Source organism: Equus caballus, chromosome 7, assembly GCF_041296265.1.
Source record: "Equus caballus isolate H_3958 breed thoroughbred chromosome 7, TB-T2T, whole genome shotgun sequence".
Taxonomy (NCBI): Eukaryota; Metazoa; Chordata; class Mammalia; order Perissodactyla; family Equidae; genus Equus; species Equus caballus.
Genome location: NC_091690.1, coordinates 17574581 through 18062235, shown reverse-complemented (window position 1 = coordinate 18062235; position 487655 = coordinate 17574581). Strand labels below are relative to the sequence as shown.

Genomic DNA, 487655 nt, shown 5'->3' with positions numbered 1-487655 from the left:
TGTGCAGTTTTGTAGTTTTGAATGTAAATTTTTAAAACCAGTTTCTACACGATTAAAAATTAAATACAAGTATATGTTTCCATGACTGTATTTTTACAGTTTATTATTCATAGCTACTGTGCATTAATGCCTCAAGGAAACTACATGAAAGAGAACTAAAGTTCCCCTTTCCTGCTTACTATGATTGTGATAATAAATTGAAAGAATTCTGGAAGCCCAGTGAGTCAATGAATTAGCCTACAGGAAATTCCTTTTGTATAAATGTTTTTATTATATAGGGAGACTTTTCTTTGGGTTTTTTCCCCCCCAGACGTTCATTTTCCTTACAAACTAATTGGATTACATGCATGAGCACAGGAGGGAAACAGAACTGGGCAGTTTCTGAACACGGTTATTTTACATTGCAATAATACGTAACTAAAGCATTGCCAAAGTGTGAGATATTTAGAATTCAAGCAAAGCAAACTTGCTTTAGATCTGAAGTATCTGTATAACTTAAGTTTATTTGAAAATTCATTTAAGAGGGCATCTGTTTTCACTTAAAAAGTGATTTAGGCTTTACTAGCTCAAGAGCATAAATTTAGAAAATAGCATAAAACTGCAGTCACGTGTCATTTATTCTTTGACCTTGAGCAAGACCTGTCAATTCGCTAGAAGGATCAAGTTTCTTATTTACAAATGAATAAATTAATTAAATAGAAAAGACTTCATCATATTTCTCTGACATCTTTCAGGTCTTTGGTTGACGTGACCAGGGTTTATGACACATTGAGCCCAACTTCGCAGAAAACCACTTCGTGGTTTCCCTTCCAAAACCCCAAGCCACTGACAACGACAGCGAGAGCTCCTAACAGGTCCAACCATCTTCACATTCTACGGTTTTGGATCCTCGGGACTCGGAGAGGTTGTAAGTGAAGGAAAGCACGGCGCCGAGGGGCGGGGCTAAGAAGGCAGGACGGAACTAGATTTACGTCATTTCCGCCTACGGCGTTACCGAGGAGACAAGCAGAGGCTGGGCCAGCGGCGACTGGCAGGTGAGGGGCATGGTGTGCCCTCCAGCGCGCTCGTACACTTCTGTTCCGCTGGCTGCTGTGGCGACTGGTCTGATCCTCCTCTGTTCCAGGGCGCTAAGGGGCCCATGCCCTTGAGTTCCCCGCGCCCCACCCAACCCCTCACGGACGTTTCCTTCTGTGAAGCCCGCATTCGGCCTCCAGCGTCTCCTTACAGTCTTGCCCAGGGTTCAGCCCGCCCCGCGCTGCCCGTCCGCGCCGTGGGAGCTCGCGTCGCTCGGGTGGGGAGGCGCTCGCCGCTCCTCCTGCGCGCTCACAGGGCTCCGCTCCCCCCGCGTCTGCGGAGATACTGTTTCGTCCACCTTCGGGCGGAAAGAGAAATACGTGTCAACCTACCTTAATGTTTTTCTGGACTTTTTTGTGTTCTACTCGTGAAACGGTTTTCCCTCTTTTCATTTCTTTCTTTAGAGATGGGAAAAGGAAAAGGAGAATGTTCGTAGTTAGTAGCTTTTAGTAGTAGATGGTAGTAGTTTTTAAGGAATACATTAGTAGTTTTCTCTCTTCTGTCTTGAGTGTAAAGGACCACAGGAAAAAAGGAAAAGTGAAATTACAAACTGATAAAGATCAGAAACACGTTAGTTTATTCACTAAAACTTAGTAGGGGAAACAAAATAGGAAGTATTGATTCCGATCCTAGCAAATTAATTTTAATATTCTTTTATAACTTTTTAAAGTGGAACTGAGACGCCAAAGACTTATCTTGTGGGTTTTTCTCATAAAGTCTAAAAATAGATCAATTGAGCCATGATCTATTATAGTAAAAGTTAACATTGATTTAGGATAGATAAAAATCTTTTATTTCTGAATATGCAAGTGGAACCTGAGTTCAGGAAACTTCCTTCATTACTTGAGCAGTGATTTTGTTACTGCCAAAAGGGGGTCTTTTACTCACAGGGAAGACAAGCCAACAGTGGAGAGGCAAGGTGGTAGGAGAAAAAGGGTTTCATTATAGCTTGCTAGCAAGGGGGAAGTTGGGGGTGATACCGAATCTGAAGTGAGTTCACTCACCAGTTGCACAGCAAGCCAGTCTCTGACACGGGGTGTAGTGGAAGAAAGTTAGGAATTTTATTTTTGCACAGTGCTGAGCATGGAGAGAGGGCAGCTAACGCTGAAATCCCAAACTTCCCGAAAAGCTAAAAGGAAGGGTTTTTATTTGGGGTTTTAGCTAGGGGAGGCGGAGCATATGGCCTTGCTGGTTGGAGCTTTCCTACCAGCCTGTCTTTGGCCTTGAGACTACGGGCAGAGAGGAGAGAGCCCATAACCTTGCTGGTCAGCAGCTTTCCCACCGGCCTGTATCTCTTTGCCAGGAGGAGATAGTGAATCCAGGTGCTTGTCCTTGGAAGTGTTTGTCTCCATGGAAGATAGTGGATTCTGGAGCCAGGAAGCCAGGGAGTAAGCAGGGAAAGAGTGTTTTGGTTTTAACCTTGTATATGCTGGATTTAATATAGGGAAACTGATATCAGGGTCAGTATCAGGGGGACTAACTTCTAGAATAACTGTCTTAAAGGGGGCACAGAATCTTGAAGCAGTTATATAGGCCAGTGGGTTATAGTGGAGGAGGTTAGGAAAGTTGACCCTCTGGTGTTACAGACGAGAAGTTGCCACACCAGATCTTTCAGTTGTCGTGGATCTTAGCGCAGAATCTCTGTCCCAGGGTCATCACATTCCTAGGGAACTCAAAAGAATAAAGTTATTGTCTTTTCACAGCTGGGAGAGGACATAAAATCTACAGAGCATGTATAGCCTGGAGATATCCAGCTGGGTTGTTCAGAGTTACAATATGGTCTCTTTTCTACAATATGGCTTCCCTAATGCCAACCTTGTGTCGAACCAGTATCAGCTTGGTAGTACTTTTTAGTATTGTTTAAAAAATGAGAATTCAACTGAGTAAATTTTAAAGATTAAATGGCTTTATTAAATGATTTATGAAGGTGGCAGCATCTCATCTAGCAAGTAGAGATGAGCTCCAAAGGGCTGCAGAGAGGGAAATGTTTTAAAGGCAGGACAAGGAAGTGAAAAACAGAAAAAAGGATTATTTGGGGTGAGGTCACCTTCCTTTGGGGCACAAAAGAGTCTATTAGGAGATTACCTCATCTTCCTTTGTGGAAATGGAGAGGGCCCGTATGACAGATTACTTCAATGGTGCTGACTAGAAAATTCTGGACTGACTGGTTAAAACCACATTTTTGGGGAAGGTTGAAACTGTAATTAGGTTAGATATTAAGCCTCAGTTTGGTGACATGGCCTAGCATGAGTGACTCCATATTGGGTCTGTACTTTTATTTTTAACAATATCTTACAATTTATGAAGTATTTTCACATTGGTTAGTTTATTTGGAGCCTCATCATAACCCGATGAGATCAGTGTGTTGTTTTTTATCCAAGGCTAGCAACTGTCCCTACCCCCTTTTTTTCCCTGGACTGTGTCCTCTTAAACCTACTCAAAGACTTTTACCCTTCAATTTACCCCTCTCTTGCACCTTTAATTTCTCCCTCACTACTGGATCATACCTAACAACATCTTAATATGCCTTAATGTCTCCCACATTAAAAAAAAAAAAAGTTCTTTGAATCCATTCCTGTCCTCCAGCTATCACCCATCTCTGCTCCCTTACAGCATTCCAAGGAATTGTTACTGTACTCACTGTCTCAACTTTCCCGCTTCCTCAACCCGTCCCAGTCTTTCTTCCTTTCTATGCCACTGAAAACAGGACTTATCAAGGTTACAAGTGACTTTATCTGGCCAAATGTAATTCTTTATTTTCCATTTAGTTGACCCTCCAGCAGCATGTGACACAATTGGACACATTCTCTTTCTTGAAATATATAGAACTTCGTCATTCCTCAGTGATATGACTGACTCATTTCTGAATCAGTTTTAATTCTGAAAGATATTTTGTCAGTATTTTGTGTTATTCATAATGTAATGATACGATGCACAACACATTTATAAGTTTAGTCTGCATTAACATTTTCACCACCACTTTCTTAAACCTGGACAACCAACAAAACAATAAGTCAAGCCCTGATTTGTAGTGTTTGTTAGTATCTATGATGTAATTACTCCCACCATGGCCAATTTCAAGCTACCAACATGGCCTCAGGTATTGGGGAGAAATGTGCAGTAGTGCACCGTAACATATAGTATTTTCACTGTGCAGATACCAGTGGATACCATACAGAGACCAGTAGTTCTTAGCTGTGGGTGATTTTGCTCTCCAGTGGACGTTTGGCAATGTCTGGAGACATTTTTCCTTGTCGCAACTGTGCTATGGCATGTGGTGGGTATAGTCCAGGGATTCTGCTAAACATCCTGTCTTGCACAGGACAGCCCCACAACAAAGAATCCAGCCAAAAATATCAATAACGCCACTGTTGAGAAACCCTGCAATAAACATAAGTAAACTCAAGAAATAAATAGAAGTAAAATATAGTGTAGGAGAGGGAAAAACTTTTCCTCCACTCTTGTAGGTTTTATAATTGGGACCCCTGCAAATTGAACTGACAAAAGACAGATTAACCAGAGAAAAGGCAAACTAATTTTATTTGATGTTACTATTTCAATTTTGCATGTACATGGGAGTCTCACAGAAAAGGAATTGAAAACGCAAAGAGGAGGTTAGACCCAGGGGCTTATATGCCATTTTAACAAGTGGTGATAAATTTGTGGAGAAGTGACAAGATAAAGTAAAAGGAGTTTGGACTTCCAGAGGTGGTAAATTGTGGGAAGGTAAATATATGGGGGAAACTAATGGAAGATAAGGGTTATTATAGTAAGGTTTGTTTGTGGAGACCCATTTCTCTGGTGATAATGGTTATTTTCCTCCTATTGATATGGGAAAGGAGATTGGGAACACCTTCACAAAGGGAAGTTTATACCCTGCTTTTAGGCAGATGGGGAAGGGTAGAGAGCTCAAAATAATTCTTATGCCAAAGTGGAATATTTTGGGGTAGTATATTCTGATCCCCTGCAATAATAAAATAATTAGTAAGTGATAAGTTTTGAGTATTTATTATCTTTGTTTAATTGTAAGTTTAAATAATTTAATGTTTAGTAATGGCTGTGTTTAAAAACCAGCTCACGAAATTCTTGAAAATTTAAATTTTGGCTCTGCTGAGCCGGTACAAGCCAGCTGCAGTACCCCATCCAAACCACTGAGTCGATTTCCCATATGATTATAGTATGGCTCCTGCCTACCTCTTCGACCTTATCTCACACTGTTCTGCCTTTTCTCTAAGCTCCAATGACACTGCTTCTTTCAGCCACTTGTACACGCCAAGCTCCTTATCTTGAGGCATTTTTATCTTCTGTTCCCTGTGCCTGGAACCCTTTTCTACGATTTTCCTGTATTGCCTCTTTGCATTGTGAAAAATAAAGTCTCCTCATTAGAGAGGCCTTCCCTGACTACTTAGGCTAAAATACCCCTGATCATTCTATCCCAAGTCTCTGTTTTAGCGTCTTCATTGCACATGCACTTCTTTTGGTTTTTACTTCCATATTTTAAATAACATGTGATTCTACTTGTTCTTGATTTCTTTTGGATTTAGCTATTAAATGGTAACTTCCTACAATACAAACCTCTCACACTAAACCACTACAAGATACATATATATGTATACATACTCATCCTCTCCCCTCATCTTCCTAATTAAAAAAAAAATCCTGCCGTAACACTAAGTAAGCTTCAAAATTTTAACTGCACACAATATAAGGTTGAATTATTCCAAAGTAATTAAATATCCAGGGTAAGCCTGCTTTGGAGACAGGAGCCAGTCACCAATCATGTTATATCCAAATTCATATTATCATAGGTGGTATTATCTATTGTAGGGTATGTAATTATGGGGCATTACTGTTGTAACATACATTTTGGTAGGATTAATATTAATATTTACATAGTTACGGTTGTATAATTATTCATGGCTGAGCCATAGCAATAACTTAGTTTTTTTGTTTTCTGTTGCCCCTTTCAGAGTGATAATTAAAAAACACAAGTCAGATCATGTTACTGCTCTGGTGTAACCCTCCAATAGCTTCCCATCACACTTAAAATAAAATTCTAACTTTTTACGATGGAAAGCCCTATGTCATGTGGGATTTCATTACCTCTCCGCTTTTATCTTCCACCAATTTTCTACTCTCTGGTTGGCTGCAGTCACACTGGCCTTCTCCCTGTTCCAGTTTCCTATCTTAGTGCCTTCACACTTGTTGTTCTCTCTGCCTAGAAAGTTTTTTGGGTATGTGAGTGACTCACTTCACTTCATTCAGGTTTCTGTTTAAACAATAACGAATTAATATAATATGTAGAATTTTTAGCCTCTTTTGTTACTTATTGTGTCATTCCCTCCAATAAATATTTATTTAAAATGCTATTTTTAACTGCTACACGATATTAATGAAATGTTAAAATTTGCCTTTAATCCCCAGCACCTACCGTACTAAGCTCAGTCCAAACAAGGAGACTAAAGCAACAGTAAGAACTCAAGCAAGATTAAGATCCTTACAAGTTGTGTCTGACATATGCACAGGGGTATCAGGTATTGCTGTATAAATTCCAGTTTCTAGAATGTTAAGCAGATGCTATTGACAATACAAGAAATCAGCTGAGTGTAATTCCTGGGCGGGATCCCAAGACTAAACTTTAGAGAAATTTTCAGTGATGAGGTAGCTTTTTAAAATTTATTTCCAGTGTGTTGCAGACCATTACTTTTGTAAAATAAAATGAAAATGAATTACTAGAGAAAGGGAAAAAAAAAAACCCACTAATGGTGTGTTTGTGTGCCACAGCAATGTCACATTGCTACAAATTTTCTAACTACTCTCAGTTTCTTTCTCTCATTTGGTAACAAGCAATTCAGAAACTAGCATAGGTCTATGGACCACATTCAAAGTAGCACAACTTTAGAGATCCACCTGCAGGAGATCCACCCCAATCCCTTATGCCCTACCCCTGCTCCACCCGATTTCTGCCGACTTTTCAGGTCAAGCCGGCAATGAGTTGTTTTCCTGCTGGTGACAAATTAATTTTAAGAACTCTTCTTATTATTCAAGTAATATATGTTCATGATAGAAGTAAGCAAAAATAAACCTATTTTTAATTCCTTCTTAGTTATATCACACTGTTAATGTTCATATTCATACATACATAGTTACACTCACACCCACATTTGAATAGGGGAGGGAGAAGCTAACACAAACAGCTTATTACAGGTAGCTGTTTAATACACTTTAAAAATTGAACATGTGATGTGAAACATGTCATTGTGTACATTTACAGCATCACTTTTAATATTCTCACAGGATTCTATTGTATGAATGCATCATAATTTATTTAATTTACTCAGCTAGCAAATATTATTTATTGATCACCTACTGCTTGCTATAAGTGGAGGCTGTCGCAACAAACAAGAAAAAAGAGTGTCCTGAGGGAACTTAAATTGTAGAGGGACAAGATAGGTGGTAAACATGTTCAACAAATACACGAATAAGAATACTGATTTGGAAGCATTTGACAACCCTTAGCCTTCATCACATGAGAAGTGGGTAGCAGGTGTGTGCAGGAAGCCTGGATGAAATTATTTAAATCAAAGTGCCCAATAAAACTGGTTCAGATATGTTCACACAGTCAGTTCAAAGGGACTTTTAACACCCAGTTTTAAATTTTTACCTGCAAAATTGAGAATGTGTTTGGGAAAATTATGCAATTTTCATGAATTAGCACTAATGCTATCTTATTCTATTACATGCACACACACACACACACACACACACGCACGTACGTCACTTTATACCTTAAAACAAATCACTAAGCATTGATAACAGAGATAAAAATCACACAATTTAATTATTGGAAAGAATATTAAAAGACCCACAAAAGTCCTAATGTCCCATTTATGTTTAGTTTTTTATTGTGAAATCTAGAAGTTAAGCACTCCCATAGAATATTTATAGGTGTAAATTGATCAATTTTTTTTATTAAGGTTATGAAAGTTAACATCCTTGTGAAATTACAGTTGTACATCATTATTAGTCATGTTGTAGGTACACCACTTCACCCCTGGTGCCGTCCCCCCCACCCCCCTTTCCCCTGGCAACCACCGATCAGTTCTCTTTGTCCACATGTTAACTACCACCTATGAGTGGAGTCATACAGAGTTCGTCTTTCTCTGTCGGGCTTATTTCACTCAACATAATACCCTCAAGGTCTATCCATGTTGTTGTGAATGGTACGACTTTGTCCTTTTTTATGGCTGAGTAGTATTCCATTGTATATATATATACCACATCTTCTTTATCCAATCATCAGTTGCTGGGCACTTAGGTTGGTTCCATGACTTGGCTATTGTGAATAATGCTGCGATGAACATAGGGGTGCACGGAACTTTTGGAATTGCTGATTTCAGGTTCTTAGGAGAGATACCCAGTAGTGGGATGGCTGCGTCATAAGGTATTTCTATTCTTAACTTTTTGAGAAATCTCCATTCTGTTTTCCATAGTGGCTGCACCAGTTTGCATTCCCACCAACAGTGTATGAGGGTTCCCTTTTCTCCACAGCCTCTCCAACATTTGTCACTCTTGGTTTTGGATATTTTTGCCATTCTAACAGGTGTAAGGTGATATCTTAGTGTAGTTTTGATTTGCATTTCCCTGATGATTAGTGATGATGAGCATCTTTTCATGTGTCTATTGGCCATCCATATATCTTCTTTGGAGAAATGTCTGTACGTGTCCCCTGCCCATTTTGTAATTGGGTTGTTTGATTTTTTATTGTTGAGTTGTGTGAGTTCTTTGTATATTATGGAGATTAAGCCTTTGTCGGATAAATAACTTGTGAATATTTTTTCCCAATTAGTGAGCTGTTTTTTTGTTTCAATCCTGTTTTCCCTTGCCTTGAAGAAGCTCTTTAGTCTGATGAAGTCCCATTTGTTTATTCTTTCTCTTGTTTCCCTCATGTGAGGGGTTATGGTGTCCGAAAAGATTCTTTTGAAGCTGATGTCAAAGAGTGTACTGCCGATATTCTCTTCCAGAAGACTTATTGTTTTTGGCCTAATCTTTAGGTCTTTCATCCATTTTGAGTTTATTTTAGTAAATGGTGAAAAAGAATGGTTGATTTTCATTCTTTTACATGTGGCTGTCCAGTTTTCCCAGCACCATTTGTTGAAGAGACCTTCTTTTGTCCAATGTATGCCCTCAGCTCCTTTGTCAATGGTTAGCTGTCCATAGATGTGTGGTTTTATTTCTGGGCTTTCAATTCTGTTCCATTGATCTGTGCATCTGTTTTTGTACCAGTACCATGCTGTTTTGATTACTGTAGCTTTGCAGTATGTTTTGAAGTCAGGGATTGTGATGCCTCCAGCTTTGTTCTTCTTTCTCAGGATTGCTTTAGCAATTCGGGGTCTTTTGTTGCCGCATATGAATTTTAGGATTCTTTGTTCAATTTCTGTAAAGAATGACATTGGGATTCTGATTGGGATAGTGTTGAATCTGTAGATTGCTTTAGGTAGTATGGACATTTTAACTATGTTTATTCTTCCAATCCGTGGGTATGGAATGTCTTTCCATCTCTTTATGTAGTCTTCAACTTCTTTCAAGAAGGTCTTATAGTTTTCGTTGTATAGATCTTTCACTTCCTTGGTTAAATTTATCCCAAGGTATTTTATTCTTTTTGTTGCGATCGTGAATGGAATTGAGTTCTTGAGATCTTTTTCTGTTAGTTCATTGTTAGCATATAGAAATGCTACTGATTTATGTATGTTGATTTTATTCCCTGCAACTTTGCTGTAGTTGTTGATTGTTTCTAATAGTTTTCCAATGGATTCTTTGGGGTTTTCTATATATAAGATCATGTCATCTGCAAACAGCGAGAGTTTTACTTCTTTGTTGCCTATTTGGATTCCTTTTATTTCTTTTTCCTGCCGAATTGCTCTGGCCAAAACCTCCAGTACTATGTTGAATAAGAGTGGTGAAAGTGGGCACCCTTGTCTTGTTCCTGTTCTGAGAGGGATGGGTTTCAGTTTTTGTCCGTTGAGTATGATGTTGGCTGTGGGTCTGTCGTATATGGCCTTTATTATGTTGAGGTACTTTCCTTCTATACCTATTTTATTGAGGGTTTTTATCATAAATGGATGTTGGATTTTGTCGAATGCTTTCTCTGCATCTATTGAGATGATAAATTGACCAGTGTTTTTGAGGACAATATGGCAGTGTGAAAATTTCAATGTGCATACTCTGTTCTTTTTTGTGTGAAGTTATATATATCTGAACTACATGCACATCGTAAAACTAAAATCACGGTGTGAAAGAGTATACTGGCATAAAATCTCCTTTTCGTTCCTAACTCAGGTCCCTTAGTCCCCCTGGTCCCTCCCCAGAGACTATCACTGTTAGCAGTTTCTTGTATCACCTTCCGGAGAGAGACAATGCAAATATGTATGTGCATACCTTTTGTCACAGCAATTCCATTTCTAAAAATCTATCCAACAAAAATAGTTGCACACGTACTCAAATATATGCATAAGGATATTAACTTTGTAATTGTAACAGCAAAAATGTAGAAACAGTCTGAATGTCCAATAATAAAGAGAAAATAAATTATGACATATCCATACTTAGGAATACTGATGTACACTGACATACTTAGGAATATGACATATCCATACTTAGGAATCTATATGTATAAAGATGGAAGAGTCTCCAATACATATTGTTAAGTAAATAAAGAAGAAACTATTTATAGTTTCATCACCTTAATGGAAACAAACAAACCTGCATGGTATATGTATGTATGTGTGTATATGTATACTATAATATATGGTTGTGTGTATAGATATACATTTAAAATTTTTTAATATATAAGAAAAGATCTGGAAGAATCACATCTACTAACAGAGATAAAGATAACTTTTGAAGGGAGAACTGGGCTAGAAGAAATGGATATGGAAGATTTTCACTTTTTACCGTTATACTATATTTGAATTTTTTGCTCCAAGAATGTATTTGTGTCTTATTTACATAATAAATTTAAAGGTATATAAATCTAGACAATACTATGAATAATTTTGGATTTTAAACAGTAGTGAGATGTTAAGTAGGGAATGATATTTACGTATTTTTCTAATGCTGTTTAAATATTGCCCTAATTCTGTGGTTATTTGTGAATAACCAAATAGCTGTATTCTGTATGTTGACCATTGAAAAAGAACATGGACAGGAAAACATAAGAGTAATGAACTGAGGTGACTACCATATTTCAAAATTCAGTATAATTACTTTTCTACTTTTTCCTTACATTTCAAAGTTGAAATTTTGATATGATTTTTGAAGTTATGATAAATCTCAGATGGCAAAATTATCTTCTCTATCTCTTTTAATAATAGAAATAGGAATAGTCCCTTAAAAATTATTAAGACTGGTTATCACACTATTCACAAGGAAAACTTTTTTTTCCTGAAGTGTCCTGAAATATACAGATAAATTATACTTCTTTCCTTCTCCACCTGCTGGCTAAAAAGAGTATATTTCAAAATACTATCCTTTGATCAAAATTAACAAATCTTTTAAGCCCCAAATATCATTCCATGCTATTGTTTGTGCTAATAGTTATTTGTAAATTATGAGAACAGTTGTGGTTAAAATGCTCAGTTACAGCAGTTTTTAAACCAGAATAATGTACAAAAGTAAAGTGTTTTTACTTTTGAAATAGTTTGTAGTATCCTAATAGATACAACTTATTGAGTGGTTATGGTGGGCCAGAAACTGTACTGAATGCTTTACCTGTATTATCTGATTCAACCCTGATAATCCTGTAAGATAGGTACTATGAGTCTGCATATTTTACAGATGAGGAAACTGAAGTTTGAATAAGTTAAATAACTTATACAAGATCATGCAGCTAAGTATGAGGTAGAATTTGTTAAGATTTAAACCCCGACCTGTCTTAATTCAGACCTACAGACTTAACCTATATCCCTATGTCTCCTGTATTATTAAAGCTATTTGAAGACAAAGAAAAATGTTATACATTTTTTCGTAGAGCACTTTGTCCCTACTCTTAAAAATGTCAACAATATATACAGGAAGAGAACAACTTTAGTTTTATGCTTGCAAATAATTTTAAACATCAAAAGAGAGAAAATAACTTAAAGAAAATATATAAATAGGTTTTTCTTTCATTTTTCCTATATATTGCATATCCTTTAGAGAGTTTTTCTGTTTGGTCCCTGTCTCTCTGTCTCTCTAAAGATAATGCACATATTAGTAGATGTGTGTTATATATAAATACTTCAGAGTTTTGGAATTTCTAAACCCTTATACATTTAGCATTTTACAAGCAACAGTTCAGAAATTTTAAATTTTAAGCAAATATATTCACTTAGTTTAGACTGTGATAAAGCATGCAGAACCATAGTGCTGTTGTAAATGTAATGAGTGACATTATTTTAGACTGTGAAGTATTAATAACTCTGAGATTAAGTAAAATCCATGTTTCTCCCTGTGTTCAGTACAGGACCTTTTTTCCCTTTATATTTGACTGCTGGAGCAGTGAATCCTTTATAATGTAAACTCATAAAATTGTGAAACTGAAAGTGCCTTTGGAGTTAGTTTATTGCAGTGCTTTTATTTTATAAGTAATGAAACTGAAACCTAAAGATGTTAAGCTATTTGTCCAAGGTTACATTAAGTAGCACTGTGAATTAAAACTAAAACACTTCTACAGTCTTTCAGTTCAATAGTCTTCCTTTTATGGTTATGTGTAAGAAGACTACAAAATCAATAGGTTATGTGCAAATCTTATGTATGGCTTGTATTTCCTTTCATTATGTATACTGAAAATGAATATAACTGTACATAATTTATACAACCTAGACAAAGAAAATTCTTGGATTAAACTTTTCTGATAACACTGGAGCAATATTGGAACAGTTTCATTATTGACCTAATCAATCATTCGATTTTAATGAGATCCTTTTTGGGATAATAAACATTTAAGCAGCATAAATAAGAATTTAGCTTCCTGTAACTTTTTTTATGTGTGGTAAAATACACATAAAATTTACCAGCTTAACCGTTTTAAATGTACAGCTCAGCGATATTAAATACATTCATAGTGTTGTATAACCATCACCACCATCAATCTCCATTAATTCTTTTCATTTTGTAAAACTGAAACTCTATACCTATTAAACAATATCCCCACTCCCCATACTCCATTCATGCCACTGGCAATCACCCTTCTACTTTAGTCTCCATGATTTTGATTACTATAAGTATCTCATATAAGTGGAATCATACAGTATTTATCTTTTTGTGATTGGATTATATTACTTAGTGTAATATCCTCAAGGTTCATCCATGGTGTAGTATATGTGAGATTTCCTTCCTTTTAATGGCTGAATAATATTCCATTGTATATGTACACCACATTTTGTTTATCTGTTCATCCATTAATGGACTCTTGGGTTGTTTCTGTGTTTAGTCATTATGAATAATGATGCTATGAACTTGGGTGTACAAATATCCCTTTGAGACCCTACTTTCAATTCCTTTGGTGTATACCCAGAAGGGGAATTACTGGATCATATGGTAATTCTATTTTTAGTTTTTTGAGGAATCATCATATTCTTTTCCATGGCAGCTAAACCATTTTTACATTCCCACCAACAGTGCACGTGAGTTCCAATTTCTCCACATTCTTACAACATTTCTTATTTTCTGGGTTTTATTTTTTTGTTTCTTTTTGATAGTAACCATCCTAATGGGTGTGAGATGGTATCTCATTGTAGTTTAGATTTGCATCTCTCTCATGATTAGTGATCTTGAATGACTTTTTATATAATTATTGGCTATTTGTGTATCTTCTTTGGAGAAATACCTATTTTGTCCACTTTAAATCAGGTTTTTTTTTGTTGTTGTCGAATTTTAGGAGTTCTCCTTACGTTCTAGATATTAAACCCTTATCAGATATGTGATTTGCAGGTGGGGGGAGGGCAAAAGAGGTAAAGGGACACATATGTATGGTGACAGAAAAAACTAGACTATTGGTAGTCAACGTGATGCAGTCTACACAGAAACTGAAATATAATAATGTATGCCTGAAATTTACGTAATTTTATAAGTCAATATGACCTCAATGAAATAATTTTTAATAAAAGATATATGATTTGCAAATGTTTTCTCTCATTCTGTGGGTTGTCTTTTTACTCTGGTGATAGTGTCTTTTGATGCACAGAATTTTTAATTTTCATGAAGCCCAATTTTTTTTTCTTCTGTTGCCTATTCATTTGGTATGTCCAAGAAATCATTGCCAAATCCAGTGTTGTGAAGCCCTATGTTTTCTTCTAAGAGTTTTATGTCTTACATTTATGTCTTTGATCTATTTTGAATTAGTTTTTATATATAGTGTTAGATAAGGTTCAAACTTCATTCTCTTGCTTGTAGATATCCAATTTTCTCAGCATCATTTGTTGAAAAGACTGTCCTTCCTCTGTTGAATGTCTTGGCACCCATGTGGAAAATCATTTGACCATATATATGAGGTTTTATTCCTGGACTCTCTATTCTATTCCATTGGTCTGTGTGTCAGTCTTTATGCTAGTGCCACATTGTTTTGAGTACTGTAGCTTTGTAATAAGTTTTAAAATCAGGAAGTGTGGTCCCCCAGCTTTGTTGTTGTTCCCTTTTTTTTCGAAGATTAACCCTGACCTAACATCTGCTGCCAATCTTCCTCTTTTTGCTGAGGAAGACTGGCCCTGAGCTAACATCTGTGCCCATCTCCCTCCACTTTATATGTGGGATGCCTACCACAGGGTGGCTTGCTGAGCAGTACCATGTCCGCACCCAGGATCTGAACCAGTGAGCCCCAGGCCACCGAAGTGGAATGTGTGAACTTAGCCGCTGCACCACCAGGCTGGCCCCTGTTCTTTTTTAAGATTGCATTGGCTATTCTAGGTCCCTTGAGATTCCATAGGAATTTTAGAGTGGGCTTTTCTATTTCTACAAAATAATGTCTTTGGGATTTTGATAGAGATTACATTGGATATGTGGGTCGCTTTGGGTAGTATTGACATCTTAAAAATATTGTCTCCCAATCTATGAACATGAGATATATTTCCATTTATTTATCTCTTCTTTAATTTCATTCAGCAGTGTATTGTAGTTTTCATTGTACAAGTCTTTCACCTCCTTGGTAAAAGTAATTCCTAAGTATTTTATTCTATTTGATGCTATTGTATATAGAATTGTTTTTGTAATTTTTCAGATGAGATCGGGTGCTTTTAGGATGGTATGGTTGTAGATAATAATTTCTTTTTCAGATTGTTATTTTTTTTTTTTTGAGGAAGATTGGCCCTGAGATAGCATCTCTGCCAATCTTTGTCTATTTTGTATGTGAGATGCTGCCACAGCATGGCTTGATGAGTGATGTGTAGGTCCATACCTAGGATCTAAACCTGTGAACCCCAGGGTGCTGAAGCAGAGCATGCGAACTTAACCACCATGCCACTGGTCCAGCCCCTGATCATTGTTGTTGTGTAGAAATGCAACTGACTTCTGTGTGATGACTTTGTATCCTACTACTTTGCTGAATTCATTTATTAGTTCTAAAAGTTTTTTTGTGGAATAATTAGGATTTTCTACATATAAGATCATATTATCTGAGAACAGAGATAATTTTATTCTTTCCTTTCTAATTTGACTGTCTTTTATTTCCCTTTCTTGCCTAATTGCTCTGGCTAGAACTTCCAGTACTATGTTGAATAGAAGCAGTGAAAGTGAACATCCTTGCCTTGTTCCTGATCCTAGAGGAAAAACTTTCAGCCTTTTACCACTGAGTATGATGTTTGTTGTGGGGTTTTCACATATGGCTTTTATCATGTTGAGGCAGTTTCATTCTATTCCTGGTTTGTTGAGTGTTTTTATGCTGAAAGAGTCATGATGATGATGTCAAATACTATTCTGCACCAATTTAGATGATTGTGCATGTCTTTTTTTTCTGTTAGTGTGGCATATTACATTGATTGAGATTTGTATATTGAACCATCTTTGCGTTCCAGGAATAAATCTCATTTGTTCATGGTGTATAATCCTTTTAATATTCTGCTGAACTTGGTTTGGTAGTATTTTGTTGGGGATTTTTGTGTCGATGTTCATAGGAATATTGGTCTGTAGTTTTCTTTTCTTGTAGTGTCTTTGTCTGGTTTTGGTATAGGGTAATTCTGGCCTCATAGAATGAGTCAGGATGTGTTCCCTGCTATTCAGTTTTTTGAAATTGTTTGAGAAGGATTGGTATTAGTTCTTCTTTAAATCTTTCATAGAATTAACCAGTAAAGGTAGCAGATCCAGGGCTTTTATTTGTTGGGATATTTTTGATTACTGATTCAATCTCCTTACTAGTTATAGGTTTATTCATATGTTCTATTTCCTTGTGACTTAGTCTCAGTAGATTTTGTGTTTCTAGGAATTTGTCAATTTTATCTAGGTTATTAAATTTGTTGGTACATAATTGTTCATAGTACTCTCTTATAATACTTTTTATTTCTTTGGAATCAGTGGTGTTGACCTACTTTCATTTCTTATTGTAGTAATTTTTTTCTTGGTCTATCTAGCTAAAGATTTGCCAATTTTGTTGATCTTTTAAAAGAACCAGCTTTGATTTCATTGATTTACTCTATTGTTTTTCTGTTCTCTCTTTCATCTCTGCTCTAATCGCCTTCCTTATGCTAGTTTGGGTTTAGTTTGTTCTTCTTTTACTATTTCCTTAAGTTATAAATTTAGGTTGTTGATTTGAGATCTTTCTTGTTTTTTAAGGTAAGTATGTATATAGCTATAAGTTTTCCTCTTAAGACTGCTTTTGCTGCACCCCATAAGTTTTGGTATGTTGTATTTTAGTTTCTATTTATCTCTAAGTATTTTCTAATTTCCTAAGTGATTTCTTCTTTGATCCATTAGTTATTTAAGAGTACATTGTTTAATTTTTACAAGCATGGAAACTTTTCAGTTTTACCTCTGTTGTTGATTTCTAACTTCATGTCATTGTGCTTGAAGAAGATACTTTGTATGATATCTGTCTTTTAAAATATTTTGAGACTTAATTTGTGGCCTATAATATACTCTGTCTTAGAAAATGTTCCATGTGCGCTTGAGAAGAATGTGAGTACTGCTGTTCTTTGTTAGACTGTTCTATATATGTCTGTTAGATTGAGTTGATTTATTATGTTTTCAAGTCCTCTGTTTCCTTATTTATCTTCTGTGTGGTTGTCTTACCCATTATTAAGAGTAGGTTATTGAAGTCTCCAACTGTTATAGTAGCCATATATGTCTATGACATATAAATATGTCTGTTCCTCCCTTCAATTCTGTCACCTTTTGCTTCATATATTTTGCTGGTCTGTTATTAGATGCATAAATGTTTGTAATTGTTATATCTTCATGGTCTGTTGAGATTTTTGTTAATATATAATGTCCTTCTTTGTATCTTATAAACTTTTTTCATTTGAAGTCTGATATAAAATATCCACCCCTCCTCTCTTTTGGTTACTATTTGCATGGTATATCTTTTTCCATTCTTTCACTTTCAGTATATTTGTGTCTTTGGATCTAAAGTGAGTCTGTTGTAGACAGCATATAGTTGGATCTTGTATTTGTATCCATTCAGCCAATCCTTGTATTCTGATTGGAGAGTTTAAACCGTTTACATTTCAAGTAATTAGTGATAAAGAGGACCTTACTTCTGTCATTTTGCTCTTTGTTTTTTGTATGCCCCATAGCTTGTTTGTCCATTATTTCCTGCATTACTATCTTCTCTTGTGTTTGTTAGTTTTTTATAGTAAAACATTTAAATCCTTTTCTTATTTCCTTTGTGGTTGCCATGGGGATTACATTTAAGATCCCAAAGTTGTAATACTCCAATGTGAAATTATACCAGCTTAACTTCAATAACCTACAAAAACTCTCCTTTACAGCTCCATCCAAATGCCTTTTGATTGTTGATGTCACAAAATTACATCTTTATACATTGTGTATCCCAAAACATAGTCTACTAATTCTTTTAAATGTATTTGTCTCTTAAATTATATAGAAAATAGCATGTGGAATTACAAACCAAAGTTACAATAATACTAGTTTTAGACTAATAATTTTTTAAAGCATATTATTCTCTTAAATCATGTATAAAACAAAAAAAAGTAGAGTTACAGACCATTGTTATGATAATACTGGCTTTTATAATTGCTCATGTATTTACCTTTATTAAAATCTTTATTTCTTCATACAGCTTAGTGTTACTGTCAAGTGTCTTTTTATTTTACCCTGCACAATTCCCTTGAGCATTTCTTGCAGAGCAGGTCTAGTGGTAGCAAACTCCCTCAGCTTTTATCTGGGGATGTCTTACTTTCTCCCTCAATTTTTTTTTTTTAATTTTCATTGATTTTATGATAGTTTACAACCTTGTGAAATTTCAGTTGTACATTATCGTTTGTCAGTCGTGTTTTAGGTGCACCACTTCACCCTTTGTGCCCACCCCCTACCCCCGTCTTTTCCCTGGTAGCCACTAATCTGTTCTCTTTGTCTACATGATTAACTTCCACATATGAGTGCAGTCATATAGAGATTGTCTTTCTCTATCTGGCTTATATCACTTAACATAATTCCCTCAAGTTCCATCCATTCTGTTGTGAATGGGATGATTTTACTCTTTTTTATGGCTGAGTAGTATTCCATGGTATATATATATACCACATCTTCTTTATCCAATCATCAGTTGATGGGCACTTAGGTTTCTTCCATGTCTTGGCTATTGTAAATAATGCTGCAATGAACATAGGGGTGCATGGGACTTTTGGAATTGCTGATTTCAGGTTCTTTGAATACATACCCAGTAGTGGGATGGCTGGGTCATATGGTATTTCTATTTTTAATTTTTTGATAAATCTCCATACTGTTTTCCATAGTGGCTACACCAGTTTGCATTCCCACCAGCAGTGTATGAGGGTTTGTTTTTCTCCACAACCTCTCCAACATTTGTCACTTTTTGTTTTGGTTATTTTTGCCATTCTAATGGGTATAAGGTGATGTCTTAGTGTAGTTTTGATTTGCATTTCCCTGATGATCAGTGATGATGAACATCTTTTCATATGCCTATTGGCCATCCGTATATCTTCTTTGGAGAAATGTCTGTTCATGTCTCCTGCCTATTTTTTGATCGGGTTGTTTGATTATTTGTTGTTGATTTGTGTGAGTTCTTTATATAGTATGGAGATTAACCCTTTGTCGGATATATGACTTGCAAATATTTTTTCCCAATTAGTGGGTTGTTTTTTTGTTTCAATCCTGTTTTCCTTTGCCTTGAAGAAGTGCTTTAGTCTGATAAAGTCCCATTTGTTTATTCTTTCTATTGTTTCCCTTGTCTGAGAAGACATGGTCTCTGAAAAGATCCTTTTAATACCAATGTCAAAGAATGTACTGCCTGTATTTTCTTCTAGAAGCCTTATGGTTTCAGGTCTTACCTTTAGCTTATTGATCCATTTTGAGTTTATTTTTGTGAATGGTGAAAAAGAATGGTCAATTTTCATTCTTTCGCATGTGACTGTCCAGTTTTCCCAGCACCATTTGTTGAAAAGACTTTCTTTTGTCCAATGTATGCCCTCAGCTCCTTTGTCAAAGATTAGCTGTCCGTAGATGTGTGGTTTTATTTCTGGGCTTTCAATTCTGTTCCATTGATCTGTGCATCTGTTTTTGTACCAGTACCATGCTGTTTTAATTATTGTAGCTTTGTAGTATGTTTTGAAGTCAGGGATTGTGATGCCTCCAGCTTTGTTCTTTTTTCTCAGGATTGCTTTAGCAGTTTGGGGTCTTTTGTTGCCGCATATGAATTTTAGGATTCTTTGTTCTATTTCTGTAAAGAATGTCATTGGGATTGCATTGAATTTGTAGATTGCTTTAGGTAGTATGGACATTTTAACGTTGTTTATTCTTCCAATCCATGTGCATGGAATGTCTTTCCATCTCTTTATGTCATCATCAATTTCCTTCAGGAAAGTCTTGTAGTTTTCGTTGCATAGGTTTTTCACTTCCTTAGTTAAGTTCACCCTAAGGTGTTTTATTCTTTTTGTTGCAATTGTGAATGGTATTGTGTTCTTGAGTTCTTTTTCTGTTAGTTCGTTATTAGAGTGTAGAAATGCTACTGATTTATGTAACTTGATTTTGTACCCTGCAACTTTGTTGTAGTTGTTGATTATTTCTAAAAGTTTTCCAATGGATTCTTTAGGGTTTTCTATATATAAGATCCTGTTGTCTGCAAACAGCTAGAGTTTCACTTCTTCCCTTCCTATTTGGATTCCTTTTATTCCTTTCTCTTGCCTAATTGCTCTGGCCAAAACCTCCAATACTATCTTGAATAAGAGTGGTGATAGAAGGCATCCTTGTCTCATCCCTGTTTTCAGGGGGATGGCACTCAGTTTTTGCCCATTGAGTATGATGTTGGCTGTGGGTTTGTCATATATGGCCTTTATTATGTTGAGGTACTTTCCTTCTATCCCCATTTTGTTGTGAGTTTTTATCATAAATGGCTGTTGGATCTTTTCAAGTGCTTTCTCTGCATCTGTTGAGATGATCATGTGGTTTTTATTCCTCAATATGTTGATGTGGTGTATCATGTTGATTGATTTGTGGATGTTGAACCATCCCTGTTTCCCTGGTATGAATCCCACTTGATCATGATGTATGATCCTTTTGATGTATTGCTGAATTCGGGTCGCCAACATTTTACATCTATGTTCATCAGTGATATTGGCCTGTAGTTCTCCTTTTTCTTGCTGTCCTTGTCAGGGTTTGGTATCAGAGTGATGTTGGCCTTGTAGAATGTGTTAGGGAGTATTCCATCCTCCCTAATTTTTGGAATAGCTTGAAAAGTATACGTATTAAATCCTCCTTGAAAGTTTGTTAGAATTCCTCAGGAAAGCCATCTGGTCCTTGGGTTTTATTCTTTGGGATGCTTTTCGTTGCAGTTTCAATCTCTTTCCTTGTGATTGGTCTGTTCAGATTGTCTGCTTCTTTTTGACTTAGCTTTTCAAGATTGTAAGAGTCTAAGAATTTATCCATTTCCTCTAGGTTATCCATTTTGTTGGTATATAGTTTTTCATAGTATTCTCTTATAATCCATTGTATTTCTGTGGAGTCTGTTGTTATTTCTCCATTTTCATTTCTGATTTTATTTGAGCTTTCTCTCTTTTTTTCTTTGTAAGTATAGCTAGGGGTTTGGCAATTTTATTTATCTTCTCAAAGAACCAGCTCTCTGTGTCATTGATCCTTTCTACTGCCTTTTTTGATTAAATAGCATTTATTTCTGCTCCAATTTTTTATTATTTCTCTCCTTCTGCTGACTTTGGGCTTTGTTTGTTCTTCTTTCTCTAATTCAGTTAGGTGTAGTTTGAGATTGCTTATTTGGGATTTTTCTTATTTGTTAAGGTGTGCCTGTATTGTGATGAATTTCCTTCTTAATACAGCTTTTGCTGTATCCCATATGAGTTGGTATGGCATGTTACCATGTTCATTTGTATCCAGATATTTTTTGATTTCTTCTTTAATTTCTTCAGTGATCCATTGCTTGTTCAATAGCATATTGTTTAGTCTCCACATCTTTGTCCCTCTCTCAGCTTTTTTGTTGTAATTAATTTCTAGCTTTATAGCATTATGATCAGAGAAGATGCTTGTTATTATTTCAATTTTTTTAAATTTGTAGAGGCTTGCCTTGTTTCCCAACATATGGTCTACCTTGAGAATGGTCTGTGTACGCTTGAGAAGAATGTGTATTCTGCTGTTTTTGGATGGAGTGTTCTATATATGTCTATTGAGTCCAGCTGTTTTAGCTTTTCATTTAATTACACTGTTTCCTTGTTGATTATCTGTCTGGATGATCTGTCCAATGATGTGAGTGGGGTGTTGAGGTCCCCTACTATTATTGTATTATTTTTGATATCTTCTTTTAGGTTTGTGAATAGTTGCTTTATGAACTTTGGTGCTCCCTTGTTGGTTGCATAGATATTTATGTGTTATTTCTTCTTCATGTAGTGTTCCTTTGATCATTATATACTGCCCCTCTTTGTCTCTCATTACTTGCTTTATCTTGAAATCTATTTTGTCTGATATAAGTATTGCAACACCTGCTTTCTTTTGTTTGCCATTAGCTTGGAGTATTGTCTTCCACCACTTTACTCTGACCCTTTATTTGTCATTGGAGCTGAGGTGTGTCCTGGAGGCAACAAATTGTTGGATCTTGTTCTTTAATCCATCTTGCCACTCTGTGTCTTTTTATTGGCGAGTTCAATCCATTTACATTTAGGGTGATTATTGATGTATGAGGGCTTAATGCTGTCATTCTGTCACTTGTTTTCTGGTTTTCCTGCACTTCCTTTGTTTCTTGTCCTGTGTGTTTTAGTCTACCCATTGACTTCTGCAGTTTCTTATGCTATGTTTCTTAGTTTTTCCCTTATTTTTTGTGTCTCTGTTCTGCTTTTTAGTTTAGTGGCTACCCTAAAGTTTGTATTCAGAGTCTTGTGCATAACATAGTCCATTTTCTGATAGCCTATTTCCTTAGTCTAAACTGATTCAGTCCCTTTCCTCCTCCCCTCCTAAGTCATTATTTTCACATCTTATTCCAAGTTGTATTGTGAGTTTGTGGTTAAAGTGACAAGATTGTCTTTGTTTTTTGGTGTTTTCCTTCCATTTATCCTAATGCTATAGTTGATTATTTGCTATCCTATTCTGATTCTATTTGTCTCCTTACTCTGTGTTTTGTGACCCCTTTCTCCCTTTTTTTCTTTTTTCAGGTATGAAGGCTGTCTTGAGGATTTCTTTTCGGCGGTTGGGAGGGGGGCCTCGTGGCTGTGAAGTCCCTTAGCTTTTGTTGGTCTGGGAAAGATTTAATCATTCCATTCTCTCCTATCTTGTAAGGTTTCTGCAGAGAAATCCACTGAAAGCCTGTTGGGGTTCCTTTGTAGGTTATTTTCTTCTGCCTTGCTGCCCTGGGTATTCTTTCTTTCTCATTCAGTTTTGCCAGTTTTACTACTATATGCCTTCCAGTAGGTATTTTTACATTGACAAATCTAGGAGATCTGAAATCTTTCTCCACACACATTTCTCTCTCATTCCCTAGATTTTGGAAGTTCTCTGCTATTATTTCTTTGAACATACTTTCTGCTCCATTCTCCTTCTCTTCACCTTCTTGGATACCTATAATTCTTATATTGCATTTCCTCATTGCATCAGCTATTTCTTGGAGGTTTTCTTCATTTCTTTTTAGTCTTAGTTCCCTCTCCTCCTCTGTCTGGAGACATTCAACATGTCTATCTTCGATTATGCTGATTTGCTCCTCTATGGTGTCCACACGAGCATTCAGGGAATCCGTATTTTGTTTTATCTCTTCCATTGTATTTTTCATCTCTAGTATTTTTGATTGATTCTTCTTTATAGTTTCAATCTCTTTTGTAAAGTAGCTCCAGAACTCGTTGAATTGTTTCTCTGTATTTTCTTTAACCTCATTGAGTTTTTTGACGGTAGCTATTCTGAATTTATTGTCGTTTAGTTTACTTCTTTCTGAGTCTTCAGGACATAATTCTGGGTATTTATTGTTTTCCCTCTGGTCTGGAGATTTGATGAATTGCCAGATGCTGGAACTACGGGTCTTGCCCATTGTGATGTTATTCGGTTGCAGTTACAGCCTATCACCACTAGATGGGGATCAAGAGCCACATAGTCTGAGCCCTCGGCCTTCAGCCGACATGGCATGGCACAGCATGGGTTGGGCGTGGCACTTTCTCTTTTGTGCAGACCAGGGTTTCCCGATCAGCTCTTGCCATCTGGTCTCCTGGGGTCTTGGCTTGATGAGGTCATGCCAGGCGAAAGCTTTTGCCCCATTAGAGGGCTTCCCTCTAGGTTGCAAAGGTGCTGACCCTGCAGACCTGCAACCCCTCCCCCACTCCTTCCCTCATGGGGCCTCTGGTGGCAGCCGTCCCAGTCTTTAGGGGAGGGAGTGAAGTTCTCTCTTACCTCATTCCAGCTCCTACAAGGGGCACTCCAGCCTCTCCGCCCTCTGTTGTTTGGCTGCTGTGGGTCTCCGAGGATTCCTGTGCTATTTGGATATTTTTTGTTGGAATATGGCTGCTCCTTTTTGTTGTATGTTGGAGGGAACAGAGTCCTGGGCAAGCTCACTCTGCCATAATGCTGATGTCACTCCTTCTCCCTCATTCTTGAAAGATAGTTTTGCTATATATAGGATACTCAGTTCACAGTTTTTTCTTTGAGATTTCCTTGTATGTGTGAATCACTTCTCTCTTACTGCTTTCAAGAGTCTCTCTTTATCTTTCGCTTTTGAAAGTTTAATTATGTGTCTTGGTGAGGATATCTTTGAGTCATCTTACTTGGAGTTTGTTGAACTTCTTGGATGTTTGCATTAATGTCTTTCATCAAATTTGAGAAGTTTTCAGCCATTATTTCTTGAGATATTCTTTCTGCCTCTTTCTCTCTCTCTTCTCCTTCTGGGGCTTCCACCATCTGTATGTTGGTCTACTTGCTGGTGTACTACAGGTCTCTTAGGCTTGTTCATTTTTTTCAGTCTTTTTTTCTTTCTATTCCTCAGACTCAACAATTTCCATTGTTCTATCTTCAAGTTTGCTGATTCTTCTGCCTGCTCAGCTCTGCTTTTGAATCCCTGTAATAAATTTTTCATTTCAGTTACTCTACTTTTCAGCTTCAGAATTTATATTAGGTTTCTCTTTAGATTTTCTGTCTCTTTATTGATATTTCCATTTTGTGTATATGTCATTTTCTTGAATTTCTCCACATCTTCCTTTAGTTCTTTGAACATCTTTAAGGTAATTGTTTTAAAGACTTTGTTTAAGATCTATCATCAGGTCTTTTTTCAGGTTCAGTTTATGTTGATTTATTTTTTCCTTTGAATAGGCCATATTTTTGTGTTTCTTTGTGTGCCTTGTGATTTTTTTTTGTTGAAAACTGGGCATTTGAACTTAATAATGTGGTAACTCTGGAAATCAGATTCTCCCCCTTCCCCAGCATTTACTGTTTTTTTAAAAATTGTTTTTGTTTTTGATTGTTGTAGGATGTTTCTACAGCCTACAAGGATCAGCCAAGGATCAGCCTGAAAATTTAAGGTCTTCTCAGGTATTTTCTGAGCCTGTGCCTTTCCCTGGGCATGCCTGGTCAATTTCTCATTTTCTTTGTATGTGTAGTTGTTTTTGAACGTCCTAGTCTTGAGGGTCTAGCTCCCAAAAGGGGAAAGGAGAACAATGTAGAGGGGAGGAAAAGGGCACTAGCTCTTTAAATGCCCTGGAAGTTACCTCAGCTAGAGGTGGAGGCTTGCAACAATGTGAGGAGATGCAACAACAATGGCTGCCCTCTTGTTTGTCCACATCCCTGTGATCAGAAGTAGCAATCAACTATCAGAGCACAGATCTCCTATATTTGGAGGACAAAACCCTTTTTTCCCTACCCTGGCTCCTACAAGCTATGTGCAGTCTGTTTCTAGAACATGTGCAGAGATGCTTGCTACTGGGATTGGGGCGGGGGAATGGGTAGGTGCTACTGGGCTAAGAGCTAAATTGACCAAAAGGAACCATAATTTACCCTCCAAGGCTTTCCCTGGAAGTTGTAAGCCTTCAGTAGACTCCAGAGTTCCAAAATTATTAATGTGATTCTTCCAGTGCAATTGTTGTCTAGATGGGGAGACAGACTTCTAGTGTTTACTGCTCCACTTCTTCTTGGGATCCTCTCTGCCTACTGCAACTTTTTTAAGAACTCATAAGCTATAATGACTTCCTGACTTCTCTATTACTAATTTCTTCATATTATTAATAAAAATTATGATTATAATTGCTGATTTTGCTTTGCTCCTTAATAGTCAAGCTTCATCTCGTTTTTTGGGGGGACAATTTAATGCATGATTTATTGAGTAGTCAGCACTTTTAAGAGTTACAAACAAAGAAAAGATCTCTAATCATCTCTAAATCTATGTTAGGGACCTACGTAAATTTATGGATGAAACTCTGTCTCTCTGCATATTGATTAAGGAAAGCTTATTTGAAGTCATTGAATGAGGCAGGGATAGGTCATGGATTTTCAAGACTAACAGACATGGATTCAAGACTGGCTTAGTTAATCACTATTTGACCTTAAACCTTGAAGCTCAGTCTTCTAATCTCTAATATAAGCATATTAGTAACATCTGTCATGCAGGGTTGTTGTTTTAATTAGAAAAAAGAAACAAAGGAACATGTTAGGCAATCAATGATAGGTAACAATTTTTATTTTTATTATAATTATTTTGATACCAAATCTCATGTTCATTATTTGCTTTATGCAACTTTCTACTTAATTTTCATTGAGTTCTAGTGGGTTTCATAATGGAGTATATAAAGTAATTTTAAATATGCCCTTTTTCTTATTTTAGGACTTTCAAATGCCTTGGAAACAGGAGGCAGAATTTATAAAGAGGGATAAAGCTGCCAGAGTCATTCAGAAGGCCTGGAAAAGTTTCCTTGTGAGCTTCTTTTTTTGCAGCTTTATTGAGATATAATTTATATATCATAATGTTCACCTGTTGAAAGTGTACAATTCAATAGTTTTTAGTGTTTACAAATTTGTGTACCATCTTTTGTTTTAGAAGCAGACATTTTTTAAAGGCTCAAAAAATTAACATTAATTAATGATCTCATTGGTCCACAAGTATTTACTGAGTTCCTGATCAGGGCCAGGCACATTGATGATGGTTACGATCAATGAAAGTATTACTAATAGGCTCATTTGACTTTCACCTCTAAAACTTTTTTTTTTTTTGACTCAGGGAGCAGATTTGTGAGGTGTTAGGGATACATTCACCCATTAAATAATTATTGAGTACCTGCTCTTGAAGACGATACACTAAATCTGGATTAATGTAGTACTGCTAGATAAGTGCTTACTTACTGTGCTCTAGTATGGGTAGAGCTGGTCTCATTGGAATAAGGAATATTCCAAGTTGATTAACCTAGCTGGGCGAAAGCTAAGAGCTAAAATGACTTCACTGCTTTCTCTCTGATAGCAGCAACACTCTGTCTGTGCCTGCTGATTTTGTGTGAAGTGGTATGGCTCTGTTTCTGGCACACAAGAACACCTTTGGGGCGGGCCCAAAGGCCGATTGGTTGAGTTCACCCACTCTGCTTGGGTGACCCAAGATTTCACTGGTTTGGATCCTGGGCATGGACATGACACTGCTTGTCAAGCCATGCTTAGACAGTGTCCCACATAGCACAACCAGAGGCACTCACAACTAGAATATACAACTATGTACTTGGGGGGCTTTGGGGAGAATAAGAAAAAAAAAAAACAAGAATACCTCTGTATCAGTTAATCAAGTCTTGCAAAATAGCTTCCATTATTTGCCCCCTTTGCCTCTATGAAAGCCATAAAACCTAAGCTAGGGCATAACTCTTGATTTCCAACACAAAAATAATAGTTTTCTTTTAAAATCTACTATTTATTTGATGGTTTCTATTTGCATACTTGTCATCTAGGCTAAGCTTTTCTGTCATTTGTAACTTCTTTTATTCCACATCCGAATCTGATCAGCCACATACTTTTGAATACCTGTTATATTCCTAGCACTGTGCTAGGCTTTTTCCAATACATCCTTGCCCTTACAGAGCTTCAGTAGGGAAGCCATATATATACATAAACAAATGTTTGTGTGTGTGTATTTTAACAAGATGGTAGACTGAGCACATTTTTGCTTTATATCCCCCCAGACCCCGTTGAGATGACAATATACAGAAAGTAACTCATAACAGAGAGAATGGAGTTTATGAGCAGATTATCTCATTTCTAGAAAACCAAAAATAGATGGTAGCATCCTGTCGGACAAAACAGGATGTAGGAGACTTACCTAGATACGCTTCAAAGGGGCTCCAGTGGGAGAGCTGGTGTGTCTTTTGAACCTTAGAAATGATATCAATTAGGAGTTAGCAATTTAAAAGGGCTGGAAGGAGAATGACTGTAGACAAGGGCATTAATTGAAGGTCTGTACGTGGAATAGCCGTGCCAATTGTTGCTGCTGTCACTTCAAGCCCCAAAGCTGCAGGTAGATGGATATTTATCGTTAGTCAAATATCTGCTGGTAGATGGATATTTACTATTACCCATAAAAACCCTGAAGTCTTATCCCCTCTTTTAAAACAATCAAATGAACTATCTGGTAATGTTAGTTCTAGTGTGGATTTGGCACTCCACGGTAAATAAGAGAAAACTCTTAATTTTAGTATTTGAGAGACACTTTGCTTAATTGCTGGCTATCTGACCATGCTCCCTCTAATAAAGCCTATTGATTAACTTATTCTAGCCACATCACAAAGCTCCCAGGCAATGTTCCTACTCATGAAGACAATGGGAAAAGAGGAGACTTACACAAAGCACAGGATACTCATACTAGCTCCCTAGAAAAATTGACACAGACCTTCATTCTTAAGAATTAATGTACAACCAAGGATCAGCTGACATTTAAGGAAAACCAAAGATGAAAAAAAGCAAAAAACAAAACCAGAAAGAAAAGAAAAATGAAGGTAATAAAAATAATAATTTAGATAAGATCAATATGTTGAATGGCTTCTAAGTGTTGTATCTGGAGGTAAAATGGTACCCCATGCAATAGAAGGTATGACTAAGAAGTTGAATTTAAAAAATGGTTAGAAACTCTTACTTCTAAGTAAAGATGCATAGTTTTAGCACGCTACTTGGCCTTATAAATGAATAATTTGCATAGTCAAACTAATGTAAATGCAGGTTTTTTCTATCATTTTAAATATTTTAATCAAAGAAATATGTGCCTTTTTTTTTTAAGATTGGCACCTGAGCTAACAACTGTTGCCAATCGTTTTTTTCTTTTTTTAGCTTTTTCTCCCCAAATCGCCCCAGTACATAATTGTATATTTTACTTGTGTGTCCTTCTAGTTGTAGCATATGGGATGCTGCCTCAGCATGGCCTAATGAGCAGTGCCATGTTCTCGCCCAGGATTCGAACCGGCGAAACCCTGGGCCGCTGAAGCAGAGCACATGAGCTTAACCACTCGGCCACAGGGCCGGCCCTATTTTTATTGCAGTAACATTGGATTATAATGTTATATAGCTTTCAGATGTACATCGTAATATATTTTGAATTCTGTGTAGGTTACATCATGTTCACCACCCAAAACTATTTATAGTCCATCACCACACATGTGAGCCTAATCCCCCTTTTGCCCTCCACTCTCCCCGCTTCCCCTATGGTAACCACCAGTCCAGTCTCTGTTGCTATGTGTTTGTTTGTCATTGTTATTATCTTCTACTTATGAATGAGATCATACGGTATTTGAGTTTCTCCCTCTGACTGATTTCACTTAGCATACTACCCTCAAGGTCTATCCATGTTGTCGCAAATGGCCAGATTTCATCATTTCTTATGGCTGAGTAGTATACCATTGTGTATATATACCACATCTTCTTTATCCATTTGTTCCTTGACGGGCACCTAAGTTACTTCCAAGGTTTGGCTATTGTGAATAATGCTGCAATGAACATAGGGGAGCATGTATCTTTATGCCTCTGTGTTTTCAAGTTCTTTGGATAAATACCCAGCAGTGGGATAGCTGGATCATATGGTGGATCTATTCTTAATTTTCTGAGGATATTCCATCCTGCTTTCCATAGTGGCTGCACCAGTTTGCACTCCCACCAGCAGTGTACGAGGGTTCGCTTCTCTCCACATCCTCTCCAACACTTGTTGTTTCCTGTCTTGTTAATTGTAGACATTCTGACCGGAGTGAGATGATATCTCATTGTAGTTTTGATTTGCATTTCCCTGGTAGCTAATGATGTTGAACATCTTTTCATATGCCTGTTGGTGATCCGTATATCTTCTTTGGAGAAATCTCTGTTCAGATCGTTTGCCCATTATTTAATTGGGTTGTTGGTTTTTTTGTTGTTGAGCTGTATGAGTTCTTTGTATATTTGGATATTAACCCCTTATCTGATATATGGTTTGCAAATATCTTCTCCCAATTGTTAGGTTGTCTTTTCATTTTGTTGATGGTTTCCTTTGCTGTGCAGAACCTTTTTAGTTTGATGTAGTCCAATTTGTTCATTTTTTTCTTTTGTTTCCCTTGCCCAGTCAGACATGGTACTTGAAAATATGTTGCTGAGACCGATGTCAAAGAGCATACTGCCTATGTTTTCTTCTAGAAGTTTCATGGTTTTGGGTCTTACATTCAAGTCTTTAATCCATCTTGATTTATTTTTGTGCATGGTATAAGATAATGGTCTACCTTCATCTTTTGCATGTGGCTGTCCAGTTTTCCCAACACCATTTGTTGAAGAGACTCTCCTTTCTCCATTGTATGCTCTTGGCTCCCTTGTCGAATATTAGCTGTCCATAAATGTGTGGGTTTATTTCTGGGCTCTCGATTCTGTTCCATTGATCTGTGCGTCTGTTTTTGTGCTGGTACCATGCTGTTTTGGTTACTATGGCTTTGTAGTATATTTTGAAATCAGGGAGTATGATACCTCCAGCTTTGTTCTTTTTTCTCAGGAATCCTTCGGCTATTCAGGGTCTTTTGTTATTCCATATAAATTTTAGGATTCTTTGTTCTGTCTCTGTGAAAAATGTTGTTGGAACTTTGATAGGGATTGCATTGAATCTATAGATTGCTTTAGGAAGTCTGGACATTTTAACTATGTTAACTCTTCTAACTCAGGAGCACGAAATATCTTTCCTTTCTTTGTATCTTGTCAATTTCTTTCAACAATGTTTTATAGTTTTCAGTGTAAGATCTTTCACCTCTTTGGTTAAATTTATTCCTGGGTACTTTATCCTTTTCTTGCAATTGCAAATGGTATTATATTCTTAATTTCTCTTCTTGCTACTTCGTTGTTAGTGTATAGAAACGCAACCAATTTTTGTATGTTGATTTTATATCCTGTAACTTGACTGTATTCACTTACTATTTCTAAAAGTTTTTTAGTGGATTCTTTAGGGTTTTTTATATATTAAATCATGTTGTCTGCAAATAGTGACAGTTTCACTTCTTCTTTTCCAATATGGATCCCTTTTATTTATTTTTCTTCCTGATTGCTGTGGCTAGGACTTCCAATACTAGGTTAAATAAGAGTGGCGACAGTGGGCGTCCTTGTCTGGTTCCTGTTCTTAGAGGAATATCTTTCAGTTTTTGTGTTGAGAATGATATTTGCTGTCGGTTTGTCATATATGACCTTTATTATGTTGAGGTAATTTCCTTCTATACCCGTTTTATTTAGAGTTTTTATCATAAATGGATGCTGTATCTTCTCAAATGCTTTCTCGCATCTATTGAGATGGTCATGTGATTTTTATTCTTCATTTTGTTAATGTGGTGTATCATGTTCCTAGATTTGCCGATGTTGAACCATGCCTGCATACCTGGAATGAAACCCACTTGATCATGATGTATGATCTTTTTAATGTATTGTTATATTTGATTTGCTAGTATTTTTTTGAGGATTTTTGCATCAATTTTCATCAGTGATATTGGCCTGTAATTTTCTTTTTTGTGTGTTGTCCTTGTCTTATTTTGGTATCAGGATAATGCTGGCTTTGTAGAATGAGTTAGGAAGCCTCCCCTCCTCTTCAATTTTTTGGAAGAGTTTGAGAAGGATAGGTATTAAGTCTTCTTTGAATTTTTGGTAGAATTCACCAGGGAAGCCATCTGGTCCTGGACTGTTATTTTCGGGGAGTTTTTTGATTGCTGGTTTGATCTCCTTATTGGTGATTGGTCTATTCAAATTCTCTACTTCTTCTTGGTCCAGTTTTGGAAGGTTGTATGTTTCTAAGAATTTATCCATTTCTTCTAGATTACCCAATTTGTTGGCATATAACTTTTCATAGTATTCTCTCATAATCTTTTGTATTTCTGAGGTGTCTGTTGTAATCTCTCCTCTTTCATTTCTGATTTTATTTATTTGAGCCTTCTCTCTTTTTTTCTTGGTGAGTCTAGCTAAGGGTTTGTCAATTTTGTTTATCTTTTCAAAGAACCAGCTCTTGGTTTCATTAATTGAAGTTAAGTTGTTATCAACTTAAGATATTAGAACTATAAGATATTTTATGTAAGCTTCCTGGCAACCACAATGGAAAAACCTGTAGTAGATACACAAAAGATTATGGTAAAGGAGCCAAAGCATACAGCCACAAAAAATCGTCAGATCACAAAGGAAGACAGCAAGAGAGGAAGCAAGGAACAAAGAATCTATAAAACAGACAACAATCAACAAAGTCACAGTAGTCAGCCCTTACCTATCAATATTTACTTTAAACATAAAGAGATTAAATTCTTCAATTGAAAGTCATAGAATGGCTAATCAATTTAAAAAAAACCACCAAGATCCAACAGTATACTGCCTGAAAGAAACTCACTTTAGTTTTAAGGACACACATAGACTGAGAGTGAAGGAATGAGAAAAGACAGGTAAAGTAAATGGTAACCAAAAGAAAGCAGGAGTAGCTATAATATATCAGACAAAATAGACTTTAAGGTAAAAATAGTCACGAGAGACAAGGAAGGTCATTAGGTAATGATAAAGAGGTCAATTCATCAAGAGAATATAACGATTGTAAATATATATGCAAACTTGAGGGCACTAACTTAGGAATAAATTAACCAAGGATGTGAAAGATCTGTACACTGAAAACTATAAAACACTAATTAAAGAAATTGAAGAAGACACAAATAAATTAATAAATAAATTCATTAATACTGCTAAAATCTCCAGACTACACAAAACCATCTATAGATTCAATGCAGTCCCTATCAAGATTCCAAAGGCATTTTTCTCAGAAAAGAGAAAATCCTGGGGCCAGCCCCGTGGCCTAGTGGTTAAGTTCGCGCGCTCTGCTTCGGCAGCCCAGGGTCTCGCAGGTTTGGATCCTGGACACAAACCTAGCACCGTTCATCAAGCCATGCTGAGGCAGCATCCCACATACCACAACTAGAAGGACCCACAACTGAAAATATGTACAACTATGTACTGGAGGGCTTTAGGGAGTAGAAGGAAAAATATAATCTTTAAAAAAGAAAAAGAAAGAAAAAATAATCATAAAATTTGTGTTGAACCACAGAGACCTTGGATAGCCAAAACAATCTTGAGAAAGAACAAAGCTAGAGGCGTCATGCTTCCTGATTTCAAACTATATTACAAAGCTATAGTAATCAAAACAGTATGGTACTGACATAAAAAAAATGACACATACGCCAATGAAACAGAATTGAGAGCCCATAATAAATCCATTCTTATATGGTTAACTAATATTTGACAAGAGAGCCAAGAATACTCAATGGAGAAAAGAGTCTCCTGAATAAGTGTTGGGAAAACTGGATATTCACATGCAAAAAAAATTAAACTGAATCCCTATCTCACACCACCCCAAAATTAACTCAAAATGAATTGAAGACTGAAATTTAAGACCTGAAACTGTAAAATTCCTAGAAAAAAACATAGGGAAAATGTCTTTGACATTAGTCTTGGCAATGATTTTGGATATGACACCAAAAGCACAAGCTACGAAAGCAAGCATAAACAAGTGGGACTACATCAAATAAAACTCTTCTGCATAACAAAAGAAAAGATCAACAAAATGAAAAGGCACCCTATAGAATGTCAGAAAATATTTGCAAACCATCTATCTGATAAGGGGTTAATATACAAAATATGTAAGGAACTCATGCAACTCAGCGCAAACCCAAATAATCTAATTAAAAAATGAGTATAAGGACATTTTCCAAAGAATAGATATTTTTCCAAAGAAGATATACAAATGGCCAACATGTACGTGGAAAGGTGCTCAATATCACTATAATCATGAGGGAAATGTAAATCAAAACCACAATAAGCTATCACCTCACACCTGTAAGAACGGCTATTGTCAAAAAGGCAAGAGCTAACAAGTGTTGGTAAGGATATGAAGAGAAGGGAACATTTGTACACTGTTGGTGGGAATGTAACCTAGTGCAACCACTATGGAAAGCAGTATGGACATTCCTCAAAAAATTTAAAGAACTACCATATGATCCAGCAACTCCACTTCTGGGTATTTAGACTAAGGAAATGAAATCACTATCTTGAAGAAGTATCTTCACCCCCATGTTCATGGCAGCATTATTCACAATAGCCAAGACATGGAAGTAACCTAAGTGTCCATTTATAGATGAATGGATAAAGGAAAAAGGTATATATATGATGTGTGTGTATACGTATACACAGACACACACAATGGAATATTATTCAGCCATGGAATAAGGAAATCCTACCATTTGTGATAACTTGAATGGATCTGGAGGGCATCATGCTAAGTAAAATGTCAGGCAGAGAAAGACAAATACTGTATACTGTATGATCTCATTTTTATGTGGAATATTAAAAAAAGCTGAACTCATAGAAATAGAGAGTAGATTGGTGATTGCCAGGGCAGAGTCGGGGGGATGGGTGAAGGTAGTCGAAAGGTACAAACTTCCAGTTATGAGATGAATAAATCCTGGGAATGTAATATACAGCATGGTGACTACATTATACTATAGTTTACTTGAAAATTGCTAAAGTTGTAGATCTTAGAAGTACTCACCACACACACACACACACACACACAAACACACACAAAATGCTACCAAGTAAGGTGATGGATGTGTTGACTCACCTTATTGTGATAATCATTTCACACTATATATGTGTATCAAATCATCACATTGTACACCTTAAACTTACACAATATTATATGTCAATTATATCTCAATAAATCTGGGGAGGAAAAAGGAATGTTTATCTAACCTGAAGTCAGAAGATATTTTCCTGAAGCTGTTTTTAGAGGCTTAATTGCTTTAGTTTCAGACTGAGCTCTAGTATCCATCTCAAATTAGTGTTTGTATATGATGAGCAGTATGGACAAAGTTCATTTTTTTCTTTGTCAATAACCAAATGATCAAGTATCTTTATTGAAAATACCATCCTTTCCACAATAAATTGCAGTGATGCCTCTGTTTAAATCATGTAATCATAAACGTGAGGTGTTTCTATAGTCTCTCTTAGGTTGTATTGGTCTTTTTGTCTCTATTTGGGCCACCATCATACTGTGTTAATAACTGTAGCTTTATGCTAAGTGTGGATATATGGTAGTACAGTCCTCCAACTTTGTTCTTCTTAATGATTATCATAGCTATTCTGTGGCTTTTGCATTTCCATATAAATATTAGAATCAATCAATTTTTGCAAAGTTTTTGTTGAGATTATAATTGGAATTGCATTGAATCAATAGATCAATTTAGGGGAGAACTGACATCTTATTATACTGAGTTTTCATGAACATGATGTATGTCTTCATTTATTTAGATCTTCTTTAATTTCTCTCCACAATGTTTTATAGTTTGTCCTATAGAAGTTTTATACATCTTTCATTTGATTTCTAGGTATTTAACTTTTTTTGATGCTAATGTAAGTGGCATTATTTTTTAATTTTATTTTCTAGTTCATTTCTAGCTTATAGAAATATAATTTGTTTTTTATGTTGACCTAATATCCATTTATTATTTATAATTGCTTTTTTATAGTTTCCTTTGGATATTCTACTTAATGCTGTTATCTTTGGATAATAACTTTTATTATTCCTTTGCAAACTTTATACCTTTTATTTGTTTTTCTTGGTTTATTGCACTGACTAGACTCTCCAGCACAATGTTGAAAATAAGTTGGTAATTAAGGACATTCTTGACTTTTTCCTGAACACAGAGAGAAGGCATGTAATATTCCACCATAAGTTTTTACCTATAGTTTTTTGTAGAAATTTATCACCAGTTTGAGGAATTTAACTTTATTGCTGATTTGCTAAGATTTTTGTTCTTGTTATTGTTGTTGTGAAAACTCTGGTATTGAATTTTATCAAGTGCTTTTGCTGCATCTACTATATGATCACATGGTCTTTCTTCTTCATTCTTTTTATGTGGTAAATTACATTGTTTGATATTCAAATATTAAACCAACCTTGCATTCCTAGGATAAACTCCACTTCACCCTGATGTGTTACCCTTTTGATATATCCTGGATTTGATTTGCTAAACTTTTGTTTAGGATTTTTTCCTATTTGTTTATGAATATAACTTTTCTTTTTTGTAATGTCCTCACCAGCCTTTGATATCAGGATTATGCTGGCCTCATAAAAGGAATTGGGAAATATTCCTTCTTTTTCATTATCCAGAAGAGTTTGTGTGACTGGTATTATTTCTCCTATAAATGTTTGGAAAAATACATTAGCAAATCATTGTGGGCTAGGAGTTTTCTTTGTGGAAAGATTTTTAATTAGGGGTTCCGTTTCTCTAATGATACAGGACTATTCAGATCTGTGTTTCTTCTTGTGCCCATTTTGATGTTACTTTTCAAGGAACCTGTCCTTTTTGTTTAAATTGTCAAATTTATTGGCCTAAAGTTGTTTACAATCTCCTATATCTTTTCCTATTATTTTACTTTCAAACTTTTTCTGTCCTTGTATTTAAAGTGTATCTCTTGTAAACAATAAATAGATGGGTCTAATTTTGCTTAATCCTGAATCATCTTTGCTTTTAATTAGCTTGTTTAGACTCTTTCTATTTATTATAATTACTGTATTAGTTGGGTTTAAATCTACCATATTTGCTGTTTGTTTTCTACTTACTGATCTATTCTTCCTGTATTTTTCTTTTTTTTTGTTTTTGCCTTTCTTTTTATTAATGAAAAAAAATTTAATATACCGTCATTTTCTTCTGTATTAGCCTTTTAGTTATTTTGGTTGATTGAAGATGGCCATAAAGTATTTGCTACTCCACCTATTGAGAGGTGAGTGGCAATCTTTATCCTTTAATTTAGGCTATTTTAGTGGCTTGCTTTACAGCTAAAACCAGTGAAATAGAACATGACATTCTGAGACCTCTAGGTCTAGACATGCTCATTCTTGGTGAAGCTAGCCACAGGTTACAACTACCCTGAAACTGCCATACTAAGCTAGCATAAGGGAGAGGCCACCTAAAGAGATTGATGATTGGCCATCCCCAGTTCTATCAGCTATTCTATCCCACTTATCAGATGTATAAATGAAAAAGCCATCTTTGATATTCCATCTCCGGCAGATGTAACATGGAAAAAACCAAGAAACATGGCTGACAGCTAGAACTGAAGTCCCTGCCATAAAAGCCCCAGTTGAGCCATCCCAGCCATTCTCAGCTGTTCAAGTCATCTCAACTGAAGCCTTAGTCATTAAGTGAGACTTCCCTGCTATGCCATACCAGAATTCTTAACCCATAATTGTGGCACTAATAAATTGGTTTTTGTTTTACACTACTAAGTTTTGGGGTGGTTTGCTACACCGTAATAGAGTTCTAGAGCAGATACATATCCTTTTGATGGAGTAACCTAGAGTTTACAATATGTATCCTTGACTAATTAGTGTCAACCTTAAGTTAGTACATTTACCTTTTCCAGAACAATGCAAGAATATCATTACAGGTTAACTCCCTTTATCATCTTTTCATTTTGTGCTATTATTGTCAGATATTTCACTTACAATTTTGTTTTACATACCAGAAGACATTATTTTTCTTGTTTTAAACAGTCAGCATTCATTTTTTTGTTGTAGTAAAATACATATATCATAAAATTTACCATTTAACCACTTTTAGCTGTACAATTCAGTGAACATTAAGTACATTCATAATGTTATGCAGCCATCACCACTATCCATTTCTAGAACTTTTTCATCATCCCAAACAGAACCTCCTATACCCAAAAATAATAACTCCCCATCCTCCCCTGCTGCCCAGACCATGGTAACCTCTATTCTACTTTCTGTCTTTATGAATTTGTCTATTCTGGGTACTTCATATATGTAGATTTGTCTTTTTGTGTCTGGCTTATTTCGTTTAGCATAATGTTTTCAAAGTTCATCCAATTTACAACAAATGTCAGAATTCCATTCCTTTTAAGGCTGAATAATATTCCATTATATTGTAAATACCACATTTTGTTTATCCATTTCTCTGTTAGTGGACATTTGGGTTGTTTCCATCTTTTGGCTGTTGTAATACTGATGTGAAAACTGTTGTACAAGTATCTATTTGAGTCCCTTTCAGTTCTTTTGGGTACATATCTAGAAGTGAAATTGCTGGATCATTGTAATTCTATCTTTAACTTTTTGGAGGAAGCACCAAACTGCTTTTCACTGTGGCAGCACCATTTTACATTCCTATCAGCAATGCACAAGGTTTCCAATTTCTCCAGACTTTTGCCAACATTTATTTTCTGTTGTTTTGTTGATATCCATCTTAATGGATGTGGAGTTGTATCTCATGTTTTTATTTCCTTAATGACTATTGATATTGAGCATCTTTTTGTGTGCTATTGACCATTTGTAAATCACTTTGGAGAAACGTATATTTAAGACCTTTGCCATTTTTTAACTGAATTGTCTTTTGTTGTTGAGATGTAGGAGTTATTTATGTAATTTGGATATTAGTCCCTTACAGATATCTGTTTGGCAAATATTTTCTTCCATTCTGTGGATTGCTTTTTCACTCTTTTGACATTGTCCTTTGATGCACAAAAGTTTTTAACTTTGACATAGTCCAACTTATCCTTTTTTCTTCTTTTGTTGCTTGTGCTTTTTGTATCATGTCCAAGAAATCATTACCAAATCCAGTATCATGAAGCTTTTCCCCTATATTTTCTTCTAAAAATTTTATGGTTTTAGTTCTTGTCTTTAGGTCTTTGATCCATTTTGAGTTAATTTCTCTATACAGTATAAGGTAGGGGCCCAATTTCATTCTTTTTCATGTGGATATCCAGTTTTTCCAGCTCCATTTGTTGAAAAGACTATCCTTTCTCCGTTAATGATCTTGGCACCCTTGTTAAAATCAATCGATCATATATGTGAGAGTATATTTTTGGGCTCTCTATTCTGTTGCATTGGTTTATGTGTCTGTCCTTATGCCAGTACCAAACTTTTGATTACTGCAGCTTCATACTAAGTTCTGAAATCAGGAAGTGTTAGTCTTCCAATTTTGTTCTTCTTTTTCAAGATTGCTTTAGCTATTTGGGGGTCCCTTGAGATTCCACATGAATTTTAGAAGTGGCTGTTCTAGTTCTTCAGAAAATGCCATTGAAATTTTAGCAGGGATTGCACTGATTCTGTAAATAGCTTTGGGTAATATTGTCATCTTAACAATTTTAAGTCTTCCAATCCAGGCACATGGCATGTCTTTCCGTTTATTTATGTCTTCTTTAATTTCAGTATTTATTTTTACTTCTCCAGATGTTTACCCTTTCCAGGTCCCTTCATCTCTTCCTGCAGTTCTGTGCTTCTAAAGAATACCATAAATGGTATTACTTTCCTACAACTTGAGGAATTCCCTGTAGTAGTTCTTACAGAGAAGAACTTCTGTAAAAAATTCTTTGTTTTATTTGTCTGAAAATATCTTTATTTCACTTTTATTTTCAAAGAATATTATCACCATGCATAGAAATCAAGGTTACCATGTTTTTGAGGGGTTTTTTCCTCCTTAGCACCTTCAAGCTGAATTCCATTCTATTCTGGCTTCCATAGTTTCTCTTCAAAAGTCAAGAATCAAGTTTTACTCTTTCTATCCTGAAAGTAATGTGTTTTTTATTCTATGGCTTCTTTTAAATTGCCTTTTTGTCTTTGGTTTTTAGCAGTTTAACCGTGATATGCCTATGTGTCATTTTCCTGCTTGATCAAGTTGACAATAGAATAATCTAGCTGAGTCTACCCTTTGTCACCCTGGCATCCATACACTCCTCTTATAACCATATTTAACTTCCAAATAAAGTTAATGTTAAAATTATGCTTCCACCTAACATGATACAACTATCCCTCACATAGGCCAAAACCTGTTAACCCTCTTCCCAAAAGTAGCGTTATCCATCTTTGGATCATTTTTTATTCCGTTTCCTGCTTAGTCATACTCTACCTATGATATCTTGTAATTTAAATATTAGATGTAAAGTTAAGCGTTTAGATTTATTTCCTATTGCTGCTATAAAAATTACCACAAACTTAATAGCTTTAAATAACAAAAATTTATCATCTTACACTTCTGGAGACCAAAAGTCTGAAATGATCTCATAGAGCTAAAATCAAGGTGTCAGTAGGGCTGTGTTCTCCCTAGAGGCTTTAGGGAACAATTTATTTTCTTGCCTTTTCCAGCCTCTAGAGGCTGCCCACATTCCTTGGCTCATGGCCTTCTTCCAACTTCAAAGCCATTTCCAAGAGATAGCTATTGAGTCTGTCTCACATCGCATCACTCTGACACTGACTCTTCTGCCTCCCTCTTTCACTTATACGGATGCTTTTTCCACTTATACAGACCTCCTCCCCTTTTTTTTTGGTGTGTTAGTTCAGTGACATGAGGAACCCCAGATGGCCATGTGTTGGTATCTGCTTCCATTTTAATGGAACTATTGGTGTGTACCTTGGTGGAAGCATTTCCATGGGTGCTAAGACTTTTATATCCACAGAGCCCAAAGGTATAAGAACAGAAAGCAAAATTTTCACTAGTTTATCACTAGAGGTAATACTGGGAGGGAACCACTTCTATTTCCACCCCTTGATTCTCAGACTCATAAATGCTGGCTGTAGGAGAAATGACATCATATGTTGGTTGTTCAGAGTATATACTGTTACATGGAGGACATCATCCTAGTCTGAAAAGTCTTATCCCTGGAATTCTAACTGTAACTAAGTTCCCAAAATGCCATTCCACCGTTCTGTCAGGCCAGTTACTTTAGGTTGAAGGGGAACAAGGTAATATCAGTGAATTTCATGAGTATGGGCCCATCTATGTTCTACATTTGCTGTGAAGCAAGTTCTCTGATCATAAGCAATGCTATGCGGAATACTGTGACAGTGAATAAAGCATTTTGAAAGTGCAGAGATGGTGGTTTTGTGGAACCATCGTGCACAGAGGGGAAAGTCTCAATTCCAGTGAGAATAAAGTGTGGCCCGTGGAAGTGTTCCAACTAATAAGTGTGCCACAAGGAAGCTGGCTAATGCCCCCAAGGAATGATGCCATATCAGGGACTCAGTGTTGGTCCTACTTTGGCAAAGTAGGCATTCAGTAATGACAGTAGCCAGGTCTGGTGAGTAGAAACCCATGTTGCTGAACCCATGAAAAGCCTCCATTCCTGCTGCCCTGGTCACTTTGTTCATGAGCCCTTTGGGCAAGGAGAGCAGTGACTGGGGAAAAAGGCTGACTGACTACGAAGAACAAGTCATTTTGCCCACCTGATTATTAAGATTCCTCTCTGCTGAGATTGCTCTTTGGTGAGCATTCACATGAAACACAAATGTCTTCATACTTGGTCCCCATTTGGAGGGGTCTGACCTCTTCCCTAGACCTTCTTGTCACCAATTTTCTAACCATGGTCTTTCCATATCCTTGATCATCTAGCCAAGACATCAGTCACTTCCCCTCTGTAGATTTGTACCTTTGGCCACCTTTCCTTCCAGGCACAATGCACAACCAGGTATGCTGCTCGAGATTCTGTCTCCAGGAAGGATTTCTCTTCATCCCTGTCCTTCAGGCCCACCCCTGAGTGAGGCCGTGGTATATATGGAACTTCCAATGGGTCCCACTTTTCACTTGACCTCCTGCAGCCTGCTAGGTCTTGAGTTTGACCAACAGAATGCGGATAAGTAATGCTGTGTGACTTCCAAGACAAAGCCTTAAGAAGCCTTGCAATTTCTACTTTCTCTCTCTCTTTGGTACTCTGAAATCTCCATGCTGTGAAGAAACTCAAACTGAAAGTCTGTGTGGAGAGAAGCCCACCCATCCCCGATGTTCCAACAAACCAAGCTGAAGCCTGGATATGTGTGTGAGGCCGTAATAAATCACCCAGCTCCAGCGGATCTGGCAGCTGGCTACAGCCACTTATGTGAGTTGAAGCAAGACCAGCAGAAGTTCCCTGTCAACCGACAGGAAGTTGCTGTTGCTTTAAGCCACTAAGTTTTGGGGTGGTTTGTTATGCATCATTAGATAACTGATACAGTAATCTACATATTTAGAAGATATCATTCAGATTTTAAACCATCATAAATTTTTCTGCATATTCAGTTTGGGGTTTTACTTAGGGGAAATTTTATCTTCCTTTCAGAAAGAATATTATTTGTTTTGATGTGAACCGCACCATTTTCCACAGGCAATTGCAGTGGGGCTTCAAATTATCACACTGGTGCTATGGATTACTTTGGTTTGGATTTATTTGATTTAATTTAACATAAGCAAACTGGAGGCAGGGGAGAAGTTCACCAAGGGTTCTTAAGGGTTTTTTAAGGGAATAGGATATGAGGAGAGGGTTATGAATGAAATCGTTTTCCAAGATAGAAGAATTGTTTGGAGTTGTTTGACTAAATTTGTGCTAACATGACAAGTAGATAGAGTTTGTAAATCAGTGGAATTACTACAGGAACGAGGATGATTCTGTATTGATAATAATACATAATATTTATGGAGTGATTTCTGGTGCCAGAAGTTGTTCTGGGTACTTTACAAATATTAACTTATTTATTCCTCACCACAGCTGTATGAGATAGCTACTATCATTCCCATTTTTCAGATGAGAAACTGAGCAGAGAGGTTAAGCAACTTGTCAAAGGTCACCCAGCTAGTAAGTACTAACAGTGGAACCCAGATATTATGCCATACTCAGTGTTCTTAACTACTGTATTTTGTCTTTCTCCTAGATTACTCTGGAGTATACAGAAGTGACCCAACCAAAGTTCTGGATAGTTTATTTATAGCTGCTAGTGATACAATTACAAATTTAAGGGTAAAACTCTTGTGAGAATAATACCAGTATTGCCTGGCTAGTCAGAGCAAACCCTGAGTGGGTAATATTTCTTTCTTTCTTTCTTTCTTTTTCTTCTTCTTCTCCTCAAAGCCCGCCAGTACGTAGTTGTATATTCTAGATGTAGGTCCTTCTGGCTGTGCCATATGGGACGCCACGTCAGCATGGCTTGATGAGCTGTGCCATGTCTGTGCCCAGGATCCGAACTGGTAAAACCCTGGGCTGCCGAAGTGGAGAGCGTGAATTAACCACTCGGCACGGGGCTGGCCCAGATAATATTTCTAAAATCTAGTTTACATATATAAAATCTATTTTATGGTTTTTACTCATTTTGCCCTAATTAGAAAAAAAGCTAATTAGAGGTAGAAAATCCAGTTTTGACCACAAAATCTTATGTTTGAACTTTTAGAATGTTGCTGTATTCCAACACTTTAAAAGTCTGATTAATATAAGAAGACAAGGGGAGCCACGTCACATAATGAGATACATTAATCCTAAAGAGGTAAGGACATTATTTATTGATACAGCATCTTTTCTCCCCCCTTAAAAATGTATGGCTACTTTATAAATTCAATGTGCTTGTATTTGTTTCTTTTTTAAAACTTTTTAATTGAAGATTACATCCATGTAGAAAAGTTCATAAAACATAGATGGATAGCTCAGTGAATCATCATAAGCAAACGCCTGTGTAACCATCAACCAGATCAATGTTTTCATACTTCAGTCCGCTGCCTTCAGGTGTTCTTCAAATCACTGCCAACTCCCTTCTTTGAAAAAGTAACCATTATTTTGAATACTAGCATTGTACTTCAGTTTTCTGTTTTTAAACTATATATAAACAGAATCCTATAGGACTCTTTTGTATCTGGCTTTGTTCATTCAACATTATGTTTGTGTAGCTAAATTTCATTCATTTTATTAAAAATTATGACTATTCCATTTTATGAATATACTGCTGTTTATTCATTCTACAGTTAATTGACATTTGGATTTTTTCCAGTTTGAGACTATTATAAAGACTATTTCTGAGAATATTCTTATTCGTGTCTCCTGGTACACATGTGCATGAATTTCTTTTGCTTTCAGCTCCATCTAGAAATGGAAATGCTGGGTGACAGGATATTTTCCATTACTGTACTAATTTACTTCACCATCAGCAATCTTTCAGAATTCCTTGTGCTCTGCATCCTTATCAACACAATATTGTCAGTTTTTTAATTTGCATTTCCCTGATTACTAATAAAGTTGAGCATCTTTTTGAGAAGTTTGGGTCCTGGTTAAACTTCTCTGTGCTCTTTCAGGCCTGACCGCAGGCTTTACCTCACAGGCCTCACAGGGGAAATCTGCCCCTCCTTGCACCAGACTTGGCGCGCAGCCAATGTGCTACAGCCTCTGAAGGGTGTTACAGTGAAGGATTCAGGCCCCTGGCCAGTGCTGCCCTTTGGCAAATTTACATTTCCAGCCCCAGTGCTTTCATTCCTAGCTCTCTTTGTCTGAGGCCTTGGGCAGAGGTCTTCAGGCGCCTCTGCTGAGAGCTCTTTAGCAGGAAACCTTGAAGATGCTTTCCCTCCTCTGACTCAGTCTGCTTTGACCTTCCTCCCTCAGTTCCTCCCCATCCACCACCCAACACAAATACTCACCTCACAGTCCATAAAGCTGCCTGAGCCTTTTGTTCCAGACTCCCTCAGCAGTGAGAGGACACCCACGTCTGTGCTGATCCACCTCAATCTCCACCCGTGTGCAGTTTTGTGGCAGAAAATGGAACAGGTGGAGTTGTTGCTTCCTCCAGTCTTAACTTTAACTCTTGCTTATACCATCACAGTAGGTATTTAAAAGCTTTCTTTCCCTTTTTGCATGTTTCCCTGTTTGGTTACTCTGACTACTGACAGCTCAGCTCTCTCTGTCTCTCAGATCAGCTGAGCTCCTGACATTCTTTATTTAATGTCTTTTATGTGTATATTGTCTCTCTTATTCTTATTGGTTTTAAGCAGTTCCTTACATATTCTTTACAAAAGCCCTTTGTCAGTTATCTGTGTTAGACATACTGTTTTTTACTCTATGATTTGACTTGTCCCTCTTTTAATAGAGTCTTTTCATTGAACTTTTTATTATGAGAAACATCAAACATTTACAAAAGTAGGAAGAATAAAGTAATAAACCACCATGTACCCATCACCCAGCTTCAACAATTAGCAGTTCATGGTCAGTCATCTGCACCTCCACCTACTTTCCCCAACCCCTAGGTTAATATTTTGAAACAAGGCTGTCTTTTGATGAACAGAGTTCTTACTTTTAATATAGTCCAATTTATCAATCTTGTTCTGTATGGTTAGTGCTTTTTGATAAATTTTCCCAACCCCGAGATCATGAAAATATATTCTTACGTTATGTAAACTTTATTGATTTGCTTTTCATACTTAGATCTGCGATCCATCTGCGATTGATTTTTTGTGTATGTGTAGCTAGCGGTCACTTTCATCTTCTTCCATATAGATATCCAAATGATTAAACACTATTAAAAAGGTGGTCCTTTCTCCATTGCTCTGCAGTGCCACTTTTATCATAAATCAAGTGACCATATATGTATGAATCTGTTTCTGAGTTCCCTATTCTGTTCCATTGGTCTATTTTTGTATTACTATAGCTTTATAACAAGTCTGTTACATAGCAGAGAACTCCCATCTTATAATTCTTTTTCAAGAAGACACTTCCAGGCTATTCTTGGATGCTTTGTATTTCCATGTAAATTTTAGAATTAACTTGTCAAGTTACACGCACACAAAATATCCACCATCATGGAAAATAGTGGAGTAGGGAGCTCTAAGAATAACTGTCAGAATCAACTTTATTGGAATTCTGGAATCTACTTTAAAAAAACTTAGGGCAACCAGGAGAGTGCTTAATGAGGAAAGAGGCTGCTAAATTTTGGTGAGGAAGCATTGCTGTCTTTTTGCTTACCCACCTAACATGCCCCCCTCCCCAGCTTGATGGCAGTTGTGAGGACAAAGGTGCACAGTCCTAGTGTGGCTTTCTGGGGCTGGAGATCAAATACAGGCCTTGTTCTCAAAGATTTGTGGCGATGTATTCTTGCATATCTGGCCCTTCCTTGAGGGCCCTGCGCAGAAGCTTGCCTTTGTCTCACTCCTCTGTGCAGTCCCGGAGCCGGCCGGCTCCCAGCCGCCTGAGGCAAGGGATGGCAGACAGGGCAAGGACGGGCAGACCCAGAAGCCTGGGAAGACGAAGATACATGGAGGTGTGTGAACAAATAAAGAATATATGTTAAGAAAGAAAACCAGATAGAAAGCAGATTAACAATTGCCAGGGAGTGGGGAAGGGGGAGAGGGAATGGGGAGTGACTGCTTAATGGATATGGGGTTTCCTTTTGGAGTGATGAAAATGTCCTGAAAAGATAGGCTATACAATGCTGTGAATTTACTAAATGCCACTAATGGCAAATTTATATGGTGTGTATTTTACCACAAGTTAAAAAAATCTATTGGGATTTTGATTGCGATTGTATTGAATATTTACATCAATTTGAGGAAAACTGACATCTTAACAATATTGAGACTTCCAATCCATGAACATTTGTGGGAAGCATGGAGATATGTTGCCCAGATTCCTCTTCACAAGTGGACTTACTTCCCAGTCGCAAGGAGTGCAGTCAGCAGACAGACTCCGGCTGTGAGCATCTTTGGTTTCTGCCCTGCTTGGGGAGAACTGCCTCACCCTAGGGCAGTCCACACCCAGTGACCAAGCAGTGAGTGTGGGGGTGGGAGAGGGGAGGGGGATACAAAGACCAGTCTGGGGTGGAACAACTCTGTTGGGCAGTATTCACTCTAGAGCTCCCTGCAAGATTGGCTCAGGCTTTGTGGGGCCTGCATTGTAGTTCAAACTCTTCTTTCCCCTTCCTTTCAGAGGTGTTGATCCCTAATAAACATGTGGCACCTGAACTTCACATCACCCCTTCTTTAGAAACCCCACCCTGCAACATTATTTAGCTCTTCTGTAATTTCTCCCAACAGTGCTTCATAGTTTCCTGTGCTTGCACATCTTTTGTTAGATTTATACCTACTTTTCGTGCTTCTATACATGGTAATTAGAAAAATTTTATTTTCCAATTTTTGTTGCTAGCGTAGAGGAAGATAATCAATTTTTGTTTATTAGCTTTGTTCCCAGAAACTTTGCTATCCTTATTTATTAATTCTAATAATTTGTACATAGATTCTTCTGGATTTTCTACATAAACAAGCATGCCATCCTCAAATAATGAGTTTTATTTTTTCCTTTCCAAGCACTATACATTTTCTTTCTTTTTCTTGCCCTTCTGCACTAACTAGAGCCTTCAGTAAATTGGTGAATAGAAGTGTAACCACTGTCTCATTCCTGCTTTCAAAGGGAAAGGGCTCAATAGTTCATCAAGTAGGAGGTGTGCTGTGGGTGTCATACTAGAAAACTTTTATCTAAGAAAGTTCCCTTCTCTTCTTATGGAGCTAAGAGTTTTGTTTTTTCCTTTCAGTCCAAGAATGGAGATTAAATTTTATGAAACATTTTCCTACTTTGAGATAATTATTTTTCTTTTATCTGACTGTTAAACCTACTTAGCATTCCTGGAATACACACATTTTACTCATAATGTCTTATCCTTTTTAAATATCACTAAATTTAGTTTGCTAATATTTTGCTTAAATTTTTGCACTTTGTTCATGCAGAACATGTACATTCTCATACTATCTCTATTAGATTTAGCTGGCATCCTAAAACAGGTTGGGAAATGTTCCTTCTCTGTTTCTTTTCTTTTTTTTTTTTAAACATTGAATGTTATTCCTTCCTTAGATGTTTGGAAGGATTTGCCAGTGAAGCCATCTGTACCAGAGGTTTTCTTTGTGGGAAGACTTTAAATTATAAATTCAGTTTATAGTTATAGGTCTATTCATATTTTGTACTTTTTCTTGTGCTAGTTTTGATTAGTTGTATTTTCCTAGGAAGTTGTGCATTTCATCTAAATTTTCAAGTTTATTTGCATAAAATGATTCATAATATCCTCTTATGATTCTTCTAATGTCTTAGAATCTGTAATAGTTTCTCTTTATTTCATTCTTGATATTGGTTATTTCTGTCTTCTGTTTCTTATTTCTTATTTTTTATTGAAATATATTTGACATACAACATTGTGTAAATTTAAGGTGTACAACATGTTAATTTGATACATTTACATATTGTAATATGATTGCCATTGTAGCAATAATTAGCACCTCTATTACGTTATATAATTCTTTCTTTTTAGTGGTTGAAATAATTAAGTTCTAGTCTCTGTTGATGCAAATAATCCATAACCAATGTATAAATCAAAATTTGGGCGAGTTTATTATGAGCCTGTCCTGAGGACCATATAGCCCCGGAGAGTCCTTTCACAAAGGAAGGGAGCACTCCAAAGAAGTGGGGGTGTACAGAGTGGTTATATATTGTCAAAGAGCATGTATCACACATGATTGGAATGTCTCTTTTACAATAGTCACAAGATTGCTTTGCCAGCACAGCAGTTTGGTGAACACAGCAGGTCAGTGGTCTCAAGTTGGGTAGTCACAAGGTGAGCCCAACAGGTCAGCAATCAATCCTTAGTTTAGGGAGAGATGCTTATCCTTGAGGAAATGCTGATGTAGGGGAAGTTACATCTTTATCTTTAAGGGCATTGTTCTGTTCTTTGGGACATAGTAAATACTTAAAGCAGATATACGGTGCATGCTCAATGACCACATTGGGCCCTTTTGGAAAAACAAGTTTATGCCGAATTAGTTTTACACCAAACGCCTTCCTCATATACTCCAGTATATCCTGTTGCTTGTTATTTATTTATCATCTCTCATCAGGTTTGTTGATTATAATACAGTATTGTTGTCTATATTCTCTATACTGTGCATTAGATCTCTAGGGCTTATTTACTTATCGCACGTTTGTACCCTTAAAGAACATCTGTCTTATCCTCCTACCTCCCATCCCCTGATAACCACCATTTTACTCTCTTTTTTAAAGATTTTATTTTAGTTTTTTTCCTTTTTCTCCCCAAAGCCCCCCAGTACATGGTTGTATATTCTTTGTTGTGGATCCTTCTAGTTGTGGCATGTGGGACGCTGCCTCAGCATGGTTTGATGAGCAGTGCCATGTCCGCGCCCAGGATTCAAACTAACGAAACACTGGGCCGCCTGCAGCGGAGCGCGTGAACTTAACCACTCGGCCACGGGGCCAGCCCCTTTACTCTCTTTTTTTATGAGTTTAGCTTTTTGTAGATTCCACATATAAGTGATATCATACAGTACTTGTCTTTCTCTGTCTGACTTATCTCACTTAGCATGTGCTCCAGGTCCATCCATGTTGTCGCTAATGGCAGGGTGTCTTTTCTCATGGCTGAATAATATTCCATTGTGTGTGTGTGTGTGTGTATACACACCACATCTTCTTTATCCATTCATCCATTGATGGGCACTTAGGTTGTTTCCATATTTTGGCTATTGTGACTAACACTGCAATAAATATGGGTGTGATGACCAGTCTCATTGGAGTTTCTTTTTTATTTATTTATTTTTTTTTAAAGATTGGCACATGGGCTAACAACTGTTGCCAGTCTTTTTTTTTTTTTTTTTCTGCTTTATTTCCCCCAAACACCCCCTGTACACAGTTGTATATCTTAGTTGCAGGTCCTTCTAGTTGTGGGATATGGGATGCCACCTCAACGTGGCCTGATGAGCGGTGCCATGTCCGCGCCCAGGATGCGAACCCTGGGCCGCTGCAGCAGAGTGCACGAACTTAACCACTCGGCCACGGAGCTGGCCCTGGGGATTTCTCACTTTTATTAATCTTTTCAAAGAATCAACTTTCAGCTTTGTTGTACCTTTCTATTGTTCATTCATTTCCTACTTCTTCATTTTCTGCTGTTTATTATTTCCTTCTTTATATTTTCTTTGAATTGTATTTACTGTTATTTTTCTAACTTTTTGAAATGGGTGCTGAATTTGTTGGTTTTCAGCCTCTTCTGATATATGCATGTAAGGCTACAAATTTTTATCTATGCATGGTTTTAGCTGCAGTGTACAAGTTTTGATATGTCATTTTCATCATCAAATTCAATTCAAAATACTTTAAAATTCTATTTTGATTTCTTCTGGTTATTTAGAATTGTACTTTTACATTTCCAAACACTTGGGGATTATCGTTATCTTTTTGTTATCAACCTTTATCTTAACTGCACTGTGATTTCAATCCTGTTAGTTGTCAGTTTTTGTCCATTTTTATCTGTACTTGAAAAGAACACATATTTTGCAGTTGTTGAGGAGCACAGTGTTGTATTCATGCAGTTAGGTCAAATTTGTCAATTATGTTGATCACATCTTCTATATCCTTACTGATTATTTTTGCCCTAGTTATACTATCCGTTACTGAGAGAGGTGTATTAAAATCTTTCACTATGATTGAAGATTTGTCTATTTTCCTGGTAATTTATATGTTTTGAGACCATGCTATTAACTGAATACCAATTTAGGAGTGTTATATCTTTCTTGCGAATTGATCCTTTTATCATTATGAAGTATCTCCCTTTATCTCTAGCAATACTCTTTGCTTTAAGGTCTAAAGTCTCTGATATTAATGTAGCCACACCAACTATTTTTCATTATCATTTGCATGCTACACCTTTTCTGTTATTTTACTTTCAACATTCTGAATCTCTGTATTTTAGCTCTGTCTTTCGTAGGCAGTGTATTGTTAGTTAACATTTTTTATCCAGTAGTATACTCTTTGTCTTTTTTGGGAACATTTACTCCATTCACATTTAATATAATTACTAATATTTTGATATTTAAATATACTCTTTTATTCTTTACTGTCTATATGTCTCAAATGTTCTATTTTTTTAAAATCCTTTCTTGCCTTCTTTTGGACTGATTATTTTTTATTGTTACATTTCTCCCTCTTATTTTCATTCTTTTATGCTTATACAAGAGATTGCAACTTATATATTTGACTTATGAAAATCATATAAAGACTGGCATTTTAATCTCTTCCCAGACAATGCACTTATATCCTTTTACCCCCTTCTGAGTTATATTCTTTTGCTGTTGTACTTTTAAATTCTCTATTGCTGGATCATATGGTAAGAGTATGTTAGTTTTGTAAGAAACTGCCAAGCTGTCTTCCAAAGTAGCTGTACTATTTTGCATTCCCACCAGCAATGAACAAGAGTTCCTGTTGTTCCCCATCCTTGCTGTGTGTAGAGGCGTCTCATTGTTTTAATCTATAATTCCCTAATGACATATAATTTTGAGCATTTTTTTGTATGCTAATTGGCCATCTGTATTTCTTCTTTGGTGAGGTGTCTTTTCAGATCCTTTGCCCATTTTTTAATTGAGGTTTTCATCTTCTTATTGTTGAGTTTTAGGAGTTCCTCGTACTTTTTGGATACTAGTCTAGTCTTCTATCAGATATGTGTTTTGCAAAGATATTTTCCATCTGAGGCTTCTCTTTTCATTCTCTTAGCTGTGTCCTTTGCAGAGCATTAATTTTAATGAAATCTATATTATCATATTTTTCTTTCATGGTTCATGCTTTTGGCATTGTATCTAAAAAGTCATCATCAAACCCAAAGTCACCTAGATTTCCTCCTATGTCATCTTCTAGGAGTTCTATAGTTTTGCATTTTGCATTTAGGTCCATTATCAATTTTCAGTTAATTTTTGTAAAAAATGTAAGGTCTGTGTCTAGATTCATCTTTTTAAGAATTTTGCCTGTGGATGTCCAGTTGTTCCAACGCTATTTGTTGAAGACTATGCCTTCTCCATTGAATTGCCTTTGATCCTTTGTCACAGATAAGTTGCCTATATTTATGTGGGGTTATTTCCAGGCTCTCTCTTCTGTTCCATTGATCTATTTATCTATTCTTTCACCAATATCACACTGTCTTAATTATTGTAGCTTAATAATAAGTCTTGAAGTTGGGTAGTGTCAATCCACCAAGTTTGTTCTTCTCCTTCAATACTGTATTGGTTATATTATGTCTTTTGCCTTTCCATATAAAATTTAGAATTGATTTGTCCATATCCACAAAATAAGTTGCAGGAATTTTCATTGGGATTGCATTGAATCTAAAGATCAAGTTGGGAAGAATGGACATCGTGACAGCATTGAGTCTTCCTGCCCAGGTACATAAAATATCTCTCCTTTTATTTAGATCTGCTTTTATTTCTTTCATCACAGTGTTGTACTTTTCCTCATGTAGATTTTTACATATTTTGTTAGATTTATACCTAATTATTTCAATTTTGGGGGGGAGGGCTAAGTAAAAGGCATTGTATTTTTAATTTCAAACTCTAATTTTTCATTGCTGGTATATACGAAAGCAATTGACTTTTGTATGTTAACATTGTATCCTCCAATGTTTTTATAATTGCTTATTAGTTCCAGGAGTCTTTTTGTTGATTGGTTGGGATATTTCATATAGACTATCATGTTGTCTGAACAAAGACAGGTTTTTTTCCTTCTCAATTTTTATACCCTTTCTTTTCTTTTCTCGTTGTATTAGCTAGGATTTCCAATATGATGTTGAATAGGAATGGTGAAGTGCCATCTTTGCCTTGTTCCTGATCTTAGCAAGAAAGCATCTCGCTTCTCACCAATAAGAATGATGTTAGCTGTAGGTTTATTGTAGATGTTCTTTATCAAGCTGAGAAAGTTCCCCTCTATTCCTAATATGCCAAAGTTTTTTATCGTGAATGGATGTTGGATTTTGTTAAATGCTTTTTCTGTATCTGTTGATGTGATCATATGATTTTTCTTCTTTAGCCTATTGATGTAATGTGATAGTGGCCTTGCCTACCTGGAATGAATCCCACTTGGTCATGGTGCATAATCCTTTTAATTTTTTTGTTGGATTTGATTTGCTAATATTTTGTTGAGAATTTTTGCGTCATGTGCCTAAGAGATATTGGTCTGTAGTTTTCCTTTCTTGTAATGTCTCTGTCTGGTTTTGTTATTAGGGTACTGCTGACATCACAGAATGTGTTAGGAAGTATTCCCTTTGCTTTTCTTTCCTGGAAGAGATTGAATTAGTGTAATTTCTTCCTTTAATGTTTGGTAGAATTCCCCAGTGAACTCATATGGGCCTGGCTCTTTCTGGTTTGAAAGGTTAATTATGGATTCAATTTCCTTAATAGATATTGGCCTATTCAGATTGTCTGTTTTAACTTGTGTGAGTTTTGGCAAGTTGTAGCTTTCAAGGAGTTGATCCATTTCATATAGGTTATCAAATTTGTGGGCATAGAGTTCTTCGTAATATTTGTTTATTTTCCTTTTAGTGTCCATGGAATCAGTAGTAATGGCACCTCTTTCATTTCTGATATTAGTCATTTGTGTCTTCTCTCTTTTTTTCTCAGTTAGCCTAGCCAGAAAGCTTCTTGATTTTATTGATCTTTTCAGACAACCAGCTTTTGCTTTCTTTGATTTTTCCCTTTTAATTTCCTGTTTTCAATTTCTGTGAGTTCTGTTCTAATGTTTTATTATTTCTTTTCTTCTGCTTACTTTGGATTTAATTTGTTTTTCTTTTCCTAGTTTCTTAAGGTGAAAGCTTAGATTATTGATTTCATATCTTTCTAATATATGCATTCAATGCTATAAATTTTCCTCTAAGCACTATTTTTGCTGCATCTCACAAATTTTGATAAGTTGTATTTTCATTTTTGTTTAGTTAAAAATATTTTTAAATTTCTCTTGAGACTTCTTATTTGACCCATTTGTTATTTAGAAATGTGTTGTTTAATTTCCAGGTTTTGGTGCTTTCCAACTATCCTTCTGTAACTGATTTCTATTTTAATTCCATTGGGGTCTGAGACTATACTTTGTATGATTTCTATCCCTTTGCATTTGTTAAGGTGTATTTTATTGCCCAGCACATGTTCTATCTTGGTAAATGTTCAGTGTAAGTAGGACAAGACTGTACATTCTGCTATTGTTGGATGAAGTGTTCTATAAATGTTAATTAGATCGAGTTGATTGATGAAGCTGTTCAGTTTAATTATGGCTTTATTGGTTTTCTGTCTGTTGAATCTGTCAATTCCTGATAGAGGGGTGTTGATGTTTCTAACTATAATAATGGATTCATCTAGTTCTCCTTGCAGGTCTATAAGTTTTTACCTTACATATTTTGATGCTCTGTTGTTAGATATATACATATTAGGGATTATTATGTCTTCTTAGGGAATTGACCACTTTATCATCACGTAAGTCTTCTTTTTTTCCTTGATAATTTTCCTTGCTCTGAATTCAGCTTTGTCTGAAGTTAATATAGCTGCTCAATTTTCATTTGATTAGCATTAGGTAATATGCTATATCTTTTTTCATTTTCATTTGATTAGTGTTAGTTAATATGTTATATCTTTTTTCATTCCTTTGCTTTTAACCTATGTGTCTTTATATTCAAAGTAGGTTTTTTGTAGATGACATAATAGCCAGGTCTTATTTTTTAATCCACTCTGACAATCTCTGCCTTTTAATTAGTATATTTAGACCATTGACATTTAAAGTGATTATTGATATAGTTTGATTGATATCTACCATATTTGTTACCATTTCCTATTTGTTACCCTTATTCTTTGTTTCTTTTTTTGTCTTGTACTCTTTTTCTGCCTTCTCTGGTTTTAATTGAGCATTTTATATGATTACATTTTCTTTCCGTTCTTTCCTCTTTCTTATAATATCAATTATACTTCTTTTTTCTTTTTTGGTTGCCCTAGAGTTTTCAGTGAACATTTACAACTAAGTCCACTTTAAATAATATTGTTCTAGTAAATGAAATCTCCCATAATCTCTCCTGAGCTTAGGAGACAAAGTCATTGTAGAGGAAAGGGACCTGCCTCAAACACACAGCCTACCCCCTACCCCCATTTGAGTCTGCAGGTGGTAGGAGGATAAAGAATTAAGCTCAAATCTTCCAAAGAGTGTAACTGAATCTCCCACAGTCTTTCATGGTTAAGGAGATAGAGACCTGTCAGGACCACATTTGAGAAACAGGGAAAAACTAGAAGCGGACAAACCAGGTATGGATTACTAAAACTGCAATCCACATTTGACCCAGCTCAATCTTCTGACTGGATTGATGTGATCAGCCCCTCACCCGAACTGACTAAAAGAGGAAGGGTAAAAATTCATGGAGCTATACACTTAATATTTGTCTATTTTAGTGGGAAAAAAGTATATAGAGTTTATGAATTTTATATATATAAAGTATATATTATATATAAAGTATATATTTATAATGAATTTTATAAATATATTGTTTGAGATCCTGTTATAAAAAATTTTTATATTTGAACTATGACCCTATATATGTATGTATGTGTGTATATATATGTATATATACTATATATATTTTGTATGTATAATTTATATATAGTATATATATTATTTTTATTCAGAAGAAAATTGTGCAAAACTAATGTTGTCCTTCAGGTTTTATCAACTGAACAATTTAGGATAAAATATATTTTCTTATCATCAGGAGACAAAGTTGAACTGTCTTCTGATAGAGGACCAACAATTTTTTCTCTACTTTCTATTTGATGCAGGGCACTAAAATTTAGAAGACCAATTATATACAATTCCTACAACATTTAAACATGGATTTTTGATTAATAAAAGCTAGTTAGGAAAGGTCATCAGGTGTCAAATTCAGATTGACCAGTCACAATTTTTTTCTCTGAATTTACCTGTAAGATAGAGTTTAATATGTATGTCATTCTTTGAGGATTTATTTAAACTTTTGCTTTATGACTAACAAATCACTTGGCTTTTATAATATATTGCATAGAAAGGAAACATAGTTTGGTATCGTTTTTCCAGTTATCATGTAAGATATTTTACTTATTGAATGTCCATAAGAAATTAAATCTTAAAATATTTTCTAATTTAAAATTATTTGAGATTTATTCTCTTGACCTATTTCATAAAAAACCAATATTCAGCAACTGTTTTAACGTGATACAGTGAGAATTAGTGAGCTGATATATACAGAATGTTGAAGAGTAATATATATTTAGTAATATATATTTTTTATAGGCAGAGCTTCTAGATGCTGCTGCTGGCATTCATGTACGATTCAGGCTAGGTGGTGTAAGTATGGATGAATTCTTATTTATTAGTTTTAAGCCATATTTATATGTAATTTAAAAGATATATTTTTTTAAATGTAAACCATTTTTATAATTAGATTACAAATGTCTTTTGAACTTTTCCATCTACAGGTTAAATTTCCACCTGAAATATATTATAAAATTTTCACTCACAGACATATTGAAGATCTATGTGCTAATAGCCCCAGAGATTACACAAAACTTCCAGTAAAACATACATCTCATATTAAAAGCAATAATCCTCAGGAAGAGGATCAAAGTGGCTGGTATCGTCGTACAGAGAACAATGGCTGGAGACCTGTTTCTGATAGAGTAAGAAAAGACAAATATTGCTAATTTTGAATTTTATATATTTAGAAACCCACTTGTCTTTTTGAAAATTAATTTTAAAAAACGTTTATAAATAATAAATCTTAGCAATTTGGCTGATAATTGCTTAAGTTAACTACTCTGGGGTTACTAATTATACTTCAGGATACAGCAATATGTCTTTTTTTCCTTATATTTGCTTCTACTTTTAGTAATCAGCTTTGATCTAGGCCGTCTTTAGATGCTCTCTAGTATCAGCAATTTACCATCTTTATAACAAAGCAAATTTGAAGCTGTTGTTGACTCTACATTAATCCTTGGACTAGAGGTGGGAGGTCTTGAGAATAATAAGATATTTTCTTTTATATAGAGCTGGTAACAGCAAAGACTAATGGGAAATCATTTGGATTTTCATGGTGTTGGGGAATTTAACATGTACTCATATGAATTGACAGAATTATTTTTAAACATACATAGTTCTAATGCATATATGTGATTTGGGGACTTTTCTATGGACACCCATTGGTGTCCATTAATCTCCTTTTTGTGGAGATAATTTCTGCCTAAGCATATTTGTAAGTTATACTTTATAGGTTAACATGATCTCATTCTATAGCCCTAGATGTCTGTTTATAGACCTCAAGTGTCTTCCTTCAAATCCTCCATCTCTGGTATACAGATTGTAGATTGTGGGCTGTTGAATATACTAAATATGAAAGGTGAAAATGATCAAGGTGTGAATTCATTCATTCATTCATTCAGCAAACTTTATTGCATATCAACCATGTGTCAGGCACTGTACTATATGCTAGGGATACAGTGGTAAATAGCAAGAGTCCTTCCTCTCAAGTAGTTTGCCTTTTAATTAGGGAGACAGTCAAGTAAACAGGATATTTCAGTACAGTGCAATAAATATGTGCTTTAATTGGGGCAAATACAGAGTGTTGTGGGGGATAGCAAACTCTCCTCCTTGTTATTTAATGTGTATGTGGTGGGGGAGGAGGAATGAATTGGAAGCAGGAAAATAGGCAACCAGGTAGGATAAAATGTCATACAGGGGAAAGCATGAACTCTTGGGGCATAATGGTGAGAATTCCATGTTCTTGGAGGGTACCTATACTCCTTGAGGATTAGAGTCTTCAAAAGTCAAGAGTAGGTCAAGTCTGTTCTTAAAACACTCTTAGAATATGTCCGTTAATTTCTTCATTTATTATTCATTCATTATTAATAATTCATTCATAATTCATTCGTTATACATTATTAAGAATACTTATTAAGTATCTCAGTACACTAGTACTTTATCAGTCTTCCTGTGGTGTGTGCCTCTGAAGGTCACCCATCACTACTCACCCATAACTTAATTAGAAATGCCTTAAAAGGGTCTGTCCTCTCCTCTATTTCTATCGTGTCATATTCCTACTGAACACACAAAAGTTCCTGTCTATAGCCAGACAACTTCACAATCAGTATTTCAACATTTTGTGTATTCATTTTTCATTTCTCAATAGTTTTGGATGTCTACTGAACATGTAATGATGGGAGATGAAAAAGAAAGTGAATTCCATTTCTCTAAATTGAAGAGAAGGCAAGATATGGAAAAGAAAAGAAAAATTAGAAAAATAGAGTGGATGAGGCAAATGTAAGTTGATGAAATTCTTAGACTTACTAATGAAGTATCCAGTATTTTAAGTTTTTTAAAAAAATTGCTATCATTAATAAAATAACTACATGTTATTTTAAAAAGAAAATGTAAGATTACAGTTATATTTTTTAAAATACTGAGAAAGCAAACAAGAAAACATAAGTGCCTACTATGTGCCAAAACTGTTAGTCTCCAGGATATTACTGGGAAAAGACATGTTGTCTTTGACCCTGAGGAAATTACAATCTATTGGAACATCAGATATGAAAATAAGCATATACTCTTATATATCAGATAACTTTCATTTGGCCCTTTGGACCCATTCTATACCCTTCTCAACCCTTCTTTCTGCCCTAAGAGACTGACCTATGTGGATTACACTAAAAGTTATTCTGGACCTATCTAACGAATGTTAAAAGCAAGTCTGAAAAAATCGAATTGTTTCCAGGTTTACTTGACTGCATACCAGAAAAAAGCCCCAAAATATTTAAAGGAATATAAAAAACTCCAGTACCTAAAATCATATAAAATTCACAATGTATACTATATAGTAATCAATTACCAGGGATATAAAGAAACAGGAAAATAGATCTCATATGAAAAGGAAAATTAATAGCAACAGATCCACCAAAAATATCTTTTAAAAATGAAGATGAATGAAAAACTTTTCAGACAAACGAAAGCTAAGTTCTCTCATCATGAATGGACTACAAGAAATGTTAAAGAAATTCCTCAGGCAGAAGAAAAATGATTCTATGTAAAAATCTGGATCCATACAAGGAATGAAGAACACCGAAAATGGACTATTATAAGTAAATATAAAGGATGTTTCTTCTTACTATTTAAATATCTTCAAGAGGTAATTAAGTAACTACTAAACTGTACATTTAAAAATAGTTAAGATGGTAAAATTTTTTTTCCCTGCTTTTTCTCCCCAAATCCCCCCAGTACATAGTTGTATATTTTAGTTGTGGGTCCCTCTAGTTGTGGCACATGGAATGCCACCTCATTGTGGCCTGATGAGTGGTGCCATGTCCGCATGATCCGAACCTGCGAAACCCTGGGCCACCGAAGCAGAGCACATGAACTTAACCATTTGGCCACAGGGCTGGCCCTGGTAAATTTTATGTTACATGTTTTTTACCACGATTTTTAAAAAGCTAGGTATTCAAATGTTTTATTCTAAAGGAATGAGTTAATATTGATATTGCCAATAAAGTTCTACTTAAATTCTTGATTCCACAATTGTACTCTTTTTCTCTTATGTTGAAAATCTTCATTTCAAACAAAATATAATTGCCTATTTTTTTCTGACATTACAAGTAAATAATTCCAAAAATAATTAATAATATAATATCAACACATATGATTCAATTACTGAATAAAGCTCAAAAAAATTTTTTTTAAGGTGATCTACTATTTAAAGCAGAAACAATGACAGTGTGTCGTGGCATTTATAAAGTTATAATGGTGCAGAAGTAAGATGTATGATAATAATATCACAAAGGTTGAGAGAGATGAAATGGAAGTATACTGCTGGAAGGTCCTTATACAACACGTGAAATATTGCTTAAAGGTAGGCCATGATAGTTAAAGATGTGTACTAAAAATCCCCAAACAACCATAATATCAACAATAAACATAACAAAACTGTAAACCTAATAAACTGATAATGGAGATAAAATAGAATCATAAAAACAATCAATCTAAGAGAAGGCTGAAAAAGAGGAAAGTAAACAAGGAAAGACAGGACAAATAGAAAACAAATAGCATTATGTAGATTAAAATCAACCATACCAATAATCATATCCAATGTAAATGGTCTAATCACCCCAAATAAAGGCAGAGATTGATAGACTGGATAAGAAGGCAAGACCCAACTGTATGGTGTCTACAAGAACTAACTTTAAAGGGAAAGCACAAATAGATTAAAAGTAAAAGCATGGGAGCCAGCCCCATGGCATAGTGGTTAAGCTTGGAGCACTCCACTTTGGCAGCCTGGGTTCATGGGCTTGGATCTCAGGTGCAGACCTACACCACTTGTCATCCATGCTGTGGCAGTGACCCACATACAAAACAGAGGAAGACTGGCACAGATGTTATCTCAGGGTGAATCCTCCTCAACAACAACAACAACAACAACAAATGTTTAAAAAAAACGTAAAAGCATGGAAAGAATCATGCTAACAGTAATCAAAACAAAGAGTGACTACATTAATATCAAAGTAGATTTCAGAGCAAAGTATATTTCCAGAGATAAAAGGGATCACTTAAAATAATAAGGGGTAAATTCATCAAGAGGACATAACAATCTTAAATGATTGTTTATGTAATAACAGAGTATCAAAATACGTGAAACAAAAAGTTATAATACTGAGAGGAGAAATAGACAAATCCAAAATTATAATCAGAGATTTCCAAAACCTTTTGTTAGTAATTGATATAACAAGTGGACAATAATTAATAAATATATGGAAGACTTGAGCAACAGTATCAACCAACTTGACATAATTAGCATTTACAGAGCACTGCACCCAACAACAGATAACACATTCTCTTCAAGTGCACATGAAACATTCACCAAGATACACTGTATTCTGGGCCATAAAACAAACATCCACAAATTTAAAAAAATTAAAATCATACAAAGGAAGTTCTGTGATCACAACAGAATTAAAAATAAATTTAAAACAGAATAGAATTAATAATAGAAAAATTTCTGGAAAACGTCCAAATATTTGGATACTAAATAGCATACCTCTAAATAACCCATGAGTCAAAGAAGTCGCAAGGGATATTTGAAAATATTTTTGATTTAATGAAAATGAAAATACAGCATATCAAATGTTGAGGATGCAGATAAAGCAGTACTTACAGGGAAATTTATAGCATTAAATGCTTTTATTAAAAAAGATCTCAAATCAATGATCTAAGCTTCCAACATAAGAACCAGTAAAAGAAGAGCAAAGCAATAGAAGGAAGGAAATAATAAAGATAGCAGAAATCAAGGCCATTACAAACAGAAACCCATCAGAGAAAATCAATGATCTCAAAACTTGTTTCCTTTGAAAAGAACAATACAATTTATAAGTCTCTAAATAAATTTACAAAGAACACATGCAAATCAGAAGCATCAGAAATGAAAACAAAGATATCACTACAGATCCTACAGATAAGATAGATATATATCATAATGCCTATACATTTGAAAAATTAGGTGAAATAGAAAATTTGTTGAAAGACATAAACCAAAGCTCACTCAAAAACCAAACAAAAAAGAAACATGAATAGTCTTATAGCTATTAAAGAAATTGAATTTGTAGTTTAAAAGAAATCCCGCAAAGAAAGCTCTAGGCCATATGAATTCCCTGGTGAATTCTAGCAGGCATTTAAGAAAGACATCATAAAAATTCTATACAAATATTTCCAGAAATAGGATAAGAAAAAAAGATATTATAAGAAAATAGCAATCAATATCTCGCATAAACATAGATATAGAATAATAAATACCATCAGAAACAAATGGAGTTTATCCCAGAAATAAAAGGTTGGCTTAACATTTAGAAATCAATCAATGCAATTCACCATATTAACTTAAAAAGAAAATTGTATATAATCATCTCAATAGATGCAGAAAATTACTTACAAATAATCCAACAACCATTCATAATAAAAACTCTTGGCAAACTAGGAATAGAAGAGAACCTCCTCAGCCTTATGAAGAGCTTCTGTGAAAAACCTACAGCTAACGTTATGCTTAATAGTGAAAGACAATGTTTTCTCTTTAAGATCAGGAACAAGGCAAGGATGTCTGCTCTCACCACTTCTTTACAGCATTGCACTGGAGGTCTTAGTGCAATAAGGCAAGAAAGCAGGGTGGGGAAAGACACTGAGATTGGAAAGGAAGAACTAAAACAGTCTTTCTTCACAATTGACATGATTGTCCAGGTACGAAATCCTAAGGAATCCATAAAAAAGTTACTGAAACTAATAAGTGAGTTTATCAAGGTTGTGAGATACAGAAACCAATTATATTGCCAGATTCTAACAACAAATAATTGGAAATTGAAGTTTTAAAAAATACCATTTACAGTAGCATCAGAAAATATGAAGTATCTAGGCATCAATTGAAGAAAAAATTTGCATGACCTGTACACTGAAAACTATTAAACATTACTGAGAAAACTTAAAACTTAAATGAAGAGATTAAGGTATTCATGGATCAGAAGACTCAATATTGTTAAGATGGAAATTGTATCCAAATTAATCTATACATTCTATGCAATCACAATCAAAAGTTCCAGCAGGTTTTTTTTGTAGAAACCGACAAGTTGATTTGAATATTTATATGGAAATGCAAAAGAACTGGAATAGACAAAATAATTTTGGAAAAATAAAATTTAGAGAACTAACACTGCTTGATTTCGACTTATTATAAAGCTACTGTAATCAAGACATTGTGGTGTTGCATAAAGACAGACATATAGATCAATGGAACAGAATAGAAAGCTGAGAAATAGACCCACACATATATTGTTCATTGAGTTTTAATACAGGTACCAATGTAATTGGAAAAGTACATTCTTTTCAACAAATTGAATTCTCAAATGTGGAAAAATAAACCTAACGAAGGTGCTATATATATATAATTAACTCTAAAGAGATCATAGATCTAAATCTAAGAACTAAAACCCTTAAATACATAAAAGTAAGCAAAAGAGGGAATCTTAGTAACCTTGGTTCTGGCAAAGATTTCTTAAATACAACACATAAGGCATGAAATACAAGAGAAAAAATTGTTAAATTGCACTTCATCACTGTTACAAAAACAAAAAAGCAAGCCACAGACAGGAGAAAACATTTGCAATATATGTATATATGATAAAAAAAAAGTCTTGTATCTAGAATATGTAAAAAAAAAAAAAAAAAACCTCTCAAAACTCAACATGAAGACAACCTAACTTAAAAATGGGCAAAAAATTTGAACACTCTACCAATGAAGACAGATGGATAGTAAATAAGCACAAATGAACTAGGGACTATCATCATTAGTCATTAGGGAAGTGTAAACCAAAACCATAATGATATACCACTACATACCCACTAGAATGGCTAAATAGTCTGTCATACTACTTGTTGGCACAGACATGGAGCAAATGCAAACTGGTACATCCACTTTGGAAAACAGTTTGGCAGTTTTCTTACAAGTTAACATACACCTGCCATTCAACCCAGCTTCCACTCCTAGATATTTACCCAAGAGAAATAAAAACATATATCCACAGTAAGATTGTATATGAATGTTCATAGCAGCCTATTTATAATAGCCAAAAATCAGAAACAACCCAAATATCTATCAATCCAAATGTCAATAGATAAACAAATTGTGATGTAGCTGCACAGAAGAATACTATTCAGCGACACAAAGGAATGAACTATTGATATGCATAACAACATGAATGAATCTCAAAATAATGATGCTGAATGAAAGAGATCAGTCAGAAGGAGTACATACTGTATGATTCCATTTATATAAAATTCTAGAAAATACAAACAAATCTAGAGTGATGCAAAGCAGATCAGTAGTTGTCTGGAGATGAGGGTGGGGGAAGGAGGAAGAGGATTACTGAGGCACACAAGGATCTTTGGGGGGTGATGGATGTGCTCATTGTTTTGTTGTAGCGATGGATTCACAGGTGTATATTTATGTCACAGCTCTTCAAGTTGTACAGGTTAAATGTCTTTACATTAATTATACCTCAATAAAGTTGTAAAAAACATTTTTAAAACGTGCAAACGATCAGAGGATCTCCGTAAAGTAGTCCTTTAACTCCTGTAGTTGCAGGGTGAGTTGGGGGCAACTTGCAGGGGCCAGTTGCAAAGGTCACAGGGTTACAGTGCCTGCAGTGCCACCAAATGTTTAACCTTGTCAGGTCTTGTGCACTAAGTTAAGGGCACTAGTGAGGAAGAAGTTGAACCCTGAGACCTGGAATGGGGCCGTTTGGGCAGACATGGACAAGGTGGAGGACATTAAACCTTCAAACTCCCCTGTTGATAGAGGAAACCCTGCCTCCTCGCTTTGAGGGAGCTGGTCTTTCGCTGCATAAAAGCTCTGCAATGACTGCACCTGCTGCAGTTGCCTCATGCACTTATTCGGATTCTCCTTAGGATTCCCCCACAACCATTTCTCATTGCCTTCAGCCCACAATGAGAGTTATATTTCAGAACAGCCAGCCAGAGAAGTACAAGGTCTGTAGGAGGAGATGGCTTATAAACCAAAAGAATTACAAGAATTTACCAATCTATATTGACAGGAACCTCAGGAACATGTGTGAGAGTGGATTCTAAGGTTGTCAGATCAAGAGTTGATTGGGCTGAACTTATTGATATGGCCACACTCATCTGGGATTATGAATTTAATGTGTTAACTTAAGTAGCCAAAAATGGTGTTAATAGTCTGCTGGGTTAGCTAATTAAAGCCTGAACTCAACCCAAACTCTACAGTTACAAAATGCCTGAATTTCTCTAATATAGTGTAGAAAAAGTATTTCTGAAGGTTCAGGGGAATACCTATGTTTGTTCAAATTACGTGCATCTACTCAACCACCCACTGGCTGTCACCCTAGGAGTCCTCAGATGATCGAGTCTAAGAAATAAGGGGGGAAGGGATGGAGCAAAATGGTGGGGTGAGCTGACCCGGGATTCTCTCCCCTCCAAAATACAACAAAAGATTGGAAGAACTGAATTTCAGAGAATAAACATAATGCCAGCTCGTTAGAGACCTACAATACCAAGAAGGCGGAGATCATAAACCTAGCTTTACACCTTTGGAGGCACTGGAACGGTAGGAGAGAACATCGCTCCCTCCCCTAGAGTCTGGGATCGCTGGGGCGCGAGTCGGGAGGGAGCGGGGGAGGGGCCGCGCGACCAGGGCATCATCCAGGACTCCTGCCGCTGATTCAGTGGAGACCCGCTGACGGGGGGAGAGCTTCCATCCGCGGGGACCCTATAAATCAAGGGCCTTGGGAGACCAGAGAACAGAACTGATCTGAACCCAGACCGGTGCGTGTGAGTAACAGCCCCTCCCCCCTAACAAAGCCAGTGGGCGCAGCCATCTTTCCCCGAAGGCGGAGAGCTAACACGCTGCTCTCGACCCCCATCTAGTGGCGACAGGCTGTAACTGCAACTGAATTCTACCACCGTGAGAAAAAACCGCTCCTCTACCATCCGGCAATTTATAAAAGCCCCAGACCAGAAGGTAAACAATAAAAACACAGAATTAAGTCCTGAGGACTTGGAATTAGGTAAACTAAGTGATAGTGAATTCAGAGCAGCTATAATCAAAAAACTCAATGAGGTAGAGAGAAAGATAGAGAAACAAGCCGAGTTCTGGAGTTACTTCACAAAAGAGATTGAAATCATAAAGAAGAATCAAACAGAATTACTTGAGATGAAAAACACAATGGACCAGATAAAACAGACTACGGATTCCCTGAATGCCCGTGTAGACAACCTAGAGGAGCAAATCAGCATAATCAAGGACAGACAGGCTGAATGGCGCCAGACAGAGGAAGAAAGAGAACTAAGAATTAAAAAAAATGAGGAAAATCTCTGAGAGATAATGGATTCAATGAGGAGTAAGAACATAAGGATCATAGGAATTCCCGAGAATATGGAAAAGGAAAATGGAGCAGAAAATGTGCTTAATGAAATTATTGAAGAGAATTTCCCAAATCTAGGGATCAACGGAGAAATGTGTGTAGAGGAGGGTTTTAGATCTCCTAGATTTGTCAATGTAAAAAGACCCACCACACGGCACATAATAGTAAAGTTGGAAATAGGAATGATAAGGAAAGAATACTCAGGGAAGTAAGAAAAAAAAAGAGAATAACCTATAAAGGAGCCCCTATCAAACTGTCAGCGGACTTCTCTACAGAAACCCTACAAGCTAGGAGAGAATGGAGTGATATATTCAAAGCTTTAAAGGATAAAAACCTTCAGCCAAGAATACTCTATCCAGCAAGAATTTCCTTCAGATATGAGGGAGAAATTAAATCTTTTCCAGACAAACAAAAGTTAAGGGAATTTGTAACTAAAAGCCCTCCATTACAAGAAATCCTCAAGAAGGCTCTCATACTTGAAAAAAGAAAAAAGGGAGAAAGGGGACACAAGTCACAGACTAGGGAGACCGATGGATAGAACCAGAACAGGATAGCAAATATTCAATTATAGCATTAGGGTAAAAGTAAGGAAACTACCAAAACAAGGACGATCTTAGCACTCTAACTACAAATTAATAAGGCGAGTTGGAATAAAAAATGAAAATAATTATTTAGGAGGGGAAGAGCAAAGGGTCTAAATCAGTATTGGTCGAGTAAGTAAGAGACCACCAGAGAATAGACTATATTATACACGAGATTCTAAATACAAACTTCAAGGTAGACACTAAAATAAAGTACAGAACAGAGTCACAAATCATAGATAAGGAAAAATCTAAGAAACCCAGCATAAGAAATTGCAGTATTAAATGGGTAGTCTAAAGCACAGAGGAAAAGAAACACAGGAAAACAAGATAATGAGCGACAGATTGACAGCATTAAGTCCACATGCATCAATAATCACTCTCAATGTGAACAGATTGAACTCTCCAATAAAAAGACACAGAGTGGCAAAATGGATTAAAGAACAAGATCCAACAATTTGTTGCCTCCAGGAAACACACCTCAGCCCCAAGGACAAACACAGACTCAGGGTGAAGGGGTGGAGGACAATACTTCAAGCAAATAGCAAGGAAAAAAAGGCAGGTGTTGCAATTCTCATATCAGACCAAGTGGATTTCAAAATAAGACAGGTAAAGAGAGACACAGAGGGACAATATATAATGATCAAAGGGACACTTCATCAAGAAGAAATAACACTTATAAATATCTATGCACCCAACACAGGAGCACCAAGATTCATAAAGCAACTATTAACAGACCTAAAGGAAGATGTTAAAAACAACACAATAATAGTAGGGGACCTCAACACCCCACACACATCAATGGACAGATCACCCAGACGGAAAATCAACAAGGAAATAGTGGAGCTGAATGAAAAACTAAAACAATTGGACTTAATAGACATATATAGATCACTCCACCCTGAAGGAGCTGAATACACATTCTTCTCAAGTGCACATGGAACATTCTCTAGGATAGACCATATGTTGGGAAACAAGGCAAGCCTCTACAAATTTAAAAAAATTGAAATAATAACAAGCATCTTCTCAGATCATGGTGCTATAAGGCTAGAAATTAATTACAAGAAAAAAGCTGAGAAAGGCACAAAGATGTGGAGACTAAACACCACACTACTGAACAAGCAATGGATCATTGAAGAAATTAAAGAAGAAATAAAAAAATACCTGGAAACAAATGAAAATGATAGCATGCCATACCAACTCATATGGGATACAGCAAAAGCTGTATTAAGAGGAAAATTCATCGCAATACAGGCACATCTTAACAAACAAGAAAAATCCCAAATAAGCAACCTTAAAGCACACCTAACTGAACTAGAGAAAAAAGAACAAATGAAGCCCAAAGTCAGCAGAAGGAGAGAAATAATAAAAATCAGAGCAGAAATAAATACTATTGAAATGAAAAAGGCAGTAGAAAGGATCAATGAGACAAAGAGCTGGTTTTTTGAGAAGATAAATAAAATTGACAAACCACTAGCCAGACTTACAAAGAAAAAAAGGGAGAAAGCTCAAATAAACAAAATCAGAAATGAGCGAGGAGAAATAAAAACAGACTCTGCAGAAATACAACAGATTATAAGAGAATACTACAAAAAACTATATGCCAACAGAATGGATAACCTAGAGGAAATGGATAAATTCCTGGACTCCTACAATCTCCCAAAGCTCACTCAAGAAGAGGCAGACAATTTGAACAGACCAATCACAAGGAAAGAGATTGAAACAGCAATCAAAAGCATCCCAAAGAATAAAACCCCAGGACCAGATGGCTTTCCTGGGGAATTCTACCAAACTTTCAGAGAGGATTTAATACCTATCCTTTTCAAGCTATTCCAAAAAATTAGGGAAGATGGAACACTTCCTAACACATTCTATGAGGCCAACATCATGCTGATACCAAAACCTGACAAGGACACCACGAAAAAAGAGAACTACAGGCCAATATCACTGATGAACATAGATGCAAAAATTCTAAACAAAATTTTGGCAACCAGAATTCAGCAATTCATCAAAAGAATCATACATCAGGATCAGGTGGGATTCATACCAGGGACACAGGGATGGTTCAACATCCGCAAATCAATCAATGTGATACACCACCTCAACAAATTGAGGAATAAAAACCACATGATCATCTCAATAGATGCAGAGAAGGCATTTGACAAGATCCAACAGCCATTTATGATAAAAACTCTGAACAAAATGGGCATAGAAGGAAACTACCTCAACATAATAAAGGCCATATACGACAAACCCATAGCCAACATCATACTCAATGGGCAAAAACTGAACCCCATCCCCCTGAAAACAGGAACAAGACAAGGATGCCCTCTATCACCACTCTTATTTAACATAGTACTGGAGGTCCTGGCCAGAGCAATCAGGCAAGAAAAAGGAATAAAAGGAATCCAAATAGGGAAGGAAGAAGTGAAACTCTCGCTGTTTGCAGACGACATGATCTTATATATAGAAAACCCCAAAGAATCCATTGGAAAACTGTTAGAAGTAATCAACAACTGCAGCAAAGTTGCAGGGTATAAAATCAATTTGCATAAATCAGTAGCATTTCTATACTCCAGTAATGAACCAACAGAAAAATAACTCAAGAATACAATACCATTCACAATCGCAACAAAAAGAATAAAATACCTTGGGGTAAATTTAACTAAGGAAGTGAAGGACTTATATAATGAAAATTACAAGGCCTTTCTGAGAGAATTGGATGACGACATGAGGAGATGGAAAGACATTCCATGTACATGGATTGGAAGAATAAACATAGTTAAAATGTCTATTCTACCTAAAGCAATCTACAGATTCAATGCCATCCCAATCAGAATCCCAATGACATTCTTTACAGAATTAGAACAAAGACTCCTAAAATTCATATGGGGCAACAAAAGACCCCGAATTGCTAAAGCAATCCTGAGAAAAAAGAACAAAACGGGAGGCATCACAATCCCTGACTTCAAAACATACTACAAAGCTACAGTAATCAAAACAGCATGGTACTGGTACAAAAACAGGTGCACAGATCAATGGAACAAAATTGAAAGCCCAGAAATAAAACCACACATCTATGGACAGCTTATCTTTGACAAAGGAGCTGAGGGCATACAATGGAGAAAAGAAAGTCTTTTCAACAAATGGTGCTGGGAAAACTGGAAAGCCACATGTAAAAGAATGAAAATTGACCATTCTTTTTCACCATTCACCAAAATAAACTCAAAATGGATTAAAGACCTAAAGGTGAGACCTGAAACCATAAGGCTTCTGGAAGAAAACGTAGGCAGTACACTCTTTGACATCAGTATTAAAAGGATCTTTTCGGACACCATGCCTTCTCAGAGAAGGGAAACAATAGAAAGAATAAACAAATGGGACTTCATCAGATTAAAGAGCTTCTTCAAGGCAAACGAAAACAGGATTGAAACAAAAAAACAACCCACTAACTGGGAAAAAATATTTGCAAGTCATATATCTGACAAAGGCTTAATATCCTTAATATATAAAGAACTCTCACAACTCAATCACAAAACATCAAACAACCCAATCAAAAAATGGGCTGGAGACATGAACAGACATTTCTCCAAAGAAGATCTACGGATGGCCAATAGGCACATGAAAAGATGCTCATCATCGCTGATCATCAGGGAAATGCAAATCAAAACTACACTAAGATATCACCTTACACCCGTTAGAATGACAAAAATATCTAAAACTAATAGCAACAAATGTTGGAGAGGTTGCGGAGAAAAAGGAACCCTCATACACTGCTGGTGGGAATGCAAACTGGTGCAGCCACTATGGAAAACAGTATGGAGATTCCTCAAAAAACTAAAAATAGAACTACCATACGATCCAGCCATCCCACTACTGGGTATTTATCCAAAGAGCCTGAAGTCAGCAATCCCAAAAGTCCTGTGCACCTCAATGTTTATTGCAGCACTGTTTACAATAGCCAAGACGTGGAAGCAACCTAAGTGCCCATCAACAGACGAATGGATAAAGAAGATGTGGTACATATATACAATGGAATACTACTCAGCTGCAAAACAGAATAAAATCATTCCATTTGCAATAACATGGATGGACCTTGAGAGAATTATGTTAAGTGAAATAAGCCAGCAAGAGAAAGATAATCTGTGTATGACTCCACTCATATGAGGAATTTAAAACTATGGACCAAGAACAGTTTAGTGGATACCAGGGGAAAGGTGGGGTGGGGGGTGGGCACAAAGGGTGAAGTGGTGCACCTATGACATGACTGACAAACATTAATGTACAATTGAAATTTCACAAGATTGTAACCTATCAATAACTCAATAAAAAAAAATGTTCGAGCAGAGAAAAAAAAAAAAGAAAGAAATAAGGGGAGGGGCCGAGTGGTTAAGTTTACCTGCTCTGCTTCGGCAGCCCAGGGTTTTGCTGGTTCAGATCCTGGGCGTGGACCTAGCACCACTCATCAAGCCATGCTGAGGCGGCATCCCACATGCCACAACTAGAAGGACCCACAACTAAAATATATAACCATGTACTTGGGGGCTTTGAGGAGAAGAAGGAAAAATAAAAAATAAAAATAATGAAATCTTAAAAAAAAAAAATGAAAGGAGAGCAGCAAAGTTCTCAACAAACTGTAGTGGCGGTCCTTTATAATCTGGAAATGACAGTAGGGAAAGCTGTGATGGAACTGGCTCCTGTAGTTCACTGGGAATAATGGAACTTTGAAATGGTAGAGGTCAGGTGGTGACACAAATTGTAGCTAAGCTTCCAGATGTGGTTTCTTTAATGGAGAAAATCACCACAGCCCCTGGCACCTGCTATGCTGCTATCAACCTGGCAAATGTGTTCTTTCTCATCTCAGTCAATAGGCAAAAAGAGAAGCAGTTTGCATTTACCTGGAAAGAATAGAGTGTATCTTTACATCTTACTCTCAGAGCTATGTCAGCTGTCCTGCTCTTGTCCTAGAGGTTTGCACATCTCAATTCCCACAAAACATCATGCCTTTCCATTATATTGGTTACCTTATTTATACTATCACATGCGGTGAGCAGAAAATAACTACTCCCTGGATAACTTAATAGGCCAAATGCACACCAGAAGGAGGGAGATAAACTTTGCAAAATGTTGTGTCTGCCACATAGTAAAGCTTACAGACATTTTGGGATCTCTTTTCTAAAGTGAGAGATAAGTTGCCGTACCTTGCATCATCTAAGTTGAAGACACACAATACTTAGAGGGCTTTCTGGATTTGGGAGGTAAAATATGCCAAATTTGGGCATGCTGCTCAAACCCATTTATTAGGTAATCTAATAAGGCTACCAGGCTCAAGTTATACATGGTATGAGAAAGAACATGGTAGTAGGTCCACATGTGGTCAAGTTGCTCTGCCACTTGGACTTTATGGCCCAGCAGTCCCAACAGTATTGGATGCATCATTTCAATATAAAATAGATGTGGAATATATGAGAGTGGGTCTGAGAAGGTCCAGAAGGCCAGGGTAAGCTGCACCAGCAGGTGGCTCAGACTCCTTCAACTCCTACTTGTGCTGCATTGGCTACTCTTCATCTCCATACTTTTGGCTTCATAGGGAGTCCCCTTTGACAAGTTAACAGAGGGAGAATATATTGGGTGTAACGCCCCATGGATTTGCACAGAATGCTGGCACCATCCAAAAATGGAGTCACTAGATTACAATCTCTCAATTGGCCCAGAGAATGGACAAAGTATATCCTCCCAGTGAGCACAACTGGATGTGGTACATCTGGTTTTCCACTTCATATAGGAAGGGAAATAGCTTGAGATATGGATCTTTACGAGTGTGGGCAGTAGCTAATAGGTTCAGCTAATCAGGGACTTGGAAAGAATTAAATAGGAAAATTGGTGATTAGGTCTGGGGAGAGGTATACTCCGAATGGGCACAGAGTTATATTTATGTCCTCCTGAATGCCCTCCAAAGGGCTTTATATGAGGCAGAAAGTTCTCAGTAATCAGATGGACAGGATGATCCATTCTGTGAATGTCAACTTTTTTCCCCCGGTCACCTCAGTGGTCGCTCAGTGGAGCTATGCACAAAGTGGTCATGGTTACTGGATAGCAGAGTACACAGCTAACTGTATAGCAAAGGTCATTGCTTTGCCCCTAGTAATGGGATATGCTGGCTACCTGGTGGCAAGCTGATTATTTTGGACCCTTCCCATAATAGAGGAGGCATCTCTTAGTCTTCACAGTGATAAACAAGTATTCTGCATATGTATTTTATTTCTCTGCCTGTATTACTTCTTTCAGCAATACCATTCATTGCAGAATGCCTTAGCCATCATCATTTTATTCCATACAACATTGCCCCTAACGAGGGGACCCCTTTACAGCAGAGGAAGTATGGTAATAGGCTCAGAACAACAAAATTCGCTCACCATATGTGTCAACAGTGGAAACAGCTGGCTTTGACAGAATGGTGGTATGACTTGCTGAAGCTCAGGCACAGCACCAACTGGGAGACAAGTGGTGATAAGCCAGTGCACGTGAATAATAATCTTCTATTTTCTTCCCTATGTTTATTTACTCTCAAAATAATCCTCTTCCGTAACTGAGCTCTGTATTTCTAATTATATGGACATCTCCATCTCAAACTCAACAGGTCCAAAACTGAATTTCTTATCTTCCCTATCACAAAAGTTGTTTCTTTTCAGTATTCCTCCTGGCCTCAGTTTATGAAACCATCATTTGCCCAGTCATCCAAACCAGAAGTGTAGAGGTTATCCTAGACTTCTTACCTTTCATGAGCTCCTGTGTGTAATCTCTTATCTGGTTCTATGAATTCTGCTTCCAAAGTATCTCCCAAATGTGACATTTCTCTCACTTCTCATTGCAGCATCTCATCGTGCTTATCTCTACTACATTTGTGGAATCCTTCTAATTGGTCTCTTTGTCTCTGATCTCTTCGCCATCTCTATATAAATACCCAAGTGATGTTTCTAAAATACAAATTAAATCGCTTACTTACCTGAAACACGTTAGGGGCTCCCTGTTATCTATATCCCACATGATAGTCCCTTTTCCTAGGTTGCTCTTTTCTGGCTCAGCTACTTGGTAACAAGATTTTTGTCTTTTGATACTTGGCTCAAATATCTCCTTCTGAAGCCTCCCCTAACCTTCCTAGACACAGTTAGGCGCTTCCTTTTGATGTGCCCCCGTAGATCTTTTATATACTCAGTTGTCATGTTTTTGCAATTTATCTGAATGTCTGTCACGTCCACTAGATCTTGAGCCCTTAAAGAACAGGGACTTTGTTCTATTTATTAACACAGAGCCTCAGACATAGTATATGCTTAATGAGTATGTATTGCTTGTTGAATGAATGAATGATGAATCCTTATGACTGGGTATTGTAATGTTTCATTTTTATAAGGTTGCAGGGGATGAATGAGAAATTCTTCTTTGTGTGCTTTGTTCATCAATGGTGTTTAAACACTCTTCCATCTGACTGCTGCCGAGAATCCACAGTTAACAAAATCAACAAAATCTTGATATTTTTCACCTCTGTCTTACTCAAAGAATTCTGATTCTTACATCCCTTTCTTTCCTGTGTCCTACGGATCTTCACTCTCCTTGACCTCCTTTACAATCTCAACTTTGATTCTTACTAGGTCTTTGTATTTTAATTTCTCTCCCTGTTGTGATATTCAGAAAAACATTTCTGTAATGTTCTTTCTCTTTAAATTTTCTGGTTTAAAAAGAATATGAGATCATTTTAAGTGAATATATTACATTACCTATAAAGCCAAATTTTATATTGTTTTTGTTTTCTTTTTAAAATACCACTCATTTATTTATAAAATAAGTTATGATTATTATAAAGTGATCCTCAGTTCTGATCACTATTGTATTTGAAATTCTGTTCCTACTTGCTAACCTGTTGTTGTTTTATGACTAATATGGCCTACTTAACTATAAATAGTAACTAATTTGTAAAGAGTTCAAAACAATTAAGTTATTGAAATAAGTATTATAATTCTCTTTAAAAACAAAGTATGAGAGCAAAAATAGATATCTGAATTGTTATATATCACTGTTGTAAAAGGAAAAAGGAATATCATCCAGGTCTCCCAATCTAATCTTAAGTGTTTGTATATTTTGGAAAGTAAAACATGGAGGAACTCATAAAAAAAAAAAAAATGCATTCATCCCCTGCCTCCCAGAAGTTACTGATTTCTAAATACATTTTTGCTATGGTGTGAGCATTAGTTAATAAATCTGGGCCAGTGGGTACCATCATTCATTCATTCATTCATCTAATACATGTTTATTGAGTGCCTGTTATGTTCAGGGAATAGAGTATAGAGTCAAAGATTGAGAGTTCCATGAAGGAATTTTACCTTACACAATGCTTTGCAGACAATGGACACACAATAAACATGTATTAAATGAATGAGTATGTGAATTAAGAACTATAGAAAAATTGTAAAATCATACTTTCTTAGAATTTGTCCTCTTACTAAACAACAATTGTGAAGAGGCATCTCCAGCTTCTATAAAATGCATTAGCTCTCATGCATCGTTATCGATTTAAAGTCTGACAAAGCAGACACTTCATGAGAACAGGGACATATCTTGTTCACTGTCATATCCCTTGCCCCCCTGGATTGTGTAAGCCTTCTTTTGTTGAATGCTTACTGTGTGCGAGTCATTGTTCTGAATGCTCTACAGGGATTTATACTTCTAAACCTCTCAAGAGTGCTAGGAGGAGGTAGTATCATGATTACCATTTTAAGGAAGAGGACACAGAGGCCCAGAAAGGCTAGGTTATTTGGCAAAGGTTATATAGCTAGTAAATGACAGAAGCAAGATTCAAAGCCAGATGGTTTGATACCAGAGTCCCATTTCTACACCACCACTGTGCCGCTTCCTAATAAATGAGTGTCAAATTAATAAAGGAATTCAATGTCAGAATAGGTTAACCTTTAAAATGGAATACCAATGTAGACCTTAATAAGAAAACCAAAAAAAAAAGATTGCTATGTTCTAATATTCTTGGTAAAGACTACTAATTCTCTCTACTCAGCTCATGTTCAGTGGATGCATTAATTTATGTGTTCAGACTAATATAAGATAGAATACTGCTGCCAAAGGAGTCTGGACTTGGAGTCAGATTTGAATACTGGCTCTGATATATATTTACTACATACGTGATCTTGAAAAATTTCTTTACTTCTCTAAGTCTCAATTTTCTCATCCATAAAATGGGAATAAAAATAGCTGTCACAAATGGCTGTGTCTTTTTAAAGAATTAAACAAGATAATATATGAAAAGTACCTGACACAAAAAAAGATGTTATTGTTTCTCTTCCCCTTTACCTCTTCTTCTCTTTCCTTTTCCCCCTTTCCTTCCCTCTTTGTACCTGCCATTAGCCACATGACCTTGTAAAAGTTACTCAACTCTTCCAGGATTTCTTTCCCTACCTATAAAATGAGTGGGCTAGTTATATTCAACATCCTTTGGCTCTATAATTCTATGATTCAGTGATTTCATAACTTAGTTTTTCTTGGTATCATAAAAATATAACTTATTGAGAGGTGATTTTGAAGTGAGGCTTCTCTGGTTAATGTGGCTGATTAAGTTGCTTTATTTTTTCCAAAAGATCCTATTACATAGAACTTGGTGTAGATGTATTTGGGTTAGATAGGATAAAAACTTGGTTTAGTATATAACTAGTTTCACAGCAACTATATATATTAACTGCATCTACCAGTAATCACCTGTTCCAAAAGATTTATGTCTCCTTTCCTTTCTTGTATTTAGGTACCACGCAGGAAGCCTGGAGGCTAAGTCAACAAATCGTGAAACTCTAGGTTTAATTCACACAGCAAAGAAAGGGCTGATAAGAGCTATCGAAGATGGTGGAATAGATTCCGTGATGGAATGGGAAGTGGATGAAGTGCTGAACTGGACAAATACGCTGAACTTTGATGAGTAAATACATGTTGCTACTCTTGGGGAGCAAGGGCAGGCACCAATATTTTTCTTTCTAACATTTCCCACTCCCATGTGGAATCTTGGGGACACAAACATAATCTTCAAAAATATGGTATTTATTATTTGTCTAGAAAGAAAAGAAGAAATGAGGGAGAATTATTTAAGAAGGGATGATCTAAAAGTAGAAAAAAGAAAATTAGACTTTATGTGTTCTTTATTCTCAGACTTTATTCTTATGCCTTAGCCTAAATCTGCTTTACTTCTTATTGGGATTTAGAAACAAGGCTAAGAACATGAAATTAATAATGCAAAAAATTCCCTCAATCCGTATTCCCTAATCTTTCTGTGTGAGACATCAAAAAGTTCTAATTTTTCAATAACATACTATGATCCTTGAAGAACATTTTTAGGATTTTTTGTGATGGAAATTTTACAATATTTAATATAGCCATCAGGGAAATGCAAATCAAAACCACGATGAGATCCTACCTCAAACTCACAAAGATGGCTATAATTAAAAAGATAGTAACAAGTGTTGAAAAGGATGTGAGGAAATTGGAACCCTTATGTACTACTAGTGGGAATGTACCATGATATAGCCATTTGGGAAGACAGTCTGGCAGTTCCTCAAATGGTTTAACATAGAGTTGCCATATGATCCAGAAATTCCACTCCTCAGTGTATAAAGAGAAATGAAAACACATGTCCACGCAAAAAAATTGTACATGAATGTTCATAGCAGCATTATTTATAACAACAAAAAGTAGAAATAATCCAAATATTCATCAACTGATGAATGGATAGGTAAAATTGGTATGTCCATACAACGGAATATTGTTCAGCAATAGAAAGAGATGCTGATACATGATACAGTGTTGATGAACCTGCTAAGTGAAAAGCCAGTCACAAAGGACCACATATTATATGATTCTATTTAAATGAAATGTCCAGAATAGGCAAATCTATAAGACAGAAAGTAGATTAGTGCTTGCCTCGGGCTGGGAGATTTGTGGGGATTGAGAGGTGTTGTCCGAGGGACATGGAGGTTTATTTTTGGAGTAATGAAATGTTCTAAAATTGATTGTGGTTAAAGATGCACAACTCTATGAATACACTAAAAGCCACTGGATTGTACCCTTTCACTGGGTAAACTGTATGGTATGTGAATTATATCTCAATAAATCATTAAAAAATATTCAATATTTACTCAGCGACAATAATGAATGTGAATAGTGCATGGATGAAGAGGCAGAAAAATTAAAACGAAGACAGTGTAAGTAAAGAAACATAAGGAAGAAATTAGGAAGAGGGAGATAAGAAAATGGGAAAGGAAAAATTAAGTTGGTTGTCATTGAACAGTAGAACAGGAAAAAGAGAGGCCAGAGGAAGCAGAGAGGAGAATAATGAGAAAAGGAAAGATAAGAGAAAAGAATAAAAAAAGGGAAGGAATGACTAAGAAAATAGGAAAACAAGAATAAAAGAAAAAAAGATATTGATGGAAGGGATATATTAGAAAATAAAAACAGAAAGATAAAATATAAAGAACTAATTATCTATGGTAGATGCTTTAAAATATTTTGTAATAAATAAATAGTAAAAAGAAATTATTATGATTCAATAACCCCAGTATCTTGTCCATAGTATTGGGATTCCTTATAGAGAGCACATTTCTGTTTTCTGGGGGCACTGATTAAAATACAGGTGATAATAATGAGGAAAGAAATGGGATCCAAAGAAAGGAACTATAATGCTGTACACTTATGTCATTTCCTAAGAGTAAAAAGTGCTAGGGAGGGGGGCTGGCCCCATGGCCTAGTGGTTAAGTTTGGCACACTCTGCTTCAGCGGTGTGGGTTTGTGGGTTCGGATCCTGAGTGCAGACATACACCACTTGTCAGCCATGCTGTGGTGACAGCCCACATACAAAATAGAGGAAGATTGGCATGGATGTTAGCTCAGGGTAAATCTTCCTCAGGAAAAAAAAAAATTGCTAGAGAGAGAGCTGTAGGAGAAGTCCATTTGAATGAGCTTCTGAGGGCAGGATAAAAAAATCTCTTAGGTGAGCTTTTGAAATCCTGCTCTGCTTTTCCCTTTTACAGTTGGCTAATTCAAGCAAAGAGCCACCAAGCTTTAGTGGAAGATTACAAAAAAGTCTACACCCAATGTCCTATCACTACTGGAATACAAAAAGAATAAAACAATTGAGGTCAAAGGGAAGAAATAAACAGGCATCTCAGTCTACATAATACTTTCTCCAATATCATCCCCTAACACGCTTCTCTGATGGGTGATGAAGATTCCTAATGGCTTCCCTCTGTGGGAAAAAAGATAAAAACAGAATAAACTCATAAGACTTGAAGTGGTCTTTTTGTATCAGACACTCTACATGGAGTGGGATGAGTATACCTAGCTTTGATATGGTGAGACTAACTCTCCATTCCAAAATGAAAATTTCCATTTTTGAAAATGCAGATGCCTTATGTTTCCAAATTATGTACAACTTCTATCAGTTCATTCTCTGAGTTGGGTATAAGTGTAATTTGGCACCAACTTGGAATTCTTAGAGAGTGAGTCTTCCTTTTGAGCCCTGGACAATAAAAATTTCAAATGGAATCCAGCATGATTGTTTGAGAATATTTCAGTTCCATTACTGACCACAAGCTACTGATTATCTCAGCAAAACCACTCTTTGCAAAGACCCTCCCCTAGCTGACTACGGATATTAGGTGTAAGCACCTTCTTCCTAGTACATTTACAGTCTCCGCAGTCTACTTTCCTGTTAGGTCTTCGTAGTTGTCAGGTTATTTGTAAATGGTTTGATGACACCTTGTTTGATGAGAATTTCAGAATCTAATATTTTTCCCTTCGGGAGAATTGGTAGCCACTAATTCCTTGGGAGTATCCTTCAAAATCTATAGACAGTTTTTGATAGTCAGACAATCACAGTGAACACACACACAATCACAATATTCACAATAAATGTGTTGAATACTGATATTGAGTGATACAAACCAGTTTCTTCCCAAAAGGCTTTTGTGCTAGCCCCTGGTTGTGACAGATGGACACTCTCCTGGGAAGAAGCCACGCACATCTTCAGATGCACACTGCAACAATAGCAACTGAGTACAATGTTATTATAATTTAGAAGAATGGATAGAGCCAACTTTACTCTTGGATCAAGGACACAGATGAGTACTATTACAAATTCTGTGCCATCCAGAGATGTGTTGCTGCAGGCAACATAGAATGTAAAACAATCCCTGCGTCACCATCATGAGTCACCACAACGCCACATGATGGCCACTGTGACTGTTGCTGGCATTCATCCTGCTGGATTTTCAGGGGCATATTCTCTATCAAGATGGATGTTCCTCTTCCAGGATCTTCATACTTTTCAAACTGGAAGTGAATTTGGACATAACCTGTTAAGTGATCAGCAGCTGGGATATCCTAAATAATTTCCTGATATTCTATTAACTCTGTTGGTGAGAGCTCTTTGCCTTTGTGTCTTATGGGTTGTTTCTGTTATCTGAAGCTGCTCCTTTGATTTCTAAGACATATAGTTACATGGCCTCTCTTGCTAGCGACTTTTCCTAGACCAATAAATGTTAAATTTGTATTCCTCTGGGATTCATTGTAGATTCTACAAACACTTTATTCTGCAATTATCTAAAGAAATTCCAAAACTTTCTTAGTGAGAAAGACAGATGAGCTCTATGATATAAGCAGCATGGTAACACTATCATCAGACTGTTGCTTCTATTTGTAAAACTTAGATACCAGTTACTGCTGGTATGTTCTTTATAAGTTCTTTTTAAATAATTGAATACATTCATGTCCTAATCCCAGGTAAAGCAGGGGTCAATGAGCAGCTGTAATATATAGCATATGCTTTTGCCAACACTGTCAGGACTTAGTGTTACCAAACCAGGTTCCTGTTTGCCCACCACCCAGAAAGCCAAACACCAAGACGATGAGATTGCAGCAGAGAGAGAGTTTAATCACAGGGCAGCCATGTGAGGAAGCGAGAGCATGAGTCTCAAATCCGCTTCGCCAAATATGGGGGGCTCAGGGATATTTATGTGATAGGGGGGCAAAGTGGTCTGAAATGTGGAGATGTGATTGGAGGTGACGAGAGGTGAGGTAATTGACGATCTGCACAAGTTCCAGTTCTTCATAGTGTTCCAGAGCAACCACTGAAAGCACAAAGTCTGCCTAAATTTAAGGTCAAGCCAGACTGAATTGTCTACTAAGAGATCCTGGAAGGGATTTACACTGCCTGCTGTTAACCTGCATCTTTTCATTTAACAGAGACCCAGCAGTATCCCATTTAAGGCCTGTAGGGAAGGAAGAAAATTTCCTCTTCTCATTCTACGTCCTTCTGGCTGGTCTGTGAATTAAATTGACATGAGACAGAATAACAGGAGAAAATCAAACAAAGCTTTATAATATGTGTACATGGGAGAAACCCAGGAAAACTGGGTAATTCACCAGAATGGCTGAGCTGCCAGCTTAAATACCATCTTCAGCTAAAGACAAAGGAGGATGTTGGGGGTAGCGGTTTGGGGCTTCAAATGGGAGGAAGGCAATTCACATAGAAATGGAAAAGCAAATGTTTGGTTTATAAGAATGGGCTTAACAAAGACCCTCACAGTGTATGGTGATGGCCTGTCCTGGGGACAGGCACTTTGTCTTAAATTTCTTTTAGGCAATTAGAGGGGAGGTCAAAGTTTCTTTCAGAGTCTTTTGTTCTTGAAAATAACCAAGGCAAAGAGATATATTTTGAGGTGGCCAATTCTGATCCCCCACAGGGCATAGAATAAAGTTCTTAAAGCAACAAGAGGTAGCAGTAACAAGAAGGAATCAACTTTAGACACAGTACAGTCATGCGTTCCTTAATGATAGGGATACATTTGGGAAATGCATTTGTTAAGTGATTTTGTCATTGCGTGAACATCATAGAGTGTACTGAAAGGGAACAAAATTTGCCACCCCAAAATGTGTCCCTTTAACATGAGGATTATTTTAGGCTGATTATTTTTAAGAAACAAGACTCAGAAAGTTTTTCTTGCTACTTCCCCCTTAACTGCCTAAAAGAATTCAGATTAAAAAACCTGTCTCAGGAAGTGAGCTGTCACCTCAACATAGTGTAAACTAGGTGGTGGACAGGGAGGAACCTAGAAAAGCCTGTTTTGGGGGCTCCCTTCTGTGTTCTTTTGTTTCTGTGGGGCCAAACTCTTGTTTTGCAAACATTTGCTCCTTTCACCTACTGGTGAATTGCCTTCCTCGCCTTTGAAATCCCTGACTCTCCCCACCCCAACATCTTCTTTTGTCTTTACCTGAGGATAGTATTTAAGGTGAGGGCTTTGGCCATTTTGGCGAGTTATTTGGTTTTCCTGGGTTTCTCCTATGTATACCTGTAAACTTTTGTTTGTTTTTCTCCTGTTAATCTGTCTCATGTCAACTTAATTCTTAGACCAGCCAGAAGAACCCGAAAGGGTAGAGGAAAATTTCTTCCTCCCCCACAGTACTTACACAAACCTAAATAGTGTAGCCTATTACACACCTGGGCTAGATGGTACTACTCTCATGGGACCACCATGGTATATGCAGTCTGTCACTGACCAAAACGTCTTTATGCAGCACATGACTTACTTTATTACCATTAAATACTGTTGGATAATATATACCTTCCTATAACAAAGAACTTCACAGAGTTCACAAAAGTAATTCAAATGAAATAAATAAATACTTGGGAAATCAGTGTTTTCTGAATTATATGGCAATTCTAATCCTCCTCGACTTCTCTCTGCCAGCTCTCTTTCAGCACTTGCTGTGACCAAGCCTTTCTGTGATTTCTTGAGAGCAGCTGAAAAGAAAAGAGGCTTGGGAAAGGGGGATACAAAGCTGAAAATGAAATGGAATAAGTTACAGGACCTGCGTCTTGGAGCTTTCCTTCATCTTTGTAGCTCATCATACCTTGTTCTTCCCTGTTTTACCTCTTTGCAGGCTACCCTTGTCTCCCTATTTCAGTCTTTGTTTAGGGAACTGAGGTGGCAGCTGCATGTGCCTTCCTTGAATGTAATCTCAGGTTTTACTGGCCACAGCAAAGACAGCACTGTTGCTCTAATAAGATCATAAACCACACACTTTAAATCTCCGTTGGCATGTCAGAGACAGTAGATCTGGCAGTCCAGAACCAAGGGGAGAGTTTGGTGTTGCTGCTGTTGTTCTCCTCTCTCAGAAGATACTCAGCTGAGGACATGATCTTGCAGGAATGGAACAGGATAAAATAATGGGAGGTATGCTGGAGGGAGCCCAAAGGGCACTAATATGGTTGATGGTGGGCACACTTTTACGCCTCCTCCAACACCCTGTCCTAGGGATGGCCTTAGGCACATGACAGCTACTTGCAGCTGGGAGAGTCATGAGAACTTTAAACATTTCGACTAGTGAATTTGTCCCCATTAATCTAAGATTTCATAAAGAAAGTGAATTTTAGAAGTTGTCTAAGCATATACTGATGAATCAATTTATTACTTATTAATAAATCAATTTAATGAGTGCCCATATAATGTGCTTAGGTATATTGCCAACTGGAAGGAAATTGCTACAAGCAACTCTTCAGATAACTTCAAAAGTAGGTGATTTTTAGCGATATTTTATGGAAAGCTCTTTTGAACAAAAACGATACACTAATGATACACTCCACACATGTACACCTTTCTAAGTACTTGCACTGTATGTAGACACAGATGAATTTGCCAAGTCACTTTTACCTTTATATGTAAGATGGTTATTTGGGAATAGAAGGAAATTTTCTATTTTACTTAGGGTTAGATAAAATGGTTTTTTAAAAAATGAATCCTCTTTTTTAAAAAGTTGTACATCTCATGGTTTCAGTAATAATTTTCAATGAGCAAACTTCACTCAGCAAAACAAATGCCTCAAAATATTACAAATATTTTTTGGGCTTTATGCCACTATTGTCCTGCCAGTGGTCCACAATCCCGAGAAGCTGAAAGTGACAGCATGTTGAAGAAGCACATCATTGAAACCCAGAAATATCAAGAATTCTAACATGGCCAAAGCCTAACTGTGGTTATTGTACACTCTGAGCGTGTCTGAGTTCTGTCCCGCGAACATCGTGAGAGGCAGTAAAGCAGAGAGGTTACACTTGTGGAGACAGGGTTCAGACTGCCTGGTTTTGATTTTTGGCTCTTTTTACCGGCGGTGCAATCTTGCGCAAGTTACCAGCTTAGTTTCTCATCTGTAAAATGAGACTAACAATAGTACCTAGCTCATAGGTTGTTGTGGGGTAGTAAGAGCTAATACATGTAAAGAGCTTCGACTGGTACCTGGCATCTAATATGTATTCTATAAATGTTAGCTAGCATTAGCCTTAACCTATCCACTTATTTCCCATTCATTGCCACCACCACAATCCAAGCTGCCCTCATCCCTCTGCAGGCTTCTGCAACAGCCTCCAAACTGATTCCCATGGTGCATTCCCCACACAACAGATGGCCATCTTTCACAAATTTACATCAGCACAATTAAAACGCTTATTTAACAAACTCTTCTTTAGGAATTCCTGTGTGGAAGTGCTGTTTTAAAGTGCTTTATAAAATTAACTCATTTGATCTTCAGAACAACCCAACGAGACAGGTTCTATTATCGGCATTTTACAGATGAGCAAACAAAGGAATGCCCAGTGACCTGCTCAAGGTCACACAGTCATTTCCTGTGAGGGCCAGCATTTGAATTGAGGCAGGCTAGCTCCAGAACCCTTGCTATTAGCCATGACTACCTCTGCTGCCTTTCGTAGTTTTCTACTGCACTTGGAATAAAATCCTAATTTTATCACGGCTCTGGCTCTGGCCTACCTTTCCACCCTTATCATGTCCCACTCTCCGCCCCTCACTCACAACCCTGCAGCACTGGCCTCTTGCCTGTTCTAGAACACACTCTGTGGTTTCCACTTCCGGGATTTAGTGGAATTGATGGCCTTCTAGACAAGTTTTAGGTAACAAGTTTTAGATCTTCACTTGGGGGCAGGGAGTTGTCTGTTTTGTTCACTACTGAATCCCCAAGGTGTAGCATATAATAGGTTCTCAATGGCAGATATAAAAGAATATAAAGGAATGGCAAGTACAAAAACGGAAGTGGAGAATATAAATATAAATATAAAAAATGGTAATTGGAAGGAACCTAAGAGCAAGTGAAAATTATTTTAAGCAGTGGAGATCTGCATTATAACTGAAGTCAGTGGAAAGGGATTCATTGAGGATGTTGGCACGAGAAGAGGAGAGCATGTGTGCTGCTGCTTCTAGAAGCATGAGGAAATCAAATCCAGAGATTGGAAACTTTAGCTCTAGTGAGAGAAAAGGTTTCTCTTTATTTGTGAATAAAGAACTGTTAGCTAATAATTATGGAGCACTAACTAAATGCTAAGTTCTTTATGTGCACCAGCACAATTAATTCTCACAAAAATATGATGAGGTGTGTGCTATTATTATTCCCAGTTAATGGATGAGGACACTGAGACTTAGGTTAAGCAACTTGCCACAAATTACACAGCTAGTTAGTAGTAGATCAAACTTCAAACCCAAGTCCTACTCAGCCTTTTGTAGAGATGGACAAGGAAAGATGATAGTGAAAAGCAGGATGAACTCAGACATTTGGGACATTTATGGTTTCAGTTAAATAAGATATAAAGATAATTGCTGTAAGAGTGGTGAAAAGGAATGTGGAATAGACCTTATCTGGCATCTAGTAGTATATGGAATGAGTCTGCATCTTATCACATCTGGCATCTTTCTAAACATTTCTAAACATTTGTCACTCCTCCCTAGGTTTCAGGTTTGATCAAGCACAGAAAAACATAGATGACTATGAAGATCTATCAGAGGATGAAATGGAAACATCAGCAGATACTTCACATAGAAATAGTTTTGATGAGCCAAATTTTACCAGACTAACACCTGATTCCACTTATGGAACATAGAATATTTTCTTTTCTCTTCTGAGCTATAGCCCTTCAAGCCCTGATTCCATCAGTTACAGTCAAGGGATAGATTATTCTGACTGAATGACTTGTATATTCTTGGCACAGAATCTACCCCAATTAAGTAAGGAAGATTATACAGAAATAGAACATTGGACTGAATACAATGGTCATGGAAAATGTAGAAATTACTCCTGGTATTCTGAGAAACTGATGTTCTAACAATCACACTTAAATAAAGGTATTATACTTAGGTGCAAAAAAATCTTCAGATGGATTTTTTTTCCCTTTATTTGAAGCATTCTATATTTGTGCATTTGTATCAGGCAGAGCTCTTTCTTCATTAAAAAAGCATGTAGCAAGTTCTTTTATTAGGAAAGCAAAAGGCTTACTAGAAGCCTCAGCCCGTCACCTTAGGCGTCCTTGAACAAAACTGGGTCACAGGGGTCCCTTTAGCTAAAGCAGCTAGAACAGCAAATACTGTCTTTCAGCTTCCATAGTGGGATGAACAGAGGACTGGCAATAACTGTTGGGTGAAGGAACAGAGTCGACCACACCCTTTAAGTCTGAATTACTATATATGCCCATAAGCATCCTCTACTACTATTCATCATTACTCTTATCACACTGTATCTGTAAAAATTTGTCTATAATCCTAATAGATCAGAGGCTTATATCCCAAGTATAAAAAAATCAGCAATGTGGGCCAGCCCCAGTGGCCTAGTGGTTAATTTTGGTGTGCTCCGCTTCAGCAGCCCAGGTTCAGTTCCTGGGCATGGACCTACACCACCCGTCTGTCAGTAGCCATGCTGTGGCGGTGGCTCATGTACAAAAAGAGGAATATTGGCAACATATGTTAGCTCAGGGTGAATCTTCCTTGGCAAAAAAAAAAAAAAAAAGAAATCAGCAGTCAGAAGACCTAGTGTATATTTAAGAAAATATTAGATTTATTGATGTATAATTTATATACAAATTCACCCATTTTGAGTGTTCAATCAGTTTTGACAAATGTATATAGTTGTGTACTTTTCACCACAATCAACATATAAAGCATTTCCATCACTCCCAAGTTGTGCATCTTTGGCTGCAGTCAATCCATTCACTCACCCCAAGCCCCTGAAAACCACTGATCTCCTTTTAGCTTCTACAGTTCTGTCTTTTCTAGAATGTCGTATAAAAGGACTTATACTATATGTAGTCTTTTTTGATCTAGCTTCTTTCATTTAGCATAATGCTTTTTTGAGATTCATCCTTCTTGCTTGTATTAGTAGTTCATTCCTTTTTTAATGATTAGTGTTCCATTGTATGGTTATGCCACAGTTTGCTTACCCATTCACCAGTTGATGGACATTTGGTTGTTTCCAGTTTGGGATCATTACGAATAAAGCTGTTAGGAACATTCATGTACAAGTCTTTATGGGGACATATGTCTTCATTTCTCTTGCGAAATACCTGAGAGTGGAATTGCTGGAGCAAACAATAACTATGTGTTTAACTATTTTATAAGAAACTGTTTTTCTAAAGTGGCTGTACTGTTTTGCATTTCCACCAGCAATGAATCAGTTGCAGCTGCACCACTTGGTTTTTGTCACTTGTCAGATGTTTCAATTTTAGCTATTCCATTCTATGTATAGGGAATGGTATCTCAGTGTGATTAGTTTGCATTTCCCAAATGACTTACCATGTTGAGGATCTTTAATGTGCTTATTTGACATTTGGATATCTTCATTGATGAATTATCTGTTCAAATCTTTTTGCCCATTTTTAATTAGGTTATTTTCTTATTCTGTTAAAAGATTTTTATATATATTCTAAAAATAAATGCTTTATCGGACACTATTTTGCCAGATTGTGGCTGGTGTTTTTATTTTCTTAACAATGTATTTTGAGGAGAAAAAGGTTTTAATTTTAATAAAGTCCAAGTTACCATTTTTTCTTTTATGATTCATGCTTTTAGTGTCTTATCTAAGAAATCTTTGCTTAAACCATGGTCACAAAGGAGACATGCAAATTTCATAATTTTAGCTCTCACATTTAGGTATATCATCCATTTCAAGTTAATTATTGTTTATAGTGAGAAAGAAGGTTTAAGATTCATTTTCTTGCATATGGATATTCACCAGTTTTTGAAAGACTACTACCCTTTCCCCGTTAAATTACGTTAGTGCCTTTGTTGAAAATCAATTAGTTATATACGTGGATCTATTTCTGCATTCTTTACCCTGCTCTATTGATCTGTGTGTCTTATCTTTATGGCAAGACTACCTTGAATTTGTTACTATGGCTTTAGTGAAGTCTTCCAACCTTGTTTTTCCTTTTCAAAATTGTTTTGGCTGATTCTAGTTCCTTTGCATTTCCATACAGATTTTACAATCAGATTGTCAAGTTTTAAAAGAAAAAAAATGTCTGGGATGTTGACAGAATTACACTGATTCTATATATTAATTTTGCGGAGAATTACTATCTTAACAATATTGAGGTTCCCAATCCATGACCGTGGTACATCTCTCTGTATATTTAGGTCTTTTGTTACTGAGTAATGTTTTGTAAATTTCAGTGTACAGGTATTTAACATATTTTATTAAAATTATGCCTGTCTTATGTTTTCTGATGCTTGTTTTTAAATTTCAAATTGTTCACTGCTAGTGATAGAAGAGAATTTCACAGACAATTTCCTGATCTAAGTGGTTTTTATTTAGCAATTCATAAATTGGGAAGCATCCAGTCTAGAAAATAGAAAGGAGCTTCCAGGAGTCGTACAAAGCAAGAGGGTTTCATAGACCAAAGTGAGCAGGAACAGGGAAGTTATACTGGGCATTTGTTAATTGCTTAAAAAAGCAGGGATGCTGTCCTTAGATGGAAGCAAGGGCAGTCTTGGAGCTGGGTTAGGTAATTTGTACTGAGCAGGCGAGTGCTGAATGATTGGCTTAGACCTACCTTTTCTGGGAGAGGTGAGCAGACAAAAAGTTTCAGTTTGCTGACACAGGGCTTAGCATAAGCAACTCCATCTTGGGCCCAGTGCAGACACTTTAAACACCTGTATATAGAAACACTGTGATGCTTTGTATGTTGACCTTTATCATGTGACCTTGTTAAACTCAGTTATTAGTGTTAGACTTTTTAATATATAGAATCTTTAGGATTTTCTAGATAGATGATCATGTCATCTGTAAATGAAGATAATGCCTTCATTTTCAAACTGTTGACGTCTTTTCTTTCTTTCTCTCTGCCTTATTGCATGGCTGGAAACTCCAGTACTATGTTGAATAGAACTGGTAAGAGTGGCATCTTTGCCTTGTCCCTGATCTTAAGGGGAAAACATTGTCTTTCACCATTAAGTATGATGTGAGCTATAAGTTTTTCAGAGATGTCCTTTATCAAGTTGAGAATGTTTCCTTTATTCCTAGTTTGATGAGTGTTTATCATGAATGCTGAATTTTGTCACATGCTTTCTCTGCATCTATTGACACGATCCTATGGTTTTTGTTAGTTTATTACTATTGATTGATTTTCAAATATTAAGCCAACCTGGTATTCCTGAAATAATGCCATTTGCTCATGATGTATTATCTGTTTTTTATATTGATGGAGTTGATATAGTTAATATTTCTAAGGACTTCTGCATCTATGTTCATGAAGGATATTGATCTTCAGTTTTCTTGTAATTCTTGAAATTTTTGATAGAAGGGTAATGCCGGCTTCATAAAATGGGCTCTTCTAATATTGGGAAGTTTGTGTAGCATTGGTATTATTTCTTCCTTAGAAGTAGAAGGCATTGACTCATCAGGATTATTTTCAGTTTTTGTCCTTTTCATGACATGAGTATGTTTGAGATGCCTATGAAAAACCACTTCTCCATCTTGTTTTACACTGCAATGATTTAAAACAAATCTGCAACCAGCTGATTACCCTTTTCTCTCTTAAAATAGTTCCAACTCTTACAATCACGGATATCTAAAAAAGTTGTTTAAGAAAAAAGAAATATTAAGTTAGGTACTATTTACAAAGAATTCTAAGTCTATAGTGAATATTCAAACACTAGGGAACATTTTGAGATAATTTTCAAGCTAATATTAAGATCTGCCAGGAAGGTTACCAACACTACACAGAATCAGGTTTCAAAATTGTCAATTGACGGACATATTTTGCTTCTAAAACTCAGTATTTCTTGCAGTACCCTTATAAAATTTGTATAAAGTATATAATGCTTTTACTTTCAAGAATGATTCACCCACACCCATTAGGATAGTTACTATTAAAAACAAAAAACAAAACACCAGGTGTTGGTGAGAATGTTAAGAAATTGGAACCCTTGTGCACTGTTGGTGGGAATGTAAAATGGTGTAGCCGCTATGGAAAACAGTATGGTGGTTCCTCAAAAAATTAAAAATAGAATTGCCTTATCATCCTGCAATTCTACCTTTTTTTAATTTATCAACAATTAAAACCAGGGTCCTGAAGAGATCTTTGTACACTTATGTTCATAGCAGATTATTCATAATAGCCAAAAGGGGGAAGCAAGCCAAGTGTCCATTGACAGATGAATGGGAAAACAAAATGTATATACATACAATGGAATATTATTCAGTCTTAAAAAAGGAAGGAAATTCTGACATAAAACAATATGGATGAATTTTAAGGATATTATGCTAGTTGAATAAGCCAGTCACAAAAAGACAAATACTGTATGATTCCACTCATAGGAGGTAGCTAGAATAGTCAAATTCATAGAGACAGAAAATAGAATGGTGGTTGCCAAGGGCTGGGTGGAGAGGAGACTGGGGAGTTGGAGAGGAGTACAGAATTTCAGTTGTGCAAGCTAAAAAGAGGGCTGGAGACTGATTGCACAACATGAATGTACTTGACACTCCCAAACTGTACACTTAAACATGGTTAAGATGGTAAATTTTATGTGTATTTTACCATAATTTTAAAAAAGTCATTCACAAATTAGCAATAGACCAGCTATGAACACACAATTATAGCAAGGCAAGAGCTGCAAGCAAAATCATGACCGTTTCTCTCCTACATGTTTCTGTCTCAGTTTGGAAATACTGACCTTAACCTTCAACATTGTGTGTCAGTGTTTCATGCTTCTCACCCCATGTCAGTGACAACAAAAACGTCTTTAGACATTACCAAATGTCCTCTGTGGGAGCGGGAATTGGGGAAGCAAAATCTCCCCTGATTGAGAACCACTGCTCTAGAATCATACACTGTACATTAGTGTAGAAAGTATACATTTTTACATATTGCTGTACATTAAAAACAAATTATGCATGCTGTACTTTATGGGCAAAGTAAGGGATTTCCTAGGGAATGATTTTCATTATATGAGATTTTCACCTTACTCACCAAATTCTGAATCTAATCTTTGTGAAAACTTTAATGCTACTGTATTTATGCAAAATTCATTTTTTCAGAAAATAGACAAAAGAGCCTGAGACTCTGAAAAGGAATTTATCTATTTAAAAAAATGATAAATATGTGGAGTGGAAACTTCACATTTAGGATATCAGGATCTTTGTATTTGTCATATCCTAGTATGCATCTTTTAGACTTTACGAATGTCAACTAGATCACTCTCTAGGCCCAAGCAAAGAACATTCATTTGCCTTTTTGTCATGGGATAATTAAGAAAAACTACCAGACTATTTAGACTGAGACGCAGCATCCCAGGCTGGTTCTGTGTAGCAGGCTTCCCAGTTCACACCGCATTATAAGCTGCCCGTGCCCCAGACTATGAGCTCTACAGGGGCCGACTACGCCTGCCTTACTCACTGTTGTCTCCCTAGGAACCAGCACCAGGCCTGCACAAAGAACACTCAATATTTGAATAAAATGAATGAGTCTTAGTATACATTTTCTTTTAGAATTATTTATTCCTAAGCAGGTAACAGTGTAAAGGATTCCAGTAATATTGTAATAAAGAAATACATTCAATAGTACTCAAATAAATCTACATAAAATATGTAATTTCACTAAGGTGCAATTAAAATACTTGAAATGACACATAACTCTATATTTCAAGCCAGCATACTAGTTTTCTACTTTTTTTTAAAAAAAGACTAGCCTACTTTAATCTTTAAAAAGCCAAAGTTTTATTTGCTTTAGGCTATATCTAAATTTTTAGCATTTCTAAGTGCATAAAAATATTTTAAGCATATACTATAATGATAATGGATTTTTGTACCTACTGATTAAAGAGCTACTTTGGGGTGGTATGATCTGCATGGAGAATGGTGGGAGGGCTATTATCTCCCTCAATCTGGACACAACTGTTCAAACAGTCTATAATTTATTAGCTTTTCTAGCAGCTTTTCTACTTGGTTTCCACTGACTTTGTGAGCAACTGACTGGTGAAGTCTAGATTCTTTTCACTCGAAAGCTTTTCAAGTTAGAAACTCTCCATATTAAACTTGTACCTTCGATTTACTATATTCTGGCTTTGGACAAGTTACCTTATTTCTCCAAACTTTAATTTCTCCAGCTGTAAACTGGGCTATCACTAATCCTGCAAGAGATGCTGCCTATAATGTATGTCAGGTACTCAGCACACAACAGATATTCTTTGATTAATATTTTAAAAACCTAACCACTCAATTGTTCTTGGCAAATTTCTATCCTAGTCATTTCCAGATAGTATTCCAGTTTGTCAAAAAATCTTTTAAACTCTTAATTCTATCACCTGTGAATTAGCTATTCCTCCTAGGCTTGCTATCTGCAAATTTGGTAAATTTTTCAAAGCCATTAATAAGAATATTTGAATAGGACAGGAGCCTTTACGCACACCATTCAAGACTGAAGACTGGATCAATGATGTGATCCAGAGCTCTTTGGAAAATCAGGTAGCAAGAATTAGCTTGTACTAATTCAAATTCATTTTTAATATATAAGTATAATAATATAAGTAAAATTCATTTACTTATACTATCATCTAGCTTATAATTTCTTATTCATCCATGAAGATTTCAAGGCTTTCATAAATCAAGACATTCTAAGTTTATTACATTCTCTTGATTCACTCCAATAATAAAACTACTAATATATAGCAAATATTTAGGCAGTTTATAAGAAAGATACACCAAGAGAAGTTTGTAATTAGAAATGCAAAGTCATTTTAAGAATAGTTCTCCAGAAACCAAAGCAAGAAATTTCTGTACAAAAAGTTCTGAAGATTGTGTCTGGAGTAGGGGGAGGTGCAGAGGTCAGATAGGAGTGCATGCTTGCCACGGGCAACAGATAGAAATGCCAACCCCTTCATAAGAAAAAACTGTTAACATAACCACCTAGGTAAAAAAAGAAGAAGGTTCAACCACCCATTTCTTAATTTCTGCAGCTAAAATGAACATTTTCCTAAGGATGGAGGAGGGGTTATATTCACCAATATCAAGTCAGTAATTTTACTTGTTTGCCTGATGACAGTATGGGGACAGAAAAGTGTTCCATTTCTAGCTACATATCAAACTCAATACCTAACTCCTTCCCTTCCAACAAAACACAAAGAAATACTGGATAAGATATAAGAAACATTCTTTTAAATGCATAGCAGAACTTGTAAGAAAGTAAGGGGAAATCCTTAGGGCCAAAAAGGCAGGGAACTGAAAACCAGAGTAAATGTGTGAGCTGATATTCTGGCTGTCCTGGCACAATCTCACTAATGTATAGGTTTCAGCTTTATTATCTTGGGGACTGATGAAACCTTGGACTTGCAAAGGGAGTGGGCAGGAATTAAACACACTTCCCCTCATGCCCACCATAAGCTGGGACACATGGAGGATCACACCCTCAGTGAAAGGGGAGTCAACAAAACCCTCTGCCCCCTCGCACAGGGGGATGATGAGGACGAGTGTTTGTCTGGGCCTGGGAGTCTTCTCTCAGTAATTTATACTACTCTTGAGGTCTGGAAACCCTGAAGCCAAGAAATTAAAGTAAGAGTGGTCTTCTGTCAGTGATCGTCCTGGGAATATGACATAAGCAGACACAAAACTTTTCTGGAAGGAATTATTCTTAACCCAGGTCATTCAGGATTGCCAGAGTACATACATAAGTAGTCTACTAAGTAAAAGAAGCAACAAATACAAACAACAGGAACTTGATTTAACAAAGCTATTAGAGATGTTACCCTACCATAAAATAGGGACGTTTGAAATGATTCATGACATAATAAAAAACAATTTTTGAAAGAAGAAACCCAATGAATAGTTTAAAAAGGAGATTATATACAGCTGACAAGAGAAAACTAGAAGACACATATGAAGGCACCACACAAAGATAAAGTAATGGAAAACACAGAAGGGCTTAAAAGATGAAGAAAACAACAGAATGAGAGGGTGCAATATACATTTTTAAATAACAGTAACCATAGTAACTGTGTCTTTCAAATTTGTTCTCCATAATTATTCAGTAACACTAGGAGATTTTGAAAATCCAAACAAATTTCTTAAATACTAATTTGTTTTCAACATTGCTTCTTATTTTTAATGTAGCTTTACCATGATACATAGATAGCTACAATTTTAAAGTTTTTTTCTTCCTTTTATACGTTAATATCAAGTAATTTATCATTTATATACTATAATATCTTGGAAACAAATTTCAATTAAAAGCCACCTCAAAACTAGCAGTATATTTATTTGTTCTAGTTCATACTAAAGGAAAAATTCTCAGTGATGTTCCTGCATTCCTGCTGCTTCCATTTCCAGCTAAAGCATAAATCAGTGATTCTACTGAAAAAAATACAAGTATGTACTTGAGAAGAAAAAATAAATGTTTAGTCTAGAAATACAGCATGAATGACAATTATTATGTTTTAATTTTTTTGCTGAGGAAGATTAGCCCTGAGCTAACATCTGTGCCAGTCTTCCTCCATTTTATATGTGGGTTGCCGCCACAGCATGGGTGGTAAGTGGTGTAGGTCCGCACCTGGGATCCAAACCTGTAAACTTGGGCCACTGAAGTGGAGTGTGCCGACCTTAACCACTACACCACGGGGCCGGCCCCAACAATTATTTTCCTTGAGACTATCAAAGCATCTTTAGGTGACTGAAGCAAGTATTAAACATTTTTTTAAAACACAGAAAGTAGTTCACTTAGCTAAATATTAATACCTATTAAAAGTATGTGGGTGGGTTAAAAATGAAGGCCAAAATATAATTTTGAAAGGTTGAATTCAAGGGTAATTCTTATGCTGAATATCACACCCAAGCTTTCCATCCTGGGAAAAGACGGCTGAGATTTTTGGGGTCCATGGCCTGTTGTATGAGCAGATTCACCTGTCCACCCACACTGAGCACGGTTCCTTCCTCCACTCCTTTCAGCTTCTCTTGCAGTCTCATCAAGACCCGTTCAGCTACTTTGTTGAAACTCTGGTCAACATCACTAGTGGCAAAAAAACCAAAGGTTTTAATGAGGCCGAACAGTTTAAAGGGTCTCAGGAATAAGAAAATCTGAACTATTGACAATAAATCTTTCCTAAAATACTGCTTACCTGAGATTTCGTTTGCATTCTTGGTCATCTGCATGTGGGGTGGAGTGGAGCTCAGTTTCATCTTCTGGCCTCTGCTGTAAATACAAAGCTTTCAAAGGATTCATGGTCCAGTCAAAGAGAGGATCATACAGGAGGACCTAGAGAGAACATACGTATGAGAAGAACAATGCAGACTCTGATGAGGTATTTAGAAAAAGTAGAACTAGTATTGTAAAAATGAGAGGCCAGTCACATCGTGGTTGACTGGGGGGAGGGGCACGCTTCATGTTTCTTGTGGAGGAAACGCTACTAGCATAATGCTCTGGGCTTCTTATCACGTTCTGAGTTCACCCTTCCTCCCCGGTTGGGGGTGGGACATCCCTTGACCTATGTTTCCTGACTGGGTGAAACTAATCTATTAAAAGGAGATAAACACTCGTCACTTTCTTTCTTTCTCTCTCTCCTCTTGACCTTTCTGGTCCTAGGTATAGAAATTTGCTTTGCAGGCCCCAATCCTCCCTCAGGTGGGCTGCCCCAAGGGACAGATTAGGTTGTAGGATTTGGACAGCACTAGCAAGCCTATTTGGACCTCACACTAAGCCATGTTCTCCATCAGTTTTACCAGTAATTACCCTGACAATTAGATCTCCATCTTTATTCCTAAGGCTCTTTCTCTCAATTAGATCCAAATTTGGGCGAAGAAGAAAAAAAGGGTGTAATTTATTGAAAGCTCTTTAAAACCAAGGCTAGTGCTATGGTTGGCATCCTGAGAAGTATATATGGAGTAGAATATGAATACCAAAATAACTCGAATGGCTAGAGCAAGTGGCTTTAGGTCTTAAATTTAGTTAAGTGAGGTCATAATGGATTTTTGACCTTGGAAATTCAGAACAAACTAACTGCCCCTGGTGTTTAGAAGCTTTATTATTATTATTATTATTTTTTTTTTTGGTGAGGAAGATTGGCCCTGAGTTAACATCTTTTGCTAATCTTCTTCTTTTTGCTTGAGGAAGATTGTCCCTGAGCTAACATCCAGGCCAATCCTCCTCTATTTTGTATGTGGGACACTGCCACAGCATGGCTTGATGAGGAGTGTGCAGGCCTGCCCCTGGGATCTGAACCAGCAAACTCTGGGCCGCTGAAGTGGAGCATGTGAACTTAACCACTATGCCACCAGGCCAGCCCAGATTTTTTTTTTTAATAGGCCTTACCAAATGCTTAACATAAAGGTCTTCATAGTAAGTGAATAGTAAGTGAAGACTCAACTGCAGGGATGAGTGATTCTGAAGGCTATTCCAGCATTAAAAAGTAGGAACATTTGCTGTTGCCTTTGTTGTATTTCTCAGTAGGTCTGCAGGCTGGGACTATAAAATGCCGTTAGCATTACATGTTTAATTCCAGGACATGTACCAGATCAAGAGTAAAAAATCTGGTCATCTGTTCATACTGTTTTGAGCATTTCCCAGGGCTGTTAACTGTGGGGGGACTGACTTTGAATATATGTAGTTTGCTCTAAGTTCAAGGGTTCCTATGTGACTTCAAGTTGGGCACTGACATGGCTTTACATTTCAGAGTTCCAAACCAGGTTCACCCACAAAGGGAGGTATGTTTTATTAATCAACTAAGGAAAAGGAATGGAGGCCTCTATTATACAGAGACATACATGGTCTTCTCGGGTTGAAGTAGAGAAACAACACAATTAAATTATTTCAAATCCAAGGGTCTGTGTAAGGAATCGTATTTGCAAATTTTGGAATCAAGGAGGAACTGGAGTAATTAAAAAAATATACTTTAGTTTTACTCTCAGAACAGAATTGGTTGAATGAAAACAATAAAGGAATACAGACTGATTAAGCTAGAGCAGTTTCTCAATCTCGGCACTATTGACATTTTGGGGCTGGATACTTCTTTGTCGTGGGGGCTGTCCTGTGCAGAGGATGTTTTGCGGCACCCCTGGCTTCTACCCACTAGATGTCAACAGTACCCTCACTAATACGTCCCCCTGCCCCAATTACGGCATCCAGAAACGCCTCCAGACATTGCCAACTATCCTCTAGGGGACAAAACTGCCCTTTCCTAAGAACACTTGAATTAAAGGGAGAGACTTCCTTAGTAGATTGGATAAAATCTTAGAGGATAGGATGGTCTGTTATGAAGAAGAAAACGAGATCTTGAAGGCCAGGAGAGACAAACATACTGAGAGGGAAAGGGAAACGCACCCAAGTCAAAGTGCTCACAGAGAGAGACTTTGGAAGCGAGATGTTTTTCATTATTAGATCAGAAACAGTAACTGTGGCTCAGTGAAATCTAACAGAGGAAAGTGATGAACAGAAGAGAGGAGACTGGAATGATATTCCAGGGGATTGGGATCCAGGATGCTACTGAGAAGCACCCTCCTAAAGCTGAAGACACAAAGTCCACAGTAAGAAAAGCGGGAAACGACTCTGGAAGTTTGGGACAACCACACCAAGTGATTTCAGGAAATGTGGACAGACTGAAAAGGGAGGATTAGGGAGATCAGCGTGAAATGCACACAGCATTAAAAGGTGAGCTTCTAAGTGACACAATTATTGTAGGTGATGATGCAAATCACTTCTCAGGCTCAAAACCCAATAGCTTCCATCTCCCTCAGTAAAGTTTCAAGTCCTTACAATGGTGTAGGAATCCCTAGGTGATCTGGCCACTGTTACTTCTCTCACTTTATCTCCTACCACTTTTTAAAGGAACTGCCCTCTTCCAGCAAGTGTTATCTCAGGATACAACTACTGAAGGAACCCCCGCATCTACCCAGGCACAAAAAATCCTTCTAAGACTGAGCAGAGTAAAATACTGGGGAATATGTTAAACTTCTTTGGATGTTAAATTAATTTGAAAAGTTTGGACTTTTTTGTCTTAAATGGAAAAAGGCAAGATAATTTGATTTTACACTTTAATTTCTACATTAGTGAGGTGTCCATGTTATCATTTACTCTTACTGCAGAAGCAATGGCAAACTCTAATAAATGACAACATGGATGAACATAATTTGAAATGGGAAAAAGAAAAGGGAATACATTTTCAACCTGGGGAACAGTATGGCCTTGGATTGAATTTTATATACTACTGTCACCCATTCAGCAGTCTCTTTGTAGCAAAAATCTGTATTGCCACCTGCAGCCCAAAGGAGATCTATAAAGAGGCCTTAGGTTCATAGAAAGGTGGACACAGGGCCACCATGACTGACTGTTAATTTCACCCTCTACCCTGACGGGATATAGCCTCACTCCTCTTGATCATAGTTAATGCCAGTGAATTAAGAATGTTCTCAATCCTGGCTGCACAGAAGAGATTTTAAAAGGTAACAAATGTTCTTGCCACATCCATAGAAGTTTGGGTTGAATCTGGTCAGCACTTTTAAAAGCAGTACAGGTGGTACTAAAGTGCAGCCAGATCCAGCACCCCCCGGTTAAAGAACAAAAAGCTGGGCTGGGCCAGTGGCGCAGCAGTTAAGTGCACACGTTCTGCTTCGGCGGCCTGGGGTTCGCCAGTTCGGATCCCAGGTGCAGACAGGGCACCGCTTGGCAAGCCATGCTGTGGTAGACATCCCACTAGGCATCCCACATATAAAGTAGGGGAAGAGGGGCACAGATGTGAGCTCAGGGCCAGTCTTGCTCAGAAAAAAGAGAAGGATTGGCAGCAGTTAGTTCAGGGCTAATCTTCCTCAAAAGAAAAAAAGAACAAAAAGCTGGAGAACATAAGGGAGGCATGCCTGTACTCTACCTCCCCTGTTTCCCTGTGGGGGACACACCCTGATCTCCTGCCCCACACATGCTTTACCACGGTGGTGAATGATTGCCTTAGGTATACAACTCTTGTCTGATGTCAGATAACGTCAGAAGCACCAGAAATTTGCTTGACTTCCTTCCCTTTCTGCCCTGCTCAACATGAGGCAGTGATCCTGATTAAGTGTGTATGTTCTGCAGGCCCAAACCCCCTCTTGGTGGGTTGTCCCAAGGTTCAGACAGCAGAGAGGCACCGAGGGAGCACCAGCAGCAAGCCAGTTTGGCTCTCACTCCTCAGCCATGTTCCTCCACTAACAGCGCTGACATGTGATTTCCATCTGTCTGACTAAATGGTTCTGAACCTGGGCAGGGGAAAAAGATATAATTTATTGATTTCTCTTAAAACTCCAATGGAAATTATTCTGAAAACAATTAATACCATCTGAGATAGCTAACATGTCAAAGTGCTGATTTCTGTGTTAAATAGTACAGATTACTTCTGACGCTGTAACATTCCAAGAAATGTGAAGGAACTGGAGGCACATCTAACCACTGTTTGCTGATGTGCGCAACCTCCTCCTGCTGCTGCCCAGCATCATCCCCCCACATTCTAACAAGGCACTGATCCTCCAGTCAGTGACTTCCTAGCAAGGTACATCGTCTATCAGGTAAAGAAATAAAGATTTCCTTATAATATACTTTACCTCTACAATGGTTAACAGGGTTTCCTGAGAGTTTCTCATAACCTCCATGGTTTTCTCACAGCATCTACAAACACATTATAAACGTGGATTTTGTTACACACCAACGTTTTAATATACCTTTATCCACAGTTGTCCCCCTTTATCTGTGGTTTTGCTTTCCATAGTTTCAGTTACCCACAGTCAACTGTGGTCCAAAAATATTAAATGGAAAATTCAAGAAATAAACAATTTTTAAGTTTTAAATTGCACTTTGTTCTGAGTAGCCTGATGAAATCTCATACTGTCCTGCTCCATCCTGCCTGAGACATGCATCACCCCTTTGTCCAGCATATCCATTCTATGTAGCCTACCCACCCATTAGTCACTTAGTAGCCATCTTGGTTATCCAATCGACTGTCCCGGTATCACAGTGCTTGTGTTCAAGTAACCCCTGTTTTACTTAATAATAGCCCCAAAGTGCCATTAATTTCTTGCTGTGCCTAATTTATAAATTAAACTTTATCATAGGTATGTATGTATAGGAAAAAACATAGTATATACAGGTTTTCAGCACTATCTGCCATTTCAGGCATCCACTAGGGGTCTTGGAACATACCCCTCGCGGTTAAGGGGGAACTACTATATATATATTCATGTGTAGTATGCTGAGACTATTCTTGTTAATTCCCAAATTAATCTCTCAAAGAGCACAGTATTTGGCAGAGTAGGTTTTCAATAGATATTTCTGAAATGAATACAAATATATATATGAATAAAAGTTTAGCATTTGTAAGAAGAACACACTACTACCATGAAATATTTCTTTTGGTTGATTATTGCGATAATTATTAATTTACTTTGACTAGAATCTGCCTCATTACAAGTTGAGTACATAGACCTATGCTGAGAAAACTACAGGGAACTGCAAGGTTCTTTTAACAGGCACTGGTCCTAGACCATAAGCTCCTTTAGGATAGTTTATGGGTCCATGTCCAACAATGAGCGCCCATAGGAGTTCTGATCAGTAAACAAAGAGTTTACTGCTGGGCAGAGGCATTAAAGGTACATGCAGGCTGCTTCCAGAGGAGGTGAGGAGGGACAGTATGCATGTTATATGGGGTGAGGTCCCAGGTGGTCTGCAGGGAGAGGAAACTATTAATTACTGTTTTCACCCAGGGTCTTTTCCTTAGTACTGGTAAAGCACTGGGATATATTCTAGAAATGAATTTTATGAGCTATGGAAATCAATAATCCAAATAATTTTGACACCAAAAATCATCTGCTCTACCTTACATCACTTACCTTCTGAAGACACCTTCAACACCAGTAATGCCCATCCCATCCACAATATCTCTGGTGAGTCGAAAAGGAACTGTTTCAGGAGTAGGAAGGATTTTACCCTGTTCAAAAGCAACTCCTAAAGTAAAAAATACAGCAAGGTTAGGAGGTTCCACAGCTCACTCACTCTCTTCCCAACTGGCACTTGAACTTCGCAGAGGCACCAAGTAATGTCACCTATATTCTGTCAGTACTAGGACACAGAGCAGTTTATTCTGTTTCTGCTCTGCCTGCTTTCCTCACCTCCACCACTGTCTGGGAGACAAATTAAAAGAACATAACTACTTCTTGATGTAATTAGAGAAATCTAGATTAAAGGCTGATTTTTTTAAATGAAATAGTTACAGGTAGAATTTAAAATGCAGAATGTATATATACCAATTTATATTTATTTAAATATACATATATTACAGTTATATATATTTAAAAATTTTTTATTAGATGACACTTTTTGAGATAATTATAGATTCACATGCAGTTCTAAGATATAACACACAAAGATGTTTCCAAATACCTTTTATTTATCTTCCCCTGATGGTACCATCTTGCAAAACTATAGTACAATATCACAACCAGAATACTGACATTGATACAGTCAAGATACAGAATATTCCCATCACACGGATCTCTCATGCTGCCCCTTTACAGCCACACCTACTTCTCGCCCATGGCCTACCCCTGCCCTCCATCCTTGCAGCAATCACTCATCTGTTCTCCACTTTTATAATTTTGTCAACCATGTTATATAAATAGACTCAAACAATATGTAACCTTTGGCATTAACTTTTTTCACTCAACATATTCTCTGGAGAACTGTTCAAATTGTGTACATCAATATTTTGTTCCCTTTTATTGCTGAGTAGTATTCCATGGTATGGATGTACCAGTTTGTTTAAGCATTTGTCCATTTAAAGGACATCTGGACTGTTTCCAGTTTGGAGCTATTACGAATAAAGCTGTTATAAACATTGTAGTACAGGTGAACATCTTTTTGTGTGTTTATTTGCTACCCATTTATCTTCTTCAGTGAAATGTTTGTTCATGCCTTTTGTCCATTTAATAACTGGAGTGTTTCTGTATTTTTTTCGCCCCACTGTTGAGTTTTGAGAGTTCTTATGGACCGCACTTTTGGTGTCAAGTCTAAGCACTCTCTGGCCCTAGTTGCTCAAGATTTTCTCATGATTTTTTCCTCTGTTGTTCAGATTTGGTAATTTCTCCTATTCTGTCTTCATGTATCACTGATTCTTTCTTCTGTCCCCTCATTCTGCCATTGAGTCTACTGACTGAGTTTTTTTTTTTTTTTTTTTTTTTTTTTTTTTTATTAATGTTATGATAGATTACAACCTTGTGAGATTTCAGTTGTACATTTTTGTTAGTCATGTTGTGGGTACACCACTTCCCCCTCCGTACCCTCCCCCCACCCCCCCTTTTCCCTGGTAACCACCAATCAGATCTCCTTCTCAATATACTAATTTCCACCTATGAGTGGAGTCATATAGAGTTCGTCTTTCTCTGCCTGACTTATTTCGCTTAACATAATACCCTCGAGGTCCATCCACATTGTTGTGAATGGGCCAATTTCGTCTTTTTTTATGGCTGAGTAGTATTCCATTGTGTATATATACCACATCTTCTTTATCCAATCATTAGTTTCTGGGCATGTAGGCTGGTTCCACGTCTTGGCTATTGTAAATAATGCTGCAATGAACATAGGGGTGCAACGGACTCTTGAGATATCTGATATCAGGTTCTTAGGATAGATACCCAGTAATGGGATGGCTGGGTCATAGGGTATTTCTATTTTTAACTTTTTGAGAAATCTCCATACTGTTTTCCATAGTGGCTGTACCAGTTTGCATTCCCACCAACAGTGTATGAGGGTTCCTCTTTCTCCACAACCCCTCCAACATTTGTCGTTCTTGGTTTTGGATGTTTTTGCCAATCTAACGGGGGTAAGGTGATATCTTAGTGTAGTTTTGATTTGCATTTCCCTGATGATTAGCGATGATGAACATCTTTTCATGTGTCTATTGGCCATATTCATATCTTCTTTTGAGAAATGTCTGTTCATGTCCTCTGCCCATTTTTTGATCGGGTTGTTTGTTTTTTTGTTGTTAAGCAGTGTGAGTTCTTTGTATATTATGGAGATTAACCCTTTGTCGGATAAGTGGCTTGTAAATATTTTTTCCCAGTTAGTGAGCTGTTTTTTTGTTTCAATCCTGTTTTCCCTTGCCTTGAAGAAGCTCTTTAGTCTGATGAAGTCCCATTTGTTTATTCTTTCTATTGTTTCCCTCAACTGAGGAGTTACAGTGTCCGAAAAGATTCTTTTGAAACTGATGTCAAAGAGTGTACTGCCTATATTCTCTTCCAAAAGACTTATTGTCTCAGGCCTAATCTTTAGGTCTTTGATCCATTTTGAGTTTATTTTGGTGTGTGGAGAAAAAGAATGGTCAATTTTCAATCTTTTGCATGTGGCTGTCCAGTTTTCCCAGCACCATTTGTTGAAGAGACTTTCTTTTCTCCATTGTAGGCCCTCTGCTCCTTTGTCGAAGATTAGCTGTCCATAGATGTGTGGTTTTATCTCTGGGCTTTCAATTCTGTTCCATTGATCTGTGGACCTGTTTTTGTACCAGTACCATGCTGTTTTGATCACTGTAGCTTTGTAGTATGTTTTGAAATCGGGGATTGTGATTCCGCCGGCTTTGTTTTTCTTGCTCAGGATTGCTTTAGCAATTCGCGGTCTTTTGTTGCCCCATATGAATTTTAGGGTTGTTTGTTCAATTTCTGTGAAGAATGTTCTTGGGATTCTGATTGGGATAGCATTGAATCTGTATATTGCTTTAGGTAGTATGGACATTTTAACTATGTTTATTCTTCCGATCCATGTGCAAGGGATGTCTTTCCATCTCTTTATGTCATCGCCTATTTCTTTCAAGAGAGTCTTGTAGTTTTCATTGTATAGATCCTTCACTTCCTTGGTTAAGTTTATCCCAAGGTATTTTATTCTTTTCGTTGCTATTGTGAATGGGATAGAGTTCTTGAGTTCTTTTTCTGTTAGTTTATTGTTAGTGTATAGAAATGCTACTGATTTATGCACGTTAATTTTATACCCTGCTACTTTGCTGTAGTTGTTGATTATTTCTAATAGTTTTTCTGTGGATTCTTTGGGGTTTTCTATGTATAAGATCATGTCGTCTGCAAACAACGAGAGTTTTACTTCTTCGTTACCTATTTGGATTCCTTTTATTTCTTTTTCCTGCCGAATTGCTCTGGCCAGCACCTCCAGAACTATGTTGAATAGGAGTGGTGAAAGTGGGCACCCTTGTCTTGTTCCTGTCCTCAGAGGGATGGCTTTCAGCTTTTGTCCATTGAGTATGATGTTGGCTGTGGGTCTATCATATATGGCCTTTATTATGTTGAGGTACTTTCCTTCTATACCCATTTTACTGAGGGTTTTTATCATAAATGGGTGTTGGATCTTGTCGAATGCTTTCTCTGCATCTATTGAGATGATCATGTGGTTTTTGGTTTTCATTTTGTTAATGTAGTGTATCACGTTGATTGACTTGCGGATGTTGAACCATCCCTGTGTCCCTGGTATAAATCCCACTTGATCATGGTGTATAATCTTTTTGATGTATTGCTGTAATCGGTTTGCCAAAATTTTGTTGAGGATTTTTGCATCTATGTTCATCAGTGATATCGGCCTGTAGTTCTCCTTCTTTGTGTTGTCCTTGTCGGGTTTGGGGATCAAGAGTGATGTTGGCTTCATAGAATGTGTTAGGGAGTTCTCCATCTTTCTCAATTTTCTGGAACAGTTTGAGGAGAATAGGTATTAAGTCTTCTTTGAATGTTTGGTAGAATTCTCCAGAGAAGCCGTCTGGTCCTGGACTCTTGTTTTTGGGGAGGTTTTTGATTACCGTTTCTATTTCCTTACTTGTGATTGGTCTATTCAGATTCTCCATTTCTTCCTGATTCAGTTTGGGGAGATTGTAGGAGTCTAGGAATTTGTCCATTTCTTCCAGGTTGTTCAATTTGTTGGCATATAGTTTTTCATAGTATTCTCTTATGATCTCTTGTATTTCATTGGTATCTGTTGTGATTTCTCCTCTGTCATTCCTGATTTTATTAATTTGCGATTTCTCTCTTCTTTTCTTGGTGAGTCTGGCTAGGGGTTTGTCAATTTTGTTAATTCTTTCGAAGAACCAACTCTTTGTTTCATTGATCCTTTCTATTGTCTTTTTTGTTTCAATATCGTTTATTTCTGCTCTTATTTTTATTATTTCCCTCCTTCTACTGACTCTGGGCCTTGTTTGTTCTTCTTTTTCTAGTTCTGTTAGGTGTCGTTTGAGGTTGCTTACGTGAGCTTTTTCTTGTTTAGTGAGGTGAGCCTGTATTGCGATGAATTTCCCTCTTAGGACTGCTTTTGCTGCATCCCAAATGATTTGGTATGTCGTGTTCTCATTTTCATTTGTCTCCAGATAATATTTGATTTCTTCTTTAATTTCTTCAATGATCCATTGTTTGTTGAGAAGCGTGTTGTTTAGTCTCCACATTTTTGCACCTTTCTCTGCTTTTTTCTTGTAGTTGATTTCTAGTTTAATAGCGTTATGATCAGAAAAGATGCTTGATATTATTTCAACTCTCTTGTATTTATTGATGTTTGCTTTGGTTCCCAAAATATGGTCAATCCTTGAGAATGTTCCATGTGCACTTGAGAAGAATGTGTAACCTGCTGTTTTTGGATGAAGTGTTCTATATATATCTATTAAGTCCATCTGGTCTAATTTTTCATTTAATTCTATTATTTCCTTGTTGATTTTCTGTCTGGATGTTCTGTCCATTGGTGTTAATGGTGTGTTGAGGTCCCCTACTATTATTGTATTGTTGTTGATGTCTTCTTTTAGTTCTATTAAGAGTTGCTTTACAAATTTTGGTGCTCCTGTGTTGGGTGCGTATATATTTATAAGTGTTATGTCTTCTTGGTGGAGAGTCCCTTTTATCGTTATATACTGTCCCTCTTTGTCTTTCTTTATCTGTTTTGCTTTGAAATCTACCTTGTCTGATATTAGTATAGCGACACCTGCTTTCTTTTGTTCATTATTAGCTTGGAGTATTGTTCTCCATCCCTTCACTTTGAGTCTGTGTTTGTCTTTGGGGCTGAGGTGTGTTTCCTGGAGGCAGCATATTGTTGGATCTTGTTCTTTGATCCATCCTGCCACTCTGTGTCTTTTGATTGGGGAGTTCAATCCGTTTACATTTAGAGTGATTATTGAGACGTGGTGGCCTACCACTACCATTTTGTGTCTTGTTTTCCGGTTTTCTTCAGTTTCCTTTGTTTCTCGTCCCATGGTTTAATCTGTTCTGATGTAGAGCTGCTATTCTCTGTTGTTGTCCTTCTACTTATCTCCTCTGCTCTTGGTTTTGTAGTCCCTTTCCTTTTTTGGATTTTTCAGGAATGAGGGTTTTCCTGAGGATTTCCTGAAGAGGAGGTTTTGTGGCAATGAACTCCCTTAATTTTTGTTTATCTGGGAAAGTTTTTATTTCTCCATCGTATTTGAAGGATATTTTCGCTGGGTAGAGAATTCTCGGCTGTAGGTTTTTGTCCTTCAGATTTTTGAATATATCATTCCACTCTCTTCTAGCCTGTAAAGTTTCTGCTGAGAAATCTGCTGATAGCCTGATGGGGGTTCCTTTGTAGGTTAGTTTCTTTTGCCTGGCTGTCCTTAATATTTTCTCCTTGTCGTTGACTTTTGCTAGCTTCACTACTATATGCCGTGGAGTTGGTCTTCTTGCATTGATAAAGTTTGGAGATCTATTGGCTTCTGTCACCTGAAGATCCATCTCCCTCACCAGATTTGGGAAGTTCTCAGCCATTATTTCTTTGAATAGGTTTTCTGCCCCTTTCTCCTTCTCTTCTCCCTCTGGTATACCTATAATCCTTACGTTGCATCTCCTAATTGTGTCTGATAATTCTCGGAGAGTTTCTTCATTTCTTTTAAGTCTTGCTTCTCTCTCCTCCTCTGCCTGCAACAATTCTATATTGCCATCTTCCAAATTGCTAATTCTTTCCTCCATATTATCGGCCCTACTGTTCAGAGCATCTAGATTTTTCTTAATCTCCTCTATTGTGTTCTTCATTTCCAGTATTTCTGTTTGGTTCTTCTTTATCGTATCAAACTCTTTTGTGACATAGCTCCTGAACTCGTTGAGTTGTCGGTCAGAATTCTCTCTTAACTCAGTGAGTATTTTAATGATGGCTGTTTTGAAGTCATCATCATTTAGGTTATATATCTCATTTTCTTTGGGATTGTTTTCTGTGTATTTGTTACTTTCTTTCTGTTCTGGAGATTTGATGTATTTTTTCATATTGCTTGATGATGTTGATTTGTGCCTCCGCATGGAGATAGAGTTTAGTTGCTCCTTTCACTTGTTTCAGCTGCTGCGGTGGGGGGAGCAGCTGTTTATACTTCGCCAACCAGGAACCCTGTCCGTAGTTGCTAACTGGGCCTGGGCCCCTCTTCGTAGCCACAGTGGCCCTTTGGATTCCCTCCTCTGCCGTGGGGGCCGTCACGGGGGGCTTCAGACTGCAGGTGCCTACTGTTGTTGCCCACCTAGATGCGCTCTCTCCTTGGGGTCTGCAACGGTGTTATGGGCTTTTCCAGCGGCCAGGGGTGGGATCACTTTTATTTGTCGCTCGGTTGCTGTCGGCACCCACCAAATCTCACTTGTCCTCTATGGGTCGCAGGAGAGCTATTGGCATCTTCTACAGTCTGTGGTTAGTACACCTAGCTATGCTGCTTTTGCCCTGGGGTCTTCCAGCCTTGTGGCTGGCGGCTGGGTGCCTTCTACTGATGCTGTGCAGAGGCTTTCCCTAAGGCTTCTGTGAGCCTGTAGGGTTTCCCCCTAGGCTACTAAGCTGGGTCTCTGGAACTCTCTCCAGCCCCAGTCCTCTCCGAGATCTCCGGCAATCCCTAGCCTCACCTGGTGGGCAACGGCAGCTGGGGGTCGCCCCGCCCTCTGGGCTTCTCTCCGGGCCTCTGCCGGGAGCTCTGAATGCTCAGCGTGGCCCCTCTGCTACCGGCAGACAGAGAGTTTTGTCTGCTGCCCGGGCGGAGCTCCGGCGCTTCTCCACCGGATCGCCGGACCCGCCTTTGAAAGTTCCCCCGCCCTGGTCCTCTCCGAGATCTCCGGCAATCCCTAGTCCCACGGGGCGGGCAACGGCAGCTGGGGGTCGCCCCGCCCTCTGGGCTTCTCTCCGGGCCTCTGCCGGGAGCTCTGAATGCTCAGCGTGGCCCCTCTGCTACCGGCAGACAGAGAGTTTTGTCTGCTGCCCGGGCGGAGCTCCGGCGCTTCTCCACCGGATCGCCGGACCCGCCTTTGAAAGTTCCCCCGCCCCGGTCCTCTCCGAGATCTCCGGCAATCCCTAGTCCCACGGGGCGGGCAACGGCAGCTGGGGGTCGCCCCGCCCTCTGGGCTTCTCTCCGGGCCTCTGCCGGGAGCTCTGAATGCTCAGCGTGGCCCCTCTGCTACCGGCAGACAGAGAGTTTTGTCTGCTGCCCGGGCGGAGCTCCGGCGCTTCTCCACCGGATCGCCGGACCCGCCTTTGAAAGTTCCCCCGCCCCGGTCCTCTCCGAGATCTCCGGCAATCCCTAGTCCCACGGGGCGGGCAACGGCAGCTGGGGGTCGCCCCGCCCTCTGGGCTTCTGTCCGGGCTTGTGCCGGGAGCCCTGAGTGCTCAGCGTGGCCCCTCTGCTACCGGCAGACAGAGAGTTTTGTCTGCTGCCTGGGGGAGCTCCGGCACTTCCCCTCCAGGTCGCCGATCCGGCCTTTGAAAATTCCCCCGCCCCGGTCCTCTCCGAGATCTCCGGCAATCCCTAGTCCCACGGGGCGGGCAACGGCAGCTGGGGGTCGCCCCGCCCTCTGGGCTTCTGTCCGGGCCTCTGCCGGGAGCTCTGAATGCTCAGCGTGGCCCCTCTGCTACCGGCAGACAGAGAGTTTTGTCTGCTGCCCGGGCGGAGCTCCGGCGCTTCTCCACCGGATCGCCGGACCCGCCTTTGAAAGTTCCCCCGCCCCGGTCCTCTCCGAGATCTCCGGCAATCCCTAGTCCCACGGGGCGGGCAACGGCAGCTGGGGGTCGCCCCGCCCTCTGGGCTTCTGTCCGGGCTTGTGCCGGGAGCCCTGAGTGCTCAGCGTGGCCCCTCTGCTACCGGCAGACAGAGAGTTTTGTCTGCTGCCTGGGGGAGCTCCGGCACTTCCCCTCCGGGTCGCCGATCCGGCCTTTGAAAATTCCCCCGCCCCGGTCCTCTCCGAGATCTCCGGCAATCCCTAGTCCCACGGGGCGGGCAACGGCAGCTGGGGGTCGCCCCGCCCTCTGGGCTTCTGTCCGGGCCTCTGCCGGGAGCTCTGAATGCTCAGCGTGGCCCCTCTGCTACCGGCAGACAGAGAGTTTTGTCTGCTGCCTGGCGGAGCTCCGGCGCTTCCCCACCGGGTCGCCGGACCCGCCTTTGAAAGATCCCCCGCCCCGGTCCTCTCCGAGATCTCCGGCAATCCCTAGTCCCACGGGGCGGGCAACGGCAGCTGGGAGACCTCCGTGCCCACCGTGTCTCTCTCTGGGACCCTCCGGGCGCCCCGAGCACCAGGCCGGGTCTCCCCGCCAATGGCGGGGAGAGACTCTCCCCGCGGGCTCAGGTGTGCAACTCCAAAGTTTCCCTCTGCGTTTAGGAGTAATTGCGGGGGGTTTAAGTAGGGTTCTGGTCACCTGTTTCCACCGTCGCTCCTCTGTTGTGTTCTCGCTCCTGCCCTAGATGTGTGTGGATCCTCTGGGGGCGTCCGTTGGAAGAAAGCCGCTTGCGGGTACTAGGCTGCCCGTCGGGGTCGGAGAGTTTTCACCTATTTCCACATCCTCCCGGAGGAAAGTCCGTCCGCCTTCCGATGTATAGTCGCGTGGGTGTCTCAGACGTCCTGAGATGCTGTCTGGATATCCTTTGTCAAGCGATAAGTGTCCAAATAATTGTAGACTCGAAGGGCGAGAGACAAAGAGGACTACTCACGGCGCCATCTTGGAGACTTCCCCCTACTGACTGAGTTTTTAAATTTTAATTACTGTATTTTTCTAAGATTTTCATGTGGTTCTCTTTTATATCTTCTATTTCTATGCTGAGATTATTTCTGTGCTAAGACTTACTATATTTTCATTTGTTTCAAGTATATTTGTAATTTCTCCTTGAAGCATTTTTATGATGGCTCCTTTAAAATCTTTATCAGATAATTCTAACATGTTGGTCATCTCAGTGTTGACATCTTTTGATTGTCGTTTTTCATTCAAATAGAGATTTTCCTGGTTGACAAATGATTTTTAATCGAAATCTGGACCTTTTGGACATTATGTTATGAGATCTGGATCTTATGTAAACTTCTCTTTCTGCTGGCTTTGGGAGTCGCTGCCTTGTTACTGCTAACTGGCAGTTAGAAGACTAGGTTCCACACTTGGCCACCTTCCTTCATGAAAACTTTGCCTCCCTTATATTCTAAGGTATCCCTACCTCCTAGTTCCGTGACTTGTTGGTTATTTCTCAATTGTTTTTCTGATCAGCCTTTTCAGTGCTGGCACTTCTTAGATGCCATCCTTAGTCCTCTTTATCAAGGATGATGTATAAGATGAGAACCTTCTCCAGTCCGATGACTTCAACTGAAATTTATTTGCTGAAAGTTTTACATCTCTGTCATTTTACTCAACTTCTTTGCTCTCCTATATATTAAACTGTCTATTCCACCTGGAAATACCATTACTACCTCAAAACAATGCGTAAAACTAAACTTATTGCTTTTTTATTCTTTATACAACCAGCTGTGTTCCTTAGCTAGGAATTTCAGTCATCCTGGAGTCGCCTCTCCCACTGTTTGCACATCGAATATCACTGGTACAGGTTACACAAAAATGTCCCCCAAATCCTATCTCCTGGTCTCTACAACTGTAGTCCAAATCTTCATCCTCTCTTGTCTAAACTATTATAATAACCCCTAACTTGTCTTCCTGCTGTCAACACTCCTCCCCAAATCATATTTCCAATAATCAAATATGATCACGTCCTACTTAAATATATCTTCATTTGTTTCCCATTATTTAACAGATTAAAGTTGAAACTTCCTAGCCTGGCTTTTTATAGTCTAGTACCAATCTACCTCTCAAGCTACTTAACTACATACAAACTTCACTCCAGCCACATTTAATGTCTCACCATTCCTATAACATGCTACATCTTCATTATTCCTCCTTTCATATCTGCTCTATCTTCTGTCTAGATTATCCTTCCTTTCTTTCTTTAAGACTTGGCTTAAATGTCACCTAGTAAGTCTCATTCATTATCTTAGGCAGAGTTAGCTACTCCCTCCAACATCACGGTGTTCATGCTTTTTTTAAAACAATACTTACTGCTTTATCTGTCTCCCTCATACTTATAATATCCTGGTAGGCAAACAACATTTCTTGGTGACCAAATATTTATTATTATTTTTTAAAGATTTTATTTTTCCTTTTTCTCCCCAAAGCCCCCTGGTACATAGTTGTATATTTTTAGTTGTGGGTGCTTCTAGTTGTGGCATGTGGGACACTACCTCAGCATGGCTTGATGAGCAGTGCCATGTCCATGACCAGGATCCAAACCGGCGAAACCCTGGGCTGCCAAAGCGGAGCACACACACCCAACCACTCAGCAACAGGGCCAGCCCTACCAAATATTTATTAAACAGAATAAAGATACATACATATCTTTTATTACTTACCTAAATCTATATGTACAAGTTCTGCTGACTGCTCGTTTATCAAGATATTCTGTACATGTCTATCACCAAGTCCAAGTATGTAACCAACTGAGGAAAAAAACGACCTGAAATCACTGATATCATCTATTTCTATAACACATTTAGCCACAATTTCAACTAATACCACTTATTCTACATAATTTTTAAGTAGCTTAGGCTTTTTAGCCTACTTAAAGGAAATTATGTACATAACTGGCCATTTTGAGTTTCAGTCAAATCTTGCCAGCTATTTTCATTTATACTGCATTTTACAAATCCTAGATGATTTGCTAAAAATGCTTCCCCTTTACTAATAAGCATACATTTAAAAATATTAGTACTTCAAAAATTAGTGTGGTTAAAGTTGAGACTCATTATTTACCAGGGCCAAGGCAGAGCATTATATGCACTCAAATATTTATTAAATATACTTTTAAATCAAGAAGACTTTGGGAAAATTCTTCATTCTTCAATGAAACTTTCTTTTGCTTGATGAATTATATTTAACAGAAATTAATCATTAATTCATTTCATCAGGTATATATCCAGGAAAAACTACATTTCTATTTTTAAGACAGATGATGACATGTCTTAAAATGCTTTTAGCCTAATGAAAGGCACTATGTCGTGTTATAGAAAAAATACTGAATAGGGAGTCAGGATGCCTGGGTGCCTGGCTAGCTCTGTCATTAATTGGGCCTATTTTCTTGTTTTTAACTAAATCAGATTGAGATTGAATCTAGATTACTGAATCAGACAGAGTCAGATTATTGATTTCAATATGGAGAAGAAAAGGGTTTCATAATTACCTACAATTTTTTCAAAACATACATACCCTGCCTTCCTAGGGTATGGTACCTAAGTGATGGAGGGAATGGTCCTTAGTTAAAAACCAATACATTAAAAGATCTCTGATATTCCTGTTAGTTCTCATACTCTAGGATTTTGTTAATTGCCCTATCTAGCTTTTCTAATCTCTTAGAAATTAAAAAAACAAAGTCAAAATATACGTTGTACGCTGAATATTTAAATACATACCATGATTTCTATTCCAAAAACAAAATATTAAACAGAATCAATTATTGGGTGATAATATTATGGTATAGAGGTTCTGTGTAAAAGAACAACAATAATTAAAGGAAATAACTTAAATGGAATTATCACAGGTTTTATTACTTTCCAAAGAAACCTCAGAAAATAATAAATTGAAGGGAGAGAAAATAAGCCAGATTCACCATTAAACAAAGAATAACCAGTCTATCCTTGGGACAGGAGAATTCTCTCCTGCAAGAGGTAAGAAGAGCTACAATTAGAAGCTAAGAAACAGGATAAACAAGAAACACAATGATCTAATGATGAAGATGGTCTGGTTGACAAGCACCATCACCAGCATCATCCCCCGTAACTCAGAATGTAGGAGGTGCTGAATCTACTAAAATGTATACGGAAATTACCAATAGAAGAAGTAGCCACACTGCGAGTATAAGCCAATCGTTTCTCAAACCAAACAGCTGGGTCCAAGAATTTTTCCATGCAGAAGTAACGGAAAACTGGTTGAAAATTTTGGCAAATATCCATGAAGGTTGCATACTTCTCTTCAAAAGACTTCTTTTGCACATCCTTTAACAGATCAAACATAAAATTATTTTAATATCGTGTTCAACTTATTTACATAACATCTACTAAGAGCTTCTATATGGAAAATAGTATGATAGATATAGAGACAATAAAAAGATAAACAAGATATTATCTCTGCCCACAAGAACCTAACAGTCCGGTCAAGGAAGCAATTAATAAGTTATAATTTCTTTAGGGTTTTCATTTTAATCTGAGGGGAAGGAGGCACACCAACAGTGACTGTTCATTTGTTTTAATTCATCTAATTTGAATGATTCTGTAATCTATGTGGAAGTAAATGCAAAAATGATAAAGGTGGCTCCAGATAGTCTTAAGTGGTATCACAACGTGATATGAAACAGAGAGAAGGAGAAAAAATGGAAGAAACACTGATCGATGACAAAGCAGCTGACACATCTCTGCTCTGTCCTCTAACATCTTCTCACTATATAATACTTTCCTGAAGCAAAGCTTATCTACTTCAATGGGCTCAACTCTCATGTGTGTGTTAATGACTCCTAAATCTGTGTCTTTGGCCCAGGTATCTTTATCAAGTTCCAGCATGATGTGCTTCTCCAACTGCCCGCTCAACATCTTCACCTGAATTACTTCCAAATCTGAACTGATCCACCTTCTCGTCTTTGGCAAACCTCACCACTTCCTCTGTTTTTTGACAAAGTAAATAGCCTCACCATCCACCCTATCATCCCGACCAGAAAACTGGGCACCACTGATTACTCTTTCTCCCCAACTCCACTGCTAATCAGCAACCAAATCCTATCACTTCTGCCTCCTTAATATGTCTCAAATGTACCCACTATGCTCCATTCCTACTGTTATTAGTCTTGATTCAGACCTGTCTCATGCCTCTAGTCGGCTTTCTCAAAAATATAACCCACAGTGCTGTCAGACTTATCTTTCTAAAATGCAAATCTGATAGTACCATCCTCAAGGGCTCCCTCTTGCCAAATTTCTTATTATTTCATAAAGCAACCCTCAATTTTTTACTAATGACTACTGCTCCGATCTCCTCTATCTATTCCCCCTCAAAGACTAAGCCTATGCTTAGTCTTAGTCTTTTTTTAAGATTTTATTTTTTCCTTTTTCCCCCCAAAGCCCCCTGGTATGTAGTTGTATATTTTTAAAGATTTTATTTTTTCCTTTTTTCTCCCCAAAGCCCCCCAGTACATAGTTGTATATTCTTCGTTGTGGGTCCTTCTAGTTGTGGCATGTGGGATGCTGCCTCAGCGTGGTTTGATGAGCAGTGCCATGTCCGCGCCCAGGCTTGGAACCAACGAAACACTGGGCCGCCTGCAGTGGAGCACACGAACTTAACCACTCGGCCACGGGGCCAGCCCCTAGTTGTCTATTTTTAGTTGTGGGTCCTTCTAGTTGTGGCATGTGGGACGCTGCCTCAGTGTGGCTTGGTGAGCGGTGCCATGTCCGTGCCCAGGATCTGAACCAATGAAACCCTGGGCTGCCGAAGCAGGGCGCATCAACTTAACCACTCAGCCACGGGGGCCCGCCCCTATGCTGTCTTTAACTACCTGTTCATGCCTCCTCTTTTTGCTTGTAGGCTCCCTCTGCTTGGAAAAACTCAGCTCAAACATCATCTCCTCTATGAAGCTTTTCCTGAATCTGATTCTCTCCACTCCTCCCTGTCCCGGGTAGAACTAACCACTTCCTCCTCTGTGCCTACACTGGACCCTCCGTACCCTGAACAGCTTTCCATCACAATGCTTTATAGCACTTTACCACACATTTTAAAAAACATATAATAAGAAAGCACAATAAAAGGACGAATAAATGGATTTTAGAGTTGGACAAAGTTCAAATCCCTGCTCCAGCATTTATTAGCTTATTGACCTTGGGCAAGTTAAATTCTCTGAACTTCTCCTCATCTTAAAATGGGATAAGTACAATGATGACAGTCATAATATTTGTGAAGTCTCAGCATAGTACCTGGTGTGGAGAAGGCATTCAATAAACGCTGCTGACTGGCAGACCAGATGGTCAGTGTGATGTGGCAAGTGTCTTAGAAGGTCTCTATATTAGTTTCATATAAAAAGTATTTCATAATCTGTTTTTTTGTTTTATTTAGTGTTTTGTTTTGTTAAGAATTAGCTTACCCTAAACTGGAAGCACATTAGCATACAATGAATGATGATAAATTTCTCATCGGACAAGGGTTGACACTTTACGTAGTTTAAAAACCTTCCCTTTTCACTCACATATACACTTTCATTCTGATCAGCTTACTTTCTTTTATTTAGTATCATTAACAGTCACCTGATGAAATCAAAACTTTGTGTCTGTAATATTTGATAACTGCCAGCTTTAATAAGATATTAAATAATCTTGCAATAACTTATACCTTAGAGGGTCACTCACCATCATTTTCTTTTGGCATTGAAGGGCACTGAAATCCTCTGGCCTGTATCTTTTATGGGCACCATTCTCGTTGTTAACAAGAAATTCACCAATAGGGACCGTTCCTGTGCACCACTCAAGAACACCACTTCGCTGAGAGAGGGGAACCACCTGAAGTTACAGATTAAATACATTTTAACTCTGGAGGGTATTAAAGAGCATGTGATGATCATTCAACTATCAGAGTCAGGGTGAAGCATTTTGTCAAGTTGTATTACTAGTTCTCTGTCCAGGGGAGACAAAGCTCCTTGGAGGAAAGCAACTAAAAATAAACTTAAGCTCAAAGAATATGATTTTCTAGCCTGCTGCTTAAACTTCTGAGAACCTGCCCAACTCTCAATCTCCATGATTCCCTGAGAGATCAGTCCTGTTAATGACACTCTTCAATGTCTGTGACTGGGCCATAGTTAGCTTGGTCCATGCAGTAGAGGCATGAAATGTTTTCCTCATACTTTTACTATCAAACAAATCTGAAATATTTCACCTTGGAAATTATTGAATGTAGTCTCAATTTTAGTATACCTTAATAACTGAAAGTATATGCATTCTTGCTTTATAGTCTTGTTAGCTTCACCAAGAGGAAATGTTTTCCTAAACATATTATGAGCAATTGTACTGGGAAGATAAAAAATTATGACATTATAAACATACATAAAATGTAGAAAATGATATAAACAAACAGCCTTTTACTGAGTAAACAGCTTTAACAAATCTAAGATTTTCTCATATCTGCTGGGAAAGACAAAGCTCCCCTTGTACCCCTCACTGATTCCACGCCCCTCCTTCCATGGAGATGACTGCGAACTTATCATTGTTTATGTATTTTTTGGTACAAAAAGAATTTACATATTTTTATTTCAAAGCTATACATACACAAATAGTTGTAAGCTTTAAATTAAGAGTATTATACTATATGTATGCTTCTGCAATTTGCTTTTTTCTCACTCAACACTGTTTTACCTTTAGCTGTGTTAGTACATTTAACTCTAAGTTACTTGTTTTAACAACTTCTTACTGTATAAATATACCACAATTAACCAATCTGCATACTGATTAACATTTACATTGTTTCCAGATTTTCCTGAAACACTGCTGCAATAAACGAGTCAACTGGTGAACATATTTCAGTTTCTCTAGGGTATATACCTAGGAATTGAATAGCTTAGGAGATGTCCATCTTCAATTTAGTTAACCAGATATTGTCAAATAACTATCCAAAGTGGTTGTACCAATTTATAGACCTAGGGCTATGTTTTATTCCTTTTATATCCCCAGCACTTAGCAGAGTATCTAACACAATGCTAGAAGTGTAAATAAACATTTATTGAACAAATGAATGAATGGATCTCACAGCCCTTCCTACTGATTTCCCTTCCTGCCTAAGTACCTCTAAACGCCTTCCTCCTATAATGTTTGATCACATTAACATTCTTGCCTCCTAGTACATTCCACCTGAGGTCCCTTTTCCACTGATTACATTCTATCAATATCTAGTTATGGGGAAAAAATCAAACTCTTGTCATTTTTTAAGAAACTGATCTAGAAAGAACAGGTTGACTTTTTTTTCTATTTCATTCCAGAGTTTAACTGTGATGTTGGCTAATGGAAAAACAGTTGAATTTAAGTTTCAAAAGGTAAATGGCAGTATTTTCTCTGGTTCTACGATTCTCTGGAATAGCCTATTTCAGCTGGTATCTGGGTATTTTGTGTGGGTATCACAACAATGAGTGATGACTATTTTCTAAATTCTCCCAAGGTACATAGCTACTACCATCCCAGATACAGAGAAATGCAATCAATTCATTATGCAAAGTGAATGCCTTAGGACATCATGGCTTCTCTCCCAGAACCCTGAGGAGGATGCTCTGAAACATAGATCACAAAGAAGAAAAATTATTTATTGGCATAAGGCATGATGAAGAGTTAAGCAGAAAGCTTCTTTCAGCACTTAAATATTGTTTATAAGAGACTTGCATTTTAAAAAATGAGTCCTCTCACATCTAAGACTTTAGGCTTGCTGTTCAATTTACTTTGGAAAGATGTAGTTTTAGTAGAGAAAAATTAGGCCAGGCACACTGATTCTGGTTGTCAGAGTGCTATGTCTGAGTGCCAGCATATACAGTAAGAACTTTGTCTTCCTTCATCTCCCTCTGATTCTGACAAGAGATTTCTGGCATGCCTCAATATGCAGGTCTCTCCTTTTGAGGTTGCATATTGACACTTGAGATTTGGGTACCAAGAGCTAGTTCCAGGTACTCAATGAAACCTCTTGTTGACACAATGATCACAGGAAGCCTGAATGCCAGCATTGGGAATGACTCCACAGAAAACCTGGACTAGGTAGACTGCTTCCCTACATACAGTTAATACCTCTAGGAACCTTAACTAAAGTCAAGAACAACTAGCTCAACATATTGATGACACAACTTTCACATTCTTGGAATAATCTCAAAATAACATAAATCTATTGGCCCAGTATTGTAATTCTAAGCAATAAAGTTAAACCTAAACTCTCATGTTTAGAGGTCATACTTTAATATTTAGATGTATAGCATTAAATAACTCAATTATTTAATTGATAAAATTGTTCTGCACAAAAATTAGAAATTAAAATTCAAGTCCTAAGGTAGAGATGGAAGTTTAGTAATTTCTGCCTTCAAAATATTCTAGATCGAGGATTTCTCTCTTTCATGCTTCATAGCAATGAACTTTGGAGGCTCAACTGTGTATCTGCTAGGAAACCTTAGCTGCTTTCTGAGAAAATCAGGAGTTGCTCCTATAGCCCATACTTTTTATAACCCATTATAACTCAATTCTTCAGTCATCAGCTTTGCTATCTAAAAGCCTGGCACTTAGAGCATAAAAATTTCCTTTCGTTCACATTATAGAATAGCTGCCCTCTAAGAATTTCTTAACAATTATTAAAGTATTTGCCAGATAGGAGACAGCTAACAGCTCGTCAACTTTGTCCTACAATTGAGCTACATCAATACAGCAAAGTAACTAGACTGGTAGGTCCCAAAGTGTGGTCCCTGAACCACGGAAGCATCAGCATCACTTGGTATCTTGCTAGAAATGTATATTCTCAGGCCCTATCCTAGAATTAGAAATTATGAGAATGGGGCTCAGCAATCTGTGTTTTAACAAACCCTCCAAGTGATTATGATGACTGTGCAGTTTGAGTAGCACTGATCTAAACCATATCAAAGAAGTCCCTCTAAAGAACAGATTTCACAGATCTTTATCTTTTGTCATTGAAGACTGACTAGTTTTTTAAAACTTTTTTTGAGGAAGATTAGCCCTGAGCTAACATCTGCTGCCAATCCTCCTCTTTTTTCTGAGGAAGACTGCTCCTGAGCTCACATCCGTTCCCATCTTCCTCTACTTTATATGTGGGACACCTACCATAGCATGGCTTGCCAAGCGGTGCCATGTCCACACCTGGGATCCGAACCCGTGAACCTTGGGCCGCTGAAGCGGAACGTGTGAACTTAACTGCTGTGCCATTGGGCCGGCCCCTAACTAGGTTTTTTTAAACTGCAACTGGGAAGCATCAATTATATTAGTTAATAGCCTATGAAGTTCCATGTGACAAATTTCTCACACACTTGAAGGCTAAGAAGTGTGCTTTTCTTAATAAATAATATGCTTTCCCGATCCCCATTCTGCCCAACTAATGAGTTTTATATTTCTGTTTCTGAAGGCAGTTAAAAAGCTCAAAATTAATTCTGTTTTCAATTATAATAGCCTGACTCAATCAGAATTTTGGAGGGAGATCTAATTTCTTTTTTCCCATTCCCCTATTTGGGATTTTTAGTTTAACAATTATTTTTATAATAAAAAATGCTCATTGTGAAGAACTTGAGATATATAATAAAGCAGCTATTACCCAGAGATAATAGCATTTTTAGGCTTATTCGGGAATTTTTAAAAAGTCATAGCTATATACTAATTTCTTACAATAAATGTATTCATAAACATCTGTTTTAAGGCTACTTATTCTGTCTCATGAATCTATTCTTATGCCACAAACCACACCATCTTCATTACTAAAGCTTTACCATTTGATTTGGTATGACTAGATAAAGTCCACTCTCATCTATTTCTTTTATTCAAAGACATTTTAGTCATTCTCACCAATATATTTTTCAAGATAAACTTTTAAATCATTTTCCGAGTTACAAAAAATTTGATTGGAATTTCATTATCTATGCATTAATTTGAAATGAGCTGACATTTTCCATTGTCTTCCTGTTTAAGACATGGTACCTCCATCTTATCCTAGTTTTTCTTTACTCTTTCTTATTATTTTTGTAATTTTTTTCCTGTTTCTTGTTAACATTACTCTTGGGCAGTTTATTCAACTTATATGCTTTTTATTTCTGTGAAAAGGACTTTTTTCAATTATATTTTTAAACTAGTTTTAGTTGATAGTTAGGATACTGCCAAGTTAAAGAGAGTTAGCTTGCTAGAGAAAAGAAACACTTGTGGGTAGGTACCATTTTGTGGGTATAAGAAACAGATTTGGACTACCCTAAGAGACTGAAGGATTGCTTCTCTACTACACAATAAATTATCCATACACTTTCTTATTTACATCTTCATAGAAAAAGGAACAATGAATAAACAAATAAGCCTTGTTACAACAGTGATAGAAGAATAAAGGGCAAACGTGAGATACAGGAATGAAACCAAAAAGAACACTCCTACAGGAAGCAGGCCCTTCAAAATGAAGGTTTATTGTATTTTATTTATTTATTTATTTTTTAAAGATTGGCACCTGGGCTAACAACTGTTGCCAATCTTCCTTTTTTTATTTTTCCTGCTTTATTTCCCAACCCCCCCACACCCCGGTACATATCTTAGTTGCAGGTCCTTCTAGTTGTGGGATATGGGATGCCACCTCAACGTGGGCCTGACGAGCGGTGCCACGTCCGCGCCCAGGATCTGAACCCTGGGCCGCCGCAGCGGAGCGCGCAACCTCAACCACTCGGCCATGGAGCCGGCTCCTATTGTTATTTTTAAAAACGTAAACATGCCAAATGAGCATTCAATTTAACAGCCAAAGATGATTAACAGAATAATGTAACTTCAGAATTGTCTTCTCAGGCAAACTGCTGGAGGAAATGCAAACTGGTACATCCCTCCATTAAGACTAATCTGACAATATCGACCTAATTATAGGTACATATATCCTCTGACACATCAATCCAACTTCTGGAAATCTATCCCACAAATTCACCTGCACATGTATGTCCAAGGTCGTCCATTGCAACACATTGTTGGCAATAGCAAAAGACTATAAACCCAAATGCCCATTTTACACAGTAAGAATTTGTATAACTATGTACAAACATACAAAGCCCCTATTAAAAAATGAAAGATCTCTATAAAATATTGTTGAGTTAAAAAAAGATACATATGTTTTCTTTTCTCTAAGAAAGGGGAGAAATAGGAAAATATATTCCATTTGCGTAACACTCGAAACAAATGAAAACGGCACTCATAGGGGTGGGGGGATGAGGCTGAGAGGGACAAGGTGAGAGAAGGCTTCTCTTTTTATACCTTTTCCTATTGTTGGATTTTTGAAACATGCAAATGCATTCTGTAGTCAAAAACCAACAAATTAACATTTTTAAAAGCCTATTTTATGTGCTAAATTCTTCACTGAATCAAAACTTCCTTCTTAACACTACTTTTCTTCTTAAAAGTACTTTTATACCAGAAATAGGGCACATGCTCAAAGATAAGAAAAAATACTTTTTTGATTACAAGAAACACCTAACTGCAGTTAACATTAATGAGCACTTTTTAACTTTTTTTTTCAAGATTTTATTTTTTTCCTTTTTCTCCCCAAAGCCCCCTAGTACATAGTTGTATATTCTTCGTTGTGTGTCCTTCTAGTTGTGGCATGTGGGACGCTGCCTCAGCGTGGTTTGATGAGCAGTGCCATGTCCGTGCCCAGGATTCGAACCAATGAAACACTGGGCCGCCTGCAGCAGAGCGTGCTAACTTAACCACTCGGCCACGGGGCCAGCCCCTAATGGGTACTTTTAAAAAAAGAAAATAAAAAACAATTTGGCTAAAGGAGAGACTGGCAATCTATGGTGTTTGGACCAAACCCAGCCCCAAACAGTTTATATACAGCCTGTGAGCTAAGAATGGTTTTTCAGTTTAAAGAGCTGTAAAGAAAAAATAAAGAATATGTGACAGAAACCTTATGTGGCCCACAAAGTCTCAGATGTTTACTACCTGGTCCTTGACAGAAAACATTTGCAGACCCCTGGTCTGAAGAACAGCATCTTTTCTATGTTCCTGGTGAAGCAGCAGAAGTAAAAACTAGTCACCTTATATGTGCAGATGGTCAATTTCCTCTTCCTGGTTTCAGTGTTTCTCTGCAGTAATGTATTGCACATCTGGAAAACCTGCTGCATGACAGCATCTTGTCTCAGGTCATCACGGCCCTTCAGAATAATCAAAACACAAATAACTAAGCACAGGTCATTTTCTTTATTATACAATCACACGAAGAGTCATCTGAAAACAGGGAAAGGGCACTCAGAAATCAATCCGAGCATCTGTGCTCCTCCTAACAGTCGCTTAAAGTAATCAAGACCCAATGCTATTCTTTCATTTAGAATAAGCTATAACACCATGTAGGCAGAACAATTTAGAAACAAGAAGTCTCTCCTAGCTGATTTTGTAATTAGGTTAACTGGAACTCCTCTACCTGAGGGCCACTGCAAAATCCCTGGGTGGTGCAGCACTACTCTCTCTCCACCAAACCCAGCAAGGCCCAAAGAGCTTTTGAGCAGACTACAACGGGAATGCTGATCCCTTTCTGGTCCATTTAACAGCACTTAGCAGAGTGCCAAACTCAGGATACTGGAGCAAGGGCCTCCAACTTGAACTATTTGAGAAAATATGCAACAACTAACAAAATAGTTTTTTCTATGACAAGCAAGCTGATTATTAGCCTCATCATGTCTGTACGTTAAAATTATTCTTTTACTTCTTTCAATTTTTGTAATGATGGTTTTTCAAAGATACAGAAAAATGAGGAAAAGCATTCTGCTTCTAGAAAATAATTATTTCTACTCTATAAGTTTTCCTCACTTGTAATTATTCAGAATAAAAACAAAGACCCAAATAAAGCAGGAAGAAAATATCAACTATAGTTTTTCTTTGACTTGCTTTCATTGACCCACTAAGAACCACACCAGAGAAGGGAAGTCTCACCTTGACAAGCTGTCTCCTTTCTTTGCCATCAGAGCCCAAACAATCTATTATTTTTGGTAAATTGAGACCTCCTGCTAAACGAAATTCTGCTTTAAATGATTGTATAGTCACCAGATTTTCATATTCTCCTGTGGGGTCCACCTAAGAAAAAGTATCAATATGATAATAGGTCAGATACACTATTTGCATTTAAATAAAGTGTAAATAACAATTTTAATATTAAACAGAGGAATGAATGACAATGTACTGTTGGTTAAGAAGTGGAGCTATAACTTTACTTTCTGTTTAAACGAAAGAAGATTTGACATTGGGAAGGTTTAAAAAAGTGACATAAACACAATTCACCTTCCTAAATATCTCTTAATTAAAGCAGGGCATGCAAAGTACCAATACCACTGAAATAATACCACTGAAAAACTATTGAAAAACCAGGATTCAGGTCTTACCATGGAATTGTATATGTTAAGTCATCTGAGAAATAAACTCCTCACAAGAACATGATTAGGTAAATTTTAGAAAAGTGTGGAGAGTTTTCTGTTTTGTAACTGCTAAATCTGGCATTTCTAGGAAATAGCTAAAGAACTTTGCTGGTATGGCTGGAAAGATATGAGTTAATCCACATGATGCAACTACATTTCAGATCAAATAACTAGGGATTCTAAGCACTAAACTGTAAACTCAAAGGAGAGATTTACAATGTAGTTAAAATGATCATTTCTAAACTATAAACTTTATTATTATTACATATATCCTTGCCCAAATGGTACTTCTAGCAATAAAAGATCTTTATGACATAGCTAAAAGTATCATGCTTATATTACAGTCAATTTAATACTGTAAAATCAGTCAATACATTCTAATGCATACAGAATTTTTAAAACTAATATAAAGCAATTAGGAACTTTCCTGCCAAGTTAAAAATTAATCTTGGCATAAGCACATGGGCTCTCTCCTTCTTCTGGCCAATGAAGATAACAGACTATAGACCTTTTTTTTTCAGTTGAAGTATAACTGACATACAATATCCTATTAGTTTCAGGTGTACATCATAGTCATTCGACATTTATATACATTATGAAATGATCACCACAATCAGTCTAGTTACCATCTGTCACCATGTAAAGTTATATTATTATTGTCCATATTCCCTATGCTGTACATTACACCCCCAGGACACTAATTTTATAACTGGAAGTTTGTATCCCTTAATTCCCTTCACTCATTTTGCCTGCTCCCCCACAACCTCTCCCCTCTCTGGTAACCACCAGTCTGTTCTCCAGACTTGCTTCATAAGACAGATGGGGGGTGTAAAACTGAAGGCAAAAGAAAAGAAAACAGGAGAGGGCTTTAAGGATTTTAAGGCTTGGGCAGAGAATCAAAGAAGAAAACTACAGGATGAAACAAATGAAACTGCCAATATTTAACCAAATTTTGACCTATTAAAAAAAGGTTATTTCAAATGGTTTAACCTAATAAAGAGGAATTTAGTTTAATAAAGAATCAAAACAGTTAATGGCAAATTACCTTAATTTCCATAGTAGGGACAACAACATCTTCTAAGTTCTGAAGTTTAGTAATTGGCTGGTCTGCTGGAATATTTATGCCTTCTGTATATAAAATAAAGAGGCTTTAGTGACCACTGCAAACTGGGGAACAACACTCAAGGTAAAGCAGGAGAATTCAGCAGATGCCATAGACTCCAACCTGTGGTGAATCTGTGGTTTAGGCCCTGATTTAGAAATGAAGATCCAAGAGCTTGGGACACAATGTAACTCGGGCTCAGAGCATAGCAATGGATAACATGGCTTACAAACAAATTTGCAGGTTACTTGGCATTGGTAATTAGACCGGATTCCACGTGAGGGGCCAGGCTGAGCATCTTAAGATAACTATGTAACAGTTTGCACAGCACATAGATATTACTATTAAATGTAACTAAAGGACCTCACAATATATTTTTTTTTGCTTAAAGGAACACTAGAAGAAGTCTCATTCTTATATAAAAGTAACAATTTAAATGTGAAGACAATTCTGATTACTAAAGAATGAGGAGAGAGATACTCATAAGTGTACGCACATAACCAAGTATTACAGCAGCTTATAATTATTTGAAGAGACATAAGAAGAACGATGGATTACATGCGAGGCATTCTAACACTTACGGAGGAAATGATAAGGCCTTTTCATTTCTAAGTCCTAGGGTACAGTGAATAACCAATATCATTTTAAAAAACGTCAACTTTGAAAATTCTCAGTTATTCAGTTATTTTAATGAACTTGGCCTCTATGCAATTCTCTGCAACAAATTTGTACCAGATTACTCAGAGCAATCAAATAATTAATTCAGTGCAGTCACCTATTAATCAATTCCGCTAAAAGATATTAAGTGAAAAAAATGACAGGAGTGTGGTAAAGCTATGAGATAAAAATTAAGTTTTGAATCATGTATTAACTGTAACCATCAGGACCTTCATATTTGCAATTACCGTATTTGTGATTTTAAACACATTTACATATTAGGCTCTATAATTAATAGACCCCTACAGAGAAGAACATAGCAAGAAAGCAACACTCATTCTTTCAAACACATACGTCTCTGAGTCCTCCACTGAGTGGCATCTAAGTTTGCTAATATAATATAAGCATCACAAAGCGCCTCAACACTTCTGATCATCTGAGGTCTTCTAGTCCTGATAGTATGTATTATTTTGTTTGCAGCCTCAGTTCGATCCTGTTATTAAAAAACAAACAATATCACATAAGGAAATACCCAACAGAAACTTTTCAGTTATAAAAACAAAGGAAAAAGAATTTATACACATATCTAGACAATGGAAGGACTATAATCTCTCAGATACAAACACAACAGTCACCTTATGAATGAAATACATCAAAGGTATAATAATCTCAAGAGAAATGACTCGGGTGCCTTTCAAAATCTATTTTTTCTTTGCTCACTGCTGTGAGGAAAAAAAGTGAAATATTATTGGTATCGCCAATGCTTTAAGAAATTCAGGAATTCTGAGCCAATTTTAGGTGGCACCATAACAAAGGATTTACAAATTTACAAACTTACTTAGAATCCCTGAGACTTAAGAAAAGAATATTCTGGGAAAAATAAATACCACAATTTAAAAAGGTATGTATGTTTAATCCAAATACCTCATCAAGCTGAGAGCTTTGTTTAGGTGCACTTTTAGTTATTCTACTCCTTCTTGCTGCCTCTGGTTTGGTCAAAAATTCATCTTTGTTTGCATTTGCTAATGCAAGTATAATAAACAAAGTATGATGGGGGTGATCCATTGAAATTCTAGAGATGAGCTGTCAGAAAATGAAGACCTATTAGCTTTATGCAAACAAACAAAACATAGAAAATCCACAATCTTTCATTTTGCTTAACATTAAGATATGCGTTACCGTACTAGATACTGCAGTGGGTAGAGTGTGTGGATGTGTGTGAGAGACAGAGGGACATGGAGAATGAGAGAGTGAGAGGAGAACAAAGGAAATCTTTATTCCTGCCCTTATATGGCCCAATAAATATAACTAAAATCTTTTTGTATTTCCATTTTTGGAGTGGAACAGTAGTTTATACTTTATGTAGTACATAATATAAACAAAAAGCAGTAGCAGTGTTTGTTTTTCAGGTTTACTTACGTTATTGAGGACTTCATGAAATCCTAGGCCTCCCATCATCTTGGTCCCCATTCTAGCAGCCAATTGGTACATAAGAGGCAAAAATTTATACGATGGAATCTTTATTCCATCTCTCTATTATTAAAAAGAAACAAAATTAAGAAACAATGCATTTCAAATAGTCTCATATCTAAGCAAATAAATTATTCTAAGATAATGTTCTTCTACTAGCACAACCATCTAGTGGTTGTTAAAACTTCCTTAACTACATTTTTTTCCTTATAATCTATCTTACCTGAAAGTCTTTCTGATGAGTATTCTAGATTGCTTCATCAGTAAGTCATACTATTTGATTCTAAATTAAATTGTATTCAAAACTGGAATACTTGGAACACCTGCTTATATTCCAGTGAACCCAAGGACGACAAACATGGATCTGAGGACTATCGTGATCTTGACTCCTGAGAAGTCAGTGTGTAATAAAATGGAATAACTATTTTTCCCTATATGCTAAAAGTAACAGGATTTAATGTGCACTAGTAGCAGAGACTGGTTATATCTATTATGAGCCTTATAATCCTTTTCATTCAGAAGAACCATTTTACTTTTAAGCTTCAAACTGACAGCTAATACATATCTTGTAAACATAACATTAAGATTAGGAGTCATCAGTAAAATCTAAGATTTTTAAATTAAAACTTATGAAATACAGTAGTCCCCCCTTATGTCCGTTGCATTTTCTGTGGTTTCATTTACCTGCAGTCAAATGAGATCTGAAAATACTAAATGGAAAATTCCAGAAATAAACAAGTCCTAAGTTTTAAATTGCATGCTGTTCTGAGCAGAGTGATGAAAGCTTGCACCATCACACTCCACCCTGCCCGGGACGTGAATCATTTCTTTGTCCAGGGTATCCACGCTGTACACACTACCTGCCCCTTAGTCACTCTGTAGCCATCTTGGTTATCAGATTCACTATTGTGGTGGTATCTCTGTGCTTGTGTTCAAATAACCCTTATTTTACTTAATAATGGCCCCAAAGTGCAAGAGTAGTGATGCTGGCAATTTGGATATGCCAAAGAGAAGTTATTGTTGTTAATCTCTTACTATGCCTAATTTACAAATTAAACTTTATTATAGGTATGTATGTATAGGAAAAAACATAGTATCTATAGGGTTCGGCACTATTGTGGTTTCAGGCATCCAATGGGGGGCTTGGAACGTATTCACTGTGGATAAGGGGGAGTATTGTCTTGCTGCCATATGTTTTCTTAAAATTTTTTTTTCCATTTACAAAAGCAATTCACTATAAAAATCCCAGAAAAGCATAAAGCAGGGGGGAAAAACTCACCTGTGATCACATTTCTTTAATTGCTTTCCAAATCCCCCAATCTAGCATTCTGAGTACTTTCCTGTGATAACTGCACGGATATAGGAAAAGACTGATCTAAATTCTCTCACCTCTACATAAACCTGCATCATTAGAGCTAATCAGGTACCTATGTGTAACTGAACCAAGCGCTAGGGACACAAAGAAGTATACAACATCCACGACACTGAGGGGCTCATGTCTAAGCTTTTAAAGCACAGGCTAGAATAGTGGGTTGAAAAAGAAGACTTGCCTTCATCATGCCATTGACTTCAGATACTCCAGAATTTTCAAGCCAGAGGGAACAAAGACGGAATATCCACATATCATGCCCTTCTCCACTTAATAAGCAACTGATGTAGTTTTCAACTGCTTTACATAAGAAACGTTTACGATCCTCCTTCAGTGCACGGAGCGCACATTCATCCAGCTCCAGCTCTCGCTGAACCTTTATTGTGTATCTTGCATGGGATAATTAAAGTAAAACACAAAAATCATCAAATTTTATAGAACTGCAAAATCATACATGATATACAACGTCAATGAAAAATCAGGTATCTATCCCAGGAGAAAAAGCAAAATTCCAAGGATTATAAAGGGAAAAAACTTGGAATAAAGGGTTTAATTACATCAAATAGGTAACTATTCTGTATTTAATATTAATACCTCTCTCTTTTCAACTATGATACCAACAAATAAACAAAAAAAACAAAACAAAAAGCTAACATTCACATACGCTACAATGAGTTCACGCTCTGGTTTTGTATATACAGATACACAGTGACTGTGTATATCTTGCCACTTGTCACTTGTAGACACCTAGTTACCTGTTGGTCTGAATTTTATGTTCCCTAAGAAGGCCCACTTCCTCTTTGGCCCTTTTCAGGAGAGCTTGCTTGTTTTCAAATTCTGATGATTTCATGTAGTTTTCAATTCTTTGGTACTGAGTATCTGAGAACCGTGCTAAAGAGAGAAAGGCCTTCATTTTTCCATTTCTGAGCTCATCATTGCTTTCTCCATCACAATTTCCAGCAACTTCTACTGCCTTCAAAAAAACACAGTCCATTTATATTGTATTTACAGATACTAAATGCATCTAAATAATCACTCAGATCAAAGAAACACCCACAGTAAAGTTCAACTTTATACACATGTGTAAGCTAAATTATATGCAGTATTTTCTTGACTTTTCAAAACAACTTTGACAGTACAGAAATAACCCAAAGAGCTAATATTTGTAAAGAACTGTGCAAAAACAAAGGACTCTACAAAATTTAAAGGCAATCATATTATGCTTTTCATGTCACACTTATTTAGTGAGGTAACTATTTCCAAAATTAGTTAAACTTCAGGAATAAGAGGGAGAAACAGGAAGGTGAAAAGGGGCTGAAGACTGAATCTTAGCCCTACTTAGATAGGGTGGTTGGGCTACAAATGAATTGCAAAGGCTGACTTGCACTTCCTTAATCAGCTATTTTTGTAGATAAATAAATGGAGAAACGACTTGTTGACAGAGGAGCTGGCGGTGAGGTGTAGAAAAGAGACATATTTGGGCTGTCTTTCAAAACATGCTCCTTCTTTTCTAACATTCTGTTTCATTCTGTGCTAAAGACTACACAGAGCTTCAACAGTAGCATATACGGAAAATTGAAATCATACTTTTATTTCCTTTTGAAATATATTTGTCCTTGATAAAAAGATCAAATGTATTCACGCTAAACAACTCTCTCAAGGGTTGCTAGAAAATCTTACCTTTTCCAGATAGGTCTGCATGATGACTGCAGGATTTTCTAAGCAAGTTTCTGCTAACCAGTTGCCACAAATCCTCAGACATTCTGTGTACATAAGTTTTAGGTTGGGATCATTCTGTATACAAAAAGCAAAACCTTAAAATGTAATTTATTACCATGACTGCACAAAAATATCTTCCATATGGGGGACAAAAGTAGGTTAAAAATGTTTTCCCTCATCTGCTTTCACCATACAACTATTTTAATAATTCCAAGTATGTAAGTTTATGAAACAATTATCCTCTACTGTTTATTATTATTACTATTATTGGAGCCAACTCCCAATTATTGAGTACTTGTATATGCCAGACACTTTCTAATGGCTTTATGTATATGAACTCATTTAATCCTCACAAGAACTCTATGAAATGAGTACCATTATTATCCTTAATTTGCAAAGTAGAAAATTAAAACTGAGATACAAAGAAGATATGTAACTCTGGCCAGCCCTACTCCAAGGCCCATATTGTTAAGCAATATTTAAACATCATAGCATACCAACTTCCGGTGCTCTGGTATAACGATGAAATCTCTAACAATGGAGGATGTCATACCAGTGCCCAATACCAAAATGACAGTAAGGTGATATTCACTAAGCAGGTGTATGTGAGAAGGACATCATTGTGACCAAAACTTTAAACATTCAGACAAATTAAATAAATCAACCAAAAGACAGACTGATTGAATTGTTGTAAATAGGAAAAATAAATACTTTGCAAACATCTTTTACAAATATTAATTTTCCAGGCTGCTTTTTATAATTTCTTGTTCATCCATCAGTAATTTCAAGGGTTTAATAAAATTGTAGATTTATTATTTATAACAGTAAAATACTAATTCAGCCAATTAAAAAAAAAAAGTCAACCTCTGTACAACTGGCATCCAACTTCTTGATCATTTGCTTGAGAATACTCAGGGCAAGGCTCTGCTCCTCTTTTGCCCAGAATACTTGCGCTTCCTCCAGCTGCCACTCAGAGACTCCACAACTAGCTGAATTATACTGTTTAATTTGAAATATTGCCCTTTCAGGGAGCTGAAATGAAAATGGTATATGGGAATAAATACTTGTACTATTACTACTACTACCACTGAAAGCAGTAACTACCATCCATTGAGGACTTCATTATTTGTCAGGACTGCCTTCCCCAGCCCCCACGTCTGACTGTTTTTCATACATACAGAGTGTATAAAATCATTGAATTGTTATCAAGATAGTAAGTTATCTTCTCATTTCATGACCAGGAAGTTGAGGCTTAGAGAAGCTAAGTACCTTGTCTGAGGCTAAACTCAGGTCAAATTCCAAAATGGAAATCTTAAACAATTAGGATATATAATATTTTAATAGCGATCTTTGTCTCTCAATGACATTTCTTTTTTACTCACGCTTTCTATTTTCTGGGAAATAAAAGGAAAGGTCAGGAGGTGAGATAGTTTTAAATCCTACTACCTGAGTGTTCTTGAAAGTTCGGGCTAGTGTGGAGAGTTCTACAAGATGCTTGGTGAGAATGTCCTTGAAACACTGTCTTTGGGAGCTCTCCATTTCCTTTTCCATCAAGATCTCCAAAATGACTGTGCGTAGAGCCATGATAGGCTCCTGAAAACTAAAATCACTGTCTTTGAGAAGCTGGGAGTGCTTTCGCCACTTAATGTAGACTTCAGAGGGTTGCCTATCTGTGACTGATCTAAAAGCAAAAATCACAGAATTCATGTAAGGAAGAGAAATTTTAAAAAACTGGTATTCTGCAGGTTCTAAACTTAAGATATAATACAGTTATCTGTCACTGAACAATGGGGATATGTTCTGAGAAATGCATTATTATGCGATTTTGTCACTGTGCGAACATCAGAGAGTGCACTTACACACACCTAGATGGTATAGCCTACTACGCACCTAGGCTCTATGGTACCAATCTTATGGGACCACCATTGCACACACGGTCCGTTGTTGACTGAAACATTGTTACGGCACATGACTGTACAAGGGAGTTTTTGGAGTAACAAGATTACAACTTATAAATAATCTGAAATAATGACCAAAGTTTAGAAAACTACAAAATGGTCAGACCTCTGAGGGTCAGCAGAGGGGCCACAGAAAATAAACATTTTGAAAGATTTTCTTAAAAATATTCTTCGATCTCACAAAAAGCAGCACTTCTAAATATATATTCTTCTGACATGAGAACACATTCATCAGGCCTGTCATACAGAATGCCTACACTTCTAGTCCTGCTTCAGTGCTCCTTTTGGTAAAAGTGGACATGTCAGCAAGGAGATGAAGTAAACTCATTAATTACTTACTGTGCCTGCCAGGCACAGGAGATGACTCTGCATGATTACAGCTGTTAAAGAAATCACAATCCAGTGAAGGAAATGCTGGCATTTGGCAAAGGTTTCATTTACCAATGCTATTTATTAAAGGAAGAGAAAATGCATACTGTACAATTAGTTTATAACAACAGTATGCTTCTTAGATGTTCAAACTAAGCAATACTGTCCAATCCTTCAGGACTACTGTACTGAGAGAAATCAGGATGAAGCAGGGAGACTAGGAAGATGACAAGGCGATGACAGGAAATGAAAGCTTGCTTAGTTGCTTGATAAACAAGGAAGCATTAACACAAATTCATAGGAACCAAAACTTTAATTCCTCTCAAAATGATCCTAGGGTAGCTTTTTAATCTCAAGAACCTCTTTACAATATTACAAATTATTGAGACCCCAAAGAGCTTTCAGTTATTGGGTTATAACTATTGATATTTACCATATTAGAAACCAAAACTGAGAAAAACCTACTATGCATTAATTTATTTAAAAATAACAATAATAATGGGGCCAGCCCTGTGGCCTAGTGGTTAAGTTCACCATGCTCCATCTCCGCAGCCCAGGTTCAGATCCCATGCGCCAACCTACACCACTTGTTGGCAGCCATGCTGTGGTGGCAACTTACATACAAAATAGAGGAAGACTGCCACAGACGTTAACTCTGAGTGAATCTTCCTCAGCAAAAAAAAATTTTAAAAAGTAACAATGAATCAACTATATTGTAAATAACATTTTTATGAAAAATAACTGTACTTTCCAAACAAAACATTGAGAAGACTGGCACTGTGTTGCATTTCTGCAAATCTCTTTAGTTTCTGGCTTAATAGAGAAAGTTGAATGCTCATCTTTGCCTCTGCACTTGGTTTGTTGTGATATGATGTTCTGGTTGAAGCACAGAAAGAAAATCTGCCCTCATACAGATATGTAGGTGGCAAGGGAAGATGATGTTAATGGTCTTTTCAGATAATTGTGGATATTTTTCTCTGATACCTCATGAAAACTGTACTGTACCTTATGAGAGAATGAGACCAAAAAAAGCAAATAACATCTTGCTATAAGTTAGATAGTTTTGATTTCATGGACCCCCTCAATGGATCTTGGGGACCCCTAGGAATCTGTACACCACACTTAAAACTGTTGTCCTAAGTATTAGTTCACCAGCTCATCAAACTTTCCCTCTGTCTCTCTTCCTTATAATTCCCTACCAGAGGAAGAGCCAGTATTACTCTTAAGGAGTTTCTTAAGGAATTCTATCCTTTCTTTAGTTGGAGACATCTTTCATTCAGAGGAAAAGTTCCTAGATTTCTGGCAGTAAGAACCACCAATATACTTATCAATGAAAGCAGAAAACAGTTTTGTTCCTTTATTCTCTAGTTAAGAAGAGCCACATCAATGACTTGGCCTTCTGCTATGCAATTTTGAAAAAACCCTATTATTTTCTGACTCTAAAATTTCCTTCTCTTTTCTACTTACAAAACATATTCCAAGTTTATTTTAGCATAAAGGTACATGATCTTGGTAACTTATACCCTCTTTCCATCCTCTTATAATGATGATAATGACTCAAAATGACGAGGCTAAAAAGGGCCCAGAGACCATCAAATATAAATCCCCCATTTTAGAAATGAGGAAAGTGAGGCCCAAAGAGTCAAGTGACTTTCTCAGGGTCACAAAGTCTGAACTTAGATCCATGGTATCCTGAATAACTGTTTTATGTCATTTTCCAATATTTCTGGATCACCTTCTTCTCACCATTATAAGAGGTAATCTTCCCTCAACAGCTACTCCAAATTCACTGTCGGTCACTGAATAAAGACCACTGAATGTTGACTAAGAATCAGTCACCAGGAAAAAGCACTTGGGGACACAATCATAAACAAAACGATGGGCCCCACATTTAGGGAGCTTCCAGTATAGCATGACAGACTATACATAAAATGACACCAATGCCAAGGCAGTGCGAAAACAGAGTGGAGTATAGTGTGCTACAGCAAAAACATGAAGAAACAATTTTATCTGGGGTAGAACAAGGAAAAAGCTATAAAGAGGACAGTACAATAAACCTAATTCTATAAACCTGAATTTTTACAATGAAATTTTTTTTTTAAGGAAGATTAGCCCTGAGCTAAGATCTGCCACCAATCCTCCTCTTTTTGCTGAGGAAGATTGGCCCTGAGCTAACATCCCTGCCCATCTTCCTCTATTTTATATGTGGGATGCCTGATAGAGCATGGCTTGATAAGTGGTGCGTAGGTCTGCACCTGGGATCAGAACCAGCAAATGCCAGGCTGCCGAAGTGGAACGTGCAAACTTAACCACTTTGCCACCAGCCTGGCCCCTACAATGAATATTTTTGCAAATGTTTATTTTAATAAGAGCACAGTTCACTAGGCTAATCAACTTATACCTTGATAACAGGAAAGAAACAAACCTACTGCTGGTCTCTATTTTTATTTTTTAAAGTCACTATTGGTAAGAGAAAAGCTGCATTTGAGGATTACAAAGTCACATGAACAACATACCTTGAGAAAAGCTCCCCAATGTTTTCGAGCTCTCCAATGGTCTGCAATCTGCTAAGTGTGGGGTAGAGTGAATACACAGACTCAAGGCTACCTTTACACAATTCTTCCACTTCTTTCACTCTAGTGGCAGAAAAGACAAGACACTTTGAAAACTAAGAAGAGGTTTTCAGGAGGATAAAAGTTCAAATTTGTTGTTAAAGAGTTCTCATCATAGGCTTTGATGTTGATCTAATAATACTAATATTCACAAGCGCCAGCATAATGCAGTGAAAACAAAGTAAATCGTGGAATCATACAGACCTAGAGCTAAATCCCAGTACTGCCACCTATGGCTGTATAACTTTGGGCACATTATTGGATTTCTCTGCACCTAAGTCTTTTCACTTCCAAAATTATTTTGAAGACTAGAGAATACATGTGGAAAGAGCCTAACAAAGTAGCTAGTACATAATAAGCACTTAAACGGCAGCAAACATTATTTCAGTAATAAAATACAGAATTTAATTAGGTCACTAACTGCTGTTAAACAAAAAACAATATGTTACATTTGTTTAGCCTGTTATAGCTAAGTACTTTCTTGTGCATTATCTCATTTGTGCCTCATAACAAGCCTGTAAGTAGTCACCACTTTATAAAAAGAGCACTAATGCTATGAGACGTGAGTGTCATACACCTATTAGAGGAGACAAGATTAAAACTCTCAGTACGCTGGTCCAGGAAGAGAAGAGAGGAGTGGGAATTGACAAGACTTTCTTGAGGGTTTGGTGGAAAGAATTCCCAAAGGGAATTTTTTAAAAGGAAAGAATATATTTGAACTACAGAAATAAATAAAAAAGTATTACATAAGAAAAAACAATGTAACAATTTACATAAGTAACTAACATGAGCATGCTCCTGCATCTAAAACAAAAAATAAAAAGGTAACATTAGTACTATATATATATGTGACATATGTACATTAAAGAATTCTCTAATATTAAACATTTAAATCATGAAGAATACATTTTCAAGGTACACAATAAAATTTTAAAGATAGGCACACTCACAATTCTTACAAAAACATGCTTGCAGAAGATAAAACTCACCTGAGTACTCATTTCTCAGATGTGCAAAAGCTATGAAATTGCTAATCACTGGATATTGCCTCCCCTTTGCACTGTTTGTGTTTCAACATTGATTGTATGAACTCTTGCTTACACAGGGAATTTTTTTTGAGAGGAGTGACGTGGAATGTCATGGAAACAACCGATCACAGCCACCAAGACCTTACCCCTGCACCAGCGCAAATCCTCACGTTGAAATTATTCATCAAGTTTTCAGAAAAGAAGCCATGACATTAAATGTTAAAATATGATAATTCTTTCTTTTTATAATACCTGGCATATTTGAGACTTTCATAAAACGTGGAGAATTCTCTGTCTCTTAGAGACTGCAGAGCATTGTACAACGACTTGTGGTAACTGGCTCCTTCTGCTCCTTTGCTGTGAGATAATTGAAAAAAAAGAAAGAAAAAATATATTTAAAACAAATAATCCTAAAATATGCATGTATAAATAATTTCATCAAAAGACAAAATTTTAAAACTAAACTTAAGATTTCTACACTTAAAAAAATGCATTTCTAGATATTCCCGTAAAAAAATACAAAGAATTTTGTGGGTCAAATTCTTCAGGTAGAAAAAAGTAAATTTCTCAGATATTTTGCCCAGTTCTAAAATTGCTATAGTCTCATTTATTCAATGAACGCCTACTACATGCCAGGCACCAGGTTCTAGATGCAGGGAATCCATTAGTGGACAAGTCAGATCAGGCCCCTGTTCTCATGCAGTTTATGTTCTGGTTTGGAGAAGAGGGACAATAAATAAGAAAAATGTCAGATGGTGACAAGGGATATGTAGAGAATTAAAATAGGGTAAGAAAATAGAATGACTGGGTGGCTACTTTAGAATGGCTGGTCAGGAATGGAGTCTCTGAGATGTGACATTATTAAACTAGACTCTGAATGACAAGAAGCCACACACATGGTAACAGGGGCAAAAAGAAGATGCATTTAAGGCCTTTGGGTAGGAACAGGCCTGATGGAAAAACATGGACAAAGCCTATGTGGCTAAAACATGGTAGGCAAAGAGAAGAATCGTATATGAGGATTTGTAGAGGCAAGCAGGAACAAAGCTCTTAGAGTAAAAGATTTTAAAAATATGAAAGCATATCTCTAATTTTATAGCAATCTAATAGTTTGAAATTTGAAAGACACTCCAATTAATGAAAATTCTTTTTCTATGAAGGTGATTAAACACACAATTAATATGATTTAATTTTTAGGTGTTTACATCATCAAAAGATTTTTTATGTAAACACGAAATCTTTCATTAGATTAAGTGTTTGGCTTTTCATTCAGAAAATATGGTAACCTTACATATAGGTTATAAACATTATCTTCCTGTGTTACCAATTTAGCAGTATTTTTTTAATCAAAAAAAGTATCTCATAAATAAAGATAGGTAGTCTTTTATGTACCATCCAGTCAATAAGAGTGCTATCTGACTAAGTTTGCAGCAGGGAAATGCCTACATTTTTCTTTGGACCTAGAAACAATAAGTGAGAAGATTCTCATGAGAAAATACTTTTTATACTTATATTTTCAAATACATCTTGGGGGTGGCAGTGGAACTGCCCTAATCGAAGAAAAGAGTGAAATTCGAGCCTAGGTACACTAACTGCTCTTGCTATCTTATTCAAGCATTTAGGCATATCTACAGCCTGCAGAGTTTACAAAACATAAAAAACACAACTCCTGTTACATTCGTAGAGCAAGATAAAAACAGTTTGTTTATAACTAGAGAAATGGCAATAAAAAATGTCAGAGTTCTTTTTACTTGACACAAATGCAGTGGTCCCATTGCATATTCCTCCATGCTGCTTGGTAATGAAGTTCTTGTAGTTCAGCACACCACTCTTTATTTTCATGATCTAATCCTTTTAAATAGACAGAAAGAATGTGGCAGAGTCCCAAATTCTGCAAGGCCTGAACAGGAGTTTAAAAAAAAAACTAAGTAAGTAATCAAAGATAGAAAACTAGAGAAACAAAAAATAGCAACCAAACATGAACAGTAACTTTAAAAAACTTTAGTAGTTCACAATAAATTGCTTAAAATCCCAAATATTGTTTAGCATGTTCCCCCCACAACACAAAGATAGAGCTCAAAGGACTTTAATATTTGATGGAAGAATGGCTAAGGAATATTAGCCAGTAACAGATATGACAGCTTTTGTGACCAGCTCTAATGCAAACTATGAGAAATAGTTTACATGAGATTTTTCCATGTGAAGAACTTAATTCACTATGTGGCACACTGTACACAGTCAAGAAATGTCTTCTACTGTTAGCTAACAAGATCACGATCAACAAATCTACACTATCTTTTAGGTCACTGTCCTGTCTCATTTACCTGTGGATCCCTCTGAGTTTTTAGCCCAATGCCTGAAAAACAGACAACTTTCAGTCTTATCTCAGGAGTTTATGTGGCTGTAGAAATATTCCATAAACATACTGAAATATTCTCAGCACTACACTAATAGCACTTTACTGAAGTAGGAAAACAACATACCTGAATTATCCCTGCCTGGCGGGTTGATGAGGAGATTGCTGTCTCAAGGTCGTATGTTACTAGGGCTTTTCCCCACATTGCTTCATGTTCGTATGTTCGTAGTCTATAATTAAAAGTTTTCAAAATACCTTTGAGTTTTACATGCATGTAACTCCTTCACAAACAGAATTATTATATCATTATCTAGAAAAATGCAGTTTACCTAGTAAGGGGTTGTAACATTTTTCCTCCCCCACAGCCATACAGACTGTCTGGCTCTCCTATACTTCTGTAGATCTCTAACAGCAGATCCTAAAAACATGGAAACAACAAAAATTGTAGAGGAAAAGTATCACTTTATGAATTTAGCATATCAGAAGTTACATCATTACCAAGATGTAACTCCCAATTCTAAATGTTACATTATAAAAATAAAATATAATGATACTGAAGTATACACTACAGATTTCGATCAGCAACACAACAAACCAATCCCAGTCAACAGAATGATTGTGGATGACCTGAGAATTGCTCACAATTTCATGAATTACATGAGAAATAAATCCCTACCTACGGGCTTTTAACACATGCAAAAATAATCATAAAAACAAAAACAAATAATCCTGTCAACAGCTAAAACTGTACAGGGGAAAATGACTTTCTGCAAAGTCTGACACTTGAAAACTGAATTTGGTAAAAATAAAGGTCATGAGTTTTTCTTTGAAAGAAAATTCAAAATTGCATTATGTTATAATCGGTAAAACATGATATGGATAAAGAAGTGGTTTGATGACTCAAATCTGTTGTAAAATTTACACAGTTAAAAATAGATTACGTGTAAAATCATCTCAGTAAAATAAAAACAAAAATAGAAAACTGAAAAAGTTAGAAACCGTATTGCACAGAAAAGTGATCAAGCAGTTTAACTGCCTTAATGGTGCTTGCTCTGGACAATATTTTCGAAATACAAATTCACTGATACTGGCATAATTCTAATTAAACTGTTTCTATTCATAAACATAAAATCAAGCCCTCAGTATTGGAACATTCAGTAACTAAGCCCAGCACAGTGCCTGGTACACAGAAAATACTTCAAAAACTCAGTAAAAGAGTTTGAGACTATAAAGCAGTAAAAAAAGGAAGGAGAAAAATCAGGATAATGTAGACAGAACACATTTTAAGCAAGGCATGCCTGACGGTGTTAAGTGTTAATGAAACGTTAAGGAAGATGTTGAATGAAAGGTGACCACCAGACTTAGTAACAGGAAGTTTATGGATGACATTAGCAAGTGCTACTTCAGTGGAGAGAGTGGAAGAAGCAGAAATGAAGATGGCAAACATAGACAACTCTCTCATAAAGTATCGCTGTGAAAAGAAGAGAGAAAAAAAGGGTGACAACACTTAAAAGAGAACACAGGGAAGAAGGAAATGATTGTGTGTTAGTGTGAAAGGGAATGTTTTTAATAGAAGTTTGAAAATGTCTGGATATGTTAAGAGGGACCACAGCACAATAAAAAATAAATTTTCTGAGAAAAAGCTGATGAAAAACAAAACATAGGAAGAAGGATTGGTCTTGGATAGGAGGAGAAACTGTTTGTTTCCTTTAACAAAAGGAAAGGTTACAACGGGAGGAGATGCAGGGAGATTTCTGTTTGATAGTGGGTTGTGGTAGGACTTCCTATTTGTCCCCTGTTTTCTCCAGGAAGTAGGAGGCAAGCTGAAAGCAAAAGCAGATAAGATCAGAGGTTTAAGTGTGGAGGAGAAGTTGAAATGGTCATTTTAGAGGAATGAGTTGACCAAACAAATTCAGTAAGAATACCAGACAGTACTGTGGGCCAATTTAAGAGTAGATATCAAGAAATTTATAGAAGAAGCAATCTGCTCTGAGATGTGACATAACAATAAACAAGTAAACAAATAAATACATAATTATAAATTATAGGTGTGATAAAGAAAGGGAACAGGGAATTGTGGCAGAAAATATATGGTATAAATTCACCCTATGAAATAGGTGGTTTTACTTCTGTCTTTCAGGTAAAGGAACTCACAGTTGGAAAGGTTAAGTAACCTGCAGAAGACTATACAATTTAGAAGAGTCAGGATCAGAACTCATGTTTCTTTACCCTAAGGCCTAAGCTTCAAACCATGAATGTATATATATGATGCTCAGTTCAAAAAGTCACTTCAGTTTGAAAACCAAATGACACATATATAGTTTCTATAACAAAATAATAATCCAAAGTATAAAATAAATATTATCACAAATAATCGAGTCTATAATATTTACCTGTAAACTTATTCCAGTTTCTTCTTTACTTTTTTCACTCAAACTAGAAATAGTTGTACTTTGGCTCCCTTCTTCAAATGTAAGACTTCTGTTTGTCACAAGAGTACTTCTTTTAATGAGAATACACTATTTTGAAGCTTGTTAATGTATATACTATAGACTTTGCCAGAAAAAAACCAACAAAGGTCACAAATAAAACATAATAAACTATTTATACTTTAAAACATAATACCATTTAGGCCTAGAATGGAAAAGAAATTTGTGAATTTTAATGATTTGAATGAGAATTACATTTTAATGACAATATTTTATATATGGGAAGGCTATATGCCAAAGTATGCTGATTTAGAGACAAGCCTGTTTAAAAATAGAGCAGATGTCCCCTTATTCAGTTAGTAAAAGTTCTGTCAGTGGTTTTACCTGAAGTTCAATCTCATTAATAATTATAGGCACACAAATTAAGACAACACTGAGACATTACTTAATGTCTGATAAATTGGCAAAAATTAAGAAGTCTGATAATATTAAGTGTTGAGAAGGAAAAGGATCAGGAGCAGCCACCTATACCCAAGATTATAAAACTAATAAGTGACAGTCAAGATTAGAACTGAGATTTGTCTACGCCAAGGCCTTATGATATTCAGTCCTATATGATATTACGAAATTCAGTATAATTTTAATACTAAAATCAGGCCAGCTATTACAGTATCTATGGCAATAATAATCCAATGTATAAAATAAAACTATCCTAAGTGATAGTGCCTCTACTGTTTACCTATAAACTTTTCCAGTTTCTTCTTTCCTTTTTTCACTCCAACTAGAAATAGTTGTGCTTTGGCTCCCTTCTTCAAACATAAGGCTTCCTACTGATCCACTTCCTCATGAACTACATTTCTGAGAAGTATGCAAATTGTATAACCACTTTAAAAAACAATTTGGCACTATGGTATAAGGTTGAAAATTGCATACCCTGCGACTCAGTAATTCGACACTAAGATATATATCATTAACAGGGGAAAGGGTAATAAATGAATCATGGTATAGTCTGCCACTGCTACATTATGTGGCAATAACAAATTAATATACCGCAGCAACAAACAACATAGGTAAATCTTACAAAAATATTGAGTGAAGAAACAAGTTGTAGAAAAGTACACATATAATTTCTTATAAAGCTCAAAAATAACAGAAACTAAACTTTATTTATGGGTTCATACCCATATGATAAAAATGTCATGCAAAGGAATGATAAACTCAAAACACAACATAACATTCACCTCTTGGAGGGAGCACAGAAAGACGGGATAGATGAGACCATTGATTGACATAATGATACTGACAACATTCTATTCTGCTTTATAATCTTCATATGTAGATATTATATATATTTTCCTTATTGGCAAGTCATACAGAAAAAAGGTTAGTTTTTAGAGGAGAAATTTGGAAAGTAGTAAAGATAGTATTAGAGGTTATTTCTTTGTAAGTCTAAGGCTGTAATTCATTCAGGCAAAAAACCTAGTTGCCAGGACTTCTGTCAGGCAATGCCTTAGGTATCAGGAATACTAAAATGACAGACTGTGAACTACCACCCGTTGTCTAATCCTGTTTGAAGGAGTTTTGACTTCCTTCTAAAAAAATATGGACACTAACTTTGAAATCTCATACTTTCTCACAAGCAAGTTAACACATAAAACAAAACTTTAAATATATTCCTGAATACCTAGTTTGAGGAATTTTGCTATTAAATAAATCGGATAGAGAACTGAAGAGAGCAATTAATTTTTCTGACTTAACAGTGTTTGTAAACTGTTAATCTGTATTTTGCTTTCAATTATACTTTTCCTGATCACTTTAGATTTACAAAGTCAAAGAAAACTAGCATTCTCTACCCTCTATACACCTTATCTCTCTGTTTACCCTCTCTTTCCCATAAGGTACTTGGGAAAAAAAATCAAAATCAGACTGTAGAGCAAACAGCAAGCCCTATTTGTCAAGGACTTTTCCCTACAGTTAACCAAAATAAAATCTAGACACTCCTTTTTGTTAAATAAGCAATTCTGCAAAACTTTTCCACATTCCATATCATCACCTATCCTCAAATTAAAGGTGCTTTAATTTACAGTCATAGAAGAACTCAGTTATTCACTCCTAATTATTAAAAAATACCACTTCGTTCCAATCCATGGAACGAAGATAACGAAGCACTTTCAGATTATAATTACTACTACCAAGTACGCAAGCCCTGACTCAAATTTTTGACTCTAAGAATAGGCAGCAATCAATTTCTTACTCATTTACATACTTAAAGGGCAACATACTTGTCTTCATACAAGTCTACAGTGATCATGAACGTATCACTGGCATATTATACACATGATTTACATGTTGTAGATTTTTAACTGTTTTCAACTGAAAAGTAGAAATTAAATACCAACCCAGAGAGTTAAGAAATCAGTCCAAGTCTACCAAGTTAATTATTTTTGGACTATGATCTGAATTCTGGATCCTGGTTTTCCACAGTCTAAACACCACACTGTTTCCAACTTAATAACAATCCAAAGTAGAAATTATAAGCTGCAAGAATGAGAAATCTCTCAACATAATACATCTTCACCATTTCAATTTTGTAATATGAGTAATTTTGTGGTGAGAAAGTGAGGCTAACTATAAAAATAAACACCAGGCTATTTCAAATGAATAAAGATTTGAGGAGGGCAGTTGGGGTGATAAAGTGTGTATTTTTCACCCTTCAACTTTCTTGGCTGGTTTTTGTTCTTTGCTATGATCTACAACTATCCTTATCAGATTCTTATGAGAGTTCTAACTCAAAGGAAAAGTAAATTAAAGTAGTAGAAACACAAGTAGACAGCAAAGTAATGAAAGTGATTTAGTCACAGAGAGAAATCAGTTATATTACTCTATAGTCAACAAGTAGAATGGATGTTGAATAAGCTGAGGGGTTCGTGGTAAATCTAATTTAACTGAAATCAGGGAATCACTCAACCATTTGAAAAATATTTATTGAACCCTTTATTAAGTTCCCAATGCGAGCTGCTATGGAGAATACAGAGGAAAAGAAGTATGGTCTCTGTCTTCCAAGAGCTTGCTATCTGTATAATTTTTACCATTCTTAAGTAATAAACATCTCTATTTACTTCAGAGCAGAATTATTTCTTTTAAAAAAATTCACTATTAGTTCACTGTATTTAAAAGCTAGAAAATTTCTATCTAAAATGTCTTTTAAATGGGGGAATGGGAGAAAACAAATCTTTAATAAACACCTTAATTGAAACAACGTCAACATCAATTTTAAAACCCACAACTTCTCCATTCATTACCTTTTCTCTTGATCCTCCATGCTTTTCTTGTCTGCGTAGATTTCGGCATAGAGCAATGCTGTAAAGTGAGCAGCACAAGACTGAGCTACCTTGGCAACTTCAAGATAATTCAACTCCAGCCAGAAGGCATCATCAAAAACTGTTCCTGAGGAAGGTCTAAAGAAAAATTTTAAATGAAGTCATGTCCATTCCTTTAACTTCAATATCAAAAGGAAAGTATGTTGAGATAGAATACAATGGTAGCAAGTGATACTTAAAAAGAAAGTTAAAGTCAAATAACCAAAAACGATATTTCCTCAATATATAGCTATTAAATTTCTTAGATAACATGACTGAACAGCCTTATTTGTCACTCTTTTTGGATCACACATCCCTTATAGAATCTGACGAAAGCTATGGACCATCATCCCATACAAATTTGGGGTTCATACCTGTTTTCCACCAAGGGATCCATGGACCAAAGGCTAAGAATAGGCTGGCCAGAATTGCTAATAACATACAAAAATCGTTTTAAATAGTCAATTTAATGAGAACTTTGTTTTCTCTAAACACTATTTACATGTCTTTCCTATTGCAGTTCATTTTCTCCTTAGTTTATTGCCTAGGTTATTTGGTAAAAGTCTTCCACTGTGGTAATAGAAGGTCAGAACTGGAAGGGACCATAGATATTATCTTTCTCAAAACTAATGTCAAAGAGATGTGACAAGGTTAAGAGCACCAGTTTTAGAGTAGGACACAGCTAGGCTCAAATACAGCTGGATCACCTACTACAAGCTGTATGATTTTCAGCAACTTAACTTCTTAAGCCTCAGTTTCTTCCTCTATAAAACCTGGATACAACATATTCCTTAGACGGTAGTTGCAATGATTAAATAATGCTTATTAAGCTGATGAATAAAGTGCCCAGCACATAGCCAATATTTAATTGTAGCTATTCTGAGGAACCTGAAGTTCAGAGAACCTTGATTCAGAGATCACAAAGCTTCTGAGTACCAGACTTAGACTTGAACTCAGGTCCTACCCTTTGTTCCATGTTCTATTCATATTTTCTCAAGGAATCTTCTTTAAGGTCTTGTTCTGAATGAAAACTGAATATTAAGAATTTTTACCTTCCTTAAGGCCTGCCAATCTCAACAACATTCTACCCCTATGACAAGCCTGAAATGAATGATTCAAAGGTGAAACTGCTTCCAAATACCAAGAAAAAAGGTGCTTCCAGCTATTGGTAAAGCTTCTTACAGGCTTTCTCAGAAGAGGATCTGGTACAAAATGATGAGGTGACTCAGTAACTTTCTAACCAGAAACAAAGACACTGAAAGGCCTAACACTTTTTTTTCTAAGAGTGGGCAGAATAGTATGAGGGGTTACAGAAGAATTAATATTTAAGATGTAAATGTATTTGGGTTAAACAGTTTTGCACTTTTTTCCCACCTTTCCCTCTCATTCTTTACCAAGCACTGCCACCATCACCATACACACTCATGAGATACCAGTTCCTATATACTCAAGTTATAGGCCTACTACATTATCTCTTCAAAGTTCTGGTCAACTCTGGAGCAGTACAGATCAGTCAGATCACCCACTCTAGCAATACCTGCACTCACTATCAAAAATCTCATGAGAAATAATAGGAGCAAAGACACCACACTGTAAAACAATTGACCAGAATCAAGAAAACTAGCACAGCCACAGCGCAGTATTACTAAATAGAATCACAGATTTTGAGAACCATGGTACATAGTAAAGAAACATATCTTATAACGTAAAGGAGACTTTTCCATAACTCTAATTTCTTCTATGAGCTAAAAGTAAACAGAAAAGTTAAAAGAGGGGTAATGCAACTAAAAGCAGCCTGGAAAATCACTTACTCCTTTCCAATCACTTTGTAGATGAAATAAACTAAAGCCCCAAAAGGTTGCATGATTTAGCAAAGATAACTCTGTAACTAGTACAGTTGGGACTAGAATTCAGAGTTCCTGATACGGATTTAACCAAAGCGCCACCTTGAATATGGATTATTACAAGGAGATACAAGCATCACACAAATTAAATATAGTACCTTGCAGCAGCCTCACCTAAAATAATCATGTTAAAATTCAGCCAGCAGTAAAAAGTTACACTTCTAAATCCCCAAACTCAAGAAGCAATATTCATTGTATTACCTCTTTTGTCTCCTCATGTAGTCCACAATAGCAAGCATTGTTCTTTGTGATTTTTTATCCAAACAGCCTCGGAAAATGTGCTCTGACTCTGACAAACAAACAAAGATATCTCCTCTCAGTCTCAGGTAGACTTGCTTAAGCACTTTCTTCCTTCTGTTTGTATGTCTGTCTCCCTCTACAATATAAGGTTCTGGTTGGCAGTATCTAGCACAAAATTGACTCTTAATAAATATGAACTGATAAATGGAAATCAATGACTTTTCCTTCTCCTTTAAAAGAAATTATGCTTAATAAAGCTGAGAATTTAATTGTAACTTATGTTTTATTTCTGAATGGGACTAATTCATTGCCTCAATAAATATTTATCTGGGATCTTTTATGTGCTAGGTGCTCAGTATACAACCATGAATAAGACAGACTCTTTCTGACCACACAGAACTCACTGACCGGCCCGACAGACTCTTAACACAGCGTGCTAAGTGCTATGACAGTGAAAGTTTAGAAAACTGTAGAGGCATACGGAAAGGAACCTAATCTGAATGAGAAAAGTTTCACAGAAAAAGTGCCATCTGAAAGCAGAGTAACTGTCAGGAGAAAAGGAAAGGATAGTGCTCTAGGCAATAGGAGCACTATCTGAGATGGCTGGAACAAGAAAGAACTTGGAGAATTTACTGAAAGAATTTCAATTGTATCGAACCACAGAGCTGGAAAGCAGTAAGGATGCATGCTAGGGACAGAAAGAAATAGACGGATTGTTATTTATAACAGAGAATTGGCAAGATTTGATAATTGGATGAGACATGAGAAAGAAGTTTCTGGCTTGGGCTATTGAATGCCATTCAGTGAAGAGGCACGCATAAGAGAAGCAGGCCAAGGGAAGGGGATGAAGATAAGTTTACCTTTGGACAGCTGAGTTTGAGATGCACATGGGACATTCAAGTGAAGGCAGTGAGAGTTACAGACATCAGAAAAGAGAAACCATCGAATTTGATAGAAATCTATACTTACTTTCCTTTCAATAACAGAATTTTACATGTGAAGTTTACATTTTCACTTAAGGCAATAAAAATATTGGCATTACACAGACATAATTTAGAACTGGCTGCTTTTACCTTTGAATGGTTGTAGCATAAATAAGTATATACAAATGATAAACGTGAAAAAAGTCTTCGTATGTTCGTGAACACAAATTGTCAGCTTATCATACGCAGTGACTATATTAAACTTGGTAGGTAATAAAATTGTTTTTAAACTACTTTAAATTACATAATATTTAAAGCTTAAATGCTTACTGGTAACTGTGAATCATTTATACTTATATTTCCCAAATTAAGAACAGGAAATACAGTCTAAATAGTCTGCAAAGTCTCTATGAGAATTTTTATTTTAGGAATTTCATTTCAATGTTCTAAAGAAAATTCATTTAAGTATATTCTGGAGTATTTGCATGACCAACTTATAATCTAGTAGGACCACAGGATGGCCATCCATATCCATGTCTACAATTATATTATTTCAAATAGTAGATGTGTGATTGTTGTTAGCCAATAGAAAAGAACCACATAAAACAGAGCAAAGTGAAATCTAAATGACATCACAGTCATGTCAAATAAAGGTTGTAGTAGTAAAAGTAAAAGAAACAATTGGGAGAATCGAGTATCACGACCTATGCCAAGATGCTTGGAACCACAGTTAAAGTTAAAAAGAGCAATTTATAGTTGTGGCAAAATATCACATTAAACCAATACTTTTCTTAGAAATTTAACAGTCAAAGTACAGTAAGTCAATTTGTACTTAATTTCATGATTTCACATAAAATACATGAATAATATATATTAAAGACAATAAGTTAAAATTACAGATCTGTACATGTTTTTCTTTTTTAAATCTAGATTTGAAAAATTAATCCAAATGAGCCCTCAACTATGCATATATATATTATGTGCCCCCAATTCCTGGTGGAATTTCTCCTGCTATAAGCTCTTGACAGGGGAAATACTTCTTAAAGCACAGAAGAAAAGAGGGTTATAAGAGTAAATAAAGTATAACCCAGTTTTTGTTTTAAAAAACTGGAAAGATATACACCAAATGTTAACTGCAGTTATTCTAGATCATAGGGTTATGGGTAATTTAATTTTTAAATTTATGCTAATTCTTCTATATTTTCCACAATAAATATATTTTGTAATTAAAAAGGCTGCTGTTAACCAGGGGGCCAGCCTGGTAGCCTAGAGGTTAAGTTTTCGCACTCTGCTTCGGTGGCCTGGGGTTTGCAGGTTCGGATCCTGGATGCAAACCCAGCACTGCTCATCAAGCCACACTGTGGTGGCATCCCACATAAGATAGAGGAAGACTGGCAAAGATGTTAGCTCAGGGCCAATCTTCCTCACCAAAAAAAAAAAAAAAAAAAAAGAGTGGGTCAGAGCTCTACTATGAAACTTCCATCCTATCTCCAACACAGTACCTTATAATAATATTTGGCTGTATTTATTTGTCTGCTTTTTCCATTGCTAGAATGTAAGGTGTATCTTGTTCACATCCATTTTGCCAGTGCCAAGAATAGTGGTTGACATATACCGAATGCTCAATTAGTCAATTAGTTGCTTCACTATTAATAGTCAAAATTTACTGAGGGAGAACTTGTGCATAACACATTAGGTGCTTTACATACATTATCTCATTGAAAACTTGCTACAACACTTACCTCCATTCTATAGATGAGTAAATAGGTGTTTAGAGGTTACGGAATTAAGCCTATAAAGCTCCTTGAAGTGATTCAAACAAATTTATCTTTCTCGAGAACTCAGAAGTTAACAATATACATGCTAGAAAGTTAATGGAATACCTGAATCCAAATTTGCAGGGGTCGTGGATCGACTTGTTTGTGAAGAATGTCTGAAACAGTTAGTAAAAAATCCCTGAATGTGTGTAGAAAGCAGATTTCTCCATGATTCATTTGTATCTTGGAGTAAAATATCATGAATCAAGTATGGAAGCACAGTCTGACAAAAGTCAGTTTTCACCTAGAATATACAAACAGATCTAGTCAACAGTTTGAATTAATATATTGTACTTAAGTTTTTCATTCTGTTACTGATATAGTAAACTTTAAAATAAATGATGGATGAATCTGTCATGAACCCAATGTACTGCTAAAAAAACAAACAAAAAACATGGCTGCCACGTAGTGTTAAAAAAAAATCAAACTAACCTAGAATATCTGTATCAAACATATGTGTTAATTACACTATTGTTTATTTCCAGTCTAGGCTATTTGCATATAATGAAATAGGATACTGTTTATAAATGAAATGATGATGTCACTACTCTAAATAAAATTTCATAGTTGAAAAGTGTTAATAATAACTAACAGTTTTTTAGTTTGATATAAGGGAAAACTGGGATCAAAGTTTAAAGGAAAAGCTGAAAATTTGATTTTTGCACTTTCTACACTCAGTGAAGAGCAATACTCTTCACTGTCACATTAAACACTATAACAGTTATGTGAAAATATTTTTTTAATAAACTCCAATTTCTGGGTATAAAATTTGGGTACTTATTTGTGGTATACTCCAAAGTGTAGAAAAGTGCTTTAACAGTGGTACATTAAAACAGTAGTCAACCTTATTTTTGCCAAGATACCGTCTTCATATATTCATCACATAACACACACATAAGATAGATTGTAGATTACCAATTGCACCCTTTTCTCTTTTTAAACTAAAGACAAACCAAAAGCTCTTGGAAATAGAGAATTTAAGGAACTAGGTACTGGGAGGTATACATACGCATATTTGGAATATTTTACCTTCTGGCCCAAAGTGAGAACTTTACAAAAATCTTAGGTTTGTTCACTAATGAGAAATGAGCCATGTGTGTGCCCAGGGTACCACTCTGCTAACCTGGTACAAGCACAATGTAGTATTGCAGACAGTGTGATGATTTATTCGCTATCAATACTTTTTCCATAGAAACAGGGCTGCTTTCTAATTTTTCAGTGAGGACACTTTACAAAATACTCACTTGTTGACCAGTTATTTGATATTGGTAGATGTTTGACCTAGTGAGATATTTTGTTTTCACGTTTCCACTGAATCATGCTTGACAGCACTATAAACTGCGTTAGCTTTTAAAGTCTTAGAGCATCATGCGTTGTGCTGTTTTGGATGACGTATTTGATAAAAGCATATGAACTTTTTGTTTGATTTGGTAGGTACCTTCACTCTCTATTGAAATAAATAGTACTGTAACTTCAAAAATGAAAAAGCAATGCTAACTGCTACCCTCCCTCTCTTTCTCACTCAAGAAAGCATATCAGGGAAAGTAAATGACAATGACCTCATTAGAAGAAGTAAACAAAAACAGTTTTAAAGCATTCAGTTAACATAAATAATTTACAATCATCAGTATTCTAACTATTATTAGTAACAAATTATTCAAGGCATCCCTTAGAACTCATCCAGTATGTAGCTACCCCACATCTGAAACCTACTGTATCCCGTTATGGCTAAATAAAGATGACCTGTATGATGGATTCCCAACAGCCGAGTATAACTGATGTTGCATGAAAAAGATGTGCAGTATCAGCACCCTTTTTAGATATATAGGCCATAAACATGTACACAGAAGCCAAACGGAATGGGACAAGCAAATAAAACTATTAAGAGAAAGATCAAATGAAAAAAGCAAAGGCAGAAAGGAATTAAGTCAGACTAATTAATCTTCTTACTTCACACATTGGCTTCAATAACTGAAGAATTTCACTTTTTGTGCCTCCACTATCCAAAACAGCACAAGTCAGTGTCTTTATCCAAATGTCATGATTTTTACTTTGAGGAATCCACAGGCTTGTATCATCCAGGCCTTCTAAAGGGTTTTCTTTGTCAATTCTGGGTACTTCTAAAAACTAGAAAGTGATCAAAGAATGTAAATAAAGTAATTAGAAATACATTTTTCTTTTCCTATGCAAAACATATACCGAGCTGTAAACATATCTGTTTCCAAATAAGACTAGATAAAACTAAATCGGGAGGCAAAGGTTACCTTTTAAAATTAAAATACATTTATGTCTATACCAGAGTGGTATGGTAACAAATTACTGGCCTAGACAGGAGGAAGCCTGAGCGCTCCTCTCAGCCCACTAGTGGTATATTACATGAATCACAAACTCTCTGCCTCATCTACAAACCCAGTCCAATTCTACCACCCAGAATTGATTTCAAGATGAAACAAAATTTTAAAACTTGAAAACTATAGCGTTTTACAGGTTATAATACTAGTTTTATTAAGTTTATATTACCAGTAACTTCACTAATACCAAAATTATATTTATGATACATTAAAAGCACAACTTCAATGATGGGTATATGCCCTGAAATTACATTGGTGAAAACTCAACTGCGTATTTCTCAGTTGCTTTATGAAAAGAAAACATTAAACAGCAATGCTTATGCTAAAGGAGAAGCAAGAGTTCCTAAATATCCTTCATAGAGTACTTTCAGTGGAACCTTGCTATGATATCAACATGGAAAAACGGATAAATCTATAGGTCATATTGAAGTCTTATATTTCACTAGGGGGTTGTTGATACTTTAACTTGCTATGGAAATAAACACTTGCTTTTTGATCACAATACCTATAAACCACACCCAGGGTCAATGGCTTTCATGAGATTGAGGTAAGGGTTTTTCTACACCTAATAAAAAAGGCCTGTCATTAAGAACTCCTATCGGCCAAATCAACCATCATTTCTTCAGGCTATCTACCTCAGCTTTTCCACACTGCCATAATTAAAAATATAAACTCTTTGGATTCAAGAAGTACAGTTAGAATTATTTCTAAGAAAGGTTAAATGTTGGCATAATACTATTTAAACAATTTGATATATATAATCCACAGCAAAGAGAACTGTTCTAGATATTGTGGGTATTCAATAAACATTTATTATTTGAGAGACCTTTTTTCTTGATGTTCTAAAAGGGTGTAGATAGATCAGCATGGGGTCAGTTGTCTTCTTATAAATCTCCCAGAAACTATGTCCAGTCTTTGTGGCTAAAATGTTTTTCAAACAGGTAACAGCAGCTGATCGCACTTTGACACTGAAAAACACATATAATTCAAATGCCTATAAAATCTATCAACTGTTAATCCTGATGAAAGTTAAGCAACATCCAATGAAAAAATTAAAATCTAAAATTTATATTAGGAAAGAAATCTATTTAATAGAAAATGTTTATATTTACTAGGAAATTTTATACCTATAAAATTCTATAACATCAAACCCAAAATTTTCAAAGGATTTTTAATATTCCTTCAGTAAACTGGAATTACTAATCACTGCAAGAGCAGTTCCCTTCATTCGGAAAAATAAAGCTTTTATTATGACTACTATAAATTAAAAGTATTCATAAAAGAAATACTTGGAAGTAACAATGACGAACAAAAATCAGTAATGAGATAACAGAATACAAATTCATCTGAGAAAATAATATTTTGATAGTATCGTCTCTGAGAGAGACAAATAATTTGGGGTAAGGCAGAACAGCATTTCCTGCCAAATGATAAAATTATTGTCTAGAACAATAATTTTAAATAAACAGTAAGTATGCACTCATTCTGACAAGAACCTAGTTGAGAATCGTTAAGAAGGCATCTAAAATCTTTAATAAAAAATTGAAGGTCTTTTTCTTTGGCAAAAAATCAGGAAAAGGAAAGCTGCAAAACAAGAGTACTGAAAATATGACAGCTTACCAAAAATACCACAATGCCTGACACTGTAAATGGTGATGAGCTATCAAGCAAATGCTTAATTCCTTTTAGGTTTCTCGATTTAAGACACAGGGGCATAAACTTCAACCCTGGATTCATCCTTTATTCCTCTCTCTTTCCCTTACTTCTCCATATCCAATTCATCAGCAAGTCTTGGTTCTACGGTAAAACAATACCCTGGTTCCACCTATGTTTCATCTCACTTCCATTACTGCCACACCAATCCAAGTCACCATGATTTCTCCTCTGGATTACTGTAACAGTTTCACAATTGTGCTTCCTGTTTCCACTTTTGCCCATCACAATCCACTTGGCATATAAAAGCCAGAGTAAAAATGTAAGCTGCATCATGACACTACTTTGCTTAAAGCTCCATGGCTTCCGTATATATTTCAAATAAAACCCAAATTTCTTAATCAGAATTAGTCCTACCTTCCTAATTTCATTTCATACCATCTTCCTTCAAACCAGGCTTCTTTCTTTTCCTCGAAAACACCAGCTTATTTCCATTCTAGCTAATCTCTGTCTCGAATGCATTATCCTTAACCATCTTACAGCTGATCCTGATCACTCAGATCAGCCATGTGATACTTCCTCAGCCTTCCATGACCACCTATTTCAGGAATTCCTTGGTCAACAGCCCCTTTGTAGACCTGAGGCCTCGTAAACATGCAAGGATTTTTTTCCTCTTGCAATAACAATAGGGGAAAAAATTGTACCTGTTTCCTATCGTTCTTAAGTTTAGGCCACACTAATATCTCTGTGTACCTTTTTCAGAAAAACCAATTGCAAAATTACTGTGTAACAAATGAAACATTTAATGTTTGCAAGTTTTCTGTGGAAAATCTCTTCAAAAACTGTGCCAGATATACTTTGAAATACATTAAAAAAATGAGATGGAAAGGACGGCTAGATGTGATAAAGCAAGGATAGTAGTAAAATATTAATGGTAGAATCTAGGTGGTGAGTATATGGGTGTTTACTGTAAAATTCTTCCAACTTTACTCTATGTTTGAAAATTTTTATAATAAATTGTTGGGAAATAAACCATGACAGCCTTTTCATTGTAACAATAACAACAAAAGAAAGATACATGTCCATTAAATCAACAATGAAAACATAGCAGGTAGACATTATTACCAATCATTTATTCCCCAAGAGAAGAGAGGAGGGGTTTGCAGGAAAACAGACACAAAACACCTGTTTACCTTAAAAGATACCTAGCTGTGGGCAAAAATCCTTTGAACCCACTCTCCCAAAATGGTGGTGATGAGTGCTCAAATATACCAAAAATAAATGGACAGATAGATAAATTGGGGGCGGGGGGGGGGAAGCAAAAGTAATCTCATAACCAGAAACCCGAAATCATGATATCTGTTATGACTTTGTTTTGCATAGAGAATAGGTGGGCAAAAGAAATCCCTGTCTGATTAGCTTAAGACTTTTGGAGTTATGAAATTTCTCCTCTATGACTGACTTTCTTTTTTTCTTTTTCAAGGAAGATTAGCCCTGAGCTAACTACTGCCAGTCTTCCTCTTTTTACTGAGGAAGCCTGGCCCTGAGCTAATATCTGTGCCCATCTTCCCCTACTTTATACATGGGACGCCTACCACAGCATGGTGTGCCAAGCAGTGCCATGTCCACACCCGGAATCTGAACCGGCAAACTCCAGTTAATGGGTGAACTTAACCACTGCGCCACCAGGCCGGCCCCTCTATGACTTATTTTAAAAGGACCAAAATGGTCTAGCTGAGAGGAGAGTGGCACCTCTGATTCTGACAAGTGCCCAAAACACCCCCTTCACATTCCCCTATCTTACTGTTCTGTGTAGAACCACCTGGTCATTTTCTTAGCCTAGTCTACTCTCACTAGAATTTAACACAGCCCTTGTCTAGCATTTTCATCATTGAATCAAGTGCCAGGAACACAGCCAGGTTTCAGTGATTATGTGAATTAATAAAAATACAACAGTTTTCATTAAAGTACTTGAGATTTAAGAAAAGTATGGCAACTTAAAGGTGAAAGCTGTAGTTACTGTAAATGTTAATTTATGTGAAGTATCATTCTCCTTGAAAGTCAGACTAAGTGCGTGCTATCTGATAGAAAGTATCATTAAATACTCACCAATCTTCTACCAGTGTATTATTCAGGTAGGTCAACATTATGAAGGTCCACTGAAGTTCTTTATCTTCAAATAACTCGAGGGCCTTGGTATAAGATGTATCTTTACTATGCTGTACAGCTATGGTAGAGAAATCTATAGGACCCAGTTCTCCCAAGCAGCTTCCAACAGCCTCTACATAGAGAAATTCCATTTCAGTAGAGTTACAGCTAAAAGAGCATACCTAAAACAGAAAACTTCTAATTTCAAAAATATAATGCTGTTTTGTCATTCTTCAGGTTCTCAAAGATTCTGAATAGACTGAAGAAGCTGCAAATTACTGTATCATTTCCTTTACATATCATCCATGTAGGCAACAGACATTTTCCCCTATAAAATCATATTCAGGAGATAGATTAACTAGTAACAGAATGTAGATATTAAGAATGTAGATATTAAGGATGAAAGTCTAAACATAGCCACTGTATAGGAGTATCAACAGACTTCTAAACTGTTAATAATTTTTGAGATATAATTACATAAAGTCCACACATCTTACACACACCAGTGAAAAATCACACACACATGGACATTTTCTTTCCACCTGTGTTATCACCACCCAGATGAAGACTAAATGTTTTCAGCATGCCAGAGGACTCCCTCATCCTCTTTCCCATTCATGGTGTAATTTATTAAAATACGTTCACAAATTCTTTGGTAGTCCTTCTTCCAAAAGGTGAAGCCTAATTCTAATTTCCCTTCTCCTTGAGTGTGGGCTGTACTTAGTGACTTTTTTTTTTTTTTAAGTGACTCACTTTTAACAAACAGAATGTGTACACTCATCCCTTGGTATCCGCAGGGGATTGGTTCCAGGACTCCTCCCACCAACCCTGGGGACACCAAAATCCATGGATGCTCATGTATATACAATGGCACAGTATTTGCATATAACCTGCACACACCCTCTCGTATACTTTAAATCATCTCTAGATTACTTATAATACCTAATATAATCTAAATGCTATGTAAATAGTTGTTATACTATATTGTTTAGGAAATAATGACAAGAAAAAAAAGTCTGTACATGTTTAGTATAGACGCAACCATCGCAGGCCTTTTGATCTGTGGTTGGTTGAATCTGCACATGCAGAACCCATGGATATGGAGGGCTGACTGTACAAGTCCTTCACCTCCTTGATTAAATTTCTCCCCAGGTATTTAATTCTCTTAAATGTTATTGTGATTAGAATGGAATTTCCTTTTCAGATTGTTCATTGCTGGTGTATAGAAACAACTGAATTTTATGTGTTGATCTTGTATCCTGCAACTCTGCTGAATGCATTTATTAGCTCTATAATAGCTTTCTTGTAGATTCTCTAGAATTTTCTATATAGAGTAGCGTCATCTGTGACTAGAGATAGTTTTGCTTCCTCCTTTCCATTCTGGATGCTTTATATTTATTTTTCTTGTTCTATTACTCTGGCTAGAACTTCCAGTATAATGTTAAAGAGCAGTGGTGATAGTGGGCAACCTTGTCTCATTCCTGATCTGAGGAAGAAAGCTTTCTTTCACCATTAAGTATGGTATTAGCAGTGGGTACACACCACTAAAATTTTATGCTACACAGGAAAGCCACTTAAGGGCTCCTGCAACATATCAGTTTTGCCCCCAGAAGCAGTGGACAAAGGGGTATACTTCTTGGTCAAGGGAAACTTCTGGGGTGCTGGTAAGGTTTTGCTTCTTGGTCTGGGTGCTAGATGCACAGGTGTACTCTGTTTGTGAAAATTCTTCAGGTTATATTCTTATGCTCTGTATACTTTTCTGTATGCAAGATATATTTCAATAAAGAATTTACAAGAAAAGAAGTACCCTGGATACTAGGCTCCCAGTGAGAAGTTAACAAACAGTCCACTGAAAGATAGTAGAATCTGTGAAGCTATTCTTATTCCTCCCGTTTTTCTTATTTGAAGCAATGCTGTCATGACAACTTCAAGCTGACTTTAACAATATGATTCTTCCACCCTGTGGTTAACAAATCTATTTACGTTAGGTTATCCCCCAAATGGTGATAGGAAAGGACTTCAATGTGGGTTTTTTTTGTTTTTTTGAGGAAGATTAGCCCTGAGCTAACATCTGCCAATCCTCCTCTTTTTTCTGAGGAAGACTGGCCCTGAGCTAACATCCATGCCCATCTTCCTCTAGTTTATATGTGGGACGCCTACCACAGCATGGTGTGCCAAGCGGTGCCATGTCCGCACCCGGGATCCAAACCAGCGAACCCTGGGCCGCCGAAGCGGAACGTGCGCACTTAATCGCTGCACCACCGGGCTGGCCCCTCAATGTGGTTTTAACATTTGAGTTTAATGTAGCCCACCAAGTCCTCAATTCTTATTTTTGTTACATGATAAAGATCTTAAGTAGGAATCGCTTAAAATATATTTATAAAAGGTACCAGAAGTCAATTTATCTGCAACTTAATGCTACAAATAAGTATTTCTGACTTTCCTAAATATTTACAAGGCATTTTCAAATTAAGTTATGCATATGTGTAAATCACTAACTTTTCACTTAAATGAATGTCTATGAAAGGAGGGCTACTTTGGGATACTAGAACTAAATAGAAATACAACTTAGCTAGCATCTCACATTTACTCACTATCTCAAATGACAAACCTTTACTGATTTTGAAAATACTACAAAGATGACCACTCAAACATAAAAACTCACATTCATTCAGCCAAATATTTACCTAAAACTTCCCTTTCGCCAGTGTGGTTTATTGCCATCTTGGATAACTGCAACAAGCCGACAACCAACTTCACCATTATGCCACCTTGTGGGTTATCTAGGAGCAATTTTGAAAAAGTTAGCTAAACCATCATGGAGACAACACTTTTCTTTATGATATGCTTATATGTTAAATTATCTGATTAGAAAACTTTTCTAAAGTTTTTTAAAAAGGTTTTAAATCATGAGTAGCTCAAAAAATACGAAGTGAATGTATCTGAACTTCCTTAAGAAAGAGAACCACCAAGAAGTGATCAGCAACTTTTGGCAGACAGAGAGAAAAATGTTTTAACAAGTTGTTCACAGAAGTCAATACCTCAGCAAAACCACAAACAGAAACACAAGACTCATTCAACAGTAAGCTGGAAGGGACCTTGGGAGCATGGTTAGATTTTCAACCTCTAGCACTTAGTTTAGACCAGCACTGTCCAATAGAACTTTCTGCAATGACGCAAATGTTCTATAATCTGTGCTGTCTAATGAAAGTCACTAGCCACATGTTACTACTGAGAACTTGACATGTGCTAGTATAACAAAGAAACTGAATTTTAAAGTTTAACACATTTAAATTTACATAGCAACATACAGCTAGTGGCTGTACCAGACAAGGCAGATCTAGACCAATAAAATACACAGACATAAGAACAAGAGATAGAGGAGTTCCTACTTTATACATACAAACACACATCTCAGAACAAATGCAGTAGAATCTCTGAGCTCAGCCAGTCAAAACCAAAATTAGTTTTAAAAAGTACTGAAAATAAAAATAAAACAACAGAAATATGAAACTAATGGGCACAAGATGATAATCAAAACATAAGGAGAAAAAGTTTCCCCCAAATGCAATACTATAGTAACCTAAACTCAAATCACATTAACATAAAAATAGATGTTTTGGGGCTGGCCCTGTGGCCCAGGGGTTAAAGTTCCGTGCGCTCTGCTTGAGTGGCCCGGGATCACAGGTTCGGATCCCAGGTGCGGACCTACTCCACTCATCAGTCATGCTGTGGAGGCATCCCACACACAAAATAGAGGAATATCGGCACAGATGTTAGCTTAGGGCTAATCTTCCTCAAGCCAAAAAAGTGCACATTTTCTTAAGTAAAAAAAAAGCTAGAAACACATATGCATATACATGTATCTGTATATAAAAAACACACACACTGGGGCCAGTCCTGTGGCCAAGTGGTTAAGTTTTCGCACTCTGCTTCAGCAGCCTGGGGTTTCACCGGTTCAGATCCTGGGCACAGACATGGTACTGTTCATCAGGACATGTTGAGGCAGCGTCCCACATGCCACAACTACAAGGACCCATAACTAAAAAAAAATATGCAACTATATACTGGGGGGATTTGTGGAGAAAAAGCAGAAAAAAAAGGAAGATTGGCAATAGTTGTTAGCTCAGTTGCCAATCTTTAAAAGCAAACACATACACACACACATATACATACACAATACACATATACATATGCATATACATGGCTAAGAGGCTTAACACGAGACACATTTCTTTTATTTAAATAAGTTAGAGCAGTAGGCAGAAACAGATTATCTGGTATGCCTGGCTTTAAGGAATTAAAATCTTTCTTTTAGGCAGTAGGAAGTTTTAACATTTTTTAAGCAGTAGAATAACACAATCATGTTTGGGTTTAGAGAAATCATTCTGGCAGAGGTGTAGAGCATGGATGAAAAAGAAGTTCAAGGTGAGGGAGAGACCATTTAGGAAGTCTTTTATGGTTAGATGAGAAATAAGAGTCTAAACTAAGTCTGTGGCAATTAAACCAAGAGCAAGAATTTATAAAACATTCTTTCAAAAAGAAATAGGTACAAATAACCCACGTCATTAAAATTAGTACCCTGGGACGCTCTCATAAGATCCATCATCTGATCTTTATGTTGTTCCAGCTGTCTCCGAAGATCCTTCAATCCTTCAAGCCTTGTCAGCGGAAGTGCATCATACTTACTTACTGAGAGAAAATGGTTAATTTCCTAAAAGAGAAAATTAGTTAAAAATGTAACTTGTTTTTGATATATTTTGGTTAAGTCTGTGAGATAAAACTTAAAAGAAACATTAAAAAGTGCCTTTTACAGATACTGACTCATATCACTATTACTACCAAACAAGGCAGAAATAAATTCTTCCATTTCAAATCCTATGTTTTAATTGTTTAAATTCTAATAGATTCTCTCATAACACAGATTTTAAGACTGCTATAGTTTGTTCAATTAAAGGGAAAAGCTTAAATTACTATTTATTTAGTACTGTAACTCTAGTTTTACATCTTAATATATTTATTTTCATGTTGATATACAGTTAAATGTAGACTATGATTTTAAAATTACAGGATTTATAAAGGAAAATATTACCTGAACATAATTTCAAAGTTTATAAAGGTTAGAAAGGATTAAAACTTGAAAAACTCTTTGAAAAGTTAAACATCATCTCTAATTCAAACATTAAATTGTCCCTCAACGGATCACAGTGTAATTCTGAGATATTACTGGATCTTTTACATATGAAAACTAAGCAATTTTATATCACATTTCTTCAATATTTAAATTTAGCTTCCTACCAAGAAATTTTGATACTCATACTTTTGCTGCAATGCAAGAGGATACATTAACATTCACTTTTTTATTTGTTGAGAGAGTAAATCTCATGTTTTTTTAAATCACAATTTTAAAAAAAGATCCAAATTTTTATTTTTAGAGCATTAGACCTTTTCAAAAAGCACTACTGTCTATCCTAATACAAAATAGTAAGATAGTGGAATAATGATTACCTCCAAGAGTGAAAAAGGTCCTCCACTGTATTTGATTTTCTGCTGAGTAATACGCAAATCCTTAAAGACAACATGGTCAGGAAAAGGATCTAAAAGTTTAATTGTCATATAGAGGTTTTCATTATCCTTGTTATCTATCACTAAGTATTTCAACAAGTCCAATACCTAAACACAATTTAAAAAGAAAAAATCAAAAGGGGAGAAATGGTTTAATTATATTTTAAAGTAAAACAACCAAATGCACTGTAATAAATGATAAAAACTCTACTAACCTAGTTCAGATAAAATGTTCTAATTACTTCTAAGGTACCTAGCTATTACTGTTTCTGTGCTTTCAAATAATTCAAAAAATATGTAAGGTGCTGCTACAGGATGGGCACTGAGGTATAAAAAGTGCCAGTATTACTGAAACATTTTATATAAGCAATATCTCACACCCCATCATGGTGGTGTCAACTGCCATCCCTCGTTCTGACTACCTCTACACTTCAGCGTAAGTAAGAGAGAGAAACTATTATGTTATTTATTAGATCAAAATTACTAGGTGCTCTGTTATTAAATGATTACAAAGATTAATTTGTTGAGAATGTTTTTCCAACCAGTTTTCAATGAATATTTTCACTAAAATTACTAATTACACCAAGTAAACATAAAACACTCAGCTCCTTCCAAGAATACTTTATCAATATATTTCAAATACCATTTTGAAGATAATTTGGGAAATTACCTGCTTCTGAACCTCCATCTGATCGTCCACAAGGGGTATGAGTGTACCAACAATAACATGGAGGTGACTTTCTAAAGCATCCTTACAGTAAGTTACTGCTGTGTGGCAAACCTGGCTTAACAGGTCACAGCAAAGAGAGAAGCTGCGTAATGACACATCCCTGAAACGAGAAGGCCTACCAGAGGAAAAAAACAGTAAGTTTTAGGAAACTCCTTTGATATAAGCTCATTCAAAAGTCATTTTTATTCAGCAGCTCTAATTCTGACATGGCTTGACATAAAAGTCGCTTTCATATCTAATTTCTTAGTGGTTTAAAAGACAAAAAGAAAAGTGACATCAGCAAATGACAGACTAGGCAGCTCCAAGCTTCCCTCCTGACAGAAACGTTGAAAAACAAGCGGAACTGTCAGAACTTTGTTATAACTCTGTAAAACAGTCAAAGATTTACAGCAATCAAACAAATGCTGAATCAAGAAAAAGGCAACTTAAAAATTGTAGAAAAGCTTTGTGGTAATTTTACTTGCACTAGCCCCACCCAATCCCCAGCTTGGCAGTAGTCATGAAAACTGCAGTCCCCATTCCCAGCTTGGCAGTAGTCATGAAAACTGCAGTCCCCATTCCCAATGTGGGATCCTGCTCCCTGGATCCAGAGGGAGCACAGCACACCTTATTCACAAATTACTGTGTATGTTTGTTCTACACCTGTCTGGGAGCTACCTGAAGGACTGATATAAGGTGCTCAGCTTGTTTTGCCTAATTGGATCTCCCCCAGGCTGAAAAAGCTGTGAGCATTGCCAGGAAACACTGTATGACTGATCAACAACCCACAGCTGCCTGGGGCACAAGATTATTGTTGAGACACACAACAGACTGCTTAAAGCCTAAAATGAAACGTTGGGGAGAAAGAGAGTTTCCTGGGGAAATCAGAACATTCAATATCACCCACGTATTTGGGGACTTTAGAAAGCTGTGCTCATGCCCAGGGTAGGATGCCTGCTCAAAAAATACCTGAGAAAACTGTAAGTTTTCACTTTGGGCTGATCCCTAAGCTCAGTGAAAGCCTGGCTAAGCACTGGAGAGTCCTTCACAGAGCCGATCTGCAAAGACTAGGAAAGATTCCCTCTCTCTCTCTCTCTCTCTCTCTCTCTCTCTCTCTGGCTCCTGCATTCAAGGAAATCTGTGTCAAATTGCTACCTGAACACAAGTTAAGGAACAGTCTTCAATGACCACACATGGTAAGGAATATACTGTCTGCAAAAACAGTTGAGTAAACTTATGAAAAAAATGGACTATTAGGGGCTGGCCTGGTGGCATAGTGGTTAAGTTCACGTGCTCTGCTTTGGCAGCCCAGGGTTTGGCAGCCTAGAGTTCGCCAGTTCAGATCCTGGGCGCAGACCTACACATTGCTCATCAAGCCATGCTGTGGCAGCATCTCACATAGAAGAACTAGAAGGACTTACAACTATGATATACAATTACATATTGGGGCTTTGGGAAGAGAAAAAAAAAAAGGAAGATTGGCAACGGATAGCTTAGGGCCAATCTTAAAAAAAAAAAAAGACTACTACAAAACACTTAAGAATAATTAACACCAATTTTTCTCAAACTCTTCCAAAAAACAGAATAGGAGGGAACACTTCCTAAGTCATTCGATGAGGCCAGCATTTCTGATACCGAATCCAGATAAAGACACCAAAGAAAAATTATAATATCCAATACCCCTTATGACTACAGACACAAAACTCCTCAACAAAATACTAGTAAACCAAATCTAACAGCATATTAAAAGGTTATACACCATGAGCAAGTAAGATTTATCCCAGGAATGCAAGAGTAGGTCAATATAAGAAAATCAATCCATGTAACACACCACATTAATAGAATGAGGGAAAATACTACAGGATCACCTCAAAAGGCACAGAAAAGGTATTTGACAAAATCCACACTTTTCATGATAAAAATGCTCAGAAAACTATGAATAGACAGGAACTTCCTAAACATAATAAAGGTAATTTATGAAAAATCCACAGCTAACAACATAATCAATATTGAAAGACTGAAAGCTTTCCTACTAAGATCAGGAGTAAGACAAGGATATCCACTTTTACTTCTGCTATTCAACACTGTACTCAACTTTTAGTTAGAGCAATTAGACAAGAAAAAGAAATAAAAGGCATCCAAATCAGAAAGGAAGAAGTAAAACTACATTCATGGATGACATAATTATATATATATAGAAACTCCCAAAGAATCCACAAGAAATCTGCTAGTGGTAACAAACAAATTTAGCAAAGCTGCAGGTCATAAGATCAACACACAAAAATCAACTGTGTTTCTATACTCCAGCAATGACAATCTGAAAGAGAAATTAAGAAAGTAATCTCATCTACAATAGCATCTAAACGAATTAAATACCTAGGAATAAATTTAACCAAGGACATAAAAGACTTGTACACTGAAAACTATAAAGCATGGATGAAAGAAATTAAAGAAGTCCAAATGAATGGAAAGACAGCCTGTATTCATGGACTGGAAAACAAATTGCTGAGATGTCACTACTATCTAAATTATCACATATTCAATGCAATCTCAATCAAAAATTCCAATAGCCTTTTTGCATAAATGGAAAAGTTGGTCATCAAATTCATACGGAATGGCAAGGGGCCCCAAATAGTCAAAATGATCTTGAAAAAGAACAACAAAATTGGAGGACTCACACTTCCTAATTTCAAAACTTACTATAAAACTACAGTAATCTACACAGCATGGTAACTGGCATTAGGATAGACCAATGGAATAGAATTGAGAATTCAGAAATAAACCCATACATCAATGGCTAACTGATTTTCGACAAGGGTGCCAAGTACATTCAAAGAGGAAAGAATAATATCTTTAACAAATGGTGCTAGAACAACTAGACTTCTACATGCAAAAGAATGAAGTTGAACCCTACCTCATAACACATATAAAAATTAAAATGGATAATGATCTAAATATAAGAGTAAAGCCATAAAACTCTTAGAATAAAACATAGGGGTAAATCTTCATGACCTTGGATTTGGTCAATGGATTCTTAAATATTACACCAAAAGTATGAGGAACAAAAGAAACAAACAGATAAATCAGACTTCATCAAAATTAAAATTTTTGTGTATCAAAAGACATTACTAGCAAAGTGAAAAGAAAATTTACAGGATAGGAGAAATTATTTGCAAATTATAATTGAAAGTTCGATATCCAGAATATATTTGCAACTCTTACATTAAGAATTCAATATCCAGAATATAAAAAAAAACTCCTACAGGTCAACAACAAAAAGAACCCAATAAAAAAAAAATTGGCAAAGGACCTGAACAGACATTTCTCCAAAGAAGATACACAAATGGTCAATAAGCACATGAAAAGATGTCCAACATCATTAGTCATTAGGGAAATGCAAAATCAAAACCACAGTGTGATACCACTTTACACCCACTACGATGGCTATAAAAAAAAAAAAAGGAAAGTAAGAAGTGTAGGTAAGAATGTGGAGAAATTGGGACTCTTGTGAATTGCAGGTGGAAGGTAAAATAGTGCAGCTGCTGTGGAAAACGGTCTGGAGGTTCCTCAAAGAGCTAAATATAGAATTATTATATGACCCACCAATGTCACTCTTCAGTGTATATACCCAAAAGAACTGAAAATGGACACTCAGATACCCGTACAGCAACGTGCATTGCAGTATTATCCACAAGAGCCAAAAGGTGGAAACAACTCAAGTGTTCATCAACAGAGGAATGGATACACGAAATGTGGTATATGTATATACAATGGAATGAACATTAGCCATAAAAAGGAAGGAAGCTCTGACACGTGCTGGATGAAACTTGCAGACATTACTCTAAGTGAAATAGCCAGATAGAAAAGGACAAATATTTTATGATTCTACTTACATAAAATATGTGGAATAGGCAAAGTTATAGAGACAAGAAGTAGATTAGAGGTTATCAGGGGCTGGTGGGAAGGGGGAATGTGAAGTTATTACTTAATACATACAAAGGTACTGTTTGAGGTAATGAAAAAGTTTTAAAAGTAGACAGGGGTTATGGCTGCACAACACTGTGAATGTAATTAATGTCACTGAATTGGGCATTGAAAATGGTTAAAATGATAAATTTCACGTTATATATTTTACCATAATAAAAAAAAGATTAATGAATGAAAGACTGAATGACTATACATAATTTAAATAAAAATAAAAATTATATTAAAGCCAAAAAGAAAAATATCAGAAGACAAAACGAAAATATTCATGTTCTTTGAAGAACTTATATTTATTTGATAATAATGTTATCAAGTAATAAGAAAAGAAATAATAGAAATATCACTAGAATCAATGGAGAAGAACAGAGATGCTAGATTGAATATACAACCCAAAATCTATAGTAACTGTGATACTGTGATTTATAACAAGAAACATATTTAGTCTTCATCTCCCATTTCTGGCACAGAGCTCCTAAAACTCTTGGAATTCCCTTAGATGAGAGAAATCAAGGTGTCTTTTGTTATGTTAATGTAGTGACTCTGGGAAAGCACCTACAAATGGGGTCTGGTTGCCAGGAGAACCAACCCTGTGATTAGAGAGTTGCAACCTCTTGGACCTCTGGGAAAGGGAGAGGGTTGGGAGGTTGAATCAATCACCAATGGCCAGTGATTTCACCAATCATGCCTATGTAATGAGGCCTCTATGAAAACCAAAAGGACAGGATTCCTGGAGCTTCCGGGTTGGTGAACATGTGCAAATGTGGGGAGAGTGGAGCACCTGGAGAGGGCATGGAAGTTCTGTGCCCCTTCCCCATACCTTGCCATATGCTATGTTCAAATCTTCCATCTAGCTGTTCTTTTTTTCTTTTTTTTTAAAGATTGGCACCTGAGCTAACAACTGTTGCCAATATTCTTTTCTTTTTTCTGCCTTTTCTCCCCAAGTCCCCCCAGTACATAGTTGTATATTTCACTTGTGGGTCGTTCTAGTTGTGGCATGTGGGACACTGCCTCAGCATGGCCTGATGATCGGTGCCATGTCCACACCCAGAATCCAAATCGGCAAAACCCTGGGCCGCCGAAGCGGAGTGCAAGAACTTAACCACTCGGCCACAGGGCCAACCCCCATCTAGCTGTTCTTGAGTTATACCCTTTTATAATAAAGCAGTAATCTAGTGAACAAATGGGTTTCTCGAGTTCTGTGAGCCGTTCTAGCAAATTACTCAAACCCAAGAAAGGGGATCAATCTCCAGTTGTCGGAAGTACAGGTGATAACCCGGGCTTGTGACTGGTATTCGAAGTTGGGGGGCAGTCTTCTAAGAGTGAGTCTTTCACCTGTGGGATCTACATCACCTCTGGGTAGACTGTGTCAGAATTGAGTTGAATTGTAGGACACCAGCTAGTGTCTAGAGAATTTCCTGGATGTATGTGGGGAACAGTTCCCTTCCCCCACACTGGAATTGGTGAACAAAACTAATATAGTAATTTATATATTTCAGGCCACCTAAAATTAGAATATTTATTTTAAAATGTTGAAGACATTAAATGCTGAAGTACTTAAAATTTCTAGAGCTGGAGAAGTAGTAACGCAATTTTCAAAAAATAATAGGTAGATATCACATATATCAAAAAGCAAAATTCAGAAAACAATACTCTGGCTTCCAGCTCTTAGAAGCATATACATTTCCAATTAAGATAGGGTAGAAAAACTACTTATATATTGGTCTAAATACAATATTTACCTTTTGTTGATATAGTGAATCAAAGTATAAATAACATCTCGAAGAACAAAGGCCCAAGCTCCTCCTAAGCCACTTTTTATATCTTTCAGTAATAAGCTAACAAACAGGTGATATATTTTAAGAATTCTGTGCTTTTTATAAATATTATTTGTCTCAGCTGCTTGCACACATATGGCTAGAAGAATTTTCTGATAGGAATCCTAGAAAATAGATATACATTTAGTAAAAACTTGTCTAATCACATATACTCAGTTATAATACATACACATTTTACAGTCAAAATAACTAAATTACAGAATTTAGTTTTGGGTTTGATATCGAATGCAAATATTACATTAAGAAAATTACTATCTTAAACTTAAAAAACTATTATCAATTTATTTAGTTTTCAGAGAGTAAACTATAACTAAATAGCATATTCTTCAAATATATATATATTCCCTGAGCCAATATTTGACTAAGGTATCACAAAATTCAGACCTCATAGTAACATATTTCAATTAACACTGACAAGTAAAATACCAAGATATCAACTGATAAATGAGTGCTTCTTCTTAATTTATTCAGATGAATTTTCCATTTGTTTACTTTTTTCTCTTTAAGATGTACTTACACAGATTTTCTAGCTGAAAAAGAAGGAATTCTCCAGTTATTATACCAATAATGTGTACTTACAGGGCTTTTGGAAAGAATTTCTACAATGCTTTTAAGCTTGGTTTTATGGCAACTGCTGATATAGGCAAATGTTGCTTTAATCACATGTGACGGAAAATGAGGTGGATTAGGAGCAGGATCCAAATCCCTAAGAGTTATAGGAAAAATGCAGTCATCATTTTCAGAACAAATTTATCAAGAAAAAAGATTTTGTTGATAGACTAGTGAACTTCCAAAAGGAAAATTTAGATTACAATAATCCCAAATTTTAAAATTATTTTTCTACTAAAAAACTAGACTTCTAATAAAATCACAAATGACATATCAGTCCATATGGATCAATCAGAATATTTAAATATCTTTACCCTCTATGACTTAATCAATTTTAAATGATGTGCTTAAGAAATCTTTTATGAAGTTAATGGCAATTCCACAAATGAGCCTCAGTATCACTTCACTTCAGGTCAGAATTACAGCTCTATGCTAGTACTGTGAATGCAATAATATTTTAAGACATAGCAATCAAACCTATTCACATCAAATGAAATGGTAATGTAAAAGTACTTTGGTAGCTATTATTATTATTTTATATGCCTAGCATTGTAGGGCAGATAAAAATAGTAAAAAGTGCTTTCAGGTAGTTTACAATTAAACTGGGAAAACAACTAACATTCATATACAACTAAGTGGGTTTCATATCCAAATTAAATTCTAGTACAGTAAGATTCTGATAGCTAACGAGCATGATAAAGAAAACGTGATTTAGAAACGCAAGTCACAGGTAAAGAGAAGAGAACAAGGAATAATGTGTCAAGAAGAAGAAAATTGCAAGAGACAACAAATAGCACAATACTCAAATACTACAGAAAGATTGAGAAGAGAAAGGTCATTGGATTTGCAAACAAGGTGGTCAGCTAGAAAGAGTAATTACTATGGAGAGGCTACAGTAGAAGCAGATAGATAATTTCTTCAATTCCAAGGTAGCTATTTTTAAAGAAACAATTTAAAAGCAGAGTACATGCCTAAAACTGAAATAGACATTTGAAGGTCAACCAATAAATCTGCCAAAGAACTTCTGAAATGTAGCTAATGCTGTAAGTATAAAATACCCATACCCTGAAAAGTCACAGAGGTCAGTGCTTTGGCTGGCACCAGAAGTTGCTGGTTCATGTAAGGTCATCAATAACTCCACCACAATCTCTGGTAAATTACTCCTGAATAAATGATCAATCTGCAAAGGTACAAAATTGCAATATATATTTAACTTTTTATGTTTGTGATCTTTAAGACAGCTCCAGGGGCTAATGTTACTGCCTCATTTCCAAAATTATTCAGTGACTATAGAAGGAAATAGATGACCAAAGATCTAAGACCTGCAAGACATACAGCTCACTTCACTTTTTTCCTGCTATGCAGACAACCTGCAGACTGAGAGGGAGGTCGGGAAATCAGACTAAATAAGACTCCCTTAATCCGACTCTTTAGTTTAATTTTAAAGAATAATTTTAATTGACTAAGGCTTCAGGTCTAGCATGAAATTCCTCAAACTAATAAATTCCCTGCCAACCCAGTCCCCCACTGATATATATTGCTCCTCAATCTGCATTTTACTCTTGACTTATTTGGCAACTCTATTTGACTTATAAAACTTTACTAGTAAGAATTTCCACTGACTAGCAATAATCATCTTTGCTCCCTGAATGATTTCCCCCCAGATTTCTACTTGGCTGATATCCCAAATAGCTAAGCTAGCTGAAGCCCACATCTCCTGTCATTTACAGTAAACTAACATCCTCCCCAACAGGAGCAGACTCCTCATCAATCCACTTCCTGCTACAGGTAGCCTCACAAAGGACATAAATTCTCTAAATATAAGGAATGCATCTGCTACATTATATCGCAACCACATGAATGAGAACCATGAAGTTTTAAAGGTGGATTTATTAGCTCTCCAAATAAGAAATTACAGGGCTCTAAACTAAAAGGCAAATGGCTGATTTACTTAATGCAGAGGGAGGTTTGGAAACACTTTCTAACAATGAAAGTATTTTGGAATGTGACAAGAAAGAAACGTAATGGAAAGATCCTAGCCTTTCCCTCAGGCTTACACATCAGTTATCCAAGTCATTATCTCCAAGGTTTCAGCCTTTTAAAAAATCCAGCCTCATTTCAAAGTATATCTGAGATAAAGGACAAATTAGTCAAACTTGATTAATATCAGAGGAAAAATTAATGAATTTCCTTGCACATAAGATGATGACTATCTTCGCTAGTTTCACATGATTCTCTAATAACCAGATCTGTAAAGTTTAGCTAAGGTACATATAAACTGTTCAGATGTCTAGGTATAGCTAAACAATCTTATAATTGTAAATATTTTAGGCATTCAGCAACTGACAGTTTTAGAAGACTCAAAGACTGATAAAAGTTGTACTAACACTTATCAATAGAAAAAAAACTTTAGAAGATTGATTCAGAGAAAGCACATATTAGAGGAAAAAAATTAACTTATAATGACAACTTAATGCTGAATGAAATAGAAACTAATAAGAAATTAATTTATGTCTTTAACCAACAAACTAAGAAATCATTATTTAATTTTAGCCTCTTTCGATTCTGGAGACTGGTGTTTTAATGAGGATTTAATGTAATCACTTTTCCCATCTAGACTTACTTTGACTCTGAAAATTGTTATCTTTTGGTTTGAATACAGAAAAAAAGAACAGTAAGACAAGGCTTGCTCAGAAGTCTAAGCTGGGAGTTTGGGTGGGAGGGTAGAGGCAGTGTCTCTCTCATAAATTCCACAGCCTTTAGAGTGCCAACATTCCATTCCAACTGCCTTCTGGGAAAGGAGCTCCTCTGTTCACCATTTGCCTCCAGACGGAAGACCTACAACAAGCACTGACTGGCAATGGTCTATCTAAGCAACTAGAGACTTGCTGTTCCATTTCTTGGTTCAATATAGATGACTGGGCAACAAAAAAAGAGTCTCTTGAAGTTTATCCAATTGTAATTCTACTGTTAACCAAGCTTGGTTAGTCATCCCCTACTTACATTTAAAAAAATTTTTAAAAATTGGAGTGACCAACCCTCTCTGACCTTAAAAAGTTTATATATATGTGTTTTAATATAAGTCGCTTCAAATAATTTTGAATATATATAAATTACTATAAAACAAACAGGCGTTAGATCCATTTTTACTTGGCTCCATCTTTTATCAAATAATGAGTAATCAATATATACTAGGTGGCTGGGATACATCAGCAAAAAGAAAAGAGAAAAAAATCCTACTCTCACAGTACTTATAGTGGAGAAGACTGATAAAAGACAATGAACATAATTCATAAGTCAATTATATCATATGTTAGAAGGTAATCAGTGTCATGGAAAAAAGAAAGCAGGGTATGGGAACTTGGGATTGTACTTTTCCTTGAAAAGTGAAGGGCTTGATGAGATTGAAGAGGAAAGTAAGGAAGATTTTCTATACATTGTTGAGTATCGTTTGAATTTAACAACCAGCTTGCATTCATGTTTTACTGCCAATTAAAATAAATTTTAAAAAGGAAAAAGCAATAAAATTATTCCAAAGTTGAGGGGTTTTTTTAAAATTTCTGATTTTAAACATTTCATTTAAAAGTGAATCAAAAGGTTGGGGCTGGCCCCGTGGCCGAGTGGTTAAGTTCGCGCGCTCCGCTGCGGGCGGCCCAGTGTTTCGTTGGTTCGAATCCTGGGCGCGGACATGGCACTGCTCGTCAGACCACGCTGAGGCAGCGTCCCACATAGCACAACTAGAAGAACCCACAACGAGAAATATACAACTATGTACTGGGGGGCTTTGGGGAGAAAAAGGAAAAAATAAAATCTTTAAAAAAAAAAAAAAGTCAATCAAAAGGCGAGAACACTGTATAACAACAAAAAAAAATTCATGGATTGTCTATGCTAAATAGTGATTACCATATACTAAATTTAACTGCATAAATAACGAATAGCTTTAAAATTTTAAAGTTACATCTCAGATCAATTAAGGAATAAAAAGTAGGTAACAGCTGAAGCAATACCTGTTTTCCTAATACATTTTCATCTTTAAGCATATCATAGACTTTGGTAGCAGTCTCTCTTTGCTGTGCCATCCCACTGTCTCCAGTATCCTCATAGGCAAAGTAAGGCAGAATATTTACAAGAATCTTTGGAAAGCAGTCTGTTAGAAGACTTTTCCAATCCTCTTGAATCTGATTAGCAATGGACTTCACCTCATCAAAATCACTTCTAATCACCAGATGTGGAATCAAAACTTTGTAACAAGATCTAAAAGTATAAAAATTTAAACAATACATTAAACATAATTTTTCAAAGTAAAATTTTATAATATAGTTCTTAAAATAATAAAATGCTTTAATAAGCATTAGAGTATAACTTCATCTAGATCACTGAGCACTTTACACAATTTTATAAATGGAGAAATGAAGTTAAGTAAATTCTAAATAGTCACACTAAAAAATTAGAGATAACAGAATATACCAGTCTAATTCTGTGATCAGAAAACCATGGGAATTGAATTTATATTTATTTCTTCTGCATAATCACTTTATGCAAAATTAGTATAAAATGAAAATGTCAAGCAATTTATGAATTCAAAGAAATGTAAATATTGTTACTGCTGAAATGAATGAATAAGGACCACTAAACAATTATGAACTACCTTCCCATCATCCTGATTCCTAAACATTATTCTTTAGTTGTTCTAAACCTATTTTCAAAATTTTCTTCTCCAGAGTTAGAGTTAGCAAAAGTAATACTTTTACATTAAACTTTAAATCTAATAGAAATAGTAACTAAATGGCTATAGTCAAGCAACAGAAAAGAAAAACAAAGCAAAAATAATCACCCACTAGTTTTATCTTTGTCAAACATTAAAGCTGAAAGGGATCTTAACATCTCCTTGTGTAACTTCCTTACTTTACAGATTAAAAAACCAAGACCCAGGGGCCAGCCCAGTGGTGTAATGGTTAAGTTCGCATGCTCTGCTTCAGTGGCCCAGGGTCTGCAGGTTCGGATCCCATGCGCAGACCTACATACCACTCATCAAGCCATGCTGTGGTGGTGTCTCACAAAACAGAGGGAGGCTGGCATAGCTGTTAGCTCAGTGACAATCTTCCTCAAGCAAAAACAGGAAAATGGTCAACAGATATTACCTCAGAGCCAATCTTCCTCACCAAAAAACAAAAACAAAAAAAAAACAAGCCCTGAGGGTATTTACATGGCTTACCTAAATTCACATGGCTAGTTATTGGCACAGGTAGGACCAGATTCAATATACTTTCATCAAAACAAGCCTTCCTGCCTCTCATACTATACAGCCTCCCACCTGTGTGTGTGTGGGGGGGGGGGGGGGGGTGGGGGGGGGGTGGGACTGCCAAACATTATTACCTAATTTTAAATTAAATATATTTCACCTGTGCCATATGTAAACCTACCTATAGAAATCCTCAACATTTGCGTAGTTTAATAAGATAAAAGGAAAAGAAGATAAACTGTATTCATTATCTCGAAGATTTAGCCATTCCAAAATTAGATAATCCAAATGAGAAGCCATGAAGTCTTCTAAATTTCTATATCCAAAAGTTTCAGAAACTTTCTCTAAAACCTGTAAAAGTCAAAAAGAAATCAATGCTTTAAGAAAACAACAAAATAATAAATCATTTAAATCCTTAATACATATTTACAGTATGACTTGGACTCATTCATTTAACTTTTCTATACCTTGATTTACTAATCTATGAGATGGGGATAATGAAAGTACCTACTTCAGCAAGACTAATTGAAAAAAATGTATTTACTACAATTATCACAGTGCCTGGAACAGAGGAAACCCTTAAATGAATAAAACCAGAAAAATATGTTATAATTTTCAACATCTGATTTTATTTCAAAGGAAGGTCTAACGTAAAATAAAATTCTCAGCCCTAAATTCAAATGAGAAAAACCTAAATGCTATATTCAACTTACACTAATAATTAGGTAGTGTAATAATCTACTTAAAAAAAAAGGAACTTTTTATTTTAATACTGAGAGGTAAAAGGTTAACTTGTCTAAGACTGATTACCCATAGGTTAGCTTTCTACTGTAAAGCTCCATGGAAACCATGCTGGTAGAATGATAAACGGTTTATCAGACCACTGATCTATCACTGGTTCATCATGTAAAAATCTACAATGGAAAGGCTTGGAAATTTCCAAATGATGAATGCTGAGGTGGTGGAATAGAGCAGAAGCGAACATTCTACAGCACTGTGCTGATGTAATTGCAAGGCTAGACCCTAGTCCTCCTTTCCTAACCATGCAACTTAAAAATATCACAGCTCTGAAATTTGACTTCTGGACCTGCTAGATCCCAATGTCCCGTCCCAGAAGCCACCAGGCAAAATGCTTGCTACTGCTCTTTTCTCCATGTGTTTCCCTCAATAAATGCTATTCCAGAGAGTCTGGTCTGTAAGCTAACAGGTCATTCACCCTTGTTAGTTCAATAAATGCCTTGTGAAATGCTCTTAAACTGAATGTAAAAAATGACACCGCGTACAAGTTATTTAAAGAGTTACTGCTTTCCAATATTCTAAACTTAAAAAATAAAACTGTCTCCAAATCCCTAATAAGTGCCACTTTAAAAATCTAGCTTAAACTTTTTAAAATGTTTAAGTTACCCAAGGAAGATTATAATAAAAAATATTCATCTACACGTACCTTTTTAACAAGGTGAGGTTCTAATCCATCGTCTTTCACAGACTTGCATAGGGCAAACAAAGCCTGTTTTTCACAGACAGGGCTACAGCATAAAACCACAGCTATCATCATCAGTAAAACAGCTTTTCTATTATAAATATCATCCAAAAGTTCAGGGTTCTCAGCTCTCTGGGACTTCAAAATAATTTTAAAAACAATAATGTAATGTAAATATTTAAACATTACAAATAAACCAAGCAGGCTAAAATCAAAGTACACAGTGACAACACCTAAGCAGCCAGTGAACAGTTTTAAATCCTACAGTGATGGAGCTGACAGTAGAGACTTTCAGAAAATATCAAAGTTTCTAGAGTAGGAAAGACCGCTTTTGACAAGATCTTATGGAAAGAATTGCCAAACATTTCAGTGAAGTAGAAAGCACTTTAATAAAAAAAGAAACTAAGAAGGTGAGAGAGATTAAAAGCTTCTCTTCAACTACCATGTATACCTCCTGAGATGCTTATTTTATCATTATGATACCCTGATAGTTCTTTATACTTTTAAAAATATTGTCATATATATTATACAAAAAGCCCAATAAAATCATGCAACTAATTAGAATAAGTGCTTTTAGTTTAACAATCATTATAATATCCCAAGAGATGCATACATTTTTTGACTAGCTATACTTGACAGAAATTTCTCTTCACATTTAGAAAACTCTGCTACTCACTGATCCTAGTTCTATTTTTTTGTACAAGAAAATGTCAGGACCTAATTCTGTTACTAAATGGTAATCATTGACATATTGAAAATAGCTATGAGGTTCCCACTAAGTCAACTCCTTCACTTAATCCTTTTAAGAAATAGATCTACAGACTCTAACATCCTAGTTAAAAATCTACTTTTACTTGGAACCAAACCCAACATGCTAGCTTCCTCTAAAATGTATAGAAGACCCAAGTTCTTTTTATCAACTTGTTCTGACAGTATTCTTCTATTAATGACATCTAAGACAGAATTTGGTTTCTTGATAACTACTACAATGCTGATTCATACTGTGTTCTCAAAATGTAAAACTTCTTAGGTCTTTTTCCAAGTGAACTGCTGTCAGGTCAGTATTTTCCCTTTGCACACGACGAACTGATTTTAAAATGTATATTATCTCTACTAAATTTTTTATTATTTGCACTCACCTTTCCAATCTATTAAAATCCTTTTCTAAATTCACATTCTTTCATGCAACTGTCCTTTTCAATTTTGTGCTATCACGGATTACAAAGTGATTTGATTAACCACCTCATGTACTTGTTATAAACAATCAAGGCACAAATAATTGAAAAAATAAATTCAAATACTAAGACAATTTTTGCCATTTTAAGAAAAAAATTCTCTAGAGAAATATGCAAATCACAAGGTTCAGTAACGAACACCAAGATGATTTGATCTTCCCTGTTAGAACATTTTCCTTAATCCATTTCTTCCTATTACCACTATTCCCTGAATTAGCTTTTAGTCAAATCTTTAAAAAAAAAGTTTTTTAATTAAAAAAAGCCATTTATAGTCCCATAAAAACTCAGTAAATTTTTTTCCCACAAAAATTCTACATGTGAGTTGAACCAAAAGAAATTGCCATTATTTGACCAATTCTGACCATAAATAAGGCAATTTCAATCAATTCATACAGATGTTTTAGTCTAGCTTTATATTGTAAATGATAGGATACAACTGTCTCAGGCCAACCTTAGTAAAGTATATAAATAAAGAAAGCATGCAATAATAGCAAATAGGCATTAGTAAAATTACCACTTGTCTCATTCCTTCTTGAGCTTTCAAGTATGCATTTTCAAAAGCTGTTTGCTGAAGCTTCAAAGGAAGTGCTTTCAATAACCTGGAAGAACTTCCTTGTTCCATATCCTGGAATAATCTTTAAGAAAAAAAAATTAAATAAAAGCAAACAGCGAAATAATTTTTTACCTTAAACTTTACTTTCCAAAGCATAGCACAGGACAAAAATAAATCACTCTATGAGACCTACTAACATACTAGGTCTTCCATTTAAAGAGGTTCAGATCAACTGCTTAATATTAGGGTCTTTACACATACTCCTTTTTTCTCCTAAAACTGAAAAGGTCTCAACAGATCTTTTAGCTTATTGCCCAAACCTGAATAGCCCTGAACTCAAACTAGCCAGAAAAGAAAAACTGTCCTCTGGTCAAACACCAATTAGAAGAAGCCACAGACTCCTATGTCAACCTGTTCTATTATCAATCACCCTGAAAGTGGATAGCTTAATGTGTTGATGTCCCATTTAATTTTTTTTATGTGATGGCGAAGAGCTGATCAGTGCCTTTTGCATTATATCCTATCATATTTAAAGACAACAATTTAATCACTTTTTCCTTTGTGCTTTTTTAGTAATCAAAACTTGAACATTTTTCCGTGTTATTCTGATTCCTCCAGTTTCTCTAACCTCTCTTAAAATAGCCCAGTATTAGATATCTAACAAATAAACAACCAAAAACAATAACAAATACAATGTTCATGCCATTCTTGAATTTATACATTTTTGAATCTTAAGAGATTTTTCAATGCCACCACTACACTGCTTTATTACATTCAACTTAGGGTCCTCAAAAACCCCAGATCTTTAACTTCAGTATATATCTGCTATCTTGTAAGGACCTGAAGTAAAGCACACGTTCATTAGCAATCCTTACAATGCACTATGGTCTTAGTGAAAAAAGGCTCAAACCTAAGGAGTTAAGACACAAATTCTGATTTACAGAATTTATATCCTAGCTTATATCCTAGGTAAATGTATTAAAATACAATATTTCAATAGTGATAAATGCTATAGAGAAATAAAGCAGAGAGGTCCTTTATTTACAGGGAGTGAGAGGTGGCGAAGGCATAAGTAGGTTGCAATTTAGAGTTTTAAAATCAATTTAATAACCTCATAAACATGCAGTCCTTAAGAAATGAATATTTGCTTCTTCAGGTACTCAAACACAAGACAGATTCCTATGACAGAATCAGTCCAATGCCTAATTGTGTGTTCACTTAAGTAAAAATCATTGTAATCAGCACAATGTAAAATGTGCTAATTTTCGTTTAACATATTCATATAAAATCACAGTAATACCCAAACATTCTATATCTCCCATAAGTTGAAACAGACACACGTCCTTCAACTCAACCACTTACTAGCTATATGGCACGGAACAAGTAATTTTACCTCTCCAAGCCACAAAGTTTTCATTTAAAAATTGGAGAAAATAATAGTATCTAAGTGATAGAGTTGTCAGAATTAAGAGAAAACATAAATGCCGGGCATAGAGCATATGCTCAGTAAGCATTCGCTATTTTCAATACCATTACTGACTTATGATTGCACGAGACACGGCACCGCTATCTGCAGTGTTCCAGACACTTCACAAATACTTGACCCATTACCTGTTGATTGACTCTGCAGCCAACATGCGAACTTGGTGATGATCATCAGCAAGAAATTGCGGAAATATTTCATTTACAGGAAAGTTGTTTCCCTTTACCTTAAGAATAGCCCATTTTGAATAAGGATCGGCCTATGGGAAAAAAGTAACTGAGGCTAAATATGAAATATTAAGAGAAAAATCACCCATTAACAAACAGAAACAAGGCCTGCTTAAAAAATTTCAGTGGAGACCTTACTAATGCTTAATGTGGAATAACTCACCTCAAGCAAGGTTTTAAGGCATTTTACCAGTGCCATTCTTACAGAGAATGCGTATTTCCCCTCCTTTGTTAAGCGCCTGAAATAAAGTGTTCCGATGTCAAATAATTATTCCAATAAAAGCACAGTCAAAATAATCACAAGACATTAGGGTTATTCTAGGTTGCTTCTAAAATTTATTTCCTTGCTAAATTTAATTCTCATTATGTGGCATACATCAATATCTCACCTTTCTAAAAAGTGCAGCTAAAAGAAATTAGTTTGAAAAGGAGCTCATTTTAATGTACATTATTTATTTTATAGGATTATGCCTCATGTGGAGGCTATCATACTTCAGCTAATCACATTAGAGTAAACTTGCTTTAAAAGGACAAAAAATCTTAAGTTTTTCTTGTTCTATCAAAGATTTTAAAACCACATTCTATACTGATTCAGAAGTCCTTACAATCAAATGATATGAAGGTTCTAAGTTACATATATATGCTCCTCTGTAAGTACCATGGTGTTACTCAGACTGTGAATATAGGGCATGAAATAACCAGATGATGCTAAGACCAATTTGTTCACTTTAGGAACATGAACAATTCAATTTTAGGCTCGTTGCACTTTGCCTTATTCACCTATAAGTCAAACTTCTTATGTGATTCAAAATTTAGACAGAAATACACTCAACACACTTTAGAAAGCCAAGCCTTAAGCAATAAACAATGTAGTTCTTCAAGTAATTAAGGAGGGAAACACTAATTACATTCTACTATTGTTAAAAGATGTATAAATAATTACATTCGAGAATTAGAAGAAATCACTAACAAAGAAATGCAACATTTGCATTTGTATCCAGAGGTAGCAAAAGAAAAATCAGAAGTTCAAAAAATAGTCTGTTCCTACCAAAATACTTCAATCACTCTTAGAAACTGTTCTTGAGCATCCTTTGTGTTCTCAGCATCCATATTGCCTTGACGTAGGTTCATCACTACATGAAGAACATGGTTTAAAACTGTCTTACAAACATCTTGGTCACGGCGATAAAAAGAACACACATTGCTGGAGTGGAAAAAGTTTAACTTCATTATAACAGAATGTATCAATTATACTAATTTAAAGTGAACATAACATATGGTTTTAATTTCTTACGATAGTGGTTTCAGAAGTTCAACAACATCTTCCATTGGCAAGGAATATTCTTCTCCGGGCAGCTCCTTTAAAAGCACTAGATACTAAGATAGTAGGGAAAACAAAATCAGGGGTTTTTTCCTAGATCATTTACTTAAATAAGCATATATGTAACCATAAATTCATATATAGATGCCCAGGCACACACACAACAGTGAATGTCTAAAAGATGCAGTACAGCAAAAAAGAGGTTTGAAGTCAAACAGAGCTGGATTCAAATCCCAGCACTACAACCTATTAGTTGTATGATTAAAAAACCTTCATTGTCATCTGAGCCTTTGTACCCTCACCTATAAAATGGTTATAAACCACATATCTGGTTGGATTCATGTGAGGATTAGAGGGAACAAATGTAAAGGTCCAGCACTTATTGTAGGAATTCAATAAATGATAATTGTTAATTAACACTGTTGGGGTTAAAAGCCTGAGCAAGAATCTAAAACTAATACAGTTTTATTAATATAAAACTAATACAGGACATATGGAGTATGTTCCTACTCTCTCAAAATTATGCTTGGGGATAAAAGTTTAATGGTCAAAAACTATTCTATTAATGAATTTTGGAAAGCAGAGATAATCATGGGCAGGAAAGAAGTCAAATACCCTGACCTCTCTTCCTACGAGGCAACCTCGTAAGGCTCTCTATGGTACTATGGATACAAAGGGCTGTGCAGTAACTATCAGTTATAATGGAGGTTATAACTAGGAAGCCAGTTTCTGAGAGCTACCCAATAATTTTCCACCTGTAGTAGGAAATCAGAAGACTTTTTTCCCTATCTTCTGTATATAGAAAAATATTTCTCACTCCTTCTCAAATATTTTAAAAGAACATTAAATTGGACCATTTTAAATATTTGCCATGAGAGTCATGTGTGATGTTACCGAGTGTCTTGAAGTAACTTTAAACATCAAAGTCTCAAGAAAGTATACAGTCCTCCTCATGGGTGGGTGCTGGAGCCTCGACTAGAGTTTTTGTCAGGGTTGAAACCAAGGGCTCAAACAGAGCTCAATCAAGTATGTTTGCCAGGGCTAGGGCCTCGACCAGCATGTTCACCACGGCTAGAATATGACCAGGGATCTTACCAGGGACTCAATCTGCATGTTTATAACAGGTTCTAATTAGGGTATCACCTGGCTTGTTTGCCAGTTTGTTGGCACTAGGGACATGACCACGGACTCACCTAGCATACTGGCTGGGCCAGGGGCTCTCCCTGTGTGTTCGGCAGTGCTGGGACTAAGGAGATGGCCCACATAGTTGGGAGGTTAGTTACATATAAAAATATTGAGTAAACAAGTAAATGCATTGAGGCTAAATGAGAAGCCAGGTTTCTTACTGCTGGAAAATGGAGCCACAAATACAAACAGAGAAAAAACAAATAAACCCTGTGATGTTGGAGTGGAATTGGAGATACCTATAAGAAGATGGATAGATAGATTGGGGTAGGGCAAGAGGGGGATTACTTCTATAATATTCTCACCAAAGTCTAAGTCTAAATCTAATCATGAGGAAACACGATAAACCCAAAGTGAGGGATTCTATAGAGCAAGTGGCTGTACTAATGAAAAACAGGAAGGTCATAAAAGATAAGACGAAGGAACTGTTCCAGATTGAAAGAGACTGAAGAGACCTGATAACTAAATGCAATGATGATAACATTGATGATAATACTGTGGGTATATAGGAGAATATCATTGTTTTTAGGAAATACACACTGAAGAATAAGGGGTCTCATGTCTGCAATTTAATCTCAAAATGGTTCAGAAAAAAAGATGTCTATGTGTGTGCGTGTGGAGAGAGAGAATAAGGCAAACATGGCAAAATGTGAACTGCAGAAGCTTGTGAAGGGAATATGGAAGTTCTTTGTAGTACTGTAACTTTGCTGGCACTTTGAAATTACATCCACAAAATTTAAAAGCATGCAAACTAAGGTCAAGTCAAGATTCAGACTTCAACTATAATATTATGTAAGTATTATTTTTACATTCAGAATTTGTGGCCTAGTTTAAAATAATTTATAATAATTAATTAAATCTAAAGAGAACAAATCTATCCAAAGTCTATCCAAGTTTTAATGTTTCAGTATCCACCTAAATTTTTTTATAGCACAGTAAAAGAAAAAGTGTATTTTACAACTAGTCTCAGATTCATTTCTCAAGAAGCAATTTCACGTTTTCAAAGGTACAAAGGTACTATGTGATTCTTCTATGTCAGTCCATTACATTTAGCCAGCAACATGAGACAGAATTGAAGAGCTTTTTCATTTCACTTAACTCACCATGTGTAGGTGGAGAGATTTAGCAGGGTCTAGCATGCTAGAATCAAGTAACATCAACAATTTCCTCCGAATATCAGCTGCTCTAAATGACACAGTATTGGTCTGAGCACTAGTTACACACATACACAAGAACTTGAGCATGTCTAAAAAAAGTAGATCTTGCTTTGACAGATGTTCTTCAGCTAAAGGATTTATGGCACCTACAAATAAAAAGGACTTATTAAGACTAAGAGAGGGGCAAAACAACCAGATACATTGAACATTAACTCAAATATCCTCCCCTCTACCAAAAAAAAAGAGATAAAAGTATATAGAAAGTAAAATTATGGTGAAATTGATTACACACTAAAAGATTCAAAATTCTTCATAAAAGGTTACACTAGGATTCTGTCATCAGAAAATAATCTATGGAAAAATCTATATAGACATTCACTGTAGTACTACTAATTATAGGGAAATAGAAAGAAATCTAAGTTTATGACAATAAAAAATAGTCAAGTAGATTATAGTATACATGTTAACTGGAACACTACAAAGCCATTAAAAGGTAGGATTTCTAATGCAAGTAGCTACATGAAAAAAACTTACAAATAATGTTAAAACAGACAAGGTATAAAAAGTCATCTGAATGTTGATGCTGATTACAATTCTGAAAGGGTCTATAGGGAAATAACAGAAAAAGGTTAAAAGTGATGGGATTATGGGTGCTTTTTCACTCTCCTGCTTTCTATTTTCAAAATAATCTAACATATGGTTCTACTTCTTTAGTAATTATTTTAATTCCTCCCATGAAGAATAAAACAGGAAACTAATAAATTCAATTAAAAATCAGAGAAATCTATAGTGTACACAGGGGAACAATCCTAACAGACTACACTGAGGGAAAATGAAATGGGCATAAAATTGGTATCTATGAGGCCATTTGTAATACCAAGTCAACATGAAGAGATAAAAGAAATCCTAATCAGTAAATACGTATTTACCGACAGTACTTTGGTTCTCTCCAGATTCATTTGCATCACCAACACTAACAGTAGGGCAATCATCAAATAGATTCATGGAGGACTGATCCTCCGTCTCCATCAGATTTTTATCAGTATCATCTCGCATTGATTCTACTTCTCCATAGTCAAATGGCTTTTTGGTAAAAGATGCCTTCAAAGAAGAGAGAGAAAGATGTTCAAGTTGGCTTCTTTCAGAAGCATGTTGTAATTAAAATTCACCTAATCAAACAATTCAAGATGTGTATGCCTGAACACTGCAGTATTATTTCTATTAAATGTCTAACAATAGGAAAATGGATAAACTTTAATATGCCTATGCAACAGAATAATATGCAAATTTTCAAAATAATTTCTTACATTAAGAAGCTTTACAACACCCCAAATTGATGAGGGTGTAGGGAAAAGTATAAATTGGCACAACTGTTTTGGAGGAAAGTGACAATATTCACCAAAAAATAAAATTCATATTCCTTCTGAAGAAGCAATTCCATTGCTAGAATTTATTCTACATCCTTCATAGGCACAAATAAAAGTAGACACAAGTATGAGAATCATTACCACAGAACTCTTTCTAATGAAAAAAACTAGAAACCACTTAAAATGTTAATTAAGATCAGATGGGCTAAAAATACATATATATACTATTCCTATATAATGAGATACTATGCTACTGCCAAAAAAAGTAAAGAAGAGCAGTAAGAAGCAACATGGAAAAATGACCAAGATTTATTATTAAGTGAAAATAATCAAGTTACAGATTATTTTCTCATTCAATACACATTTGAGTGTCTACCACATGTGCTAGGCTCTGTTCCAGACAAGAGTATTTGTAGCATAAGCCCACTTGCATGGAAAAAAAATACCACGATAAGAATATGTTGTCTGGCAAGGTTTTTGTTTTTATTTTTAAGGATAGAAAATTATTTTGAATTCTGGTACAGTGTTACACAGAAAGAGGTATGCACGTGGATGATTAGTTCCCTATCACTGTCTATTATTATTTATTGAAAAACTAAAAGCCAAGCACTATGCAAGGGACTGATATTAAGAAGCAATCAAATATATTCTCCCCTAAAACCAAATAACTTTAATTTCCACATTTAAAATATATAAGATGCCATGTATTGTGAGATGTATTTAAAAGATTTCAGTGAAAAAAAAATCATCTTAGAATCAATGAAATACAGTAGTAAAATAAGCAGCATACTTACTAAACTTCTACAAATATCAGCAATATCATTCATTAGCTTTGATGTTAACAATCGTAGGAAAAAGCCAGATGCAATCTTATTTGGACTGTGCTATTATTAAGACAAACAAAAAACCAAGCAAACAAAGAAATAAAAACAATTATTCTTGGTAGATACTTTCTCTATCATGAATGAAGTGTACATTTTCTTTTACACTGTCATAAGAAGCATAGATAAAAAGTTTACTATTTATTATTATTATTATTCATTAAAAAGTTTACTAAGAAGCATAGATAGAAAGTTTACTATTAGGGCCAAGATATAAATTGCTTCAAAAACACTAACCTATTCTCTTAGATTAATAATAACTATAGCACATATCTTTCACTATGCATAAACATTAAAGTAAAATACCAGCCACTGACCCTAAACATAAGCAAGCAATAATTGTAAGTTAGAGTTTATTTTTCCACTTCTCTCCTTTCCCACTTACAGCAGAACACACACTTCAAAACCAAAAACATACGCTGATAATCTTGATATATGGCCATGTACTTAATATTAGGTTTCAAAAATGTTTTTTCCAATTACTATCAACAATCTGGCCTGGCTCAACTACCCCTCAGGCCTGCCTCCAAATCAAAACAAAGATTACACACAGTAGCACTCTTTCTACCAAATAATATACAAGACTACCTGGGCAAAAGAGAGCATAATGTAGGTGCTGGAGTTGTTTATCTTTGTAGTGCTCACTAGTCCTGGTATAGTGATATGCATATCACATGGCTAGGAGTCAAAAAATTTTATTAAATGAAGGAAAATAAGCTGGCAATAAAAGTCACCTATGTAGTTGTACATAAAAGTGGTAAAATAATCTCAGAAACCCTCCTGAAATGGTGAAATTAGTTTCATGAGCAACTCAAGATTACCTATTGCTTTATTCCTCTAGATACTACCTTTACTTGCAATTTTAAATCAGTGTATAAACTTATAAATGGACCAAAAAAACAACACCAACCAGTTATCAACCTCCTGGATAAGCTACACTGCCAAGTAAGAAGAACATCTTACCTTGGTACAGTTACACAAGCAACTTGTACATAGATGCATCATATTTCTCAGTGAAACAATTCTAGATTCTTCATTTGTCTTATTTTTAAACAGAGTGATACTTTCTCCTGCACACTGCATTAGAGACTATTAAGAATAAAAGAAGGGAAAATCCAAATTCTAGTTAAAATTATAGTTCAATGATTGCTTTTTAAAGTTTTACTTAAGAGGTAAAATTAGGGGGCAAGTCCTGGGGCCGAGTGGTTAAGTTCGTGTGCTCCACTTCAGGCGGCCCAGGGTTTTGCCAGTTTGAACCCTGGGCGCGGACATGGCACTCCTCATCAAGCCATGTGGAGGCGGCATCCCACATGCCACAACTAGAGGGACCCACAACTAAAAATACATAACTATGTATCGGGGCGGGGGGGCTTTGGGGAGAAAAAGGAAAAAATTTTTTTAAAAATCTTAAAAGAAAAAATTAAATTAAATTAAAAAAAGAAGTAAAATTAAGTGTTTTTAGAAATTTTACTTGGTTATATAGTATAATTAAAAATTATGAACAATTTTAAATGACACATCTTATATCCTGTTCTCCTTAAAAATCACACCACTCACAGAATAGCACCCAGAAATGAAAATAAGTTTCACTCTTAGAGCCTACTTGATTGACACTCAGTCAAGGATTCTTTAGGATAACTGATCACAGAAAAAACTTAAAAGTACAAATAAAAATCAGTATTTTTGTTAATGAGACTAAATTTTAATGTAATATACTTCAATTACTATATTTATAGTTGGCTTAAAATAATTTTGAATCTTAAGGAAGGACAGATAGTATCATTTCCTCTCAAACTGCATAAAAAAGCAAGAGAAAGAGTTAACCTACATAAAAGTTATGTTTTTCCAAACAAATATACCAATTTTTCCAGGAATAAATTTCATTCAAATTTACCCAAACCTTTATTAGTATACATTCTCCTACCTTGGCTTTCTGGAATAATTCTGATTTATATGCTTCCTCTTCAGCTATTACACCCACATAACGATAGCAGCCAAGAACACCCACCAAAAGACTTGAACACCGGACAAGCGTTTCTGAATTTGTAGTCTTAAAGTAAAACACAAATAAAAATACATATCTTTTCATAAATAATTTTGACTACGATTATCTTTTGTAAGTACAAATTTGATGTTCAGATTAAGAAACAAAAGTTTAGTTAATTAATAGTGGCGTAATTCTGATTATCTCTAAAAACATCTAAGAGAGCCCTGCAGAGTTGTGATAACTAGGATTCTCAGGAAAAATAGCAAAAGTATCTCTTAACGGCCAAGCAAGGTATCTCCTCCTAAAATGGCACAGTGTACTGCTCACACAGGCCCTCAAATATTTGAGGTAGAGAGGAAAGAAAAGATAGGCAAATAAATGTCTCTAACTCTTAGAACATGAGTAGAAATTAGATTCATATAAAGAGACATTAAAATGACATTTTGAGCTTCTGAAGAACAAGAATCTTGAATTATTCAGCTTTTTAGACTGCACAGACTAGCACAAAGTATTTTTGCAGCAAATAAATACCACTTAGCCAGTTTTATAGAATTACGTAAGAATTTTTAACGGTTACAAAGAAAAATAAGATTTTCAGGTTTTTCGCTCCTATGTTGCAGGAAATAGTACTTTAGGAGAAAACATGGAAGACCGTGTTAATTTGTAATGAAAGTGGTCACAATTGTGATCTAGAAGAATATCAGTAATTGAGGAAAAGACAGATGAACAGATACACTGTCCCTTCTGTGACTCTTCAAGTCATCATCCCTGGCTACTGAATTCACTCCTTTGAGTAGCTTATAGGTTTTATTTTATTCAACAAATATTTTATCATTTACCATATAGCAAGGCATCGTGGAAGATACAAAGATTAATAAAAATATACGTGCCCTTTAAGGAACTTACAGCATAAAGGAGCATTTGTATATAAAAAATATATACAAATATCTATGGTACAAAGAAGATGCTAAGTGTCATTTTAAAATAGAAATACTAAATACTATGAAAATTAAAAGTTGAATTCTTATGGCTGAGATTACCTTTTATCAAGGTTTTTAACATAGGGATGATTTAAACACAGAGAAATAGATAGAAAAACATTTTACATAGAAAGAAATGGGAGTTTCCGCAAGAGAATAGCACACACAAAGAGAATTTGTGATTTTTAAGAGGACAAAAGAAATGACTTATGAGAAATTACTAAATGATCTCTAAAATATGGGTGACTGCTAGTTCATGTATTACACTTATTAATCACTCCTCCCTCTTCAAGTGTCCCCAAAATCTATTAGATCAGTTTAAATTATGTTCTTTTCTATTATTGTAACATCTCCCTCCTCTGTATTGAGAGGTTCTTTTTCATCATATAATCCCTATGCTCAAAACCATTACTATTTCCCACTAACCTACCCAAAGAATTATACTTCTTTAATGTCTACCAGAATTCCTGGTACAAAGGAAACACACGAAATATTCTTTAGTTTCCCTTTTTCATGTTACATTCTCCCTATTTGTAGCCATGTTCGGTCACTTTGCTTTTAAAATCAAACCTCTCACCATCCTAAGTGTCTTTCCTGCCTCTGTTTCTCCTTCCTAACAGTCCACCAAAGTTGAATCAAATATAGGCTTCAGTTCTTTTTTAAAATCTCACCTCAGATGAGTAGTTATTTAGAAGTTGTTCTGATAATCCCAAAAGACAGCGATTCAGTGATTCCTTGAGGTTTTGGTGGACAGAAAAGCCTATACTGGGTTGGTGCTTTTCTGTAGCATGTTCTTTCCCAATGGTTAAAAAATCCATCTTGTCAAAAGTTGTCTGAAGAAATAGGTCTTCAACTTCTGAGAATGAAGGCTCATCTTGATCTTTTTGGTGTTTTTCACTTCAAGAAAGTAAGATCTTAAATTATAACCAAATGACCAAATACTTTAGCTCCATATAGCAGCAATACATTACAAACGAAAACATTAATTTAGTGTCTATATTATTCAAAGACTGCTTTATAGCATTAATGGATTACTCTTTTAAATGTTGCTTTTTTCTGGACTTTGATACCTACTTGTATCAAATTTCATTATTCAGCAGCAAATTTTAGTAACAGATGGACAAAAGAAATACAACTTATAATCTCAAAGGCAAATTCAGAAACTATCAAAGAGAAAATATGAATAACACTGGATATAAACACTAAGAATAACATTATCTGAAAACATTTCTCTTTTTTCATCTTTGATTTCTCCAAAATGTAGAATTTTTTTCATCTTATGCCTTCTTGAGGGATATTAGGAATCTTCACGCTAATCAGTCATTTTCAGTCAGTGATAAACATAAGCTTCTTGAGTCAATCAACAAAAATGAAGTCTTTACATTTATTTTTGTTTTCCCTATCCTTGTTTGTTTTAAAGCAAACAAATAGATTTTACTTGACATGCAAAAATAAGTCACATCTTTAAAGAACTCACTTTACACAATTTTTATGTTCTTTTTTTTTTTTGAGGAAGATTAGCCCTGAGCTAATTGCTGCCAATCCTCTTCTTTTCCCTGAGGAAGACTGGCCCTGAGCTAACATCCATGCCCATCTTCCTCTACTTTGTATGTGGAACGCCTACCACAGCATGGCATGCCAAGCAGTGCCATGTCTGCTCCCAGGATCCGAACCGGCGAACCCTGGGCCACTGAAGCAGAACGTGGGCACTTAACCGCTGCACCACCGAGCCAGCCCAATTTTTATGTTCTTAATTTCCTATCATAACCATTCTATTTCTTCCATTGGCAAATGTCACATTATACTAAACAGCATTAAAAAACAGCAAAATAGATCTAAAATTATAGAACACAGATTACAATCATTGAATTAAAAGAAACTTTTCCCTGGCTAATAGTTGTGATTTTTTTAAGTTGATCAACTTAGTTCAAAAGTTTTAAGATGTAGCTACTACTCTGCTAAAATTATCTTTGTAATTAAAGCTATATCTTAAAATAACACATAACTCTATTAGATAACATACCATTCTGGCACACTTTGGAAAAAACTCATTGCAGCTTGACAGTTTTTCATAGTGAGACTCACAAGAATCTTCTCCAGTGCAAGATGAGGAAAATTACTATAAAGGAAAATAAAAATCTTCACTTGGAAGATCAAAAGTCATTTAAAGCATTCTTTAAATTTAAACATCCATGTTTGGCTATAAATCTTGACCTCTAAAATTTGGATCCAAAATTAAAATTGCTTTCATCTGTACTGAATTTCTTAACATCTAAAAGGAGTATTTAAGGAGCATACATTTTATGTTACTATCGTTTTCAACACTTCCTAGAAGCAGAATCATGTTCAGTTTTTAAAGATCATTTCTGAAACCAAAAAAAGATTACAAAATTAAAGCAAATGCACTAGCATCCAGAAGTCTCTCCTCCAGGCACTCATTTCCAACTACCGACTATGGAAAGGCAATGGTTAAGTGGGCAAGCTGCTCCCCACCCTAGTGCTTAAGTCCCATTTTGTCTTTCTCTCATTTTCTTCCCTCCACTAATTTAACATATTCCATCTAGAAGATACTCTTATTATGATTCCAGAATACTCTTGAGTCAGATATATGTTCAGATGGACCTATTTATAAAATACCACAAAGGAACACATAAATGCTCAAAGAATTATACTCATACTCCTTGTGCATATCCCTCTTATTCTCACTGTCTAGACAGACAGGTGAAAATGAAGTAAAAAGACCCAGACTGAGGTGCAGGCACAAAGACACAGAACACTGTAAAAACAAAGGGACCGTTTAATATTTAGGGCTAGTTCTGGAAAATCCTGCATTATCAGTGTAAAATAAAGCCATTTAGTATCAAATAATGGAGGGTACCTTACAAAACAAAACCAAACCAAAAACAGTAGAATGCTAATGAACTCAAATTACCTGTGAAGAATTGGAGGCAGCTCTGTACTGTCTTCAAAGTCATCCTCTAACTGATAGAATAAGAGCCATTTCATTATCAATTCTTTTAAAGAAGAACTTCTATTTACTTCACATATATTCTGTTCCATTCCTGTTTTTACTGTTTCTGGAACTACACAAATGGTCAGGGCCAAAGTCAAACAGCATACTGCAGGACTATAACAAAACAAAGGACAATGTTGTTAAAAGCAAGCTCTTTGATGGACAGAGATCTTGTCTATCTTATTTACTGCTGTGCCACCAATGCTTACCACAGTGTGTGGCACATGGCAGACGTACAGAAAACTTCTGGTGATGAAATGAACACAAAAACCGTAAAAAGTCTGATTACATTTGAGAAGATTCTTAAGAGCTCTTAATCACAAGAGTACATGGTACTACTAAAAAAAATAAGGTTTATGAATATTGAGCAAACTAATTAATTGTCAATTACAGATAAAAGAAATTTACACTTAATTCTTTAATATTGGGCTTAGTAATCTCTCAACGTTTGAAACTAAATTTACATTTATTTATTTAAGACTTCCTAGACAAACAACAAAAGCATCTGAAATAGAATTTAATATATCTTCAACTGAAGTTACAAACTATAAAAATCAGGAAAAATAATATATATACACATATTGCAAAATCCAATACAGTGCATAATCAACTTACAATGAAGGTTTGCAGGCTGACCCAGTAAATAACTTCCAGAATTCTCTATCAACCTCAATTAAACTGCCTTGAATTATGGCTCCAAGTAAACCAAAGTTTTCAGCTTGTATTTGTTCAGAACTTATACCACGAAAGGTAATACACCAAATTTTATTCCAGAGTTTCAATAAATCTGACTTTTGTGAGCTTTCTAGGTTTGATTTCTTGCCTTGACATAACGCAACTTCCATAAGGCATCGTAACACATATGGTGTGCGCTCCCCACGTCGCTGTTGAGGCAGAAGCTGGCATAGTATCATCAGTAATGGTGACAGCTCACAATTAGGTAAACTTGCAGGATATTTTGATATTAACTGGGTTGCAATCTGTAACCTAAAAGAAAAAAAGTGTAATTAATTTGAAAATTATTCAATTCTATCAACAAACTAAAAGGAAATAAATACATAGACATGGTACTCAGAATATTCTAACTGAAGTATCATCATCATCATTTTCCATACTACTCTCAAAATAAACTTGCTATTAATATTTATTAGACCTTACCTCCTAAAGTGGCAGACTGATTGACAACTTTTTGGCTAGCTGGGTAAGCTATCATATTTACCTGCTATCAAAACTTTGAAGAATAACTAAGTTACAAATACTCTACTTCTGAGTTACTGCATCCATTCCCGCTCTTCAGCCACCAGTAACATTCCTTTAAAACAGGAAAACAAACCAAAAAAAGGCCCCAAAAACTGTTTTTCCCTGTCATTAATTCAATTAATTCAATAAATATTTGTGTGAGTTCCTAGAACGTGTGCTACTCAAGAAAAGGAACTTAATCTTATTCATCTCTTTATTCCTAATGCTTGGCACACAACAGGTGTTCAATAGCAAATAACTCTTGACTATAAGGACAAATCAGAGCATCTGAAATAGGCACCCTCAACTATATAAAATAAACATGAGCTTAAGCAATAGGTATCTAAATCAATACATTTTCTCCCCAACTCACTTATATTTAAACATTACAACGACATGCTAAAACTCAAAAGAGCACTGATCAGAAAAGTTTGACTGTAATCTAGAAATTTCTAACTGTCCTTAGGCAAGCTGCTTAACCTTTCTCAGTTTCAATTTTCTTTTTATTAAAGCAAACAGGCTGAACTGGGTGAATTCTAAAGATTCCTACCAGATCTAATATTTTGTGATTCCACAGAATTCCACAATTTATTTATTTAAATAATCATGAATGCTGTATGATACTAAAGAACATAGCAAATAAGAAAAAATCCCTTTTATTATGGCGTAAGGTCTAAATTATTGTGATTTCCGCATTTTATCTTTAATTTCTTCCTAATCTATTTCTTTTAGAAAGTGCTATGCATGTTCAAATCTCTTTCTGTCGAGATGTACAACTCAGTGAATTCCATTAGGCACACAATACTGATTGCCTACCAGGCAGCCATTCTCCCCTCTTTCTTGCTATGGAATATGCTTAGCAAAGGTGGCCCTGTCCCCAGCCCCAGCAGATGAGCCATGGCGGTTGATCTCAACATGTCCTGGCAATCACCGATTTGGGAGTGGACAAATGACCTAGTTCTGGCCAGGCCAATGAGATCACGGATCCTACTGAAGGTCTTGTGAGAAAAACTAAATGAGACTAAAATGCCACTAAAAGAGAAAAAAGTAACATTTTACCAAGGCACAAGATCAAAATCATTCTGTGACTTCTGAAGACGATCGTTTATTACTTCCCAGCCTAATTCTATTTTCCTCTTTTTGCAAGATACACTGGAATCATTACATTCTCTTTGTGTGGTGGCATAAGACTGAGAAATCTCCAAAGATTTGGTATCTTCACTGAAAACCTGTAAAATTAAAAAAGGAAAATCTTTTTTTTTTTACATTGCTATTGTTTTCTAATAGTTTGTTAGGTAAAAAATGTTCTTCCTCAAATGAAGATACAGGGAAGTCATAAAGCAAGAGTAATAAATTATAGAAATATATGTAAATATGATAATATAGTAATAAACATACATTTTGTATGACTATAATGGCTCTCTAGAAAGTAGATATTACCAAGTAGGGCATCAGTTGTATTTCCTTAGAACATTACCAAAAGCACCAATAAATATAAAAATAAAGCAAAACCTTCTATTTTCAAAGGGATTAAATCATAAATTTAGCATTAAGAAAGTATTTGGCAAATAAAATTACCCAAGACGTTAACCAAATCTCTTGGAAAAAAGTTTTACCTAAGAAACATTAAGCCATCAACTGATGAATGGATAAACAAAATCTAATATATCCATACAATTGAATATCATTCAGCAAAAAAAAAGGAATGAAATACTGATTCATGGTACAACATGGACAAACCTTGAAAACATTATGCTAAGTGAAAGAAGCCAGACACAAAAGACCACATATTGTATGATTCCATTTACATGAAATGTCCAAAATAGGCAAATCTAGGGAGACAGAAAGTAGATTAGTGGTTGACTACTGTGTACTAGAAGAAGCAGGGAATTGAGACTGACTGCTAATACGTACGAAGTTTGTTTTTGGGGTGATGAAAATGTTCTGGAATTAGATAGTGGTGATAGTAACACAACATAGTGAAAATACTGAAACCACTGAATTGTACACTTTAAAACAGAGACTTTTTATCCTATGTTATTTCTGACTCAGGAGACAAAACAGCATTAAGGTTAGGGCAATCTTAATTCCTACAGACAATCTTTTAAGAATGGAAAAAGTTCAGGGGACAGCCCGGTGGCACAGCGGTTAAGTTCACACGTTGCGCTTCTCGGCAGCCTGGGGTTCGCCAGTTCAGATCCTGGGTGCAAGCATTGCACCGCTTGGCACACCATGCTGTGGAAGGCATCTCACACATAAAACAGAGTAAGATGAGCACTGATGTTAGCTCAGGGCCAGGCTTCCTCAGCAAAAAAGAGGAGGACTGGCAGTAGTTAGCTCAGGCCTAATTTTCCTCAAAAAAAAAAAAAAGAATGGAAAAGTTCATTGTTAGTTTTCACTAAGTTTATATGCGCAAAAGAGTTATCTTTTAAGTCAGAAAGGCAATTCCAAATATTTATGGTGTTTTGAAAGGAAAAGTTACTGATACAGAGTAAGTTTACAGGCTTTTAATCAGAAAACACATTTAAAAAGCCCAGTAAAAGGAAAATTAACTGGAAATTTCAAAATGTGACAAGACCTACCATACCTGGTGACAAATATCTGCCATCAATTCAATCAGGTTTTCCTTGACAGCAATATTACGAGATCCTGAAGAATATTTCCCTCTGCTTCCTATACGACTTATCTCATTAACTAGCAGATCATATAAGTTGTATAAGATACTTTTCCATTTCCTTGATTCATAAGCACCTGTAATTCAAAAAATTAAAATATAATTTATATATACACTTCATTTTCACTGCCAACTCCCACAAAACTATTCAGCTTTAAGGCAGAAACAACATTAGAAGACATTTGATCCAACCTTCTATTCAGTACTAATGCCTCCCCTGACAATATCATTAACAAGCTCTGCTTCGTAACGGTGTCCATTTCACACAAAGATAACTGTATTTGTTCTAAAATTCTTCCATATTCTGATCTTTCTCTAATCAACTCAAAATCTCAATCAAACTTCCCCCAATTACTTTTCTCCTCTGAAACAAATACAATTAATATGTTCCCTCTTTTATATAAGGACCAAGTTCTCTGTATGTCTTTGTTTAAGAGAAAAACATTACCAGGTCCTTCAACAAGTGTACAAATGACATATTATCCAGACTTCTCATCATCTTGGTCTTCTTTCCCTAGACACATTCCAGTCAATTTATGTCCCTCTTTAAATGCTGACTCTACAAAATCTGGTGAACATAATACACCAACTGTAATCTGACCAGTATGGAAAACAATGGGCTATTACTCCCCACAAAGAACCACAAAATCTATTAATGTAGCCTAAAACTACACCATGTTTCTGGCAGCCTCACCATCCCGCCAATTTTCAATTCATCCTGAATACGCAGTAACTTAACCCTAAACATGTCATTCCATCCCCTAATATGCCTGATTTTCATCCTGGAGAGAGCTATGTGAAAGATGAAAACCTAAGAAAAGCTACCACTCTTTGACTTACAGTGGTTTCATGGGTTACAAATACATCTAATTATACACACTAGAAGAGCCCACGAAACACACACAACAACTTTTGTTCAAAGTGGCTACAACAGTTTTCCTCCATTTTACCTGCTATTACTCAATGCAGCATGATTTCCTAATGAGATCATTAAACCGGCCATAATGAATTGGTCCAAGGGCTAGCACAAGCCCAAAGGCAAATGCAGCCTGACCATCAGGGAACTCATTCAGTTCCAGTCCCACCCAATAAAGTTCCTATCTACTGAATGGAGCTACACCATCCAAGCAATACTCTCTCACGGAAAGGCAAATGTAAAGGCATCAAGGGAGGATAAGTCATTCATTTCTGGCTTTCCCAGCAAACAGGGGCCTGGAGTACTATGAGGTTTACGGTAATATGTATGTAACTTCATTGGAAAGTGACTAATCTGACTGGCTGTTTTCAGTCCACATTTATCTATTTTATTTTCTAATAAAAGCAATGTGTGGATAAACAAGGTCCTGCCTTCTCTGAATTCTTTTATTCTTACGGTCTGTGTCACACCTCTTAGCACCTAATTATTGTAGCATAATCAGATCCTGGAGGGAACAGTGTCTCATATTTGTTAATACTCCTCAGAATACCTAGCATTGTACTAAACAATGATAAGGTATGCTATGATTTGCAACCACAGCTTCAAATTCTAAAAAGATGTGTAAAAAATATCCTCATGACTAATACCATTACCAAGCACAGCAATCCAGAGAAAGGTCATAACTTCCTACAAAATACAGATTCCATACTTAAGCCTCTATGTTTCAATGAAGAAGCAAATTCAAAACAGCAAAAACTTTCTTTATACCTTTTTCTTGGGTTTTTGCTCCCTTTGGATGATGGATATAAATTTGCAGTTGAAATAATTCAATCATTACTTCTTTTAAGGAATCATTAAGTCTATGTTGAGTCCAAACATAAAGCAAGGTAGGAAGAATTTCATCTCCTAATTCACACACTTGAATTCGAAAGTTAACAGCCAAAGTCTTGAGGAAGAGAATAAATGCTGCTAAGATATGACTTAGACCTGCAGAACTCTTTTCTTGTCTGTGACAGAAAACAAACACAATTAACTTGGTATAACAGGGGAACATGCACAACCTGAAGACAGTTATGAAGTTGCATGCTGAAAGGAAAAAAAAATCTAATTTTCAAATAATAACAGCCTTAGTTTCAGGAAAAAAAAAAATCACAGCAGTAATACATAGCAACAAAAAAACCAGTTCTTATTTGGTGCTAAGAGATCACTACCGTTAGCTCTCCCTGCTGCTGAAACATGGTCTAAAATTATTACAAAACTGATTTGTAATACCTACCACTTATGAAATGTTTCACATTATAAATTGGGTAAGGCCACACAAATGTAAGGTATTGACATTTCTAAAATATATTCCTATTTTAGTTTATTCTTAGTACATTATATCTAGCCTCAAAATGGGGAAAATGAAATGACTTAGAGGCCATTTAGCTTTTCCTTTCATTAGAAAAGTTAAGACAGATTTCCGCTTAAGAACATCATTTCATGTCCTGCATATTGGATATTTAGGAAGAGCTGGACCTGACTAACACTTCAGGAATCCACTACTTTTACTATAATGGGCCCACACTTTTTAAAAAATTGATAGTATTTTTAGTTTACTGAATCTAAAACATAGTGTTACAAGAAGACCAAATGGCTTTTTGATACAAAACAAAACAAAAAGAGATTAGATTACCTTGCATGCTGAATAGCCTTGGAAAAATATTCCAAAAATTTAGAATTTAATCCATCAGTTTGCGAACAGCATCCTTTAGTCACAGCTTGAATTATTCTAGCCACTAAAACCCTATTAATGTCTTGTGAAGGTTTAAGATACAGCCTGAAGTACACAGAGAGCAATTCTTAAAAAAACAAACAAAAAACATATTAGTTATGTTTTTAAAAAGAAAACTATCAAAGTATTTAATTTAAATGTCACAATTCAATTTAAATTTCAATAATCCCACATAGACAAAAAGATTAAAAATTATAGTAATTTATATTTAATATAGTAAAAGTATTCCATCAATATTATTTTTACTTTACATAAACTGCCTTCAAGACAGGAACAATTACAGGCAGCAGAGTATGTAAACACCGGTTTAAGAGCCAGATCTCAGATAAACTACTTAACTTCTCTAATCCTACCAATTCCCTCATCTAAGCCTAACAAAGCACTTGATACAGTGCACACTCCACAGTTTTTGTTTTGCTTTAACACTGTTTGATTAATAATGTGTGTAGAATGTGTCAAGAACTGGGAAGAGTCTGAGATTTTACTCTACTCATAACCTAACAAATTAGAATACCAGTTTCATGAATGCTGGCAGAAAATGTGAGATTCCTGATCAGAGAAAAACGACAGTTTTTTTTCTCACAGCAATGACACTAGCCAGAGTATCTTCACTTTTGCATACATTCTTCAGTCTCAAAGGCAACATAAAGAGGGACAGGTGGCACATGGGCAAACACTGAGCTATATGACATGAGAGAAATCCTAAGCTTTTTATAATAAGTGGGCTGTAAGCCAACCTGTCCTCTGCCCTGGAGGAAATCATCATCTCTATCCTCCAAGGCTCACTATACAAACATACTTAAAAAAATAGTCTGGAAAAAAGCAGTCAGTGTCTCTCTCATAAGACGTACAGAAACGTGAGATGCATTGAGAATCATCTCCCAACACAATGAAAAGTAAAGTTGTATATGCAAGATTTTCTTTCCACAGGGAGATAATTAGAAAGTCCTTAGTAAAGTGAGTAGGAATAACACCTATGGGCATCTTCCTTTCCAACTGCATAGGTCACATGATTCTGCAGAAACAGTTTAAAATCAGAGATATTAAATACAAAAGAACAGGGACAATATAAATACAATATAAATATAAACAATAAGTAAAATCACTTTTCAAATGATTCCTATCATATCTGACACTTTATAGAACTCTACACTAGTGCTTCCCAAAGTTTATTCACTACATATAACACCTAAATAATGGTGAAATGTGAGTTAATACACATAAATTTGGAGATAAGAAAACAGGAAGCCAGGGCCTGCCTGGTGGCCAAGAGGTTGGGTTCGTGCGCTCTGCTTCGGGGGCCTGGGGCTGGGTGGGATCCCGGGCACCGCTCATCAGGCCACACTGAGGCAGAGTCTCACACAGCACAACCAGAGGGACGTACAACTAGAATATACAACTATGTACTGGGGGGTTTTGGGGAGAAGAAGGGGGAAAAAAAAAGAAAATAGGAAGGCTTATGTTTGTCATTTCCCTCTTACTACTTGGTAGGAGGAGAGGTGAAAAAGAAAAGCCGGCAATGCAACGATCAAAGCTCAAGCTTCAGGGCTTTTACGTCAGTTGGAGGAAACGATCGCAATTCTCACAGAATCACACATATGCTTCCCTAGTGAGAAGTAAAAAAGCTCATATGAGACATTCAACAAAAGTCTCAAAAGAGTAGAGACCAACTTCTTCAAAAAAGGCTGCAGTGCATGCCTGCAGATGAATTCACTTCCTCCATGAATTCAACAACAAAAGCTGAATAGAGCAGATGGTAAAACAACATGCTATTAAAAAGGAGTTTCTTTTTAATATCACGGAGCTAATGAAATAAAACCTCAAATAACATCATTGAATGTAGATTCCTTGAGACTTTATACATAGACAATCACACCATCTGCAAATAGCAACAGTTTTATTTCTTCCTTTATAACCTGTCTGCCTTTTATTTTCTTTTCTTGTCCAACAGTCCTGGCTAGAAGCCCCAGTACAAAATTGAATAGGAGTGGTAAGAGGAGACACCTTGTTCCCAAATTCTTTCTGAAGTGTTTTAAATTATGGATTCAATTTAACAGTCATTGAACTATTCAGATTATCTATTTCATATTGGGTGAGTTTTTATCGTTTTTTTCCTTCTTCTTCTTCTCCCCAAAGCCCCCCAGTACATAGTTGTATATTCTAGTTGTAGGTCGTTCTGGTTCTGCTATTTGGGACGCTGCCTCAGCATGGCCTGATGAGTGGTGCCATGTCCACATCCAGGATCCAAACTGGCAAAACCCTGGGCTGCCGAAGCGGAGCGCACGAACTTAACCACTTGGCCACAGGGCCAGTCCCTTGGGTGAGTTTTGATAGTGTGGTTTTTAAGGAATTGGTCCACTTAAATTCAGTAGTCAAATTTATGTGCATAGAGTTGTTCACAGTATTCCCTTATTATTCTTTTAATAGCTGCAAGATTTGCAATTATATCCCATTTCATTCCTAATATAAATAATTTGTGTTTTCTCTTTTTATCTTAGTCACTCTTGCTAGAGGTTCTAGATTTTATTGATGTTTTCAAAGAATCCGTCTTTTGTTTCATTAATTTTTCTCTATTATTTTTCTGTTTTCAATTTCACGGATTCCTGCTCTCCTTTTTTTTTTTCATTTTTCCTTTTTCTCCCCAAAGCCCCCCAGTACATAGTTGTATATATTTAGTTGTGGGTCCTTCCAGTTGTGGTATGTGGGACGCCATCCCAGCATGGCCTGATGAGCAGTGCCATGTCCACGCCCAGGACTTGAACTGGTGAAACCCTGGGCCGCCAAAGCAGACCACATGAACTTAACCACTTGGCCACGGGGCCGGCCCCTGATTCCTGCTCTTCTGCTCACTTTGAAGTTTTTGGATTTGTTTTTCTTTCTCTAGTTTCTTGAGATGGAAGCTAAGATAACTGATTTGAGATCTTTCCTCTCTTCTAATGTAGGCATTTATTGCTATAAATTACCCTCTCAACATAACTTTAGCTGAATTCTACAAATTTTGATATGTTATAATTTTCATTTTCATCTAGTTCTAAGTATGCTTTGATTTCCTTTGAGACTTTTCCTTCGACCCGTGATTTATTTAGAAGTGTGTTGTTTATTTTCATAAAAGTACTATGAAGGAAACAGAGTACTATGGTAGAAAACAAAAAGAGAAGAACAAAGTTAGAATGGGCAATCAGAAAATGGCAGTGACATTTAAGCTGAGACCTGCAGGATGAGAAGAAACCAGCCACACAAAGGGTAGTCTCTGACAAGAGGACAAATGCCATGGGGCATGAAAGAGCTTGCACTCTCTAAATAGGAGTGCATGAGATGATTCACAGCAGTGTCAGAGGAAATATTAGAACTCTTATTTTTTAAATTAAAATTAAATACATATAAAAATATAGAAATTACTAAGGACCACTTTGAAAGACAGTTTGGCAGTTTCTCACAAAACTAAACATACTTTTACCATATGATCTAGCAATCATGCTCCTTGGTATTTACTCAAATGAGTTAAAAACTTATCATGGATGTTTATAGCAGCTTTATTTCTAATTGCCAAAACTTGGAAGCAATCAAGATGTCCTTCAGTAAGTGAATGAATAATTAAACTGGGGTACAAACAGACAATGAAACATTACTCAGTGCTAAAAAGAAATGAGCTATCAAGGCATGAAAAGACATAGAGAAACTTTAAATGCATATTACTAAGTGAAAGGCGCCAATCCGAAAAGACCACATACTATATGATTCCAACTATATATTCTGGAAAAGGCAAAATTAACAAGACAGTAAAAAGATCAGTGGTTGCTAGGGATCAGAGGGGAGGTAAGGATAAACAGGCAGAGCACAGAGGATTGTCAGAGCAGCGAAACTATTCTGGATGATACCATAATGGTGGATACATGTCCTGATACATTTGTCAAAACCTACAGAATGTAAACCACCAAGAGAGACCCTAAAGTAAACTACAAACTTTGACTAATATGAGGTGTCAATGTAGGCTCACTGAAACAAATGTACCACTCTGGTGCAGGATGTTCCTAACGGGGGGGGGGGGTGTATACGTGCGAGAGTATATGGGAACTCTGTACTTTCTGCTGAATTTTGCTGTGAATCTAGAACTGGTCTAAAAAAATAAAGTCTATTTAAAAAAAAAGTTTGGAAACCACTAGGTAGAGAATCTGAACATTGGCCACTGTGGCTAAAGCACAGAAATTAGAAGGATGAGAGAGGGCATTTAGTTAAGGTAAGAAGTAAAACTATGCAGTTCTTCCAAGGCCTGGAAGAGGAGTTCATACTTCATATTAGTTCTACAGGAAAGCCACTAAAGTATTTTAACTTTTCTTCCTTCCTATCTTATTAGAAAAACTATCTTCCTTTGGACAATCCTAGGGCTCTTGCTTTGGATTCATTTCTTCTCAGGAAACACACATATCAATTTTCCTGCATACTCAACCACTCTCTCTCCTCTGAATTCCTTTGATTACATTTATATATACTCCAGTCACTCTCATCTTTAACAGGACCCCTCTTTTCCTTCTCCTTGCAATCAAATCTTTTGAAAGTGTTGTCTGCACAGTCGGCCCTCCACATCTGTGGGTTCCACAAACGAATTCAACCAACTGTGGATCCGAAAGGCCTACGATGGTTGCATCTATACTGAACATGTACAGACTTTTTCCTCTTGTCATTGTTCCCTAAACAACACAGTGTAACAACTATTTACATAGCGTTTACATTGTATTAGGTATTAAAAGTAATCTAGAGATGACTTAAAGTATACAGGAGGATGTGCATAAGTTATGTGCAAATACTATGCCATTTTATATAAGGGATTTGAGCATCAAGTCCTGGAACCAATCACCTCTGGGTACTGAGGGAGCACTGTATTTGCTAATAGATTTCCTCACTTGTCACTCATGCTTCCACACCAGTCTGTTATAGAACTGAACACCATCAACCAACTGACTCTAACTGCCATTTATAGAATAATTCACCCAACAGCAGCAGATACACATTCTTTTCAAAAACATATGGAACTCTCACCAAGTTAGATCTTAACTTGTGTCATAAAAGAAATCATAACAATTATACAATTACAAATAATTTAGATTATAAAAAGTGTCTTCTCTGGCCATAATGTACTTAAGACTAGAAACCATAAAAGGAAGAAAACAAAACAAAACAGGAAAATCCCCAAAACAACTGGAAATTAAACAACTTCCAAATAACCTAGGGGTCAAAGAGGCACTCTCAAGAAAACCTAGAATATATTTTGAACCAAAGAAAAATGAAAATACAACACTGTCAAAATTTCTGAGATGTAACTAAAGCAGTAGAGAAAAACTTACAGTAAATGCACATATTAGGAAAGAAGCTCTCAAATCAATCATCTAAGCTTCTACCTTAAGAAACTAGAAAACAAATTAACCCAAAACAACAGAAAGAACTAATAACGATAAGACCAAAAATCAGTAATGAAAGAGGCAATATCATTACAGAGCCTACACATATTAAAAGGATAATAAGGCAATAATGTTTAAGAACAACTTTATGCTCATACATTCAATAACTTAGATGAAATGTACAAATTCTTGAAAGAAACAAACCACAAAAGGTCACTGAAAAAGAAATTCTATTAAAGAAACTGAATTCATAGTTAATCTTCCAATAACATCCACCACGACCAAATTCAATCCAATAATATATAAAAAGGATAATACATTATGCCCTAGTGGGGTACATCCCAGGAATATAAGGTTATCTAGACCTGTGAAAATTCCATCAATGTAACTCACCATATCAATAAAGAGAAAAAAACAAATGATTATCTCAATAGATGCAGAAAAAAATTTAACAAAATTCAACATCCATTCATAATAAAAACTATGAGCAACTAGGAATAGGAGGGAACATCCTCAACCTGTATTAATAGCTAATATCATGCTTAATGGCCAAATACTGAATGCTTCCCCCAAAACCAAGAACAGGAGAAGGATGTCTGCTCTCACTACTCCTATTCAAAAATCATACTGGAGGAAAAACTACAAATCTCTTAGAAGAAAATATAAGGGGAAAGTTTCATGACATTGGATTTAGCAACAATTTCTTGGAAATGACTCCAAAAGCACAGATAACAAAAGAAAAAGATAAACTGTACTCATGAAATTAAAAACTTTAGTGCATCAAAGAATACCATCATCAGAGTTAAGGGCAACCCATGGAAGGGGAGAAAATATCTGCAAACCACACATCTGATAAGGGATTAATATCCAGAATATATAAAGAACTCCAACAATTCAACAACAAAAAAAGAATCTGATTAAAAACTAGGTAAAAGACGAACAGATATTTCTCCACAGATGACAAACAAATGGCCAATAAGCACACAAAAGGTTCAACATCACTAGTCATTAGAGAGATGCTAATCAAAACTACAATGAGATATCACTTCACACACATTCACATTAGGATGACTATTATCAAAAAAAGGAAGAAAAAGAAGAACAAGTGTTAGTGAGGGTGTGGAGAAACTGAAACACTTGAGCACTACTGGTGGATATGTAAAATGGTACAGCCCTTGTGGAAAACAGTATGGCAGTTCCTCAATAAATTAAACATAGAATTGCCATATGATGCAGCAATTCCACTTCTGGATATACATCCAAAAGAATTGAAAGCAAAGACTCAGCTATTTGCACACCCATGTTCATAGCAGCATTACTCATAATAGCCAAAAGGTGGAAGCAACCCAAGTGTCCAAAGACAGGTTAGTGGGTAAACAAAATGTGGTATATACCATACAACAGAGCATTATTCAGTCTTAAAAAGGAAGGAAATTCTGGCATATCATACAACACAGATGAACCTTGAAGACATTATGCTAAGTGAAATAAGCCAGGCACTGAAAGACAAATATTGTATGATTTCACTTATAGGAGGTAGCTAGAGTAGTTAAATTCATAGAGACAGTAAGTAGAATGATTGTTGAGGGCTGGGGAAGGGAGGAAAGGAAAGTTCTTGTTTAATGGATACAGAGTTTCAGTTTGGGCACCATGAAAAAAGTTCTGGAAATGGATGGTGATGGGTCTACAACAATACGAATATACTTGACGCCACTAAACTACAATTAAAAATGGTTAAAATGGTAAATTTTATATCACGAACATTTTACTATTAAAAAAAATCATACTGGAGGTCCCAGCCAATATAATAAGGCAGAAAAAAGAAATAAAAGCCACATGGCTCGGAAATGAAGGAAAAAAATCTCTCTACTACTTGCAGATGACATGATTATCTAAACAGAAACTCCCACAGAATCTACAAAAAAGCTCCTAGCAAGGTCCCAGGATACAAGACCAATATACAAAAATCAAGTGTACTTCTGTAATAATAGCATTTAACAGTATGGAAATCAAAATTTAAAAAACAGTGCAATTTACAAACTACTGCAGTATAAATCTAACAAAAAATATTCAAATCCTGTATGCTGATAATTATAAAACAGTGATTTCTTTAAATCAAAAAAGATCTAAATAAACGAAGAAAAGTTCACAGATTCTATGACTCTACATTGCTAAACTGTCTGTTCTTCCTAAATTGTTCAATAAATTCAATGCAATTGCTATCAAAATCCCAGCAGGGGGGCCTGCCCAGTGGCAGAGCAATTAAGTTTGCACATTCCGCTTCTCGGCAGCATGGGGTTTGCTGGTTTGGATCTTGGGTGCAGACATGGCATCGCTTGGCAAAAGTGATGCTGTGGTAGGCGTCCCACGTATAACGTAGAGGAAGATGGGCATGGATGTTAGCTCAAGGCCAGTCTTCCTCAGCAAAAAGAGGAGGACTGGCAGTAGTTAGCTCAGGGCTAATCTTCCTCAAAAAAAAAATCCCAGCAGGATTTTTTGTAGAAATCAACAAGCTGACTCCAAAATTTATATGGAAATGTAGGCTCAGTCTTAGGCCATCTTCTCATCTCACTCTAAATTCTCTCTGTGGACAATCTCATCCATAACCATGGCTTCAATCACCACCTCTACCAAATATATATATATTTTTCTTTTTTTGTGTGTGAGGAAGATTTGTCCTGAGCTAACGTCTGTGCCAATCTTCCTCTACTTTGTATGTGGGATGCCTCCACAGCATGGCTGATGGTGAAGTAGGTCCACACCTGGGATCCAAATCCATGAACCCCAGGCTGCTGAAGTCAAGCACACAGAACTTTAACCACTCGGCTACAGGACCAGTCCCCCAAATGTCTATTTTGAACATAAACTCCACTTCTTGAACAAAGTCCCCATTAGAGAAGCAAGTTTCAGAGAATGGAGCTAACTAGAAAATTCAACAAAAAGGCTGATTATTAGAAGTGATAGCAATTTGCTTAAAAATAGAAAGAGGATTTCAGAGATCATGCCAGATGATGGAATCACGGTAGAGACTAGAGGAAGAACTGCCTTTTTTTCAGTGAGACCCATGGTTACAAGTAATAATGTAAAATGTGCAAATATTCTAAATATTTAGGATGGACCATTTTGGTGAGAGATGTGTTGAAGCATCCCAAACATCACTGGTCTATCCTCCAAAAGCTGCCACTCAGCTTGTTGAGTGCCATGTTTGGAACACAGCCTCCCTGATGTTCAGAGCAGCAGCAAGGGCCCCAGATGACGCCTAAGAAATTAATGCAACAACTGAGAAGGCCTTTATTTATGTAGGAACAGTAGAGTGTAATGCAGGGCTCTCATTAGGTCACAGTTTTATGGTCCACATATATCTCATTTTGAAATGATAAACTGACAGTAAAGAATATAGATAAATGTCTTTCAATATAGTTAGCACAATTTATCTTGAAATACTTTTCAACGAACAATACTGAGTTTGTAAATTTTCAGAGGTGGTTCTATTAGAAGACCTTTACATCTGGCTTAAAATCACCTCGTTAAAGCCAAATCCCATTTTCTCCCATTAAACTCACTCAGACCCAGAAATGCTCCACCTTGAAATCAATAAATTCAAATGTTTCAGTCTCTGACGATAACTTCCTTCCTTTGTGGTCTCTCAGTACCTTTCACATACAAACTGTCAACAACACTAGATTTCTCCCTGGCACCCACTACTTACCTTGTTAAGTCACTGGGTCCTATATATCCTATGCTAACACTTTTGGTTTCCATTACCTTACCAGTGACCTGCTAGTTGCCTAAGCCAATGAATACTTTTGTATCTTATTTCTACAACACTTAAAATGTCATACCCTTCCAACTTGAAACTCTCGCTTTCGCATTTATGAGACCTCTCTCTGCTTTCTTCTTTCTGCTTTAATCATGGTTGAGTTTAGGCATCACTGACCTGTGAACTCAATGCACTCAAACATATCTATATCATATTGCATTATAATTTTTGCTTTACTTGGTTTTGTCTGCCACTGGACTGTCAAGTCTTTGAAGACAGGTATGGCATCTTTCAATTCTGTAAATCCAGTTCTGATAGCAGGCACCTAATATATCACTATTGACAATAATTTAAGAAGTACATAATAAATGAAAACTAAGGGTCAGATTCTGTAAGTATTTAATTTTACTAACGTAGTGTTAAACTGTGAGGTCATCTGGGGATATAGATAGACTCTGACTGCTCTTTTGGTGAAATTTCATTTCACAAGGAAAATTCACAAAAAAACAAATTTCAAAACACACCTAGCCACTGTTGCTGAGATATTTCACACCAATATTTTCTCACTGAAAGAATGTCCTTGAGCAGTATGTTGCTACAGTCAGCTCCAGAAATGGCACCATTAGATGAATCTTTCATAGTATCCATGATATAATTCAAGAGTTCTTGACATTTTAGCTTGGGTGCTCCTATTTAAAAATGAAATAAACAAATAAATTTAAAAAAAACATATAAGTCTTAAGAAAAATAAATTAAAGATTATTGGAAGGTCAACTACATAAATAATTCCATTTGAGAAATCACTATTAACTAACCTCCTTCTCATAGAGCAGGAATTAGCAAGTAAGGCCCATGGGCAAAATTCAGCCAGCCGTCTGTTTTTGGAAATAAAGTTTTATCGGACCACAGCCATGTCCATTCATTTACATATTCACTATGGCTACTTTCATGCTAAAAGAGCAGAGCTATTGAGAAGGGAGACTACAAGAATACAGCCTGAAAAGTCGAAAATATTTACTGTCTGGTCCCCTTATAAGAAAAGTTTGCCAATCCCTGTAGGAATATACAGCAGAAACATTCATTCATTCTATCCTTAATAATTTAGTTTCCAGCATTAGACCTAAAATGGTCCAAAGTTTCTTGGTACTTTTTATAAAGAATAAATTTATTAAAATAACATAAGATTATAAAAAGGATATTTACTCTGAAAAGCAAAATTACTTCCAAGACCTATAATAGCATATATAAATATGTAAGGCTGTAATTTTTATGGTTTTATTTATTTACTAGAGGTCCTGAAAATTTAGTATTAATGGATATATTCTTGAAGGTAACAAAAGTATACTTAAAAATTATTTTTTATTTTCATCAAATCATTCAACGTCATAGCTGAAATTTTATCATATGTCAGTATAAACAGTCAAAATTGCACATAAGATTTTTCATTACAAGCTATAAGCAAGGCGTAAGTCATTATGCTTATCTGAACGTGTTCTGGGTTAGGATTTTCTTATGAGACCAGTTATCATATATTCAGAAATATCAGACTATGGAAAATAAATATACACTAATATAACTAGAAAATCATTTTTACTTATGGCTTATATCATAGTTCAAGGTATCTGGCCAGTGATGAAATCCACAATCCTAATACTCTGTGGTAACCCCTGTGCATCTCTTCCAGTCCTTATAACATTTTCTTATCTATAAAATCTATTATACTATTGTACCCTTAAAAAAAGGAATTATTTAGTTTCTATATCCCAACATATAGCCCAGTAACTGTCCTAATAGTTGAGGCTTAATAAACATTTGTTGAATAATCACAAAAATTAATATCAGCATGAAATCATATTTCCCTCTGTCCTTAATTTCAATATATTTCCTTCCTCTGCCAAACTTGAGAAGTGTTTTAAGAATTATGCTGATATTCTTTTCTAAAACATTTGCCTCAAAGGGACAACTAAGTTGGCTGCAGAGACTTTAAGGAACCTCATGGAACTTAACATTTTTCACAGCTGGGTTTTTTATTCCCTAAGCTCTGCCTATGCTTTGCACAGCAGCAGACAAATGCCTACACAAGGGAATGAGCAATATTTACTAACTGGTTCCTTCCCAGCTGCCTCGTTTTTTCTAATCTGTTTCTTTCATCATACCTTGGATAGCAATGCTAAGCAAGTCTGGCAAAGTCTGGACACATGTTTAAATTCCCACCAACCCTCCAACCTTTGGAAAACAACTGAAGAAGTGAGATGACAGGATAGTAGCACCCTAGTTTTGCTCTAAGATTAAAGATGTTTAAGGTACTAAATCAAACTTGAAAGAAAATAAAGTCAAATAAAAAACATCACTTTTCAACCATTTAAATGATGTTACGTTGATAATTTCACCCACTCATTCATGTAAATCTACATATTGACACTTTCATACATTTTCAAATCTCCATTGTTAATCTCCATTGTTAATTTTGGAATTGAAGGTTTCTTCATTGTAAAGTAAGAATACAAGCTGAAAACTTTTCTGGTGCGCTACAAACGGGCTTGGTATCTTTCCCTCACTCACTCACAAACTCTGTAAGTACATATTAACAGCTATTCAGAATCCAATGTTAGTAGCCAAGAATACAAATTTTAATGGATGCAGGGCTATCACACAGGGGAAAAGCAGGGGCAGAATATTTCCGTGTAGCTTTCCTTTGTCTATGCTGGACTCCCTGACAAGAGCTTGTAGTTACCCACATACACTAGCATCCAGAGGAGCTGGAAAACTAAGTTTTCGCTAAACTACTGTTTTTTAGACTCAAATCTCATACCACCATTCTGATATATCATTCACTAACAACCTATGGCCTTCAACTTAACAATGTTTACCAACATTGGGTTTTTCTGATTCTTAAATTTGATATTACAAAGCCACATCCTTAATTGTGAAGAGTAAACAAAGTCTGAGCTCAAAAGTCCCTAAACAAATATATCTGTTTCTAGTTTTTCAGCACTGTATGATGCCCACATCCTTCCGCAAGCCTACTAGCATCCTGTGTTTTGGTTCAAAAACATCAATTCGTCAAAATATCAACTGTACAAGTTCAGAATGGGAGACATGTGGCTCATCAGGAGCAAAAAAGAAGTTGGTATTTTTTTTAAACCAATAGTAAGCACAGTGTTAGTTAAGAGTGTGAATTTTGACTGCCAAGAAAGCTCATGGGATCTTAGAATGAATTAGTAAAAGTAAAGAATAAAAGATATTCAACTCCTACTCCACTTTCTACCGATCAGAATTTTAAGTATGAGTCCCACATTTTAAGAGAGATATAATCAAAACCAAGAATATTCAGAAGATAGTGACCCAAAAACTAGGTCATATGAGCTGAAGGAAGTAGGTCTGTTTAGCTCAGAGGAGAGGACTCAGAGGAAATATCATGGTTAACTTCAAATATCTCAAAGGATATCATACTAAAAAAATGGATTAGGATTTTTCTGTATTACCTCAGAAGGCAGAGACAGTAACAAAAGGAGACAGGTTTTCACTGCTATTAAATTATCCAAAGATAGAAAAGAAAGCCTCAAACGGTATGTTTAATCTTTTTTTTTTTTTGAGGAAGATTAGCCCTGAGCTACCATTTGCTGCCAATCCTCCTCTTTTTGCTGAAGAACTGGCCCTGAGGTAACATCCATGTGCCCATCTTCCTCTACTTTATATGTAGGATGCCTGTCAAAGCATGGCTTGACAAGCAGTGTGTAGTCTGCACCTGGGATCCAAACTGGCAACCCCAGGCCGTCGAAGTGGAACATGCGAACTTAACTACTGAGCCACCAGGCTGGCCCCAAAAGGTATGTTCAATCATTAAGGATACCTAAGTACTAGGGACATATAGAGGGAATCCAAGAAGAATGGGCAGTTGAAATAATTTTTAATCCTTTCAACTCTGAGATTCTATCATTCCATGCTCACATACATTCCTCCAAATATTTAAACCTATAGTATGAAAACTTATATGTACTAGAAATTAGTTAGCACTCAACTCTTATCTCACCATATTCAGACCAAACTCATGCAACAATAACCTATCAAGCCAATTATTTACAATAAATAACAGCACTTACTTTTATTTGCACATTTGATGAAGTATTTGACCAAACTACTGATTTCTTGCATCTTTTTCTGCCTGCCGGCTTGTGTTGAGGCTGATACATTTGGTTTTGCTGTTCTCAGATGTTCTATTTCTTTCTGAATATATTTCTGTAAAAATCTTCAAAACAACAAAATGGAATTTCAGAAACTCATTAAATGCTTAAATTATTATAATAGTTTCAAAAAACTCTTCATGCCATCATAAAAAAGCATCTTTTAAGCCCACATTGCTTTAATGCACCAGTTAAATGAAACAATTAAATCTCTCTTTCATGGCCTTAGCCCCACAACACCAATTAGAATTCTGGTCTGCAAAGCTCTTAATCTGTAACCTCCATGATTTTCTATTACTTTACTATCTACTCTTTCATTTTATTATTAAAAGCTTGCAATGCTATTAAGGGCTCTCAAATCTCTCTCACCTCTTTCTGTTATTCTATACATGACCCACCTCTTTCCTAGGTAGTTGGTAATGTTTCTAACCTTTAAATGAAGCCTGCCTCAAAGATACCCATGATTAGTTGTAAATGCCAGTTACATAGTTGGTTTACCTGATCAGCTTATGCAAAGTAGTATTCATCTTTAGTTAATAACTATATTTGTGGTATCTGAAATAAACTAACCATAGGAAAAGAAGCGTGCATTTTTCATGTTATCCACATTGCAATCTGTAACAGTCAATAGTACCAAATAAGAGCTAAAAAATAAAATACATTTTCTGTTCTAAACACTTAAGAACAAGTAAATACACATTCTTCCTCTTGACTGCAAAATGTTGCTCCAAGTTTCTCAGTATTCCACATTAATATTAATTTAAAATATTCTCTTTCTTGTTTTACATCTAAAATGCATCAACTCTGTTTGCCACTCCAGTCCAGGAATCAATTGTGTCTTTCTAATGCCTAAGTTTTGTTTTTTTTAACTGCATTAATATGGAATTATTCTAAAATTCCTTTTACTTTTTTGTTATAATTTAACATATGGGAGTTACTTAGAGCAATATTTAAAGATGTCAAAGTAATAATAAAGCACTTACTATAACAATTTTGTTCTCCAATTTGAAATAAAGTCTTATGAACTAATTGATATGAAAAGAATTCTTTTTTTTTTTTTTTAAAGATTGGCACCTGCACTAACATTTGTTGCCAATCTTTTTTTTTTCCTTCTTCTCCCCAAAGCCTCCCAGTATATAGTTGTATGTTCTAGCTGTGAGTACCTCTGGTTGTGCTATATGGGACACCGCCTCAACATGACCTGATGAGTGGTGCCACGGGGCCAGCCCTAGGAATTCTCTCTAACCTTGAGTGAGATACCTAAGACATTTTACTGAAGAAATGATTTAAAAATGTTAAGTTTTTCTATATGAACATCCTTTAAAAATTATCCTTCAGGTAAATATTAAGGACCAACTTCAAATGCAAGGCACAATGGTATACAGGGAGCAAAGATAAACAAGACTTACATACACAAAAAAATACTATCACAACAGAAACACAAATGAAAGAGGAAAATAAAGACAGTAAAAAAAATTAGAATGGAATACCTAAAAACAGCATCCCAATTCAAATATTTTCCTTGTTTGTTATCTAAATGCTGATCTAACTGTTTAACAGTTTCAGGATCGCGAATCAGGCGCTTAAATTTCTCAACTTCTTTCTGAAAATTAAAGAACATAATAATCAGTTACCAATCATATACTTGTTTCAAAGAACGATTAAATTTAAGTAATTTATTACCCTTCGTTCTGTAGCTCTATCATGTCCTAGTTGATGGCAGCAAATAAGCAGATCATTAAGTGCTAGACTCATGGTTCAGAATTTTAGAAAACATATCACTGTCTGTAAAAAAAATATATATATACACAAAATTATTTCAGACTGGTATTAATACATTGTTAGATCTAACTGTATAACTATAGGCATATTGTGATCAAAGGTACAATGATTTTTCTTAACATTTCCTTATTTAAATGAGATTTTCCTAGAATACATCAAAACAAAGCTTTAAAACAAAAATGTGTGTTTTATGGGCAGTACCAAGATAAAAATATGAAACGCATAATTTACTTCATTGCTCTGATACCTCTTCTATGAAACATGACGTTTAAATTGAAACATAAAAGATGAACAGGGGACAGCCAGGCAAAGAATAAGGAAAACAGCACTTAAGGATTTAACACTGACCCACTGAACTACACGTAAAAGCACCCTTTCTTAAATGTAGTGACTCATCAGTTTACTGAGCCAAAAGCTTAAATTGCTTATGCTTTGGAATTGATATGTAGGAGGTTATCAGAGATAGTAAGCCTTGCCTAGCACTTACATCTCAATTGGCTTTATGGTTCTCATTTAATACATAAAAACAGGAGGAAAATAATATTCCTGTTTTAAAGGGAAATTACATGCTATAGCGATATCCCTTGCAAATGTCAAATGTCAACTATATCTTACTATATCTTAATGCCATTGCAGTATGCCTCCTCCATTTAGGTTTTCTTATATAATCAAACCTTCCTTTAAACAAAAAATCTTACAAAAAAAACATTTCGGTTTAGTATTTCTGAGCATTTTTACAAAGCAGCTTTATTTTTATTAGTTTATAAACAAAGAAAAAATGTACATATGTATGTTGATTATATCTACATGTATACAGATCTCAAGAGCAAAAAAGGTGGGGAAAAGTCCTTTTCACATCCATTCATATAAATTCTACTCAATCTTTCAAGATCAAGTATGTTTCTCTGCCCCTGTTTAATCTTACAGAATCTTAAAATTGGGAGGAATTGAGAGACCATGTCAAATCTCAGTACAAAGGAAGAAATCCCTCCTACAAAATTATTGCCCTCTCTTTAAACTCTCAGTGAGAGCAAACTACCTAATAAGACTACCTATTTCATTGGCAGATAGCTCTAATTCTTTTCTCCATTTGTCTTCATTGGTTATTCTGATCCCTCTATCCCTTGTACAACCTCCTTTACTTACTCTGCTGTAGATTACAGGTTATTATTTATTTGATAGTCTTTTTCACTTGATAGTCCTTCTTGAGGACAAGGACTATCATTGTTATTTTTCCACTCCTTATGGGTTTATCTAGGACTCTTCCCCTTTCTTGCTTAATTTTAATTTAAAGCCATCTTGATTGACTCAATAAGGAAAATAAAATTGGGATTCTAACCAATGAAAATATCTTAACAACATCCAAAGAACCATCAAAGTAGGCACCTTTATTCCTAAATATACTATAAGACGTTATTTGTAAAGTGAAAAAAATGCATGTTTACTGAACATCTGATACTTGCATGAAGAGGCAAACTTTTTTTTTCTTTAAGCTGTGGCTTTCCTGCACTTCCTTTTGTCTCCTTCAAAGATTGATTATTTTCAAGAAAACAAAACAGTTCAGAATTATCTACATAAACAAGAGATGTTCATTCACTGATACATGCAACAATATTTACTGGGCAACTACTGTGTTTGAGGTACTATGTTAAGGATAGCTAAACACATAAAGTAAATAGATAATAATAAACTAAATAGGCATAAATCCTAACCTTGTGGAGTGATAACTAGTGAGGGAGAGTGACAATAAACAAATACTCTGATAAATCAATGCGTAATTCCAAATTGTGATATGACTCAAAGGAAACAAATAGACAATAACAACGGAGAGGATCATTTTTGATAAACTTTCAGAGAACACGTCACAGAGGAGGCTGCAATAAAGCCAAGATCTGAATGAACTGGTGCCAATCACAGACAGAGCTAGAGAACTAACAATTTAAGGAAGAAGAATAGCATAGCCAAAGGGTCCTAAGATGGAAAAGTGCATGGTTTATTGGAGGAACTGAAAGATGACCAAAGAACTAGAGAGTAGTCAGCTAGAGTAAGCGTGTCACCAGATAAAGCTGAATTTAATTAATATATTAATCCAGAACTAACAAGGTTCCACACCCAAGATGCAACTGATTTGATACCTATTTCCTAAGTAACAGCCTCTCAATTGACAAATTCAATGTTCCTTTTTGGACTTCAACCAAGTCAATCCCTTTGTAGGATTTGACCAGGATGCCTACATCCCACCTTCCTGGATACAATTTTGCCCTTGGCATGCCATTCTTTTCTAGTGTGGACTCTGTAGTCAGACTGTGCTCCTTCAAATCCTGGTCCTGCGACTTACAAGCTGTATAACTTTGGGCAAGTTAGCTAATCTTTCTAAATCCCAGTTTTCTCAATGATAAAATGAAAAACAACAACAGAAACCACGTCAAACAGTTATCTAAGGATGCATGTACATGTCTGACAGTGCCTGGAACACAGCAAATGCTCAATAAACGTTAGCAATTATCATTATTCTCTTCCTTCCTGTTTCATAAGTCTCTTTTGATGGTTTTTCTTCCACCCACACCTGAAAGAGAATCCTTGTCGCTTTACTTCTCACCCTATGTTCTCCCAGTGTGATCTCCTCCATTCCTATGACTTTTACACGCTGAAAATATCCAAATCTATTTTATTCAATGCCAAACCTCACTCTTGGGCTTCAGGAACCATCTACACTTTGTGCCTTTACATGCATTTTCCCTCCTACCATCCTCCGGGGAAATTTAACACTGCGAGGTCTCACCACAAGGTGAATTGATTCTCCCAGGCTGAGTTTCCACAGAACTTCATTCACTTCTCTACCATCACAGCACTCTTCTATCGTACTATCACCCTGAATTGTAATAGTCTTTTTACTTATCTGTACCTGGTGAAAACAGCAGCGAACGTTCTTGAGCGTTGACCACAGGCAAGGCTATCACAAGGAAGACAGTACAGCGAGGTCACACAGCCGACAGTCAGGATTCGAACTCCCGCAGTGTGTTTCCAGAGCCCATGCTCTTAACCACGCGTCTGGAGTTTAAGCCTCAACAAATGCTCGCTGATTAAAACTACTAATTATGAGAGAGAGAAAAAAGGATGATTAGTCAATTTATCTAGTTAAATCTGGACCCTAAAGTGACAGGGAAGTAGGCGCGTAGGAGGATCCAATTCAGGACATGAAGAAGGAAGTTCACGGCTAAGTCCGCTAGGGGCTCGCAGAGACGGCGGGAGAGGGCGATGAGGACAGGGCGCCTGGAAAGATGAGGTTTGGAAAGGAGTCAAGGGCCGCTCTGGAGGAGCGCGTGAGGAGGGGGGGCCGGGGGCTAGGACAGAAGAGCTGGGACACGACTGAATTCCCCCACGCCGACGCCACTGCGTTGCTTCCGCGCCCCTACCGCTGGCCTCGGACTGCCAGAGCGCAATCTCTGCAGGCAGCGGTGGCAGAAGCCTAAATCCCCGCTCCACTCGCCTTGCTCCGCGGCCACAGCAGCCTCAGCCGGGCGTCCATGCGCTATTGCGGCTTCCGGTTCAAACCTGGCGTGACCGCGCAGCGTCCATCTCGGGAGGAAGAAGAAAGGCACTGTCTGCTCATGCGCGCCAAGCAGCGCACGCCCTCCACTCTAAACACGCCCCCAAAACATTCCGCTCCTCTGGGGAAACGCGCCTGCGCCTTACCCACCAATGGCGTGCGACCTTGCGTTTGCGGCTCGTCCTTTGGCTCCTGCTCCTGCGCATGCGCCCCACCTCCCCGCCCCCTCCAGCCCCACCCCTCCAAATGTGAGGACGGAAATGACGACAGTTCCAAGGAGAATGGAGGCGGGTTTCATTTCGGCGCCTTTCTTTCTCGCGCGGAAGTGATTGGTTGGCGTGGAGCGAAAGAGGCGGGACATTTTGCCGCGGGTTCAGTGCAGCCACTGGAACCGGGAGATGCGGCGCAGGGGTTGTCGCTGTGTTGGCTTTTACCTGAGTCTTGTCTCTTCCTGCGGTTCTTTCTGCGGCTTCGATCATGTTACTACCTTCGGACGTAGCTCGGCTGGTATTGGGTAAGCGCGGACGCGGGAGGGAGAGATACTGGGCCAGGCTAAGCAGGACGAAGGGACCTTTGGGGCCAAAGGTTTTCCCTGGGTGGGGAAGCTTTGGGATTTTGCCTCCCCGCCCACAAGTTCAGGTTGGCGGTGATTATTCTTCAGCTGGGGGCTCGGGCAGTTTAAGCTTCTTTGTGTGTTTGTGGGGGGGGACACTGTCTCCTCCGAGGCTGCGTGGCGAGGGGAGGGAACACCTGAGGCCCGGATTCGGAGGGAAAGTCGGGCCTGCACACTTAATTGGGACCCCTGGAGGAGGGTAGTCTACGTGACGAACCGACTGCGTGTTCTTCCACCTTGGGCGCACTTTCCCTTGTCACAGCTGGGACCAAATTAGGAAAAATAAGGACTTCCGCAGCCACCCAGCTTTGTAGAAAGACCTTCCCAACGCCCTTCTCATAACTCACCCTTAGAACCACGAATTTGGGACGAGTGGAGGTGCTCTTTCCTCTCCATCTCCCTCCCCTTCTGCCCCCCCGGAATAAGTCGTCCCGTGTAGAGGTTTGAAATGCCATTTGCATATTTTAAAACAGGAGCCATTCTTACTGTTTTGACTAGCAAGAAATTTCACAGGGGAAGTGCCTTCCAGTTGAACATTTTTCTAGTCCTAGTTTTTCCTCCATTTGAGGCGGGTTGGTCTCACGGGCCGGTTGTCAGGATGTATTGTCTGTGTGGGAAACGGGTTTTGTTGTTTGTCCCCTGAAAGAATAGAGAGGATTGTACTGCTGGGAACGAAAGCCACGTAAAACTCAAAACCTGAGCCGGTGATTTAGGGACATTTACAGACATCATATGTGATGTCCCAGAAAGTAAATGGGTAAACATCTGTGATGAAGCTTCCTGTAGTATGTACAGCCGTTACTAACATTTTTTTATTGTTAGAAAAAACCATTTGTCTCTTTTCTTTTTTAAGTACTCAGCCCCATCCCCAAAAAATCATGTTGTGCGTGGGCTGTTGATAAGCACATTTTGCAGGATACATTAGAGTAACGGTTCCACTATCCGTTTTTGGAGAAACTAATGACTTAAGTTTAAACTAATATGATGTTGTTTGGTTAATCTTTTACCCACTTTATCAGAACTGAATATCAACAGTTAACCTACATCTGCATCTGTGAGAAATAACTGGCTATCTTGTAATTTCTATATTTGTTAGGCTTGTATTGAAACCAATCCAAAGAAGACTTTCACAGTGTTCACCATAGCATTGACATACTTTATTTTTTGCTCCATGCATATTGTTTGCTTAAGAATTTTTGGGTTTTGGCAGTTTGGTAATCTAGTTGAGTTTCAATAACCATAGTCTTCAACAAGGTTTCTCACCCTCAGCACTACTGACATTTTAATCCAAATAATTATTTAATATGGGGAGCTGTCTTGTGCATTGTGGGATGTTTAGCAGCATCTCTGGCCTCTATGAATAGATAGCAGCAGGACCCCACTCCTTACTGCACCCCTGCTCAGTTGTAACAGTGAAAATGTCTCCAGATATTGCCACTATGTTCCCTGGAGGGCAGAATCACCCCCAGTTAAGAACCACTGGTCTTAAGAAAGCAGTATGATTTCCTAACTGGAATAATTCACACCAACTTGTGAATTTATTCTCCACAAACCAGCTGCTCTGCTTGACTTCCTACTTTTTGTAACTGGTAAAAACTCCATTGTTTCTTAGCCTAAAATTCTTCTTTTTCATTTTTACATTCCATTTGTCATGGCCACCAATCCTAGCAATATGCCTTCCATTACTTCTCTTTTGTACTTTTATCATGGCCTCTCATATAGTCTTGCAGTTTATCTTATTTACTGTTAAACAAAAATCTGCCTAAAGCATTCACACTGCACCTTCTATTCTAAAAGTTGAAACAATTCTGCACTTACCAAAAATTTCAAGTTGTGCAAAAGAATATATAATTCAAAAAACACATTTCCCATACTCAACCCTCTTACGTTTTTCGTTGAGCGTTATGTATCTTGAAGTTCACTCAGCACATAGAGAAACTTAGTGGCTTAAAATATTAACAGTTTTGTTATTTGCTCATGATTCTTCTCTTATCAGTACCTCCTCCTCATCTTCAGCCCCTCTCTTGTTGTTGCCCCCATTTCCTCATAACATTCTTTCAGCAAATCTTTAGGTGCTTAATATGTTCCAGACACTGTGCTGGTTGCTGAGAATAGAGAAGTTAGAGTTCACGTAATTATATTTTTTAACTTACACACGCACACGCCAAAATACTCTCCTAGATCCCACCTCACATTCTGTCTAAGGCTCTGTGTCACCCTTTCACAAGTCAAATTTATTCAAAAACAATGAATTCTACTTAGTTGCTCCACTTCCTCGCCTACCTTTCATTCTTCGACATACTGCACTGACTTGCACCTCGCTACTCCATTTAAACAACCTTTGCTGCTCAGCTACATCCAGCCATTGCCTTGCTGGAATTTCTTTAGATATTGTACAGGCCAGAATATATCAAAGTGTTGTTTATTGCCTCTGAGCCACCAGTTTGGGTTTTATCAGTATGTCATACAGGACGCTCTGTGGAACTCATGCTCCCTGCCTCTCCTGCCCCATCTCAACTTCTCAACATCTGCTTTGTGCTCCAGGTATACCAGACTACTTGCAGTTTCTCCAAATATGCTTATGTATTCTGTTCTCTCTGCCTGCAATGTTTTTCTCCCTGTCTTCTTAGTACAATTGTATTCAAGGTTCAGACGTAATCTCTGAAACCTGTCCGAGCAGGTATAGTTAGTACTTTCTCCTTAAATGCTTCCATAGCATTGTATGTTACTTCTCTTATACTGTTACTATGTTTTATTGTAGCTGCGTGTTTACTTACTTTTTTTTGGTGAAATAGACATAAAAATGACTAAAATGGTTAAATTTTAAGTATTGACTTCTTTAGCATTAAGTACATTCACATTATTCTGTAACCATCACCATCATTCATCTCTAGAACTTGTTCTTCTCAAACTGAAACTTGTTCACCTTTGTATCCTATTCAGTATTCTTTTTTTTAATTTTAATTTTTTTTAAAAGATTTTATTTTTTTCCTTTTTCTTCCCAAAACCCCCCAGTACATACTTGTATATTTTTAGTTGTGGGTCCTTCCAGTTGTGGCATGTGGGACACTGCCCCAGCATGGCCCGATGAGTGGTGCCACGTCCGCACCGGCGGAACTGCGGGCCCCCGAAGTGGAGCACGTGAACTCGGCCACGGGGCCGGCCCCTATTCGATATTCTTAATCTGGGATTAATGGACAGGCTTCAAGAGTTCTGGGGCCTCCCAAAACTATCTATAAAGGTTTGTGTGCAGGTGAGGCAATTATGTGCTGGCGAAGGGTCCGAAGTTTCTTTAGATTCCTAAATAAGTTTGTTCCTTTCTGTGTGAGTCAGTGTCCATTCAGGAAAGTTGAAACCAATCTGCGTATTTAACATGGAGGGGTTTAATGAGCGAATTAGTTACACTGGTGAGAGAAAAGCTAAGAAGACAAGCAGCTTACATGAGCCAACTCATAGGATAGCAATAGCGGGAAGCCACTATGATAATCAGGAGGACAGTGAGAGATGAAGCAACCCAGAGGCTGGGCTCACTGTGTGGAAGATAGAAGGTAGACTTCTCTGGTGAAGGAGCAGTAGTCATAGAAGAGATTCTACCAAGGCAGAGAGGGAACAGGAGGAAAAAACCTGGGTTCTTCCACCTGCCCTCCAAACTCCCACCAGTTCTTCCCACTGTTTGAACCCAGCCAGAAGCCAGCTGACGTGAAACGTTGCTTGCTTGGGGTCAGGTTTCCTGTCATATAGTGCAGAGCAGGGGAAAGAGGAAGAATAGATTTGAAGACAAACAGAACCAGGACTGGCACACCCCTGAAATATCAAGAGCCCCTAGTCCTATTCACCTTTATATCACTAAGATATTATGGATATTTATTAAATAGTTACGAAAGTACAACTGTGATCATGACATTCCCCTTTCTCTACTGAATAATATATCATTTGTTCAGATTCTCTTGTTCCCTGCTGTTCATTTATTCAGATTCTGTTTATTCTTATTCTCTTTTTATTCATAATAATATAATGTTATTGCTGACATTTACTGTTGTTTATGGTCCTTACCCATTCTGTCTTTTCAGTTGTATCTCCAACTCTTCTCATCCAAACTGGGCGTGTTCCCCAAACATGCTCACCATATATGCTTTCCATCAGTTTTGTTGGGATTCCCCAATCATCCCTTAAGAGTCAGGTCTTCCTTGAAACATACGTAGTTTTCCCCAAGTCTGGTAATACTTTCTCCAGCCCTATCCTCTTGTGAAGTAAGTTGTATTGTCTTACCACCTTTGCTTTGTATTATAGTTATTTGCATATGTATCTTCTCTGTCCTAGTAAATCATAACTTCTTTATAGACAGAGACTTGGTTATTTTTGGAGCTAGTAGTATAAGGCACCTTAAGTTAAGTCTTCCCAAGAATTATTTACATTTTTTTAAGGTCATTAAACCACTGATATTTCTGGGGAATTATTAGAATATGTGAGGGAGATATTTTTAGGTAGGGGGATTTGCTGTCTCTTGCTTTCTTCATCAGGCTCCATTCTCTTTATCTTTCCGTCTCTATAAATAGGAAGAAGAGAGGGCAAACTCTTGGCATCCCAATTTCCAAAATTTGAGTACTCTAGATAAAGGATTTTATCTTTCTTGTCTTTTTCATTTTATGTTTTTCCTTCAGTCTATTTGTTACTCATTACTACCTCCACTGAAAAGCAGGCAAAAGACAGTATTATATTAAGAAAAAAAGAAACTCAGGCATACTTTCTTACCTATTTGACCTTTGTTAGTAAGTTTACAAAAAATATATAGTTATTATTAGCAAAAGTTGTTTGTAGGAATAAAAAAGAAAATAACTAATGTTGATTGAAGAGTATTATTTATTATTATTGTGATAAGAGATAATTGGTCCCTAGTTTGTATTTTCATTGTAACATTTTAGGTTTAGAATAGTTTGTATCTAAAATTTCCCTATTCTGAATGAGAATTCGTTATAATCAGGTACTTGTTGACATAAATGAGCTTTTTGTAGGCAAATAACTGGTTAGTTATATATATAATAATAAATGAATATGAAAGTCATCAACTATTACTTTACCACATTATTTTGGAACTTCTAGGATGAAAGTAAAGCAGAATGCATCGTCTAATTTAAAGTTGGAGCTCTAGATTGCCCAAAGTTGGGCATGTTTTTTAACAGCAGAAGATATATGTCTCAGATATTGCTATTTTAAGATCTAGTACAACTTTTAAACACTTGTTATAGAAGTAATCTAGGTTTTTAACAAAGCCTTTTCTGAAGTATATGCTGTGCAAAAATATAAGATCTTATGAGAAGCCCTAAATGATCTGATCTGTAATGATTCCTTTCCCAGGATACGCTAGCACAGATGACCATATTTTTCTGGGAAAGGTTAACTATATATCACTATATTCTCTCTAGGGCAGTGTTTCTCAACTTTTATTTCATTATCACACCCTTAAGGAGTATTTCTAGACTATTTTTCCTAATTGCCCCTCCTACATGAAATTTTAATGTCACAAATATACTGTTTATATGTTGTATCTAAATCATATAGACCTATTGTATCTATATGATTTACGCATAAAAAGAGTATTTTCTTCATTTGCCTCACTCCTCAGTACTGATTTTCACCCCATTGGGGCTGTGTCGTTCTTTTTGAGAATGCTTGATCTACAGAAAAGCAAAGCTACTTTAAGGAATTAGATTTCCTACCACCACCTGTTAGAAGTTCCAAGTGGTTATGAGTACATGTGGTGTAATTAGTACTTTTGAAACTCTCCACCATGAAAAGAAACTGTTTATTTGGTGTCTTCTGTTTAAATCTTGAAGCATATAAAGAAAAAGCTCAAACTGCCCTGATTCTAGGGTGACTCTAGTGGTTCATACATGTTTTAAATTTCTATATTCGTGAAATCCCAGTAGCATCCAACTTATTCCAAATAATGTAATTGTCAGAAAGCCAATCGTCAAAAAATGATTTCTTTTCAGCTGGCTATAGTTATATAGGGGTTTATATTCAGTTGTTTATTTGTGAAAAATTTAAAAAGAAGGAAAAAGCAATCTGTGTTTGATGCATCTAATTTCACATCTGAGGTTTTTCCATATCTTTAATTGTGAGGATGTTGAAGTAGTATCTTAGATAAAAGGTTTCTTCTAGTTTCTGAATGCTTTACCATACCCCAAAGGACAATGGTTTTTTATTTGTATTTTTATTTGTTTGCTCGTTTTTCCCTCTAGCATTAGTTAGCAAGAGGTTGGAAAACTGAATCATCAGCTATAAGTAGAAAGAAGTGAGTTGGTTCTCATATACCAGCTAGAGCATTCGCTAAAATGGGATGACAATTTCCTTGCTCTTTCCTTCTTATAACCTTCGTATATAATGACTTTTTAGGCCCTCTAATTAGTTTTTTTGACTTGTAGGGCCTGATTGCTTAAAGATACAGTTTCAGGTGAAAAGTGTAGAACCTTACAATTTTAGAATTCAAAGAGACCTTAGAAATAATTACCTTAGTTAAAATGCTTATTGACTATTATACCAGCATTGAGATAAGTATACTGCAAAGGCACGTATAAGGGGATCTACTGTCTAGTAATAGGAGTAGGTATATAGTGAGAGGATTCAAAGAAAGATTCTCTGAGGAAGTGATGGTTACACTAGATCTGAAGAATGAGTTGGAATTGGCTTGGCTAAGAAAAGATAAGCTGCCCAAGCAAAGGGACTAGAGTATACAATGGCCTTGAAATAAGAGCATTCATATGTTTATGGAATTGAAAGTCCAGTTTGGCTCAGAGAGACAGAATGACAAGACATAAGGCTAAAGAGAAAATTAGGATGCAAAACAAATGGAGCTTCAAATGCTGTGTTAAGAATTTAGGATTCTGTTTTTTCATTGAGATACAATTCACATACCACAAAGTGTAGTTTTTAGTATATCCACAATGTTGTGCAACCATCACCACTACCTTAGTTCCAGAACATTTCCATCACCCTAAAAAAGAACCCCATAGCTATTAACAGTCACTTCAGATTTCTCCCTTTTTCCGTCCTCTGGCAATCACTAATCTACTTTCTGTCTATATGGATTTGCCTATTCTGGTCATTTCCTGTAAATGGGATTAGACCGTATGTGGTCTTTTGTGTCTGACTTCTTGAATTTAACATAATGTTTTCAAGATTTATCCATGTCGTAAGAAATATAGGTAGTTAATTCCTTTTTATAGCAGAATAATGTTCCACTGTGTGGATATACCACATTTTGTTTGTCTATTCATTGATGAACTTTGGCGTGTTTCCTCTTTTTGGCTATTATAAAAAATGCTGCTGTGAACATTTATATACAAGTTTTGTTTGGACATAGGATTTCAGTTCTCTTAGATATATACCTAGAAGTGGAATTGCTTGGTCCTATGGTAATTCTGTTTAATATTTTTGAGAACTGGACAGGTGGTTTTCCAAAGTGGTTGCACCATTTTGTGTTCCAACCACCTGTATATGACTTTTTCCAGTTTCTCCATATCTATGCCAATACTTACTACTGTATTTTAATTCTAACTATCCTGGTGGGTATGAATTAGTATATGTCATTGTGGGTTTTTTTTTTTTATTGAGGTCATAGTTTATAACATTGTGAAATTTCAGTTGTACATTACTATTTGTCAGTCACCATATAAATGCACCCCTTCACTCCTTGTGTGCCCCCCAACCCACTTCCCCCTAGTAACTACTAAACTGCTCTCTTTGTCCATGTGTTTATTTTCCACATATGAGTGAAATCATACAGTGTTTGTCTTTCTCTGCCTGGCTTATTTTGCTTAACAAAGTACCCTCAAGGTCCCTCCATGTTGTTTCAAATGGGACAATTTTGTCCTTTTTTTATGGCTGAGTAGTATTCCATACACACACACACACACACACCACCCCCCCATACAAACACATCTTCTTTATCTAATCATCAGTTAATGGACACTCGGGTTGCTTCCACTTCTTGGCTCTTGTGAATAGTGCTCAATGAACATGGGGTGCATAAATCTCTTTGAATTGTTGATTTCAAGTTCTTTGGATAAATACCCAGTAGTAGGATAGCTGGGTCATGTGGTATTTCTATTTTTAATTTTTTGAGAAATCTCTATACTGTTTTCCATGATGGCTGCACCAGTTTGCATTCCCACCAGCAGTGTATGAGGGTTCCCTTTTCTCCACATCCTCTCATCCATGTGTTATTTTTTGACTAGGTGATTACAGCCATTCTAACAGGTGTAAGGTGCTATCGTAGTGTAGTTTTGATTTGCATTTCTCTGATGATTAGTGATGTTGAACATCTTTTCATGTACCTGTTGGACATCTGTGTATCTTCTTTGGGAAAATGTCTGTTCATATCCTCTGCCCATTTTTTGATCAGGTTTGCTTTTTTGTTGTTCATTTGTGTGAGTTTTTTTATATATTATGGAGGTTAACCCCTTGTTGGATATATAATTTGCAAATATTTTCTCCCAGTTGGTGGCTTGTCTTTTCATTTTGATCCTGGTTCCCTTTGCCTTGCAGCAGCTCTTTAGTCTGATGAAGTCCCACTTGTTTATTTTTTATGTTTCCCTTGTCTGAGTAGACATGGTATTCAAAAAGATCCTTCTAAGACAGATGTCAAAGAGCATATTGCCTACATTTTTTTCTAGGAGTTTTATGGTTTCAGGTCTTACATTTGAGTCTTTCATCCATTTTGAGTTAAAACTTTTGTGTATTGCCAAAGATAATGGTCTACTTTCATTCTTTTACATGTGGCTGTCCGGTTTTTCCAGCACCGTTTATTAAAGAGACTTTCCTTTCTCTTTTGTATGTTCTTAGCTCCTTTGTTGAAGACTAGCTGTCCATAGATTTGTGGTTTTGTTTCTGGGCTTTCAATTCTGTTCCATTGACCTGTGGGCCTGTTTTTGTGCCAGTACCATGCTGTTTTGATTACCATAGCTTTGTAGTATATTTTGAAGTTAGGGATTCGAAGCCTCCAGCTTTGTTCTTTTTTCGGAGAATTGCTTTAGCTATTCTGGGTCTTTGGTTGCCCTATATGAATTTTAGGATTCTTTGTTCTATTTCTGTGAAGAATGTTGTTGAGATTCTGATTGGATCACTGAATCTGTAGATTGCTTGAGGTAGTATGGACATTTTAACTGTTTTTTCTTCCAATTCATGTGCATGGAATATCTTTCCATTTCTTTATGTCATCATTGATTTCTTTCAATAATGTCTTATAGTTTTCATCTTATAGGTCTTTCACCTCCTTGGTTAAATTTATTCCTGGATATTTTATTCTTTTTGTTGCGATTGTAAATAGGATTGTACTATTGAATTGTCTTTCTGTTAGTTCATTATTAGAGTATAGTAATGCAACTGATTGTTCTAAGTTGATTTTGCACCCTACAACTTTGCTGTAGTCATTGATTATTTCTAATAGTTTTCCAACGGATTCTTTAGTGTTTCTGTATACAGAATCATGTCATCTGCAAACAGTGAGAGTTTCAATTCTTCATTGCCTATTTAGATACCTTTTCTTTCTTTTTCTTGCCTAATTGCTCTGATCAAAATCTCTAGTACTATGTTGAATAAGAGAGATGAGAGGGGGCACCCTTGTCTTGTTCCTGTTCTCAGAGAGATGGCTTTCAGTTTTTCCCCATTGATTATGATGTTGGCTATGGGTTTATCTTATACTGCCTTTATTATGTTGAGGTACTTTCCTTCTATACCCATTTTATTGAGAGTTCTTTTCATAAATGGCTGTTGGATCTTGTCATATGCTTTCTCTGCATCTGTTGAGATGATCCTGTGGTTTTTGTTCCTCATTTTGTTAATGTGGTGTATCACATTGATTGATTTGTGCATGTTGAACCATCCGTGTATCCCTGGTATAAATCCCACTTGATCATGGTGTATGATCTTTTTAATGTATTACTGGATTCAGTTTGCAGATATTTTGTTGAGGATTTTTGCTTCTATGTTCATCAGCTATGTTGGCCTGTAATTTCCTTTCTTTGTGTTGTCCTTGTCTGGCTTTGGTATCAGGATGATGTTGGCCTTGTAGAATGTGTTAAGAAGTGTTCCATCTTCCTCAATTTTTTGGAATAGTTTGAGATGGATGGGTATTAAATCTTCTTTGAATGTTTGATAGAATTCTCCAGAGAAGCCATCTGGTCCTGGACTTTTATTTTTGGGGAGGCTTTTGATTACTGTTTCAGTCTCTTTACTTGTGATTGGTCTATTCGGATTCTTTATTTGTTCTTGATTCAGTTTTGGGAGGTTGTATGAGTCTAAGAATTTTCCATTTTTTCTAGATTGTCCAATTTGTTGGCATATAGTTTTTCATGGTATTCTCTTATAATCCTTTGTATTTCTGTGGTATCCATTGTAATTTCTCTTCTTTCATTTCTAATTTTACTTATTTAAGCCTTCTCTCTTTTTTTTCTTAGTCTGGCTAAGGGTTTGTCAATTTTGTTCATCTTCTCAAAGAACCAGCTCTTAGTTTAATTGATATTTTCTACTGTTTTTTGTTTGTTTGTTTCAATTTCATTTATTTCTGCTCTAATTTTTATTATTTCCCTCCATCTGCTGACTTTGGGCTTTGTTGTTCTTTTTCTAATTCTGTTAGATGTAGTTTAAGACTGATTTTAAGTTTAAGTTCAGATTTTTCTTGTTTATGAAGGTGGGCCTGTATTGCTATCAATTTCCCTCTTAGGACTGCTTTTGCTGCATCCCATATTATTTGGTAAAGTGTATTTTCATTTTCATTTGTCTCCAGATTTTTTTTTTTGAGGAAGATCAGCCCGGAGCTAACATCTGCTGCCAGTCCTCCTCTTTTTTTGCTGAGGAAGATTGGCCCTGAGCTAACATCCATGCCCATCTTCCTCTACTTTATATGTGGGTGCCTGCCACAGCATGGCTTGATCAGCAGTGCATGGGTCCACACCCAGGATCCAAACCAGTGAACCCCAGGCCCCTGAAGCAGAGTTTGCAAACTTAACTGGTGCACCACCAGACCGGCCCCTGTCTCCAGATATTTTTTTATTTTTCCTTTAATTTCTTCAATGATTCCTTGGTTGTTCAATGGTGTATTATTTAGTCTCCACATCTTTGTCCCTTTCCCAGCTTTTTTCTTGTTGTTGATTTCCAGTTTCATAGCATTATGGTCAGGAAAGGTGCTTGATAGGATTTCAGTGTTGTTAATTTATTGAAGCTTGCCTTGTTTCCCAACATATGGTCTATCCTTGAGAATGTTCCATGTGCACTTGAGAAGAATGTGTATTCTGCTGTTTGGGGATGGAGTATTCTATATATATCTATTAAGTTCATCTGGTCTAGTTTTTCATTTCAGTCCACTATTTCCTTGTTGATTTTTGGTCTGGATAGTCTATCCATTGATGTAAGTGGGGTGTTAAGGTCCCCTACTATTATTGTGGTGTTGTCACTGTCTCCTTTTAGGTTTAATAGTTGCTTTTTGTATTTTGGTGCTTCTGTGTTGGGTGCATGTATTTTTGTAAATGTTATGTTTTCTTGGTGGAGTGTCCCTTTTATCATTATATACTGCCCCTCTTTGTCTCTCATTACCTGTTTTATCTTGAAGTCTACCTCGTCTGCTCTAAGTATGGCAAAACCTCATTTCTTTTGTTTGTCATTAGCTTAAAGTATCGTCTTCCATCCCTTCCCTCTGAGCCTGTGTTTATCTTTGGAGCTGAGATATGTTTCCTGGAGGCAGCATATCATTGGGTATTGTTTTTTAATCTGTCCTGCCACTCCGTGTCTTTTGATTGGAGAATTAAATCCATTTACATTTAGAGTGACTTTTGATATATGAGGGCTTACTACTGCCATTTTATCTCTTGTTTTCTGATTATTCTGTATTTCCCTTGTTTCTCGTACTGTCTATTTCCAACTGCCAGTTCAGTTGGGTGATTCTCTGTAATGGTTTTCTCTTTATCATTTGCGTCTCTGTTCTAATTTTTCTTTAGTGGTATCCATGAGGTTTGTATAAAAGATCTCGTATATGAGATAGTCCATTTTCTGATGGCCTTTTATCTCCTTGGTCTAAGCAGGTTCCATCCTCTTCCCCATCCAAGTTAATGTTATCACAGCTCATTCCATTTTGTGTTGTGAGTTTGTGGTTAAAATGAAGTGATTATAGTTATATTTGATACTTTCCTTTATCTTTAATGTTTTAATTGTTTGCGAATGTGTTCAGATAGAGAACTGCAATATTCTGATTTTGTCTACCTGTTTATCTCCTTGCTCAAGGCTTTGTTTCCCCCTTTTCTTTTTGTAGATGTGAAGCCCTTCTTGAGGATTTCTTGTGGGTGGTTCTTGTGGCCATAAAAAGCCCTTAGCTTTTGTTTATCTGGGAAAGTTTTTATTTCTCCATCATATCTGAAAGATATTTTCACTGGATGGGATAGTCTTGGCTGAAAGTTTTTCTCTTTCGGAATTTTGAACATATCATTCCACTCTCTCCTAGCCTGTGAGGTTTCTGCTGAGAAATCTGCTGAAAGCCGGATAGGGGTTCCTTTGTAAGTTATTTTTTTCTGCCTTGCTGCCTTTAATACTTTTTCTTTGTCTTTTATTTTTGCCAGCTTTGCTACTATATGCCTTGGAGAAGGTCTTTTTACATTGATATAGTTAGGAGACATATTGGCTTTTTTCACTTGTATTTCCAGCTCTTTCCCAGGTTTGGGAAGTTCTCAGCTATTATTTCTTTGCCTGACCTTTCTGCTCCATTCTCCTTCTCTTCTCCCTCTGGAATACCTATAATCCTTATGTTGCATTTCCTAATTGAGTCAGCTATTTCTTGGAGAATTTCTTCATTTCTTTTTATCTTAGTTCTCTATCTCCATCCATCTGAAGCATTTCTATATTTCTGTTCTCCAGACTGCTGATTCTCTCCTCCATAATATCAGCTCTGTTATTCGGGGAGTCCAGATTTTTCATTATCTCACCCATTGTGCTTTTTCTTCTCCAGCATTTCTGATTGGTTCTTCTTTATAGTTTCACTTTCTTTTGTGAAGACATTCCTGATTTATTGAACTGTCTATCTATATTTTCTTGTAACTCGTTCAGTTTTTTTATTATAGCTATTTTGAATTCTCTGTCATTTAGATTATAAATTTCTGTGCCTTCAGGATTGATTTCTGGTGCTTGTCATTTTCCTTCTGGTCTGGAGATTTAATACATTTTTTCATAGTGTTTTGCAGCTTAGATTTCTGCCTCTACATAGTGATAGTATCTGGTCACAGCTTCCACCTGCCACCACTGGGTGAGAGTCAGGAGCTGTGTATTCTGAGCCCACTGTGATCTGCAGCTTGCTAGCTCACAGCTGCTGCTTTCCTACCTGTACTAGGGCTCTGGCTGACTGGCTGAGTGGGAGCACCAGGCAGGAGGAGGGGTGCTTTCTTTTGTTTGCGTGATCCTGGGGGTGTTCTCGCTCTGCCTTTGCTATCTGCTCTCCTGGGGTGCTAGCTTGATGAAGACACCTGTGGAATAGCTTACTCACTTCTGTGTGGGGCTTTCCCATGGGCTGTTAGGGAGGTTGGAGAGCAAAGGTGTTCCCCTTGGAGGGCTGTCCTTACCCCCTCTCCTCTCAGAGCCATGCAGTCTGGAGCCCAGGGTTGCTGCTGTTGGGGGAGGGAGAGGAGGTCCCCTTAACTCTTTCCACTTCCTCCAGGGGGTCCAGCACCTCTACCTTCAGATGTATGGCTGCGTGGGTCTCTCAGACATCTTGTGGGTTGTGTGAATGACTTTTGTTGGTAAATGAATGTCCTTTTTGTTGTCTCTTAGCAGGGAGATTCTAAGGGTAGAGCTCAGTCTGCCATGATGCTGACATCACTCCTGTTTCATTGTGGTTTTGGTTTTACATTTTCCTAATGACTATTGAAGTTGAGCCTCTGTTTATGTGCTTATTAACAATTTGTATATCTTTTGCACAGAAGTCTATTCAAACCTTTTGTCCATTTTTTAATTGTATATTTGTCTTGTTATTGTCTTAAAGAGTTCTGTATATATTCTGGGTTCTAGTCTCTTATCAGATAATATGATTTGCAAATATTTTCTTCCATTTTGTCAATTGTCTTTTCACTTTACTGCTGGTATCCTTGGAAGTCCAGAAATTGCAATTTTGATGTAGTTCAATGTATCTGTTTTTTCTTTGGGTTGATTGTTCTTTAAATGTTATATGTAAGGAACCATTGCTTAATCCAAGGTTAAAAACAAAGATTTACACCTATTTTGTCTTCTACGAGTTCTGTAGTTTTAGATCTTACATTTAGGTCTTTGATTCATTTTCAGTTAATGTTTGTATTTTGGTGTGAGGGAATGGGCCAACTTCATTCTTCTATGTGTGGTTATCCAGTTGTCTGTCACAGCACTAGCTGTTGAAAAGTATGTTCTCCTCCATTGACATGACTTGGCAGTCTTCAAAAATCAGTTAATGTAAATGTCTGGACTGTTAATTATGTTTCGTTGATCTGTATGTCTATTCTTATGCCAGTACCACATAACCTTGACTACTATAGCTTTGTAGTATGTTTTGAAATTGATAAGTCTGAGTCCTCCAGCTTTCTTTTCAAAATTGTTTTGGTTGTTTTGGGTTCCTTGTATTTCTTTATGAATTTTAGAATCAGTTTGTTAATTTATGCAAACGAGGCAGCTGGAATTTTCGTAGGGATTGTGTTGAATGTGTAGATCAACTTTGAGAGTATTGACATCTTAACACTATTAACTCTTCTGATCACTAAACCAGGGATATGTTTCCTTTTTAATTTTTTCTTTAATATTTTTCAGTGATCTTTTATAGTTTTTAGTAGTCTTAGACTTTGTTAAACTTACTCCTGAGTATTTCGTACTTGTTGATGCTATTGTAAATGGAATTTTCTTAATATCATTTTTGGATTGTTCACTGCAAGTATATAGAAATACAATTGATTTTTGTATATTCATCTTGTATCCTGAAACTATTTATTGTCTTTAATAGTTTTTCTCTGTGTGTGCATGGATTCCTTAAAATTTTCTATATGGGACATGATGTCATCTGCAATTAAAGATATTTGACTCCTGGGGCAGGCCCAGTGACACAGCACTTAAGTGCGCATGTTCTGCTTCGACAGCCCAGGGTTCGCCGGTTCGAATCCCGGGTGCAGACATGGCACTGCTTGTGAAGCCATGCTGTGGTAGGCATCCCACATTTAAAGTGGAGGAAGATGGGCATAGATGTTACCTCAGGGCCAGTCTTCGTCGGCAAAAAAGGGGAGGATTGGAAGATGTTACCTCAGGACTAATCTTCCTCAAAAGAAAAAAAATGATATTTGACTCCTTCTTTCCCAAACTGGATGCTTTTTATTTAGTTTCTTTTCTATTTTCCCAGGCTAGAACTTTCAGTACAATGTTGCATGGAAGTAGCAAGTGCAGGCATCTTTTTCTTATCTCTGATCTTATGGGGAAAGCTTTGAGTCTTTCACCATTGAGTATGTTGTTAGCTGTGGGATTTTCATGGATAACTTTATCAGGATTAAGAGATTCCTTTCTATTCCTTTTTTTTTAATCTTGCAAAGACGAACTTTGTCAAGTGCTTTTCTGCGTCTATTGAGATGATAATGTAGTTTTTGTCCTTTATCCTCTTAATGTAGTGTATTACATTTATTTTTGTTTAGTTGAACCAACCTTGGATTTATGGCACAGTCTCACTTGGTCATGGTGTATAATCATCTTTAAATGTTACTAGATTTAATTTGCTAGTATTTTGTTGAGAATTGTTGTGTCTACTTTTTCATAAGGCATATTAGTGTGTAGTTTTCTTGTGATGTCTTTGGTTTTAATAACCGGTTTTACTGACCTCAGAGAATGAAATGGTAAGTCTGCATTATTTGTAAAATAGAGTTTGTGGAAGATTAGTGTTAATTCTTCTTTTAGTGTTTTGTACACTCACCAATGAGACCATTTGATCCTAGACTTCTCTTTATGAAAAGTTTCTTGATTACAATTCAGTCTCTTTACTTGTTTCAGGTCTATTCAGATTTTCTATTTCTCCTTGAGTTAGTTTACTTAGTTTGTGTCTTTCTAGGAATTATCCATTTCACCTAGGCTTTCTAAGTTGTTGGCATACAACTATTCATAGTATTCCTTTACAATCTGATTTATTTCTATAAGGTTGATAGCAATGTCCCCTCTTTCATTGTCTGATTTTAGTAATTGGAATCTTCTCTCTTTTGTTTTCTTGATCAGTCTAGCTAAAGATTTGTCAATTTTGTTGATCTTTTCAGAGAAACAACGTTTGGTTCCCTTGATTTTTCTCTATTTTTTTTTACTCTCTGTTTCATTTTTTGTCTATTCTATATGATTTCCTTCCTTCTGCTTCTTTTGGGTTTATTTTGCTCTTTTTCTGCTTTCTTAAAGTGGAAAGATAGGTTATTGATTTGAGATCTTTCATCTTTTCAATACAGGTATGTATAGCTATAACTGTACCACTAAGCACTGCTTTCACTGCATCGTATAAGTTTTGGTATGTTGTGTTTTTGTTTTCTTTTGTTTCCAAGTATTTTCTACTTTCCTTTTGATTTATTCTTTGGCTCTTGGATTATTTAGGAGAATGTTGTCTAGTTTCCACATATTTGTGAATTTCCTTCAGTTGCTGTTGTTGTTGATTTCTAATTTCATTCCATTGTGGTCAGAGAGCATACTTTGTAGGATTTGTGTTTCTTAATTTAATGAGACTTGTTTTATGTCCTAATATTTGGTTTATCCTGGAGAAAGTTCATGTGCACTTGTGAAGAAAGCCTATTCTGCTATTGGGTAGAGTGTACTATAGATGTCTGTTAGGTCTAAGTGATTTATAGTTTTCAAATCTTCTATTTCTTTGTTCATCTTCTCTCTAGTTGTCTATTATTATTGGAAGTGGGATCCTGAAGTCTGTAACTTTTATTGTTGAACTGTCTATTTTTCTCTCCACTTCTGTTAGTTTCTGCTCCATGTTTTAGGGGACTCTGTTTTTACGTGCATATATGCTTGTGATAGTTATCTGAGTGATTAAACCTTTTATCATTATCTTTGTCTCTAGTAACAGTATTTATCTTAATGTCTGCTTTGATATTGATGTAGCCTTTCCAGCTTTCATTATGTTAGTGTCTAGATAGTATATCTTTTGCATTCTTTTATTTTCAACCTATTAGTCTTGGAGTCTTAAGTATGTCTGTTGTTGAGAGCATATAGTTAGATCATATTTTTTATCCATTCTGTGAGTCTCTATCTTTTAGTTGAGTGTTTAATTAATTACCATTTAACATAATTACTGGTAAGGTATGGATTCTTTCTACCATTTAGTTATTTGCAGTCTATATATCTTATGTTTTCTTTGTTCTGCTATTCCTCTAGTATTGCCCTTTTTTGTGTTAAATATTTGCAGTTTGGCATTTTAGTTGCTGTTTCCTTTATATTTGTTATATTTGAGTTATTTTCTCCATCATTCCTTAGAGATTCCAGTTAACTTAAAAAAATCTTGTTTAAATTAATGCCAGCTTAATTTTAATAGTATATAAAAACTTCAGTCTTACATAACATCATTCTCTTTTCCCTCTTTGCTGTTAAGGTCATAAATTACATCTTTATACATTGTATGCCCCTCAACACAGATTTATAATTATTGCTGTATGCAGTCGTCTTTTAAAGAAGAGAGGAGAAAAAAAGAGTAACAAGCAAAAAATCATTTATGTTGTTTCACATTTACCTATGTAGTTACCTTTACTAGTGTTCATTTTCTTTTAATGTGGATTTGATTTACTGTCTAGTATTCTTAAATTACAGCCTGAAGGACTCTCTTTAATGATTCTTATAGCGCAAGTCTGCTAGCAACAAATGGTCTATTTTTTTAAATCTGAAAATATCTGAATTTCTTCATTTTGAAGGAGTTTTTCTAGGTAAAGAATTCGTTATTGACCTTTTCTTCTATCAGCACTTGAAATATATCATCTCACTGTCTCTGGCCTCCATGGTTTCTAATGAGAAATCAGCTGTTATCTTATTGAGGATCTCTTGTATATGATGAGCCATTGCTCTCTTTCTGCTTTCAAAATTCTCTCTTTGTCTTTTCACAGTTTGATTATGATGTGTCTAGGTATGGATCTCTTTGAGTTTATCCTACTTGGAGCTTGTTGACTTCCAAGATAAGCATATTAATGTGTTTCCTACAATTTTGGATGTTCTTGGACGTTACTTCTTCAAATATGTTTCTGCCCTTTTCTGTCTCTCCTTTCCTTCTGGGAATCCCCTTATGCTTATATTGGCACAATCAATGGTGTCCCACAGGTCACTGAAACTCTGTTCACATTTCATTCATTCTATTTTTTCTCTTCCTCATACTGGATAATCTCATTTGATGTATGTTCAAGTTCACTGATTCTTTCATCTGCCTCCTCAAATCTGCTATTTATTTTTGCATTTTTTGTTTCAGTTGTTATACTTTTTAACTGAAGAATTTCTGCTTGGTTTTTTCTTAGAATTTCTCTCTATTTCTTTTTGATAAGACATTCTTCTCATAATTTCCTTTAGATGTTTAGCCATAGTTTTCTTTAGTTCTCTGGACTTATTTAAAATACGTGATTTAAAGTCTTAAGTCTAGTATCGTGGCTTCCTTCAGGACAGTTGCTGTTGACTGCTCCCCCCTATCACCACCCCTATATATGAGCCATATTTCTTGTTTCTCTGCATGTCTCAATTTTTTGTTGAAAATTGGACACTCTAAATAATGTGACAACTCTTGTAGTCAGATTCTCCTGCTTTGTGTTTTTCATTGCTCTTTGTTGTTTTAGCATTGCTGTTTATTTACTTAGTTCCTCAAACTAATTATATAAAGTCTGTATTCTTTGACTTTATACCCTATAATTGGAGATTGATTTCGTTAAATGCTTGGAGTCAGTAAATCTCCCATTGTTTGTCAAGGGGCTGTGCATAGGTTGGGCATGCTGAAGCATTCAGCTAAGCAGTTGACAACTCTGCCTTAACCTTCTCTTCCTGCTCGCTCAGAACCTGCTGTCTGCCGGAAGTGACAGCTTAGGATTTGTTAGGTCTTTCCTGAGTATGCACACTGCCTTACACTTACATGCAGCCTTCTGGTATCCAAGGAATATGTTGGAACTTTTCAAAGCCCCCTATGAGCTTCTCATTCCTCAGCTTTTTTCCTTTTTATGGTTTTTGTTTAGCCTATTGTTTATCCAGACTGTTCTCTCTGTCACAGTCAGCTGTAGCACTAAGCAATTCTTGCTGATTGTTTAGTGAAACACCAAGGAGAAGGTTGTTTGCCCTGGGTGAGCTCTGATTCAGTTCAGAGACAAGCCATGCAACTGGGGTTTTACAGGGAATTGTCACACAGGTCAAATAATGACAACTTCTGGGAATGAGACTTTGCAGAAATTCCAGCTGCCAGGCTGCTGGTTTTCACTGTGATCACAGGCTGTTCATTTTCAAGTGTACCACTCCACTAGGGAGATGAGCATGAGAATAGAACAAGTTAAAATACTACAATGTTCACTGTTCTTACTGACATTCGGCCACCTTTCATAAATAAATGCTCCTAGATTTTCATAAGATTTTGATTATTTTCAGAGTTCTGTAAAAGCTGATTTTAATAATTTGTGCCAGTGTTCACACTGCTTTTATGGAAGAAAGGATTTTGGAGGTCCTCACTCTGCCATTCCTGCTGAAGCTGCTCAGAATTTAGAAGTTTAAACTGAGCTATGGGAAGCAATTGAAGGGCCTTACACAAGGAAATAATTTAACCAGATTTGATCCACAAGTCAAGGCAAGTGTGATGCCTTATAGATGAAGCATCTTACTCTTGAAGAATTTAAGTGCTTTTTTCCCCCAAAGTCACAATGCTTATTTTAACAGAATAGAATAAGAACGTGGTCTCTCCTCATATCTTTCCAGTGTTCTTTTTGTACTATACTATGGTTTTTAGTGGTTGGTTTAGTTAAACCTCAGTAATCCTAAGAAATAAAAGGACAGGGATTGGCTGCCAGTCAGGACAAATAAAGCATTCATGTGTGTAAGTGCCAAACACTGGTACGTAATATTGTTCCATAAATGTCAGTTAGGTATGAATGTCAAAGTTCTTGTTGAGGGGCCGGCCCTGTGGCTGAGTGGTTACGTTCGTGTGCTGTGCTTCGGCAGCCCAGGGTTTCGCCGATTCAGATCCTAGGCAGGGACATGGCACCACTCGTCAGGCCATGCTGAGGCGGCGTCCCACGTGCCACAACTAGAAGGACCCACAACTATGTACCAGGGGGCTTTGGGGAGAAAAAGGAAAAATAAAATCTTTAAAAGAAAAAGAAAGAAAGAAAGTTCTTGTTGAAATAGTTAATATTTTGATTCCCAAAGGGCGTAAATTAAAACTGAGAGTGCCTTTCTTATCTTTCTTGCAAAGTAGATCTTTTGTTCATTTTTTTCTTAAGCCATTAAACAAATGAGTGAAGTATACAAATAAATAGCAACGCTGGGAGAATGTAGTTTTTTGATAAACCAGTAATTAATTTATACCATGTACTGACCTGGTTAATGTAGAGGTTATGGAGTAGAAGAACATCTATCATTTTTTTTTTATTGGTTCCCCCGTTATTTATTATGACTTCATTGATTCTCTTGTAAGCCTTATTGTGTAGTAATTGCACTTTATCAAACACCTTATTTTTCTAGTTTAGCTAGAGTTTTTTGGGTTTTTTTTTTTTTAAGATTTTATTTTTGCTTTTTCTCTGCGAAGTCCCCCAGTACATTGTTGTGTATTTTTAGTTGTGGATCCTTCTAGTTGTGGCATGTGGGATGCCTCCTCAGCATGGCCTCATGAGCGGTGCCATGTCTGTGCCCAGGATTCGAACCGGTGAAACCCTGGGCTGCCAAAATGGAGCATGTGAACTTAACCAGTCGGCCATGGGGCTGGCCCCTTAGCTAGAGTTTTGTGGGGGTTTTCCCCTCAGTTTTATTGAGATATAATTGACATACATCACTGTATAAGATTAAGGTGTACAGCATAGTAGTTTGACTTAGATATGTTGTAAAATGATTAGCGAAGTAAGTTTAGCACTTGTCGTCTCACATGGATAGAATAAAAAGAGAAAGCAAAAAAAGAGAAAAATTTTTTTCCTTGTGATGAGAACGCTTAGGATTTACTCTCAGTTTTCATGTATATCATACAGCAAGTTAACTCTAGTCATCATGCTGTACATTACATCCCTAGTACTTAATTTACCTTGTAACTTGAAGTTTGTACCTTTTGACCGCCTTTCTCCAATTCCCCATCCCTCCACCCCTACCCCAGGTAACTACAAATCTGTTCTCTGTTTTTCTAAGTGTTTGGTTGGGTTTTTTGGTTTTGTTTTGTTTTTAATATTTCACATTGAAGTGTGATCATACAGTAGTTGTCTTTGTCTAACTTACTTTACTTTAGCATACTGCCCTTGAAGTCCATCCGTGTTGTCGCAGATGGCAGAATTTCCTCTTTTCTTTTATGGCTGAATAATACTCCATTGCATCTGTGTGTGTGGAATACAACTTCTTTATCTACTCATTCATTGATGGGTATTTAGGTTGTTTCCAAGTCTTGGCTATTGTAAATAATGCTGCATTGAACATGGGAGTGCAGATATCTTTTCAAGTTAGTGTTTCTGTATCCTTCAGATATATTCCCGGAAGCAGATTTGCTGGATCATGTGGTAGTTCTGTTTTTAATTTTTTGAGGATCCTCCATACTGTTTCCATATTTGTGGCTGTACCAGTTTACAGTCCCACCAACAGTGCACAAGGGCTCTCTTTTCTCCACATCCTCACCAGTATTTATTATCTCTTGTGTTTTTGATTATGGCCATTCTAACAGTGTGAGGTGATATCTCATTGTTGTTTTGATTTGCATTTCCCTAACGACTAGTGATGTTGAACATCTTTTCATATGCCTTTCAGCCTTTCATAGATCTTTGGAGAAATGTCTACGCAGGTCTTTTGCCCATTTTTTAAATTGGAGTATTTGGTTTTTTGCTCTTGAGTCGTTTGAGGTTTTTTTAATATATTTTGGATACTAACTCCTTATCAGATATATGGTTTGCAAATATTTTTTCCTACTCCGTGGGTTGTGTTTTCACTTTGTTAATTGTTTCTTTTGCTGTGCAGAAACTTTTTAGTTGGATGTAGTCCCCTTTATTTATTCTTGCCTTTGCTGCTTGTGCTTTAGGTGTCACATCCAAAAGATTATTGCCAAGACCCATGACAAGGAGCTTTTTTCTTATGTTTTCTTCTAGGAGTTTCAAGGTTTCAGCTCTTACGTTTAATTAAATCTTTAGTCAATTTCAAGTTAATTTTTGTGAGTAGTATAAGATAGGGGTCTAGTTTCATTCTTATACATGTGAATATCCACTTTTCCTAACACCGTTTATTGAAGAGACTATCTTTTCTCAATTGAGCCTTCTTGGCTCCCTTGTCGAATATTAGTTGATCATATATGCTTGGGATTATTTCTGGGCCCTTGATTCTGTTCCATTGATCTGTTTGTTTTTCTGCTGGTGTCATACTGTTTTGATTACTGTGACTTTATAGTATATTAGCTAGAGTTTTTCCCATCAAACAGCCATCTGTTATATTAATTCTACTTTGTACTGCAGCACAAACTAGTCTTTCTGAGCAAGACTACAAATCCCAGCGTGTTCAACCTGAGGTTCCATTTGTTATATGAAATTACCTAAACTTTAATTTTTCACTTAGGTTACTTACAACAGGAAAACCTCACTTCTACCTGCCAGACTTTTATTTTGGAAAGTTCAAATTTAAAAGAATATGCAGAACACTGTACAGATGAAGGTTTTATCCCAGCCTGCTTATTGGTGAGTGATTTTGTTCCATAAGGGAAATAATTCATCATTGACCAACATAAGAGACTATAAATACAATCTTAAAATCAGCTCATTAGCAAAGTCAAAATTGGCAGAAATTTGGTAGTTTGTATTCATGCATGACTGGGAAAACCCAAAGGAGGCCAGCTCTTCTTTTCACACACTAATGCAGAGCTGGTAAGTGAATTACAGTTTTGCCTCTGAGAATCTGTTTCAAAATGACACCCTCATTTCTAATTAGTTTTACTATTGCTCGTGTTGGGGCTTAGTTGTTTACTGGCTGTTATGGACTGGACATTTGTGTCCCCTCAAAATTCATATGTTGAAACCTTAATCCCCAGTGTGATAATATTTAGAGATGGGGCCTTTGGAAAATAATTAGGTTTAGATTAGGTCGAGGTTGGGACCTTCCTGATGGAATTAGTGCCTTTATAAAAAGTGGAAGAGAGAGAGAAATCTTTCTCCATGGGCACACACAAGGAAAGATTATGTCAGCACACAGCAAGAAGGGGGATGTCTTCCAACCAGAAAGTTGGCCCTCTTGAGGAACCAAATTGGCTAGCACTTTCATCTTGGACTTCCCAGCCTCCAGAACAATGAGATATAAATGTCTGCTATTTAAGCCACCTGGTCTGTGGTATTGTATAGCAGCCCTACCTTTCCTATATCTATTTTCCTATATTTCCTGTATTTGCTTACTTCAAACAAATATAAAACAGATGTTTTAATATCTTGTTCTCACCTCTTTTTTAAATATCACTAGACCAACAGAGCATTATTTGGTGTATATTCTGGAACTACATTATTTGAAATGGTATTTTGTCATTTTACTTTTAACATTGCTCCTTAGAGTCATTTCAGCTATCACAGACAACAAGATCATCTGTGGAGGAAACTTTAAAAAATTTATAAAACTTTGAGAGTTTAGAAAGATCAAAAGATACAAAATATACAAATGTCTATTGTATTTCTTTATACTGACAATGAACCATTGGAAATTGAAATTTTTTTTAAATACTATTTTCAATAGCACCAAACAAACATAAAATACTTAGGTAATAAATCTAACAAAGTACGTATAGAATCTGTATGCTAAAATCTGTGTGAAAGAATTGAATAAAAGAGATATACTGTGTTCATGCATTGAGAAACTCAGTATTAAGATGTCAAGTCTTCCCGTTTTGATCTATAGATTCATTACAATCTAAATCCCCACAAGCATTTTTGTAGACAGCAACAAGCTAAATTCTAAATTTTATATGGAAAAGCAAAGGAACTAGAATAGCCCAAACAATTCTTAAAAAGGATTAGTTGGAGGACTCACATTACTTGCTTTTAAGACTTACTGACAAGCTATAGTAATCAAGATTGAGTGGCATTAGGGGACAGTTAGGCACTCAGATCAGTAAAACAGAAAAGAGAGCCCAAATATAGACCAACAAACTGATTTTTGACAAAAGTACTAAAGGTAATTCAGTGGAGGAAGGATAATCTTACCAACAAATGGTGATAGAACAGATATTCAGATACAGTAGAAGAACCTCTGTGCATACCTTATACAAAAATTAACCAAAATGGATAATAGACTAAAATATAAAATGTAGAACTATAAGACTTTTAGAAGAAAACAAAGGAGAAAACTTGTGTAACCTTGGTTTTGGCAATGAGTTTTTAGATATGATACCAAAAACACTGACTATAAAAGGAAAAACTGGGCAGCCCTAATGGTCTAGTGGTTACAGATTGTTGCTCTCACTGCTTTGGTGACCCGGGTTTGATTCCTGGTCATGGAGCCATGCCACTCATCTGTCAGTCACCCTGCTGTGGTGGCAGCTCACATAGAAGAACTAGAAGGACTTACAAGTAGAATATATAACTATGCACTCGGGTTTGGGGAGGAAAAAGAAAAAGAGAAAGATTTGCGACAGATGTTAGCTCAGGGTGCATCTTTCCCGGGGGGTGGGGGGGGCAAGGAAAAATTGATAAATTCAACTTTATAAAAATTAAAAATTTTTGCTTTACAAGGACAACAATTAGAAGAATGTCAAGCTGGGAGAAAATGTTTGTAATTCACATATCTAATAAAGGATTTGTATCAAGAATATATTTTTGAAAACTTTTAAAATTCAAAAAAAAACTGAATTTTTTTTTAATGGACAAGAGATCAGAAGACCCTTCCCCAAAGAAAATATACGGATAGCAATAAGCATGTGAAAAAAAGTGCTGCACACAGTTAGTCATTAGGAAAATGCAAATTAATACCCTGACAATATACCAATATATACCTATTAGAATGGCTAAAGTAAAAAGCAATTTAAAAACTCAGATCCTTGATGGCAAGGATGCAGAGCAGCAGGAACTTTATAGCTGCTTTGAAAAACAAATTGGCAGTTGTTGGTAAAGTTAAACATACACTCCCCATCTAACCCAGCACTCGTACACTCAGATGTATGTTACCCAAGTGAACTGAAAAACCTATGTTCACACAAAAATCTGCACACTAATGTTTATCAGTGATGGTCAAAAACTGTAAACAATCAAGATGTCTTTCAGTAAGTGAATGAATAAGCAAGTTGTGGTATGTTCATTCAATGGAGTACTGCTAAGCAATAAAAGGCAACACACTATTGATTCAGATAACATGAATAAGTTTTAAATAAAGTCTTCTGAATTCTAAATGAGCAGTTCTAAACGAGTAAATAAATACATTATAGATATTGGGAGCCAGGTTTCTCTATGAGAAAAAATGATACAAATAAGCATAAGAATGAAAACTGTGGTGTTGAATTAGAGATACCAGTGTAAGTCTTGTTTATTTTAATATATGTCCAAATATATACAGAATATAGATATGTTTGTATATGTAGATTAGCGTGTCTGTGTTTGTATGGCTCTGTCTGCTCTGAGGGCCTAGCTACAGTAATACCCCAGTAGCTACAGCACACCTAGCACCCAGATCTTTGCTTCTTACAGTTCTGGAGGCTGAGAAGACCAAGGTCAAAGGTCCCTCCTGTAGCAGTCATTCAGCAATTAATTATTTGCTTAGCTACTAGAAATATGACCACATTAGTATTAAGCAAATTCCCTAATTTTTCAGGCTTCAATTAAGACAGAAGAACAAATTAGGAATCTACTGTGAAACTTCAGGAGGAGAAAGGGAGCTAATCACCTACTATCTGTTAGACATTGTCCCAGACACGTTACACGTAATCTCACTCTTCACAACAAAAGATTCTATGAATTAAGAATTAATATGTTCCTTTTTTTATGTATGAAAGTAAGCCTTAGGGAATTTAGGTGTTCTGTTACACATGTATTAACGTTGAACTTGACACTAGAACTATCTGCTATAAAAATCCTTGATCTTCCCTTTTATGTTGTATGACTCAAATTTGATGTAATAAAAGCCTGCCTTTGAGTAGTAGTAGAAATAGGGTAGGGGGCATGAGGTTATGAGATGATAGAAGTGAAAATACAAAGGTACTGACCCTTAGGAAGGGTATGTCTTAACACTAAGTTTTTTTGCTTTATTCTTAACAGGTTCACACGGCTTTCAGGATAGAAAGGACAGATTAGGAGTGGGTCCTTATTGTTTTTAAATAGTTGTATGACTGGATCCTACCTCCCAGCTGAAAACTGCTTTTCTGCCTTTGAACTGTCTTAACTAAAGAAACATAGTCACAATGTCTTATTCAAACAGACAGGGTTCTTTACCTTAGAAGATTTGATGCCACCCCTAACTTGGGTAACTGTTAGGTTTTTGATGACCTGCTCTTTACCCTTTCTTCATCAGCTACTCTGCAATCCAGATCTTCTGTTAACTTTTTTATGTGGTGAAATGTTTCATGCTGGGAAATTATTGTAGTATAATACAGTGTTGGTAATCCTTGATCTTTTTCTTTTCAGTCTTTATTTGGAAATAACTTGACAACAATTTTGAATGAATATGTAGCTATGAAAGCAAAAGGTAAGAATTTAGGTTTGGGAATTTTTTCTGTTAGTTTTATACAGGATTTATCTAATTATTTTAATTAAAAATAATTTTTAAAGGATATTAATGCCTCTTAAAAACCATAAGAAAACTTGTTTCAGTTTTGATGAGATAAGTTTTATTGGGAAATGTCTAATTAAATAGTTTGTGTTTATATTCTGAGATAAATAATTGAAAATCTGAATATTAGCATATATAACAAAATAATTTTTTTTAAAGATATACAAATCCTAACTCTGGGTATCTACCCTGGTTAACAGGCCTTGCTATGTGTTAATAAAATTTCAAACTAATATTTTAATTTTAAGTTCTTTGTAGTCTAAATCTGGACACAGGAGCCAGTCATAAAATTCTGGCTTATATTTATCAGAATACTAAATAATACTTTTTAAAATTAACGTTCTAGGGGAAAGTTAGAATTGTTTATTTTATTCCCTAATATTGATTATTTCACCATTAACAGAAGATTAGCAGTAAAGAATCAATTAGCATAAAATGATAACATTAAAAAATAGAAATAAACTTATCATTTATTGAGTACTCTTTGTATGCAGCATTATGCTAGGTGCTTTCATGTTTTATCTCAGTCTTTAAAATAATCCAGTGAGAGGTGTTGATTGTTTAGATCCATTTTTAAGTATCAGAAAACTGAGGATTAGAGAAGCCAGATAACTTTTCCAAGAGCACAAAACTAGAAACTGTAGAAAGTAATTCCTGGAAGTTCAGGGCCTGAATTTCATTTCTAACTCTTCAAGAAGGTTACTTGATCTTTCTGCCAGTTTTCCTTTCCCAAAGTATCTTAGAGTGTAAATGACATTAAACAATATACAACAATTTCAGCACAGAGGTTTGTATCCCACTTTTATGTTGAGTAGCTTTCTCTGGTTTGAGTTTTTAATAAGTATTTGGTAAAGATTTTAAATATCTTATGAATTTCCCATCATTATGGCTTTAGAGTACATCCTTAAAGAGACTAATTAGTCCTTGGGAATTTTACCTGTAGTTGTAAGTGTAGTAACTGGTGAACCCTTTTTAAGAGGTTCCTGAGCAGTCACAGTGATTTGGGTGTGACTACATGGGATGTAGAAAACTAATTTCCAACCTCAATGGAGTTTGCATAATCTTTACGATAATTATTTGTTATAAATCAAATTATTTTAATTTACTTCCAAATGTCACATGATGTCACATAGAACAAATATTTAAAATAGTCTGTCTGTTTTTAATTCAAAGAAGTGATCTAAAAAAGCTTCAGAGATTTCACAAATGTCCATTTCCATTCATATTACATCTGATAACTCAGTGACTTGAGAAAAGGAAGCAACCTCATAGCTTTGTAGGTCATTTTACAAAACAGACATTTCTGTGTTCCCAACATAATGTCAACAGCTGAGAGAAATGTTTCTTTTCCTTACTGATTTTCTATCCAAATTAAATGAATTTTCTCCAACTGGGTTTATTAAGAAACTTTTCCTCTTATGATTTAGAAACATCAAATGATGTCCCAGCAATTATGTCATCGCTGTGGAAGAAGTTAGACCATACGCTTTCTCAGATCAGGTAATAAAAAACATAAGTTTATCAGAATATGCATAATTTTGTAATGCAGACACATGTAAGAATCACTTCAGGTTTAAATCTTCTTATGATCCACACAGTGCATTATATAACACTCGAGAAAAATTTTAAGTCTTTTGTTTCTTAAAAGCAATCAGCCTGGGGCCAGCCTGGTGGCGCAGCGGTTAAGTTTGCACATTCCGCTTCGGTGGCCTGGGGTTCGCGGGTCCGGATCCCGGGTGCGGACCTATGCACCGCTTGGCAGCCATGCTGTGGTAGGCATCCCACGTATAAAGTAGAGGAAGATGGGCATGGATGTTAGCTGAGGACCAGTCTCCCTCAGCAAAAAGAGGGAGGATTGGCAGCAGTTAGCTCAGGGCTAATCTTCCTCAAAAAAAAAAGAGGAGGATTGACAGTGAATGCTAATCTTCCTCAAAAAAACAAAGCAAAACAAAACAAAATCAGCCTAAAATAATCCTCATGTTAAAGAGACACATTCTGGGGTGGCAAATTTTGTTCCTCTTCAGTACACTCTATGGTGTTTGTACAAGGAGCAAATCGCCTGATGTATTTCTCAACGTGTGTCCCCATGGTTAAGCAACACATGACTGTATATACCATTCTGAAATATATTAAGTTCCTAGAGTCAAGTCAAATTGTATTCTCAGTGGGATATCAAGGCTCTGTAATGCATATTGCATTGGATAGAAACTTGATTAAAATTATGTGTGTGTGTGCTTACATGCCAGTATTTTTTTTCCTAAAGCAAATAAGATTTGGTTACTCCCCAAAAAATGTGCTTGTCTTTTTTGTCTGAGAGAGATGTGATGCCTTTTAACTCATAATTTACTTCAGGACTGACTATAACTAAAGCAGAGTATATCTTAGCAACAGAAGTTTTTTAATGTCTGACTTCTTTGTTTTATTTGTTAGGAGCATGCAAAGTTCCCCAGGGTTTGCTGCCAATCAGAGAGGTTGGTGTTCAACTTTAAACTATAAATAATGTTCAGAGTTAACTCAAACTCAAACCAACTGTCAGATGAACATTTTAATTAATAATACATGTGTCTAAGTATATATTTTGTTTATACTACTGCTTTTCTAAGTACAGTTATTTTAGGAAACAACATTTTTATTTGTTGTAAAAATATGCATTTTAAGTACTCCCTGTTTATCTCTTTGGCTCTCATGTGTTCCCGTCTTTTAGTTCTCATTCCATAAGTTTGTTTCCTAACTTGTGGAGGTGTTACAATATGAATTAGAAGATTTGAGCATAATCGTTATAGCTTGTTTCCTATGAAATTATTGCATAAACTTAGTTGATATTTTCAAGGGCTGTTTTTCAGTATGTAGGTCTAGCATGTTAAATAGCAGGCCATGTATCATGCAGACTTCTTAAAATTCCTGAACTACTCTGACATTGAGTTAAGTTTTTAAATGCTCATGTTTTTCAGCCCGAACAAGAAGTGGAATTGCAGAAATCAAACGGCAGAGAAGACTTGCATCTCAAGCAGCTCCCGTCAGTTCAGAGTTGCTGACGTTACCGTATCTTTCGGGACAATTTACTACTTCTCCTTTGACAGCTACACAAGTTACGCGGCCAACTGGCCAAATTTCAACTCCTTTGAGGTCAAATTTTGTAGTGGTCAACCATTCACAGTCACAAGACTCTGTGACCAGTAAGTTTAAATTTTGCTCTTAAATTTTGTTTTTAATCAAATTGTATACACAAGGTGATATACTAATATCTTTATACTCATAAAATTATAGTAAGAAAAAAATGAGAGGCTAGAAATGGAAAAGACTTTAGGTAAATTTACCATGAAATAAACATATTATTAAATCTGTGAGATATTTTAATCTAGGATTCTTCTCATTTCTATTCTAACTGAAGTCCAGCCTTGAACACTTCTAATTCTCAATTTTCTACATTAGTAGAAAGACCTTGTTGTATTTGATTTTTTTTTTTTCTTTTTGGTGGGGAAGGTTGGCCCTGAGCTACCATCTGTGCCAATATTCCTCTATTTTTGGTATGTTGGATGCTACCACAGCATGGCTTGATGAGTCCTGTGGAGATCTGGCCCAGGATCCAAACCCACGAACTCCGGGCTGCCAAAGCAGAGCATGCAAACTTAACCATTACGCCACCAGGCTGGCCTCAGTATTTGGTTTTAAAAGAAATACACATTATATTTCACCACCTCTTTGTCTTTGTTCGTGCTAGTCAGTCTTCTTGGAATAAGGAATATTTTCCAGTTCACTTTTTTTTTTTTTTGAGTTAATGATAGGTTACAATCTTGTGAAATTTCATTTGTACATTAATGTTTGTCATTCATGTTGTAGGTGCACCACTTCACCCTTTGTGCCCATCCCCCACCCCACCTTTCCCCTGGTATCCACTAAACTGTTCTTAGTCCACATTTTTAAATTCCTCATATGACAGTTCACTTCTTTTTCTGCATGTTGAAAATCCTTCATGTTCCTGGCTGAATCTTAGAGCTAGGATAAACTTAGAGATCATCTGGTACATCTTGCTTGTTACTTGAAACTATGGAAACACGTGATATTAAGGGGCAGAAAGCTAGTTAATAACAGAGTTGGGATTAGAATTGAGACGCCAGCTCTCTCAGTTCCTAGCCTGTCTTCTTTCTCTTCTGTGCAGCTGAAATTTATTGCCTTCTGTTACATTCTCACTTGTTTCTATCTTTTCTCCAACTTCTTTTACACCTCTGGGTAAAAACACTTAGTTTATATACACTATAGTGTACACTTAGTTTATACTTCTTACCATTCTTCCATTCTGCCATGTTACTTTTTGTTGAGATTATACTGTACTTTATATTTTATTGTAAAACTTTAAGTCACAGGGACTGTATTTTATTCATCTTAGTGTCTTCCATACTGCCTTTCACATAGTAGGCACCCAGTGTATGCTAACTGAATTTAATACAAAATAATAATCATTTCATAATGCGACTTATTCCATTAAGTTTAGAGAACTATTCAATTTCCTTGACTTACTGGTTTGTTTTCTTGAAATACAGCTGCAGAGGCTTTAAGTATCATTCCTGGTCCTCAGGAAAAGAAAACTCAAGCCAGTTTAATGTCTCCTGGTAGACGCAAAAGGTAAATGCTTTTTAAAGGAACGAGTTTATAGTAACTTTTAGGAAAAAAGAGAGAATTACACCAGGATATTTACATTGTGAATAAAATAGCAAGATTGGATTAAGGTCTGGGGACTATTTACTGTTACATTATATCCATTCCAAAACACATTTTTTCTCCCACATTCTAACTTCTCTAAAATCAGGTTGCATCTTGTAATCAATGGCAAATCACCATTTCATTGGAAATGTGTTTTTTCTGTTTGGGTGCAGAATGGTATATCTTAAAGTTGATGTTATCTCAGATTTTTTGCAATAACTGTTTTTTAAATGAATATAAATAATACTGGCATATGTTAAGGTCTACAAACACATATTTAAAGTCCTAAATCAATTGATAGAAATCTTTTCAGGGATAGTCTCTGAGAAAAGTTCTTTTTGTCCTTACTTATCCCATGTGTCTTTGTTCAAAGGATATTTCAGAAAAGCGAGAGATCAGTTTAAAATGTTTTTCCTGATTTTACAACTGCCACACCATGAGTATTTTTGTTGGAATTTTTACTGTTGGTTGTTTCTCATTCAAGGCTGACCTCAGCCTCCTTTATGGCAAGCTTTCTCACTTAGCCACATAAAATAGAAAAACAACTATAACAATTTATAGCATTTATAGGAAACTTGACATTTTTGTAATGTCTTTACATATACTTTATTTCATTCAGTTCTTTTAGAAACTGAATAATGCAGTTGGTCTTATCCCATTATGAAATGAGTCAGGACCAAAGCTTACTTCGCTACAGACCACATAGGCCAAAAGTGGTAACCTCAAATTTGTTTCTTCTTAATTCAAATCTAATAATGCTTTCCTACTCTGCTGCCCTTTGTTCCTACCACAAATAGGGAAAATATCTTTTCTACCATGATCTTAAGATTTATGTCTGTATATGTAATTATCATTGAATCTGTTATTCATACTAGTTAAAAGACAAGCTTTTAAAATGTGTTTCAGTGAATCTCAAAGGAAAAGTATCACTTTGTCTGGGCCTCATTCAACAATACGGAATTTCCAGGATCCAAATGCATTTGCAGTAGAAAAAGTAAGTGACCTTCCCAAACTTTGCAAGTTGAGATATTCATGAGTTCTAAAACATTGATATATTCACAAATGTGTGTCTATATTATATATGTGTGAGTATTTCTGTAAGACTGTGCAATGGAATTGCCTTAGGATATAGAGAATAGCAAAAATGTTTAACAGTAGGAGACAGTCCATTCAGAATAGATAACATGTGCAGATGTCCATGTTTAGGTATATTTAGGAAACTAAATAATACACTGTTTTTGTTGGATTATACAATATAATAGGACACTTTACTGGAGTCCATATTAAAAACCTTGTATGAAAAGCCAAAGAGTTTGGAACTGTATTCTGTAATCAGTGAAGAAAAAGTTGGTGAAGGGTCTTTGAAAACACTTATAAATTGTAAAGTGTAGTTTTCAGGTGTTCATGTAGAAGGAGCTACCGTAACTTCTGAGTTTCCACCTAGATTTATTAAAACTGTCCAGCTTCCATTAATTGGTTCTTTTTTAATAATACTCTATCTTATCCTTTTACTAATATTGACTTTCTTTTCCAGCAAATGGTTATTGAAAATGCACGGGAAAAAATTTTAAGCAACAAATCTCTTCAAGAAAAGCTTGCAGAAAACATTAATAAATTTTTGACTAGGTAAGCTATGTGTGTTTAAAATGCCTAATTGTTTCTGCCTAATGAGAACTGTGCTAGAAAAATTTTTTTCTGTGTTACAGTGACAACAATATTGCTCAAGTACCTAAGCAAACAGATAGCAACCCTACTGAACCAGAGACTTCAATTGATGAACTCCTGGGACTTCAGGTATGGGTAAGGGTGGGTATATGAGTAGTGCATGTACTCATAGTTAAAACTGATGGCATTTTGGTTTTATTTCAAAACTACTGCCGACAGATTAGATGTATAAAAGATTTAAAATAATAATTTAAGATGTAGAATTCTTTCAATATCCAAATGTAATCTGTTCCTGAAAATGTGTTAGATACTGAATTTTCAAATAATCAGTCAAAATTACTTTAGTTTTTTCCAGTTTTACTGAGAAGAGATTGACATATATCACTGTATACTTTAAAGCGTACAGCATGATGGTTTGATTTACATATATTAAAATTGCATTGGTTAAATGGTAAAAGTAATGACATTCCTAACCCATCTAATAACTCTAACCAACTCTTCCAGATGTCAGTAAAACACTTTCCTATGTCCTTGCAACAATCAGTTACGGATTTCTAAGTATTTAATACTTGAAGATTCATTCATGCGTATATTTGTGTGCAGTAAGCAACAATACTGTACAGTGTGTATATAATAAATTACATTTCTTCTACACTGCTACAAACTGTATAAAAACGTAAAGAAACAATGAAATAATATGTTAAAGATATATAATGAATCCAAGTGATATTCAACAAAAGAAAATGAACAGGACACTTTTAAGAAGTTACTAACCGAATGAATAAGTGTGTGAGATTTACTGCTAAGAGAAGAAAGATAGGATTTATAGTCACTGTTGCTATTCAGGGATAGTGAAGATGAAAGAGGGTGAGCTGGTAAAGGAAAAATTTAACAATGTGTGTTTTAAGATTAGTCCATGTGCAAATATGCTTTTTGAAAAGCAGCTGAGATTGTGACTGTCACACATTCTTTCACCTGGGTTCTCAAACAATGTAATCGTTTTTGTTGCCATGCCCACATTATAATGAATTCATTACAACAGGTTTTCTTTCAGATGATGAATTCTGGGTAAAACTACTGATTTTTCCCCCTTTAAAAAGTATGCCTTCAGAATACTTTTTAAAAAAAATATTTGATATGTTTTCCCATAGTGAAATTCAGTAAGTTTAACAAAATATGACAAGGTTTTTCAGGCAACCTTTAAATTATCTACTAGTCCTTCTTTAAAATGCCTCTCCTATATTAATGTTTAACAAATACCTATCCCCTGTTCTAAATTTTTATAGTCTCCAACTGCTTGCTTGTATTTTCTTCACAAACATATCAGGTACTTATCCTAACCAAGACAATCTGTTAGATACTGTGAAGATTATAAGAAAGTGAAGACACAACCTTCTGCCCTTGGTTGTTCATAATATTGGGGAACATTAAAAATTCTGATTTAAATAACTTTTTAAAAGAACAGCAAGACATAATGCCTGACTGAGTAGTATTTGCATCAGCTTCACTGAGTGACTAGCCAGTAATACACATAGGTAAGGTAGGAGTTTTTAATATATTTGCAGATCTTTGTAACCTTGGGGTAGGCAAGATTTCTTAGGATATACAAATCACTAACTGTAATTTTAAAAAGAAATAGGATTCCTTATATTTTAAAATGTCTGCTTATTAAAATCATCATTAAAGAAAACTAAAAGGCAAAACACCAACTTGGAGAAAATATTCATAATACATATATCTGGCAAAGAATTTGTATCCAGAGTATATAAAGAGCTCCTGCAAATCAGTAATAAAAAGATAAATCACCCATTTAAAAAAATGGGTGAAATCAATGGAACAGTCAAAAGAAGATATAGGAATGGCCAATAAGCCCATGAAACAATACTCAACATTATTTGTCATTTGGGAAATGAAAGTTAAGAATACGAGATGCCATTTCACATTCAATAGAATGGCTAAAATTAAAAAAATCTGACAACAGTTAATGTTGGTGAGGATGTGAAATAGCTAGAACTCTGAAAAATTGCTACTGGAGGATGTGAAATAGTAAGGCCAATTTCAAAAACTGACAGTTTATTACAAAGTTATGTATACACCTACCTTATAACCTAGCAGTTACTAGGTTTTTACCTAAAAGAAATAAATATGTTCACATATGTGTACAAAAACACTTACATAAGAATGTTCATAGCAGCTTTATTCATAGTAGACGAGCACTGAAAACAAACCAAATGTCCATCAACAAAAAGGAATAAACAAATTTTGACATAGTCGTAAAATAGAATACTACTGAACAATAAAAAAGGATGACCTACTAATATACATAGCAACATAGATACAAGTATGTTGCTCAGAGAAGTGAGGCACACAGACTGAGAAAGACAAACACCAGATGATTTCACTCGTGAAATATAAACAAACCCAGGGACAAAGAAAACAGTTCAGTGGTTACCAGAGGAAGGGGGTAGGGAGTGGGCACAGGGGTTGAAGGGGAGCACTTATGTGGTGACAGTTAAGAAATAATGTACAACTGAAGTCTCACATTGATGTAAACTATTATGAACTCAATTTAAAAAAAAGTGAGGCACAAAAGAATGCATATTGTATAATTCTATTAACATAAAGATCTAAAACAGGCAACACTAATTTATGCTGCTAGAAATCAGAAGTTGTTGCCTGAATGAGGGTAAGGGAAGTGATTTCCCAGGAGGAGGAATTCTCTAGAAAGGAGAATGGTGTGTGTGTGTGTGTTTGTGTATGAATTTCTTGGGTGATGGAAATGTCCTACAGTTTGATTTTGATTGGGGTGGTGGTTACACAATCCTGGATGCCTGGATAAAGATTTTCATTGTATTATTATTTACTATAACTGAAAACTAGAAAAAATTCAGACATCCAATGGTGGGAATTGGTTAAATTGTGGCATATTTATGCAAAGAAAAATATCTGTTACAAAGAGGCTCCTTTCTTTTAGAAAGATAGTGGATTAAACATTTAGTTTTGTACCCTACTACTAAAAAGACAGTATAGGGAATTTTCAAAAAGCATAACCCCACAAGGTCAAAAAAGAGAAGAGGACAGGACAGAAAAAAATTGGGAAGTTGAAATGGACAAGTAGTACCTGCCTTAGCAGTAGTACTGCCAGTAAAGGTAAAGCTCAGGTAAAAGCTACTTTACAACACAGAAATCCCAAGAGGCTGGGCACCAGTACTTCTGAAAGTAAGTGTAAAGATAGGGCTACAAACAGGATGATTAGGTGCAAAATTTAGGAAGTAGTTAAACTCCAGTATCTTCTCCCCATTCCACACTGCCCTCCAGAAACACTGTTGTCAGTCATAAACTCTCCCAGCAGGAAATCTAACTCACTGAAAAGAAAAAAAACTAAAACTACAGATGGTTCTGTAGGATTATTCTACAGCTTAGGTTTTAGTTGACAAGCTCTCTCCATTTGCGCAGAGTTCGCAGGTAGCTTTTGGCATGCTACTTTTAAATATGAGCAGATAAGCAAGGGTTGTCCAACATTTGAAGAAAGCATTTAATGTGAAGAGACCAAAGTAGACAGATAAAAGGGGTGAGATAGATTTCTATTGGAGGATCTAGAAAGCAGTGTACCATAAACTAATGTGAAGAAAGCCAATTAAGGAACATTATGAAACCAAACTCAAAGAAAAAGAGATCAGATCTGTGGTTACCAGAGGTGGGTGGTAGTGAGAGAATTGGATGAAGGGGGTCAAAAGGTACAAACTTCCAGTTATAGGATAAATATATACTGGGGATGTAATGTGCAAAACAACAAACATAGTTAACACTGCTGTATGGTATATTTGAAAGTGAAGAGTAGATTCTAAGTTCTCACGAGGAAGAAAACATTTTTTTCTTTTCCTTTTTTTGTGTCTATATGAGATAATGTTAACTACACTTACTCTGGTAATCATTTCACAATGTATATAGGTCACGTCATTATACTGGAAAACTTATACAGTGCTGTATGTCAAGTACAAAAAACAGCATGGTTTTATTTTGTATTTATATACATACATACAGTTCCTATGTTCATTTTATTTTAATGTTTGGGAATGTATTCACCAAAGTAATTAACTCTAGGAAGTAGAATTAGGGAGCACTTTGTATTTTCTTAGTCTGTTTTAATTTGCTTTAAAGGAGCATAGTGTTAGAAGAGGTTTTCTTGGAGGGGAATACTTCTGCATAAAAAGTCAAAAATATAAGATGTTCTCTAATTATATTGGTGGTCTTGAACCATATTAATTCAATTAGGATCACTCTTTCTTTTTGCAGAGTGAAATCCACATGTCTGAAGAAGCTATACAGGATATATTGGAACAGACAGAATCAGATCCAGCATTTCAGGCACTCTTTGATCTCTTTGACTATGGTAAGTAGACCATTTCTTCTAGGTAATTAGAAGAGAAAAGTTTCTACAATTTCTCTGGCAACTTAACCAGGGTGAAGCAACATTCTACAGAGCTCTTGATAAAAGTTCCTGTTTTCATTAAAGCAAACATTATATGGGGGGCTGGCCCCATGGCCAAGTGGTTAAGTTCGCGCGCTCCGCTGCAGGAGGCCCAGTGTTTCGTTGGTTTGAGTCCTTGGCGCGGACATGGCACTGCTCATCAAGCCACACTGAGGTGGCATCCCACATGCCACAACTAGAGGGACCCACAGTGAAGAGTATACAGCTATGTGCTGGGGTGCTTTGGGGAGAAAAAGGAAAAAATAAAATCTTTAAAGTAAAAAAAAGCAAACATTATATGGATATGAAAGGGTTTTTTATTGTTTTTGTCTGTCTGTTTTTTTTTTTCCTTAAAGAAATTTTAGCTGTAAAAATGGAGAACAATTTTGTGTTTTGTTTCTGTGGGCATTTTGGCCAGTCACTACAGTTGTACACACATACTAAACACAACTGGATAATACAAAAGGAATACAAAAAATTGGCTATTGCCCTCAATCTTATGGCCTAGTGCAGTAGTTCTCACAGTATAGTCTCCAAACCAGCAGTACCAACATTATCTGAGAACATGTTAAAAATGCAAATTCTTGGACCCTCCAAGTGATTCTGATATAGGCTAAAGTTTAAGAACTACCAGTCTGATGAAAAAACCATGTTTGTCAATGATATGTAAGGGAACATGTTAAAAACATCCGAAAGACCATAATTAAAACCAAAGTTTAGGAGACTGGCCCCGTGGCAGAGTGGTTAAGTTCGCACACTCTGCTGTGGCGGCCCAGGGTTTCGCCCGTTCGGACCCTGGTAATGGACATGGCGCCGCTCATTAGGCCATGCTGAGGCGGCATCCCACATGCCACAACTAGAAGGACCCACAACTAAATATATAACTATGTACTAGGGGGATTTGGGGAGGAAAAAAAAGAACACCAAAGTTTAACATTTGCTTGACAACTGTCAAGCTGTATTAATTGATGCTTATTTTTATTTTGGTCATTTAACTAATTGTTTCCCTATTCCCTTTTTAACAGGTAAAACAAAGAATAATAAAAATATGTCACAAGGCATTTCCAGTCAGCATATGGATACCAATCCCAATGTAGTCTTAGCAGATGAAACTAATCTAGCAGTTAAAGGTTCTTTTGAAACAGAAGAATCTGGTAAGAATTTGATTTTGTTGATATCATTAATCCAAATCCTAGTATCAGTCTCAAAGTTTCTAAGGCAGAAAATATTGTTTAATTTGGAAGCGGTTCAAATTATCACGTAGGTCATTTTTGTATTTCCAGTTTTCTCTCTTCATTAAAAAAAAAAATTACTCCCAAGCCTTTACTGCTTTAAAAGGTGAGTTTTTAATACTCGTTCTTCCTTGATGCAGTAGATTCTTAAAATGCACAATTTGGTATTAATAGTGTTGACCCATTTGACAAAAGTCTGTAATATTTAACATGATTTTTCTGAGGCACAAATTTGAATCCCTAATATGTAAGGTTGGTATGTGGTATTGATCATTCAGCTTAGCAGTCGAGTTTGGCTGACTACTCAGCATCCACAGCTCACTTATTTAGAGGAAATTATATACTGTAGTGATAGTCTGGAATTATGGATTTCATGAGGTTTGAGGTCATGTTCCTATGTGTCTACTAAGCCAGTTCTTTACATTTCTGCCTCTCATAGAGTACCAGTATGGCACGTAATTGGTCCACAGTAATTACGTATTGAATGAGGGAAGGCAGTGAATAGGTCCATCTTAGATCTTATAAGTATTTGCCACATTTTTTTAAATTATGTTTTTGTGAAATATGACACACGTACAAAGTGCACAGTAAAAATGTGTATAGCTCATTGAATTACAGTCAAGCAAAAACCCACATAACCAACTATCTCTCAAGTCAAAAGATAGAACACCGCCAGCAACACAGAAACCTCTGTTCATATCCCTTCCAAGTCACTGTTCCCTCCATCCCTCTTCCTCAGAGATAACCAGTATTCTGGCTTCTCTCCCATTATCCTGGTGTCTCACACTTCTTGCTGAACTTTATGCCTCTTTAATACAACCTCTGTCCATTTCTGTCTACAGCAAACTATGCCCAAATAATCTTTTGTGCTTATCTGTTTTTAAATGCCATTACCCCCACAAGGCCCCCCCAAAAACCTGATGGCTTCCAAGTTTCACATCATGTCTTCCTAAGAATAGTTTTGGAATATCTCAGACTATGTTCCTACTTTGAGTTCTCTGCCTACACCAAAGCTCAACCCTCCATTTCTTAGGCTGAATTATAGTGGGATGTGTCTTACTATATATTATGTGTGGAAGATTGCACTTCAGTTAAGCTTCATCCTGCACAAAATGAAACTTGAAATCCTATTTTCTCAAAGTCTTTCAGTTTCATTGAAACTGACTACACCCTGAATTTGTGTGGCCTGGATGAAATTTCCACTATCTCCCCACAGTAAGATTTGAATGTGCTCTATACCCAATAATATTTTACCAGTGTCACGTTAACAGAATTATGTGTTGGTCGATACACATTTTTCTAAGTTTTTCCTATATTTTTCATGTTGTTAATTGTTAATGTTTTCTGTCCTAAACTGTGAATGCTACATGACATATAGTCTACCAGTGCTGTGTCATTTTCTGAAACGCCCTTTTCTTCTTATACCAGCTCCTAGACATTTTTTAAGATCTCCTCATATAATACCTCTTTTATGACACTTTCTCACATCCCCTAGGCAGAAAGAAATGCCTTTTGTTCCTATACTATTACAATTTTTATCATGTTTTATTATGACTTTCTGTTCTATGTCTGCTTCCCTTACTAGACTGATCTCTCCAATGGCAGAGACTGGGTCATTCATCTTTATTTTGTTGTTGTTGTTGTTCTTGCTGAGGAAGGTTATCCCTAACCTTCCTCATCCCACGGAACTAACATCTGTGCCAGTCGTCCTCCACTTTATGTGGGTTGCTGCCACAGCATGGCTGAGTAGTGTAGGTCAGTGCCCAGGATCCAAACCCACAAACCCAGGCGACTGCAGCGGAGCATACCAAACTTAACCACTTATGCCATGGCGCTGGCCCAAATCTTTGTATGCCGGTACCAATCATATGGTTGACCTTCTGTAAATGTGTGTTGAATGTTAAACAGGGCACAGTAACATCAAATGTTAATCATGCAAAATGTACTTGGCCCTCTTTCGCCTTTAAGAATATATCAGTTGAAGTAAAGTGAATAGAAACAGTAAAAGTTAAGAAAAGTCAACTGTTCTGAAAAAAAGAAACAGAATGTTTGGTGCCAGTTTTTTATATACTGGTAAATATTAGGTGTTCTTAAACCTATATATTTTTTCCTTCCTTCCGTCATCTGTTTTCCAAGAAGCCTGAAAAACAATTTGGCACTTGTTTAAAAAGGCATCAGTAATAAAAGTGCCCATAAAGTTTTTGATGCTTAGAAAATGGGAAATATAGTTTATCAGACTTCCACTTACTGATATGTCAAAGATTAGTTACTTGCTTGGGAAAATAGGTTTTACAGAAAGATGACTATTTCAGAAGCTGTACATACTCACCATATCTTCCTACCATCCTTATATTTTGCAGGTGATCAATCTGGCCAACCCTCATTTTGCACATCCTATCAAAGTGAAGACACATCAAATCCTTTGAAGAATGGTAGCAACCCTGATGAGCTCAGACAGGAAGCCCAGGAACCTTTTTCCCATATAGGCTCTAGCATGCAGAAAAAGGCCTTTAAAACAGTTGGTGTACCTCCTGAACAGAAGTGTAACCTCGATATTACCTTTGAGTCTGTGCCTAACTTGAATGACTTTAACCAAAGAGTAAATTCTGATGCTGAATGTAATCAGCATTGTGCTGAATTATACACCAATCAGATGTCCACTGAAACTCAAATGGCTATGGAAGTTGAAAAGAATTCTTTGCCTCCCGGTGTGCCGAGTGAATCTCAGTTACAGCCTGATCAGTCTGATATACCAATAACGTCATTTGTTTCCCTTGGTGGTGAAACTAACAATGAAAACTTAATTCTCTCTGGTAAAAATTCTCAACTTTTATCCCCAAATATTCCATTAACTGGAAATCCATCTAAAAAAAGTCAATTTTGTGAAAGTTCTAATAATATAGGAAGACTTAAAACTAGTTTCCATGATTCCAAGTCACCAGATTCTAGAGAAATTCACCAGAGTAAAATTGAAATTAATAATGTATTAGCAGTTGCATCACAACAACTTTCAGATTGCCAAGATAATTCTTCCCTTCAAAGTAAAATATTACCTGTATCTGTTGAAAGTTCAGGTTTAAATGTATCTGAACAAGTAGAAATTCGTCTTGGAGGTTCAGTATCTTCAATGAAACAACCATCTAATGATTCATCATCTGTTGAGTTAAATCATGTGGAACATGAAACTCAGCCCTCCAAGTCTGAGAAAATTGCTTTGGATTCACAAGAGCCTTCATCTTCTATAAAAGAACATGGAGATAGTATTTTTCTCTCTTTAGGTGAAAATGATAACTGTGGGGAAGTAGCATTGATGCCTCCAGAAGGTAATCCTATAGAAGGGAGGCATTCTCTTCCCTCGGAATCCCTGTGTTCAATGGGAGATTCTCACGCTGAGTCCCAAAATACTAGTGATAAACCTGCTAGTGACAACTCAGCAGAGATAGATGCATCAAATATCGTCTCTCTGAAAATTATCATCAGTGATGATCCATTTGTTTCCTCAGATACTGAACTTAACAGTGCTGTTTCTAGTATCAGTGGAGAAAACTTGCCAACTATAATTTTGTCTTCTCCTGCTAAATCACCTGCCAAAAATGCAGAGTTAGTTAAATGCCTGTCTTCAGAAGAAACTGCAGGTACTATCACATCTGCTGAAGGAATAGGAGATTCAGCATCAATGGAACAGAGCCTTTTAGCACTCAAACCTGAAGACTCGGCAGTAAACAATACTCAGAATGAAGACAGCATTGCTTTTTCAGCCAGTGTTACACCATGTGTTTCCAAGGATGGAGGATACATACAGCTGATGCCAACTACAAGCACAACTTTTGGCAATTCAAATAACATTCTGATAGCTACCTGCATGACTGATCCAGCAGCCTTAGGAACAACTGTAAGTCAGTCTAATGTTGTGGTGTTGCCTGGAAATTCTGCACCTATGACTGCTCAACCTCCACCACCTCAGTTACAGACACCACCAAGGTCAAACAGTGTATTTGCTGTCAACCAGGCTGTGTCACCCAACTTTTCACAAGGTAACTTCACGAACAGTTGAAGTTAATTTCTCTGGAATGGGATCTAATTTCTCTTAAGTGTGCAGCTGTTGGCTAGGAGGTAATAAACCATGGATAGATAGTATGAGAAAAGATTCTGAAATTTGTGATGATGCCTCCTCTTTACTCTAGCTAATTAATTCAGTCAAACCTTTTTTTAAACCTTTTTGTATGCTCTGGAATTCAGTGGTTTAATTTTTTACTTTTTTCTTTCCACAGTTACTTCCCAGTCCATGTGCTAAGATACAAAAAAGAGAGAAAAGAAAGACTAATTCATCAAAAAGTTGTATACCTACTAAAACCCAATGTTGTGGGAAATTTTTTTAAAAATAGCTATTATAGTCTTAGTTTTCAAGGAATTTTTTTATCTATTTGGAGAGACTTTTAAGACACAACTTGAAACCCTTTGTAATTTCTGTCTTCCACCTTCCAGAATTGATCTGTGTCTTTAGAATTCTTTGGTTATAGGGCCACTTGTGGCATTTATTGCATGCCATTTTGTATGTAGTTAGTGATTGACATGCCTGTCATATTAGTCATTCTTGATTGTATCTTCCTTGAAGATAGAACTTATGGCACATTTATCCACATTTTCTTATATATTGGTTCCCAAGCTCCTTTACTCTCTTGTTTTACATTATAGGCATGCAATAAAATCTGATTAAATATCATCAATTAAATATTAATTATTAAGCCTGATGGATCTGTTCCAAGTGCTATTTAAGATAAAGAAAGAGTCAGAATTGGTAGAGAATGTGGGACTTGAGCTGAAACTTAGAGAAATAAGGTAGTATTTGGAATAGAAGGAAGGAAGTCTAAGCAGCACAAGTTTAGGGAGGTATTTGAGTGACCAAAGTAGGTGTTCATGGAAGTGAGGTGATCAACTTGACAGGCGCAGTTAGTGAGTGTATTAGGAAAAGATTCATTTCCAGGGCAAGGCTAAATTATGATACCCAGAGACTATATTGTTGACTTCCAAGGACCATAAGAGCATTATAATTTTCCCTCGTAGTTTTGACTAACTGCTCACTTTTCTGGACCCTTTTTGACCAATACCATTAAGCTAACAGGTTGGGGTTGTGAGCAAACCTTGGGCTGTTAACATTCATTTGGGACCCGTAAGATTCAGACTCGAAACTTTCACCGCCAGTTTTCTGATCAGTTTCACTATTCTTTCTAGAAGAATCAAGATATAACTACAGTATGGTCTCCTGGCTATAGAGTCTTACGCTCATTCATGACATTTACCTTGAGTAAATGTGATAAGACTACTAACCTTGCTGTTATTTCTAAATTAATTTTTTTAAAGGAGAGTTACTTAAAAGGAAAAGGGATTATACTTTTATAGAATTTATTTCAAATTAATAATTACTTTGGTGTCTTGTGTTTATGAGTGAAAATCTTATTTTATTGTGAATTGGTTTTTTTAGGATCTGCCATCATAATAGCTTCTCCAGTCCAACCTGTACTGCAAGGAATGGTGGGAATGATCCCTGTATCTGTGGTTGGACAGAACGGAAATACCTTTTCTGCTCCTCCTCGGCAGGTAAGATTTGTGAACTCAAAATGGCGCGGTGACACTTTTCAAACATAGTGTAATTAATAGCTTCTTCTCTTCTAGGTCCTTCATATGCCTTTGGCAGCACCTGTATGCAATAGAAGTATCCCTCAATTCCCCATCCCTCCAAAATCTCAGAAGACTCAGGGCCTAAGAAACAAGCCTGGTACAGGTACATTTTAAAGTTTGCAAATGTCACCTTTATGTCTGTGTATTCATTTGTTTGCAGCAACACCAGTATTTTCTTTTTGAATACCTATACCATTCCTAACAGGTGATTGTCTAACCTTTGCTGAAAGTTTTTTGCAGTATTTAAAACAAAAAGACAAATGGAACAAAATAGAGTTTAGGAAGTGACCATGTATTTATAGGAACTTGTATGTGGTAGCGGTAGCATCAGAAGTCAGAGGGGATAGGATGGATTATTTAATAAGTGGAATTTATTGGCTATTATATATATTATATAGGAGAAAGTTAGATCCCTTCCTCATACCGTATACAAAGGTGAACTACAGGAGGATTAGAGACCTAAAGGTGAAAAGCAAAACAATTAAACAATAAAAGAAAATGTAAGATAATATCTTAGTGACAGTGGGATAAAAGAATTACTTTTAAAAAATGAAAAATGCATAATTTATAAATGGAAAAATTTAATAGTGCTGACTACTCAAAATTAAAGATTTCTGTTCAACAAAAAACATGTACAAAGTAACACCAGATTTTCATTCAGGGCCTTAATGAATGTTACACCTAGTTCTCAGACTTCTCTACCTCTAACTTTTCCATCTTCCTGAGTAACAGAATGCCCATGTTGTTAACCTACCTAACACCCTAACCCTTAGAATTCTTTGACCCCTTCCACTTCTAAGTCTTTAATCTTCACTTTCAGCCAACTTCTCTATAGCTTCAACTTTAATTGTTCACCTCTTCTTATTAGACCTATAAAATTTTTAAAGGCCAATAACCTCTATCAAAATACTCTCATTTCCATATATCCATTGAATCTCTCTTCAACCAATAAGAACTCCTATTAATTGAGTCCTCATCTTTTCATCTGAACTTTAAGTTTCTTTCTGGATTCACTTCCTTCCCTATCCAAGCTAGACCCCACAATCTACCACATCAGCCACTTGTCCAGGTACTCTTAAGCAACTTCATATCTGCATTCTTCTACCATACCCACTTGCTACCTTCCAGCCCTGGATCTGTCCAACCAACCATCTCTGCCTTTATACCTGGGCTTCTTAGCATCGCTTTAGAAGTGGTGCCATTTGATACTACTTAAAAATTTCTCACACTCACTACCATTTAGCAATCATTTTAAATGTCTACCTATCTTCTTTCTCTCCCATCCCCCCTTCAAACTATTCCAGACTTTCACAGCTCTTCTCAAATCTGTCTAGTCCCTATCCTTCTCACTCTAGGCCAATGATTTTTCTCTCCCAGCTTATTAATAGGACACTCCATTTTTTCATATCATTCCCATTTAGTATGTACCTGTTCTACTTCTAAAATCATTCTAACCTTTTTCTTTCTTTCTTAGAGGAATAATCATCTCATGCTTTCTAAGGCTAATGCAGTCTACCTGTGCTCTAGATTCTATCTTCTATAGGTCTTCAACTTTTCTTTATGGCTCCTTCCCTCTCTGTCTGTAAAGTTCCTTAGGTTTGTGTCACCTGCCAACCCTTTATCTCCAACCCCTCTTATCTCCCATTCCTTCTTCATGCACATTATTATTGTCTTTTCTCATGTTTCCACTAAATCTGTTTAAACTGACATCACCAGTGGCCTCCTAATATTGCCATATACATTGGATGTTTCCCATCCTTACCTTACTTTACTTCCTTCTAACTGTTGATACTATTGGTGGCTTCTAGAACCACCACTAAACTAATACGCACCTCTCTTTCTAACTTTATGTAACTCAGGACCTTCCAACTCTATATATGTAAGTCTCACCTCTTCTTCCTCAAAGACCTGCTCTGCCTTCTTTTTCCCCCTTGGTTAATGTCACCACTGATTCGTCCTTTACCCTTCATATCCATGTAAATGCCCATTACTGTCTCTAAGATCTTCGTCATCTCTTACCTGGAATATTTATAGCCAACTAACTAGAATGCCTGTTTCCAGTTTTCTTTCTTCTCTAGTCTATCATCTACGCTACTGCCAGAGTCACTTCCTAAAACATAAATCTACCATGCTTCTTTCCTATTTAAAACTCTTAAGGATTCTCTATGAAACCTTTTGCATAATACACAAGGTCCTTCATGATCTCATCTTTGCTGTGATTTCTATCTTCATATCTTGCTGATCTCCCACATAAACTCAGAAGTTCATGGAAATTAAAGTATGGCTATTAAAACTCCAGAGCATGCATTATGAGTGACATAGGCTTGCAATTATGACAGTTAAATGGGCAAAATTTTAAAACAGGCATATTATATTGCTTTCTTTAAGTAACTTTCTGGATCGAAGTAGTACTTTTAAGTGCCATACTGATCATTGTAATTTGTAGATCCAAAGACTGGATTCATAATATTTGACTAAAGTTGAAGCAAGTCATTTGTTTCATATCTGTATTTCCTCTGTAAAATGAATGAGTGACTGTCTTGTGTATATTACAAAGCTGCTTTTTAAACTCAGTATGTGAAAGTATTTTGTTTGTATATTAGCTATAATTTAAAAATTTTTCTCATGATGTGTGACACTGTGGTCTGTTCCATTTTCTTTCAGAGGAATATACTCTTTCTAGGATGTTTTCCTTTTCTAATTAATTCATTTATAATTCTAGGAAAGCAGGTAAATAATTTGGTGGATTCATCAAGTCATTTAGTTGGATGTCATGCACAAAGGTGAGCATAAAAGTAGTTTCTATCATAGATTATTTGAATGCTCGGATTAAAACCAAAGTTTCTTTATATTGCTAAAAAAAATTTTTTTTTTTTTGTAGAACTGAAGTTTCTGACAAGAATATGGCCACAGATCTTGGAAAAAAATTGGAGGAAATCACAGTTCCCTTCTCAGTAGAGAGTCTAGTTCCAATTAGCAAACCGTTTGAAAGCCACAGGCGTGTGCTCTGTTTTGATAGCACTGCTTCTCCTGTGGCAAATACACAGGGGACAAACCATAAGATGGTGTCTCAAAACAAGGAAAAGAATGATATTTCATTTCTTAATCTTGACTCCCCCATTGTGTCCTCCACCTTAAAACCCCCTTCTAATAATGCTCTCAAAAGAGAAAGAGAGAAACCTGTGCCTAAGATTTTAGCTAAATCAGAAACTGCCATTGGCCGACATACCACCATAAAAGAAACTCAGTCAGAAAAGAAAATTTCACCAACAGAAATTGTACTTGAATCTTTCCATAAAGCAACAGCTAATAAGGAAAATGAATTATGCAGCGATGTGGAAAGGCAGAAAAGTCTAGAAACTTCAAAACTAACTAATGGGCAGCAAAATGGCAGTTTACGGAATGAGAAAACTGTAACTTCGCTCCAAGAACTAACCAAAAAACAAGGCACATCCTCAAACAGTAAAAATGTCATTTCAGTAGGTACAGCTGTGAAGGATCTAAAACAAGAACAAACCAGATCTACCAGTTCTTTGGTTAACCCACTAACCAAACATTCCACAGAAATGTTACAGGATGGTCAGTTGCACAGCCCAGTAAATAGGCTCACTGAAAGTACTGATTTACCTGTACCCCGGATATCTGGCTCAGGGGCAGCAGAAAAACACAAAGAGGAGCCTACAGATGGTATCAAAGTCCCCTCTAGTAGACGTTTTGGTGAAGACGGTAGCACACCCAAAGTAATGGTCCCTCCTGTCACTCCAGACTTGCCTGCCTGCAGCCCTGCCAGTGAAACAGGAAGTGAAAACAGTGTAAACATGGCTGCCCATACATTAATGATTCTCTCCAGAGCTGCCATCTCTAGGACTACTACAGCAACTCCTCTAAAAGACAATACACAGCAATTTAGAGCATCTTCAAGGAGCACCACAAAAAAACGGAAAATTGAGGAATTAGATGAGCGTGAGCGAAACTCCCGTACTTCTAATAAAAGTCTTGCAAATTCATCAATACCAATGAAAAAGAAGAAAATTAAGGCAAGTTTGAAAGTCTTAGTCTCAAAACCACACCTTTTCCCTTCCTTCAGTGCTCAGATTAGAGATCTCAGGATTTTTTTGCCAGAGCTACCTAACAACATTCTGGTCAAACAGGTTTGAGTTTTGATTGACAAAATACGTTCTGTAGCAGTATCTCTCTGCCAGTGAGGTACTCAGAAATTGTCTGGGTGAAACACAGCATTTTCAAAAGAATTACTAAGGCATTTATTTATAAACATCTTTCCTGAGAAAAGGTTTTTGTTTCTGTCATGGTAGGACCCAAGTTTGTTTGAGGGGGACGATGACATAAGGCACAGAAGACTGGGAAGCCACTATTGTGTGTGGAATTATCAAGTAAAAAACTACTTTAAAACCCCTGTATCTTTGGGTTTTTTCACATGTCCTGCCATTTCTTCCATAGGCTCTTACAGATGTTCCTCTGTTGGAGCAGTGTAAACATAAATTTACCTGTTCTTTCTTTAACCATGATTATCTGTAGAAAGGCAGTGCAGGGATAGCATTGATAAATGAAACCCATTTTTCCTGAATCTGTTTAGCCATTTAGTACGTGGATTGAGTAGAAAGAAAGGGTTTAAAAGGTCATAAAGGGAGTATGGCATCAGGGAAAGAATCTTGGCTTCGCTGCCATGCAAGCCTGGGTTTGAATCCTGCATCTCCTACTCAGTGGTTCAGCTGCATCGTTTGATGTGAGGTTACCACACATCTTACCTAATGGCCGTGAGGACTAAACGTAGTGTTTTTATAGTGCCTGGTCTAGATTAAGTGTTTGGAACTTGAAAAGTACCTGTTACTCTTAAAATCTTAGTAAAGCTATGTAAGGTTCATGGTTTTGGCAATAAAGACCACCGTATAGAAAGCGTATTCTATCTTTTCTCATTCAGCATTCATACACTCTGGATTTGTATCATGTCTTTTGCCCTAAACTAATGTTGAAATACCATTGAAGTATATTTTATTAACCTTGGATTTATAAAACTTGTCTCTGCTTCTCTCTATAACTAAAATTGTAATGAACTAAAAACTTGTGGCAAAAATTTTAGTAGTATATGGAAGAACCCGATATAAGGTTCTAAGTGACTTAAAGTTTTTTGGCCTTGTTTGAGTTCAATATGTTAACTTAGGTTTGTTTTTTCTTTCTTCTTTTTCTTTCTTTTTTTGTTTTTGACAGAAAAAGAAGCTCCCCAGTTCATTTCCAGCTGGAATGGATGTGGATAAATTTTTGTTATCATTGCATTATGATGAGTAAACATTCTGAACATATAAGAACAGCAGCTGTTTAAAACTCGTATCCCTTAAACTGTGAGTGTAGGGAATGAGATGTTGACAAAATCTGAAAGCATGACCTGCACTTTTACTGTACTGAAATTTCACTTTATATCTAAATCATGCTGTTTCTGAAGCAGCTTCCTAGTTTGTAAATAGATTTACCTGGTATATTTTTATTTTGGAAAAAAAAATTTGCAGAAATGTAAGTAAAGCCAATCTGCAAAACTGTATAGCTTTGACAATTGCATATTGTAAATATTGTGTAAATCTTGTTGAAATAGAGGTTAAATCAACCTAATGTTCTTACACTGTGTTTTTTGACTTCTTATGATCCTTGATGCTGAGGCTTATTCATCTGGAATAGTTTTTTGCTTTTGGGAAGAAAGTGATACTTTTCCTTGTAAACTGCCTCCAGTAACTATCCAACAAGATATTCAAAGACATAGCCACTAAGTGATAACCACCTGAAATGATAGTAAAGTGACAATTTGGATTTTTTCTAGAGTGAATACTTTACCATCCCTTCTTATAATTGCAGTAAAGATTATATTCCTGAAGTTTTACACTTTAACTGCCTCTGGTCATTCTGATCTCTTTGTTTTAGAGAGAATTTTATAAATCATCTGAGTGTTCTGATCTTTTGTTTATAACTTTCAACATCTTTTACAGAACTTTAAGTGTTTAGACTATTGAGCCATAAAAAGTTTGGTTATGTAGTAGAGATTTCTTGGTATGTATATACTTTTTCCCTAAATACTGGGGATTTAAAGAATTGCACTAATTCCTAGAACCTCTTCCACAGTAGTGACCAGTGCACATTTAATTTAAATCTTGTATTCTATGTTCAGGCTTGTGTGGAGGATTATCTTCTGGTGTCCTTTTAGAAAGCCATGTCCATCATAAGATGTAAAAAGAGAAATCATAGTTTTATATTTTAATTTAGTTTCTCCTAAAATGGGCTGTGTTAAATAACTATATCTATACTTAGATACAGTGCATTGTCTCTGTGCCCCTTAAAGTGTTATGAAGAGTTACTCTCAAAAAGTCCTTAAGGAGAATGAAAGAGGTGCCTTCTTTGTATTAGACTCACTTACATCAGTCAAGTTGAAGAATTGGTTTAAACCTTTAAATGAGAACAGAAATTATAATCAGTACCTGACCAATTGTGCCTAGATATTAAAGTATTTACTTGTACTCTTAAGTGCTTTCTGTTTGGTTAAATATCAGTATGTTAAGGTTTTTTCCTACAGGTGTATATATTGTTAAAGAGTCATCTTCCTCGACCTTTCTTTGTTTTTTTTTTACTGGGCCTTTAAAAAACTAAATCCATCCTACTCTTACACAGCATTTCTCAGTGTAGAAATCACGTCTTAATTGTTGAACGTTACTGCAGAAATTTGTGTTGTAAGAAATTTTTATGATGTGGCAGTGCTCTATTCCTAAGGAACTAATTATCGTACAGTTAATGTTTATTTAACTCAAAAGTTGATACTGTATTACAGTTAGGTTTGAATAAATATTTTCATTAACTTCACAAGTTTGAATTCCTTCATATTGGCAATCATTCTCGTTTAGATGCTTTGATCAAATTCCTTTGCAAATCAATTCTTGCTTTTTCGGAAATTCACATAATGCTGAAAATTACAGATTGTCTTCTCATTCAATTAATATGTATTTATAAGTGCTAAGTACTAAGAATTTATGTACAAACAAAATAAGTTCACCCTCTCCAGGATTCTTAGTTCACTAGCCAGGAGCCCCTAGATATAGTCCCAGGACAACTCGTTATTAGAGCTTTCATTTGTATTTAGAAGCAAAACCATAATCCACATTTTACTTTAAAAGTCTAAATGTGCTGGACCTAATTGTAGTACTGTACCTGGTAACGTATTTTAACAGTCAGATGCCCAGTGACTGCATCTCAGAGTTAAAATATACCACAGACAACTCGGGGCTGCTTTCATAACCACATGTAAGGATCTGCTCTTTATCTTGTACATTACTTAGTGGTTAATGTAGTCAGTGTATGCCAAATCCGAGAAGTCTTAATAATGAAAATATTTGATTATTTTAGCCATGGATATTGTTAGAACCCTTTACTGTGTTGAAAATGTACGTAACAAGAGCACCCATCAGCACTTAGCCAAAAGCTAGCTAGGTGTCGTGACCATTAGGGAGACCGAGATTTAAGCTTTGATAAGGAGTAATTTCAAAAGCGTGTTAATTTATACTCTGCATTCCTCATTTCCAAGCTACCGTCTTTCAGCCTCAGGCCCAATTTCTTGAAATTATATGTCAAGTTTTGACTTTATTATTATACTTCCTCTTCTAGTAGACTTTTTTTTAATGTAAATACTGGTTAACATTTTAGCATACTTTTCTAGTCTTTTTTCCTAAATTATTTTTTCTACATAGTTGAACTTTAAATATAACTTCCTAATGCTTTTTTCACTTTAAATAATATCAAGCGTTTTTCTGTTTTTAGCTATTATATAAAGCAGTGAAAATATTTGTGAATATATATTGGTCTGTGTTAACAATCATTTCCTTAGGAGACATTCTAGAGAGCGGAATTGCCAAATCAAAAGGTTAGTGTACATTTTTTCTTCTTCTTCTCCCCAAAGCCCCCCAGTACATAGTTGTATATTCTAGTTGTAGGTCCTTCTGGTTGTGCTGTGTGGGATGCCACCTCAGCATGGCTTGATGAACGGTGCCATGTCTGCGCCCAGGATCCAAACTGGCAATACCCTAGGCCGCCAAAGCAGAGTGTGAATTTAACCACTCAGCCACAGGGCCAGCCCCTAGTGTACATTTTTTTAAGGATCGCAATACATTTTGCCAATTCTTCCAGAAAATTACTTCAGTTTACATTCCTTCCAACAAATTGTCATTTCTTCCATAGTATATGCTTATCTTTTACTAGAGATATATTCAACTATGTCATCAGCGGCTTCCAGGCTTTTATTTCTTGATTTGTTAAAATTTGGAGTTAGCTCTTAATCCATATATAATTTGTTTTGGTACCTGGTGTAAAGTAAAGATCAAGGTACATTTTTTTCCCTAAATATTTAACCACATGCCTCAGTATAATTGGTTAAAGTTAAGGTTTCTCTCCCCCCATGCATTTACTTGTAATGTCTTATTCTATACTTATTCACAACCTTTTATTCACAATTCTAAAATCCAAAAAAGTTCTAACAGCTAATTTTTTCCCCTAAGTTTAGCATCAGAACTCATTTCATGGCAAAACTTGACCTGATTTGACATGAGGCTACAACATGAGTTTTTTATCTCATATTTTGCTGGAAAAGTAGTAATGTGCTTAATCAAGTGTGCTGTTTCAGATTCAACTGGAGTAGATATATATATTGTGTTACTTTTTAAAAATTCTGAATATTCTGAATTTTGAAACCCAGCTATAACCATAAAGCTGTTAAGATCAAAGGTTTTAGACCTGTGTTAAATTTGTACACATATATGTATGTTATATACTATAGTGTGTAGATTATTTTGTGCTGCTGATTAAATCATTATAGTTTTGTGTCCATTATAACTGTTCATAGTTTTTCAAGTATTCACCCCTTTTATGCTTCTTGATTAAGTTGAGAATCACTTGTATTATTTCAAGTTAAAATTCTATTGGAATATTCATTTGAAGTACATTAACGCTATAAGTTAACTGATACTGAAAGAAGCAAAAGGTAATGGTAATATGGTATGTATCAGTAGTTTTGTAGTTATCCCTATCCTCATAAATTTCTTGCTAAACTGGGTATTTTGTTGTTTATTGCTATTTTTAGGGAACTCTTCATTTCATTGTTTTAACTGGTTATTGCTTTTTTAGTTAATGTAAAATTTTTATGGAAGCATAACAGAAAAGCTGTAAAACTATTAAGTTTTTGCAGTTAAATGACTTTTCTAACAGTACACACATCTACTTCATCACCAAGATCAAGACTGGCACATTACCAGTAATCTAGAATCCCCTCATACTTCTAGTAACTGCTAGCCCCAAGGGTAATTATTATCCTGACTTCTAGCACCATAGTTGCAGCAGCTTTTTTTTTTTTTTAACTTTGTATAAATGGATTTAGGCAGTATATAGTCTTTTGTAACTTCTTCTACTCAACGTTACAAGATCCACTCATGTTGTATATAATTCATTTGCCATCCTCAATGCTATGTGTGTTTTCATTGTGTTTATCCATATTGTATTATGCCATAATTAATCCATTTTATAGTTGATGAACAGTTAGATTATTTCCAATTTAGGGCTGTTATGAATAGAACTACTGTGAATATTCTTCTACATGTTTTTTGGCGAATGTATTACACTTTTCAGTTGGAGATATACTTAGGAGTGGGGTTGTTGGGTCATGGGGTTGCATATATCCAACCTTATTCAGATTTTTGATTTTTCCAGAGTGGTTGTACCAAATCATACTACTGTCAACAGTGTAAGGAGAGTCCCAGTTGTTCTACATCATTGTCAATGCTTAGTATTTTCATTTTAGCCATTTTGCTGGTGTATATTGGTATCACGTGGTTTTAATTTGGCTTTTCCTGATAAAATTTAACACCACTTCAAATGCTTAGTGCCATTTGGATTATCTCCTTTTGTGGTGTATCTGTTCGTGTCTTTTGCCCATTTTTGTATTGGATTGTCTGCCTTTTTCATACTGATATGTAGGTGTTCTTTCTGTATTCTAGATACAGGTCCTTTTTCAGAGGGACATCAGATGTCTAAATATTTTACCATGTTTTTCTTCTAAAAGTTTTATTGTTCAACCTTTTGTATTTTGATGGATCATCCATCTGGGATTGATTTTCCATATGGATATTCAGTTAACCCAGCACCATTTATTGAGAAAGAATGTCCTTTCCGAAATACATTGCACTGTTACCATTGTAACATGTACAGTGAGGATTTGCTTCTAGACTCCATCTATTCCCATTAGTCTGTTTTTTAAAGATGTGCCAGTAACACACCATCTTAATTACTATAGGAAATATATTTATTTTGTGTTTTATTTTATATTTGAGCCCCTTACTGAGTGAACTCTATTAAAGCTGATGGCTTTCCTGTTGCTTATTTTTTAAGCACTAAGGATATATCATCTCTAAATAATTATTTTCCCAATTTTATTTCTTCTTAATACACTGGTTAGCACTTCCAGTACAACTAATAATGATCAAAGTAGGCTTCCTTGTCTTATTTCTCATTTTAATGGGAATGTTAAGTATAATGTTGGCTTTTGTTTGTAGTGTTTTAAGAATTTACATCTGTATCTGCTGAGCTTAATTAAATGTTGGTCTGACATCAACTAAAATATTTTTATTAAATCCATGAATTTGTTTTTATATTAATAATCCTAATATTGTATACTTTGCAATCTTAGTGATTCTTTAAATATAACTAAATTTGATTTGTGAACATTTTATTTAGATGTTTACTTCTAATGAGATTGGTTTCAAGTTTATGCCAATTTTTTAAATGAATTTGAAACTTTCCGTCTCCTAGTTTATCTGAATATTGGAATAATAAGTGGTACCTGTTTTAAGATTTATATGACGTTTAGCTAAGACAATATATGTAAAGCATTAAGTCAATGTCTGGAACATAATAAGCACTTTTAACAGCAAGCTGCTATTCTAGCTCCTGTTTTTTATTTTTATTTTCTGCACAGTTTATTTAGAATGAGAAATAACTGTTCCTTGAAACTAAATCACCAAGGAATCATTTAGGCCTGGAGGCTTTTGCAGAAGCAATTCAGTTTTTTTCACCCAAATTTCTTCTAGGCTGGTTTGTCTTGTCAGGCTTTTGAGCTTTTTTCTGAATTAAATATCATATTTTGCCTCTGTAATTTTTGCTTGTGTTCTCTTTAAATTAGCTGTGACTAATTTTTTTCTAACAAAATCACCTCTTATATTTAACAATTCTTTTCTGATTCACTAATTTCTGATTCTTTATGTTTCCTATTTTTCTCACAGTTCTTTTTTCATGCTTAACTACTTAAATTGAACAGTTATCTGATTGTTCCTTTTAAAATCATGAAAACATTTAATTAAGGCTATGAATTTAGTGCTGCTTTCATCTTTAGACATTAAAATTTGGAAGATCGGGTAAGTATTTTCATTTTCTTGTTTAGTTATTTTTATATCTTAATTACTTAGAATAAGATAGCATGCTTTTTTCACTTAAGAATTTGTTTTTATTGTGATCAAAGGATAAGCTAAAATTTCTATAATTGTTGCATAGGTGCTTAACAAGTATTCTGTTAATAAAAGTACAAAGTTTGATATTTATTCCATCTTACACTATCAAATCCTAACTTCGCTTTTTAGCACTTTTGTCATAAACATTTAATTTCCCATTAATTATCTTGGCCATAGTTTTGCTTCAGTTGTTTTTGGTATTATTACTCAGTATATAGTCTGTAACTGTCATAACTTTATTTTTTTTCAGCTTTATTGAGGTATGATTGACAAATAAAAGTGTAAGATATTTAAAGTGTACATTGTGATGATTTGATCTGTGTATCCATTGTGAAAGGATTCTTTCTGCCTAGTTAATTAACACAATCCATCATCTTTATAGATATTTATCTTTTTTGTGTGTGTGTGACAAGATTTGAATTCTGCTCTTAGCAAATTTCAATTATGTAATACATATTATCAACTATAGTCACCATGTTATACATTAGACCCTCAGACTTTATTCATCTTATAGCTGAAATTTTGTACCCTTTTACCAACCTGTCCCTATTTCCTCCATGCCCCCGTCCTTAGCAACCACATTACCACTCTGTTTCTGAGTTTGACTTTTTTTTAGATTCCATATATAAGTGATACCATCTAGTATTTGTCTTTGTCTGGTTGTTTCACTTAACATAATTCCCTCAAAATCTATCCATGTTGTCACAAATGACGGGATTTCCTTCTTTGTCATGGCTTAGTAATGTTCCATTGTACGTATTTACCACATCTCCTTTATCCATTTGTTCATTGACCACCACTTAGATGTTTCCGTATCTTGGCTGTTGTGAATAGTGCTGCAATGAACGTAGCAGTGTAGATACCTTTTTAGTATCTTGTTTTCATTTCCTTTGGATATGTATGTAAAAGTGGTATTCCTGGATTATTTTTGTTTCTATTTTTAATTTTTTGAGGAATCTCCATACTGTTTTCCACAGTTGCTGCACCAGTTTACATTTCCACCAACAGTGCACAAGGATTCTCTTTTTTCCACATCCTTGACAACACTTATCTTTTGTTTTTTTGATGACAGCCATTCTAACCAGTGGTGAGATGATATCTCATTGTGGTTTTGATTTGCAGTTTGCATTTCCCTGATGACTACTCCTGTTGAGCACCTTTTCATGTACCTGCTGGTCATTTGTATGTCTTCCATGGAAAAAATGTCTATTGAGGTCCTCTGCCCATTTTTAAATTGGATTGTTTGTGGCTTTTTGCTGTTGAGTTGGGTGAGTTCTCTATATATTTTGGATATTAACCCCTTATCCAGATACATGGTTTGCAAATATTTTCTCCCATTCCGTAGGTTGCCTTTTCATTTTCTTGATGTTTTCCCTTGGCTACACAGAAGCTGTTTAGTTTGATGTATTGCCACTTGTTTATTTTTGCTTTTGTTGCTTTTGCTTTTGGTGTCAAATCCAAACATTCATTGCCAAGGTCCATGTCAAAGAAGTTACACCCTGTGTATTCTTCTAGGAGTTTTATGGCTTCAGGTCTTAAATTTCAGTCTTTAATTCATTTTGCATTGACTTTCTGTATGGTATAAGATAGGGGTCCAGCTTCTTTCTTTTGCGTATGGCTGTCCGGTTTTCCCAGCACCATTTATTGAAGAGACTGTCCTTTCCCCATTGTATATTCTTGAAATACTTTATCATAAATTAATTGACCATACATGCATGGGTTTATTTCTAGGCCCTCTGTTGCATTGATCTATATGTCTGTTTTTATGCAAATACCATAGTGTTTTGATTACTATAGCATTGTAATATAGTTTGAAATCAGGAATTGTGATTCCTGCAGCTTTGTTCTTCTTTCTCAAGATTGCTTTGGCTATTTAGAGTCTTTTGTGGTTCTATACAAATAGTAGGATTGCTTGTTTTATTTCTGTGAAAAATGCCATTGGAATTTTGATAGAGATTTCATTGAATCCGTAGATGGCTTTGGGTAGTATAGATCATTTAACAATATTAATTCTTCCATTTCATGAACATGGAAAGTCTTTCCATTTATCAATGTTGTCTTCAATTTCTTTCATTGATGTCTTACGATTTTCAGTGTAAGGATCTTTCTACTCCCTGGTTAAATTTATTCCTGGGCATTTTCTTCTTTTTGATGCAATTGAAATGGGATTATTTTCTTAATTTCTCTTTCTGATAGTTTGTTCTTGGTGTATAGAAATGCAACTGATTTTTGTATGTTGATTTTGTATCCCACAACTTTGCTAAATTCATTTATTAGTTCTACCAGTTTTATGGTAAAGTCTTTAGGGTGTTCTGTATATAATAGCATATCATCTACCTCTTCTTTTTCAATTTGGATTCCTTCTATTTCTTTTCCTTGCCTAATTGCTCTGGCTAGAACTTCCATACTATGTTGAATAAAATTGGCGAGAGTCAGCCTTCTTGTCTTGTTCCTAATTGTAAAGGAAAGCCTTTCAGCTTTTTACTGTTGAAGATGACATAAGCTGTGGATTTGTCATATATAGCCTTTATTATGTTGAGGTACATTCTTTCTACACCCGGTATGTTGCTAGTTTTTATCATAAATGGATGTTGAATTTTGTCAAATACTTTTTCTGCATCTATTGAGATGATCATATGGTTTTTATCCTTCATTTTCTTAATTGGTGTATCACATTGATTTGTGGATATTGAACCATCCTTGCAACCCTGGAATAAATCCCACTTGATCATGGTATATGATCCTTTTGATGTGCTTCAGAATTTTGTTTCCTAATATGTTGTTCAGGATTTTTGCATCTATGTTTATCAGAGATATTGCCATGTAATTTTCTTTTCTTTTACTGTCCCTCTCTGGTTTTGGTATCAGGATAATGCTGTCCACATAAAATGAGTTTGGAAGTGTTCCCTCCTCTTCTCTTTTTTTGGGAAGAGTTTGAGCAGGATTGGGATGAATTCTTTAAATGTTTGGTATAATTCACCAGTGAACCTGTCTGATCCTGGACTTTCCTTTTTTGGAAAATTTTTGATTACTGATTCAATCTACTTACTAGTAATTGGCCTATTCAGATTTTCTATTTTTTCATGATTCAGTCTTGGTAGGTTGTATGATTCTAGGAATTTACCTATTTCTTCTAGCTTGTCAAGTTTGTTGGTGTGTACTTGGTTAGCATAGTCTCATGATCCTTTGTATTTTGTGGTATTAGTTGTAATGTCTCCTTTCATTTATAATTTTATTTGAGTCTTGTCTTTTTTTCTTGGTAAGTCTGCCTAAAAGTTTGACTATTTTGTTTTTTTGTGTTTAATCACTTCTTAGTTTTATTTATCTTTTCTTTTGTGTTTTTAGTTTCTGTTTCATTTATTTCTGCTCTGATCTTTGTTATTTCCTTCCTTCTGCTAACTTTGGTCTTATTTTCTTTTTCTTGTTACTTGAGGTGTAGAGTTATGTTATTTGAGATCTTTCTTGATTCTTAATGTAGGCATTTATCGCCATGAATTTCCCTGTAAGAACTGCTCTTGCTGCATCCAATAAGTTTTATTAGTATGTTATATTTCCATTTTTATTTGTCTTTTTTTTAGAATCAATATCCCATAGAATCTTTTTTCTCCAACTTTATTAAAATGAATTTAACATGCAAAATTGTGTCAGTTTAAAGGGTACAACTTGATGATTTCATATATGTATATATTACAAAATGATTGCCACAATAAGCTTAGTTAACACATCCATTACTCCACATAGTTATCTGTGGTATGTGTATTGAGAACATTTAAGATCTACTCTATTAGCAACTTAAAAGTATACACTGTGATACTATTATTAACTATAGTCACCATGCTGTATGTACATTAGATCCTCAGAACTTATTCATCTTATAACTAGAAGTTTGTATCCTTTGACTGCTATTGCCCATTCCTCTACTCCCTAGCCCCCAGCAACTACCAGTTGGCTCTCTGTTTCTGTGAGTTCAGTCTTTTTAGATTCCACATACAAGTGAGATCATAGAGAATTTCTCTTTCTCTGACTTATTTCACTTTCCATTTCCTTATGTCTTCTTCAGTTTCTTTCAACAATGTCTTATAGTTTTCATTATATAGCTCTTTCACCTCTTTGGTTAAATTTATTCCTAGATTTTTTATGCTTTTTGTTGCAATTGTAAATGGGAGTATATTCTTGACTTCTGTTTCTCCTAGTTGTTATTATTGTGTAGAAATGCAACTGATTTTTTTTTCTTTTTTGGTGAGGAAGATTGTCACCAAGCCAACATCTGTGCCAGTCTTTCTCCATGTTTTTGTATGTGGGACGCTGCCACAGCACAGCCCAACAATCAGTGTACAGGTCCATGCCAGGATCCTAACCCGCAAACCCAGGGCCACTATGCCACCAGGTCAGCCCCTTGATTTTTTATTTTTTTGCTGAGGAATATCAGCCCTGAGCTAACATTTGTGCCAATCTACCTCCACTGTATATGTGGGTTGCCACCACAGCATGGCTGACAAGTTGTGTAGGTCCACATCCAGGATACAAACGCATGAACCCGGGCCACCAAAGCAGAGGGCACTATACTTAACCACTATGCCATGGGACTGGCCCCTAGGAATGCAACTGATTTTTGTAAGTTGATTTTGTAGCCTGCAACTTTGCTATAGTTGTTATTTCTAATAGTTTTATGGTAGATTCTTTAGTGTTTTAATATATATAGAATCATGTCATCTGTAAACAGCAAGAGTTTTACTTCTTCCTTTCCCATTTGGATACCTATTATTTCTCCTGCCTAATTGCTTTGGCCAAAACCTGCAATACTGTGTTGAATAGGAGTGGCAAGAGTGAGCACCCCTGTCTTGTTCCTGTTCTCAAAGGGATGGTTTTCGGTTTTTTACCATTAAGTGTGATGTTGGCTGTGGGTTTGTCATATATGGCCTTTATTATATTTATGTACTTTCTATACTCATTTTATTGAGAGTTTGGAAGGTTTTGGGGGGTTTTTTGTTTCTTTTGTTGAGGTAACATTAGTTTATAACATTACATGAATTTCAGGTGTACATTCAATTTCTGTGTAGATTACATCGTGTTCACCACCAAAAGTCTAATTACTATTCATCATCATGTGCATGTGCCCACTCACCCCTTTCGCCCTCCTCACTCCCCACTTCTCCTCTGGTAACCACCAATCTAATCTCTGTGTCTCTGTTTGTTGTTGTTGTTGTTATTTCTATCCTCTATTTATGAGTGAGATTGTACAGTGTTTGACTTTCTCCCTGACTTATTTTGCTTAGCATAATACCCTCAAGGTCCATCCATGGTGTCACTAATGACAAGATTTCATCCTTTTTTATGGCTGAGTAGTATTCCATTGTGTATATTTACCACATCTTTTTTTATCCATTCGTCCAATGGGCACTTAGGTTGTTTCCATGTCTTGGCTATTGTCAGTAATGCTGCAGTGAACATAGGGGTGCATGTATCTTTACACATTCGTGTTTTCATGTTCTTTCGATGAATACCCAGCAGTGGAATAGCTGGATCAGGTGGTAGTTCTTTTCTTAATTTTTTGAGGAATCTCCATACTGTTTTCCATGGTGGCTGCACCAGTTTCCATTCCAACCAGCAATGTATGAGCGGTCTCTTTTTTCCACATCCTCTCTAACATTTATTTCTTGTCTTGTTAATAATAGCCATCTGACAGGCGTGAGGTAATATTTCATTGTAGTTTTGATTTGCATTTCCCTAATAATTAGTGCTTTTGAACATCTTTTCATGTGCCTTTGGCTCTCTGTATATCTTTGGAAAAATGTCTGTTCGGATCTTTTGCCCATTTTTTTAATTGGGTTGTTTGTGGGGTTTTTGTTGAGTTGTATGAGTTTTTCATCTTCTCCCAATTGTTTTCCTCTTGCTGCTTTTAAGATTCTCTCCTTGTCTTTAACTTCTGACAATTTAATTATAATATGTTTTGATTTGGGGTTCTTTAGATTCATGTTTTTTGAAACTTTCTAGGCTTCCTGGATCTGGATGTCTTTTTCTTTCCCCAAGTTGGCTAAGTTTTTAGTCATTATTTCTTTGAATAAGCTTTCTTCTCCTTTGTCTGTCTCTTCTCCATCTGGGACCTCTATAATGCAAATATTGGTCTGCTTGATGGTGTCACATAAGTCCCTTAAGCCATCTTTACTCTTTTTTATTCTTTTTTTCTTTTTGCTCCTCTGATTGATGAACTTCACTGCCCTGTCTTTGAGCTTGTTGATTCTTTCTTCCGCATGATCTAGTCTGCTGTTGAACCCCTTGATTGATTTTTTTCAGTTCAGTTGTATTCTTCAGCTCCATGATTTCCAATTGGTACTTTTATATTTTTTCTCATTTTTGAAATTCTCACTTTGTTTATACATTGTCCTAGTTTCGGTGAACATCTTTATTAGCATTATTTTCAAGTCTTTATCAGGTAAATCACTTATCTCTGTTTCATTAAGGTCTATTTCTGGAGATTTATCTTCTTTTGTTAGAAACATATCGCTGTTTCTTCATTTTCCTTGACTCTCTCTGTTGCTTTCTGCACATTAGGTAAAACAACCACCTCTCCCAGTCTTGACAGAGTAATCTTGCATAGGAAATGGAACTTATCACTCAGCCTAGCCAGAGCTCTTTGTTGTCTCTTAGACTTCTGTGATGTCCATGCTGCCGCCGTTGTTATTTGTGGCTCCCAGTAGAAGGTATGCCAAGACCTGTCATTGTCCTGAAGGGGAGGATCACAGTCAGCACCTAGATGCAGGCTGATTCAAAGTTGTGGCATCAGACAGCAGCTGGGAAAGTATATAGTTAGGGCTCTTCCAGGGAAACACCGGGAGATGGGCGTTTTTGCCTGCTCCCTCTGCACTGGGCGCAGCTGTATAGCCACAGGCAGGAGCAGGAAGGACTCCTGCACCCATTAATAACTGCTTTGCTAAAGGGACCCATGAGTGCAAACCTTGTTGGCTGTCACAGCCAGGTGATCTAGGGGCCTCTTGCTTGGGAGGCAGCTGCAAAAGCTGGGGCACCAGGCATGTGTACAAGCTCCTTCTAGGGAGATAGCTGTGATTTGTAGTGGGTTCACGTGAGGGGGCAGAGGTAGTTCTGCTGGCTTCCCCAGTCTCCAGGGAGGATCACAGTCAGCTCCTAGATGTCTGCTAAACTCTCATCATCCTCCATAAAAACCACTTCTTCTGTGCCCCTTTACTTATTTTTGGGTTTTCCATAACTTCATTTTAAATAATCTTTTCTTTATGTGGGGATGCCTCATTATTATTGTGCTGTGCAGATACTGTGTTTTTTACAAGACCCTCCACCAACAAAAAGATTAATGACTGACTGAGGGCTCAGAAAACGGTTAGCATTTTTTGGCAATAAAGTATTTTTTAATCAAGATAGATACATTGCGTTTTTAGACATATGCTATTGCACACTTACTAGACTACAGTATAAAGATAACTTTTAAATGCACTGGGAAACCCAAAAATTTGTGTGACTTACTTTACTGCAGTGGTCTGGAATCAAACCTGCAGTATCTCCAAGGTATGCCTGTACAGGATAGTTCTTGTCCTATTTTTTTAACACTTTCTGCCTTGACTTCTAATCATTTTATGATATATGCCAACCCTGTCTTCTTACTTCTATAATTGGGTTTTCAGCTTTTATGTTCTATAATAATTTAAGATGTAGAACTCACTTTTACATTCTACTGGCATTTGCCTTTATTTAGCATATATATATTTTTACCCCTATTTTACCAGTACCTTCCCTTGCTCCCCAGCTAGTTCTTAATCATTTAAAAAATTTTAAACTTTCATGTTCCTGAATTCCTGATTTTGATTCTTCTTTCCATGTGCTGGTATAAACCTTTGTCATTTTGGGGGGAAAACATCAGAGTGCTGTACTTTCTAAGCTCTTGCATGCCTAGACACTCCTTCTAGTTATCTATCACTTTATTCCATTACAAATATGTAGATGGTGGTCACTTGTCTTCTGATTAGAAGTAAGGACTTAAACTACCCATTTTTCTCTCTAAATGTTTGAAGAATTTTCTTCTTTACTGTTTTCTCCAGAATATCTTAGTATGATTCTGTTAATTTTGCTAATGAAATAAGGTTCAAAATCTGCCCACTTAGTATTTAAAAACCTGAGTTTTTCTATTATATTGTAATTATTGCTTCAGAGAACTATTTGAATTTATTTCTTTTTAAGAAATACCATTTACTTGTTGGTTCTGTATCCTTTTTTGTTTTCCTCTCTTCATTATTTCCCAGAATTGTCAGAGCTTTTCAGATGTTTTTCAGATCACTGACTTTTGGGTGCAGTGTTAATTCTGCTTCTCTTCAACAAAGTATTCTAATATATTTTGGGTTTCTTTTTTTTCGTGTATTTTGCTGAGTTCCTGTTATAGTTAGGACAGATGCTTACTGAGAGTCCCGAGAAGCCGAGCATAGCGAGTTAAGAACTTGGGCTCTAAGGTGAGACTGCTGGGATTAGAACCCATTGCAGCTACTCACCAGGCATTTGACCTTGGAATTTATTTAGCCACTCCATGCCTCAATTTCCCTATCTGTAGAGCAGGGATAATAATAGTACCTACCTACCCTCTTGGGTTTTTGTGAGGATTAAAGGAGTTAATATAAATAAAGCCTCTAGGACAGAAAGCACACAGTGAGCCACAAAAGTTAGCTGTGATTACCACACAGGTATTTCTGAAAGTATTCTTTTAAACAATATTTCTTTTTTGCCACAAATTGCCTTTTTGTTCCTTCAAAGATAAGGATTCACAATGAATTATTTGCCAAGAGGTCCGTGTATACAATGATCTTTTCTGCCCCCTCTCCCCCACTACTGTCAAGCTCAACTCGAGTAGCAGCTTTCCCTTCTCGGAGCTGCAGCTGAGGTTGGTGCGCATAAGTCCCCCTGCCTGCAGTGGTTTTTTCCCCCAGATGAAATGCAGTTCGAGGTACTTGTGCTGCATTTTATCCTGCTAAGAACAAGCATTGTGGCATATTGAAAGTGACCATCTCTTCCCTTTATAAATCCATTCAGTTGAGCAGTTTCCACCTTCTTTCTCACTCTATGCTGCTGTAGGAACCTAGAGCCTAAACACCAGGATTTTGTTTGACCTCACCCCAACCAAATCCTGAATGCTGAGGTTATGAGAAAGTGCACCCACTCTGGACCTGAGCACATGAGTTTCTCCTGTTTCTAGCAACACTTCACACATTGTGGCTACTTGACTAACGGTATGAGGCACTGCTAGTTTGCCCAAAATAGCTTGCTCTCGCTTTGAAGAGTCTACTAAATCTGAGTTAGCTATAGGTGACATTCACTTGATCTTTAACAAACAGTCCTCACAAATATAGATTATGATTTGTTCTCTAAAATGGAAACTTCTAGCTACTTATGTCACTAATATTGCACACTGGTATTTCAAATAGTATAGCTTTATAACATGAAAACGTGTTGAACTTCTAGAGATTATAAAAAATTTAAAGCAGAAGAAAAATTTACATTTAATTTCAAAAGGTGTTGGGATTTGATCTTTTTATCATATTAAAAAAAAGTTAAAATAGAAAATAATAAAATAAATGAAACAGATTTTGAGTCCAAGCTGAGCCAGGGTAGTCAGTCACACCCATTACAACGGGTCTTTCTGGCCACGTAGGGTTGTTGCCTTAAGACAACAGAGGTTGTCTACAGCTTCTGGATCAGGATGGCAGAAGCACCTCCTCCTCCATTGCAAATACTGGCAAGACCGTATTCTCCTTGCTTCAAGGCATGAGTCAGATGAACGACAAGCCTGGCTCCAGACATCCTAGGATTAAGAAAGCATTTTGGTTCTTTAATGAATTATAGAATTATGACTAACTAAAAATGTTTCTATTCCAAATTAACTTCTTGAAAAGCTTATTAGCAATTAGTTATAGCTGAATTTGACTACTTTTCTTTAACTTGGGAGACTTGTTTAAGAATGGTGACAGCTTTATAAAAAGCCCAAGCATAGATTTTAATCTTAATTTATCTTCTTCAACATAAAACTAGTTTTCAAGCAACAAATGTGACAGATCTTTGTATTCAGTGTTAGATTCTATCAGAAATGGGGTTTGCCTTACCAAGGACAGGTGGGAAGGAAAACGGTTAAACCAAGACTAATAGGAATTATCATGAAGCAGTTTAAGTTTAGACAGAAATACAAAGGCAGCCATTAACCTAGATAGATGTTTTTCTTTATGATTTTACCTACCCAATTGGATGTCCCAGAGAAACGGCTCCTCCATTAATATTCACTTTTTGGGGATCAAGCTCTAGCATTTTAATGTTTGCTAGTACGACCACACTAAAGGCTTCATTTACTTCCCACATTGTAATATCTTCTTTTTTCAATCCTGCATCTTTGAGAACCTAAAAAAATTTTAAATATAGGTTATGTTTAGATAATTAACACTCAAAACTTATTATCATTGTTTTATTGAAATTCTGCAATTTTGGTTTGTATTTGCCTCTGATGCAACAAATATTTTCATATGGAGTTTCTTAGCTTCCAGGAGGAAGGGCTCTTTTATTTTCTGCTTTTAATTTCTCATCTTATTGCACTATAATCAAAGAATCTTGTTTGCATTATTTTATTTCTATTTTGGAGAGAGAGAGAGAACTTGATTTTCTTGAACATTCCACAGATACCTGAAAAGAACATGTACTCTTGATTTGCAGGTACATAATTGATGTATATTCTAAAGATCTACTTTACAGATTCTATGATGCTTAGATTCTTGATCTGGCAAATGAAAGAGGAATATTACTACTGTTAGTATGTTTCTGTTTTTCATTGCATCCTCTATAGTTTCTGCTTTATGAAACTTGCTGTGGAGTTATTTCGGGCACAGATATTCAGAGCTTATTGTATCTTCATTGTAAATTATTTACTTGAAGTCTTTTATTGTATGATCTCTTGTTTTAGTAGTTCCTCAGCTATGCAGGAAGGTGTTAAGGGACTAGTTACCCTTTGCTATTATCTTTATACAATATTGCTAGTGCCCTTTTTCTTTAGAAATATTTTTGTCATGCGCAATGATAAAATTAACATGAAACTATTCCTCGCCTTCTCCAGCAGGCTCAGGTAGCTTTCTAAGCTGTACAGCTCACACAGCTTCCTCTGTTCCAACAGCACAAGACAAAACATGGTACCTGAGTGTAGCCACTTCTCTAACTCTCAGCTTCTAGCTGGGGTCAGGATCTAGCTTCTGGCTTCAGAATCCAGAACTGTTTGTCTCTCCTGCTTTCCAATGAGATGCATTCACTTTCAGAAGTTGTATAATTCTGTCGCTTGCTGAGATCTGCCACCTCTGGACAGATCCTCACTCCCCATTGTTTCTGATCCTTCTCTATCCTTATTCCCCACTGATTTCTGCTCTTTTTTAACCTGGATGCTGCTCTCAGAAGTTCACTCTCAGGGTGAGGCCCTCTCCTGAAAAGGAACATTTGCTGGCGCCTTCTGAGATTCCTCAACCCCTACACCTCCTCACACTGTCTCTTTTCCTGTGACCCCTTAGCAACTTCCCACAGAGACTTAGACTGACAATTTGGAGTATGTAGGTTCTCTTTGTAGTTTTACTCTAAGACCTGCTCCTAGCAGTTCTCTTTCAGGATTGAAACCTCCCCTTCTAGTAGTGAATATTTGCTTTGAATTCTAGAACCAGGACCCTCAGCATTCCCTTTTTTTCTCTGCAGCACCAGCCTCCCACTTTGTGGTTACCATACTAGGCGTCTGAGTTTAGCATCATACTTGAAAGAAATTCAATTATGTAGTTTTTAATCTGTTCCATTGAAGATGTGGGTTTATCAGCTGCTCGTTTATTTTTTTGGTTTGTCAACCTTGTTGCTCTAATTGTTTTCAAAAGAAGTGAGAAGATTTGAAACCAAGCTATCTCTGTGCTTTATGAATAACATTTAACAACTAAACCTGCAACCTTGGTTTAAGCAAACCAGAAGTTGGCATAATGGCAAATCCTCACATTGTTCTCACCTTAGGTACAGCATATGCAGGTGCAATTGGAAAATCAATAGGTTCTACAGCAGCATCAGCAAATGCTTTATAAAAAATAATAATAAATAGGTTGTTAAAATTTTTACAAGCACCCAAAGCTATATCTAACAACTGTTATATATAACATCCAAAAATACAAGTTTCCTAACCCCTATATGTAATGGTATTTGTTTCTTTTTTAAGATTCTACATGTTACAAAATGATACCAATCATCGAATTGATTTTTCACATGTAGGAAGTTAGAGGGAATTTGCCTCCAGGGACATTAGCATTATCCAGTGATATTTTTGGTTGTCACAATAGGTAGAATGCAACTTATTGTGGTATCTAGTGGGTAGAGGCCAAGGATGCTGATAAACATCCTACAATGCACAGAACAGCCCCCACAACCAGATTATTTGTTGCAAAATATCAATAGTGCTAAGGTTAAACCATGATCTAAACTAAAAATGAAGTTACAAGATTTTTATAAAGTAACAATAATATCTGTTCAACTCCTTTTGAAGAAGGGAAGGCAGATTTTACAGCTAAAAATATAAATTTAAGGAGACTGAGGGTATGTCAAGGCCACATATTTAATAATAAATGCAAAAACATCTATATTTTACATTTCTAGACTCCTAATCCAATGTCCTTTTTATTCTACCTTCCCCACAGTGCCAGGGTTTTTAAAACACAGACCTTGAATTCTCCGCTGTGCCACCAGGCCGGCCCGAGGACAAGATTTTTAAAGCTTACTCTTACATACAATTATGACCAAAATATTAAAGGAGCTTCTATCTCAATTAAAACATGGAATAAATTCTGTCACAAAGTACAACCTATAGCTAGAAATAGCCAACTTCAATATTATGTATTACCAACAAGGAAACTTAATTTCAGGAAGAGCTGATTGGGGTTTAGGAATAAACAAGTTCAGAACATTGCCACCTGCTATTCTTGCCAGTGGTTTAACGTTGAGCCTCCTGGCCGCATCTGCGGTCATCAGAACCACAGCAGCCGCTCCGTCATTCAGTGTGCTGGCGTTGGCAGCTGTTACTGTGCCTAAAAGCATCAATGAGCATGAAGTCAAAACATTTTTTCACATTGAATTCACGTGGGTCAATTTGACAGATTCCTACAGAGTACTGCCTGGGTGGCTAGATGCATGAAAAATTACAAATATGGGTGGAGATAATTCCTACTCAGGAAACATACATAGCTAACTATAACAATTAATGTAAGAATGCCTTCTTGTGTTAGTTTTTGGTAACAGTTTATTCAAAGCTAGCTCAGAAACACCTGCATGATGGCACTGGGAAAATGCTGGTTTACAATTCTTCAAACATAAGGACCAATTCATTATTTTTCTCCCCAGAGTCTCTTTGCTTATCCACATTAGAGCAGACACTCATTATATATTTTTCAAATCAGTGTCAAAATCAGATACTTCTTCTCTACAATCACTTGAAGTTAAATGTCAATGAATACTAAAAATCACTGAACTGTACATTTTAAACAGGAGAATTTTATGGTATGTAAATTATATATCAAGCTGTGTTTTAAAAATATCAATGAAGACCCTATAATAGACTGCTGCTAAAATTATAAAGATATACTTTTGCAATATAAATTTTTATATGATGCTTTAAAAAAAAGAAAGACCCATTTCTGTAGTTGGTAGTGAGAAATTCAATCAGGGAAGGGGGAAGGCAAGAGCAGAAAAAGGGGTGATTAGGCACATGTGAGTGGTGATGGATTGTAATTAGTCTTTGTGTGGTGAACATGATGTAATCTACACAGGAATCAAAATATAATGATGTACACCTAAAATGTATATGTTATAAACCAATGTTACCGCAAAAATAAAAAATCAGGAACGGGGGAAAAAAATAGTTTCAGATTATCATCACAACTGAATACAGCTAATTTTAAAAGCAAAACTGAGCATTTCTCAAAGGATTTCAAAACCATTACTTTAGAACACTGGGATCCTGTTTATACTAACATTCAATGATTATTTATTAAGGACCTACCACATGCCAGGTACTAGATACAATAGTGAACAACACAGCTGTCATCTGAGTCCTCAAGAGGCTTACAGATATTTAACAGAATATGTAAACTTGGCTTTCACACCACAATAAACTTTCAAGATGAACTGCATATGAAAAACTGAATTCTGTAGTCATTCTACAATCTCTTCCCTAGGATTCATATATTGAAGGTATTAACTGTTAAGCAATTTTAAATATACTTTGGATAAATATCATTTGTTTTGTTAATTTCACTTGAGACTGATGTACTGAAAATGTCAAATAACATGTAGATGCTTTCTAGAATTACTTTTTAAAAATAGACAATTCCAAGACTAGATACATATTTTGACTGCGTTTTTTCTTATGCTTCATTTTTTAATACTAACCATTTTCTTTCTGGAATACTGCCTTCAACTTTGGAACTTTGCTAAAATCAACACGTTTATATTCTTCATCTTCTTTCACCACTACATCTGGTTTACCTAAAACAAAAAGCTTTTAAGTAATGTTACCAGTCAAGACAACAATTAGTCATTCAGTAATAAACTGTTGCACAAGGTGCCTGGTAGTCTGTGCCTCTCTTTATATGCCTGCATACCTTAAACCACCCTCAGTAAATTCTGCTCTAGAATCTACCATCTATAATCTCCTTTAGTGTCTTGAAGAGTTTAAGTAGCTTAACACAATTTAAATCTTCTATCCAGCCATATCCCATTCTCGTCTCTCTCTGCCGCCTATGATTACAGACTTCTTCTCACCCCAAGGGGAGATGTCTGACCTAGGCTGGATAAGCTCTAGTATTCCATCATTCTAAGCACAGTAATCTTTTCTATAACAGAAATATAACCTAAACCAAGTTAATGAGTCTTTCCTGTGCATTATTCTGCTGGAGTTGGTGAGAAGTCTCCTCTTTGAGAACCCTGTAGATGTGACTCTAGAGATGGAGGCAGCAACTCAGGAACCTGAAAGAATACAGCACAGAAGCATGCAGCACAGAGAAGCCAAGAGAGCATGTCCTAACTGAACAGCCAGTTCCAATCCCGGAAGGTCCCAGAGCTGACTAGTTGCTGCCATACATCCTTCAGTTCTGGGAAGTACCCCCAGTAGCCTTCTGATAAATCCCCTTTTTCACTTAAGCTAATGTGACATCTGTCACTTACATTAGAGTTTTAATAAATACATTTCTCAAAAATAATATGCTTAGTGGAATTTGCAACTGAGTTGAAATCTGATATTAAATCGAATTGAATTATATTATCTCTCAACTGGCAAGATTTCCCTTCATCAACCGTAAGCGGAAGTGTCGGTGTCCTCAGTTGAAATGAACAAAGATAAACATGTACTAATTTAAAACTTAAAAAATTCGGCAACAGGTAAAGTCTACATTATCCCTCTACCTTTTACTGCAACTGTGACAGGAATAACTTCATTTGCAAATTTTCCGGCTTCCCACGCTGCTTTACTTCTGGTGTAGGAGTTAATAGCAAAAGTATCCTGTTCATCTCGTGCAATATTCAGTTTCTTGGCAGTATTCTCGGCACAGTTGCCCTGATAAAAGTTGGGATTTTTTAAAAACTAACTTTGTATAACTTATAAAATATCTATTAACTTTGCATAACATAAAATAGTAGTTAGCAGTTAAATTTAGTTTCTTAAAATACACTTCTTTCTGTACTAAGTAACTTTACACCCACGTCTCATCTTCAAATGCTTGAATTAGCACAGAAGTTGCTATTTCAAAGGCAAATATTTAAATGATTATGGAATCCAACATTAGAAGTTAGAAAATGCCCTATTCCAGTGTGGGGCAATTTATTCAAGAATTGAGCCAAGCTGATACAATGAACATAGAAAAAATATTTTCCTAAAATGAATGATTAAAATCAACATTTATAAAGCCCATCCTTCAGTTACTAAAATATATTTTAAAAAATCAAGCAATATTGTATAGTATACAGCATTTCTCCATTAAAAAGCAATAATTACCATGTGAATTTTATTGTAGACATCAGTTAGCCCATCTTTTACAATTAAATCTTCGAGCTTTACCCCACCATATGGTGTTGCTCCTCTGTTCATTATGTAGGGAACGTTGGACATGCTCTCCATTCCACCTGCCACCATTACATCCTGCTCAGCAACACAAAAAACCCAGTGTCAGTTCAAATAGTAGTTGCAAACCCATTATACCCTTTACGCAGCTACAACAAACAAGTATTCTACATGGACTTTACTGAACATTTATTACACAGTGAATATATATAAAGCAGTGTCTTGACGCTGGTGAGAGGAAATGGTTTAAAATCTATAATGATAATTAAGATTAGAATTGGACATTAATAAAAATGGTAGGAATCTTTCACGTAAGACCATCTTCTGAAATTTTTTTTTAACTTTTGCCACTTTTGTATTTTATTGTGGAACTGAGTTTTTTTTCTTTTACATCAAATATCCTCAGTGGAAGAGGGGATATTGCACACAAATATCATAAAAGCACTACATATTACTTTCACTGGAAACTACATTAGATATGACTGGATAGGATAGAAGTAATGCAGGATCTAACCTTGCTTTTCACTCGCACTGCTAACAATGTCTTTTAAAAGATTAAAAGTAATCTCAGTTCACAGAAATAATCCTTCTGCTTCTTTGATTGAGATCCTCCTCATCAACTCTTCCCAGACAGCTGTAATGTTCTTCTACTTGATCATCTCACATGCAGCCTTTCTTCCACCCAGGCATCATCTACACTCACCTGAGTCATTTTGGCTAGAATATAAATCTGATCATTCCACTCCTTAAAGGACTGCTCAGCATAGTACATAAGGCCATTTACGATCTGCCTTCTCTACCTTTCTAGTCTCATGCCTGGACCTACACCTTAGCTCATACAGAACTGTTTAACGGTTTTCAAAAACACCATCTCATTCGTACCTCTGCACTTTTGACCCAGCCACCAACATGTAAAACGCCTCCATTTCCTTTCAAACTAATCAAGACTCAGCCAGTCCTTCCTGACCACCTAGTTCTATCCCTCCTTAGAACAATGTCTCTTCTGTGTTCCCCAATTACCGTGTAACGCTTTTATAGTACTATTATACTGTATTGTAGCTATATTTACATGTTGAATCTCCTCACTAAACTAAGCTCCTCTGAGGCCAGAAACCCTGTCCTATGTATTTTTATGTCAGTACCTGACATATTTAGAAGTTTAATAAATATTAATCAACTAACCTGTTATTATAAATCAACAAAAATTCATTTGCATTATAAGGCGTAATTTAAAACAAACGGTTTAATATAAAACATTAGTGTAAACAAAATTAAAGCCAACGTTATTTTCTCACACCCTTTAATCAGGAATAAAGACAAACACGTCCTACCCCAAAGAAACAAACATTTTACCCATTTTGTAATATGATTTTCAATTAGTTCTAATGTAAGTTTCTTTCAGTTATCCTGAAATACTGAATATTTTCTAGGGATGATGGCAATAAGTGACAGAAAATAACGTTCCAATCATCCTATTAATATAAAATTGACCCTTTTCCAAAATCATAATTAATCATTCAAAATAAGGCAATCTTAGTATTCCTGTAGGTCAAATAATTGTATACATGCACAAATGAATCAAATAATACCAACTGAAAGCATTTCACTGTAGTGCAAATAGCATTTGCTAGAGAACCACAAAAAATCAACTAAGACAAAACTTTCCTTGTCACTAAAACAGTTTTGAAACATCTAAACAATCTCATGACCATTTTTCACCCACTGGTTTGACAAGTGTTTGGTAACACCCAATGTTGGTGTTACCTTGTATGAAGGCAAACGAGCTCCTAAAACCTTTGGAAAGTATGTAACTGGTGCAACTTTTATGGAAAACATTTGAAAATATCAAAATTTTAAAATCTTCTGACTCACAAATTCTCCTCTTATGAATTTTTCCAGTAGACAGACTTACACATGATGAGATTTTTTAATGTTTTGTTCACCAATCTCCAGTAAATGTCACATAGTAGGCGCTCAGCTAATGAGGGGAAGAGCTGGGATTTGAAATTAGTCTCGCTCCAAACTTTGTGTTCATAACCACTACACTGTACTGCTTCAGTGCAGTAGATTCAACTTTTTTTTTTATTGCAGTAACACTGGTTTCTAGTATTATATAAATTTCAGGTGTCCATCATTATATCTCGATTCCTGTGTAGATTACATCATGTTCACCACCCAAAGACTAATTAAAATCCATCACCACACACATGTGCCTAATCACCCCTTTGCCCTCCTTCCTCCCCCTTCCCCTCTGGTAACCACCAATCCAACCTCTGTTAGATTCCACTGTTTATATAAGTACCCAAAGGTATATGTACAGGGGTACTCAGTGCAGCACTATTTAAAATAGTAAAGAACTCCACAGAGACAATCTATAAAAGTCCATTCAATGAGGACCATAAAATATATTATAGTTGTTCAGTTCAGTAAAATACTGTCTTATGTGCTGATATAGAAATATCTCAAGACATTGAGTGGGGCACAGAATTTAAGTAACTTTCCCAGAGTTTCTCTGCTCTTAAGTGGCAGAACACACAAGAAAGTGGTGAAAAAGTCAGAGACTCAGAGGGATGCAAGAAGACAGACTTATTTTTCATTTTATACTTTTCCATACCAGTTTTTAGCATGTATATATATAACTTTTATAATAAAGTGTCTGATATATTAGCTCAGATATCACTCTGTCCTTTTTTTCTCTTTGGCTTGCCTTATAATTGGAAACAGCAAGAGAGTAACAGCAAGGTACAAATAATTGTGGTTTTTGTATATGTAAGAAATAACTGGCGAGCTAGTCCTGATGGCTTAGTGGTTACGTTTGGCATGCTCCACTTTGGTGGGCTGGGTTTGGTTTCTGGGTGCAAACTACACCACTCATCTGTCAGTAGCCATGCTGTGGCAGCAGCTCACATAAAAGAACTAGAAGGCCTTACAACTACAAAATAGAACTATGTGCTGGGGCTTTGGGGAGGAAAAAAAAAGAGAGGAAGACTGGCAACAGATGTTAGCTCAGGGCGAATCTTTCCCAGCAAAAAAAGAAGAAATAAAACAATAAAATAAAAAGAAAGAAAAAAGAAATAATTTGCAAACACCTCACAACTGATTTTTACCCTGGTGTGTGATGCCCTTTTAGGCTGGAAAGCACAAGATAAGAATAAAGACCCTGTAACTTTGTGTTCGTGGTCATCTCAACCTCACTTTCCTCAACTGAAAAAAAGGGCTTGGCTCTAATAAACTCTTAAGTTCTATGAGTCTAGCCTAGGTCTAGTCTCCTAACACCACAGCACATATTTGCTGGGCAGCCTATCTCTTGCTTCATCTCAAGTAAAGACAAGATCTAAATCAGCAAGGCCAATGGAAAGCTGCACAACTTCCCAGCTGAACTGGAGCATGTAGGAACCACAAACTAGTCAATTCTAGGCTCAGGCAATGAGTTGATTCCCAGGGTCAGCACCTTATTCTTATTTATGATGAAAACCTTTCTTATTCAAGCAAATACAGAATTTCTGCTGTTTTATATCACCCAGAATCTCAGAGAAAGACGTAGAGGGTCATTGAAGACTAAAACATCTTGGCTGAAAACTACTTTGTAATACGACACTTGGCCTATCATCTTGACCTCTACTTCAAATGGAATTAGCAAATCCAGACCCTCCTGCGTGTCTGAAACAACACAGCACCCAGACTTGTAAGAGTCTCTCTTACAGCACGAATGTGCTCCAGTTTTTATTGTCACTGCATATTATTTTAGTCACAAAGTGGAAAAGGAGGTGCTTCTTACCTGATGTCCACACATAAGATTCTGAGAGGCCATCATGATGGCTTTCATTCCTGAGGCACAAACTTTGTTTATAGTGGTGCATGGAGTAGAAACAGGCAAGCCTAAAACCAATAATAAATAAGTCATACTTCTGAAAAACAAAGATGCTCTTCAAACACAACCATAGAATTAAAAGTAAAAGGGCATGCTGATCTGCCGTCTGTAACACTCCTGCCAGTCTAAGTCTATGAATGGTAAATTATGTTATGCGTTTAACATTTTATTTAAGCTGAAATGACCCCCATTTTGCCACGTCAAACATTTTAAGTATAAAAGCAAAAATGTGATCCTAGTACCTGCACCCAATACCGCTTGCTTTGTAGGGGCCTGTCCTTCGCCTCCTTGGAGAACGTTACCCATGTAGGCTTCTTTCACTTCTTCTTTTGGAATCCCTTTTTTAAAACATCAAAAATACGTTTCCATATTTTATTCCATTTAATAATTAGTGATTACCTAATAGGGTCCATGACTTTATACAGCAGGAATAGTTTCTTTTTCTTGTCAGTTTTGACTTTCATTCCTAACTCTATAGTACAAGGACTTCTTTCTGAGGGAACTCAGAAACGTAGGCATTAAGTCCTTTCTAGGTGTTATGTACACAGTAAGTGCAAAATAAATATTTGTTCCATTGAATGGCTGTTCCCTCTACACAGAAAGCAAAGCAACTACTGACCTGCCTTTTCGATGGCTCCCTGAATGGCAATGGAACCCAGTTTAGTAGCTGGCAGGGAGGAAAGGCTGCCTAGAAAGGATCCAATAGGTGTTCTTATAGCACCTACTATGACCACTTCCTGGCAGGACAGAAGATGGTAAAGATTATTATATTTAAATATTTTACCCAAATCATCTTTCATTAAATAAACATAATTCATAGATATCTAAGAAACACACATTTTTATGAATGATTACTCATCAAAGATTAAATTAATTTCAAGATTTGAACAGGAGTGAAACTAATCAGTTCAATGTTGGTGCTTTATGATTTAGGACCTAACAGAAAACCTAAGACAAACCAACTCTAAAACAGGCGTAGATCCTTCCCACTTTTACAGAGAAGGTGGTTTCACAGTAGACAATGGGGAAGAAGCAGAAATTACGCAGAGCACTAGATTAACATTTTTTATGGTAACTTGGGAGTTTAACTTAATATTTCAATAATTAGCTATTCCTAACTATTCCATCATCCCAAGTTGACCCTTACATATATGCAAATTATAAGAATATGCATTTTTTTACTGACTACATTTCCTTTAAATTCTTGAAATTTCAAAGGATGATGTAAATTTATACTTACATTCAAAGTGGGTTTTGATACATAACCTCGCTCCACATATCTTATGTCCTGTAATATAAATATTTATGTTATGATGTAAAAAATATCAATCTACATCATCTTATACTTCTCAGTGATGGATTTATGGTGATTTCACTCTACTTCTTTATACTTTGATTTCCAAATTGTCCACAGTTAGCATATATCACTGTTATAATCAGAAAAAAATTACTACTTTCTAATATACTTTTCTGATTAACTGTTCATCGGAAATATATGTTTTAACTTCTGAGTTTATCATCTTAAAATTTCTAAGCCTTTTTAAAGTATAAGCTTTCTAAAGTGTAGTTTCAAGTTAAATCGAAGTTCTAAATTAAGTATTTTTAAGGTACCAGAAGAAAATATCCTCATTGCTTAAAAAAATTTAAGTAAAACTTGCTACTTCTCCACCCACTCACTTCTAACAAATGTTTCTGATGTGAGGCAAACACACCTCATACAAATATGGTCTACATTACCAGATAAATTCTTTTTTCTTTTTTTTTTTTTTTATTAATGTTATGATAGATTACAACCTTGTGAGATTTCAGTTGTACATTTTTGTTAGTCATGTTGTGGGTACACCACTTCCCCCTTTGTGCCCTCTCCCCACCCCCCCTTTTCCCTGGTAACCACCGATCAGATCTCCTTGTCAATATACTAACTTCCACCTATGAGTGGAGTCATATAGAGTTCGTCTTTCTCTGACTGGCTTATTTCGCTTAACATAATACCCTCGAGGTCCATCCACGTTGCTGTGAATGGGCCAATTTTGTCTTTTTTTATGGCTGAGTAGTATTCCATTGTGTATATATACCATATCTTCTTCATCCAATCATCAGTTTCTGGGCATGTAGGTTGGTTCCACGTCTTGGCTATTGTAAATAATGCTGCGATGAACATAGGGGTGCAAGGGACTCTTGGGATTTCTGATTTCAGGTTCTTAGGATACATACCCAGTAATGGGATGGCTGAGTCATAAGGTATTTCTATTCTTAACTCTTTGAGAAATCTCCATACTGTTTTCCATAGTGGCTATACCAGTTTGCATTCCCACCAACAGTGTATGAGGGTTCCTTTTTCTCCACAACCTCTCCAACATTTGTCGCTCTTGGTTTTGGATGTTTTTGCCATTCTAACGGGTGTAAGGTGATATCTTAGTGTAGTTTTGATTTGCATTTCCCTGATGATTAGCGATGATGAACATCTTTTCATGTGTCTATTGGCCATATTCATATCTTCTTTTGAGAAATGTCTGTTCATGTCCTCTGCCCATTTTTTGATCGGGTTGTTTTTTTGTTGTTATGCTGTGTGAGTTCTTTGTATATTATGGAGATTAACCCTTTGTCGGATAAGTGGCTTGTAAATATTTTTTCCCAATTAGTGAGCTGTTTTTTTGTTTCAATCCTGTTTTCCCTTGCCTTGAAGAAGCTCTTTAGTCTGATGAAGTCCCATTTGTTTATTCTTTCTATTGTTTCCCTCAGCTGAGGAGTTATAGTGTCCGAAAAGATTCTTTTGAAACTGATGTCAAAGAGTGTACTGCCTATATTCTCTTCCAGAAGACTTATTGTTTCAGGCCTAATCTTTAGGTCTTTGATCCATTTTGAGTTTATTTTAGTGTGTGGTGAAAAAGAATGGTCAATTTTCAATCTTTTGCATGTGGCTGTCCAGTTTTACCAGATAAATTCTTTTAAAATAAAAAAAGAAAGAGTAAATATCATGCCCCTACATCTCAATTCTTTCCACACTGTTCTTAGGAACAAATGCCATTAAACAAGCTTTGTCCTGACTCCATGCAGATAACCAACTAAAGCTTTCTACTTACGATACAGCACAGACAACAAGAAATTTGACAAAGACTGGTTATGAGCAGAGATAACCACAATAACCACCAGATATGCCCCCTAAATTAATTTTTATAAAGTGTTTGGATGAGAATAGATACATGCCAATGGCAGCTTAAAGAGAGAATGTTTTCCTAGGCAGTGGAAGAACAGAATTTAACTCTAAGGTAATCTAATTTAGTCCTGATTTAACTCAAAAATGTCATCATGACAATATTCAATGCAGCCCCGATTCTGAGAAGAGATGCCTTTGTGGTCTTTGTGAGGGAGAGATGACTAATATACATAAGACTATTTGATCCTTCACTTGCTCAGTAAACAGGCTAAGATCACTTACATTATAGAAGGCAATATGGGGAATTTGAGATCTGTAAAATATCGTCCCTATACTCAAACAGCAATAATAATCTTAGAAGGGAGAGATGTTAAAATTACCTATACTGGTTCCTAAAACAGAATTTGGTAAGAACTACAAGAGAGGCGTAATAGGCAAGCCATCCCCAGGGTTCAGAGGAGAAAGACTACTTGGTGATGCACAATGGTCTTCAAATATCGGGTTCCACTGAGATGCTTCAAGCAAGAGCCCCACGAACTCTTTGAATTCATCTATCGAATATACCAACTGTAAACCCAACTGAGATCACCAACATGTTACCCGTTGCTATCACATTAGCCTGTTTGTGCAGACCTTGAAATGAAATGTATCTGCCATCTCTAGCTATACATGTACCTCTGAAAGCTGTGTCACTAAATCAGTAAGGTTTGTATTTTCACTCTCCTGAGCTTCACACATCCACTCAAGTGACAACATAAGCTCCTGGCCCAGGCCAGCACACGCGTCTATGCTCAGGAGGCAAGGTCCAAGTGCATCTGCTTAATGGATGTGCTCCTCAGTATCAGCTGTGCAAGAACAAGTGTACCCTTAACGCATCATATAATTTGGGCTGCTGCTTATTGTAACCTACTTATCATGAAGGATCCTAGCATATTACCTGTGATCCACCTTTGAATTAAAAGTTCCTACTTGTAGTAAACATGCTAGTCATTGCCTCTCCAACTACACTCCTTTCTCAAAAGGGTCTGGAATGGACAGCCCTAAGTACCGACACGGAGACTCCCATCCTCCTCCCACTGGCAGGGCTGATGGGACCAAGACTGGAATGGACCTGACCCAAGATGGCACCCTGGGAGACTGGGTCAACTGGATGATGATGGGCACTTGAACTGAAAGGTCACAAGGGGCTGGAGCTAGTGAGCACAATGGCCAGCCAATACCATGTAAAAACAGAGGTGACAGCAAAGAGAAAAGCCATGAGTAAGCAGAGAAGCAAAGGAACGGAACATATACACTCAGAGAAAGGAGGAAAAAGACCATGGCACACTGTAAGAGACAGTGATTCCTTGTGTAATGTAAACCCTGACATGTTTTATTCTTTCTTTTTTGTAATGCAATCACCTGACTTAAGCTTTAATTGCTGAGGCATCCACTTCAAGAGGGCACCTCAAATAAACACTGCCAGCCACATGACTAGATAAAGAGCCAGGCCCCCTCCCTCCACGGAGGATCCTTTATTTTAGAGATCTTGGTTGATTTTGATAACTGACCCTTGGGGTCGCTTGTTTTTTTCCTCCTTTGCTTTAAATTCCCATTCTTATGTTTTAAAATCACAAAGAGTTAGTCCATAAAATCCTAGGCCCCCATCCTCGACCCCAATAAAAGCTGAACCCCAGGCCCATGTGTGCACTCTCTTTCTACCGGTGACCTTGCTGTGTGGCCCTAGGTGTGCTGGGTAATTTCCAGGTCCTGTAATAAACCTTTATTTTCTCAAAGTTTCCTGATGGTTACTGTTGAAGAGCGTCTTGCAATCATAATAAGAACCACAAGGGCCAGTCTAACCACCACACTGGTTATTGAGAGACTGAGACTGGCACATACCACCTTGGTTAGTGATTTTCTAGTTAGGGTCCCCGCAAGGCCAGCTGTACTTTATTTCCTATCCTTGGATGTCCAAGAGCTCGTCTACTGTATATCTTCAAAAATGCCCCTCTCTACTTAGCTAGTTTGAAATGGGAATATTGTTCCTTGTAATCAAAGGGCCTCTGTTAAGCCACTTCTACTCTTCTTTAGAGTTTCTGGTTCTGTTTCATTGAAGGCCCCCTGGTCTCTCCACTTTGCCCTGGATCCCATCTTTAGTTGCCTGTTCAAAGATGCCACAACTTAGTTATCCCTTCCCTCTCCTGTACATCATTCATCCCCTTTACTCCTGGATCACTATGTAAGCATACAAACAGGTTCTGGTTCCTCCCACCTGAAAAACAGAAACAAATTTCCCTATAAACAAACTTACAGAGAGAACAACTTATTGGTTATTGGGGGGGAGGGCACAAGGGGCGCAGGGGCTCATTTATATGGTGTTTCACAAATATTAATGTACAAGTGAAATTTCACAATGTTATAAACTATTTAGACCACAATAAAAAAATTTTTAAAAAACAAATTTCGCAGGGCTGGCCCAGTGGCGTAGCAGTTAAGTGTGTGCACTCAGCTTTGGCGGCTGGGGGTTTGCCAGTTCGGATCCCGGGTGTGGACATACCACTTATGAAGCCATGCTGTGGCAGGCATCCCACATAAAAAATAGAGGAAGATGGGTACAGATGTTCGCCCAGGGCCAGCAAAAAAAAACAACAACAAATTTCTCTTAATCCACATTCCCACTGAGCTTTCACCTCATTTCTTAGCTCCCTTTTATAACAGAAATTCTCCAACAAGTTACCTACAATTTTTGTTTCTTTGTCCTCTCCTCCGGTTTACTGTTCAACTCCCTCCAATCTGGCTTTTATCTATACTGTTGCTGGCTCTGAGCAAGGTCAACAATGTTTGTGTAGCAAAACCCAATAAACACTTCACTATAATCATCTCAACCTCTCAACAACGTGGACTCACTTTTCTTCTGTGAGAAATAGGCATAGTGGGCTCACTAACTGAACATTTTTTTTTTTTGAGGTCACATTGGTTTATAACTATGTAAATTTCTGGTGTACATATTTCGACTTCTGTATAGACTGCATCGTGTTCACCACAAAAGTTTCATTTCCATCCGTCACTATATATATGCGCCCCTTTACCCATTTCACCCTCCCCCCTACCCCTTCCCCTCTGGTAACCACCAATCTGTTCTCCGCATCTACGTGTTTATCTTCCACATGTGAGTGAAGTCATATGATAACTGTCTTTCTCCATCTTATTTCACTTAACCAGCTGAATATTCTTGAACAAGCTATTTAGACTCTCTTTGCCTGTTTTTCTCAAATACCCTCCACAAGCTGTTGTAAGAATGAAAGGAGGTAGCACGTGTAAACTACAATGCAAACCCTCCCTTTTCTTGGCTCCCACTTTAACACAATCGTGCAGTTCCACTCCTGCCTTGCTGGTCACTTTTCTTGGTCACCGTTGCTGTCTCATCCTCCTCTTCCCAACCTCTAAGTGCTGGAATGTCCCAGGGCTTTATCCCAGGTCCCTTTTAATTCTCCAACTTCACTGTCTCCTTAATCCTATCTAGTCCCATGGCTTTCAGCAGCATTTATGTCTTGATGATTTCCAAATTTCTATCTCCTGCTTTGACCTCTCGATTGAGCTCCAGACTCATGTCCAAGTGCCAACTTCATAGCTTCAATTTAATGTCCAGATCATGGCTCTCAATTCCCAACCCTGGGAAACTACCTTCTTCCCAGTATTGCCCACCTCAGGACATCACATCGCAATGTACCTGGGTGCTCAGGCCAAAAGCTTAGGACTCACCCTTCACCCTTCCCCAAAACCCAGATACTCCTTCACAGATACTGTCAATATTGTGTGCAAAATGGACCTAAATTCTCCCACTTTGCTTCATCTCCACAGTCCACCTAGTCCTGGCCCCATCTCCTGCTACTCTAACAGCTTCTACCTCATTTCCTGCTTCCCGTGAATTCCCTTCTACAGTCTGCCCAGTTTTAGAAACATAAGTCAGGTCACGTCACTCCCCTGACTAAAATCCTCTGATGGCTTCCCGCTGCTCTTAGAATGATCTCCAAACTCCTCCCCTTACCCCACAAGGCCCTGCGTGGTCTGGCCCCCGATTTTCTTTCCAAACTCATGTCATGCTTGCTCTGTGCCATCCACACCAGCTTCCTCTTTGTTCCGAACCCGTTCCGGCCTCCAGATCTTTGCAGTGTGCCTCTGCAGTAACAGTCTTTCCCCAGCTCTCCACGGCTGGTTCATTTTTATTCTTCAGGTCTCAGCTCAAATGGCACATCCCCACAGTGGTTCTCCCTAACTACTCTATTTAAAGGTGGCCTCTCTTTTATTTCAACATGTTTATTTCCTTCAAAGCACCTCTCACACTGTGTAAATATGGGGTTCACACCTCTATTACCCCTCTCAACCTAATGCAAGCTGCTCCCTGAGAGCAGGACTGTCTCCCATTCACTGCCACAGCCCTGTCACGTGGCACAGCGCCTACGGCTCATAAATTATCTTGGGAAGAAAGGAGAAAATTAGAGTAGGGTCAGGATACTAAATAGAGTGTGTAGTAAATATGTGCTGAATGAACACAGCCCAGTTAAGTTTCATCTGCATAGCACAATCATCTTTCAGGGACAGCTCAGCTGCACTGCCACCTCTGGAAACTTCACCTGACCATGCCAGGCAGAGGGAGGCACTCCCATCTCAGCCGCCACGGCACCCTGTTCACACTCTAACTGTTCTCAGAATACATCATTTTGTAACCCTAACCCTCAGTGGCCTGATTGTCTTCCCACTAGACTGTGAATTCCAAGAAGAGAGTGATTTTATTTATTTTCTACCCCAGTGATGGCAGGAGATACTAAATAAATATTTGAACAAAGTCTGATGCTTACTAGCAATTCTGAAAAACATTTCAGGTGCAGTAAACTCATTATGAAGCCAGAAAAATGAGATAATGAGCTAAAGAGTGAAGCCCTATTTTACATGGAATGGTCAAAAAAAAAAAGGGCTCTCTGGAGATGTCAGTGGAGCTGAGAAATGAATATCAGAGTCAGCCTTGCGAAGACCTAGGGAAAGAGCACTGGAGGCACAGGGAGGAACCAGCACACGGGCCTTGAATGAGGAACAGACTCGGCACACGCTAAGTGGAGCAGCGTGACGGGAGCCACAACTCAGGAGACCACCATGTGAGTGGGGGCTAGAGACGCAGGGACCAAAGAGGCCATGAGAAGGAGTCTGGATTCTGGGCCGTGCAATGAGAAGCCACTGAAGACTTTTCCATTATAAAAAGACCACTCGCCACAGGGTAGAGAACTGACTGTAATAGGGCAAGGGAAGACAGGAAGGAGCCCAGGCAAGACTCATGTGGCTGGTGGCAGGTGGTGACAAGAAGCGTGGGTACAGATGGATCTGGAACATATGTTAGAGAGAGAACCAGTCAGTGCGGACTATTTTTCTTATTTTACAGGTAAGGAAACTAAAGCATAGGCACGTCAAGCAACCTGCCCAGAGTCACACAGCCAGTAAGGGACAAAGCTTGGATTTCAAATCCAAGCAGTCTGATTCTATCATACATACATATATTTTACATGTTATACATATATACATGTTACACATACTGTATCTTTTACATATTACATATTTTATTATACACATTATTTTATTAAAAATAGTAATAAAATTTAGGAAGCTGAGGTAACTGCTCTTTCCAAAGGACTGTATATTTTTCAGGAATTAATGATTTACTTATGAAATCCTTCACTGGTGAAACGTCTCAACAGCTTTTCAACTTTACATTACTGCATTGTAGATACAGGTGAAACCTTAGGAGACAAAAAAACACGTGGGAAACATCTATATGCCAAAATAACCGTAAAAATCAATCAGATGAATTAGAAATTGAGCCATTATTGAGGAAATTTTTTTTGGAAAATCGACTGAGTCATTTTTAAACTTTTCAACTTCTTAGTACAGAGAGGGCTTAGCAATTAGCACTCAAAATACCTTGTGTTTACGCATATTATTGTAAAAGGAAAGCCAAATTCCCTTATAGAAAACTGAGATATCCCAAATCCGTACTTCTTCAGGCCTTCAGAAAGCTCTCCAAGAATTAGTTGTGTTAATTTCAATCAACACTTTCATTTTTATGTATTTCATTTATATAATTCCTTTGTTAAAATCTTACATAACCACCTTGTTATATTAAATTTTTACATTGTTGAGCACTCCTTCTGTTATGGGTTGAATCATGTCACCCCAAAAAAGAAGTCCAAACCCCCAGTGCCTCAGAATGTAACTTTAGCTGTAAATGTGGTCTTTACAGACGTTATCAAGTTAAAATAAGGTCATTGGGGGACCCTGATCCCATATGACTGCTGTCCTTATAAAAAGGGAAAATTTGAACACAGACAAGACACGCACAGAGGAAGGATGAAGTGAAGACACAGGGAGACTGCCACGTGCGGATGGGGGACTGGAGTGACGTGTCACAAACCAAGGAACTCCAAAGACTGCCGGCAAAGGTCAAGGGTCAGCCTCACAGCAACACGGACAGAGCAGGGGAGAGGAGAGAAAGGAATCTGGGAGCAAAGAGTCTCAGGACTGGCACAACGCAGCAAATTTTTTTAAAGTTTCAGTATTACAAGAAACAATTTTGGTTCAAGACAGCAAAACAGGAGTTTCAAGGAAGGAATGGTCAGTAGTGTCAAACACAGTACAAAGGTCAAGAGGAAGAAAATAGAGAAAAAAATCACTAGGGCTGGCCCGGTGGCGCAGCAATTAAGTTCACACGTTCCGCTTCTCGGCGGCCCGGGATTCACCGGTTCGGATCCCGGGTGCGGATGCGGCACCGCTTGGCAAAAGCCATGCTGTGGTAGGTGTCCCACGTGTAAAGTAGAGGAAGATGGGCATGGATGTTAGCTCAGGGCCAGTCTTCCTCAGCAAAAAGAGAATGATTGGCAGTAGTTAGCTCAGGGCTAATCTTCCTCAAAAAAAAAAAAAAAGAAAGAAAGAAAAAGTGATTAGAGTTGCAAAGGCAACAAGTTCTGGTAAAGTCCGTAAAGGTTTGCCGACCGTAAGGGTGACCTGTGTGTATCTGAAGGCAAAGAGGAAAGAGCCAGTGGAAAGGGTGAGAGGTCAAGTTCTACTCCACAAAATGGCACTGAATACTGAAAAGCCTGTTAAACAGATTTCCACAGTTCAGTAAATGACCACTTAATTCAAGTAACAACCAATACAACTGACTCCTAGAGTTCAATAAAATGACCACCACAAATCATGTGCTATATGACCCACAGCTTCATTTTTCTCAGCAGCAACACTGGTGTTTGATTAGAAGCTCTTAAACTATAAATTAAGAAGGTGGTGCATTTTTTTTAATTTACTAGAATACCTAGTTCACCTAATTCACCTAGTTAACGTTGGTTGAAACCCAGGTTAACTTAATTACATTTTTGTGATTTCCAAAGTCACTCCATGAAACTAACAAACATGCTGATTAAGAACTCAACTTTCCTGGAAACCTACTCCTCCTGACTTCCTATTATCTCAGTCACCCAGGATTTTAGACTCTTCTCCCTTGACTCCCCACTCCCACTCCAAATTTGTCAAATTCTACACTGATTCTTTCACAAGCTCCTGCGTAATGCTGCTCCCTGTCACGTGCCAGCACACCAGCTCAAATTACTGCACAACCAGACAGACAATAGTTTTCTCCCCACTTCAACCCTCCCTAACCTCTGATTATGACAACAAGAAAAATATCAACGGTCTCCACTGGCTTGAGTCAAATCCAAACTCTTAAAAATGACTGGATTTCAAAGTTTATGACCCCCACCAAACTGGGAAACTCACACTTCACTAACCAAGTTCCCTACCTACTCCCTAGGGTTTGCCAGACCCTAACCGTGCGGTGCAAGCTCCCTTCCTTCGATGGATGGAAAATAAATTCTTTCTTTCAAGGCTGTCGCTCCTGTGTTCCCTAAACACAACAGCCGGAGGAAAAACACGCCTCTGGATGCCTCAGTATGTAAATTTTCTCATCTATCAAGTATAATTTATTTCTTGTATTATGAGGAACCATTTACTTTCCCTGGTAAGTCTGAGGTTGCTCCGGAGAAGGAGCATCTTTTTATTATCACATAGCGTAAGCCCAGTGGTTACCCATCGCATGAAAACAAACCGTCATAGTGACACACACATAGCTCTAAAGGAAAGCTCAGAAGCAGTTTTATGGGCCTTCCACACCCGTCGGGGACGGCAAGGACCAATCCCGGGCCTTGCAGCCTGCCAGAAGCTGCGTCCCGTGTAACACACCAGTTAAGTCATCACTGCGATGACAGCAGAGCTCCCGGGGTCGGGCTGGTGCGGGGCAGCCGCGGGGGTCTGCGCGCCAGCTCCGCGCGCGTGGCCTTCCTGCGCCGGGAGCCGCGGGGGCTTCCCGAGGCCTCCGGCCACCGGGCCGGGGCGGGAAGCTCCGGGGGAGGAACGCGCCGCCGAGTCCCGGGTCCCAGCCCCTCTCACCTGAGCCAGCCTCCGAAGCAGGGGGCTGCGGCCGCGGGCGCCGCCGCGCAGAAGGGCCGCCAGCAGGGCCATGGTCGCCAGGCGCCGACCGGGGACTTCAAGGGCGGAGGCGGCCGGGGCGGGCGCGCGCAGCGAGTCCCGGCTCGGAGCGGCCAGCTAGCCCCGCGGCCTGGAGCGGCACCGCCCCGGCCCCGCCTCCGCCTCCTCCAATAGCCGCCACGGACGGCGACGGCCGCGCCTATTGGCCGCCAGCCCGGGGAGGGGCGGGGCCTGGCGCTGGAACCCGGGAGCCGCCGGCCCGGCGAATTTGTCAGAAGAGGCGCGGGGCCCGGGACGCTGGCGCTCGAGTCATCGAGCGCGTGATGCGCCGCTGGTTCCCGTTTCCGCCGCTTCTGAGCGCGGAGGCCAGTGGTGTCTGTGTAACCTGGGCCTGTTCGGTTCACTGAGCCTGCCTTTCTCACTGATACCCGCAAAGTACAAAGGAAATTCATGCAGATATTTTTAAGCAATTCGATTAGCTTTTAATTTATGATAATTGTGCAATCGTTTTTCAGTAGCAGGACGAGAAGAGGAAAAAAATACAGATTAAAGCAGACTTTAACTGAACAAAATGAGGATTATCTTAACCTTCACAAAGACTCCATGAATTAGGTGCTCTTGTTATCCACGCGTTAAGTAATGAGACAGCAAGGACAAAGTTAACTTTTTGTCTATGTTTGCACAGAAAGTGGGAGGGCTGGGGTCTGAACTTATATCATGATAGTGCGTTGCTCTCCTGTACCTTTTCCCAGAGAACGATGTAAATGTTAGCTATGATTATTCTCACATTTGGGGAACCCATAACTTAACTTTGGGTCTTCAGCCGGAGACAGTAAATCTTTGTGACTTTGTAACACGATTTTCTTTTACATTGATTGTCATATAGAAGATAGGAGTGACAACGTACAAAGTGAACAGTCAAGTCAACTTCTTCCAAGCCAAACCCATGTGTTTTCTAAAGTAAAATCCCCACCCTTAATTATGTTTTGTTGGCAGCTGTGGGAGATTGTATTGGTCAAAGATGGTAACGCCTTATAGTTAACCCCCCCCCCCCCCACAAACTCTTCTTTCAATGTGACTGATGCTCCCTCCTCTCACCGGAGGTGGAGTCTGAGTTCCTTCTCCTTGAATCTGGGTGGGGAATACTGACTCCCCCACCATTGGAGGGTGGCAGAAGTGAGGCTATGTGACTGCCTGAGCTAGGTCCAGGGAGAAATATAAATGAGGCACTCACACGCTTCGAGTCCCGAGCCTTCAACCTTTCCAGCTGAGATCCACAGAAACAATGAGAGAAAATAAATGGCTCTTGTTGTTTTAAGTCACTATGTTTTGGAGTAATTTTTTTTTATGTAGCAATAGATAAATACAGCACCCCTATCTTCAATTTCCCAGTCACCCCAGGTTGGTCCCTTAAAAGTAGCGTTGATTCCTTCACCGACCAGATCCTCTGTATTCACTGGGTCACCAAGTCCTGCCTCCTTCCTTTGAACATCCCACTCATGCCTTCTCTCTTGCTGACCCTAACCTAGGCCAAGCACAAACCTTTTCATAACTATTATTCAATAGCCGTGGGAAGGAAATCATTACCATGGGTATCAGTGCTTAAGCTGTGTGTGTGTGTGAAATGTACAAGATATATTCCATCTTTAACTGAAAAAGTTGAATTTTTAAAGAAATAAAAAAATGAAACAGCTGGTCTGGCCTAATAACTAGAGATTACCAGCTGTGAGAAGTCAAAGCTGATGACTAGACGAGGGGCTCAAACAGTAAAAGATGACTGGTTATAATAATAGACACTTACGTAGTTATTAGTATAAAGCAGTTCTTTCACAGTTTAACTCATTTAATCCTCACAAAAACCTAATGAATTAGGGAGTATTCTGATCCATGTTTTATAGGTGAGGAAACTCAGAAGGTACGTAATTTGTCCAAGGTCACGGAGCTGGTAGTTAGCGACAGCCACACTTTGAACCCAGGCGGTCTGCTTGCCAGGTCCAGGCTCAACCTCCACACTGGTTTTGCTCAGGAGAGTCTTGCATCAGAAGCACAAGGGTCATCTCTGACTGGAAAGTTCTGCCAGCAACAGCACTGCCAGGAAATATTGCCACTGGGTTGGACAGGACAGCTTCTAGAGCAGTGCAAAGAGGCCTTGGGGCAGCTGAGGAGAAGGGTATCAAATCCAGTCATGAGTGACAGCAGACAGCTACTCTTCAAAACTAAACTTCAAATAAATAAGAGCAGCTTCCTTGCAAATATGAACAGCAGGCAAAAATGGTAATAATTTCAGTTAAGAATCTAGGAATTTGAAAATTCAAGATTTTTTAATAGAAAACAGGGAAATCCACTGTATCCAGAATAATTGGAGCACTGAGGGGTCTAAAACTGGGGCAGTTTAGACGCCTAAGTAAATAAAAACTAATTCTGATCCTGATGCACATTTGTCCAAAAATATTTAATTGGGAACCAGTTCAGGATTCAAGCACAGAATTGAGAATTAGAACAGAGAGGGAAATGTGGAAGGTATTGAGTGAGGGGAGATTACGAAAAAAGAGACTTTATAGAGAAATACTTGTGGAAGACCTGCAATTAAGTGGAGGAAGAGGACACTTCAAAGTAGATGGAGCGAGAATTGTAAAAAGAAAGGTGGGAGAGGGGCTGGCCTGGTGGTGTAGTGGTTAATTTTGCCCACTCCACTTCTGCAGCCCCGGGTTTGCAGGCCCAGATCCCAGGCATGGACCTAGCACTGCTCATCAAGCCACCCTGTGGCGGGGTCCCACATAAAATAGAGGAAGATTGGCACAGATGTTAGCTCAGCGACAATCTTCCTCACAAAAAGAAAAGAAAGGTGAGTGAGAACTAGATTACGCTGTGACATGCTACACCCTCCACCCCCACTTCTTTCTAAATCTGTGCCAATCCTCCATTCACACCCAGCATGTGAAGCCATAATCACTCTGAGGGGAAGCAGAACCACAACAAACAAAAGGATGCTAAATTTTTTATTCTAAAGTCACAGTTCAAGAGAAAGACAGGAAAGATTTGGAAACCCATTTTCCTCCCGTCACCCAACACTGGAGTGGAACTCGGGGGAGAAAGGCTAGAGCTGGAGAGGACGCCGCGGGATTAGCACTGATGAGTGTCCCGGAGACAATGCCCTGATCCCTGTCTCCTCCTTCGGCCTGGCCACAGGGGAGTGTGACAGTAGAACTATCCGCCTACACACACACAGGATAAATTCAGTGTTAGGAGAGTAGACCTGAGTTCCCTGACAGGCCAGCTTGTCCAAAAAGTCGCTCACATTAGCACTAGTGGTCAAATGGAAGCTTGAGGTGGCTGCTTACGGAGCTTGCACATCAGGGGCCTAAAGTAGCCTCACAGACAGTCCCCATGACCCAAAAAGCCATCCGAACAGCTAAATGGGTGCTCTTCCTCTTGCAGCGGGGAAGAGAACAGAAGTCAGCTGAGCAGGAGCTGGGGATCCTCAAGAGGCCCCTCTCGCAGGAAATGGGGCCTCAGCTACAAGTCAATGTGCAGGCACAGCCATGCCTGCCTGGGCATAAGGCACACCAGGACCACATGAATGCCCAGGACAGAAAGGGCGAAGGGAACAAGCCTGAAAGTGATGGCCCTAAACCTAAAATTTACGAAAAGATGACTGAATTTGACTGAATTCAGGTGAAAATGACTAGATTAAAATTTCTTCCATGAGATAGAAATGGAGTGTTGGGGTAAAAAAATTAAGTCCAGGGACCCACCCCATAGCTGAGTGGTTAAGTTCTCATGCTCCACTTCAGTGGCCCATGGTTTCACCGGTTCGGATCCTGGGCACAGACATGGCACCGCTCATCACGCCATGTTGAGGTGGTGTCCCCACATGCCACAACTAGAAGGACCTACATCTAAAATATACAACTATGTACTGCGGGCATTTGGGGAGAGAAAGCAAAAAATAAAAATAAAAAATTAAGTCCAGGGGCCAGCCCCACAGCTGAGTGGCTAAGTTTGCCTGCTCTGCTTCCATGGCCCCAGCTTTCCCAGTTCAGATCTTGGGTGTGGACCTACGCACTGCTCATCTGGCCATGCTGTGGCACCATCCCACATGGAAGAGCTAGGATGACTTACAACTAAGATATACAACCATGCACCGGGGCTTTGGGGAGAGAAATAAAAAAGAGGAAGATTGGCAACAGATGTAAGCTCAGGGCCAATCTTCCACACCAAAAAAATAAAAAAAAAAAGTCCAGTAAGACAGAATTAAAAACTTTTTTTCTTTTTTTTGCAGATCTGAATTTGCAGCTTTGGGTCATCATTCCTGCCACAGTAGGTAACATAGCATCTGGACATAGAGTTATTAGCAAAGAGCTACATCTTTTGAAATGTAGCTCCTCTTAGATTTTAAGTTACCGACATTTGTTAGAGACCAAGCCAATAACCCCATCTAGTGGCACAAGTGTAAGTGGAGGCTTATGTCTTGCAAAGGACACTTCCAGTCTTATAAAAGAAACTTTTTGGCCGCTTCCTCTCTGTAGATGTCCCTAACTACGGTCATAAGCCGCAGAGTGGTTTTCTAGAAGTAGAAGTTAGTCTTAGGAATATTAGAACAATATTTTCACAGCAGGGAACAAATTGGAAGATAAAAAAATTTAAGAGAAATTTAGAAAAAAATGTGGATATTAGATTCCTAATGCAACAGGATGTTTGTTATTCATTTCTAATTAAGTTCTTGTATAGCGAGTAATTTCTCTCATAGTTAGTCTATTGGAATGACTCATTGTACTAGGTTGAATAGTGTCCCCAAAAGGTGCTGACCCCTGGTACCTGTGAATGTGACTTTATTTGGAAATAGGGATTTTGCAGTTGGAATCAAGTTAGGATGAGGTCACACTGGATTGGGATGGGCCCTAAATTCAGTGACTGGTGTCCTTATAAAAACAAGGACAAACAGAGACAGAAGGCACAAGGGAAAAGGCCACGGGGAGACGGAGGCAGAGACTGGAGTGATGCATCTTCAAGAGAAGCAACATCAAGGAGTCCCGGCGACCACCAGACGCTAGGAGAGAAGCGTGAAACAGATTCTCCCTTCGACCTACAGAAGAAACCAACCCTGCCAACACCTGCGTTTCACACGTCTGGCCTCTAGAACTGTGAAATAAGAAATTTCTGTTGTTTTGAGCCACTCACTTTGTGGTGCTTTGTTATGGCAGATGTAGGAAACTAATATACTCATCCTGGGTCAAATTACATACGCCATTTCCTTATGTTTTCTATTTATATGCCCCATAAAATATCTCTTTCCTTGAAATCCTGGCAAGTACAAAGTATGAGGCATCAAGAGCTTCTCTAGCACACATATGGAAATGTTTGTACCCCGTTGTTGAAATAAACTTGTAGGTCCAAGATGAAGCCGCTCCTGGCCACAGTGCCATGTCGACAAACCGAAACGTAAAGAACCTTGGTGTCCCCGTAAGAGCTCCACTGGACCAGAAACGCACTGCATCAAGCCAGCCAATCCCCTCCTCCCAAGGATTTGTAATAATTTCCCTGTCCTGAATAACCCCAGCCAATCAGCTTAAGCCAAATACTCTTTCCTTATTCCCTGATTGACCTGCAAGCCTCATAAGGAACTCCCCCACCTCCCAGGCAGTCATGCCCTGTTTCCGCGTCGCTACTAACACTCTACAAAACTCACTCTCACCCGGATTCGCTCAGGAAGGGTGCTCTGCAGCTTGTGAGGCGCTGTACTCACCAATCCATGGATTGTTTTCCTTTGAATGAAGGGCATTAAGCTCATTACTAAATTGTTTTAGTTTCGTCATTTGACCCCAAGTATCTCAGTAAGAAAATGATGACAATGGGAAGATGCATAAGACTAGCAGAGAGTTCCTAAAAATAACTTTTATATGATTTATCTTGGGATCTAGAACAAAAAGATACAAAAGAAGATATTTTAGGAAGTTCTTAATGAGTGTAAGACAGAAGCCCGACTCGTCCCCAGAATGACTTTTGGGCTTGTCACAGGTTCCTCCACCTTTAGAGGATGATGTGGTCTGGTCAACGGTGCTTCCCAAGACTATCGATTCAATTTTACCAAGAGTGGGCCCCTAATAGAGCAAGGGACTGCACTAGAAACGTGAGAAATTTTTTTTTTAAGATTTTATTTTTCCTTTTTCTCCCCAGAGCCCCTGATACATAGTTGTGTATCTTTAGTTGTGGGTCCTTCTAGTTGTGGCACGTAGGATGCCACCTCAACACGGCCTGATGAGCAATGCCATGTCCGCACCCAGGATGAGAACTGGTGAAACCCTGGGCCGCCGAAGAAGAGCACGAACTTAACCAATTGGCCACGGGGCCAGCCCCGGAAATTTTTAAGTGATGAAAATCCTGCCTCTGCTTTTATGCTTTAGATTTGCAGTGATCCCTCAGCCATAGGCTAAAGGGAATGATCCAATTCACATCTTTTGGTATCTTAGGCCTCTGGCATTGAGGTATAACTTCTAAGAGGAAATATTGGGGATAGGCCAGTGGTCCACAAATGCCACAGATTTAGAGCAAACATCATCTAACTGAGCACTCTGGGCCAAGAGGCAACTCGGCAGCTAGTCCTTACCTACCTCAGAGGGTGTAAGCAGGCTATGAAGTGTTCTTATTCATCCAATGAACACAGTAGAAGTAAAGGTAAACAGAGGTCAGATGCTAGAGATAATACAGAAGAAGAATCAATGATGTGCTGTGGCGAGGCCAGCAATAGAGAAGTACATCAAGGTTGCTAACCTGGGAGACTGAGGTAGCTATTAAGTGGAGCAAGTTTGTGACAGATGATGAGATGCTCAAGAAATAGCTGGAAATACACGTTAGTCTTGGAATGGAAAGCCTAGGCTGGAGACGGTCTGGAGCATCAACACGCAGATAGTGGTGGCAGCCAGGGAAGTGGGCGAAATCACCCAGGGAGAGCATGTAGCTCACAGCAAGAGCGGAGATTGGAGATGAAGTCTGGGGCATGCAGGCAGAGGAAGAGCCAGAGAATGAGACTGAGAGAGCTGGGAGAGGTCAGTGGGAGGACAGGAGACAATGGGATCTTTGAAGCCAAGCGATGAAACAAGTTCAGTAACTAGGAGTGCTCAGGGTGCACATCCTGTAAGATCAAGAGGAAGATTGAAAATGAACTTCTGATTAAGCAACAGGGAGCTCACTGATGGCCTTGGCAAGACAACCGGTGGGGACATAAGCGAACAAGTACCAGTGGAAGGAATAGAGACGGTCAGACTGCGGACTATTCTTTCAAGAGAATGGAAGAATAAGGTCACAGCATGACTAAGGTAGGGGGACGCATTGTTTTTTAAGGATGGTGGGTACTTGAATGTGTTTCCAAGCCAGTGGTTCTCAAACTTTAGTGGAGTCTGCACCATCTGGAAAGCTTATTAAAATTCAGATTGCTGGGCCCTACCTGAAAGGTTTCTGAATCAGTCGGTCTGAGGTGGAGCTCAAGAACTTGCATTTCCAACAAGTTCTCAAGTGATGACAACGCTGCTGGTCTGTGGACTAAACTTTGAGAACCCCTGTTGTAGGGTAAAGAGGAAATTACCAAAAGAAGGATGTTTGGAAGCTATAGGAAGTGTAGGTATTTTTGGAGCAAAACCAAAGAGGCAGAAGGGATTCAGTGTACAGGTGAAACAGTCGGCCTTGAGTAAGAGGGGCAGGATCTCTTCCGTCGAGACAGGCAGGCAGATGAAGATGTGCAGTTAAAGTTTAGAGGTGGAGGGAAGGCAAGTTGAAACTTCACACCTGAAGGCCTTATTTTCTCAAAGCAAGATCATCTGCTGAGAATGGAGGGGGTAAGGGAGAGGAGGGGAAAAGAAATGACACATTTAGCAGACACAGGACAAGGACCTTGTAAAGGTGTTTCCAAGCCCCACTCTTTCTTAGAGGCACGAAATTATGGTCTCTTAACAAGGAGTATTAATCTTCAAAGCTGGCTCATTGCAAAGTTGGCTCTTTCCTCTGGCCTCTTTGCCTTCCTGGTTCCCACTACTAACCTTCAACTATCAACCACTGTTGAAGAAACATCTAAGTAGTAGCAGTCTGCCTTAGTAACCACAATATAATAAAGGTAATACTGAATTTATCATTGAATGAAAATAGGAAAACTCAGTAACATCCAGGGAAGTCTCCAATCCTTCTTTTTCTTTTTCCTTTTTTTTTTTTTTGGCTGAGGAAGATTTGCCCTGAGCTGAGATCTGTGCCAATCTTTCTCTATTTTCTATGTGGGGCCACCACCACAGCATAGTCACTGACGAGTAGGGTAGGTCCGCACCCGGAAACTGAACCTGGGGCACTGAAGCAGAGTAGGCCGAACTTAACCACTAGGCCACAAGGCTGGCCCCTCCAGTCATTCTTTAAACAGCCAAAACCTAGAGTAGATCTAAGTTTGGATCATTACCAATTCAGAGAGCAAGCTGCTATCTACTCTCTACACTCACTCTAGGATCTCACTATCAAAGATTTTTAATCTTGGGTGTTGAACACTTAAAATTTATACACAGAATTGTTCATATCTTTATATATTTGTCTTTATCAGATGCTCATAAAAGTCTCCTCAACAGTCTAAGCTCCCTACTCCAGATTGTCCATTGGTCAAAACAGAAGTTTGATTTTATAGCCTAGAATAAGCAATTAGAAAATAAAGCCTCCCCACTTAAAACTTCAAATACTGGGGCTGGCCCAGTGGTGCAGCGGTTGAGTTTGCACATTCTGCTTTGGCGGCCCAGGGTTTGGCAGTTCGGATCCCGGGTGTGGACATACACACTGCTTGTCAAGCCATGCTGTGGCAGGCATCCCTCATATAAAGTAGAGGAAGATCGGCACGGATGTTAGCCCAGGGCCAGCCTTCCTCAGCAAAAAACAAAAAACAAACTTCAAATACTGAACTCTACTCGGTTCTCAACCACACATGCTCTCATTCTATCCACATCTGAGTGCCTACTACTTGCCAGACAGGTTTCTTTTTGCATTGTTTTAGCAGGACTGGATCCAACTTTCAACATTTGGGTATTCCCTTTGAGAAAAACAATATAAATTACAAATACGAAATTCCTAGGGCCCCTCCCAGGGCCTTGGAAGGGGCCTGTGCAAGTAAGGGGCACAGAAACAAGCTTACTGGTAAACGTCCCTAGGTTCCGGTGAATCCTATATTGGGACCATACTCTTCTCTGCCTTCATTTCCAACTCCCCTCCAGCCCCCGACCCTGCCCCAATCCCAGTTCAAGTCCATGGCTGAGAATAGCATCATTATGAAGTGCTGTAGACTGAATGTCTGTGTCTCTCCAAAAGTCCTATGTTGAAACCTAATCTCCTTGTGATATCAGGAGGCGGGGCCTTTGTTTTGGGAGGTGATCAGGTCCTGAGGGTGGAGCCTTCATGAATGGGATTAGTGCCCTTATAAAAGAGACCCACTGAGCTCTCCCATCTTCCGGCTATGTGAGGATACAATGAGAAGTCAGCATCTGTGACGTGGGAGGGGTTCCTCACCAGAACCAACCATGCTGACACCCTGATCTTGAACTGCCAGCCTCCAGAACTGTGAGAAATACATTTCTGTTGTTTATGAGTCACTCAGTCTATAGTATTTTGTTATAGCATCCAGAACTAAGACACACTCCACCTTCATAACCTTATTACTAAACTATCTTTAGCTTTGAAATTGAAATATTTCACAAATTTTCAAATATACATAGAACATGAAATAATTTTTTATATTTTTTACTTTGATATAAAATTTAAATTTTGGTTATGACATAGCGTATGTAAACTCGTGAATGAATGCATTAATCACTTTCAGATCTGAAACTTTTGACCTCTTCCAGGCATAAAAGTTACATGCTATCAGTCAGTGGAAAAGTTAACGTTCCTGATGGCTTTCATTTTGAACTAGAATTTGAAATCTAAAAGAAATAAGTAGGTTACTTTTCATATTTCTGATCCCTAAGGCTGGCTCAGATTTACTATTTCACCATAAAATATATAAATATACTTACTGTAAAAATTTTAATTAAACTCTCAGAAACTACGGTAGAACATCAATATTTTCTGGATAGGTGAAAGCTTTTATATTACATTTTTATTTTGCAAGAAAATAAATTATACAACTTAAAAAATAAAATCCAAAAATTAAGCAGTTCATCAAAATATTTCAGCCTACTGCATACAGAAACTGCTACCATTTAAAACTGTACAGCATTATCATCTCAGTATGTAGTGGCACACATTCAAAATCGTATATATCATACGAGGATAGATTACAACTGAGGAACTCAAATTTGTTCAACACTCCAGACGACAGATATAGTGTAGATGACAGGAAAGCTCTCATGTAATGTTTATTTCACAAACATGACCTTGGAAGAGTTTATAAGATAGCATCCCAGTCATTTACATGAAAATAGAAAAACCAGCTTGAGTTTAAGATAGCAAATCTTTCTGGAAAACTAGCAAATCTTTCACCCAAATTGAATTTTTAAAATTTGCCCTTTGAGCAGGGCTAACGACATCCTACCGCAAATAATGCAAAATACTTTTTAACTACTCCGGTCATACTTTGTATTAAATTTAATAAAAAGTAAAAATAAGAAACCTAACATTTCATTTTTGGAAATTTTAACACTTATGCACAAAATAAGAGAGACTTAAACAGGCTGACAGAATGCAGGGACCCCTCCAATAAATGTAAAAATTGGAAGACTTCAGAATTTATTTCAAGATTTTCATTAAATAATTGGAACAGTAAATGTTCTAATATATATCTCATTATAAGCATTAAAATTGTTTATATTTTTATTTAGTAAATTCTGTTTCATGTTTACTTACTCTGGCAATGACATAGCAACAAAGGTTAACATTTTCCAGATGGCTCCATCGTTAAATTAGGAGATATTCAAAGCTTAAATTAACCTCTGAAGCATCCTATTGCCCTATTACTCATGAAAAAAAAAAAGGTTTTTTTCCCCTTAACTACGTCAGGTTTCATCTCCGCTCAGATAGCACTAATTTTAAGTGCACATTAGAGGAAAGGGACCTGATAAAGGATACTGTGATTCTCTACCTTTAGCAAACTGCTGGTAAGTTTTTTTTCAAATTCTTTTTTTAAAATTAGCACATCTATTGTCAAAACATATTCAAAGAAAATTCAACAATGGTATAGGCACCTTGTCAACTAAATGGTTTTCATGAACACCAAAAAGCAGTTAAACTTTTGTATACATAACGGAAAAAATGACGAAAACTGTAAGTCTACAGTATTTGCTGTTCTATTCCCCAAAATATAATTAGGACAGAATTAGCTATCAAAAAATTTATAAAATTTAATAGAAAACTTTGCTATGGATTTAGAGTTACCCACTTTTGCATTAAATTTGCCTTTATAAATGAAAACATCATGGCTCTCATTCTTAAATGACCAAAAAGATTAGAAATTCCAAAAAATTTCTGAGAACAATTATGGTTTAAAACAACAAAAAACTCTTAAACTTTAAAAAATGGCCTGTAATTTTCCCTTCCACTGTCTCCTCCTTTGGCATTCCTGTATGGATAAGCAAATATGCCAATACCAAACTATTTGTTAAACGTAAGGGCCCCAATTACTACAAAATTATCTTTTTAATTTTGAATTTATCCATTGTTCGTAGTCATCTAATTGGACAGTGAGCACCAATTTAGTTTAATTCTTCACAATATGCTTCGTCTAGTAATTGACATATGCTACCTTAGAGCTCAAGTGTAAGAATTTAAATCAGAAACAAAATTCCAATTTCCTATGAGTTTCAGAACAGGCATTTGACCATAAACAGCACAACGCCCAGTGTTCTAAACTGGCTTTCCACAGGCAGCTCACAAAGCCTCTGGAGACAGGGGCTGATTCCGTGAAGTGCTCCTGAAAGCACTCGGCAGGAACACTGTGCGCCTTTCAACGCTCCAGCACGCCACTCCCTACTACCTTCAATATCATATGTTTGAAATATTACTTAATATCAAGATAGATATAAAATAATTTGCAAGAAAATTTGAAACGTGCACCATAATGAATAAAAGTCCATGTGAGCCATTCTTTCCCAATGGGGAATAAGTTTTTCTCTTTTAAGTTGTTCACATCCTCAAGTCCTACAATCTCCACTACTCTGGGTATTCAGTTGCCAGCAACTAATAAGTTGCTACTTTGGATTGACTGAAAGGAACAAGTGTTGCCTTCTGAACATTTAAAAAATGTTTATTTTTAAAATATATAAATATATATGTACATATATTTGGCAAGTTTACTGTTCATATTAAGATTGCAACAACTTTGCTTATGCTTTTCAGGTCTTATGTTGTGGTTTTCTCTTCCTCCTAGGTGACTGATAATTATTACTTTTTAAAACAGAATGTCTTCCTTTCCAGAAACCTGAGGCTATAAATCCCTAATCATGAGACTTCAAAATACCAAAATATTTCTGTGCTACAGATTGAGAGATCAGTTACGTAACTGTATTATATCAGAGAGGAGATTTCTGCCTTGTTTTTAATAAATTTGCATATGGCATAATAAACATTAGGTATATAAATATTAAGTGTGTTAGTAGACACTCAATGTTTGTTTTTGTTTTGACTCTGCGATCGAAACGATCTCCACACATTTTTTTAAACAACTGAAGCAAGAATGAATATAAGCTTCATTTTTTCCAAACAAGTTCTCCAGCCATATAAGATAAAACTCCTGTCCGTTTAAAAACAAACTAAAACAGCAGTCTTCTGCTTAAACAAAGCCAGCATTTGTAAGCTGGAAAAATTTAATACCATTTTTAGGTCACCACTAAAATCTGGTTACTGTACTGAAGGAGTGTTTGAACAAATAACTTGATACTATTAAACACATCTTCTCACCTACATCTGCCTCTCTCAATGTTGTGTAGACCACCTCACTCCTTTGATAAAAAGAAACCACGAGTACTATTTCTAGTTTTAATTGCATTTTTAAAACAAAACATAACAGCATTTTTCAGTGCACAAATATCTGAAGATCCTTCCTTGTGCAATTACATTTTTGTGAAAGAGGAAAAAAGAGAAAAAAAGAGAAGAAAAAGCAAAAAGAACCCCGCATTCACCCTTCGCAACTGTATTCCTTCTGGTGGATATAAATCAAATTTACTTTTAAAAGTTCATAATGGGCTCTTCATGAATGCAAGTTTCTCCACAAAACAGCATGCTGTTAAAGAGTGTGCAACATGAAGGGAATGCCATCATGCTAACTAATGTGATTGGCAAAATATAGTTGTTTTGTTAGGTAAGGCAGAGATTTCAATATTTATGTAATCAAAGTCCAAATAAACCTTCCTCCAGCACAAACTGTTACAACTTTCTGCCTAAGCACTCCAATATTTGGGTTCTTAATATTGTCCATGATATTCAAAATTATGCCATATATATGAAAGTGTTGATATCGGATTCATCTCTTCTGATGTATTTGTGCTCTATTAGCCATTCTATTTGCTCTTTTATCATTTTCTTTTGCGGCAAGAACATGTTTTTCAAAATTTCTACTAATTCAGTCTGCAGCTGAGCATTACTGATTTTCTTTCTCATCTTCATTATTTGTATGATAGCTTCCTAAAAGAAAAAATAAAAATGAAAGAGCATTAATGTATTAAATTATTTTAAGTAAAACAAAACACAAAATGACTTTTTATGTATTTCATTCTCTATCCAACATCTATTCAAATGATTAACAATCACTAGGAGGTTAAACTTGAGACCAGCATCTTTCACTTAACAAATAAAAATATCTTTTTTCACTCACTGTAAAAGAAAATCTGCTAAATTACAGAGATTTCGAAGAAAGAGAAAAAGCAAAATTACTGATAACCTCTCTGCTGAAAGAAAATTACACCTAACGTTTTGGTATATTTCCTTTCATTTATTTTTCCCACACTAAGCACATTTAAAAAATTTATCTTACCTGTGAAAAGGTATATAATTTGGTATTGTGTTAAAAATCAATTAAGATCCAAGGAACCCCTTACACATACTCTTTCCCTTGTATTCACAGTTATTTCTTCTGCAGCAGTAGAGGCCAGTTGGTGACTGTTTTAAAAATCAATAATTACTATGCTCTCCGTAGTAATTAATAAATTGTATTTGTTATAAATACTATCTTCAGTTTATATTAACTCAATTAAATGTTTTAACTTTCTACAGAAGTATGCACTTTTCATCTAAGTCAATTTTATCAATATTTCCTTGATGATTTCCTTAATTACTATTAAGCTTGTATCAGAAATAATTAGAAAATTATTAAATATTGCTTTCTCTTTTGCCTTTTCCAGTACAAGTTCTCTCTTTAGCCAACAAAAGGCATCTATCTGCCGTGGTAGAGATCAGAATTCATTGTAAAAGAAATGTGAAAACAGAAAATGAGGTAACATTTGCTTTTAACATTCAAAATGGAGTTTTGCTGCAAAGCAATAGGCTTGGGAGTCAGGCACTATTCAGCAAGAGACAAGGACCTTCAACCTCCCCTGTACAGACATGAGGATTCCTTCACTATCACTAAGAGGTCAGGTGAATTCCTCCCAATCTCAGTATGTCCAGATGCCCGGCTCGTGATCATAGGGGATTTTGTCAAAGGTCCGGATAAAAAGAAGGAAGAGGGAAAGTCTGTTCCTTCAAGTACTTGAAGATTACAGGAACCAAGAAGAGAAGAGGAATAATTGTAAACGTTCCAATTTCTCCTCTTCTAGCTTTGATAGAGGTGAAGATGGTGGTTGTCTTAGAGAAGTTAAGAGGAAAGCAAACAGCACAGGGGCTCTGGCCCTGGTCCTCATTTAATACGCTTGGAGGTCACTTGCAGAGTGGCATGATATGATGGAAATAATTTGCACTCCTGAATCTCTCAGTTCCCACATGATGCAGATAGAGTTTAGAGCTCATAGACCTGCCACAGAGTCTTTAGCGGCAGGAGAGGATGATCCTGCAGCAGCAGCAGCAGCAGATAATGACAGTGTGCCATGTAGGCCAAGAGTCTACACAGAAGATGTGGCAGACTCAAGAGCTCACTCAGTAAGAGCAGAGGACACACAGTCAGAGCAAGGAAGAGGCCATGTGGTCCTACCAACTGGAAAAAGAATAAACCATAGTTCATCTGCTATGGACATCAGCAGTAGATAGCAACAGAAAGTCAAATTCCCACAGGTGACAGATAAAGCACTCCACAGCTGCCAAGAGCAAGAACCCAGGACACTGTCACAACTGTATAGATACGACGATCCCTTCACTGTTACTACGAGATCAGGTGAATTCCTCACCCTCAATACATCCAGATGCCATCTGTGAAAATAGTAAAGAATGGGACAGGTGGAGCAGGATCAGGGAGAAATAAGAAAGTCTGAGCATTACCTAAAGGGATGGTTCAGATTACTAGATTGGGCATAATTATGGATCAGTTTAAGACAAAACAAAAAAACTTCATTTTCTCTGCACATCTTATAGTACAACTACACCCGCCATCCCATTATACATCTCAACTCTAATCCATCTGTAATTTATCCTGGTGTAGCCATAAATGAGGAATATATCCTGATTCCTACCCTCAAATGTAAAATTTCCCCAAAACCTCTTATTGAATAATCCGTTCCCTTTTCACAGACTATGGAAATTATTTCCTTTATTGCAAAGTTCATTTATACTCATATAATTTAATTCTGAGTTATTTTTTCAATTAACTGCTTGTCACACTTTTTTTTTTCTTTTTAGAAGGAAGCTTCTAGATCATCAGAGTTTCTCTCCCTTATTTTAGTATTATTATTTTTCCTTCTTCTCCCAAAAGCCCCCAAGTAAAATACATAGTTGTGTATTCTAGTTGTGGGTCCTTCTAGTTGTGGCATGTGGGATGCCACCTCAATGTGGCCTGATGAGCGGTGCCATGTCCGTGCCCAGGATCCGAACTGGTGAAACCCTGGGCCACCGAAGTGGAGCGTGCGAACCCAACCACTCAGCCACAGGGCTGGCCCCTGTTATACTGTTTGATTTTTGTAGATATTTTAATGAGTTTTAATATTTGGCAAGGAAAGTTCCATCAGCACCAATGCCTTACTCTTGATTTTTTTTTTTTTTTTTAAAGATTTTATTTTTTTCCTTTTTCTCCCCAAAGCCCTCTGGTACATAGTTGTATATTCTTCGTTGTGGGTCCTTCTAGTTGTGGCATGTGGGACGCTGCCTCAGCGTGGTTCGATGAGCAGTGCCATGTCCGCGCCCAGGATTCGAACCAACGAAACACTGGGCCGCCTGCAGCGGAGCGCGCGAACTTAACCACTCGGCCACGGGGCCAGCCCCAACCTTACTCTTGATTTTAAAAAAAATATTTTTCAATCACTGTCATGTATTCTTTCTGATAAAACTGAGAATCAATCTGTAAAATTCCACAAATATTCCTAGTTGAATTTTTATATGAAATATTCAGTAAACATGGTAGTAATATGGGAAAAAATCAACTTAAGTTATTCAGCCTTTTCATTAAAGAATATGGTATTTCATGTGGCGCAAAAGAAGCCAGACACAAAGAGTACAGACACAGTCTGATTCCATTTATGTGAAGATCTAAAACTGGTAAAGACAAGCAATGGTGACAGGACCCAAGTGGGTTGGAGGGGGCCTGGCCGGATGGGAGACAAGGGGAAATTACTGGAGTGATAGAAGTGTTCTGTATCTTAATTGAAGTGATGGTCACACAGGTACATACATTTATCAAAACTCAATGAAAACTATACTTTGAAATGTGCATTCTATCATGTGTAAATTACACCTTAATAAAAAATTTTAGAAAGAAAAAACAGAGCATGAACTTCCTCTTTATCTACTGAAATCTCCTTGTGAATTTCTCAGTAAAGGGCCGCTCTCTTCTCATAGGTCCTATACACTACTTTTTACAAAAATGCATATGATTTCTATGGTTTCTTCTTTTATTTTCCTCAAAAGTTTTTAAATTTATTCATTTATTGCTAAAAAGAAAAGCAATTGATTTTTATTTATTCATCTTTTCTCTACTCCTTCAGCATATTATATGATCTATAAGTAATGAAAAATTTTAATCTTTTACTCTTGTTTCATATTTTATTGCATTGGCCAGTAGTTTCAAACAATATTAAATAAATATAGTAAAAGTGGGACAATTTTGTTTTAATAAAACTATTTCTAAAGTTAAAAGGGTCACACAAGTCATACATTAGTTTGCAATAGGTATTCTTTATCATGCTCAGAAGGTAGTATAATCCTAGCTTTAAAAAATTTTCCCTAATTTCACATTACAATGGAATTAGAAGTCTTAAAATAAATAAAATTTTTAATATTTCAATCCTAGAATTATAACTTGTTGCTGAGATACATTTATTCAAGTGTGGTCAAAGAGAGACATAACCCAAAATAAGGCTTTGCCCAACCAAGAGAATCTACCAGAGGCCACCCAAGCCATACAGACATATTTCTTTCAGCAGCTAAGAGAATGCCACCAACACAATTTTTAAATTCCTGTAAATGGAAATCAGCTCTTCCTTACAAAAAGTCTGAATACCTACATGCTTTAAAAAAAAAAAAAAATTTGAAGATTAAAAAAAAATCCCAAGAAACCAAGTTTCTCATAATTTAGACATTCTGTCTTAATGGTACAAACCTGGGTTCTGAGTATTCTTAGTTGAACTATTCCTTCATTCTCCTCTTCTCTCATCCTTTCTGTAGTGAGCTGCAAGCGTCCAATCAAGTTGATTTTACCCCTTTTCTGAACTTTTGCATTTTTTCTATAAAAACATTGAATCAAATATTTTACAGTGAAAGGCCTTTTAAACATCATATATAGCAACAGTATCTGAGAGAAAAGATTTAGAAATATTCTAAAGGAATATCCAGAACTGTTGAAAGGAAAAGTAACAAATAACCAACATATAGCTTTATTTAAAATGAACCCTATGAATTCCCTCAAACACAATAGAGGCTGTTTTAATAAAACATGGGTGACTACACTCCCTGTAATAACAAAGTTAATATAATTTATATTGCTATGAAAGTGATAGATAACTGAAAATATACGGGTGATAATTTAGCATTATCTTTTTTTTTTTAAGATTGGCCCCTGAGCTAACATCTGTTGCCAATCTTTTTTCTTTTTCTTCTTCCCAAAGCCTCCCCATACATAGTTGTATATTCTAGTTGTAGGTCTTTGTAGTTCTGCTATGTGGGATGTGGCCTCAGCGTGGCCTGCTAAGCAGTGCCATGTCCACGCCCAGGATGTGAACCCATGAAACCCTGGGCCTCTGAAGCAGAGAGCTCGAACTTAACCACTCGGCCACGGGGCAGCCCCTCAGCATTATCTTCTAATTGAATCTTAAGAAAAAAATGCTTTGTGTGGATAAAGCTAATTTAGAGTGCAAGAAGATGTTTAAAGATGAAAAGTAACACACTATGTCAGACACCAAAATGTATCCATGAAAAATATGTAAAGAAGTAAACATCTCCAGTTCAGTAATATGTTTAATAAACAACTAAATGGCATAAATCTAGACTGTTGACAGTATACAGACATGTTTTAAATATCATGAAAGGAAAAGAATTATTTTGCTAAAAATGAAGCACTAAAATTCAAAACGTATTTTTATTTTCGATCAATCAACATAAACCTTACATTAAACTGAACTCCTGGTTCACTGAGAAGAGGGTACCTTCTGTAAAGTCTTTGGGTGAGTTGACTTGAGGTTCATACAATAAAACTTGCCGTTTGAGCTTTGGGAAAGCTACTAAAGACTATGAAGTAAAAAGAGAAAACAATTAGCATCTATAAACAGTATGGAATACTAAGATCAATTCTCCAACATGACCAATATAGGCAAAAAAGAATTATACGCACAAATTCAGAATTCAAACTATTATTTGGTACCTCCATGAATATAACAACGTAAATGCATAATGAGGAAAGAACGAGGAGAAGAGTTGGTTATGTGGAAGCAATAAATGCTCTCTTTTCAATAATACAAGAAACTAGAGGGACTGGTCATATGCGACCACAGCAAACACCACTTACCACTTATCAGCTGTTTCTCTCCAGGAAATAATTTATTTTGGAACTTTTAAGAGGTCTATGGAGTAGGGATAAAACTGCGGTTATGAGATGAAGGCTAGTGAGTACATTTTATAAGCCTGAAAAGGATCAAAGTTTTCTAATCCTTAAGGTTTTGGGTCATCATAAAATCTCTGAACACATTCTCAGTATGAAATATTTGGTCACACTCTTCACAGGTAACACTTAAACACCAACTCGATCTTTCTCTCCTTTTTATATTGCCTTTCTCTGTCTTAGTAACTTGCTTATTTTCAATTTCTTTTTTTCCATAAATACCTCATTAGAGTATTTTTCTTGGTTAAAAGTCATTTGAGAATGTTATGAACTCATAAATTTATTATAAGCACATCAACACATATTTCTTGCTATGTGAGAGGATATAATTTTAAAAACAAAAAACACAAAACAAACCCATAAAGTCCTTCTAAGCTCAGCATCAGGGAGTTCAGTTGCAAGTTTTAAATTTTCAAAGCTTATTTTCTCTCTGGGTCTTTGGTTCCATGCAAACAACACAGCCAGCTGAAACGTTGTTACCTCCAGATCATATTGACCTACTTCGTTCTTAAACGTTATCTATAAAAGATAAAATAATTTTTAAGAAATAAGAATCTCTTCATAATGATCACCAACTATCTACTATAATATCTCTTACATGAGGTTACATAAGAAAAAGACTGCTAGTTGTCTTCCAATATCCCTTCTTCCTTTCTTACATGGTAATAAAAATTTTAGCAGACCTTAATTAAGACTGCCCAAAATAAAGCCTCATCTCCCAATTTTCCCTGGAGCAAAACGTGACCAGGTGATTGAGTTCTGGCCAATGAGATGTGAGTGGAAATGATGCGGGAAACTTCTGGAAATCGCCCTTACAGGAAAGTATACCCTCATCTTTCCCTTTCTGTTTGGCTGGAAGGCAGACATAGTGAGGATCATACTGGATTCTGCAGACAAGAGCAATACCTTAAGACTGGTATAACCAGAAGTCCGTGTCCCTAACAACTTCACAGAACAGATCAACTCTATCTGATCAAACTCTTACATGTGAGAGAAGCAAAGATCTATGTCATTTAAGCAACTCTTATTTGGAGTCCTGCTACTTTTAGCCAAACCAATATCTGAACTAACACACCATCTACTTACAATTCCATTTGACATGAGATGATGCCAATGTAATTTTCTACCACTATGATTTTTTTTGTAGAATTCTTCTACTTCAGGTATCAAATCCTCCAGTTCAGTAGGAAGTGAGACAAAGACTTTCTCAGAGCTCCTTGACCAGGCACCAGCATTCAAAATTTTTATATTAACGGAATCAGCTATAGGCAAGAACATCAGAAAACACAAAGTAAATAATCTTGACAATGGATAAAATTTAAATACACACCTACAGAGTAAGCTTTGGTGAAAAATAAACAAGACTAAAGATTTCGTTAAAAGTATCCTTTTGTTTCAAAATAAGGAAGAGCAAATCTAAATTCTGCTTTGCAGGATTGTCTTCAAGGAATGTGAACTTTGTAATGTCTTTGTATCTATTACTGCTAAGAAATATTTTTAACTTACTGGAAAACAAAGATATCTTTTCAAAAAAGTTTAAAAAAATATATGTAATTATAAAACAATACCTGGTAAAGCCAATTTATTATTTTTGTGCATTTCCTTAAAAGCTTGGTTCAAATCTTCAGATACTTTTATGTCCTGAAACATTCGAGCAAGCTTGTTTACATAATCTGCTGGCATACCAACTTCCTATGAAAACCAAAGACAGAAGAGGTAATAAATAATACATGATCTGATACACTATTAGGAAAATTTTAATGGAAAACTACATCTTAGATGCCTTAATACAAAATTCTTCCTCTTTATTTATTAGAATGTTATAATCTAATACCTATTAAATTTGATTTTTAGAAACTAAATAGAATAGTACAGGCAATCCTGGCTTTCTTTGCACGATTCCCATGTGCATGAATTTCAGTTACCATAGTATAGTTAAATAATAGCAGGCCCAACAACACAGTTCAGCTTTCAGTTACCATTAGATATTAAATGTGAGCAATGCATAAAGTACAAACTTCACTTCTAGCGCCTCAACCTACAAATCACTATAACAAATAACAGAGCACATCATATCAGTGACAAATCACACTATTTCTTTCAAAATCTATTAGTCATCTGTTTATTCAGTTCACCCACAGACAGTAAAGCATGTAATTTTGTTGCATCCTTGTCTTCCAGTGATAATCTACATTTCACAAAAATGGATAATCAAAAGAGGTAACTGGCCAACAAAGATGATAAAAGTATACCAAAGAAATGAAAATAAAATAATGCTGGAAATGAAAATAAAATAGAACATAAATGGAGTTATAGAAGAAAGAGCTGGCTGTGGTTGTAATGTTGATACTGCCAACGTTGAAGACTCTAAATATGCAGGCAAAGGAACTTAGAGAAGATAAATCATTAATATCAATGAGAAAAGTGGTAGTGACCAAAAAGGATAAGATGCCCCAGAGGAAGCGATGTCAGCAAAGACTTTCACAACATTGAAAGCCCAAAAGACAAAAGGATGGAAAATGACACAAACTTACAGGGAGTATGACAACTCTCCAAGGCATACAAAAAATGCTCACTCTGTATTGTAAGTTATACAACAAGAAGGGAAACGCTAGTCATACTATTCTTCATTTTAATAACAGTATTATTGAGATATAATTCATCTACCACAAAATTCACCCAAATGTACAACTAAGTGGATTTTAGTATATTTACAATCATCACCACTATCTAATTTTAGAACATTTTCATCACCCCAAAAAGCAACTCCATACTTATTAGCAGTCACTCCCCAATCGCCACCCACCACCCACCTACCCCACTCCTGGAAACTACTAATTTACTTTCTGTCTCTATGGATTTGCCTATTCTGGACATTTCATGTAAATGGAATCATACAATATGTGGTCTTTTGTCTCTGGCTTCTTTCTCTTTAGCATAGTGTTTTCAAAGTTCATCCATGTTGTAGCATGTATCAATACTTCACTTCTTTTTATTACCAAATAATATGCCATTGTATGAATAAACCACATTTTGTTTATCTAGTCATCAGCTGATTGACATTTTGGGTTGTTTCCACTTTTTGGTTATTATGAATAATGCTGCCATGAACAATGATGTACAAGTTTGTGTGTGACCATATGCTTTCATTTCTCTGAAGCAGAATTACTTAGGAGTAGAACTGCTGGGTTGACTCTATGTTTAACTTTTTGGGGAAGTGCCAAACAGTTTTCCAGAGCAGCTGCAGCATTTTATATTCTCACCAGCAAGGCATAAGGGTTCCAATTTCTCCTCTTCCTTGTCAACAATTGTTACTGGTTTTTTTTTTAAGTTAACCTTTTTATTTATTTATTTTATTTATTCATTTCCTTCTTCTCCCCAAAGCCCCGCAGTACATAGTCATATATTTTTTAGTTGTGGGTCCTTCTAGTTGTGGCATGTGGGACGCCGCCTCAGCATGGCTTGATGAGTGGTACTAGGTCCATGCCCAGGATCCAAACCGGCAAAACCCTGGGCCACCAAAGCAGAGCGTGCAAACTTAACCACTCAGCCATGGGGCCGGCCCCTGTCTGTTTTTTTTATTTTAGTTATCCTAGTAGGAGTAAAGTGGTATCTCATTGTGGTTTTGATTTGCATTTCCCTAATGACTAATGATGCTGAGCACCTTCACACACACATATTGGTCATTTGTATATCTTCTGTGAAGAAATGTCTATTCTAATCCTTTGCTTATTTTTAATTGAGTTGTCTTCCTACTGTTGAGTTGTAAGAGTTCTTTATATATTCTAGATACAATATTAGACAAATAAACTGCAAATATTTTCCTAACTATTCCTGAGTTTGTTGCCAAAAAACCCTCTGAAAGTTTCTTATGTTTTAAATTACAGTATATTAAATACATATTAATTTTGCTAATTTTTTCCTGTATATTTATAACAGACACTAAGAGTTTTTAACGTTTTCACCAAAATTTCTAAGTCACAAAACAACAGTTTTTCCCATTGATTGTTAATACGAAGATCCTTTTGCACAGTAATTTCTACTATCCCACACTACCATGCAAAGCAGGGCTATCAGTAAATCTGTAATTTGAAATATATATATAAATGAAATACATAAAGTACATATAAGTATATACATTATATAATTATATTATAATATACTATATATAATTTTATTATATATTAGTATATATTATAAATGATAACACCATATATATATAAATGAAAGACATTCATTTTAATATAACTCAAATTCCATTAAAGGGAACTGAAAGAAATAGACAAAATATTGTGATGTGGCAATTTAGTCATAATTAGCAATGATTATTCTAAAAGCTATCATCTTTTACCTATTGGTTCTTTTTGCTATATAGAAGTGCTTATTTACAAACATCTTTATGGTTAAACATAATAGTACTGAAAACACCTTAAAAATGAAATGATTTGTTCTGCAGCCTATTTAATAAGGTCAGTTCAAATGAGAGTGGAGATACAAAGAGTGAAATAGTAGAAGCAAGGCAAGAGCCAAGCAGTTCACTAAAAGTCTTTACTAAGAAAACATACTTTATTAGGTATTGCTATTTTATATAACTGATGCTATATTCTTATAAAATTTTCCTATTTCTTTGACATTAACAATATCACCAAAATGTATTACTTAAGCACACATATGAACCATGTGCTATATTAAGAAAACCAAACATTAAAAAAAATTTACTTACTCTTAGCCACTCTACCATATTCTCTTCAATTTCACTATCGGCAGAGATGTCTAATATAAGACGTCGTGTCAAATGAGCTTTGTGATATCTCATAAAAACGTCTTTGTTTTGTACATATTTAAGTACCAAGAGCTGTACAGAAAACAAAGTTACTTCAATTCATACATACTCTTAGCCATCTCTCTCATTTAGACATTTCTACATCCCCCAATTGTGAGAATTCAAAAATTTATATAAGCATATACAGACAGAAGCCTAGTAAACTGCCCATCTCTGAAAAATAACAGTCCTGATATATTACTTTAAAAGTTAGCAAATTTGAGACTGTAACCAAATAACCTTTTAGAGTTCCTAGAAACAATTATTTTTCAGGTTTCATATAAAATATGATAAAACTTCACATGAAAATCAATGGTTCTTCCCCAATTTTCTCTTCTACATATGTTCTTCCCTTTTTCTGACAGTAATCTCTCTAGGCCTTTTTGTCTATACTTTCTCTATATTTTACTTATTTTTTTTCTCTTTGTATTCATGGGCTTATATTATACTAACAACCAGGAGACAAATAAAAATGAACACAACTAACTCTTTCTTTATACTCATTTATCACTAGTTATCTATTTTAGGTTCTCACAAAAATAAATAAGTGAAAAACTCCCAGTCTCTCAACTATTGTTCCAAACACCATCAGCTCCATTTTCCCTTTTTCTGTTCTTTAATAGGAGCTAGAATTTAATTGCCTAAAAAGAAGAAAGGGGAAGAATTAAGTGCTGTTTCCCTTTCTGGTAGCTATAGAATAAAAATTATCAGGAAGAAAAATAACTGCCCTATAGAGATCTTACACTGTAAAATTTCATAATATTAGTTGCTTATAGATAAACATTAAAAAAACTGATGCTATCACAGAAAACTTTATAAGCAAAAACACAAAGTAAGGTGATTAAAAATTTTGAAATAAAAAAAAAAATTCTGTACCACTTCTTTAAGCTTTGCTTCAATCTCTTCAGAGGTTAGTTTTTTGCTTAATGGTGTTTTTCTTAGCAACATATCACAGTAATTGGCAAGCAGCTCAGGGCATTTTGATTCAGGCTGAGTTTTTAATCCCACCCTAAAAAACAAATTAAAAGCAGTTGATAAAAAAGGATTGGTATCTGCAAATATTTTTTATAAAGCCAATTTTTCACAAAAAACTTCTTACGTTGTAAAGATCCAGTGATCAGGGCTGGGACTAGAGTGAGCAAGAAGACACTTAGGGTGCATAATTTAAGGAGGCACTCACTCTTAGGTTCCCATAAATGCACTTGCAGGACCCTGAGAGTGAGACCTCCTTAAATTTTGTACCCTAGGTACCTCCCTGCTTCACTCTAGTGGTAGCCATGCCAATGATCTTTAAGAGATTTTATTCAGATATTTGCTAAAATACTTTTGAAAAACTATGTAAATCCTTGCATACTTGTAAGTTAACATTTAAAACTTTTCATTATTAAGTTAGGATAAAACTGTTACTTCACTCTTTGAAATGTATCCAATTTAACCTAAATTCCATAGTAACATATTTATCATTATCCATTTCAAAAAACTTTAAATAAACTTTTCTTAAACAAGGAAGAACTTGTATCTCTACTTCACTTTCCCGACATAATTTTAAAACCAGTGTATTGTATTTTTATGCTTGAAAAAATCTTGCATTTATACTTTCTCCTACTTATCTAAACTATATATGTAAATAAATTTAAATTCAACAACCTAAAATTTCTTGTGTATATGAAATTCAAGTGTTATTTTACTAGAATTGAGTTATCCAAATTATTGTAAGTACACAACTTACCAAAACCACAATTATACTGTGTGTAGATAAAACATATGCATATGCAAAATTTTACTGTATGTGTTAACTCTTAATGAGGTGGATGAAAATTTTTTCCCTTCCCAATTATGAATCCAGAAATCACAATCATTTTTATTTCTACTTTTTATTTTTATAAATGCATGTCTTTGCTGTGAAAAATCTCATTCACATAAGTACGAAGATAGGACTGGAAGAAGTTTTCCCTATGACGTTACTCAATTCATTGAGCACCTCCTCAATTATTTGCTAAAAAAATACTGATCTGACAAAAAAAAGTTATTCTAAATAAAACATCAAATTAGCCATCAATTGTGTTGAAACCAAAGAATTAGAAACCATCTGACTTGCAAAGGATCTAATACCTAGTTATTAGAAATTCATTTTCTGTACATCAATACCAATATTTCAAAACATTTCTTTCTTATGCAGCTTGGAGGCCTTTTATATTCCAAGACAACACATCATAGTAAGATCTAAGAGAGGTATGCTTTTACAAAATAGGGAAGAATAATTGTGGAAAGAAGTGGAAAGGAGAAAGTACGATGATGCTTCCACCAAAGGGCTCAGTTTTAGAAAACAGTAGATGCAGATGAGGATTTAGAAACTGCTTTTTTTAAAAGTATCCCCTCTGACATACACTAGGAAAGTCTTTCTGAATCTTCCAAGGTAGACATCTGCCAGTCTGAAGACCACTATTCCTTCCTTCTCCCTTCCTTCAATTCAACCTGTTGAGAAGACAGCAGTCGGTCTTTTTATTGCTGTTTGTTTGAAGGTAGTGTGTCATTTTCCCCGCCTCTGGCTGTTTTAGTGGTTTTTTTTCTTTCAGTTTTTGGCTGTTTAACTAGGAGTTACCTAGGAATGGTTTAACTTATATTTATCCTCCTTGGGATTCAAAGAGATGCCTGAATCTAAGAGTTGGTATCATTTATCAACGTTGGAAAATTTTGGTCAATAGCTCTTCAAATATTGCTAATGACTTCTCTTCTGTTTTCTATGATTCCAATTATATACCACTATAGATATTTTACCTTTTCTCAGGTAACAATTTCCACCTATTTGTCCATTAACATGGATTATTTATTCATTATTACTCATTGTCTATTTAAGATTATTACTGAGATACAATTCACACACCATATACCATTTAAAGTGTGCAATTCAGTATCTTTTAAGTATATTTACAAGGTTGTGCAACCATCATCATAATAAAAATTTAAAACATTTTCACTGCCCCAAAAAGAAACCCCCATACTCATCAGCAGTCCAATTCCATTCTCCAGCTATCCCTCCCTCCCAGCCCCAGGATACAACTAATCTACTTTCTATCTCTATGAATTTCCTTATTCTGGACAGCTCATACAAATGGAATCATACAATATGTGGTCTTTTGTGACTTATTTCTTTTACTTAGCATAAGGTTTTAAAGATTCATCTGTATCACAGCATGTATCAGTAGTTCATTCCTCTTCAAAAATATTTGCATCTTTTTATTCCTTTTTAAAAATATTTCTATCTTTGTGGTAAAGAAGATTTAGCATTTTAACCATTTTTAAGTATAGAATTCAGTGGCATTAAGCACATTCACAATATTCTACAAATATCACCACTCTCTATGTCCAGAACTCTTCCATTATCCCAAACAGAAAACCTACACCCACTAAACAATAACTTCCCGTTCTCCTTACCCCCAGGATCTGGTAAGGTCTATTCTACTTTTTCTATCAATGAATTTGCCTATTCTAGATATCTAAGTGGAATCATACAAAATTTGTCCTTTTGTGTCTGGCTTATTTCACTTAGCATAATATTCTTAAGGTTTCACTCATGTTGTAGCATGTATCAGAATTTTATTCCTTTTCATGGCTGAATAATACTCCATTGCATGGATATAGCATATTTTGCTTATTCATTCATCAGATAATGGACATTTGGGTTGTTTCCGTTTTTAGTCTATTAAGAATAATGCTGCTATGAACATTCATGTACAAATTTTTGAGTAGATTTATGTTTTTATTTCTTCTGGGTACATATACTCAGAAGTAGAACTGCTGGGTTATATGTTAACTTTATGTTTAACTTCTTGAGGAGTTATCAAACTGTTTCCAAAGTAGTTGCACACCAACTATATATGATTCTAATTTCTCCACATCCTCTCCAGTACTTGTTAACGTCTTTTTAGTTTTAGCCAACCTAGTGGGTGTGAGTGGTATATCACTGTGGTTAAGATATTAATCTTTTTTTTTTTAAAGATTGACACCTGAGCTAACAACTGTTGCCAATCTTTTTTTTTCCTGCTTTTTCTCCCCAAATCCCCCCAGTACATAGTTGTATATTCCAGTTGTGGGTCCTTCTAGTTATGGGATGTGGGACGCCACCTCAGCGTGGCCTGATGAGTGATACCATGTCCACACCCAGGATCCGAACCAGCGAAACCCTGGGCCGCCAAAGTGGAGTGCACAAACTTAACCACTTGGTCATGGGGCCAACCCCTAAGCTATTAATCTTAATTATTCTAAAATCCTTATCTGCTAACTCCAATATTGGGATCATCTGAGAGTCCGCTTCTAAAATGATTTGTCTCTTAATTGATCATAAGTTTCTCTGCCTTCACAGGACTAGTAAGGCCAGACTGAATACTGGGCATTGCATATAAAAGAACAACAGAGGCACCAGATGATGTTATCTTCAATTGAGAGTGGGTTTACCCTGTGTTCTGCTATGGAAGAGACCAATCACTTTAAACCAATAGGGACTGAGTTGGTGCAAGGCTGGGTTGCAGTTTTGCTAAGGATCAGTCTACCTCTGATTAGCCATTGAATCTAAGGAACGTCCCTCCTGTGTTTTCAGTTGAGAGCCTAGTGGGTTTTGTCATTCCAGTCCTGTGTGACCACCAAAAGCTCTATTGTCCCCCAGCAGTATTGCTCAGCCTGAGCCAAACCTAGATTCTTAGCTGCTGCTTTTCAGGGAAACACAGCTATAAATCCTCAGCTAACCTCTGAAAGGTTCTCTCTCATTTCTATAAGTTCCAAATCTTTTGTCCTAGTTGCTTCTATAGCTCTTTGATAATATTAAAGTTACTATTTTCTAAATTTACCTGGTATTTCTGGTTGTTCTCAGTGGAAGCACTGGCCCACCACAAGCTACTCCATTCCACCTCAGAAGTGAGTCTCCCAAATAACCTGGATGCAACTAGTAGCTTTATTCTTCTAGAACATCACCTCCAATAGCCACAACACCCATGAATCAGCTAATAATACTCATTTTAGTCCATGGAAATTTTCTACTTTAATCTGGAGCTAAAGGTAGGCCATGGTGACCTTAGAATGAGAAAATAAAGAGAAATCTAGCCATCCTCACTTCTGGGAATCTAGACTAGAGAAATACTTTCACAAATATAAAATGACAAATGTACGATATTATTCTCTGGAGCATTATTACTTATAGCAAAATATCAGAAACTACTTAGTGCAGCAATAAAGGATCAATTAAATAAACTATGTTCCATCTACCAGACAGAATGCCATGCTGCTACTAAGAATAAGGAGTTATAAAAACCCACAGCTAACATGCTCAATGGTTAAAGACTGAGAGTGTTCTCCTAAAATCAGGAACAAAACAAAGATGTCCATATCCGCCATGCTGCTCATGGTTGTACTTGTTCTAGTTAGAAAAATTAGACAAGACAAAAAAGGCATCCAAATTGGAGAGGAAAAACTAAAAGAATGTCTATTGGCAGACACCATGATCTCGTATTCACAAGGTATGAAAAAATCCACAGAAAAGCTTCTAGAGCTAATGAATGAATTTAGCAAAGCTGCAAGTACAAGATCAATACACAAGAATCAGTTGTGTTTTTATACACTAGCAATGAACCATTCAAAAGGAAATTAAGAAAACAATTCCATTTACAAGAGCATTTAAAATAAAAAAATATCTAGGAATAAATTAAACCAAGGACATGAAAGCTCAAGACATGAGAGAGTGAAAGAGCCATCCATGCAGGGTTGCAGCCTGGCATGGGCTGTCATAGTCTAGGCTGGGTAAGTTAAACATCCACTAGAGGGGGCCAGCCCCGTGGCCAAGTGGCTAAGTTTGGCAGCCCAGGGTTTCGCCGGTTCAGGTCCTGGGTGTGGACCTAGCTCCACTCGTCAAGCCATGCTGAGGTAGTGTCTCACATGCCACAACTGGAAGGACCCACAACTAAAATAAACAACTATGTACTGGGGGGCTTTGGGGAGAAGAAGGAAAAATAAAATCTTTAAAAAAAAAAACCCCATGAAAACCAAAAACATCCACTAGAAGGGCCTAGCATCATGTGTCAAAACCCAAACAGGTAAGGGGTGTGTTGACGTGGAGGAGTGGTCAGGTATGGAATATGAGAAACTAAATACGTAAGGAGGCTGTCCATGCAAGGGAAAGGCACAAAGGGAGGCATGAAGGTTCCAGCAAGAAGGAGGCATCCACGTAGAGGGTGGCCCAGCCTGGGGAGTCACAGCCTCAGGAGGGTAAGAAAAGCATCCATAAGGAAACAAGGCCAGACACTGTAGTTATAAATGTGCATGTGTATCTTTAAGATTGTCTACTGAGAGGGTCTAGGAGCAGTGACACTCCAACAGCAACGAACACACCAGCACTAGAGCTTGTCCACTAAATATCATCGTCCATTAAAAAGAACTAGGGCTTCATGAAAAAATGGCTGATTCTGAGGCTAGGGAAGGAAAAGTACAAAATGAACGTGGAAATCCTCATGTGGCAAAAAGAAAGGAAGAGTTTACTGTCAAAAGGACTCAGAAACCAGCTTTCACTAGTGAAATCTAGGATAACTTGAAAAACAAAATAAAGAATGACAGTAAATTATAACCCACTGATTAAAATAGGAAACCATGAGTCCATACTGATATGATAAATCAATGTATAAATTGAAAATCTGATCAGCAATGGGATCTTACATAGTTTTAAAGTACCTATCACAAAATACTTAATTACAAAGAGAAAAAGAATAACTTTGCAGTGGAGAAGTCTGGCAGGCACCAACTTAATCAAGTGATCAAACTAAACAAGATTAGTAATGAGATAAATCAAAACCATGCACTCTCCGATAAGATGCAATGAGAGGAACAAAGTTTCTCTTCTGCCAAACATGCAAACCTGAATCTAATCATAAGGAAACATCAGATTAACTCAAACTTTGGGACATTCTACAAAATAACTGGCCTGTGATCTTCTAAAGTGTCAAGGTCATGAGAGTCAGAGACTGAGATGCTTCTAGACCAAAGAAAACCAAAGAAATATAACAACTAAATGCAACACATGATTCTGTACTTAATCTTTTGCTATAAAAAACATTATGAGGCCAGCCCAGTGGCACAGTGGTTAATTTTGCACTCTCTGCTTCGGAGGGCAGGGGTTTGCAGATCCAGATCCTGGGTGCGGACCTAACACTGCCCATCAAGCCACACTGTGGCAGCATCCCACATAAAATAGAAGAAGATTGGCACAGATGTTAGCTCAGAGACAATCTTGCTCAAGCAAAAGGACTGGCAACGGATGTTAGCTCAGGGCCAATCTTCTTCACAAAAACAAAAAATCATTATATGGTCAATCAATGAGATTTAAAGGAGTGTGAGGAGTAAATCGTAGAATGCATCAAAGTCAACTTCTTGATTTTGATAGTTATATTGTGATTATATTTGTAGAAAATAGTGTACTTAGAATGACGAACAACTTACTCTCAAATGGTTCTAGAAAAAAAAGTTTTAATGTACTTCCAAAGAGAAAAGCATAATGAGGAATAGTACTTACAACTTTATGTACACAAATCTGACAACTTAGAAGAAATGAACAAATTCCTTGAAAAACACAACTTACTAAAACTAAAACTAGATTAAATAAAAAATCTGAAGAGTCCTGTATCTATTAAAGAAATTGAACTTGTCATCAAAATTTGCCCATAAAGAAAACTCCAGGCCCAAATGGTTTTACTTACGAATTCTATCAAACATTTAAAGAAGAAGTAATATCAACTACCCTAATTCTTTGTGAACATACAAAGGGAGGGAATAACCCCCAATCCTTTTTATGAGGCCAGCATAATCCTGATCCCAGAAAAATGACAAGGACATCACAAAAATGAAAATTATACAAGACACAAAGACCAAAAAGAGGTAAATCATTCAAGAATAAAGACCAAAAAAAAGGTAACAAAACATTAGCAAATTGAATCCAGGAACATATAAAAAGAATAATAAATCATGAGCAAGTAGAGTTTACATCAGGAATTCAACCTTGGTTAAATGTTTAAAAAAAAAAACTCTCACAATGTATTTTTACCACATCAAAAGAATAAGGAAGAAAAACTTATAATCATTTCAACACAGAAAAAGCATTTAATAAAAGCCAACACTCCATTTACTATCAAAAGTTTTAGCAAATTAGGAATAAAAAGCAATCTAATTAAGGGCATCTATGAAAAATCCTCAGCTGTCTTTGTATTTAATGATGAACTATTAAAGGCTTTCCCCTTGAACTTGCCAAAAAAGGTAAGGACGCCCACTCTCACTATTTCTATTCAACACTGTACTTATGATCCTAGTCAGTGCTTCAAGGCAAGAAAAAAACGTAAGATCAGAAAGGAAGAAGTAAAACTGTCTCTGTTCACAGATTCCATGATTGTTTACATAGAAAATCTTAAGAAACCTACAAAACAACTACTAGACCTAATAACTGCAACAAGGTAACAGACCATAAGATCAATATACAAAAATCAACTATATTTCTATACATTAGCAAAACACCAGAATATTAAAAGCATTCGTGGAAAAAAGAACAAAATTATACTACCTGACTTCAAGACTTAACTACAGAACTATATTAATCATGACTAAGCAGTAATGACCTAAGGACACCCAAATAAATCAGTGGAACAGAATAGAGAACCCAGGAAAACATACACATTCTTAAGTCACTTTTTTTTTTGCTGAAGAAGATTTGCCCTGAGCTAACATCTGTGCCAATCCTCTCTTTTGTATGTGGGATGTCGCCACAGCATGGCTTGATGAGCCATGTAGGTCTGCACCTGGGATCCAAATCCCCAAACCCAGGCTGCTGGAGTGGAGCATGCTGAATTTAACCACTATGCCATGGGGCTGGCCCCATAAGTCATTTGATTTTTGACAAAAGGCACCAAAGCAACACAGTGGGGTATAGAAAGTATTTCCAACAGATGATGATGAAATCACTTGCTACACATATGAAAAAAAAAAAAAATTTAACCCCTAGCTTACACTATACACAAATATTAATTTAAGATGGAACTTAGACCTAAATGTGAAAGCTAAAACTATAAAGCTTTTAGAAGAAAAAAAGATTATTTTCATATCCTAGAGGTAGACAGATTTTCCAGATAAAACAGAGAGAGCAAAAACCACAAAAGAAAAGCATATATCTTATAAAGGATCTGAATACAGAATATATAAGAACTTGTATAGCTCACTAATAAGAAGGAATAACCCGATGGAAAAAAATTTAAGAACAGACAAAAAATTTGAACACTTTATAAAGGAAAATATAAGGATTCCAAAAAATGCATTAAAAAGTGCTCAACATCAAGTCATGAGGGAAATGGGAATTAAAACTATAATGAGATATCACTACATATATCCAGAATTACTAAAATTAAAATGACAACACTCAACATTGGTGAGAATGAGGATCAAGTACTCTCATACTTCACTGGTGGGAGCATAAAACACTACAACCACTTAGAAGAACAAACTACTATGATATGCAGAAACATAGATGAATCTCAAAAACTATGTTGAACCGAACGAAGCTTTACGCAAAAAAGCACATAGTGTATGATTCCATTTATATGAAGTCCTAGATCAGGCAAAACTAATCTATGTTGAAATAATCAGAACAATAGTTGCCTCTGGAAGGAAGTGGGGGTGGGACTGACTGAATGGGCATGAGGTAACTCTCAAGGATGATAAAGATATTGTACATCTTAATGGGTGTAAGCATTTGTCAAATCTCAAAAAAGTATATGCTTAAGATTTATTATATGCAGGTAAATTTTATCTCAGAATATGAACAAACATCAAATTCAATTATTGACTGCACGTTGAAGTATTTAGGGAGTAATGGTGACTGATGCCTGCAACTTCTTTCAAATGGATTTAAAAAGTTGACTGATGGATGTACAGGGAGATACATTGATAAAGTATTACAGTAACTTTAAGTTTGAAAATTTTCATTAAAAAATCCTAGGGGCAGAGGAAAATGAGGAAGATCTCTATCTATTATATGAAGAGCTCTCCAAGATGTAGTGGTACATGTTTCATAAATCTCACAATTTATAAAGAGAACACAATAAATACTCTTTTAAACTATGCCAGTTACTATAATACTGTATGACCCAGGTATCTTCCACTGTAATATCACCCAACTAACTTATATAGCTCAAAAAACTAAAATGAAATGATTAAAATAAGATAAAAAAACTTGAACAATTACTTTTCCTTATTAACAAATGCTATTTTCAAATATTTTAGCATTATGTATAAAATATTTTTAAAATAGCAATTCTCTGCTAGAAATTACATCCAAAGATTTTTCCAATTAACCCTTACTGCTACTTAGTATTACTCTGAAGAAACTATAACTAGCTCAGATTTATTAATATTTCATTAAATTTTGATTTTCATATTTTCTATAAAAATACTTAGCAGAAGTAAATTCATCTTACCAATGAGATCAATTTTTAAAAATAGTAATGTAAAAATTTACATTAAAACTGATTTTCCTTTTTGTATCATTATGGTGAAGTGAGTCATATTCTATGATTTTATAGGTAATAAAATAACTTTAGTGACTATTGGAGAGGGAAAAACAATAAAGTAGAGATTCTAAAAGATTAAGAACAAAACATTTTTCCGACTTAAAAAACTAAGGTTAATATTTTTTGGCCAAAAAAGGAAATAATTAAAAATTGAGACAGAGTTTTTAATAATCAAAAGCAACAAAAATCATAAAAGTAAAAAACAACAACGAAAAACAAACCTAATTAGGATTAGGGAAATACAGCACCTTGCATACCCAATAACATATAATAAACACACTCTGAAAAAATTTAAGAATTTTAAACATACAATATTTAAAAAACTTACCCTTTCTGCTTCAAAGGTAATTCAAGTTTAAATATGGTAGCATCATTAACAACTGCTTTATACGCCTACAAATAATTTAAAATTAAATATAAACATCATTTTTAACATTTAAAATACAGTTAAATTGCTACAATTCCAAAAATACATAAAAATATAAATTAATTTTTATTTTTAATGTTGTATCTGTCCTGATACGATTTTCAAGTCAATGACTTCAGCATGCTCTTAGTCATGTTATGATTATCATTATTCTCATATAGGATCTTAATGCTTCCTGAGAACCATACCATTCTCTTGTCCACGAGTTCTCCTAGAAAACATTTTCATACCATCTTCTTTCTCTTGAAACCTCAAATATTTCCTCCCCCATGTACACTCTCAGCTGATAATGTGGCTTCCTACTCCATTGAGAAAACGGAAGTAATCAGAATTCCCTTCTATTCCTCCTGCATGATCACTATTTTCCCTCTCTTTGTTTCTGTAGCCTCAGCATACAAACATACTGTTATTGTTTAAATCCTTAAAATTCTGTGTTGGCTTTGTCCATCTTCAGCTACTGCCCCATTTCTCTCTCTCTCTCTTTAAGCTAAACTCCTGGAAGAACTGTCTAATTCACTGTCTCCAATTTCTCTACTGCCCTTCTTACCAAAAACCATTCTCCCCAGGCTTTCACATCACTACTCCACCCATTCGTTCTTGTCAAAGCCACTCACCAGCTGATCCTGCCCTCCTCCTGCAAGTGCCTTTTCCACTCGTTTTCCAGCACACGCTCCTGGTCATTCCACTCACTCTCCTCCCTCCTTGTGAAAGATAGTTCCTCATCTTTCTGATAAATAAATTTAGCATGCCCCAGGCCAGCGCTTGGATCTCTTCTCTTTTCTATCCTCACTCATTAATTTGGTGGTCATACGCAGTGTCAGTGCTTTCAATATCATCTATATGCTGAAGCTCCCAAATTTATCTTTTCAGGCTTGTCCCCCACCTTAAACTCCAGACTTAACGTTGCCACATGGATGTTTAATAATCATTTCAAAGTTAACTTGTTCAGAACTGAGTTCCTAATCTCTCTGCAACCACTTCCCCAAAACCTGCTTCTCCCAGTCTTCCACATCTCAGCAAGCATATGCTTCTAACTGATCAGAATAAGAATCTGAGTGTTAGCCTGGACTGGTCTCTTTCTATCACATTCCACATCTGACTCATTAGCAAATCCTGTATAGTATATTTTCATTATATAATCAGAATCCAACCACTTTTGACTACCTCCACCACTATCATTCTGGACCAAGCTTCCATCATTACCTAATTGAAGTACTTAAACAGGTCTTAACTGATATTCTTATTTCTTCTCTTGCCCCCTTCAGTCTACTCTTTTTGCAGAGCCAGGTAATCTTATTAAAATGTAAGTCAGGTCTTGTCATTCTGTTCAATCTTTCAATGACTTTTCATTCTACTCAGAGTAAAAACCAAACTCCTAACCATGGTTCACAGAATCTTACGTGATCTGGCCTCCTGTTAGCTTTTTGACTTCAATTCCTACGATTCTCCCTCTCACTCAATCCCCTCTGGCAATGACCTCTTACTTCTCTGTTCCTGGAACATGATAGGTATATTCCTGCCTTCGAGTCTTTGCATCTGCTGTCCCCTCTGGCTGGAACACTCTTCCCTCAGATAGCCACATCAAGAATAAATCACCTTTAATCTTGATTCAAATGTCACCTCAGCGAAGCCTCTGCAGGCCACTCAATTTAATATTCCAAACCACCTAATTACCTCCATACTCCTTTAACCGTTTCCTACTCTAGCTACCTATCTACTTACTTATTTTAAAGCAGACAAATAGAGTGAGAAAAAAAGCCTACTGGAGAAAGTTGCTTGCCTTTTTAGAGCCACAGAAAAAAATCTAACTTGGGAAGTAATGAAAGGTAGTTGAAGAGGGGAAAAAACTGACGGTAATTTCTAGTTATAGGTTTATGACATTTAAAAAGACACAACTCTAAGGATAAGACTATGTTTCATTATCATTATCCCACACTAGTGAAGATGGGAAAAGAGGGTATGGGAAACAAGGATAAATGTGACATAACTCTCACAGGAGCCCTGTGAAAGGACAGAGGAATCACCTCTGCTTGTGGTAGGATGTGGGAAGAGGTAGGGTATCAAGGAAGTCCCAGGAGAAGTATACTATGAACTGGGTCTTAGAGGATAAACAGGAATGCAATAATCAGTAACATCCAAAAACAGGAAAACATTCTTGGAAAAATGAGGAAGAGAGCAACGTTCTAGCTAAATTCTAGGCCCATATCCAATGCTTACAAAAACATCTAACAAACCAAACACAATAAATACAGTTGTTCTCCACTAATGAAACATCAGAGTTGCTGGGTTTTCAGTTTGTAATTTAATAGCATAATGATGCAAGTTTCTAATTAAAAGCAAATTATGACAGTAGTGTTAATATACAGGAATATATACCTTATCTCTTGCAGTGAGAAATCGTGGATCATCTTGAAAAGCTTCTTTGACGAGTTTACTAAATCTATTAAATAGTGTAAGTAACTGCTCAACATATTTCTCAGAGTCCTAAAAATAAAATTTTTTATATTCAATTGAGTTTTTAAAAAGCAAAGAATGATACAAAAGAGAGAAAATAAAAACAATTTTAATAAAACACTACAGCTTTAAAATTTGGGAAATTTTCTGAAGAATTTTTTCTTAAAATTAAAAGGTGTTCCAATACTGCTGTTTTGTCATTAATTACTATTTTAAACACACAATCCTGAATTGAAAAATAACCTTGGGGCAAGCCCTGTGGTGTAGTGGTTAAGTATGAAGGGCTCTGCTTCAGCAGCCTGGGTTTGTGGGTTCAGATCCCGGGCGCAGACATACACCACTTGTCAAGCCATGCTTTGGTGGTGATCCACATACAAAACAGACAAAGACTGGTACAGATGTTAGCTCAGGGCTAATCTTCCTCAAGCAAAACAAAAAGAGGAAGACTGGCAACAGACATTAGCTCAGAGCGAATCTTCCTCACTAAAAAAAAGAAAATGAAGTAAAAACTAACCTTGATATACATCTATCATTGCCATTAAGGAAAACTTACAGTAGTAATAGTTTCAGCAGCTGCTACCATATCTGCCAGGCCAGCACTAATGATATGCTCCTCCAAGTCTTTCAACATTGGCTCTATCCCATTAGGAACTTTATCCATCAATGAAAACATTAAATGTAATTCTGAAAGGATAGAACACACTCATATAATCATTTCATCCATCAGAATAAATTTTCTCTTTGAATTGCATCATGGGTCTAGAATGCCTATGATTGTAAGAGTTTGGAGAAATATCAGTTGGAAATTGATAACCTTAATAGTATTCTACGGGTACAATCAGTTTAGGAGTTGTTATAGAAAGTAATATAACTTCCTGGTCCACCTTCTCAGTCTGACAAAAATTATTTTTTAAAATAAACTGTAATAAAAAGTGATCACACACTGCAAAACCTAACTCCTCCTAAAAGGTTAGTCATTTGATCTTCAATCCAATGGAATATCTTTTATTCTAAGAAACAAAAGTTCACATAGAAGATCAGTACATTTCATAAAGTAGATGCAATATTAAATACATAGTCACATCATTAAGAGGTAAAAAAACCATGTCATCAGATTGTTCAGAGTAATGATTATAAAATCTTCAGACTTCATAAATCTTAAATTGTATTAGAGATAAAATTAAACTGTATTCACAAAGATTTTTCAGTTTACAAAAGCACTTTCTCATGTTATACTATTTAATTGCCCTCCACAAAAATCTTCCCTCCAGACCTGGTTACTACTAAATAAATCATTTTGAAGGAAGTCCAACATGACTTAGCTTGGCATACAGAAATTCAAATATTTCATTTGTGCCAATGAGCAGCTTGCTTTTTACTATAAAACTACTTCTAAAGAGTGTATAAAGTGAAGTGAAGTGAAACACATACTTTAAACGCAACTAAAGATTAAATAGGATCTTGCAATTATACACAACGAGATCTGGAGCATAAGACATTAAAATGTTAAAAGTGGTTATCTCTGGGTAGTAAGAATATGGGTAAATTTACTGCATTCTTTTTGGTTGTAATGTAGTTGCTACTTTCCAAAAATATACCATTATTACGCAAACATTTAAGTAACAAAAAAAAACAGACTTCAGAAATCTTAAATCGTAAAATATTTTTGGAGAGAAGGATGAAGATTACTAACATGGAGTGTTTTATTACTTTCTAAAAATATTCATCACAAAATTCCACACAAAAGTCAAATACCTACTTCTAGCCTATACCATGCTTACCATTTAAAATAGTCTTTAGAAGCAGAGTCCTACTTTTGAGAACAAATTGAAATTCACACACACACAATCATTGATACCTAGGGGGGAAAATACTTAAAATATAAATTAATAACCTTCTTTACAGTGCTTCTAACTGTGCTACATATTTTATTATTTTCTTTAAGCACAGTTTACTGTAACAAATATACCTATGCATAAAAAAATGATCTAACAGCAATTTATTAAAAGTGTCCCGCTTCAAAGATACCCTCTTAAAAGATTATGAGAACTTTCTGTGATGTTTTACCTACTTTCAGTTTCATTTCGCTTGATCATGCCTTGGCACTCTGCTAAGATAGTCTCTTTAAAGGATGTCACCAGGGCATTTACACAGCATTCCATGAGCTGAAATACATCAAAATTGGTAAGGATGTTATAAGCATAAAAAAGCACAAATTTATTCCACTCTACTTTGCTCTATAGCTCCATGAAACCATATTGTTCAACAACAGCAAAAAATTAAGTATACTGAGAGGAGATTTTACTTACCTTCACTACAGGATTCTTGAAGATACTATATACTAGTTGACCAAAGTATATTTCCCCCTAAGGAAAAGGCTCTATTATAGAACTTAGGTTCTCCTTAGAAATTTTTAAAACTTTCCCAAGGAGGGGAGGGAAAAAAAATGAAAAATACACAAAACAAAATGAAAAAATAAACTTTAATGAATTCTTCTTATCTGGAGAGAACTTGTGTTGGGATTAGATTCGACAGTTCTAAAACTATGAAGACATTCATTCAACAAACCATCATTGGATGCCTACTGTGTGCGGGCACCAAAGAAAGTGGTTAGGAGACAAAGAAGAATACGATATAACCCCTGCTTTGGAGGAGATCACTGTCTAACTGGGGAGGGACGCAAACATAAACTAATAAATATGACTCAATTAAGTGTCAAAAAACACACATACCCCTCCACATACACCCAATAAACAAAAACAAGCAAGGGAATTTCTTTCTGGGGTAGTTAAAAAGATCTTATGCACAAGATGAAACCTAAACTGGATCCTGAAAAATAGGTATAAGTCCTAAAATAGACTGAGTATTCTAGGAAGAAGAATAAGCTGAATGTGGTAGGGAAGAGACAGATAGTGGGAAAGAAAGCTAGAAACATAGGCTGGAGCCAGATTATGAGTGAAAATCTGTGGTTTGGGATTTTATTCTATAGGTAGGGAAGGAAGAATTGAAGGTTTTAAACAGAATAAATGTAATGAGCTTCCACTGCCCCCAAGACAATTTTAAAAGATCAGTTTAATGGCAGCAAGGTAGGTGGTATTGAGTGGCAGTAGGGAGACTGGCAAATGAGGCTGTGGAAATAGTCCAAGTAAGATGGCCAGGGACTAGTGTTCTAGGTGGCCCTTAGGAAAATCCGCCCTATCCCACTACTGCTCCCTCATGTCATATAATTTTTTACTCTTCTTGCAGGTATCAATTAAAATGAATAGGTTGTGAGTACTAAAGCAAGGTACACTGATACATCTGATACATCTCTTCTGAAAAAACAGATCATCTATCTGTATTAAGGAAGGGAATTTTATGTGCCTTAAAAGTTCCTTGTTAAAAATTCCTCTTGGAATTAACATAATGTTGATAATTACTAAAGCTGAATTTAGGTAATGGAGATTCATATACTATTCTTTCTACTTTTTAAAATGTTTAAAAATTTCTGTAGTTAAAAGTTTTTTTCAGGTCCCTCTTTCAGAACTATGCTAATGACTTTAAAATCCACGTATGTCAACTTTTGTCCTAAGAAAAACAATACACATACAAAGTCATTGATAAATTTCTGCCCTGTCAAGGTGAGAAGCTCTGCCCCAACTATTGAGTAATCTCATCTACACCAGCTCTGGAATATGCACAACTGAACGCTCCCACCTTCAGCAGTGAAACCAGATTGAGAATAGGAAAATCTAACCATATTATCTATTAGAGAAGAAAGAGAAAGTACAATTGAAATAAGCTCCAAGCCCCAGCGGCTTCATCTCCATTTTCTATTTCATTGAAAATTTATACTTGAACATAATCCAGTTCAGTAGTAGTACAAATTTTGCAGATTCCAAAAATCTAGACCAGTGTGTTTCCAATTGTGTGTTGTGAAATCAGTTTTAATGGCTGTGACCAGCATTTTTTTTTAGTAACACAGAACAAAAAACATCAGTGTATCATAACTAATTATTTCATAAAACTTTTGTTTCACATATGTGCATATAAACAGTGCATACTAAGCTATGATATAAAATGTATTTCTTACTGTGGGTTACAATCAGGATTAAAAGGAGAGGCTAAATTGACAAGATAATTGAAGTAAACTGAGCAGAATTTGGTAACTGCTTAGATAAAAGGAGCTAGGGAAATTAAAGGTTGTTGAAGTAGTTTCTGGCTGGAGAGGTTAAACAAATTACTATAATAACAAGTATCTTTTAATGAGCACTTACTCTGTACCAAGCATTGTACTAAATGCTTTACATGGATTCTCTCATTTAACCCACATGTCAACGTTATGAAGCAAGTATTTAACATGAGGAAACAAGCTTAGTGAAGCTAAGTAATTTGCAAAGGTTGCAGATAGTTCATAAGATCTTGAGCTGTAATATGAAACCAGGTATGTGACTCTACAGCCTACAACTTTCATTACTACATTAACAGAGCAAGTACATACTTAATAATGGCTACATGCTCAGAACTGAGTAAAGTGTTGTAAGGAACAGAGAAGTATAAAACATGGTTTATACTCTCAATGATTTTATAATCTAGTTGGGGACATACAAATACGTATCTAAAAACGTGTGTATACTTCATATATAACAGAGGTATATGAAAAGAAGTTCAACCTCACTAATAAAGCAAAGAAGTGGAAATAAATGCATCATTAGTATACTACAAACTTTACAAGCACAGAAACTGTTCTGTCCATAGCTATCTATTCATGGTCTTGCACACAGTTGGTACTTGCTAAATAACACAACAAAGCAGTCTATAATTTGCTACTAAGTCAAGTGGTAAAAACAGCAGGTACAGTGGGGATTCAAATAAGAGGAAATCGATGAAGGCTAGAGAATTTGGGGCAACTTCATTGCAAGACGGGCTACAAGGATTCCGAAGGACTTGAATAGGCAGAAAAAAGAAAAGTGGAATATAAAAGCATTGAGAAAAGAAGAAAAATAAAACATTACTTAAAAATGAGTCCAAGAAAAAAACGAATAGAATGAGGTATATGAATGAGGAAATATTACTTATTGGAATAGAACAACTCCTGCTGGACAGTATTAAGCTGGAAAAATAGGTTAGGGCCAAATTATGAAGGGTCTTGAAAATCAGAGGTGGGAAATAATGACACCATGATTTTTGAATAAAGTGAAATAATGAAAGGGATGTTTATGAAAGAGCAGCCTGAATTCATATGGCCTGTAGTAAGAGTAAAGATGCTCAACCTCATTAATAATTTTTAAATGCACATAAAAAATCTTTAAAAATCTATGGTACTGGGAGATTGGAAAAATTAATAGACTGACAAAACCCAGACCAGCAAACATAGACAGGCACATTATTGTTGAGAGTAAGAATTACTACAACATTTCTGAACATGAGTTTGGTATGATGTAGCGATTTATAAAAGTGCATAGCCTTTGCTTCAGCAATCTCATTTCCAGGAAATTCCATTTCAAAAGAAGGCCATACGTGAGAAGGATGTATGCATGAAGATGTTAAAAAGATAGAGGCATATAAGGATGTTGTTCCAGGAAGTACTCTTTATAGGAAATAAACTATAATAATAATGAATAATAAGGAAACACTCTTCATTAGAGGATTGGTTAGGTATATTATAGTACATATATACGATGAGATACATACAGGCATTAAAATAATGCTATAATTTGAGCTGGGCTGGTGGCCTACTGGTTAAATTTGTGTACTCTGCTTTGGCGGCCGGGGTTCATGGGTTCAGATCCTAGGTGCAGACCTACACCACTCATCAGCCATGCTGTGGCGGCAAACCCCACACAAAATAGAGGAAGACTGGCACAGATGTTAGCTCAGAACAAATCTTCCTCAGTGCAAAGAAAAAAAAAGCTATAATAGAGTGTTTACAGTAGAAATGCATGATGTCATAAATTTCCTTTAAAACTCTAGAGGAAGGAAAGAAAGAAAGGAGGGAAGAAATGGAGGGAGGGAAGGAGGAAGGAAGTGGAGAGGAAGAGAGGTAAGGGAAAAAAGAAAAGAAAAAAGGGATCAACCTAGCAAGTAGGACAAAATGATGACCATTGATGAATCTAGGGGCTACTTATGGCGGTGGGGTTCATTACACCATTTTCTTACTTTTATAATATTTGAAAACTTTTACAAGGAAGCTTTTTTTAAAAAAAAATAAAGAGAATAATTATGTTATACATCCCTGTGAAATAAAAAACCCCTTAGAAAACTATTTTATGTAGGCAAAAAGAAGACAGGGAGATTGCCTGACAGAATTCTCTCCTTATTTCAAATGAGTCTTAACAAGAGGGTCAGTTCCTTGGGGCCAGAGACCATTTTATTCCTCTTCTGTATTTCTTCCCCATCATTTGCTAAAGTACTACAGACAGAGTCAACCCTAAATATATACTTGTTATTTGAAAAATACATCTTGAATGGAAAGGATAGTGATAAACCATCTCTCTCACCTTGTATTCCCTTTCTGTCTCCTTTTGCTAGCTTCCGTGAAGAAAAAAACTTTTGCCATATGCCATCAACTCCTGTATTTTGCCTGAGATGAGCACAACTTCTAAATCCATAGCAATCTCTCCCCAGAGGTCTGCAAGGTGAAACACTTTAACTATCAATGTGCTTGATGTTTTACCTTCCTCTATAGCAAAACTCTTCAAAGATGATGCCTGCCATAAAACACAGCAGGCACTCAGCATTTGTTGAATGAATGAATGCATAGGTCTGTGAAGATGAAAGGTAGGATAGGCAGGCTAAGTGATGCAGTAGAGTCCTTTGTTAGTGGTATTCAATTTGCACAATTAATTATACTTCACAGAAATTTAGTAAAAAAGCAACAAGTTCTAATTTTTGCTACTTATATAATCTTGTATAAGTAATAATTTGCTTTGCGCCTCAGCTATAAAATAGGAATCGAACTAAAAATTACCCTATGTTTCTCCACTTTAAGATTCTACTTTATCATTATCAGGTCTTTAACCATATAAGAATATCTGTAATTCTAGATTACAGACATTAATAAATTATTCTAGAATTAATTTATTACATGTGTGGTAGGTTATTCTCAAAATTAATTTCATTGGCCTTTCTAGCTTGGTTAAGATTTCTTTTTTTTACCATTATAACTAGTGGTACTTGCTTCATTTCTAAACTAGTTACACAAGTAACTCTCTATACAGAGCAATGAAGAGTCAGTTAGACCGACTCACCTTGACTCTGGATACCACTCAATATACTAAAATATTGAAGGTTAACAAGTTCTTTAATGTTACTAATTTACGACTTGTGACCTAGTTGCTAACTCAGTTTTTTATCAATGTTTTGCATAGACAGTAAAACAGTTTGTCTTAGAATCTGTAAGCAACTTTTTCCAAACCAGAGCCCTAACAGTAAAAACTACCATGCCAGGCACAGTGCTTAAATATTTTCTATATAGTATCTCATTAAACTCTGACAACACAAGTAGGTAGTATTTCACTTTACTGTTAAGAAAACAAGGATTACAAAGGTTGAATAACTTGCCAAAGGGCACACAGTCGGTAAAATGACAACAATGGAATTCAGCTCCTCATTTGGTTCCAACATGTATGATATTAGTGCCCGGGTCATTGTAGAGATGAAGATTTGCCACCACCAATTCACTCTCTATTCCATTACTCTGTCGTATGAACAATCCATTTTATTCTACTGTCACTGAAGATAGGGACCAGATCTGTCATTATCCCCAACTAGCACAAGGCTTGACATATTTTAGGTGCATAATAAATACTAACTGAATGCCCTTAGGAAATATCAACGTATGTAGGACAATCACCTAAAATACTAATAACCATAGAAAAATTTTAAGCTATCTTTGTTTAAATTTTTTTCTCACTCTTTTCTTACTGTTGTGTGTCACTTTTTACTGTCAATGCGTCTGCAGCAGCACAGCTGTGAAGCCCTCCTACCTGGTCTCACTAACATACTGCTGCTCATCTGCTGCAGGCCCATCCAGTGATAATCAAGCTTATTAGAATCATGTGTATAATTGGATCTGAGTGGGGCTAAGTTGCCCTCCTATAAGTAAAAGTAGAAGAGCAGACCTATCATGCATCTGAGGCAACAGTTAACTGCTCAGAACTCTTGGGCTAATTTGGTTTCCAGGTTGTCCACTGAACTGCAAGTAGCTAAAGTTGCTAAAAGGGTTGTCCTCTGGATAAGTATTACTATATTATGCATACCACAAATGCATATACATTGGCACTCAAGCAAGCTTGCACATGTGTGCAAAGACACACATACAAAGCATTTGATCCAAGTTTGGGCCCTCAACCCAAGATGGGCCAGTTGAAGCTAGGCTAATTAAAACCAGTGCGGCAAGACTCTTATCTTCTCTCAGATCATAAACTGGAAGGTGAGCCTGACAGCTCTCACGGTCTTCACTTCAACAAAAAAAAGTATAACAGCTATAGAAGATGATAAAGCAGACCAACAGAAAAATACACACCTAGAAAGTTCTGGCAAAGCTCCACGTTTCTGAATTGAGATTTCCTTCATTTTAGTCTCACCCTAGTGCTTGTCAGAGTGGGATTTTTTTTGCTGAGGAAGATTCGCCCTTAGCTAACATCTGTTGCCAAACAATTTCTTTTTGTATGTGAGCTGCTGCCACAGCATGGCCACTGACAAACGAGTGGTGTAGGTCCATGCCCAGGAACAGAACCCGGGTCGCCAAAGTAAAGCGTGCCAAACTTAACCACTAGGCCACCAGGGCTGGCCCTCCAGAGTGGATTTTACAAGAACCAACACATCTGACTTCTTTGTTTGAGATGGGTTCTTGCTTCTTGCAACCAAGAGTGCTAATTACATATATGTATGTGCAATACATATGTTGAAAATTATTTATCAAACTTGTCTCTTCTTTATATAGCCCCAAATTGCTTAGCAGTATCCACAGGAACTCAGGACCTACAATTAGACTTAATTAGAAGCCCAGCTTCCCCATTTCCTAGCTGTGTGAGGGCAACACTTGGTACATCCTAAATTTCAGTTTCATTTGTAAAACAGAAACAATAACAGCATCTACCTACTAGTTCCACCTCCAGAATATATCCTGAGTCCCTCCACTTACACATTCCTCTTCACTGCTATCAACATCTCTCACAGGGATTACCAGTCTATAATCCAAATACCACACTGCAAGCCGAATGCTTTCTTTTAACATGAAAACTAGATTACATCAGTTCTTTGCTTAAAACCCTTGAATGGCTTCCACTACACTAAGCTCCTGCTCTTCCCTCTCCCCTCACCTTGCATCACACTCCTCCCCTCACTCACTATGTTCTAGCCACACTATAACCTTTCTCTGTTCCTAAAACATGCTAAGCTCATTCCTGCTTCAAAACCTTTACACTCGCTCTTCCCTCTGCCTGGAATGCTTTTGGCCCAGATCTTCACAAGGCTAGCTCCCTATCATTTAGGTCTTGGCTCCAATATCACTCCCTCAAAGAGACCTTCCATGACTACAGTCCATAAAGTAAAAGCAAGAGCAGGAGCATTACCAGCACTAATCCACTCTTTATAGTATCACTCTATTTTATTTTAGAAAGAATCACTTTTCATTTATTTGTTTACTTGCCCTTATCTGTCTACCTCCAGAAGAATGCTAGCTCTGTAAGAGCAAGGACTTTGCTTTGGTCATGCTATATCCCCACTAACTGTCTCACCATAGGGACTAAATAAATATTTATTGAGTGAATGAGTGCTCAATAAATACAGGTCAAATGGTTAGTGAAAAAACTGGAGGATTATAATCTCTAGCTATAGGATCCCATCCCCTAACAAGCCAAGGGCATATTCACCAAAAAACAAATAAATCTTTAGATTATATAATTTTTACCCACATCCCGTGGACCATCATACAAGAAGGAAAGCAGTCCAGTGGGAAAAACAGTAGCTTGGAGCCAGGCAACTAAAGCATAACTAATCATTACATATATAATACTGAAGACAGTTATTTTTCATTAATTTTTTATTGAGGCAACATTGATTTATAACATTATATAAATTTTGGTGTACATCATATTTTGACTCTGTGTAGACTACATCATGTTTACCATTAAAAGTCTAGTTTCCATCCACCACTGTACATATGTGCTCTTTTACTCCTTTCACCCTCCCCACTCCTCCCTTGCCCTCTGGTAACCATCAATCTATTCTCTGTCTATGTGTTTGTTAGTTGTTGTGTTTTTTATCTTCCACATATGAGTGAAATCCTAACAGAATTGGTCTTTCTCCATCTAACCTATTTCACTTAGTTATAATACCCTCAAGGTCCATCCATCCATCTATATTGTTGCAAATGGTAAGAGTTCATCTTTTTTATGGCAGAGTAGTATTCCATTGTATATACACATATACACCACATCTTTTTCAGGGAGGGGGAGGGAGAAGATTGGCCCTGAGCTAACATCTATTGCCAATCCTCCTCTTTTTGCTTAAGGAAGATTGTCACTGAGCTGACATAAGTACCAACCTTCCTCCATTTTACGTGGGACACGGCCACAGCATGGCTTGACAAGTGGTGCTAGGTCTGCGTCTGGGATCTGAACCTGTGAACTCCAGGTTGCCAAAGTGGAGCACACGAACTTAACCACTATGCAACCAGGTCGGCCCCTACACCACACCTTCTTTATCCATTCACCCTTAATGGGTACTTAAGTTGTTTCAAAGTCTTGGCTATTGTGAATCAAGCTGTAATGAACAGAGAGGTGCATATATCTTTTCAAATTAGTGTTTTTGTGTTCTCTGGATAAATATCCAGAAGCAGAATAGCTGAATCATATGGTATTTCTATTTCTAATTTTTTGAGGAATATCCACAGTGGCCATACCAGTTTACATTCCCACCAGCAATGTATGAGGGTTCTCTTTTCTCCAGATTCTCTCCAAGTCAGTCTTTTTAATAAGAGCCATTCTGACAGGCATCAGGTGATATCTCATTGTGGTTCTGATTTGTATTTCTCCAATAATCAGTGATGTTGAACATCTCTCCATGTGCCTGCTGGCCATCTAAATATCTTCTTTGGAAAAATGTCTGTTCAGATCCTTTGCCCATTTTTTAACAGGGCTGTTTTTCTGTTGCTGAGTTGTACGAGTTCTTTATATATTTTGCATAGTAATCCCTTATCAGATATGTGATTTTCAAATATCTTCTCCCAATTGTTAGGTTGTCTTTTCATGTTGTTGATGGTTTCCTTTGCTGTGCAGAAGCTTTTTAGTTTGACTAGTCTCATTTGTTTATTTTTTCTTTTGCTTCCCTTGCCTGAGGAGACATGATAGTCAAAAAGATACTGCTAAGACTGATGTCAAAGAATACACCGTCTACATTTTCTTCTAGGAGTTTCATGGTTTCAGGTCTTACATTCAAGTCTTTAATCCACTTTGAGTTAATTTTTGTATATGGTGTAAGATAATGGTCTACTTTTATTTTTTTGCATGTGGCTGTCTAGTTTTCCCAACACCATTTATTGAAGAGACTTTCCTTTCTCCATTGTACGCTCTTGGCTCCTTTGTTGAAAATTAGCTGTCCACAGATATGCTGGTTTATTTCTGGGCTCTCAATTCTGTTCCATGGATTTGTATGTCTGTTTTTCTGCCAGTACCATGCTGTTTTGATTACTATTGCTTTGTACTATATTTTGAAGTCAGGGATTGTGATGCCTCCAGTTTTGTCCTTTTTTCTCAGGAGTGCTTTGGCTATTTGGAATCTTTTGTTGTTTCATATAAATTTTAGGATTCTTTGTTCTATTTCCATGAAAAATGTCATTGGGACTTTGATAGGGATTGTGTTGAATCTGTAGATTGCTTTAGGAAGTATGAGCATTATAACTATGTGAATTCTTCCAATCCACGAGCATGGAATATATATGATATAAATTTCTGATGGTGAACAATTTCTTGAAATTTCTAACAATTAAAAAAAAATTATCTATCCTCAATTTACACAACAATATCATCCGTGGAAAATGAAGTGTATGATTAATATCATGCAAAAATATTTTGGTTTATAAGTAAAATAAAGTTCCAGATTCAGTTAAGTATAAACAAGATTTTCACTTAAATGAGTGGCCAGTGGGACCACTGAACATTACTTGTGGGATGTGGTTTAATTCTGGTTATTGTGGCACAGTCTGACCACTGTGAGACATGTAGCATTCCTGGACCCCATGCACTAAAAATCAATCACTGTGACAACCAAAAAAACACCCCCACAAATTTCTATAACACTCACTGAGGTAGATACCACCTTCATTGAAAACCTTTAGCTTAGAGATCTCAGTTCAAAATATATTAGCTTAATGCAAAAATATTTTCTGTAATTCAAATATCCTCCACATTGAGACTGAAACCTTTCTCCTACTTTCCCAGACCTACTTCCACAACTTTCTGACACACTGTCTAAACTTTAGAGAATACAGTCTATCGGCACCCCACCCTTTCTCTACCTTTTGCTTGTTGGCATTTTTATGTTGTGATATCTAAACCACTCACAGCATAACTAACTTTCCATTGATTTATCTCTGTGAGAATTTGCTGTACTAATGACAAACAAATTCAAATTCAAATTGAATTAGGATAAATCTATAAAAGGATCCTAAAGATATTATCTTGGTTACATAATAAACAACATGTAAACATCTAAATTTCTAATAAATATATTTTCTTTACATATAAGAAATTATGAGAGGAAAATCTTGGGAGTAACTTCCATTGTCTATATAGGATATGTCAAAATCCCTTTGGGGTATTATAAATTTTTATCCATTAAAAATGGTAGTTTGTGTTCATTCCTAAAATGGAAGAATGGTTTAATGTTAGGGACTCAGTTAACGTGATTTACTGAAGTAGTTCAATGGAGGAAAACACCATGTGATCATCTCCAGTGATGCTTCCAAAGTAAAAAAAGCCATTCTTCATAATATTCTTTATTCTTTTTTACATTTTATTTTGACTTTAGCCTTACAGAAAAGTTGCAAAATAGCAGAGAGTGGATCCAGCCTGGTGGTGTAGTGGCTAAGTTCTCACGCTCTGTTTCAGCAGCCTGGAGTTCGCTGTTTGGATCCCAGGTGCAGACCCTTGCACCACTTATTAAGCCATGCTGTGGCAGCGTCTCACATATAAAATAGAGGAAGATGGACTCAGATGTTAGATCAGGGCCAATTTTCCTCAGCAAAAAGAGGAGGACTGGTGGCGGATGTTAGCTCAGGACTAATCTTAGAGGGGGAAAAAAAAAACCAGCAGAAAGGGTCCATACATCCATCACCTAATTTTCCCTCATGATAACACTTTACCTAACTATAGGGGAGGTATCAAAAGCAGGAAAGTAGTATTGGTATGATATTATTAACTAACTACAGACTTTATTAGAAATTCACCAGTTTTCCACTAAAGTCTCTTTCCTATTCCAGGATCCTATCTACAAGCCCACATTGCATTTAGTTGTTAGTTCTCCCAGTGTCCTCCAATCTGTAACAGTTCCTTGGTCTGTGTGTGTGTGTGTGTGTGTGTGTGTCTGTTATGATCTTGACACTTTTAAAGAATAGTTATTTTTTAGACTGTCTCTCAATTTGAGATTGTCTAATCTTTTCTCAGTAGAAAAAATTGTGCATTCTTGACAAGAATACCACAGAAATGATGATGTATTCTTCTCAGTTAGTGCATCTTATCAAGGGGTACATAATATCAATATGTACTATTACTGGTGATGTTAACCTTGATCACTTGAATAAGATAGTGTCTTTTGGATTTCTCCATCATAAAGTTACTATTTTTCCCTTCCTAAATATCTTAGGGAAGATACTTTGAAACCACAAAAATATTTTATTTCATTTCAAACTTTTGGCCATTAATTTTAGTATCCACTAGTAGAGCTTGTCTACAAGAATTATTACTGTGATATTTGCCTAATAGTGATTATGTATTTCTCTTCATGTTTATAAAGTGGAATTCTTCTGTAAAAATGAATTTCATATGTTTGATAGCCATTATTAAGTATATATTTGTGTGAATTATCTGTATCTTTTTCCAACTTTTTCCTAACAGATTTTTTGTTACTCAATTGTTTTTGGTGAGGAAAATTGGCCCTGAACTAACATTTGTGCCAATCTTCCTCTATTATGTATGTGGGACACTGCCACAGCATGGCTTGATGAGCAGTGTGTAGTCCATGCTCGGGATCCGAACCTCCGAACTCCAGGTCGCTTAAGCAGAGAGTGCAAACTTAACGCCACTGGACTGGCCCTGTTCCTCAATTTTTAAAAGTTCTTTATATAGCAGGGGTAATTAGGCCTTTGTCTGTTACATATGTGGCAAATGTTTTTTCCCAGGTTGTCAGTTGTCTTTTGTCTTTGTTTATGGTGTTTTGAAATTTTAAAAAAATTTTTAATTTTTAGGGGCTGGCCCAGTGGCACAGCAGTTAAGTTAGCACGTTCCGCTTCTCAGCAGCCTGGGGTTTGCTGGTTTGGATCCCAGGTGCGGACATGGCACCACTTGGGAAAAGCCATGCTGTGGTAGGCATCCCACGTATAAAGTAGAGGAAGATGGGCATGGATGTTAGCTCAGGGCCAGTCTTCCTCAGAAAAAGAGGAGGATTGGCAGTAGTTAGCTCAGGGATAATCTTCTTCAAAAAAAATATTTTTTTAAGTTTTAAAGTTTAGGTTTATTTCTTTTATTAAGGTATAATTGGCATATAAGAATATATTAGTTTCAGGTGTACAACATAATGATTCAGTATTTGTATATATTATGAAATGATCACCATAATAAGTCTAGTTAACATCTGTCACCATACATAGTTATTAGTTTTCTTGTGATGAGAACTTTTAAGATTGCAAATTTTTAAATGTAGTCAAATTTATCAATCTTTTCTTTTATTGACTCTGAATTTTGAGTCATATTAAAAAAAGCCTTTCCCTACACCAAGGTTAAAAAGGAATTCTAGTACTTGCATAATTTCATTTTTAACATCTAGATCCCTGATCCATTTGGTGTTTATCCTTCAGAATGGTGTAAAATACAGATCTAACGATCTTCTTCCAAATGGCTACTGAGTTATTCAATCACCACTTTCAAAAAAATGTCCATCTTTACCTCCCAGTGATTGAAGGTCCAACCTTTGTCATATATACTTCTGGACTCTCTATTCCATTTCACTGGTCCACTATCTATTCATGGGTCAATACCATACTATTTTAATTATGGAGGCTTCATATAGTATGTTTTAATGGCTGGTAGGGCTAGTTCTTAGCTTTTCTTTTCCAGTGTTTTCCTAGATGTTTATTTTTAGATTCTTAGATGTTTATTTTTCCACATGAACTTTCATATCCACTTGTCTAACTTTATAAAATAGTTGTTGGTATTTTTATTGGAATTACGGTGGATATACAAATTAATTTAGAAAAGAACCAAGATCTATATACTTTTGAGTCATAGGGATGGACATCTTTCCATTTTTACAAGTCAACTTTTGTGTCTTTTGAGTGCTTAAAATTTTTCCTCCTATAGGTTTCACGTATTTCTTGTTAAATTTATTCCAAAGAATTTAATTTTCTTTGCTGTTACCATAAGTAAAGTTTTCCCTAACACTATATTCTCTGTTTATTATGTGTGTGTATGAAGGTTATTGATTTTTGTATGTTCATTTTATATCCTGCTACATTACTGAATTACTTTATTGTTTGAGTTAGTTTTATTATTGATTACCCTGAGTTATCAAGATATACTATCATATCTTCTCCAAACTGAGACATCTCCAAACTTACTTCTTCTTACCCATTCCTATGCTTCTAATTGGTTTCACTAGCCTGATTATATAAGCTAATATCTCTAATACAATGTTAAATAGCAGGATAGTGGGCATCCTTGCATCGTTCATGATCTTAATGGAAATGCCTCTAACCTTTCTCATAAAATAAGATACTGGTTTTAGGACCAAGGTATATACATTCCTGGTAATATTCTTAATAAAAGAAGAAGTGATTACTTTCTTAACATAATAAAATGCATACATCATGCCAAAAACCAGCATGATACTTAACGGTGAAAATTTAGAAGCATTCCCATCAAAGACTGGAAGAAGACAAAGATTCCCAACATTATTTAACGTTTTCCTAAAATTAACCAATGATAGATTTAGTTCACTGAAGGAAATAGGAGGTATTAATATTAGAAAGGAAGAAGTAAGCATCATGATTTGCAAATATGTAAGCAAACGCTTGGAATACCCAAGAGAACAAAATAAAATTCTTATAAACAATGAAGTTCTGTAAGCGGCTAAATGTACCTCTGGCCTTTATTAGGCCTGGCCTGGCGAGTGGGTACTACGTAGGTGAGATATGCTCTATTATAAGAATACGGGTCCAAAAACTTGTTTTCCTGTGTATATTAAAAACTAATCAGGTTTAGAAGATTAAGTGTGACTCATACTAACTAAACTCAAGGAAGGTAACTGATTAAACCATAACAATACGTTAATTTTCAGAGAAAAACATAAATGCCAAAAATGTACATTCTTTCATCTTAAATTCTGACGTGTATTATTGTGAAGCCTCATATGAACTGATATGTACTTGTCCTCTGTTACTAAGAATAGTCTAACAGGTAAATACAGACTAAAACTAGTATCAATAAACCATTAAGATATAGCATAGAATGTTCTGATAGCTGATAATTCCTCTAAGAGAATTTAGGGCAGTAAGTCAGTTCTGAATAGCTTTCAGTATGGAAAGTGACTTGTTTCTTACTAACTATTCAAATAATACTGTTCATATTTTATTCATATTAAATTAGAACAGAGGACTTGGCCATTTTTTGGTTTACTGTTCCTTGCATTACAACATATTTCATTTTAACATACTTATCTTTGGAAATAAAAATTGTAAATTAACAAATATATAATAAATATTATGTATATAGGATAATGGCCTTAGCTCAGTGAGGTATATAATACAGTAATGCATCTGCATTAAGCTTAAATTCTCAATGTTATAATTAATTCTACAGCTTTGGTGTTTGATGTCTCCTCTACACCAAATTTTGCTGTACAAACTATACAGTAGTCACTGACTAGTATTAATCTATGTTAAAAGTTAGGAGAGTGATAACCTTTGAAGAAAAAGATGGTAATAGTGCTTTGGAGGAGGCATGATGAAAAGTTTCTGAATTGCTGGTAATTCTTGTTCTGGTAATTTCGCAGGTATGTTCACTTTGTGATAATTCACTTACTATCTAGTTGAGATTTTTGTGCACTTCTCTGTACATATGTTATACTTCAATTAAAACAGTTGATTTAAAAAAACAGAAAATCAAAACAAAACAAAAACAAATCATACGAACAGTCATCTTACAACTCTAATAAAGTACTATTTCTTTGGAAGCATACTATATATTGCACTTAGGGTCTTTGCTGGGAGAAAAAACAACTTTAAACTCTAGAATCATTCAGCTTGGGGAAATGCTCATGCCAATGGATAACCATGGGAAGAGCAAATTCACATCTTCTATTTCAATTTTTTCCCCAATGTGTGTGTATGTGTTTTAAAGTAGGGAAAGAGACTTTATTGTTCTACACAAGTCGTTATGTATATTTGTTTATTTCTACCTTTCTCATTCTCTTTTCCTTGCTCTTTCTTATTTTCTTAGTTGGACATCTATAGTTGAATTTCCATAAGTTTAATTTGGATATGATACAACTAAGCTGTATAAACTACAGTAGAAAAATAGAACAACAATTCTATCTTACAAAACTGCAACATCCCCACCCAGATGACATGGACACATCAGCCAACTCAAAATATTCAAATCCCTCTGACTAAACTCATCTTTCTCCCTCACTACAAGATTTACTCTTACACCCGATCTCTTGGTAGCAGCACAATTCTACCAAGCCAAAACCTCAGAAACATAACTGACTCAATTCTCTCCAATATCTAGCCCCATCCATACGATACAATGTATCATCTCTAGGAAGTCTTTCTCTCCCTTTGTCTTTCCATTCCCATTGCTATAACCCTATTTGGTACTCCTAATACCTTCCTTCAATTATCGTGACAATCTTCTACTTTCCGTTCCCAGCTCTTCCCCAATCCAATTAATCTTTCATACTGTCACTAGATTAATCTTCCTGAGGAATGACTTTGAGCGTGGCATATTTACTTAAAAAAATTTCAATGCCTTTCCCTGCTTTCTGATTGAAGCGCAAGCCTGGGCTCCTGTAAATTTCTGTAGAGAACTTTATAAACAATCACTAAATCAGCCCTCTTTTCTGGCCATTATCAAAGTTATTTTAACTTAAAAAAAAATTATTTTATTGAGGTCATATTGGCTTATATCATTGTGTAAATTTCTGTGTAGACTGCATCCTCTTCACCACCAATAATATTTTAACTTTTGAAAGAGGAACAATTTTGCACATTATGAAAAGTAAAACAAAAAGACAAGGGGAAGAGATCAAACTCAGCCTGATTTCTGAAAAAGAATAAACATGACTATCATTCAAGACGGAAGAAGCCAAAGAAAAGTCAGAAGAAAAAAAAAAATCCCATCCATAGTTGAAAATTTTTTGGTTGTAGGCAAACTAGAACACTACTTCTTTGAATATAACTCTAACTCTAGTTCCTAGGCTCCAAAGACTGAAAGGAACTGGAGGAAACATTGCTATGATTGAGTAATTTCTAAGACTCTATCCAAGCTTGATTCTTACCTTCCTTACAAAAGCACACTAAGGTCATTCTCCAGGTAAAAGAAAACACCCAGGAAAGATACTGTAGCATGGCTATTACCTCTGGTCAGTTTTTTTTTTTTTAATGAGGAACTCAATAATACAGAATAAAGCAACAATATAAAAGACTGATGTTTTCTTATCAAATAATCAATATTTTATCTCATGACGAGATGAAGTTTGAAAACATCCTCCCATAACAAGAAGAAATATCCCCTAGTAGCAATGATTCAGTACCCACTAATTCAGTGTTTGCAGCCATTTTATAGAACATAATTACTGTGAATAATGAGAATCAACTGTATCTCTACAGATTATATTTTACTTGCTACATGAAAGTCACTAAAAAGGTTACCTTTAGATATGCATTAAATATAATAAAAGGAGACTGCTTAAAAATTAAGTACATTAAATATAGTAAAATCTAGAAGAGGGATGGCAAATAGGTTTTCATCTTGCACATCAGCTCTGAAAAATAATGAGTTCTGAATAAGGTGCCTTCTGAAGCTGTGCTATGGCTCACTGGGAAGAAGTACTATAATCAACTAGTAATGCTGGTCAGAGACATGAGAAAGTATAAATAATGTTACTTGCATCATGTATTTGCCATCCCTGGGCTACTCTACTTCAAATAATCTCACAGAAAATACAATTACAAAATTACTTACTGCTTCAACAGAGTTACATTCTCGTCTTGTTTCTAAATAACGTAGTGCCCGTTTTTCTTCTTCTTTTAATTTAGCATCTGCCTGTCCAGAAGCAAAATAGCAATCATTTTAAGAATATCAAGAGAATAGCTCAAAGTATCACATATACTAAGTTCTGACTTACATATTTCATATAATTCTGTACACCATTTTGTTGTAAATACGAGGGTGCCTGTGTTCTATAAAATCTCTCTGTTGAATCCAAGTATGCCTTCTCAAAATTGTCCCTATAAATTTGAAGCTTATCCTCAGGATTAGAACAAAGGTTAACTGAAAAACAGAAAATAAAATTTTACTCTAATTATGATTCAAACCAGTATTTTGAGTACAATAAACGAAATAACAACTATTGAGGAGTCATCATGTGCAAGGGACTATGACAATGTTCAAAAGACCATAAAAAACCATTGAAAACAAAATTCTTCTCCATAAGAAACTTATGGAGAAGATAAACATAAAGATAACAGCACAAAGCAGTAAAGTGACAAACAGTGCAGATAACATGGACTATTTTACTTTTGAATAGGAAAGAGACTGACTTCTAACTGGACGATCAAGAAACCATTCACAGAAGAGATAGGATCTGAATTGAGTCTTACCGAATAAACTAGTATTTATATAGATTAGTAAAGTAAGTAAACACTCAGAAGTAGAAAAGCACAAGGTCAAGTCAAGTTATAATGACTACGTTGTCTAAGTGGACTGTAAGGTTAATAGAAGATAAGATAGAATGGTTAGTTAGGAATGGTTGTGGAGAGCCTCAAATTTTGGGTTAAGTAACTTGAATTTCTAACCTCTAAATGGGTAAGAAAAACACCAATAAAATAGTACTTAAAAATTAACCTTGTGAACAGCACGCAGGTTAAATGATAGCAATAAGACCCTTAGAAGACGACTGTCTGAAAAGTCCAGAAGTAGAGTTTAAAGAAGTCTGTAAAACTGGTGGCAGTTGAAAGAAAAAGTGATGAATTTCAGGGACATGACTAACGAAAATCTAGACTTAATAACCTAAAGAAATATGAGGGCAATGAAGAAAGCAAGTGAAAGATAACTAAAGGTTTAGTAATATAAAAAATTCTTATTGACAACTGTTTTATGCCAGGCATTCTATGTTCAGTAAAGATACAGGGTCAATAACACAGTTAATTACACTGAAGTACTATGGCAGGGAGGCACAGGTACCATGAAGCACCGTGAGAGGACTTAATCTAGTCCGGAAATTAGGAAAAGCCTCTATAAGAAAATAGAGGATGACGATGAGTTAGAAGATAAAGAGGGGGGCCAGCCCTGTAACCGAGTGGTTAAGTTTGCGTGCTCCGCTTCAGCAGCCCAGGGTTTCGCTAGTTCGGATCCTGGATGAGGACATGGCACCACCCATCGAGCCATGCTGAGGCAGCATCCCACATGCCACAAGTGGAAGGACCCACAACTAAAAATATACAACTATGTACTGGGGGGCTTTGGGGAGAAAAAGGAAAAATAAATCTTAAAAAAAAATTAATTAAAAAACAAAAGAAGATAAAGAGGAAGGAGGAAGAGTATTCTAGTCAGAGGAATCAACATATCCGACTGAAAGAACAGATGAGAATATTGTTGTCAGAAACTGAAAAGTTCAGAAAGGAATGTACACATGGAATTCATTTACATCCTAAAAATATAAGTACAAAACCAGTAACCTTTTATAAGCTATAGATTCAAATCTACATTTCTCTAAGTTAGGTCACTAAAAACATTCATCAGCCAAGAAATGAGTGAGATGGAGAAAATAAATATTAACTACATGAATATAAATGTATGTTTCTTTAAAGCAGAATTAATACCTGTTGTGTACTCTTAAAAGCATCTGACACTAACAGTAGATGTGACTGTAAGCTAATAAACATAACTTTGATAGTATTACTCTATAATTGTCTTAGAATTTCCATGAAAAGGAAATTATGATCATAAAAGTTCAGAACATACCATATGATTCTCTTACTCCAATGACCAGCTGAGAATCAAAAGCTTCTCCTAATCTTTCAGCATGTACCAGCTTCATTGCACTATCTTGGAGTCTGTTTTTTATATTTGAAAAGATTGACTCATTCCATGTATCAAGCATGAGCTAGGAAAAAAAGAACAAAATATGCAATCATTTCAATTATTAACATACTAAGAACCACATACACACACACAAAATTTTACGTACAAACTCACAGATACACACACACAAATCAAATTCTTTGACCTACATTCAGTTGAACACTTCAGGGAAGCAGTATATTTAAATTTGGTAAATAACACATGGTAAATAATGGTAAAGAACACATTGCAGAATTAAACATAATTGTAATTGAATTTCAGCTCTGATACTTATTTATCTGCTTTCCCATCTGTAAAATAGTGAAAATAATAGTACAAATTTCAAGTGGTTGTTGTAAAAATTAAATATGGTAATACATGGAAAATGTTACTTCCTCTACAGTTCCAAGGTTGAACTTTAGAAATACTGATATTTGTTTGGAATGCTCATATGCATGTTTGTACAAACACACAATAAATGCAAAAAGGGCCAACTGAAAATCTGTTTGATACTGGACCTTAAAAAAAGGAATACACAAATCCACCTTACAGATGTTCCATTTAAATGATGGAAATAGTATACACATATTCATGAGTACATATTATCACTCCAAGTAACTTTGTCAGGTATAGAAAATATGTTAATAACAACAGACGCAGCATCAATAATAATAACAAGAATAACAGTTATATAACATTCACTATGTACTAGCACTGCTCTAAGTACTTTCCACATAGAACTCATTTAATCTTCACAACCTAGATATAGGTACTATTATCTCCCTTTTAGATATGTGGAACCTAGGGTACAAAGAGGAAAGCTAACTTTCCCATATTTACACAACTCATAAGTGGCAATACTCAACTCGTATCCAACACCTGTGGTCCCAGAATTGATGCCCTTCATCACTAGTGATGCTAATTCCCATAATTAATAGGGAATGGTAAGACTTAAAAGAGTAACAGAAAAAAATGAGAGGACAAGATATGGAACTGCAAATTAAAAGGCATCTAGAAGTGTTTTTCTTTTTTGGGGGAGGCGCAATTTCTCATATTGCAGTTATTTCTACCACTGAAGAACCACTGGATATCTAAATTTACAGTACCCCTGTCAGCATTAGTACAAATTTTAAGGCTGAGAAAGAGCAATAAAGCCCAGGCCACTACCTGAATGCCTGAATTTGTTCCTATAACCATTGCAGCAAGAGTTGTTTAAAGGTCAAATGGCATATTTTACTTTTCAAATCTGGGGTTCCATTTGATTCTCACAAGTAGGAATATACATAATAAATGAGGACAAAGGAGTTAGGTCATTATTGACTGAAGAGCTAAAAGGGAAACACAGGACTCTTCAATTTCAGAGCTGAGTTCTTTCCAGTAAATCCTGAGTTGTTACTGGGTACAGAGCTTTTAACTAGAAACTATGTAAAATATGAAGATAAACACAGTACAGATTGAGTTTATAAAGAGAATCAAGTAAAAAGGTTATAAAGATGACAGCAGTGTAGCCACAATTAAACACAAAGATACCAGAAGGTAACCTAATAAAAGGAGAGATTTTTCAAACAGAAAAAAATAATTTAATTATAGGAAGGTAAAAGTACAAAGAAAGAATAAGGAAATAAAATACTGAAGACAAAACTAGGGAAAGGAGAAAGGGAAAAGGGAAAGCAAAGGAGGTAACATTTGAAGACACAGATCTACCACTTACGACCACATAAAAAGGTGAAAGAGAATTGAAGCTAAAAATGAAAGAAAAAAATTATTATGCAATGAAACCCAGCAAGAACCGAAAAGAAATTAATATGTGAAGTAGAAAAACCCACTTAAAGTCTAAATTACTTTCAAAAGTCTTCAAGTCACCCTCTTTCTGAAGAATATTAGGAAAAAAATGAGAAAACTTACTTACCTTTCGAACAATACTGTCTTCTACGTTTGATTTTTTATTGCTGCCCTGTTTACCCATTAAAGTAATCTCTAGTTGACAAAAAGGCTTCGGTAAAATGTCACATTGTGTAAAGAATTTTCGCCACTCAACAATATATGCTTTTAGCAAAGCTGTATCATCTTGATGGCTCAATACTCGCTGAAAGAAAAGAATTGTACCAATGTGAAATAAATACAAATACTTTAAAAAAAACAAAATATATTCATGCTATAAATTTGAAATATTTTATTTACTGTACAAACTATATTATACCCAAAATAAATTAAACCATATATATATGCAAGAGAAATTAAAACATGTTCATATAGACTTATTTTGGTGACCATTTCGCAATATAGACATATATCAAATTGTTATGTTGTACACCTGAAGCTAAAAAAATATTATATTGTTAATTATATCTCAAAAAAAAAATCCTATACCCTTTAGCTATCACCTTCCTATCTTCCCCTCTTCCTCAAGCCCAAGTAATCACTAATTTACTTTCTGTGTCTATACACTTGCCTGTCCTGGACTTTCATATGAATGGAATTATATAACATGTGGACTTCTATGACTGGCTTCTTGCATGTGGCACTGTTTGCAGGGCTTATCCAAGTTGTAGCATGTATCAGTACTTTATTCATTTTATGGCTGACTACTATTCCATTTTACAGATACACCATATTTTGTTTACCTGTTTGTCCACTGATGGACATTTGGGTTGTTTCCACTTTTAGGCCATTGCAAATAATGCTGCTATAAATGTCTGCGTACCAAAAAAAAAAGTTCACAAAGAACTTTGTATACTCACCAAGAAAAAAGAAAGAGGACTCAAATAAAATCAGAAATTAAAGATGAGGTGCTACAACTGATACCATAGATAGACAGAGGATCATAAGAGAGAGACTACTATGACCAATTATCCACTGACAAATCTTATAACCTAGGAGAAATGGATAAATTCCTAGAAATATACAATCTACCAAGACTGAATCATGAAGAAACAGAAAATCTCAACAGATTGATTACTGGTAAGGAGATTCAATCAGTAACCAAAACCTTCCCAACAAACAAAAGTCCAGGACCAGACAGCTTCACTGGTGAATTTTATCAAACATTTAAAGAAGAATTAATACCAATCTTCTTAAACTCTTCCAAAAAACATAAGAAGGAACACTTCCAAACTCATTTTACAAGGCCAACACTACCTTGATACCAAAACCAGACCAGGGTGCCACAAGAAAAGGAAATTACAGCTTAATATCCCTGATGAATGTAGATGCAAAATTTCCCAACAAAATATTAGCAAACCAAATTCTACAGCATATTATAAAGATCATAGACCATAATCAAGTGGGATTTATTCCAGGGATGCAACAATGGTTCAATACCTGCAAATCAACCAATGTGATATACCACATTAATAAAATGAAGGATAAAAATTATATGATCATATCAATAGATACAGAAGGATTTGACAAAATTCAACATCCACTTATGACAAAAACTATCAACAAACAGGGTATATAGGGAATTTACCGCAACATAATAAAGGCCATACAGTAGGCCCCCAGTATCTACAGGTTCTGCATCCACAAATTCAAGCAACCGAGGATCGAAAGGCCTAGGATGGTTGTGTCTGTACTAAATGCAGACTTTTTTCTTGTCATTATTCCCTAAATAATACAACAACTATTTACATAGCATTTACATTGTATTAGATATTATAAGTAATCTAGAGATAATTTAAAGTTTACGTGAGGAGGTACACAGGTTATATGTAAATACTATGACATTTTATATAAGGGACTTGAGCATCTGCGAATTTTGGTGTTCATGGGGAGTCCTAGAACCAATTGTCCATGGATACTGAAGGATGACTGTATATGACAAGCCCACAGCTAACATCATATTCAATGGTGAAAAGCTGAAAGCTTGTTCTCTAAGATCACAAAGAAGACAAGGATGCCAACTCTCACCACTCTAATCCAGCACAAAACTGGAAGTTCTAGCTAGAGCAATTAGGCAAGAAAAAAGAAATAAAAGGCATCCAAATTGGAAAGGAAGAAGTAAAACTGTCATTATGTGTAGATGACACGATTTTATACACAGAAAACCCTGAAGACTCTGCTAAAAATCTGTCAGAATAAATGAATTTAAATAAAGTTGCAGTGTACAAAACCAATATACAAAAATCTGTTGCATTTATATACACTAATAATGAACTATTAAGAAGTAAAATTAAGAAAACAATCCCTTTGGCCAGAGCAATTAGGCAAGAAAAAGAAATAAGGGAATCCAAACAGGCAATGAAGAAGTGAAACTCTTGCTGTTTGCAGATGACATGATTTTATATATGGAAAACACTGAAGAATCCATCAGAAAACTATTAGAAATAATCAACAACTACAGCAAAGTTGCAGGGTACAAAACTAACTTACAAAAATTAGTTGCATTTATATACTCTAATAATGAACTAAGAGAAGGAGAACTCAAGAACACAAACTCATTTATAATTGCAACAAAAAGAATAAAGTATCTTGGAATAAATTTAACCAAGGTGAAAGACCTATACAATGAAAACTATAAGACATTACTGAAAAAAACTGATGATGATGTAAAGAAATGGAAAGATATTCCATGCTCATGGATTGGAAGAATAAACATAGTTAAAATGTCCATACCACCTAAAGTAATCTACAGATTCAATGCAATCTCAATCAAAATCCCAATGACATGCTTCACAGAAATAGAACAAAGAATCCTAAAATTCATATGGAGCAACTAAAGACCCTGAATAGCTAACGCAATCCTGAGAAAAAAGAACAACGCTGGAGGCACCACAATCCTTGACTTCAAAATATACTACAAAGCTACAGTACTCAAAACAGCATGGTACTGGTACAAAAACAGGCACACAGACCAATGGAACAGAATTGAAAGCCCAGAAATAAAACCACACATCTACAGACAGCTCATCTTCAACAAAGTAGCTAAGAACATACAATGGAGAAAGGAAAGTCTCTTCAATAAATGGTGTTGGGAAAACTAGACAGCCACATGCAAAAGAACGAAAGTAGACCATTATCTTATGCCATACACAAAAATTAACTCAAAATGGATCAAAGACTTGAAGGTAAGACCTGAAACCATACAACTCCTAGAAGAAAATATAAGCAGTATCCTCTCTGACATCTGTCTTAAAACAATCTTTTTGAATGCCATGTCTACTCGGACAAGGGAAACAAAAGAAAAAATAAGCAAGTGGGACTTCATCAGACTAAAGAGCTTCTATAAGGCAAGGGAAACCAAGATCAAAATGAAAAGATAACCCACCAATTGGGAGAAAATATTTGCAAATCAAATATCCGACAAGGGGTTAATCTCCATAATATATAAAGAACTCACACAAATGAACAATAAAAAAACAAACAACCTGATCAACACATGGACAGAGGATATGAACAGAAATTTCTCCAAGAAGATATGCAGATGGCCAATAGACACATGAAATATCACTAATCATCAGGGAAATGCAAATCAAAACTACACTAAGATATCACCTTACATCCGTTAGAATGGCTATAATAACCAAGACAAAAATAACAAATATTGGAGAGGTTGTGGAGAAAAGGGAACCTTCATACACTGCTGGTGGGAATGCCCACTGGTGCAGCCACTATGAAAAACAGTCTGGACTGTTCTCAAAAAACTAAAAAGAGAAATACCATATGACCTGGCTATCCCATTATGGGGATTTATCCAAAGAACATGAAATCAACAATTCAAAGAGACTTATGCACCCCTATGCTCACTGCAGCATTAGTCACAATAGCCGAGACATGGAAGCAACCCAAGTGCCCACCAACTAATGGTTGGATACAGAACATGTGGTATTGATTTACAATGGAATACTACTCAGCCATAAAAAAGGATAAAATTGTCCCATTTGCAATAACATGGAGGGACCTTAAGTGTACTGTGTTAAGTGAAATAAGCCAAAAAGAGAACAACAAACACCATATGATTTCACTCATATGTGAAAGATAAACAAACACATGGACAAAGAGAACTGTTTAGTGGTTACCAGGGGGAAGGAGGTGTGGGGGGTGAGCACAAAGAGTGAAGGGATACACCTATATGGTGACTAACAAATAATAATGTACAACTGAAATTTCACAATGTTGTAAACTATCATAACCTCAGTAAAAATAAAAAAAGAAAACAATCTCATTTACAATTGAATCAAAAAGTATAAAATACCTAGCAATAAATTTAACCAAGGAGGTGAATGACCTACACTGAAAATTATAAGGCACTGATGAAAGAAATAGAAGATGATGCAAACAAATGAAAAGATACTCTGTGCTCATGAATTGAAGAATTAATATTCTTAAAATATCCATATGGGGCCAGCCCAGTGGTGCAGCGGTTACGTGCGCAAGTTCTGCTTTGGCGGCCCAGGGTTCGCCAGTTCGGATCCCGGGTGCAGACATGGCACTGCGTGGCAAAGCCATGCTGTGGTAGGCATCCCACATATAAAGTGGAGGAAGATGGGCATGGATGTTAGCTCAGGGCCAGTCTTCCTCAGCAAAAAGAGGAGGATTGGCAGCAGATGTTAGCTCAGGGCTAATCTTCCTCAAAAAAAAAAAAAAAAATCCATACAACCCAAAGCAATCTATATATTCAACACAATCTCTAACAAAATTCCAATGGCATTTTTCACAGAAACAGAACAAACAAACCTAAAAGTTGTATGGAACCACAAAAGACCTCAAATGGGCAAAGCAATCTTGAGAAAGAAAAACAAAGTTGGAGGCATCATGCTCCCCGATCTCAAACTATATTACAAAGCTATAGTAATCAAAACAGTACGGTACTGCCATAAAAACAAACACATAGATCAATGGAACAGAAGAGAGAGCCTAGAAATAAACCCACACATATATGGTCAATTAATTTATGACAAAGAGCCAAGAATACAAAATGGGGAAAGAACAGTCTCTTCAATGAGTGGTGCTGAGAAAACTGGACAACCACACACAAAAGAATGAAACTGACCCACTATCTTACACCATATACAAAAATTAACTCAAAATGGATTAAAGACTTGAATGCAAGACCTGAAACCATAAAACTACTAAAAGAAAATATAAGCAGTAAGCTCCTTGACATTGGTCTTGGCGATGACTTTTTGGATTTGACACCAAAAGCAAAGGCAACAAAAGCAAAAATAAACAATGGGTATTACATCAAACTGAAAACCTTCTGCACATCAAAGGAAACCATCAACAAAATAAAAAGGCAACCTACTGCATGGGAGAAAATATTTGCAAATCATGTATCTGATAAGGGATTAATATCCCAAATACAGAAAGAACTCATACAACACAACAGCAAAAAAAACCCCCACAAAAACCCCAATCCAATTAAAAACTAGGCAGAGGATCTGAATAGATATTTTTTCAAAGAAGACACACGGACGGTCAACAGGTACATGACAACATGTTCAACATCATTAATCAGCAGGTAAATGCAAATGAAAACCAGGGTGAGGGGCTGGCGCCATGGCCAAGTGGTTAAGTTCGCACACTCTGCTTTGGAGGCCCAGTGTTTTGCTGGTTTGGATCCTGGGCATAGACATGGCACCACTCATCAGGCCATGTTGAGATGGCATCCCACATGCCACAACTAGAAGGACCCACAACTAAAAAATATACAACTATGTACTGGGGGAATTTAGGAGAGAAAAAGCAGAAAAAAAGAAGATTGGCAACAGTTGTTACCCCAGGTGCCAATCAAAAAAAAAAAAACCATGGTGAGCTATCACCTCACACCTGTTAGAATTAAGGCTATTATTTATTTATTTATTTAGAGGAAGAGTAGCCCTGAGCTAACATCTGCTACCAATCCTCCTCTTTTTGCTGAGGAAGACTGGCCCTGAGCTAACATCCGTGCCCATCTTCCTCCACTTTATATGTGGGATGCCTACCACAGCATGGCTTGCCAAGTGGTGGCATGCCCACACCCGGGATCCAAACTGACAAACCCCGGGCCACCAAAGTGGAATGTGCGCACTTAACCGCTGTGCCACCAGGCCAGCCCCAAGGCTATTATCAAAAAGACTAGAAATAACAAGTGTTGGTGAGGATGTGGAGAAAAGGGAACCCTGGTCCACTGTTGGTGGGAATGGAAACTGGTGCAGCCACTATGGAAAACAGTATAGAGGTTGCTCAAAAAATTAAGAATAAAACTACCACATGATTCAGCAATTCCACTTCTGGGTAACCATCCAAAGAAAATGAAAACACTAATACTGCATGATTTCACTTATATATGAAATCTACAAACAAAACGAGCTCATAGAGACAGAGAACAGACTGATAGTTGCCAGGTGAGGGGCAAAATGGGTGAAGAGGGTCAAAAGGTACAAACTTCCAGTTATAAAATAAACAAGTCAGGAGGATGTAATGCACAGCATGTGACTATAGTTAATAATACTGCATTGCATATTTGCAAGTTGCTAAGAGAGTAAATCTTAAAAGTTATCAAAGAAAAAAATTTCATAGCTATGTATGGTGACAGGTGTTAAGAAAACTTACTGTGATGATCATCTGCAATATATACAAATTTCAAATCATTATGCTGTACACCTTTAATATAAAGTAAAATCTCAATTACACCTCAAGTTAAAAAACAACAAGTGCACAAATGTTCATAGCAGCATTATTCAAAATAGACAAAAAACGGGAACAACTCAAATGTTCATCAATGGTGAACAGATAAACAAAATATGGTATAGCCATACAATGGAATACTATTCAGCCATAAAAAGGAATGAAATACAGATAAATGCTCTAACAAAGATGAACCTTGAAAACATTATCGTAAGTGAAGAAGCTAGTGATGAAAAGCCACATATTGAATGATTCCATTTATAGGAAATCTCCAGAATGAACAAATTCATAAGGATAGAAAGTACATTAGTGGTTGCCAGGGTTTGGGGGATGGGAGCATGGGGGAATAACTGCTAATGGGTACAGGCTTTCTATCTGGGGTGATGAAAATGTTCTAGAATTAGGGGGTGATGGATGCACAACTTTATGAATATGCTAAAACCCACTGAACTATACACTTTAAAAAGGTGAATTCTGGAATGTGAATTATATCTCAATTTTTTTAAAAGATGGAGTATATTTCTCCACCACTGGAGTTTGGGCTGGTCCTGCGACTCACTTCAACCCAAAGAATGCAGCAGATGTGACAACGTGAGACTTTTGAGCCAAGACCAAGAAGAGGTATTATAGCTTCCACTATCACTTCAAAGGCTAGTTTCCTTGAGAATGAGAAACCACATGAGGGAAGAGATGCTCAGATGGAAGCCAGCACCAAATACCAGGTATGTGAGAAAAGCTCTCTCCAACCATCCAGTCTTTGCAGAGTCGCCAGCTGACTGCTGCCAGATTAATAAACTTAGGTGAAATCAGGTGAGCCTAACCCAAATTGGTAAACCCCAGAATTATGAGCAAATAAAAGTTATGTTAATCTAAAAAAAAAAAAATTCAATATCCTGATAACTTTCAAAGCATTGTACATTTATTTTTACTTCTCTTTTTTGCCATTTTTAAATAATGCTACGATAAACATTTTAATGTATATTGCCTTTCCTGTTTGGGAGATTTGGTCCTTCTTAACAAGATAAGCTCATTAGTCTAGTAATTGACTAGTAAAATACCTCACAAAGCTAGATTTTCTTTCATTCTTTCTTTTTTTTTGGTGCGGAACAGTGGCCCTGAACTAACATCTGTGTCCATCTTCCTCTATTTTGTATGTCAGTCACCCCCACAGCATGGCCTGATGAGCGGTGTGTAGGTCCATGCCTAGCATCCGAAGCTGAGACCTGGGCTGCTAAAAAGGAGCATGCCAAACTTAACCACTATGCCACCAGGCCAGCCCCAAAGCTAGATTACAAGCTTAAAAATCTTTTAAAGTCACACACCCATGTCTGGCATTGCTACTCCTACAATTGCTCTGAATTAGTGGCACTAAATCCTATCCTCAGGACATTCCAAACTTTACTGGGTCATGTTATAGTGAAACCCTTAACATACATTGTTTTCTAGTGTAAAGTATATTTTTAAACATTTGTTAACAATATGTAAAGTGACTCTTTATGAGCCCATTTCCAGAAACTGAAGAATAAAGCTCTGTCAATTTGAAACAAACATGATTTATCTCCACCAAAAATCATACAGATAAGCTGATATGCTTTCTAAAACAAGTGGAAACTATTTCTAAATCAGTTCTAGAAAAATACAGTTTTGATTAAATTGTGATACTGAAACATTTAATTTTTCCAAGAAAAGCCTGAAAATATGATTTATTTTCATTAAAAAGATAATTTTCTAGAAAAATTTTTTTGAAATCATTTATGAAGACAGCAGAATTAACATTGTTAATAAACATTTCATTTTGTAACTAACACTGAATTCTTATTTCATCATGGTAGTGGCTGGCTACAAGCAGGATTAAATATATCAATCATATACTCAACTTCAATATCTTCAAGTCATATATAGAAAAAATTCATTTTTAATTCTAGCTGTTAAGCAGCTATTAATATTTAACAAGATTTCTAACAGACAACTTTTACTAATGTTGTACAAGACACTGACGTAAAAATTCAACCAAAGAATAAGAAATTCTGGCTCTCTAGTCGTCAAATGTCATTTCACAGAAAGGAAAATAATCTCATGTCCTTAGGCCCTTCTTCAAAGTGGTAAGGGATGTGTGAGTGATGCCACAGTAGATTCGAAATAATACTTTACCTCTGAATTTTTTCCAAAAGATAAAGGTGTTAGACAAATAAAGACAAAACAAACAAAACTAGCTCTTGCAAAACTGACCTAATGCCTAAATGAGCTCTGTCTTCATTTTAATAATATTAAATACCTATACAGTCAGAGAAGTATCTGGAATTGAAGAAAATTACTGTCAACTTGAGAAAGAGGTATTAGGAGAAAAAAATAGACTTATGTGGACTGATGTATGGCCAAAAAATAATGGTGGTGGGGACTTCTAAAGAACATATAAAAAACAGAATTCTTTATAGCATCTTTTAATTGAGGATAATAATGTACTCTCTTGAAAGAAATGTCACTGAGGGGGGAACAAAATCAACAAACGACAATCATTAAGTCATTAAAAAGTTTCTTTAACAAATGTGTCAAAAGTCAATGTGATATTTTAAAATTACTTCAGGAAGTCTTACACTCAAAATCAAAAAATTTGATATTTTCTGAGTAAAGTCTTAATACAAAGATGCAGAACTTACTGCCTGGGCTTGCTTAATAAACTCAAGAATATCTTCTTTTAAAGCCTGATGAATTTTTGCTGGGCCTTTATCATCCCACAGACAGACTGCATGCACATCCCTGTAAAAATAAGGCAGGTAAGCAAACATTAACACTGGAACAAGAACAAAGACAATTTCCATGTTTTAATACAATTTCCATGGATCGTGCTAGACCAAACTAAGCGTGCTTGAATCCATTCACATGAACCAAGCATTCTTTGTAAGTTGTCACACACGTGTTTCTATTTTTACTTTCTTTGTCATTGTTTTCCTTAAATCTCTGCTACCTGCTGTATAAAATATTTTTAATTATAAAAGCATGTTCCCATCTCCCAATCCCACTCTATAAAGTTAACTACTATTAATATTTTCATGTGCAAAGACAAGTATAAATCCTTTTACTTCTTTAACACAATATATGTAAACTATTCCATCTTTTTTAAAAAAATTAGTAATTTAAATTCTATTACAGCGAATCTCCTAGCTCCCCCCATATATTCCTTACACTTATACATCAATTATCACTGTCTCCTTTATTTAAAAAACAAAAAACAAAAGTTCTCATAAATTGGTGTACAAAAATTTGAACTTTCAAAGCTGATATCTTACCCAGGTCATTCATTATGGAAATATATTTAATATTAATTCATGTTCACAAAGTTAATTTCTTAATTACCAAGCTGCAGAGCAGGGAAACATAAGAAAAGGACAGAGTCTTATATTGAGGATTCTTCTATTCAAAAAATGTTCCCTAGTGACTCATTCAGCACCTTATAAGCCCCAGCTAAAAAAAAATGTCAAAGAAATCAAAATAAAACATCTCCAGAATTGTAACTTTATAACAATGGCCACATAGTTTGTTTTATATTCAGATTCTCAGGAACATCATTATAACCCAAAGTTTTGTCTACATATTAATTTGAACTTGCTTTTGTAATTTGTTAAATTCAGCTTAATAGTGGTATCTGGCCCAGTGGTATCTGCCTAGGATGCAGTAAGAATGGAAGTATTTGTTACATAACAACATAGTAGGTAACATCTGACTGCCTACTACATGCAGATAACACTCCAAGCTGTTTTAACTCATTTAACTTTCATAGCAACTCTGAAGTAGTACTATTTTTATCACCATTTTACAGATGGGGAAACTGAGGCAAAGAAAGGTTAAGTAACATTCCCAAGATTATAAAGCTAATATAGAACCAGGCAATTGAGCTCCAGAGCCCACACTAAACCATTTCTCCAAATTTGTTCTTGCACCTCTCCAATCCATTCAACAAACAGCAGCCAAAGTGATCTTTATAATCAAATCACATCATATTATTATTATTATTTTTTTTTTAAGATTTTATTTTTTCCTTTTTCTCCCCAAAGCCCCCTGGTACATAGCTGTATATTCTTAGTTGTGGGTCCTTCTAGTTGTGGCATGTGGGATGCTGCCTCAGCATGGCTTGATGAGCAGTGCCATGTCTGCGCCCAGGAGTCCAACCAACGAAAGACTGGGGCGCCTGCAGCGGAGCGTGCGGACTTACCCACTTGGTCACGAGGTCAGCCCCTAAACAAACACATTTTTTAACACACCAAATACAAGTTGTAATATAACTTTTTAAAACATCATATTATTTTTATATTTAAAATCCTCCAATGGTTTCCCATTGTTCTTGGAATAAAGTACAAACTGGTTAACTGACCCCTATAATACCTCTGCAATCTCACCTCACGACTAAAGGAATCTATAGTCTAAAAAGAAGAAACTGATACAAAAATAGATTGATTATAATTCAGTATGTTTACAACTATTATGCATATAAACACAAGATGGTTTAGAAACCCAAGGAGAGGGCGAGGGTGAAAGTGAGAGGTAAAGAAGAAAAGAGAAGCCTCCCTGGAAGAGTTGATTCCTCAGCTTAATCTCAAAGAACAAGCAGGAGTTTGCCAGGCAAAGGTGTAGGAGGGTGGGGAAAGGATATTTTATGAAGTAACAACAATATGAGTAAAGAATTGTGGAAAAGACCTATAAAACAGATCAACTCCTTAAGAGCCAGATTAAAGAAAAATACGTAAGTATAGGGATGAAAAATGAGATACACATAAGTAAAGTATACTACTTATAATTCTATGGCAGCAAATTTCTAAACCTAAAGGAAACTGAAATGAAGTGTGCAAATACATACTTTGTCTAATTCCCAATTTTAAATAGAATGCTTCCAACATTACATTATTGGGATGATGTCTGCTGGTAGTATACTTATAGATGACCTTTACCAGGTTAAGAATAATCCTTTTAGGGGGCCAGCCCCGTAGCTGAGTGGTTAGGTTCTCACGCTCTACTTCGGTGGCCTAGGGTTTCACCAGTTCAAATCGTGGGCGCAGACATGGCACCGCTCATCAGGCCATGCTGAGGCAGCGTCCCACATGCCACAACTAGAAGGACTCACAACTGAAAATACACAACTATGTACCGGGGGGCTTTGGGGAGAAAAAGGAAAAATAAAACCTTAAAAAAAAATAAGAATAATCTTTTTACTTTTCTATTTTATTTTGGAAAGATTATTTATCTCTATGTTTTTCTTCATCTTCTGAGATGAGATTTCTGATATAATTTTGTCTTTCTATTTGTTTTCTGAGTTCAATTTTCATTTCATTTCCTTCTACTTTTGTTGATTTCTTTCCCCAGCTTTTGAATTTTTGATTCATGATTTTTTTAATAAGCCCAAATGGTTGTGTGAGGATACTGAACTCAGTTTGCAGTGCTGTGTTTGTGTTCCATAGTTTCATAGGTGGTTTCTGTGGGACAATTTTTATCAACTAAAACGTTTTGATTTGTACTTTTTTGTAGTTCTGGATGGATGATGTCTGCTTTTTTCTATTTATATTCATTTTATGGTCAGGATTCCTAGTTCAAGAGCCCCTCCTTCTGTTTAGTTTAATAAAGCTCAATTTCTTTAATGGCTGATGTTAGTAATGGTGGAGGAAAGAGTACTTGTTTCACTTCTGCAGGATCGGTCAATCCTCTAAATCCCTGCCTATTTGAAAATATGTTCATCTTGCCTTAAACTTGATTAAAAACTCGACTAGGTATAGAACTACCAGATTCAAAATAATTTTCCTTCAAACATTAAGGGGAACCTCCTACATCCAATTTGGCCAATGAAAAAAAGAGTAGGGACTGTTTTGTTTGAAAGGTAACTGTTTTTTTTCTCTGCAAGAATTAGGATTATTTTCTTTATTCTTGGAATTCTCAAATTCCTTAAGGAAGTGCCCAGCCATGTTTTTTAGCACTTCAGTATGAAGACTTGTAGGGATGGGTGGGAAAGGACAACAGTTTTTAGCCCTGGGAAATTTTCTTCTGATACTTTTGGACTATATTGCCTCCTCTACGATTTCTGTTCTCTCCTTCTAGAACTCGTTTTAAGTAAAAGTTAACCCAATTCTAGATCTATCCTCCATACTTCTTAACTTTTATTTAATCTTCCATACTCTGTCTTTGCTCTACATTCAGGGAAAACTCTTTGGTTTTAATTTTCAAATTACTAATTTAGTGTTTTTTTAATTATTTAGCTCTTTTATTTTTTATTTCAAAGATCTCTTCTTTATTTTGACTATTTCATTTTCAAAGTAATCTCTTTCATTTTATTCCCCTTTAATGATATAAACTGGAATTTTTTTTTAGCTGTTTTCTAGACCCAGCATCATCTCTTTCCTCTAACTCTCAGATACAGCCTCTAAGATGGCCCCCAATGACCCCTGCTCCTGGTATTCATATCCTTGTATAGTTCTCTCCTACAATGTATAAGCATTTGTCCGTGTGATCAATTGCATATGACAGGTGTGATGGTTTGTCACTTTGAAAATTATGTCATAAAACACCATGACTTCTGCCTTGGAAGCACTCTCTCACTCTGGGGAAAGCAAGCTGCCACACTGTAAATAGCCTTATGGAGGGTTCCACCTGGTGAGGAACTGATCAGCTAAGAGCCAAGACCTGCATGTGTAAGCCTGGAAGAAGATCCTTCAGCTCTAGTGGAATATAGGTCTAGATCTTTTGCCAAGAGCTTAACTGCAACCTCCTGAGAGACCCTGAGCTAGAACTAACCAATTAAGTTGCTGCCAGATTCCTGACCCTCAGAAACTGTGAGGTAATAAATGTTTGTTACTTTAAGCTGCAAGGTTTTAGAGTAATGTGTTATGCAGCAATAGATAACTAATACACAAAGACACAACAGAAGACTATTATAATCATTCAGATGAAACAGAGGAAAAAGACAGTTGGGATGGAAAGAAGTTCAAAGATATTTAATAAAGAGCTGTGAAACCTAGCAATCAACTGGGTATGAAGGGATGAAAAAAACTGGAGGTTAATGGTAGCTTCCAAATTTTTGGTTTGAGAGCAGGAATAATAGATTTTCATTATTCTAAATTTGGAGTACTTATGGAACTTAAGAGAGAGACATAAGCAGGAAACAATAGGCCACATGCGTCTGGGAGCTCAACTCAGGAGAATAATCTGGATTGCTTATATAGATATGAGAACTCAGGTAAAAAAAAAAAAAAAGGAAAAAATCAACATTAAAGGTACACACAAGGGTAAGTCAGCTAAGGTGACTGATATGAGGCAGACAGGAGATAGGAGAAAAACCAGGAAAAAGTGCTGTCAAAAACAGCTTACAAAAAAGAAAAACATATTTTAAAATCACTTATAGTAAAGATGAACTTTCTGAAAAATAAGGTCTCGCAAGTTGAAAATAATTTACTATTTAATTCTGGCTTCAATTTCACAAACCAGAGTCAAACCAAACAACACGTATCTAAAGCAATGGTTCTCCACAGAGGGAGGTATTGCCCCCTCAGGACATGTGGAAATGCATGAGAGCTTTTTTTTGTTTCAATAAGAGGGGTACGGAGAGAAGTACACAGGGAGTGTCCACCACTAGAGTTTACGAGGGTGAAGACCAGGGGTGATAAACATCCCAGAACATGCTGGACAATCTTTTATAAACAGCCAAAATGCCAACAGCACTCCTACTAAGAAACAATGCTAGAGATTATCAGAAAAGGGGAGCAAATAGTCAATGTAGTTTAATACCATACATTATTTTAGTACCTTAGAATTAGAAAGATATAAGTAACCTAAATGTTATTAATTAATATGGTTAAACAGGCTAAAATTTGGAAAGGTTTTAATTAATGTGGGTCTTGCAATTTTGGTGATGTCGTAAGATGTACAGGAATCCTTTAACCTCTTTAACATATTGAAAAGCCTTGGGTAACTCCAAGAAGATCAAGGATTTTTTAAAACCATGTGTTGAGGCCACTAACTGTAGCAAGTGCAAGGTTATTGACTATTTCTACTTAGAAGAATACTTTAAGCAGAGAAAACCATCACACACACTATGCTCCTTTTCCCAGTCAGGAGTCCACAGAGCACAAGCATTATTCTAGATGATAAATCATATAATCAACACAAATTGGCAAAAACAAACAAAAAATCACACCACATTCAACATATTATTCATAAAAGTTTAATCAAATAATATAAGAAAAATATATGTATACGTGAATGCTATAAAGTTTTACAAGGTCTCACCTGTTTCTTATTGAATTCTAATTTCTCAAAAGGCAGAATCCTGGATATAAGTTAATTAATATCATGCAACAAGTTCCATGTTATTTAGGGAAATTAGACTATTTTCTTATGTAATAAAGAGAAAAAATAAGCACAACAGCTTTATGTGTATAGATTATTCAGTCACACATCTACAACTCATTGATACAGTATTTCACTAGTGCACAAAGAAATAAGTATAGCAGGTCTGAGACAGCCTCCTATAACTTAGGAAGCCATGGTTGCAAGGTTGGCCGTTGGCTGGCATCTGTAACTTGGATTTTGGGAGAGTTCTCATCATTTCCTGATAAGAATGGCTCACTGTGCCTAAACTGTTTAAAAAATGTCAAAAATCTGATTTATGTTGAACACTTGGCTTTTCATCTAGAGTCTGAAATCTAGGATCATAACAGGCAGAGGCTGCCTATGTGACTAGCCTCCAATAAAAACCCTAGGCACTGAGTCTTTAATGAGCTTCCATGGTAGACAGCATTTCGCATGTGTTGTCACAAATAGTTTCTGGAGGAATTGAGTGTATCCTGTGTGACTCCACTGGGAGAAGATGCTTGGAAACTTATACCTTGTTTCCCCTGGACTTTGCCACATGCCCCTTTGTTGCATTCTGCTTTGTATCCCTCACTGTAATAAGTCATAGCCATCAATACAACTATATGCTGACTCCCATGAGTCTTCCTAGTAATCACTGAACCTAGGGGTGGTCTTGAGACTGCTGAGACGGCTGGTGTCAGAAGTGGAATTCACTAGAACAACTCTGACTCACTGAAACATAGTGGAAGCATTGTATGGGAAAAGAAAGGATGAAGTGGTAGGATGATGAGCCTTTGCTGCTTGGGTGGCTATGAAATCATCCATGGTATGAAACTGCAGCTGAGGTGCTATCTGTTGTGAGAGGTAAGAGTTACCTATGAAATGTGAAAATGATAGATCTAACCCTAGGAGAACTGGCTCGTTCAATCCCCTGGTTGCTTTTGGCCATGCTGACTGAAGCGAGAAGAGAAACAGCACAGCCTGGGTGACACTTTTGGCTTTTGTTCTCACCTCCAAATAGGAGAAGAATATGCCCAAAAGTTCCTTAAGGGAAGCTTTGGGTGAATCAAAAATGTTAAATGTTTGTGTTGCTCCCTCCTCCAAGCATGAGGAAGTAATTGTTAAACTAGATCCCAGGGCTGGAGAAAGCTTTAGATAAACCAAGGGAGAGGAAACCACTTCAGCTGTTTCTTCAGCTTAACTGCTGTTGCAGCAATCCCTTTGTACCCACTGCATTACAGTCTGGATCTCCCAGCAACTGTAACGTTAATGTTGCAAATGCTGAATTTACTTTTAGGGAATTGAATAAATTTGTAATAAGAAAAAAGGGGCAGGGGAGGTTTAAAAGATGGCTTTGTACTTTATGGATACTGTATCTGGATGTATGATAAATAATTATATAAAATATTATATGCTTGTACTTTCAGAAATACTAGAGGGATCATATCAACCAGGGAAAGTTGCAAAATAAAAAGTTTTTCAGCAACTTCCTTCCTTCTTACTGCTGATGAGGGGATTGGAATTTAAGTTTGACTACTGGAATTTAAGTTCCAGTACTGTTTGAGTACTGGAAACAGAATAAATCTCCAAAATGGATAATTTTTACTATTATTTTTACCTATTGGTGTCTCTGAGAAAAGGGAGACTTCATGAAAACAATGGAAATCTCCAGATAGAAATACACTCTTGGAGTTTTATAAAGCAGTTTTTAGCTGCAACTCAGCTCTTGTGAAATCAGATGTCTGAGCCTTAGAGGCTGATGACTTTCCAGCCTGATGTGGATACTTTTGAGTGGATCAATTTGGATTCTGACAAAAGAAAAAGGGCTTGGAAAAGTCTTGCTTGTCACTTGGACTTGGGACATGACTGTCTGGTCTGCAGTGTCTTGGCTTTGCTGCCACTGAAGAAAAGACGTCGGCTTTTTTTGTAATCCTGAATTCATAGACCCTAATTGGCTGGATTTGACTCTAAACTGAAATCTGACACTGTCTGATATGGAGCTGTTTAAATCTCAGCACAAGCTGTGCTGAACTAAAGCAGGCATATGCTCAATGAACAGGACTTTGATTTGAGGACTGTTGAAGATTTAAGACACCCTCTCTGGAGCCATAAACTGAAAACATCATGGATTCTGGTTGGTCCCTCTGAATCACTTGCAGATGTCCACAGAAAAGGGCTTATTCTCTGATGGAGTCATCTGAAACCAAGCTGCTGATTGGCTCTATCTATCTGATACAGAGACTAAGTACATTCCTAACCTGTGGTTACTGCCCAAAGCTGCCAGCTGGGAGAGGGCACTCTACTTGCTCCTTACTGACCGGACTCTTGACCACTTCTCAGGGATGTCTCACCCCTACTGACTTGTGTTCAGCTTTCTGGATTAGTTGCAGTTTTCAACAATGGATTAATAACCTGATTCTATTTCCCCCACCTTCACCTCACCCCTCCTCGTACACACACCTTAGTAAGGCAACTTGCTTATTAAACACAGATGTCTCCAGAAAGGAACTGATCTTTTCTAGGCTGCTCACTAGATGAATGATGAGGATAAAAGGGGTGGGAGGTGATATAAACCTATTTTGAAAAATTCTGAAAATTTGGATTTCAGCCAGACCAACTCCTAAAAATGTGATATGTCTTTCTAGTTAAGTTGGATAAAAATGTCTTTCTGTACAATGCTTCTGTTCCTCTTTTCAGGTCTAGATGAATGGGAAAAAAATGAAAAATTTTCATTACTCAATGTGAAACACATTTTCTAAGGGAGAAAAAAACAAAATCCAGCACCTGAGGAGGCACAGGGGAAGAGGACATTAGTAATTTTTGTTTTTCAGAACTATTCTTGAAAGCTTCTCCCTGTTCCTGAAGGAAAACTCCTGGTGTTGGCTTTCCATGCTACTGTGAGTGCTTTGAATTCAAACTGCCTGCCGAGCTTCTAATTACACCTAACTCTGAGGCCGCAAGGAGCAGCTCCAACTCCTACACTTTCCACACAGAACACCTCTAAATGTCATCCACCTTAGTAAGGCAAGTAAACTGGTTTCACGGCTAAACAAAACTGTTTGGAACTAAACAGTTTTGTTTAGCAGTTCATCTGAAAACAAGGCCTGAACTCAACTGGATGGGCTTGGGAACTCAAGAGTGAGGGGCCCCATGGGAGGAGGGCACGCTGGGGGCCTTGTTAACCTATATTACCTGTCTAATGTAAGTCTTGCTTGGGGTACTCTAACAACTGTAAACTCTTAATTTCCAGGGGTAATCACGTGTGCCCCCTGAGATTATACTATTTTGTGTGTGTATGTACCCTGACTATCATGACACTGCTTTAACCCTGGTAAGCTTTCAGGTCTGCTTCAACTTACAGGCCAGAGTTGTGCTTTGCCTAAATTGATGCCTCAAGCCTTGTACAAAAAGGTCCATACAGGAACTAAAAGAGAAAACCACTTGGGGTTTTCTAAGGTAAAATTCATGGTTGATGCAATTTATTTTAACTAGCTAAATCCAGGACTTCTACAAGGCATAAATCAGATCAAGACTACAAATTGGTATTGCCTTCTGCCTGGGGTCCTACTGAAAATAGTTTTGCTATACAGACATTTTGGCCAAAGACCAAGAGTTAACACAGCAGACCTGAGACTGTATTCCTTAGAAAAGCCTGCTTGGCTTTGGCCGGCATGTGAGAACCTGAATGGTCAACAGTTCCCTACACTGATATAAAACTTTCCTGAAATGATAAGAATGGCTCACTGTGCCTATACTGTTTGTACAAACAATGTGATTTACAATGAACACCTGCTCTCTTTCTGAAAGTCTGGAATTTTGGTACATGCCAGGCAGAGGCTGCCTATGTGACCAGCCCCAAATAAAAACCCTGGGTACTCAGTCTCCAATGAGCTTCCCTGGTAGACAACATATCACATTACGTTGTCAATTGTGTTGCTGGGGAACCTAAGTATGTCCTGTGTGACTCAACTGGGAGAGTACTCTTGGAAGCTTGTACCTGTTTTTCCCCAGAGTTCACTCTATATGCCTTTCCCTTTGCTAACTTTGCTTTGTATCCTTTTGCTGTAATAAATCATAGTGGTATGACTATATGTTCAGTCCTCTGTGTGCTCCTAGATCACTGAACCTAGGGGTGGTCTTGGGAACTCCCAACACAAGTAGTAATAATTTTAAACAGCTAAACTGACCAACCTAGAGTCAACATTCCATTTAGACAGAGAAATGCATCACCAAAATTTCCTTTATGTTAGCAAACAGTTAGAATTAATGGATTACTTACGAAAACAGATCAAACCACTGCTGTTTTGTAACACATTCCTGGCGTAAAAGCTTCAAAACGATTGGACGCATGAAATCCCATTTGTCTTCAAACTGAAGAGAACCTTTATTCTTTAATTAAAAAAAAAAGATAAACAGTAGTTCAATTTAAATGCATTTAAATCAAATGTGTGCATTATTTTTATCTTTTAAGAGGCAGCTAGAGAAATTTAAAAGAATTATTTTTCCATCATGGAATCCCTATAAACTTAATCTGGTATCAAGGAATCACAGGAAGACAACCATAACAGAAAATCAATTGTACAAAAATATATAGTGAAGAATTTGGCCTTGCCCAAAGAGAAGGTCTGGCCTTTGCCCTTGGCTTTTTAGCAGGTAACCTTTGGGCCCTCAGAATTTTATGTCTGATAAGAGACTCTTTGTTTGCCTGGGGACCTTGGTTCAAACTGAATAACCAACAACACGATTTAGGGAGGGGACTGGCCACACCCATATAGGCTTAGAGTGGGGAATCAGGAAACACCAACAATCTGACAGAGTGGGGGCTTTTGGTCAACCAACCCGGAGACTGAGATTACCTATGTGAGCAATCAATCACACCTACATGACAAGGTCCCAATAAACATTCTGGACACCAAAGGTTGGGTGAGCTTCCCTGGCTGGCAATACTCCTTATACACTGTCACACATTGAGGCAAGGAAAGAAATGTGACCTGACTACACAGGAGAGGACAAGGGAAGCTGTGTTTGGAACCCTCCTGGACTCTGTCCTATATGTCTCTTCCTCAGGCTGATCTTAATCTGTTATCATTTCCCTGTAATAAACCATAACCATGAGTTGAGTAGCTTTCAGTAAGATCTGTGAGTCTTTCTAATGAATTATTAAACCTCAGAGTGGTTTTGGGAACCAGCCCAACTTGCAGCTGGTGTCAAAAGTGAGGGTGGTCTTGTGTGTGGAGACTGTGTCCTCTAATTTATGGTTGTCCTACAGTCCTCACAACAAGTATATTGAACATCTATGTAAACTCTAAAAAGTGAGACAGAAAACAAAGAAAGACACCCATTCTCACTTTATAGTGCTAACAAAACCCTGATACCAAACTGGTGAGAAGACAACATGAGATGGAAACTCTAGACCAATCTTACTAGAGAACACAGATGCAAAAATCTTAAATAAATATTAGTAAATTTAAAAAGTGGCATATCAAAAGAATGATGCCTCATAATCATGCATGATTTATCCCAGGAATGTGCAAGTGGTTCAATATTAGAAAAAATATCATCAATTCATTACATTACTAAAAAAAGAGAGAGAGAGACCCCATGTGTGTTAGTCATTAGTACTGTTCCTTTTCAAGTTAAGTACGGCCATGTGACTTGCTTTGGCCAATAAATTTCAACAAAAATCATTAATTTTCTAATATACCAGCACCAAACACCCCTATGAAACTCAATACTGTTTTTACTATATGACTGTTGTTGAGAATGTTGCTCACTTGTAGTAGATGAGATTGATGTATTAACTGCATGGAATCTACAAACTCCCTGGAATTATAACCCAGAAGCAGTTTCTGAACATATGGTCTGACAACAACCTACAACAGAATCACCTAGGGTGGCTGTTATACATATAGATTTCTAAAACCTACCTCAGAACTGTTGGCTCAGAATCTTCTGAGGTGAGTTCAGAATCTGCAAGTTTAGCAAATTCATGGTAAAACTACATAAAAATGTTAGAGGGTCTATGACCCAAAAAGGGTTAAGAACCACTGAGAAACACTAAACTCTTGTGAATCCAAGTGATGCTTCTTACATCTACAAACATGGTTGATCCTAAAAGTTATTGTACTGTCTTGACCCAGGTACCTAACTTTTATCACACAGTATTCTTATAATAAGGACCCATAGGAAATATTCATTCAACATTTAGTACTGGGATTAGCTGTGCTTCCCCCTTGAACAACTAATGTGTTTTTACCTTATGAACTTAAGCAAATCTTGTGAGTAACTTTGCTCTCTTTAGTGCTGGCTAATGAGAAATTCAGTCAGATTTGTGATCCCATAGCATATGCTTTGTGTACTAACCTTATAATTAGCATAACTTTTTCTACTGTTATTATTTTCCTATAACCCTCATTTCTTCATTTACTCTTCCCTCTGAGGAAAGGGTGTGCAAATAAACAAATATGAAAAACTATAGAAAGAACACACAAATCTTTTCTTTTTTGAGTATGGCATAATCCTAACACTCTCTTAAAAGGATACTTCATAATGTCAACTAAGTCTACTTCTATAAGCAATTTTGGCAATTTCTGGAATTAAACATAGTATAAATCCTGCAATTAAAAATCAAAAAGGCATAGAGGACTAGAGTAAACAGGTATTTGAGATAAATTAAATACTGGTTAGGCTCAAATCTATCAGCTATGGCAAAATAATAGGAAACACATTTTGGTTCTCCTGTCTGATGAAACATACAAGATTAACTACAGAAACATTTCCCCCCAATACTGAATTAAAGGAGGAATTTAATAATTGAATGTTTTCTATTAAGCTTTTATAATAGATTCCAAAAATGATGCTCAAGCAGTTACATTTTCTGTTAAACTGAAGAGCACTATCATTAAATCATAACTAAACCTACTATCTACAAAAGAGAATGTTTTATTAATAAGTGAAGGACTTTCAAATTATGAACCCTGATTTATGAATGTTTCCAAAGTTTAACCCAAGGCTGCCTCATCTCTATTAATGTGCTAGAAAGTCTCTTTTGCTTTAATTCTTCTATTAAATACTCAGAATAGCAAGTAGGTTGAACTCACCAATTGCTAATAAGTCTAGGATTATCTCACCCACTGGTTCTTTCTCATCAAGAGGATTTCAATGTTTGCCATATCCTTGCTCCTCCATCATTCACTTCCTACAGCACAACTAATTCCCTCACAGGCACTCTTCTTTTCAAACACACAAATGGGCCATGAGGAAGCCAATGGGGAGTTGGCCATGGGAGATATCTAGGGGAAGAGTATTCTAGGCAGAAGAAGCAGCCATTGCAAAGACTCTGTCTGATGTACTCAAGGCAGAGCAAAGTAAGGGCAGAGGAAAGAGCAGATGAGGTCAGGGAAGCAACAGAGGGGTGTGCATCTTGTAGGGCCTTGAAGGTCACTATAAACACTTTGGCTTCTATTATAAGTGAGACTGAGAACTATTAAAAGATTCTGAGCAAGAAGTGGCATGATTTGATTTACATTTTAAAGTCTCCCTGATTGCTATGTTGAGAATACATTATAAGGGGGAAAGAGTTAAAGGCAGGTGCAAGGTTAGGAGGTGAGGTGAGATGACAGTGACTTGGACCAAGGTGGTAGCAATGGAGGTGGTGAGTAGTAGTTAGATTTTGAAGGTGGCGCTAACAGTGTGTCCTGACAGTATCCATGTAAGATGAGAGAATGGAGTAAAGCACGACTCTGAGGCTTTCGTCTGATGAAGTTAATTCATCTAACAGGACCCACAATAAAGGAGGTTACCCCAGTGGCCCAGCCCACATCACAAATCTAAACCTAAGTCAGTCTGCACATTTGGGAAACACCGCACTGTCAAGGCAACCTGACGCCAACCACAATCTTCCAACTCAGCTTCAGTTAGCTAATCTTACCTAAAAAAAGGACCTGTTTACTTTATAAGGAAATCCCTGACCTCCTAGCCAATCACACCCTGTTTCCGCGCTGCCTCTTCTAACACTCTGTAAAACTAGGTCTTGCTCAAAATTCCTCAGGAAGAGTGCTCCACTGCTCGTTAGGCCTGTACTCTCCCAATCCATGGATTATTTTCCCTTGAACAAAAAGTCATCAAAGTCGTTACTAAATTGTTTCAGTTTTGTGATTTGACATTTCCCAGAAGTATGTCATTGCCATCAACCGAAATGGAAAAGACTGCAGATGAAAGAGGCTTAAGAAGGAAAGCTCATGAGTTCAGTTTCAGATATGTTACATTTAAAACTATTAAAAAGTCATTTCAAGATGCTGAATAGGCAGTTTGACAAGCAAATCTAGAATTTAACAGAAAGGTCCGATCAAGAAATAAAAATCTGTAAGTCCTCAGAATATAGATGGGTTTTAGAACTTGTTATTGGACGAGATCACCATGGGAGTGAATATAAACAGAGAAGACCCAGGCCTGAGCCCTTAGGTATCCAACATTAAGAGGTGGGGAGAAGAATGGACCTAGATGATATGCTAAGTGAAATAAGTCAGGCAGAGAAAGATAAATACGTTATGATTTCACTTATATGTGGAATCTAAGAAACAAAATAAATGAACAAACAAAACTAAACAGAAACAGACTCACAGATACAGAAAACAAACTAGTGGATACCAGAGGAGGGAAGGGCTGGGGGGGAGGGGCAGGTAAAACAGGTGAAGGAGATTTAGGGTACAAACTTCCAGTTATGAAATTAATAAGTCATGAGGATATAATATACAGCATAGGGAATATAGTGAATAACATTGTAATAACTTTGTATGGTGACAGATGGTAATTAGACTTATCGTGGTGATCATTTCATAATGTATATAAATACCACATCACTATGATGTACACCTGAAACTAATAGGACATTGTATGTCAATTATACTTCAGTAAAAAAAAAAAAAAAAAAAAAGAGGTGGGGAAAAGAGTAGAACTAGGAAAGGAAACAGAAAGAGCAACCAGAGAGGTGGCAAGAAAATCAAGAGCATGGTATTCTGGAAACCAAGTGAATAAAGCGTTATCAAGAAAGAGGGAGTGACCCACTTTAGCAAATGCTCCTGAGAGATAATGTAAGACGACCACTGAAATAGTATTACAGAAGTCACTGAGACTTTGTCAATAGCAGGTTTTGTAGGGTGGTAAGGATAAAAGCCAGATTGGAGTGAAATTAATAGAGAAAGAGACGGAAAAAACTGGAAAGAGTACAGACAACTCTTGACAATTTTTGCTGTAAAAGGGAGCACAGAAAAGGCACGGTAACTGATAGGGTAAGAGGGAGTCAAAAATTTTTTTTAAGATGGAATACAGTATATTTGTATACTGATAGGCATGTTCCAGGATATAATATTGATGATGTAGGAGAAAAAGGGGAAACTGCTGGAAAATTTAAATTGCCCTGGATAGGCAACAGGGAATGGAATCTAGTGCACAGGTGGAAGAACCAACTATAAGCTAAGAGGAGAAGGCAAAGTATGTACATGCAGATGCTGGTAAGAGGGCAGATGTAGTACTACTCTGAGAAGTTTTTTTTTTTTTTCTGGTGAGGAAGATTGGCCCTGAGCCAACATCTATGCCAATCTTTATTTTATATGTGGGTAGCTGCCACAGCATGGTTTGATGAATGGTATATGTCCACACCCAGGATCCAAACCCATGAACCCGTGCTGCCAAAGCAGTGTGCACCCAACTTAACCACTACGCCACCAGGCCGTATGAACTGAGAAGTTCATTTTTGATTCCTTCAATTTCTCAGTGATGTGGAAATAAGGAAAATGCTTGGAAGATGGTGGAGAAGGTGCTGGAATTTTGAGAGAAAAGATGTGAAAAAGACATCTAGGAAAGTGGAAGAATAAATGACTATGGAAGTGTAGTATGACTAGGCTCAACTATAGATTGTAGTCATGAATTTAAAGTGAAAATAGCATGGTGTGTCTTTTCCCCCTGCAACATTCAGCTGCACAGGTGCTGGCAGTGAGAGGTGAAGAGATGGACTTAACCAGGGTTGTGGTTTTCCTCAGTGAAACAAGAGAGGAGCAAGGCAGTCAAAAGTATATTCAAGGGAGTGATTACAATGATTGAACACATAATTTATGCTGGGTATGGGGGAGAGAAAGGACAGCAGGATGATGAGAAACAGAGACTTCTGCTTCCAACCATGATGGAAAAACAGAGCCAGATTTTCCCTCCTGCCTGAACAACCAGAAAGCCAAAGGGCAGTACAGGACAGGGTTTCCTGAGAAAAGGAAAACAAATGAGCTGAGGCCTACAAATGCCCAAGCATACTGCCTAGAGAGAGTTTCTAGGCCGCGGCACAAGCAGGGGGAAGCTAAACAGCCTGGTGATTTCATTAAGTTTAGGACACAGAGTTCAGAGTTTTGGGAGGCCAAGGCAATTAAAATTTGTGGCAGAGTACCAGAAAAAAGGGAGCTGCACAGAAAGGGAGCTCTGGAGATATGCAGAGGGGTCCCCTAGAGCCTTTGACTGGATATTGACCTATACATATGCGTGAGAAAACTATCAGAGACTGGGGAAAGAACCATTAGAAGGCAGCAGACAGAACAATCACCAGAGCCCACAGAGAGCCAGGAACAGTTCATGTTCCCAGCAGTCAGAGTGGAAACGCTCCTATATGCTAGGCATTGGGGAGAGTCCTCAGAAAGGTATTACATCCATAGTGGAGCCAAAGTAGCCCTACCCTGAATGTTGTTTCAGACCCACCCTCTAACAAAACTTAAAAGCAAGCTTCAAAAGAATTAAATTTATTCCAAGTAACTTAACCACGTCACAGCCAAATCCAAAAATATTTAAAGGAAATTTTAAAAATCAAGCCCCCAAAACATAAAACTCACAATGTCTGACATCCAATCAAAAATTACCAAGCAGAGCCAGTCCTAGTGGCCTAGTGGTTAAGTTCAGGGCACTCCTCCTTGGTGGCCCAGGTTCAGTTCCCAGGCGTAGACCTACACCACTCCGTTAGCAGCCATACTGTGCTGGTGGCCCACATACTAAAAAATAGAGGAAGACTGTCACAGATGTTATTTCAGGGTGAATCTCCCTCAGCAAAACATAAAATAAAATAAAATTACCAAGCTGGCAAAGAAGCAGAAAAATATAACTTGTCATCAAAAGAAAAATCTATCAACACAAACTGACCCAGAAATGACACAGATGATAGTTTTATTAGACAATGACATTAAATCAGCTATTATAAATATACTCCACACGTTCAAGAAGAGAGAGGAAAATATAAACATTGTAGAAATCAATGGTTTTTAAAAATGAGTATTTGGACATCACCAAGATGGCGGAGTGAGTAGTCTTCTTTGTCTCTCCCTCTTCGAATCTACAACTAATTGGACATTCATCGGTTAACAAAGAATATCCATGTAGCATCTCAGGATGCCTGAGAGACCCATGCTGCTGTACATCAGAGGGCGGATGGACTTCCCCCCAGGAGGAGGTGGAGATAGGTGAAAACTCTCTGACCCCCGACCCCCGGACAGCCTAATACCTGCAAGCGGCTTTCTTCCAGTGGAATCCCCCATAGCATCTCCATGCACCAAGGGCAGGAGTGTGTGCGCACCGGCAGAGCAACAGTGGAAATAGGCGACTACAGCCCTACCTAAGCCCCCTGCGATTACACCTAAGTCCAGGGGGAAACTCCAGGGTCCTGCACCAGCGGCAGGGAAAGGCTCTACTCGCCATTAGCGGAGAGGCTCCGCCCAGCATTCAGAACACCGGGAGACTCCCGAAGAGGAGGATCCTGGGCAGGGCAGCAGCCCCTCAGCTGCCACAGGACTCACAGACTCCAGCTGTCTCCCAGAAGAGACAAGGGCCTCCCGGAGATCCCATAGGAGTGCTCTGGGGCTGGGTGGAGTTCCAGTGGCCCAGCTCTGCGGCCCAGGGGGAGACTCCAGGGTCCCGCATCAGTGCACCAGTGGCAGGGAAAGCCTCTACTCACCATTAGCAGAGAGGCCCCACCAAGCATTCAGAATGCCGGAAGGCAGCTAAAGAGGAGGATCCTGGGCAGGGCAGCAGCCCTCCAGCGGCCGCCGGACTCATGGACTCCAGCTGTGTCTCAGAGGGGCCAAGAGGCACCCAGAGATCCCGTGGGCATGGTCAGGGGCTGGGTGGAGCTCCAGCAGCCTGGCTCCGGGACCCAGGGGGAAACTCTACAGTCCCACAGCAGCCTCAGCGAAAGCCTCTGCACAGCACTAGTGGAGAGGCCCCGACTGGCAATCAAAAGGCTGGAAGGACCTGGGGCAAAAGTAGCACAGGTAGGTGAGCTAACCACAGACTGCAGAAGATACCCATAGCTCTGCTGGGACCTATAGTGGACAAGTAAGATTTTGTGGGCTTTGACAGTGACAGAGCTGCGAATATAGGTGATCCTGCTCCCTGCCGCTGGGAAAGCCCACAACACCACTGCAGACACCAAGGAGGGATTACGCCTAGGTGGTCTGCAACAGTAGGCACCAGCAGCCTGAAGCCCCCTTGCAATTGCCCCCACAGCTGACGAGGGACCCCACAGGACCACTGTGACTATGAGGAGGGGCCCAGGTCCAGTCAGCAACAGCTGACAGGGTCCCTGGTCTGGGCAGTCTAAACAGGTGCTCCCCCAACACCAGTAGAAACAAGTGAAAGCAGTAACTAAACTCTAGCTCTATGCAGAGGCACAAATCCACGCCATCAAGCAGTATGAAAAAATATACTAAATCTCAAGAACAGAAGGAAAATGACAAGTACCCAGAAAAAAATCCCAAAGACAATGAAATCTACAACCTAAATGACGATGAATTTAAAACAGCCATTATTAAAAAACTCAACGAGTTAAAAGAGAATACAGATAAACAACTCAACGAGTTCAGGAGCTATGTCACAAAAGAGCTTGATACTATAAAGAAGAACCAATCAGAAATACTGGAGATGAAGAACACAATGGAAGAGATTAAGAAAAATCTGGACTCTCTGAACAGCAGGGTCGATAATATGGAGGACAGAATTAGCAATGTGGAGAAGAGGAATATAGAAATGCTGCAGACAGAGGAGGAGAGAGAACTACGACTAAGAAGAAATGAAGAAACTCTCCGAGAATTATCCGACTCAATGAGGAGATGCAACATAAGGATTATAGGTATACCAGAGGGAGAAGAGAAAGAGAAGGGGGCAGAAAGCCTGTTCAAAGAAATAATGGCTGACAATTTTCCAAACCTGGGGAGAGAGATGGAACGTCATGTGACAGAAGCCAACAGATCTCCAAACTTTATCAATATAAGAAGACCAACCCCAAGGCATATAACAGTGAAGCTAGCAAAAGTCAACAACAAAGAGAAAATACTAAGGGCAGCCAGGCAGAAGAAAATAACCTACAAAGGAACCCCAATAAGGCTATCAGCAGATACCTTACAGGCTAGAAGAGAGTGGAATGATATATTCAAAACTCTGAAAGACAAAAACCTGCAGCCAAGAATACTCTACCCAGCAAAAATATTCTTCAAATACGATGGAGAAATCAAAACTTTCCCAGATACACAAAAGTTAAGGGAGTTCATTGTCACAAGACCTCCCTTCAAGAAATGCTCAGGAAGACCCTCATACCTGAAAAATCAAAAACAGGAAAGGGGTTACAAAACCCAGAGCAAAGGAGATAAGTAGAAGGACAATAACAGAAAGCAGCAGCTCTCCATCACAACAGATTAGCAAAAGTTCAATAAAACATTAAAGATAAAAGGAAGGGAAACGCCAAGAATAAATATAATCCTGTCATTTTAACCACAAACACACAACACAAGAAGGAAGAGGGAAAAAAAAAATCTGACAATAACAATCTAGGAGGGGAAGAGAAAAGGGATGGAACGTTTTAATTTAAGGAAATAAGAGGCTATCAGAAAATGGACTATCTCATCTATGAGATGTTTTATACAAATCACCTGGTAACCACTAAACAAATAATAAGAATAAAGACACAAATTACAAATAAGAAGAAAGCCAATACAGAAATTTACCTACCTGAATTAGTAATCCAAAAATCATGGGGCGAGAAACAAAGGAAATGCAAGAACACCAGAAAACAAGTGATAAAATGGCAGCAGTAGGCCCCCACATTTCAATAATCACTCTAAATGTAAATGGATTGAACTCTCCAAACAAAAGACACAGAGTGGCAGGATGGATCAAAGAACAAGACCCAACAATATGCTGCCTCCAGGAAATACACCTCAGCTCCAAAGACAAACACAGATTCAAAGTGAAGGGATGGATGACAATACTCCAAGCTAATAATGAACAAAAGAATGCAGGTGTTGCCATACTTATATCAGACAAAGTAGACTTCAAAGCAAAACAGATAAAGAAAAACAAAGAGGGGCAGTATATAACAATAAAAGGGACACTCCACCAAGATGACATAACACTTATAAATATATACGCACCCAACACAGGAGCACCAAAATGTGTAAAGCAACTCTTAATAAAACTAAAAGCAAACATCAACAACAATACAATAATAGTAGGGGACCTCAACACCCCATTAACACCAACGGATAGATCATCCAGACAGAAAATCAACAAGGAAATTATAGAATTAAATGAAAAATTAGACCAGATGGACTTAATAGATATATATAGAACACTTCATCCAAAAACAGCAGGTTACACATTCATTCTCAAGGATAGACCATATCTTGGGAAACAAAGCACACATCAATAAATTCAAGAGGACTGAAATAGTATCGAGCATCTTTTCTGATCATAATGCTATGAAACTAGAAATCAACTACAAGAATAAAGCTGGGAAAGGGCAAAAATGTGGAGACTAAACAACATGCTACTGAACAAACAATGGATTACTGAAGAAATTAAAGAAGAAATCAGGTATTATCTGGAGAGAAATGAAAATGAAAACACACCATACCAAATGATTTGGGATGCAGCAAAGGCAGTCCTAAGAGGGAAATTCTTTGCAACACAGGCTCACCTCAATAAGCAAGAAAAATCTTACATAAACAACCTCAAACGACACCTAACGGAATTAGAAAAAGGAGAACAAAGCCCAAAGTCAGTAGAAGGAGGGAAATAACAAAAACTAGAGCAGAAATGAATGATATTGAAACAAAAAAGACAGTAGAAAGGATCAATGAAACAAAGAGTTGGTTCTTCGCAAAAATTAACAAAATCGACAAACCCTTAGCCAGACTCACTGAAAAAAAAAATGACAGAAGTCTCAAATAAATAAAATTAGAAACGAGAGACGAGAAATCACAACAGATACCAAAGAAATACAAAGGATCATAAGAGAATACTATGAAAAACTAAATGCCAACAAATTGAACAACCTAGAAGAAATGGATAAATTTCTAGACTCATACAACCCACCCAAACTAAATCAGGAAGAAATAGAGAATCTGAATAGACCAATCACAAGTAAAGAAATAGAAACAGTAATCAAAAACCCCCCCAAAAATAAGAGTCCAGGACCAGACGTCTTCTCTGGAGAATTCTACCAAACATTCAAAGAATATTTAATACCTATCCTTCTCAAACTGTTCCAGAAAATAGAGGAAGACGGAGCACTCCCTAATACATTCTGTGAAGCCAACATCACCCTGATCCCCAAACCTGACAAGGACAACACAAAGAAAGAAAACTACAGGCCAATATCACTGATGAACATAGATGCAAAAATCCTCAACAAAATTTTGGCCAACCGAATACTGCAATACATCAAAAAGATTATACGCCATGATCAAGTGGGATTTATACCAGGGACACAGGGATGGTACAACATCCGCAAGTCAATCAACGTGATTCACTACATTAACACAAAAGGAGAAACAAAAACCACATGATCATCTCAATAGACGCAGAGAAAGCATTCGACAAGATCCAACATCCATTTATGATAAAAACCCTCAATAAAATAGGTATAGAAGGAAAGTACCTCAACATAATAAAGGCCATATATGACAAACCCACAGCCAACATCATACGCAACGGACAAAAACTGAAACCCATCCCTCTCAGAACAGGAACAAGACAAGGGTGCCCACTTTCACCACTCTTATTCAACATAGTACTGGAGGTTTTGGCCAGAGCAATTCGGCAGGAAAAAGAAATAAAAGGAATCCAAATAGGCAATGAAGAAGTAAAACTCTCACTGTTTGCAGACGACATGATCTTATATATAGAAAACCCCAAAGAATCCACAGAAAAACTATTAGAAACAATCAACAGCTACAGCAAAGTTGCAGGGTATAAAATCAACATACATAAATCAGTAGCATTTCTATATGCTAACAATGAACTAACAGAAAAAGATCTCAAGAACTCAATTCCATTCACGATCGCAACAAAAAGAATACAATACCTTGGGATAAATTTAACCAAGGAAGTGAAAGATCTATACAACGAAAACTACAAGACTTTCTTGAAAGAAATCGAAGACGACATAAAGAGATGGAAAGACATTCCATGTACATGGATTGGAAGAATAAACATAGTTAAAATGTCCATACTACCTAAAGCAATCTACAGATTCAACACTATCCCAATCAGAATTCCAATGCCATTCTTTACAGAAATTGAACAAAGAATCCTAAAATTCATATGGGGCAACAAAAGACCCCGAATTGCTAAAGCAATCCTGAGAAAGAAGAACACAGTTGGAGGCATCACAATCCCTGACTTCAAAACATACTACAAAGCTACAGTAATCAAAACAGCATGGTACTGGTACAAAAACAGGTGCTCAAATCAATGGAACAGAATTCAAAGCCTAGAAATAAAACCACACATCTATGGACAGCTAATCTTTGATGAAGGAGCTGAGGGCCTACAATGGAGGAAAGAAAGTCTCTTCAACAAATGGTGCTGGGAAAACTGGACAGCCACATGTAAAAGAATGAAAATTGACCATTCTTTTTCACCATTTACTAAAATAAACTCAAAATGGATCAAAGACCTAAAGATTAGGCCAAAAACAATAAGTCTTCTGGAAGAGAATATCGGCAGTACACTCTTTGACATCAGCTTCAAAAGAATCTTTTCGGACACCATAACCCCTCACATGAGGGAAACAATAGAAAGAATAAACAAATGGGACTTCATCAGACTAAAGAGCTTCTTCAAGGCAAGGGAAAACAGGATTGAAACAAAAAAACAGCCCACTAATTGGGAAAAAATATTCACAAGTTATTTATCCAACAAAGGCTTAATCTCCATAATATACAAAGAACTCACACAACTCAACAATAAAAAATCAGACAACCCAATTACAAAATGGGCAGGGGACATGAACAGACATTTCTCCAAAGAAGATATACGGATGGCCAATAGACACATGAAAAGATGCTCATCATCACTAATCATCAGGGAAATGCAAATCAAAACTACACTAAGATATCACCTTACGCCTGTTAGAATGGCAAAAATATCCAAAACCAAGAGTGACAAATGTTGGAGAGGCTGTGGAGAAAAGGGAACCCTCATACACCGTTGGTGGGAATGCAAACTGGTGCAGCCACTATGGAAAACAGTATGGAGATTCCTCAAAAAGTTAAGAATAGAAATACCTTATGACTCAGCCATCCCACTACGGGGTGTCTATCCTAAGAACCTGAAATCAGCAATTCCAAAAGTCCTATGCACCCCTATGTTCATCACAGCATTATTCACAATAGCCAAGTGATGGAACCAACCTAAGAGCCCAGCAACTGATGATTGGATAAAGAAGATGTGGTATATATATACAATGGAATACTACTCAGCCATAAAAAAGGACAAAATCGTCCCATTCACAACAACATGGAGAGACCTTGAGGGTATTATGTTGAGTGAAATAAGCCAGACAGAGAAAGACGAACTCTGTATGATTCCACTCATAGGTGGTAGTTAACATATGGACAAAGAGAACTGATCGGTGGTTGCCAGGGGAAAGGGGGGTGGGGGGAGGGCACTAGGGGTGAAGTGGTATACCTACAACATCACTAATAATGATGTACAACTGTAATTTCACAAGGATGTTAACTTTCATAACCTTAATAAAAAAATAATAATGCTCAAATAAACACATGAAAGTAAACAAAAATAGAAGTCAAGTGGCTTGCAAAATGTTTTAAAAGTAATACAAAATCATTTTTAAATTACTCACTTACTTTGCAACAAAATAATACAAATATTGATCTATTAGTCTGCCCTGAAAATGTCCAGAAACTCCTATATAACATGGGACAAAACATACCTCATTAAATTGTAAGAATAATGTTACTACAATATTTTAAATGTCAAATTTTGCATTTAAAAGAAAACATAATGTAGTTACTATTGCTGGACATCTTCTTGCTATATCTTCATGACGACAAAAATTCAAGAAAAGTTACAGTGAAAGGGCAAGTTGAAGGCAAGACAAGAAACAATAACATCCACAGAATTAAAAGCAATTATTTTTTATCACCTGTATTCTTCCACGCCCATAACATTTTGACACACAATACAAGGAGTTCAGTCATTTTAAGATTTGTATTTATTCCCTCTTTGAAGTTCCTAATCTATTAATTATAGATGGCATTTTAATAACTTTACAAAAGGAATCCAATTCGTATATTTTAGGTCTTCTGTGTAAATTATGAGGTCAGCTATTTGAATGTGTGGGTTCCCAGACTGTCTATGAGTCACTAGTACTCCCAGTTATGTGGTTTTAAAACCACATTTACAATCCCCATCAACCAAAAGAACCACAAAACCACAGTATATATTTGAATACCGGCAATTCTCACTATATTCCAGCCACACTACCCTTTTCAAGGAGTTCCTCAAACATGCCAAGCTCACCACTGCACAAGACGTTTGCCCAGAATGCTGATCATGCAGAGGCCTTCCCAAACCAAAATGCCCTTTCCCCTGTCTTCTCTACAGACCCAGAGCCAATGTCTTGAGCTGGTAGGACAACTGCTTTGATTGGCTATGAGATTGAAATTTTAATTCAGACTAAATGGCAGTTTTCAAAAAGACCTGAAAGCTACGAATCTGACTGAAATGTCATCAAGTGGCAGGGAAGGAAAATTCAACAGAATATAGTTGAAAGCAATATTTAGGGGGGAAAAATTATTTTCTATTGTAAATAAGTAAAATAGTGCCCCCACCTTCTGAACATTTTTGATTACATTGTTTTCATCACAGCCCTTACCCAACATGTTACTTATTTCTTTGGTGTCAGTATTTACACATTAGAATATAAGCTCCAAAGACCAGGGACCTTGCCTGTCATATTCACTACTGTATTACTGACACTTAGAATAGTATCCAACAGAGTAGATGCTCACATATTTGTGGAATGAACAAGCCCCAGTTATACACATCAAATATTCCTGCTATTACCTGTATGTACTCCACATATTATGACTAATTTTTTTTTTTTTTTGGAGGAAGATTAGCCCTCAGCTAACTACTGCCAGTCCTCCTCTTTTTGCTGAGGAAGCCTGGCTCTGAGCTAACATCCGTGCCCATCTTCCTCTAGTTTATATGTGGGACGCCTACCACAGCATGGCTGCCAAGCAGTGCCATGTCTGCACCCGAGATCCGAACCAGCAAACCCCGGGCCGGCCCCCTAATATTTTAACCTGAGCTGTAACTTGTTTACAGAGCCGATCAGGCACCAATTTATGCTACATACTATACAGAGGCAAGAGCCAGGTGACTTTCTGTGACACAACTAGGTTCACCAGGACCCTAGCAAAATACCTAATGAGAAATACCTGTCTTTGTCCATCCCCCTTCTCCAGCTTTCATTGTCCACCAGATAGATGTCCTATAAGTAGCTTTAATTAACATATATCACCTCCAGATTATGGTAAGTGCTCACTTATCTATTTTCACAGAACATGAAAACTCTCACATTTACTTTTATCACATAGTTTTATAGTAGGTGATTTAGTCCACCATTTCCACTTCACCCCTACCCATGGCCAACATACATACCTCTGAAATTGTTTTCTCCCTAGGCTGTAAGTGTCAAATATAACCATGTCTCTAGGATAGGACACAGGAATGAGGGAAGGAGGCCCTAAGGATAATGTGCCTCTTAGATGTCCATTCAGAAGGGCAATTTCCATCAACTCGATTAAACTGACAAGTTACATTCTAAGGCTCTCATTTATGTTTAAGTAAGACATTAAAAAGAATTACATACCCAGTTGTGTATCTTAACTACATTCACATCTTAGTATCACATCCATACTCCCTGCCACACATCTTCCTGACTCAATGCCTCTGCACTGGCTGTTCCTGTTCCCTCTACCTGGAACTCTTTTCCTAAATATGTAGATGGCTTGTTCCCTCACTTCATTCAGGTCTCACCTCAAATGTCATCTCTTTAGGGGTCTTCCCTGATCATCCTATTAAAAATAACACCTATCACCCTCTATCCTTTACCCTGTTTGTTTTTCCTCATAACATTTTTCACAACCTGACCTTAGTATATATGTATTTGCTTATATGTTTATTGCCTCTACCCTCCACAAAAATCTAAGTTACATAAGGGCAGGAATTTGTCTGCCTAGATCACCATGATCTAGTTGGAATTAGAAAATGCTAAATACTTGTTGAATGAATGAATTTATTTTCCACAGACTTAATGACTGCTGTTATGATTTCAGTGAACATGGTGTCATTAGCACAAATGCCCCCCATTCACGGTCACCCCACAAATTAGATTTTGAATACACACAAAATAGAAGTAATGATGAGTGACAGATTTTATGTGTAAGAGCCAAGAATAGATTAAGGGCTTGACAACATCTCTGCTCACATATATTTCAAATATTCTCCATTATCTATGGAAGTTTATTTCAAACTCCCTTGTCTAGCATTGAAGACCTTTGACAATCTGACCCTGACTTTCCTTTGTACTCTTATCTCCTACTGTTTCCTGTACTCCGGGCTACTTCCAGTACTCTGGGCTGCAAGGCTGCAACAATTCCAAGGAGCACCATTCATAGAGAAAGCAAGAAAGCACGCAGTCCTGCTTACAACGCAGCCAAACTAATCTAGTCTCCATTCCTACCAAATTTTCTCCTAACCACCACCTACAAAAAGTCTACTCATTCTTCAAAATCCAGCTCCAATGCTTTCTCCATAACACTTTGATGGTCCCGTGAAATGATCTCCTCAGTCTGTGAGGGACCATACAGCATGTGGTAACATTCCTGAAATTCTTGCCTTAGGGCAAATCATTAGTACTTTTATTCTTCTTTAGTGTATGGTAAGTTCCCAAAGAGCATGGACATTGTTTTACACATCTTTGTATCCTTCATGGTGCCTGCACGTGTGTCTAACTTTAATTTACTTTACTTTTACATTACTTTAATAATGAGTAAATTCTACATACATTTCGAATCACTCTATAGTATTTCCATTTTCTTTCCTCTCAAAGGATAAAAAAGTTTCCACTGAGAAAAGTAGCTTCATATTTCAGTTTAAAGTTTAGATTCTCTTGTGGTTTGGTTTTATACCTCTATCACCTCCTCTCTTTCTCTCTCTCGCTCTAGATCTAATTGGAAGAGAATAAAACCAGAAATTCCTCCTTTTAACCAATCAACACTCATTTACTGAGCACCTATAATGTACAGATACTGCAGTAGACTTCTCTTTTCAATCAATTATCGTCCATTTATGGAGCACCTACCATGAGGGATCATCGCACTACATGGTTAAGGCATCAGTAGATTAATAAAATCCCTGAACTAACAGGGCGTACAATCCAGAAAGGGAGTTAGATATGTAAACAGATCCTGTAACTAATACATAAGGCATAATGTAAGTGCTAGAAGAGACTGATGCAGTGCTATGGTTGAGCAGAGTAGGCAAAAATTAATTCCAAATGAGAGCACTAAGAAGAAAGGAGGTATCTGGGCTGGGTCTTGATGAATAACAGGATTTTAACAGGCAAATATTGAGGGGAAGGGTGCATTTCTGACAGAAGAAACAGCAAACATAAAGAGTCTTGAAGACTCTGGCATGCCAGTGATCCAACGAGTAACCAGCCAAGTAGAGGGATGTGTGTGTTTGTGTAAGAGAGAGTGAGAGTGTGTGTGTGTATGTTATTAGGGAAAAGACCCAGCTGGAAAGATCTCAGAGAATTTGAATCATCAAAGGTATCTGAGTAGGAAAGTGATATGGTCAGCACTGTGTTTTGGTCTAGAGCTCAGATTAGAGTTAAGAGATAAAAATAGTGAAATCATGGGAGTTAAGATTGTCCCAGAAAAAAAGTACAAAGATAGAAAAAAGGGCTGAAGATTAAATCCTGAGAAATAATTATACTGGGGAGGAGAGGAGGGAGGTCAATGAAAAACACAAATGATCTGAGAGACAGGAGACCAAGGAGACAGTGTCATAAAAACCAAAAGGCAAGCAGAGTTAGTGATCAACAATATCAGAAGAGAGGATGAATGTATCAGAGAAGAATCTCATTTGGCAATCAGGAGGTTGCTAGTGCTCTTGAGACTCACAGCTTCAATAAAATTGAGCGGGGGTAGGGGGAGAGTCAGATGACAGCAAGCCAAGCAAAAAGGTAAAGAATTACAAAGGCAGCAAGTGAGGGCTGTTTTTCTAAGAACTGTGACAGTGAACGGGAAGGGAAAAGAGCAAAAGTTTGAGGCCAAAGCAGAGTACAGGTTAAGTTTACACGAGGAGATACATGAACTCTCTTATCCTAGAAGTGAAAATAAAGGAGATTGAAACAAAATAAGAGGGGACACGCTGCCAAGTCCTGGGGGGAAAATGAAGGCTGAACAAGAACAAGTGGAAGGAGGCAATGTTGCAGTACCTTGGAAAAGAGCAGAATACAGAGGAAACAGAAAAATGTATGGTATTGACCAAGGAAGCTAAGGGCACTCCAGATAGATGGATAAAGTAACATGCTAGGAATTAAATGGGGTGAGGCTTAGCAAAATAAGATTTAAACAATTGCTATTTGGAAAAGGATACTCAATTGGAAATGAAGAAAATGAGCACTGAGGGCCTAGATGAAAACTGCAAAAGTAAAGGAACAAGCAGAATTATATGTTAAAACAACAAAGTTAAAACAGTAATATTGGAAAGTTTTTGGAGATATAAAACCCCCAAGCAACTAATAACTGTCTATGTCAAAACATAAAACACAAATCTTTGTACATATATCCAAAAGATTTCCAAAATCCAGCCAAGTCTACCTGCTTTAAATAGAGAATACAATCATTATGATCAAATTCCAATATAAAAAAAGTAGGTGGTTTTTGCTCCAGTGGGTTCTGACTTGTAAGTTTCATATCAAAGTTTTGCGTGTTCACAACTTATTAGCCATCCCTCTGAACACTGTCACCCACAAAATCAATAAATTTAACTTCATCCAAGTTATTGATAAAGAGGAAGAGGGCATATTCTTTCAGAAGGATACTAAAGCCCTCCCTTCAGAGTTGATGATGATTTATTACTCATCATTCTTCAGATACAGTTGTTTGACTGACAATGAATCAAATTCTAACTGTATTATCATCTAGCCCACATTTGTCCATTTTGACCAGAGGACATGATAATTCTGTCAAATATGCTCTTGTGAAATCTAATTGTACAATGTCTAAGGCATTTTTCTACAGAACCAGTCTATTAATCCTGCCAAAAAAGGACGTGAGGCTAACTGGCCATTCCCCATCGCCCTGTCTCTATTCAAGGTACCACTAGCCTTGAATTTAAATGATCCTACGAAGAATGTCATGGATCTACTCTGGCGGGGTCTCACTACATTTCTCCAAGAAGACAACCTTCCACTTTTTAATTAGCTATTTCTAAATATATGAATATAAGGCAATCCCCTCCACCTCCCAGTAAGGAGAGAAAAAAGAAAAGAAGGTTTTCTGGCCTACCTGAATATGTAAACTTTTGGTGATATAGATAAAAGAATCAAATGTCTACTCATAATGTCCATTATGTTACATTAGTTATACATATTTAAAATCACATAGTGCATAAAACAATATTTAGAAATTATTTCCCCCCCCCCTGCATTTTATAAAACAATTTTATTGAAATTTTTCCAGTGTATCTCTGGCACCTGTCTTCATGTTCACCAGAGTGACTGAGTCATTTACCAGTTTTTTCAAAGAGTTACCACCTTCATTTTTTTTTTATAAAAGTTGTTTGATCAAGTTACAGAACTTTTTGAATCCTTGTGATCTTTTTAACCTAAGTACCATTGTCTACACATTCAGGCAGTTTTTTCATTCTATAGGTGCGTGCTGTAGATGCAGACTCATAACCTCCACAAGGTAACCACTCACTAGTACTGAAGGAGCTTCAGACTTCTATCTCCTCCAACAAGCCTCTGTAAGGCTTTGAATGGAGTAAAGTGACTTGCTCTTTTCTGAGAGAGAATTACTGGTGGTGTGTGTCGGGGGGAACATGACAACTTGCTTTATATCTAGGTAACCAACAAGTCAAAAATTCACAGACAATCAGGAACTCAATTATTTCTAATTACATTTCAATTAATGTATTAGTTGAATTAATCGATTAAAGTATTTCAATTAATAACAAGCTATTGCTTATGTTAACACACAGATGCATTAACAGGAGTCTTTAATTTTAATTAAAGTCTTTAACAGAAGTTAAGTTTTCTTTCTAAACTAACACATTAGAACTCTGCTATACTGTTATAAAAGTCAAGTCAAGCAGGATGGGTTACTCAATTTCTGTGAATTTGTCTTCTTAGGGAAACAGCAAGAATAGTAATTCCAGTAATTTATCTATATCCTGTACTAATTAAGCGCCAGTCACTATTTTAAACGTTTTACATCGTTAACTCAATCTTCACAATGCTCCTATGAAATAGGTGCTACTGATAATTCCATTTTATTGATGAGGAAACCCAGGAACGGAGAGGTTAAGAAATTTGCCCAAAGTCACACAGCTTCTAAGTGGTAGAAATTCAGTCTGATTCTAGGCCTCTCCCCCTTTTAAAAGAAGATATATTGCCTCTTAAATCAGTAAAATTGGGTCTACATTTTATAAGACAGTCCCATCTATCAAGCAGTTAATGTCAGTAGTCTGAAGAAGACATGAATGAGATTCCAGTATATTTTAATATATTTGCGATTCTATTATTTTCTGTTCTCATCCCCACTGCCTGAAGGCACAATAAGGGGTTTGGGGGAGTAGTTCATCCCTTGTATTTACGTTCCCTGAGCTAATCGCTACCCCCATTTCAGTCAGTACTTTTAAGGCAAAATCTTCCCACTATAAACACAAACACAGAACAGACTAAGCGCCCTGTCTCCCTCATTCGCCTCCAAACTTTTTAACAGACGGTAGAGAATCTGCCCCTCTGGGGCCAGCACTCCCTCGCTATCCCAAATCTCTGAAACTAACTTTAAGCGTTTTCTTTGTTCAGGTAACTTTCCTAAGCCCTAAAACGATGGCAGCACTTCCTCAGTAGTCATCTGGTTGTGTCCTATAACGGGGTTCAGGAGCAGTTTCCCAAGGAAAAAAAGGTAAAACGTGAACTCAAGAACGGGAGGCCGGGAGGGAAGGTGTGGCGCGCAGGCCAGCGAGGGCACCGCTGCCCGCCTCGGAATTTCTGCAGACAGGACGAGAACGGGAACTGAAGGTGGGGGTCGAGCCACTGGAACCTGTTAGGCTGCGTTTTCTCCGATTTTCCTCTCACGCGTCTTAGACTCTCGCTTCAGAAGAAACTGAGACCCTAAGAGTACGAACTGCCCCACTGGTCAGGACACAGCGCCACCATTCATCCCCAGCCCGAGGCCAGAGCTGGGCCCGGGAAGCAGTGCTCCCCGCCAGCCCTCCCTGGGCCTTTCTCACACGGGTCAACCGGCGGGAGGGGCAACAGGAGCCTCTCGACCCCAAGGCCAGAGACCCGCGTTCCTGTCCTCGGCGGCAGCCTCCCCGGCTTCCCTTCCGGGAGACAACCCCTGAACTCTCCCACATTTCACCCCCGAACCCGAACCAACCCTCTCCCGAAGAGCTGAACCGAGCGGTCACGGAGTAAAACCCAAGAGGGACTGAGGGTCTTACCTTTAACAGATTAGACGTCGCCATGTTCCTTCAACTTAGATTCTCGCGAGACGACGCGAGATTTCGTGGCGCTCCGGGCCCGACCACAAGCGGAGGCCGGAGTTGCCACCAGGGCCGACGGACCCAGCGGCCCGCACCGGGGGTGTCCTGGTCGCCGGGGCGGCGTGCTGACAGCGCTGACCTTGTCCCAGGCACCTGGAGCTTCCTTTCTCTTTTCCCCTACATGGTCACCGGAGCTTCCCCACACGAAAGAGCTCATACAAACGCTCAGGGAGACGGCAACGGCGAATGGTGAGAAGATAACAGGAGCCGACCTGAATGGGAAGAGGAAGCATCGACTCCACCAGCCTCCCCACTCCGTCGGATTAGCCTTTGTGGTTGCACCCGCGGCGGCCACCGGCAACGAATTTAGCTCGACTTAGGCCGGGCAGCTCGGGTTCCCCGGGCGCATCACGTGACGCGGCGGGCGGGGGCGCGCTCGGGAGCGAGCGTGGGAGCCTGGAAGCCTCGGTGGGCCGGGAGGCTGCGGAGAGGGCGAGAGCACGCCCTCTGCTGGCGGGACCGCACGTTTTCTCTCTTCCCTCGCCCCAAATCTGGCGAGCCGGGGCTGAGGAAGACACCTTATCCCGAGTGAAATGCTTATGACAGCTCGTCTTAGGCCCGGCAGCTCATGCAGTAAGAACTGGCACATAGACGGCGCCCAATGAATATGTGTTGAATGAATGCACAGAAGTATTTATTAATACTTCTATTCAAGAGTGCCTGGCACTGAAATCATCTAGAAAAGGTTGTTCAGGCAATGAATATTCATCTTGGATTTCCTGAAGGCACATTATCTTAGAAGATCCTAAACCATAAGTCCCCAGGCTTTATCGCTTCAGACCAGAAACACGCCAAGGGAAGAGAATATATATGTAGAATCTACAATATACTTGGTATTGTCACGCATGTTTGCAAACAATCTCATTCATACGTTCATAATATGTTGGAAACAAGTAAGAGCTATGGAGTAAAAGCAGGAAAGGGGAATGAAGTTTGCAGTTTTCAGTAGAGTGATCCAAGTAGTCCTCACTGAGAAGATGGCATTTGAGCAAAGTCTTGAAGGAAGTGTGGGAGAAGAGCATTCCAGACGGGGGAAGCACAGCACCATACCTGAGGTGGCAGGTTGCCCAGAGTGTCCGAGGAACAGCGAGAAGGTTGGTGTGTTCAGAGCAGAAAGAGTCAGGAGGGCGTTAGATGGTATAGGGCCTTGTAGACCACTGGAAAGACTAGCTTTCATTCTGAGTGAGACTGGGATCATGCAGGCTTTTGAACAGAGAACTGATGATCAAACTCCCATTTTAACGTGATCTCTCTGCTGTGTAGTGAATAGAAGCAGAAGGGTAATTTAGAAAGTTTTTGTAATATCTCATTAAATTGACACAACAATCAAGCCACCTAGGTGTCCCCATTTTACAGATGATTTAGTAGAGAGTAATCTAGGCACGATTAAACAATGAGAAAATGGTAGAACAAGGATTCGGAGCCGCTCTGCCTGTAATGTCCTGGCAGAATGTTAACATAAGGATGACTCTTAGAGGTCTTTGTTCTACAGATGAGAAGACTGAGGCTTGATCTGGCCAAGGTCACTCAACTGGGTTAGAGAAAAGTCCTAGTCCAGAATAAACTTTATATAATTATGGTTCACTTTTCCAGCGAGACTAGGTTATCTGCAACCCTAGGCCAACTCTACTGCTTAAAGTGTAAAACTATAGATTAAATTATAATCAACTTTACCCTAAAAAAGAAAGGTGACAAGCTGTGATACAACAATTGAATTGAATTAATTAATTAATGGCCCTACTTAAAAAATCCAATTAAGTATTTAGTTCTTGTTTGAGTACCTATTAAGAGTTAGGCACTAGAAATACAGGGTTAAATGAGACAGAGGAGACCATTGCCCTCTAGGAGCTTATGGTCTAATAAGGGAGCCAGATATTAAGCATAGTTCACAAATGAAACATTACTTAACTGGAATTATGATAAATACTGCAAAGGAAAAATTCAGTGTGCACTCGAGAACATATGATAGGCAGGGGGCTTAATATCCCAATTGCCATCATTCCTCTGGTCACACTCTGAACCTTATGGCTAATTTTGAAAACTCAATTTCAGGGGCCGGCCCAGTGGTGCAGCAGTTAAGTGTGCAGGTTCCGCTTTGGTGGCCCGGGGTTCGCTGGTTCGGATCCTGGGTGCGGACATGGCAACATTTGGCACGCCATGCTGTGGTAGGCGTCCCACATATGAGGTAGAGGAGGATAGGCATGGATGTTGGCTCAGGGCCGGTCTTCCTCATCAAAAAGAGGAGGATTGGCAGCAGTTAGCTCAGGGCTAATCTTCCTTAAAAATAAAATAAATAAAAAATAAATAAGTTTAAAAATTAAACAAAAAATCAGCGTATGGTTAAATAGGCATTATCATGCATTACTAATGCAAGTATAATTTGATAACTTTGGGATAAAAATTTGGTAAAATAAATCCAGAGCTTTAAAAATGAAAAAAAAATATGATTAATTTAAAAATAGAGAACACAAGCACGTTGTACAAAATTCACAAGGTGCTGAAAGGAATACGGTTAAAAGAAGGCCTCCTCGCCCTTTCTGGGGTAATGTCATGTTCTATATTGTGGTAGGGATCTGGGTTATTCGGGTGTATGCATTTCTCAAAACTCAGCCCTTCTACCCTTAAGATTTTTGCATCTCATTCAAAAGAAAAAGTAGTAAACAAAATTTGAAATGTAGTTAGTGATATTTATGCTAAAGAATTTAGGGGTAAGTGAAGTTATGTTTACGATTTACTTTGAAATGTATCAAAAAATAAGATGGATTGATGGTTGCATTGAAAGGTTGACAAAGCAAGTATAGTAAAATGTTAATGACAGAATCTAGACGGAGGATATACTAGTGTTCTCTGTGTAAAATCTTTTAGCCTGTCTATATGATTGAAATTTTTCATAATCAAATGTTGGGGGAATTTTTTTTTTAAAACAGGCCTCCTATCCTCCACAGTCCCCCAGGTACCCATTCTTCCTTCTGAGGCTCAACTGTGGTTAGAAGTTTTTTGTGACTCCCTAGGACATTTCTATGTGTATATAAGTATTCATGTATGTATTCTTGTCTTCTCCTCCTCCCCAAATGATGGTATACTACTTATACTCCTTAACGTCTTTTTTTTTCACTCAGCTGTATGATAGAAATTACTGAAAAATATGTTTTTGCTTATTTTTTTTCACACGTTCTCAAAGAAATTCAAACAATTACTGGCAGGCCCTAATGCATCCGTTGCCTCCAGGATGTTTGGGATTATTACTTCCAAAATAGGCTCTTGATGTCCATGAGAAAGATGCAGGAGCAGTGACTTCAGGGGAGAAATAAGATTCACTTAGAATAAGAAAGAAACCATTAAGAGGAGAGTTTGAGGATACAGAGGATTTTACTGCCTGTCCAGAGGCTCAGAGTTTGGGGAAAGAGGAGATGGAATTAGAAGTGCTAAGTGCTGAGGTGTACCTGAATGAGGGGTAACCTAGGTGTTGGGGCTTCTTGTGGAGACTGATAGAACAAGGCTAAAGGCGTAATAAGATTGGTCTTAATGGTGGAAGGGTAGATAATGGGGGTGTGTCAGATGGTATGGAGCAGTGGGGATCTCGCCAGAAAGAGAGCTCTAGAATCCCATCTTCTCTGCTGCAGTTGAAAGTGTGGAGGCTGGGGAGGGGCACTCCTACTCCATTCAAATCCACAGGGTTCTTGAGAATTCTCTTGACCCTTACCAGAGGAGGCAGGGAACCCAGGGAGACACATGAGCTTATCTAGAGTACTGAGAATTCTGTGGAACAATATATATATATTTTTTTTAGTGATGAAGATTCACCCTGAGCTAACATCTGCTGCCAATCTTCCTCTTTTTTTTGCTTGAGGAAGATTACCCCTGAGGTAACACATGTGCCAATCTTCCTCTATTTTGTATGTGGGATGCTGCCACAGCATGGCTGATGAATGGAGTAGTTCCATGCCCGGGATCCGAACCCACAGACCCAAGCCACTGAAGCAGAGCATGCAGAACTTCAACCACTCAGCCACAGGGCCGGCCACTGGGGAACAAATTTTAATAACCAGTTTGGGGCTGGTCTTCTCAAAGCAAATGGCAGTCACCTATCCTTTCAAGGTTCTTCATTAAGAATTGTTAACCAATGCCTTAAGCTTATGCCTCAATGATATTTTCTAGACAAGGATGAATTGAATAATGTAGGGCTTATGATTTATTTACTGGAAAATAAACCTCTGAATGCTGAAAAATGCAAAAGCATCTAAAGATTTAAAATATTGCAAAACAATACTGTGAGGCACCAGAATGATCAATTCTTGAAAAACCAGTGATTAGATATATGATTTCTGGAACAAATAGATATTTTAACCAACTTGTTGGGTTGGCCAACTTGCATCCTATGAACTTGCTTGGGGTCAAATTATCTTCTGCTGTATCAGCTAGTGTTGTTATTGACAGAACTGGGACTAGATCCAAGTCCTCTGATTTGTGATTTAATACTCTTCTTGTCTGAAGGATTGTTTCAGAGAAAAACATCAAAGAAAACAAAGACAGAAAGCTCAAGATATGTTTCGCTTGTCCTGCGAGGCAGAACTCTCATTTCTGGACCTGATTCTTCTTATCTCCTCTGAGGCCACCTCACTGAAGACTCAGACTCTAGTTCCTCGTTGCCCCCTGTCCACAGCTGTGGCTCTCCCTTGCCTGACTCTCAGACGTACCCTCTCTTCAGTTAGGAGAAAAGCAGCTCAACCTGAGATGGTTCCAAGTTTTCCAATGTTTTTGCTGGATCTGTTTGCACATCTTCTGTACCTGTTTGCTCCAGTGCCCAAGGCAGGCTCATCCTTTCTCCTTTACTCACCTACTAAATAGATTCGCCAGCAGCTAGGAACTCTCCTCCCTGGAAAGAGAAGACAAGTCAGAGGTTTTAACTCCGGGCTCCTTAACCTCGCATTCTGGTACTCCCCAGCGGCTACTGGTTGGACATGCAGGCGCTGGAATGGGAGTGTTCAAAAACTCTGTCTCACTAGCTCCTCCCAGTGGCACATCCGTTCACTACAGTGGCAGGAGCTGCTATCAGAGATCATGTTGACTTTTTAAGGGGGATTTCAAAGACCCAGAAATTCTCCCTCCCTCTCTCTCTCTCTCATACACACACACCCCCCAACACTTCTAGTACTTGTTTCATTATCTATAATTACACAAATAATTATTCCCTTTCCAGAAAAGCAAACAACTTTTTCTTGCTTAATTAGTGCTAAGCAGAGGAAACAAAACTTTGCAGCTGTTGGCCAATTATAACCTTTTGATTCATGCTATCACTTGGAGACTTCATCTAATTATAATTTTATTTTAAAATTCTATAATAATACTTTTTACTCAAGTTACTATCATTCAAAAGCCTTATCTACTTTTAATTTCTTTCAGTTTAGACAATTTGAAATATGACTATGAAAATAATATTTTAGTAATAGAATTTGGAGACTTACTTTCTGTGTGAAACTCAGTTTCTTAATTGAATTAAATCTGAAGTAAAGTGTCAGAGCATTTTTGCTGTGCCAAAGCAATCCAGTAGTTGTAGTACAAAGGGTGTATCCTGCTGTATGTTTCTTATTAAATTACGTACTACTTATAAAATTAAAATACCCTCAGGCTTCACAAGTCCAGGCAGTGAGGTCACATGAGTATTAAGGTCTAAATGTTGCCACTTCTTCCACCAGCCTCCACTCCTTCCCCTTCACTTATTTTGTTTCGTTTTGTTTTGTTAGTCTCCAGGGCAGGCTTCGGAATGCCTGGGATCAATTCTGCTTGTGTTCTTCAGCTCCATTCAGCTCCATCCAGCTCCATCATTTAGTCAGCTATCTACAATGTATTGGTGATTTCAGAGAATACAATTAGACATGCTAATTATGAGCCAGCTGAGAACAAACACAAGGGGATAAACAGGCCTTAAAGTATTTACATTATGGTAGTAAGGCTATAGCAGAGAATGTGTCTTGAAAGGGAGGCCAAGGGCCAGCCCGGTGGCGCAATGATTAAGTTCGCATGTTCTGCTTCGGCGGCCCGGGTTCGTGGGATCCTGGATGTGGACATGGCACTGCTTGGCAAGCCATGCTGCGGCAGGCATCCCACATATAAAGTAGAGGAAGATGGGCACAGATGTTAGCTTAGGGCCGGTTTTCCTCAGCAAAAAGAGGAGGATTGGCAGCAGATGTTAGCTCAGGGCTAATCTTCCTAAAAAAAAAAAAAAAAAGAAAAGGAGGCCAAGTGTTTTTTTCCTCTCTTCTCTCTGAATAGGACTTGCCCACTCAGTCATAGATAGTGTGGCTGGAGAACCACCGACTGCCTTCAACTCCTGCAACTTAGAAGTGACTAAGGCCTGGAATCTACCCACTAGACATACATAAGAATCAGCTCAGACTATCAGGGACATTCTCTTACATTTGTCTTTGATATGATTTCCCCAAAATTAATTTGTATACTGTATTCAATAAAATTCTGATAAAATACTTACATGATCTTTTTTTTTACAGAAATTTGGCAAGCCAATTAAAAATGTATTCAGGAGGTAAAATGTGGAAGAACAGCAAAAAATAATTTAAAAAACAATAAAGGAGGACTTGCTCCACTGTATATCAACCCATATTACATTTACTTTTTCAATGCTGGTTTTCTTTTATTTTTCAAAAAACTTTTTATTAAAGAAAATTTCACAAAAGTAGAAAAAAAGCCAAATAAATTCCATACGCCCACTGTATTAGATTCCCATTGCTGCTGTAACAAATTACAATAAACTTAGTGGCTTAAAACAGCACAAATTCACTCTCTTACAGTGCTGGAGGTCAGAAGTCTAAAATCAAGGTGTCAGTAGTGCTGCATTTCTTCTGAAGGTTTCAGGAAAGAATCTATTCCTTGCCTTTTCCATCTTCTAGTGGCTGCCCTCAGTCTTTGGCTGGTGGCTCCTTCCACCATCTTCCAAGCCACAGCATAGCATCTTCTCTCTCTGACTCTGCTTCCCTCTGCTTCCATTGTCATATGGTCTCCTTTTTTTGACTTTGACCCTCTTGTCTCTCTCTTATCAGGACGCTTGTGATTATATGGGGCCCACCTGGATAACCCAGGCTCTTTCCATCTCAAGATCCTTAACTTAATCACACCTGCAAAACCCTTTCTGCGATGTAAGGTAATATATCCCCAGCTTCTGGAGATTAGGACACGGACGGACATCTTTGGGGGGGCTATTATTTTGTCTTCCGTCCATACCAACAACTCATCCATATATACTCCAATTCACTTCTAGTCTATTGTTTTGAAGCAAATTCCAGATAGTCTATCATTTCATTGATAAAATGTTAGTACGTATGTGTAGAAGGTTAGAGCCCATTTTAAAAACATGACTATATACCATTATCACACCTAAAAAATCAACATAATGTCTTAGTATTCAATTTCCCCTGACTGTTATATAATTCTTTTTTACAGTTGAATCAGGATCATATGATCAACACAACGCATGTGGCTGATGTTTCCCGTAAGTCTCTTTTAACTCATGAGCTTGTCTGGTGGACACTGAGATATTCTACCTTGATCTCCTTCACTGAAGGACTTGTTTCCCCAGCTCTGCTGTCTGTAGGCAAACTTCATCTGCCTCAGGTGCAGAGAGCCACCTCACCCAAGGCCACACCTCTTCTGGAGGCCCATCTCCTACAATTTATCAACAAAAGGGAATCAAGCCCTGGCCATCTCAACCTAAATCTGTCTCAGAGGCAGCTTGCTGGGAAACCTATTCTGTGAGAGTTGTTACCAGAAGGATTTCAATAAAGGAGTAGCTAAAATGAAGTTATGGAACTGAATCACTTCTTACAAGTACGATAAAGACACCATCACAGGTTGTTAAAACTTTCTCCACTGGTGAACTGTTTGATATATGGTGGAAAGGAATGCATTAGCTGGTGCCGTATATAAGGTATTTGAGGAATAAAGGTTAACTATATGGGGGTAACTATAGTAACTATTAGGACAACGGTATTAGGTGGCTATCACTAAGCACAAGAAAAGGTAATGAAAATCGAAGAACATTAATTGCCAATTGGAAACTAAGTGTGAAATCCAGGTCTCCTCAATAGCTTGCAAACAGGCTTTCATGTCCTCCAGTGGGAGGATGGAGAAAGCCAAGGACCAGGCCCAGGACTTAATCGTCAGAGTAGCTGAGCTCCAAGGAGAGTTAAACTCCCTACAAGGCAGGTTTTCTACTCCAAGGTCAAGGCCTGACTGAGAAAGCATGAGAACCTGACAAATGGAGTGAAGACATCTAGTTTGATGACCTAGAAAATCTTGATTCACCAGATTCCCCTGAACCCTCTGATCCTGAGGAGCCCATCCTTTTCTATTAAGAACTAGCACTTCTCCCTTGGCTTGTTGATGATTCAGAGATTTTTTTTTTTCCCCTACAAGGCAACATGTGCTTCCTCTCCTGGCCTTAGCTAGGGTTAAGTCACGATATAACGCAGTCAAGAATGTGCTGGGCCTGATAAGTGAGGAAAGAGACTATATCCCAAAAAGAATGGCAAGACTGCCAGTCTGCACTGCAGGGGCTGGGGGATTACTCCTGCTATTGGTGTCTGAAGGTGCTTGATCTGCAGGCCAGAATATAAGGTTGATAAGGGAAATTTTATTGATTTGGGAGCATTTTCACAGAGCATTGGATTTGATACTCTGGCAAGAACCCCAGGGTTGTCACCTCAATAAAAATCATCGTCCTTTGCCCAATTTTCAGACCCAGAACCTATTGACTTTAGAAGAGGTTGGGTACCCAGGAGGAAGGACCCTACAACATCTCAGCAAGTGTACATAGTAATGGTTTCTCTTGTCCTTTCCCAAAGAGACCCACAGCCATTTACAATGGTAACTATGCACTGGGGAAAAGGGATATCCAAATATATCAAAGACCATTGGACACAGGGTCAAAGTTGACACTGATATTCAGAGTCCTGAAGTGTCATCATGGTTCCATTCTAACATGTCATCTGTGTTGGAATAGAGGCATATAGGGATCAGGTAATAAGTGATACACTTGATTAGGTCCGCCTCACAGTGAGGCTACTGCATCTGCAGACTCATTCAGTGGTCATTTCCTCAATCCTCAAATGTACAGTTGAAACAGACATAACTGGTAGTTGGCCCATCATATTGAATCAATAGCCTCTGGGGGTACAGCTAGCAATGTGGGGAAATCCAAGCAGCAGACTCGGAAAGTGCACATCTGCCCTGGCCAAGAGCATAAATACCATATCCTGAGGGAGGTGGTGGAAATTAGGGCCTCTAAAATCTTGAAGATTTTAGAATTCAGGAGTGATAATCCTTATTACATCTCCATTTAATTCACCCATCTTGACCCTGAAAACACTAGACAGATTTTGGAGAAGGACAGTAGACTATCAGATTCAACCAACTGCAGCACTAATGGTACCAATTGTAACATTGTCCCAGGTGTGCTGTCTTTGCTAGAGTAGATTAACATGGTCCTAGGTACTTCTGATTTTGTGAATACATTCGTTCCTATCTCTATCAGAAGAGAGGATCAGAAATAGTTTGCATTCACTTGAAATAGACAACAGTAAAAATGTACAGTTTTTCCCTAGGGCCATGTTAATTCTTCTGTCCTTTGTCATACTATAGTCCAAAGAGATCTGGACTATCTTAACATCCTGCATAACATCATATTGATACATGACACCATTTATGATAGATGACTGGCCATAATGCTAGAAGCCTTTATAAGACACATATACTTCTGAGGTGGGAAATAAACCCTATGAAGATTCAGGAACCTGCCACAAGAGTAAAACGTTTAAGGGTCAAGTGATCAGATGCATGTTGAGACATTCCATCTAGACTCAAGAACAAATAGTTATATCTTATACCTCTTACCATGAAGAAGGAAGAACAAATCCTAGCAGGCTTCTTTGGGTTCTGAAGACAACTTAGTCTACACCAGATAATACTGCTCTGCCCCATATACCAGGTTTCCAGGAAATGAAAGGGCTCTACGGCAGATGCAGATTGTGGTGCAAGTGGCCTTGCTGCTTTGACCAAAAATCAGCAGACTCTATGCCATTAGATGTATCAGTGGTGGGAAAGACACCTTGTGGAGTTTATGGCAAGACCCAATGGGAGAATCACAAGCATCCCCTAGGTTCCAGATCAAAGTCATTCCATCTATAGAGGAGAATTATATGCCTTTTGATTTTTTTTTTAAATTGGCACCTGAGCTAACAACTGTTGCCAATCTTCTTCTTCCTTTTTTCTTTTCCTTTTTCTCCCCAAATCCCCCCAGTACATAGTTGTATATTTTAGTTGTGGGTCCTTCTAGTTCTGGCATATGGGACACCGCCTCAACATGGCCTGATGAGTGGTGCCATGTCTGTGCCCAGGATCCGAACTGGTGAAACCCTGGGTCACCGAAGCGGAGCGCATGAACTTAACCACTGGGGCCGGCCCCTATATGCCTTTTTAAAAACAGTTTCTGGGGGCTGGCCCCGTGGCCGAGTGGTTAAGTTTGCGTGCTCCGCTGCAGGCGGCCCGGTGTTTCGTCAGTTCGAATCCTGGGCGCGGACATGGCACTGCTCATCAAACCACGCTGAGGCAGCGTCCCACATGCCACAACTAGAAGGACCCATAACTAAGAATATGCAACTATGTACCTGGGGGCTTTGGGGAGAAAAAGGAAAAAAATAAAATCTTTAAAAAAAAAAGAAAAAAACAGCTTCTGGTATGATGCTGGGCACTGGTAGAGGTGACGAGCATGACCATGAAGCACCAAGTGACCCTGTGGCCACAACTGCCTTTCATCAGTTGGTTTCCATCAGAGCCGCCAAGCACAGCAACACTTATAAGACAGAAGTGGTACATCCAGGATTGAGCACAAGCCAGATCAGAAGCAGAAGCAAACTGTATAGACAGGAAGCTTGGAACCCTATGTCATCCAACGCTATTGCACCAGTGTCTCTTCCTTAGCTCACACCTATGGCCTTATGACCAGCTGACGAAGGAGAAAAAAGGCCAGACTTGATTCATGATGGATTGGCTCAGTGTGTCTGTGTGCAGGCTGAAAATGGACAGCAGCTGTACCAAAGCCTTGAAAGGCAGTAGTTTGGGGAAACCCTCCCTGTGGGCAGAGCCTTGGGTGGTGCCCTTTGACAAAGATTCTCTCCTTGACCAAACTTTAGCCAGGTTCCTCTGAGCCTGAGTAGGCCCTGGCTTTGGGGATGTCCTAGAGCCCAGTTTTAGCAAGAACCCTGTGAAGTCATTTCAGCTAAAACCTTCCACCCTTGATATGTGATCAAACTCCTCATCCCTCAAATTCCTCATCGTGCATCATCCCCCAGGTGGTATGTGGTCACCCTGGCCTGCCTTCAGCAAGAATCCTGTTAGTTCTGTTCAGCCAGAATCTACCCTGATGTTTCCTCTTAGTCATTTTCTCCTACCCTGCTCCTTGGCTATAAATTCCCACTTTTGCTTGTTGAATTTAGAATTCAACCCAGTTCTATACTGAAGTTTCTTTTCCCTCATTGCAATTGTTCTTGAATAAAATACATTTTTACTACTTTAACTACTGTCCAGTTCTGGTTTTTCTATGCCAACTTAGTCATTCACTTTACGTGGAAAGAGAAATGGCATGAAGTTAGAATATACAGACTCTTGGGAAGTGGTGAATGGCTTGGCTATTTGACTAGGGGTGTGAAAGTAGCATGATTTGGGATGAAGTCTGGGATTGAGGCAGAGGATGGACATATGGGAGAGGGTACAAGGTACGAAGGCCTTTTTATCATGTTAATGCTGCCGAAAGCATCTATCTCAGAAGAGGCTCTAAACAACCAAATAGACAAAATTACTCTGCCAGTTGGCATCAACCAGCCTCTGTCATTGGCCCCCCAGTTCTGCTATGAAGGGCACATGAGCAAAGTGGTCATGGTGGCAGGGATGGAGGCTGTGCTTAGACACAACAGCATGGGCTCCCAGTTACCAAACCTGAATGTCCACCATTGAATGTCCAATCTGTCAGCAGAAGAGACCAACACCGAGTCACTGATAGAGTATCATTTCTTGGAGAGACTAATTGGTCACTTGGTGGCAAGTTGCCTATAGTGGAAAGGTCAACTGTTAATTCTGGCAGGAAAGACACATATCCTGGATATGGGTTTGCCTTTCTTGCTTACAGTGATTCAGCACAGTATGCCATATATTATCACATCAGATCAGGGACCCACTTTATAGCAATAGATGTGCAGGAGTAAGCCCATGACCATGAGCTCCCTGATTGTATCACATATCGCATCACCGAGAAGCTGCTGACCTGACAGGGTATTAGAGGCAGAGCTGAAATGCCTGCTAAATGAAGATACTTTTTGACGACAGGCCATCATCCTTCAGGATGCAAAGTTTACTTTGAATCGAAGCCTTATATATAGTGCTGCGTCCTCAATAGAACACACGGGTCCAGGAACCAAGGAGTGGAAGCAGGAGTGGCTTCACTTACCATCACTCCCAGTGACCTACTCCATCTCCACAATTCTGAACTCTTCAGGATGAGAGGTCTTGATCTCCAAAGGGGAATACTTCTGCCAGAGGACACAGCAAGAATACTGTTAATTATAAACTATGGCTGCACTGGGAACGTTGGCATCTTATGGCAAGGGACCAGCAGACAACAAGAGGGATCTTCATCCTGCTAAGAGTAGTTGAGTTTTGTTAGGAAAGGATTTGGATGCTGTTAATGTAATGGAGCAGGGAAAAATATTTGGATCACTTGGGTGTCTTGTGGGACTCCCTTTTCCAATTTGATGGTAAATGAAGAAGTGCAGTGACCTCGGCCTGAAAAAGGCATATTGGATTAATTTCCTATTGCTGCTGTAACAATTTATCACAAACTTAGTGGCTAAAACAATATAAATTTATCATCTTACAGTTCTGGAACTCAAAGGTCCAAAAATGAGTCTTATGGGCTAAAATTAAGAAGTCAACCGAGTTGTGTTCGTTCTGGAAGCTCTAGGGGAGAATCTGTTCCTTGACTTTTCCAGCTTCTAGAGGCCACCTGCATTCCTTGGCTCATGGCCCTCTTCCAACAATGGCATCACTCCTCTGCTTCCATCATCACAGCTCCTTCTCTGACTCTCAATCTCCTGTTTCCCTCTTTCCCTTGTGATTATATTGGGCCCAGCTGGATAATTCAGGATACTCTTCCCACCTCACAATCTTTGTTTCAATTACATATTTGCAGGGGGACTCTGCGAAGTTTCTTTTGCCATGTAAGGTAACAAAGTCACAGGTTATCTGGGGATTAGGATGTAAGCACCACCAGAGATGAGAGTCTGCATCGTATCACCAGACAAGCCAATGAAACCAGTAGAGATGCTAGGCGAGGGTGAGGGGAATCCAGAATGGATGGTAGAGAAAGAAAACAACAAGTATTCGTTGTGATCTTGAGACCAGTTGCAGAAGCAGCTTCTTGTATTTTGTTCCGCTTCCTCTTCTAAGTTTTCCCCAGAAGGAGAGGATCATTGGAATCCTAGAGGAGCTGCTCTCAAACACATATGAAGAAGTGGATCGGAGCAGCTTTGCTAGGGGTCAATTTATGGCTTCTGGCACCAAATCCAGCTTCCTTTGCCTTGCTGTGTGCTTGGACGCAACAACACAGGCTTCTACTTAGTAAGGCTGATCTAGCTACTGTTACCACTGAATGTCCAACAAAAGAGACCAACACAGAGCCCCTGACATGTCACTACTTCCCAGGGGGACTGTGCAGAAAAGAGTTAACACAGCCAGCCTGACTGCTATTCTTTGGAAGTTCTGCTTACAAGGTTGGCCCTTGGCTGGCATCTGGGAACCTGTATTTCAGGAGGGTTCCCACTATCCCCAGAACTGAGAAGAATGACTTGTTATGCCTAAACTGTTTACACAAACAATATAGTTTATGCCGAACACCTGCTCTCCTTCAGGGAGTCTGGAATATGTGCCATGGAGAGATTGCCTACATGATCAGCCCCATGAAAACCCTGGATGCTGAGTCTCTAATGAGCTTCCCTTGTAGACATTTCACACATGTTGTCACAATCTTTTGCTGGGGGGATTAAGCACATCCTGTGTGACCCCACCTGGAGAGGACTCATGAAAGCTCATGCCTGTTTTTTCCCAGACTTTGTCTCATGCACCTTTTCCCTCGGCTGATTTTCCTTTGTATCCTTTGCTATAATAAATCACAGCCATGAGCAGACTATCTGCTGAGTCCTGTGAATCTTCTTAGTGAATCACTGAACGTGGGTGTGGTCTTGGGGATCCCTGAGACAGGGACCAACCAGCTGCCCATGGAAGGTTAATTACAGTGGACCTTTTCCACCATGGAAGGGGCAGTAGATACTTACCAGAATACATACATATTCTGGATATGGTTTTTATCTTCTCTGTCAGCAACGCTTTCAGCTGCACTTCCTTGAACTCACAGGATGCCTTATCTATGTGATGGTGTCCCCCTATAGCACTGTGTCTGATCAAGAAACTCATTTCACAGCAAAAGAGGTGCAGTAGTGAGCTCATGCGTAGGGAATTATTTGGTCTTACCACACACCTTAGCACTCAGAAGCCGCTGGCCTAACTGAAAGGTAAAATGGCTTACTGAAGACTCAGTTACAGAGCCACTTAGAAGACAAAACCTAAAAGGATGGGGCTCTGTCTTACAGGATTCAGTATATGCTTTCAATCAGAGACCATTACATGCTATAGTTTCCTCTATGAGCCTGAAAACATGAGTCTGGGAATCATGGAATGGAAGTATGAGTGGTTCCTTTCAGTATACAGTGAATTTTTCTTACTATCATTTTGAACTCAGATTTAAAAATATTTAATTCTATTTTACTCCACTCTTATTCATTTTGATGCTTATATTGCCCTACCTTTGGCCTCTTCAGGTTTGCTTCTAAGTCCTTTTGCTATGTCTGTAGTATTTTTTGATAGCTTCCTCACTTCCGGTATGACAAGATGTCCAGGCTCATTTTGTTCATTTCTTGCCAGACCAAGAATCAGCCATTGCACCAAAGATCCCCTGGTTCCTTTTAGTAGGAAATAGTATTTAGAGATCACAGTCTGGGTGCTGGTGGGCGTGGGAGGGAATTATAGGTTAGTCATTATGACACCACACTTTAAAACTTCAGTAGATGGAAGTGTGGTATTAGCTCAACAGACTAATAGTCAGTGGAACTGAGGTCTGGAAACAGACTCTGTTCAGATACAGATAGAGCTAAAATATGGATATGTAAATCTTATGTGATAAAGATGGCAATTCAAATGTGTGGAGAAGGGGATAAATGACATTTGAACAATGGACTATTTATTCAGAAAAAAACCCCTAGGTCATATCGTGTATAAGTAAGTTCTGTTATATAAAAGTGTAACTATAAAAAGCAAAATGGAGGAGAGTTTTATAAGTTTTGGCTAGGGAAGAAGTTCCTAATCAAGACAAATTCTAGAAGACACAAAGGAAAATGAAAACTTTACAACAGAAGATAACATAAACAAATTATAACAGGCTGGAAGAAAATAATTTCAAGCTACAAAACAAAGCGTTTCTGTTCATATTATAGAAAGCGTTCCTAAAAAAAAATCAATAAGAAAAATTCTAACAAGTCAATTGAAAATTGGAAAAGGATATAAATAGGTAATTCACCAAAATACAAATGATCGATAAATTTATGAAAGCTGCTCAGCCTCAGAAGAACAGAAAAATGTGAATTAAAACGAGAATATTTTGCCCATCATTTGTCAATACGTCACAATTTTGCCATATTTAGTATCAATGAGGGTTAGAAGGAAACAAAGGTTCTTATAATCTCCTTTTGAGAATATCCTTGGTCTACTAATTTTAAAGGAAGTTTGGCAATAGCTACTAAAAAATGAGCAATGTCCTTTGACCCAGTAAGCACACTTCTGGGAATCCACCATACAAAATTACTCACACATTTGCCCAAAAATATGTTCACTAATATGTTCATTTAACACTGTTTATAGTAGTAAAAAACTGGAAAAAATCTAAATGTCTATTATTGAAAGTGGTTAAATAAATGATATTTCCCTGATATTATGGAACTCTATGAAACTATCAAAAAGAAAATCAAAATATGTCAAAATGGAATAGATTTCCAAGACCCTATTATGTGCAAAAAGCAAGTTACAGAGTAATATTATAAACTGATCTCATTTACGTAGTCTCTCCTCCATTATATACATGTATTGTATGTGTATTTACATAGGAAAAAGACATGAACGATGTATGTAAAATTGTGAACGGTGATTTTCTCCTGGAGGGGAATGGAACTGGGGTAGAGTATCTGTATCATTAGATTTTTTCTTTTTACAACATGGCTGTGTTATTACTAGGAGGAAATACATTAAATATTGAAATAGTTGTTTTCAGGTAATGGGTCTAATGGTGATTTTCCCCTCCTCTTTCTATTTTTCTATATTTTCCAAATGTTGTACAATGTGCTAGAATTTATTACATAATGGGAACACTTTTATTAAAATGATAGTACCACCTTAAAAATAATTTGCTAATTCAAAGAAGCCAGTCACAAAAGACCACATATTACCTGATTCCATTTATATGAAATGTCCAGTAGAGGTAAATGTAGAGACACAGAAAGTAGATTAGTGGCTGTTTAGGACTCAGGTGGCGTGAGGTGGGAAGGGGTGTTGGGAGTGATAGCTAAAGGGTGTGGGGATTTCTTTTTGAGGTGACAAAAATGTTCTAAAACTGATTGTGGTGGTTATATAACTGATTATACTAAAAGCCATTTAACTGTACATCTTAAATGGGTGAATTATATGGTATGCGAATTACATGTCAATAAAGCTGTTACCAAAAAAATCTTTTAAAAAACAATGCTACTGATAATCATTTTATATATAACCGACTAAGCAGCCCCATCCTTTGACCCACACACTGTGCACGTGCACTAACTCTTCCTGGTGACGACTGTTCCAGCGCTGCTGCCGAGATGTGACGGCCTACCTCATTTGAGGACCTGTCCCTCTGGTCAGATGCTGTTGGTGATTGTCAGCAGTTCCCAAGAGCTGAATCATCTTCTGTTTGTCCTTCTAAAGCATTCTTCTCTGACTCTAAGAATCAGACCATTTCAGAGTCATGACCACTTACAATGAACTAGTAAGACAGCAACTATCAACAATTAGTTTCTAGCACAAATGGGGATTAAAGCTGCCTTCTTGGCAATTCAGCGTTATAAGAATACTACAAATAAAACAAAAATAAAAAATGACGTTTATCAAGTGATTACTATGTGCCAAGCACTGTTGTAAATATTTTACACGTGTAACTGGTTATATGTGCAGAAGTCATGAAATTTTTTGCATGTGATTTAACAGCTCATTTCAAAATTTAATAAGCTCCTACTATGTGCAAGCCTGAAGCACAACAAAGATAAACCAATTAGAAAAAAGTCACAAATTCTGAAATATCTGTTAAGGCTTGGTAAATGGCCATGATCCCTTTTCTACAATTCTAAAATCCAAAAAACTGTCAAAATCTGAAATTCTTTTGATAACTCCTTTGGCTGTAAAAATCTGACCCGAACTGATGACAAGTTATTTATAGACTGTGCCTTTTTTAGTGTGAATATTCATACATTTTACTGCATATATATTAATGTTTGACTATGGGGTTCTGCCCCACACTCCATTATGTATTATGTAATTCATAAGGGATTTCAGATCTCTGATTCTTATTTGCACTTCATGTGTGAATACACACACACATGCATTTAATTGCAGTTAAATAGTTGCTTCTGTTTTAAAAGCACCACTAGAGATAGTTTGCTAAAGATGGATAACGTAACAATCCTGTGACAATCATAGTTCTCGTTCTCATTCTTTTTATTCATTATTTAAAATCAAATAACACTAATACTTCAAAAAGGTTTATACCATATCTTTCTTTCATTGGTTGTCATTCTAAAAAAAAAATGACAAGTGATGATTGTAGCAAAACATGTTTGTCCTCCACGGAATGTGTAAATTAAAACCAAGAGTATGGAACCCACTTTTAATAGGATTAATTCAACATAAGAACCATCAATTAGTAGCCACTGAATGTCATGTAGATAATAAAATGTTTTAGGCACTATTTTAAAAAAGACAAAAAAATTACCCAGAGAGACAACAAAGAACACTAATGTTTTTATATCTTAAAAAAATTTCTTTTCTTCTCATTTATTTTATACCACGATTATGTGTAGTAAGCGAACTAGACTGTGTAATGATTGCTATAGATTGTCAGAGCTCATCACTCATGTGTCTACTTGCATCAGTTATTAAGATTTCAGAAATACCAAGTCATGCAGTTCATTCAGGTCAGAACTGTTTGTCAGTTATTGTAAGTGAAGATCGGTTACTCAGGAAACTTCAGTGAAAACTTTGGGATTGAGAAAGATTCTGAAGCAGAAATGGCTATTTACTGGCTGTGGAATTTCCAAGAGTTAGCTTCTGGTCAGGAATGTATTCTACCATTTTAAAATACAAAGGATCTAACTTTACAGCCTTTATAGTCTTTCATTTTTTTTTTCTTAAAGATTACATGTTTCCTTTGCATTTCCAACTACAGCACTCCAGGCAATTACTGGGGAACTGATGAGTCAGTTTAAGATATGTGTCTTTAGTCTTTCGAGTCCTTCTCACTATGTCAGACCTAAGGAAATTAATATGTAAATATGGTGCACTCTTTGAAGTCAATGGAAGCTTTGTAGTTAGTTAATTGAACCAAAAGCAATATAAAATCTGACAAAACCACTCTTAAAATGATTTTATTAATCCACAGATTCAGTTTTTTAATGATGTAAAGTTGGATAAAATGACTGGTAAAGTTATCTTAACAACAGAAAAGACTGCTTTGGTTGCCACACAAAAAAATCATGAAGTGCTTTGAAGCTTTGGAAACCTAGGGTAAACTTTCAAGTTTCCAGACTCAAGAAATCTTATTTGCTACCATTATGCACATAAAGGCCACATTTAAATGCACTGTGATTACATAATCATTTCAGCTTAAGCTTACCATTTAATGAACCATTACACCACTACATGCACGGAGAGTGTTAATGCAACTCAAGATGAGCAATTTTGGTCAGGGACAAGTTTATTACACAATTGGATAGTTTTCCATTTCTTTTTTATCGCATTTAAAATATTTAGTAATTAGCTACATCATCCATTAGTTTTAAATTTTTAAATTTAAATAAGGTTTAAATTTAGATTAAATACATTTTAAATTAAATAATTTTAATGTAAAATCAAGACCGATTTCTAAGAAACTTGGTCAAAATATTTTGCCTGGAGCAAATATTTTTACTATTTTGGCATTATCATCCATATTCTCTATAACGACATGTAAGAAAATAGGTCAGCTATTTTATATAGATAGATCAAGATATCTAGCTATGGTTACACAGATGTTTGGCAATCTTGTATAAGAACTCAGATCTTTGTAGGCATTGTTCATTTTCATATTGTTTTACCACAAATAGCTCCTCTATAACATCAAAATGATTTAGTCCAATATTAGTATTTTGGATTCATTTAGTTCCCATTTCCCATTTTCTTCTACACACACACACACACACACACACTCCCGACACAGCATGGTAATGGAAAGAATCCTTCCCCAGGTACAAGGAAAACCAGAGTGCTAGGCTTGCTTCTGCTCATGTGTGCCCTTGGTAAGTGTCAACTTGTTGGGGCCTTGCCTTCCCATTTGTTTCTTCTGATTACTTAATTCTATTCTAAATCTTGGAACACATCATACTCTTTACTCAAATATTAGTCCTACTTGAACAATAGTACTGCAAAGGGTGTCCACTGAAAGCTAAGTCGCATTTTAGATTTTAGCTAACTCTACAAGTAGGCACAGGTGACGGTACTTTAAACTCTTGTTAGATATTCAGTATTTGAGTTTGTCATTTTGGGCTGACGAAAATTGTAATATAAGATTTAAAATTGTAACAGTAAAAATAGACCACTTCGCATTTTGGGGAACAGGTATTTTCTTATCTGGCCAATTAGAGTTTGAACTCACCCACGTGAAATTAATGTAAGGATATTAAGAAAATGATGACAATATAAATACTCAAAAATTTCATAGTGATGGTATAATTTATATTCTTCTCTCCACAAGCACTATTAAAAATACTTACATGAACCTGGAAAATGTGCAAGTACTTAAGAATACAATTAAATATCTACTTCAAAGATGCACAAAGCCCACATTTAAACATGACTTTTGATTGAATTAAGTCTCCTGACATTTCCTTCCCTATCATTCCCACTTTGGAGGAGCAGTGTTCCAGGGCAAGAGGGCAGAGAGAATACATCAAACCAAGAATTCCCCCAGGTCCATGAAAACATGAGCCTTCCTTGCTCCCTCTGTGCAGAAATAAAGAGAAAGAACATGAGAAAAAAAAGTCTCATCCACTGTAAATATAATAGGATGCTTATGAGCAGCTGATAGCAATCTCACATTTGTATAATACTTTCTTGATTTACAAAACTTTTTTACATGATTCACTTGATTCTCAAAATAATTCCATGACACATAATAAATGGAATTATTACCCTCATTTTACAGATGAGAAAACTGATACTTAGAGAGGTTAAGTGACTTACTCATGTGCAAATATTGTAGAGCAAATGCAAGCTTAGAACCCAGGTTTTCTGACTTCTCGTTAAATATTCTTTCTATTATACCACTTTGGTTTTCATACAAGTGAAGCAACTATAGTTTTTAACAGGAAAAACCTTATGATTCCGCAGAAGGCAGATTCATTTAGTGCTCCTTTGTGATCAGGAATGGTTTACAGAACAGAATAGAAAATGTATATTATAAAATATTTGACACTGTGATCAAAATGCCACTTCCAGGAGGGGAATTTAAATATAAGTTAAAAATTAGGAAACTCAAAAATCATCTTATAGTCTTAACTTATTATTCTATCTTTACTTTTACTGATGAGATTGTAAAATACAATTTGAATGCTGAATATAGCAAACATCTAGCCAATTTTCCTTGCCCAGAAGAATCTTTTCTGTACTTTTCTGTATTGGAAATGGGGAAATCTGGAAATTTACTTGGACCAAAAAAGCCGTTACTAAAAACATTCTATATTTACCTATATTGATAATTTTGACAATAGTTCAAGGTGAATTGCATTTACTTTCTTTGAAAATGCCAGTATATAAATAAATTTGTTCTTCTTGTCTAAATAAGGACAGTATACTACCACATCAAAACATTTGTTGAGAGTGGTCCTTCATTTCTATTTTTACAAATATTTGCAATAAAATATTTTGCCTGGATCCTTAGATATCTTTATAAAACATAACATTTTCAGGACCAATAAATCAGAGAACAAAAATGAGTATAAAACATTTTCTAATGTTCAGGCAAAATTAAGGGAGGATAAATATTTCAGAGAATGGCTAGAAATCTGATACGTTAAACAAGGACCTGCTACTTGAGTCCTAGTTGAAACCTCTGAGATGGTTTACCTTGTAAATGAACAATGCACTTTTAAATCCACTTTACTATTCAATATTAATTAATTAACTCAAGAGAATGTAATTCCTGATAAATTCTTTTCTTTCTTTTTTTTTTAAAGATTTTATTTTTCCTTTTTCTCCCAAAGTCCCCCAGTACATAGTTTGTATTTTTTTTTAGTTGTGGGTCCTTCTAGTTGTGGCATGTGGGATGCCGCCTCAGCATGGCTTGATGAGCGGTGCCATGTCCGTGCCCAGGATTTGAAGCAGCGAAACCCTGGGCCACCGAAGCAGAGCGCACAAGCTTAACCACTCAGCCACGGGGCTGGCCCCCTGATAAACTCTTTTCAATCAGGTTATATGTGCACAAAAAAACCATTTGGAACTGCCAAGAAAAATGAGTAACATTGACAAATTTGTATATTAAGGTCAGCTATATGATAACAAAGAATGGAGGTAATTATGTAGACACTCCAGTTTCAAGAAAAAGTTGTCTGCTTTGTCTGATAATTTAGCAAAATATCCAATCTGGTAGTGTAACAAGTAAGCATAGTGCTCTGAATCAAATACCTTACAAAATAGTGTTAGCATGGGTTGATAACTTTTTTTAATGCATTCATTGCATCATTCTGCTGTTAATGTTGGTATTTATCCTGAAATGACACCCAATCTGTTCTTGTTAGTTCTTTGGCATATTTGAAGTCAGCAGAAGCACTCTTTCCTGGGCTTGACTGCTTCCTCAGAAGAATGCACAGTATTTGGAACAAAACCACTTTTAACCCCTTCCCAGCCATCCTGAATACAAATTTCTCCCCTTTTAATCAGCTCATATATGTCTCTTGTCAAGATCGTGAAGGATTCCTCAACATTCGTAGCATCTCTTGCAGAGGTTTCTATATACTTCATACCACAGTCTGCTGACAGTTTCTCAGCTTCTTCCCTTGTAACTTGACGTTGTGAAGCTAAATCACATTTATGTCCCACTAGCAGAAATACAATCCGAAATGGCTGTACATACATTTTTGCTTCTTCTAGCCAATCTTTCACATGTTCAAAAGACCGTCGGTTAGTAATGTCAAACACTAAGAATCCACCAACTGAGTTGCGGTAATAAGATCGAGTTATTGATCTGAAAAATAAATAGAAAAAATGGTTGTAAAAGGACAAGTTGTTCTTTTTCCCCTCCTTCAAACAAACAATGTAACGCCATAATAAAATTTTAAGATACCTTAATGTGATTTAACTAGAATTTATAAATTAAATATGAAGTGTCTAAGGGAACAAAAATATTCTCAGACTAATATGCAGGCCAGTTTCATCCAACGACAACATTAAAGTTGTAGTTATTTTTAGATAGACAAATAAGCACTTACATGGTATATCATCTCACACTCTTAGGATTATTTGTTTTTATTTTTAAACATCCAATAGAATAATTATTACATCATTGTTGTTAAAAATAGGCACACAGTGAGATTTGGTGAAGGGCAGAGGTTGCAGAGCAAGCCAGATCTTAAGAACCTCTCTCTGTCATTTAATTCAACAAGCCCCTCTCTCCACCAGTTAAAGAAGGAGAAACAAGGGCAAACTTGTTAAAACATTAGTTACAGGTTTAGCCCTGTGCTATATCCACTCGAGAAACAGGAAAGTGTTTGGACGTGGGATATGAACCCGAGGTGTGCTAATGATTGCTTCTCCAGATCTAGTCTCTGCTCTCTGGGCCTCAGGAAGCTGACCTTTACAGAAAGCTTTCCCAAACTCCCTTGCCCTCTGGCTTGCAGTGGGGTTCAGTCAAGGGGAGGTGCATGCTGGAGACTGCAGGAAAGACAGGACAGGGTTTTTACCCCCTCCCTTTGTCTCTGCCAGGCTGTGGCTTGGCAGTGGTTGTGTTCCTCTGCTTCTGGTCAAGGTTCCTGTTGAGGAGTCCTTCTCTCATGCCTTTGGCTCTCACCAGGTTCTGGCAATCTCATTTCCTTTCTTTGCCCCTTCTCGCCAGGTGGTTAATGGCTTCCCAGTGTTTCTATCCCTGAATGCTTCATTTTTTGTTGGTGTTCTTGACCTTGCCCACGTTTCTGGAAATAGTCACTTCACTATATTCTTTTCAGTTAACCTTTCCAATGTGCCGTTTGTTTCCTGACTGAATCATGAGGCAAGGTGGCAAAGCCATACTGCTTTATATTTCTTGGCTTTATGTATATTGTTTCTCTAACTAGAATATCTTCTACCCTTTTCTGCCTAGCAAACTCCTATGTCTCCTTCAAGAGTCAGTTCAAAAATGATATCACTTGAGAAGCCTTCCCCATCACTGACCTCTCCCCCTCCACCTCTTTTAGGCACTCTCATAATTCCATGGAACTTTTGGCATGCTGCCATTATGATCAGATCAATTTTCATAACCAGCTGATTGGATTTGCTGGTAGGTCTCCTACTCAATTCAAAGCTCCGTGAGGGTCAAACATTTTCCGTCTATGTTTCTAACAATCATATTGCCGGGCAAATGGATGTCATTTAATGTTTGTTATATTCAGTTTATTAATCTTATTGGAGAGGCAAAGTGCTAAATGTTGCATGAGCAGAGATCACATGTCTCAAGTTTCCAAGTTGTCAATGATCTTGAGCACCGAGATCCTCCTTAAGCAAACTCATCTGTCTGCCTGAGGCACCCAAGATCTTTGTGGGAGGGCCAGTGGGTTATCTGGTACTCTCCAGCTTTTACCTACCTCCCTTATGCTTACTGCCGAAATCACAGCTCAGTTCAGTGGCGCAATCTCACAAGTACCATTTGTCATGGGAGTGTAAAGAAAGTATTTTATTTACCTCCTCTTTCTTCCCTTTTCTCCTGCTTCCCTGTTTCTCCTCAGAATTCCCAGTAGAGAGATTCCCAAATGACTATTTTATAAAAATTTTTCTCAAAGGCTACTGTACTAAACAGCCATTGACAGTAAGGAAAAATCTCCCACTCTTATTGGCAGGCTACAAATAATGCACTTCATTTAAACTGTTGCTATTTTTTTTTGTTAATTTTGAGGAAAAACTAATTTGTTATTGTTTTGCTGCTCATCTTTGTATGTGTGAATTTAGGCAGAGGTGCATTGTCTTAAGAGAAACCTAATTAAGGCTGTTATTAGACTGAAAGCTTTAATTTACTCAGCACCAAGTGTGCATTACTCCCCTTGGCCTCCATTTAATTGACCATTAATATAATTTTAAAAAACATCCTTTTGTGGTTAAAAACTCAACGCTGAAATGCTAGTCCATTAGGCAGACACATGTCTTACACTGTATGAAGTACCATGCTTTCTAGCACCTTGTATTGAATTTTGAAGACATATTTGGAATACAGTTGGCAAATCATTATGTAGAATAAAATTATAGCAAAGTATGTGCAATATATGCTGTAAAACAGCCCTTATTAATAATTAGTTGGAATAAAAGGTCTCCATATGACACCTGCCATTTTCTATATAATAACTTGACCTCCATTTTCTGTGTGTCAGTCTGGATATTAGGTTCAGAATTCTGATATCGTTAGGCTTCAGATTCGGACATAGTTGTCCTAGGGGGTAGGGCTTTCCCTCAGTTGGGCATCCCTGCTGCCCATTATTTAGGGGAAGAGACAGGTCTTCAGACTGAAAACTGGAACTCAAGATGCAGATCTCACAGGAGTGATGAGGGAGCATCTCTCTTTTTCTGGACCTTCCTCTCTTGGGTCAGGACACTTAGGTCTCTAGAAGTTCTTGAAGGTACTAGAAGGAGGTAGGGAACAGACGCTAAAAGAACTAGGTAGGTAGGCCTCCCTGTAAAGAATTCAAGAGTTGGTGATGAGTAACAATTCTTTATAAGGAACAACTTCTTGTTGAGTGTTATTTTATATCTGTTTCCTTCGTGGCTTTGAAAGTCTCACTGAATGAATGGATGATTTAAAGAACGGAAAAAAATTAGGGGAGAGAGAGATGCAAGGAAGGGAAGAAGAGAAGGGGGAGAGAAATCAATGAATCCAGTCTGGTCTCAGGTGCGCTATGGGAGAATTAAGTGTTACATAGACTACCCTCTGGCAAGACTGGTATAGGGGATATAGCACCCCCTAAATTCAGTGTGATGGTGGTGTGATGAAAGGTAAATTATGGAGAACAGGGATCAGGGTTACAAACTCTTGGCAGCCCCTTGTCCCTCCCAAATGGAAGATCTGGTTTTGATTATAAAAGAAACCTGCTGGTTCTTTTATTCCTTCAAAGCTATACTATCAGCAACTCCTATCTCATTTTCAAAGAACAGTCACCTCTCAGATTGTTTTCTCCATCTCCTTGCCTTAACTGAAACCTGCTGTTCCCTGAGAATCCAGCTTCCTCTGCAGCACGCTCCTGTTGCTCATTCTATAAGATCAGGAGGTGGTTTCTGCTTCCCCAATGCCACTTCCAGATAATTATTCTTTCCCAACCCCTGTTGTAAAAAATATCCTTCTCCTCTGAGCCTTATGCCATCTGGCTCTCTCATCTGTTGTCATCTGCCAATTGCTTGGTCATTCTCTGTAGACTGAATGAAGACTTTAGCATTTTGCTTTGTTTTTCTTTCTGTCTCAATTCCTGTCATTCTGCCCAGATTTCAACATCCATTTGGATGACCTGTCATCTCTGTTTCTTGACTTTCTTATCTCTAATGAACTTTCCCCTGCATTCTGAGTTTCTCATCCTCTTCTTCTTTTCTCATCAGAAATCTTCACTACCTTCAAAATTGCAAATTTACAATCCACTTTTTGATCAAAATCTCACAACCCACAAGCATATTTTTACTGTGGTAATTCTTTATTTTCAGCAAGATTCATAATCCACTGACCAACTCTATCACTTTCTATCCATTAATACCCTCCTATCTTTACCTCCTTTCATACCTTAGTTCTATGAGACACCACAGTTGTTCGCTTGGAAATATCTCAATTCCCAAGCCCCTTGCCCTCTGTCGTATTCACCTGGGAAAACTCTATCTCTAGATCAGTTCAGCATGCAGCTGTGTTTCTGGGGAAAATCACTCAACCAAGCAGGCTTGTGTGACTACGAATTAGTTAAAACCAATCCCAAGTGGGCACTCAACACTGCCAAGGAATACTGCTGGTGTCAGGAGAAACTCTTCGCCCTCTTTCCTCACCTTTAGACTTCTAGCATAGATAGAAATGGAATTTCCATTCAACCTTCCTCTCCCTACAAAAGAGAACTGGAGGAACACTTTACCCTTTTTGCTAGGTTTCTCCATAGAAGGAAAAATGGCTGCTCTGTTTGGTTAGAGTCTGTTTCTCAGGCTGGTAGGCAGAATCACTGTGTGTACAAGGTTAGTACTCTTGCATAGCATTGTTTCCCCCTTCTCTCCACTTTCTGGATGCATTATCTTGGCTTGATAATTTCGAGGTAGGCAAGTGCCAGGACTATGCTCATCTCTGAATACCCAGTGGTTTTCAAGTGCCTGGCACATAGTGGGCACTCAATACATTCTTAGTGGGTGAATCAATGGTTCATTTGGTACGAGCCATGAACATAACTGTTGGGGAAATAGGAGAAATGGCAGAGAGAGTGAGGAAGTTTGAAGGAAAGAGATACCAGCAGTGCAGAAAAAAGAAAGATGCCCAATATTAGACCTATTAGCAGTGAGTTCTTTTGTTCTTATACTGGGGTCACTGAGTTGCTATGAGCACGTCAGTACTGGAGGAGGGTGGATAAGTTAAATATACACATATGCATCCTAAAGACATATCCCATGAAGTTACAGTAGTCAGTAATCTTTGTGAAGTTTCTTGGGAGAGGAAGATCTCTTAATCAGGGGCATACTGATGAAACTTTTCCAAAGAAGACAAGTTGTGGTATCTTATGTCCCCTACCAAGAAGAAGTAAGCATAACAGTTGGCGGATTTTTTTGGATTTTGGAGGAAATGTATAATATTTGGGTGTGCTTTTCTGACCTAGTAAGTGGGAGACCCCAAAGCTACCAGCTTTAATAGGGCTGCAAGCAAGAGAAATCCCTTCAGCTGGTCCAAGCTACAATGTAAGCAGTTTTGCTACATGGCTCATGATTCATCAGATCTAATGGAGCCTGCCTGAAGTGCCTATAGCAGACTGAGATGCTCTATCAAGCCTGGGGAAGGTTCCACTGGACTATTACAGTGCATTTTGGAATAAAGGCATGCCCTCTTTGTCAAGAACTATTATGCTTTTGAGAGATACTTCTTGGCTTACAAGCTGGCTCTGATAGAGACTCAATGCCTGGCTGTGGAACATCAAGTGACTGTGCAATCTGAGTGCTCATCAATAGCTAGGTGTTCTCTGATTCACCAGGCTGGAACTTCATCATGAAGCAGAAGTCACACGTATAGGCAGGAATAGGGATGGGACCTGAGGGGACCTGGAGTAATAAGGCTCACACACCCAGCATGCCTACTCCTGCAGCACCCTCTCAACCTATGGCCTTATCTGGATTTCCCTATAATTATACTGGAAAAAAATTCAAGGCTGCCTCACACATGGCTCTGAACAATATGCTGGCATCAGTCAGCCCCACTCAATAGTGGACTTGAAGGTCAGTGGAAAAGAGAAACCCTCCCACTTGTGGAACTCCTAGTGGTACTTTTTTCCAGAGAAGGGGATGGAGAGATGCAGGTAAGAATCTATACTAATTCATGAGCAGAGGATAAGGGTTTAACATATGGGAAAAAACAAGATTGGAGGACGGATAATAAGGAGGTTCAGAGAAGATGTATATCAACGGGTCTATAGTATGTGAAAACTTGTATCTTATGTGAATACTCGCCAAAAGCCCCCTCTGTAGAGGAGTTCCTAAAAATTGATGAAACAAAATGTCCTGTCTTATAGTTATTAGTCAGTATTTTTAGCCCAGTTTGAACTCAAAGTGGTCATGGTAGAGAGAGAAGCTGTGACTCAACAGACTCTCTTACCTGGACTGTCACTGCTTAATACCCAGTTTTCCAGCAGCTACTGACACCTTGGATATGGTACTTTATTCTCGGGGGACCTTGATGGGGAAGACACTGATATGTCCTATTTGTTGTCAGGGCCATCAATTTGACTCTCTTGTCGACTTGACTCCTAGTGACGAGGTGAACCCTGCCTGGTCTTTTTGCGACATCCTCTCACCTTCCAGCACTATACCAGACGAAGCTCCACTGCTATTCACAGGGTTTTCATGGCCAGTTTTATCAGAAGTGGGTGGCCAGGTCCTTCTTCCTAGTCTGTCTTAGTCTGGAAGCTCTGCTGAAACCTGTCCAACGTGGGTGACCCTGTTGGTATTTGAAACACCAGTGGCATAGCTTTCAGCATCACCGAAACATACAGCCACTACAGTACGACAACCGACAGATAGGTGGTGTGGTTCCCTGATCAGGAAATGAACCTGGGCCGCATAGTGGTGAAAGTGCAGAATCTTAACCACTAGACCGCCAGAGCTGGCTATGTCCTCACTAAAACAGACATTTAATCTGGACTCAAGCCAAGCTAGCACCACCATCGATGAATTTGTAGAATGCCTTATACATAGTCATAGTATCCTACACTCTGCTATAGACCAAAGATTTCACTTAACAGAGGAAGAGAAAGGGAAATGGGCTGATGCCATAGGATTCATTGATCTTATCATGTCACTGTCATCTAAAGGCATCTGGCCTATAAAACAGTATAATGGGCTATTAAGATTCACTTAAGCCCATGTCCAGAAGATGACACCTTGTAAGATTTTGGCATGATCCTTCAGGATGTGTATGGTCTAAACTAGTGAGAAATAGAGTAGGTGGTGTTTTTTGCCCATAAATAGATGCTGTGGTATGAGAAATACAGGGTGAAAGTAGGGTGATGGGCCGTCTCACAGTTATTCTTAATGAGTCACTAAAATTTTTTGTTGCTTCTAATCCCTGTAACTCTGAACTCTGCTGATATAAGGGTTTTAGTATCCAAGAGAGAAATGCTTTCACTAGAGAACCCCGTGATGTTTCTACTGAATTAGTAGCTGAGACTGCCAACTGTCCATTTGGGGCTACTTATGGCAGTGGGTGACCAGGCAAAAAAGAGACAACAGTATCATGAGGACCACAATGGCCTCTTGTGGTTCTTGCTGCCCAGAACTCCTCGGATCTTTTGATTCATTCTGAGTCTGGTCCCTCCAGCTTCCTGTCAAGTCTCTGTGCCTCAGACATATTTCCAACAACTTTCATTTGTGATTAAGGTCCTCAAGCTGGTTTTGTTGTTGGCAATCAAAGACCTGATTGATAGAGGCTGCATATATTTTGGAAAAAAATACAAAACAAAGTCACAAATATTTTATAACTTGCAATATAGTTTCACGAGGCCAAAATTCATTTTTTTTATTGTGGTAAAAAAACACATGAGATCTACCCTCAATAAATTTTTAAGTGTACAGTACAGTATTATTAACTAAAAGCACAATGTTGTACAGCAAATCTCTACAACTTTCTTATCCTGCATGGCTGAAACTTCCATACCCACTGAATAGCAATTCCTTCTCCTCCCAGCCCCTAGCAACCACTATTCTACTTCCTGCTTCTATGAGTTTGGCTACTGTAGATACCCCATAGAAATGGAATTATGCAGTATTTTGTCCTTCTGCGATTGGCTTATTTCACTTAGCATAATATCCTCAAGATTCATCAATGTAGCTTATGACAGGATTTCCTTCTTTGTTATGGCTGAATGATATTCAATTATATGTATATACCATATTTTCTTTATCCATTCATCTACAAAGTCTATTCTTGTATGTATATTTGATTTAGAATAGAAAAGTGGTCATGTTGTTTATGTAAATATTTTCAACTGTTTAATTTTCCTCTTTAATTTTTTTCCTGAAATAATATGTAGACAAGTAATATTGAGAGCACTGGAGTTGGCTAACATTTACAAAGAATTACTTAATATATGAGCAATGCAATCAAGCATAAATGATATGCTTTGGGAAATTTGGAATTTTTTTGACACAAATGATGTGATTACTGAGATTCTAAAAAATGTAAATGATATCTCAAATTAAACATTTATCTAATTTCCTGGAAGGCACTTGAGATGCTGTTGTCATATGAAGGACACAAGTCCATAGGCTCTGCAATGCCCCAAATTATTTGCACTAGATAGTTACTTAAATATAAGATTTTATCTGAAAGCGGCAAGATTATGTAGATCTGATATGCTATTATTATAAACTTTGTTGGATGTGCACAGGCCTCTTAAAAAAGCAACAAAATATACAGCACTTGCTGACTGACTTAGGTAAAACCAACCAGATATTCCACCCTGGAAATGCCCTTCTGTGGCTTTGCCAATTGTAAGGTAGGCATTTAGAAGATACAAGTACTTTGATGCCAGAGGCTGTTGGCAGCAAGCAGCTTATGAGTGCATTAGCCTTGTGAGTGCCTCTCTTCACCATGACATTACACTCCTACTGTCCTTCTGGGAATAGTCATTGCATTGATGCCTTATTTACCTGGTTCACTTGCCTTGTAATCCAGGCCCTTAGGACTGCTTTTAAGAGACTAAAACACAAGTCTCCTCCCTCCTTTTATTATCAGTGACTTTAACAGTTCCTGCCCTTGCCTGAGATTCTGAAACCTGGAGCTCACAACTCAGGATATAATTTTGCACACACAAACACCAAAATTCTTTTTTTTGTATAATTCCAGGGTTTCGCCATCAAAAACCAAGTGTGTGGTTATGGAAGCTATATATAATACTGACAAGACCTAATGGGCCATATTCTCTCTTTGAGTATGTGAATCAATTCACCTGTGACCACCTTTTATTTTCCTTTTATGACAGATGATCGTTTTATGATAGTGAGGCCTTCTTACCATCCCCAGCAGGCTCTACTCACTTTTTATCCTCTATTTTCCTGGTAGCAATTACCACATTCCAACATCCTATATAGTTCTTCCAGCTTTTTTGGTTCTAGCCTGTCTCCTCCCATTAGAAGATAAGCTCCATGAGAGCAAGGATTTTTGTCCGTTTTTTTTGATACTGTATCCCTAGTGTCTAAAACAGAACTGGGCACGCATGAGTCCTACCAACATTTGTAAATGAATAAAGAACTGAATTAATAAGTTCATACTGTCAGGCTGTGCCCAGGTAGCATGCAAATGATGAGCAAATGGGACAATAAAAGAGAGAGTACAAAAAGCTGATCTCCTTTTGATATTTATAGTAGGCATTTATGAAGTCAAAAGGGGAGCAACGGGCTGAATAACTGTACATACTCTAAGCATATAGGTGACATCATCCACATTTTTTAAAGAACTACTATATTTAAATTGGTAGGAATTCAAATTGTACTTTGCAGTGGATTCTGGAAGGCAAAACAAGTTATGTGTGAAAACTGAAATAGTTTATTTGGAAATTAATGAGAAATGTTTCTAGCTTCACTAACTGTCTGCAAGGTGATAACGAAGGATGTGTATTTTCTATTTGGTACGGTACCAGAAAGTGTATGAAAGACTTTAGCATTTATTCCAGTGCTTTCTGGTATCCTTTTGCAGAACAAAAATGAGATGATGACCAGCTTCTCATGACTATTTTATTTTCCATATAACATACTGCATTATGTGATTTAACGTAATTAAAGAACATTTTTTCTTGGGTTACAATGCTGCCACCATTTTTGTGACTCTGTTTCCATACGACTTTCTCTTTATTGCTTCATTTCGTGTGCTTTGGTATCTCTCTCCACATGTTGGAATTTACAATTGGTGTTTATCCTTTTATCATTTCATTCTCTCTGAAATTATGCAGCTTTTTATTTTCAAGTCATCTGAATAGACTGTTCTTTTCCTTCTCATTTCTTTTCCTAAGTTTGTGCTTTTACCAAAGTTACTTGTGCACTTACCACACATCCTTACTTTTCCTATTCCCCCAACTTGCCAATATCATTATACCATAGTTTTAGAAAGACCATTTCTTGGCATGTGTGTTATTCTGACCATGTAGATATTTTTCAATGCTGAGCCTTGGAGTAAACTATGACTTCTTTTCCTTTCCTGCACAACCTTTTCTTTTCCCTAGAGTTAATAATAACCTCGCATATTAGTCAAGATAGGCCAGGTTATGCTGCAGTAACAAACAACCCACCTCTCAGCAGGAAGAATGTGAAACAATCTGAGCTACGCTTTTTTTTGTTTATTTAATTTTTATTTTTTATTTTTCCTTCTTCTCCCCAAAGCCCCCAGTACGTAGCTGTCTATTCTAGTTGTGGGTCCTTCTAGTTGTGGCATGTGGGATGCCACCTCACCATGGCCTGACGAGCGGTGCCATGTCCCCACCCAGGATCCGAACTGGTGAAACCATGGGCTGCCAAAGCAGAGCGCACAAACTTAACCACTTCGCCACGCGGCTGGCCCCTGGGCTATGTTTTAAAACTACCACATGTGAGCCCTGCTCAAATCCACTGGCCAGAATTAGTCACATGATTCTGTCTAAGTGCAAGCAGGAAGAGAAACACATTCCTATCACGTGTCCTAAAGAAAAGAAGCATCAGATATGAGTGAGCACTAAAGTCTCTACCATATTCTTTTCTTCTTTCCTTTATCTTTTTGCTGTAGTGCTCAATAATCCAATGTAGTTTTCCATGTAGTGCTCAATAATCCAATCCCAAACTCTGTACCAGTTGCCTTCTAAGCAGTTCTTTCCCATTAGCTTTTCCGTCAATTTCATCTTCCTGAGGCGGCTGCTCCTACAACCTTCTGCCCCGATCCAATCTGGCCTAGTTGTCCTTGGTGTCTGTAGCAGAGATTTCATCCTAGGATCTCCCTTCATCATCTTCCTGGGCATTTCCTTTGCCTTTCTTCAGGGTTAGATCTCTTGTTTCTGGTATCCCACATCTTCTTCATTCCGGGTTTACTCTTTTATGTGTGTGCGCGTGTCTGCGTGTGTGTGTGTGTGTGTGTGTGTGTGTGTGTGTAGAGCACATCCTCAAGTAGCTTCCTAAAAAAGAGGCATGAGGTAATGTTTCGAAATCTTGCATGTTTGACTTATTCTGCTCTCAAAGTTGAATGACAGTTTGGTCAGATACTGAATTCTTTTTAGAATTTTGCAGTCTTTCCACTGCCTTCTAACTTCCACTGTTGTTTTGGGGAAGTCTGAAGCCAAACTGATTCACGATCTTTTTCTATGTGACCTATTTTTTTCCTCTAGAAGTTTGTAGGAAATTCTCTGTGGTCCCAGAGTTCTAGAATTTCATGATGATGTCCCTTAGAATGTGTCCACTTTCATCTATTGTGCTGGGGCCTTCCAATCTGAAAACTCAGGTCCCTAAATCTTGGAGAATTTGCTTAAATTGCTTCACTGATGATTCCTCCCCTCTGTTTTTTCCTCTTCTCTCTTTCTGGAATGCCTGTTACTTGTGTATTGAGCCTTTTAATTTTTAAAAAATTTTTTTTCCCTATTTTCTATGCCTTTGTCCCTTTGTCCTACTTTTTGAGAGATTTCCCCAACCTTATATTGAACGTTTTCTTTTTTTCCTACTGTTTCCAAAAGCTCTTTTGTTCTCAGAACATTCTTTTTTTAAAAATAGCATCCTGCTGGGGCCAGAGTGTTGGCATAGTGGTTAAGTTTGTATGCTCTGCTTTGGTGGTCCAGGGTTCATGGATTTGGATCGTTGGCAGGGACCTACACACTGCTCGTCAAGCCATGCTGAGACATAAAAAATAGAGAAAGATTGGCATAGATGTTAACTCAGTGACAATCTTCCTCAAGCAAAGAGGAAGATTGGCAACAGATGTTAGCTCAGGGTGACTCTTCCTCAGCAAAAAAAAAAAAAAAAAAAAACCAAACTATAAAGGGGACCCCAATCTCAATTATGCCTGGTACTTCTAGTCAGAGATTCTATGTTTAATTCTTTTCAAAGAATAAATTTCCAGTTTTTTTTGCCAATGTCAGGGAGAGAAGAAGTCACCTCAGGTGTGGAATGGTAAAGAGGATGTGAGGAGCCAATCTTTCCTAAACAGACTGACAATGAATGATCCTTATTTTAGCACTCCCACTTCCAGAAGTATCTGGTGCCACCATTTCCTGAATCGTTAGGGGATTCAATCGTATATATTGGGTTTGTTTTTAGCTTTTTCCACCACTAGCTTAGAAGTTTTCCTGAATCTACTAATTCATTTAGCATTACTCCATCTGCTTTCCTGCTCCCAAAATTTTGTTGCTGTTGTATCCTAACCTATTCTCCTTGTTTGAGTGTTTATAGTTAAAAAACAAAACAAAAACAAAGCTACTGTCACTTTAGTGAGGTTTCAGGAAAAAAAGCTAAAATAGCTACGGGTGTTCAATCTGTCATTACTGGAAGCCACTTCTTTTTCTATTGTTATTGTTTCCTATTGTTATTTCTCCTACTACTGACATACCCTCATGACCCAGAATCAAGGGATACATCCTCTGAACTAGCCCTCACCCTAGGCACAGATGACAATCCCTCCCTTTGTTCTGCCACTGGCACTTATTTTAGCACTTATGAGCCTTTACTGCAACGATTTGATTACTATCTGTCTTTGCTACGAGTCTGTGAGAAAGACCTCTAATAGTCCCCTACTGTCTATTCTGTCTTCCTTCAGCAACAGAATTCCACGAGTTTTAGCTGTCACATAGCAACTCATATAGAGACTACATGCCTCAGCTCTCTTGCAGTTAGTTGTGGTCATGTCATAAAGTTTGGGTCAATGGCACATGGTAAGTTATGCCTGCAGTCTGAGGTTCATCTACTTGAAGACATTTGTCCTAGGCTTCCTCTTTCTCCTTCCTGCTTGCTAGGAAATGGCGAGGACTGGAGAACCCTGGAAACTGATGTTGAGGCAGGACCAGCCTGAGAGCCCGGAAATGCTCATTCTGGACTATTATTATAGGAGAGAGAAACGAAGTTCTATAATATTTAAGTTGCCATATTTGGGCAGTCTCTTTGTTACAGGAGTATAATCTGTACCTACCGAGTATAGAGACAGCATGGACCTTGAATGTGAGACCATATCTTATTTATTTTTATAGCTAGTGCCTGACATATAGCTAAGCTAAATAAATGCATGGATTTCTACAAGTAACTGGTTGTCCTGGCTGATTTCAGTTTCTCTGGAAAAATATGGGGCTGCAATTAAGGATTGGAAAGCTACTTTATAGTACCTTTGAAACTTCAGGACACCATAGCAAGTATTTGCTTGTAGCTTTGCCTGATACCCAACACCTCTCCTTGTCTAACAAAGCAAAAGGGTTTGTATAAATTTCTCCACTGCAGTGGCAGGGTTCGTTCCTGTTTCTTAGTATAGCAGCGCAGTCACTGAGTACTGCATGGAGGGGAGGGTTGGTTGTCATTGCGGCCACCCGTGTTTGCTGGCAGGTATCAGTACCCCTACTATTGTGTAAAGCTATTTCCCCTTTTGTTTCTGAATATAGCAGTAAAATAATAGGTTTGGGTGGACAGAGTAATTAACATGGGTCTACAGAGGTGGGAGCAGAGGTGGGGTTGTGTGCAAACAGAATACTTTCCATGACAGAAACTACACACTGTGCCAATAAAATTCTTTTCAACCATGACAGGAGGCCTGGTGCAGCAGAAAGAGCACTGAACAGAGTCTTATGAACACTGGGCTCTTACGCAAACCACTAAGAATAACGACCAGGGCAAGGCAAAACCTCTCTGGATATTAACTGTATTATTTTTAAAATGGGACTGTTGGGTCAGACCATCTGTCTGTTCCTTCCCAGTCCTATGGCTGTAGTTTAGCCACCAAAACGGCGAGAATATTGGCCACAGTGTGGTTGACCTCTGCAGCTTCTTTCATGTGCCTTTTCCCCTCATTTTCTTGGATTTTGTTTTCAATTCATCTCTCACTAATCTTCCTCACCTCCAATAGTCCTCTGCTATACCATTAACTATACCTTCTCTTCTTTTAATTCTCTTTTTAGAGTCTACCCATCTATTCTATCAAATCTCAGTCTTAAACTTCACCTCATATTTGCTTCATTAACTTTTGCTTTCCTAATCCCATAGCCTTTTGGTAGCCCTTTTATATCTAGGAAATCTTAAATTATGAAGTTTCATTCATTTGCTCCTTTATTGTTCTTCCATTTTCCAAGTGATTCTAATTGGAAGGTTTTGTACTTAAAACAAGTGCTCATAATAGTGCATGATCTGTGTAAAGTGTGACAAGTGGCTAGAACATGCAAGAAGATAAATCTTTTAATTTTTACTGAGGGGACAAATATCAAGGGACTCTCCAGAGTCTACACATCTGACAAGATCTCTCCCTAAAATATAGTAATCAAGTGTTTTAAAAGGGAGACCTGACGAAATCATCCACAAGTGCCAGCAAAAGGGACACAGAGAAACATATGAGAGAAGACACTGTGAGAGGTTCTCAAACATATTCCTAAAATTTAAGGAATTGCCTTCACTTTTTCTTCAAAGTATCGGTGCTCGATCTATCTACTGGTTCCTAAAATGCTCTAGGGACAAGAACTCTGGATTAGAAAACACCGTTATGTGTCTTGGGGATTCACAATGTGTATCAGTATATTAGCAATTACAAGCTCTGAGATCCTCCCACAATCCAGAACTTTCCAAACTATTTGATCAAGGAAACTTCTTCTCAAACTACACTTATTACTATCACTTTGAAAAATGTTACTCTGAAGAAAAATGATAGGCAATGCCTAGAATTTCAGAATCTATAATCTTTCTTCACAATGTCTTCTCTTACAGCCAGGAAGTTCTTAATATCTACCTGACTCTCATTTACAGTATTCCCTCTTGATCTTTTCTCAGAGAAGAGGGGTCAGTTTGGGCCACACACGCTTCTTTTGTATTTCTGAGGCAGGAGTCTGTTCTTAAGGCTATCTTTCAGGCTCATCTGTTTGAGGCCATATCATACTAAGTCCTATGAAAAGGAAATACATTTGGAAAGGCTAAAGATTCAGAAGAAAAACCTCTTTTAACATTCCCAGTACAGGAAGATAATTTTAAAAGAGATTATGACCAATCATACAAAAAGCAGAAAAAAAAATAGGCATTGAGAGGGATCACAATTTGCCAAGAAAAGTCACTGATGACCTTTTGGCATGGCTTGATAAAGATTTTTCATGGGTGACATCTTATACACTCATCATATTAGTGAAGTAGAAGCAAGCCTGAAGAGAGGTCCCTGTTCCCTTATTTTTTGGGGATTGAGATATTTTTGATGGCTTCTTTATATCCTAGCTATTGATATCAGTGGATGGTCTAAAAGATTTACTCCCAGTAATATAACAATTTGATTTAGCAAGGTGTGTTCCTAAGTGAAAAACAAATCATACTCATAGGAAGGAAAATAGAAAAAACTCCACTACGTTCCAAGAATGTTTAAGAGAATGCCATTAAGATTTTAAACTGAACTAAAATAATATGCCAGCTAGCCAGCAACATTTACTCAGTTATGCTTATATAGAGAGCTACTATCTGTATTTTGAAACTTTCACAGCTTAAACTAAAAATATGCTTTTAAATTTATAACCTACTTTGACCTCTGTTTCACATTTTTCTGGAACTCCTCTAGGTCAGAATAGTACTTTATTACATATAAAGTGATTCTTTTCAGAAAACAATGGTTTTTACCATAATACACATTTCATGATAAGCCAGGTAGATTGCATGGGGTGGCAATTTCTAAAGTGAACTTCCCTGAATTATATATTATCAGAATTTATTAAAAGTTATTCACATTTAGAGGCAGATTTATTAAAATCATAAAGTATTGGCTTTATAGGTATTTTGCTTTAGTAAGAATGAAAATATCTTATTAAAGTAATATCTGATGTTCCCTGGTATATATGTGTGTGTGTGTTTGTGTGTGTGTTTAACTTTGTACCACTTGAGTGGCTCACCTTTCTTTTCCACTGCTTGACAGACAGAGCAGCTTGGAAGAAAGCAGACAAGCAGATTCTCTCTAACTCCACTACAATAACAATAACAGGCTCTTGATAAACCAAAATATTCTCAGATCATTCCAAGACATTCCTCTTTAAACTTTTAAGTGGCATGGCTATGAAAGTTAAGCTGTTAAGAAATCTATGTATGCTAGCCAAACTGACTGACAATGGCTGGAAATTTCTTCTCTCTTTCTCTCAGACTGAGCAAAGCAGTTTTCTTCATGTGAAAACTTTGCTGTCGTGACCCGTGTACTCACAACATCATTTTTCTAGCCCTTGCTTTGAAAGCTAAATGTGGGGCCAACGTGTCAGAACAGGCGGTTATCACTGTAGTATGATGAGAGGAAATTCCAACACCCATCAGCCACATATCTATAACTCTGCCCACAGGGAAACACCAAGATGAGGTGTTACCTCTCTGGGTGGTCATCCTCTTTTAGATGTAAATGTAAAAGTAAATATAAATACTCCTGGGAGGACCCTTTTTAAGTTTTTTCCAACCATTAATAATTTTGTGTGTCTTGGTTTCCCAGCTACCTCACTCTCTGAAGCTAAGATGGAGTATTAAGGGATGGATTTTTGATTGAGATGTGCAGAGAAGAAGGCAAGGTTTCACTATCCAAAAACAGAAGGAAAGAAAAGTGGGAAAGCCTCAAAGGCCCCAAGAATGGCCTTTACTCACTTTACAATTTATCCTACTGCTGGTCCAGGCCTCTTAGACATTTGGTAAACAATATTTCACTTACTTCAGGATGCATAATCACCCTCATATACTAATGCAGCCTTGAAGTTGTGGCTACATACATTAAATCAAATGATTTATTGAAGAAAAAAATTAAGAAAAACAGTCACAGGTTTTTCAAATTACTGGCTAGTTTCTTGACTGTACTGATTATGGAATCACTCAAAATGGTCCGAATGGCCTGACTGGACAGTGAAAATAATCTTTAGAGTATAAAAACATGTTTGGCTACACACGTCATCTTTTCACATTCTGTTACACTTGTTAGAAATGATGCTGGCTCATTCTTACATATCATTTTTCTCTGAAACACCATAAAATAGATACTTTTTGGGGTGACTGCTCATTTTCTTCTTTCCCAAAAAGTAGAACCTGACAGAATTTCTCCTTCCCAAAAATTAGACCCTTACAGATACATTTGCATTGTATGACCCATAATACATATCTAGTATATTTGTATTATAATACATTTGTATTACATGTATCTTAATGACCTGATTGTGGGGGAGCTGATTCACTGGCCAGTCAAATGGCCAATGAGATTTTTTTCTCTCAAGAATTTGAATAAGAAGCTCAGAGACTGAGAGAGTTGGGAGCCAACAGAGTTGGAGAATGGTAACACATTAGAGGGAAAATCCACAAACCCTTGTTATTGGAATTTCCATACTTCCAGACACCGGTATGTTCAGTGAGCTTTCGTCTTTCAAGAGATGTGTATCATTTATCATTTGTCCTCTATTATCTAAACTAATTTGGCTATATTTCTGTTACTTACAACACAAATAATTTTAATGACGATATTATACTGATTACTCAATAAAAATAGAGCCTACTTCCTATTGCTTCCAATAACTTGGAATTACAGTTGACTGCACTGATTATGGACCTGAACTGTGGACGATCTGTGCTCTGCTACCTATGCAATTATGAAACCACCAATCCATGGTCAAAAAATCTTTTTCTATTGAAGACTATGAACAACAGTAAGGAGGGTGGGGAATCAAATAAGCACCCTTAAAAAAATTTTGTTTAGTTTAGGGATCTTAAAAGATCTCCTAAGGAGAAATATAAAATGTTCATGTGCTTGCTTTTAAAATTAAGAACAGGCAATACAAATTAAACCACCTTTAAACATTAACTTTATACAAATGTTTTGAAGGAGCAGAGGAGAAAACAGAGACATAAGAGAGCCAGAGGAGTAAATAGAGAGAAAAAGAAATGAGAATAAGAGAGACATTCAAATAAAAAAGGAGAGAAAAAGATGGAGGGTGGGAGGAAACTATGAGTAGGGACAAACAGATGAAAGGGGTAAAGGAAAAATAAAAATAAGCTGAAGGAAGGATAAGACACATGGGGAAGAGAAAGATACACAGCAGAAGAGGAGCTGGAGGAAAAGAGGAAGAGGCAGGCAGGAGAGGGCTGTCCCTTATGTAGCACATAGCCCTTACAGCCCTTTGCTAGGTTAATTAGCTAGTCAACTAAACTCTGCAGGTCTTGCATTGCTCCACACCTCCACAGTCGAGTGGTTCTGCTCAAAGATTGTGACTAAAGCAACTTATCAAGGGAGCTTTCCCCAAAATATACTCCTCAGAACACTAGTTATCAGAGATTTTCATATTTTAAAAATAGCCCCTCAAATAACTTTGGGAAATGCTAGTTTAATCAAAGTCAGATAGATTTCTTTGCTGTAGTACTTCTTAGAGGCTTTGATATGAATTCCTAAGAGAGTACAACATGGAATATGGGGATTTAGAAGCTTATTTGATCGCAGAACCCATCCTTTAATAAGAATCACCAGGGCAAAGTGCTCTGCAGAAGACGCTTTGAGAAGTGCTGCACCAGGAGGACGTTACTCTCTGAGCTTTATAACCAGTGGCTGTAACTGTAACACCCCAAAGGCCAGACCACATGAAATAAAAAGCCGAATCTGCCTCGAAGCCTCAAGGTTTCCTATCCCTTCAGCCAACACTGCTATTTCTTTATCTTAGTTTACCTTCATATTTCTTTAAATGCTTTTTATGGGAAAAGTTCAAAATTTATATTCTTATATTTGATGCTCTCCATACTTCTAGCCCTTCCAACAGTTATCCTTATTAACACCGTGTTAAACAATATTCTTGTTTCCTTTCCTGCTAAACTTCTTCCACTACGATGATTAAAAGTTAGGGCTGGCCAGTGGTGCTGCGGTTAGGTTCGCACATTCCCCTTCTTGGTGGCCCGGGGTTCGCCGGTTCAGATCCTGGGTACGGACATGGCACTGCTTGGCAAAAGCCATGCTGTGGTAGGCATCCCACATATAAAGTAGAGGAAGATGGGCATGGATGTTAGCTCAGGGCCACTCTTCCTCAGCAAAAAGAGGAGGACTGGCAGTAGTTAGCTCAGTGCTAATCTTCCTGGAAAAAAAAAAAAATTAAAAGGGGTGACTGTTAGTTTCCCCTGAATGCCCAGAATGCCCAGTCCATTTTCCCTTCTTCCTGGGCACATGGTGGCCCTGTCTAAGTTTGGCCCTGTAATTAATTTCTCCTCAATGAATTGAGAGCTGAAGTGATCTGTACCACATTGGCCTTACTTGCTTAAAAGCAACATTGCTTGATTTAGATTTTTCTCTCTCCTTCCCTTGAGCTGGCACACAGTGTGTCTGCAACCTAGCTTTGTCCACAAAGATGATGAAAATGTCCTAGGGAAGGCAGAACATAAGAGGGAAGACACCTGAATGATGTTCTGGAGCAGAGACATTCCAACCACTTGGACCACTTACCTTGAGACTGTTACACAAGAGAGAAATAAACTTCTACCTTTAATGAAGGCCCTGTAATTCTGAGCCTCCTTAATACAGTAATTTAACATTTAACTTCATTAAAACATAGTGTTAATAATAAAAACTTAACATTTCAGTGTTACATTACAATTTACAATATGCTCACATACACATTATTTTTCTAAACCTTCTTTACTTTGATTTTGTTCCTTTTTATTTTCTGCAAGTATTATCTACTAGCATATGTTAATCTAAACATCGAAAACTAAATCTTTGTCAATTATAACTCAATAAAGCTGGGGGGAAAAAAGGAAAACTAAGGTTCAATATGGTCATAATTATCAGTTTGCTATTTTGTTATTCTGTAACATATTTGTTTATGCTTTCAAACTACAACTCGGGCCGTCTAAAGTCGGCTCCTTTCTGTTAGTTTATATATAATCACCAATAAGCCTTCAGATGTAATATTTCCCACAAATTCCTAATGGTATGATTATAACTAATGACAGGAACATATCTTCATTAACTATACTACCTTTCTATGAAACAAACGTGCAAGGATATCTGTTATTCAAAATAAGTATCTGTATTTTCCTGGAGAAAGATACAGAATGATTTAACAGAAATTATTTTAAATGCAATTTTATGGAGAAATATTCTGCTAAACGAGAGAAAAGCAAGTACGCATTTGGAGGTAGCTACTGAAATATGTATTTATGAATACGTCTTTGGTAAAGAGCCAAAAAAAAATAAAGTATGACTCATTGTCAGTAAACATTCCCTAAATGTCCTTGCATTATTATGGGAGAGTTACTGTCTGGTTTTAATAATGTATATAAAATGAATTACTATTTACATTCTTCTTAAGGCATTAAAAAACAATGATCTATTTAGCAGAGAGGTCTTTAGAATCTAAAAAATTAATTATCCTCTACTTTCTTGTCAATCAGTTTAGGACCTACTTTTAAAGAAAGAATTACCAGATCCAATAAGATTTCACTACCTATGTTTCTTGTAGTTGCAATTCACAGTAGTTGCTAGAAGTTTAAGGCACTGTAAAGAACACGTTTTTCTTATATTCACTTCAGAAGGTAGAGCAAGAGCTATTAGTAAACTTCTTTTTCTGACCATGAAATGTCTGAAAGTTCATCTCTGATGGAAATCACAAGTGAAGGAATTTGCAATCAACCTTAGAATGGTAAAACCGCAAGGAATCTTGGAGATGATAATGATTCTTTCATTTTATAGATGAGGAATCAGGAATTTGAAAAGTTATTTTAATTAAAGGAGGCTTCTTGAAAAAAAATTCTTCCGTATTCTAGGTATTGTCCAATTCAAACAGATAACCTTCAATACCTCTCTGAAGGGCTGGCCTCACCATCTTCCCACTTCATACACAGGAAAACTAAGGTAAAAGCAAGCTAAGCAGTTCGCTCATTATTATGAATCAGCGTCATAGCTGGGAATGGAAGCCAAAACTTTAAACGTTGGAACATTCTCCCAGAAGTAGGCTGATCTCATTCAGAATGGACGCTGGCTGGGGTGAGGGGAAGCCATGTTTGGGAAGTCCCCTCATGGAGTACCGTATTTCACAAGCAGAGTACTTGCTGAAGATTGCAAAATGCTTGCTCAAATGAATTCCAAATGATAGCACAATCTCAGAAAAACCCCAAACACCACAATATATCAGATTTCCTACCTTCCTCTAAAAGAAAGTGTCTAGAAATTTGAAATGTGCTTTATATTTGGTTCAATCTTAAATATCCAGGAAATGCATACAATTTCCATTTAGTTTTTATTTACGTAACAGGAGTCGCCTTTGTGAAATCCTTCCTTCAGGGTCTCAATGAAATTTAGACATGTAGAATGAGACTATTCATTTGGATCCCTTCTTCTCTATTTAGAAACGTATTTTCTGATCCATCATCACCGTGGAACATTAATTACCCATTATAAAATAAAGGAAAAGTTCCTGCCAAACCTCAGTCTCTCTCTCTTTTCCCCACCAAAGCACCAATGACAAACTTCTAAAGACAACACAACCATTAGAAAACAAAACAACAAAACCCTCTCAGCTGTGCCGGTGACCCTGATGTCACATCTTGTTGCTGTACAAGACACAGTCCCACGGGTCCTGGCCCAGTATTTCTGATGACCACATTCGGTGCTGTGAGGTGTTCAAACCATTACCGCATCCATCTCCCTCTGAACCATGCCCAATGAGCTCATGCAGTAACGTGGGTTGGAGCACTGCTTGCTGTGAAGCTAAAGGGATCAATCACGACCCTGGGAACCCTACTTTGCAGTTCTCCCGGACCGCATAGGGGGGAAGCTGCTTGGTTAGGGGAGGAAGAGGGGAGTTTGGAGGAGGGTGGCTAGGTCAGGGTGTGCGCAGCGAGGGATGCTGAGTTTAGGGAGAGGGCAGAGGGGAGCCGAAGAGTTGGGGACCAAAATACCTGCAGGGGCGGAGGGAGTTGGGGAACAGGGGGCCGGCGAGGGTGACCCCGGCTCAGGCGGGAAGGAAAGACGGAAAGGGGGCGCAGGAAATGGGCACCAAAGAAAGAAGTGAGAAATTGCGGAGGAGGAAGTCGTCCCTGGAAGAGGAGGGGCAAAGGGGAAGCGAGAATGGAGTGTTTGCACTTTAGAGAGGGGAGGGCCGGAGCCTCTCCCGACCAGGGCCGGGGCGGCTGGCGCTTGGGGAAGGGGCGCCCGGGCGGACGGAGGGGGCGACGCGGTCCCTGGGGTCCCCGAGGTCTCGGTGCTGGCGGCCCTACCTGAACCGCTCCTGTCCTGCCGTGTCCCAGAGCTGCAGCTTGATCCTCTTGCCGGGCTCGATCTCCAGCAGGCGGGAGAAGAAGTCCACGCCGACGGTGGGGTCGCAGGCGGGGGAGCGCAGCCCGGGAAAGCGGCCCTGGGTGAAGCGGTGCAGGAGGCATGACTTGCCCACGGTGGAGTCCCCGATCACGATGAGACGGAACTGGTAGATCCAGATGGTCTCCATCGCTCACGTGCTCCGCCGGCTCGGGGGCTGCCCCACCCGCCCTCGCGCCGCGGGGCAAGTTAGGCGGCGGGAACTGTCCGTTCAGCACCTCCCGGGTGCCCGCCCTTCGGCTTCCAGCATATTCCTGCGGCTGCGGCCGCCGCCTGGTCCCCGCCCTCTCTGGAGGGAGAGGCGGGGCCCGGCCGGGCTGGGGGCGGGGCCTCAGGCCGGGGGGCGGGGCGGGGCGGGGGCCGCGGCTTGGGGGAGGGGGAAACGGGCTGGCGGCGCACGGACTCCCGCCCCCGACCTCCGTAAATCACTCTCTCCCAAAGCTCACTGGGCGCGGACGGGAAAGCGGGTGTGGTGAAAGGACGTGACGGCAGCAACAACCAATGAAAATGAAGCAAGGGCTCACCTCTGAGAGGGTCAGCCAATGAAAAGTGAGAATCGTTTTCTTACAGGCGTCAGGGCGGGCTCGTCGGATTCCTGCTCTGATTTTGGAAGTGGTAGAGGCCATAACCTGAGTTGCGAGTCTTGCTGTTGCTTTCATCAATTTGACCAGCTTTGTGAACCACCGTCACCTTCTACATTTTTGAAGATTCAAGTTGGCAGATTTCTGCTCTCTAGCCTTGCTGAGCGCCACCTTTGAGGCGTTCTAAGCTGAAGGAATTGAGAGCAGGATGGAGATAAATTTGCAGAGCAGATTCTGGATGTTTCCAGTAAGGGCTTTGGTCATTGCTCCTGCTACAACCTTCTCTTCCTCACTGCTGTTCAGTACCACTGAAGAGTGAGAAAAATGCCAGGTACTCATCTCCCCGCTCTCTGGGGCCCTCCAGCCTGGGGAAGGAGAGGAGGAAACGAGTGAAACGTTGAAATGCTCATAAAAGCTCCCATTCTTTTCCATCTCCGTTCTATAAATCGGAAAAATCCTAAAGTGGTCTCTGCTTAGCTTGTGTCTGGTCAGGAATCTAAATAAACAAAGCACACCTGAATTCTGGTGAGATCTTACTACTTTCTCATGCCTTTCTTCAAACTGGATAATAGTGAATTCGAGATTTACCTTTTAAAACTTAAACAGTTTTAAAGTGTATTTTTGACAAAATAGAATTTTCAACAATTCTTTTTTTCATACCGGCATCCAAAGTTACACTATTGTTATTCATCCTTACCTCCTTTCTTGTTTTGGTGGAAGGAGTGTCATTTTAAAGATGTTTTTAATCCCCTGCCACCCATCTTCTTGGAGCTTTTTTTTCCCAACAGTTGATCTTTATTTCATACCATTTATACCTAAAATCTCCCCCTCTCCAATTGGTTCTACTCCTCAGCCTGTTAACATGCTCAGGTGTGCACAATCCTAAAACCAAGCAAAACTTCTCTCTATTCTGCCTCTCTAGATTTTTGATTCCTCCCTTATTCTCCATTTCAAACATCAAGAAAGAACCATGTAGGGCCTGCCCGGTGGTGGAGTGGTTAAGTTCGCGCTAGGCTTTTGGGGCCCAGGGTTTCCACGGTTGGGATCCTGGGCGCGGACATGGCATCGCTCATCAGGCCATGCTGAGGGGGTGTCCCACATGCCACAACTAGAAGGACCCACAACTAAAATATACAACTATGTACTGGGGGGGATTTGGGGAGAAAAAAAGAAAAGAAGATTGGCAACAGTTGTTAGCACAGGTGCCGATCTTTAAAAAAAGACCAAAACCATCTATTGTCATTTCTCACCCATCAGTTAGTCTTCAACAGCCCTCTCCATGCCTAATAGACCCTTGAAATTGCTTTCAATAACGTTACCAAGGACTTCTAAATATTATCTCCCCCATCATCTATCTTTAGTTATCATTCTTGATCTCCCTGTAGTTTTGTCGATTATACTCTGTTGCTGAAAGCTAATTGGCTGACCCAACCACAATCCTTATCCACAGTCCTCTTTCTTCTAGTCCTCTAGAGATCAATGGCTTCCATTTGTGTCAAAAATATATTCTCTATAATGTCCAAAAGTGAACTCAATAGCTTTCTTGCCATGTTTTCTCTTCCTACATTTTACAGGTTGGTTAATGGCTTTACTATTCTAGCTCCCTAGACAAGTGTGAGCTTGTGGTGCTAGATCTGGAAGCTGGGAGTTTGTGCTGGGTATAGAGGTGGGATGGAATTGGTCTAAACGCATCAGAATGTAGAGCTAAGGATAATCTACATGTATAGCATGCAGGACAGAACTAAAATGGAAAGGAAAGTAGGCAGGTCAACTGAAGTCTGAGAGGAGCAGAATAGAGGGAGCAGAATATAGCTATAAGCCAACAGAATGGAAACTGGGGAATCTAGCTCAAAGAAAGGTTTGAATGAGAAGTCAGAAGCATAGCTTGGTTAAATACCATTAAGCAGAGGAAAAGGCATGGGACTTTTTATATGGTCCCTGGCCTCAGGAGAGATCTAATGAGGGCACTAAGGTAGTTTAGACACTACATTCACTTGATTAAGATAGGGTAAAAACATCATCCGTCTTGGACTCCTGCCTCTCCTTTGGCACATTCAGCCAATCATTAAATCTTGTTACTTTTATCTCAACAATATCTTTCAGCTATATGCCATTTCCGAACTCCCCACTGTCACTGTCTTTGTTCAGTCTCTTATCACTTTAGGCTATAGTGCTGGATAGCTTCTGCATTAGTTTCTAGGGCTTCTGTAACAAAGTATCATAAACAGAGTGGCTTAAGATAGAAATTTATTGTCTCACAGTTCTGGAGGGTGGAAGTCCAAAATAAAAGTGTTGACAGGGTTGGTTCCTTCCGAGGGCTGTGAGGGAGAATCTGCCCCATGCCTCTCTCTCCTAGCTTCTGTGGTTTGCTGGCAATCTTTGGTGTTCCTTGGGTTGTAGATGTATCACTCCAGTCCTCCACCTTCACACGGTGTTTTTCCTTTGTCTCTTCAGGTAGTCTTTCCTCTGTATATGTCTCATGTGGGCATTATTTTTTATTTTGTTATATTTGCAATGAGGGGTATCTAAGTGGTAGAATTTCCTCTATATACTCCTCTGCACTTAAAAGATAAGACTCTACAGCCATTGTGTTAGTGAAGGCTTTGCCATTTCTCAGTTGAACCAATGTCCAATTCCACTACCATCTCCAATACAATGAACTCATGTAAACATCCAGGAGTTTAAATGACTTGAATAAATATAGGGAGAGAGAAAGAAATCCTAAATTGACAGAGTTTAAACCTGCAATGGCTGGGAAAAAAAAAAATCCTAAATAACTACATTGGGTTATTAGGTGGAATGGAGGCTCAAAATAAAGACCAAGTTGAGTTGTAGAAAGATAAAGTTACAGTTCATTTGCATACCTGAGGCAGTAGATTGAAGATATCTTGCTTGCTAAAAGAGGAAGGACTGATCTAAATGTTATCCAACATGTAGTCATGATTTAAACATGCGTGCACTCCAATGAACTGTACGCATTCATTCAGACACAACATGCATGTGAATCTCAGGACTTTCGTGAGAGCTATATACGTGAGTGGTGAAAGAAAATCTACAGCACAAGTAGCTGCATTTTTTATGTTATCCCTCTGGAATGTCCATTTTGGACTTCTTATATCAGTTGGTCGTAGTCTTGTAATAGTGCCTGTCTGCCTCTATTGCTTCAGAAGTCATTCAGGTTGACCAAATTCCTGTCAAATCTTCCTTGTATATTTCTTTCAAATCTGTCTCCTCTTTGCTTCCCCCAATACTGATGCACTGATTTTGACACTTCTCATCTCTTGCTAGAGTTGTTATAAGCTCGCTTCCTCTGGTTTTGCCCACCTTCAAAAGATCCATCATGTCACTTGAAGAATCTTTCTAATATATAAAATAATCTAATCATATTATGCATAGCTCAAACTATTTTAAATCCCCCTTCTATATACATACACACATTGCTTAAAGAATAAAATTTAAATTTATTAGAATAGCATAAAAGACGTGCTTTGGTCACCAATGGATTTTCCTTCATCATCTACTTTCTATTTGCTGTTATATTATTATATGATTTGTGGCTCCTGAAATGCCATGGTCTATCTTAACACTGTGCACTTTGCATTGGTCAGTATTAGATTAGGCTATGAGTGACAGAAAAAACAAAAATAACAAAATAACAATGGCTTAAACAAGATGGAAATGTATGTCTCTTTCATGTAAAAGAAGGATAAAGTTGGGCTGTCTGGGACTAGTAGGCAGCTTTATGAAGGTAAGGACCCAGACTTTGTCTACATTGCTGCTCTGCCATGCTCTACTTGTGGCTTTCACCTCCAAAACCACTGCATAAGCACCAGCCATCACATCCACATTCTAGCAAGCCAGAAGAGGGAGGAGTAAAGTGTGCCTCATCCTAGTGATTCTTAGTGAATCACAGGGCTTTAGTGAAAGCTATTAAAAAAGAGAATCTCTCTTTCAGTTGGATTTGGGGTTTTGAGGTTAATGAGCGCAGCCTCCTTGCCATCATGAGAGAGTCTGCCTGAGTGTGGAACCAACCTGGAGGAAACAAAGCTTTTAAGCCCAGAAAAGAGACTGCATTCTTTTGACATCGTCTGATCCCCAGCATCAAGCTATAGCTAAAGCAAGACATATCCTTGGATTTTTAAATTACATGAGTGATAATAAATTTAGGCCGTGATACCTAAGGTAGATAAGGAAGAAAATGAAGACAAGAAAACCTTGATAGACGGGAAGTGGTGGAGGGGGAAGGCGTCAATAGATAGGTACCCTTAATGAGATGAAGAATGTGGCAGTGTGCTCACTACTTGAGTAAAGAAGCTCACTACTTGCGTAAAGTACTCACTACTTGAGTAAAGATGGACAGAAAAGAGGGTCAGATGTTAGATTTGTGATTTTGGAAGTGGTATAGTTTCTGTTGATGACATCCAGAATGTGACTCTGGGAAGTGGGTCCCTCAAGTAATGTAGATGAAAAATATCCATGGAGTTGAGGAGGTCAAGAAACAGTTTGATTGTTTCATGTGAATGCCTCTCAGCATAGGCCAATGGCATCATGTCTGAGCTTAAGGCAGCAAGAACAGATGACAAGAGGTTGAGATTCAGGTCTCTTCTGGTTTGGTTTTTCCTAGCGATAGATCGTAATAAGACTAGGGGAATAGACCATTCAGTAAATCTTGCATAAACATTATTTGTCTCACTTTGGACAAGTATTAATAGTCAGCTGGGCTGGAGATAAGATTGACAGTCTTTTTTTTTTTTTTTTTTTTTTTGCTGAGGAAGATTCACCTTGAGCTAACATCTATTGCCAATCTTACTCTTTTTTGTATGTGAGCTGCCACCACAGCAGGGCCACTGACAGACAAGTGGTGTAGGTCTGCACCTGGGAACTGAACCTGGGCCGCTGAAGTGGAGTGTCCCGAACTTAACCACTAGGGCATGAGGGCTGGCCTGACAAACTCTTTTGAAGGTAGAAAAGTCCTGGAGGGCCATAGAGGTACGCCAAGGGAATATTCTTGGGTGGGGCTTAGATTCTCCTCAGGAAGTAGTTTGGAATTCACTCTAGCACACAGATGAAAGGGTCTTCAAGACCCAAATGTTCAATATAATGGAATATGACTTTAGGAACTTAACCTGGAAAAATTTTAAATCAGATGAAACTAAATGTCTGTCTCAACCATTCGAAATGAAAACACATGTAGGTAACCCAATGAATTAACTTGTATAAATTTGTAACTGATAAGCAAGTTAAACAGTGGTATCTGTCTTTCAAGGGTAAGAATTTATTTTTAGAACAGTTGACTTTTTAGAAGCATTTCTTGTCTGAATATAGAGCAGAATGGTTATAACAGAAACCCTTAAAAGTGATTCACATTTAAAAGCAAGGCTAGTTTTTTTGTTTGTTTTATTTTGTTTTATAGCTAGGGGCCTGTAATCTACTCATTCAAGAGCAGTATTAGTAAGGTACAAATTAGAAAAAGCAGAGGTCAGAATATAGTTTGTCTTTACTTCACTGGAAATTGCTATCTGATTTATTAAAACACCATTTCTACCAATGAACAGGTTATTCACAAACGAGAAAATACAAATGGCCATTAAGCACTGAAAAAATGCCCAACCTCACTAGTAATCAAAGCAATGCAAATTAAATCAATGATATGCATTTTTTACCTATCAAATTGACAGTTTTGCTAAGGGTGACTAACTTGATGATTGATCTCTAGTTTTTTCTTACCTCACTTTTCCCATCACTGGAAATGAAATGACTCCAAAGTTAGGGTGTAAATCATCGCAATGAATTTCAAAATCATTAAAGAAAGCAATTTTGTTGGAATTTCTGAACTGTGAAAGTAGAAGCAAGTTTTCCTCTAATCTCAAACCTAAAACATTGAGGAAATTTTGCTTTACAAAGATGCTCAGAAATCAATATTATTGAGGAAGAGAAAAGGGAAAGAATTGAATCTCTTCCAATTCTAAGCCTCCTCAGATGCGAGTGATTTCTGATTGGAAGTCTACCAAAGAACGTTCAGGACCTATTCACCTCAATAGAGCTAAATGCTTGGACTCTGATTCTTCCTTAAAAAATGATTCAGCTTTTACTACATTTTCTATCAAGCAACATTTCATTAGGAATACGCAACCTGCATGTAGCCTGCATTCTTCAATAATACATTCATGGAGTTGCTGCAAAAGAGTGGCCATTTATTTTTATTAAAAACATAGAGACATGGCATATTATAAAACAATCACTATTGTGATCCTCCCTAGAGTTAAATATATTGAACAGTGTTTCTCTAACATCTTAAAGATCTCAAAATGGAAAAGCAAAAAGTTTTTTCTTTGTCTAAACTACCTTCTTCAAGTCTCTCCAAATGATGGTGTCTGGCCAGTAGTTCTTTGAAGTTTTGTGTGGTCATCCTTTCAGCCTCATCCTCCAAGGAGTTCAGGGAGAGTCAACAGGGAATACTGTGTGGCCGGCTGCTATACCCATCCCTGACCACATCACACCAAACACCTTTCCTGCGCTTCTCAGTGCCATCACCGTTAGCATTTTGCTTTCTCTTTGAATACACCTCCCACCACCACATAAATACAGAGTTTTTAATGCTGGAAGAGACTTTGAAAATTATCTCGTCTACTGAGAACCCATCATTTTAATTTTAATTTTTGCCAAAGTGTAACATGATATAATGGCAGTTTCAGTGGAATCCTCTTTACAAGAGAACATATTTCAAAGTAAGGCTTGAGACAAAGATACAAAAATTTCAAGAGACATCCCAAAACTGCTCATTCAACTCATAAACCCTACCTGTATAGAGAATATAAAAGTCATAGATTGCCAGTGATGAGAGGAGAGTTTTGGAGAGAACTGGTAGTGTTCTGTGAGTTCCTTCTCCCCTTCCCAAGGATGCCTGCCCCTCATCTCAAGTGCAGGGCAAGAACCTCAAGAGGATCACTTACAGAGTCCGATATGTGTCCCAGCAATTTGGGGATATGTTTTACAAAACCGGAGAAATCTAAAGACTGAGAGCCTTGCTGGCCATCCATTCCAATGTAGGAGCAAAGGAGAAGTTACTGATATGTTGGGACTAACCTGCATTTCCCTACTTCCTCAGGGCAAAGGATGAGTAAGCGTTTTCTGTGGACCAGAAGGAAATCATGCATGTGAGAGAGCCAGCATGGAAATGTCTTAGATCCCATCCAAGAAGATTCCCTGGAGGTGTACCACTGGATGCCTGTGGACCATGGAAGGAGTGGTAAACAACTAGTTGGAATACAGACGCATACACCCATGGCAGGGGACTTGCAAGTGAAAGCTTCTTAGTGATGCGGAATTTATTAAAAGTCCACAAAATCTGCCAAAGTGCCCAGGAAAAAAAGAGCTGGTTTAAAACCTTCTCAGAGACCAAAGAGTATGACGCCACATTACCGTGACGGTGCCAGTTAGATACGAATTTTTCTGCTTCCCTTTCCTCTTCCTTTTCTGTGTACTCAGACCCTAGAGAGGTCAAAAACCAGGGCCGGCAAGATGGGGGAGAAGGAGACGCGAGGGGTGGGGCAGAGGCAGCAGCTGGCTTTCTCCTCCTCCCGATTTGCAGGCTTCCCTGCAGCAGTGAGTCAGAGAGAAGCCACAGCTTTGACTTGTGGGACAGGGGATTTTTATTATTGAATTGAGTGTGTGCCTTGTGACCTGAAGTGACTAAAAGGACTTTCTATTACCTAAGAATGGCCTGAAAAGTCCAAGCACTGGCCTGAGTTTTTATCTAGAGGTGGGGGAAAATTAGCGCCACAGAGTGGGTTTAAAGAGACTCAGGGAAGCAAAAAATAACCTGAACCTCCCAGTCCTTGCATTCTTTATGCACATCACACTGTGGTGGTTTTTGCTACTCATTCCACCAAAGCTGTGCCTTCAAAAGGCACTTCATTTTAGTTCATGCAGGTGATGATGTAAGTAACATGCCTCTGGGTGACATGGACTAGAGGCATCCCATCTTCTAATCTTGATAGATCCCCACTCCTTTCAAATAAATCCAGGTTACATAAATCCTAGGTTCCTATCTTTGACTGTCTGTTGCCTACAATCCTTTTGGGTGCAGATAGGCAACAGAAATCATTCCAGCTACTTTAAGCAGAAAATGATTTAATATAGGAATTCAGTGGCGAAAATAATTGCTGAGAGGGCTGGAGGAGCAGGCTCTAGGTGGCCTCCAGGGATGACTCAGAACAAGACTGGCTGCTGGAGTGCTGCCATCTGCCCTAGTCAAGATGCTGGGGAATCAGGAAGCCATGCTACAAGAACATACCCTCTTAGCTCTGATACAGGAATCAGGATGCTGCCACTGCAACTGTGGGCTCCAAAGCCATGTCACACTTACTATATCCGCACCAGCAAAAACAGATGCCATGCATGTTACATACTCATTCTCCACTTAACTCAGTTCTGACTTCAAGTTTAGCATGCATGCATCTGATTAACAAAAACTGAAGTCTTAGCTTCAAGGGAATTGGGTAAATGCAGTTTTTAGCTTTCCAGCCTCTACACACTCAGAGAGGCACACTAGGAGGAAGTTAGAATAATTATTTAGCGAGGCTTCACTGCATCTGCCACACCATATATCTTTCTTTCTTGATAGATTTTTTCATTTGGTCGATCACATTTTCCAGCAGCTTCCCAAAAAAGGATGCATAGTAAGGATTATTTTTGGGATCACTTTCATGTCTAAAAATGTCTTTATTTTACCTTCATATTTACTTAATAGTTTGCCTGAATATAGTGTTTTGTGGTTGGCAATCAATTTCCATCAGAATTTTGAAGATGTTTTTGCATTGTCTCCTAGGTTCCAATGTTGTGGTCGAGAAGTCCAATGCCGTTTTCATTCCTAAATCTTTGCATAGAAACTGCTTGCTTTTTTCCTCTCTGTAAGCTGGTTGGATCCTTTATTTATGTCTAGTTTTATAAAATTTTACCATGGTATGACTTTTTCTCTCACTGTGGGCTCTTTCATTATAGGCACTCTTATGCTTCAATTCCTGGATTTTTTTAAAATTTATTTTTTCTTTGAGAATTTCCTTTTCTCCATTTCTTTTTCCTCTTCCTGGAATACCTAAAAGTTGGATGTAAGAAGTTTTGGACATATCTTTTGATTTTCTTCTGTTTATCTCTCTTTTTCTCTCTCTTTATATTTTGGTTTCATTTCTTTCTTTCTTTTTTTGGTGAGGAAGATTGGTCCTGAGCTGACATCTGTTGCCCATCTTCCTCTTTTTGCTTGAGGAAGATTGTCACCGAGCTAACGTCTGTACCAATCTTCCTCTATTTTGTATGTGGGACATTGCCACAGCATGGCTAGTTGAGTGGTGAGTAGGTCCATGCCCAGGATCTGAACCTGTTGAACCCCGGGCCACTGAAGTGGAGCGTGTTAACTTCACCACCATGCCACCAGGCTGGCCCCTGCTTTCACTTGTTAGTAGATTTCCCCAAGTTTATCTTTCAATATTTCTGTTGAATTTTTAAGTTTTTCTTTCACACTTTAATTTCCAAGAGGTTTTTGTTGTTGTTGCTCTCTGATTATTTTGTTTTTACAGCATACTGTTCTTGTTTCATAAATACATTATTATGTTATCTCTCTGATGATAATTAATGTTTTTAAAGTTTTCTTTTGGCCTCTGCTTAGTCTGTTTCCTCTGACTTCATTTTATTTTCCCTGGTGGTTTGTTTTGGCCTCTGACTTTTCACACCGAAGCTTCAGCTTCCTTAATTCTGCTAAATCAGTTATGATTTGTTCAACTACTCATATCTTCCAAAATTTGATTGACACCCTTGCCTGCTGTTGTCTTTTCTTCTCTTTGTGCTTGTGGGTTTAAGTCTTCATCTTTCTTTGGTTAGTCTGTTTACTCTCACTCGCTGAGATTTTGGAAAGGAAAAAGGATAAACATATATGTTCAATACACTATGTTTTAAAATGACTTTCGTTTGATGTGTGAGGAATTAAGATCCAGGAGAGTGAGGTGTTTTGCCCAAGGACCAAACACAAGTCTGTGGCAAAGCCAGGCTAGCACCTCGTTCTTCTGATTTCAGGTTCAAGACTATTACCAATTTCTGTTTTCCTATTTTTTCCCTTCTACCACTAGCACTTAAAACTATCTGATATCCTTCTTATGTATTATTAATTAACTCACTTCCCCACCTCATCTTCCATGCTCTATATATGCAATATTAGGAGAGTGCCAGGCACAGAATAAGAACTGAGTATTTAATTATTGAATAAATTAATGGAAAGACAGGTGATCTGTACCTTAGATTTCCCCTCACTTAGGATTATGCTTTTAGGAAAGACAAACTCTTCTCCAGGTTGATGGCTGATCAGAGGCATTCAGTATGACTTGGGGTTTTGGAAGATAATATCTAAACTTATTTATTAAAAGGCAGAAAACAGGGTGATTGAGAGCATGAAATTTGAAGACAGAGATAAATTTCGGTACTTGGATTCGAATGTCAGCTACCTTGCTTACAATCTGTGCAACCTCTTCTTCTTTTTCAAAAATCTCAGAAGGTGAGAGTTTTAAAGCCCCAGATCAGTGTATTCTTCCAGTTTCTCTCTTTTCCCATCTCACAATCATTCTCTCCTTTTGGAGCTCTGTGGGGTCTGTTTTTGAAGAAAGGAGGCGTTTCTTTCTCTGTCTGCGTGGGTAAATAACTCTATTTTATAGAACTTGTGTGAGTCTGCTCCCTCAAAGCTGGAAAAATCATTCTTTATTGTCTTGGTGTTTTCCCCTAACTCTTCGAAGTATACTGACTGTGATGCTTAACATTGCTTTTATTTTTATTAATACTAAGCAGAAATTCAGACCTTTAGTGCTTTTGGCTGAAGACCATAGGAAGATAGTATAGCAAGTAATTACATTGGACTTCTAGCCCTTATTTCCAATTGGTCCATTACTTCTTGGTAGCTTAATAAAGCTAAAAACTAAGTTCTTTCAGATTACTGAATAATTTTTTTTAGGCCATATAGAAATTATTTTTTTAGAGTTTTTTTTCCCTGGGAAATACCAGGCTATCGTAGGGCTTCCAAAAGATTTCTCAAAAGGTTACGTAGACTAAGAATCTGTCCCACTGGATTACTTTTGGCCTGCAAGTGTTTGACTATGTATAAATGTTTCCTAAAACAATGAAGTACCGTGGTAGCCCCTCCTCATTTGCGGTTTCGCTGTCTGCAGTTTCAGTTACCCATGGTCAACTGGGGTCCAAAAAGAACACTATCACACAAAGTCTACGCCATTCACCTCACTTCATCTCATTACGTAGGCATTGTATCATCTGACATCATCACAAGAGGGGTGAGTACAGTACAAGAAGATATCTTGAGAGAGACAGACCACATTCACATAACTTTTATTATAGTACATTGTTATAATTGTTCTATTTTATTATTATTGTTGTTAATCTCTTACTGTGCCTAATTTATAAATTAAATTTTATAGTAGGAATGTATGTATAGGAAAAAATGTAGTATATATATAGGCTTTGGTACTATCCGTGGTTTCAGGCATCCAATAGAGGTCTTGGAATGTCTCCCTCTTGGATAGAGGAGGACTATTGCAGGTGATTTAAGTTTCCTTGTGCTGTTGCAACTTGGGTACACTTGGAGGCAGTACAGCATAATGGATAGAGCCCAAGGTTGGGAGTCAGACTGGGATTCACATTGGGATCTGTGTTGACTAGTTGAATGATTATGCTAACTAGTGTAAGTTATTAAACCTATACCTTTGTATCTCTCTATATAAAAAGATGTTTTTTGCTTTTTGTTTTCTTTTTCTTTCTTTCTTTTTTTTTTGAGGAAGATTAGCACTGAGCTAACATCTGCTGCTAATCTTCCTCTTTTTGCTGAGGAAGACTGACCCTAAACTAACATCTGTGCCCATCTTCCTCTACTTTATATGTGGGATGCCTGCCACAGCATGGCTTGCCAAGCAGTGCCACATCTGCACCTGGGATCCGAACTGGTGAACCACAGGCTACCAAAGTGGAACATGTGCACTTAGCCGCTGGGCCACCAGGCCGGCCCCAAAAAGATGGTTTTTGGATTAATAAAAGAATATTGTGGGGCCAGCCCAGTGGCACAGCAGTTAAGTTTGCACGTTCCATTTCGGCGGCCCAGGGTTCGCCAGTTCAGATCCCAGGTGCAGACCTACATACCACTTATCAAGCCATGCTGTGGCAGGCATCCCACCTATAAAAGTAGAGGAAGATGGGCACAGATGTTAGCCCAGGACTAGTCTTCCTCAGCAAAAAAGAGGAGGATTGGTGGCAAATGTCAGCTCAGGGCTAATCTTGCTCAAAAAAAAAAAAGAATATTGTACATTTGGAAGGACTAAATAAATTTGTTATTACTAGATATTAAGAAATCACTTCTGAGTGACAGACACATATTTTTTTATTACCTTGCTACACATTTCCATCTGGACGTCTTAGAGGCACTCCAAACACAAAATGTTCAATGTAAAATTCATTATTTTCCATTTCAGACCTGCTCCTCTCCCTAGATTCTTCAAGAAGACTAGACCGTCTTCCATGAAGTTTCCATAGTCAGAAGCCTGAAGTTGCTTAGACTTCTCCATCCCCTCTACCCATAGCATCCAATCAGTACTGAGCCTTGTTGATTCTGCTTCCTAAATACCTTCAAATTCTGTTCCTTCCTCTGCAGTCTTGGTTTAGGTTCTTAGTGTCTTTTGCTTGGGTTATTCCAGTTGCCTCTGTTGACCTTAAACAGATAGACAGCCAGTTATTTCTCCAGCAAAAATGGGTTTATTGGAGATGAGCAAAGAATTGCAATTCAGTGTCCTCAACCATGGTAAGCCACGTGCAAGTCCTTGAGGAGCAAGGGAGGAGAAATTCTTATAGAAGGGAAGAGGAAGTTGGGAGGGCTACTGTAAACAGAGTTCAAGGGGTGGTGGCTTTTCATTGCCTGAGTTGTGCCAGTCTTTCTTTAGCTGATCTTCTTGATGGCTAAGAAGAGAAAGTTTTTCTTCTTCCTGTTGGGCTCTGCTATGAACATAGGGTGTGAAAGCTCCCCCACTTTGGGCTCTGGAGTCCAATTTAATGAGGTTTCTGTCTATTAATCTCCATGTTTTCCTCTTTTGGTCAAGATCTTTTCCTGAAAGGATGGCTGATCAAGAGTCAGATTTTTCTGATTTCATCAGCTTTTTGACCCTTGATGCCAGGAAGGACTTTTCCTTGGTGTCCCATGTTGGAGGAAAAGTGCACAGACTGGAAACCTATTGAGGCCACGTTTGAGTAATAAGTAGGGGTAGGCATTTTTCTTTTCTAAAGTCCATATGTTATTAAGATCATAGGCACTGGAGATCATCTGAAGATGCTCATTATGTCATCATCAAAGCTTTGTCAAACAAACTTCCACCTTATCTGGTCCAGACATCTTGGGAAAACTGTGTCATCAAATGTCATCTGCTTCAATTCCAGGAAATCTTTACTTTCAGGTCACCAGATTATGTGCATGTCCAGTCAAGGTTTGGTGCTTTAGGTGTGTCACATGGACGCAAGAGTCTATTCCCTGGAGTTTTGCAGCACAAGGGTTAGTTAACTGTACCTGATGGGGTCTTCCCAGCGAGGTTGAAGAGTCCTTCTGGAGATGTCTTTTTCCAGTAGACAAAATCTTTGTCTGCCTGGGGTGCACCGTAAAAAGATTGCTCTGCCAAAACATGATTTTTTTCTTTTTGAGGAAGATTATCCCTGAGGTAACAGCCGCCACCAATCCTCCTCTTTTTGCTGAAGATTGGCCCTGAGCTAACATCCATGCCCATCTTCCTCTACTTTATATGTGGGATGCCTGCCACAGCATGGCTTGATAAGTGGGTGGTGCATAGGTCCACACCTGGGATCCAAACCAGGAAACCCCGGGCCACTGAAGTGGAGCATGTGAACTTAATCACTATGTCACTGGGCTGGCCCCCTAAAACATGATTATTATTATTGTTTTCATAGTTAGGTATTCTTCCTTTATTTTTTTATAGTGTGACATTGGTTTCTAATGTTATATAAATTTCAGGTGTGCATCATTAGATATTTCAATTTCTGTGTAGGTTACATCACGTTCACCACCCACCATGCATGTGTGCCCAATCACCCATTTCATCCTCCTCCCTCCCCACTTCCCCTCTGGTAACAACCAATCCAATCTCTGTTTCTATATGTTTGTCATTTTTATCTTCTACTTATGAGTGAGATCATATGGTATTTGACTTTCTCCCTCTGACTTATTTCACTCAGCATAATGCCCTCAAGTTCCATCCATGTTGTCACAAATGGCCGGATTTCATAATTTCTTATGACTGAGTAGTATTCCATCATGTATATATACCACATCTTCTTTATCCATTCGTCCTTTGATGGCCACCTAGGTTGCTTCTAAGTCTTGGCTATTGCGAATAATGCTGCGATGAACGTAGGGGTGCATGTATCTTTATGCATTCCTATAAAACACGATTATTTTTAATAGAAGCAATTAGGCCTTTGTGATATTGGAGTATAACTCCTTTTATCAGCTGTGGATTAAAAGATGCAGGATTGGGCATTTTGTGACTATCTCAAAGGAAGAGTTTTTGAGTTCCAAAGTGGATGTATCTGAGATTTAAAAGGACCAATAGCAATGCTTTTGGCCAAGGTGTTTGGAAGGTCTCTACAAATTTTGCCAACCAAGTCTTAGTAATGCCAATAGTGCATTAGACTAAACCAGAGGATTGAGAATGGTAAATGCAGTGAAAGTGTTGTAAAACTGGCCAAACAGCACAGACTTGTCGAAGTACCTGACCAGTAAAATGGGTTCCTTGATTATTATGAAGCGTAAGAGGAGTTCCCCAGGTGGAAATAATTCTTTCCAAAAGGACTTTAGCCACAGAAGAGGCAGTAGCCTCTCTGCAAAGAAAGGCTTCTGTCCATTGAGAAAACATACAAACCATGACTAAAACATGTTTATATCCACAAGAAGGGAGATGTTGTATGAAATCCATCTGCTAAACCTTGAATGGTCTATTAGGGAGTTTGAAATGTCCAGGAACAGTACGAACAGGCTTCCCTGGATTATATTTTGGACAAATAGGACAAGTGAGGTAGGCACTTTTTGTGGCCTTGTTTATATTTCCCTGCCAATACTACCTCATGAATGTTATAATTTTGTCAGTAGACCAATGGTTTAATGCGTGTACAGTGGTTAAGGGTGAGAAATTTTAGAGTCTCTGGAAGCACTGGGTTATTATTTAGTCTGAACTAGAGCTTTGTCTTTTTACCAAATCAACAATTGTTGAATTTCCAATCTTGTTTTTCCTTTCCTGAGGCCAACTGTTGGTCTTCTATAGCCAGTTTTTCTAAGTTATCCTTTGTGGAAATATCCCTTTGGACCATGACAGAGGCATTAGTTTTTGTTGGTTCCTTTAAGGGATGCATTCCTTGTGGAAATGTCAGCAAGGTGATTTCCTTTAGCTTCTAGAGAGTCAAGTTTAGAATGTCTTGGGATCTTAATAATAGCTAAAGCAGTAGGTAAAAGTATAACATCCAATAATTCCTGAACACAGGGACCATTTCAAATTTTATTTCTGCTGAAAATAAGGAAGCCACGTGGTACCACAACGTTCCATAATCATGAGCTACTCCAAAAGCATGTCTACGATCATTATAAATGTTGGCAATTTTTCCCTGAGGTATAAGCCTGTGTAAGAGAATATAATTCAGCCTCTTGGGCTGATGTAGCCAGGTGTAAAGTTGCTGCCTCAGTGATATCAAAAGGAGTTGCAATAGCATACCCAGCACAATATTTGCCATTGTCACCTTTTAAATAAGAACCATCAGTAAACCATGAGAAGTTGCTGTTACCCAAAGGAGTTTCCTGCAGATCATCATAAGAAGTTAGGAGGTGATTCATCAGCATTGGGCAGTCGTGAGGGACTGCACTGGTAACAGAGTGGAGAAAAGTAGCAGGGTTAAGGTTATTACAATGTAAAAGAGTTATGTGAGGAGGATTGATATCAGCATAATGGCAGAGTGAGTTCTACTGGTGATCTCTCCCCTCCACAATAGAACGAAAAAGACATTCATACTCCAATTCATAATCCGACAGAGGACATCCATGCAACACAAAAGACTTCTGAGAGACACACGCAGCCATACATTGGATGGTGGAGAAGCTGGAACCCCCTTCAGAGGAGGTGGATGGGGTAAGAGAAAACTTCACCCCCTCCCCAAAAGACTGCAATCTGGGACTGAATGCAGCCTCTCAGAGGGAAGGAATGGGGGAGGGAGCATCTGTTAGTGGGAACATCTAAGATCCCTGAGGTCCCTTGCAGCCTAGTGGAAAGCCCCTTACCAAGGTGAAAGCTATCACTGGGGGACTTCATCAAGCCAACACCCCAGGAGAGCTGATAGTGAGGGCAGAGTGTGTAAGCCAGGGAGAGCACGCAGAAGAAAGTGCCCCTGACCCCCACCCGCCCAGCGCCAGCTCCAGTGCCTGGGATCCTGGCAGAATGCAGAGGGCTGAGAAATACTCAGCTCTTGACCCTACCCAGTGACGATAAATAGTAACAGCAGTCAATAATACCAGTATGTGGAAAAACAGAGCCACATTCTCTAGCAATATCAAAGATTATATTAAATCTCCACACCAGAGAGAAAATGACTAGTACCCAGAAGTCAGTCCTGAAGACACAGAAATATGCAGAGAATTCAAAATAGCTATCATCAGAAAACTCAACAAGTTAAAAGAGAATGTAGAGAAACAATTCAACGAGTTCAGGAGCTACTTCACAGAAGAGATTGAGACTATAAAGAAGAACCAATCAGAAATATTGAAGATGAAAGACACAGTGGATGAGGTAAAACAAAATATGGTTTCCCTGAATGCTTGAGCAGACATCATAGAGGAGTGAATCAGCATAATTGAGGATAGACATATTGAAATGCTCCAGACAGAGGAGGAGAGAGAACTCAGACTAAAAAGAAACGAAGAAAGTCTCCAAGAAATATTCAACTTAATTCGGAAATGCAGCATAATGATTATAGATATTCCAGAGGGATAAGAGAAGGAGAATGGAGCAGAAAGCTTGTTCAAAGAAATAACAGCTGAGAACTTCCCAAACTTGGGAAAGGACATGGAAATCCATGTAAAAGAAGCCATCAGATCTCCTAAATATATCAATGTAAAAAGACCTACTGCAAGGCATACAGTAGTGAAACTGGCAAAAGTGAATGACAAAGAAAAAATACTAAAGGCAGCAAGACAGAAGAAAATAACCTATAAGAGAACCCCTGTCATGCTTTCATCGGATTTCTCTGCAGAAAACTTACAGGCTAGGAGAGATGGGAATGACATATTCAAATCTTTGAAGGAAAACAACTTTCAGCCAAGAATACTCTATCCAGCAAAAATATCCTTCAGATATGATGGAGAAATAAGAGCTTTCCCAGATAAACAAAAGCTAAGGGAGTTCATAGCCATGAGACCCCCCTCTACAAGAAATCCTCAAGAAGGCCCTCATACCTGAAAAAAAAATGGAAGAAAGAGGTTACAAAGCATGGAGTAAGGAGATAAATAGGTAGACAAGATCAGAAAATTGTAGTTATACATAAGAACAGGTTAGCAAATACTCAAGTATCACATTAAAGACAAAGGGAAGGAAAACACCAAAAACAAAGATAATCTTGTCATTTTAACCACTACCTCACAACACAAGATGGAATAAGATGTGACAAAAACAACATAGGAGGGGAAGAAATAGGGGAATGAATCGGTTTACTCTAAGGAAATGAGGCCATCAAAAAATAGACTATCTTAACTACAAGATTTTGCATACAAACTCCATGGTAACCACTAAACAAAAAAGCAGAACAGAGACACAAATAATAAGTAAGGAGAAAACAAAGAAACCCAACATAAAAAACTGCATAACTCAATTGGTATACCGAAACACATGGGACAAAAAACAAAGGAAATACGGGAGAACTGGAAAACGAGTGATAAAAAGGCAGCATTAAGCACTCATATATCAATAATCTCCCTAAACGTAAATAGATTGAATTGTCTATTAAAAAGACAGAGTGGTGAGATGGACTAAAGTACAAGAACCAACAATATGCTGCCTCCAGGAAAGAGATCTCAGCTCCAATGACAAACATAGGCTTAGAGTGAAGGAATGGAAGATGATACTCCAAGCTAATGGCAAACAAAAGAAAGCAGATGTCACAATATTATATCAGACAAAGTAGACTTCAAGATAAGACAGTAAAGAGAGACAAAGGGGGCAGTATGTAATGATCAAAGGGACACTCCAACAAGAAGACATAACATTTATAAATATCTATGCACCCAACACAGGAGCACCAAAGTACATAAGGCAACTATTAACAAACCTAAAAGGAGATATTAATAATAACACAATAATAGTAGGGGACCTCAACACTCCACTCACATCAATGGACAGATCATCCAGACAGAAAATCAACAAGGAAACAGTGGAATTAAATGTAAAGCTAGACCAGTTGGACCTAATAGACATATACAGAAGACTCCTTCCAAAAACAGCAGAATACACATTCTTCTCAAGTGTATAGGGAACATTCTAAAGGATAGACCATACATTGGGGAACAAGGTAAGCCTCAATAAATTTAAGAAGATGGAAATAATAACAAGCATCTTTTCTGATCACAATGCTATGAAGCTAGAAATTAATTACAAGAAAAAAGCTGAGAAAGGGACAAAGATGTGGAGACTAAACAACATGCTATTGAACAACCAATGGATCACTGAAGAAATTAAAGGACATATCAAAAAATATCTGGAGACAAATGAAAATGAAAGTGTACCATACCAACTCATATGGGGTGCAGCAAAAGTGGTACTAAGAGGGAAATTCATCACAATACAGGCTCACCTTAACAAACAAGAAAATCCAGAATAAGCAAGCTGAAATTACACCTAACTGAATTAGAAAAAGAAGAACAAACACAGCCCAAAGTCAGCAGAAGGAGAGAAATAATAAAAATTAGAAAAGAAATAAATGCAATTGAAACACAAAAGGCAGTAGAAAGGATCGATGAAACAAAGAGCCGGTTCACTGAGAAGATAAACAAAACTGACAAACCCCTAGCCAGACTTACAATGAAAAAAAAGAGATAAAGCTCAGATAAATAAAATTAGAAATGAAAGAGGAGAAATAACAATGGATACCACAGAAATACAAAGGATCATAAGAGAATATTACGAAAAGCTATATGCCAACAAAATGGACAATCTAGCAGAAATAAATAAATTCTTAGATGCTTACAACCTCCCAAAGCTGAATAAAGAAGAAATAGATAATCTGAATAGACCAAACACAAGTAAAAAGTGAAACAGTAATCAAAAACATCCCAAGAAATAAAAGCCCAGGACCAGACAGCTTCTCTGGAGAATTCTACCAAACCTTCAGGGAGGATTTAATACCTGTCCTTCTCAAGTTATTCCAAAAAATTATGGAAGATGGAACACTTCCCAACACATTCTACGAGGCCAACATCACTCTGATACCAAAACTTGACAAGGACAACACAAAAAAAGAAAACTACAGGCCAATATCGCTGATGAACATAGATGCAAAAATCCGTAACAAGATATTGGCAACGTGAAAACAGCAATACATCAAAAAGATCATACATCATGATCAAGTGGGATTTATACCAGGACACATGGATAGTTCAACATCCACAGATCAATCAATGTGATACACCACATTAACAAAGTGAGGAATAAAAACCACATGATCGTCTCAATAGATGTAGAGAAAGCATTTGACAAGATCCAACAGCCATTTATGATAAAAATTCTTAACCAAATGGGGATAGGAGGAAATTACCTTAACATAATAAAGGCCATATATGACAAACCCATAGCCAACATCATACTGAATAGCGAAAAACTGAACGCCATCTCTCTGAGAACAGGAACAAGACAAGAATGCCCAATATGATCACTTTATTCAATATAGCACTGGAGGTTTGGGCCAGAGCAATTAGGCAAGAGGCAGGAATAAAAGGAATCCAAATAGGGAATGAAGAAGTGAAACTCTAACTGTTTGCAGATGACGTGATCTTATAGATAGAAAAACCCAAAGGATCCATCAGAAAACTATATGAAATAATTAACAACTACATTAAAGTTTCAGGGTCCAGAATCAACTTAAGAAATCAGTTGCATTTCCATACTCTAATAAGGAACTTACAGAAAGAGAACTCAAGAATACAATTCCATTTACAATTGCAACAAAAAGAATAAAATATCTAGGAATAAATGTAACCAAGGTGGTGAAGGACCTATATAATGAAAACCACAAGACATTATTGAAAGAAATAGATGATGACATAAAGAGATGGAAAGAGATTCCATGCACATGGGTTGGAAGAATAAACATAGTTAAAATGTCCATACTACCCAAAGCAATCTACAGATTCCTTGCAATCCCAATCAGAATCCCAACGATATTCTTCACAGAAATCATAAAACTCCTGAAAGATAATATAGGTAATACACTCTGACAGTGAACGTAAAAGGATCTTTTTGAATACCATGTCTTCTCAGAAAAAGGAAACAAAAGAAAAATAAACAAGTGGCGCTTCATCAGACTAAAGAGCTTCTGCAAGGCAAAGGAAACTAGGATCAAAACAAAAAGACAACTCACCAATTGGGAGAAAATATTTGCAAATCATATATCCGACAAGGGGTTAGTGTCCATAATATATAAAGAACTCACACAACTGAACAACGAAAAGACAAACAGCCAGATTGAAAAATGGGCAGAGGAGATGAACAGACATTTTTCCAAAGAAGATATACAGATGGTCAATAAGCACATAATAAAATGTTCAACATGAGTAATCATCAGGGAAATGCAAATCAAAACTACACTAATATATCACCTTATACCTGTTAAAATCACCAAGACTAAAAATAACAAATGTTGGAGAGGGTGTGAAGAAAAGGGAACCCTCACACTGCTGGTGGGAATGCAAACTGGTGCAGCCACTATGGAAAACAGTATGGAGATTTCTCAAAAAACTAGACATAGAACTACCATAGGACCCAGCTATCCTGCTACTGGGTATCTACCCAAACAACTTGAAATCAACAATCCAAAGTGACATATGTACCCCTATGTTCATCGCAGCACTATTCACAACAGCCAAGACATGGAAGCAGTCCAAGTGCCCGTGGACTGATGACTGGATAAAGAAGATGTGGTATATATATATATATACAATGGAATACTACTCGGCCATGAAAGAAGACAAAATCATCCCATTTGCAACAACATGGATGGACCCGGAGGGAATTATGCTATGTGAAATAAGCCAGACTGAGAAAGACAAATACCAGATGATTTCACTCATATGTGGAATATGAACAAACACATGGACAAAGAAAACAGTTCATTGGTTACCAGGGGAAGAGGGGTGGGAGTGGGCACAGGGGGTGAAGGGGAGCACTTATGTGGTGCCAGACAAGAAACAATGTACAACTGAAATCTCTCAGTGATGTAAACTATTGCAAACTCAATAAAAAAGAAAAAAATGTGAAAAAAAAGAGTCGTGTGAGGAGCAGTTAACGAAAGGAAATGGAGGCGGCTGACTGAAATACACTGAGTGTGATGAGAGTTCAGAAGGGCTTCTACTGCATGGCGTACAAAGATGGCAAAAGGGGATCCCACAGTGATTTTCTCGGTGGGTTTAACAAAAACGTCAGTGGGAATAATGGCTCTAAGGCAAGGGAGTATCCCTGTGCCAGAGGGTCCAGTTGCTGGGTATAATACCCTATGGGTCGATGGTGGTCCCCGTGTTTTTGGGTGACATGACCCAAGGACATTCTCTTTCTCTTCATATACAAAGAGAAAAAAGGGAATCTGATAATGGGATGTCCAAGGCCAGGTGGGTTTGTCAAACTCTCCTTTAAGGCTTTAAAGGCTATATTGTCGCTTTCTTCCCATATAATTGGGTTGGGGTGGTTGTTCTTTAGTAAAACATACAGAGATTTGGCCATAAGAGAAAAATCTGGAATCTAATTTTGGCAGTAACCAACTAGCCCGAGAAAACCTTGGAGTTGGCGCTTAGCTTGGGGTTTGGGGAAACTTAGGATACCAGGAAGCCTATCTAGGTCTAGGCGTAGCCCTTGTTCTGATATCAGATGCCCCAAATACTGAACCTGGATTTGGGCAAACTGCAATTGCTTCTTGGTGACCTTATGTCCCTTGAAGGCTAAAAGCTTCAGAAAGTGGCTGCTGCCTTTCTGTAAGGAGACTTGGGAGGGAGAGGAAAGAAGCAAACTGTCCACATATTGCAACAAACTAAAACCCCCAGGGTACTTTATATCATTCAGATCAGCCTTCAGGATTTGTGAGAAATAAGAAAATCTCTCAGTAAAACCCTGAGGCATTACTGTCTAGGTGAATCATTTTCCTTCCCAAGCAAAGGCAAAAAAGTATTGGCTAACTTCATCAACTGGAATGCTAAAGAATGCATTCCATACGTCAATTACTGTAAAGAATTAGCTCCCAGTGGGAATGGATGTTAGTAGTGTATGAGGGTTAGGAACAACAGGGTGTTGAGGGATAAGAATATTGTTTATTGCTCAGAGATCCTGGACAAACCTCCACCCTTGGTCCCTGGGTTTTCTCACAGGAAAAATAGGAGTATTACAGGGACTAGTGCAAGGGATAATAAGGCCTTGAGCCTTCTGGTCTTCTATTATGGGCTTTATACCTTGAAGGGCTTCTTTACTTATATGGTATTGACTAATTCTTTTTTTCTTTTGAGGAAGATTAGCCCTGAGCTAACTGCTGCCAATCCTCCTCTTTTTGCTGAGGAGGACTGGCCCTGAGCTAACATCCATGGCCCATCTTCCTCTATTTTATATATGGGACGCCTACCACAGCATGGCTTTTGCCAAACGGTGCCTTGTCCGCATCCGGGAGCCGAACCGGCGAACCCCGGGCCACTGAGAAGCAGAACGTGAAAAATTAACTGCTGCGCCACCAGGCCAGCCCCGTATTGACTAATTCTAAAGAGATATTTTGAGGGATCTATTGGAAGCTTGATGGGTGTGATCCCGACCCTGGTATCAGTTTCCCCACATTAAACCCAGCATATATGGGGTTAAAACCAAAACACTCATTCCCTGCTTACTCTCTGGCTTCCTGGCTCCAGAATCCACTATCCTCCATGGAGACAGACACTGTCAAGGACAAGCACCTGGACTATCTCCTCCCGCAAAGAGATACAGGCTGGTGGGAAAGCTCCGACCAGCAAGGCCATATGCTCCCCCTCATCTACCTAAAGCCCCAAATAAAAACCCTTCCTTTTAGCTTTTCGGGGAGTTTGGGATTTGAGTGTTAGCTGCCCTCTCTCCTTGCTCAGCACTGTGCAAAAATAAAGTTCCTACTTTCTTCCACCACACCCGGTGTCAGAGATTGGCTTGCTGCGCAACGGGTGAGCGAACTCACTTCAGGTTCGGTAACAGGAAGTGCACTGTGAATTTTACCAATATCAGTTGAAGATATTGCCCACAAGGAGCGTGATGGCTGATTCAATAGGGACTCATAGTCACTGCTTCCATAATCAGCTCTAGGACTGTCAGAGATGGAGCAAATAAAAGATGTCCAAGGGTCGTTTAATTCACCTGGTTGTCTGTTTGGATGGCAACTGTAAAATTCTAGAATTATGTCTCCCCTTTGGGAGAAAGAAATTATGGCATGATACTTTTCCGAGAAGTCTCTGCCTAATAAATGAATAGGGGTGGGTGGAGGAACTAAGGAGAAAAGGTTATGTGTCTCTCAGAGGGCCTAAAAAAAAGGGAGTAGGTTCAGAGAGGAACATTTTGAGGTTTATTAGAAAACCCCACTATTTGACCTGTTTTAGTACTCTGAGGCAGGGGATGCTTTATAGTAGTGGAGTTGAGCACTAAAAATATGGCTCCAGGGTCAGTTAGGATAGAAAGAGATTCATCTCCAATCTGGAGAAATGTTTCTCCAAGCCAATTAAGAGGGAGGATTGGGAGGAGCCCCTACAGTTTCTTGGAGCCCTGGCACTGAGAATTTGGCAGATTGGAGGGGCTGGGTAGAGGGTTGAAGGTGCTTGAAGCACTTAAATTTATAACAATCTCTTTCCCAATGTCCTGGGTGTTTGCAATAATAACAGAAGCCAGAAGAATTTTGGTTGTGTTTATGGGCCTTCGTTTGCCGGATTTGAAGATTAAGGGTTTTAGTGATCTTTCTTTTAGGGGACTCATCTAAAGAGGGAGACAGTTGGCTTGCCAGATTAACCAAATCTGAAGTGGATATAGTTTCCCACTCCATCCTGGTCTTTTTTACCATTAGGGAAATATTCCTACCTGGGGGGAACCAACCTCTGAAGGAAGACCCGAAATTTCTTTAAGAACAATCTGAAGATGATGGGAGCAGTCATGAACAGGTTCATCTGGTTTTTGTGCGCACACCTGAATTTTGTGCCAATCAGTTTTGTGCCAGTCAACAGGCTTTGGGCAAGTCCTGGGAATTGCCTGATGCAGTTGCCCAGCAATTTCCTGAGGCTGATCATACATCAGGTCAGCGGGTTGGTCTCCTGGTTGGAATTCTAGACCTTTCAGGATTTTCCCAATTAGCAGTTTTGATTCAATGCTGGGCCTGACCCTCACCAATAAGCATGTGAACAAGTTGATCTAAGTCAGAAAAAGCAGGCTGATAAGTTTGAATGACTATATTAAACTCCTCAGGAAACCTGTGAGAATCTTCAGTTACTTTGGGAAAATCCTTGACTGTGGCTTGTGGTTCAGCTTTAGTCAAGGGAACATAGGAAATTAAGGGTTTAGCCTTTGGATCTTCCAAAGGCTTAATTTTGAAGGGACAGATTCTGATGGGCTCAGAGGAAGAGGGAGTAGGGAGAGGCTCAGGGAAAGGGGAAGTTTGGTGAGAGTTTGTATGGGGCAACTGACAGTCTGGAGGAGGTGTAGACAGCATAGAAGGGAAGGAGGAAGATGGCACCAGAGGAGGGACCTGAACCCCAGGAGTCAGGGAAGAGGAACAAGATGACACAGGAGGAGAGAATCATGAGGTTTTGGAAGCCGTTTTGTCTTTCTTTAAATCATTTGTTCACCTCAGTTAATCTTACAACCTTATTTTGCAAAGAGGCAATTTTAGACTTCTGGTAACAGGAAGCCTCAAATACCAATCGAAATAGGCGTTCCATTCACTTTTGGGAATTAAAAAGATATGGATGTACAATTCAGTTTTAAGAGTAAGTTTGGGGAGTTCAAAATTTCCCCACAATGGCCATTGATATTCTAAATTACTTTTCATTAAATCAGTCTATTTAGTTAGAAATGTACAATTAGGAATGACTGTGGTTTTTAAACATAAAATTGGCTGGGGTCCCTGTAGGGGGAGCAGCTTCAAAATATTTAGATAACTGGATCCCATTTCTTAGAGGTTTTTCTCTAGAGCAAAGGAATAATTCTCAAACAGCCTGAACACCTCAAACAGCCTGCAGGCTTAATACCAGCCTGTTGCAACAGAACAGTCCGATTTTATTAAGGTGTGTCCTGATACCGGCTCAACACAAAGTTGACATAAGGGAAGCCATATTGTAGGAAAGAAACCATATTGTAACTGAGTGACTTCTGATTAACTAACCCTGACGTGCCAGCCCCTTTGAATCTTTGAATTAATTTTCCTAGATAATTGAGGGTCTGTCTCCAGGGGATTTGCAGGCTCTGTAGATTTCATGGCCCCTCCCAGCTGCAATAAGATGATAACTTTGTTCCTTTGAGTTCCTTAGGAATGTGATGATCCCTGGGCAGAAAGTCTATGCTGATAGTCATCATCAACGACAGCTGAAAGATCAGGGTATAGGGCGTTGCTCCGTTCTCTGATGCATATCCAGTAAAACAAGACTATCAGGAACTAAGACCAGATGTCTGCCTCACCCAGAGACCAACCACCTCCCCGACCCGGAGACCAGCCCCGTATATAATTGGCCTGTAGTCTTTGGTCTGTAAGATGGTTCTTTCAGACATTAGTTGACGATCTTCCCTCTTGCTAGCAAGCTGTAATAAAAAACCCTTTCTCTCCTACACCTTGCCTCTTGACTATTGGCGTGTCTTGCAGTGGGCAGATGACCCCCCTTGGTTGGTAACAGTCCAAAGGTCGAATCAACACAGTTCCAAAGAACCATCCGGTTCCCAAAGGTATCTGACCAAAGATTGATCAAGGCAGTTCTAAGGGATGACCTGCTCCTAAGGGAGTCAGGCCAAAGGCTGGACAGCACAGTTCCAAGGAGCAGTCTGAAAGTCGGACCAAAGCCTAACCAGTTCCAAGTATGGGAACAGTCTGGTTCCAAAAGTAACTGGACTGAAGGCTAGCACAATTCAAAGAAACAGCCTGATTCAAAGAGTCAGGTGAAAGTGCTATCCGAGTACTCACAGACAAACAAGGCCTTAACCAGAATGGAATGGAACCTTAAAACAGATCTTGAATAAAGCCTGAAGAGCCTCAAGCACAAAGAGGGTGGAAGCTTGGATCCAGGAGAAAGACTTATCCTTAAACTCGAGGGTCGGCAAGCAAAGCAGTGAGCTAATAGGCTCTTTTGTGGGTGCTGCACCTCTTTGCTGACCAGCCTCAGAGTCCTTGGGGATCTTTCTGGATCCCCATACAGGCCATCAAAATGTTGGCCTTAAACAAATAGCCAGTTATTTCTCCAGCAAAAACGGGTTCATTTGCGATCAGCAAAAGTTGCAATTTGGGGTCTGCCAACCATGGCAAGTCATTGGCAAGTCATGTGCCAGTCCCCAAGTAGCAAGGGAGGAGAAACTCTTTCAGGAAGGGGAAGAGGAAGTTGGAAGGGCTATTGTAACAGAGTTCAAGGTGTAGTGGCTTTTCATTGGCTGAGCTTCTTCCTTTTCAAGAAGAGGAAGTCTTTCTTCTTCCTGTTGAGCCCTGCTATGGATGTAGGGTTTGGGAGCTCCCCCTTTTGGCCTCCCAGCTCCAATTTTTTTTTGGTGGGGGTGGGGGGGAAATTAGCCCTGAGCTAACATCCACTGCCAATCCTCCTCTTTTTTTTTTTTTTTTTTTTTGCTGAGGAAGATTGGCCCTGAGCTAACATCTGTGCCCATCTTCCTCCACTTTATATGTGGGATGCCTGCCTCAGCATGGCTTGACAAGTGGTGTGTAGGTCCACACCCAGGGTGCAAACTGGTGAATGCTGGGCCACCAAAGCAGAGTGTGTGAACTTAACCACTGCACCACCAGGCTGGCCCTCCAGCTCCAATTTTATGAGGTTTCTCTTTATTAATTTTCACATCTCCTAATTAGTGTTTCTGCACCCTCCTTTCCATCACACACATTAATGACAGAATGATCATGACGTGCTTCCTGGTATTGCAACTCTTCAGGAGGCATCAAGCTCTTTATGGCTTGTCCCTGCTGACCTTTCTGACCTTCCCTTTGACCCCATTTCCATGTGCCCTCCGTGAACCAGCCACACCTTGTGTGTTTGCAGTTCCTCCTCTTTTTACTTGTCTTCTCCATCTCCTTGTTTGTCTTCCAAACTGCTACTTTTTAAGACGCTGACTTTATTACCTTCTCAGGAATATAATTCCTGACCCCTTTTTATCCTCTCAGTGCTGTCTCTTGCTTCCCTGCATCAAGAACCTCCTCCTTTCTACTTCCATAGCTCCTTCTATTCAACTCTGTCTGGAGACTGTATCCATTTGTGTTTAAGAGCCCAGACTCTGGGGTCAGCAAGTCTGGGTTTGGATGCATCGCTTAGTAACCATGTGACATTGGGCAATTTATACAGGCATACCCTGGAGATGTTGCAGGTTGGGTTCTAGACCACTGCAATAAAGTGAATATCCCAATAAAGTGAGTCACATGAATTTTTTGGTTTCCCAATGCATGTAAAAGTTATGTTTATACTATACTGTATTCTATTGTGTGCAATAGCATTATGTCTAAAAAAATGTACATACCTTAATTAAAAATACTTTATTGCTAAAAAATGCTAACTATCATTTGAGCCTTCAGCAAGTTGTTATCTTTTTGCTGGTGAAGGGTCTTGTAAAAAACACAATGGCTGCAAAGTGCAATAAAGTGAAGTGCAATAAAATGAGGTATGCTTGTATAACTTCTCTAGGCCTCAGTTTCTTGTTCTACAAAATAGGGATAATAACTGACACATAGTAAACACTTAATAATAATAACAAAGTATTATTATTGTTGCATTATTTTACTTTATTTTAATGGGTGGTTTATATGTCTGGCTTCCTCTGTTGCTCATGAGCATCTGAAGTCAAAACTTCCTTATTTAATTGTTCAACAACATTAACCTAACACTTTTTATGTGCATATATCTCCTCACATAATCCTCCCAATGTTCTCTCTGGATCTAAGTTTGCCTGACTCTCAATCCCATACTATTTTACCAAACAGCCTCTTGGCTTTTTTTTTTTTGGTGAGGAAGATTGTCCATGAGCTAACATCCGTGCCAATCTTCCTCTATTTTGTATGTGGGATGCCACCACAGCATGGCTTGATTAGGGGTGTATAGGTCCATGCCAGGGTTCCGAACCCATGAACCCCAAGCCACTGAAGCTGAGCACTTGAACTTAACCATTATGCCACTGGGCTGGTTCCATCCTCCTGGTTTTAACATCAACCTCTTTTCTTTTCTTTTCTTTTCTTTTCTGCTTCTTCTCCCCAAAGCCCCCCAGTACATAGTTGCATATTCTAGTTGTGAGTACCTCTGGTTGTGCTACGTGGGACGCTGCCTCAGCGTGACCTGATGAGCGGTGCCATGTCTGTGCCCAGGATTTGAACTGGCAAAACCCTGGGCCGCTGAAGTGGAACACGCAAACTTAACCACTTGGCCATGGGGCCAGAAAATCAACTTCTTTATTATTTTTTTTAAAGATTTTATTTTTTCCTTTTTCTCCCCAAAGCTCCCTGGTACATAGTTGTATATTCTTAGTTGTGGGTCCTTCCAGTTGTGGCATATGGGATGCCGCCTCAGCATGGCCTGATGAGCGGTGCCATGTTGGCACCCAGGATCCTAACCAGTGAAACCCTGGGCCCTGGCAGCCGAGTGCGTGAACTTAACCACTCAGCCACGGGGCTGGCCCCAAACATTTCTTTTTTTTTTTTGAGGAAGACTAGCCCTGAGCTAACATCCATGCCCATCTTCCTCTATTTTATATGTGGGACGCCTACCACAGGATGGCATTCCAAGTGGTGCCATGTACGCACCTGGGATCGGAACAGACGAACCCAGGGCCACCGAAGTGGAAACGTGCACTCTTAACCGCTGTGCCACTGGGCCAGCCCTCAACTTCTTTAAATTCTTCCAATAATTCAGTGGTTCCATAAAAATTTGTCAACAATAGTGTCATGCTTATATAAGGTAGTTATTTCCAAATGTTACTTTATTGTTTGACATACTGTAAAAATGGGATCAACCCATTTATCATTCAGGGACCCACAGCTGAATAGATTTGAGGATTATCTATAAACTGTTAGTGAATAATTAGGATGTAAGCACATATTTGATTGTATTTGGCTTTGTCCATGTGACCACATGATTCTAAAACAATCAATCAAATACATTAATTCAATTAAACTGGTCAACTGAAAAAAACCAACTAGTTAATTGACTCAGCTGGCTAGCACAGGTGATTTGTTTCCTATACATAAATGTGTCATTATTATGGATAATTTCACCTTATCCTTCCTCGAAATTTGTATTCATTATTAACTCAAATATTTGTATACAAATACTTTATTAGCTTTCATCTCACTTAAGTGAGCAATATACATTTAATGTTAAAACATTGCAATATTTATCTGTCTCTTGATATGTTGTAATCTCTATTGGCAGAATTTATGAAAGAGTTTTGGCGCCATTCTTGCCTTTTCACTATTCTTTAGGAAATTTTCAATATCTTATATTTGCTTGAACAATATGGAAAGATAAACTTCAAAGGCATCATCATCATCATCATCATCATCATCGTCATTCGTGTTACATATTTCCATTTCCTGCACTGACATCCATTAAATGTTTTGGCCTCCACAAATGGCCTCTCTTCCTCTTTCCATCCTCTAAGTGAGGGCATTTGCCAGGTTAGTCCTGTTTTTCTCTATTTACATTGTCGTCCTCAGGAAATTTAGTTTAGTTTCATTGTTTCAGCTACCACTTCTAGGCAAAGGAATCCCAAATCTCTTTCTCTAGTATTGTCTTTTCCATGTATCTTAAACAGGCCCGGACGTGACCTGAAAGCTTAGCTGCTCCTTGAAATACAATGTTCTTGAAAATCAAACTCATTTTCTTCTCCACAAACTGACTCCTCCTGATTTCTCTTTCCCTGTCAATAGTCAGTCTCAAAACTTTCAGGTTATCTATCCTCTCTTCCCCTTTCTTGCCAAACAATCACCAAGTTCTATAGATTCTGTAGGTACTTCCTTTGTTTTGGTTCTTTCTTTTGTATTTCTGTCACCACTACTCAAGTGGACCCTGTTACTGAATGTGGCGCTGCAATAATTACCTTCTAAGGCCGCCTCTCCCTACATCCGGAATCCTTACCATCTGATGTATTCTACGCGAGCAACCTTAGCGCTCTACTGCTCAAAAAGCCTCTTAATGACTGTCTATAGAATGAAACTGAAACTACTTGACTTCAGTTCAAGGCTCTCACAGTTTGGTCTCAACTTACCTTTCTTTCCATATCTTCTCCTGTTTCTTATCATGAAATCTCCTCTTTCAGCTAAGCTGTTTGCTTATTCTTCCATGGTTATATATAATACTCCACTTTTTACCTTGATTCCAAATGCTCTTTTCCTCATCACCTATTCAACGTCCTATCCATAATTTAAAGCCCAGAAAACCAGGTGTATTTTTTTCAGGAAGTCTTCTCTGATTGAGCCTGGAACCATCTCACCTAATTCTGAATCCCTCCAGAGTTTATGGCGCTTGACATTTAATACTTTACTTTTTCAGTTAACTTTTAATGTACGTTCTTTATTTCTCCAATAAATTGCTAATTTCTTGATGCAAAGGAAACATATACATATCAATACATATGTTGATGTTTTGAGCGCTGGGATCATGTACACTGAATGAAGAATTGGGACATATGATCTGTGAAAATGTGACAGTACTTATGGAGAAATAGAACTGCTATTTGAATTTGGGGGCCCTCGTGACTTCTGGAAAATCTACTTGTATTTCAAATTTTACTAAGTCCTTTTTGTTGATGCATTTAAGTTTGTTTTCCAACCAATGTGTTTTGCAGGACAGTAAAGGTGATGTTATTTGGCATATATGAGTTCAAAGTTGAGTTGCTTTTTTATTTTATCTGATTTAATGAGAAAACAAGTAAATCAAAGTAGGAAAATCAAATATACTAAACCTCAGAATATTCTTAGCTGATTTATTTTGATGAGAGTTTAAATTATTTAGCTGTTCTGAATTTATTTGATTTTAATTATTGATGACAACACACTACGGTGCATTAGTAAATGTCTTGAAGAGTGTTTTGTAAAAGTAGGCGGCATCTCAGTAATAATATCACAATAACTCTGCCATTTAATTTTTGCTGACAAGTGGGTTGAGCCTGTGAGCACAATTGTAGGAATCATTAGGGGACAGTGCTTGTCCAGTTGATATAGGATGGCACTGTAGTTGCCTTTTTAATTCTTTGTGCTACTATAGTTTTTCAATACTTTTCAAAACTGTCAGCAGTTCAATAAGACTTTTAGTTCATTCTTGAGCTTAAAATATCATCTTTATATGCACTCAATGCTATAAGCCCAAATTTCTCAAGTGCTTACCTACTTACTTTTTAACAGGAGCACTTTTAAATGATGTTCCATTACATCCTAAATGTCCAAACCATTTCTCTTTTTACTTCTGCTTGGAAACTTTTCAAAAGCACTTTGGTATTTGAACAATAATGCAATAATCTACAATGCAGATTTTACATGGAATGACTCTAGCTTCCTTATGCATTTTTCCCCTCAATTTTTTCCCTTTGATATTTTCAGTAGAAGCTCCTTATTTATTCCACAGTGAGAGTGAGATTAGTATAAACAGGACTACAGTAAGGCATTCTCCAAAGTTTGTTGACTTTGAAAGCAAAGCCAAGAAGAATCAATGCATTAGTTATTTAATTCCCATAGCGGATACCACCTGTGTTTATTGCTGATAAACATTGTGCTTAGATTGTAATCCTAGTGCTGGTAAATAACCTGGAGAGTTATAACCTTCAGCACTACCAAGGTAGAGAGACATTGCATTTTACAGATAGAAATGCTCCAGTTACTGGAGAGATGGAATCTCTTGTAGGACAAGGGCTTTCCAATTTTTGTATCGACTCTTGTGTTTCATTATCTGGTAACATCATGTCTCAGCACTTGATCTCCATCCTTCGTAGCACTTAATTTCCTTCCAGTGCACCTTTCTGGTCTGCAAAGGCTAGAAAGGTAAAAATTAGATTTCCCAGACTCCTTTGTGGCTATGTGTTTTGTTTTGGGGTTTTTTTGGTGAGGAATATTGGCCCTGAGCTAACATCTGTTGCCAAGTTTCTTCTTGCTCTTTTTTTTTTTCCTTCCCAGAGCCCCAGTACATAGTTGTATATCTTAGTTGTAGGTCATTCTAGTTCTTTGATGTGGGATGCTGCCACAGCATGGCTTGATGAGAGGTGTGTAGGTCCGCACCCAGGATCGGAACCAGCTATCCCTGGGCCGCCAAAGCAGAGCACATGAACTTACCCACTTGACCACGGGGCCAGCCCCATGTGGTTTTTAAAAAAACTTTTTAGTATAGATATTTTCAAACATTTGCAAATGCAGAAAGACTAGTCTAATGGACCCCACATACCCATCCATCATCCAGCTTCAACAATTACCAATATTTTGCCTATCTTGCTTTGTCGGTTCCCTTCCACTTTTTTTGTTGGAATCTTTAAAAATAAATCTAAGGTATCATATCTTTTTATCTGTAAATATTTCAGAAGGCATCTCTGACTGATAAGTACATTTAAAAAAATATCGACAACAGCTAGGTTCTTGAGAGATATGTGTGATCAAGATTTGAAAGGCAGAGGCCATCTGTCTATTACTTCTGCTGTTAAGCACAGTAGTGAAGATTTTGGATTTTTCTGCAGCAGCAATCCAGTGTCCAGTTGCTCACTATTGGTAAATAAAGGGTCACTGCACTTAATGGGATGATTGATCTGATCATCAAGGAGAAATACGATTGCTGCTATACAAGGGGACAAAATAAGCTTTTCTGGAATCTAGAGGATCCTCTGGGTTGCCTCTTACATGCCAAGCCAGTGATAAAAGTTAATGGAAAACTGAGCTACCCAATATGGTCAGGACTTCTCAGGAAATACACAACAGCTTGTATTCAGATGGTGTTGACTATGTGTTATATACTGATCTAAGCATCTCACGTATATCAACTCGTCTACTTCTCACAATAACCCCATGATGTAGACACTTCCATCTCCTCTGTTTTACAGGTGAGCCTATTGAGGCACAGAGAGATTAAAATAACTTGACCAAGGTCACAGAGTTAATAAGTGGCAAAGCTGCGCTTCAAACCTAGGTAATGTAACTCCAGAGCCGTGCTCTTAACAACTGCGTTTTACTAGTTCTTAGTTTATATCATTCTACCAAGTAAGTCCCAAATCAGTTGAAGTGCTGACCGAGGGCAAAGGACACATTGGAATGAGCAATGATGAATGAAATTATAAATATAAACTATGGTTTTATGACCAGTAACAGGAATGAGGCCTGTAGTAGCAACCCAGATTTTCTTCCTTTGTGTGTTATATACTGTAGCAGACACCTTAGGTGCTGCCTCTGATTTCAGCTGCAGTTACTGTGAAGAGTTGCCCTGCTGGACAACCCCTTTGCACGCTGACGGTGTCTCACTCCAAGTGTTTCTCTGTTTGCCTGCTCGGGGCTTTCTCTGAAGTTGTGGGAGTTTGCTCAGCCCATGCACAAAGCAGCCCAAAACAGAGAGGAGTTAATGCCCAGGGGCAACTCTCTACCACAGCGGGTTGGAGTTGTTGGATAAATGCCCACCTAGTTCTTCAGAGACACAGCTTGGAGTTGCATTCCATCTGTTCCCCAGAGGATTCCCAGTGGCATCAGCCCCAGGTGCCCATGGTGGTAACTAACTCAATACTGGACACTTTATTGTCTCTCCTCCTTTCCTCGCTCACCCCACTCTTTTATTCCTCGTTTGTGGGGTCACCTCCCAAATAAATATGCGCACTCAAGTCCTTGTCTTGAGTATGATATTTATATACTTGAACCAATTTCCGTCATTTTTCCCTCTTCCCTTCTGTTGTATTTGTGCAGGGTGTGTTGTTGGAGATTAACTTCATAATCTAGTGCATTAATTACAGAATATGACGGCAGCATGGTGACTGCATGAGAAGAGGAATGAATATCACCCAGAGGTGGGTGCAGTGATTCTTGAGAATTTGGATGCACCCTTCTTGTGAGAGATTTGGCATGTCTTTTTATTAGGAAGGATAATTTCATCACGCTAGGCAGGAGCAAGTTGGTTTTGCTCTTGACATTGTTTAGATGTTTAAGCATAGGTAGAAGAGTTCAAGGATATTGAGTAGTCAAAGGGCTCAATTATGGGGAACATAACTCATAAAGCCACCTCCATTCCCAACTCCTTCTGCTTTGCCTTCCTATACTTCAGAATCTGAAAAGTCACAAACAGCACTTTTAAGACTCCCTTGCATTTATGATTGTTGTGATATAGGTTCTACAAATTAGATGCAATTGTTATGGTTTAAAGGCAAAAGTGAAGCAAAAGCCATCCGTCTGCCACTTCTAATATTTTGCTATTCCAAGTATAGTCACTGACGTATTGGTTTTTTCTTCTTATAAAGACATTAGCATCCGGTTTCTAGCTTTGCTGATAGGAAGTGGCAAGGCATGGGGCATCTGGCAGGCATGGAGTGAGCTCAGGATCACATGTGTGGCAGCAGTGACTTCCTGATCTGTGGATTGGAGCTTCCATATTGAGTTTTAGGGGCAGCCTCTGCTTCTCCACCTTCCTGACTGTGGCAGAGGCTGTTGGGCTCGTCTGTTGGGCTAATTCTGTGGTGCTGTTCTTTCTAGAAGTCCTCCCTGGAAACCAGAACAGAGTTCACTTCTCCAGGCTTTCCAAACATTTTTTGGTAAGCACCTAATTCCCTGATTTATATCTTTATATGTTTAAAATAGTTCCTGGTTGCTGTTTTCTGCAACTGGACCCTAACTGAAAAAATTACAATGAGACACGTCTCTGTGCTGTGTTATTTCAGGGTTTATTACCAGATTGAGCTTCTGGATCAGCAGAGGTGAGGGGCTGGACCTGAAGCTCTCTTGCCTCACCAGGGCGATGTCACTCTGTGAGACCTGGCCTGAGAAGTTAGATGCTCCCTTTATGATTTTTGTTCTCTACTAAAGCAAAAGCTCTTATCAAGAATCTTTGGGTCTGGAGGCACATAAAAGATAACATCTTTCACTACCTTCATTTTACTTTGTTTATTTTATATACTATATTTTTTCTGTTTGGTTTCCTTTTTATTTCCTTTTTAAATTTTGGTATAACTTAGAGTAAAGCGCACATAAAAGTGTAGCTCAATGAATTTCTACATAAGTTTGTATCATGTGACCACTGCCCAGATCAAGATACAAAACATTTTTTAGTGCCCGAGAAGACTCCTTCATGTTCTCTCCCAGTTGCTAGCGCCCCATAGCGTCTTAGTTTCCCAGAGCTGCCATACAGATTATTACAAACTGGGTGGCTTAAACAACAGAAACTTATTCTTTCATTGTTTTGGAGGCTCTTGGGAAAATCTGTTCTATAGCTCTCTCCTAGCTTCTGGTGGTCTCCAGCAGTCCTTGGAGATCCTGCAGCTGCAGCACTCCGATCTGCCTTCCTTGTCACATGGCCTCCTCCCTCTATGTCTCTATGTCTCTGTGTCCAAATTTCCCTCTTCTTATAAGGACATCGGTCATTGAATTAGGGCCCACCCTAATCCAGTATGACCTCATCCTACTTGATTACATCTTTGAAGACCCTATTTCCAAATAAGGTGTCATTCACAGGTACTGGAGTTAGGACTTCAACATATCTTTTTGGAGGAAACAATTCAACTCATAACGTTGAAAGTAATTACTATTCTGATTTCTATCATAATAGGTTACTTTTACTTTTTTGAACTTCTTGAAATTCATATAAATGGAGGGATACAGTAGTTCTGGCTTTTCTTCATTCAATATATGTCTGTGAGATTCATCCCATGTTGTTTCATGTATCAGTACTTTGGTTTTTTTCTCAATGCACTATAGTATTCTATTGTAGAAATTAATCTAGTCTACTGGTGATGGACATTTATGAGTTTTCCAGTTTGGGGCTTATTAGAATCTGTTTTTACCCACAGAACACTTCTGACACCAAATAAATGGATTTTCCACACCAACAACCAATGCTTCCACTCTCCAGACACCAACTAGGCGTCTGACAATTCAATTCACTTCTGATAACAACTACCTGGAGTTAGCACAGATCCCACAGATTAAGGATTCCGTCCCACAAGCCCTTCAGATGGCAGTTTCAATTCTGGGCAACCTGTACTTCTTAGCAGCCAGTTATAAAGTCAAGGGGTTCCCATGACCCCCTCTTCAGGTTTGATAATTTACTAGAAGGGCTCACGGAACTCAGGAAAATAGTTTACTTACTATTATCAATTTATTATAAAGGATAAAACTCAGGAAGAGCCA

At 37.2% G+C, this 487655-nt stretch overlaps 6 protein-coding genes across 21 annotated transcripts; 2 read left to right on the top strand and 4 right to left on the bottom strand.

Annotated features, from left to right (window-relative positions):
• Window positions 1–734: 734 nt before the first annotated feature.
• C7H11orf65 (chromosome 7 C11orf65 homolog) lies at window positions 735–85596 on the top strand. 13 transcript variants are annotated; one of them, XM_070273590.1, is made up of 13 exons: window positions 940–1034; window positions 6499–6608; window positions 26528–26617; window positions 41930–42072; window positions 42754–42804; window positions 43394–43486; window positions 52087–52175; window positions 56083–56136; window positions 56268–56468; window positions 57974–58104; window positions 76152–76322; window positions 82909–82964; window positions 85180–85596. In XM_070273590.1, exons 7-13 carry the CDS (start codon window positions 52140–52142, stop codon window positions 85329–85331), a joined length of 801 nt encoding a protein of 266 aa, XP_070129691.1. In that variant the 5' UTR covers window positions 940–1034; window positions 6499–6608; window positions 26528–26617; window positions 41930–42072; window positions 42754–42804; window positions 43394–43486; window positions 52087–52139; the 3' UTR covers window positions 85332–85596. The 13 variants fall into 13 exon arrangements, with proteins under 13 accessions (XP_001499558.3, XP_070129687.1, XP_070129691.1 ...); XM_070273594.1 differs by lacking the exon at window positions 6499–6608 and having other exon boundaries at window positions 1013–1034; window positions 52058–52175; XM_023644747.2 differs by lacking the exons at window positions 41930–42072; window positions 42754–42804; window positions 52087–52175 and adding an exon at window positions 25181–25242 and having other exon boundaries at window positions 946–1034.
• A 5228-nt stretch (window positions 85597–90824) lies between these two features.
• On the bottom strand, window positions 90825–214819 carry ATM (ATM serine/threonine kinase). Of its 4 annotated transcripts, none has more exon segments than NM_001309203.2 (64): window positions 90825–94712; window positions 94822–94958; window positions 99266–99329; window positions 100547–100661; window positions 111368–111454; window positions 112840–113005; window positions 115394–115543; window positions 121780–121896; window positions 122672–122812; window positions 124196–124278; window positions 125264–125402; window positions 125834–125992; window positions 126329–126442; window positions 127930–128137; window positions 128504–128721; window positions 129429–129542; window positions 130332–130499; window positions 130914–131148; window positions 134311–134430; window positions 135687–135791; window positions 137186–137334; window positions 137918–138020; window positions 138120–138208; window positions 140184–140271; window positions 143522–143677; window positions 145684–145771; window positions 148529–148706; window positions 150413–150589; window positions 151640–151781; window positions 154576–154747; window positions 157302–157397; window positions 159196–159328; window positions 160123–160287; window positions 160850–161024; window positions 166612–166811; window positions 167287–167413; window positions 168381–168496; window positions 171324–171570; window positions 172740–172909; window positions 174003–174176; window positions 175788–175908; window positions 177438–177568; window positions 177700–177775; window positions 178585–178740; window positions 178831–178913; window positions 181146–181345; window positions 182129–182300; window positions 183361–183450; window positions 184411–184536; window positions 185372–185497; window positions 187086–187311; window positions 188438–188533; window positions 189347–189541; window positions 190043–190414; window positions 191726–191895; window positions 193254–193417; window positions 195025–195263; window positions 195932–196097; window positions 205711–205875; window positions 209290–209435; window positions 210861–210973; window positions 211054–211155; window positions 214058–214244; window positions 214643–214771. In NM_001309203.2, coding segments are annotated over 62 exon segments (9174 nt in total). In that variant the 5' UTR covers window positions 211126–211155; window positions 214058–214244; window positions 214643–214771; the 3' UTR covers window positions 90825–94528.
• Window positions 214820–214946: 127 nt separating this feature from the next.
• NPAT (nuclear protein, coactivator of histone transcription) lies at window positions 214947–266864 on the top strand. The gene is made up of 18 exons (XM_014741300.3): window positions 214947–215216; window positions 238077–238195; window positions 242111–242171; window positions 243683–243755; window positions 244686–244726; window positions 245207–245431; window positions 246797–246878; window positions 247863–247950; window positions 248491–248582; window positions 248663–248750; window positions 252918–253014; window positions 254118–254246; window positions 256685–258358; window positions 259807–259922; window positions 259998–260106; window positions 262726–262786; window positions 262885–264040; window positions 265230–266864. Exons 1-18 carry the CDS (start codon window positions 215180–215182, stop codon window positions 265305–265307), a joined length of 4326 nt encoding a protein of 1441 aa, XP_014596786.2. The 5' UTR covers window positions 214947–215179; the 3' UTR covers window positions 265308–266864.
• Window positions 266865–281033: 14169 nt separating this feature from the next.
• On the bottom strand, window positions 281034–303551 carry ACAT1 (acetyl-CoA acetyltransferase 1). The gene is made up of 12 exons (XM_023644746.2): window positions 303158–303551; window positions 292772–292819; window positions 292151–292268; window positions 291774–291869; window positions 291439–291539; window positions 287595–287738; window positions 287006–287156; window positions 285995–286090; window positions 284521–284634; window positions 283569–283633; window positions 281790–281947; window positions 281034–281360 (listed from the first exon to the last, which is right to left on the bottom strand). The coding sequence occupies exons 1-12, from the start codon at window positions 303227–303229 to the stop codon at window positions 281240–281242; spliced, it is 1284 nt and encodes a 427-aa protein (XP_023500514.1). The 5' UTR covers window positions 303230–303551; the 3' UTR covers window positions 281034–281239.
• A 12618-nt stretch (window positions 303552–316169) lies between these two features.
• CUL5 (cullin 5) lies at window positions 316170–405713 on the bottom strand. Its single transcript, XM_023644745.2, has 19 exons — window positions 405228–405713; window positions 383428–383537; window positions 373475–373574; window positions 364120–364296; window positions 362112–362253; window positions 360274–360419; window positions 360111–360191; window positions 342740–342833; window positions 341222–341352; window positions 340591–340698; window positions 338116–338180; window positions 328075–328207; window positions 327100–327231; window positions 323945–324068; window positions 323463–323638; window positions 322734–322895; window positions 321888–322006; window positions 320883–321006; window positions 316170–316828 (listed from the first exon to the last, which is right to left on the bottom strand). Exons 1-19 carry the CDS (start codon window positions 405249–405251, stop codon window positions 316634–316636), a joined length of 2343 nt encoding a protein of 780 aa, XP_023500513.2. The 5' UTR covers window positions 405252–405713; the 3' UTR covers window positions 316170–316633.
• An 18442-nt stretch (window positions 405714–424155) lies between these two features.
• On the bottom strand, window positions 424156–450510 carry RAB39A (RAB39A, member RAS oncogene family). Its single transcript, XM_001501007.7, has 2 exons — window positions 450111–450510; window positions 424156–428022 (listed from the first exon to the last, which is right to left on the bottom strand). Exons 1-2 carry the CDS (start codon window positions 450335–450337, stop codon window positions 427596–427598), a joined length of 654 nt encoding a protein of 217 aa, XP_001501057.1. The 5' UTR covers window positions 450338–450510; the 3' UTR covers window positions 424156–427595.
• Between the last annotated feature and the right edge of the window lie 37145 nt (window positions 450511–487655).

Bases quoted from the DNA above. Each gene is read 5' to 3' on its own strand.
- C7H11orf65 (XM_001499508.5), top strand. From the start codon at position 26,537: ATGCCTTGGAAACAGGAGGCAGAATTTATAAAGAGGGATAAAGCTGCC. The intron at 56,469-57,973 runs GTAAGAAAAGAC...ATTTCTCAATAG, and splicing joins GGAGACCTGTTTCTGATAGA to TTTTGGATGTCTACTGAACA. The intron at 58,105-76,151 runs GTAAGTTGATGA...TCTTGTATTTAG, and splicing joins ATAGAGTGGATGAGGCAAAT to GTACCACGCAGGAAGCCTGG.
- ATM (XM_070272152.1), bottom strand. From the start codon at position 211,125: ATGAGTCTAGCACTTAATGATCTGCTTATTTGCTGCCATCAACTAGGA. The intron at 138,021-138,119 runs GTAAACTGCATT...TTTTAATTATAG, and splicing joins ATGTTACAACCCCTTACTAG to ACTACGAACATACGAACATG. The intron at 126,443-127,929 runs GCAAGTCTTCTT...TTTTAATAATAG, and splicing joins AAGTCAATGGCATGATGAAG to AGAGATGGAATAAAGATTCC.
- NPAT (XM_014741300.3), top strand. From the start codon at position 215,180: ATGTTACTACCTTCGGACGTAGCTCGGCTGGTATTGG. The intron at 262,787-262,884 runs GTGAGCATAAAA...TTTTTTTTGTAG, and splicing joins GTTGGATGTCATGCACAAAG to AACTGAAGTTTCTGACAAGA. The intron at 264,041-265,229 runs GCAAGTTTGAAA...TGTTTTTGACAG, and splicing joins TGAAAAAGAAGAAAATTAAG to AAAAAGAAGCTCCCCAGTTC.
- ACAT1 (XM_023644746.2), bottom strand. From the start codon at position 303,229: ATGGCCCTGCTGGCGGCCCTTCTGCGCGGCGGCGCCCGCGGCCGCAGC. The intron at 281,948-283,568 runs GTGAGAACAATG...AAATTTTTTTAG, and splicing joins CTGCATATGCTGTACCTAAG to GTTCTCAAAGATGCAGGATT. The intron at 281,361-281,789 runs GTAGGTAAAATC...TCTTAATCCTAG, and splicing joins TCTCTGGGACATCCAATTGG to GATGTCTGGAGCCAGGCTTG.
- CUL5 (XM_023644745.2), bottom strand. From the start codon at position 405,251: ATGGCGACGTCTAATCTGTTAAAG. The intron at 360,192-360,273 runs GTAAGTCAGAAC...GCTTCTGGACAG, and splicing joins TACAGAATTATATGAAATAT to GCAGATGCTAAATTAAAAGA. The intron at 327,232-328,074 runs GTACAGAATTTT...TTTTCTGTACAG, and splicing joins AAGCAAAGCTTAAAGAAGTG to CTCTTGGTACTTAAATATGT.
- RAB39A (XM_001501007.7), bottom strand. From the start codon at position 450,337: ATGGAGACCATCTGGATCTACCAGTTCCGTCTCATCGTGATCGGGGAC. The intron at 428,023-450,110 runs GTAGGGCCGCCA...TTTATTTTTCAG, and splicing joins GCAGGACAGGAGCGGTTCAG to ATCAATAACTCGATCTTATT.